This window comes from Rhinopithecus roxellana, chromosome 5 (assembly GCF_007565055.1).
Source record: "Rhinopithecus roxellana isolate Shanxi Qingling chromosome 5, ASM756505v1, whole genome shotgun sequence".
NCBI classification, from domain to species: domain Eukaryota; kingdom Metazoa; phylum Chordata; class Mammalia; order Primates; family Cercopithecidae; genus Rhinopithecus; species Rhinopithecus roxellana.
The window spans coordinates 131,953,639-132,527,864 of record NC_044553.1 but is presented as its reverse complement, the minus strand read 5'-3'; the positions used below and the strand labels follow the sequence as shown (position 1 = coordinate 132,527,864).

At 45.2% G+C, this 574,226-nt stretch overlaps 12 protein-coding genes and 3 pseudogenes across 45 annotated transcripts in view; 5 read left to right on the top strand and 10 right to left on the bottom strand.

The window, feature by feature from the left end:
- The window catches only part of SYNDIG1L (synapse differentiation inducing 1 like), a 21,112-nt gene extending 18,415 nt beyond the window's left edge, over positions 1-2,697 (top strand). The window contains exons 3-4 of the mRNA XM_010382635.2: positions 616-756; positions 913-2,697. Coding sequence (XP_010380937.1) covers positions 616-756; positions 913-1,071 — 300 coding nt within the window. The 3' untranslated portion in view covers positions 1,072-2,697. The remainder of the gene's footprint in view (positions 1-615; positions 757-912) is intronic.
- A 45,075-nt stretch (positions 2,698-47,772) lies between these two features.
- VRTN (vertebrae development associated) lies at positions 47,773-59,412 on the bottom strand. Its single transcript, XM_010382633.2, has 2 exons — positions 59,231-59,412; positions 47,773-50,976 (listed from the first exon to the last, which is right to left on the bottom strand). Exon 2 carries the CDS (start codon positions 50,973-50,975, stop codon positions 48,867-48,869), a length of 2,109 nt encoding a protein of 702 aa, XP_010380935.1. The 5' UTR covers position 50,976; positions 59,231-59,412; the 3' UTR covers positions 47,773-48,866.
- Positions 58,835-106,837, bottom strand: LOC115897598 (annotated as a pseudogene).
- Positions 106,838-109,228: 2,391 nt separating this feature from the next.
- ABCD4 (ATP binding cassette subfamily D member 4) lies at positions 109,229-128,981 on the top strand. Of its 18 annotated transcripts, none has more exons than XM_010382630.2 (19): positions 109,234-109,416; positions 114,784-114,902; positions 115,358-115,485; positions 116,995-117,134; positions 118,581-118,697; positions 119,039-119,164; positions 119,824-119,874; positions 121,733-121,827; positions 122,106-122,227; positions 122,334-122,425; positions 122,600-122,689; positions 124,482-124,690; positions 124,863-124,954; positions 125,460-125,496; positions 126,207-126,256; positions 126,718-126,770; positions 127,091-127,167; positions 128,137-128,252; positions 128,424-128,981. In XM_010382630.2, the coding sequence occupies exons 1-19, from the start codon at positions 109,379-109,381 to the stop codon at positions 128,490-128,492; spliced, it is 1,821 nt and encodes a 606-aa protein (XP_010380932.1). In that variant the 5' UTR covers positions 109,234-109,378; the 3' UTR covers positions 128,493-128,981. The 18 variants fall into 18 exon arrangements, 16 of the variants coding, with proteins under 16 accessions (XP_030786613.1, XP_010380932.1, XP_010380933.1 ...); XM_030930755.1 differs by lacking the exon at positions 115,358-115,485 and adding an exon at positions 118,461-118,489 and having other exon boundaries at positions 109,323-109,416; XM_030930753.1 differs by lacking the exon at positions 116,995-117,134 and having other exon boundaries at positions 109,229-109,416.
- Positions 128,982-155,535: 26,554 nt separating this feature from the next.
- On the bottom strand, positions 155,536-179,797 carry VSX2 (visual system homeobox 2). The gene is made up of 5 exons (XM_010382629.2): positions 179,315-179,797; positions 177,963-178,047; positions 173,932-174,055; positions 158,476-158,656; positions 155,536-157,663 (listed from the first exon to the last, which is right to left on the bottom strand). The coding sequence occupies exons 1-5, from the start codon at positions 179,682-179,684 to the stop codon at positions 157,338-157,340; spliced, it is 1,086 nt and encodes a 361-aa protein (XP_010380931.1). The 5' UTR covers positions 179,685-179,797; the 3' UTR covers positions 155,536-157,337.
- Positions 179,798-207,638: 27,841 nt separating this feature from the next.
- LOC104677564 lies at positions 207,639-208,079 on the bottom strand (annotated as a pseudogene).
- A 14,412-nt stretch (positions 208,080-222,491) lies between these two features.
- LIN52 (lin-52 DREAM MuvB core complex component) lies at positions 222,492-337,573 on the bottom strand. The gene is made up of 6 exons (XM_010382627.2): positions 337,376-337,573; positions 329,952-330,026; positions 325,295-325,332; positions 322,460-322,526; positions 318,778-318,861; positions 222,492-223,392 (listed from the first exon to the last, which is right to left on the bottom strand). The coding sequence occupies exons 1-6, from the start codon at positions 337,500-337,502 to the stop codon at positions 223,337-223,339; spliced, it is 447 nt and encodes a 148-aa protein (XP_010380929.1). The 5' UTR covers positions 337,503-337,573; the 3' UTR covers positions 222,492-223,336.
- Positions 337,574-337,807: 234 nt separating this feature from the next.
- On the top strand, positions 337,808-360,263 carry ALDH6A1 (aldehyde dehydrogenase 6 family member A1). Of its 2 annotated transcripts, XM_030930876.1 has the most exons (12): positions 337,876-338,043; positions 346,485-346,547; positions 349,088-349,162; positions 349,336-349,497; positions 349,726-349,804; positions 350,203-350,505; positions 352,719-352,840; positions 354,149-354,338; positions 354,845-355,026; positions 356,366-356,545; positions 356,799-356,897; positions 359,687-360,263. In XM_030930876.1, exons 1-12 carry the CDS (start codon positions 337,975-337,977, stop codon positions 359,789-359,791), a joined length of 1,629 nt encoding a protein of 542 aa, XP_030786736.1. In that variant the 5' UTR covers positions 337,876-337,974; the 3' UTR covers positions 359,792-360,263. The 2 variants fall into 2 exon arrangements, with proteins under 2 accessions (XP_030786737.1, XP_030786736.1); XM_030930877.1 differs by lacking the exon at positions 354,149-354,338 and having other exon boundaries at positions 337,808-338,043; positions 354,889-355,026.
- On the bottom strand, positions 355,636-406,277 carry BBOF1 (basal body orientation factor 1). 4 transcript variants are annotated; one of them, XM_030930883.1, is made up of 12 exons: positions 402,582-402,663; positions 392,495-392,560; positions 386,368-386,511; positions 379,585-379,665; positions 374,421-374,491; positions 372,519-372,663; positions 370,301-370,794; positions 364,962-365,063; positions 363,668-363,742; positions 363,389-363,503; positions 363,019-363,064; positions 355,636-357,031 (listed from the first exon to the last, which is right to left on the bottom strand). In XM_030930883.1, the coding sequence occupies exons 1-11, from the start codon at positions 402,645-402,647 to the stop codon at positions 363,020-363,022; spliced, it is 1,404 nt and encodes a 467-aa protein (XP_030786743.1). In that variant the 5' UTR covers positions 402,648-402,663; the 3' UTR covers positions 355,636-357,031; position 363,019. The 4 variants fall into 4 exon arrangements, with proteins under 4 accessions (XP_030786743.1, XP_030786745.1, XP_030786747.1 ...); XM_030930885.1 differs by lacking the exon at positions 363,019-363,064 and having other exon boundaries at positions 402,582-402,804; XM_030930887.1 differs by lacking the exons at positions 355,636-357,031; positions 363,019-363,064 and adding an exon at positions 406,101-406,276 and having other exon boundaries at positions 363,192-363,503; positions 402,582-402,810.
- On the bottom strand, positions 398,380-399,134 carry LOC104677561 (annotated as a pseudogene). Its single transcript, XR_750067.2, has one exon. The product of XR_750067.2 is annotated as a glutathione S-transferase P pseudogene (transcript).
- A 33-nt stretch (positions 406,278-406,310) lies between the features above and the next one.
- ENTPD5 (ectonucleoside triphosphate diphosphohydrolase 5 (inactive)) lies at positions 406,311-465,583 on the top strand. Of its 5 annotated transcripts, XM_030930882.1 has the most exons (17): positions 406,335-406,385; positions 409,666-409,772; positions 414,744-414,806; positions 421,175-421,299; positions 438,213-438,499; positions 439,790-439,869; positions 442,746-442,889; positions 448,481-448,556; positions 448,812-448,847; positions 449,473-449,561; positions 449,868-449,947; positions 450,894-450,955; positions 451,893-451,994; positions 452,840-452,980; positions 454,248-454,304; positions 456,347-456,462; positions 459,382-460,337. In XM_030930882.1, exons 5-17 carry the CDS (start codon positions 438,283-438,285, stop codon positions 459,466-459,468), a joined length of 1,287 nt encoding a protein of 428 aa, XP_030786742.1. In that variant the 5' UTR covers positions 406,335-406,385; positions 409,666-409,772; positions 414,744-414,806; positions 421,175-421,299; positions 438,213-438,282; the 3' UTR covers positions 459,469-460,337. The 5 variants fall into 5 exon arrangements, with proteins under 5 accessions (XP_010380922.1, XP_030786742.1, XP_030786739.1 ...); XM_010382620.2 differs by lacking the exon at positions 421,175-421,299 and having other exon boundaries at positions 406,311-406,385; XM_030930879.1 differs by lacking the exons at positions 421,175-421,299; positions 459,382-460,337 and adding an exon at positions 465,471-465,583 and having other exon boundaries at positions 409,666-409,748.
- On the bottom strand, positions 463,931-477,086 carry COQ6 (coenzyme Q6, monooxygenase). Its single transcript, XM_010382624.1, has 12 exons — positions 476,819-477,086; positions 473,765-473,899; positions 471,955-472,013; positions 471,536-471,659; positions 468,827-468,957; positions 468,017-468,124; positions 467,871-467,933; positions 467,574-467,681; positions 465,681-465,883; positions 465,486-465,601; positions 465,150-465,316; positions 463,931-464,065 (listed from the first exon to the last, which is right to left on the bottom strand). The coding sequence occupies exons 1-12, from the start codon at positions 476,979-476,981 to the stop codon at positions 464,036-464,038; spliced, it is 1,407 nt and encodes a 468-aa protein (XP_010380926.1). The 5' UTR covers positions 476,982-477,086; the 3' UTR covers positions 463,931-464,035.
- A 9-nt stretch (positions 477,087-477,095) lies between these two features.
- FAM161B (FAM161 centrosomal protein B) lies at positions 477,096-493,916 on the top strand. Its single transcript, XM_010382619.2, has 9 exons — positions 477,096-477,329; positions 481,020-481,339; positions 482,728-483,278; positions 484,894-485,240; positions 486,918-487,045; positions 489,860-490,024; positions 490,596-490,695; positions 492,181-492,320; positions 493,522-493,916. Exons 1-9 carry the CDS (start codon positions 477,276-477,278, stop codon positions 493,658-493,660), a joined length of 1,944 nt encoding a protein of 647 aa, XP_010380921.2. The 5' UTR covers positions 477,096-477,275; the 3' UTR covers positions 493,661-493,916.
- Positions 493,917-495,993: 2,077 nt separating this feature from the next.
- Positions 495,994-538,655, bottom strand: ZNF410 (zinc finger protein 410). 3 transcript variants are annotated; one of them, XM_010382616.2, is made up of 12 exons: positions 537,721-538,654; positions 534,791-534,972; positions 533,133-533,268; positions 530,229-530,447; positions 528,495-528,686; positions 521,714-521,864; positions 520,786-520,967; positions 516,482-516,571; positions 504,461-504,586; positions 503,368-503,508; positions 502,057-502,184; positions 495,994-496,766 (listed from the first exon to the last, which is right to left on the bottom strand). In XM_010382616.2, the coding sequence occupies exons 2-12, from the start codon at positions 534,821-534,823 to the stop codon at positions 496,728-496,730; spliced, it is 1,437 nt and encodes a 478-aa protein (XP_010380918.1). In that variant the 5' UTR covers positions 534,824-534,972; positions 537,721-538,654; the 3' UTR covers positions 495,994-496,727. The 3 variants fall into 3 exon arrangements, with proteins under 3 accessions (XP_010380918.1, XP_010380920.1, XP_010380919.1); XM_010382618.2 differs by having other exon boundaries at positions 534,892-534,972; positions 537,721-538,653; XM_010382617.2 differs by lacking the exon at positions 503,368-503,508 and having other exon boundaries at positions 537,721-538,655.
- A 480-nt stretch (positions 538,656-539,135) lies between these two features.
- PTGR2 (prostaglandin reductase 2) lies at positions 539,136-573,451 on the bottom strand. Of its 6 annotated transcripts, none has more exons than XM_010382611.2 (10): positions 573,319-573,451; positions 566,256-566,339; positions 564,147-564,265; positions 551,457-551,648; positions 548,481-548,651; positions 545,952-546,161; positions 545,068-545,189; positions 543,586-543,673; positions 542,404-542,443; positions 539,136-540,460 (listed from the first exon to the last, which is right to left on the bottom strand). In XM_010382611.2, exons 2-10 carry the CDS (start codon positions 566,290-566,292, stop codon positions 540,384-540,386), a joined length of 1,056 nt encoding a protein of 351 aa, XP_010380913.1. In that variant the 5' UTR covers positions 566,293-566,339; positions 573,319-573,451; the 3' UTR covers positions 539,136-540,383. The 6 variants fall into 6 exon arrangements, with proteins under 6 accessions (XP_010380913.1, XP_010380916.1, XP_010380914.1 ...); XM_010382614.2 differs by having other exon boundaries at positions 573,258-573,414; XM_010382612.2 differs by having other exon boundaries at positions 573,144-573,338.
- Between the last annotated feature and the right edge of the window lie 775 nt (positions 573,452-574,226).

Genomic DNA, 574,226 nt, shown 5'->3' with positions numbered 1-574,226 from the left:
ACTGGTCATTGAGATTGTTTCTTTTTTTTTTTTTTTTTTTTTTTGAAACAGAGCCTCGCTCTGTTACCCAGGCTGGAGTGCAGTGGCACGATCTCGGCTCACTGCAACCTCCGCCTCCCGGGTTCAGGCGATTCTCCTGCCTCAGCCTCCCAAGTAGCTGGGATTATAGGCACCTGCCACCACACCCAGCTATTTTTGTATTTTTAGTAGAGAGGGAGTTTCATCATGTTGGCCAGGCTGGCCTCAAACTCCTGACCTCAGGTGATCCACCCACCTCAGCCTCCCAAAGTGCTATGATTAGAGGTGTGAGCCACTGTGACCAGCCCATTGAGAATGTTTCTCTTCTTTTACAATTGCTATCCTAAGATGAACAACCCTCATGTAGGTATTTGCCTTCTTTCCTCGTGATAAATTCCTAAAAGTGGAATCATTGTGCCATTGTTAAGGCTTTGGTAGAAAGTGCCAAGGCTAGCCTACACCCCCACCTGTGGCAGAAGAGACTGCCTGTTGCTCCATGTCACTGGCCACTGGGCATTGCCTTTTTAAAAACCTCTTGCCAGCCTGCTGGGGCTGGGCTTATCCTGGGCCTGGTCACTAAACCCCACTGTTTTGCAGAGCGATGCCACTTCAACGGAGAGTGAAAGTGAAGACAACTTCCTCACGCTGCCTCCCAGGGACCACCTGGGCCTTACTCTCTTCTCCATGCTCTGCTGCTTCTGGCCACTGGGCATTGCTGCCTTCTACTTCTCCCAGGGGGTAAGAGCACCTGGGGCCCAGGGGCTCTTCCCTGGCCCATCCCTCTACTTGAGGGCTTGGCATTGCGTCTACAGGATGGGGTCAGGGGCCTGGCAGGCTGGGCTGTTTTGCTGGGTGTGGGGACACTCCTGTTCATCAGCATGTCTCTCTCCCTAGACCAGCAAGGCCATCTCCAAAGGGGACTTCCGCCTGGCCAGCACCACCTCCCGCCGGGCCCTCTTCCTAGCCACACTTGCCATCGCTGTGGGGGCCGGTCTCTACGTGGCCGTGGTGGTGGCTCTGGCAGCTTACATGTCCCAGAACGGCCATGGCTAGTAGCCACTAGGGCCTGCATCCTGACTCCCCTGCCCACCTGAGGAAGCAGTGGGGCTTGGGGTTGCAGACGCTATGGAAAGGCCCAGCCCCTGAAGATGATCCCGGGAGAGTGGCTTGCTGAGGGGGAGACCCCCATTCCGCAGCCTGCAGAGCTCAGCCTTCACTTCTGCTTGCCCGCTGCTCCCAGCCCCAGAGCAGGGCCCGGGGCCCCACTCTCTAACCCAGGCTACAGACGGGAAGCAGAAGGCTGGGCTGCCTACCAGGCCATCCCAGCGGGGCCTAGCTCAGTCCATTCTGCCCATTCCCTAGAAGATCTCCTGCCCTACAGCCAGCCCACCACCTACCCTGCCAACCTCCCCACAGAGAAAGAGCAGGAGGTTACGGGGAGGAAAAGGGGTGCCCAGGGCACAAGGGGACCTGTCCCAATCCTTTCAGCCCACAGGGATCTTCACCTAGGGCTCCACTTCACAGAGAGCTCCACTCTCTGGCCCCATCATGCCCAGACCTCAGCAGGCCAAGAAGGAAATATGTGGAGACAAGGAGGCCTCTTGCTGTCTCTGATTCTACGGGGTGCTTATCTCCCCATGGGCTTGTGAGGCACTGTAGATCCCAGATAGGGAAGAGGAACCTCGGTATGTAAACTCTGAACCAAGAGCAGGTTCTTGGAGCTTCTTTATGTGGGTGCAAAAGGCAGTTGCAATGACAAAGAGTCCTGAAATATTGCTGAACTACATGAGTCTTCCTACTCTCCCCCCACTCCCCGCCCCCATCATTGTTTTCTGGGCTTTGCCTGGGGGTCCATGAACTAGTGCCATCACAAGTAGACTAGACCCAGAGAGTGCCCTCAGCTCACCAGCCACTGAGTGCAGGGCCCTAGGTCCAGCCCTGCAGAAAATGCAACAAGGAGAGACCCTAGGGAGTAGTATAGATGAGGGAAGGGACTCAGGGAAGGAATGGCCTGCTGAGTAGTCAGCAGTGCTTAGGAAGGCTTCCTGGAGGAGGTGTCCCTTGAGCAAGGCCTGGGATGAATAGAATTCATCTAAGGGATTTGGTCACATAACTCTTCGTATTTGTAGGCTGGGGTGTGGCAGGAGCCTTCCACTGGAAGCTTCCAGGCGGTTTGGATTCTGCCTGGAACATCCGGGCTGGAGCCAAACTACAGCCATTCCTAAGGGTTCCACCAACTCAAGGAGGAACGTCAGGCCTGTCTCTCAAAGACCAATGGTGTTTTCCCATCTCTGAATGCTAGGGGGTCAGTGGCGGGTACCTGGTTACCCTTGGGGCATCTTCACTGATACCTCTGCTCAGGGCCGCTTTCAACACCCTCAGCCACTAGGGCACATCCAGAATTTTAGAGACATCCAGGTAGGCAAGGGGGGAGCACCAATGTGAGCGGGCCTGTCTGGACTCAAGCTACAGGCCCCTGCTGTGCATGATGTGGGAACCTGGTCATTCCCATGCCCCATATAGAACCCAGGGCTGTGGCTCCCCCACTGAGCATCCCTTGTCCCACTGTCCTCCCCTGCCTTGGGCACTGCCTAGCCCTCCACTCCTGCATCACAGCAGTTTTAAGATCCCATTATTGTACTGATTTATCCTTGTAATAAACGTTTCTGTAACACCTGGTGCCCTCCAGGTCTCTTGCTGTGCTACTTGCCCCGCCTTTGCCTGAATCCCATTCTTCTCCGAGACTGACCTATTGCTATGTCTGCTGCTCTGACCCCTGGCAGCCTCCAGAGAGGACAAGCCCATGTATGGGCCTTAGGAGGAGCTGTGGCCAGAATGTCTGCACCATCTCAGGACTTCTCTGCTTGGAGTAGTCTGGCTGTAGGGTGATGGCCTGCATTTGGCTTGCTCTAGGCAAGCCAAAGCAAGATCCATGCCTGAAATAAAAGCCCTTCTAGGCTCAAGAGCCTTGGAGGACAGGGAGGAAGGGATGTGAGCCAGGGTGACTGAGGCTCCATGGAGCTGCCTAGGGCTACCAAGGTTGGATACAGGGTATGAGGGGGCCAAGGAGTCCATGCCCCTGCCTCCTGCTCTTGGGTTCACCATCTCTTCCATCCCAGGAGCTGCTCCTGGGCAATGTGGAGAGGAAGGCATCTCTGCCTGCTTCAGGCCCCAGCTCAGCACGAAATCTCCAATATCCTCTCAGACCTGAGCCCCCAGGAGCCTGCCTGGGCCAGCACAGGGACTGGCCTGGCCTCTAGGTCACTTGGATGGAGGGCCCTGGGGAGGAAAGTTATGCACATCCCATATCCATGTGTGCACCTACTTGTAAGACACAGCTATGCATGTATGCACACACACATGCTGCATGGATTGCAAACCCCAGAAACAGAGATTAGCCTGTGGGATGGATATGAGGGGCTGCTGTTGGGATAACATTTGTAGAAGCGTGGAGAAGGAGGCAGATCTGGGCAGAGGGAGAGGTCAGGCTGCAATGCAGTCCTGAATGACAGGCTGGGCCAACCCACAGGGGAGCCAGAGTTGACCCAAATTGGGGTGAAGAGCCAGGTCTTTCTACTCCCTCTTGACTAGTCATTAGATGTGGGCAACCCAGAAAGAGGGTGTGACCTCAGGCAAGGCAATGGTCTTCAGCTGTGACAACCCGAAAAGATTTGCCCTGAAGACTGTTGGCTGCCAGGACCTGCAGCAGCTGGAAAGCTGTCAATCCTTCCTGAAGGGGCCCTAAGCGGCACATCACCACGTTCACCACACCCACCCACCCAGCAGCAGACGCGCTGGTGCCCACCTGGATCCCCTCTGCATTCACCTCTTCACGCTGAAGGCTGCTTCGGTCGTGTTCTACACAGGTTCCCTGGGCTCCCCAGTGGGACCGAGCTCAGTTACCTGCAGCAGCATTCTGCTTGATACATGCCCTTCACTGGCTGACTGCCTCTCCCTGCCTCCTTCCCTACTCCCCAGCTGTGCTTCCTGGGATCATCTCATCTCCCAATAAACCGCCTACAGTTGAACCCTTGTCTCAGGGTTGGCTTCTGGGAGAAGCCAAACCCCGGCACACAGCATGCACGTTCACACACACGTACATGTTCCACATATTTGCACACACTTGCATATACATGTACCCACACACATGCATACACATACACATAGGCACAGCCACGCACCACGCAAACCTTTGTGCACACACATGCACATGTACACAGGCACAGCCCACACATGCACAAAAGCTGTATGCACACACATGCACCCATACATGCACCACGTGCACATACAAGAGGTGAAGAAGGAGGCTCACACCTGTAATCCCAGCACTTTGGGAGGCTGAGACAGGAGGATTGCTTGAGCCCAGGAGTTCAAGACCTGCCTGGGCAACATAGTGAGACCCCATCTCCACAAAAAAATTTGAAAACTAGCTGGTCATGATGGATGATGGTGCATGCCTGTGGTCCCACTACTACATGGGAGGCTGAGGCAAGAGGATCGTTTGAACCTGGGAGGTTGAGGCTGCAGTGAGCCATGACCACACTACTGCACTCCTGCCTAGGCGACAGAGTGAGACCCTGTCAAAAAAAAAAAAAAGAGAGAGAGAGATTATTTTTTAAAAAGGAGGAAGAGAAGGAGGCATGGTGGCTGAGGAGGCTCACCTGGCCCTGCCTGCGCTGTGGTGCCACCCATCACCAGCCTGGCTGGGGCCCGGGAAAGGGCACACGGCAGCATGTACCCTGGTCCAGGCCCTGCTTGGACTGGGCGGGCAGCCTCACAGTCCACAATTCCCACCTCCTTCCCAGCCCTCTGAAATGCTATTCCAGGCTTTGAGAAGCGGAAAGAGAAGCCAAACAATTATCTACCTTCTTTTTTTTTTTTTTTAAGATGGAGTTTCACTCTTGTCACCCAGGCTGGAGTGCAATGGTGCAATCTCAGCTCACTGCAACCTCTGCCTCCCAGGTTCATGTGATTCTCCTGCCTCAGCCTCCCGAGTAGCTGGGATTATAGACATGCGGCACCACGCCCCGCTAATTTCGTGTTTTTAGTAGAGATGGGATTTCAGTTGGTCAGGCTGGCCTGGAACTCCTGACCTCAGATGATCCACCCACCTTGGCCTCCCAAAGTGCTGGGATTACAGGTGTGCGCCACAGCGCCTGGCCACAATTTTCTATTTTCAACCTTGGACCTGCCCCTCTCCTTTTCACCCCATCCCTACCCTCAGCTGCAAATTCAGGCTCTGTAGAAGAAAATGGAATCAGAAACGAAGCCCTGGGGGCCTCCCTCATGTAGCGCCTAGAAAGGACTCATCTGTGGATCCCAGCATTGTCCTGATCAGACGCCCACCCACCCTCTTCCCCTGGCATGCCTGGGGCACTTGAGGCTCCTGCTTCCCAGCTCCGCCTGCGTCTGGCTGCCTGAGGCCCCTGGGAGGCATAGGGGCTTCAGCTACTCCCGTTCAGGCTGGCTCCTCAGGCTGGCAGAGACAGGCTGGGGGCAGGGAGGGTCCCCTGGGTAAAGGTGCCCGTGACGAGCTGCAATGCCAGCACATCTGTGCAAATATTACCAATTATTTTCCTCACTATAAACACCCAGCAGGAAGGCAGAGAAGCAACCAACCCAAACTGTTCAAAATAGAAACTGAAATTGCTGCATAGGGAAGTCGGGGCAGCTGGCAGAGTGGGGGCCCTGCACCAAGAACCCAGCCCCCGTCCCCGCATGTTGGACCTGATATTGGACTTGCTCTGGCTGCCCCCACCCTTTAACCCCATCTCAACTTTCTCCCCTACAGGCCAGGCTGGAATGGGACGGAAAAGGGCCTCACCTAGGGGACGTGGGATATAAGGGAGGGTGGCCAAATGGGCCCTGTGCGGGGGTGGTCAGATGGCACAGGGAGCAGCCACACAGGAGCCAGGAACTGAGGCTATCTGGCCTGTGGTCCAGGGCAGCTGCTGGGCAAGTGGAGCCACGGGGACTGTGGGCAAAGGAGTGGGAAGAGAGCCTCCCTTCACTGTTCCCCAGTCCCAGGGAAAAAGGGGTGTCCTAAGGGTGGCAGGCCAGGAACCCTGGGGGATAGACCAAGGGACAACAGTGACCTGGCCCCACTCTGAGTGACAGGAATTTTTCTGATGGTGGGAAGGACTAGAAACCCACTCCCAGAACCCCGGCAACCTTCTCCATCGCTCCCTCTCCATGAACAGGGCTGACAGACAGCAGGTCCGTGGACACAGCTGCAGGGATTGTCAGAACAGTGAAATACTTCCACAGTAGTTGATAAACAGGCCAAGCCCTAAATCCTCCCAGTGTTTCCCTCTCCTGCCTCCCTGGCCCCTCCCCAGAACTCCAGACCTCTCTGCTCCAGGAACTTAAGTGTTAACAGCTGACACAGTGGGCCCCTCCCCCAAATGCACCTGTCCATGCCTGACTACCCTGGTGATTAAACGGCCCTGATGTTGCCCCTGGGCACATGCACCACTCATCAGTGTCCCCCTGCGCCCTGCTGCTTCCCAGAGACATGCTCAGCACAGTCCCTGAGCCCTAGGCCTGAGCCCCACTCAGAAGGTGGGGCAGGGGTCAGTGGCCAAAGGTGTGAGTCCCGGAACGCTGCAGGAGGAAGGAACCCGGAAGGTGATCTGGTCACCATCCCTCGTGCTACAGATGAGACAATAGAGACCCAGAGAGGGTTTCCGGTTGCCCAATGTCACCCAGCAAGTCACGAGCCAAGCCCAGGCCTTGCCTCACAGGCCCTGGAGTTGCTGAGCTAGGCTGGTGATGTCTGCTTGCCTTGGAAACAGAAAACCCAGGGACAACTGCTGCTGCCGCCCATTGAATATTAACAAACTTGCTTCTCTCAGCCTTCCTTCCCTGGCTGTTTCCAGCTTCAAAGGCTTCCCCAACTGGCCCCTCCCTGGGACTGACATCTTGGCTCTTCTATTTTTGGTGGCTTGGTAGGGGTGGGACAGGAGAGCGACAGCCTTGCTTTTGCCTGCCCTGAGCTCATGGCAGCCCCCAGGTGCTCTCTCATCCTCTCTGCCTTGCGGGGAGGCGCTACTCTGGGCGGGGGAGTCCCCACGGGGAGACTCAGATGTTCTGAACAAAAATAAAAGGTGCTCGTGCGGCCCATCTGCATTTCCAAATACTTCCAACCCACATCCCTTGAACTGCTTTTACCTCTCTCCCACTAAAGAGCCAGGCAGGTTTCAAAGCAGGTTCTAGCTCCTCCAGGAAATGACAGAGAAAGAAATTCCCAGGGGGCAGCATCCCTCAGAGGTAGCCAGAAGGGGACAAAGGGGACAATGAGTGTGCTTGCACCAGTGGGCAGGGCTGGGGTGAGGCAGCCGGGCCAGGCTACAGTGACAGAGCACCCTGGGTGCACAAAAGACCTTCACACCACTCTCTTTACCACTGAGGCAGGTATTCTTGTCCCCATTTCACAGACAGGAAAACAAGGCCTTTCCCAGTTCCACAGATCGGTGAATGGTGCCTCGGCCTCTGGGAGCCTGCTGTGGCTCCACCCTCACCCACTGCCTCCCTCCCTGAAGCCAACTCCTGGCCATTTTCTCTCCTTAACCTCCTCCAGCCCTGTCCCTAACACTTGCACTCAGAACTGGCTGGCCCAGAGCACAGCCCAGTGGTTAAGAGCAGAGAAGATCAGCCAGGCACGGTGGCTCATGCCTGTAATCCCAGCACTTTGGTAGGCCGAGGCAGGCGGATCACGAGGTCAGGAGATCGAGACCATCCTGGCTAACACGGTGAAACCCCGTCTCTACTAAAAATACAAAAAATTAGCTGGGCATGGTGGCGGGCACCTGTAGTCCCAGCTACTCATGAGGCTGAGGCAGGAGAATGGCGTGAACCCAGGAGGTGGAGGTTGCAGTGAGCCGAGACCACACCACTGCACTCCAGCCTGGGTGACAGAGTGAGACTCCGTCTCAAAAAAAAAAAAAAAAAAAGAGCAGAGAAGAGGGGAGCCCACCACCCAGTTCAAATCCCATCCCCAGCCTGTGTGCAACTTCGGGTAAAATGTTGCTTGGTGTTTTAGCATCTGGAAAACGGGGATCCAACCAAACCAAGTCCTGTGACTCTACCACCCCCCAACCTCCCTGTTATTTCCTGCCATCTCCATCTCCAAGCCCTAGTCCAAGCCCCCATCAGCTCTTACTCAGACTCCTGCAGAACCTCCTAAATGACCTGTCACATGATGCAACATGGATGAACTTTGAGGACATCATGCTAAGTAAAATAAGCCAGTCCCCAAAGAACAAATACTGGATGATACTATTTATGTGAGGTAGCTTGAGTAGTCACATTCCTAGAAAGAAAAAGAAGAATGGTGATTGCCAGGAGCTGGGGAAGGGAAAAACTGGGATTTGTTTAATGGGCATAGAGTTTGTTTTACAAATTGAGAAAGTTCTGGAGATCTGTTGCAAAACAACATACATGTACTTAATTGTACTGAACCGTACACTTAAAATGGGTAAGATGGTAAATTTTATGCTATGTGTTTGTTTTGTTTTGTTTTGAGACATAATCTTGCTCTGTCTCTCAGGCTGGAGTGCAGTGGCACAATCTCCGCTCACTGCAACCTCTGCCTCCTAGGTTCAAGTGATTCTCATGCCTCAGCCTCCCAAGCAGCTAGGACTAAAGGTACATGCCACCACACTCAACTAATTTTTGTATTTTCAGTAGAGACAGGGTTTCGCCATGTTGGTTAGGCTGGTCTCGAATTCCTAACCTCAAGTGATCCGCCCACCTTGGCCTCCCAAAGTCCCGACGTGCTGGAATTACAGGCAAGAGCCACCGCACCTGGCAAGAAATTTTAAAAACAGTTTATCTGTTTCCTTGTAAGTACCTTAGAGCAAGCTTGTCCAACCCGTAGCCTGCGCAGCCCAGGACGGTTGAATGCTGCTCGACACAAATTCATAAACTTTCTTGAAACATTATGAAGTGTGTGTGTGTGTGTGTGTGTGTGTGTGCGCGTGCGCGCGTGTGTTTAGCTCATCAGCTATCGTTATTATTAGTGTATTTCATGTGTGGCCCAGGGCAATTCTTCTTCTAGCATGGCCCAGGGAAGTCAAAACATTGGACACCCCTGCCTTAGAGTAGGGGAGCACCGTAATTGACACATCTCTTATTTGAGAAGTAGTGTCCGTTGCCCTCATCGGGTTTAATTACAAAATTTAATCATGATCATATTGTAGCCTCCCAAAGTGCTCTAGAAATTGTCCGTGGTATACATGAAGCAGCCGTGGTGTCTGGAGCACTCCGAAATGCTATCAAAGTTGTATGTATTTTCAAATGAAGAGGCACTCTTGTGTTCTCATTCTGTGCACTTTGCTGTTGGAGTGACAAGGCATTTAAAGATATTTCAGGTTTTTTTTTTTTTTTGTAAGATGGTGTTAACTATCTGGTTATTGACCAGAAATCCTGAGTTATCGATTGCATATGTGTGTGGTTTGGAAAAAGAATAAAACAACCGAGGCAGACTCTTGACAGCTCCTTGCTTGGCATTGAGGCTGTGGGGGAAGATGCCTTTTGGAGGGGCTGTAGCTCAGGGCATGCACTGTGAGGCTGGACCTGTTGACTCTGCAGGGCATCCATTTAGCTTCAGATTGTCTTGTTTCTGCATACAGTGACAGAGCATTCTGCTGCCATTCTTAGTTGTGGACAAAGAGAGGTCAGCCAGGATGAGAAGTGTTTGTGGGGGAGGGGGGGTTATTTGTTTTAGTTAAGTGTGGTCATTTTTAAACTTTTTTTTTTTTTTGAGACAGGGTCTCACTCTGTCGCCCAGACTGGAGTGCAGTGGCATGACCTCGGCTCACTGCAGCCTCAACCCCCTGGGCTCAGGTGATCCTCCCACCTCAGCCTCCTGAGTAGCTGGGACTACAGGCACCTGCCACCATGCCAGGCTAATTTTTGTATTTTTTTTTTTTTATAGAGACAGCATTTCGTCACGTTGTCCAGGCTGGTCTCAAACTCCTGGACTCAAGCGATCCGCCCACTACGCCCCCTTCAGCCTCTCAAAGTGCTAGGATTACAGGCATGAGCCACCACGCCCAGCAGAAAACTGTTTTTAAACAAACTGTAGAACTCTTCATTATCAGCAAAGCAAGAGACATCACATCGATGAAAATTCAAGAACTGTCTGTATTTAAACACGATTTGTAATGTTCTGTTTTTTTTGTATGTTGAGAATGCTGAAATGTGTTTGAAGTTAAAAAATGTATTACATTTTTAAAATATTCTAATACTATTATAAATCTGTCCAGTCTCTTTCCAAAGATAATTTTAATGCAGGGAGAAAAAAAAAAAAAAGCAAGCCTCTGAAATGTCCTCCCTGCCTCCTCCTTGGCCTCTTTTTAGCTAAATTGAACTTTCCTGAAGGCAAATTTGGTCGAGTCATCCTCCTTTGATTAAAGGTTTCAAAGGACATCTATTTCTCTTAGATAAAAAACCAAACTCTTTAACCTGCTTATGAGCCCATGTCACTTCACACCACACCCCAATCTCTCTGCACCCCACCATGTCTGCCTTCCTCAGCCCTTCACACTTGCAGGGTCTTTCTATACGCAACTTCTTCTGCCTGAAATACTTTTCCTTTCCTTCTTGTACTAATTAGCTCCTATTCATCCTTTCTGCCTTGGTTCTAAAGCCACTTCCTCTGGGAAGCCCTCTTCTCCCCAGCCTGGCCACGTCTATTCCGACAGTTGAGCATCTCTGAGTCCCATGTTCTCCTTCTTCAAAGCCTAGGTTCCAGCTGCAATTGTGTGTTTATTTCTCTAAGTATCAGATTAATGACAGATGCTAGGCAGTTTTGCTGGACTTCTTTGGGTTGCAGGGAGCATCTGGGAAGCCAGCCCGTGGACGGTGACAACCAGGAATAGGCTTTGGTCTTCTACTGAGTGACCACTGATTGCCAAAGAGGACAGACCCATAGGAACCCACAGCCCATAGGGACCCAGAACAGACACCTAGAGAGGGAGCAGGAATCCTGGGAAATAGGACCACCAGGACCTGGGGAGGGGGTTGGTCATTGCATTGGGGATGACAGCCAGTATGCAGCCAGAGATGTGGGAAGCCTGTGTCAGTGGCATGAGTGCAGGTCCTGGCTGCCGTACCCTTCCCACTGCACAGGCCCATGCCCAAGAAACAGGCCATCTGCCACCCTGCCCATGCAGGGGACCTGTGTGTTGCTCAGGGTAGCTGGGAGGGATGTGCTAGGGCCAGAGTTTCTCCATGGATAGCTGCCTGCTTACGTCAGATAAACCACAAGCAGGCAATGAAAGGAGACTTTGGAGTTTTAGACTTGGATTCTAAAGTGCCACCATATGCCAGCTACTATGCTTATCCTTTTTTGAATTAGTCCACATTTTATAGACCATAAAACTGAGGCTCGGAGAGGTAAGTTAAATTGCCCAACTAGCAAGGAAGTGGGGAGCCTTAGAATTCATTGTGAGGCCTTCAATCTCCAGATTAACCCTCTGCTCCTCAAACCCCATCTTCCAGGAAGGAAGAGTCTGAAAGTGGGGGAAAAAACTCAGGTTCAGGGATCAGCTTTCACTCCTAGTGAAATAATTCTTCACTTTCTTCTTTACCTCAACCTGGGCAGGTGCTGTGTCTGGTTATGTGAGCAGGGAAACATCTCATTACTCACCAGCCCTCTGCCCAACACAGCTGGCCCCTTTAACTCAAAGCCCCCTCCAGTCCTCCTACCAGCTCCAAATCCCCTCTTTTCACACTCCCGCAGCCTGCAGGTAGAGGGGTGATGAGCAGCCTTCTCCAGCTGCACCATCTCCCAGGGGCGGGATGTGGAGGATTCCACACTCCAAGAAGCCAATTAAGGATCCTCATCCTGGCAGAGCTGCTGAACCTGGTGCTGCTTGAACACTCCCTGCCCGCCCCGCCCCTGCTCCCAGGAGTCTACCTGGGATGCCTCAGAGCTCCCCAGCCCAGGCCGAGTAGGATGAGGAGCTGCCCTCTCCCCTTCCACCAGCCAGCTCTAGCCCCTACCCAGGCTCTACCCAGATTCCCAACTTCATTCCATGTTTAAACATCAATTAAATATTGACTGAGCATCTGGTAAGCATAAAACAGTCTACTATGTTCTCCACAGCAGAAAGCGTCTCTTTTCTGCAGAAGTGAGGCCAGTGGGGACGGCCTCCGTGCTGGTCCTTGTGCACACCAAGCATGCCCCTGCCTGGGCTTATTGCGCTGGCTGATCCTGGTCCTTCCTCCAGAAACAGCCTTCTCTCAGTGTCTGCCATATCTGCATTGCTCACTCCAACATCACCTCTTCCAGGCCATTCCAGACAGGCCTGTCTTAAGTAACTGCCCTGCTCCTATCCCCTGACCTGCTTCATTTTTCTCCATAGCTCCCTACCTTCTTGACATTTGCTTACCGGTCTGTTGGTCAGCCTTCCCGTTTGGAATGCAAACTCCACGAGAAAGAGACTCCTAGGTCTTATTCATGACTGACTCGTTGGGGCTTAGAACAGGGATGGGCCCATGGGTTCCCAGTAAAGATCTCTTCAATGAATGAGACCCAGCTGGAACCAGCTCTGTGACCCCCTGCAGAGCCCCTCCATCCACCTCCCAGGGCTTTGGCCTCCCACTCATAATGTGAAAGGATTGGTGTTTTCTAACTGGGGTCTTAATCAGGATCCCTAAGGGTGATCAAAAGGAGAATGGGGGCAGGGGGGTCCATGAACTATGTTTTTTTATTGAAGTAAAATTCTCATAACATAAAATGAATAATTCTGTGACGTTTAGTTCATGTACAGTACAGTGCAACCACCACCTCCATCTAGTTTCAAAACACTGTCGTTACCCCAAAAGGAAACCTGCACTCAGCAAGCAGGTGCTCCCCATTCCCACGCATGCCCAAGCCCTTGGAAACCATCAATCTGAGTCCTGTCTCTATGGATTTACCTATTATGAATATTTCATATAATGAAAAAATACAATACATGGCCTTTTATGTCTGGCTTCTTTCCCTTTGCATAATGTTTCTGAGGTTTGTCCAAATTATAGCATGCATCAGCACTTCATTCCTTTTTTTTTTTTTTTTTTTTTTTTTTTGAGACGGAGTCTCGCTCTGTCGCCCAGGCTGGAGTGCAGTGGCCGGATCTCAGCTCACTGCAAGCTCCGCCTCCCAGGTTTACGCCATTCTCCTGCCTCAGCCTCCCGAGTAGCTGGGACTACAGGCGCCCACCACCTCGCCCGGCTAGCTTTTTTTTTCTTTTAGTAGAGACGGGGTTTCACCGTGTTAGCCAGGATGGTCTCGATCTCCTGACCTCGTGATCCGCCCGTCTCAGCCTCCCAAAGTGCTGGGATTACAGGCTTGAGCCACCGCGCCCGGCCACTTCATTCCTTTTTATGGCTGAACAATATTCCATTGGCTGGATAGACCACTATTTGTTTATCCATAAATGCTGTGAGCTATTTTTACAAGCGTTTCCCAAATCTGTGATAAGACCATAAAATTTATTTTGGCTAAACAAATTTGAAAAATTTGCTTTGACTATGACCTATGTTTTCATCTAAAATCTGACTACATTTTGTTTGGCTAAGATGTGTTTGGTGCCAGGCACGGTGGCTCACGCCTGTAATCCCAGCACTTTGGGAGGCTGAGGCGGGCAGATCACGAGGTCAGGGGTTCGAGACCAGCCTGACCAACATGGTGAACCCCTGTCTCTACTAAAAATACAAAAATTAGCCAGGCATGGTGGGCACGCCTGTAATTCCAGCTATTCAGGAGGCTGAGGCAGGAGAATCGCTTGAACCCGGGAGGCAGAGTTTCCAGTGAGCCGAGATTGCACCACTGCATTCCAGCCTGGGTGACACAGCAAGACTCCATCTCGAAAAAAAAAAAAATGTGTTTGGTAGAGAAGAGCTTATAAAATAGGGATCATAGAAACAGAGAAGTGCTTGTAGGTCTCAGGACTTGATACTATGGCTCTGTGTGAAGTAACGTGGCCACAGCCCCACCAGCCCAGCCTCCTCTGTGGGCGGCTGAGAGTGGGCCACCATTCTCAGCCTTGTGTACACTTTATTTTTACTCCTCACCCTCAGGCTCTCTGAAACAGGGACTGTCATGACCATTCTGTAGATGTGGCAGCTGCTTGAGGTCACACAGTGAATAGTGGTGGATTTGGCCACTGAGCCCAGACCGGGATTCAGAGGACAAACCCATAACCACCGGGTGCTCAACTGGTGTCTTGGTCACACTTTGTCAAGCAGCCTGATGAGCAGGGGCCAGGTGAGCGGAGCAGACAAAAGCCCTGAGGAGAGGCAGTAGAGCTCAGTGGTTGGTGAAGGCGGAGTATGCAGATTCAGGTGATAACAGCCTGCTTCACGGGGTTGTTGGGGCACTTAAATGAGACCAGGTGAAAATGCAAATCTCAGTGCCTATGACATCACCATAACTACTGTATACTGACTGCAAGAGAAAGGGAGCTCAGGCTTACAAAGGATGTAAAACAGATAGGATAGAACCTAACTTTCAGAAAGTCTAGCTGGGCGTAGTCGCTCACACCTGTAATCCCAGCACTTTGGGAAGCTCAGGCAGGAAGATTGCTTGAGCCTAGGAGTTCAGGACCACCCTGGGCAATGTGGTGAGATCTTGTCTCTACAAAAAATTTTAAAACAGCCAGTTGTGGTGGCATGTGCCTGGAGTTCCAGCTACTTGGGAGGCTGAGGTGGGAGGATACCTTGAGATGAGGAGGTTGAGGCTGCAGTATGTTGTGACTGTGCCACTGCACTCCAGCCTGGTGAAAGAGCAAGACTGTCTCAAAAAAAAAAAAAAAAAAAAGAAGCCTAAAAGTTGATATTCTAAAGGGGGAGAGAGCCACACCAGTGATCACACAGTAGTCACTTTGGCATATGGGCTTTGGTTTCATTGTCTATAAAATGTCCCTACTATGCTTCACATATACCCTCATTAAAGTACCTACTGATTTCAATCATTTGTTTGCATGCCTGTCTCCTTATTCCACTGTGAGCTCCTCGAAGGCAGAATCCCATCTGTTCACCTGTGAACCCCTACACCTAGCATATGCCCCGCCTAAGCCCATGGGAGTTTAGACAATATTTGAGAAATAAACAGCTGTGAACTCTGAGGACCTTTCGAGCTCAGAACTTCTCCAAGTCTGAGTTCTTAGTTCAACAAATAATGCGTGGTGCACTGGCCTGGGCACTGCAGGACACAAAGAGATAAGCCAATAAGCCTTCAACAGTATTCCAAGAACAGGTATTGGTGATGAATCAATTTTTAGGAAGTCATACTACAGATACCCTTGTCCACCTGCCCAAAGATGTAGGCTCAAGGATTCTCACTGAAGCCTTGTGTTACAGTAGCATTAAAAGATTGGAAATAGGCCTGGCGAGATGGTGCATGTCTGTAATCCCAGCATTTTAGGAGGCCAAGGGGGAAGGATCACTTGAACTCAGGAGTTCAAGACCAGCCTGGGCAACACAGTGAGACCCCATCTCTACAACAAATACAAAAATCAGCCGGGCATGGCGGCATGTGCCTGTAGTCCCAGCTACTCAGGAGGATGAAATGGGAGGATCACGTGAGCCCGGGAGGTCAAGGTTGCAGTGAACCAAGATCACACCACTGCACTCCAACCTGGGTGACAGAGCCAGACCCCATTTAAAAAAAAAAAAAAGATTGGAAACAACCTAAATGCCCATCAGTAGAGGGCTGGCTACATAAATGCTGGTATAGTCATCTAATGGAATGCTATGTAGACATTAAAAAGAATGAAGCAGGCTTAAATATGCAAAACATGATGCAATCTCTGAGACAGATGATTGAGTGCAAAAAGAAATTTACAGGAGTCTGTGTACTATCCTATTTGTGTGGTTTTTGCCCAAGGAATACATACATACATACATAAACAAATGCAAAGACTAGCTCTAGAACAGTGCTGTCCAATAAAACCATAATGTAAGCCACAAATGCAAGCCACGTATGTAATTATGTAATTTTAAAATTTCCAGTATTCTCATTAAAGGATAAAACAAAATGGGAGAAATTAATATTAATATATTTTACTTAACTCAATATAGCCAAAATATTATTGTTTGAACATTTAATCAACATTTTTAAATTACTAATATTGTATCTATATTTTTGTACCAAGTATTTGAAATCTGTATATATTTTACACTTATGACGCATCTCAATTCAAACTGCCACATTTCAAGTGCTCCATAGTCACATGCCACCATATTGAACAGGACAGTTCTGGAAGGACTTCAGAGGATGGTAACAACAGTGGCCCACCCCTGGGCAGAGATTTCAGGTAGTTGAAAATCAGGAAAGGGGCTGGGGCAATGGCTCATGCCTGTAATCCCAGCGCTCTGGGAGGCTGAGCAGGGTAGATCACCTGAGGTCAGGAGTTTGAGACCAGCCTGGCCAACATGGCAAAACCCCATCTCTACTAAAAATAGAAAAATTAGCTGGGTGTGGTGGCACACGCCTATAATTCCAGCCACAAGGGAGGCTGAGGCAGGAGAATCGCTTGAACCTGGGAGGCGGAGGTTGCAGTGGGCCGAGATCACAGCACTGCATTCCAGCCTGGATGACAGAGCAAGACTCCATCTCAAAAAAAAAAAAAAAAAAAAAAAAAGGAAAGCAAGAAAAGAAGAAAATCAGGAAAGGAAGAAGAAGTAGCTTTCAGTAGATGCTCTTTTGTTCTGTTTGACCTTTTTTTTCCCCATGTGCATGCATTACCTATTTTTTAAAACTCACCATTTTAAAGAAAAGGAAAAGCACAGAAAAGCCAGAAAGAGAAACAGAAAAGCAGGAATGTTGGTAGGAGATTCCAGATATGCAGGCGCAATGTCACGGGGGTCAAGAGAGGAGAGCTTTTCAGAAAATGAGGAGGAGGTGGAGGAGGTACCCTGAAGTGACTTCAGATTTGGCACCTGGGACATTGTTCATCATTCATCGGTGACATCTGATCACTGCTTCGGGAGAGGGGAGAGGTGGAACAAGACTGCAGCCAGTTAGGCGAGGGAGGCCATCCTTGTGGTCCTCCATGGAGAGGAGAACCACAGACTCTCACAAGGGAGCTAAACAACCCATGACCGACGCGGAGGTGGCCCAGGTGGTAAGGGCTGCGGGGCGGCTCCTGGAAGCCCTGGGCAGGGAGCATGGGATAAAGGCAGGTGGAGAACAGGTGGCTCAGGGAGCAAACGTGACCTGGAACCAGCACGATGCTGAGGAGCAGAGTTGAGTCCCCCTGGAACTGAGTGATGAAGAGGAGGGGAACCCAGGGCGCCAGGACAGAGCAGCAATGACCAGCTCTGCTAACCACTGACATCTTACCCTCTTGGGGCCCCAGACCCCTTTGATAATTTGACAGCAGCTGAAGACCCTCCCTGAGGAAAATGCACCCCTGCACACACAATTTTATACACAACTTCGGGGCTGGTCAGAACCCCTGAGGGCCACCCCAGGTTACACCTACCACACTGCTCACTGTGGCCTACAGGATGTGGCCGAAATTCCTCGCCTGCCTTCACAGTCAGGCCCCACCACCCGCTCTGGCCTCATCCTCTGCCCACTCACCCCTGTTTCCCAAGAGCCAATTCTCTCCTTCCCTTTTTTCTGGGTGTTTTTGACTCTAAGCTGGCCTTTCCCTCTCAGGAATTCTTCCTCCTTCGTCTTCATCATTCAGAAGCTGTCTCCCTCCTCCAGGCACTGTTAATTATGCCTTCCACTTAGTACAGACATCCAAGTTAAACGTTGCGTATTATTATAGTTTGTTTGTGTTTCAGTTGTTCCCATCTCCTCTCCCACCAAGATTTTACTTAACCTGAGAGCCAGGACCTTATCTGTTGCATAGGAGGTATCCAATAAATAAATGAGGAGCCCAGGCTCAGTGGTTCATGCCTGTAACCCTAGCATTTTGAGAGGCTGAGATGGGAGAATTGCTTGAGCCCAGGAGTCGGAGACCAGCCTGGGCAACATAGCGAGAACCCCACTCTATAAAAATTAAAAAATTAGCCAGACATGGTGGCACGTGCCTGTAGTCTCAGCTACTCAGGAGGCTGAGGTAGGAGAACGGCTCCTAAAAAGCCCAGGAGGTCGAGGCCACAGTGAGCCATGCTTGTGCCACTGCACTCCAGCCTGGGTGACAGAGCAAGACCCTGTCTCAAAATAAATAAATAAATAAATAAATAAATACATAAATAAATAAATAAATAAATAAATAAAATATCGAATTAGGGAAGAGACTCTGGGTGGTCCTGTTTCCAGCAGTCCCTGAGGACCCAGAGAAGGGCTGGTAGGCACTGTAGTTGAATGTTTGGCCATGCTCCCACCTAACAGGAATGTTATCTTTTGCTTAGGAAGTGAGCATGGACTCGGCCGGGCGCGGTGGCTCAAGCCTGTAATCCCAGCACTTTGGGAGGCCGAGACGGGTGGATCGCGAGGTCAGGAGATCGAGACCAACCTAGCTAACACGGCGAAACCCCGTCTCTACTAAAAAATACAAAAAACTAGCCGGGCGAGTTGGCGGGCGCCTGTAGTCCCAGCTACTTGGGAGGCTGAGGCAGGAGAATGGCGTAAACCCGGGAGGCGGAGCTTGCAGTGAGCTGAGATCCGGCCACTGCACTCCAGCCTGGGTCACAGAGCGAGACTCCGTCTCAAAAAAAAAAAAAAAAAAAAAAAAAAGGAAGTGAGCATGGACTCTTAGTCCGTAGTTCCAAGGTAGAAGTCCCAGATTGTGGACTGGGGAGAATGAAGCCTAGGGCTGGGGAGGAGCCCTGTGGGTGTGGCTGCCAGATGGTTTGTTTGTTTGTTTGTTTTGAGACAAAGTCTCGCTCTGTCACCCAGGCTGGAGGGCAGTGGCACAATCTCAGCTCAGTGCAGCCACAGCCTCCAGGGTTCAAGTGATTTTCCTCCCTCAGCACACCCAGCTAATTTTTGTATTTTTAGTAGAGACGTGATTTCGCCATGTTGGCCAGGCTGGTCTTGAACTCCTGACCTAGTGATCTGCCCACCTTGGCCTCCCAAAGTGCTGGGATTACAGGCATGAGCCACTGAGCCCAGCCTAGCCAGATGTATTTTTTAATTGAAGTGGAATTCACATAACGTACAATTGACCATTTTAATTCAGTGGTATTTTGTGCATTCACAGTGTTGTGCAATCACTGCCTCTTAGTTTCAAAACTTTTTCATGGCCGGGTGCGGTGGCTCAAGCCTGTAATCCCAGCACTTTGGGAGGCCGAGATGGGCGGATCACGAGGTCAGGAGATCGAGACCATCCTGGCTAACACAGTGAAACTCCGTCTCTACTAAAAATACAAAAACTAGCCGGGCGAGGTGGCGGGCGCCTGTAGTCCCAGCTACTCGGGAGGCTGAGGCGGGAGAATGGCGCAAACCCGGGAGGCGGAGTTTGCAGTGAGCTGAGATCCGGCCACTGCACTCCAGTCCGGGCGACAGAGCGAGACTCCGCCTCAAAAAAAAAAAAAAAAAACTTTTTCATCACCCTAAAACACCCCAGTCATTAAGCAATCGCTCCCCATTTCCCCCTCTTCTCCTTCCTCAGCAATGATCAAAGTTGCTGAGTTGCAAGAGTCCTTAGTCTGAATATTAAACTCCTCTACTTTGCAAATCTTTTCTCCCTTTTGTAGATATCGTCCTTAGATGTACAGAACTTTTTAATTTTTATGAAGTCCAGTGAACCTATTTCTGTTATTGTTGCTCATGCTTCTGGTGTCAAATCTAAGACTTCTTTGCCAAATCTAAAGTCATAAAGATGTACCACTATGTTTTCTGCTTATAGTTTTAGCATTTATATTTAGATTGTTGATCCATTTTTAGTTACTTTGCACATGTGGAGTGAGGTAGGGGTCCACTCCATTCTTTGGCATGTGGTTATCCAGTTGTACCAACATCATTTGTCAAAGAGTTTATTCTTTCCCCTTTGAATGGTCTTGCAACCCTTGTCAAAAATCAACTAGCCATAGACATTCTAGGTCTATTTCTGGAATCTCAATTCTATTTCATCGGTCTATATGTCATATTTATCCCAGTACCACATCATTTTGATCACTGTAGTTTTGAAGTAAATTTTGAAATTGAGGAGTGTGAGTTATCTAGTGTTGTTTTTCCTTTTCAATATTGTGACTATTCAGGGTCCCTTGCACTTCCATATGAATTTGAGGATAAGCTTTTCCATTTCTGCCAAAAAGAAAAAAAAAAAGCTACTTGGATTTTTATGGGGATTGCATTGAATTTGTAGCTCACTTTAGGGAGTATTGTCATCTTAACTACACTAAGTCTTCCAATCAATAACATGGGATGTCCTTCCATTTATTTAAGTCTTCTTTAATTTATTTCAGCAATGTTTTATAGTTTTCAATGGGCAAGCCTTTCACTCCTTGGTTAAATTTATTTATAGGTATTTTATCTTTTGGATGCCACTGTAAACGGAATTGTTTTCTTAATTTCCTTTTCAGATTGTTCATTGCTGTTATATGCAAACACAACTGATTTTTGTGTATTGATCTTCTACCCTACAACTTTGCTGAATTTGTTTATTAGCTCTAGTGGGGTTTTTAGGGGGAGATTCTTTGGCATTTTCTAGATACAGAATCATGCGATCTACAAATACAGATAGTTTTATCCTCCCTTTCCAATTTGGATGCCTTTTGTTTCTTTTTCTTGCCTAATTACCCTAGTTAGGATGTCCAGTACATTCTCAAATAGCAATAATAAGGTTGCCAAATTTAGCAAACAAAAATACAGGACACACATTTGGACAGGACAGGATTTGGGACACACTTACACTAAAAATGTTATTGTTGTTATTCTGAAATTTAAATTATCTGGATTTAAATTTATCTGTATTTCATCTGGAAGATCCCAGGAAATGGCCCCACAAGTGCCACGCTGCCAATCAATCCTTCCTTACCCTCCCCATGATTCCTCTCAGGCTCTTGCCATTCTGGCCCTGCCCTTCTGGAAACTTGGACACCAGAAACAGCTTTGTCTAAGCCTCAACTCTGTGATCCCCACTGTGCCAGACACTAAGAAGGTGTCTCAAAATAATTGCTTCCTTTCCTCTCCTGCTCTCAACAAGCAGAGGTGAGGGTCAGGTTTGGGGAGAAGCTAAAAAGACAAAGCCTATGCCACCATCACCCTGTAGCCAGATACTGAGGCCCTGCAGAGAAAGGGGTTTAACCAAGGTCCAGAAGTTGAGGTTGGGGTGGGAAGGGTTTTGAGGACAGGGTGAATGCCTAGGACTTCCCACCTCCGTAAAGATGTTTCCACAAGTTTTTCTTTTTGATCTTTTCAGCAATCCCTAAGGAAAGCCTGGCAGCTATGATCGCCCCTAGTGCATGAGTGGTGGAAGTCAGCACCAGAAAGCTGAAATGACCACCCAAAGCCATGCAGCTGACGAATCCTCTACAGAGCAGGGTCTCCACCAGGCTCTCTGAGTTCCACCAAGCTCAGTGCTGTCCAGAATGGAAGGCAGTGGGACTTTGACTCCTCATCCAAGCATAATGACCACAGGACTTCAGGAAGACCAGTCCCTCAACTCACTCTAGAATATTTCAACACTTTTCTCATCACCAGGCTTGTTGGGTCTTCCTGTGGCACCCCATCCACCTCTCCACCCTCAGCCCTAGGGATTCTAGGGAGACAGAACAGAGCCCACTTGCATCTAACCAAAAATGAGACTTACTGCCTCTTATGTCCCCACCTTTAATCCTGTTAATCTGCCTTTCACCCCAGTACCTCTCTTCTTGCCTCCTTCCCCATCCCAAAACTTAGTTGAACACCAGTGATGCCTATTTTATTGTTTTTAATTGTTATATTGTTAGCATCATTATTATTCATGGCCAAAATTTATAAATTTACATTCACCCACTCCTTGGACTGTTCAGCTGTCCATTTAATTCATATTTGCTGTATTTTTTGAGCACCTACTATGTGCCACAGACTATGTTGGGCCCTGCAATTAAGCCAAAATCTTGGCAGCAGTTCTCAACCCTTGAGGAAACACTAAACGTGGAAAGGAACAACTGGTACCAGCTGCTTCAAAAACATCCCAAATTGTGAAGACCATCAATGCTGGGAAGAAACTGCATCAACTAATGAGCAAAATAACCAGCTAACATCATAATGACAGGATCAAATTCACACATAACTATTAACCTTAAATGTAAATGGGCTAAATGCTCCCATTAAAAGACACAGACTGGCAAATTGGATAAAGAGTCAAGACTCATAAGTGTGCTGTATTCAGGAGACCCAACTCACATGCAGAGACACACATAGGCTCAAAATAAAGGGATGGAGGAAGAGCTACCAAGCAAATGGAAAACAAAAAAAAGGAGGGGTTGCAATCCTAGTCTCTGATAAAACAGACTTTAAACCAACAAAGATCAGAAGAGACAAAGAAGGCCATTACATAATGGTAAAGGGATCAATTCAACAAGAAGAGCTAACTATCGTAAATATATATGCACCCAATACAGGAGCACCCAGATTCGTAAAGCAAGTCCTTAGAGACCTACTAAGAGACTTAGACTCCCACGCAATAATAACGGGAGACTTTAACACCCCACTGTCAACATTAGACAGATCCACGAGACAGAAAGTTAACAAGGATATCCAGGAATTGAACTCAGCTCTGCACCAAGCGGACCTAATAGACATCTACAGAACTCTCCACCCCAAATCAGCAGAATATACATTCTTCTCAGCACCACGTTGCACTTATTCCAAAATTGACCACATAGTTGGAAGTAAAGCACTCCTCGGCAAATGTAAAAGAACAGAAATTATAACAAACTGTCTCTCAGACCACAGTGTAATCAAACTAGAACTCCGGATTAAGAAACTCACTCAAAACTGCTCAACTACATGGAAACTGAACAACCTGCTCCTGAATGACTACTGGGTACATAACGAAATGAAGGCAGAAATAAAGATGCTATTTGAAACCAATGAGAACAAAAACATAACAAACCGGAATCTCTGGGATACATTTAAAGCAGTGTGTAGAGGGAAATTTATAGCACTAAATGCCCACAAGAGAAAGCAGGAAAGATCTAAAATTGACACCCTAACATCACCATTAAAAGAACTAGAGAAGCAAGAGCAAACACATTCAAAAGCTAACAGAAGGCAAGAAATAACTAAGATCAGAGCAGAGCTGAAGGAGATAGAGACACAAAAAACCCTTCAAACAATCAATGAATCCAGGAGCTGATTTTTTGAAAAGATCAACAAAATTGATAGACTGCTAGCAAGACTAATAAAGAAGAAAAAAGAGAAGAATAAAATAGACACAATAAAAAATGATAAAGGGGATACCATCACTGATCCCACAGATACAAACTACCATCAGAGAATACTATAAACACCTCTATGCAAATAAACTAGAAAATCTAAAAGAAATGGATAAATTCCTGGACACATACACCCTCCCAAGACTAAACCAGGAAGAAGTTGAATCCCTGAAAACACCACAAACAGGCTCTGAAATTGAGGCAGTAATTAAGAGCCTACCAACCAAAAAAAGTCTAGGACCGGATGGATTCACAGCCAAATTCTACTAGAGGTACAAAGAGGAGCTGGTACCATTCCTTCTAAAGCTATTCCAATCAATAGAAAAAGAGGGAATCCTCTCTAACTCACTTTATGAGGCCAGCATCATCCTGATACCAAAGCCTGGCATAGACACAACAAAAAAAGAGAATTTTAGACCAATATCTCTGAAGAACATTGATGCAAAAATCCTCAATAAAATACTGGCAAACCGAATCCAGCAGCACATCAAAAAGCTTATCCACCATGATCAAGTGGGCTTCATCCCTGAGATGCAAGGCCGGTTCAACACACACAAATCAATAAACATAATTCATCATATAAACAGAACCAAAGACAAAAACTACATGATTATCTCAATAGATGCAGAAAAGGCCTTTGACAAAATTCAACAGCCCTTCCTGCTAAAAACTCTCAATAAATTAGGTATTGATGGGACTTATCTCAAAATGATAAGAACTATTTATGACAAACCCACAGCCAATATCATACTGAATGGGCAAAAACTGGAAGCATTCCCTTTGAAAACTGGCACAAGACAGGGATGCCCTCTCTCACCACTCCTATTCAACATAGTGTTGGAAGTTCTGGCCAGGGTTATCAGGCAGGAGAAAGAAATAAAGGGTATTCAATTAGGAAAACAGGAAGTAAAATTGTCCCTGTTTGCAGATGACATGATTGTATATTTAGAAAACCCCAACGTCTCAGCCCAAAATCTCCTTAAGCTGATAAGCAACTTCAGCAAAGTCTCAGGGTACAAAATCAATGTGCAAAAATCACAAGCATTCCTATACACCAATAACAGACAAACAGAAAGCCAAATCATATGGGAACTCCCATTCACAATTGCTTCAAAGAGAATAAAATACCTAGGAATCCAACTTACAAGGGATGTGAAGGACCTCTTCAAGGAGAATTACAAACCACTGCTCAACAAAATAAAAGAGGACACAAACAAATGGAAGAACATTCCATGCTCATGGATAGGAAGAATCCATATCGTGAAAATGGCCATACTGCCCAAGGTAATTTATAGATTCAATGCCATCCCCATAAGCTACCAATGACTTTCTTCACAGAATTGGAAAAAACTACTTTAAAGTTCATATGGAACCAAAAAAGAGCCTGCATTGCCAGACAATCCTAAGCCAAAAGAACAAAACTGGAGGCACCATGCTACCTGACTTCAAATATACTACAAGGCTACAGTAACCAAAACAGCATGGTACTGGTACCAAAACAGAGATATAGACCAATGGAACAGAACAGAGCCCTCGGAAATAGTACCACACATCTACAACCATCTGATCTTTGACAAACCTGATAAAAACCAGAGCTAGGGAAAGGATTCCCTATTTAATAAATGGTGCTGGGAAAACTGGCTAGCCATATGTAGAAAGCTGAAACTGGATCCCTTCCTTACACCTTATACAAAAATTAATTCAAGATGGACTAAAGACAAATGTCAGACCTAAAACCATAAAAAAAAACCCTAGAAGAAAACCTAGGCAATACCATTCAGGACATAGGCATGGGCAAAGACTTCATGTCTAAAACACCAAAAGCAATGGCAACAAAGGCCAAAATTGAGAAATGGAATCTAATTAAACTAAAGAGCTTCTGCACAGCAAAATAAACTATCATCAGAGTGAACAGGCAACCTACAGAATGGAAGAAAATTTTTGCAATCTACCCATCTGACAAAGGGCTAATATCCAGAATCTACAAAGAACTTAAACAAATGTATAAGAAAAAATTAAACAACCCCATCAAAAGTGGGCAAAGGATATGAACAGACACTTCTCAAAAGAAGACATTTATGCAGCCAACAGACACATGAGAAAATGCTCATCATCACTGGCCATCAGAGAAATGCAAATCAAAACCACAATGAGATACCATCTCACACCAGTTAGAATGGGGATCATTAAAAAGTCAGGAAACAACAGGTGCTGGAGAGGATGTGGAGAAATAGGAACACCTTTACACTGTTGGTGGGACTGTAAACCATTGTGGAAGACAGTGTGGCGATTCCTCAAGGATCTAGAACTAGAAATACCATTTGACCCAGCCATCCCATTACTGGGTATATACCCAAAGGATTATTAATCATGCTGCTATAAAGACACATGCATACGTATGTTTATTGTGGCACTATTCACAATAGCAAAGACTTGGAACCAACCCAAATGTCCATCAATGACAGACTGGATTAAGAAAATGTGGCACATATACACCATGGAATACTATGCAGCCATAAAAAAGGATGAGTTTGTGTCCTTTGTAGGGACATGGATGCAGCTGGAAACCATCATTCTCAGCAAACTATCACAAGAACAGAAAACCAAACACCACATGTTCTCACTCATAGATGGGAATTGAACAATGAGAACACCACACACCAGAGCCTGTCATGCGGTGGGAGGAGGGGGGAGGGATAGCATTAGGAGATATACCTAATGTAAATGACAAGTTAATGGGTGCAGCACACCAACATGGCACATGTACACATATGTAACAAACCTGCATGTTGCGCACGTGTACCCTAGAACTTAAAGTATAATTTAAAAAGAAAAAGACTACCTAGGGAAGTTTAAAAATTCCCAGACACACTCTAGATCAATGATCAAAATTTTGGGGGTAGGACTTAGGCACTGATTTTTTTTAATTGGCCGATCTATTTTATGTCACTTATTTTCTATTTATTAAGTATAGAGTATGACATCTTTAGCTGGCAGGGTTAGATAGGACAGACTGACAATCTCCTTTGATATTTAAACATCATCTTTGACATTAAATGTTTAAAAGTGGCATATGTTAAGCAGGACTTAATACTGCTTGGGAGAGACTTCATTAAACCACTCATTTTTCTCTACATTTTATAATAAAAATAACTTTAAGCATGCAGCAAAGGTGAAATAATTTTGTAATGAACACCTACCTAGGTTTTCTCAGTGACATTATTGCTCTATCCATCTATCATCTTTCCTCCATCTATCATTCCATCCTCATTTTTAAAATGTATTTCAAAGTAAATGACAGACATCTATCCACTCTCCCTAAATATTTCATCATGCATATTATCAACTAGAGTTCAATATTTGGTTATAGTTTTGTTTTCTTTTTTTTTTTTCCTTTGAGATGCAGTCTCTCTGTTGCCCAGGATGGAGTGCAGTGGCGCAATCACAGCTTACTGCAACCTCCACCTCCCAGGTTCAAGTGATTCTCCAGCCTCAGCCTCCCAAATAGCTGGGAGCTGGGATTACAGGCGCCTGCCAAGACGCCCCGCTAATTTTTTTGTATTTTTAGTAGAGACAGAGTTGCATCATGTTGGCCAGGCTGGTCCCAAACTCCTGACCTCATGTGATCTGCCCACCTTGGTCTCCCAAAGTGCTGGGATTACAGGCCTGAGCCACCGCGCCCAGCCTGTTTTCCTTTCAATATAAAATTTACATTATAATGAATTGTAAAATGTACATTTGCTTAAGTGTACATTTGCTGAGTTTTGACAATTGCATACACCTGTGGAAATCAAATCCCTATCAAAATATGAAACATCACCGTAACTCCAGAAGGTTCTCTTTTGCTCATTTCCTGTCAATCTCTTCCTTCAAGAGGTACTTTTTCTGGTTTTTATTTTCTACCATAGATTAGATTTGCCTATTCCAGATCTTTATAGAAATGGAATTATGTAGTACAAACTGCTTCATGTTAGGCTTCTTTTGCTCAGCGTAGTGTTTTATTCATGTTACATGTATCAGTAGTTTACTTCTTTTTATTAATGAATAGTGTCCTTCATATAGATAAAAATAGTTAGTGTTTTAGCATTTTCTTACTGATAAACATTTGAGTTGTTTCCAGTTTGGAGTTATTAGGAATAAAGCTTCCATGGGCCGGGTGCAGTGGCTCACACCTGTAATCCCAGCACTTTGGGATGCCAAGGTGGATGGATCACTTGAGTTCAGGAGTTTGAAACCAGCCCAGCCAACGTGGTGAAACCCCCTCTACTAAAAATACAAAAATTAGCCAGGCGTGGTGGTGCATGCCTGTAATCCCAGCTACTCCAGAGGGTGAGGCAGGAGAATCATTTGAACCCCGGAGGGGAAGGTTGCAGTGAGCCGAGATCGTTCCAGCCTGGGCGACAAGAATAAAAAACTCTGACTTAGCTGTTTATACATTTTATATTTTAAACTTTTTTTGTTAAAAACAGACACATACCTTCTTCTCTGAGAAAACACCAAATGGCAGATGACGCCGGTGCAGCGGGGGAGCCCGGAGGCCCTGGGGGCCCTGGGATGGGGAACTGCGGTGGCTTCCATGGAGGCTTCCGCAGTGGCATCAGGGGCCGGGGCACAGCCGTGGACGGGGCTGGGGCCGAGGCCGTGGAGCTCACAGAGGCAAGGCGGAGGATAAGGAGTGGATGTCCCTCACCAAGCTGGACCGCTTGGTCAAGGACATGAAATCCCTGGAGGAGATCTATATATTCTCCCTGCCCATTAAGGAATCTGAGATCATTGACTTTTTCCTGGGGGCCTCTCTCAAGGATGAGGTTTTGAAAATTATGCCCATCCAGAAGCAGACCCATGCCAGCCAGCGCACCAGGTTCAAGGCATTTGTTGCCATAGGGGACTACAATGGACACGGCGGTCTGGGTGTTAAGTGCTCCAAGGAGGTGGCCACTGCCATCTGCGGGGCCATCATCCTGGCCAAGCTCTCCATCGTCCCCATGCGCAGAGGCTGCTGGGGGAACAAGATTGGCAAGTCCCACACCGTCCCTTGCAAGGTGACAGGCCGCTGCTGCCCTGTGCTGGTGCACCTCATCTCTGCACCCAGGGGCACTGGCATCGTCTCAGCACTTGTGCTCAAGAAGCTGCTCATGATGGCTAGTATCGATGACTGCTACACCTCAGCCCGGGGCTGCACTGCCACCCTGGGCAACTTTGCCAAGGCCACCTTTAATGCCATCTCTAAGACCTACAGCTACCTGACTCCCGACCTCTGGAAGGAGACTGTATTCACTAAGTCTCCCTATCAGGAATTCACTGACCACCTCGTCAAGACCCACACCAGAGTCTCGCTGCAGCCGACGCAGACTCCAGCTGTGGCTACAACATAGGATTTTTATACAAGAAAAATAAAGTGAATTGAGCCTGAAAAAAGAAAAAGACACAAATATACACATTAGCCTAGGCCTACACGGGGTCAAGATCATCAATATCACTGTCTCCCACCTTCCACCATCACATCTCATCCCACTGAAAGGTCTCTAGGGGCAGTAACACATCTGGGGCTGCCATCTCCTATAATAACAATGCCTTATTCTGGAATGCTTCCTAAAGGACCTGCCTGAGGCCCTTCTTGAGGAGGTATCACTCTGATGAAATACATAGTGGTTTGCTCGGTTTGTTTCTTTTTCCTTTTCTTTTTTTCTTTTCCTTTTTCTTTTTTTTTTGGTGGGGGGGGACACAGATTCTCAGTCTGTCACCCAGGCTGGAGTGCAGTGGCACAATCACAGCTCACTGCAGCCTCAACCTTCTGGGCTCAAGTGATCCTCCCATCTCAACCTCCCAAGTAGCTGAAGCTACAGGCATGTGCTACCTTGTTGTAGAGATAGGGTCTCACTATGTTGTCCAGGTTCTTGAACTCCTGGGCTCAAGCAATCCTCTTGCCTCGGCCTCCCAAAGTGCTAGGATCACAGGTGTGAGCCACTGCACCTGGACCTGTTTCTTTTTTCATCATAGATTTTCTTGTCAGAAAATACTGCACCATAAACATTCCTCTCTATTAAGGAAAACCTTTCATTGTTGGGGGATCCATGTTTCCAAGCTTTTTAAGGAGCTGGTTGAGGTCTGTAAAAGCTTCTACTAAGCTCTTCACTGTGAATTTTCTTGGAAATTCTTTTTCTTCTGCAGTTCCCTTTTCTCTTGCCTGTTCTTCAGCTATGTGTTCCTGTTATGGTTCCAAGAATCCCTCATTTATCTGTTCCTTAGAAACCACCTCTAGGACCTCCTCAATGGCATCCTCATCCATACCAAGGTTAAAGTTGTTTGCCAATTCCAACCACAGCTATGTTGATTTTTGCAACCTTCTTATCCTTGGCAAATCCTTTGAAGTCATGAACAAACCTGTTCAGTTTCTTCTTCCAGATGCCATGCAGACATGCCTTGATAACATTGCCCCAGTGTCAAGCAATGTCCTTGATGCAGTCATAAATATTGTAATCCTTCTAGAATTACATCAGTGTCTTCTTAGTGTCTCTCTCAGTTGCAGTAATAGCCTGGGTAAAGGTCTTCCTTGGGTAGTGGATATGGTTTGGCTGTGTCTCCACCCAAATCTCATCTTGAATTGTAGCTCCCATAATTCCCATGTGTTGTGGAAGGAACCCGGTGGGAGATAATTGAATCATGGGGACAGTTTCCCCCATACTGTTCTCATGATAGTGAATAAATCTCACAAAATCTGATGGGGCCGGGCACGGTGGCTCATGCCTGTAATACCAGTTTTGCTTGAGAGCAATGTGGCGGGTTATAAACTGAAACCCTTTGTGATCTGGAACAGGGTAAACTCCAGAGCCTTCCAGCTTATCAATAAATACATGTTGAAGCCTGGCATGGTGGTCCACACCTGTAATCCCAGTACTTTGGGAGGCCGAGGCAGGAGGATCTCTTCAGCCCAGGCATTCAAGGCTGTTGTGAGCAATGATCATACCACTGTATTCCAGCCTGGATGACAGAGTGAGATCCTGTCTTTAAAAAAAAAAAAAAAAAAAAAAAACAAGCACACGCTGCCAGTGTACTTCAGGAGCAATGAAATGTCATGGATGACCCAGCTCCGCTTCCAAGGTGCACTCCTGAATTGCTATGCCAGTACAGTGGAGAAGTATTGTTTGGGGAAGAACATACCTTCCAAGATTTTGCTTATTGTTGATAATGCTCCCACACGTCTGCCTTTTCCTGGTGATCTTCATCCCGATATCAGAGTGGTATTTCTGCCTTCAAATGCCACCTCTTTGATCCAACCAATGGATCAAGGAGCTGTAGCAGCTTTTAAGCTACTACTACTTTCTACTACTGTATTAGTCCGTTTTCACGCTGCTAATAATGACATACCCCAGGCTGGGTAATTTATAAAGAAAGAGAGGTTTAATGGACTGACAGTTCCACGTGGTTGGGGAGGCCTCACAATCATGGTGGAAGATGAAAGTCATATTTTACATGGCAGGAGACAAGAGAGAATGAGAACCAGGCGAAAGGCTTTCCCCCCTATAAAACCATCAGATCTTTTTTTTGTTTTTGAGACCAAGTCTCGCTCTGTCGTCCACACTGGAGTGCAGTGGTGTGATCTCGGCTCACTGCAACCCCCACCTCCTGGGTCCAAGCAATTCTCCTGCCTCAGCCTCCCCAGTAGCTGAGATGACAGGTGTCCACCACCACACGTGGTTAAGTTTTGTATTTTTAGTAGAGATTGGGTTTCACCATGTTGGTCAGGCTGGTCTCAAATTCCTGACCTCAAGTGATCGGCCTCCCACAGTGCTGGGATTACAGGTGTGGGCCACCATGCCAGGCCTCAACATGCATTTATTGATAAGCTGGAAGACCCTGGAGCTCTCCCTGTTCCAGATCACAAAGCGTTTCAGTTTGTAACCTGCCACATTGCTCTCAAGCAAGACTGTCTTTAAAAGCCGTGAAACCTGACATTAACTTGGCCTCTTTATAAATGAAAGTATTTTCAGGCATCCATTTTCAGAAGAGGAGATTTCATCCATATTAAAGATTTGCTCCTGCAAGTAATTTTCCTCACAATCAGCTTATCTAGAGTTTCCAAAAATTCTTCAGCTGCCTTCACATCAGCACTTACAGACTCACCACTCACTTTCACATTATGTAATGAATAACGATTCTTGAATAGTTTAAGCCACCCAGAGCTAGCAGTAAATTCCACACGGTAGTTGGATCCAGTCTTGCCTTTCAACATCACAAACAAACTTTGCTTTGTCAGTGATTGTCATGTGGCTGAGAGGGATATGCTTCTGTGTCTGGTCTTCAATCCAGGTCATTAGAAATGTATCCAGATCAGATTTAGGCCCTTCTCTCATTTTTGTTCATTTCATTGCCTTCAATGAAGCAGATCCTTTAACAGCTTCCATCATTTTGTTTTTGTTCTTCAAAATCATAGCTATGGTGCAACGGACCTGCCTGTCTGGTAAGCAATAACCATTGCGGATTTGCCACCTTTGTAGTCCTTAATCACTTTTAATTTTGCTTCCAGGTCAACCACTCGATGTGGCCTCTCCCTGGCGACATTAGCCGTGAATTTTTTATGTGTAGGGGCCATAAAACAAAATGACCCAAGATGAAATCAAACACAGAAAAAGTGGTGCAGTCAAGAGATGCAGTAAATGCAAGATATATGTAGGAGTGTACTCTAAAATAACAGGAAGGCTGAGGCAGGAGGACCACTTGAGCACAGTTCAAGGCTGCAACGAGCTATGATTGCACCACTGTGCTCCAGCCTGGGAGACAAAGCAAGACCTTGTCTCTAAAAATAAAAATCAGGCCGGGCGCAGTGGCTCACGCCTGTAACCCCAACACTTTGGGAGACCGAGATGGGCGGATTGCTTTCACTCAGGAGTTTGAGACCAGCCTGGGCAAAATGGTGAAACCCCATCTCTACCAAAAATACAAGAATTAGGTAGGTGTGGTGCCTGTAATCCCACCTACTTGGGGGCGGGAGGCTGAGGCAGGAGAACCGCTCCAACCTGGGAGGTGGAGGCTGCAGTGAGATGAGATTGCACCACTGCACTCCACCTTGGGCAACAGAGTGAGACTGTCTCAAAAAAAAATAGATAAAAAATAAAAATGAATTAATTAAAAACATGCATTTTTCTAAAACAAATAAATAAATAAAATAACAATTTAAAAGCACAGCACAGGCCGTTTGCAGTGGCTCATACCTATAATCCCAGCACTTCCGGAGGCCAAGGTAGAAGGATTGCTTGAAGCCTGGAGTACAAAACCAGCCTGGCAACAAAGTGAGACCCTTGTCTCTACAAAATAAAATAAAAATTCAAAGTACAGTAAATACATAACCCAGTAATATAGTTGCTAATTATCAAGTATTACGTACTACACATAATTGTGTGTGCTATATACTTTTATATGACTGGCAGCACAGATTTGTTTACACCAGCATTACCAAAAACACATGAGTAATGCATTGCACTACAATGACTTTATTTTTCATTTATTTATTTTTTATTTTTATTTTTTATTTATTTATTTATTTTTTGAGGCAAAGTCTCTCTCTGTTGCCCAGGCTGGAGTACAATGGCATGATCTCGGCTCACTGCAAGCTCCACCTCCTGGGTTCACGCCATTCTCCTGCCTCAGCCTCCCGAGTAGCTGGGACTACAGGCACCCACCACCACACTCGGCTAATTTTTTTATATTTTTAGTAGAGACAGGGTTTCACCATGTTAGCCAGGCTGGTCTGGATCTCCTGACCTCGTGATCCACCTGCCTCGGCCTCCCAAAGTGCTGGGATTACAGGCATGAGCCACCGCACCAGCTTCTTTTTTTTTTGAGACGGAGTTTCACTCTTGTTGCCTAGGCTGGAGTGCAATGGCACAATTTTGGCTCACTGTAACCTCTGCCTCCTGGGTTCAAGTGATTCTCCTGCCTCAGCCTCCCAAATACTTGGGATTACAGGCACCCACCACCATGCCCGGCTATTTTTTTTTTAAATAGAGACAGGGTTTCGCCATGTTGGTCAGGCTGGTCTCGAACTCCTGACCTCCAGTGACCCACCCACCTCGGCCTCCCAAAGTGCTGGGATTACAGGTGTGAGCCAATTGACATTAAAGTCAATGACTTTAAGACTTCTACCACGTCACCAGAAGATAGGAATTTTCAGCTCAATTATGTTATGGGACCGCTGTTTGTAAGTGAACTGTCATTGACAGAAACAACATTATGTGGCACGTAACTGTATTTAGGAGTAGAATTCCTAAGTCATAGAGAATGTATATATTCATCTACTAAACTATCTTTAATAGATATTGCCAGACAATTTTCCAACGTGGGAGTACCAATTCACCCTCCCATCTGAGGCACTAGAGGTTTTTAACATCCTGCAGGTGATTCTAATATTCAGCCAAGGCTAAGAACCTCTGCCTTACAGTGTTGATGATAACTTCAGGGAGGGCTCTGATGGAGAGCTATGAGAACCTGTAATGACAAGGCTTGATCCAGGAAGGAAAGAAGGAAGAGGTCCCAGAAGGGATGCTTGGTCGATCTCTGAGGGTTCACTCTAAGAGGCCAGACGGGAAGGAAGGCTAGCACAGCTGCAGCACAGGGGGAGTGGTTGCAGACTGTGGGGCAGAGAGGCAGGCAGGGGCTAGAAAAGACCAGGCCTACAAGGCCATGTCAAAGATTATCTTTTTATCCTTTTATTTGGAAATAAGGCTGGGTGTGGTGGCTTACGCCTGTAATCCCAGCACTTTGGGAGGCTGAGGCGGGTGGATCACTTGAGGTCAGGAGTTAGAGACCACCCTGATCAATATGGTGAAACCCTATCTCTATTAAAAATACAAAAAAAAAAAAAAAAAGGCCAGGCACAGTGGCTCACACCTGTAATCCCAGCACGCTGGGAGTCCGAGGCAGGTGGATCACCTGAGGTCAGGAGTTCGAGACCAGCCTGGTCAACATGGTGAAACCCTGTCACTACTAAAAATACAAAAAAATTAGTTGGGCATGGTGGCGCACACCTGTAATCCCAGCTGCTCAGGAGGCTGAGGCAGGAGAATCACTGGAACCTGGCAGGCTGAGGTTATAGCTAACTGAGATCACATCACTGCATTCCAGCCTGGGCAACAGAGCAAGACTCCATCTCAAAAAATAAATAAATAAAATAAAATCATTTTAAGCCGATAGAAAAGTTGTAAAAATAATAGAGAAGTCCCATGTATCCTTTACACAACTTCCCCTTATGTTAAAACTCACATAAGTATCATAAAATGATCAGAACCAGAAAAATAGCAGTACAATATTACAAACCAAACTATAGTGCTTAATCACATTTTACCAGTTTTTCCCCAATGTCTTTTTCCTGTTTCAGGATCCAATCCAGGGTCCACGTTGCATTTAGTTGCTGTCTCCCTTGTCTCCTCCAACATAGGCCATTTCCTCAGGTTTGTCTCATAACCTTGACTTATTTTAAGAGTACTGGTCAGTTAGGATGTAGAGTGTCTTGCAATTTTGGCTTGTCTGACATTTTCTCAGGATTAGATCAAGGTTATAAATTTCTGGCAAGAATTCCACAGAAGTTATCTTAGTACTGGCACTGTTAACCTCAATCACTTCGTTTCCTTGGCATCTTCCAGGTTTTCCCATTGCAAAGTGACTGTTTTGACATTTTTACTAAGAAAAAAGGGATGGCATTGAAGGATTTGAAGCAAGGGAAGTAACTTTAGATTTATGTTTTTAAAATCCCGTGCTGGTTGCAACATGAAGAACAGATTAGAAGGGGCTAGAATGTATGTGGGGAAGATTGGTTCGGGATATACTGCAGTCTAATATGTGATGGTGGAAGTGGAGAGAAGTAGATTCTAGAGATGTTTAGAAGTATGCTGGCCATGTGTGGTGGCTTATGCCTGTAATCCCAGCACTTTGGGAGGCTGGGAAGCAGGAGGATTACTTAGGTCCAAGAGTTCAAGACCATGCTGGGCAACATATTGAGACTCTACAAAAAAATTTTTTTTAATTAGCTGGGCATGGCTGGGCACAGTGGCTCACCCTTCTTATTCCAGCACTTTGGGAGGTCAAAGCGGGTAGATCACCTGAGGTCAGGAGTTCAAGATCAGCCTGGCCAACATGGTGAAACCCCGTCTCTACTAAAAATACAAAAAATCAGCTGGGCGTGGTGGCGGGCACTTGTAATCCCAGCTACTCAGGAGGCTGAGGCAGGAGAATCACTTGAACCCAGGAGGCAGGGGTTGCAGTGAGCCGAGATCACAACATTGCACTCCAGCCTATGTAACAACAGCAAAACTATCTCTCAAAAAAAAAAAAAAAAAAAAAATTAGCTGGTGCACACCTGTGGTCCCAGCTACTCAGGAGGCTGAGATGGGAAGATTGCTTCAGCCCACGTGGTCGAGGCTGCTCCAGCCAGGGAGACAGAGTGAGACTCTGTCTCATAAAAAGGAGTATCTGGAGATATTTAAAACCAGAGGGCAGGGTAATGATACCATGCAGAGATCCTGATTTAATTGGTCTGCAGTCAGGCCTGGGCAGAGCCCATCTTAAAAGCACCCATGTACTTGCAATGTTGAGCCACAGGTGAGGTCTGTGTCCAGCCCATGGCTTGCTCTGCACAGGCCTCAGATGAAAGCTACTCAGAAGAACAACATTCAAGCTGCTCAGGTCTGTTTGGACACATGGGGATGAAGATGGAGCTGGGGGGCATCCCCTGCATCCTCTCACAACCCAGAGGAAGCTGACTGATGGGGAGGGAAGAGGAAGCTAATGAGAGCAGAGGACCCACGGAGCACTTGCTAGCACACCACTGACTCCCCAAGTAGGGTTGCCGGAGAAAATACAATCAAATCAGAATTTCTGGTAAATAATGAATAATTTTTAGTATGTCTCAAATATTGCATGGAGCATAAACATACTAAAAAATTATTATTTGTTGGCCGGGCGCAATGGCTCACGCCTATAATCCCAGCACTTTGGGAGGCCGAGGTGGGTGGATCAATTGAGGTCAGGAGTTCAAGACCAGCCTGACAAAAATGGTGAAACCCCGTCTCTAAAAAAAAAAAATACAAAATTAGCCAGGCGTGATGGCACACAGCTGTAATCCCAGCTACTCGGGAGGCTGAGGCAGGAGAATCACTTGAATCTGGGAGGCGGAGGTTGCAGTGAGCCGAGATCACACCATTGCACTCCAGCCTGGGCAACAAGAGCAAAACTCCATCTCAAAAAAATATATCTATTATTTGTTTATCTGAAATTCAAATTTAATTGGGTAGCCCCTATTTTTATTTGCCAAATGTGGCAATTCTATTCCCAAGACAAGGATTCAATGGATTTTCCTCATTCCCATCCAGTTCAGCAGCTTCCAGACCAAAGGGACTATTCTCTTTCTCTGCATCCTCCTCTTGCTCCTATCTCATCCCTAGTCTGGCCTGACCAAGAGCAGGTCAGTACAGGCACCGGCTCCCTCTCACCCCCGCTGACCAGCCTTTACATGAGAACACACACAGGGGTTTCTGTCACAGGACCTAGGGGAAACACTCAGCCTTCCACTCCAAACAAACTCACTTCTTCATTCAGTGAATATTTTTTGAGCACCTACTATGTGCCAGGCACTGTTCTAGCCAGAGGGATAAGCAATGGACAAGTCAGATGAGCTCCTGCTCTCTGGGGGCCTCTGTTCCTGCATTTCGGGTTGAGGAAATGGACAATAACCCAGAAAATGACTGTTGAAATGGTGTTGACAACAGTGAAAGGACATGGCAACAGTGATGGGGACCAACTTGAGATGGGGTCTGGGAGGGCCTCACTGAGCGGGTGACATTACTTTGAGTTGAAGGACTGGCAAGAGCCAGCTATATAAACACGTAGGGAGGAGTCTTCCAATAGGTAGGGCTCCAGCACGTCTGGCCGGTTGGTGGGATTTGCCAATTCCTGTGGTGTGAATACTCCATTCTGGTGGGATTTGGCAATTCCTGTGGTGTGAATACTCCATTCTGGTGGGATTTGGCAATTCCTGTGGTGTGAATACTCCATCCTAGCCAATTCCAAGCTACCCACCTAACCTGGCAATGCTAAGAAAGCTAATATTTATTTATGTATTTACTTTGTTGAGATAAGATCTCACTCTCACTTTGTCACCCAGGCTGGAGTGCAGTGGCACAATCACGGCTCACTACAGCCTCGACCTCCCAGGCTCAAGTATTCCTTCCACCTCAGCCTCCTGAGTAGCTGGTACTACAGGTGCACACCACCACAGCCGGCTAATTTTTTTGGAAAGATGGGGTTTTACCATGTTGCTCAGGCTGGTCTCAAACTCCTCAAACCCCTGGACTCAAGCCATACTCCCACCTCGGCCTCTCAAAGTGCTGGAACTACAGATGTGAGCCACTGCACTTGGCCAGAAGCTAATATTTTAAATGGTTTTGGACCTCAGAGTGTGGGGGCCAAATGGCTGTATCAAGATCCTACTTGCATGGGGTTTTTCCAGGCTCTAGGCCCCAGTTTCTTCTCCCCATCCATCTTCTCTGCTCATTCACTGCAACTTTTTTTTTTTTTTTTTAGACAGTGTCTCACTCTGTCGTCCAGACTGTAGAGCAGTGGTGCGATCTCCAGGGTTCAAGTGATCTTCCCACCTCAGCCCCCTACCTCCCAGGCACCTGGCCTTTTTTTTCTCTTATTTTTAGACACAAGATCTCACTGTGGCTGGGACTACAGGAGTGCACCACCACACCCAGGTATACACTGAGACTTTTAAGAGGCCCTTTCAGAAATCCAGGAGAGGCGGTCTTGCTCTTTTTTGCCCCACAACACCATTGCCTCCCTCTGTTTCCTCTCATAACATATTCCTGGCTGGAGAAAAACTGACTTTAAAAACCAAAGTCGGCCAGGCACGGTGGCTCAAGCCTGTAATCCCAGCACTTTGGGAGGCCGAGACGGGCGGATCACGAGGTCAGGAGATCGAGACCATCCTGGCTAACACGGTGAAACCCCGTCTCTACTAAAAAAAAAAAATACAAAAAACTAGCCGGGCGAGGTGGCGGGAGCCTGTAATCCCAGCTACTTCGGAGGCTGAGGCAGGAGAATGGCGTGAACCCGGGAGGCAGAGATTGCAGTGATCCGAGATCGCGCCACTGCACTCCAGCCTGGGTGACAGAGCGAGACTCGGTCTCAAAAACAAAAACAAAAACAAAAACAAAACAAAACAAAAAAACCAAAGTCAGGCTGGGTGAGGTGGCTCATGCCTGTAATCCTAGCACTTTGGGAGGCCAAGGCGGGCGGATCACGAGGTCAGGAGATCGAGACCATCCTGGCTGACACAAAGAAACCCTGTCTCTACTAAAAATACAAAAAAATTAGCCAAGCGTGGTGGCAGGCACCTGTAGTTCCAGCTACTCAGGAGGCTGAGGCAGGAGAATGGCATGAACCTGGGAGGCGGAGCTTGCAGTGATCACGCCACTGCACTCCAACCTGGGTGACAGAGCAAGACTTCGTCTCAAAAATAAATAAATAAATAAATAAACAAATAAATAAATATAAAATAAAAATAAAAATAAAAACCAAAGTCTTGCCAGGCATGGTGACTCATGCCTGTAATCCCAGCACTTTGGGAGGCCAAGGTGGGCAGATCACCTGAGGTCGGGAAATCGAGACCATCCTAACATGGTGAAACCCGTCTCTGCTAAAAACACAAATAATTAGCCAGGCGTGGTGGCACACACCTGTAATCCCAACTTCTCAGGAGGCTGAGGCAGGAGAATCACTTGAACCCGGGAGGTGGAGGTTGCAGTGAGCCAAGATCACACCATTGCACTCCAGCCTGGGCAACAACAGCGAAACTCTGTCTCAAAAAAAAGTAAAAAAAAAACAAAGTCTTATTGCACATGTGTCTTTCAATGGCAAAGTGTCATTGTAAAAGGGTTCTGTCTTTATCTCTAATAAAGTGAATTATGATTGTCACCTAAAATTCTGAATGAGGACATAAAATTACAAACTACACTTACTGGACCCTGAGAATCCTTGAATTTAGGATTAAAAACCAGTTATGTAGTCAAATGTTTGTAAACAATTCCAGGGGGCCTAGGTCTTACCAAGCTTTGTAACCATCCTCTCCCTCACCCTCAGACCTCAACAAATGTGGATGAAATGAATGAAATACCAAACATGTCAAAGAGTCCGGGCATGGTGGCTCATGCCTGTAATCCCAGCACTTTGGGAGGCTGAGGCGGAAGGATTGCTTGGGCCCAGGGGTTTGAGATGAGCATGGACAACATAGTGAGGCTGCCCTCCTATCTCTGCCCTCCCCTGCCAGCTCTCTCTGCGTGACTCTATTTAAAAAAACAAACAGGCTGGGCATGGTGGCTCACACCTGTAATCCCAGCACTTTGGGAGGCCAAGGCAGACAGATCACAAGGTCGGGAGATCGAGACTATCCTGGCTAACACGGTGAAACCCTGTCTCTAGTAAAAATACCAAAAATTAGCCAGGCGTGGTGGTGTGCGCCTGTAGTCCCAGCTACTTGGGAGGCTGAGGCAGGAGAATTGCTTGAACCCAGGAGGCGGAGCTTGCAGTGAGCTGAGATTGTGCCATTGCACTCCAGCCTGGGCGACAGTGTCTTAGAGACTCTGTCTCAAAAAGAAGCAAAACAAAGAAAACACAAGTCAAAGATACTTGGTTCCCTCCTATTTCCATGAAGATGAGCTCTGAGGATCAGTGGACCTTGCAGCCATCAGTCCCTGTCCTGGATACTGCCATGCAACCCAGTTATGCCCTCCTTGTTGTGCACCAATTCTATTTTTTTTCTTTTTTTGGTGTGTGTGTGTGTGTGTTTTGTTTTGTTTGGTATTAGATTCGAGATTTTTTTTTTTTTTTTTTAGACAGAGTCTCACTCTGTCGCCAGGCTGGAGTGCAGTGGCACAATCTCGGCTCACTGCAACCTCCACCCTCCCAGGTTCAAGCAATTCTTCTGCCTCAGCCTCCCGAGTAGCTGGGACTACAGGCATGTACCACCATGCCCGGCTAATTTTTGTATTTTTAGTAGAGATGGGGTTTTACCATATTGGCCAGTCTGGTCTCAAACTCCTGACCTCGTGGTCTGCCTGCCTCGGCCTCCCAAAGTGCTGGGATTACAGGCATGAGCCACTGCGCCTGGCTTTTTTTTTTTTTTTTTAGACAGGGTCTCACTCTCCCAGGCTGGAGAGCAGTGGTACAATCTCGGCTCATAGCAACCTCTGCCTCCTGGGTTCAAGCAATTCTCCTGCCTCAGCCTCCCAAGTAGCTGGGATTACAGGCATGCACCACCACGCCTGGCTCATTTTTTTGTATTTTTAGTAGAGACTGGGTTTCACCATGTTGGCCAGGCTGGTCTCAAACTCCTGACCTCAAATGATCCACCACTTCAGCCTCCCAAAGTGCTGGGATTACAGGTGTGAGCCACCACGCCTGGCCTTTTTTTTCTCTTATTTTTAGACACAAGATCTCGCTCTGTAACCCCGGTTAGAGTGCAGTGGCTCAATCATAGCTCACTGCAGCCTTGAACTCCTGGCCTCAAGTGATCTTCCGGCCTCAGCCTCCCAAAGCACTAAGATTACAAGCATGCGCCACTGTGCCCCGATTTTGTATTTGGTTTTTGTTGTTGTTTTGAGATGGAGTCTCACTCTGTCACCCAGGCTGGAGTACAGTGGTGCAATCTCAGCTCACAGCAACCTCCACCTCCCAGGTTCAAGCGATTCTCCTGACTCAGCCTCCCGAGTAGCTAGGATTTCAGGCACCTGCCACCACACACAGCTAATTTTTGTATTTTTAGTAGAGACGGGCTGGTCTCAAACTCCTGACCTCAGGTGATCTGCCTGCCTCGGATTCCTAGCGTGCTGGGATTATAGGTGTGAGCCACCAGTGCCCGGCCCACCCTCCCAATTCTAACTTAAGTGACAACAGATAACTCTGCCCAGTTAAGGAACCTAGAAACTGATCTCGACTATCAATACCTGCAGGCTGCCACACTGCAGAGGCCCCTGTCTGAGCCAGGATGGGCTGCGGGGGGACAGGGAGGCAGGTGAAGGAAAGGGAACCAAAAGCCACTCAGCCTGGATGCTCCTCAAATACCTCCCTGACCCCACAGCCTGCACTTCTCCTCCTCCTGGCCCTAGGGGCTGCAGTACGGAGTGGGGTGAGGCATTGACAAAGACACCCTGTGCTCTTCCTGCCTTCTGCCAACCCAGTGGTCTCTGCAGGCAGAGGGTGATACGTGAGCAGCTGCTTGCCCAGTCTCCTGCTGGCTGCCCTCCTATCTCTGTTCCCCCAGCTCTCTCTGCCTGGCACAGAAGACCTCCTAGAGTTAAGTGGATTTCATGCTATTTTCAAAGTCATTTTTCATGGAATTTTTTTTTTTTTTTTTGACAGAGTCTCGCTCTGTCACCCAGGCTGGAGTGCAGTGGTGCGATCTCGGCTCACTGCAACCTCCGCCTCCTGGGTTCAAGCGATTCTCCTGCCTCAGTCTCCCGAGTAGCTGGGATTACAGGTGCCTACTACCATACCTGGCTAATTTTTGTATTTTCAGTAGAGACGGGGTTTCGCCATATTGGCCAGGCTGGTCTCAAACTCCTGACCTTGCGATCCACCTGCCTCAGCTTCCCAAAGTGCTGGGATTACAAGCGAGAGCCACCGCATCTGGCCACATGGAAAAATTTTTATACCATTAAAACTACACTCTGCTGCTTCTCATCTAAAACCTTCCCTCCTCCTCTTCCATGAGATAAACTAGCAATGGGAACACTTAGGAACCCACCCTACAGGTAACCTGGGTGCCACTGGCTGGGGCTGGGGAGAAGCAATAACACTAGGAGAAGGTTCTGGTGAGATATCAGGCCAATGAAAGCGGATAGCCACTGGGCGAGAGCAGGCTCCCCTGCACACACTCTCCGGGCTTTGCTTCTCAGCCTTCCAGCCTCATCCTGACAACTGCCTGTGGCAAGAGCCCTGCCCCCTAGATTCCCATCCTCCTGTGACAGCCACCAAACTGGAATGAGTCTTTTACAACCAGTGACTAGGGTCACCTGAGGGGCAATTGAGGCATTTCCCAGAGACTCCCAGGCAGCCAACACTCAAAGAGCTGGCTCATTCTTGGAAAATAGGCCACAAGGTACCAGACACAGATCAGCCAGCATAGCCTTCCTGTGAGCCTGCTGCACTTTTTGCCCATTCCATATGGAAGCCTCTATCACACTGTGCCACACCACAGCTGCTGCAAACTGAGGCCTTTGTGAGGACAAGAGCTGAATACAAACGGCTCTGTCTCCTCAGTTCATGGCACAGAGCTCAGCCTCTCAGAGGCTGCTAGATAGGAACCTATTACATCTGCCAGATCCCTCGTGAGCAGGGCCGACACAGCCCTTGGCCAAGACTTGGGATGTCTAGTAGCCTCAGGTGTGACCTGGCATGAAAGCTGTGCTCAGGGGAAAGGATGGGACAGGGATGGACTAGACCAATGGAATTCTCTTCCCTGTGATTACCCAGCAGTGTGCAACCTTGTGAAACCTGACTTTGAAAATAGCGTGAAATCCACTTAACTCTCCTTAGGGTCCTGCTGGAATGGAGGTATGGGAACGAGAACATTCTAGGACAACTCTCAGCTTTCTGGCCAGTTCAACTAAGAACCTGATGCTGCAGAAACCGGGATGAAAAATACTCAGAGAAGTGTGTCTGAGGGGGAATGGGGGGATGAGCCCAGATTGGCAGGCAGTGAGATTGAGGCAATGGTGGGACATCCAGGAGCGGCAGTTGGGATATGAGGTGGCTGCTCAGGACCCAGAAGCCACCAGCAATGCCCTGGGGCCTGAATGCTGGACTCCACAGAAACATTTGGGGAGCAGTTTATGTTGACCTCTTCCTCCAGGGGATAAATGTGGAGATCTTTTTTTTAATTTTTTTTTTTTTTTTTTTTTGAGGCGGAGTCTTGCTCTGTCGCCCAGGCTGGAGTGCAGTGGCGTGATCTCCGCTCACTGCAAGCTCCGCCTCCTGGGTTCACGCCATTCTCCTGCCTCAGCCTCCCAAGTAGCTGGGACTACAGGCGCCCGCCACCTCGCCCGGCTAATTTTTTTTTGTATTTTTAGTAGAGACGGGGTTTCACTGTGTTCGCCAGGATGGTCTCGATCTCCTGACCTTGTGATCCGCCCGTCTCGGCCTCCCAAAGTGCTGGGATTACAGGCTTGAGCCACCACGCCCGGCCCTGATTTTGTATTTTTAGTACAGACAGGTTTTCACCATGTTGGTCAGGCTGGTCTTGAACCCCTGAACTCAGATGATGTTAAGATTTAACAATCTTAAATATAAAGCTTCACCCCCCTAAAACATCCAGTGAAACACTGAATAATTAAAAAAAAAATTAAAGCCGGGCGCGGTGGCTCAAGCCTGTAATCCCAGCACTTTGGGAGGCCGAGACGGGCGGATCACGAGGTCAGGAGTTTGAGACCATCCTGGCTAACATGGTGAAACCCTGTCTCTACTAAAAAATACAAAAAGTTAGCCGGGTGAGGTGGCTGGCACCTGTAGTCCCAGCTACTCGGGAGGCTGAGGCAGGAGAATGGCGTAAACCCGGGAGGTGGAGCTTGCAGTGAGCTGAGATCCAGCCACTGCACTCCAGCCTGGGCGACAGAGCAAGACTCCGTCTCAAAAAAAAAAAAAAACAAACAAAATCAGCTAGGCATGGTGGCACACATCTGTAATTCCAGCTACTCAGGAGGCTGAAGCAGGAGAATTGCTTGAACCCAGGTTGCAGTGAGCCAAGATCGCGCCACTGCACTGCAGCCCGGGCAACAAGAGTAAAACTCTGTCTCAAAAAAAAAAAAAAAATTGTTAGAAGCACTTGTTACATTACAACTGCACAGAATGTTAGAAGAAGATGCAAAGTTAACCTCACATTTTTTTTCCTCCTTTATTCACACACTGTTCATTTCACTGGACTTTCTTTCTACACTGCATCAGACAGAAAATGGTGAAGAAAAATACAAATAAGTTCGACAGATGTTGATTTCAAAAATCAGCATGAAGTATTCTTAGCAAATACAGTCAGCACTTGGTATCCCTGCCTTTCTAAGCATATTAGAAAGAAAACAGCTTTTCTACACAATAATAACGTATCCATACTTATGAAATCTTTTCCAAATCAATCAATACTGATACACCATTTTTTATCTTAATTTCTATCAATGGAAGCTAAAATATCTGCCTTTGAGTTCAGGGCTCAGTGCTAGTCTCTGGAAAAAAACACCTTTCAGTCCTGGGACAGGAGTGTCTTTAACCTGGAGGGTAACCTTGAGCAAGAGTATCCATGGGTATTGACTTCCTCCTAGAAAACAGGAGTCAGACTCTCAGGGGTTCTCAAACTGGGCTCACCTAGCACTGTGTGCAGGGTATTATCCTATAGGCATTACTGTAATCCCATCTTACAGATGGGAAAAGTGAGGCACAGCAAGGTTATGTAAGTCATCCGTGTGCATATACTGCCTCTCCAATGTCTAAGGTTGGAGTCAGCAGGTGTAAATGGGGCCCTGGAATCCACACTCCTAATAAGCTCCCGCGGAGACTGCGATCCAGGTAGTTTTTAGACCCTATTGTGAGATACTGCTCCAGGCATCAGAGGATTTGCTCTGGTTTGAGAGTGCAGGCAAAAGAGGAAACAGGAGAATCCAGAACCCCAATAAGGGTAGTTCTCAGGAAGTTGCTACCACCCTCTGATGGCCAAAGCAGTAAGGCAGGTACACAGCTGGTTGGGAAATCAGAGCCGCGTGCCTATTGGGAACCTAGACAGAGATTTTGTCTGTTGCTGCACCCGATTGCCATCTGCTGGCTATACATGGCTATTGCAGGCCAGATGGGCACATCCCCAGTCCAACCCGTCCATCAAATGTTAAATGGTTACATGGTGGTGGGGACTCAGTGAAGACTCCAGGGCTCAGTCCAGAGTCTCAACAACGCCATTTGTGGGAGGGAGAAAAGCATGCAGGGGGAAAAGTCAGTCTGAATGAGGGGTTGGTGGGGAGAAATAAGCCGGAGAGGAAAGTAGGGGCCAGAATCAGGTGGGCCTCAATAGTTAGGATTTTGTGCTGAGGGCTATGGGAAATCCAGCAGTGAGTCAGACTTTCAGTAGGATCGTCCTGGCCTGTCAGGAAGAACTAGGATAGTTTGAGTGGAGGCAGAGTCAGTTTGAAAACTGTTCCAGTATCAAAGATGAGAAACAGATGCTGGTATAGATTAGGGGGTAGCTGTGGGGATGCAGAAAAATGGTCCACGAGAAATATGGAGGAAGTGAGGTTGATTAGGTCTGATAAAACCAGATCCCAAAGGAAAACAGCAGGAAAGGGATAGAAACCCCATTTCACTCATTCCTTCTTTCAACACATTTTAGCACCTATGATGCCAGGAACAAATCTACCTGCTGGGAACACAGTGGTGTGGGCAAGTCAGGGAAAAGCCCAGATTTTCATGGAGCTTACGTTCTGCTGGGGAGGTGGGCAATAATCAAATAAGCAAATAAACAAGAGAAACAGCACATGGGAGTAAACACCCTGAGAATGAAAAGGGTGGTGAGATAGTGACCCTCAGAGATCTGAACGGTGAGAAGTCTGCCATGTAAATATGACAGGGAAAAGCATTCTAGACTATAGGAGCAAACGCAAGGGCCTTTAGAGCAGAAACAACTGTTCAAGCCGTAGCGTGGTGGGTTACGGCCAGCATGGAGCAAGGAGCAGAGTCAAGGGCAGATTATCTGGGCTTTGTAAAGCAGCACAAGGAATTCTAGGAATTTTAGGCAGGAAAGTGAAAAATCCGATTTCGTAAACTCTCTGGCTGCTCTATAGAGAATGGGTTGTCTAGGGGCCAGGCATGGTGGCTCATGTCTATAATCCCAGCACTTTGAGAGGCCGAGGCAGCCAGATCTCTTGAGGTCAGGAGTTCGAGAACAGCCTGGCCAACATAGTGAAACCCTATCTCTACTACAAAGACTAAAATTTACCAGGCATGGTGGTGGCCAGGCGTGGTGGCTCACGCCTGTAATCCCAGCACTTTGGGAGGCCAAGGCGGGCGGATCACAAAGTCAGGAGATCGAGACCACGGTGAAACCCCATCTCTACTAAAAATACAAAAAATTAGCCGGGCGCGGTGGCGGGCGCCTATAGTCCCAGCTACTCAGGAAGCTGAGGCAGGAGAATGGCGTGAACCTGGGAGGCGGAGCTTGAAGTGAGCCGAGGTCGCGCCACTGCACTCCAGCCTGGGGAACAGAGCGAGACTCCATCTCAAAAATAAAAATAAAAATAAAAATAATGGGTTGCAGCACTTTGGGAGGCCGAGGTGGGTGAATCACAAGATCAGGAGTCCAAGACCAGCCTGGCCAAAGTGGTGAAACCCCATCTCTACCAAAAATACAAAAATTAGCCGGGTATAATGGTGGGTGCCTATAATCCCAGCTACTCGGGAGGCTGAGGGAGAGAACTGCTTGAACCTGGGAGGTGGAGGTTGCAGTGAGCCAAGATCGCGCCACTGCACTCCAGCCTGGGCAACAGAGTGAGACTCTGTCTCAAAAAATAATAAAAATAATGGGTTGTATAGGGGTATAGGGGCAAGAGTGGAGGCAGGGAAGCAGGGAGATGGGGTAGGAAGCTCTGATGTGCGCCAACAGAGACAATGGCAGCAGAGTGGAGAAAGGGTTCTGGGTATCATTTGGAGTCAGCATCAATAGGACTGGCTGATGGATTGGATGTGGGGTGAATAAAAAGCAGAGGCAAGAATGACTCCCCAGGAGTATAAGGATGCCAACCACTGCAGGAAACCTAGACAGGAGGAGAAGGGCCTAAGGGAACTTCTTCCCTAATGATTCCTCCCTCACCAAACGGGCAAAGGCCTGGGCTTAATGCTCCCATTACATCCCTGCTGCTGCTCGTTACAGGAGGCTGCCTTCACCCTTGTCCCACCAGGCAGAGGGAGCATGCAAATTAGCCACTGTAAGGCTGTGTCCTTATCTGTGACTGGGCCTACCTGCCTGAGAATATTGCAAGGACTAAATAGAATGCCTGGCATAGATTTGACTCCAGGTGCTGACCTGGCCTCCATGGCCCAGGGCCAGCCTCACAGTGGGCCCCTTTCGAGCCAACCTGTGGTGGCAGCAGGCCCTTCCCCACCTGGGAATGCCAGGTTTCTCCCATGGGAGGGAGGGCATTTCCAGGTAGCCAGAGCCCCACCCTTCAGCTAGAAAAGCACCCAAGGTCACTTCAAGATCCAACTCAGAGTCCCTAGAATCACTCTTTTCATCCCCCAAGCCCTAGACCTGAGTGTGTCCCATCAAGAGACAGAGGTCACTCTTGTCCCCTTAAACCAAAGGGGAGCATGGGAATGGGCAATCACATCCTGGCAAAACAAATACCAGAGACCAAGCACTGTGGGCACCACATCACTTTATTTCTTTGGTTTTCAAACTTTACTCTCGGACAAGGCAAATTCAGTCTCCCACCTGCCTGGCGGCTTTGTGATCCCTCACTGAAGATGGGCCTCCAGCTCCGAGGAGATGCTCAGCAGAAAGATGGAATCCCCAATAGCCAGCCAGGCTGGCAGAGGACTGCAGGGTCTCAGCAGGGGGATCAAGCACCCACAAGCAGAGACTCTGGGCTATAACCCCCAGAGCCTGCATCTCCTCCCAGCCTTTGCCCCACCTGGTACCACTCCTTGCAGGGGACGGGCCAGCCCCTCAGTGATCTCTGGTGCCTCAATGCCATTCCTTAGAAGCCAGCTGTGGTTCTTCCTATACATCCCTGCTGCTACTCATGCTGAACCTGGCACCTTCTCCCTTGGGGATGCCAGGCACAAGTTGCTGATCAGCTCCACATTTGATTTTCTTTCTTTTTTTTTCAAAAGATGGGGTCTCACTACACTGCCCAGGCTGGTCTCTAACTCCTGGCCTCAAGTGATCCTCCTGCCTTGGCCTCCCAAAGTGCTAGGATTACAGGCATAAGCCACCACACCTGGCCCCCATATTTGAGCCTAATGTTTGGGAAACAACTGAGTAAAGAGGATGCCAACTCCCAAAAGAAACTGAAGATCTATGTTCTGCCCAGTGGGACCGATGACCATGCTATGATGCTCCTTTTGTCCCCAGGAAAAGCTGAAAGCAGCTCTAGCTAAGCAACCCCCCTCTAAACCCCCTGACATACATACGGTTTCCAACTCCAGCAAGGGGGCCAGCCAACCCACTCAAATCAAAACCAAAAACTAAATCATAACAGTAAAAATATGACCAGCAAACAACCAAAGAGAACATCTCTGGTCCCACAGCTTCCTACAGGAGACCAGATGGCTGATTTCTGGCACTCTCTCTGTCCTGGAGCCAGAAAATAACACAAATATACCCTTGGACTTAGGGTAGACACTGTGGGACCCAGAGCAAAGGACATCCTGGCCAAGCCTGGGGTCAGCTCAGGTCCCTGACCTTCTCCAAACTGGTCCCCCTTCCTCCCAGCCCCTTTTGTACCTCCCTGTCAGCCATCTACCAGGGTGAGGCCATCATAGAGGGCTCGCTTCCACATGTAGTATGTGGAGCGGGCAGTGAGGGGGAAGAGGGCGCTGAACTCCTTGTAGGAGGGGAAGCTCTTGGACTGGAAGCGCTTCTGCAAGAACAGCTTGGCCTGGGCCTTAAACTTCGTGGTAGCGATCATGTCCATTACCAGCATCCGGCCATCCCTGCCACCCGCTGCTGCCACCACAGGTTGGCTCAGCAGGGGCCCACTGTGGGGCTGGCCCAGGGCTGTGGCCCCCTCTTGCAGGGCCCCCTCTCTGGAAGGCCCTCCCTCTGCATCTTCTAAAGAAGCCCCCACAAGTGGGGCCATCACAGCTGTCACATCCCTGCCAGCCTCCTCCTCCTGCTTCTCCTCAGCCTCCTGCCCTCCTTTGCCCAAGGTGGGGGCTGGCACCTGGAGTTTGGACAGGCCTCTGGGCCAACCCCGAGCAAGACTCTTCCAGACCCAAAAGGCAGAAGGTGACAGGCTGGGGTAGCGGAGGCGAAAGCGGCAAAAAGGGAGATGCCCACTCAGGACCTGCCTGCGGGCAGCCCTGCGCAGACGCCTCTGCCAACGGGACAGGGGCATCCTTAGTGGCAGGAGCTCCTGGGGGGTGGGAGGCTCCTCACCCGTGGCTTTCCCTGCCCCCTCTTCTGCTTCACTCTTCCAAGCAATTACAGCCCCTTCCCCAACAGATGCTGGCTGGGGAGTCCCAGGAGCAGAGAGGGCTGGTGCTGGCTTGAAGCTGGGGTTCCTCCGGAGGGCCTTTCGCCGCCAATTGTAATAGGTGGACCGTGAGATGCCAGGAAACCTGCGTTTGAAGCAGCGATAGGGCACCAGTGTGTTCAGGGAAATGCAATGCTCCAGGTACAACTTGGCCCGCTGCATTAAGACCATTCCAGGGCTTGACACCGCCAGTGCTGAGCACTCCAGCTCCTCCTCAGCCACCTGCTCCTCTGGCAGCTTCTCTAGCTCCTCCATGCCCAGCACCTCCTTGGGGGGCAGGGCCGGGCAGGTGCCAGAGCCCAGCAGCTCATGCTTCCAGGCGTAGTAGGTTGAGCGGGAGATCTCGGGGAACCGCTGGAGGAACTGCTGAAGCGGCACGACGCCCCCCCGGTGGAAGCTATCCTGCAGGAAGTGCTTGGCGGAGAAGCGGGCAGCCACCTTCTGCCGGTGCTCCTGGGACTGCCGCCGCCAGCGGTAGAAGGTGCTCTTGGTGACGCTGTAGCGCTCACAGAGGTGAGAGTAGCTGAGGCCAGGTTCACGATTGAGCAGCTCCAGGGTCTTGGCCGGCGATGACAGTGGGGCCAGGGTTGGAAGAGCTGGGGCCATGCCAGGAGCACCTTCAGCCTCCACCTCTTCCAGCCCCACCACAGGGGCAAAGTACTGGTGGCGGAAGAAGTGGCTGGTGAGGGGCTGACCAGCCCACATGATGTGCAGCGTGGAGGGCATGTGGTCGCAGCGGCGCGGCCGGATGACACGATTGAAGTAGGGCCGGATCTTGAGGTTGCGCATGGGGTAGATGGAGTAGATATTCCGCTGGAGAACAGAGGCGAGAGCGTACAAGTGCCACACGTTGGAGAAGCTGCTGGGGAAGCAGGAGGCCTTGACGTCAGCATCAAAGATGGCCTCCAGCGTGGCGGGGGGCAAGCTGGTCATCTCAGGGGACTCCTCAGAGCACAGGGAGTAGCGCACAGCCTGCAGCATCACTTTGGAGTCGATCATGCCCTGGAGGTAGTAGTGTCTGTGCAGCAGCATCTCCACCACTGTGCGGGCCCGCAGCTCCAGGCTGAGGCCCGCGTCACCCCACAGCAGCATGCTGGCCGCCTCGAACAGCAGGCTGCCCTCGCCCTTGCACACCAGCGGCAGCATGTTCCTTGGAGCATCATCGGGATACAGGCTCAGGGCCACCGAGTCCACTTCTAGCACCTGGAGGCCAGGGCCTCCCTCCCGGCAGGTGGGAAGAGTGAAGGAAGACAGGACCTGCTTGGCCTCGAGGGCAGCACCTACGAGACCCTCCAGGCCTTCGCACTCCACTGCCTCCTGCAGCTCCTGCAGCACCCGCTGCACCAGCTGGTTCCGAGAAGTCATCCTGCCAGGGCAAAAGATAGAGGGGCAGTGGTCAGGTCGAAGTGCCCTGTCCACTCCTGCACTTTCTCGTAAAAGGTAATGTCTATCTGCTCCTATCCTCCCAGAACAGACGGGATTGGTTCATCACTGAATGGTATTGAGGAAAAGTGTGGTCTCTGGAACCTGGCTTTGAATCCTGGCTCTGACATAAGCTTGGTCACCTTGGGTCACCTAACTTGTCTATGCTTCTGTTCATTTTCTATCAAATGGGAATGGGGTTTTAAAATCTGCATTATAGGCCAGGCACGGTGGCTCACACCTGTAATCCCAGCACTTGGTGGGAGGCCGAGGCAGGATGAATCACTTGAGGTCAGAAGTTCGAGACCAGCCTGGCCAACATGGTGAAACTCTGTCTCTACTGAAAATACAGAAATTTGCCAGGCATGGTGACAGGAGCCTGTAATCCCAGCTACTCTGGAGGCTAGGGCAAGAGAATCACTTAAATCCAGGACGCAGAGGTTGCAGTGAGCTGAGATCAAGCCACTACACTCCAGCCTGGGTGACAGAGTGAGACTGTCTCCAAAAGGGAAAAAAAAATTAATAGAATATGCTTGATTGAGTTGTTCTGGGCATAAATGAGACAATAAAGGGATGTTGGCTGGGCGTGGTGGCTCATGCCTGTAATCTCAGCACTTTGGGAGGCTGAGGTGGGTGGACTGCTTGAGTCCAGGAGTTCGAAACCAGCCTGAGCAACATGGCAAAACGCCATCTCTACAAAAAATACAAAAATTAGCTAGGCATGGTGGCATGTGCCTATAGTCCCAGCTACTTGAGAGGCTGAGGCAGGAGGATCATCTGAGCCTGGGAATCCGAGGCTGCAGTGAGCAATGCTCGCACCACTGCACTCCAGCCTGGGTGACATGAGTGAGACCTTGTCTCAAAAAAAAAGAGAGGCCAGGTGTGGTGGCTCATGCACTTTGGGAGGCTGAGGCAGGCGGATCACTTAAGGTCAAGAGTTCGAGACCAGCCTGGCCAACACGGTGAAACCCCGTTGCTACTAAAAATACAAAAAAAAAAAAAAAAAGCCAGGCATGGTGGCATGCGCCTGTAATCTCAGCTACTCAGGAGACTGAGGCACGAGAATCACTTGAACTTGGGAGGTGGAGGCCACAGTGAGTAGAGATCGTGCCACTGTGCTCAAGCCTGGGTGACAGACCGAGACTCTGTCTCAAATAAATAAATATAAATGATGCTATTTTTTAAAAAAAGTAAAGAAACAAAACCATGATCCTTAAGTACATGTCTTTTTCAATACTGGGTATAATCAAATGGGTCATACTCATAACACGCTTGCTGCAACCCGAGGTATGATGAATGTCTCCACTGGATGATTGTTCTGCTTTTCTGATAAATTAGCTCCCTTTAGCATGATGTACGATTTTTACTTGAAAGAAAGTCTAATAGACACTGGTCATTCAGATTTGGATATATTTGGCAGATATTTTTTCAAAAATGAATGAAGTGAACCTGTCATTTCAAGGGAAACAACTATTTGCTACCAATAAAAAATTATGAGCTTCCATTTGAAAATTCCAATTTTGGGAAACCTATATCCTTTACAGTGATCTTAATAGCTTCCTAATATCTAAAGATTTTTCTAATGAGATCAGTGGTGACATAAACAAATGTTTTGTTTTGTTTTGTTTTTGAGACTGAGTCTCGTTCTGTCGCCCAGGCTGGAGTGTGGTGGTACAATCTCAACTGGCTCCAACCTCTACCTCCCGGGTTCAAGCGATTTGCCTGCCTCAGCTGCCCGAGTAGCGGGGATTACAGGTGCATGCCACCATGCCCAGCTAATTTTTGTATTTTTAGTAGAAGCAGGGTTTCACCACGTTGGCCAGGCTGGTCTCAAACTCCTGACCTCAAGTGATCTGCCCAGCCTCAGCTTCCCAAAGTGCTGGGATTACAAGTGTGAGCCATCACGCCAGCCCTAACAAATATAATTTTTTATGCTGTATAATGAATTGTCAATTGTTTCCACTAAAGATCTACATCACTCAGTGAACGTTTCCCAAATAGCCAATAGGTGCTGTTACAAAGTCATGCACTTGTAGAAGAATCATTCAAAGTACAAAAGAAACCCATGGGGCTGGACGCAGTGGCTCACGCCTGTAATCCCAGCACTTTTGGCAGTCAAGGTGGGTGGATCACGAGGTCAGGAGATCGAGACCATCCTGGCCAAAGTGGTGAAACCCCATCTCTACTAAAAATACAAAAATTAGCCAGGCGTGGTGGCGGGTGCCTGTACTCCCAGCTACTCAGGAGGCTGAGGCAGAAGAATTGCTTGAACCCGAGAGGCAGAGGCTGCAACGAGCCAAGATCACACCACTGCACTCCAGCCTGGTGACAGAGTGAGACTTCATCTCAGAAAAAAGAAAAAAAAAAAAAGACCCATGGATTTTAATATAACAGGGTACAAAAAGTTCATGGATATGGTTTCAAATTCCACGTTATAATTAAGCTTTAAGAAGCTACTACATGTAAAGTTTTGTTATAATATCAAAAAAATCCACTGAAAAAGTGATCAAAATACTCCTCCTTTTGCCATCTACATATGTAGATGAAGTTAGATTTTCTTTTTTTTTTTTTTTTTTTTTTTTTTTTTTTTGAGACGGAGTCTGGCTCTGTCGCCCAGGCTGAAGTGCAGTGGCCGGATCTCAGCTCACTGCAAGCTCCGCCTCCCGGGTTTAGGCCATTCTCCCGCCTCAGCCTTCCAAGTAGCTGGGACTACAGGTGTCCGCCACCTCGCCCGGCTAGATTTTTGTATTTTTTTAGTAGAGACAGGGTTTCACCGTGTTAGCCAGGATGGTCTTGATCTCCTGACCTCGTGATCCGCCGGTCTCGGCCTCCCAAAGTGCTGGGATTACAGGCTTGAGCCACCGCACCCGGCAGATTTTCTTTAGATTCTTCCACCAAAACAGTATATCGAAACAGATTGAACATAGAAACAAATATGAGAAACTACCCATCTTCTTTTAAACCAAATACTATGGAGATGTAGAAAAATGTAAAATGTAAAAATGTAGAATAATGTGCTCTAGGACATTACTTAACATTTTCCCAAGTCTCCATAGTATGTGGTTTAAAAGAAGATAGGCCCAGGCAGGCAGGCTGGGAGTTCAAGACCAGCCTGGCTAACATGGTGAAACTCCGTCTCTACTAAAAATACAAAAATTAGCCGGGCCTTGTGACATGCACCCGTAATCCCAGTTACCTGGGAGGCTGAGGCAGGAGAATCACTTGAACCTGGGAGGCAGAGGTTGCAGTGAGCCAAGATCGCGCCACTGCACTCCAGCCTGGGTGACAGAGTGAGACTCCATCTCAAAAAAAAAAAAAAAAAAAGGTAGTTTTTTTTGCTCTGGAAATGCCACTTTTCATAAAAATGATTATTTGTTACTGTATAACAGGTTTTTTTATTTATTTCTCAGTTTTGATTTTATATACAATATACATTGGTAGATATAAGCTACATAAACGAAAGGTTTTCAGGGTCTTCAGACTGTACAGGAGTCCTGAAACCAAAAAGTTTGAGAAGTGCTGTCCTAGAACAAAAACAGCCTTTTCAAACGAACAGCAACAATCTATTCACTGCACAAGGATCTAATAACTATGATTCACTGAGCATTTACTATTTGCCATGCACTGTCCTAATCCTGACACTGATACTTTAAGTACTACCATCATCCTCAATTTACAGGTGAGGAAACTGAAGTTAACTTGATTTGCCCAAGGTCACAATACAAGCTAGTTAAAACCAAACATTTTTTATTTTTTCTTTTTTTTTTAAATTATACTTTAAGTTCTAGGATACATGTGCACAACCTGTTTTGTTTTTGTTTTTTTTTTTTGAGACAGAATCTCACTCTGTCACCCAGGTTGGGGTACAGTAGTGCATTCTTCGCTCACTACAACCTCCACCCCCAGGGTTCAAGTCATTCTCCTGCCTCAGCCTCCTGAGTAATTAGGAATGCAGGCACATGCCACCATGCCTAGCTTATTTGTGTATTTTTAGTAGAGATGGGGTTTCACCATGTCGGCCAGGGTGGTGTTACAGTCTCAAACTCCTGACCTCATGTGATCCACCCACCTTGGCCTCCCAAAGTGCTGGTATTACAGATGTTGGCCACCATGCCTGGCCCCAAATGCTCTTTAGGGTCTGTTATTCATCTCCTGTTTAAACCATTAACCACCTTTTAACACAAAACTAATCATATCGATTACTGGTATGTTTTTATTGTTCAGTTGCAAAGCAGAGTGGTATTCCTTCACAGACACTGTTTTTAAATTAGAAGAGGGACCATTATCCTTTCTGGTTTCTCAGACCGTGTTCTCAGATTAAACTTGTTCTCAGAGTTCAATAAATTGCTCTAGGTGAATGAGCCTTAGGTTTAAAAACGGTGTTTGTGTGTATACATTTTTCAGCTCCTCAAACTGTATACTTAAGGCCAGGTGTGGTGACACACGCCTATAATCCCAGCACTTTGGGAGGCTGAGGCAGGAAGATCACTCGAGCATAGTTTGAGATTGCAGTGAGCTATGATCATGCCACTGCCCTTGAGCCTGAGCAATAGAGTAGACTGTCCCCAAAAAAGCAAAAAACAAAAATCTACATTTGAAAGGAATGTATGAATGCAAATTATAATTTAGTATAAAATTTTTTTAAAAAATTAAAAGTACTGAGGCCAGGCGTGGTGGTGGCTCAACCCAGCACTTTGGGAGGCCAAGGCAGGCGGATCACGAGGTCAAGAGATCAAGACCATCCTGGAAAATATGGTGAAACCCCGTGTCTACTAAAAATACAAAAAAAAAAAAATTTAGCTGGGCATGGTGGCCTGCGCCTGTAGTCCCAGCTACTTGGGAGGCTGAGGCAGGAGAATCACTTGAACCCAAGAGACGGAGGTTGCAGTGAGCCGAGATCGCACCACTGTACTCTAGCCTGGCGACAGAGCGAGACTCTGTCTCAAAACTAAAAATTAAAAAGTACTGAGGGAACACCCACCAGAATTTTACTTGATAATCAAAGAAGAAAAGTTGTTTAAAAATTGTTAATCAGCCCATGTGCAGTGGCTCACGCCGGTAATCCCAGAACTTTGGGAGGCTGAAGTGGGCGAATAGCTTGAGCCCTAGAAGTTCGAGACCAGCCTGGACAACATAACATAACCCCATTTCTATGAAAAAAAAAAAATAGCCTGGCACAGTAGCACGTGCCTGTAGTCTCAGCTACTCAGGAGGCTGAGGTGGATAACCTGAGCCTCAGGGGACTAAGATTACACCACTGCACTCCAGCCCGGTGTCAGAGTGAGACTCTGTCTCAAAAAAAAAAAAAAAAAAAAAAAAAAAAACCAACAACAAACACAAAATGAAAATGAAAAAAACAAACATTGGTAATCAGAATCACCTTTGGATAAAATTTCTAGGCTGTAGATTTCTTTAAAATGTGTGTAACAAATCTGGTATAACCTCTCACCATATTTCTATTTGTACCATATGATTTAACTCTAGAAGTTGGTTTTTATTAATCTGTCAACTTGTATGCCTTTTATATTTACTTTAAAAAGAAAACTGTTACTTTTCTTTGGATTCAGGAAATAAACCGTATCAGTCCTGAGTAAAGACAGCACTTACATTATACAATTTTTAAAAAATGAACCCTGAAGAACAAACCGTGTACACCTAGACAAGCTTTTTCATTTTGGCAGACAATCATGTCAACAAGCAAGATGTTGGGTTTTTGTTTTTCTTGCATGATGTCACTTGTTGAATGCTATTTTACAGCTGCATACAAATGAGTGTTCGGCTAGATACTTTGTAAACAAAATTAGGAAAATAGCCACTATTTACTGACTGCTTCCTATGTGCATTTAACTAGGTAATTCAACCAAAATCTCAGGAAAAACAAGACGGAACAATATATTGAAGCTGTGTGGATGATTTTTTATACCCTTACACGCAATTAGCCGATTTCCTGAGCAGAGCATGATGTTCCCCCAAGTGTTAACAACTATCTGCCAGCTTTTCACCCTTAAGCATTTGGAGTTCAGGGTTTTCAGAGGTAATTTTGTTTATATGTGGTTCTCACCTTCCTTCCATGTGAACTACAATCCATCACACCTACACTATCTACAGGATCCCTAGTCTGAGTTCACACCTGGAGTCTCCGGGTTTACATTAAGTAGCTTTCCCAAGACCACACAGCTTTTAAAAGCTACAAAGTCTAAGCAGCCTAACTCTCAAGCTCCCCTTCTAACCACTATAATTCCATCACCCAAAATTCTCCTCATGCAATGGATCCACAAACATACGGATTATTAGGACTTTGAGACAAACTTGGCCATTTTACAGATAAGGAAATTGAGGTCCAGAAAGGTAAAGTCGACTTGCCTGAATTCACGCAGCAGTGTCCAGATACCTTCCAACACAACGTCCAGATATGCCACACTTCCTCTTGCACAGTCCCCACCCTTCCCCACCCTCTTCGTCCCACCCTATCTACTCTTTCCGGGCCCAGTTCCACCCGGCTCCACCCAATCTCATTCCTTCCTCTTCCCCAAAGGGGTAGGAGGTACAAGTATGTGATACCCCACTTCTGGCTTCCTCAAAAACTTAAGGAAAACCAGCTCCACACTCACCCCCAACCCACAGATGGATTGGCCCACCAGAGAATAGGGCCTTGTGGAAAGGGTAAGGGCTGCACGGGGAAGCCTATCACTCTTAAGTAGACAATTGATGATGGGGTTCAGGTGCAACAGTCTTTTTGGCAATGGCTCTCTTCCTAGAAGTGCAATGCAAAGCAGACAAGCCGGTTGCCAGGTGCATTCAGGGAAGGAGGTGCAAAAAGTGATAGCTAATCTATGGACTTTGCCCAGCTGGCCTGCCCTGGCCCCCACAACTCTTAGAAGTGATCTAAAAAGGTATGAAACCAAGGAGGCAAGGCGCCCTCGGACTGCACAGGCTCTCCCCTCCTCTTGCTTGAGATTAGAGGGGAGGGGGTAAAGGCAGGACATCCAGAGGCATCCAGCCAGGATTTTAGCACCAGTAAAGCCAAGGAATGAATGAATGGCCACAGGCTACTCTGCAGGGCACTCACAGCCTCGCCTTCACCAAGGTCAGCTTCCCCGCTCTCCCATTCTTTATTTCAAGCAGATGGGGTCTCAGAACCCAGGTCTGGCCTCTTGTCCCCTGCATCTTAGGAATGAGCCAGGGATCTGGGTGGGCCAAGGGATGGAGGGGCAAGAGATCTGCTGTTATGGGGCTGGCCTGGTCTTTAGAACAAACTCCTTCCCTACCAGCCTCATCCTGGGCTCTAGCTTACCATGGATCCCGTGTTCTCAGCCCTCCCTTTTCTTCCTCTCCCTCCCAAAGCAGGCGCTGTGTTCTCTATAGTCAACCCGCACATGGCCCACACAGGTCTCAGGAAGGCTGTGGTTTGATTCTCCCCTGGATGGCTGGCTCCTCACCCAGCCTTGCTCCGTGCCTCTCTGCCCTGCCCTCCCTGGCCTGGCCACACTAGCCCGACTACACAGGCTGCACCCTGCCAGGGCCTAAGGGAGCGCCAGCCATCTTGGCTCCCTCCCCGGTGGCCCTGGAGGCCCAGCCAGGCAAGAGCAGCTGCCAGGGTTGGCTAGTGGCAGCCAAGCCTTTGGGCTGCGACTTCCCAAGGAAATTCCCACCACCAAGGGTAGTGGCTGCACCTTGGGTCACAAGGGTGGGCCTGAGGCCACCAAGTCAATCCAGCCCAGTTCAGTTGCTCTACTGGACCACGTGTTTGGAAGGGAGAGTGCAGCCCACAAGGGGAAGCAGCACAGGATCCTGGTTGCCCCTTAAGGTGCCAGGAGGCAATGAGTGGCAAAAGAGGGAGCTAGCAGGTCTGGGGCTGCAGGGACAAGGGATCCAGCCTGAGAAGCTCCAGGAACCTGGGGAGGGACCGAGGCCAGACCATTGTGTAGGGTGGGGAATGGAGATAGGCAGACGGGTGGGGGTGGGGACAGGGCTGGAGGTGGAGGTGGGGGTGGGGAGAAAGAGAACTTGAAACAATGCGTCCTCTCCCTCTACATACACACCCAGACACACACACACCACACAGCATCTTCACGTGGTCAGTCCTTGACCTGGGCCCAGTAGGGTCCCGAGATCATCCCTGACCCCGCTGGAGCCTCCAAACTGTACAGGGCACCCCCACCCTTCCTAGTTTTGAGGAAACTCGCTGGTTTACTGACCTGGAGGGTGACCCAGAGCCCCGGGGGCATCCACTTCTCGCTCCACCTTCCAGCCTGGGACATTTAAGTCACCCTGTGGGGAAAGGCCTTCTCAGGCAGCGTCCCCAGTCGAGCTCGTCTCACTCCAGAACCAGTTTCATATCTGTAGAGGACCATTGAGCATGGACCGTCTACAGCCAACTGGCCGGTGGGGAAGCGGCTTAAGCCACTCCCCCCAGGAAATCGCCCACCCTCAAGTGCTCTGTACCAAGATGAAAGAAGTGCAAATTCGGGGGTCACTTCCAATGGTAAAGTGATAGCAGCTATTGTCATCCACTCTCCCCAGCTGGGGGTGTTAAAGCGCCCTGACCCAGCTCTGAAACAAACCCCAAACTGCCCAGAGAAAACTTGAAAGAAAGTTGAAAGATTTCCAAAGAGTTTGGGGGGAGGGGAGTGAAGGGGAGGAGAAGGTTCAGATCGAAAGACCTAGGGGAAGAAAGTCTGTGGCCAGGCTTGCAGGGGAGGTGGAAGAGAGCAAAGCTGGGGCCCAGAAACTAGCTATGGATGATTGCTTAAGAGAAATACCTTGAGGCTCTCTGAACCCTCAAAATGCATCTCTTTGTGAGGCAGCTCTCACCGACCCTGGTCCTGTAAGACAGGGAGAACCAGGCAGACTGAAGAGCTACTCACCGCCCCATCATGGTGCAGGCTCCCTTCCCATCCAGGAAGGCCCCACTTTCTCTAAAGGCTGCATCTCCACCATTCTCCATTCTCTGAGCATCCCCCAGGCTTGGGGCTCAACACCTCTCATTCCCAAAGCAAGCCTGGGCCAGAACTGCATCTGTCAGGAGCCAGGGGGCCTATCCCAGGGCACCTAACTTACTGAGCCCAACTGGAAGGTGGGGGCATGCAGTACCTGCAGCTTCGGTCCCTCCCCCATGGCTCACCTAGGGCCCAGGGGCCTCAAATAATCCCAGGAGGAACCAGTCCAGCCCCTGCTGATGGGGGAGGTGAAGGCCTCAGGATTGCAGCCTTAGTGGCAGCTTCCCCCCCACCCCCCAGGGGCTTTCCAGCCTGGCTTTAACCCTTTGGAGTACTGTAGCTAGCTGCTTCTTTCCAATTCCACCCATCACTCCTCCGTGCTGTGTTTCCCCTGGCAACCACTGTAAAATGCCCTCAAGTATCCATTATGCTCCAGCTCCACTATTATCATTTTCTCCTCTCTCAATCACAGCTCCACACTTATCACCAAAAACAAAAAGTCCTTCACTAAACACCCTTTCCCAGGGGCACTGGAAGAAGGGCCATTAGACTTGAACTCAAGTCCAGTTCCTGCAACATAATCACACCCGCCCCACCCACCGTGATGGCAGTGGCCTGAGGCTGTGGCTTAGCGGATGTCTTGGACTTGGGTTTGAATGCCAATCCTACCCCTTACTAGAGTGTGGCTTTAGGCAAATTGTTAAACCCCTCCCAGCCTGACTTTGTGGTTAATGGGGTATAACATCTACCCCAGAGAGTCATTGGGTAAATTCCCGAGATGATAAATTTAAAACATTTAGAACTCTGCTTGGTACAAAGAAAGTGTATTCCAGTTCTCAGCCTTTCCAGTTAATTTGAAATTATTTTTAAACTCTTAATATAAATATGCTGTATTTTTAAAGTTTTAGAGAATAGTGGTTATCTCATAGAAGGAGATGGAATTACGAAATACCTTTTCTTTCCACACTATGTTCTTTCTGTGCTGTTTGACATTTTATAAAAACGTCTGCATTACTTGCTATCATTTTAAAAAGCAATGAAGATAATTTAAAAATTTTTTTAAGGCTAATGGAATCTTTCGAAGTGTTTTTAAAAAAGAAAGTAGCGAAAAAACAAAAAGGTTTGTTGGCTTTTCCATTACAAAAGCAAGAGTGCTATTTATAGAATAATTGGGACATTTTTTGAAAGTAAAGTAAAAGAAAAATTACCTATAATCCTATAATCTAAAGACAGCTATTGTTAACATCTCAGTATATTTTTTTCTAATCCAGTCCTTTTTTCTTAGAATTACACAAGTTAAGCATTCTCTTTACGAAAGATTCAAATAATACAGAATAAAATGGCCAGGTGTGGTAGTGCATGCCTATAGTCCCAGCTACTCAGAAGGCTGGGGCCAGAGGATTGCTTGAGTCCAGAAGGTAGAAGCTGCAGTGAGCTATGATGGCACCGCTGCACCACTACACTCCAGCCTGGGTGACAGAGTGAGATCCTGTCTCAAAAACAAAGAAAAAAAAAAAAAAAAAAGTAGGTAAGCAAGCCCTTTTTCCATACCCAACACATTCCCCCCACTATACCCATCTGCCAGTCCTTTTGCTATGCATTTTCATCTTTTTTTTTTCTTTTCTTTTCTTTCTTTTTTTTTTTTTTTTTTTTTTTTTTTTTTGAGATGGAGTCTGGCTCTGTCGCCCAGGCTGGAGTACAGTGGCCAGATCTCAGCTCACTGCAAGCTCCGCCTCCCCGGTTTACGCCATTCTCCTGCCTCAGCCTCCGAGTAGCTGGGAATACAGGCGCCCGACACCTCGCCCGGCTAGTTTTTTGTACTTTTTTAGTAGAGACGGGGTTTCACCGTGTTAGCAAGGATGGTCTCGATCTCCTGACCTAGTGATCCGCCCATCTTGGCCTCCCAAAGTGCTGGGATTACAGGCTTGAGCCACCGCGCCCGGCCTCTTTTCTTTTTTTGACACAGGGTTTCACTCTGTTGCCGCTGGGGTGAAACGGTGAGATCATAGCTCATTTGCAGCCTCAAACTCCGAGCTCAAGTGATCCTGCCACCTCAGCCTCCCAAGGAGCTGGGACAACAGGCACACGCCACCACGCCCAGATAATATATATTTTTTAAAAATAGAAACAGGGTCTACCTATGTTGCCCAGACTGGTCTCGAACTCCTGGGATCAAATCCTCCTGCCTTGGCCTCCCAAATTGCTGGGATTACAGGTGCGAGCCACCATGCCCAACCCATTTTCATCTTTTTATGTGCATATATATGTGTTTATTTTTCTAGCTTCTCTTTTGTTTTTTCTTTGTTTTTTTCTTTTCTTTTTTTTTTTTGGAGATGGAGTTTTGCTCTTGTTGTCCAGGTTGGAATGCAGTGGTGCAGTGGCACAATCTCGGCTCACTACAACTTCCAACTCCCAGGTTCAAGCGATTCTCCTGCCTCAGCCTCCACAGTAGTTGGGATTACAGGCCCCTGCCACCACGCCCAGCTAACTTCTGTATTTTTAGTACAGACAGGGTTTCGCCATGTTGGCCAGGGTGGTCTCGAACTCCTGACCTCATGTGATCCACCCACTTCGGCCTCCCAAAGTGCTGGGATTACAGGTGTGAGCGACCGTGCCTGGCCAAGGATATTTTCATTTTATATTAAACAATTTTAAAAACATTTTTGACTAAATAATAGGCAGGGTGCAGATTGGGTGTTTCACCAACATGGTGAAACCCTGTCTCTACTAAAAATATAAAAATTAGCCAGGCATGGTGGCAGGTGTCCATAATCCCAGCTACTCTGGAGGCTGAGGTAGGCAGGTGTCCATAATCCCAGCTACCCTGGAGGCTGAGGCAGGAGAATTGCTTGTACCTGGAAGCGGAGGTTGCAGTGAGCTGAGATTGTGCCACTGCACTTCAACCTGGGAGACAGAGTGAAACTCCATCTCAAAAAAAAAAAAAGGCAGGTGCAGTGGCTCATGTCTGTAATCCCAGCGCTTTGGGAAGCCAAGGCAGAAGGATCGGTTGAGCCCAGGAATTTGATACAAGCCTGGGCAAACACAAGAAGCTCCCATCTCTACAAAAATTTTAAAATTAGCCAGGCATGGTGGTATGCACCTGTGATCCTAGTTACTCAGAGGCTGAGGCAGGAGGATGGATTAAGCCCAGGAGGTGAAGACTGCACTGAGCCAAGACTGTGCCACTGCACTTCAGCTTGGGCAACAGAGCAACAGCCTGTCTCAAAAAATAAATGAAAAATAGACAAAAATAAAAATTTTACAAAAGGATCAGGATTCAAATTTCAGCTGTGTTCTCTACCTACAGTTTCTGTCTCCAGAAGCAGCCAATATTGTTTCTAGTGTATCACTCCAGAGATAGGTTCTGTATAAACAAGCAAGTCTCAGAGAGATAGCTTTTTTCCTTTCTTTAAAGCACAAATGGTAGTCTACTAAACACTCTTATGCACAGTTTTTCACTTTATTTTTTTATCCAGAACCATGACTGTCCAATGAAATTTAAAGAGGGTTATGCACATATTTTTACATTTTTCTTTTTTTTTTTTTTTTTTTTTTTTTTTTTTGAGACGGAGTCTTGCTCTGTCGCCCAGGCTGGAGTGCAGTGGCCGGATCTCAGCTCACTGCAAGCTCCGCCTCCCGGGTTCACGCCATTCTCCTGCCTCAGCCTCCCGAGTAGCTGGGACTACAGGCGCCCGCCAGGTCGCCCGGCTAGTTTTTTGTATTTTTAGTAGAGACGGGGTTTCACCATGTTAGCCAGGATGGTCTTGATCTCCTGACCTCGTGATCCACCCGTCTCGGCCTCCCAAAGTGCTGGGATTACAGGCTTGAGCCACCGCGCCCGGCTACATTTTTCTTTTTGTTCTTTTTTTTAGACAGTGTCTCCCTCTCTTGCCCAGGCTAGAGTGCAGTGCCACGATCTCAGCTCACTGCAACCTCTGCCTCCCAGGTTTAAGCAATTCTCCTGCCTCAGCCTCCTGAGTAGCTGAGGTTACAGGTGCCCACCACCATGCCCCTGGTAATTTTTTGTATTTTTAGTAGAGACGGGTTTTACCATGTTGGCCAGGCTGATTTTGAACTCCTGACTTCAAGTGATCTACCCACCTCAGCCTCCCAAAGTGCTAGGATTACAGGTGTGAGCCACCGTGCCCAGCCACTTTTACATTTTCTAGTGAACACTTTTTTTTTTTTTTTTTGATATAGTCTTGCTCTGTCAAGGCTGCAGTGCAGTGGCATGATCATGGCTCACTGCAGCCTTGACCTTGATCAAGCAATCCTCCCATCTCAACTCCAACTGGCTGGGACCACAGGTGGGCACCACCACACCTGGCTAATTTTTATTTTTATTTTTTTTGTAGAAACCAGAGTCTTGCTATGCTGTCCAGGCTGGTTTTGAACTCCTGGGTTCAAGTGATCCTCCCCCTTTGGCCTCCCCAAATGCTAGGATTGTAGGCATGAGCTACCACACCAGCCAGTAAACACATTTTTTAAAGTGAAAAGGAGGCCGGGCATGGTGGCTCACGCCTGCAATCCTAGCACTTTGGGAGGCTGAGGTGGGTGGATTACTTGAGGTCAGGAGTTCAAGACCAGCGTGGCCAACATGTGAAACCCTGCATCTACAAAAATACAAAAAAATAAGCCAGGTGTGGTGGCACATACCTGTAATCCCAGCTACTGGGGAGGCTGAGACAGGAGAATCACTTGAACCCAGGAGGCAGAGGTTGCAGTGAGCCGAGATCGTGCCATTGCACCCCAGCCTGGGCGACAGAAGAAGACTTCATCTCAAAAAAAAAAAAAAAAAAAGGTTAAAAGGAAAAGGTGAAGTTATTATGTCTTTGTTGTTAAGAGTGTCTTACTCTGTCATCCAGGCTGGAGTGCAGTGGCTTCAACACAGTTCACTGCAGCCTCGACTTCTGGGGCTTAAGTTATCCTCCCTCCTCAGCTTCCTAGGTAGCTGGGACCACAAGGTGCACACCACCTTGCCTGGCCAATTTTTTTATTTTTTCTAGAGACGAGATCTTCCTATATTGCTGAGGCTAGTCTCAAACTCCTGGATTTACATGATCCTCCCGCCTCAGCCTCCCAAAGTACTGGAATTACAAGCATAAACCAAGGTATTGGCAATGAATTAACAATACATTTTCTTTTAAAACAATATACCATTTTGACAGGAACTCAATATCGAAATATCATTTTGCCAGGCGCAGTGGCTCACACCTGTAATCCCCACACTTTGGGAGGCTGAGGTGGTGGATCACTTGAGGTCAGGAGTTCAAGATCAGTCTGGCCAACATGGTGAAACCCCAACTCTACTAAAATTATGAAAATTAGCCAGGCATGGTGGCGCATGCCTGTAATCCCAGCTACTCGGGAGGCTGAGGCAGGAGAATCACTTGAACCTAGGAGGCGGAGGTTGCAGTGAGCCAAGGTCATGCCATCACACTCCAGCTTGGGCAACAAGAGTGAAACTCCATCTCAAAAAAAAAAAAAAGAAAAGAAATTGGCTGGATGCAGCGCCTCACGCCTGTAATCCCCACACTTTGGGAGACTGAGGTGGGTGGATCACCTGAGGTTAGGAATTTGAGACCAGCCTGGCCAACATAGTGAAACCCTGTCTCTACTAAAAATACAAAATTAGCCGGGCGTGGTGGCATGCACCAGTAATCCCAGCTACTCAGGAGGCTGAGGCAGGAGAATCACTTGAACCTGGGAGGCGGAGGTTGCAGTGAGTCAAGATCGTGCCACTGTACTCCAACCTGGTGACAGAGTGAGACTCCGTCTTTTTTTTTTTTTTTTTTTTTTTTTGAGACGCAGTCTTGCTCTGTCGCCCAGGCTAGAGTGCAGTGGTGCGATCTCTGCTCACTGCAAGCTCCGCCTCCCGGGTTCACGCCATTCTCCTGCCTCAGCCTCCGAGTAGCTGGGACTATAGGCGGCCGCCACCTCGCCCGGCTAGTTTTTTGTATTTTTTAGTAGAGACAGGGTTTCACCGTGTTAGCCAGGATGGTCTCGATCTCCTGACCTCGTGATCCGCCCGCCTCGGCCTCCCAAAGTGCTGGGATTACAGGCTTGAGCCACCGCGCCCGGCCGAGACTCCGTCTTAAAAAAAAAAAATTATTAATGAGATATTTTACATTCCTTTTTTGTACCAAGTCTTCAAAATCTGGTGTGTATTCTACACTTAAAGCACATCTCAATTGGGATTAGCCACATTTCAAAGACTCCACAGCCACATGTGGCTGGTGGCTTCTATTTTAGCAGAGATAGCATGAACTCCATGTAATGCATGGGCGTGATTTATGGATCCAGTCTTCTGATGAACATGAAGGTCATTTTCATCTTGTGCTGATTAAACCCTGCAATGATGGGTAAGCTTGTACATGCATAATTTTCCACATGTACAAGTATAGCTGTGCCTTCAAATTGTATGTGTAATAGTAATTTGTATAGATCTTGCAAATTTCCCCACTTAGAAGTTATACCAGGCCAGCCAGGCACGGTGGTTCACACCTCTAATCCCAGTACTTTGGGAGACTGAGGTGGATGGATCACCTGAGGTCAGGAGTTTGAGATCAGCCTGACCAACATGGTGAAACTCTGTCTCTACAAAAATTACAAAAATTAGCTGGGTATGGTGGCGTGTGCCTGTAATCCCAGCCACTTGGGCGATTGAGGCAGGGCAATCGCTTGAACCTGGAAGGTAGAGTTTGCAGTTAGCCAAGATCGCACCACTGCACTCCAGCATGACCACAGAGCAAGATTCTGTCTCAAAAAAAAAAAAAGTTATACCAAATTTCTTTCCCAAAAACAGTATGAGAGAACAATTTCCCCACCCTGTCAGTATAATGTGTTATCAAAGTGTTTTATAATCTTTGCCAATCTAATAAGTGAAAAATTATTCCCTCAGTATAGTTTTTTGTTGTTGTTTTTCTCAGTATAGTTTTAATTTACATTTTTAAATTATGATAAAAGAGCATTTTTCATATATGTAAGAGCCTTTTAGACTGGTGTGGTGGCTCACACCTGTAATCCCAGAACTTTGGGAGGTCAAGGCAGGAGGACTGGAGCCCAGGAGTTCAACACCAGCCTGAGCAATACAGTGAGACCCTGTCTCCACAAAAGTAAAAAAGAAACAATTAGCCAGGTGTGGTGGCATGCACCTGTGGTCCCAAATACTTAGGAGGCTGAGGAGTTCAAGGTTGTAGTGAGCTGTGATTACACCACTGCAATCCAGTCTGGGTGACAGAGTGAGACCCTGTCTCAAGGAAAAAAGAAAAGCCATTTATGTTTTTTCTTTTGAATATCCTATGCCCATTTTGCTATGGATTATAGCCCTTTTTCTTATTGATTTGTCAGAGCTTTGTACAGTGTATATATGTGTGTATATATATGTACACATATATGCACACACATACACATATACATTCACATGTGTATGCGCATATACATATACACACATATACATGTATACACATTTGTGTATGTACGTGTGTGTGCATATGTATGTACATATACATGTACATACACATACATACATAGTTTTATTTTGCACAAGCCCTCAGAAATAAATGTAAGATATATTAAGACAGTCCTTGGTTGATGACGGGAATTAGAAATATTTTTTCTGAATTTGTGGTTCCTAGTTGGATTTTGAACCACAGTCCAAACAGATATGGTACAAATCTGTCTTGTCTTTTTTTTTTTTTTTTTGAGCTGGAATCTGGCTCTGTCACCCAGGCTGGAGTACAGTGGCCAGCTCTCAGCTCACTGCAAGCTCCGCCTCCCGGGCTTACGCCATTCTCCTGCCTCAGCCTCCCGAGTAGCTGGGACTACAGGCGCCCGCCATCTCGCCTGGCTAGTTTTTTGTATTTTTTTTAGTAGAGACGGGGTTTCACCGTGTTAGCCAGGATGGTCTCGATCTCCTGACCTCGTGATCCGCCCATCTCGGCCTCCCAAAGTGCTGGGATTACAGGCTTGAGCCACCACGCCCGGCCTTTTTTTTTTTTTCCCTGAAGCAAGGTCTTGTTCTGTCACCTAGGCTGGAGTGCACTAGTGTAATCACAGCTCATTGCAGCCTCGAACTCCTGAGTTCAAGGGATTCTTCTGCCTCTGCCTCTGCCTCCTGAGGAGCAGGAGCATACCACATCTAGGCTGATCTCAAACTCCTAGACTGACATATCTGTCTTTTATTTAATGGATTTTGGATTTGGTAAATTTTAATTTCCTTTTATTTAAACTGTCAAGATGAGATGTCACAAAATTAAGGGCCTGGTTATTAAGGTGTTCAAACACCAAAATCCCAGTTTCCCAGCAATAACTAAACCAGCTTCCACAAGTAGACATCTTTAGTTAATATGTACCTTGCTTTGAGCCAAATTCAGATTTCAGAAGCAGAGGAGTTGGGGGTAATCCTTCACTTATAAAGAGACATGCGGCCAGGTGTGGTGGCTCACGCCTGTAATCCCAGCACTTTGGGAGGCCAAGGCATGTGGATCACCTGAGGTCAGGAGTTCGAGACCAGCCTGGCCAACATGGTGAAAGCCCATCTCTACTAAAAATACAAAAACTAGCTGGGCATGGTGCTGGGCTCCTGTAATCCCAGCTAGCCTGGAGGCTGAGGCAGGAGAATCACTTGAACCTGGGAAGCAGAGGTTGCAGTGAACCAAGAAGGTGCCATTGCACTCCAGCCTGGGCGACAAGAGCAAAACTCTGTCTCAAAATAAATAAATAAATAAAGAGATACGCAATAGAAAAGCTTCCTTTAAATAATGAGAGAAGTAATTAACCATGTTTATGTTTAAATGTACAGCTTTCCAGGGGTTGTGTAAGTGGTGGTTCACCTGAACTTGCATCAGCTATTAAAAGCAAGTCCTATGTTGAGTAGGACATTGATTGGGTGGTGAAGAGTCTAAATTTTGGAGTATGACAGGGTCAGTATTCCAGCTCTGCCCTGTGGGACACAGGGCAAATTACCTGGCCTCCCCAGATCTAATTTCTTACTTAGAAAATGATGGTAACAACCCCAGAGAGGTTGCTGTGAGGATTAAATGGAAACACTGTGAAATTCTTAGCACAGGTCTAATCATGAAATGCTCAGTAAACAGTGCTGCTATTCAGTTACTCTCTTCCCTACTCACCTTCTTTCTATAGAGATTTAAAGAATTCATCCATCTGTAGGCCGGGCATGGTGGCTCACACCTGTAATCCCAGCACTTTGGGAGGCAGAGGTAGGCAGATCACCTGTCAGGAGTTCAAGACCAGCCTGACCAATATGGTGAAACCCTGTGTCTACTAAAAATACAAAAATTAGCTGGGTGTGGTGGCACACACCTGTATTCCCAGCTATTGGGAAGGCTGAGGCAAGAGAATTGCTTGAACCCAGGAGGCAGAGGTTGCAGTGAGCCGAGATTGTGCCACTGCACTCCAGCCTGGGCAACAGAGTGAGACTCCATCTCAAAAAAGAGAAAAGGCTTCTCATTCGTTCTGCAACCTATTGTATTCACTATACACAAAGGCCTTAAATCCAATTGCTGCTAGTCTTACTTTCATGACATCATATTCTCCTAGCTTCTTTTATTTTCTTTTTTTTTGAGACAGGGTCTTGCTCTGTTGCCCAGGCTGGAATGCAGTAGTGCAATCATAGCTCACTGCAGCCTCAAAATCCTGGGCTCAATTGATCCTCCCACCTCAGGCTCCCAAGTAGCTGGGACTACAGGCATGTGCCACCATGCCCAGTGAATTTTTTTCTTAAGTTTTTTAGAGATGGTGTCTCACTGTTTTTCCCAGGCTGGTCTAGAACTCCTGGGCTCAAGTGATCCTCCTACCACCTTGGCCCCCAAAGTGTTGGGATTACAGACATGAGCCACCATGCCCACCCTGGTTTCTTTTTCTTTTTCTTTTTTTTTTTTTTTTTTTGAGACGGAGTCTCGCTCTGTTGCTCAGTCTGGGGTACAGTGGCCAGATCTCAGCTCACTGCAAGCTCCGCCTCCCGGGTTTATGCCATTCTCCTGCCTCAGCCTCCCAAGTAGCTGGGACTACAGGCGCCCGCCACCTCGCCTGGCTAGTTTTTTGTCTTTTTTAGTAGAGACGGGGTTTCACCGTGTTAGCCAGGTTGGTCTCGATCTCCTGACCTCGTGATCCGCCCGTCTCGGCCTCCCAAAGTGCTGGGATTACAGGCTTGAGCCACCGCGCCCGGCCCTGGTTTCTTTTTCTTTTGTTCTTTCTTTCTCCTTCCTTTTTTTCTCCCCCTCCTCCACCCTTCTCCTTTACCCTCTCTTTGCCTCTAACCAGGACTGAGACCTTTACTCCCCCACCAGAGTCCCTTGGTGATTACCAAGAGGTGGGTAACCACTCAGACTCTGGAGTCAGAGCAACCAGAATTGAATCTCAGCTCCCCTACTTCCTAGTTATGGAACTTTAAACAAGCCTGACCCTCAGTTTCCTCATCTGTGAAATGGGGCAAGTGATACCTACTTTACAGGGTCAGTGAAATGATCTGATAAAACAGCCATATCACTACTTGTCCCTGGGGAAATAAAACCAGGGAAATATGATTGTCAATTCAAATTACAATTAGTGGTTCACACCTGTAATCCTAGCTACTGAAGCTAGAAGGATCTGAAGCAAGAGGATCACTTGAGGCCCGGAGTTCAAAGTCAACCTGGGCACCCTAGTAAGACCCTGTCTCAAAAAACAAGAAAAGAAACAAATGGCTGGGCATGGTGGCTCACTCTTGTAATCCCAGCACTTTGGGAGTCCAAGTCAGGCAGATCACCTGAGGTCAGGAGTTCGAGAGCAACCTGGCCAACATGGTGAAACCTCATCTCTGCTAAAAATCTAAAAATTAGCCGGGCATGGTGGCTCACACCTGTAGTCCCAGCTACTCAGGAGGCTGAAGCACAAGAATTGCTTGAACCCAGGAGGCGGAGGTTGCAGTGAGCTGACATCATGCCACTGCACTCCAGCCTGGGCAACAGAGTGAGATTTGATCTCAAAAATAAAAAAAATAATAAAAATAATTAGCTGAATGTGATGGCATGCAACTCTAGTCCGAGCTACTCAGGAGGCTGAAGCAGGAGGATCACTAGAGCCTATGAGTTTGAGGCATCAGTGAGCTGTGACTCCACTCCAGCCTGGGCAAAAGAGCACGATTCTATCTCTAAAACAAAAAACAAATTACAATTTGTTAAACATCTACTCTGTGGAGGCATTATACTCAGCTCTGTGGAAGATACACAAAGAGTGAATGCAGTCTTCCAGTCAGCACAGAAAGGTGCATAGCAAGTTCTCAATGGTAAGAGCTCATAATGAGAGCTACCATGACTTGCTATTACTGTGGAAAGGAAGAAGTATTTCTTGAGCCCCTCACTCTTGGGTACTGGCGGTTCTCAGAGATCTGTGCTAAGAGGGCTGTCAGGCTGATGCTGGCTTCTCTGGTCATTTGCAACTCCAATCTAACATTATTCATGGCTGTAAGTCATTTCACTTAAGGGTAAGTGTGAGTATAGATTGAATATTAGAGTATAAGAAGCAATTAATGTGAAATTTGTTAGGAGTGGGTATAGATTAGATATTAGAGTATAAGAAGCAGTTAATGTTAAATTTGTTAGGAGTGAGAACAGTATGATGGTTACACATGAAAATGTTCTAACCTTTTAGATATACATTTGAGAATTTAGGAATAAAATGTCAGGGATTTGATTTTTTTTAATCAGGAAAAGAATATATATGGCACAATGTGATACTTTTTAGATCAAGAGTTCATTATACTGTTCATTCTGAGTGGTTCATTATACCATTTTTCATTTTGGGTGTGTTTAATAACTTTTACAATAAAAAGATGAAATATTTTCTTTGAGGAGTGAAGTATCACTTTAAAGGAGCAAGGGGGAAGGACACTTACCTGCAAGCCAGGCTCCCACTTCGGGGAAAAGCAGGCAGCCCAGGTACCCAGGATGGGCAATGTCATCGGTCATCTGGATTAACATCTGCTTCTTTGCAGGGTGTTTGATAGGTGCCCTTGGGGCAATGGGCTTCACAGAGCAGCTGTCCTCAGGAAACTTACCAGGAGAGGGAAGAAGGTTTGTCAATAACTCAGCCCTTCTCCCATCCCAAGGAAACAGGCACCCACTAGGGGAACAGCTGGCCCTGAAGCAGTTTCAAGGGCTTGTGGTCCTCCCCCTCCGAGTTTGTTGCATTTCTTCGGCCCTCTCTATTTCATCCATGAAGAGGAAACAAGACCACAAGGCCAAACTCAGGATCTCCCAATCACGCTGCTCTTCCTCTCAGGCCTGGTATCTTTGGGCTTAGTTTATTCCCAGCTCCTTTCATCCCCCATTACCACACACCGGCAACCACCTTTATTAGCTTCCTTCCAGAGTTTCTTTTTTTTTTTTTTTTCTTTTTCTGAGACAGGGTCTCACTCTGTCACTCAGCTAGAGTAAAGTGGCACGATCTCAGCTCATTACAACCTCCGCCTCCCTCCCAGGTTCAAGCAATTCTCCTGCCTCAGCCTCCCAAGTAGCTGGGACTACAGTCATGTGCCACCATGCCCAGCTAATTTTTGTATTTTTAGTAGAGACGGGGTTTCACCATGTTCACTGACTAGTCTCAAACTCCTGACCTCAAGTGATCCACCCACCTCAGTCTCTTAAACTGCTGGGATGAGAGGCATCGCACCTGGCCCAGAGTTTCTTTTCATCAGTACAAGCAAATACAAAAATACATTCTTCAAGGACAGTATGTTCTGAATAGGCATAAACCCAATTCAAAGTAAATTCAAAATACAGAAAATTACAAAATGTTCCAGGTAAGAGTGAAATAAGTGTGGGAGTTGTTAACATCTAGATAAGATCTAAAGCCAAAGGGGTAAGAAGAGAGGAGAAAAAGAGGAGAGAAAGAAAAAGGACAATCCTCTAGAGTCACCTAGAGGAAAACAGTGAAAAGAATTACCAAGAGGAAACTTTTTTTTTGAGATGGAGTTTCGCTCTCGTTGCCCAGGCTGGAGTGCAATGGCACGACCTCGGCTCACCGCAACCTCCATCTCCCGGGTTCAAGTGATTCACCAGAAGGGAACATTTTGGGTCAATTATGTTACCCACTACTGATGTGTGAATAGATCTATGGGAACTAACCCAGAAATATAGCCAAATTAAAGTGAGATTTCAGAGTTAAATAAATCTTATGAATCCACTTTTGCAAAAATCTATCTACTATATACATATGTGTGTGTGTGTGTGTGTGTGTGTGTGTGTTTAGTGAGTATGTGTGTGTGTGTTTAGTGAGTAGAAAGAAGTCTGGAAGACTATAAATGGAGCAAACTAATGGAAAACCCTGGAGAGGAGGTTTGTGGAAAGAGGCTGTTTTTTTTTTTTTTTTTTGGAGACAGAGTTTCACTCTTGTTGCCCAGGCTGGAGTGCAATGGTGGAATCTCGGCTAACCGCAACCTCTGCCTCCCAGGTTCAAGCAATTCTCCTGCCTCAGCCTCACGAGCAGCTGGGATTATAGGCATGCGCCACTATGCCCAGGTAATTTTGTATTTTAATAGAGACGGGGTTTCACCATGTTCACCAGACTGGTCTTAAACTCCCAACCTCAGGTGATCCGCCTGCCTCTGCCTCCCAAAGTGCTGGGATTACAGGTGTGAACCACCGCACCTGGCTGGCTTTTTTACCTTGCACACTTCAGTTTTGTTTGCATTTTTGCAATAAGAATGCATTCTTTTTGTAAATAAAGATCTGAGGCTGGGCACAGTGGCTCACACCTGTAATACCAGCACTTTGGGAAGCTGAGGCAGGCAGATCGCTTGAGGTCAGAAGTTTGAGACCAGCCTGGCCAACATGGTGAAACCCCATCTCTACTAAAGATACAAAAATTAGCTGGGCGTGGTGGTTCATGTCTGTAATCCTAGCTACTTGGGGAGCCTATGGCAGGAGAATTGCTTGAACCTAAGAGGTGGAGGTTGCAGTAAGCCAAGACCACACCACTGCACTCCAGCCTGGGCAACAGAGCAAGACCCTGTCTCACAAAAAAAAAATAGAACATCTGTAAAAGGGGAGAAACTGCTTAAGGCCACCTATATTGAAAATTTCTGAGCCTGTATAGAATGGCAATGAAAATCACTGGCTTTAGAGTTGAATAAACATGGGTTTAAATCCCAGCTGTACTGCATGAACCAGTTAACCTCTCTGAGCCTTAATTTTCTCATCTGTAAAATGTTGATAGAATAATATAAGTTCTTTACAGGACTGTGATAAGGATTAAATGAAGAAATATAAGTCAGGCATTTAGTACAGTGACTATCATACCCAAAACGCTCAATTAATATTAGTCATATTTTAAAATAGTGATTAGATCAAACTAGCCAATCAGAGGTATGCACTTGGACCACATTTATGTTGACACCTCTAGACCTACTGTCACTGAATTGCTTTTTCTGTGTCATGCTTTGGATCTCCACTGAGGGTTATTGGACGCGTTTGCTACATGGTTTCCCATATTCTATTATCCGGTTATGGTTGTTCTTTCTTGCTCTGTCACCCAGACCGGAGTATAGTGGCATGATGTCAGCTCACTGCACCCTCTGCCTCCCGGGTTCGAGTAATTCTCCTGTCTCAGCCTCCCTAGTAGCTGGGATTACAGGCATGCACCACCATACCCGGCTAATTTTGTATTTTTAGTAGAGACGAGGTTTCACCATGTTGACCAGGCTGGTCTCAAACTCCTGACCTCAAGTGATCCACCTGCCTCGGCCTCCCAAAATGCTGGGATTACAGGTGTGAGCCACTGTGCCTGGCCTTTGTGTTATGGTTATTTGGATGCAGGTCTCCACTACTAGATTTCTTTGAAGGCAGGAATCATATTCTTTGTCTTCTTCAAGTTATTCAATGGTGATGTGAAGACTGCTACTATTGTCTACTGCCAGAATCCAATCCACAGACCCACCCTCTGTACCAAGGAGCTCAGAGGTGGGCTGTATGTACCTGGGAGTATGCAAGATGATTCTCAGAAGAACTTCCGTGTAGATTATATATTTTCTTTCATTCTTTTCCATTTCTACATTTGTGTTTTACAAGGCACATAATATATTAGTGCATACATATCAATTATAAAGAAATACCCCTGGGGGAGGAGGGAGGGATTGCATTGGGGAGTTATACATGATATAAATGATGAATTGATGGGTGCTGACGAGTTGATGGGTGCAGCACACCAACATGGCATAAGTATACATATGTAACAAACCTGCACGTTATGCACATGTACCCTAGAACTTAAAGTATAATAAAATAAAAATAAATAAATAAATAAATAAATAAAGAAAATAAAAAAAAAAAAAAAAGAAATACCCCTATAAGGCTGGGAGCAGTGGCTCACACCTGTAATCCCAGCACTTTGGGAGACCAAGGCAGGCGGATCATGAGGTCAGGAGATCGAGACCATGGTGAAATCCCATCTCTACTAAAAATACAAAAAATTAGCCGGGTGCAGTGGCGGGTGCCTGTAGTCCCAGCTACTCAGGATGCTGAGGCAGGAGAATGGTGTGAACCTGGGAGGTGGAGCTTGCAGTGAGCAGAGATCGTGCCACTGCACTCCAGCCTGGATGACAGAGCGAGACTCCGTCTCAAAAAAAAAAAAAAGAAAGAAATACACCTAAATTGGGAAGTTTGACCATTTTGCTCATGGAATGTTAACCTATAAAATTTGGAAAACAGTATCTTCTTTATGAGTTATCTCGGACTCAAGGTCACAAAAAGCTATGTTTCTCCCCAGCAATTGGTTTATTGTTTGTTTGAGATGGAGTCTTGCTCTGTCACCCAGGCTGGAGTGCAGTGGTGCAATCTCACCTCACTGCAACCTCTGCCTCCTGGGCTCAATTGATTCTCCCACCTCAGCCTCCCTAGTAGCTGGGACTACAGGCACCCACCACCATGCCTGGGTAATTTTTTGTATTTTTGTTAGAGATGGGGTTTCACCATGTTGCCCAGGCTAGTCTTGAACTCATGAGCTCAAGCAATCCACCCGTCTCAGCCTCCCAAAGTACTGGTATTACAGGCGTGAGCCACTGTGCCCAGCCTAGGTTTATTGTTTTTAATGAACTTCTATCATTAATACCTTTCCTTCTTGGCTTTGGCTTCCAGGAACCTCAGAGCCAAACCACAAACCAGATGTGCGCATAGAATACCTAACATTCACCTTCTGAGGGCTTTGGTAATGAGCATAGCTTCTGGAACCACATTGCCTGGGTGAGCCACTTACTGCTTATGTGAACTTGGGCAAGTTGCTTAACCTATCTGTGCCTCAGTTCCCTCATCTGTGAAATGGTGATTATAACTGTAGTAACCTCATAGAATCATTATGAAGATTAAATAAAATGGTGCATGTAAAGCAACTAAAACAATGCAGTGAACATGTAGTGAACACTCAAATGTTGTTTATATTTATTTATTTATTTATTAATTTATTTTTGAGACAGTCTTGCTCTGTCGCCCAGTGGAGTACAATGGTGTGATCTTGGCTCACTGCAACCTCCACCTCTTGGGTTCAAGCGATTCTCCTACCTCAGCCTCCTGAATAGCTAGAATTACAGGCATGTGCCACCATGCCTGGCTAATTTTTGTATTTTTAGTAGAGACGGGATTTTACCATGTTGGTCAGGCTGGTCTTGAACTCCTGACCTCAGGCCTGCCTCGGCCTCCCAAAGTGCTGGGATTACAGGTATAAGCCACCAGGCCCGTCCTGTTGTTTTATTGTTATTCACTCTTACTCAATGATTTCCTTACCCTTGCTTTTCTTTTTTCCTTTTTTGAGACAGGGTCTCACTTTGTCCCAGGCTGGAGTACAATGGCATGATCTTGGCTCACTGCAGCCTTGATCTCCTGGGTTCAAGTGATCCTCCTACCTCTTTTTTTTGAGACAGAGTCTCGCTCTGTCGCCCAGGCTGGAATGCAATGGCGTGATCTCGGCTCACTGCAACCTCTGCCTCCTGGGTTCAAGCAGTTCTCTTGCCTCAGCCTCCTAAGTAACTGGGATTACAGGCACATGCCACCACACCTGGTTAATTTTTGTATTTTTAGTAGAGAGAGTTTCACCATGTTGGCCAGGTTGGTCTAAAACCCCTGAGCTCAAGTAATCCACCCGCCTTGGCCTCCCGAAGTGCTGGGATTACAGGTGTGAGCCACCACACCCGGCTTCTCTTTTTTTGTAGAGACAGGGTCTCACTATGTTTCCCAGGCCAGTCTCCAACTCCTGGGTCCAAGTGATCTTCCTGCCTCAGTCCCCCTAAGCACTGGAGCTACAAGTGTGCCTGGCCTCCTTACCCTTGTTTTTCTTCAGCCCTGTTTCTGCTATTCTTTACGTATTTTTAGTAAGGTACTTCAAATTCTTTTCTGGAAAGTATCAACAGTTATAGACATTTTTATTTATTTGTTTATTTATTTATTTGTTGAAGCAGAGTCTCGCTCTGTCGCCCAGGATGGAGTGCAGTGGCGCTATCTCAGCTCACTGCAACCTCTGTCTCCTTGGTTCAAGCAATTCTTGTGCCTCGGCCTCCAGAGTGGCTGGGATTACAGGTGCCCACCATCGTGCCCAGCTAATTTTTCTATTTTTTTTTTTTTTAGTACAAATGAGGTTTCACCATGTTGGCCAGGCTGGTCTCTTACTCTTGGCCTCAAGTGATATGCCAGCCTCAGCCTCCCAAAGTGCTGGGATTACAGGCATGAGCCACCGCACCCAGTCAGCTATAAATATATATGTGTGTGTGTGTGTGTGTGTGTATGTGTGTGTGTGTGTGTGTGTGTGTATATATATATATATATATATTTTTTTTTTTTTTTTTTTTTTTTTGAGATGTTGTTTCGCTCTTGTTGCCCAGGCTGGAGTGCAATGGCATGATCTCAGCTCACTGCAACCTCTGCCTCCTGGGTTCAAGCGATTCTCCTGCCTTAGTCTCCTGAGTAGCTGGGATTACAGGCATGTGCCACCATGCCCGGCTAATTTTATATTTTTAGTAGAGACGGGGTTTCTCCATGTTGGTCAGGCTGGTCTGGAACTCCCGACCTTAGGTAATCCACCCGCCTTGGCCTCCCAAAGCGCTGGGATTACAAGCATGAGCCGCAATGCCCGGCCTATAAACAGTTTTTTGATGTGCCAGGCACTGTGTTAGGCATTTGAAGAATACAAAGACAAAGAATGTGATTTCTCCCTTCAAAGAAATCTAGCTGGGGAGACATGCATCCAAATAACCATAACCCAAGAATAGGATATGGGAAGCCGTGTAACAGACATGTCTGAATGCCATGAGGACACTGAGGATCTGAGACCCAGGAAAGTTTCCTGAAGAAGGTGGCATGGGAGATCAAATATTTCAAGAGGAGGAAGCAATGGAAGATGCATGACAGTCTCTGTAGGACTGATGTGCCACTCACACTGCTGGGTCCGAGTGAGTGCTCAAGAAATCCCTGTTTGTGAATGTTCGATTCAAGCAATGTGAAAAGGGGTAAAAAGAGTTGACAGGACAATGCCCAAGGGCACTGGTTGTTAAAGGAAATGAAGAAGAAGAAGAAAAAAACCAGATTAGGAGGCCAGGCATGGTATCAGGCCGGTAATCCCAGCACTTTGGGAGGCTGAAGCGGGCAGATCACCTGAGGTCGGGAGTTCCAGACCAGCCTGACCAACACGGAGAAACCCGTCTCTACCAAAAATACCAAAATATTAGCTGAGTATGGTGGCGCATACCTGTAATCCCAGCTGCTCAGGAGGCTGAGGCAGGAGAATCGCTTGAACCTGGGAGGTGGAGGTTGCAGTGAGCCGAGATCGCGCCATTGCACTCCAGCGTGGGCAACAAGAGAGAAACTCCATCTCAAAAAAAAAAAAAAAAAAACAGAGTAGGAGTCGATCCTCCAGAGGGGGAAAGGTAAACTTGCCGTGCCAGGCCAGGAAAATACAGGTGTGAAAGCCAGGTAAGCAGCAGTTGCTTTGAGGGAGGAGGAAAGTGGAAGCTTTGGGGTTGGGAGTGGGTAGGTTTGGGAGGGGTCCTCTGTGCAAATCTATCTACAATACAGAACAAAGATCCAAAACCCCTAACATTTCCCCCTGGGGCTCAGAGAGGGAACCTTCCTTTTTTTTCCCCCGGGGTGTGGCTTCAACTTCAGGCCCTTACAGAATTACATATGGGCATATAGTCTTTTAAGGTGTCCTATCATCTTTAAGCAAAGTAATCCCAGATAACTTCAGCCACTTGCTCCCTTCTTTTGGAGGCATATGTAGGGTAAGCCTGAAAATGAGGGACCTAATCACAGTTAATTTCTCACCCCAAGTGTCCCTAAGAAGTGACAGAGTGTGGTGAACAAAGTACAGAATTTGGAATTGAACAAAACTGGGTTTTTACTTCTAGCTTCTGACTGATACTAACCTAGTTAAATTAATCTGTAAAATAAAGATGTCAATGTCTGCATGAAAGGCATGTTGTGAAGATTTCACATGTCTTACACAATGTAATGTGTGCACATCTAGTATTCTGCAGGCACTAAGATTACCTCTAAGCTCCCTCCATTCCTGAAATGAATAAACTAGAACTTATTGAGGACTTCTACTGTATCAGGCACTGTGCAGACTGTGCAGACTTGTGTGTTTTCTTTTTTGTTTATACATATGTTTCATTTTGTTTTAGATGGAGTTTTGCTCTTGTTGCCCAGGCTGGAGTGCAATGGCGCAATCTTGGCTCACTGCAACCTCTGCCTCCTGGGTTCAAGCAATTCTCCTACCTCAGCCTCCCGAGTAGCTGGGATTATAGGCACCTGCTACCATACCTGGCTAATTTTTTCTGTTTTTAGTAGAGATGGAGTTTCACCATGTTGTCTGGGCTGGTCTGGAACTCCTGACCTCAGGTGGGCCACCCTCCTCCGCCTCCCAAAGTGCTGGGATTACAGGCATGAGCCACCGCACCCGGCCCAGACTTGTGGTTGGTTGGTTGGTTGGTTTGTTTTTGAGACGGAGTCTCACCATGTCCTCCAGTCTGGCTAATTTTTCTTGTATTTTTTTAGTAGAGACGGGGGTTTCACCGTATCAGCCAGGATGGTCTCGATCTCCTAACCTCGTGATCCGTCCACCTCAGCCTCCCAAAGTGTTGGGATTACAAGTGCAAGCCACTGCATCCAGCACAGACTTGTGTTTTATTCATGCTCCTGTTTTACCAATGAGGAGGTGGGTCTTGCCCTTCAGAATGAGGCAACAACATGGGCTCTTTCCCTTCTTTTTGCTCTTGCAGACTTGATCTGCTAAAGTCAAGTGGTCAACTTCTAGAATGCCTCAGGTGTAGTCAGAAAGTCCAGGCCGGGCGCGGTGGCTCAAGCCTGTAATCCCAGCACTTTGGGAGGCCGAGACGGGCGAATCACGAGGTCAGGAGATCGAGACCATCCTGGCTAACACGATGAAACCCCGTCTCTACTAAGAAATACAAAAAACTAGCCAGGCGACCTGGCGGGCGCCTGTAGTCCCAGCTACTTGGGAGGCTGAGGCAGGAGAATGGCGAAAACCCGGGAGGCGGAGTTTGCAGTGAGCTGAGATCCGGCCACTGCACTCCAGCCCGGGCGACAAAGCCAGACTCCGTCTCAAAAAAAAAAAAAAAAAAGGAAAGTCTAATACTGCTGCCGGGTGCGGCGGCTCACGCCTGTAATCCCAGCACTTTGGGAGGCCGAGGCGGGCAGATCACCTGAGGTTGGGAGTTGGAGACCAGCCTGACCAACATGGAGAAACCCCATTTCTACCAAAAATACGAAATTAGCCAGGTGTGGTGGCACATGCCTGTAATCCCAGCTACTAGGGAGGCTGAGGCAGGAGTATCACTTGAACCTGGGAGGTGGAGGTTGCAGTAAGCCGAGATCGCACCATTGCACGGCAGCCTGGGCAACAAGAGCAAAACTCTGTCTCAAAAAAAAAAGTCTGATACTGCTAAAGGCTATACTTCAACTAACTCAGTGCTTACGTAAGTCTAGTAGTACTTCAAGGCCACCCTGGGCCCTTTACTTTTTTTCCCCAGAAAGAGCAGGGCAAGTAGTATCTGTTTAGTTTTCACATAGAACAAGCAGAGTGTCACCTCACTTTCCTTTCCAAATCAACCTTTCCTTCCTTCTGTTTCTTAGAAGTGTTTCTCAATCTGGCTGCCCATGGGAAACACCTGGGGAGATTTAAAAAATGCCTTCCAGGCCCGGCACAGTAGCTCACACCTGTAATCCTAGCACTTGGGAGGCCGAGGCAGGCAGATCACTTGAGGTCAAGAGTTCAAGACTAGTCTGGCCAACATAGTGAAACCCCGTCTCTACTAAAAAAATACAAAAAAATTAGCTGGACATGGTAACACGTGCCTGTAATCCCAGCTACTCAGGAGACTGAGATAGGAGAATCTTTGAACCTGGGAGGCAGAGATTGCAATGAGCCGAGATCATGCCACGGCTCCATCTCAAAACAAAACAAAACAAAACAACAAAACAAAAACCCAGGCGTGATGGCTCACGCCTGTAATCCCAGCACTTTGGGAGGCCGAGGTGGGTGGATCACTTGAAGTCAGGAGTTCGAAACCAGCTTGGCCAACATGGTAAAACTCCATCTCTATTAAAAATACAAAAATTGCTGGGCGCGGTGGCTCAAGCCTGTAATCCCAGCACTTTGGGAGGCCGAGATGGGCGGATCACGAGGTCAGGAGATGGAGACCATCCTGGCTAACACGGTGAAACCCCGTCTCTACTAAAAACTACAAAAAAACTAGCCGGGCGAGGTGGTGGCGCTGTAGTCCCAGCTACCCAGGAGGCTGAGGCAGGAGAATGGCGTGAACCCGGGAGGCGGAGCTTGCAGTGAGCTAAGATCCAGCCACAGCACTCCAGCCTGGGTGACAGAGCGAGACTCTGTCTCAAAAAAAAAAAAAAAAAAAATACAAAAATTAGCCAGGCGTGGTAGTGCGCACCTGTAGTCCCAGCTACTCGGGAGTCTGAGGCAGGAGAATTGCTTGAACCCGGGAGGCAGAGGTTGTAGTGAGCCAAGATCGCGCCACTGCACTCCAGCCTGGGTGACAGAGCAAGACTCCATCTCAAAAAAAAAAAAAAAAAAAAAAATGCCTCCACAGACCAGGCACTATGGCTCACACCTAGAATCCCAGCACTTTGGGGGCCCAAAGTTGGACAATTCTTTATTTTTTAAATTTTTATTTATTTATTTTTTGAAATGGAGTCTCGCTCTGTTGCCCAGGCTGGAGTGCAGTGACACAGTCTCAGCTCATTGCAAGCTCAGCCTCCCGGGTTCACGCCATTCTCCTGCCTCAGCCTCCCCAGCAACTGGGACTACTTTAGGAGGCTGACTGGGACCACTGGGGCCCACCACCAAGCCTGGTTAATTTTTGTATTTTTAGTAGAGACAGGGTTTCACCTTGTTAGCCAGGATGGTCTCGATCTCCTGACCTCATGATCCGCCCACCTCAGCCTCCTAAAGTGCTGGGATTACAGGCGTGAGCCACCACTGCCCGGCCAAGGTGGACCAATTCTTGAGCCCAGGAGTTCAAGACCAGCCAGGGCAACATGGCAAAACCTCATGTCTACAAAAAAAAAAAATTAGCTATTCGTGGTGGCACGCACCTGTAGTCCCAGCTACTTGGGAAGCTGAGCTAGGAGGATCACCGGAGCCCTGGAAGGTGTCACTGCAGGCCAGCCTGGGTGACAGAGACCCTGTTTCTTATTTAAAAAAAAAATTTTTTTTTTTTGAGACGGAGTTTCGCTCTGTCGCCCAGGCTGGAGTGCAGTGGTATGATCTTGGCTCAATGCAACCTTCGCCTCCCGGGTTCAAGAGATTCTCCTGCCTCAGCCTCCTGAGTAGCTGGGATTACAGGCATGTGCCACCACACCCAGCTAATTTGGTTTTTTGTTTGTTTGTTTGTTTGTTTAGTAGAGACAGGGTTTCTCCATGTTGGTCAGGCTGGTCTGGAACTCCTGACCTCAGGTGATCTACCCTCCTCGGTCTCCCAAAGTACTGGGATTACAGACATGAGCCACCGCGCCCACCCCCCAATTTTTGTATCTTTAGTAGAGACAGGGTTTCTCCATGTTGGCCAGGCTGGTCTCAAACCCCTGACCTCAGGTAATCTGCCCACCTCAGCCTCCCAAAGTGCTGGGATTAGAGGCATGAGCCACCGTGCCCAGTCCCAAGTTTTGTATTTTTAGTAGAGACAGCGTTTCACCATGTTGGCCAGGCTGGTCTCAAACCCCTGACTTCAGGTGATCCTCCCATCTCAGCCTCCCAAAGTGCTGGGATTACAGACATGAGCCACAGCACCTGGCTAATAACTTACTCTTTTTAACCATGCAGTATGTCATGGATCTCTTTCCTTGTCAGTATAAAATTACCTCGTTTTTTTTTAACAGCTGTAGAATATTTTATTGTAGGGAGGTATTATAATTTATTTAAGCAATCCTTTGCAACTGAATATTGACTTTTTCCAGTTTTTCACTATTAGAAACAGTGTTGCATTAAACAAATGTGTGTATGTTGTGCAAATGTTCCTTCCTGTAAGACTCACCAAGTAGAATTGCTTGGTCAAAAAAACAATCTGTAGACACATCTATATTTATATATTTTTATTTTTGGGTAATTGAAGGCAGCACTTTGTGATATCATTCATTGGGTACGTATATGGGATTATTGTTGTGGCTGAACTTGCTTCTGAGCCCTTCAAGGGACTACAGAAATCCACTGGGCTCTCAAGACAGAGCTCTGGCTGGGCTGATGGAAACCATGGCCACCTCTAACAGCTCTACCTTGGCTTCTCTGAGGCAGGAGGTGGCCAGGGCACAGGGTCTTCCATCCTCACCCTGCAGGGTACCTTTTGATATATTGGCCCATAACCCAGGAAGTTGGAGGTACTTCGGGAGGCTCTCAGAAGAGGTGGAATATACCAATTAGAATCAACCAGTGCTAGCCGGATAAGGTGGCTCACGCCTTCCCTTCTCCCCAATCTCTTCCAGGACAAGATCACCGCAAGGGCCAGGTGCAGTGGCTCATGCCTGTAATCCCAGCACTTTGGGACGCTGAGGCGGGTGGATCATCTGACATCAGGGGTTCGAGACCAACCCGGCCAACATCGTGAAACCCTGTCTCTACTAAAAAGACAAAAATTGGCCGGGCGCGGTGGCTCAAGCCTGTAATCCCAGCACTTTGGGAGGCCGAGACAGGCGGATCACGAGGTCAGGAGATCGAGACCATCCTGGCTAATATGGTGAAACCCCGTCTCTACTAAAAATACAAAAAACTAGCCGGGCGAGGTGGCGGGCACCTGTAGTCCCAGCTACTCGGGAGGCTGAGGCAGGAGAAAGGCGTAAACCCGGGAGGTGGAGCTTGCAGTGAGCTGAGATCCGGCCACTGCACTCCAGCCTGGGCGACAGAGCGAGACTCCGTCTCAATAAAAAAATAAATAAAAAATAAAAAGACAAAAATTAACCAGGCGTGGTAGTGGGAACCTGTAGTCCCATCTCCTCGGGAGGCTGAGGCAAGAGAATTGCTTGAACCCAGGAGGCGTAGGTTGCAGTGAGCTAAGATCGCACCATTCACTGCACTCCTGCCTGGGCAACAGAGTGAGACTCTATCTCAAATAATAATAATAATAATAATAATAATAATAATAATAAAATCAACCAGTGCTCATGTTGTCTGAAACTAGGCCCAGTCCAGAAGGGCAAGGCTTGCAAGAGAGGAAGGAAGAATCGCGGAGCAGCAAACCAAAGCCAGGCCTGTGTCTTGAGAGGGCTTCTCACCAAGGGAAGGTATAACTGCCCCTTTTCCTGGCCTGTCCTGCTCTACAGGCATTTGAAACAAAATGTGGACTTTAGGAGGCTGCCTGGGAGGAAGGGGAGCCTGGGTTGGGCCATCCCTGTGGATCGGGAAAGGGCAGGATCATAGGATGGCTCCTGTGATTTGCGAGAGTCCTAAACAGCACAGACTGTGCAAGGGAGTTTGAGGGAAGAGTTACCCAGTTGGTCCTCAGATTCCTACTCAAGGTGGCAGGTGGGAAAGATCTGGATTCACATCCTGTCACTACTGTGGACCAGCTGACCCGAGGAGCCTTGGGGCGAGCCTCTGGGTCCATATATATTTCACCTTGGGCTGTGGTAAGGATTAAATGAGGAAACAGACGCGATGCACCTACCATTGTTCCGAGCACACAATAGGTGCTCAATAAATAGTGAGCACCTATCAGTGGATAAAACCACTAGGTGGATACCTAATCCAAAGTGATAGGGAACCACCTAGGAAAGAGGATCCCAAATCCTACAGGACAGCCACCTGTGGCGCCTGAAATCAGGAGCACAAAGTGACAGGCAAGGAGCTTCCCGTTGCTGCTGCTTGGTGGGTGGGATGGATTGTCCTAAACAAAGGATCTACACCTTCAGCCCTGGATTCTAGGATGTGAACCACACGCCCATATCCCGCTGCCCCGCCTATCTGTGTCACGGCAACTCCCCTTAACCTCCAGGGAACCAGGAGGAGTGTCCTGGGGTCTAGTGGGCCTGTGGCCGTGGCCATGAGTGGGAAGAGAGGAGCATGGGGTGGGAAGGCTGTAAAAGATGTAAATGGTGTGGTGTGGAGCACGGCTCCAGCTGTCTAGCACTCCCTGGAGCTGGCAGGAGTCCAGGGAACGGGCCCCAGACTCAGGGCGCCTTTTGTTCCAGGGCTTGGCTATGTAAAAGGTGGGGGAAGGGGCAAGAATTCACGGAACTTGTCCATTCATTGGAGCCCCCGCTGCCAGCAGGTGCGAGAAGGAGGGAGGGAATGAGGGACTTGGGGCTGGAAGGTTTAGATATGAGAATGGCAGCTCAGCATGCAGTGGATGACAAACAGATTCCTCAGCTTCCATCCTCCAGGGCTGTGAACATTCAAGCCAGCCAGACCCCAGCCTGCTTAGAATGTGCCACGAACTGTTTCCTCTAGCCCCCGCAATTGGCGTTCCAAACCCCTATCTCTCTTGTCCCCAAATTCCCATTTTCTATGCTCTGCCAAAACACCCTGCTTCCCCAGGACCACTTCCATTGCTGTCTGATTTTCTGAGGTTTTGTTTCTTTCTTTCTTTCTTTCTTTCTTTCTTTCTTTTCTGTTCCTCTTTGGCTGCTTGGGGCTCACAGCTTCCAGGGCCTTCTCCAAAGCACTATAGTCCAGCACTAGATGCTGCTTGGACATATCAATTGAGATCCCAGATAAATCAGTATGGGGAGAAGGACTTGGAATCACACAAACGTGGGTCCGAACCCTGCTTGCCCTTCCCAGCTGGATAAACTCCAGGCAAGTTACTAACCTTTCAGAGCCGCATGCTTTAGGTAAAATGAGGATAATGTTTGTTCCCACTTCTCAGAGTTTTTGTACACATTAAATGCTGAGTTGATGTCTAGAAAGCTCTTTGCACAATGCCTGGCACAGAACAGGCGCTCAATAGACAATAAGCATAGGAAAATAAGGCAGAAAGCCCCTGCAGTGTTTTCATTTGTATTTCCTTGTTGCTAAAGAGATTAATCTTTTTAATCTATGTTTATTAAGTATTTATATTTCTTTACTCTTTTTTCTTTTTTTCTTTTGAAACAGGGTCTCACTCTGTTGCCCAGGCTGGAGTACAGTAGTGCAATCATGGGTCACTGCAGCTTCCAACTCCTGGGATCAAGCAGTCCTCCTGCCTCAGCCTCCTGAGTAGCTGGGACTCCTGAGTAGACAGGGGTCCCACTATGTTGCCCAGGTGTTCTCAAACTTTTGGGCTCAAGAGATCCTCCTGCCTTGGCCTCCCAAAGTGCTGGGGTAACAGTCGTGAGCCACTGTGCCCAGCCTATTTATAGTTCTTATTTCTTACATAAATTACCTGTGTTCATCTCTTGATGGGACAGCTTTATACATTTTGTAATTCTTTGTCATATATGATTTGCAATTTTTCTCTCTTGGTTTGTCACTTGCTTTTGACTTTTTGGTGTCTTTCAACATACAAAGTCTCTTTTTCCTTCTATATACCATATTCCCAAATCTGCATTAGTTTCTCATTTTCCACAACATCCTCTCACAGATGGACCACAGGCGCTATTCCTGTATAGGCTGATTTTCTCAGCATTTTGGGGTCCACACTGACCCTCGCCTTGACCAGTGCACTACCCAGGACTTTATTAGGCCCTCCATTGTTCCCCAGATGTGGAAAACCTGCAGCCAGGGCTGTTTGAATCCTGTAGTATTTTAGTTTTATCCCAAAATGCACACACTTCCCCCTACTGGTTTCTGGAAGGATCACACTCTTTTTTTTTTTTTTTTTTCCCCAACTGGTTTATTTGCGGAAACTCTAAAATCTGATTAAGAAATCAGTGTCTGGGCCGGGCGCGGTGGCTCAAGCCTGTAATCCCAGCACTTTGGGAGGCCGAGACGGGCGGATCACGAGGTCAGGAGATCGAGACCATCCTGGCTAACACGGTGAAACCCCGTCTCTACTAAAAAAATACAAAAAAACTAGCCGGGCGAGGTGGCGGGCGCCTGTAGTCCCAGCTACTCGGGAGGCTGAGGCAGGAGAATGGCGTAAGCCCGGGAGGCGGAGCTCGCAGTGAGCTGAGATCCGGCCACTGCACTCCAGCCCGGGCGACAGAGCGAGACTCCGTCTCAAAAAAAAAAAAAAGAAATCAGTGTCTGAATGAGAATGTATTTATTTATTTATTTATTTATTTATTTATTTATTGCATTTATTATTAGTTTTTTGAGATGGGGTCTCACTCTGTCTCCCAGGCTGGAGTGCAGTGGCAAGATCTCAACTCACTGCAACCTCCACCTCCCAGGCTCAAGCCATCCTCCTGCCTCAGCCTCCTGAGTAGCTGGGACCATAGGCATGTGCCACCACGCCCAGCTAATTTTTGTGTTTTTGGTAGAGACAGGGTCTCGCCATGTTGCGTATGCTGGCCTCAAACAACGGGGCTCAAGTGAGTATCCTGTCTTGGCCTCCCAAAGTGCTGGGATTACAGGCGTGAGCCACCACACCCGGCCTGAATGAGAATTTAAATGTCCCCCATTAACCCTCACTTTGAGGCCCAGGACTGCCTCAGGCTGTCCATATCTCAACATCTCAGCCAGCTGCCAGACAGACTGGTCATAAGATGCATTTCTGAGAAGTATATGTAAATCTTACTTGATGAATTCCATTTTAATGCTGTAAGAGAGATTAAAATTAAAATAAATGTCTGTAATTCTTTTTTTTTTTTTTGAGGCGGAGTCTCACTCTGTCACCCAGGCTGGAGTGCAGTGGTGCCATCTCAGCTCACTGCAACCCCTGGCTCCTGGGTTCAAGCGATTCTCCTGCCTCAGCCTCCCGAGTAGCTGGGACTACAGGTGCCCACCACCACGCCTGGCTAATTTTTTGTATTGTTAGTAGAGATGAGGTTTCACCATATTGATCAGGCTGGTCTCGAACTCCTGACCTCGTGATCCACCCGCCTTGGCCTCCCAAAGTGCTGGGATTACAGGTGTGAGCCATCACGCCCGGCCTCTTATAGCTCATTTACTGGGTATTTACCATGTGCCATTCACTGCAGTTAAGCACTTTACATGAAGCTCTCAATCCTCAGGACCATAGGAAAGATCAAATTTCTCCATTTTATAGATAAGTAGACTGAAGCTCTAGGAAGTTATGCAGCTTCGCTGAGGTCACCCAGCTGGAAGGTTGCCAGATTCAGCAAACAGACATATAGGAAGACCAGTTAAATTTGCATTTCATATAAACAATGAATACTTTTTTAGTATTGCATGTCCCAAATATCGCATGCCTTATTTTATCTGGCAATCCTTCCCAGATGATAAGTAGTAGAATGTGGTCTAGAATCCAGGTCTCCTGATTCCCTGACCTTCCAGTGGGAGGACTGGGGAGTACTGCATGGAATTCTTTGGAAAGGAAAGAAACCCCTTGTACTAACTCTTGGACTCCACCTCAGACATATGGAACAGAATCTCTGGGGGTCAAGCCTAGGAATCTGCACTGGTTTTTTGTTTTGTTTTGTTTTTTTGTTTTTAAGATGGAATTTCGCTCTGTCTCCCAGCCTGGAGTGCAGTGGGGCGACCTTGGCTCACTGCAGCCTCCACCTCTCGGGTTCAAGCAATTCTCCTGCCTCAGCCTCCTGAGTAGCTAGGATTACAGGTGCCCACCACCACACCCAGCTAATTTTTGTGCTTTTAGTAGAGATGGGGTTTCACCACGTTGGCCAGGCTGGTCTCGAACTCGAACCTCAGGTGATTCGCCCGCCTTGGCCTCCCAAAGTGCTGGGATTACAGGCGTGAGGCACCGCGCCCAGCAGGAAGCTGCACTTTTTAACAAGTATCCTCACCTTCAAACCCGTACTCCCCAAGGATTTTTCTTGAACTTTGAATTTTGAGAGTACTTTTGTCTCTATGCAGCTTGTAGGTGGAGAAGCCCATATTCAGCGGTCCTGTGGCTTCCAATATTCCTAGTATGCTTTTATTTTTTCGAGACGTAGTCTCACTCTGTCTCGCAGGCTGGAGTGCAGTGGCATGATCTCAGATCACTGCAACCTCCGTCTCCCAGGTTCAAGTGATTGGACTGCCTCAGCCTCCTGAGTAGCTAGGATTACAGGTGCATGTCACCACACCTGGCTAATTTTTGTATTTTTGTAAAGACGGGGTTTCACCATGCTGGCCACGCTGGTTTCAAACTCCTGACCTCAGGTGATCTGCCCGCCTTGGCCTCCCAAGGTGCTGGGATTATAGGTGTGAGCCACCGTGCCCAGCCCCTAGTATCCTTTTTACATTCATTCAGTCATCCATCCATAAAACTCCTTGACAGATATTTATTGTTTGAAGGCCTGTCCTGCCAGCCAGGGATAGAAAGGAGAATTGGAGGCAACCGGAGCCCTTGAGGAGCTTCTGTTCCACTGCAAGACACTGACAAGAAAACATACACAATAGGAACACAGGGGGTGTTGGGTTGGACAGCCCCACAGGGGCTATGACAGGATTTGCTTCAGAAGCAGAGGGGGCAGAGCGGGAGCGGTCAGTTGCAAATTTCTGGGGATTCACTTCCGTGGAGTCTTGAAAGGCCAATAATTGTGTTTTCCTACCAAGGGGAGAACAAACGATAATAGATATAAATTTTAGACAGTGGTTACAATTTGCAATAAGAAATGAACTTAAATGGGCCAGGTGCAGTGGCTCATGCCTGTAATCCCAACACTTTGGGAGGCTGAGGAGGGAAGATCACTTGAGCCCAGGAGTTCAAGATCTGTCTGAGCAACACAGTGAGACCCCATCTCTACAAAAAATATAAAAATTAGCTGGACGTGATGGTGCACTCCTGTGGTCCCAGCTACTCAAGAGGCTGAGGTGGGAGGATTGCTTGAGCTCTGGGAGGCAAGAGGTTACAGTGAGCCATGATTGTGCCACTGCACTCCAGCCTGGGCAACAGAGTGAGACCCTGTCTCAAAAAATAAAAAATAAAAATACGAGGGGCTGGGCGCGGTGACTCATACCTGTAATCCTGGCACTTTGGGAGGCCGAGGCAGGTGGATCATGAGGTCAAGAGATCGAGACCATCCTGGCCAACATGGTGAAACCCCATCTCTACTAAAAAAAAATACAAAAAATTAGCTGGGCGTAGTGTCACATGCCTGTAGTCTCAGCTACGCAGTAGGCTGAGGCAGAAAAATTGCTTGAACCTGGGAGGTGAAGGTTGCAGTGAGCCGAGATTGCACCACTGCACTCCAGCCTGGGGGACAAGAGCAAGACTCCGTCTCAAAAAAATAAATAAATACATAAATAAATGATGAAATAAACATACATTTTAAAAATGCAAATGAAAAGCTGGGCATGGTCACTCATGCCTGTAATCCCAACACTTTGGGAGGCTGAGGCAGGTGAATCACCTGAAGACAGGAGTTTCAGACCAGCCTGGCTAACATGGGGAAACCCCACCTCTATTAAAAATACAAAATTTAGTGGGGCGTGCTGGCACATGCCTGTAATCCCAGCTACTCTGGAGGTTAAGGCAGGAGAATCGCTTGAACCCAGGAGGCAGCAGTTGCAGTGAGCCGAGACCACGCCACTGCACTCTAGCCTGGGCAACAGAGCAAGACTCTGTCTCAAAAAAAAAAAAAAAAAAGTAAATGAAAGAGAGTGAGAACGTAGGCTCTGGAGCCAGACATCCTGGTTACATCCAAGTTCCCCCACTTACTAGCCCTATGACCATGTCCATGTACCCCACCCCATCCTTTCCATGCCTCAGTTTTGTCTTCTGTGAAATCGGGATGATCATATTCTCTTCCTCATTGGTTGGGTGTACAGGTTAAAGGAAATAATCTATATAAAATGCCTCATGCAGCTCCTACTTAGTAAGTATTCAATAGAGGTTAACATTAATAAGCTTCCTCCCTTTACTACACCTTCCCTGCAGCCTACAAATGTGTTGTAACAACTTTCCATCCTTGATCCTGGATCCTCCTCTTATTACTGACACATTACCTGTCCCCATTTGGGGCACAACTCTTTGAAAGAATTGTCTGTAATTCCCATTTCTATTTTCTCACCTCCCTGTTTCTCCTGAACCCACTCCATGGAACCTGCTCTTTTCAAGGCCACTGATAAACTTCATATTCATTTCCAGTGGGCAATTCTCAATCCTTACCCACAGCCTTTCAGGAGCATTTGACACAGCTGATCCACCCTTGCTTCGTCGTCTTCTTCTTCTTCTTTTTTTTTCTTAATTTAAGAGACAGGATCTGGCCAGGCGCAATGGTTCACACCTGTAATCCCAGCACTTTGGGAGGCCAAGGCGGGTGCATCACGAGGTCAGGAGTTCGAGACCAGCCTGGCCAGCATGGTGAAACCCCCATCTCTACTAAAAATACAAAAATTAGCCGGGCGTGGTGGCGCATGTCTGTAATCCCAGCTATTCAGGAGGCTGAGACAGGAGAATCCCTTGAACCTGGGAGGCAGGCAGTGAGCTGAGATCGCACCATTGCACTCCAGCCTGGGTGACAGGAGTAAAACTCCATCTAAAAAGAATACATCTCTAATACTTTTCACTTCCTCTATTGCAAGTACTAAGGTCTCTCAACCTTAGGACTATTGTCTTTTTTTTAATTTTATTTTTGAGACAGGTTCTTACCCCGTTGCCCAGGATGGAGTGCCGTGGCACAATCATAGCTCACTGCAGCCTTGAACTCCCGGGCTCAAGCGATCCTCTTGCCTCAGCCTCCCTAATAGCCTGGACTACAGTTGCTTGCTACCAGGCTCAACTAATTTAAAAAAAGAGATGAGGTCTTGCTTTGTAGCCCAGGCTGGTATAATGCTCCTGGCTTCAAGCAATCCTCCATGTTGGCCTCCAAAAGTGCTGGGATTACAGGCATGAATCACTGTGCCCAGCCACCATTGACATTTTGGTTTTTGTTTTTGGTTTTTTTTTGAGACAGAGTCTCGCTGTATCCTCCAGGCTGGAGTATAGTGGCATGAACTCTGTTCACGGCCACCTCCGCCTCCCAGATTCAGGTGATTCTCATGCCTCAGCCTCCCAAATAGCTGGGATTACAGGCACCTGTCACCAAGCCCAGCTAATTTTTGTATATTTAGTAGAGACAGGGTTTCACCATGTTGGCCAGGCTAGTCTTGAACTCCTGAGCTCAGGTGACCTGCTCTCCTTGGCCTCCCAAAGTGCTGGTATTACAGGCGTGAGCCACCACGCCTGGCCCACTATTGACATTTTGAACCAAGTAATTCTTTGTCACGGGGAGTTGTCCTGTGCATTATTGTAGGATACTTTGCAGCACTCACTAGAAGCCAATAGCATCCCCGATTTATGACAACCGAAAATGTTCAGATATTGAACAAATGTCCTTGACTGGTAGGGAGAGTTGGGGAGAGGTATGTGGAGAACCTAGAGCAAAGTCACCCTGGTTGAGAGACACTTCTCTACAGCTCTGTACCATTCTATAGTCCCCACCAACCTGTCCCTTTCTATAGTCCCAACCATGACTCTCTCTTACCTGAAATACCAGAATAGCTTCCTATCTGGTTTCCCTACCTCCATTCTAGCTCTCCATACAGCAACATCCAGGGTGATCCTTTTAAATCATCAACCAAATTTTGTCACTCTTCTGTTTTTAACCCTCAATGGCTTCCTGTAACAATAAAGATTCAAATTTTTATGATAGTGTGCAAGACTCTACATGACCTGGCGCTTGTGCATTTCCTATCACTCTCCCCTTGTTCATTGCACTCCGGTCATGCTGGCTTCTTTGCTCTTCCTTGAACATCTCAAAAATAATCCCTCCTTTGGACATTTGCATTTGCTGTTCCCTTTGTTTAGAATGCTCTTCCCTCAGAATCTGCATGGCTCCTTCCTTCACTTCACTCAGGTTGTTTGTTCGTGTGTTTGTTTGTTTGAGATGGAGTCTCACTTTGTTGCCCAAGCTGGAATGCAGTGGTGCAATCTCGGCTCACCGCAGCCTCTGCCTCCCGGGTTCAAGCCATTCTCCTGCCTCAGGCTCCCAAGTAGCTGGGACTAGAGGTGCTCACCACACCTGGCTAACTTGTATATTTTTAGTAGAGAAAGGGTTTCACCATGTTGGCCAGGCTGGTCTTGAACTCCTGACCTCATTATCCGCCCACCTCGGCCTCCCAAAGTGCTGGGATTACAGGTGTAAACCACCGACCCGGCCTCATTTAGGTTATTTAAAATCTCCTCGGAGAGTCCTTCCCTGACTACCCTATCCCAAGGAGCACCTCCACCATCATCCTCTCTCCCCATATGTTGGATGATGGACATGTTGACCCACAGCCCAGATTCCCTTTCAAGGCAGGACTTGTTGCCCCAGCAGCTGGGAGTGCCGTAAGCAGACAGCCTTCAGCTATCAGCTCCTTTGAGAATTGCCTCAGCTACAAGAGAGAATGTGCCCAAGGGTACACCCTTTGCAAGATATCCCACACCCAGTGACTGATTGGGGTGGAGTAGAAAGGAGGGCCACTGTGGCCCAAGAGGAAGCAACTGAGATGGGCCATGTCCACTCTGGTGCTCCCCATGGGGTCGGCTGAGGCTGTAGGAGGGCCTGCCTCTCAGCTTGATTCCTCCCTCTGCCCAATCATGCTTCCTTCATCTCCCTACCAAGATGCAACCTCTGTAGTCATTGAACATGATAAGCATTGTCTCAGGGTGTGGGTCCAGTGGACCCTACCTGTGACACCCACTGTACTTTTCTTAGCACTATCTGATTTATATTTAATATCGTTTTGTATCTGCCTAAGGTCTGTGAAGGCAGATACTTTGTCTTGAAACTGCAGCACCTATGCCTGGCACATACAGAGTAGTTGCTCAGTAAATACTTTTTGTTTGCTTTTTTGTTGTTTTGTTTTGTAGAGACAGGGTCTTGCTATGTTGCCCAGGCTGATCTCAAACTCTTGGCCTCAAGCAGTCCTCCCGCCTCGGCCTTCCAAAGCACTGGGATTGTAGGCGTGGCCACCACACCCAGCCAGGTCAATAATTACTGAATGTTGAAAGAATCATCACTGTCACCGGTCGCAGTGGCTCATACCTGTAATCCCAGCACTTTGGGAGGCTGAGGCAGTCGGGTCACATGAGGTCAGGAGTTCTAGACCAGCCTGGTGAACACGGCGGAACCCCATCTCCACTAAAAATACAAAAAAATTAGCCAGGCATGGTGGCACATGCCTGTTATCTCAACTACTTGGGAGGCTGAGGCACAAGAATCGCATGAACCTGGGAGGTGGAGGTTGCAGTGAGCCAAGATTGCACAGCTACACTCCAGCCTGGGCGACAGAGCAAGACTCTGTCTCAATTAAAAAAATAAAAAGAAAAAAAGAATTATTACTGTCATTTCCTTACTACTGTTGGGGCTCAGAAAATAATACCCCAAAGTAAGGCACTTTGGCATGCTGATACTTTGAACTGAAAGATATTGGAAGGACCTCAAAAGCAAAGTCTCTTTCTTCTCTTCTCCTGTACTTCTTTCTTCTGCTTCCCTTCCTCTCCCAAGGCAGGCCATAGAAACTAGAACCCTTCTTCTCCAAAGCCAGCCATAAAACCTAGAAATAGGACTTTAACATTCCTCCATCCTTCTGTGTAGGAGCTGGCCATAAAATTATCTGACCTACCTTGTCTGAAAATAGATCATAAGACCTTCATTTCAGAAGGGGCCCTGCCCTAAACCCAGGAGAAAGGAATAGGCCAAGAAGAATCTGAACACAGGCCTTGCTGGGTTTCCCCACTCAGTCTGTTACTATTAGATCATTCCCTTTCTGTCTAATCACGTTTCAACACAGCTGTCATGCTTCACTGAATCTAAGCATAAAAACGAACAGTTTTTGGCTGGACGCGGTGGCTCATGCCTGTAATCCCAGCACTTTGGGAGGCCGAGGCATGCGGATCATGAGGTCAGGAGATCAAGACCATCCTGGCTAACACGATGAAACCCCGTCTCTACTAAAAATACAAAAAAAAAAAAAAATTTAGCCAGGTGTGGTGGTGTGCACCTGTAGTCCCAGGAGGCTACTCAGGAGGCTGAGGTGAAGGTTGCAGTGAGCCAGATCGTGCCACTGCACTCTAGCCTGGGCCACAGTGCGACACTTCATCTCAAAAAAAAAAAAAAAAAAGGAACAGTTTTTTTCTTGAGTCTTTGGGTCTTCATTTCTGAAGTCTCCCATGTCACATACAATTTTGATTGGATAAGATAAATCTGATATGCTTTTAGATGGACATGGTGGTGTGTGCCTGCAATCCCAGCTACTGGGAAGGCTAAAGTGGGAAGATGGCTTGAGCCCAGAAGTTCAAGGCTGCAATGAGCCATGATCACGCCACTGTACTCCAGCCTAGACAACAGAGCAAGACCTTGTCTCTAAAACAAAAAATTAAAAGAGAAAGTTATAAATTTCTTATGCTTTTCTCTTGTTAACCAGTCTTTTGTTATAGGAGTGGTGGCCATGACCCTTCTGATAGGGAGGAAAGTTATTACACCTTTCCACCTTTCAATACTCCAAGATTACTCTATGGCTGGGGAGTCCTTGGGTTATATCTAATATAAAGGCTCCAACTGTCTTTTGATTTTTGTTTTTGATACAGGGTCTCGCTCTGTTGCCCAGGTTGGAGTGCAGTGGCATGATCTCAGCTTCCCAAGCAGCTGAGACTACATGCTTGCACCACCACATCCAGCTAATTGTTGTTTTTGTTTTGTAGCAATGAGGTCTTGCCATGTTGCCTAGGCTGGTCTCCAACTCCTGAGTTCAAGCAATCCTCCTGTCTCAACCTACCAAAGTGCTGAAATTACAGGCATGAGCCACCACGCCCAGCCAAGGCTCCAACTTTTTTTTTTTTTTTTTTTGAGGCAGAGTCTCACTCTGTCGCCGGGGCTGGAGTGCAGTGGCCGGATCTCAGCTCACTGCAAGCTCCGCCTCCCGGGTTTACGCCATTCTCCTGCCTCAGCCTCCCGAGTAGCTGGGACTACAGGCGCCCGCCACTTCGCCCGGCTAGCTTTTTTTTGTATTTTTAGTAGAGACGGGGTTTCACCGTGTTAGCCAGGATGGTCTCGATCTCCCGACCTCGTGATCCGCCCGTCTCGGCCTCCCAAAGTGCTGGGATTACAGGCTTGAGCCACCGCGCCCGGCCTGGCTCCAACTTTTTAACAGACTTGCAGGGGCCATAATCTTTCCAAAATGATTCCAGGGTGGAAACAGGCCAAGATGGTTTCAGATCTAGAGGACTTGGCAGCAGGGCTCTGCTCAGCTGACAACTCTGTCCCTCTTGCTCACAAATTTAATAGGCTGTTCTCACTTGGGGAAGATGCCACCGTCCTTTGAACTAGCTACACCGCAGGCATTTTGACCTGGTCAGCCCACAGGATAAATTTTAGATTAAACAGCTATTCTTGAGCAGTTTTACACACTTTCATGTTTTTTAAGAACATTCACATTGCTCAGGAATTTCTTCTTTTTTTTTTGCTCAGGAATTTATTAGGATGGCCATTAGATGTGGGTCACTTTATCATTCTAATTTTATATACAGGGAAACCTAGGTCAGAGGAGTAGCTTCATTCATCCCAGAAGTGTTTAGTGAACACCTTCTATGTGCCAGGCACTGGGCTGGGTATTGGAGGTTGACTAGGCAAGTTCCTTGGCTAGCAAGGGGAACAGACAGGTCCCACTCTGTCTATAACTGAGGTGTGAACCAAGAGCTTGGAGAACCAGAAGATAAAATGATTGCTTCTCTTTTAGGGTATAACCTCTGAAAAAATTTTATTGTATAGGTAACATTTTAAAAAACAAAACACAGGCCAGGCACGGTGGCGCATGCCTGTAACACCAGCATTTTGGGAGGCCGAGGCAGGCAGATCATGAGGACAGGAGTTCGAGACCAGCCTGACCAACATGGTGAAACCCCGTCTCTACTGAAAATACAAAACTTAGCCGGGTGTGGTGGACTGAGCCTGTAATCCCAGCTACTCAGGAGGCTGAGACAGGAAAATCGCTTGAACCCGGGAGGTGGAGGTTGCAGTGAGTCAAGATCCCGCCATTGCACTCCAGCCTGGGCACCAGATCGAGACTCTGCCTCAAAAAAAAAAAACCAAAAAAAAAAAAAAAACCACACAGGCCAGGTGCAGTGGTGCATGCTGGTAATCCCAGCACTTAGGGAGAGTGAAGAAGGCAGATCACTTCAGCCCAGGAGTTTGAGACCAGGCTGGGCAACAAGGTGAAACCCCGTCTCTACAAAAAATACAAAAATCAGCTGGGTGCGGTGGCATGTGCCTGTAGTCTCAGCTACTCTGGAGGCTGAGGTGGAAGGATCGCTTGAGCCTGGCAGGTCGAGGCTGCAGTGAACAAAAACTACATCACTGCACTCCAGCCTGGACTACAGAGTGAGATCTCATCTCAAAAAAAAGAGAGATTAAAAAACAAAACACTTAAACATCCAGGCTCTTTGGTCAAACTGCCTTTTGCTCTCTCCATTCCTTGCATTCTGAATTCCTACAGATTGCAATCATCTTCAGTGGGTGCACACTTATGCACACACAAACATGCTTTTAAAAAACAAAATATGGAGCCTATCTTCTTTTAAACTTAGCCATATTTGGGATATATCCAAAGATGTTAATTGCAGCATTATATGTAATAGCAAGAGACTATAACCCACTAAAATGTCTGTCAATAGGAAACTAGATATATAGTTCCTCTGCAGAGATAGTCCCTGACTTATGATGGTCCAGTTTGACAATGGGTTTGTCACGAACTTAACAGTGGAAAAAAGTAATTACTTAAATCTGTGTATGCTGGCTGGGCGTGGTGGCTCATGCCCGTAATCCCAGCACTTCAGGAGGCCAAGGTGGGTGGATCACCTGAGGTCAGGAGTTCAAGACCAGCTTGGCCAACATGGTGAAACCCCATCTCTACTAAAAATACAAAAAATTATCCAGGCATGGTGGCAGATGCCTGTAATCCTAGCTACTCAGGAGGTTGAGGCAGGAGAATTGCTTGAACCAGGAAGGAAAAGGTGACAGTGAGCCAAGATCGCGGCACTGCGCTCCAGCCTGGGTGACAAGAGCGAAACTCTATCTCAAAAAATAAAAAAGTCTGTATATGATGATATGGAACAACTTCCAAGATATACTACAAAGTGTAAAAAGCAAGCTGTGGCCTGGAGCGGTGGCTCACCCCTGTAATCCCAGCACTTTGGGAGGCCGAGGCAGGCAGATCACCTGAGGTCAGGAGTTCCAAGACCAGCCTAGCCAACATGGCAAAACCCCGTCTCTACTAAAAATACAAAAATTAGCCAGACATGGTGGAGCATGCCTATAATCCCAGCTACTTGGGAGGGAGTAGCTTGACCCCAGGAGGCAGAGGTTGCAGTGAGCCAAGATCACGCCACTGCACTTCAGCCTGGACAACAGAATGAGAGTCCGTCTGAAAAAACAAACAAACAAACAAACAAAAAACACGCAAGCTGCAAGACAGAGTGTTTAAAAGTAAAAGGAGGATTTGTGCTTGAGTGTGGGTATGTGTGAAATACATTAACACATATAAGTTTACATATATATAAAACATTTCTGGAAAGATTCCTAAGAAGCTGTGAATAGCTTGGCTCTGGGGTGGAAGACAAACTCATTTTTTATTATATGCCCTATCATCTGTTGTGAAATTTTTTTTAACCACATGCTTTTCAATTTTTCAATTAAAAAACTAGTTAATTAAATGAAACAATAGGGCATAGACATTTTTCAATGTTTAATATTAATGTCACATTTAGCTCTTCTTATTGCCAGGTAATGTTTAAGTCTTAATATCTATTAACTTGTTTATTCCCCATAACAACCCTCTGATGTGGAAACTATTATTACCCTCATTTACAGTTTTAAAAAACTGAGGCTGGGTGCAGTGGCTCATGCCTGTAATCCCAGCACTTTTGGAGGTCAAGGCAGGAGGAACACTTGAGGCCAGGAGTTCAACAGCCTAGGCAACATAGTGAGGCCTTGTCTCTACCCCCTCAATTTTTTTTTTTTTTTTTTTTTTGAGACGGAGTCTCGCTCTGTCGCCCAGGCTGGAGTGCAGTGGCCGGATCTCAGCTCACTGCAAGCTCCGCCTCCCGGGTTTACGCCATTCTCCTGCCTCAGCCTCCCGAGTAGCTGGGACTACAGGCGCTGCCACCTCGCCCGGCTAGTTTTTTGTATTTTTTAGTAGAGACGGGGTTTCACCATGTTAGCCAGGATGGTCTCGATCTCCTGACCTCGTGATCCGCCCGTCTCGGCCTCCCAAAGTGCTGGGATTACAGGCTTGAGCCACCGCGCCCGGCCAAATTTTTTTTAAAGAACATTTTAAAAACCTCACTGGGTGCAGTGGCTCACACCTGTAATCCCACCACTTTGGGAGGCCAAGGTGGGCAGATCACTTCAGGTCAGGAGTTTGAGACTAGCCTGGCCAGGATGGTGAAACCCCATCTCTGCTAAAAATACAAAATTTAGGCCGGGCGCGGTGGCTCAAGCCTGTAATCCCAGCACTTTGGGAGGCCGAGACGGGCGGATCACGAGGTCAGGAGATCGAGACCACCCTGGCTAATACGGTGAAACCCCGTCTCTACTAAAAATACAAAAAACTAGCCGGGCGACGAGGCGGGCGCCTGTAGTCCCAGCTACTTGGGAGGCGGAGGCAGGAGAATGGCGTAAACCCGGGAGGCGGAGCTTGCAGTGAGCTGAGATCCGGCCACCGCACTCCAGCCTGGGCGACAGAGCCAGACTCCGTCTCAAAAAAAAAAAAAAAAAAAAAAAAAAAATACAAAATTTAGCCGGGTGTGGTGGCACATGTCTGTGGTCCCAGCTACTTGGGAGGCTGAGGCAGGAGAATCACTTGAACCCGGGAGGCGGAGGCTGCAGTGAGCCAGGATCATGCCACTGCACCACAGCCTGGGCGACTCAGCAAGACTCTGTCTTAAAAAAAAAAACAAACAAAAAAAAAACAGAGGCAGCATGCCCCCAAGGTCACACAAATACCAAGTGATAGAGTGGGGATTTGAACCCATGTAATCTGGCTCTGAAGTCCATGTTCTGAATCACTATGGCAACGTTACTTCTTCTTTTTTTTTTTTTTTTGAGATGAAGTTTTGCTTTGGTTGCCCAGGCTGGAGTGTAATGGCACGATCTCGGCTCACCACAAACTCCGCCTCCCGGGTTCAAGCGATTCTCCTGCCTCAGTCTCCCGAGTAGCTGGGATTACAGACATGTGCCACCACGCCCAGCTAATTTTGTATTTTTAGTAGAGATGGGGTTTCTCCATGTTGGTCAGGCTAGTCTCGAACTCCCGACCTCAGGTTATCCGCCTGCCTCAGCCTCCCAAAGTGCTGGGATTACAGGCGTGAGCCATGGCACCTGGCCATCTCCTTCTTATTAATAGCTACAAAATATATTCTACAAAGTAAGGGTGTCATATTTTGTTTAACTGCTCCTCCTTTGATAAGCATTTTGGTTGCTTCTAGGATTTTGTTATTACCTTCTATGCTGTAGAAACATCCTTGTGGTTGACCCTTTGTCCTTTGTGCTTTTGGGTAAAGATATTTATGAGAATTCCTGGAAATGAAACTACTGTATCATCTAAAATTTGATAGTTATTACCAAATTATTTTCCTTTTTTAAAAAAGACATCAATTGGCCGGGCACGGTGGCTCAAGCCTGTAATCCCAGCACTTTGGGAGGCCGAGACAGGCGGATCACAAGGTCGGGAGATCGAGACCATCCTGGCTAATACGGTGAAACCCTGTCTCTACTTAAAAATACAAAAAACTAGCCGGGCGACGAGGCGGGCGCCTGTAGTCCCAGCTACTTGGGAGGCTGAGGCAGGAGAATGGCGTAAACCCGGGAGGCGGAGCTTGCAGTGAGCTGAGATCCGGCCACTGCACTCCAGCCTGGGTGGCAGAGCAAGACTCCGTCTCAAAAAAAAAAAAAAAAAAAAAAAAAAAGACATCAATTTGTCTTCTCTTTATCTATGTATAAGAGTGAGGAAGTAGCACAGGACTCTAGTAACTGAAATAAGGGAAGTTCGGTCCCATTAGAAACAGTATAAGCAGAGACAGTGACCTGCGGGTTTTTAAATTTTATCTACTTACTTTTAGAAACAAGGTCTCGCTGTGTTGCCCAGGCTGGAGTGCAGTGGTATGATCATAGTTCAATGCAGCCTGGAACTCCTGGGCTCAAGCAATCCTCCTGCCTTAGCCTCCGTTGTTGAGGCTGCAGTGAGCCTTAGCCTCGCTGTGTGTTTTTTGAGGTTAGGGATTGTCTTGTTTATCTTTGTTCAACAAATAGCACAAGAATCATTTAAGGGCTTTAAGAGGACTGTTGATCTAGTTTACATTTGCACACATTTCTCTGGCTGCTTTGTAAAAACTGGATTAGAGCAGGGGGAAATTCAAGTGTAGAAACCCAGTTAGAAGGTTTTGCAAATATTTGTTAAACAAATAGCTATTATGCTGTTATGAGTGCTTCAGGAAAATGGGGACAGAGTCGTGTGAACACAACAGACATGATCCATGCCCTCCTGGGGTGGAGCGAGAGAGGCATGAATGAAGTAAACTCACAAAATGAAAATATAACCAGCTCCAATAAATGCTAGAAGCAGCGAAAAGTGAGGTGCTGTGGGAGGAAACAATAAAGGGTGGTTAGGAAAAGACTCTCTGGGGAAGGAACATTCACAGTAGGGATGGAAGGAAGAATAAAAATCAACAGGCCGGGCGCGGTGGCTCAAGCCTGTAATCCCAGCACTTTGGGAGGCCGAGACGGGCGGATCACGAGGTCAGGAGATCGAGACCATCCTGGCTAATACGGTGAAACCCCGTCTCTATTAAAAAAATACAAAAAACTAGCTGGGCACGGTGGCGGGCGCCAGTAGTCCCAGCTACTCCGGAGGCTGAGGCAGGAGAATGGCGGGAACCCGGGAGGCAGAGCTTGCAGTGAGCTGAGATCCGGCCACTGCACTCCAGCCTGGGCGACAGAGCGAGACTCTGTCTCAAAAAAAAAAAAATAAATGAATAAATAAACAGAAGAGTAGAGGAAAACAAGGTTTGTTTTCTAGCCCCTAAAGAGGTTCAAACAGAAATCAGCTGGGCGTGGTGGCATAAGCCTGTAATCCCACCTACTTGGGAGGATGAGGCACAAGAATCACTTTAACCCGGGAGGCGAGGTTGCAGTGAGCTGAGATCATACCACAGCATTCCAGCCTGGGCAACAGAGCGAGACTCTGTCTCAAAAAAAAACACAGAAGTTGGAGCAATAAGCAAGGCCAGGGCATAAGAAGCCTTGAAGAGCAGGGCGCAGTGGCTCGCGCCTGTAATCTCAGCACTTTGGGAGGCCGAGGCAGGCAGATCACTTGAAGTTAGGTGTTTGAGACCAGCTTGACCAAAATGGCAAAACCCCATCTCTACTAAAAATACAAAAATTAGCTGGGCATGGTGGCAGGCACCAGTAATCCCAGCTACTCAGGAGGCTGAGGTAGGAGAATCTCTTGAACCCAGGAGGCAGAGGTTGCAATGGGCCGAGATCACATCACCGCACTCCAGCCTGAGCAACAAGAGCGAAACTCTGTCTCAAAAAAAAGAAGCCTTGAAGGGCTTTAAATGGACTGTTGATCTGGTTTCCATTTGTTCACATTTCTCTGGCTGCTTTGTAGAAACTGGATTAGAGCAGGAGGAAATTCAAGTATAGAAACCCAATTAGAAGGTTTTGCAGCCGGGCGCGGTGGCTCAAGCCTGTAATCCCAGCACTTTGGGAGGCCGAGACGGGCGGATCACGAGGTCAGGAGATCGAGACCATCCTGGCTAACATGGTGAAACCCCGTCTCTACTAAAAATACAAAAAACTAGCCGGGCGACCTGGCGGGCGCCTGTAGTCCCAGCTACTCGGGAGGCTGAGGCAGGAGAATGGCGTGAACCCGGGAGGCGGAGCTTGCAGTGAGCTGAGATCCGGCCACTGCACTCCAGCCTGGGCGACAGAGCGAGACTCCGTCTCAAAAAAAAAAAAAAAAAAAAAAAAAAAAAAAAAAAAAAAAAAAAAAAGAAGGTTTTGCAGAAGGACATGAAAATTAGATAATAGTAGCTGGCCTAAAGGGGTAGAAGAAGAACCTATAAGCTAAAAGAATGTTAAATGACATATGATCAATTGCAATGTGTAGACCTCATTTGGATCCCGAATTTTTTTTTTTTTTTTTTTTTGTAGAGATGGGGGTCTAGCTATGTTGCCCAGGCTGGTCTTGAACTCCTGGGCTCAAGCAAACCTCTGGCCTTGACCTCCCAAAGTTCTGAGACCACAGGTGTGAGCCACTGTGCCCAAGTAGATTTTGAATTTTTTAAAAACCTAGATGGCCGGGCGCGGTAGCTCAAGCCTGTAATCCCAGCACTTTGGGAGGCCGAGACGGGCGGATCACGAGGTCAGGAGATGGAGACCATCCTGGCTAACACGGTGAAACCCCGTCTCTACTAAAAATACAAAAAAAAAACTAGACGGGCGAGGTGGCGGCGCCTGTAGTCCCAGCTACTCGGGAGCCTGAGGCAGGAGAATGGCGGGAACCCGGGAGGCGGAGCTTGCAGTGAGCTGAGATCCGGCCACTGCACTCCAGCCTGGGTGACAGAGCGAGACTCCGTCTCAAAAAAAAAAAAAACTAGAAAAGAAAAAAATAAAATAAAAAGAAAATATCGATCACAGTTATGAACTAATTAGAAATTCGAACTAATTTTAAGTTGGCCCTAAACCTGGTGGCTCACGCCTGTAATCCCAGCACTTTGGGAGGCTGAGGCGGGTAGATCACAAGGTCAGGAGTTTGAGACCAGCCTGGCCAATATGGTGAAACCCCGTCTCTACTAAAAATACAAAAATTAGCCAGGCATGGTGGTGGACGCCTGTAGTCCTGGCTGCTTGGGAGGCTGAGGCAAGAGAATTGCTTGAACCCGGGAGGCAGAGGTTGCAGTGAGCCAAGATTGCGCCACTGCACTCTGCCTGGGCAATAGAGCAAGACTCCGTTTCAAAAAAAAGAAAAAAAAATTGGATCTTATCCAAAAGATAACTGAAATATAAACTCAAATATTAACATCCATTATGATATATGGCCTTTTGCTATGCTTCATTATGATTTTTTCTATACAGATATTTACATCTATATTTATTTTCATAGTTGAGATCACATTTTACATCAAGTTTAGTATTAGTGTAATACTTTTTTTGTTCAATGCAATACAATCTGTTTTATTGTGAAAGCTGAATTGAAATTAAAAGTTCTATAAAAAACTGTCATTTTTGGCTTTCAAAAGCACCACTCTCATGATCAAAAAAGGCCACAACAGGGCCAGGCGCAGTGGCTCATGCCTGTAATCTCAACACTTGGGGAGGTGGAGGCGGGTGGATCAACTGAGGTCAGGAGTTCAAGACCAGCCTGGCCAACATGGTGATACCCCATCTCTACCAAAAATATAAAAAAATTAGCCAGGAGTGGTGGCAGGTGCCTGTAATCCAACTACCCAGGAGGCTGAGGCAGGAGAATCACTTGAACTTGGGAGGCAGGGGTTGCAGAGCTGAGATCTAGCCTGGGCAATAAGAGTGAAACTCTGTCTCAAAAAAAAAAAAAAAAAAAAAAAAGGGCCACAACAGTTAAGATTGTATTACTTGATTTTATTGTATACTAAGTGGTGGGCACAGAGCAATTCTCCTTATAAAGTAGACAATTAGCTTCACTCAGAACATTTTAAATAACGCACATTAAAGCAGGTATTCATTTTACAAGTTGTTCTGCAATCTAAACATACAATAGCTTGGAGAACAACACTTAGAAAACAAAAGCCAATGTAAAAAGATTAAAACAACTAGAGGCCAGAAGCGGTGGCTTTCCCCGGAAATCCTAACACTTTGGGAGGCTGAAGCAGAAGCATCGCTTGAGCTCAGGAGTTCTAGACCAGCCTGGGCAACATAGTGAGACCTCATCTCTATTAAAAAAAAAAAACTTAAAAATTAGCTGGGCATGTTGGCGCACACCTGTAGCCCCAGCTACTCAGGAGATTGAGGTGGGAGGAGTTGGAGACTGCAGTGAGCCATGATTATTATCCCACTGCACTCTACCTGGACCACAGAGCAAGAACCTGTCAAAACACACACACACACACACACACACACACACACACACACACACCAACTACAATTAGAACAGTATAGGTTTTATACGGCTTCGATTTCACAGTTTTCTTAACTGCATCATCAGTGTCAGAAATCTGTTCCTGGCCAGGTGCAGTGGCTCACACCTATAATCCCAGCACTTAGGGAGGCAAAGGTGGATTACTTGAGCCTAGGATTCAAGACTAGCCTGAACAACACAGTGAGACACCTCCCCCGACACCTGCCTTCTCTAAAAAAAAATTTTTTTAAATTAGCTGTGTATGATGCCAGCACCTATAGTCCCAGCTACTAGGGAGGCTGAGGTGGATCACTTGAGCCCAGGAGATGGAGGCTGCAGTGAGCTGTGATCCCACCACTGCACTCCAGCCTGGGTAACAGAGCAAGACTCTGTCTCAAAAAAAAAAAAAAAAACTGTGTATATATATATGTGTGTGTGTGTGTGTGTGTATAGATATAATCTTTAAATTTAAATTTAAAAAATTTTTAAATTTAAATTTTAATTTTAAAAAATCTGTTCCTTCAGCTGGCTCCCTTGCTCCAGATTCAAGGAAATACCTTCTCTTCCTGGTTTCATTTCACCTTCTGGATCCATCCAATTATCTAATATCAATTCCCCTTTAAAATCCCAAACACTGGCCCAGCATGGTGGCTCACACCTGTAATCCTAGCACTTTGGGAGGTCAAGGCAGGCAGATCACTTGAGGTCAGGAGTTCGAGACCAGCCTGGCCAACATGGTGAAACCCCGTCTCGACATAAAAGACAGAAATTAGCCGGGCATGGTGGTGAGTGCCTGCAGTCCCAGCTACTCGGGAGGCTGAGGCAGGAGAATCACTTGAACCCAGGAGGCAGAGGTTGCAGTGAGCCAAGATCGTGCCATTGCACTCCAGCCTTGGGGGACAAGGCTAAAAAAAAAAAAAAAAAAAAAAAAAAAAAAAAAAAAAAATCCCAAACACGAATGTACCACATTTTCCTAACCTGAAACATCAAGTTATCATCTGTGCTGCTGCTGCTGTTCTCTTTGGAAGATGACAGAGCTCTTCAAGTTTCACCAGTCTTTTGCTTCTTTACAGGTCTTTCTGGAGCAACCTGCTTTTTCCTCTTTAACTTTTTGTCAACATCACTGTCAGAACCACTGCTAGAAGAGCTTAAAGAAGCAAGTTCCTTTGATTTGCGCATTGCTGTGCTCCACTGCACTCCAGTAGCCAAACACCCTCCCGCTTGCTCACTGGGAACGCTGGTGTATTACTTCTTCTTCTTTTTTTCTTTTTTTTTTTTTTGAAATAGAGTCTCGCGGGCCGGGTGTGGTGGCTCAAGCCTGTAATCCCAGCACTTTGGGAGGCCGAGATGGGCGGATCACGAGGTCAGGAGATCGAGACCATCCTGCCTAACACGGTGAAACCCCGTCTCTACTAAAAACTACAAAAAACTAGCCGGGCGAGGTGGCGGGCGCCTGTAGTCCCAGCTACCCGGGAGGCTGAGACAGGGGAATGGCGTGAACCCGGGAGGCGGAGCTTGCAGTGAGCTGAGATCTGGCCACAGCACTCCAGCCTGGGTGACAGAGCGAGACTCCGTCTCAAAAAAAAAAAAAAAAAAAAAAAAAAAATGAAATAGAGTCTCGCTTTGTCACCCAGGCTGGAGTGCAATGGCACAATCTCAGCTCAGTGCAACCTCCGCCTCTCGGGTTCAAGCAATTCTCCTGCCTCAGCCTCCCAAGTGGATGGGATTACATGTGCCCGCCACCACACCTGGCTAATTTTTGTATTTATAGTAAAGATGGGATTTCACCATGTTGGCCAGGCTGGTCTTGAACTCCTTACCTCAGGTTATTTGCCCGCCTCAGCCTCCCAAAGTGCTGGGATTACAGGCGTGAGCCGCCGTGCCTGGCCTGCTACTTCTTAAAAGTTTATAGTAATAGATAATGCTGAGGCACCCTGGGACAGTAATGCCACTGAACACCAAACTAGGACATTGTTTAGAGTGAAAGGGGACAACATCTGTAAACCTGGGTTACCCTAGAGAGCTGAGGTTGCTTTAATACTTTGGTTGCCTTATTAATTTTTCAAAAATTGCATCCTAGTTTTTTGGTTTTCAAAATAAGAAAGACATACTTGAATAAAGTTATTTCCTCTTCAAAGTCTTCCTAGATTCCACTTTTCCCCATGCTGAGTTAAATGCCTCTCTCTTTGGTTCTGGTGCAGTGGTTCTCAATGCTAGGGGGTGAAGTAAAGCTCCATTCCAGTAAAGCTGGAATTTTGGTCCTTTCTCCCCAAGGGACATTTGGCAATGTTTAGAGACATTTTGGGATGCCTGGGTCACAGGGAATGCTACTGGCATCTAGTGGGTAGAGGCCTGGGATACAGCCAAACATTCTACATTGCATAGGAAAGCCTACTCAACAAAGAATGATCAGGCCCCAAAACTTAATGGCACCAAGGCTGAGAACCCCTGCTGTAAGATATGTTTGTCACAGCACTTCATAAAGACAGCTGTAGGCCAGGCGCGGTGATTCACACCTGTAATCCCAGAACTTTGAGAGGCCGAGGTGGGCGGATCAACTGAGGTCAGGAGTTCGAGACCAGCCTGACCAACATGGAGAAACCCCGTCTCTACTAAAAATACAAAATTAGCAGGGCATGGTTGTACATGCCTGTAATCCTAGCTACTCAGGAGGCTGAGGTAGGAGAATCACTTGAACCCAGGAGGCTGAGGTTGCAGTGAGCCGATGTCACGCCATTGCACTCTAGCCGGGTCAACAAGATCAAGACTCCGTCTCAAAAAAAAAAAAAAGACAGCTGTAATTGTCAACTGATTGACCTACCCAGCTAGACTGCAACTTCCATAAAGACAAGTGATACATGTATGTTGTGGAGTGTTTGGCATGCTGTTGAAACTTAATAAGGATCGGAGGAAAGTCAGAAGATACATCCAGATTCAAATTTAGGGACCTGTGAGATCATGCTGTTTTGTTTTGTTTTGTTTTGTTTTGTTTTGTTTGAGCCATTTCCCACCTCCCTTTGGGTACTAATCAGTCAACTGATAAGCATTTCATTCATTCAACTATCTTATCCATCGATCATCATCATCTATTTATTTTTGAGACAGGGTCTCTGTCACCCAGGCTGGAGTGTAGTGGCACAATCACGGCTCACTGCAGCCTTGACCTTCCGGACCCAAGTGATTCTCCTGCCTCAGCCTCCAGAGTAGCTCGGACCACAGGCGCTCGCCACCATCCCCGGCTAATGTTTTTATCTTTTGTAAAGGTGGGGTCTTGCCATGTTGCCCAGGCTGGTCTCGAACTCCTGGGCTGAAGCGATCCTCCCGCCTTGGCCTCCCGAAGTGCTGGGATTGCAGGAGTGAGCCACCGCGCCCGGCTGGAATCCTAATTTATACTTTTTTAAAGATCATGCTGGCTCCTCTGGGAGAATATATAAAACATCTATTATACTCAGAATCTAAAACACTTGCCATAAGGTAGTTACACTCTCGGCGACCTATTGTCAAAAGGGAAGCCTCCCAGAAAAGATGGGGGCGCTGTAGCTGCCGGGTCAGCCGAGTCCACTCTCTGGTACTTTTAGAGTCGTCGGTCGCTTCCGGGAGAGGCCGCGTCTCCCGCGCCTTCCTCTCTATCCGCCGCCGTCTCTGTGGTCCCCGGGGCCCCGCCCTTCCCTGGACTCTGCCCAGTGCTGGACTCGGGGCCGCCGGGTGCCAGAGTCCCTCGGGTCTCAGGTCATGGCGGTCCCGGGGCCGGCGCCCGGAGCTGGTTCCCGGTAAGCAGGGCGGTCGGGGAGGAGGTTTGGGAGCAGGAGTTCGGGGCTGTGGGGAATGGGGTCTTCTGCCTACCGTGCCTTGTCCGCCGCCCTGGCGCCCCTGTCTCGCACCCACGACTTCTGAGAGAAAGAGGAGCTCTCGAAGGGGCGTCCGCCCTCCCGCCCCTCGAGGCCGTTCCGCACCGGCCGCGGCCCCCTCCGTTCTTGGCCGGACTTGTGCCATCACCTGCACCCGGTGTGGGACCCTCTCTCTCGCAACTGGCTTTCTTTTTTTTGAAAAAAAGAACCTCAGGTGCACAAAATTTAGTTAATCCTTCTCAGTTCTTGACACCCTGTGGGCCAATGCAAGGCTCCTTGTTTATTTTATCACTTCCTCTCTTCGTTCCTATTCCCAGACCCCTTTCACTCCCCTTTTCATTTTTTTTTTTTTTTTTTTTTTTTTTTTTTTTTTTTTTGAGGCGGAGTCTCGCTCTGTCGCCCAGACTGGAGTGCAGTGGCTCAATCTCCGCTCACTGCAAGCTCCGCCTCCCGGGTTCACGCCATTCTCCTGCCTCAGCCTCCTGAGTAGCTGGGACTACAGGCGCCCGCCACCTCGCCCGGCTAGTTTTTTTGTATTTTTAGTAGAGACGGGGTTTCACCATGTTAGCCAGGATGGTCTCGATCTCCTGACCTCGTGATCCGCCCGTCTCGGCCTCCCAAAGTGCTGGGATTACAGGCTTGAGCCACCGCGCCCGGCCCACTCCCCTTTTCAGACAGCCACTCTGGTGTGTTATATAAGTGGCTTTACGGTCCAACTTGTGTAAATTTGTGCACATGTTACTTTGAAATCTATATAGTGGTTTCGAATTCCTAGATAATATGCTGTGATTTTTCTTTAAACCTTTTTTCCCAACGTTGTGTTTTTGAGTCCATCCATGCTAGTCATCTTGTTTTCACTTCTGAGTGCTGCTATGTGCATAGACTTATTCCCCTAGTGGTGGATACCTAGATTTTTTTCTAATATTAACACCCCAGAGGCCACAGTGTCATGAATATTTTGACAGTTGTCTCCTTGTGGATATTGGTGCATTTCTCTGGGTATCCACCCCAGAGTTGGGTCCTGGTCATATCTAATTTTGCTGGATTGTTCTTTGGAATGGTCACACCAGTTTATACTTCACGACAGATAGTACCTAAAGCTTCCTGTTTCCCAGTATCCCTCCATTGTCCGGTGGTGGTTGGTTTTGTAATGTTTATCAGTCTGGTGGGTGTAAGGTGGTATCCCATCGTGTACATTTTCTTTCTTTCTTTCCTCTCCCTTTCCCTTTCCCTTCCCTTTCCCTTCCCTTTCCCTTCCCTTTCCCTTTCCTTTCCCTTTCCTTTCCCTTTCCTTTCCCTTTCCTTTCCTTCTTTCGAGACGGAGTTTTTTTTGCTCTTGTTGCCTGGGCTGGAGTACAGTGGCACGATCTCGGCTCACTGCAACCTCCGCCTCTCGGGTTCAAGCGATTCTTCTGCTTCAGTCTCCTGAGTAGCTGGGATTACAGGCGTGCGCCACCATACCTAGCTAATTTTTTGTATTTTAGTGAAGACGGGGGGTTGACCAGTCTGGTCTCGAATTCCTGACCTCAGGTGATCCACCCGTCTCGGCCTCCCAAAGTGCAGGGATTACAAACGTGAGCCACTGCGCCCGACCTGCATTTTCATGTGTTTATTAAACATGTGGGTTTTCCCTTTTTTGAATCGCCTGTTTATATCCTTTCCCACTTCTCTATGGATTTCCTATGTTCCTGGCTTGCAGGAATTCTTGTAGGCTCTAGATATTACATCCTGGCCATGCCTGGTGGCTCACACCTGTCATCCTAGCACTTCGGGAGGCTGAGGTGGTTGCACCACTGGAGTCCAGGAGTTCGAGACCAGCCTGGGCAACATGGTGAAACCCCATCTCTACCAAAAATACAAAAATTAGCTGAGCGTGTTGACGCATGCCCGTACTCCCAGCCACTAAAGAGGGTGAGGTGGGAGAATCGCTTGAACCCGGGAGGCAGAGGTTGCCCTGAGCTGAGATTGCACCACTGCAGCCTGGGCAACGGAGCAAGACCTTGTCTCAAAAAAAAAAAAAAAAAAAAGATTTTAGGCCTGGCGCTGTGGCTCACGCCTGTAATCCCAGCACTTTGGGAGGCCGAGGCAGGCGGATCACCTGAGGTCAGGAGTTCAAGACCAGCCTGACCAATATGATGAAACCCCATCTCTACTAAAAATACAAAAATTAGCCGGGTGTAGAGACATGCGCCTGTAATCGTAGCTTATCAGGAGGCTGAGACAGGAGAATCTCTTGAACCGGGGAGGCGGAGGTTGCAGTGAGCCGAGATCGCGCCATTGCACTCCAGTCTGGGCAATGAGCAAAACTCCGTCTCAAAAAAAAAAAAAAAAGAGATTTAAAGTCCTTGTTGGTTTTGCACTCTGCAGATACCACCTCCAAGTCTTTTAATCTATGGCACTGTGTTGAATAAAAACATTTAACTCTAATGAAGTTAAATTCATCAGTTTCCCTTATATAGGTTTTTAAGGTACCTTCATTAAGATATTTTTCTACATTTCTTTCTACTAACATAATAGTGTTACTTTTCACATTTAGATTTTTCATCCATTTGTAGTTTTTTAAGGTGTTTTTTTTTTTTTTCTTTTGGGGACGGAGTTTCGCTCTTGTTGCCCAGGTTCTTGTTGTAATGGCACAATCTCGGCTCACTGCAACTTCTGCCTCCCGAGTTCAAGCAATTCTCCTGCCTCAGCCTCCCAAGTATCTGGGATTATAGGCATGTGCCACCAGGCCCGGCTAATTTTGTATTTTTAGTAGAGATGGGGTTTCCCCATGTTGGTCAGACTGGTCTCAAACTCCTGACCTCAGGTGATCCGCCCACCTCGGCCTCCCAAAGTGCTGGGATTACAGGCATGAGCCATTGCTCCAGGCCTTAAGTTTATTTTTGTAAATGGTTTGAGATAATGACCTAAGATTTTTTCCACTGTTTTCGATTACCACTACACCTGACCCAATTAATAACTAATTAATTAGTTAAAAATTAGAGAAGCTGTATAGCATAGTTAAGAGTGCAGATTCTTGGAGCAGGTTGACTATTCAAGCTCAAGGCTGCCACTCACCAGGTGGGTGACACAAGACAAGTTACTTCACCCATTTTTGCCTCCGTTCCTCATCCATAATATAGGATATAGTCCCTATTTCCTAGGGTCGTGGCCATTAAATGAATTACACATGTAAAACATTTAGAATAGGGCACATAGTGCATGCTTCATAAGTGCTGGCAGTTATTAGTATTAATGTGCCCTTTCTTGTGTTGTAACCTCTATTGTGTGCCTATGTGAACATAGGTGTTTGTTCTGTGGGTTTTTTGTGCGTGGTTTTTGTAGGGTTTTTTTTTTTTTTTTTTTTTTGTCTGTCTGTTCCATTGGTCTTTTCGTTCTTGTGTTAATACTATAGTATTATTCTAGCGCTGTAATTTGATATGTCTTAACCTGATGGTTTGGGTCTCTTCCTCCTCCTCTCCTGTTTTTCATAATTGCCCTAAGCTAGGGACCTTTTATATTTCCATACAAAGTTCCTCAGAGAAGTCCTGCTTTTGATTGGTATTACAATGAATTTATAGATCGCTTTTGTTTTTTGCTTTTTTTGAGGCAGGGTCTTGCTCTATCACCCAGGCTGGAGTGCAGTGGCAAGATTTCTGTTCACTGCAGCCTTGACTTCCTGGGCTCAAGCAATCCTCCTGCCTCAGCCCTCTGAGTAGCTGGGACTACAGGTGTGCGCCACCATGCCCGGCTAATTCTTGTATTTTTTGTAGAGACAGGGTTTTGCCATGATGCCCAGGCGGGTCTCAAACTCCTGGGCTCAAGTGATCTGCCTGCCTGGGCCTCCCAAAGTACTGGGATTACAGATGTAAGTCACCACGCCCGACCTATAGACTGCTTTTGTTAGAACTGAGGTCTTTAGGCTGGACGTGGTGGCTCATGCCTGTAATCCCAGTGCTTTGGGAGGCTGAGGCAGGCAGATCATGAGTTTGAGACCAGCCTGGCCAACATGGTGAAAGCCTGTCTCTACTAAAAATATAAAAAATTAGCCAGGGGTGGTGGCAGGCACCTGCAATCCCAGCTACTTGGGAGGCTTAGGCAGGAGAATCGTTTGAACCTGGGAGGAGGAGGGTGCAGTGACCTGAGACCACACCACTGCACTCCAGCCTAGGCAACAGAGCGAGACTCCATCTCAAAAAAAAAAAGGAAAGAAAGAACTGAGGTCTTCATAATGTTGGGTCAAGCCAGGCCTGTCTTTCTAGGTCTTCTTTCATGTCCTACAATAGAGCTTTTCATTTTCCCTTTAAAATGTCTAATATGTTATTTTATTTATTTATTTTTTTAAGAGACGGAGTCTCGCTTTGTCACCCAGGCTGGAGTGCAGTGGTGCCGTCTCAGCTCACTGAAACCTCTGCCTCAAGAGTTCTAGCAATTCTCCTGTCTCAGCCTCCAGAGTAGCTGGGACTACAGGCGCATGCCGCCACGCCCGGCTAATTTTTTGTATTTTAGTAGAGATGGGAGTTCACTGTGTTGCCCAGGGAGGTCTCGGACTCCTGAGCTCAGGTAGTCCACCCACCTCAGCCTCCCAAAGTGCTGGGATTACAGGCGTGAGACACTGCACCCGGCCAATATGTAAAAGTTAACTCCTGGATATTTGATAGTTTTTCTGTAGGTTTTTTGCTTATTTTCTTTATATTTTGTAATTGATTATTGCTGGTATAGAAGAACACTATTGATATTTGTATATCTAATGACATTGGTAAACTCTTTATTTTCAACAGTTTGTCTGTCAGTTTGCTTGTTTCCTGTGTAAATGATCACATCATCTGCCAGTAACAGTTTTGTTTGTTTTTTGAGATGGAGTCTCACTCTGTTGCCCAGGCTAAAGTGCAGTGGCATGATCTCAGCTCACTTCAACTTCTGCCTCTTGGGTTCATGCGGTTCTCCTGCCTCAGCCTCCCAAATAGCTGGGATTACAGGTGTGTGCCACCATGCCCAACTGATTTTGTGTTTTTAGTAGAGATGGGGTTTCACCATGTTGGCCAGGCTGGTCTCGAACTCCTGTCCTCAAGCAATCCTCTTGCCTCGGCCTCCCAAAGTGCTAGGATTACAGGCATGAGCCACCATGCTTGGCCAAAGAATTTCCTTTGTATCCGTGGTCTGTTCCCAGCCTACCATCTTCAGCATTCGGAAACCGTTCTTTCTGCATGGCCTGGACCCTTTACAGAACAATGTGGATGTGCTTAATAACTACTCCCTAAGGCTTAATTACATCTTGGGCTTTTCTCTGCCTCCCCACCTTCTCTTCAGGCCGAGGTTGGATCTGCAATTTCTCCAGCGGTTCCTGCAGATACTGAAGGTTTTGTTTCCTTCTTGGTCATCACAGAATGCCTTGATGTTCCTGACCCTTTTGTGCCTGACCCTACTGGGTGAGTGAGTGAGCCCAGACTAGAGGAGAGAGGGGAGCTCTGGTTTGGGGTCCCTTTCCACCTTTTTTTCCTGAGACGGAATTTCTCTCTTGTTGCCCCAGGCTGGAGTGCAGTGGCACGGTCAGCTCACTGCAACCTCTGCCTTCCTGGTTCAAGCGATTCTCCTGCCTCAGCCTCCCGAGTAGCTGGGATTACAAGCACCAATCACCACGCCCGGCTAATCTTTGTATTTTTTAGTAGAGACCGGGTTTCACCATCTTGGCCAGGCTGATCTCGATCTCCTGACCTCAGATGATCCACCCTCAGCCTCCCAAAGTGGTGGGATTACAGGCGTGAGCCACTGTGCCCAGCCACTTTTCATCTCTTTGGGGTGCTGATGAGGCAGGGACTCAGGAAGAAGCCTCACTTTTTTTTACCCCTCATCACTGATTTCTTACTCCTCTCCCTCCTTTCAGAGCAATTGGTGATCTACCAAGTTGGCTTGATCCCCAGTCAGTACTATGGTGTCCTGGGAAACAAAGACTTGGAAGGGTTTAAGACTCTGACATTCCTGGCTGTCATGCTCATTGTTCTGAACTCCACGGTAAGATCTTTCCCTCTCTCTGTGTCTCTCTTCCTCTCCAGTCCAGTGTGATTGTAATGCCTAGTGGGCCTTAGCCTCCAGGAAGCAGGAAGCAAGCTGTAGGGGTGTGTTTCCTCCCTTTTCTGGGAACTAAAGGGATAGTTGCCCTTATTAAGCACATTGATCTTGCTATTGGCCCACATGGAATTGATTCCTCAGATGTTTCAACTCCTGGGCCCAGGCCACAGGTTCTGGTTTAATTCAGCATTTAGCAGAACTGATCATTGCCCCTTTCCTTCCTAGAACTCTTGTTTCCGGCAGCTCATTAAAACTGGGCTCGGCAGCCAGAGTTGCTGCTCCTCCTCTGTGGGACCGAGGCTGTGACTTATCCTGGCACCATGTCACACCTCCCAGCCTTTGAACTGGTGCTTTCTTGCACAATGGCCCCCTCCCCTCCCCCTCATTCAGTAGTGGGCTACCGCTTGCTCACTTTTCATCATCCCTCCGTTGTCACCTCTTTCAGGTCTTCCTCAGCTTTCTCCTTTGTGTCCCCTCCACCAAACTCTACCCTTTTTCTGTACTTAACTAATTCCTTGAGTTTACCTCTGCTGTAACACTCCTCACACCCTTGTAATTGTTTTCTGGCTAAACTGTGAGCTCATAATGTCCCTAGTGCTTAGCACATAGTTGCTCTGGAAGTGGTAAATGAGTCTGGCAGACTCAGGGCTCTGCCAGAACTCAAGCCTAATGCTCTCTGCCAGGCTGTGCCACCTGTTTTTTTGGGGGGGAAGCCACTTCTCGTCATACCATGGCCACTTTTGTTGGGTCTTCGTTCAGTAAGCACCTATGCATACAAATCTCTGTCCCAAGCTTGGGGGACAAAGGAGTAAGAACATAAATGGAATCAACAATATGGTTTCCAGTTTTCAGAAGCTCATCTACTCTCAAAATAAGACAGTATAGAAAGAGGCTTGAGGGTCTTGCCTCTGGTAAGCCCTTTAGTGTTTGGTGAAGGAGGCCGGGCGTGGTGGCTCACACCTGTAATCCCAGCACTTAGGGAGGCCGAGGCGGGCAGATCACCTGAGGTCAGGAATTCCAGACCAGCCTGACCAACATGGAGAAACCCCGTCTCTACGAAAAATACAAAATTAGCTGGGCATGGTGGCACCTGCCTGTAATCCCAGCTACTCGGGAGGGTGAGGCAGGAGAATCACTTGAAACTGGGAGGCGGAGGTTGTGGTGAGCCAAGATCACACCATTGCACTCCAGCCTGGGCAACAAGAGTAGAACTCCGGCTCAAAAAAAAAAAAAAAAAAAAATTTGGTGCAGGAATGAACACGTGAGTCAGTGAGTGAGGAAGGGAAAGTCTCATGACTTGATGATTTAAACAAGAAAAGAGCTGAGTGGACAGAGTAATCATAGTCAGAGTAGGCTGGGATGGGTCAGTGGAGGCTTTTGCCAGCCGTGAGCTTTGAGCTGAGATTTTCAGGAAGCCATCTCTCCCTTCCGCTTGCTTCCCCCACTGCACAGCTGAAGAGCTTTGATCAGTTCACCTGCAACCTGCTGTATGTGAGCTGGAGGAAGGACCTCACTGAGCACCTCCACTGCCTCTACTTCCGGGGCCGTGTGTACTACACCCTCAATGTGCTGCGGGATGACATCGATAATCCGTAGGTGCCCCAACTCAGTCCTTTCTACACTCTGTTTGGTCCTTTCCATCTGGCCTAGCCCTGGAGACTCCTGGCGGCAGACCCCATGGAGATCGTCTACAGTTGTTTTCAAATGCTACTGCCCAGAGTCATGGGGGAGGGTGCCCTGCAGAGGACCCCTGGAGAAGCTGCAGGGCTGCTAAAAAGAAGCCTGCCAGGTGCAGTGGCATGCACCTGTAGTCCCAAAAACTTAGGAGGCTGAGGCAGGAGGATCACTTGAGTCCAGGAGTAGCGCACTGTGAGCACGCTTGGGAATAGCCACTGTGTCTAGCCTAGGCAGCATAGCAGAAACCCCCATCTCTTAAAAAAAAAATGTCAGGAGCAGCTTCCTTTTGTCCTTTTCATTTTTTATATCTTAGTCTTCCAGTAAGGCACCCTCTAAAGAAAATGTCCTTGCTAGAAAAACTAGCTCTTAGATTTTCATCAGTAAAAAAATACCACTGTCCAGGACTCAGTCTAGGATTCAAATCCCCATTCTATCACCACTCAGCTTATAGCTCTTAAAGTCACCAAGCCCCAGGTTCCCCTTCTGTAAAATGAGGATGATAATAGTTCCTATCTCAAAGGATGTAGTGAGGATGAAATGATATCATTCATGTAATGCACATGTACGGTGCCTGACACATAGCAGGTGTTCCATTGTAAGTTAGCTATTGTTAATTTACAGATGAGGAAGCTGAAGCGCAGAGATTGCAGGTGACTTGCCCAAGGTCACGTCGCTCATTGGGAATAGGAGTCAGTATGGCCCTAGTGGTGAGATGAGACATACGGGGACTCCTTCACACCCATCCCCTCACTCACCGCCTTCCTAGCAAGCACTTTGTTGCCTGGGGTGCCTCTCAGCTCAAGCTGAGCTTTGGTGCAAAGATGCCTGGGAGGCTGCTGCTGCTACGTAACTTCTAGGCCCCTTTCTGATGGCTATGGCTTCCATCCTGCCTTTGCCCCCTGAGTAGCTGGTACTACAGGTGTGCCTCACAACCTGGAGCTTTCACAGCCAGATAACTAAAGGGGCCAGGGTAGGGTTTATATAAGAGAAATTTGGGAGGATTGAGATAAAGGGGATAGTTTTCTTCATCATCCAAAAAAAGCAGCTCATCTGCCTTCAAGTTTTTCTTTGACTCTGCTCAGAGCTGGCTCAGGCCCCTGGGTGCTGGACCTTTCGGTTCCCACTTTTTCAGGGGATTAACTGAGGCACCATAAGATGCAACTCTCTAGAACCCTGTTTAAAGGCCCCAGGATTTAGTTGCCCCCAGGCAACCAGCCTTGTCTGGTTCCCTCTTCCCACAGGGTCAGTGCTCACAGCACTGCGAGGCAAGGTCAGGAGCAGAGGTGATGTGAAAGTGTCTTGCTCTCTCCACCTTTGGGCCCATCTGCCTGGGTCCAGCTACTCTGTGTCGTTGGCTCCAGGGACCAGCGCATCAGCCAGGACGTGGAGCGATTCTGCCGGCAGCTCAGCAGCATGGCCAGCAAGCTGATCGTCTCCCCATTCACCCTCGTCTACTATACTTACCAGTGCTTCCAAAGGTGAAGCCTCCCTCCTCCCCAGCCTGGTGTTTCCCCAGAGGGTCCTCAGCTCTCCCAGGTCAAGGTCCAAGAGAAGCTTATTTCCCTTCTCTCCCACCTAAACCTTAGGGAGTCTTCCCATCCCATGTGCTCAGGCCCCTGCCCTTCCTTTGGCCCTGTGTTGCAGTGTCACGGGTATCCTGGCTCTGACAGCTCATGCCAGATGCCCCTACATAGGAGCAGACGGCCCACTGGGCTACTCAGATTGGACAGGGGCTACCCGAGAGGGGACAGGAGTAAGGGCTGAGACCTGTGGGGATAGGTGGCACCCCACACCCTCTCTCCCTCTCTCTGTATTTCAGCACAGGCTGGCTCGGGCCTGTGAGCATCTTTGGGTATTTCATCCTGGGGACCGTGGTGAACAAAACTTTGATGGGCCCCATTGTGACGAAGCTGGTGCATCAGGAGAAGCTGGAGGGAGATTTTAGGTGTGTCTCCCTCACTTGAGGTTTCTGGGCTGGGGCATAATGGTTAAAGAAGGGGATGTGGAGTAAGACTGCCTAAGTTTAAATCCTAGCTGTGCCAGTTACTAGCTGTGTGATCTTGGAGAGGTCTTTAACCTCTCCAGCTTCAATGTTCTTGTCTCTAAAGTGGAAATGGTACCGTTGCCTACCAAGAGGATTGGGAGGATTAATGAGATCATACCTGAGAAGGACTGAGAACTGTGTCTGGCTTGCCATCACCATCATCATTGTCATCTCTTAGCCTTCTCACTGCCCTGGCGTAACCACCCTGTCTTGGATCAGTTAGGTGTAGCAGCCGATGGATCCAGCGCCTACCCTGTGCTTCTTGTCCCCCTCCTTCAGGCCAGGCCCTGGGAGAAGGAGATGCTGTGAGCAGGAATACCCCCGTCCTCTCTGCGGAAAGCTGAGGGGCAGCCCTGTCTCTGCAGAGCTCCTGCCACACCACCTAGCCCCGGGATTTTCTACCCAGTAACAGTCCAGGAAAGGGTCAGACTGAGGCAGCCACAGTTTTCAGGCAGAGCCGGGCTCCACTTTGCAGGGGGGGTCTTCTTGATCCAGGACTCCAACAGGAGTGGGGCCAGTACTCCCTGTGGTCAGCACACATTTCCCTTTGGTCCACCCAGGTTCAAGCACATGCAGATTCGGGTGAATGCAGAGCCTGCCGCTTTCTACAGGTGAGTCTGGAGAGATGGTTCCCCTTCTGCCTTGCCAGAGCTGAGAGTGGAGAAGGAAAGATGAATCCTACAACTCTCCCACCACCACCGAGCTCAGGGGCTGAGTGTTGTCACACTTGGCTGTGACCCTCTCCCTCTACCTCCCCTGCCCTTGTCTGCCTTGTCCTTAGGTACAGGGGTTTGCTTCTGAAGCTGGTGGTTCCTTATTGTGGCCAGCTTTAGTCTTAGTGGCCTAGAGTAGGGCCTGAAATTGTCAAATGAATGAATGCCTCGTCCTCTTGCTGGTGACTAAGACATACCTCTGCCTCTGCTCTTCTGTCTGTTAAGAAGCTTTCTTGCCAGTGCCTGAGGTCCAGGCCTGATCCTTTGTCTCTGTAGTGTGGGATGGAACGGGAGCTTCTCAGAAAACCAGGAGACCTCCTCACAATGCTGTCTCATGGAGCCAAGCGTCTGGTCTCCTGACGGCAGTAGCAGGAGCAGCAGCAGCATGAAATCCCATCTCTTCCCTCTGGGGCCAGCGCCAGTCCCTGTGCTCTGCCTTATGTGAGCCCTCTGAAATCAGCATTAGGATTGATAGTGTAGGCGGAGGTTTGCGTTTAAGTGGAAGCTACTGCTTGGCTCACCTGTAGTTGGGGTGGATCTGATAGCCCTGGGACCTTTGCTCCTAAGTCTCTGCTGCAGTTTGCAACCTCTACCACTTGAGGGCACCAAGAATACTGGGAATCTGCACTGGGGTGGGATTGTGGGGTGGGCAGGGCTGGGTGTGTAAAAAAATTGCTTTTGGAGGCTGGGCATGGTGGCTCACGCCTATAATCCCAGCGCTTTGGGAGGCTGAGGCAGGTGGATTGCCTGAGGTGAAGAGTTCGAGACCAGCCTGGCCAACATACTGAAACCCTGTCTCTACTAAAAATACAAAAAATTAGCTGGGCGTGGTGGTGGGCACCTGTAATCCCAGCTACTTGGGAGGCTGAGGCAGGAGATCACTTGAACCCGGGAGGTGGAGGTTGCAGTAAGCGGAGGTCCTGCCATTGCACTCCAGCCTGGGTGACAGAGCAAGACTCCATCCCAAAAAAAAAAAAAAAGGAAAAGTTCTTTTGGATTCTGTAACCTCTGCTCATGAAGCTCTGGGGAAGGCAGGTTAGTTCTTAAAGTTCCAGATGAGTTCTTCTGTGGCCTCTGTGCAAAATCTGAAATGCCCCCTCTCTCCTCCCTCTGCTTTTTCTGCCTTAGCGGATTTCTTCCCATCCTTGAAACCCCGGATCACCTCCTCTGGAGAGCCTTCCCAGACTCCCTTAATGGCTAAGCCTATCTGCTGCCATGGCCCTGAGGGCACACTTAGTACTCCTGATTCCAAATGATTTCTCATCTCTTTATTGCACTAGCTAACTAGTGCAGTGCCTGGTACACCTAGTGACTGCTTTGTGTATGTTTATTTAACAATAGTTTTTATTTATTGAGGGCTCCTTATATTTATTGAGGGCTTGGCACTTTATATTTAGAAACTTTTAATTTTCACTCTAACTTATTACATAGGTATTAGTGGCTCCATTTTATAGATGAAAAAACTGAGGCTTGGAGGCTTAAGTAGCCTGCCTGTGTCACCTAGCTAGTAACTGGGTGAGGATTAGAGCCAGGATTTGAACCAGGTCTGCCCAACTCTAGAGTTTCTGTTCTTCACACAGACAATACTATAAGGCATGACTGAAGCTGTGAATGGGTGCTAGTGGTAGACAGAGCTTGAAATCAAGATCATTTGGATGGCCTTGGTTTCTAAAGAAGGGTGTGATATGGGACAGGGGGCCCCCCAACCTGGCAGAACCTCTCCAGCCCTGTGGACATCCCAGCCTTTCCTTGTCAGAGCTGGGCATGTGGAGCACATGAGGACAGACCGCAGGCTGCAGAGACTCCTTCAGACCCAGAGGGAGCTGATGTCCAAGGAGCTCTGGCTGTACAGTAGGCGAGGGGGCCCAGGGAAGTGGGAACCGTGGGGTTGGACTGGTCTGCTTCCCTTCCCACACCTCTCTGCCTCCTGTCTGCAAGGATAAATATGCTGTGATGAAGGAATTCACCGGGGGCCAGGGGCTGTTGCCTTTCTGTGAGTATCCTCAGGAGAATGAGGATCCAGGGAAGGCATGTGGCCCTATTTGGCGTGCTGCTCCCCGTTTTAGGGTTGTGTCCCCTGCAGGGCATGTGGATGGTTCCTGGGTGTCTCACGCATCTGTCTTCTACAGTCGGCATCAACACCTTTGACTATCTGGGCAGCATCCTGAGTTACGTTGTCATCGCAATCCCCATTTTCAGTGGGGTCTATGGAGACCTGAGTCCTGCAGAGCTTAGCACCCTGGTCAGCAAGGTGAGACTCCCTTTTGGTGACCCCTCATGCTCTCCCCCTCTGTCCTTTGGCCCAGTGCCTGTGGGCTGGAGTCGAGACCTGCTTGACCACTCCCCATCCTGTCCAGAATGCCTTTGTGTGCATCTACCTCATCAGCTGCTTCACCCAGCTCATCGACCTGTCCACGACGCTCTCGGATGTGGCTGGCTACACACACAGGTGAGGCCAGGTCCCACCCCTCTGGCTCCTGAGCAAAGTGTGTGCTGCTGGAAGAAGTGGCTGAGTGAAAAAAGGAACAGAGACATACCATGTACTCGTGGGTGTGAGATAGGAAAAGGAATTCGCCTTCACCTGGCCCCCAGACCCTGCCTCAGATTTTCTTTTCTTGCTCAGGATTGGGCAGCTTCGGGAGACGCTGCTGGACATGTCCCTGAAGTCACAGGACTGTGAGATCCTAGGCGAGAGCGAGTGGGGCTTGGACAAGTGAGTAGTGGGCTGGCAGAGCAGTAGTTGAGGCTGCAGGCTCTGGCATCACCTGGCTTGGGTTACCCTGGAGCCCTGCCCTTTCCCAGTGGGCAGCAGAGTTGTGAGGAGTAGATGGAAATGGAATGCCAGGCACATGTAAGTTCACAGTCGATGTTGCTATTCCGGCATCTGTTCTGCTAATTTACACCATTCCCCCCGGCCAGTGGAAGCAAAGTACACACACTTTCTGCCTGAGATAACAGGAATCTGCAGTGTCCTCCTCTTCCTGTGCTTCCTCCTCCCACTGAGTCCTTTCCCTGCCCCTTTCCTTGGGGCATATCTGTCTTTGTTCTCCCACCTCACTTAGCCCCAGAGATGTCTGTATTCGTGTATCTGTGTGGATCTGTAATGTTTCTGTGCATTCAGGATTTGTTTGCTCTCCACACTTTCCTTGGGCAGATTGCCTAACGGTTCTGTTTCTTCATGTCTGAAAAGGAGGTCATAATGGAACCTTCCTTCACTTGTTGTAAGGATTGGATATCATCATCCGTGGAAAGTGCTTGGACAGTGGCCACATCATAAGCTTTCAAAAATCAATCTGAATTCCAGGGCCTACACTCCACTTGCTTTTCTTAGGCGTTAATGCCTTAACTCTTGCTTCTGTTCCAAATGAAAGCTTCATGCAACCATGAGTTCAGAGGCTAGGCATAAAGGAGGGTCTGTAGGAAACTGGAATTGCTGTTCTGTGGGTTGCCAGGCATCCATGCAGAGCCTGAAACTCCAGAACCGTTTAGCTTTAACCACTCCCATTCTTGTTATTAGTACTCTGGTCATACTGTGACACCATGAAGACCCACCAGCATTAGAGTTAGATGAATACCGCTCTGTGACCTGGGCAGTTACTTAGCCACCTGACTCTTAATGTCCTCATCTGTGATGATATTTGAGATTCATGGGCGTTAGACTGATTAAGATCAGTCCCATAAGGGGCTTTGTCCAGCCAGGCACAGAGTAGAAGTTCCACCCCTACCCCTGTATTAATGTGCTCAGGCTGCTGTGACAGAATACCACAAGCCGGGTAGCTTAAACACTAGAAATTAGTTTTTTCACAATTCCGGATGCTTAATGGTCCACGATCAAGTTGTCAGCAGGGTTGGTTTCTTCTGAGGCCACTCCTTAGCTTGTAGATGGCCACCTTGTTGCTGTGTCCTCATGTGGCCTTTCCTCTGTATATGCATGCCCCTGCCACCTCTGTCTTCAAAGGACACCAGTCATAGTGGATTAGGGTCCCGCCCCAACAGCTTCATGTTAACATCATCTCTTTAAAGACCCTGCCTCCAGCTGGGCACAGAAGCTTCCACCTATAATCCCACCACTTTGGGAGGCTGAGGTGGGCGGATCACCTGAGGTCACAAGTTCAAGACCAGACTGGCCAACATAGCGAAACCCTGTGTCTACTAAAAATATGGACGCAGTGGTGGGCACCTGCAATCCAGCTACTCAGGAAGCTGGGACAGGAAAATCGCTTGAACCGAGGAGGCGAAGGTTGCAGTGAGCCAAGATTGCACCACTGCACTCAAGCCTGGGTGACAAGAGCAAGAGCTTCTTTCAAAAAAAAAAAAAAAAGACCCTGCCTCCAAATGTGGTTACATTCTGAGGCACTGGGGGCTGGGACTTCAGCATGTGATTTTGGGAGGATGCAAGTCAGCCCATAACAATCCACAGGTGGTGGCTCCCAGGAGAAGTGCCTCCCCCACAGCAATGCTGACCCTGTCCATCTTCCTCACGCCCCCTCTCTTCTCTGACACAGAGCCTCAGGGTGGCCAGCGGCAGAGCCAGCAGACACAGCGTTTCTCCTTGAGCGGGTCTCCATCTCTGCCCCCTCCTCTGACAAACCCCTAATCAAGGATCTGAGCCTAAAGATCTCTGAGGGACACAGCCTGCTCATCACAGGCAACACGGGCACTGGCAAGACCTCCTTGCTCCGGGTTCTGGGCGGCCTCTGGACAAGTACACGGGGTGAGAGCCAGGCCCTCCCTGCCTCTGACCCAGCCTGGGCCCTAGGGGTGGAGTGAGGGCGGGGACAGTGTAGTAGAATCCATTCTTTTCTGTTGGGGAACGAGGAAGAGAGGAGACAGGCATTTGCCTCTTCTGGGAGATCTCACAATGAAGGTTTCTGTGGGCTCTGCAGGCTCAGTGCAGATGCTGACGGACTTTGGGCCCCACGGGGTGCTATTCCTGCCACAAAAGCCATTCTTCACTGACGGGACCCTTCGGGAGCAGGTCAGCCTAGTTCAGGGGGCCCACTCCTCCCTCCTCAGCCCCACTCGCCCACAGCTGGGACCTTTGGCACTGTGACAGGTCTCAGGCCCTAGAATCAGGGCAAAAGGTGAGGTAGTAAAGTGGCCCAGGCCTGGGACCTGCTGGCTCTAAGAACCTTGTATTCACATCCATGGATTGGGCCCACTACTCAGAGCAGCTCCTGAGGCAGGTAAATGGGACAAGGACTCACGCCAGATATCCCACGCATAAACACCCGAGGTGGGTTTGTGGGGCCCCTGCCTTCAGGAGGCTGTTCGACTCTTCCCACTAAACACACTTCTGAAGGTTGTAGGGACCTTGCCCTGCTGTCTGCGGGCCAGAGCCTCTCCCATCTGACCCAGGCCAGGCATTCCCACCTCTCCTCCTTGGGAGGTTCCAGTGGGTTCTGGAGGGAGGGTGGGCTGTGTGCAGCTCCATCTCTTGCTCGCCCTCCTCCTAGGCTGGTGTGGTTTTTTTCTTTTCTCAGGTGATATATCCCCTGAAGGAGGTCTACCCTGACTCAGGTGAGCTGGTCCTCCTTAGGTCATGTCCTCTTCTTCTGTCGCGGTTGTCCTTGCTCTACCTGACTGTGGCCTCACCTGTGCCCTTTGGGAGAGGCCCCAGCGAAGCCACTGATTCAAGGAAGAGGGACTCCTCTCCTCTTCCTTTGACTGTTCTGGGGTCTGCACCCAGATCTCACCTCATTCTGTCTTTCCATCCTTAAGGAGAGACGCCCATTGGGACAAGGGAAGTGATGCCTTCCTTCACCCACCCCTTCCCTTACCCAGGGCTGCAACCTGTGACTTCAGAGGCTTCACCCAGCATTCTGGGGCCCCCACCCCTGCCATGATCCATGATGTGCCCTGTCTATTCTTTTTTTTATTTTTTGAGATGCAGTTTCACTCTGTCACCCAGACTGGAGTGCAGTGGTGTGATCTCAGCTCACTGCAACCTCCACCTCCCGGGTTCAAGCAATTCTCCTGCCTCAGCCTCTTAAGTAGCTGGGACTACAGTTGCATGCCACCACGCCTGCCTAATTTTTGTATATTTAATAGAGACAGGGTTTCACCATGTTGGCCAGGGTGGTCTCCATCTCCTGACCTTGTGATCCACCCGCCTCGGCCTTCCAAAGTGCTGGGATTACAGGCCTGAGCCACTGTGCCCAGCCTTGCCCTGTCTGTTTTGACCAGCCAGGAGGCTCTGGCTTTTTGCAGATGGCTTCTCTGTTGTGCAGGTTCTGCTGATGATGAGAGGATCTTGAGGTTCTTGGAATTGGCAGGCCTGGTAAGTGGGGGCAGGGACCCTCAGGACCCAAGCCCACCTGGGAGCACCAGCTACAGGTAGGCAGGTGCTGGCCCTGCTGTGCCTGGGCCCAGGACTGGAAGTCTGAACCTGGGGTGGAGAATGGGAGTATCAATTGACTGTGTGTGCTATTGGCCAGGTTTAGGCAGGAAGCGGGTAGTGCTCTCACCGGAGAATTTTAAAACAAGAATAGGACTGACAAAGGCAGTTTGCTTTTTTGTTATCACCATACTCCAGCAAGTCTAAACAGTGTCATTGGTAGAATGTTCGTCTCTGGCTAGGGCAGACTGTCTCACAGCCCCCCACGTTGGTATGCCACTGGGGCATATATTTGTCTTAGAGATGTGTGTGTGTGCACGCTGGGGAGTGAGGGAGGTTCCCCATGATGGCAGGTAGCAGGGCTGGCCATTTCATGGACGTCGTGCCCTCTGGGTCTGTTACAGTCGAACTTGGTGGCAAGGACAGAGGGTCTGGACCAGCAGGTAGACTGGAACTGGTAAGAACAGAGCTTGGGAGCTTCAGAGATAGCTCCACCATAAAGACCATTGGTTTCAGGGTCCCTGTCAAGGAATGGAACGGCTCCTGACCCCAAAGTCCAGATGTTTGGCTGGTCAATCGGGTGCAAGTTTATGTCCTTGGGAATAGAGTTCTGCCTCACTCTGTGAGGGCTGTAGGCCTATGGTTGAAAGGGGAGGGGCTTCTATCTCCTGGGGCTCACCTCTGTACAGAGAAACCTCTTCCCACCCAGACCATTCTAGGTAAAAGCTAAGCTATATCCTTCCTCCTCCAGCAGTCCTCTCCCCTCCCTTTCCTCAGGTATGATGTTCTGTCCCCAGGGGAGATGCAACGGCTCTCCTTTGCCCGACTCTTCTACCTGCAACCGAAGTACGCAGGTGAGGTCTGCCTTGTGGCTGCACATGCCATGTGTTGTCTGCACTCACGGGTGTAGCAGCATGTGTTCACAGGTACCCAGGCACACCTGTGCATGACTGGGCTTTTCCGAGTTCCCTGCTGGAGAGGACAGCAGGCCCTGCCCGTGTAAACAGTGCTTGGCATCTTCAGAGTAACACTGAATATGCTGTACTGCCTGCTCATAAGCTTTCTTTTCTTTTTTTTTTTTTTTTTTTTGAGACAGAGTCTCACTCTGTCACCCAGGCTGGAGTACAGTGGCACAGTCATGGCTCAGTGCAGCCTGGAAATCCCAGGCTTGAGTGATCCTCCCACCTCAGCCTCCTGAGCAGCCGGGACTACAGGCATGTGCCACCACACCCTGCTAATTTTTTTATTTTTATTTTTGTAGAGACAGGGTCATGCTATGTTTTCCAGGCTGGTCTGGAGCTCCTAGACTCAGGCCATCCTCCCACATTGGCCTCCCAAAGTGCTGGGATTACAGGCATGAACCACCATGCCCAGCTCATAAGCTTTTTGCCTGGCAGTAGCTGGAGCCAAGAGCCAACCTTGAAGGGTTGTAATTTTATGCTCCTCTGGCTCCATCATCAAATGAATGGGCACCCATCCTCCTCTCCTGCCAAGCTGTGCCTGGCAGGGGGATGGGTGTGGACTTTTCCAAAGACTGACATTCTTGCAGGGGCTGGGATTCCCTGGATTGAGTGGTCCCAGGAAGTAGCTGGTGCTTTTCGGTAGAAGCTGAGAGATTTCATGCAGCTGCTCACAGGCGATTCCCTCACAGAGTCTGGCCCTCTTCTCCTCTGACCCATCCTTCTCCCTGAGGCAGGGCTTCTGGAAGCCAGAGCAGCTTTCAGCCTCCCCTGGGTCCCAGCTGGGGTTCAGTGTGGGTGGGAGGAGAAGCAGCGGCAGCAGAGGGCAGGGCTTTGATCTCTTCCTCCATGCTCTGCCCTCAGTGCTTGATGAAGCCACCAGTGCCCTGACAGAGGAGGTGGAGAATGAGCTCTATCGCATCGGCCAGCAGCTGGGGATGACGTTCATCAGTGTGGGACATCGGCAGAGCCTTGAGAAGGTACCTGTGCTCACAAGGATGGCCTAAGGAGGAGAGAGAACCCAAAGGCTGAGCCTGGCCAGAGCCAGAGGCCCCTCAAAACAGGGAGTAGCAGTAGCAGAGAGAACTGAGTGGCCTCCTGTGCCGGTGGCCAGGGCAACCTGATCTCCGTGTGGTGGTGGTCTCTTGTAGTTTCATTCCTTCGTTCTGAAACTCTGTGGAGGAGGAAGATGGGAGCTGATGAGAATCAAAGTGGAATGAAGCTCCAGCTTTTAGAAGGAGAGCCACACACTGGAGGGTCGGCAGCCCTCAGGAGCGACCAGGAGGACTGGCGGGGAAGATCGAGCTCAGGTTCGCCACATAGGTCCTGTGCAGGAGCCCAGGCGGTGTTGGTCTGAGCCCAGGTCTGGGTTTCTGTGGGGGACACTGAGTCTCCCAGTGTTCAGTCTCCCAGGACTCTGCCGCCTCAGCCAGAGCCTCCATATGCTTGAAGTGTTGATTACCTACAAATGATTTCAGATCGTGTTTGCTAAAGAGAAATCTGGAAGTGTGAGATCTGTAAGAAATGAAAGGTCAGGGTGGAAAGCAATCTCTTGGAGTCAAGAGATCTGGAAATCTTTTAATCAGTTATATTGTGCAGCAATAGATTTTTAACTTTAATTAACTGACCATTTAAGTTTTTTTTTATAAGTTTTTTACAAAGAAAAGTTAAACATTAAAAAGAGTTACAGCTTTCTGTCTTCTCTATCATGGAATGATCTTTTTTATTGAATCTCCAGACTTGTATTTGAGAGCTTGGTGGGAAGGGAAGCATGCTCTGCTGTTGCCCAGGGTTTTTCACTTCTCCCTACATCTCCCTTTCCATTCATCAGTGTTGTGTGGTTAGAACCTGAACCACTAACTTCTAGGGACCTTTGGTCTGTCCTATCTTAACCCAAATGAAAGTAAATCCCTTTCCCCTTAGCCAAAATAAGGTTGGGTTTTTTTAAAAAAAAATAGTCTATATTGGGGAAAAACAACAACAAATTAAACAGACAAAACCCAGAAAGCAGGAAGCATGAGGTGGAGTTACTGTGCCCAAAGTCCTCACTCAGACCCGTGCCCCTCCAGTTCAGTTGTCTACGTATTACCTCCCTCACTTTCATGATGTTTGCCAGGCTTCTGTACTTCTTGTACTTGAGTTACTTAATTTTTGTTTGTTGGTTTGTTTTGAGACGGAGTCTTGCTCTGTCACCCAGGCTGGAGTGCAGTGGCGTGATCTCGGCTCACTACAAGCTCCGCCTCCCGGGTTCATGCCATTCTCCTAGCTCAGCCTCCTGAGTAGCTGGGACTACAAGGCGCCCGCCACCATGCAATTTTTTGTATTTTTAGTAGAGACGGGGTTTCACCGTGTTAGCCAGGATGGTTTTGATCTCCTGACCTCGTGATCCGCCCACCTCAGCCTCCCAAAGTGCTGGGATTACAGGCGTGAGCCACCGTGTCCGGCAAGTTAACTTAATATTTTTAAGAACAAAAACTTACCTTTTAAGTTTACATGGATTTTTAAGTGAAATTTTACACTTCACATAAATGGAAAGTAACTAAAAATAAATACAAGAAAAAACACCAGTGTTATTAAATTACAGCTAGATGCTGTTACCTGCATAGACTCTGGGCCTGAGGCTTGTTCTTTTTGTAAAAAAGGGAGGTGAGGAGTTAGACAGACTGGCACTCAACTGAGATTTTTCTCCTTAATAAAATTAGAAAGACGGAGCAAGAGTTGTATTTTCTCACTGTAAAATTTAAGATTGTTTAACGCTGCCTTGGTACCACTTAAAAATGGCTTTATTACTGACTTCTTCAACTCCTAAGCCTTTTTCACAGGTTCTCCTGATGCTGCCAGGCTATTTTGTTTATTTTTATTATGTATTTATTTATTTATTTATTTTTGAGACAGTGTCTCACATCTCACTATATAGCCCAGGCTGCAGTCTAGTGGCACAATCACAGCTCATTGCAGCCTTGACTTCCTAGGCTCCCGTGATCCTCCCACCACAGCCTCCCAAGTAGCTGGGACCACAGGCAGGAGCTCCCATGCCCAGTGTCCAGATTATTTTGGAGACTAATTCATTCCTAACTCAAGGTCTTTGCATTTGCTGCTTCCTCTGCCTCTAACTGGTTCCCAGTGCTGTTCTGTTCTTTACACTCAGCCTTCTCCCTCACAGAAACTGCCCAAGAAAGCTACTCCTAGGGGCACACTCTGCACCTGCTTCCCTCCCTTATGTCAGAGATGGAGACTACTCAGCGTTGTAGATGAGTCGATACAAACGTGCATGGAGGAAAATCGGGTCTTGTGTCCTTCATAGTACATTATGAACAAAATGTTTGTTTTAAATGCATCGTACATCAACCAGGCGAATAGTTTCCCAAACTTAAGGCCCATTTTGGCCACCTAGGAATCTACAGTGACCCATGTGGATGAGACATAAAGATAGCCGTAGGTTTCCCATCACTCTTCTGGAGGCTCCTGGCTGCGGGACAGGCAGAAAAGCCATCTTTTGTCATCTTTATCCACTGTCAGCTTGCCATGTTAATATGTGTCTAGTAAAGGCACCTCAAACCCAGCATGTCCCAAAATGAACTTAAGAGCTTCCCCTGGCCAGGTGTGGTGGCTCATGCCTGTAATCCTAGCACTTTGGGAGGCCGAGGCGGGTGAATCACAAGGTCAGGAGATTGAAACCATCCTGGCCAACATGGTGAAACCCCATCTCTACTAAAAATACAAAAACTAGCTGGGTGTGGTGGCACATGCCTATAATCCCAGGTACTTGGGAGGCTGACGCTAGAAAATCGCTTGAACCCAGGAGGTGTGGGTTGCAGTGAGCTGAGATCACGCCACTGCACTCCAGCCTGGTGCCAGAGCAAGATTCTGTCTCAAAAAAAAGAGCTTTCCTCACTCACGCCTGTAATCCCAGCACTTTGGGAGGCCAAGGCAGGCAGATCACAAGGTCAGGAGTTCAAGACCAGCCTGGCCAATATAGTAGAACCCCATCTTTACTAAAAATAAAAAAGTTAGCCAGGCGTGGTAGCAGACATCTGTAGTCCCAGCTACTGGGGAGGCTGAAGCAGGAGAATCACTTGAACCCTGGAGGCGGAGGTTGCAGTGAGCAGAGATTGTTCACGGCACTCTAGCCTGAGCAATAGAGTGAGACTCCGTCTCAAAAAAAGAAAAGACTTTCCTCAGAGCCTTTTCTAGCATCTCCTCTGATGGCAAGTGGTGCTACTCACTGTTCATCTGGATACATGAGTCAAAACTTTAGACCTAGCCTTGGTGCACTAGGTCTAAAGTGCACCCTTATCTAGTGCATCACCAGGTACTGTCGATCTGACCACGTAAGTCAATCTTCCAGCCATTCACTTCTTTTACCTGCTTGAATCCTAGCTAGAAGCAGCTCAGAGGGAGCCAGAAAAATGAGAAAAACCACAAGGAGAATTGAGAAACAGGAGCCTGGACAGCAGCTGGACTCTGAAAAAAAGAAGTGTCAGGAGGCAGCCTGAGCCTGCCATGTGGGTAATGTTAGTAACTGGTGGCACAGCCATTCTCTGGGCTATGGGGCAGCTCTTGAAAGTGAGGGCACTTTGATTTGCTGCACACCAACCATGTCAGGCACCATTCTCAGTTCCAGGGTTACAGTGGGGAGCAAGATAGACCTGGCACCTCTGCTGGAGCTCGTGTGTTCCATGTGGTACATGGTGGGTCTGAAGACAGAAAACTGCAGGAAAACGCTTTGGGCTCAACTACAAGTGGAAAACATTTACAAAATCCTATGTCTGTTGTGATGCTGTAGGAGGTCTTCTTGAGCTGCCTCTAGAACTCAAGCATTCTAGCATTCCCCAAAATATCAAGTCAAATACAAAACCATGAAACACTATTACAGAATGTTACCAGATGGTTCATGAGTGTGTAGGGAGTCCTAGTTCCTGCTGCAAAGCAGACCATCTCTTTTTTTTTTCTTTGAGACAGAGTTTCACTCTTGTTGCCCAGATTGGAGTGCAATGGCGCAATCTCAGCTTACTGCAGTCTCTGCCTCCTGGGTTCAAGCAATTCTCCCACCTCAGCCTCCCTAGTAGCTGGGATTAAAGGCATGTGCCCCCATGCCCAGGTAATCTTTTGGTTTTTTTTTTTTTTTTGAGACGGAGTTGCTCTGTCCTCTAGGCTGGAGTGCAGTGGCGCAACCTCGGCTCACTGCAAGCTCTGCCTCCCGAGTTCACGCCATTCTCCTGCCTCAGCCTCCCGAGTAGCTGGGACTACAGGCGTCCACCACCATGCCCAGCTAATTTTTTGTATTTTTAGCAGAGATGGGGTTTCACTGTGTTAGCTAGGATGGTCTCAATCTCCTGACGTCGTGATTCGCCCGCCTCGGCCTCCTAAAGTGCTGGGATTACAGGCATGAGTCACCACACCTGGCCCTTTTTTTTTTTAAGTAGAGACAGGGTTTCACCATGTTGGCCAGGCTGGTGTCGAACTCCTGAACTCAGGCAATCCAATTGCCTCGGCCTCCCAAAGTGCTGGAATTACCAGCGTGAGCCACCATGCCCGGCCTGCAAACCATCTTTTACATCCCCACTATCTTTCCCTCGGTTTCACTTCTTACACAGCGGCCTGTGTCTTCTCTCCCTCTCCTGTATGTCCCTTGCAATCCCTTTAACCCCTCCAAAAGAATTGGGTGCTGGAGGCCGGGCGCGGTGGCTCAAGCCTGTAATCCCAGCACTTTGGGAGGCCGAGACGGGCGGATCACGAGGTCAGGAGATCGAGACCATCCTGGCTAACACAGTGAAACCCCGTCTCTACTAAAAATACAAAAACCTAGCCGGGCGAGGTGGCGGGCGCCTGTAGTCCCAGCTACTCGGGAGGCTGAGGCAGGAGAATGGCGTAAACCCGGGAGGCGGAGCTTGCAGTGAGCTGAGATCCAGTCACTGCACTCCAGTCTGGGCGAGAGAGCGAGACTCCGCCTCAAAAAAAAAAAAAAAAAAAAAAAAAAAGAGGATTGGGTGCTGGAGAGGACAACTTGGATTCTGGGACAGATTATCTCAGGAAAGACCAGAGAGGATAGAAGTGATCTTAGCTTTTGAACAAAAATTCATGAATGCAGCATCTGTGGGGCAGGCACTGCGAACAGAAGTCCTCATACACAGCTGCCGCACGTCCCCCACGTCCAGCATTTTCCAGACATTTTTTTCATTTACGTGTATGTGTATGTATGAGCGATGGGGTCTTTGTCATCCAAGCTGGAGTGTAGTAGCACAATCATAGCTCACTGCAGCCTCAACTTCCTGGGCTGAAGCAATTCTGCCTCAGCCTCCTAAGTAGCTGGAACTATAGGTGTGCACTACCATGCCCAGCTAAATTTTTTGTTTTTGGAGATGGGGTTTCACCACGTTGCCCACGCTGGTCTTGAACTCCTGGGCCCAAGCAGTCCTCTTGCCTCGGCCTCCCAAAGTGCTGGAATTACAGGCGTGAACCACTGTGCCCTGCCCATTTTTTCATTTAGTTGTCACCACAGACCTAGCAGCGAGGAAGGCTGCAGGGCCTGGGCTATCACTGATGGCCAGTTGAGAAGGAAGCAGAGTGGGAAAGGCTCTGGGCAGAGGAAGGAGGGAGGGAGATGCTTCTCATGGGCGGAGGATAAGGAGCCCCCACGAGACTCGGGCTGGTCACTCTGGTCATTTCGAGGGTGGCAGGGACTGGCAGGTCACAAATAAGCCTCTGTTCCTGCCATAGGCCAGAGAGAGCTGTGCTCTGTGTTCTGCATCTGCAAGAGCTGAGCTTGTCAGTTCCAGGAAGCCGGAGAAACACAATACCAGCTAGTCTCTGTAAATGCTGCCTTTCTGGAAGCACTGTCCTGTTGGTGCCAGGAGCTCCTGGCTGATGCCATGCTTGGATTTTGGGACAATGCATGTTCCTGAGCTAATCCCTGGAACAGAGAGGACCCTGTGGAGGCACGTGTAATTGTTGGGACAGCCTGCCCTTGGAGAACAGGTCAGCTGAGAGGGGGCCAGTACCCTTGTGGGAGGCTGCAGCAATGCCCTCCTAGGGGGTGGGGTAAAGCTTATCTAGGCCCTGGCCCTGGGCATCAAACAGGAGGACATGGGCTTGGGAACATTGACCTTGAGCCTCCAAGCAGGGTGAGGCTGGCCAGGGTGGGCCAGTGAATTTGTTCATCTGTGGTAGGAAAGAGTCTTGAAGGTCGGAAGCCTAAGGAAAGGCTCAAGTCAGGGCAGGACAGAGGGGTTCGTTTGTTTTTAGCTCCTGGCATTCAAGGAAATCTCTCAAGGCACTAGCTGAACAGAGACCACACATGACAAGGATTACTGACTTTGCCAAAATAGTTCGGTAAAGTCACCAAACAAAGAGGCAACTACAGCCTTCAGCAATTAAAAGCAGCAAACTGGGGAAGGAGGAGAAACTGATTTCTAGGGTTGCCATATTACAATATTCAAATGTCTAGTTTTCTTTTTTTTTTTTTTTTCTTGAGACAGAGTCTTGCTGTCTCCTAGGCTGGAGCGCAGTGGCGTGATCTCGGCTCACTGCCTCCCAGATTCAAGCAATTCTCCTGCCTCAGCCTCCCGAGTAGCAGGGATTACAGGCGCATGCCACCATGCCCAGCGCGATTTCACCACGTTGCGCAGGCTAGTCTTGAACTCCTGACCTCAGGTGATCCGCCCACCTCAGCCTCCCAAAGTGCTGGGATTACAGGCGTGAGCCACCATGCCCAGCCTTCAAATGTCTAGTTTTCAATAACAAGTAGAACCTCACAGATTATACAAAGAAATAAGAAATGATGGTCCATTCAAGAGGAAAAAAGTTAATTGACAGAACCTGTCTCTAAGGGAGCCTAGACATTTAAATATGCTCAAAGAACTCAAGGAAAGCACAGGCAAAGAACTAAAGGAAACCAGAAAAATGATGTACAAACAAAATGAATATCAAGAAAGAGAAATTATAAAAAGGAATTCAGGCCGAGTGCGGTGGCTTATGCTTGAAATCGTAGCATTTTGGGAGGCCGAGGTGGGTGGATCACCTGAGGTCAGGAGTTCAAGATCAGCTTGGCCAACATGGCGAAACCCCATCCCTACTAAAAATACAAGAAATTAGCCAGATGTGGTGGAGGGCCCCTGTAATCCCAGCTACTTGGGAGGCTGAGGCAGGGGAATCGCTTGAACCTGGGTGGGCAGAGGTTGCAGTCAGCCGAGATCGTGCCACTTCACTACAGCCTGGACAGAAGAGCGAAACTCCATCTCAAAAAAAAAAAAAGAATAAAGGAATTCAGTAGAGCTGGACTTGAAAAGTATAGCAACTGAAATAAAAAATTCACTAGAGGGGTTCTACAGCCAATGAGAACAAGTGGAAGAAAAGAACCAGCGAACCTGAAGACAGGATGATTGAAAGTCTCCAGTCTAAGGAGCAGAATGAAAGAAAGTAAACAGAATCTAAGTGATTGTGAGACACCATCAAGTGGAACAACATCCTGAGACTGTGGGACTCTCAGGAGAAGAGAAGAGGAAGGGGAAGGAAGAATATTTCAGGAGGTAACAGCCAGAACTTCTCGAGAGTGAAAGGTAGAAAATATTTGCAAATCAGAAATCTGATAAGAGTCTAGTATCCTGATAAGATATAAATAACTCTATATAAAGAACTCTTACAACTCAACAACAAAAAGACAATCCAATTTAAAAATGGACATTTCAGGGCCAGGCGCAGTGGCTCACGCCTGTAGTCCCAGCACTTTGGGAGGCCGAGGCGGGCGGGTCACGAGGTCAGGAGATTGAGACCATGGTGAAACCCCGTCTCTACTAAAAATACAAAAAATTGGCCGGGCGCAGTGGCGGGCGCCTGTAGTCCCAGCTACTCAGGAGGCTGAGGCAGGAGAATGGCGTGAACCCGGGAGGCGGAACTTGTAGTAAGCCGAGATCGTGCTACTGCACTCCAGCCTGGGCGACAGAGCGAGACTCCGTCTCAAAAAAAAAAAAGAAAAAAAAAGGACATTTCTCCAAAGAAGATATATAAATGGCCAGCAAGCATACAAAAAAAGATGATCAACATCATTAGTCATGAGGGAAATGCAAATAAAAACCACAGTGAGATATTTCATACCCACTAGAGTGGCTATAATTTAAAAAACAGAAAATAACAAGTGCTGATGAGGAAATAGAAAATTAGGTCTGGGTGTGGTGGCTCACGTCTGTAATCCCAGCACTTTGGGAGGCCAACACAGGTGGGTCACCTGAGGTCAGGAGTTCAAGACCAGTCTGGCCAACATGGTGAAACCCCGTCTCTACTAAAAATACAAAAATTAGCACAGAGTGGTGGCACACATCTGTAGTCCCAGCTACCCGGGAGACTGAGGCACGAGAATCGCTTGCACCTGGGAGGCAGAGGTTGCAGTGAAGCCGATATCACACCACTGCACTCCAGCCTGAGCAACACAGCAAGACTCCATCTCAAAAAAAAAAAAAAGGTAAAGAAACATTGGAACCTTTGTACATTACTGGCAGAAATGTAAAATGGTGCAGCCACTATGGAAAACATTCTGGTAGTTCCTCAAAAAGTAAAATAACTACCATATGACCTGACAGTTCCATTCAGGCATATCTCAAAAGAACCAAGGATGGGCACCCCAACCAATACTTGTATAGGAATGTTCATAACAGCACTATTCACAACAACCATAAAGTGGAAACAGCTCAAAAATGTCCATCAACAGATGAACTGGCACTGTCTCTATCACTGGATTTGGTGCTGAAGCTGCTTCTAGCTCTGCAGCTGGCATTCATTCTGGCTTTAGCTTGGGGATGAGTGCTGTGGTGGGTGCTGGAGCTAGCTCCTTTGTAGCTGGTGTATTGCTAGTGCTAGACTAGGTGTACTGGCTGTATTGCTAGTGCTAGACTAGGTGCCAGAACTGTCTAGCTCTGGAGCTGGATCTAGGGCTGGTGCTAGAGCTGGAGCAGGCTGTAGCTTCAAAACTGCCATTGGAGCTGACTCTAGCTCTAGAGCTGACACCAAAGCTAAATACAGCTCTGTGGCTGGCGCCACAACTGGCTCAAGCTCTGGAACAGGTGATGGAGCTAGATCTAGAGCTAGCACTGGCTTTAGCTCTGGAGGTAGTGCCAAAGATGGCACTTCAGCTGGCCTAGGCTCTGAAGCTGGTGCTAGAGCTGGCTCTAACTTCTCATCTGGTGCTGGAGCTAGTGATGGAGCTGGCTCTAGCTGTGCTCCTGGTGCTGGAGCTGGCATTAGCTCTGGACCTAGAACTTGCTTTAGTGCCAGCGTTAGTGCTGAACCTGCTTCTGGCTCTGGAGCTGGCACTAGATCTAGCTATGGCTCACAAGTGGATGCCAGAGTTGGTGCTGGAGTAGGTGCAGAGCTCTCTGTAGCTCTGGAGCTGGAGCTAGTGCTGGTACTAGTGCTGACATTGGCATAGGAGCTGGAGCAGGCTCTAGTTTTGGAGCTGACTCCAACTTCAGAGCTGACTCTAACTCTGGAGATAGCACTGGGTCTGGAGCTGGCTCCCGAAGTTGAATGTAGCTCTGGAGTTGGCACAACTGGTTCTAGCTCAAGCTGGTGCTACAGCTGGCTCACTCTATAGTTTGTGCTGAAGCTGATGCTAGAGCTGACACTGGATCTGGCCCTAGCTCTGGACCTGGTATCAGAGCTGGCACTGGTGCTGGAAGAGGAGAAAGATTTGCCAGCATGATTGGATTCCATGTGCCTTTTCAAAGACAGAAAGCATTCCACTGCAGGCCAGACATGGTGGCTCATGCCTGTAATCCCAGCACTTTGGGAGGCCAAGACAGGTGGATCACTTGAGGTCAGCAGTTTGAAAACAGCCTGACCAACATGATGAAACCCCATCTCTACTAAAAATACAAAATTAGACATGGTGATGCACACCTGTAATCACAGCTACTTGAGAGGCTGAGGCAGGAGAATCACTTGAACCTGGGAGGTGGATGTTGCAGTGAGCTGAGATTGCACCACTGCACTCCAGCCTGGGCAACCAGAGCGGAACTGCGTCTCAAAAAAAAAAAAAAAAAAAAAGCATCCTACTGCTTTAAGAGCAGTCCCAGCTGGGCACGGTGGCTCACGCCTGTAATCTCAGCACTCTGGGAGGTCGAGGCGGGTGGATCACGACGTCAGGAGTACGAGACCATCCTGGCCAACATGGTGAAACCCCATCTCTACTAAAAATACAAAAATTAGCCGGGCATGGTGGTGGGTGCCTGTAGTCCCAGCTACTCAGGAGGCTGAGGCAGGAGAATCGCTTGAACCCAGGAGGCAGAGGTTGCAGTGAGCTGGGATCGCACCACTACACCCCAGCCTAGGCGACAGACTAAGATTCCGTCTCAAAAACAAAAAAAAAGGGAGCAGTTCCAGCACAAGAACCATGCCCCCAGCAAGTCTTCTCAGTCTGCAGCCCACCAAATGAGTGCTCTGAGCTTACTCTCTGCTCCTGTCCAACACCGCTCGTCCCTGGGTGGCCCAACCCCAGGCCCCTCCCCACACATTCCCGCACACCCACCCTAGTCCTCTTCATCCTCTGGCTAGTCTACCCCAGTGGCCCCTAGGTGCTTGAGCTGGGCAAGAAGAAGTCAGGCCTAGCACTCCAGGTACCAAACCGGCATGATGAGCTGAATGTAGCCACCAACAGCCTCAGGCAGGGAAAGTCTTGAGTCTGACAGAATTCTCCAGGCACTAGTCCAGACTGGAGCCCAGAATGAGGAGATGACGCTGGGAAAGGTGAGTGAGCAGTGGAGTCAGAGGCCTCGCCTTTCTTCCCGCGCTACCCTCCTGTGGCACCCCTGCAGGGGTCTAGGCTCCCATGTCTTCCCTTGCCCACTTCTACCCCAGACCCCAGCCCCAGTCTAGCTGTCTGGCAGCAGCAGACCTGGTCACCAAACATAGGGCTAGCAAGAAGCCTCAGGCCTAGGGAGCTCTCAGTAAATGTCTGACCAGCCAGATGCAGTGGCTCATGCCTATAATTCCAGCATTTTGGGAGGCCGAGGTGGGCGGTTCACCCGAGGTCAGGAGTTCCAGACCAGCCTGACCAACATGGAGAAACCCTGTCTCTACTAAAAATACAAAATTAGCCAGGCATGGTAGTGCATGCCTATAATCCCAGCTGTTCGGGAGGCTGAGGCAGAAGAATTGCTTGAACCTGGGAGGCGGAGGTTGTGGTGAGCCAAGATCGCGCCATTGCACTCCAGCCTGGACAACAAGAACGAAACTCCATCTCAAAAAAAAAAAAAAAGGTCTGACCAGCTCCCCAAGGCAGGCCTAGACAGTCTGGGGAAGACCCTCCCCATCTAGGGACACATGGGTCACCCTTGCCCTTCTGCTCAGGAGGTACCAGAGGGCCTCTTCCTGACTCCAGTCCTCCCAGCCCAGGCTGTCTGCTCACACACTGCTCACTCTGTCCACATTCTTCTTCTATTTTTTTTTTTTTTTTAGACGGAGTCTCGCTGTGTTATTCATGCTGGAGTGCAGTGGCATCATCTCAGCTCACTGCAACCTCCGCCTCCCGGGTTCATGCGATTTTCTCACTTCAGCCTCCAGAGTAGCTCGGATTACAGGCAGGCGCCACCACACCCAGCTTATTTTTGTATTTTTAGTAGAGACAGGGTTTCGCCATGTTGGCCAGGCTGGTCTCGAACTCCTCACCTCAAGTGATCCGCTCACCTCGGCCTCCCAAAGTGCTTGGATTACAGGTGTGAGCCAGTGCACCCAGCCAGTCTGCCCACATTCTTGACATCTGTCTCTACTCACTAGCCACACTGCAGCTTCCAGAGAAGAGTAAGCCTGGCCCCCAGCTTTGCCAGGGGTGGTCAGATGGGTGGGCACCTTCCAGTCGTAGCATGGTCACAGAGTATACTCCTACCATCTGTCTCCCACTTCCAGTGGAAAAGATGACGCTGCCCCAGGGGACCTGGCACCAGGCCACCAAGCTCAACCACAGCCCTCTCTGCACCCCACCAGGCAGACAGAACCATCAGAGGAGTCTGGCTTCCCTTTAGTTCCAGACTGGGGAGGCCATCATCACACCCCTCTAATCCTGATGTACCACAGCCAGGGAGCCACATGCAGCCAGTGGCCTCACAGGGCTATGGTTAACTCTGGACACACATCCACTATGCAGTCACGGACTAATATAGGCAGAAGCCCAGAAGGCTCTCTGGCTGATAGCTCTGCCTTCTGTTACTCAGTTGGAAGTATGCTAAGTCATCAGCATACATTTAGCCTCAGTTTTCTGGAATAACTATACCCTGCCCCCACCACTGTAAGTTGATTGTGTTTGAAATCTAGACTGCTATACCCCCAACACCTAGAAGAATAGACACTCTAGTGTCCATGCTGATAAATCCTTGGTTAGGGTTCTAGCATATGCTGCCTTTATTAAAAACTGCCCCAAGCCCATTTACTAAAGCAGTAGCTAGTGCAAGTTTGCGTGGCTTATAATGGGGGCAGGCTGGACTTGAAACTAGAGAAAGCCTAATTCTTGCTTATTTCAAAGGTTCATTCCAGGGGTATGAGTGAGGTATTAGCTACATGTGCTTGGGGACATCAAAGTACCCTGGACCCCTCCAGTCAGAGAAAAGGGGTCTGGGAAGTCTTTCTTTTTTTTTTTTTTTTGAGACGGAGTCTCGCTCTCGCCCAGGCTGGAGTGCAGTGGCCGGATCTCAGCTCACTGCAAGCTCTGCCTCCCGGGTTTACGCCATTCTCCTGCCTCAGCCTCCCGAGTAGCTGGGACTACAGGCGCCTGCCATCTCGCCCGGCTAGTTTTTTGTGTTTTTCAGTAGAGACAGGGTTTCACCGTGTTAGCCAGGATGGTCTCAATCTCCTGACCTCGTGATCCGCCCGTCTCGGCCTCCCAAAGTGCTGGGATTACAGGCTTGAGCCACCGCACCCGGCCTAGTCCTTTCGTGCCAGGATATTCAAAATGTATCTGTGGCCAGGCACAGTGGCTCATGCCTGTAATCCCAGCACTTTGGGAGGCTAAGACAGGAGAATTGCTTGAGGCCAAGAGTTCAAGACCAGTCTGGACAACATATTAAGCTACAAAAAATTTGGCCAGGCGCGGTGGCTCAAGCCTGTAATCCCAGCACTTTGGGAGGCCGAGGCGGGTGGATCACGAGGTCAGGAGATCGAGACCCTCCTGGCTAACACGGTGAAACCCCGTCTCTACTAAAAATACAAAAAACTAGCTGGGCGTGGTGGCGGGCGCCTGTAGTCCCAGCTACTCGGAGGCTGAGGCAGGAGAATGGCGGGAACCAGGGAGGCGGAGCTTGCAGTGAGCCGAGATCGCGCCACTGCACTCCAGCCTGGGCTACACAGCGAGACTCCGTCTCAAAAAAAAAAAAAAAAAAAAAAAAAAAAAAATTTAAGTGTTTTTTTTTTCCTGCAAAAAATTTTAAAATTAGCTGGATGTGGTGGCACACACCTGTAGTCCCAGCTACTTGGTAGGGCTGAGGTGAGAGGATCACTTGAGCCTGGGAGATTGAGGCTGCAGTAAGCCTCATCACACCACTGCACTACAGCCTGAGCAACAGTACAAGATCCTCTCTCAAAAAAATAGTAAAATTCAATGTAAAAGTTAAAAAATAAAGTGCAACCGTAAGCACTATACAATGTGTTTTCCCAACTCTGTCCCCTGAGAAGGCCTAGAAGCAATTGTACCACAATAACAGTAAGCATACCTGGTGCCCAGATTTCGGTACCTAAGTACCATTCTCCACTAAAAAGCCAGACAAGAGGCACCAACAGATGTTAAAACTAGTGGATTAAAGTTTGATGAGGAATAAGACATTTATATAGTCTCAAAGCATCATACCACAAAATACTTGTTAATAAGTACATGATACTCATTAACTTCACAAAGGAAAAACCTGGCAGGTACTATCTTTTTTTGTTTTTGTTTTGAGACAGGGTTTCACTCCCATTACCCAGGCTAGAGTGCAATGGCACAATCTTGGCTTACTGCAACCTCCACCTCCTGGGCTCAAGCGATTCTCCTGCCTCAGCCTCCCAAGTAGCTGGGACTACAGGCACACATCACTGCACCCAACTAATTTTTGTATTTTTTGTAGAGACAAGAGTTTTGCCATGTTGCCCAGGGTGGTCGTAAACTCTTGAGCTCAGGCCGTCTGCCCCACCTTGGCCTCCCAAAGTCCTGGTATTACAGGCATGAGCTACTGCACCTGGCTAGCAGTTACCATCTTAATTGAATGATAAACATTAACATCACCAGTAATGGAACAACATGGTGTGCTTCCTGATATATGATGCACTGAGAACGGAGAACCAGTTCCATCAAATTTTCTCCAAAAATTCAGATTCAGGTATGCAACCTGAGTCTTATGAGGAAATATCAAAACCCAAATTGAGGACATTCTATCAAGTAACTGACCTGAAATCATCAAGAACGTCAAGGTCATAGAAGGCAGTTCCAAATTGGAGACTACAGAGACTGGGTCAGTCAATTCAGCATGCAGTCCTGGATCAGATCACAGTTGATAAAGGACATTTTTGAATGATCAAGGTTCTGTGGATTAGTTGATAGTATTTAATACACTTGTGGACAAATCAAAGTCAATTTCTTGATTTTATTGGTTGTATTTGGTTATGTGGGAGAGTATCCTCATTTTAAGGAAATATACACTGAAGTATTAAGTGGTAATGGGGTATCAGGTCCCCTGAAGTATTAAGTGGTAATGGGGTATTAGGTCCCCAACTTACTATCAAATGGTTTAGAAAAAAATGCAAAAATAGGCCAGGCAAGGTGGGTCATGCCTGTAATCCCAGCACTTTGGGAGGCCAAGGTGGGAGGATCACTTGAGCCCAGGAGTTTGAGACCAGCCTGGGCAACATAGTGAGACCCTGTCTCTACAAAAAAATTTAAAAATATTATCTGAGCATGGTGGTGCACGTCTGTAGTCCCAGGTACTTGGGAGGCTAAGGTGAGAGGATCATTTGAACCCAGGAGGCTGAGGCCACAGTGAGCCATGATCACACCACTGCACTCCAGCCTGAGGTGACAGAGGAAGACCCTGTCTCAAAAAAAAAAAAAGTATAGATATACAGAGTGAATAACAAAAAAATGTAGTGAATTAGACTTTAGGTTTTGTTTTTGTTTTGAGATGGAGTTTCACTCCTGTTGCCCAGGCTGCAGTGCAATGGCGCAATCTCAGCTCACCACAACCTTCGCCTCCTGGGTTCGAGCAATTCTCCTGCCTCACCCTCCCGAGTAGTTGGGATTACAGGCATGCGCCATCACGTCTGGCTAATTTTGTATTTTTAGTAGAGACAGGGTTTCTCCATGTTGGTCAGGCTGGTCTGGAACTCCCGACTTCAGGTGATCTGCCCTCCTTGGCCTCCCAAAGTGCTGGGATTACAGGCGTGAGCCACCACGCCCCGCTAAGAGTTTTTTTGTTGTTGTTGAGACAAGAGTCTCACTCTGTCTCCGAGGCTGGAGTGCAGTGGCACCATCTTGGCTCACTGCAGCCTCCACCTCCTAGGTTCCAGGGATTCTCCTACTTCAGCCTCCCGAGTAGCTGGGACTACAGGCATGCGCCACTACGCCCAAATAATTTTTTTATTTTTAGTAGAGACAGGGTTTCACCATGTTGGCCAGGCTGGTCTCCAACTCCTGACCTCAAGTGATCCACCCGCCTCAGCCTCCCAAAGTGCTGGGTTTACAGGTGTGAGTCACTTCACCTGGCGAGTATTTTTTAAAGTACTGCTAAAGAGTAAATCCTTCCCTTTATTTCTACCTGACTTCCTGACTATACTACCAACTGTATGGTCTATGTGACTGTGGGAGAACTTCCATTCTTCCAGCTGTCATTGCACCTAGCCTGGCACAAAAGACTGGAAGAAAATACATTTAATATTTTCAGCTGGGCGCTTGAATCTGGGAGGCAGAGGCTGCAGTGAGCCGAGATCGCACCACTACACTCCAGCCTGGGCGACAGAGCGAGACTCCATCTCAAAAAAAAAAAAAAAAAATTTCATTGCCTGTCTGCCTAACCACTCACTCACTCCTCCAGAGCTTACTTGACACTTCTGAAGGTAGAGGGCAGAGATGAAGAGGAAGGTGCCAGTTACAGGAGAGACGCAGAACCATGGCCCAGGAAGGCTAAACGTTCAGTTCAGAGACCGCAGAGCGTTTTTGGAAGCCTCTTCTCAAGAAGGGATTAATAAGAACCAGGCAAAACAAATCCAAACAGATAACTGATGTCAAGACCAGGGGAAATGTCCCAGCAGGGAACTGAGTGGAGCAGTGACCACCAGCCATAGAGAAGGATACCAAAAAGCCAAAGGCTTAAGAGGTAACATGTTATTCCCATTTCGCAGCCCTTTATAGTTTACAAAGGAGCTTCTAGGACAATGGTGGAGTGGGCTGGTAAACAATTCTGATTAAGAACACCTAGAGGTGAATAAAATATAACAAAAACAAGTTTTATGCATGAATGGAATAGGAAACAAGAAAGGGAATCCCAGGTATGACAGTCAGAGTCGGATGGTGACTATTGACTAGGACTTGCATTTTATTTATTTATGAGATGGAATCTTGCTATGTTGCCCAGGCTGGGGTACAGTGGTGCAATCATGGCTTACTGCAGCTTCAACCTCCTAGGTTCAAGTGATTTTGTTATTTTGGGTTTTTTTTTTTTTTTTTGTAGATTGGGAGCTTTGCTATGTTGCTCAGGCTTCTGTCAAACTCCAAGGCTCAAGTGATCCACCCGCTTTGGCCTCCCAAAGTGCTAGGATAACAGGTGTGAGCCACCCTGCCCAACCCTTAGGACTTGCATTTTATTTTTTCATTTTATTTTAATTAATTTTTTTTTTTTTTGAGATGGAGTCTCACTCTGCCACCCAGGCTGGAGTGCAGTGGTATGATCTCGGCTCACTGCGACCTCCGCCTCCCAGGTTCAAGCAATTCTCCTGCCTCAGCCTCCCCAGTAGCTGGGATTACAGGCACCCACCACCACGCCTGGTTAATTTTTTGTATTTTTAGTAGAGATGGGGTTTCACCATGTTGATCCAGTTGGTCTTGAACTCCTGACCTCAGGTGATCCACCTGCCTCAGCCTCCCAAAGTGCTGGGATTACAGGGTGAGCCACCATGCCTGGCCGGGACTTGCATTTTAAATGTGCATGTGGAGACAGAAGAGCCGACCTCATGACGAGGACTGGAAAGGACACTGACGCGATGCAAGTATTTGAACAGAAAAAGAGAAGGAGAAAAGCTCGTTGTGGTCAATAACAAAACACACAAGCAGACAGTATATCATGAAGAGTAAAAAATGCAACAAACAAAAAGCAGAATTACAAGGCAAAATTGGCAAATCCACAAAGCAGAAGATTTTAAACTCTAATTTCCCAAAATTAGAAAAAACATGTTTAATCACAAATGGAATATTTATGAAAATTAACCACATGCTAGCCCTAACCAAGTCTCGATATATCCGAAGAGCAAGATGATGAACCGTGATCTCTGATCATAGTGTAATAAGATTAGACTGAGCACAGTGGCTCACGCCTGTAATCCCAGCACTTTGGAAGGCCGAGGTGGGTGAATCACCCGAGGTCAGGAGTTCAAGACTAGCCTGACGAACGTGACAAACCCCTTCTCTACTAAAAATACAAAAATCAGCCAAGCGAGGTGGCACGCACCTGTACTCTCAGCTATTTGGGAGGCTGAGGCAGGAGGATGCTTTGAACCCAGGAGACAGAGGTTGCAGTGAGCTGGGATGGTGCCACTACACTCTAGCCTGGGGAACAGAGTGAGACTCTGTCTCAAAAAAAAAAAAAAAAAACAAAAATTAGCTGGGCGAGGTGGCTCACACTTGTAATCTCAGCACTTTGGGAGGCTGAGGTGGGCGGATCACCTGAGGTCGGGAGTTCAAGACTAACCTGGCCAACATGGTGAAACCCCATCTCTACTAAAAATACAAAAATTAGCTGGGCGTGGTGGCAGGCGCCTGTAATCCCAGCTACTGGGGAGGCTGAGGTATGAGAATCACTTGAACCTGGGAGGCGGAGGTTGCAGTGAGCTGAGATCATGCCACTGCACTCCAACCTGGGTGACAGAGTGAGACTCTGTCTCAAAAAAAAAAAGAAAAAAGAAAAAAATTAGAAGGCAATAATAGAAAGAATCACTTCCCTCACAAAAATCCTAGAGCTTGGAAATTTCAAAACATTCAGAAGCTTAAAAATGGAATTTAATAAATATGTGAAACTGAATATAAGTGAAAACTCTGTGCAGTCTTTTGGGATGCAACTCTAATAAAAACGACATGTATGCTTTTTAAGATCAGGCGCTGTGGTTCACAGCTGTAATCCCAGCACTTTGGGAGGCCAAGGAAGGAAGATCACTTGAGCTCAGGAGTTTGAGACCAGCCTGGGCAACATGGTGAAACCCTGTCTCTACCAAAAAAAATACAAAAATTAGCCAGGCATGGTTGTGCACACCTGTGATCCCAGCTACTGATCAGGCCGAAGTGGGAGAATCACTTGAGCCTGGGAGATGGAGGTTGCAGTGAGCCATGTTCACGCCACTGCACTGCAGCCTAGGTGACAAAGCAAGACCGTCTCAAAAAAAAACAAACAAACAAACAAAAAAAACCACGTGTGATTTTTAATGTCTGAGATAAGTGTTTAAGAAGTTAGCAAGGCCGGGCGCAGTGGCTCAAGCCTGTAATCCCAGCACTTTGGGAGGCCGAGACGGGCGGATCACGAGGTCAGGAGATCGAGACCATCCTGGCTAACACGGTGAAACCCCGTCTCTACTAAAAATACAAAAAAACTAGCCGGGCGAAGTGGCGGGCGCCTGTAGTCCCAGCTACTCGGGAGGCTGAGGCAGGAGAATGGCGTAAACCCGGGAGGCGGAGCTTGCAGTGAGCTGAGATCCAGCCACTGCACTCCAGCCCCGGCGACAGAGTGAGACTCTGCCTCAAAAAAAAAAAAAAAAAGAAGTTAGCAAAAGCCCACTTTCCCCAAAGTGGGCTTTTGGGGAAAAAGTGGGCTTTTGGGTGGATACAAGGTAGGAAAAAGTTTTTAAACAACAGCAAAATAAAACTGATGCAAGAGGAAATAAAGTTTAGTGCAAACTATCTCATCTCATTGGGCTTTACAACAGCGCTGTGCAGGACTGTTAGGACTGTAGTTTTATGCCTGAGCGTACCAATACTTGAGGAAGTTAAGAGAGTAGTAAAGGCCAGACACGGTGGCTCATGCCTGTAATCCTAGCACTTTGGGAGGCTAAGGCAGACAGATTGCCTGGACTCAAGAGTTCAAGACCAGCCTGGGCAACACGGTGAAACCTCATCTCTACTAAAATATGTGGTGGCATGCACCTGTAGTCCCAGCTACTCAGGAGGCTGAGGCAGGACAATTGCTTGAACCCGGGAGGCAGAGGTTGCAGTGAGCTGAGATCGTGCCACTGCACTCCAGCCTGGGTGACAGCGACACTTCGTCTCCAAAACAAAAAAAGAGTAGTAGAGACTGCACTTAAACTCAGGTCTTCTAGATCCATTCTGATGTTCTTTCTATTTTTAGCTCACACTCTAATCATCACGGGTTGCCCTCCCTGGGCCATGGAACCTTGCACCTATCTGTATAGGAATGGCCCCAGATGAGGGAGGGCTATTGGGAAGTCTTCACCTTTCATGGTACTCTGCCCCTCCCTTCCTAAAAGCTTGTGCTTTCTGCATGGAAACCATGCACGGACTGACTCCTGAATCACAGAACATTGTGGGAGACAGAAATGTGGGGTGGAGGAGAAAGAGGCGCTCCTGTTAGAGAATGCTGTTGTCCTTTGGTCCTTTGAACATCCTCCTATATCTGTTGCTGTTAAGCTCAGCACTTGTCTTAATCATTCCTTTCCCTTTTTTTTTTTTTTTTTGTTTTTTTTTTTTGTTTTTGAGAGAGTCTCCCTGTGTTGCCCAGGCTGGTCTCAAACTCCTGAGCTCCAGGGATCCTCCCACCTCAGCCTCCCAGAGGACTGGAATTACAGTTGTGAGTCACCATGCCCAGCCTTAATTTTTTTCTTTCTTTCTTTCTTTCTTTCTTTCTTTCTTTCTTTCTTTCTTTCTTCCTTCCTTCCTTCCTTCTTTCCTTCCTTCCTTCCTTTCTTTCTTTCCTTCCTTCCTTTTTCTTTTCTTCCTTTCTTTTCTTTTCTTCCTTTCCTTCTTTTCCTTCTTTCCTTCCTTTCCTTCCTTTCCTTCCTTCCCTTCCTTCCCTCCCTCCCTTCCTTCTTTCCTTCCTTCCCTTCCTCCCTCCCTCCCTCCTTCCTTCCTTCCTTCCTTCCTTCTTTTCTTCTTTCTTTTTTCACAGTCTTGTTCTGTCACCCAGGCTGGAATGCAGTGGCACAATCTCAGCTCGCTGCAACCTCCACCTCCCGGGTTCAAGTGATTCTCCAGCCTCAGCCTCGCAGGTAACTGGGACTACAGGCGCACACCACCACACCTGGCTATTTTTTGTATTTTCTAGAAGAGACAGGGTTTCACCATGTTGGCCAGGCTGGTCTCGAACTCCTGGGCTAAAATGATCCACCTGCCTCAGCCTCCTGAAGTGCTGGGATTACAGGTGTGAGCCACTGGTCCCAGCCCAGCTTTAATATTTTCTTGTTCGTAAATATATCCATCAATCTAATTCCTGTGTAATCATCTCTCTGATGGCTGCGAAGCTCTTTGTTGGCTGAGCATGGATTTGCCTTTTAATAATTTGTTTCTGCATCTGAGCAGGTAAAACTTGCTCTGGTCTACCCTCACTGAGGCTGTGTGGAGGAAATAGTGAATGTTTCCTCCTCTTCCCTCTCACCTCTGAGCCCACTATTGTCCCCCTGGTCAACCACCTTTTCTCCCGCCTCAGCACCAAGCAAAGGGGTGAGTGAATATCAGCCTGGTGAGCAGCTTAAGCAATTCTGCAGCTGAACGGAAGGCCACCTCCTCATTCTTTTTTTTTTTTTTTTTTTTTTTTGAGATGGAGTCTCACTCTGTCGCCCAGCCTGGAGTGCAGTGGCATGATCTGGGCTCACTGCAAGCTCCACCTCCCGGGTTCACACCATTCTCCTGCCTCAGCCTCCTGAGTAGCTGGGACTACAGGCGCCCACCACCTCGCCCAGCTAGTTTTTTGTATTTTTTTTAGTAGAGACGAGGTTTCACCATGTTAGCCAGGATGGTCTCGATCTCCTGACCTCGTGATCTGCCCGTCTCGGCCTCCCAAAGTGCTGGGATTACAGGCTTCAGCCACCGCGCCCAGCCAGCTACCTCCTCATTCTTTTACCCCTTCCTGTGACAGAGACTCCCTGAGGTCCACAGCCTGGCTCTGCCTCATGAGGAACAGAGCCATGCAGATAAATGGGAGGGGGTCCTTGGCTCAGAGGTGAGGAGCAGGGGAGGGGAGGAGGCCAACAATCAATGAAAATAGTCAGCATTGGGAGGGATTGATCTGGAGTGAGGAATTAATAGAGCAAATCACTGCTGGACCTGCTCAGCTGTGACTAAGCAGAGGCTTGCCTGACTTCATTGCTGCCTGAGTTGAGCAGCAGCCAGGCAGGAGGTGGGGACAACAGGGAGACCTGAAGAAGAAATGGGAGGCAGGAAGCTCCAGGAGACAGGGCCAGCCAGGGCCAGGAGCTCTTGACCCCAGCTTGGTTCCCCAGAGGGTGGGTCTTGGGGGCCTGGGGGACCAACTGGGGTACTTGGTAAATGGCGCCCTGGGAGGTCAGAGACAGGGAGAGGGGAACCCTGGCACTTGTTCCAACCCAAAGAAGCCCTCTGTTGTTTTCCCTCTAGAAAACAAACTAGTTTGTTTTAAAAAATAAACCTTTTTTTGTTTTTTGAGACAGAGTCTTACTCCATCGTTCAGGCTAGAGTGCAGTGGCACGATCTTGGCTCACTGCAACCTCTGCCTCCCAGGTTCAAGGGATTCTCCCACCTCAGCCTCCCAAGTAGTTGGGATTACAGGCGTCTGCCACCATGCCCAGCTAATTCTTGTATTTTTAGTAGAGATGGGGTTTTGCCATGTTGCCCAGGCTGGTCTTGAACTCCTGACCTCAAATGATCCACCTGTTTCAGCCTTCCAAAGTGCTGGGATTACAGGCGTGAACCGCCACACCTGGCCTAAAAGTAAGCTTTATTTTTACAATTTTAGATTTACAAAAAAAAATTGTGAAGATAGTACAGAGTTCCCAGGTCCATAGTACAGAGACCTCGTAACCCCCTGCTGTGGTTTGAATGTGTTCCTCCGAGGTCATGTATTGGAAACGCAATCCCCAATGCGAATGTGTTGGGAGGTGGGGCCTAATAGCTGATTAGGTCATAAGGGAGAATGGATTAACATTTCCATGGTAGTGGGCCTGTTATAAAAGCAAAGTCGGCCTCCTCTTGTTCTCTAACACATGCTCTTGCGCCCTTTTACCTCCCACCATGTTATGACGCAGCAAGAAGACCCTCACCAGATGTAGTCCCTCAACCTTGGACTTTCCAGCCTCCAGAACTGCAGAACTGCAGAACTGTAAGAAAGAAATTTCTTTTCTTCTCTCTCTCTCTTTTTTTTTTTTTTTTTTTTTTTGAGATGGGGTCTGGCTCTATTGCCGAGGCTAGAGTGCAGCGGTGCAATTTTGGCTGATTGCAACCTCCACCTCCCAAGCTCAAGTCTTGTGCCTCAGCCTCCTGAGTAGCTGGGACTATAGGCATACGCCACCACGCCAAGCTAATTTTTGTATTTTTCCTAGAAATGGGGTTTCACCATGTTGGTCAGGCTGGTCTCAAACTCCTGACCACAAGTGATGCACCCACCTCAGCCTCCCAAAGTGCTGGGATTACAGGCGTGAGCCACCACACCAGTCTCTCTTTTCTTTTTTTTTTTTTTTTTTGAGACGGAGGCTTACTCTGTCGCCCAGGCTGGAGTGCAGTGGCCGAATCTCAGCTCACTGCAAGCTCCGCCTCCCAGGTTCACGCCATTCTCCTGCCTCAGCCTCCCAAGTAGCTGGGACTACAGGCGCCCGCCACCACGCCCGGCTAATTTTTTGTATTTTTTTAGTAGAGACGGGGTTTCACCACGTTAGCCAGAATGATCTCGATCTCCTGACCTCGTGATCCGCCCGTCTCGGCCTCCCAAAGTGCTGAGATTACAGGCTTGAGCCACCGCTCCTGGCCTCTCTTTTCTTTATAAATTACTCAGTCCATAGTATTCTGTTATAGCCACACAACAGACTAAGACACCCCTCACCCAATGTTACCTCTTATTGACATCAACATTAGTATGGTACCTCTGTTGAAATTTATGGGCCAGGCTGCCGCAGCTCCACACTGTGAAGAGAGGTGGGGAAGGCACTGCAGTAGGTGAAAGATTTCAAGGCCCCAGTGAGCTGTTGGGTGCAGGAGACACAGGAGGCTGGAGGGCCAGCAGGAGGCTGGGACCAGGTCCCAGCCATCCCTGAGATTGAGTCCCTCTTTCTTGCAGCAGCTGCTCTCACCAGGCCATAGGACTGGCCTCAGAAGCTCCCCTGCTGTCACCAGCCCGGCTTGCCACTCTCCTACCCCCAGCCAGACTCTTCCTCGTCTTTCCCTGCCAGGCCTGCTCACCAGCTCCCGCAGTCCTCATAAACCAGCCCCTCCTGCCCCTGTAGCTCTGCTGCTGTTCTTGGTGCGTGCAGCCATCTCTTGGCAGCCTGTTAGCCCTGCTCCTGGAATAAAATCTCCCTTCCAGGAGCCAGGTGTCAGGGTCAGAGGAAATAAGACACTCTTGTGGTATAGTCAGCACCTAACAGGACTTCTCTCTTTGTTCTGCCTCAGTTGGGCCTGGCCATCCAGGCCTTCCTTTCCTGTCCAGCCTCTCCCCTCTTCGATTACTTGTAACCCTATTTGCATTTCCTTGTGCAGAGAACTGCTTGCTTCTCCTCCGGGCAAATCCCCTGAAGTGATCGTCCAAGAGGATTTCTGCTATCTCCCAAGGCTCTGAGTGTCCCAGTTGTCCCCTAGGCCTACCTGAGGGTGAGGCAGCTGCCAAGGATGCCCCCTGGGTTTGAGAGGCTTGCGTTGGCCCCGCCACCTTTCCTTTGTGCTGTACAGTGCCTTTCTCCACGTCCTCACTTTTTCCTTGAAACTTAACGCCATAACAGGCAGAGCAGATGTTACTATTCCATTTCAGAACACAGAGAGAGAGGCTCAGAGGGTAAACACCCTGGCCCAAGGCCCACAGATGGTCAGGTCACCCTATTAGATGCTTTCACAGTTTCTTTCTTTTTTTTTTTTTGAAGTGGAGTCTTGTTCTATCTCCCAGGCTGGAGTGCAGTGCCACAATCTTGGCTCACTGCAAACTCCACCCCCTGGGTTCACGCCATTCCCCTGCCTCAGCCTCCCGAGTAGCTGGGACTATAGGTGCCTGCCACCACGCCTGGCTGATTTTTTTTTTTTTGTATTTTTAGTAGAGACGGGGTTTCATCATGTTAGCCAGGATGGTCTCGATCTCCTGACCTTGTGATCCGTCCGCCTCGGCCTCCCAAAGTGCTAGGATTACAGCCATGAGCCACCACGCCCGGCCTAGCTTTCACAGTTTCTTATAGCATGCCTCCAAGTTAATAGGACATTTGCAATTTTATATTTTATTTGTATGGTTACTTGAATGCTGTCATTCCCTCCAGACTGTAAGTTCCATGAGAACAGGGAACTTGGGGCCAGGAGCGGTGGCTTACGCCTATAATCCCAGCACTTTGGGAGGCTGATGCAGGCAGATCACTTGAGGTCAGGAGTTCGAGACTCCATCTCTATGAAAAATACAGAAATTTAGCCAGATGTAGTGGCACATGCCTGTAATCCCAGCTACTCAGGAGGCTGAGGTAGAATTGCTTGAACCCAGGAGGCGGAGGTTGCAGTGAGCCGAGATTGTGCCACTGCACTCCAGCCTGGATGACAGAGCAAGACTGTCTCAAAAAGAAAAAAAAAAAAAAAAAAAAAAACAGAGAATTTGGGACTGCTTTGCTTACTGCTGTATACCCAGTGCCTTGCCCCACTGCCTGATACATAATAGATGCTCAGTCATTATTTTTAAATTATTGAATAAATGATGAGTTATAGGCAGAACGTTCATCCATGCATTCAATAATGGATTGAGGGTCAGGCCCTTTGATGGGTCCTGGAATAAAAGAAGAATAAGATATAGCCCCACTCTTGAAGAAATCAGTCTTATGGGAAAGATAGACTTGTAAATAAAAAAACTACATAATCCCAGCACTTTGGGAGACTGAGGCAGGAGGATCACGAGGTCAGGAGTTCGAGATCAGCCTGACCAACATGATGAAACCCCGTCTCTACTAAAAATACAAAAATTAGCCCAGCATGGTGGCATGAGCCTATAATCCCAGCTACTCAGGAGGCTAAGGCAGGAGAATTCCTTGAACCTGGAAGGCGGAGATTGCAGTGAGCCGAAATTGTGCCACTGCACTCCAGCCTGGGCGACAAAGTGAGACTCCGTCTCAAAAAAAAAAAAAAAAAAATTACAACACAATGTGGAAAATGCCATAATCAGGAATGTCCCAAGTGATGTCAGAGAACAGAGGTTATAAAGTATTGCTGGCCAGGCACAGTGGCTCATTCCTGTAATCCCAGCACTTTGGGAGGCTGAAATGAGAGAACTGCTTAAGCCCAGGAGTTCAGGACCAGCCTGGACAACATAGTGAGACCTCATCTCTACTAAAAATTAGCCAACGTGATGCACACCTCTAGTCCCAGCTACTCAGGAGGCTGAGATGGGAGGGCACCTTGATCTGAGAGCTCAAGGCTGCAGTGAGCCGTGATCACACCACTGCACTCCAGCCTGAGCAACAGCAAGACCCTGTCTCAAAAAGAAAGAAATCAGTAAATAAATACACTCTTCTTGGAAGGTCAGGAGGGCTTTGGAGGGGAGAGGACTGGAAGGATGACAGGTGGTTTACTTCCTGGACAGTTGATGGAGGACAGGGTGAGAGAAAGGCATTCCTAGACCGAGGATGAATCCTGCAGGGGCTGACATGCCAGGGAAGGCCTGGGAGCAGCCTGGCACGGCAGGACTTGAAGCCAGGCTCATGGCTGTTTCCTGTCCCCACACAGGAGCTGGAGATTTCCTACGTGTGCCCCTTAGGGTCCTGGTCTGCGAGGACCACATCTGGGTCCAATCCAGGGTATTAAGACTGCTGACCTCCTGTCATTCTCCTTTGCTGATGGGCTGCCAGAAACCTCATCCACGAGGGAGTTCACATCTAAGCCAATATGAAACAATCTTACGAGATTCCTTGAGCCCAAAGCTCAAATACAGCCTGTCTCATCTGCTCACCCCACTCTCTCATCTCGTAATTCCATCCAGCACATCATCAAGTTAGTGGGTCACGGCCATCTGCAAACAGTTTCATGTGGTCTTCCTTGAGCTGTTTCTCTTGTTGACTCTCCTTCCCTTTGACAAGGATTTAGCATAATCTGTCTGGCTTTCAATTCCAGATACTGTTACCTTTTTTGTTTGTTGTTGTTTAGGTTGAGGGTAAGATGTGGAAGGGCACAGGTGTGCACAAAAGGAAGGGAGTTCTCTTGGGGGCCAAGGTGGGCTGTGGGCTTCCACAGAGGGTGGTAGGAAACAGAGTTATCAGTAAATCAGTACCAAAGGAAAGAGGCAAATGCCAACTACTGTGTGGGGAGTAGGAGGGAGTCAGAGGTAAGAACTATGGATCTTTGGGACATTTAGGTTGTGTCGAACATGGAGGCCGATCCCATGTCACAGTGATGAATGTCATTGAAGGGTGGTATAGTATCAGCTCCGTGGAGAGACGTAGGCCGCTTGTACTCCTACAATTAGCGTAATTTTTTAAAAAAGGAACCCAGTAATTTAGACCTAAAAATCAACTTGTAGATATACCTTTTTTTCTTTTTGAGACAGAGTCTTGCTCTGTTGCCCAGGTTGGAGTGCAATGGCATGATCTCAGCTCACTGCAACCTCCACCTCCTGGGTTCAAGCGATCCTCCTGCCTCAGCCTCCTGAGTAGCTGGGATTACAGGTGTGTGCCACCACCCCTGGCTAATTTTTATATTTTTACTAGACACAGGGCATCGCCATGTTAGCCAGGCTGGTTACGAACTCCTGACCTCAAGTGATCTGCCCACCTCGGCCTCCCAAAGTGCGGAGATTATAGGCATGAGCCATCATGCCCAGCTGTAGATTTACTTTTTATGCCACCCATACACACGGAACACAAACCATTCCCCACCCACAGTGGACTCCTGGATTCCTCCCCTGCTATTTTTAAGTCAATTTTATTCTTACTTGTATCTTTACAGAAAATGGCACAGAAATCACAGGTTTCGAATACCTAGAAGTTATTACAGTTTTATATTTCAAACACCTCAATATCAAGTTTCTTTCTTCTCACTCTATGTACATTATTTACACACCAGGGGCTATAGTCTAACACTTCAAACCAACAGGGACAAAGACAAGAAGAACCAGGGTTGGGGGAGGGAAGCTCCATAATGGAATGAAGAATAAATCAACTTTTAATATGGAATTAAAGTTGCAGCGCACACTCAGGCCTTTCTCTAACGAGGTATTCCCTGCAAAGGTGGGTGGGGTGGTGGATGGGTGGATGGGGTTGGGAGCCTGGCCTGGGAATCTAGATTGGGCAGGTCAACAGAGCTATATGCTCCCATTGCTCATGCGAATGTAAAAGGCCAGGCCAGAGAGGTCGCCGTACTAACAGGTCCACCCATCAGCCGGCAGAAAGAAGCCCCGTCTGTTTATTCCATCATGTTACCATGTTTTAGTCTAGTGGACATGCTTCCTGGCATACAATGGCATGAAGGCGTGTGTGCCTGCAGCTTAGCTTGGGCTTACTCCTGGCTTTCTGCCTTGCTTCCAGCCTTTTTCCTATCTTTCTGAACAGGTCAAAGGCTTTCTCTGAGAGGTGCTCGGCCCTAGGCCCTTAGCCCCCTGTCTGTCTGGAGTGAAGGTTTCTCCAGCAGGCCCTTAATGCGTATGCATAGCCCCAGGCCGACTCCAGGCTTTGCTGCTTAGTTGAGGCCAGGCCTGTAGCTTCCTAGATGTCATTTACCAGCCAGATTGGGTTGTTCAAGGCAGGGCACATGCAAACTCATAGTTCACAAGGAGCTGTGGGGGAAGGGTGCCTTCACAGCAAGTCAAGGTCACAGGCAGCATATCACAAGAGTCGAGATGCTTCAGGACTCAGGCTCAGGGGCCCGAGGACCCAGGGTAGAAGGTTTGGACTCTTGCACAGTGCAGTGAGCCACAGCATTTGTGAGGCATAGGACATGGACTCACGGCACACAGTGTACATTGCCACATGCCACGTAGGTGCCTGTGCTGGGATAAGCCAGTGGGCAGGTTGGGTGTGGAGAGGGTGGGTTCCTAAGGGTGACTATGGCAGGGCATGAGACCAAGGGTGGCTGAGGGGCCCAGGCTGAGACTTCCCAAATGTAGCCTGCCATCTGGACTCCACTGATGGGTGGGGCAGAGGCTGGGCCTGCACAGTGTCTTCACACTGCAGACGCCCAGGCCCAGCCAGCTCTGCAGGAAGGAACAGGCTGAGTTGGGAGAAGACTTTTGCTGAGGACTGGGGTGCTCAGGATGCTGGAGCTGCAGTTCCAGTCCTCCGTCTGTGTAACAGCCATGGCAGGCAATGCACGATGCATTTGCAGCAATGGGCTTTAGGCATGGGCAGAGCGGAATGTAGAGTTGGGAAGGAGGGCTCTTTAAAGCAAGAGAACAGAGAGCAAAGGGTGGCCAAAATCAGTGAGCGCTGCAAAGGGATTGAGAGAAAAGGGGCTTGAGGGGACGTTGTGGGCAGCAAGAAGGCTTCTGAGGCTGGGATGCTGGAGAGGTCAAAACTAGATGAGGGATGTCTCAGCATGGTCCGGAGTCAGAACCCAGCGGTGCCTGCAGCCACCAGGGGTGATGGAGGACCTGTGGGGGACAGGGAGGATGGCAGAGGCCAGGCCTGGGCCTTGCCTTAGAGAGCACCTCCCAGCACCACAGGCTCCGAGGAGAGTAGAGTCTTGGGGCTGTGGCATCTGAGCGTGCCTTGACCTAAGCCATGTCCTCCAGCTGCGGTGGACTGAGCCTCTCCGCCAGCCTGTCTTCATCCATGGCCTCTTCCTCCTCTGGCTTCTCGGTACTCCGGGCCAGGCTGTCCGGCCCAGACACAGTCCCCAGCACTTTGGTGCTGTGCTCCTGAGCTTTGGCCCGGAGCGCCGCAATGCTGTTCTCCCTCAGTTCCTCCTGGGAGATGGCCGCCTGAGCGTCGGGGCCCCGCTCCTCCTGCTCCATCTTGTCAAGCTTGGGCAGGGCCTGGCGTTCCCCCTCGGGCTTCCTCCCCGACTCGGCTGCTGCCTCCAGCGACTTTTTGTGCATCCCTAAAAAGAATTGTTGGTATTCGGGTTTAGAAAAGCGCCTGGGAAAGCCATCTTGAACTGAAAACGGCAAAGATAGAGAGAGGCCAGAATTAAGGACGAGCAGAAAGCCTTACTTCCCACACCGCAGTCACACAAGTCCCAGGGCTGGGCCAGGGTCAGGGAACAGGGAGATGGGTCGCCAGTCCTGTGGAGGACCTCCCCCTGCCAAAGCCCTGGGCACCTGGGCCTCAGGTGGCCTGTTCTGTCCCTTCCAGGCCATAGCACATACTCCCCTGTCCCTCCCCCATGGGATTCCAGATCTTAGAACCCCAAGAGAAGCTGGTGGTGTTCTTAGATACAGGCCCAGAGGGCAGGTGGGGAAGTTGGCAGGTGGGGAAGATAGCAAGTAGAGAGATTTGGGGGACAGAAGTCCTTTGGGCAAAGCAGAATGGCATCCAGAGGGATCTACGGGTCCTCTCAACCCCCAAGGAAGGCTGTTTTGTTCACCATAAGCCCAACTCTGGCCAAGGGGAGAGGAGGGTACAGACCCCAGGGTAACAGCCACACCTTTCTCACAGGACAAAATAATCCACAGTTAGGGACTCCCTCATGATGAGAGTTCTTGGCACCCAGAGCAAGTGACAGACACCAGGCCCCAGGCCCACCCTGCTCTGAGTCCCCCAAAGTAGAACAAGAGGTTTGCTTTGAAGAGCTTCTCTCCTGCTAGGCTGCTGTGGCCCAAGTCCCCCTGCTTCAAGACTCTGTCCCCCTCTCCAAGGAGCCCGCTCTCCTCACCGCAGGGGCAGGGCCCCAAGGAGGGTGCGGGCTCTTACCCAGTAGCCACGGGGCACAGGAGTCCATGATGCCATCCTTGGCAGACTTGAGGATGGACTCGGGCAGGGGGATGGAGTGCCGCACCATGGCCCCGTAGAGCCCGTACTCCGCCATGACACTGCTCCGGCCCCAGCACTTCTCCCGCTTCCTCCACTTGGCTCTGCGGTTCTGGAACCAGACCTGCAGGTGCACAGAACAGGTCAGAGGCTTGCTCTGAGAAGTGCTGGGCCCAAGGCCCTTACCCCTTGTAGGCCTGGAGTGAAGTTTCCTCCAGCAGGGTGTCCTTAACCTAAGCTTGCCCACTCCCTGGTGCCACCTGGGTTTCTCCAGGCTCAGAGAGTATTCAGAAGGAGGACATCAGTCTTAGGAGAATACCATGGGTAGTTCTAGGGAGATGGGGTATGGATGCCTCCCGGACAGAGTCTTACAGGTGCACAGGACCCAGTGTCGTCGGCTGTTTGCAGATGAGAAGACTGCCACGCCAGTGATGGTTCTCTTGCATGTGTTCACACCTCCAGCACATAAATCTTTTTTTCTGATTTGCAGAGGGGCAAATTCCTTTCCCAGCACTGGACTAGCAATGTCTCTGGCTCAGGGTTTCCTCTCTGCCAGAAGCCCAGAGCCAGAACCATCCAGGAGGGCTGCAGGTGAGTGGGGGATCAGGGACAAAGGGCAGCGGACAGTCTTAGGGGCACTTCACCCAGGTATCAGGGAGGCTGGGAACTCAGGGAGGGAGACTCCCCTGGGAGGCCTGGGTCAGCCTCCCTCCTCTGCCCTGTCCCAGCTGAGCTCTGCCAAGCCACATGTGCCCTCCAGGTACCTGCTCCCCACAGCTCTGGGCCTAACTCTGAATGGTATCTGGGGGAGATGGGCCAGGGATGAAGACAACATTATCCAGGGTTGAGGAGCAAATGGGAGGAGGGACCTGGGAGGGAGTGGGGGCGGAGGAAGCACTAGCGAATGTGTCTCTGGCCCCAAAGCTGATTGGTGCAGGGTCTGAATGACAGTGGGGTACCCTGGGGTGTCTGCAGCACTCTAGCCCATTTGGGAAGAGATCCCAGAATCCCTGCCAGGTTTGGGGAGGGAAGATTTCTTGGTCCCCCAAAGAAGCTTTCCGGAGATTTCCCGCAGCTGACAGAGCCAAGAGCCCCTTGCATTGTCCGCCAAGGAGGTCCAGGCTCGCAAGGAACTGGTGGGCCCCAAGCTTGGCCGGTCCCTTCTCTCCCCTCACAGCCCTTGAAGGCTCTGACCCCGGGGACAGCGAGTCGCCCCAAGGAAGTGGAGGGAGTGGGGCGGCGAGGGGGAGGACCGAGGTGGGTTCGGGAAATCTGTTCATTTCCTCCCGATTTCCTTGCCTGCGTCTGGGCCGGCCCCGCCCTTCCCTCCGGGCCCCCTCCCCCGCGGCCGAGGTATCAGCTTTTAATGAAAAATTGCTCCAGCTCTATTCAGGAGGCGGCAAAAGAAGAGTCACCCCCAGGGGCAGCCCTGGGCTGATTGAAAAATAAGTTAATTTCAGTTTGAATCGATGGGCCTCAGGCACTGAAATATCACGGGAAATTAAAGCGGCTGCTCTCCCGGGAGCCGCGGCATTGACCCGCACTAATTAATGCTGGGGAGGCAGCGCTCGCCTCGCCGCGAGCGCCCCCGCTTCCCCGGGGACCCCCAACTCTTCTCATTTAACTAATTAGACGGGGAAAATTGGGTGTTAATTTGTTTAGGATTTTCCCCCTTCCCCCCGGCAGCCCCTCGCGGTCCCCGCCCCGCGCGGCGCGGAAATGCATGCAGGCTCGGCGGCAGATGGCTGCCCGGGTCACGGTGCAATCTCCTCCGACTTGATTGCTTGATTAGGTCGTTAGCACATTAAAAAAAAAAATTGCTTGCCGTCTGGCGCTGGCGTGATGAGTGGGACGCGCGGCAGCGCCTGGGTAATTTATCTTTTTATACGGCAAAGAATTTGATTTCAATCTGCAGATATATGGGGCGCCTTTGACACCTGTTTAACATCGCGCCGCTGACAGCTTAACCCTTCGCTGCCTGGGGAGCCCGAGCTGGGGCCGTCGGGGCTCGGGGGATCAGCACGCTCCTGCGGTTCCCGCCATCGCCGCCAGGTGGCGGAGTGAGCGCCCGGCGGCCCGGAGTCTGTGTCGGAGCGAGGCCGGCCACCCCCGGCAGGGGGCGCTGCGGCCCGCCCGCCTCGCATCCCCCACGGAGGTCACAGAACACTGCCCTGGGCACGCGCACCTTTAGGTTGACCCAAACGCGTGCCCTCTTGCTGCTTTGTTATTTGTAAATAACTGGGAGCCTCTAAACATGGGAGCGACACGGCCTTAGATGCCCCCGGCCTCTCCCGCCCCGAGTGGCGCCGTCCCTGTTCGGGCAGCACTTTTGCTGCCACCGGGTTTGGCAACTGCAGTTTCCGCGCAGAACTGGGGGACTGGGAAGCGCAGGTGCAAGGCCTGTGCCTGGTCCGGACCTGACCGCCCTGGCAGACCACTGCCAAGGAAAAGGTTTGTGTAATTCAAAGGCCGCTAGATGGCTGTCCTCCGTGCCCTGAAGGGAGAGGGGAGCAATGCCAGCCGGGCTAATTCGGGCCTGCGTCCCGGCCTGGCTCCATGCCGAATGTAGATCTCCCCAGTGCTGTGGGCCTGTGCTGCAGGATGTGTGCCCGACCAGCTGTCCTATCCGGGGCCTGCGGTTTGTCTGAGGCCTCAATCCTGCCCCATCACCCTCCCCTTAGCATACCTGCTTGCTGAAAGCTGCTTTCTCCCACAGAGGAAAAATCTGAAAGGACTAATCCACATACAAGTATGATTCCCGGCCTGGCACAGTGGCTCACGCCTGTAATCCCAGCACTTTGGGAGGCCGAGGCGGGTGGATCACCTGAGGTCAGGAGTTCGAGACCAGCCTGGCCAACATAGCTAAACCCCATCTCTACTAAAGATACAAAAATTAGCCAGGCATGGTGGCGCACACCTGTAATCCCAGCTACTCAGGAGGCTAAAGCAGGAGAATCGCTTAAACCCGGGAGGTGGAGGTTGCAGTGAGCCGAGATCATACCACTGCACTCCAGCCTGAGCAACAGAGCGAGACTCTGTCTCAAAAAAAAAAAAAAAAAGTATGACTCCCGGTTTTATCCACCTCTCAGAGAAGACAGCAAAGAATGAATCCCCTGGTGATGGAATTCCAGACACCAAGTGTGACCACAGAGGACTGGAGAGGTTTGGTTCATGAATATAAGAAGCCACCTACTTCCTGGTCAGGAGACAGTCTGTCCTGCTTGAATACATTGCATTATATTAGGTTGGTGCAAAAAGTCATTGCGGTTTTTGCCACTGAAAGTAATTACTTTTTTTTTTTTTTTTTTTTTTGAGACAGAGTCTTGCTCCGTCACCCAGGCTGGAGTGCAGTGGCGTGATCTCAGCTCACTGCAATCTCCACCTCCTGGATTCAAACAATTCTCCTGTCTCAGCCTCCCGAGTAGCTGGGACTACAGATGCCTGCCACCACTCCCGGCTAATTTTTGTATTTTTAGTAGGGACAGGGTTTCACCTTTTTGGTCAGGCTGGTCTCGAACTCCTGACCTCAGGTGATCCACCTGCCTCGGCCTCCCAAAGTGCTGGGCTTACAGGTGTGAGCCACTGTGCTTGGCCGAAAGTAATTACTTTCAATGGTAAAAACCGCAATGACTTTTGCCCCAACCTAATAAAACAAGGCCACAACCCCTCAACTGGTATCTGTACGACCAGACTGGAGAATCTTTTGGATTTAAGAAAAAAGATGTGATGCATAAACCACAGTAACATAATGTCCTGCAGCAGCAGCACCTCATGATCAAACCCATCAGCTTCCATTTCTCAGCAAAGCATTTATGTACATGTTCACACTAAGAACGATAAATACATTCCATAAGGTCTGGTCCGGTTTTTGCCATCACTGAGTTTTGATGCCAAATTTATAAAAGAGTGTTCTGTTTTCAATGCAGTTTGGACTTAGGGATTCTGGAGAAGGCATTGTGGAATATAGAAAAACAGAGATGCCCCCACCCACCCAGTGTGGATACCTGGCAAGGTGCACTGCCCTGGCTTCCCCAGGAGTTCCACGAATACCCATGGTTGAGATGGCGCAGGTTCTCAGATGGAAACAGCATTTTTAGGGTACTAGAAGGGGGTGCAGACTCGGGATTCAGATCATCTCTGGGGCCTATAAACAGAACCATTTTCCTGGGTCTCCTGATTTGGGCAAATGAATATCTGGCTGATCCGTAGATCAGACTTTGCTCACAGACACTCTCCCAGGGGAGCCGGTGCCAGCTGGTCGCTCAAACCAGAAGTCATCCAGACCCTCACTTATCGGCTCCTGGAATGCTTGGCTCTCTGTGAAGACCAGATGCTGCTCCAATTTATGGAGGAAACCTGGACGGCCAAAACAATTTCTTTCTAAGACAGTTGGCAAGGATGCTGTGGCAATGGTGCCTTGGAGGGAAGTGGACAAGGAATTAGAATTAACCCTAACCGCTCTGTATATGTCCCTTTCTATTACCTGCCTGGAAGCCACCAGCCTGTATATAGAACTGAAATATTTACAAGAAGCAGTGAGGCCAGCCAGTCCTGACCTGGAATTCCCAGCTCTGAAAAATTGCTGTGTGACTTTGGGCAAGTTACTTGACTTCTCTCAGTCTCAGTCTCCAAATGAAAGATAAGAATATCCACTTTTCAGGGTTGTTTGGAGGATTACATGAAATAAGTGAGTGCCTAAAATCAGTGCTTGTCACACAGAAGGTGTTCAATAAGTGTTAGTTTTTGGTAGAGGCACTGAAAATAAATGGAAGCCTGCCCGGAAGGCAAGTTAATCAATGGCATTACCTGGCCCTCTGGCCTCCTTCACATGCCCTTCAAGGCTGGACTGACAAATAATAACAACAACAATCCAGGAGGAGGGGAAGACACATCCAACCTTCGGCTGTATATTCAATACAGATAGCCTCTAGCTCCCCCTTAGGCATTTGGAGAGCTAAACACCGGTGTCCCTGAAACTCTTCCCATATTTCTTTTTTTTTCTTTCTTTTTGTTTTTTTTTTTTGAGACAGAGTCTCGCTCTGTCGCCCAGGCTGGAGTGCCGTGGCGCAATCTCCACTCACTGCAAGCTCCGCCTCCCGGGTTCTCGCCGTTCTCCTGCCTCAGCCTCCTGTGTACCTGGGACTACAGGCGCCCGTCACCGCGCCCGGCTAATTTTTTTTGTATTTTTAGAAGAGACGGGGTTTCACCGTGTTCGTCAGGATGGTCTCGATCTCCTGACCTTGTGATCCGCTCGTCTTGGCCTCCCAAAGTGCTAGGATTACAGGCGTGAGCCACCGCGCCCGGCCTCTTTCTTTCTTTTTTTAAAATTTGAGACAGAGTCTCGTTCTGTCGCCCAGGCTGGAGTATACTGGCATCATCTCGGCTCACTGCAACCTCTGCCTCCTGGGTTCAAGTGATTCTCCTGCCTCAGCCTCCCAAGTAGCTGGGATTACAGGCACCCACCACCATGCCCAGCTAATTTTTTGTATTTTTAGTAGAGTCAGGGTTTCACCATGTTGGCCAGGCTGGTCTAGAACTCCCAACCTCGTGTGATCTGCCCGCCTTGGCCTCCCAAAGTGCTGGAATTACCGGCGTGAGCCCCTGTGCCGGCCTCTCCCCAAGCCCTTAAGGCTCCAGTACAGGGGAACACCCACACAGTGCCCATACTCACTGGGAGTGAACTGTGGCACAGCAACTAGAAGCCCTAGGCTGGGGATTTCTGCTCTGCCTCTAGGTGCCTTTGTGGCTATGAGTGCATTTTTTCTTTTCCTTCCTTCCTTCCTTCCTCCCTCCCTTTCTTTCTTTCTTTTTTTTTTTTTGATGGAGTTTTGCCCTTGTTGCCCAGGCTGGAGTGCAATGGCGCGATCTCAGCTCACCACAACCTCCACCTCCCAAGTTCAAGCGATTCTCCTGCCTCAGCCTCCCGAGTAGCTGGGACTACAGGTGTCTGCCACCATGACTAGCTAATTTTGTATTTTCAGTAGAGATGGGGTTTCATCATGTTGGCCAGGCTGGTTTTGAGCTCCCGACCTCAGGCGATCAGTCAGCCTCGGCCTCTCAAAGTGCTGGGATTACAGGCGTGAGCCACCGCACCTGGTCGAGTGCATTTCTTAACCTTTCTGAGCTTCCCATTCCTTACCTGCCCTGTGATACCACCTCTCTGCAGGTTTCTGGTGAAAATTAAACTGTGTGTGGGAAATGCCTGCCACATAGTAAGAGCTGAAACACACTGGCCTAATGCTTGATGAATTCTGTGGACAGATGTGCAACAAGCTTTGCTTTCTAGCAAATGTTCTAGGATACCATTCACATGAAACCATGTCATTTTATCTCCCACCTTTGATATTTCCTCTCAGCATTTAGGCTCCTTTTTCTTTTTTTTTTGTTTTTGAGACGGAGTCTCGCTCTGTCACCCAGGCTGGAGTGCAGTGACTGGATCTCAGCTCACTGCAAGCTCCACCTCCTGGGTTTACGCCATTCTCCTGCCTCAACCTCCCGAGTAGCTGGGACTACAGGCGCCCGCCACCTCGCCCGGCTAGTTTTTTGTATTTTTTAGTAGAGACGGGGTTTCACCGTGTTAGCCAGGATGGTCTCGATCTCCTGACCTCGTGATCCACCCGTCTCGGCCTCCCAAAGTGCTGGGATTACAGGCTTGAGCCACCGCGCCCGGCCTAGGCTCCTTTTTCTACATGGACTGTTGGTTCTGACAAACCCACAATATTCGTTTGATCCCTCTCTTACTCACTTTCCTGACCGCTCACTTTCTAGAAGGGACTGCTCCTCTCACATGGGAGTCTGGTCCTAAGCTCTTCAGGAGACCATGTGTCAAGGTGCCAGCGAGGACCAGAGCCCTGCCTTATACTTCAGTCAGGGTGCCAGGGGCCTGAAAAGGGGCCCAAAGTGACACCCAGAGCCACCAGATTTGGAGTCCCAGGACAAAGTGAGTTGGGAGGACCTTCCAGTTTGGGAATGACCCTGTGTTTCTTTTTACCTTTTTTTTTGAGATGGAGTCTTGCTCTGCCACCCAGGCTGGGATACGGTGGTGCGATCCCGGCTCACTGCAACCTCTGCCTCCCAGGTTCAAGCAATTCTCCTGCCTCAGCCTGCTGAGTAGCTGGGATTACAGGCACCCGCCACCATGCCCAGCTTATTTTTGCATTTTTAGTAGAGACAGGGTTTTCACCATGTTGACCAGGCTGGTCTCGAACTCCTGACCTCAAGGTGATCCGTCCTCCTGGGCCTCCCAAAGTGCTGGGATTACAGGTGTGAGTCACCACGCCTGGCCAAGCCTAGGTTTCTTGATACATTTCTCCTCAGAATTATCAGCAGCGATACTCCAGCAGCAATCAGAAAGCTCAGGTTGGCCAGGCGCAGTGGCTCACGCCTGTAATCCTAGTACTTTTGGAGGCCGAGGCGGGTGGATCACAAGGTCAAGCGATCGAGACCACTCTGGCCAACATGGTGGAACCCTGTCCCTACTAAAAGTACAAAAATTAGCTGAGCATAGTGGCGTATGCCTATAGTTCCAGCTACTCGGGAGGCTGAGGCAGGAGAATCACTTGAACCCGGGAGGCAGAGGTTGCAGTGAGCCAAGATCATGCCACTGCACTCCAGCTTGGGCAACAGAGGGAGACTCCATCTCAAAAAAAAAAAAAAAAAAAGAAAAAAGAAAAAAAAAAAGAAAGCCCAGTTTGTGTGGAAATCCTGTGGCTGTCCACAGCTGTCTGGTGGGTGCCTCCACAGCAGGCACAGAATGTGCCTGTGCCTCCAAGGGTAGACTGGGCCCAGGGAAGGACTTCTTGCCAAGTGGATGCAAAGGCACAGCTAGCAGGCTAGGCAACCCTATCAACTCTTTCTCTACGTGGGCAATCAGCAGGAACAGCCGAGGCCATGCCTCACGCCTCCTCTTGTCTCTGCATCATCACATAGCTGCTGTCCTGCAAGCTCCCGCCCTGGCATCGCCACCAGATAACAGGGTTCTGTCCCTCAATCCTCTCCCAGGATACCCTCTGCAGTCCTTCCAGGATCACCCTCCTAAATACCTCCTAAAGGAGATATTGTGCATGACAGATGCCCTTTGCACATTCTGGTCTCCTCGCTACCCCAGGCCCTGCCCTGCAATCTTGTCACATGCCATCAGGCCTGGCTTTGTCGGCCATGCCATGGGTGAGCGTCCATCACATTCACCCAGTCTCTTTCTTCCCCTCTGGCTGGAAGCTGATGAATTTGGGATCATTGCTGGCATAGCTTAAGGGCTTCACACTCTGCACCCACTCAGCACTTCAGCCACGATTTATTTCAGCGCGCTCTGTGCAGCCCAGCCTAAGTCTCAGAAAAGCGGAGTCTTGCTGCAGCCTCTGTTGCCCACTAGGGGGCAGCTCCGACCACATTTCCAGACAGCCTCCTGCCTGAGCACTAACAGGCCATTTCCTTCCTCACCCCAACCCCCTGCCACCCATAACGCCACTTTCTTCCACTCATATTAACCCACTCAGAACAGTAACACCCCTCTCCTGAGCCTCCAACTCAGTGTGTTTACATTCACTGCACACAGAATCACCTAGAGAGATTTAAAAGCATACAAATGGCAACATGAAGATGTTTGATTTTTTTTTTTTTTTTTTGAGGTGGAGTTTCGTTACCCAGGCTGGAGTGCAATGGCGTGATCTCAGCTCACTGCAACCTCCGCCTCCCGAGTTCAAGCTATTCTCCCGCCGCAGCCTCCTGAGTAGCTGGGATTACAGGCATCTGCCATCATGCCCGGCTAATTTTTGTATTTTTAGTAGAGATGGGGTTTCAGCATATTGGCCAGGCTGGACTTGAACTCCTGACCTGAGGTGATCTGCCCACCTCGGCCTCCCAAAGTGCTGAGATTACAGGCGTGAGCCACCGTACCCAGCCTAATTTTGTGTTTTTAATAGAGATGGGGGTTTCACCATGTTGGTCGGGCTGGTCTTGAACTCCTGGCCTCAAGTGATCCACATGCCTTGGCCTCCCAAAGTGGTGGGATTACAGGCGTGAGCCACCCCACCCTGCCAAAGATGTTTGATTTTAAACCAATTAAATCGGAATTGCTGGGTGTTTGCAGGGGGAGCCCATGGGCGTTTTAAAAATCTGTCCTGGGGGCCGGGCGCGGTGGCTCAAGCCTGTAATCCCAGCACTTTGGGAGGCCGAGATGGGCGGATCACGAGGTCAGGAGATCGAGACCATCCTGGCTAACAGGGTGAAACCCCGTCTCTACTAAAAATACAAGAAATTAGCCAGGCGTGGTGGCAGGCGCCTGTAGTCCCAGCTACTCGGGAGGTTGAGGCAGGAGAATGGCGTACACCCGGGAGGCGGAGCTTGCAGTGAGCTGAGATCCGGCCACTGAACTCCAGCCTGGGCGACAGAGCGAGACTCCGTCTCAAAAAAAAAAAAAAAAAATCTGTCCTGGGGTCCGGCTTGGTGGCTCATGCCTGTAATCTCAGCACTTTGGGAGGCTGAGGAGGGCAGATCACCTGAGGTCAAGAGATTGAGATCATCCTGGCCAACACGGTGAAACCCTGTCTCTACTAAAAATACAAAAATTAGCCAGGCGTGGTGGTGTGCACCTGTAGTCCCCGCTACTCAGGAGACTGGGGCAGGAGAATTGCTGGAACCCAGAAGGCGGACGTTGCAATGAGCCGAGAAAAAAAAAAAAAGTCTGCCCTGGTGACTCTAATAACCATCCTGAGATGAGATCCATGCAAACCCTTCCCTACTCAGGCACTCATCTTCTTCTGGAATATGACCCCCTGATACCTTAGGCAGGGGCCACTTTAAAAGAGGCAAAGTCAGGCCGGGTGCGGTGGCTCAAGCCTGTAATCCCAGGACTTTGGGAGGCCGAGATGGGTGGATCACGAGGTCAGGAGATCGAGACCATCCTGGCTAACACAGTGAAACCCCGTCTCTACTAAAAAATACAAAAAAAAAAAAAACTAGCTGGGTGAGATGGTGGGCGCCTATAGTCCCAGCTACTCGGGAGGCTGAGGCAGGAGAATGGCGTAAACCTGGGAGGCAGAGCTTGCAGTGAGCCGAGATCACCCCACTGCACTCCAGCCTGGGCGACAGAGCGAGACTCTGTCTCAAAAAAAAAAACAAAAAGAAAAGAAAAAAGAGGCAAAGTCACACAGTGCTGGGCAAAGAATCTAAACCTCAGCCTTCAACATAAACGAGACTTCTAAGAGAGGTGACATGTAGTCTCTGCTCACTTCGAACATTCATAGCTCCGTAATGTTTGCATTTTATAACAAGCACATCTTAGAAAATAAAAATAGAGTAAACATGTGAATATATATGTAGCCTGCCCTTACAATTCTAGTAACAAGTGACCCCACAGAGGAAATTAAGTCAGTCTGGAAACCCACCTGCGCTTTCCCAGGGCTGATAGCTGGCAGGGACTTTCAGAATGCCATATCCTAGCATTAAAAAACAATATTTTTTTGGAAACAGGATTTTGCTCTGTCACCCAGGCTGAGGTGCAGTAGCACGATCACAGCTCACTGTAGCCTTGACCTCCTGGACTCAAGCCATCCTCCTACCTCAGCCTCCCAAGTAGCTGGGACCAGCATGTGTCACCACACCTCCTAATTTTTGTATTTTTTGTGGAGACGAGGTTTCACCATGTTGCCCAGGCTGGTCTGAAACTCCTGGCTTCAAGTGATCCTCCCACCTTAGCTTCCCAAAGTGCTGGGATCACAGGCACCAGCTTTTTATTTATTTATTTAAGACATATAGAAGACCATGTGCCTGAGTCTGACGTGGAGACGTAGAAGCTTTTCTTTCCCCAACACTGCACCATGTTCCTCCACCTCCAGCCCAGAGAGATGTGGAGTGAGGACCTGTTTACCCCCCAAACACACAGGCAGAGGAAATCGCCATGCCTTTCTGCTGGGACTGGTTTGTCATCACCATTCTTTGCATTAGTACAGTTTGTATAGACAGGCATGCATGTCTATTTCACAGGATCTCATGTCATAGTAGCTGAGTACTGGGTTTGAATCCCAGTCTTAGTTTACCTCTTGGCCCCTCAGTTTCTTCATCTAGAAAAGGGTATAGGAATGACATCTAACTAATTTGTCTGTTAAGGATTAAATGAAATGAGGCAGGCTGGGCACGGTGGTTTACACCTGTAATCCCAGCACTTTGGGAGGCCGAGGTGGGTGGATCTTTTGAGGTCAGGAGTTCGAGACCAGCCTGGCCAACATGGCAAAAATCTGTCTCTCTAAAAATACAAAAATTAGCCAGGCATTGTGGCGGGCCCCTGTAATCCCAGCTATTCAAGAGACTGAGGCAGGAGAATTGCTTGAGCCTGGGAAGCGGAGGTTTCGGTGAGCCAAGATCACACCACTGCACTCCAGACTGGGTGACACAGTGAGACCCTGTATAAAAAAAAAAGAGAGACAGAGAAAAAGAGAAGAAATGAGGCATGGAAAGCACTTAATATCTAGGACGATGGTGAGTACTTAATAAATGCCAGCAATAACACGATTTTTACTAAGTTAGCATTATGGAAAAATATTATTATCTTAAAAATGAGTAATTTCAGACTCAGAGTTTGGCTTGCTGTCAGTGAAACAAAGACTGGAAGTAGGTATGTCTGCCTTTCCATGTCCACACCACAGGTTCTCATCAGATCTCAGACATGCAGGGGTTTCCTGGGTTAGTCTGGCAGGGGTGTATGCCCCAGCGGTCCATCTGGGCCTGTTAAACTTCACCTGCCCTGCACTTCCATTCCACCAATGGCAGCCCAGGGGCTTGTGGTGGGGGAATCCTCAGGAGACACCTCCCTGGAAGGGATCTCACCTCTTTCTTCTACAGATGGGGAAACTGAGGCTCACAGATGGGAAGTGGCCTAGCCTCTGCCACACTAGATGTCAGAGCTGGAGCTAAAATCCGGGTTCCTGATCTCCAGTTCAATAACCTTTCCATTCCACCTTGATAATTTCTTTCTGCTTTTGTTTGTTTGTTTGTTTGTTTTTGAGACAGAGTCTCACTCTGTCACACAGGCCAGAGTGCAGTGGTGCGATCACGGCTCACTGTAGCCTCTACCTCTTGGGCTCAAGTGGTCCTCCCATCTCAGCCTCTTGAGTAGCTGGGACCACAGGCGTACATCACCACGCTTGGCTACTTTTTAAAATTTTTTTTTGTAGAGATGGGGATTTCACTATGTTGTCCAGGCTGGGCTCAAACTCCTGGATTCAAGGAATTCTTCCACCTCAGCCTCCCAAAAGGCTGGGATTACAGGCATGAGCCCCTGCACCCAGCCAAGAATTTCTTTTTCTTTTCTTCCAAGACAGGGTCTCATTTTTTTTTTTTTCTTTTTTCTTTTTTTTTTTTTTTTTTGGCTTAGCCTGGTCTCAAACTGCTGGGCTCAAGCAATCCTCCCAACTTGGCTTCCCAAAGTGCTAGCCTGAGCCACTGCGTGGCGGAGAATTTCTAACTCCAGACTTGGAGCCAGTAATAACTTCCCCTTTCCGGCTCATCTCATCTACAGAGTCTTCTGACCCAAAGCTGGGCTGGGAGAGGGCTGGCTCAGGAGTGGCGGCCAACACGTGGAGGGGAAATGATGGGGAGGGAAGGCAAGGTAGAGAAGCAAGCGTTTTGGAGTCTAAAGGGACTCAACTCTGGCCTCTGTCTGTGCCTCAGGTTCCCCATCTGTCAAATGGGAATAATAGCCCCTAGCTCATGGGTGTTCTGAGGACTCTGCTGAATATACATGAACTAGCTCTGTGAGGAAATGAAAGACATGGGTGGGCTGCTAGTAGAGGGAGGGGGAGGACTTGCTTTTCACCCTCTTGAACTCATGTACAGAATTTGCCCATTCAAAAATAATTTTGTTATATAAGTGAGCTTTGGGCCTTTTTTTTTTTTTTTTTAAGAACAGTGCCTGGTACTCAATAAACATTGATTATCTTTACTGTGATACAGGTCCCCCGCCTGACTTCAAATCACCTCTGCTCCCCGAGCTTCAAGTCAAACCGAAGACTTCAAACAGAAGAGTCGGGCAGTGCCACTGTGGGCTTTCGATTCAGAGCTAGGTTTGAGTCTTGTGTTTCCCACTTACTAGCTGTGGGGCCTGGGCAAGTGGCTGTGACTTAGTTGCCTCAGTTCTCAGAGGAAATTCATGGTCTTCAGCCCCTGATTGTCACCAGGATTTAATAAAATCAGATCTGACACCGAGTGAGCTGGGGGCACGTGCCAGGCACTGCCCTGAACACTGCACACATATGGCTTATTGCCTCCACACAAGAGGCAGGTGCCACTGTCACCCCTGTTGTACAGATGAAGACTGAGGGGCTCTGGGAGGTGAAGCCCGGCCAGGAGCCCAGGCAGTCTGGCCCCAGAGTCAGTGACCCTAACCACTGTACCGCCCTGCCTGTCCTGTACATGTCGTGAATTCAGGAGAACACCTGGCACATGGAAGCTCCTCTGGAAACGATCACTGTGACTGCTGTTGATGCACACCAAGATCTTTCCCAGGTCACTTTACTGAACTGGGGCAAGACGACTTGACAACTCACAGTCAGCTTCTGGGGGTAGCATTCAGGCCTGTGGTGCTCAAAGGCTCTGAGACTCTTCCCTCATTTCTCCGATATCCACATATTGCAGAGCAGGTCCTCACAGTCCCAGGGCGATGAGCTCTCCTCATCCCACACCCCAAGCTCCTTCGTGCTGGTTCTGCTGCCCTCAGATACCACCGTATAGGCAACCCCCAAGCAACTTAACAAAGCCCTGTGAAGTTAAATGTGCCTGTTGGGGCATTTGTAGCAATGCAGTTACAGCTGAGGGAGAGCCTGCCCCCAAATCCTGAGCTCAGCAGGTTTCAAACACCTCATCCGCCCTCCCCTGCCTAATCTACCAAGCAGATTTTAGGACAACTCACTGCAAGAGACAAGCTATTCCTTCATTCTGGTCAATACTGCAAATGTGGGGCTTGCCAACAGTGGGGATTTGTCATTGCTTCTCCCTGCCGCAGCCACCTGAAATGGCCAACTTTATGCTAATGAAGGCCAGGCAGGGGTCACTGCCATGAAGTGTAAGGCTTGACTTACACACGCACGCACGTGCACACACAACTCAGTGTCAATGCCCGGCTTACCTGACTAGAACCCAATTGGGTGGAGGGTAATGGGTCCAGGCCACCACGGATAATGCACCAAACATAATCTGCTTATGAATAATTGAGCTTATTGTTAGTGTCAATGTCTAAAACCATCGGCTGAAATTCCAAATAGATGTCCAGGGGAGAGGAAGGCCTCACAGCCTCATTTCACATTCTCTGGTCCTCCAGTGAGAGAGTACAGAGCAACTCACACACCTTACTCAGCTCCCCCCGCCTCCCAGGCACACATCACACCTGAAGACACAAGGGACCTAGGTGGGAGGAGATGCAGAGCAGAGCAGTTCCGGGAAGTCAGGACCAGCCCCCGGCCCACATGCCCCAGCCTTCGCAGCGAACTAGCTCTGGACCGCTCAGGCGATGGGAGCAGCTTTCACTGAAGGTTGAGCACCAGCTAAGACAACCCCCAAATCTTCTGGAAATGTTCCTCCTGCCCCACTCCTTCATAGAGGCCCTGCCCAGACTCCATCCTCTCCCAGAGAAATGATTCCACAGCCCTACTCCTGCCCAGGTAGGGGACTCTGGACTTGCCAAGGTCCTGCTACTGCTAAGTGGATGCCCCATGCCTACCACATGCCCAGATCAGTGGCTGGTTATGCCACAAAACTGCCCAGGAGAGGAGGAGGGCTTAGTGAGCCACCTGCAGGGCCCTGCCCCAGCTCACATCCTGGGCCAGTCTGGGGAGAAGAAAAGGAGCAGCAGGTCAGGGCAGCAGTTGCTGGGCTGTGAGTGGGAGGAAGGAGCCTTAGGTGGAAGCAGTGGTGGGAAGCAGGAAGAGAAAGGGTAACACTTTCATCATGGGGAGGGGAGCAGAGAGGAGGGAAACAGACTGGGGTCAGGACTAGAAGCCACTTTCCTCTTCACAGCCACCCAGAGGTCTGGAGCCCCCTCTGGCCTTGGAACAGACATTTAGCTGTACCAAGGGGACCTCCGCCTCAACAGAGACCCTGTCCAGGACCGGGGGCCCCTCCAGTACTCCATCTCTCATCCCCACACCTCTGCAGGGTCTGTCTGACATACTCCCTGGGAAGCCTATAGTCTGGAACAACAGCCAGGCCACAACTGGGTGCCTCTCATCCCCCAACAGCACCCATCTCACATGGCAGGTGGTCAGCTTAAATAGGCTGAGAACATGATCGCAGGCAAGCACATGTCCACAGTGGGACTGGGAGGCGGGGTCATGGGCATCTGGAACCCTGTAGTGGTAGATGTCACCGAGAGAGGGGAGAGTGGAGGGGAGAGGGACTCAGGGCTGTTACCTGTATCCTGTCTTCCGGTAGCTCCGTTTTCATGGCCAGCATCTCCCGGGCATAGACGTCTGGGTAGTGGGCCTCGTTGAATGCCTTCTCCAGCTCCTCTAGCTGGTAGGAGGTAAAGATTGTCCTGAGGGGAGCAAGACCGAACTCTCAGGACACCAGAAACTAAAAGAACCTGTCTCAGAGAGGACAGAACCACCTTCCTCTGTGCTTCCTGGGCAGACTCCAAACCCCCCAGTCTGGCTCAGCACAATAGGACACAAATTCTCTCTCTCTCTGTCTCTCTCTGTCTCTCTGTCTCTCTCTGTCTGTCTCATAGTTTAACCCTCTGGACTCTTCTTATTCAAGGCTGAGGCTCACACTACCCTTCCTGTGTTTGGAGGGTGGACATTATTCCAGCCCTCAATGACATTTCACACTGGGAATCTTTCTGGAGGTGCTCTGGGGGAAAGGCTGTTAAGAAGGACATTCTAGAAAAGCAGAAAGCCCCTCTTCCTCCCAAGCACAGAGAAGAGGGCTTACCAGATTACTAAATAGCCCAGCTCCACCCAGACCAGCTTCCCGGGCCCCTCTCACAGTCACTAGAGATGAATTTTTAAATGCCTTTCAAAGTTAGAAGATTCACCAGAAGGTCAAATGCAGCCACAACCTCAGTGTTTATACAGCTGAGAACTGAATCTCCTACTCCCTCAACTCACCCCAGCGCCCCTTCCTCCTCCCCTGCCCTTCCTCGACACTACCCAGACCTGCTAGCTTCCCAGCACTGTCCAGAGCCTTTTCCCGTCCTGTTCTGTGCTGGGAAGGGAAAGACCACCTTCCAATCATCCCATACTTCCAAACTCAGCCACTCACCTGGAGGGGGTTCCATTCGGGCCACCGTGAGAGCCCACAGGCACAGTTGCCCACCCCACAGAGCAGTTCATATTGATCTCTTTTGTGTTATAAACTGCTTTAAGAATCTGGTAAAAGCTACATTCTCTCATCCTAGGAAAATGGGCAAATAAATATGCCCCAACCCGTAAAATTTTGCCTCCAACATTAGGGGATTCATAGGTCCCCTTTCTTGAATAAACCACTAAAAACTACTTCCAGACACAAGCTCTTTTCTTTTCAGACCTTAATTTCACCAGGTTTTGGGTGATCTTTATCCTGAAACCTCATTAACAAGCCAACAGGCAATATAGTCCAGCGTTCACAAACAACTGGTAGAAATGGTCCAGCCCTTGCCTGGTCCCCTGGAGTCAGACCCTGGCGCCAGCACAGGGATGTAGAATCCCTCACTGCTGTGCCCTCGCCCTCATCTAACACAACCCAAAAGTGCAAATTTGAACTTCACACACTCCTTCATCTAACACAACCCAAAAGTGCAAATTTGAACTTCACACACTCCTTGTGCTGGTGTCCACTTTAATAAATCGGGGGATAATTCAGGGAAGAAAGATTGTGCTCCTTACAGAAAATGACTGGTTTGATTCTAAATCGTTTCTCCTATTCTCTGGGGGTGGGGGGCGGTGATGTGAAATGCTTATGCACACACAAAGTTAATTCTTGAAAATTTTCAAGATCTGCTGCTTTTTCGCTTCTGCCATCTGCTGAAGGTCTCATGGACAGAGCACCAAAATAAACAATCAAAAAATGCAAGTCCTTTCCAAAACCAGGGAAACTGAGGCACAAAGGCAGTCAAAGAGGAGAGCTGATTATAGGTCATGTAGAACCATTCAAGTCCCAGTCTCTACTTGGGAGAGTCTCTCTTCAAAAACAAAACAAAAACTCAAATCTCCCAAACTTTCCCGAATTCATGCCTCAGAGCTGACACACTTCCCCCATAATGTGACCCAGCCTGTGTTCCTGGTTTATGCAGAACCCCAGACCCTTCAGGCTCCTGTTGTGTCCAGTCTGAAGAGGAGCTGAACTTTCCCAGTAGAGTGAAAGAGCAAAATCTGAGAGACTCTCACTGTGGCTACTTTGTCCCCACCCCACCCCCCCAAAACGCTTTTAAGTCTGGTTTGTTTCTGGGAGACAAAAACAAGCCTATCTCTCATCACCAGATTCCAGGGTCTCTTACCCCAAATCCCCAAGTCACAGAAGCTCGAGTAAAATGTATTTTTTCCTAATTAAAAAAAGCACTTGAAATCAGTAGCCATTCTCTTCTCTCCAATAACCTTCTCCCTTCATGCACCAGAAATAGAAACCCCAGGCAGTTAATACCCTGGTGTTGCCGAGTTGCTGTTCTGCCCCTAAGAAAACCCACCAAAGCGCCCAAAGGTGTTCCTGGCCAAGAGAGTGACAGGTGAAAACAGACGGTCAGAACCTTAAGCACGGACTTTGCGCGACGGGTCACCCAGCTCCAAGTGCCACACCGTGAGATGTCCTGATGTGGAAATCCCGTTCCTGTACCCAGGGTTTGGGGCTGCCTTTTCCAGGGCTCTCCATGCTATGGGAACCCCTCCTACACCTCCTGGCACCAGCACAAGAGCAGTTTTGCAGGTCTCTGATCTGCCCTCCCTGCAAGATCCCTGTCCCCTGCTTGGGGAAGATGACGGGATTACCCACCCTGGCACCAGTGTAAGATAGGTGCATCAAAAGTGTTTTAATGAATATTCGCTGAATGAATTGAATGTAAACAAACAAACAAACAAAAAAAGACCAAAGATCAAGACCAAAAAATGTTTTCTTTTTCCTTTTAAAATAAAGCAATAATAAACAAAAGCAAACAGCTGCCGGAAATAAAGAATAAACCGAGGTCCGGAGAAACCAAGTCGAAGTTCACCTGCATTCAAGCCAAAACCTACTGGGGCCTGAGGGGTCAGGATAGGCCGTTTTAAAAGGTGGCGAGTTGGGAGTTGGGGGGTCAACCGTGAGTTTCCCACGGCCAAGGAAGAACGAAGCATAGAAAAGCGCAGAGAGAGAGGGTGCGAAGAGGCTGAGAACAAATTGGGGTGAGAAAAAAGGATGTGGGTCGGGGTGGGGCGGTGGGGGGGGGCCGAGAACGCCCTAGTGGAGAAATGTCTCGAAAAGAGCGCAGAGCCGGCGGCAGCCCCACCTGATGGGGACGGAGTGGGGTGCGAGGAAACAGCTCCGAGGTGAGCGCCGGGGTAGCACCTGCGAGCGGCACCCGCAGAAAGGCAGGCAGATTTTTGGTTCTCCCTCCTTCATTTCCTTGAAAACCACCTTACAAATAATACCCAAGGAACTGGTAGCAGTGTGGCTGGTGCGGAAAGGAATGAGGGCGGGGGTGGGGAGAAGGGTAGGTTACTTTTCAAGATATACCTGTCGGCATCTATTGAGTTTTAACTTTGTGCAAGTAATTTTCATTTAAAGACAAAATAAAAACAAAAACGCAAACAAAAAAACCCTTTCTAGTCTGTACTCCGATGCAGCCTACCCTACTCCAGCTACGGCTGGTGGGACCGTCCAGTCTACATCGCCTCCCACTCCATTTTACAGACGAGGAAACTGAGGCTCACGAAAGGGAAGCGACTCGGTGGGAATCACGAACGAGCAGAAGTCAAAAGAAAATGCTCTGTCAGTGCAGAGATCGCTCCAGCTTTGGAGAACGGTGGGAGCTGAAAGCTTAGGGAGTTGGCAGAGAGGACAGGGACGCCGGGATAGAAATGGGGGCGGCGGGTGAGGCCGAGGGCAAAGAACCGGCTCTGGCGGGAGGTGGGAACTAATCTGCCCGCCGCGGGGTCTGTGTGGCTCTCAGAATATACTGGTGTGGGGATCCGGGAACGGCCACCCCCTCTGTGGCTCAGTTTGGCCTGTGTTGGAGCCTTTCGTTTCTCCTGCACAAGGAGGAGAAAGCCGGAACCCAGCCGCTTTCCCGGCGGCTACTCATCGTGCTCACACAGCTCGGACGCCAAGGCCCCGGACAGATTCCGGCAAACAACGCGTGGTCTGCGCCCTGGCACGGCCTCAGACCTCAGATCCGGGGTCAGCGAAAATAGGGTCCGAGAGACCCGAGCCCGGAACGGTCGACTGCAGCGGGGTGCGCGGGCAGCAGAGGTAACAGAAAGCGCCGCAGGGGGCCTCACCTGTGTCGCCGCTTCTTCCTTTTCTTGGTCTGGTTTAAAGCAGATTTGGACATTTTTCGATCGCTGGAGGAAACATCTTCAGAATCTGAAAAGCGGGCGGAGTGACATGCGGCAGAGTGGGGGACGCGCTCGGCGGTGCCCGAAACTCGCGAGGGCCCCACTCCGGGCCGCCTCCGCGAGCGGCGGGGACCTGCTCTATCTCCCCAGGAAGCCTTCGGGCGCCCCGGTGGCCGCCCCACGCCTGAGCTCAGGTTGGCCTCTCCCGCGCCGGGGCCCGAATCCAGAGGTTTTGAACAGATTTCGTTGTAAGAGAGGAAAAGGCCCCAGCACGCTTGGGACCGGGACAACAGAGAGCGAGGTAGCCTTAGGAGGCCGCAGAGACCCCCGGCAGCGCTCGCGACCCTGCTGCGCCCTGCCCTGCGCGGCCAGCCCCAGTGCCCCGGGCCGGAAAGTTGGCCCCGAGGAGCGAGGAGCGGAGCCGAGGCGTGGGGAGCTGGGCTCCGGGAAGACTGGGGGCTGCCGGGCACCGTCCTTTTCGCAGGGCGGCACAATGACTCCCCACTCCAGGCCCAAGAGCCTGCGAAGCGCCGGTTTTCGTTGCCCTTTCAAGTAAAACAAAATAAAACGCAACGAAAAATCGGGGGAATTGCCAAGCTCAAACAAGAATCGGAGGGTCGAGCAGGCCGCGACGCACCGCCCGGAGAGCAGAGCGGGGAGAAGGCGGAGAGGTCACCCAGGGTCCCCGAACCCGCAAGTCTCCGGGCTCCGGTATATAGAGGCGCTTACGTGGGAGCGGATGGCGGCCGCTTTGGCTACCGTGATGGCCGGGTTGTCTCAGCTCGTGGGGGTGAAAAATAAACCCCAATTGACCAACGCGGGGTTTGGGAATGGGGAACGAGAAGGAAACAGACAACTTTGGACACCAGGGATGGGGCCGAAGCCGGAACAGCATTGGGCTCGGGGAGTGCGGATCCTCCACGAGGCCGGGCCCGCAGTGGAGCCGCGGACCTGGGACCTTCCGACCCGGCCGGGGACCCTGCCCCACGGGCTCCGACACCCTAAACCCCGTTTTCAGTGGAGCCCCAACAGAATCTCGTGGCCGAGCCCGGCCCGACGCGGGGACTGGAGAACTGCGCGGCCGCCTGAAACGCTTGGGGCCGAAACCCTGCGGACACCGAAGCATCCTCCCGGGACCCGGCACCAGGTGCATCGGCCCAAGGCCCCGGGTGGCGACCCCGGCCTGGCAGGAACTTTTCCTCCGGGAGGCCTCGTCCAGCAAACGAGAGCCGACGGCGCGGGGTTCCCGGCTGTCGCCCCCCAGTCAAGCAGCAGCGCAACCTCTCCTCACCTACCCGAGCTGGCCGTCTGGCTGGTGTCCAGCGGCCCCGATGCTCTGCCCAGTGGCTGCAAGTGGACGCTCTGCGGGTCGGACAGCACTTCCAGGAAGGTGGGCTGCGCGTAGAAGCCGGGGAGCCCCCCGGGCCCCAGAAGCCCCATGCCGCCCACCCCCGCGGGGCTGAGCACTGAGCGCGCAGCCAGCAAGTGCCCGGGGGCCAGGCCGTCAAGCGCAGCCCGCGGGTGGGAGCTCGGGGGCTCCTTGTTTAAGCCCAGGATCTCCTGGATGCCGAACCCAGTGCACCTGGCCGGGGCGCCCCCCGAGGTACTCTTGGCCACTGTCTCGGACTTCGGCTTACTCAGCGCTTCCCCTGCTTTCCCCGTCATCTCCCGGTTCTTTGGAGGGGCTGAGGCCGCAGGTCTTTAGCTCCCCCCACCCCCCCGCCGAGCTCCCCGCTTCGCGAAGTTGGTCCCAGGTGCCCCTTCCGGTGTCTAATGCTCTGGAGCCCAAGGAGATTCCCCTTTTATCCAACCAGGCGGCAGCCCAAGTGGGGTCAGAGCTGAGCAGCCAATCACCGGGGCCAAGAGCGATTAGGAATTCCAAAAAGCTGGCAGCTCCCGCCGCAGGGAGTGTTGAGGGGCCAGGGTGTTGGGGGTCGAGCACGGGGTGGGTTCTGCAGGATGCCCATGGGCAGGGACCCCAGGGACCGAGGTGAGACAACCAGGTTAAGGTTCAGGTTCATGTTCAGGTTCAGGGCTATTCCGGGAGACAGAGTGGCTTGGGGCTCTGGGCAGATTCTGGCAGGGACAGGTCCCTGAGGTCAGGTGGGAGGATGGGCTAAGGGCAGAGGTGAGAGACTGGGAGACCTCCTTCCCTCAACTCCTATGCAGGTTGGCAGCATCAGAGCGGCCTGGATATGGCACCTCTGTGTAAACGGTGGAACAAGGGAGAGGTAAGTGCCCCAGGCAGTGTGTGTGGTGGTAAGCCAGGAAAAGATCAGGCCAAGGTGTGCAGAGGTCGATGTGGGGGTGGAGAAAGCTCAGCGCTTCCTTCCCCAGCACAAGGTACAGTGCCTAGTTTGGAAGAGCTACTCAACACATATTGGCCCAATGAATGGATGATAAATGGGTGGGAAACAGGGGTCCCTGGTGGGAAAGAGGAGTGGTGATGATTGCTTTTGGAGAACAACCATGGACATCCAAACCTCTTCCTAGAGTAAGCATGAAGCCTGCCCAACTTTCACCGGAGGACTTGATTCTTCCACCCAATTCATTCAACTAATATGTATTGAGCTACTAGCTCTGAGCTAGTAGCCAGGGGTTCCACAGTAAATCAGACAAGGCAAGGGCCTTGCTATACTTCAGAGTTCATTGAGCAAACAGAATGAAGAGGAAGGGATTGTTGATGTGGAGGGAGAGGAAGGAGGAAGGGGGTGAGAGGCAATTAAAAGGTGAGTTGCTTTCCCCTGCACTCCACTACATCAGCTAACTCTTCTGTGACCTTCTTGGGGCTGCGAACTATCTTATCGACCTTGAGGCTCCCCGCTCCTCCTAGCATATGGTCAGTTTTAATGTTCCTTGAATTGAAGGCACCCTATGGAGAGATAAGGACAAGGTCCATTGCTTTGAGCAGAGATTGGAAAACCAGGCTCGGAAGATTCCATCCAGGATTTCTTTGCTAGTCAGGTGCAAACCCCCAAATGGAAAGAAACCCCCTAGCCATACCCAGCCTACTGCCAGGGTGTCTGGTACCCTCGTGGCTGCCATGGGGGCAGCCTGAGAGGTAAGAGGGGGAGGCACCACAGGATGTGGAATCTAGACCTTGCTAGCAGGCCTATTGTGAGTAGGGTCTCCACCCCCATTGGTTTGGTCCACATGGCAGCTGGAATTAGGTAGGGGCATCTCATGGTGCAGGAGATATCTGGGAGAGGGGTGCCTCTGCATCCCATAATAAGGCCATACCTACTGTGCACCTACATCGTCCCAGGCCCCTTACATGGTGTCATCTCTATTCCTTACAACTCTGTTAGCACCTTGGTTCCACATCCGAAAGCTGGCATAACAATTCTTGCTTGCTAAGTACAGACTCAGTGATACACAATCTCAAGGTATTCTTCACCAACTATGGAGTTGGGTCCCAAGTAACACCACTCACGTAGACAACAGTGTGAATGGTGCCCTCTGGAGTTGTGCAAAGCAGTAGACTTGCTGGGCAGAAAAGAATTTCTGTCCCCGTTTTATGGATACACAAACTTAGGTTGCCTAAGAGGTTACCTAGCTAGTAAGCATCAGAGGTCAGATGAGTCAAACTCATGAGTCTGATGTCAGAAGCTGTTCTCTTTTGACTCCATCCCTCTCTCAGCCCACTCCCCATGCCAGCCCACCCTGGGAGGATGGATGAGGATGTTATGTTAATGGCATCTGTCATGTCCCTGACTTATCATGACACATCCACGATGAGCCAGATGCCAGCTGATGGGCAAACGTGAGTGATGGAAAACAAGCATGTGAGTGATGAAGTCGGCTCTTGCCAGGAGATGAGGATGAAAAATCTCTTGACCAAACCCCATGTCTGAAGCTGCCAGTTCCCAATACCGGATAGACAGTCACCATCCTGCTGTAGGAGGCTGGGGACCAGGACAACCTGAGGTCCCCTGAGAAGCACCCTTGCCAGAGGCTGAAGGTGAAGGGAGGACTCAGCTTCTACCTGTGGCCAGCTCCACCCTGGGAGCTGGACTGCTTGATGGACTCCTGGCTATGGGACTGTCTCTGAGCTTTTGAGGTATCATTGTTACTGCTCCACAGCTGCCCAGCTTGGGCTGGACCCAACCTTAAGACATTTGTGGCCAGGCACGGTAGCTCACGCCTGTAATCCCAGTACTTTGGGAGGCTGAGGGAGGCAGATCATTTGAGGTCAGGAGTTCAAGATCAGCCTGGTGAACATGGTGAAACCCTGTCTCTACTAAAAATACGAAAATTAGCTGGGCGTGGTGCCATGTGCTACTTGGGAGGCTCAAGTGAGAGAACTGCTTGAACCCAGGAGGCGGAGGTTGCAGTGAGCTGAGATCATGCCATTGCACTCCAGCCTGAATGACAGAGGGAGACTCTGTCTCAAAAAAAAAAAAAAAAAGACATTTGTGGACTACAGGGGCGGACCCTACAAGGAAATGCAGGCCCTCAAAGCTTGGGCCAGGGGTGTGGGGAGTGAAGTGAACTCTTTCAGAGGCATTTAGCTTGGTCACACTGAGTCCAAACCTGGGTCTTCTCTGAGCTCATCATTTCTCTTCTCTCTTAACATCGATTGCTTCACCTAGAAAACAGCCCGATAATGGGGTTGTGAACATCCCTTGGGCCCCTGAGTTATCATAGAGGACAAGGGCATGGTCTCTAGAGTCAGACAGCCTGGGTTTAGACTCCCACTCTATCACTTGCTTGGAGACTTTGGGAATATTATCTAACCTCTTTGTGCCCTTTGTGCCTCAGTTTCTTCATCCATAAAATGGGGATAATAGTAGGACCCACCCCTCAGAATTATCATAAAAGACCAGACATGGTGGCTCATATCACTTTGGGAGGCCAAGGCGGGTGGATCATTTGAGGTCAGGAGTTAGAGACCAGCCTGGTCAACATGGCAAAACCTGGTCTCTCCTAAAAATACAAAAATTAGCTGGGAATGGTGGTGTGCACCTGTAACCCCAGCTACTCGGGAGGCTGAGGCAGGAGAATTGCTTGAACCTGGGAGGCAGAGGTTGCAGTGAGCTGAGATGCCACTACTGTACTCCAGCCTAGGCAACAGAGTGAGACCCTGTCTCAAAAAAAAGAAGTGTCATGAAGATTAGAACTATCCAGCGCTGCATATGGTGAATCACTGTACACTGTGAGTGTACAAAAAGGCTACAAATGAAGGCTCCTGTGAAGTTTACTATTATTGTCACCATGCAGCAGGATACTGTACTTGGGACTGTCAGTGTGGTGAGGGAACAAAGACCTGGTCCTTGCCTTCCCGGAACGTGGGCCAGTGGTGGGAGGGGGTGACATATTTAAAGCACTTAGCATGGTGTCTGACCCTGGGGACTCAATACATGGTGGCTGTTACTGCTATTGTGAATGGGTGCCAGGCCCCTTGTCACCTCTAATCCACTCAACTTCTGTGAGAGGCCAGAAGTTCTGTCCGCCTTGTCACAAATAAGACACTAAAACTCCAAGAGGGCAATTAGGGAAGAGGGAGGATGTTGTCTCTACCCTTTGCTTTGGTGACTGGTCATTTGTGGCACCAGTTACAGCCAAATCATTCTCCCTTGCTAGTTGCCCCCCTGAGTCACTACCCAGCCATCAGCAACAATTTTTTGGGAGGGGTTGGAAAATGCAGGGAAGAGAAAGGATCTATGTTTGAATCAATAATCCCATTATGAATCTGTCACCCATGAATGTGTTTTACTTTTGTGATACGCTTGTGTATTTTGGGCTTACCCTGAGGGGTAAACCTTGTTTTTCCTTGTGCTGGACAGTTCTCTTGAGAGAGTCTTGGGATGTGCCTTCCCCAAAGGTCCTGCTCTCACCTCCTCCCGTCATCAGACATGGGACCAGATATTCGGTTCCCTTCGTTCAGTAAAGAGGTGCATGCTGGGAGGAAAACAGGAGGGATTTTGACTCACATTTAACCTACACACACTGAACATTTATTAATTCCTGGACGTTTCGCATTGTCTCAGTGAATCCTTCCAACTACCCTGAAAGGTGTGTATTATTTTTTCAAATGAGGAAGCAACTTCGGAGAGGCTGGGTGACCTCCCCAGCAACACACAGCTGCCCAGGGCCGAGCTAGAGTCCAAGTCCACTGCATTCTGATTTTCTTAAAGATGGAACCACAGCCTCAAGCAGAGAAAGTGATCCTGGATAGAGGGAGGTGAACCCTGTCCCCAAAATGCTTGAGCTACCCATGGCCCGTGGAGAATGGGAGGGAAGAAAGGAAGGGGTCCTCAGAGGGCTTGGGAAGGGCTACCCAGGTCCAGGCTGTGGGGCATCCCCAGAACCCAGGACTGCTAAGAACATCTCACCTCAAACACCTGGGCCTGGTTTTTTTTTCTTCTAGTTTTCCAAGTGCCCAAGGAGTCACCTGTACTCTTACAGTTTTCTTGGAGGGCCTGGGGGAGTGGGAGGGAAGGAACAGGCTCTTGGTAATGCCTCCAGCAGCCCTGTAGAAGGCCTTCTGTCAGTCATGTTCAAGGTGCCCCTTGTAGCTCAGCTGAGGGTCTCATCCCAGCAGAATATTACCTATCAGGTTTTAGCTGCCCACAGTCCCTACATCACGACTCCCTCAGCATTAACCCTTCTTTAGCCTCTCAAGGGAAAAGCAAGACATCAGCACACTGTCTTTGCTCTCCTGCCAAGTTCAGCTTCGGGCAGTGTGGAACAATGGAAAGACGCAGCCATACAGGACTGTCCATCACCACCTGGCTGGCCACCTCGGGCTGTGTCTCAGGTTCCCCTTCAGGCTCAGATGGCGGGGCTGCCACCATCCTGATGCCCTGAGAGGGTATGTGTTCTGTTTTACAGCCCCCCACGAGACTGTTGTAAGACAATCTGTTCGAGTATTTATGCCTTCAACAAATATTTATTGAGCACCTACTATGTGTCAGCTACTATTCTTGGGAGTACAGTGGGGTGAAAGAAAGCAAAGCCCTTGTTGTCATGGAATTTATGTTCTGCTTGTGGGGTACAGTTCACAAACAGGCAAGGACATAAGCAAGACCATTTAAGAAGGTAAAAAGTGCTAAGGAGGAAATCAAGCCGTATGAGTGACTGCAGGAGGGGCCTCTTTTGTTTGTTTGTTTTTGAGACGGAGTCTCACTCTGTTGCCCAGGCTGGAGTGCAGTAGAGCAATCTCAGCTCACTGCAACCTCCGCCTCCTGGGTTCAAGCGATTCACCTGCCTCAGCCTCCCAAGTAGCTGGGATTACAGGTGTGTGCCACCACGCCCGGCTAATTGAGGGGCCTCTTTTGGATGCAGTGCAGGAGGGGTCTTTCTGAGGAGTTAGCATTTGGGCAGAGACCTGGGTGGGGAGAAGAAGCCAATCTTGGGGGGTACAGGGGCAGGGAGTGGGGTTAGAGGGTCTGCATGTGTGCATGTCCTGGGGGTCAACCAGGTAGGTGTCTCTGAGGACCAGTAAGGAGGTGACGGAGGCTAGAGGGGAAGGTGGAAGAGCTCATTGGGGTTCATAAACCGGGCCTCCTGGGCCAGGGCAAGGACTTTGAATGTTATCCCCAGTGGGACAGAGAGAAAGCTGTTGGTAGTTGTGAAACAGGGAGGCCAGCAAGGAGACTCACAATGTGGTCCAGGCAAGAGCCAGCAGGGGATGGCTTCAGGGTGGAGGGTGGCAGTGGAGATGGAGAGAAGAGATGGCCTTGGGATTTACACAGAAGAAATTTGAAAGTACCCAGTGCTCTTCCAAGGCAGAGTATGATTCCGATAGTCTGTAGCTCAGAGGCCTTGGAACCTGAAGTCTTTTTTGAAAACCACTTCTGTGTTCTCCCAACAGAGTCCCAGCAGCCCCCATGTCAGCTTCTCCTGGGTCGAGGGCTCTGTAGCCTCTCTTCTGACTCCTGGAAGTTTGGCTTCCAACTCTTTGTCAAATTCAGGGTCAAAGCTAGGATCACACGATGAACAGTCGGTGCCCACAGCAGCCATTACTATTAAGCTATTAAGCTGTTGTAAATGTGTGGAAAGGCAGGTGGGTGTGAGGAAGGCAGAGAGCACATGACCTTGAAGGTAGCTTCCCCCAAAGACCCAGAAAGCAGGTGGGGGCCAGAGGCCATGGCCATGGGGCATCTTGTCAAGGAAAGGAAAGGGATGTGGGCTGCAGAGGCACCACCAGGATCTGATCCCAAGAAGACATTTCCAGATTCCGTACTTATTGGCTCTCTGAGGTACGCAGCTTGGCCCTTCTATTTAAATGACCTTGGGAAAGTTACTTCATTCTTTGAACTTCCATTTTCTCAAGCAAAAAATGGGAACGTAAGGCCTACTTTAGAGCGTTGTTGTGAGGATTGCATGAAACAATGTAAAGTCTTATAATGGACAGTGATTATTTTATGGACTGTTCTACATTTCAATTTGATTCCTATTTAGGGAAGTTCCCCGACTTACGAGTCCTAGTGGAAGACAGAGTTTTATGTGTGTTTTGTTGTTGTTGCTGTTTTTTTTGAGACGGAGTCTCATTCGGTCACCCAGACTGGAGTGCAATGGCGCAGTCTAGGTTCACTGCAACCTCCGCCCCCTGGGTTCAAGCGATTCTCCTACCTCAGCCTCCTGATTAGCTGGGACTACAAGAATGTGCCACCATGCCCAGCTAATTTTTGTATTTTCAGTAGAGATGGGGTTTCACCATGTTAGTCAGGCTGGTCTCAAACCCCTGACCTCATGATCCACCTGCCTCAGCCTCCCAAAGTGTTGGGATTACAGCTGTGAGCCACCGTGCCCAGCCCAGAGTTCTTATTCTGCAATGAAACTGGAAATGTCAAACATTTGCTTTTCCAGCTTCCCTTGCAGCTAGAATGTGGCCATGTGACCTGGGCTCCATCGGTCAGAAGTAATCATCTTGGACTTTTAGCCAGAGTCAGTGACATGAAGAGCAAGAACCATGGAAAATCTTCTCTGGTAGCAGTAGTGGTTGCAGCCAAGATCAAGTTGCAGGGCAATAAGTTTGCAACAGAATTCCGTGCCCGGGGTTGATGGTGGTAGCAGTGGGAGCCTCAGCACTTGCCTAGGGTCCAGTGAAGGTGACAGTAATCATAGTAGCTTCATCAGACTAGTACTGTGGCAAGATTTTGGGCATTGATTCTGGTCTCTAAACCTACTGGTGAATCTCTGAGCTACTCAGTGTCTTTCTTTCTCTTCCTTCCTTCCTTCCTTCCTTCCTTCTTTCCTTTCTCTCTCTCTTCCTTTCTTTCTTTCTTTCTTTCTTTCTTTCTTTCTTTCTTTCTTTCTTTTCTTTCTTTCCTTTCTTTCTTTTCTTTCTTTCTTTCTTTCTTTCTTTCTTTCTTTCTTTCTTTCTTTCTTTCTTTCTTTCTTTCTTTCTTTCTTTCTCTCTCTCTCTCTCTCTCTCTCTCTCTCTCTCTCTCTCTCTCTCTTTCTTTCTTTCTTTTTTTGAGACAGAATCTAGCTCTGTCACCCAGGGTGGGGTGCAATGGTGCCATCTTGGCTCACTGCAACCTCCGCCTCCCGGGTTCAAGCAATTCTCCTGCCTCAACCTCTCAACTAGCTGGGATTACAGGCAAGCACCACCATGCCCGGCTAATTTTTGTATTTTTAGTAGAGACAGGGTTTCACCCTGTTGGCTAGGCTGGTCTCAAACTCCTGACCTCGGGTGATCTGCCCAACTCGGCCTCCCAAAATGCTGGGATTACAGGCTTGAGCCACCGTGCCTGGCCACTGCTCAGTATCTTTCTAGTAAATCCCCTTTTTGGTGAGATCAGAGTTGCTCATAACCCAGAACTCAAATTATTACAAGATGTGAATGTGGTACCTAACCCTACTCTCCACCACAATCTAAGCTGGGGACGTTAATTTCTCTAAATAATCTAATTTGGGCCAAATTTGAGCTGTGATTGGCATGGGATTATAAAGAGAAAGGCTTTGGAGAGAGATCTCTTTGTAAATTCTGGCTCTATGGGTATGGCTGTCATCCCAATTTCCATCCTCTCCTTCCTTCTTAGTATGACAACCCTATTTTTTTCAGTGGTACTATCCCTAGATAAAAGACTACACTTCCCAGCTTCCTTCATCCTAGAAGACTCTAAGACATTTGGCACACACCCTTTTTGCTCTTTTCACCTTTCTTCTGGCTTCCTTTCTGAAACACAGACATGATGGCTAGTATTCCAGCAGCCGTTTTGGATGTGAGGTGACCTTGAAAATGGAAGCCAACATTACAGCAGAAAGAAGGAAGGAGTCTGGGTGCCTAAAAACCCATGAGCCACCATATCAGCCCAGGACTGCCCCAGTGAGCTCAGCGTTTAAGCCGCTGGTCTCTGATCTCTGTTACTAGAGGCCACAAGTGATTCCTCAGTGATACCATGGAGAAACATTTGAAATCAAACATTTTGACCTGCCGGAAAATGGAAGGGTTGCTGTCATAGCAGAGATCTGGTTTGTCCCCAAGTCCTAACAGCTAGAAATCTTTCTTGGATCTGTCTCTCCTCTCCAGCCTCATAAAACTCGATACTCACTTCATCCTCTTCTCTTCCCTGCTATCTAGATGGCCTTCTCCCACGTCTTGAGTGGTGGCCCCTAAAATAGCTTTGGCAGTGGTCTAGGTACCACCACCTTTGGCTTTGCTACTGGGAAGCTCCTTACTGTTTCGTTTTGTTTTTTCTTTCCATAATGCCCAGCATTCTCTGCACAGAAAAAGCTGAAGACAGAGGCTGGATTCGACTCCGGACCAGACTGAAGACTGGCTGAAACAGAGAAGACATTAAAGCACCTTCCCATAAGACACACCCACCAGTGCACCATGACAGTTAACTGTAGCCATGGCAACACCCAGAAGTCACCACTCTTTTTCTAGAAATTTCTGAATAACTTACCCCTTAATTTGCATGCAATTTGAAGTGGGTATAAATGTGACTGTGGACCTGCCCTGGAGCTGCTACTCTCAACACATTGCCTGTGAGTTAGTCCTGCTCTGCAGAGGCAGTCACAGAGCTGCAACACTGCCATCTCAATAAAGCTGTTTTCACCAGGGTGCGGTGGCTCATACTTGTAATCCCAGCACTTTGGGAGGCCAAGGCAGGTGGATCGCCTGAGGTCAGGATTTCGAGACCAAGCTGGCCAACATGGTGAAACCCTGTCTCTACTAAAAATACAAAAGTTAGCCGGGCGTGGTAGTGGGCGCCTATAATCCCAGCTACTCAGGAGACTGAGGCAGAGAATTGTTTGAACCTGTGAGGCGGAGGCTACAGTGAGCCGAGATCATGCCACCGCACTCCAGCCTAGGCAACAGACTGAGACTCTGTCTCAAAAAAAAAAAAAAAAAACCTTCCCAGACAGAGCCTCAATTTGGGGGCTCCCTTGCCCTGCAGCAGGGTTACAGCCACAGTTCTAATCCTGCCTCTAGTACTTGTGGTGTCCTGTGGGGCGAGTCTTTTAGCTTCTCTGTTCATCAGTTCTTTCATCTGTAAAGTGGGGATAGTGAGGCCTGTCCTGGCTTTCTTAGAGGCCTCTCAGAAAAGTGTTCCAAAGATGGTGAAGGATTGTGCAGATGTCTGGTCGTCTGTTTCTTGTTTATAAATGATAACTCAGAGTATATCAACCATCTCATTTATAAGCTTTATTTTTTCTGTGTTATACTCGTCCACAATTGCGACTCATCTTCCCACATTTCTTACTCTTCAGTCTTTTGAAGATCCACCTGAAGATTTTTTCCTGTTGACTTGGTATTCTACTCTCTGTCATTTACATATGACTAGCATTGATCTATTGAGATTTAAAACTACCTCTAGCAATCTCAGCTAACGTTTATTGAGTGCTTACTATGTGCCAGGCATTTTGCTCAACACTGTACACAGATTATCATATTTAAAACTCACAAAAAACCATCAGGTGGGTGCTTCTATTTTCTCCTTTTTATAGATGAGGAAACTGAGTTACAGCATGGTTACAGTCAGGCAGCTAGTGAAGTTGTGTAGTCAGTATTTGGATTCAGGGAATGAGGTTTTGTGGCAAACAGTTTGGGGACTCTAAGGAAGCAGCAGCTGGGACACAAGCTGGGGAGTACAAGTGGCTTATCAGGGAGGGGTGACACCTGTGAAAGGTGAAGAGGAGGAAGCAGGACTGGGTAGAAGAAGCCTCAAACTGCAGTGTACATCTGGCCGTCTCAGCCAACCTAACAGAGCTCAGAGCAAAGGCTGTCCATTAGAGGAGCTTGAGCTGGGCAGAAATGGCCAGATCCTGTGTCACTCTGGAGTTCGCTGCAGTGGAGTTCAGAGGGGCTACAGCTAGAGGCCATCTACTAACTGCACTCTTGCACTGAATAGCAAGCTCTTTCTTAAGGGACATCCAAGCAGTGCAAAGCCATAGTGTTACAGAAAGGGATCCTGATCCAGACCCCAAGAGAGTGTGAGTCCATACGGTAAAGTGAAACAAGTTTATTAAGAAAGTAAAGGAATAGGCTGGGCATGGTGGCTCATGACTGTAATCCCAGCACTTTGGGAGGCCGAGGCAGGTGGATCATTTGACCCTGTTCTTTGTGTTCTAAATGACTTCATCTCTCAGGCCATAGTTGGTTGGTTCAGGGATGGGTACCTGACCTAGGTCCCCCCACAATTTCTTGGGATTTCTGGATTTGAGACAGATTTGGGTTTAGTCTGTTGCTGGTGGTGGAGAAGATGTAACACAACAATCCTGAGAGTTGTCAGCAACCATTTTTTCTGCTTCTGAAGAATGTCCATGGCCAGAGCATCAGGATGATATGAAGGAGTTGGCCAACATGGGAGTCCCCTCTCCAGTCACTCCTTTGGCTCAAGTTCACCTTCCTGCCCTGGCCAAGGTTGCGCTGTAATGTTCCAGCCTTCCCATCAGTTCATCGTGGGTTTCTGTCACGCTATCAACTAAAGATCTTAACTAAGACACACTGCCTGTTATGTTACAAATCCTATTTTAGAGAATAAGGGTGGGACAGGGTATGTAGCTTGGCTAATGCCACAGAGAAGTGAGTGGCAGAGATGAGGTTTGAGTCCAGGCCCAGGACACTCCAAAAGCCATGCTCCTTGTGGCCTTCCCCAAAAGAACTCAAATGTCATTGGCCAACCTGTTACCTTACCAGATGCACAGTTCCCAGACTGGTGATGAGGATGCTGAAGAGAAGCAGTCTTGGTGCTGACCCTACTCCATGGCCATGTAGAAGCCTCATCTGAACTCGCCTCTTTTGGTCAAACCCATCCTGCCTCTGCAGTGAAGCCTCACCTCAGTGGTCCCCCCAAACCTCTTCTTTCCAGAGCCCCTTTGTTTTCAGTCCTGGCTGGGCCCTGGGCTTCTAGCTGCCCATCCCAAGGGTCACTGCCGTCTCTATTCCAAGGCCTCAACCTGGGATGCAGCACCCTCCTGCCCCTTTCCCATGGGCTCACTGGCTTTCAACTTCTGCCTCTTCCCACAGGGCATTTCTTGTGCATGGTTTGTCTCCTAGACCTCCTTCTGTCCCCTCCTTCTGTCATCCTTGCCCCACTGCTAGGCCTTTCTCCTTCCCCTTCTTCCTTAGCCCCAAGGGTGCTTCCAATAATTCCAGGGGCCACCAATGGCTCAGAGCCTTCCAGGCCCCTCTACTCCACCCCACTTCTTGACCTAGGTTTACCTCTTCCCATTCCCCAGCCTGCCGGGCTCAGACAAGGGCCAGCCTCAATGACTCCCAGATGCCCCTGCTACACCCAAGTTCCCTGCCAGTGGTTGGTTAAGGGCAAACACGAATTAGAAAGACTGGACTCGGTGGCTCATGCCTATAACTCCACCACTTTGGGAGGCCGACACAGGCCAATCACTTGAGGTCAGGAGTTCGAGACCAGCCTGGCCAACATGGTGAAACCTCGTCTCTACTAAAAATACAAAAATTAGCCAGACATGGTGGAAGTCACCTGTAATCCCAGCTACTTGGGAGGCTGAGGCTCATTTGAATCCGGAGCGCAGAGGTTGCAGTGAGCTGAGATCACACCACTGCTCTCCAGCCTGGGCAGGAAAAAAAAAAAAACAACTTAGATGAATCACCAAGATTCTGAAAAGTGCCTTGTCAGGAAAACCTCATTCCAACATACCTTTATTATTATTATTATACAAGTAATACATGTTCATGGTGAAAAATAAGAAAATACTGATAAATAAAAAGAAAAACATTAAAATCATTCAAAGATAACTGCCATTAATATTTTGGTTTACCTGTTGTTTGGCAGCTTTGTAAACATGTAAGTACTTGTATTCCCAAAAATGGGGAGCCAGGCGCAGTGGCTCACACCTGTAATCCCAGCTACACAGGAGGCTGAGGCAAGAGGATCACTTGAGCCCAGGAGTTTGAGACAAGCGTGGGCAGCATAGTGAGACCTTGTTTCTATTTTTTAAAAAGTGATCCTTCTGTACACTGTTTTGTAAACTTTCTTCCTCCCTGAATACATTGTAATATATCCCAAATGTCTTCTACCCCTCTTTGATACACCTTTACTAAATGTCTGTGGGCATTCCCTGACTCAAGCTCAAGTCCTTTCCACTGAAGGCCAACAGAACCCACCTGTAGAACCACCCATTGCTCTCAATGCCTCGCCAAACCCTAGCACTGGGATGGGTCCATGGGGGGATCATGCCGGGGCCTCTGCCTCATTGCACTCAGTGACTGGCCAGGGACAGAGCACAGAAGCCTGTGGGTGGCAAAGGGCAGGACTGGGAGGTGAGATGCAAATGACCATGTTCTAGGGGAACTTGGAGTGGGAGAGAAGATGGCAAGGCTTGTAGGGTGGAGGTGGAGGGCCAGGGCCAAGGTCTCAGGAAAGGGGCATCTGGGAAGACTGCCCAGAACACTGTTATGAGCATGAAGACAGGTCGGCATTACTTGGCAAGGTGTTAGGGGGAGGAAGAGAGGGCTCCCGAGGAAGGCCTGTAACGTGAACAAAGGTGGAGAAAGGGCTCCCTTAACCTCTTCGATTCTGTTTTTCCTTCTGTAAAATGGGAATCTCTTTTGAGAACCTGCTCTGCAGTGAGACTGAGAGGACCTAGGGACATGATGGAAATGAAGCATGCAGACAAGCCCTGGCGCGCTGCACGTGCTGGGTCTTTCCACCTTTCCTTCTTCCAGACCTCCTCCAGGCCAGGATCACCCACAAGGGCCAGGCGCGGTGGCTCACACTTGTAATCCCAGCACTTTGGGAGGCCGAGGCGGGTGTATCACCTGAGGTCAGGAATTTGAGACCAGCCTGGCCAATATGGTGAAACCCCGTTTTTACTAAAAATACAAAAAATTAGCTGGATGTGGTGGCGCATGCCTGTAGTCCCAGCTACTTGGGAGGCTGATTCTCCTCCTCAGGAGGAGAATTGCTTGAACCTGGGAATCGGAGGTTGCAGTGAGCCGAGATCAAGCCATTGCACTCTAGCCTGGGTGACAGAGCAAAACTGTCTCCAAAAAAATAAAAAAGAAAAGATCACCTACAAGGCAGCGTGGTGTAGTGGTTGATGACACTGGCTCTTAAATTACATGATCCTGGGCTCAATTTCCCCGTTTACCACCTGCTAGCTGTGTGACCTGGCAACTTAGCTTTCACCATGCCTCAGTTTCTCCTTTTTAATATGGGCCACGCAGGGAAAACTTCCTAGAGGAGGCAACAGGGGGCCTGGACTACGAAACTAGAATGATCACTGGCCTGCAGCAGTGAGGCCCCAGCTCCTTTGCCTGTGACCATCACCCCCCAACGCTTTTCCACCAAATCTTAGGCTTAGGACACCCCTCTGGAAAAATCCTACCCTGCTCACCATCTCCTCATGTTTTCTTTTTTCTTTCTCTCTCTCTTTCTTTGTCTTTTCTTTCTTTCTTTCTTTCTTTCTTTCTTTCTTTCTTTCTTTCTTTCTTTCTTTCTTTCTTTCTTTCTTTCTTTCTCTCTTTGTCTTTCTTTCTTTCTCTTTCTTTCTCTCTTACTCTTTCTTTTCTTTCTCTCTCTTTTCTTTCTTTCTCTGTCTCTTTCTTTCTCTCTTTCCTTCCTTCCTTCTTTCTTTTCTTTCTTTCTTCCTTTCTTTCTTTTTTTTTTTTTTTTTTTTTTTTGATGGAGTTTTGCTCTTGTCACCCTGGTTAGAGTCCAGTGGCGCACTCTCGACTCACTGCAACCTCCGCCTCCTAGGTTCAAGTGATTCTCCTACCTCAGCCTCCAAGTAGCTGGGATTACAGGCACGCGCCACCAGGCCCAGTTAATTTTTGTATTTTTAGTAGAGACAAGGCTTCACCATGTTGGCCAGGCTGGTCTTGAATTTCTGACCTCAGGTGATCTGCCCACCTCGGCCTCCCAAAGTGCTGGGATTACAGGTGTGGGCCACTGCGCCCAGTCATCCTCATGTTTTCTTTTAGCCATCCTGGGAAGAAGCTGGGAAGAAGGTCACCCACTCTCACACGGTCACAGCCCAATTTTCTCTTGAAAATCACTACTAGAATCACCATTTGTCATAGTCTAAGGGTCAGGGAGAGAGTCTGGGGGAAGAATTTGACCAAGGTGGGCAGGAAACCCCCCTCCCTCCCTCCCGTCTGAGCCCTGCTGGAGAGAAGGACTGTGGTAGGCACAGAGGGGAGGACGCCAAACGAATGCAGAAACCCAGCCAGGGAAAGGTTTAGCCCCACAATCCAATTCCACTTAATATCCCATAATAGAATGCTGTCAACATGAGTTTCCTGTTCAAGTGGATTTGTCAGGAAGGCTGGGGAGGTCAGAGGTGTATTCCGGCCCTCCTGGTGTGGGGGCTCCAGTAGGGTATGTGTGGTGGGGGTTACTCAGGCACAAGGGCCCCCTCCTCACCCTCTCCCCTCGGCAGGCCAAACGGGCTCTCAGGAAGGGGTTTGTCACACTTGTCTGTACCGAGGCCTCATGAATCTGTGATGGCTCACAGAGGGCCCTGGAGCCTCCTGAGGGAGCATGTGTCTCCTTTGAGAAGTGTCCAGCCACCAAGGCAGAGAGCAGGCTATTAATGTGAGGGGATCCAGACCTTGAGCAGAAGGTGGGGAGGGGTTCCCAGTTCGGGGGAGGGGTTCCCAGTTCGGGGGAGGGTATGCAGGAGGAGCCACAGGGCCAAACTTGAGGCAACCTTGTGGGGCATGGGGCTGCTTAGGGAGAACCCTGAAGATCTGGAGTGGCCTCAGCCCCCATGAGTGACAACTCAGGGCGTGACCCCACATAGTTACTCAAACTGGCTGCTGCCTGCTCCCTCTGTCCCCCTGGTGGGCCCATTGCTATGTGTCCTTCCTCCCAGAAACAGAGGCCTGACTTCCCTAGGGTCCTTCAGTGCTGAGCTGACTAAGAATCCTTTCAGGGGAAACTCCAGTGAGAGCTTGTGATCGAGCAGTCCCCATGGATCAGACACAGTGCTGGGCCTTCCATATGCTGCTGCCTCATCAAATTCCATGGAGCCAGGCCAGGGAGCAGCAGTGGGGGTCAAGGCTGGGGAGAAGGGCTGTGTGAGGACAGGAGCCGTTATTATCCTCATTTTCCCCAAGTAATAGGGGCTCAGGGGGTTTAAGAAATAAAACTAGGACCAGGCGTGGTGGCTAACGCCTCTAGCCTCTAATCCCAGCACTCTGGGAGGCCGAGGCCAGTGTATCACTTGAGTCCAGGAGTTTGAGACTAGCCTGGGCAACATAGCAAGATCCCATCTCTACCAAAAAAAAAAAGAATAAGAATAGACAGGCATGGTGGTGCACACCTGTAGTCCCAGCTACTCGGGAGGCTGAGGCAGGAATATCACTTGAGCCCAGGAGTTTGAGGCTGCAGTGAGCTATGACTGAGTCACTGCACACCAGCCTGGGCAACAGAGTGAGGCTCTGTCTCTAAAAAATACACTTTAAGTAAATAAATAGAAACAAATCAAGACCTCACATAGTAGGAGAGGGCACTGGGACAAGCATGAAGTTCTGTATGACCCCAAAGCCGGTGCAGGGGAGATGGGGAGATGAATGAAGACTCGGTGAGAGCCTTCAGAAACTGAGCCTGCGCCTGGGCTTCGAGAGTGGATGTTGTGTGCATCTTCCTGTAAGTATCCAGAAGGGTGTGGGGCAAAAGTTGCAAGGATGAGGTCAGGCCTTGGCTCCTCTGGGGCCTGCGGGTGGGTGAGACCAGGAAGGGGGGGAATGGGCCTGGGGCCGAGAAGGGCAGGGCTGGGCCTCCAGCTCTTTTGTGAGCCGTTTTAATTCGTGTAAATGAGGGTTTTTAATTTGTTATTCTGGGTTTTATTTCTATTACCATCTCATTTGCCTCTAAACCCTATTCTGCCCCTGCCTGGACTGAATTCCATTTGATGCATTAGGACTAATTCTCCTCCCAAAGGGTTAGATGTTTTCTCCCCACACAAAAGTCGCTTATTTTGGATAAAGAGACGATTAGATTTATCTTTAATATTTTAATGGCAGCTGGGATTAGTGGGCAAACAGCCCCGACTGGGGTTGTTCGCGGCGGATTAGGTTCTGATCAACTCTCAGATGGGGAGCCCCCACCCCCACCCCACTCCACTTTCTGTTTTCCACAAAGTGCTTTTTATTATTCTTTGTCGAAAAAAAATTCCCTTGTCTTTTGGAGCATCATAAATTCCATTTGCTGTTTTCTATTAAATCAAGTTGATTAAATTCGTTGTGACTCTTTGCACATAGATCTTTTTAATTTTAACGTCTCCAGCATAAAATCTTTAATGGTGCAGTTCGAAATTGCTGCAATATACAGTACAGGCCCTGATAAAACAGATGGAAATGAGGTTCTGCCAGGGATGGGGGAGGTCCTGTCAGGAGTGGGTAGAGTTGGGAGAAGGCACGGAACTCCAGGAGAAGGCAGGAGACTGACTCCTCCTGAGGTCTAGAGAGCCCCACGTTCTCCATCCGGCTATTTTCTAGCTTCAGGGCTTTGGCTAGGAACATTGACCCATGCTGTGGAGGGCTTGCTATGTGCCTGGCACTGTGCATGCATCATCAGTCATCCTTATAAGGAGGCTCAGAGAGGTCACTTGCTCAAGGTCACACAGCAAGTCGGTGGCAGTGGTTGAGTCCAGATTGTCTTTGCCAATAGAGCCTCATCTCCCCTTTCATCAGTGAAATGGGGGTGATCAGTTCCGCCCTGGGACACAGGTGCTTGGAAAGATTGGATGAGGTCCACAAACTGCTTTGGGAACAGAGCTGTGCTCTCCTGGGGGGATGGAGGAGTGGAACTGACCTATTTGGGCCTCAGAGGCTGCGCCTCACTGGGTAGAGCTGCCTTTTGAGACCCTGGGAACCTTCGCTAACTCCAGGGTCTCGGCTCCCCCCGCCCCTCAGCTCTCCAGCTCTCCGGCCCAGGCCTCAGGCTTTTTCTCCCCGTCTCTAATCCTGACCTCATCAAGTCCTGGGAAGAGGGTTGATCCACAGGAGCAAATCCCTCATTCAGAGGGGCAAAATCAGCTTAATTTGCAGCAATTTGAAGCAGGTCTTTGCCAGGATTTGAATATCAAATTATCCCACAGCCTGGGCTGGTCTGGGACGCCTCCCCCGGCTGCAATATGGACGGATGTGCTCAGGCTTCACAAGGGAGATTGTCCTGGGAGTGACTGAGGCTGAGACTGGGGAGATGAGAGTGAGTGTCAGAGGGTAGTGGGCAAGGTGGGGGTCACCAGTCAGCCCCCACTCCCAGAGGGCACTGCAGCAGTGACTGAGGGACAGATGGGATTTGGGGTCAAAACCTCCTGTTCATGAGACTTACCGGGGGCTCTTATCAAATGTGCAGATTCCCAGGCCCTTCCACAAACATAAGAAATCAAGATTTTCTTGACTAAGAAAGTTTAGAAAAATCTGGTGCAGCTCAGTTAGCCAGTCAACAAACACTTGCTGCGCACAATCTGTACTGCCTCTCATTTTGAGAGAATCAGCCTCCTCCATGAGCTGTGAGTCTCCTCGGGAAGGCCTGAGGTCAGTGAAACATTCTGGTCCCGCCACAGTGTTGTGTCCCTGTGGGCCCTGCAGTGTGAGAGCAGCAGCTAGGGCTGTTGGGATGGCTTTGTGCAGGCCCACTGTCCAGCCAGCACCATCAACAGAGATGAGAGCCCATGCCTGGGGAGGAAACAGACCAGTCAGTGGTCAAGTACTAAACAGTGTGACAAGCATTATAAGAACCACAAGTGCTTCCACTTAATTCTCACAAATCCTATGGAGTAGGTACTATATACACCCATTGTATAGATGAGGAAACTGAGGCACAGAGAGATGAGTAACATGACCCACCCAGGTCATACAGCAATAAGAGGTGGACCTGGGATGCGTACCCAGGCAGTCTGACTCCAAACTGCTCCTCTTAACCACTTTGCTCTATCTCCATCTATCTATCTTTACCTACAATTTTGTCTTTCTCTATATTCTCCACAGCAATGACTTGCCTTATTTTTAAAGGCGTAATCACAGTGTGTTTGGGAGCAAAGAAAGGAGCGCGTAACCTACACTAGGGCAATCACAGAGGCTTTTTGGAGGTGATGTCTTTATTTGTTCAATGATGTGGTAGAACAACCACTGTGTGCCCAACACTGGTGATACAGAGATGAAACAGCCATGGAGCTCACAAACAGGGGGGCATGAACACCCCATGGGCAGTGCTCAGTGCACTGATGGAGAAAACATAGGGCATTATAGAAACACGTGGGACACCCCAAAGCCCAGGAGATCAGGGCAGGCTTCCTGGAGGAGGGGCACTAGTCCCCTTCACTAGATCTAGTCATCAACCTGAGGTTCAGATGGCCCAGAGGTCCCACTGGGCACACTCACCCTTCTTTGTCTCAGCCAGTCCATCCTCCATGGACCTTCTGGGTCAACCAAGCTTAAGACCCTCTCTGACCACCTATCCTAGACAGACAGGCCCCCTCCGGGGAGGTCTGTGTTCCCAACTGCTGTGTGTTCTAAGAGGCGGGGCCTGAACAGGCACGAGATGCCTGAACCCCAGATCCTATGCCTAGCAGGGTCTGGTGTAAGTCAGTGGCTGCCTTGGGAAAGCCCAGTGGTTTGATCTGAGGGTGCCTAGAATTTAGAGAAAAAGGGACCCCAGAAGCCACCCAAACCTGTTTTGAAGGAAACCACAGGAGATGCCCACGCCCCACAGCTCAGAGGTGCTGCAAATTCCAAGCTCCCAGTGCTCTATCTTCTCTCTGGGGTGGTCTGGCCCCACCTGGCTCTCCCCCAATCTTTGTCCCCGTGTCTGCCTGCCTTGCCTGATGGTGGCCGGGGTGGCCTTTCCGGAATAACGATGGTATTGGCTCAGATTAAGGGCAACTAGCTGGCTCTTGGCTTTTCATTTTTATATAACAACTAATCTCCTTCTAATCAGCCATTATTAAATTATATTCCATTTTTAATTCATTCACAGATCACCGTTGGGACAGCTGGATGGATAATTGGAGAGAGATAATTTATGTAAATGAGGAGCAGCAGAAGGTGGGGGAGAGGGAGGCCCAGGGCGCCAAAGGGAGCCCCCCCAGTGTCCAGGCTGGGGAGGGGGCAGTGGCCTGGCTCCTCCTGGAAACGGGCGCCTGGGAATGCTGGGAGGATTGGGGGCTGCCACGGGACCTCAGGGTTCCTGACTGGTGGTTCCTGGTGTGGCCCCTCAGCATCACCTTGAACACTTCTGGCAAATGGGGAGCTCACTACTTTGGGGGTGGGGGTATCTCTCAGACATCAGCTCCCCCTTTTAGAGGCAGATCCTGAGAGGCAGAATGCCCCAGAAAATTCTGGAGTCAGAGCTGTTTTTGATTCCAACTCCACCACTGTGTGGTGTTTCCTAACCTTAGTTCCCACATCTGCAAAATGCAGGTAATGACAGCACCTACCTCATAGGGTGCTGTGAAGCTTAAGTGCCTGGCGCCTTATGAAGAGACCAAGACAAGTACATGGCAGCTCTTATCACCATTACAGGACGGTGTGTATCTTTTAAAATCTTCCTCTCTAACATCTGCCCTCTGGCCATGGAGCTTCCCTCTGGCAACACACTAAAGAAATCCACATCCTTTGCATATGTGAACACAGCTCTGTACCACCGATAATAACACTCCGGAGGTTTGTGTCTCATTGTCTCCTCAGTGTCTCATAGCATCTCCTTGTATCCTCAGAACGATTATAGAACGTGGGGACGATTGTGTCCATTTTACAGATGAGTATACTGTGGACCCAAGCTCTCTCCTGCCAATTCCTTCAACAAAAATGATAACAAGCCCCAGAAACCTGCTTAGAAAGGAACACGGGGCTCAGAAAACCTGGATCCCAGCCGGAGGCTATCTTAGGAAGGTGCCTTGGGAACTGGCAGGCAGGTCAGGAATGGCAGGGAAGGTGAGTGAGAGAGGTGGGACCTCCACCCTTCTTGGCTGTCCCTTTGGGGCCCCAAGAATCAGGCATGGATGGGCATTCATGGGCACAGGTGGTCTGACAGAGCTTGAGAGGCAAGGTCTGCCTGTGCCTGGGGCTGGCATGGGCTGGCAGGGAGGCCCTTGGACCATTCCCAGAGGGAGACAGGGGATTAAGGAGGGTTAGGGAGGTGGTCCCAGAGGGTCCATGCAAAGTAATGGGATTAGCTCTTGGGCAGCGAGTGAAAGTTATTATCGTGTGGGGCCTCTGGCCTCCCACCCAAGGCTGCAGCTGTCACCCATCCTGGGAGGCACCAACAGCCCCCTGCACCCCCACCTTGGGGCAGGCTGGCACCTCTTCTCCCCACAGGCTTTTCTGCTGTGGTCATCAGCTTAGGGGCTGGCCGCCTAGCTTTAGCCTCCAGTTGGTCCTTGACAGGCTGGGCCACCCACACAGTACACTCTAGACTTGCTCTGTGCCTCAGTTTCCCCTTGAACAGAAGGCTACAGGAAGGTGCTTGAGATCCTCTGAGGCATGGGGGTCCGGAGCCAGGCCCCCTGGGTTTCTGGCTCTGCCACGCATTAGCTGTGTGACCCAAGGCACATCTGTCAGCCTCTCTGTGTCCTAATTAGTAAAATGGGGGCAGTAGCCGATCTGCGTTAGGGTTTTCACAGCGGAGGGCTGGGTAGGAGACATAGTGTCAGCCTGTTGGTGCTGGGCACCTCCTACAGGTCGGGGCCGCGGAGGGCTGCGGGCCTAGGGCCTAATGACAAGAGGGGACCAGTCTTGTCGGAGCCTCGCAGCCCCTGCGAGGCAGGTGAAAGGCAGCGCCTGAGAGAAGCCGCAAGTGGGAGCCTTCGGGGCCGCTCCCGGCTCCCTCTAGCGGTGGCCGCACGGGCGGCGCAGCGCGGGCGCGACCCCCCTTGGGGTGGGAGGAGACCAGAGAGGCAGGTGGCGATGCCCGTCCGGGAATCTGGGCCAGTCCGCCTTCCTCCGAGGCTTCAGAGGGGAGGGATTTCAAGGGTCCTCAAAGGCTCCCCTTCTTAAGCAATACATAGCACCCATCCTAGGAGCGTCTGTCCGTTAGCTTGTACATCTGTCCGAATGGAAGTGCCTCCCTGGGCCAGGTGCGGTGACTCACGCCTGTAATCCCAGCACTTTGGGAAGCCAAGGCGGGCAGATCACTTGAGGTCAGGAGTACGAGACCAGCCTGGCCAATGTGGTGAAACCCCGTCTCTACTAAAATACAAAAGTTAGCCAGGCATGGTGGCACATGCCTGTAATTCCAGCTACCCGAGAGGCTGAGACAGGAGAATTGCTTGAACCCGGGAGGCGGAGGTTGCAATGAGCTGAGGTAGCACCACTGCACTCCAGCCTGGGTGACAGAGTGAGACTCAGCTGTACTTAAATAAATAAATGAATAAATAAAGGGCCTCCTTGAAGGCACAACACATCAGGGACATGTCACCCACTGCATACTCATCCCAAGCCCAGCAGAGCACGGAGGGCGGCGGAGCATTTGCCCAGTGTGCACGGCTAATGCCAGCCCGTCCACGTGCTCAAATGGAACCTGGAAGAATTTGACAAGGCAGCTCCAGACTATGGACAAGTCAATCCCTTTTCTAGCCTGTTTCCTCATGATGAACTGACAGGGTGGGACTAAGTCAGTAGTTCCCCCTTTTCACTCGGAAGAGCCCCATCACCCCGTTTTTTAGAGATGGAGTCTTGCTTTGTCACCCAGGCTGGAGTATGGCGATGCCTCCAAGGCTCACTGCAGCCTCGACCTTCTGGGCTCAAATGATCCTCCTGCTTTGGCCTTCCAAAGTGAGACACCGCACCCAGCCCAGGGAGGCACTTCCATCTGGACAGACATACAAGCTAACGGATAGACGCTCCTAGGTGTGAGCCACTGAACCTGACCAACTTTTATGTAATTTTAAAAAGAAGAAAAAAGGCCGGGCACGGTGGCTCAAGCCTGTAATCCCAGCACTTTGGGAGGCCGAGACGGGCGGATCACGAGGTCAGGAGATCGAGACCATCCTGGCTAACACGGTGAAACCCCGTCTCTACTAAAAAAAAATACAAAAAACTAGCCGGGCGAGGTGGCGGGCGCCTGTAGTCCCAGCTACCCGGGAGGCTGAGGCAGGAGAATGACGTAAACCCGGGAGGTGGAGCTTGCAGTGAGCTGAGATCTGGCCACTGCACTCCAGCCTGGGCGACAGAGCGAGACTCTGTCTCAAAAAAAAAAAAAAAAAAAAAGAAGAAGAAGAAGAAAAAATTTCACGTTCATGCAGTGGAATACTGTACTGCTATTCCACATTCAATCTCCAAGACAATATTTATTTATTTATTTTTTAGACGGAGTTTCGCTTTTGTTGCCCAGGCTGGAGTGCAAATGGCACAATCTCGTCTCACTGCAACCTCCGCCTCCTGGGTTCAAGCTATTCTCCTGCCTTAGCTTCCCGAGTAGCTGGGATTACAGGCATGTGAGACCATGCCAGGCCAATCTTGTATTTTTAGTAGAGATGGGGTTTCTCCATGTTGGTCAGGCTGGTCTCGAACTCCTGACCTCAGGTGATCTGCCTGCCTTGGCCTCCCAAATTTCTGGGATTACAGACATGAGCCACCACACCCAGCTGACAGTATTATTTTTAAAAAAGGAAGATGGACAGTATGTTTTTTTTCTACTTGTGAAAATGAAATATGTATATACATATAAATATTTTTTAATTTCTGGAAAAGTATATGAAAAACTGGTTACTGGTTGGTTGTGAGAAAGGGAATCAGATGGCTGGAGGGCAGGGGAGTGAGGGAAGCCTATGGTTTCCTCTACACCCTTTAGTTTAAAAAATTGTGTGTACATGTATTACCTATTTTGATAAATAAATACTTCATTAAACGTAACAGTATATACAGGTGTAATACATTCACTGAATCTCTTACCACTCCTGTCAGCACACAGTAGGCACTTAATAAGTGCTAGCCCCCTTTTGTTATTTGTCTCTCCAGAGCATGCATTAATGATTTGTGTTCACCCGACCATTACCCCTTTACACTGAGCTTAATTAGTAAGGTACAATGTTTGCTAAATGACTGAGACCAGGGAGGGGGAAGATGTTTCCAAGCTTTCACGGCGGAGAGGCTGAGGGTCTCTCTTGCCACAGGAGACAGGGAAAGGTCTTCCTGTGCCAGGGCTGAAGTAGCGGGTACAGATTACAAGGGGTGGTTAGGGTGGGGTAAGCGGACAGACCTGGCATGGGAGTGTTGGCATTTGACAGTCAGTGGGAGCGCAGAGCTGCCCAGGTGGCCACCGGCCTCACCCTGCCCTGTGCTGAGGAGAGTGGGAACTCTGTTCAGCCTCCCAGGACCATGGCTGGGGGCATGAACTCAGTGCCCAGGGGCTGCCTGGAGAACCCCCCCGCTTGATTTAGGCCCTGCAGCCCCAAGACCCAAGGGGCCCTCTTCTTCCTGGTTTCTAGAGAACTGTGGTCTTCTCATCTGGTGAGCTCCATATGGCACCAAGGGCCCTTTGTGAGTGGAGCTCTGATCCCTGGAAGGCACTGGGTGATGGGGAGGGAGTGGAGAGGAAGCGGTAGCCAGATAGCCCAGCATTCAGCAACCATGCGTGCTAGCAGCCCATTCACATTTTTCTTTTTTCTTTCCTTTTTTTTTTTTTTTTGAGACAGTCTCACTCTGTTGCCCAGGCTGGAGTGCAGTGGCGCGATCTCAGCTCACTGCAACCTCTGCCTCCCAGGTTCAAGCAATTCTCCTGCCTCAGCCTCCTGCGTAGCTGGGATTACAGGCGCCCGCCACCATACCAGGCTAATTTTTGTATTTTTGGTAGAAACGGGGTTTCTCCATGTTGGCCAGGCTGGTCTTGAGCTCCTGATCTCAGGTGATCCTCTCTCCTCGGCCTCCCAAAGTGCTGGGATTACAGCCATGAGCCATCATGCCTGGCCAGTCCATTCACATTTTTCAGGGGTGCACTACATGCTTGAGGTCTGGGGGCTCAGAATTTGGGGATACAATACAGCTTCGGCAGTTGTTATGTGAGGTGGCCCTGGGTCTTAAACCACCCATGTCCACTGTCATCACTACTAAAGACCCTGAATATTTACCATGTGGCGGGCGCTCCACAAGCATGATCCCACTGAACCCTCACAAAGACCCAGGACAGTGTTTAGAACAAAACAAATTTTCTTCCCAGGGATGGAAACTGTGACTCAAAAACATTAAGTCTCTTCCTGGGGTCATAGAACTCACAAGTGGCCAGGCCAGCATCGGAAGCCAGCTCTGCCTGCCCGCCCAGGCCTGGACGCCCAGCCACGACCTGGCATCCCCTCTGCCCAGCTCCCATCTTGGCTCTCAGTAAGTGCTAGGAGCTGGTCACCATGCCTTGAAGCCCCGCCCTTCTCCATGGCCACCAGTTCCTACCACCCCACTGCCCCAAAGCTGTCTCACCTGCCTCTAGGCTCTGCACCTCCCTCCCAGTCCACTCAGTTTCCCAGGAGGTCCCCAAGTACCCCAGTGTCTGGGGACAGTAGTGGGCAAAGGGCCCCAGGGCCTCTCAGCTGGGCCCATGGCTGAGCACGGTGGGGAGGCGGGCGCAGTGCACAGCGCTGATCCTAACCAAGTTTGCCAGCCCAGCTTTTCTCATGGCTCTCACACAATGGTCTGCTTTGTGCCCACCTGCCGATAATGCTTAATTAGGCGAGGAGGTGATTAATTTGAGGTAATTGACAGCTAATTAGAGGCCCACAGGCTCATTAACTTGACATCTTGTCTTCGTGAATTGGCTGAGTAGGGTCAGGTGATGGAAGCCGTTGCTTCTCCCTCCCCAGCTCTCAGCCCCTGTAGGCTGAGGCGATCACCTGGGGGAGGGCTGGGCCGACCCAGGAGTTCAGGTGGGGCAGTCCCAAGGCCAAGAGTAGAGGAAGCCAAGGCAGTGAGGGAGGAAGGGTCCGCATGGAGGTGTATGCTCTGACCTTAAGAGGGAGAGAGTGGGCAGGGAGTGAGGGCTTGTGGGCACTTCAGCAAAGACACGTAAGAGAGGTGGGGTATTTAACAGGGCCCGAGGGCAGGAGGGAGAGCTGGTGTCCATGAAAGGAGGAGGGGTGACAGGAAGCGGGTGAGTGGGGCAGCCTATTGGGGAACTAAGCATAGGCTGTGGGGTGACAGACCTGGGACTGGATCCTAACTCTGCTACTAACCAGCTGGGTGACTGTGAACCAGTGAGTTAATTGCTAAACCTCAGGCTTCTCCTCCGTAGAATGGGAATAATAATGGTACCTGCCACAGGAGGTTGTTGTGAAGAGTCCATGAAACACTGAGGTAAAGGACAAATTTGTGAATTGAATGAGCAGGGTCAGGGCTGAGTAGGATTTGTACCCAAGGGTCTGATGAGTGCCCAGTCAAATGTTAACTAGTCCATTAAAATTGTTTTAAATAAAAAGTTAACTATTCTTGGTGGCAGGAAGGAGTGACAGGAAGAGAGAGTGAGTGGGTTGAATGGGCGCCAGGGCTGTGGGGAAGCAATAGCAACCCCATCCCAAGATAAGCCACCGTTACCCTGCAGGACACCTGCCAGCCTGATCACAGTAGCCTGGTGGAAGGTGTGGGGAAAAGACCTTCTTGTTGTTACCATCTCTTTTGGGCACGGGGCATGCAATTCAGCAATAGATATTAAAGTTTAAAATGCACACAGTCTTTGATCCAGCAATTCCCCTAATAGTGATATATCCACAGATACCTAAACTCAAGGATATTTGCTCATCACAACATAGTTTGTAGTAGCAGAAGACAGGAAATGACCTGAATGTCCATCACAGGACCTGCCTAGGTAACCGAACGCACATTCACACAGTGGAACAGTATGCAGCTGTTACATCTCTAGGTACCAATATGAACAAGATCCAAGATAAATAGAAAAAAAAAAAAAAAAGCAAGCTGCAGAACAGGTGTAGTTTCCACAAGCTGCTAACTAGTGGTCTGAAGGTTATGGGATGGCAAGGAGATGTCTTTTTTCATAATCTGTTCGTTTTAAATATAGTTTGTATTTACTACCTTTTCAAAAAGTATTTAAAAAGTCATACAAGTTTTTTGTTTTTTTTTTTTTTTCCAAATGAAATCTAACTTGAAATCTGAATTTATAGGCAAAGTGCCTCTGGTTGAACTGGGGGTGGAGGCCCAGTCCTACCCACCTATTTCCTTCCTCCCTTCCCCTACAGGCTCCAAGAGGATCATCTGGAATCCATCATTGTCCACTGGAACTTTCTATGATGATGGAAATGTATGCAGTTCTACACTGTCGAATACAGTGGTAGTCAGTAGCCGTAAGTGGCTACTGAGCACTTAAAATGTGCCTAGCGCGACTAAGAAACTGATTTTATTTTATTTTTTTCACTCTGTCCCCAGGCTGGAGTGCAGTGGCACCATCTCGGCTCACTGCAACTTCTGCCTCCTGGGTTAGGTGATTCTCATGCCTCAGCCTCCCGAGTAGCTGGGATTACAGGTGTGCACCATGACGCCCGTCTATTTTTATTTTTTAAAATTTTCAGTAGAGACAGGGTTTCACTATGTTGGCCAGGCTGGTCTCAAATTGACCTCAAATGATCCACCTGTCTCAGCTTCCCAGAGTGCTGGGATTATAGGAGTGAGCCATTGCACCTGGCCAGAAACAGAATTTTTAATTTTATTTACTTTTAATTTAGATTTAATAGCTACATGTGGCTAGTGGCTACCAATTGGGATAGCACAGAAATTTCTTCAAGGGAACTAACAATTCAGCTGACCCTAGCCTCCATCTAAGGGAATACCAAACCCAGTGACTGTCACCAGCACCACTGATAACTCCAGAGTTTCCTGCAGTGTAAATACAGGCTCTTTGCTATAGAAAGAACTGAAGATTCCTTCCTTCCTTCCTTCCTTCCTTCCTTCCTTCCTTCCTTCTTCCTTCCTTCCTTCCTTCCTTCCTTCCTTCCTTCCCTCCCTCCTTTCTTCCTTCCTTTCTTTCTCTTTCTTTCCTTCCTTCCTTCCTTCCTTCCTTCCTTTCTTTCTTTCTTTCTTTCTTTCTTTCTTTCTTTCTTTCTTTCTTTCTTTCTTTCTTTCTTTCTTTCTTTCTTTCTTTCTTTCTCTTTCTTTCTTTCTTTCTTTTCTTTCTTTCTTTCTTTTAAATGTATACTTTAATAAGTATAGAGTATATAAACAATTAGGTAAGCTTGTGGAGAAGCTGACCAAGATACATAAATTAGGAAATACGTGTCCATCTCAATTTTCTATATTTCATTTTTTTCATACTATCTATTAAAGGTGTTTAATATACAATTTCTCATCTGTCATTTTGGAAGTCCTTTATTGTAAAGACAATTCTATTGTCTGATGACAAACAGCAGCCACCATGGTTATTCAGGACCTCCACGTTGGATAAATTCAATTTCTTCTTGAGACACAAGTTTTCTTCTGTATTTCTGAGGTAATGTTTTTATTATTTCTGCAGTAGCTGGTGGACCCTGATACATCAGCAAATTTGGTGATTTACTTCCCTCAGAATGTTGTGAAATTACAGAAGAGGGAGGTGGTAGCCCTGCTGATCTCAAAGCTTCTGATACATTGGGTTTAGGATTGTCTCTTCTGTCAGGAAACCTTATTAATGGAGTGTGTGGTTTGACTACCTGAACGACCCTAGTGGCAGACGCCATCTTGCTGCCCATCATGACCCCCGAAAAGGGGCAGTTTCCGGGGCACGAGCGAGCTGCAGCAATCACCCGAGTCCCGGGCGGCTGGGGGTGGCACTTCCCGGGATGTCACCTCTTTTCTTTCTTTTTCTTTTCTTTCTTTCCTTTCTTTTCTTTCTTTCTTTCTTTCTTTCTTTTTTTTTTTTTTTTTAAGGTGGAGTCTCGCTCTGTTGCCCGGGCTGGAGTGCAGTGGCCGGATCTCAGCTCACTGCAAGCTCCGCCTTCCGGGTTCACGCCATTCTCCTGCCTCAGCCTCCCGAGTAGCTGGCACTACAGGCACCCGCCACGTCGCCCGGCTAGTTTTTTGTATTTTTTAGTAGAGACGGGATTTCACCGTGTTAGCCAGGATGGTCTCGATTTGCTGACCTCGTGATCCGCCCGTCTCGGCCTCCCAAAGTGCTGGGATTACAGGCTTGAGCCACCGCGCGCCCGGCCATCTTTCTTTCTTTTCCTTCTTTCTTTTCTTTCTTTCTTTTCTTCTTTTCTCTCTGTCCGTCTCTTCTCCTTCTTTCTTTTCTTTCTTCTTCTCTTTCTTTCTTTTCTTTTCTTTCTTTCTTTCGTTCTTTCTTTCTTTCTTGTCTTTCTTTCTTCGTTCGTTCTTTCTTGCGTTCTTTCTTTTTCTTTCTTTCTCTTTTCCTCTTCCTCTTCCTCTTCCTCTTCCTCTTCCTCTTCCTCTTCTTCTTCTTCTTCTTCTTCTTCTTCTTCTTCTTCCTCTTCCTCCTCCTCCTCCTCTTCTTCTTCTTCTTTCTTCCTCCTCTTCTTCTTCTTTTCTCTCTCTCTCTCTCTCTCTTTTTTTTCAGACAGAGTTTTGCTCTTGTTGCCCAGGCCAGAGTGCAATGGTGCGATCTCAGCTCAGTGCAACCTCCGCCTCCCGGATTCAAGCGATTCTCCTGCCTCAGCCTCCCGAGTAGCTGGGATTACGGGCGCACACCACCATGTCTGGCTAATTTTGAATTTTTAGTAGAGATAGGGTTTCTTCATGTTGATCAGGCTGGTCTCGAACTCCCGACTGCAGGTAATCCGCCCACCTCAGTCTCCCAAAGTGCTGGGATTACAGGCGTGAGCCACCACGCCCAGCCTGAAGATCATTTATAACAGAATCAGAATTGCACTGATAGGAAGTATGTCAGAGATGCTGGTAGCTCTCTTGGAATTCCAGTTATTTTAGGAAGGAGCACGTGAATGATCCATGAGTGAAAAAACATATCTTTGGCTTTGAGATCAGTGGCCAGTTCCACCTGGGAAGAATTTAAGTGACGAGTTAGGTCACTGGAGGCATCCATTTGGCAACTGTGCAATGAGCCTCTGCGATAGGTCAGGCTCTGGAGAAACAGAAACACACATCTGGTCCTCGCTCTTGAGGAGTCCACAGTCTGGGGACTGATTTCTCTGTAAAGGGTGGATAGACAACGGTGCTCCCTCAAAGGAGAGCCCAAGGGTGCAGCAAGGGGCTTGGAGTTTGGCTGACAGCCCTCCCCCACATTGAGGTCACAGAGAGTGAGGGCACAGGACAGGGCCCTCTAGTCCTTATGCTCAGTCGCTGGTGGAGCATGAGTGGCAGCTGCCAAAGGGATATATTGACCATCTTCTGTCCTTCTTTCTGACTTCATAGCTTTGAACCCAGGGTGAGTCTGGGATCCTCTAGATTCCCCTATGCTATTGCCCCAAATACCTTTCATGGCGTGGTTTGAAACATAAAAACCAACAGCTTTCATCAGCGCTTCCCTTTAGAGGCTCAGAGAACCTTAACTTCTTTTGAGGCACAGCTTACATAAAGTGCGCAGCTATTAACTGCACGGCTCGATGAATGTTTATACACATACCCTCCTGTGTTAACCACCACTCACATCAGGAGAGAGAGTATTTCCAAAACCCCAGAAGGCTCCCTGGGCCCCTTTCCAGTTAATACCTCCAAGGTAACTACTATTTAGACTTCTATCACCTAGATTGGTTCTGCCTGTCCTAGAATTTCATACAGATGGAGTTGTATGGTATGTGCCCTTCATTCCATATTACTGTGTGAAGCAGCATGGTAGTTTGTTCATTCTTTATTGCCAATTGGCATTCCACACAGAATATACAATCTATCCATTCTCCTGCTGATGGCCTTTGTTCCCCCAGTTTTTTACTTGCATGAATGAAGTTGCTATTGTTTTCGCATGTGTCTTTTGGTGTCAACTCATTTTTGTTGGGTAAAAGTGGAATAGGCATAAGCATATTCTTTGAATTCTTTTTTATTTTTTATTTTTTTGAGACAGTCTCACTTTGTTACCCAGGCTGGAGTGCAGTGGCACAATCATGACTTTCTGCAGCCTCAAACTCCTGGACTCAAGTGGTTCTCCTGCCTCTGCCTCCCAAGTAGCTGGGACTACAGGTGTGCACCACCATGCCTGGCTAATTTAATTTTGGAGAGATGAGGTCTCACTATGTTGCCCAGGCTGGTCTTGAACTCCTGGCCCCAAGTGATCCTCCCGCCTCAACTTCCCAAGGTAATGGGATTACAGGTGTGAGCCACCATGCTTACCACCCCCTGTCCTTTTTTTTTTTTTTTTTTTTTTGACAGGGTCTCACTCTGTGGCCCAGGCTGGAGTGCAATGCTGTGATCATAGCTCACTGCAGCCTTGAACTCCTGGGCTCAAGTCATCCTTCCGGTGCTGCCTCCTGAGCAGCTGGGACTACAGGGATGTGCCACTGCGCTGGCTAATTTTATTTAATTAAGAAACTTTTTTTTTTTTTTTGGTAGAGATGGGGTCTCACTATGTTGCCCAGGCTAGTCTCTGGCTCCTGGACTCAAGTAATCCTCCTGCCTCAGCCTCCCAGTGTGCTGGGATTACTGGTGTGAACCACCGCAGTGGGGACACTTGGTCCTTTCGACAACCTGGTGAAGTAGTTATTTTCCCCCTTTAATGGAAGAGGAAACTAAGTTCAATAAGGCTAAGAATCCTATCCAAGGCCACACCCCAAAGCTATTAAGTAGCAGAACCCATATTCAAGCTAGAATGATCAACTGTCACATGGTCAAGACTGTTCCTCCTCCCAGGAAACCCCTGAGTTCCAAGCAAATCAGACAGTTAGTCACCCTAATTCAAACCTGACTGGATTCAAAAGTGGAGCTTTTTTTTTTTCTTTGAAACGGAGTCTCGCTCTGTCACCCAGGCTGGAGTGCAGTGGTAGGATCTCAGCTCACTGCAAGCTCCGCCTCCCGGGTTCACGCCATTCTCCTGCCTCAGCCTCCCGAGTAGCTGGGACTACAGGCGCCTGCCACCATGCCTGGCTAATTTCTTGTATTTTTAGTAGAGACGGGGTTTCACCATGTTAGCCAGGATGGTCTCGATCTCCTGACCTCGTGATCCACCTGCCTCGGCCTCCCGAAGTGCTGGGATTACAGGCGTGAGCCACCGCGCCTGGCCCCAAAAGTGAGCTCTTAATCATCAGGCTGGGATTTCCTCTGGCCTAACATTTCACCAGACAGCACGTGGTGTTAGCACAGACTCAAGGCAGAATATTTTGTCTTCAAAACACTCACGTGATATCAGGATTTTACTTGTTTTTCTTTTATTTTGAAGAAAGCGATTTCATTTAAAGTAGATCTGAGTTGGGTAAGAATAAAATTATTTATATGAAAAGAATTTTCTAACGCATTAATCCATCAAACAAGGATTTATTCAGCACCCATGAGCTGAAAAGAAGTTTAAAGCAGTCCTTGACTTCAAGAAATTAATCATTTACTTAGGGAGCTAAGAGGAAAGCTTAAGGAATAAAATTAGAGGATAATAAACAGTAATAATAATCACCCCATATGTGAGTACTTACTGTGCCCAAGGGGCTTTACAGAGTCTAATTTAATCTTTACAACACAGCTGTGAGATATGTTCTGCTGTTATGCTCATTTCAGATGAGGAAACCAAGACTTGGTGAAGTGATTTGGTCAAGGAAAAAAATCATTGCACTGTTCACTTCAGATTTGTAGATTTAATATAAATGAGTTACGCCTCCGATAAATCTTTATTGAATGGGAAACCCTTGAAAACACAGACATTTTTTCCTTTCTCTGCTCTTGAATATCCTATCCCCAGTAATTTAGTGCAAAATTTTAAATATGTATTTTGGCTTGTTTCATTTTAGGAAAATAGTAGTTCAGGTCAAAATGGCGCTTTTAGTCTTAATGGCTTGGGTGCAAATAGGCACAGCTTGTGAGGGTGAAATCAGAGGTCCTGGCTTGCAGCGGGGTTCCGGGGCTGACACAGGCCAATGGGCCAGTGCGACCTGCTTGGTACCCCGGCTGCACAAACTGTTGGCCCCATGGTCAGTCCTGACCAGAAATGCACAAGGGTACTTGTCCCCTGGGTCCTCAAGGACAGCTCCTCCGTCTCCCTCCAACACACCTCAAACCTTATCACATCCCTCAGCCTCCTGACCCTGCCACCCATCTCTGCTTTTCAGGTTTGCAGGCCCCCACCCAGAGGCACCTGCATCATTCCTCCCTGACACGTCAACTTTCATTTTCCTAGGACGAGTCTCATTTGACAGTCTCCTGCCCATATTTCTAAGCTCTCTGGGTCTCGGTGTGCTATTTCTCTGTCCTCTCTGGGGGTTGTAACACCAATCATCTGCAGGTTTCATTAGCATGCTGTTTACCCCTGTCTTTCAGATCATTAATGAAGATGTGAAGTGAGACACCAATCCTCACGGCCCCCACCACGTGCCCCCTCCCATGCCCGGCGCTGCTGGAGTCATTATCCTTCCTGGTGTGACAGGGTCAGAACCAAACCAATTTGCATCAATCTTTGGTGATGCTGTGAAGTGTTGCCTGCCCTGCAATGCTGCTGCCGTTAACAACTGCTTCAGCCGTCTGGTCTGGAGTGCTCTTCTCTCCTTTGGAAGGCTCATCAGATCTGGCCACCCCAGTTCTGGCTGAAAGCCCCAGAGCAACTGCAACGGTCAGGCAGGATTCAGGGCTACACATGGCTGACATTGTTCCTTCTTCGTTTTGCTCTCTTGAGCTGGGCAGAAAGCAGTCCCTCTTTGGCAAACAGGATGGGTAAGTGCATAGTGGAGGAGGCAGCAGATGTGGCAGGCACGGAATTTTACTCACTGCTGCATCTATTTCTATCAAGGAAAATGGGGAGTGCTCCCCATTCCCCCCCCCCCCCCCCCCATTTTCTAGCCCAGGCCTAGTCAGATGTGTGGGCTTGTATATTCTGGGTACTTGGGGCTGATGTGGTCAAGTCACTTCTTGGGGAGAAAGTCAATTCTTCTCCACTATTTTCTCATGTCATTTGGTCCTGAGGCTTTTATATCTTCTTTAGCAATTCCATGACTATGATTCTCATCCTGCAGGGAGACTGACTTTATATACACACTTGTCTCCCAATAAAAATGAGAACCACCTCCTACATATCCCTTGTGTCTTCCAGACCCCAACTCGGATGAAACGCACTTCCTTCTCTTTCCTGAGAGTGCAGCGCCTCCAACTGGTTGTCTGTGATGAAAACATGAGTATAATTCCAGATTCTTCTCTGACCCATTCCTACTCCTGACCCCCAGCTCATTTTTTCTTCCTTCTCCTCCAATTGGGAAGGGGAAGGTAAGCAGGGAGAAAGCAGTGAAGGAAACTCTCGCAAACAACATCTGAAGTAAGGTGCTGCATGCCCAAGAGCTGGGGGAGACTTAACGCTAAGACTCTACAGCAAGGTTAGGTGAGACATACTTTCTCAGGGTCGGGAAAGACTGAGGAAAAAGATAGCTATTTGGCAACACTGAACACCTACTGACTGATTTTTTCTGTTCCTGGGCAAAGGCTCTGAGGAGTGTGGGGAGAGATGGAACTGTCATGAATAGGGAACAAGTTTTTTTTTCCACATTACATGCAATGGAGTAGAGCTCCTAGGGCATAGCTGGATGCTTATTAGGTGCTCAGTAAACACTTATTGGTGTACAGATTGATACACATTTGCATACTAAAGAACAAATTTCATTACCATATACAAAGGTCATCGATGAACTATATATGTGTGCATGTGTGTGCAGGATAACAGACTGAGTTGAGAAGCAGGGCTTTTAAAATCTGTATATCTGGCCCCAGAGGCTTTTTTCTCCTTGTATTGTAAAATCAATACCTGTTTCCAAAACGTAGAAGAAAACAACAATACCCCATATTCCTCCAACCAGGCAGCAAGCACTATTACCACCTTCGCCTATTGCCTTCCATTCACCGCCCCACGTTGCTGTAATTGTGTTACATTCGGCTATTTCACTTATCCTTATGACAAAACCATTTCTTCCATGATATCATAACCTCTTTGCAAACACACCAAATGGCTGCATGGTAGTTCACTATGGGAATGTACCATGATTTACTCGACAGCTGCACATCTGAACAGCCTTTGGGCCACTTGAAGGCAGAGGCAGCAGCAGCAGAGGTGGATGGCAGGAAGCAGGAGGCCAAGGTGAAGCAGCTCTCAGGACCTTGCTTTCCCATGAGCCCCCTCATTCCTCAGAGACCGTTTCTGGTTCCAATCCTCACATATCCCTCATGGGTCCTGCTGCAGCCAGCACTCCTCATTTCCACTCAGCCTCAAGTCACTGACTTTCCCAACTTGACTCTTCTCAGCTGCTCCTTTGTGCAAAGTCACTGGCTCAGGCCAACTTGGCTTCTGGAGCTTGGCTACATCCAAGAAGGCCCTGGGATGTGACTTTCAGGCTCGCTTGACCCTGAGGCCTCAGGCTGCAGAGTCAGGCCAGGGTCTCTCCATGGGTTCCCAGAGAAGGCAAAGCCCAGAGGAGGCTGCCAGGGGAGCAGAAGCCTGAGTGGACCCTGCTTAGTCCTGGAAAGGGAGCGAGAACCTGACAAATCTCACACCATAGGAAACTATCTGGCCCAGGTACAGTGGCTCATGCTTGTAATCCCAATACTTTGGGAGGCTGAGATAGGTGGATTACTTGAGCCCAGGAGTTTGAGACCAGCCTGGGCAACATGGCAAAACCGTATCTCTGCAAAAAATACAAAAATTAGCCAGGTGTGGTGGCATGTGCTTGTGGTTCCAACTACTTTGGAGGCTGAGGCAGGAGGATTGCTTGAGTCCAGAAGGCAGAGGCTGCAGCAAGCTGAGATCATGGCACTGCACTCTAGCCTTGGTGACAGAGGGAGACCTTGTCCTCACGATAAAAAAGGAAGGAGGGAAGGAAGGAAGGAAGGAAGGAAGGAAGGAAGGAAGGAAGGAAGGAAGGAAGGAAGGAAGGAAGGAAGGAAGGAAGGGGAAGGGAGGGGAGGAGAGAAGGGAAGGGGAGGGGAGGGGAGGGGAGGGAAGGGAAGGGAAAAACTATCTGGAGGAATGTGGAGGACTGGAGGGTGAGGGGTAGCGGGTTATGACCAAATCCAACAGGGAAGTGTGTTCCTGTGCAGTGACTAGAAAAGCACGGATGCTCAGAAAATACTAGGACCACAAAGATTAGCAAAGCACAGTGATTTGAAGCTTATGTATGCCAAGTTCAGTATCAGCTCAGAAACCTGCCAATGTCACAAAGAACACCTTTCCTTCCCTTGCTTAATGCCCCTGTCTGTAGAGTCAACAATGGTTTCTACTGAATGTCCATGGTGGCACAGGGCCTCAGTGGGTGGAAGGATGGGGGTAGGAGAAATAGTAAACTGTCAGCTCTTCTGAAGGGTTACGGAAATAGTATTCTGCTTAACTGACTAGTCAAGGTAACCAGAAGTTACTATATTTTCCCTGTAGGGATTGCCATTTTTTTTGTTGTTGTTTTTTGAGATAGAGTCTCACTCTGTCACCGAGGGTGGAGTGCACTGATGCAATCTCAGTTCACTGCAACCTCTGCCTCTCCGGTTCAAGCAATTCCCTTCCCTCAGCCTCCCACGTAGGTGGGACTACAGGCACCCACCACCACATACAGCTAAATTTTTTTTTTTTTTTTTAAAGTAGGGACAGGGTTTTACCATGTTGGCCAGGCTGGTCTTAAACTCCTGACCTCAAGTGATCCACCCGCCTCAGCCTCCCAAAGTGCTGGGATTATAGGTGTTAGCCACCGTGCCCGGCCTAGGGATTGTCAATTTTTAATAAATATGAGTATAATAAAAAAGTAAATACTACATGGAATCTGTTTTATATATCTATCAAGCAACTATATACATAATGGGTAAGATATGCCATGCACCACTCTCAACACTTTGCAATACTCATTTAATCTCTACAGCTACCCTAGTAGTTAGGTGCTATTTGCACCCAGGCAGCCTGACTTCAGAGCCTGTGCCCTTATCCATGATGCTGATACGACTCTTTAAAGTGGAAGAAGTCCTAAGGAAACCAAGGCTGAGAGAGAAGTAACTTACACAAGATCACCCCTGCCTTTCTCTCAAAATCCAAGCACTTATTATATCTTTGACCAGCAATGAGGCTATGAACACCGAACGTCAAGGCACAGTTCATTCTTTCAACACATTCTTATTTTAGCACCTATTATGTGCCAGGTAGTTCTGTTTATAACCAAAGAAACTGCAGGAAATTGAACAAATTTGGATCAATTCTTTGGCATGTCCCAAAAGTTATTTTTGTCAGATCTTATCATTATCCTCTCTATGTCTCAGAAAAATGAAGGTAGAAAAACAATGCCACTTTGATTACTTGAGTATTTTGGCTTCTCAGATTCTACATAACTGAATCTCCTTTTGTATTGGAGGTCACTTTCAAAAACACCAGGTATAGAGATCAAGACAGAAAGCAGAGGGCAAGAGAGAGATGAAAATATGTGAGCCCAATGCTGCTCCGAACTTGAGTTTAATTGAGATTCCAACTGCCACTCTCCCCTGCATTCTTTTGTCCCTGGCTATGACCAAGTTTACGGCTGTATCACCCCAAGTAATCCCCGTAATGGGCTGCAATCCTGGGGGAGCTGTTTTTGTTCATTAAGTGGCCAACCTCTGAGCCACATGGATTGCGGCCAGTTATGGCTTCTTGCCCTGGCAGATGGGCCACTTTTCTGTTTTAAACAAACAGAGATCTTTCAGGAGAGAGGAGATAGTAGGCAGGCGTTGGGGACACAACCAGAGACATAAAGGTGATGGGTGCTAGAAATGAGGGCCAGAGTGAGGGGGGCAGTGGGTGCCCCTTCCAGGTCATGCAGTTTTCTAGGGCAGAATTCACTCATGTGCTATGTGTTAGCTTTCTCTGCAATGGTAACTGTAGTTGTATAGGGCTTACAGTTTGTGAAGGGCTCAGTGTAGTTCCCGGAATGATGCCAGCGGTCTGCAGGGGTGGGAGGAGTGACAGGGCCATAGACAGGAGGCGGCAAATGAACAGAGTGGGGCAAATGGCTGAGAGGGGGCTTCCCCTGAGGGTCAGAATTTCTCAGTGCTTCAGACTCCAGCTCAAGTGACAGGGGCCAGGCTGTGCCCAGAGCAGTTCTCTCAAGTCAACTGACTCTTACCTCTTTGCCCACAGCGCCAGTGTCTGCTTCTCGAAGTTGGGGAAACATTGCAGCAGCTGCTTGTTGGGAGACCCTGTCCCCTCAACTGCACTGCACCACCCCCTCCTCGCCACCTGCCCCACCACCCCATGTCTGTCCTCTGGTTAGAGTTGTGTGAAGCGGAAGACAATTTGGGGCTTATTAGTGTCCCAGGGAGACATGTAACTTGTGTTGCTGGGACCCAAACAGCAAGAGTCTTAGCGGCAAACTCCAGCCGAGAAAAGACTGAGGAATTGTCTCACCTAATTACAGGGAATGGCCCTCTTTGTGTTTGTGATTCGGTACGGTTGTCCGATCGCTTTTGATCGCTTTTCTCTATTTGCTGGCTCAGGCCATGCTGGAATTGTGCTAATTAGAAGAGAAATGGACAGAGTGATCCTGTCAGCCCTGGTTACTGGTGGGGACAAAGCAGAATATTATTCTGAGGCAGTGTTTTGTGAGGGCCCTTCTTCCAGCTCTCATTAGGAGGAAGGGGCCCACAGGAGGGGAAGGTTCCAAATGCCTGGCCCAGCTAATGGAGCACTGGGGTGTTCCTGTGCTAATTAACAGGCTCTGCCAGCACTCACGCCAACCAGGAGCCTCACAGTTACACCTGGTATCGTCTGAAGCCTCCAGCTGCTCGAGAGGAAAAAGTACCAGGCAAAGGGTGGGAAGGCCAGTGGCCTCTTTAGGCATAGACAGGGACACACACCCCAAATGCCAAAAAGCCTACATAGATAGGAAAAGTCAGTTCCAGTCCATCAGAACTTACAACCGTGGAGACACCACCCTTTGCCACTCTCTGGGGTTGGGGGTTGCAAGACTCTGGTGAAACAAAGGCCACACAGGGATCAGGTATCCTTGTAGCTCTCACAAGATGAAGAAAACAGAAAATGGAGAACATAACCAAATGCTTGGAGATGGAGTTAGTGCAGAAGCTGAGAACTGGTAAGAGACTGTGTTATTTGGCTTCTGGGATCATCCACCTTGGCCCAACTGTCCGTTTCCTCACTTCCTGCTCTGCCTGTTCACCTTCCTGTGATGGCTTAATCCTGGAGGAAACAGGAGGAGTCAGGGCATCCCACTGGAAATGAAATTTCTCGGCTTCATTTCAAAGCTCCTGTGGAAGTCGAAACACCCTTCTGAAGCCACAGGGACAAGGGGATGACTTCCATCAGTTCTATTTTCACTGCCTTGATCTGGGAGAGTCCAGAAGAGCAGCTAGAGAACTAAAACCATGGAGCAGTTAGCAAGTGTCCATTTAAAAAATATGACAAAAATGGAAAGATAAAAATGATGGCATTTCAGTATCAACACAGTTAATACCCTGTGAACTTTAAGTGCTCTAACCTATGGAAGGCAGGCCAAGCAAATCAGCAGAGGCCTAGACTCTGCGAAACTGAAGACAGCAAGAAGTAATGAGTGCTGGTAAGAAAAAAAATGTTAATAAGAATTTGCAAACGTGTCTCCAAGCTCCAATACTATGCTTTTCAGAATGCTGCTGCTCACAGTTAACAGATGCTTTCCAGGATGGTATTTGGAATGGCAAAGGAAAAGGGAGAAAATATCTGTAGGCAAATAATAAACAACTATTTACTGTAAAAATAGTCTCTGAAGACTTAGAACATTCATAACACTGTCCCTGCTTAGTCAATCAGCCATGCTTTTTTCTAGATCACAGAAATCTACTGTTCATCCAGATGTCTTTTTTGGAAAATGATGGGCCTATGATGAGAAGCAATTTGCTGTCCTTAAAATGAAATGCTTTCTTTCAAAGGGCATATTCTGGTCTACAGCAGGTAAACTATCAATGGGTGATAGCAGTAGCAGTAATGAGTACTTCCTCTTTTCCAGTTCTTGAACATGGTTGAAAAGGAACCTACACTAAGGGATTTAGTAGATGACAGATAAATACTTGTTTTCAATCTATCATGTGTAACCAGAAGTCTGCAAGCAAATAGGTTTTGAACTCCCAGTTCAAAGAAGACATTGAAGAACTGGATGTGTAGGAGACAGCTATACCTTGAGGAGTTTTGAATTTAGTAGGAGAAATAAGCTATGTACTCAGAGCCAGGCGCAGTGGCTCACGCCTATAATCCCAGCACTTTGGGAAGCCAAGGCCAGAGGATCTCTTGAGGCCAGAAGTTTGAGACCAGCCTGGCCAACACGGCAAAACCCGTCTCTACTAAAAATACAAAAATCAGCCGGGTGTGGTGGCATGTGCCTGTAATCCCAGCTACTAGGGAGGCTAAGGCAGAGAATCGCTTGAACCCGGGAGGCAGAGGTTGCAGTGAGCCAAAATTGCACCACTGCACTCCAGCCTGGGCAACAGAGCGAGACTCTGTCTCAAAAAGAAAAAGTACTCAGACCACTTAAATATAAGGCAGTGTGGTAAGAGTCACAGGGATGATATGGGTAAATGCTATAGGAATGTAGGGGAAGGACCATTTCCAGCTGGATCATCAGGGGATTATAGGAAGCATAGGTTTGATAGATGCAAAAGGGATACAAGATCTTCTAGGAACTCAAAGGCAGGAGTAAAGGCACTCAAGTGAGAAACTGGGAACCGTTCAGAGTAACTGCAACATGGACTTCATATATAGGAGAGTAAGAAAACTAAACGGAAGGGTTGATTAGGATTACATGTAGAGAGTCTTAAAATGCCAGGTCAAGAGATTGAGAATTTATTAGTAGACATGGGAAGATATTAAAGGTTTCTAAATACTACTGTAGGGTGTTGGGCAGTGGTAGGATAGACTGGAAGGCAGGAGACCAAGTAGTTGACGGTAAAGCCCCAAACTATCCACTAAGTATATTAAGGAGGAAGACAGTGGATTATTTATCATTATAGTTGTACTTTCTGATGAGGTCTGTGCTTTAAATATCCAACTCGGCCCTCTGAGGAAAAACTCACCCTCCTGTAAAAGGGACATATTTATTATGAAGACACAGAAACCATCACATACAAAGTACAATCCTTTAACATCCTGAAATACATATACACACACACTGTACATCAATTTATATTATCAATATAAAAATACATCATTAACATTTCTAAGGATGACAAATACAAAACCAATAAATATAGCAATTCTAAAACATCTACTTACATTAAGTGCTGGTGAATAGGATGATGTAAAAGAAAGAGGCCAAAGCGACCAGAAAACCAACTACCTGGCTTCCAGTTACAGACTTGAGTTGGTTTGGGGGAGGTATCCCAATCAATTTCCCCAAACACTTAAAAGTGCTTGATGTCATCAACTCTCAAAAACAGAGCAAAGGAAGAATCTGACATTATGGCACTATTTTTTGACCACACACACATACACACACAAACTCTTCAACCGCGTTTAGTGAGATACAGAAATATCAATCGATAATAAGTTTAAATTAAAATCAAAGCCCCTACAACCTAACCTTCTATGTAGCATCTCAGTAGAATGTTTTACTTCTCATACTCATCTTTCATATCTTATGTTCAGTCTTTTTTCCTCTCAATAAGTAAAACTACATGGATGGCCAAACGAGAGAAAAATTCAGCGTTAATTCTAGCATGAGAACAAGGCACAAATGTTAGAAAATGGTTAATGGATCAGCTTTTAAACTGAAGAGTGCCATGCCCTAGCAAACACTCACGACTCAAAACTTGACCATAACTTTTCTTGTGTCCAAACACCATGAGACTATTGCCACAGGGATCTTCTTTTTTTTTTTGAGACAGAGTCTCACTCTGTTGCCCAGGCTGGAGTGCAGTGGCATGATTTTGGCTCACAGCAACCTCCACCTCCCAGATTCAAGCGATTCTCGTGCCTCAGGCCCCCAAGTAGCTGAGACTATAGGCATGCGCCATCACGCCCAGCTAATTTTTGTATTTTTAGTAGAGACAGGGTTTCACCATGTTGGCCAGGCTGGTCTGGAACACCTGACTTCAAGTGATCTGCCCACCCCAGCCTCCGAAAGTGCTGGGATTACAGGTATGAGTTGCCTGGCCAGGATATTCTTATTTATTTATTTTGAGATGGAGTTTCACTCTGTCACCCAGGCTGGAGTGCAGTGGCGTGATCTTGGCTCACTGCAACCTCCGCCTCCTCGGTTCAAGCAATTCTCCTGCCTCAGCCTCCCGAATAGCTGGGACTACAGGCCCGTGCCACCATGCCCAGCTAATTTTTGTATTTTTAGTAGAGATGGGGTTTCACCATGTTGGCCAGGATGGTCTCGATCTCTTGACCTCATGATCTGCTTGCCTCGGCCTCCCAAAGTGCTGGGATTACAGGCATGAGCCACCGCGCCCGGCCCTGGGATATTCTTTTGTACAAAGTTTAGGAAACTCCATGCACTTCTCAAAACATCAGATGCTGGGGGCTGGCTTATACGAGAAATATGGAGAACACATATAATAGATTTTACCCATGGGCTAGATTTTCAGATTTTTAACAGAGACAGATAAGTGGTGAAGAACTCCATGAAAGTTGTATTTAAGTCAGAAGATTCTCTTTCGTGTGTGTGTGTTTCTATTATATAGATGAACTATCTCATACGTGCTGTCAGAGGGGACGATCCCACCATACCATAGCACATTCTTTCAAGGTCAGTTAGGGCTTCTAGCTTTCAACCAAATGGGAACTCCTATAAACCATCCCGTTTCTCTTGTCTTTCAGGCTACACTGACTTTCTTGCTTGAATCTGTAACAGATTAATTAGAACTCTAAAGTCCTTTCTGTCACCTTCACATTGGTCTTTTTTTTTTTTTTTTTTTTTTTTGAGACGGAGTCTCGCTCTGTCACCCAGGCTGGAGTGCAGTGGCCGGATCTCAGCTCACTGCAAGCTCCACCTCCCAGGTTTATGCCATTCTCCTGCCTCAGCCTCCCGAGTAGCTGGGACTACAGGCGCCCGCCACCTCACCCGGCTAGTTTTTTGTATTTTTTAGTAGAGACGGGGTTTCACCATATTAGCCAGGATGGTCTCGATCTCCTGACCTCGTGATCCGCCCGTCTCGGCCTCCCAAAGTGCTAGGATTACAGGCTTGAGCCACCGCGCCCGGCCCACATTGGTCTTTAGATCTAGAACCCAAGGCAACCTTGGATGAGCCTTTCATTATACAAGCTAATTCCAGGAGGGACTCAGGGATCCCTCTGCCTGAAGTCAGAACTGGAAGGTGGGGCTGGGAAGTAAGGAATGAAAAGCAAATGGGACTATCATAAGAGGTACAGAAGTTTTAAAAAACAGATGTACATTTCAAGAAGATTCTGGTTTCTCCAGCTGGGGATTCTGGGAACTTAGTATATACTGGAGAGTTCACAGGTCAGGCTGCATGGTCTGGTCCAGAATCTAGTTGGTCTCTGGTCTCCTTGAATCAAAAACACTTCCTAAGAGATCAAGAACAATTCAAAAGAACCCATCCAATCAACATGTCACAACTGACTGCCATGACTGAGTCAAATCAACCGTAAGATCCTGGGGCTCCTGAATCACTTCCAGAAATGAGAAAGCAGGACTTTGACCTTTAAGAATGATATGCCCTCAGCTGTTACCAATATCCGAGGCTAAGAAGGTTCAAGTCTGAAAGCTGATTGAGTAACTGCAATGATCCTTGGGTACAGCAGATTCTTCTCTTGCTGCTGAATGTCCTCAGACGCGCAGAGTGCCAGGAACAGGGGAGAGAGTAGTCCTGGAGGTACACCCTCTGGTCTCTCCCAAGCAAGCAGTGAGGTGTGCATTGTTAGAGGTGCACCGGGAAGGCAGCTTGGTTTCGAAACCCAGGACATCCTGTCCACAAGCAGCTGCTACTTCTTGGGCTTCTCTAGAATATTGAGGAATTTCCCCCGTGTCATCTCTCTGGCTGGAATCACAAAGCAAACAAATGATCAATGAAAACCTAAAATCTGAAAAAAGAATCATAGAAAGATTTAACTTAAAAATGCAGATTGATTTAAATTATATATCAAGTTGCTATCACAACAGATTTAATCATCACCAACTAACCTCCTAAAAGGGGGTAAAAACAAACCGCTATAGACAACTACAACTCTACAACTGCTATTCTGAAGTTGGCAACTGAGATACACACCAAATGACTGGGAAAGATTTTATCATTCATATTTAAACAAATCACCAGGGGATTCCCCCAAAACCTATCTCTGTCTCAAGAATCTAACCTAATACTCATGCTCACTATCTCAGGGGGTTTGCTCTGGGAGCCTAAAATCCAACCAAGATTAGTCTTCTCTGGGTTGCTGGTCTCTGGACATTTATAATCTCAAATCAAAATTAGAGATCATTTACCCTATCTCTCGGCAGTGGTAGTCCCTGGGTACTGTAATATAACAGGGTTTATATTCCCTCAGTGCAGCTCATCTGTGGATGGCGTCATAAAGTAGGGTTCATAGAGCTTTGGTCTTCTTTCCCTTGGCATTGTCAGTCCTTAGATATTTAATATAGCCAGCCAAGGTTTATGTGTCTTTCTCCGGCTTTCAGCACCATCAATCTTTGAATGCTGTAGTTACAAGTGGGTTTATACAGCTACTTTCCTACATAGAAGGTTCCAAAATGAAAGTAAAACATTTCTCAGTTACAAGGGCCACTCCAGAGGTCCCCTATTTTAGATCTCAGAAAGCATACGTAGTGTAACAGCCCCCTCCTCATCCTCATCCTGCAAGGCCATGTTTTCAGATTTCTTAAATGGATTTAACAGTGCAGAAAGTTTCTGATGGCTGATGGCTGGCTCTGGAAGCCAGGCCTTCTGGAACCATGCAGTAGGCACAGGGCAGGCTGTGTGGTCTCCCAAGAACACATCTCCATCATGACCAAAGAAGTAAGGTGGCTAGGGAGGCACCCTCAGGAATGAGAAGGACTTCACCTGGGCCTCCTTGTTTCCTTTCCCAAGTCCAGAGCAAACGGAGCTAGATGAATGGCCTCCCGCTCCCCTCTGCCCCAACTTAAATTTAACAGTTTTCTTGTTTTATCGTACAATGAAGAAATAAAACAACACAACCTCTGGGACCACAGGGAGGCTTTTGGTAACTTCAATCTACACATTCCCCATCTTTCACTTGTTCCTGTGCTCCAACAAAGGGAAAGGAAATTCCATTAACTAGGCATAGAAGCCCAGTGTTGGGTCTTGCCTCACGTGCCCACAATCCCAACCCAGACCAAATCAAACAGACCATTCCTTCCTTTGTGGATTTATAGCAAATCCTGTATAAGCAAAGTTCCTATAAGACTTGCATGCAATTACTTGCTTATATAGTTGTCTTCCTCTACTAAAATGTACTGAAGGCAGAGACTGTTTAGTGCTTTGGACTTCTCTCCCTCGGCAAAAGATCCAAACAATCAGATGCAAACTCCAGAGCACGTGCTCTCCTGTTCACTTGTCATCAGAGATGTTAACATTTCTGATTAATTCATATAGCCCTTATTTTATTCCTCATTTCTTTATCCTTGCTCTGCTGCAGTGCAAGATTCTTACCGACCTGCTACAGACTCAGCAGATTGGATAAATTATAATACACCAAAGAACTAGAACCAGAAATGCAAAAAATGTTAGTTTCCTTCCTTTCCATCAACAAGTATGACTAGTTAGTGGCCCTCAGTGCTCCATTCTCTACATGATGGGAGTCTTTTTAAATGTGCCTTGCTTATTTGACAAGAAAATCATTTCCCTTAATACAAACAATGCCAAGTTAATGGAGAGATTGGGGTCAAGGACTAACTACTCTAGAGAAAATCCAATCAAGTACTGTCTTGCCCATAGGAGGTAGCATGGGCTTCTTGCAGAGAACATAGGATTTGAACTCAGTTTAAGTTCCAGCTCTAGCACTTAGCAGCAGGGTGACACCCTGGGCTGGGCAGATCTCTGAGCCTCAGTCTCTTCATTTGTAACGGAGGGTATGTTAACACCCTACTTTTCTCTTGGATAATAGCAATGAACACGCTGGGTATAGTGCTAATCATTAACACAACATTTTCCAGAGGTGGGTAAGCTCTCTTGCATTCAGTATTTTCTGAGTGAGTGAATGAATGAATTAATGAATGAATGAACAAACTGCACAAAGGGAGGCTAGCAAACAAAAAACTCCATTCCTTGGAATCTTTTCCCTCAGTTTGAAGGAAAAGAAATTCCTTATACTTTTGGGCAGATTGGGTCTCACTTATTTCTACTAGATGGGTTATCTGCCTACTCTCAAATTTAAACATGCAACAAATGATCCTGCAACATGGCTAGAAGCAGGATCTCTGGAAACCAAACATGGGCAATACAAAACTCTTCTGGAGAGAACACAGCCTGGTTCCAAAAATCCTGGGCCTGGAGCACTGCACTGCTCTAACTAATGATTTCTGCCTGCTGACCGTCAGACCCACCAACTCCTTACTGTTTTTCCCCAAATGGGAAAATGACCAATATTTTTAAGACTTAGAATTTTAACAGATCCACACAATTTAAGAGGTCAAAAGGGTTTAAAAGGAAAAATAAATAGATATTCTATTTTCAAGAAGTCTCTCAGTGGCAAGCTCTCCTTGAATTTAACCAATCCTTTTTAACAACCCTTTTTCCACTCAATCATTCCTCCCCCTTCAACCTAATCCAAGTACACAGAGCTGCAGGAAACCACTGTAAAAGTAGAAGTAATTCAAAAGACATCATCTCCTACATGGGAGGAGAGAAAGTTTTCCTACTCGCCAGTCCCATATAGGAGATATACGAATGTATGACACAGCCGCTCCCTAAAAGAGGGCTGTGCCCTATAAATCAGATGCTAAGCACCAACCCCTTTTTGTGCACAGAGAAATTGCTGTGGGTCAGGGGCTGCTCCAGAGCACGTGCCCTCCTGTTCACTTGTCATCAGAGATGTTAACATTTCTGATTAATTCATATAGCCCTTATTTTATTCCTCATTTCTTTATCCTTGCTCTGCTGCAGTGCGAAGATTCTTACCGACCTGCTACAGTAATCACCGCCCGCTAACCGCACCCCCCCAAACCTAGTGAAATTGTTTAGTGATGCCAACTGCGCTTTTAATTTGCAAGACATCAGACACAGAGGTAATTTATACGAACATCTGTTCATTTTTGACTTCTGAAACAAACTCGCACATGCTGCTACAAAATCCCATTAGGAGTAGGGAGACAGCCTTCTGCTACTATTCTGTATTCTCGTCTACACACACACACACACACACACACACACACACACACACACACACACAATCTCTTCTAGTAGGGTCTTATAAATAAACGTATTTTACTCTTAGCTTTTTAAGCTCCCATCAGGAATTTCAAATCTCTTTGGGGAAAAATCTTCAGAGATGACTACTGCCTGCTTACAGAGAAGAGAAAGCCATTTCTATTCCCCACTGCCTAGTTCTCTCCCTTCTTCTTCACAATGGTTATAGCTTGGTATAATTCTAGAATGAATAGCCAGCATAAGACTACATATTCTTCAGCTTGGCACTTCCAGTTCCTCCATTTTCTCCTGTTTCTTTGTTCCCCATAATGTATTATATTATATAGAAAACAATTCTAGACACAATAAGATTGGGAGAGAGTGTTATCCAGAGTCAGTGAAATCTGTCAACTATTTTCTTTTTTTTGAAACAGAGTCTCACTCTTGTTGTCCAGGTTGGAGTGTAATGGCGCAATCTCAGCTCACTGCAACCTCTGCCTCCCCAGTTCAAGTGATTCTCCTGCCACAGCCTCTCAAGTAGCTGGGATTACAAGCATGCACCACCACGCTCAGCTAACTTTTTGTATTTTTGGTAGAGACAAGGTTTCACCATGTTGGCCAGGCTGGTCTCGGACTCCTGACCTCAGGTGATCCGCCCGCCTTGGAAGTGCTGGGATTATAGGCACAAGCCACCTCGCCCAGCCTGTCAACTATTTTTTGATTCTGGATTTATTCTCTAAGATTACAAGGTTTCACAGGAAAGCAACACCGCTTCCATTCTAATAACTATGCCAAGAGAGGCCCACTGGTCATCAGCCACTGTTGCATGCCGTGCAGGAGAGAAGCATGACCCCTATGTCAAGTCATGGTTTACAGGCCCTATTATGTTGGACATAGATCACAAATTGAGAAAGCCACAATTGAGACTGTCACCATAGGGTTATAACATGTGAAATGCTGCAGAGAGTGTGGAGAGGGGACTGGCTACTACACAGCGAGAGACAGCAAATGGATAGACTACAATGAACTTCCAGGTTTCCACTGTTTCTGTTACCCCCCACCCATTTCGTAGTTTCTCCAGGGCTATCCGGTTCATGGCAGCTGTAAATACCTGGGTATATTTGGAGAGGTCAGGACTGAAAGGAGGACTCCACTGTGCCTGCTCTGAAAGTGGTGTGTGGTTTAATATAATCTTCTTTAGACTCTCCAATTCCTCCACCCTACATTTAAGCCTTGCTTCTGGCTCACTTTCCACAATGACTATCCCCAAACTGCCTTCTCTGCAGTAAATTTTTCTGGTGGCTGGTTGAAAAAGATTCAGTGGTACAGATTGATTTCCCACTGGTGAGGGGATGAGGGATTACCAGAGGCACCCTGGTTAACGAGATTGGGTGCAGAATCTCTCTCGAGACCAGCCCTCTCTGCCAGGGCTCTGCACCTTTCGCCAATGACATATGGGTTTTATTACAGAAAGATTGTCCAGATTATAACCTTGAGGCAATTGCCCGATAAAATTCTGCTCAGCTTTTATGTAGGGAACAATGTAAAGTTTAAGTAACTTTTTAATGAAGTGGAAGAAACTCATAGCTCAGTTTTTCAATTCCAATGCAAACTACTTTAAATATTTCTATGCCTCAATATAATTAAAAATGTTTGTGAAGGGGGCACGAATTGCTTTCCAATGGTTTTCTCCCATTCAGAAGAGCAGTTAACAGGTTGCTTTTAGCAGATTCTAATATGAGTGGCCAGGAAACAAAGGAGACAACATAATATTGTGAAAAGAACAGGACTTCAGCTCTTACACTGACCCTGGGCCACACAGGCAAATTACCAAGTTATTTTTCTGAGCTCCTTTCCTCATCCATTCAAGGTAGGATTAATACAAAGTCACATAGGCATTCAATAAATGCTTGCTACTGTACAACTATTTCTTTCATTTCAAACACGAAGTTTATTTAAGCAATAGGATGCCTGATGGGAAAACTATCTAAGATTCATTTCTTTAAGAGTATCCCTACTTAAAGACATATTGCCCTACATGTAACAGCTATGTACAAGAGAGTTTAAAAACGGGTTGGTTTTAGAATGACAAGTGAAAAACACCAAAATTCTCCAATTTAACAAGGTATGGAAGGATTTTTTTTTTTTTTTTTTTTTTAATAAGAGACAAGATCTTGCTCTGTCACTCAGGCTGGAGTGCAATGGTGCAGCCATAGCTCACTGCAGCCTCAACCTCCTGGACTCAAGTGATCCTCCTGCCTCAGCCTCCTAAGTAGTTGTGACTATATGCGTGCACCACCTGGTTAAATTTTTTTTTATTTTTTGTAGAGACAGGATCTTGAACTACTAGCTTTAAGTATGGAAGGATTCTGTGTTATTGATTTTTATTAAATGATGAGAGCAAAGTAACTTAATGAAGTATAAAGATAAGAGCTGAATGAGCATGCCACTAATGGAGAAGGGGGGCATTGCCACAGAATCAGTATTTATCCCCATCTTATCTCCATCTGCTGTTGATCAAAATATATCATTGGCCATTTAGTTTAAAAAATAAAAAGGCAATATGCTTGTGCACAAATGCCAGTCACTTTATGCACAATAAAGGAATGAGAAAGGGGTACACAAAAGGATAGAAAAAATCCACACTGTTGTAGTCAGGATGGAGTTCAATGGAGTTGTAGTTTTCTGAGAATGTATTCCTGGTCTGTGGGAATAGATTTCTGGAGTAAAGAGCAGGTTCCCTTTGTAGTAGACACCTCTTGTCTGCTGCTGGAACATATCAATTGTATCCTTATTTCCAACTGTGCAGGTGTGTCTATCTCATTAATCGGCTGCCCATCAAATTGGAATCTGATCTGCCTCATTGATATACTGTTGTTCACAATGAGCTTTCATTAGTCTACAAAGTGGTATATGCCTCTTACTCTTAGACTGCACCACTGAACGATCCTACCCCTCCACCTTCAAATTAATATGACCACGGTTGGCAGGGCATGGTGGCTCATGCCTGTAATCCCAGCACTTTGGGAGGCTGAGGCAGGTGGATTACCTGAGGGGTGAGTTCGAGACCAGCCTGGCCAACATGGTGAAACCTCATCTCTACTAAAAATACAAAAATTAGTTGGGCATGGTGGTGTGCACCTCTAGTCCCAGTTACTCAGGAGGCTGAGGCAGGAGAATCGCTTGAACCCAGGAGGTGGAGGTTGCAGTGAGCCGAGATCATGTGACTGCACTCCAGCCTGGGCGGCAGAGTCAGACTCTGTCTCAAAAACCAAAAACCAAAACCAAAACAACCACTGTTCTCAGTCTTGCTTCCTTCCTTGGCCTTCTTGTCAGTCACGGTGAGCCCTGGAGTCTCCTTAGCTGCTGCTTTACAGGAGGTACCAGATCTATATCAAGTAAGCACATACATAGCACCAGGAGTGGCAAAAGGAGACCTATTTATTTCTAAAAAGATCTTCCAATGCAAGACAAATGGTAACACGAAAGACTTGCATCTGTGTAACGCATACTGTGGCGTATTAAGCCTGGCTGCAGTAATGCCAGGTACTAAGTGGAGGCAGCTACCTTCCTTAACTATACCAGTAGATACTTCTAGCCAAAAGGAACACATAAAATTCCAATTTAGTGGCCGGGCGCGGTGGCTCACGCTTGTAATCCCAGCACTTTGGGAGGCTGAGGCGGGCGGATCACAAGGTCAGGAGATCGTGACCATCCTGGCTAACACGGTGAAACCCGTCTCTACTAAAAATGCAAAAAAATTCGCCAGGTATGGTGGCGGGCGCCTGTAGGCTCAGCTACTTGGGAGGCTGAGGCAGGAGAATGGTGTGAACCCGGGAGGCAGAGCTTGCAGTGAGCCGAAATTGAGCCACTACACTCCAGCCTGGGTGACAGAGCAGGACTCCATCTGGAAAAAAAAAAAAAAAAAAAAAAAAAATTCCCAGTTTACTTTAAATCAATGTGCTAAAGGCTGTTAATTTAATTGGCCTCATAAAAGATGTTTTTATAGAAATGATGCCATTTGTTATAGTTTTGACTCTTCTTTAAAAATTACTTTTTTGGTCCCTGAAATCTTGAATGTATTCTATCTTGAATGTATTCTAACAGCTATGACAAAAGGGACCTACTGATCAGTTATCATTGTGTGCCGTGAAGAAAAGAAGCATAGAGGGGGTGATGAAGAACGAAGGCAGTCTCATGGAGCACACACTATGTATTAGATATTAGGAAGATTCAAATAAAGTCAAAGACATGCTTTCCCACAGAAAGAGACTATTCTCAAAGGCCATGCTGCCTTTAAGATGGGGCTAGCCATTGTTAACAAGCATTCTGGTGGATTGGCAGAGAACAAAAAGAGAGCAATGTGATTTATAATGCTGATTTCTGTTTCGCAGGAATGTGCAACGTTTCCCTGTGACTCTGGCACAGAGCTGGTGTACAGCAGAGCAGCAGTTCCAGGGCAGTCTGCCAGACTGAGACTCTTCACCACACTCCGGCTGTGTCAGATCTCCACAGGAAAAGTATCACTAAGTGATCAGTAAGTCAAGCACTAAGCACTTTTAATGCCTCTGATATGAGAGCAGCTGGTGCTGGAGTCACTGTCAAGAGCAGAAGGAGCTGTGAAAAGCACACAGTGCCACTGGATGAGGAGGGGTCTTTTGGAGTTTCATTCCATTAGGACACCTGGTGGCCCTCAGCAGGTGGTGGAACTGTAATAAGGTCCACCGCCTGTTCTCAGTCAACTCTTGTGGAGAAGTACACACAAGCAACAGTCTTTGGTGGAAATCTTACTTGTCTCTAAAATATATAAAAGTAGCATTTGAAGGTCAGCAGCCTTGAGGCTTTTGCCTTAAGTTCTTTAGGTGACCGGGCATGATGGCTCACGCCTATAAACCCAGCACCTTGGGAGGTCGAGGCTGCCGGATCAGTTGAGGTCAGGAGTTTCAGACTAGCCTGGGCAACACGGTGGAACCCCATCTCTAGTAAAAATACAAAAATTAGCCAGGCACGGTGGCACACGCTTGTAATCCCAGCTACTTGGGAGGCTGAAGGGGGAGGATTGCTTGAACCTGGGAGGCGGAGGTTGCAGTGAGCCGAGATCGCGCCACTGTACTCCAGCCTGGGTGACAGAGTAAGACTGTATCAAAAAAAAAAAAAAAAAAAAATTATTTAGGCATAATAAAACATTTCAAAAAGGAGGCTAAAATACTATATATCTGAGAAAAGAACGGTCTGGATCAAACTATCACAGACTATCAAAATTTTTGTCCTCAGTATTCTCAAAAAAATCTTTTTGGGAGCACACTTTCTAGATTATCTTTTTATTGGGTATCTTGGCTCTCTATCAGGACTCTTCCAAAAGGGTGCAGTGGCCAAGAACAATGTTTCCTCCAGTGACTTCTGAGAAAGAAAATTTTATTATTTATTTTACTTTTTAACTTTAATTTTTTGTAGATATGGGGTCTTGCTATGTTGAACTGGTCTTGAACTCTTGGCCTCAAGCAATCCTCTTGCCTCAGTCTCCCAAAGTGCTGGGAATATAGGCATGAGCCACCATGCCCGGCCTGAGAAAGATAATTTTATATCAAACTTTTTTCTTCAATTCATAGTAACACCCATTTGCAGAGTGCTTTATCCAAGAAGTAATATGAAAAAGAAAAGCCAGGACTCAACGTGCAGGTAAACAAATTTGGACAGTTCCAATATGGAAAATAATTTTAATGGCTTTTCATAACAGAAAAAAAGGACAGAAATATCCAGCCAACAGATTTATTTTCAGAATATAAAACATCAAGCAGGAACATAAAATATGGGAACTGTCAGCCATGATGCCTGATGATTGAAGGCAGAAGTAGAAGAATCTTAATTGTCAGGCATTTGAAAAATGTTGCATCCAAGTGAAAGACTGTTTCTCCATCAATTCTCCTTGCCCTGCCCTCTTTTAAGAGCAAAACAAGACTAGATTTCAAAAATGTATTCTTACCATCTTTCTTCCTACTAAAAACAAACCAAAACAACAGCAAAAAACCCCCAAAGATCTGTGTTCGAGAAATGAGAGCTAACAACTTCTTAGTTGTATTTTGTTTCCTTTTCAGAGGACCTGACAGATCTATTTCATAGTTCTACTTGGTTTCCTATTCAAGGGGAAAACTCAATTGAATGAAAGGCAGTGAGATCAAAGCAATTAATTAATACTCTGGGGGCTAGAACTTGTATTAAATACTCATAAATTTGTGCAGAACATTCATGCTTCAGGGCCTTTACACAGTAATACATCCTGGTGAAACACTTATTATGACCAAAGGCTAGTAGCTTCACAGTCTTAATACCCTCATCCATAAAGTAAGAACAGCAATAATAATCTATTATGTAAGGTTAAGACAGAAGAACAACAACTAGTCAAAGTGACTTGATCAGAACACAAAATATTTTGCCCCAAGTTAGACAGAGTAACTTATTCATAGGCTAGGTTCCACTCTCAGGAAAATCAGAACAGGATCACAGTATAGATAATTTCAAATGACTTGCATATTCAGACAACTTTCCTGCCCTGTCTATCTGACTTTAAGGGGCTGGCAGCTGGCAACAGCTAAAGTCTAGGGATGATGAAGGCCTAGTCTTCTTGACCCCCAGGGCAGGGAAAGGGTTACATCTTCACACTGAGAAGCCAATAAAAACCTCTCTTGATTATAATTTAGATAAGAACCACTGGATTGAATAATAATGTCTGAAACTCCCCTGGCTGTTTCACCTTGAGACGTCCATCACTGGGTTAAACATGATGCTAATTGCATTTGGATTGATTAATTTCTCTCACTCCTGTCTATTCCAATAACGCTTAACAAAATAATCATAGCACCCAGAGCCAAATCTTTTCCGTCAAAGGAATGAAGCCATCAGAACAGGCAGAGATCAAAGAAATGAAGATGACCCGTAATTACTGCTACGGTGATATCATTACCATATTATACAAAATGAGTGTGGGGGGAAAGGAGAGTGGAGGGAGGAGGGGCTGAGATTATTTATTTTTTTTAATGGAACCCTACAACCTAAGAATACAGATTTGACATCAAGTGGAACACACAGAAATATAGAACTTTTAAAAAAAATACAAATCTTCCTCATGAAATTATAAAATCCAACAAACACTGAGGCCCAAGATACATCAAGTGTCTTGGGTTGTGAGCAGGTATTATTCATGCCACTATTTTTTCATCACAATAACACTTTGTGTATGACTTGCATTGAGATTTAAGATGCTGTCTTCATATCACAAGCATTCCCATGGATATTGGAGAATTTTTCTTTAAGCCAAGGAATTTTATTTTAATATTGTTAGAGGTGGCCTTGTTTGTAAAATTAGAATCTGGGTTTTAACTGCAGCTAGTTCTAGTTTAAGGCATACACAAAAAATGGCTATGAATTTTTGTGTATGGTTCATTGGACAACATTAAGGATTTAATTTAAAATACTAGACAGGACAAATATTATATTTCCCTATAAACTATTTTGTTGTTTAATAGAAACTTTTAATACTTATGACAAAAAACCTATGATCATGAGGGATTTACATCTACCTTAGGTGTAAATCCATCATGTATGAGATGGTGATCTCAGATGAATTACATAGGCTCTCTGTGCCTCAGTTCCTTCCTCTGTTAAGTGGGGATCGGTATCTGCCTTACTGAGTTATTGTGAGACTTAGAGATAATACAGTTAAGTGCTCAATAAGTGCTGGCACAATAAAAAAATTTCCCCCTAAGATTAACTTTATGGCTATTTACAGAACCCTGTATAATGTTTTTGCTATTACATTTACGAAAGTTAATTCAACAGACACTTATAAAGTAACTTGCACACAGATGTTAACAAATATTTGTGAAATAAATAAATAGGACACTTAGAAGGCACATAATTTGAAAAGGCTAGAAATACCTGTAAGATATTTTTGCTGTGGTATTTTAAAAGTAGAACCATCTTTAAATAAAAAACAATAAAAATGGATACTGAAGTTGTTTTATTTAGCTTGGACAAAAAGGCATATTCCTCTATTTTCTTATATAACAAACATCCCCAAAATAAAACAAGCATATATATTTTGAATGTGTAGTAATCCAGTGATAAACAAGAGCAGTACTTTAAAAGAAAAAAAATATGTATTTCTGTCAGGTTAAAATGAGAATCAAAACCATTTACTCTGACAACTCATTATTTTTTGCTTTCTTTTTGGTTAATAGAGGCAATGCAATACACTGAAAAAGGATTTATCTTATCTGGCTTTGGAATTAAACATATTCAAACCCCAGCCCCCCTTTCCAAACTTTAAGACCACAAACAAGTAATTTATTTTTCTGAACACGGGTTTTCTCTGTAAAATGGGAATTATAAAATAAACTTTGCAGACTCTTATGAGATTAAATGAGATAATGTATGAAATTCTTTCTTCTTCTTTACTTTTTTTTCTTTTTTGAGATGGAGTCTCACCCCGTCACCTGGGCTGGAGTGCAGTGGTGCAATCTTGGCTCATTGCAACCTCTACCTCCCATTCAAGTGATTCTTGTGTCTCAGCCTTCTGAGTAGCTCAGACTAAAGGCATGCGTCATTATGCCCAGCTAATATATGTATTTTCAGTAGAGATGGGGTTTCATCATGTTGGCAAGTAATCCAACAGCCTTGGCCTCCCAAAGTACTGGGATTACAGGCATGAACAACCATGTCCTGCCAAAAATCTCCTGACCTTGTGATCTGCCTACCTCGGCCTCCCAAAGTGCTAGGATTATAGGCGTGAGCCACCGTACCTGGCCTTCAGGTGCTTTCTTGAATATCAACCCATTTACTTCCTTTATAGCACTTAACAAAATCTGAAATTAACTTTTTTTTTCCCCCGAGACAGGGTCTTGTTCTGTTGCCCAGCCTGGAGAGTAGTAGCACAATCTTGGCTCACTGCAGCCTTGAACTCCTGGGCTCAAGTGATCCTCCTGCTTCAGCCTCCCAAAGTGCTGGGATTACAGGTGTGAGCCACCATGCCTGGCCTTGAAATTAACTTTATTTACTTTCACTGCTCCATGAAGTTCTGCAGAACCTCTTGCTGTATCCCCAGCAATTAGAACAATACTAGGCATATGGTAGGTGATCAACAATGTATCTGTTGAAATAATATATTCATATATGAGGAAAGAGGAACTCTACTTCCTTTTCAGTTTTTTTTTTTTTTTGAGATGGAGTCTCGCCCTGTCACCCAGGCTGGAGTGCAGTGGCACCATCTTGGCTCACTGCAACCTCCACCTCCTGGGTTCAAGCCATTCTCCCGCCTCAGCCTTCCCAAGTAGCTGGGGATTACAGGTGTGAGCCACCATGCCTGGCTAATTTTTTGTGTTTTTTCGTAGAGATGGGGTTTTATCATGTTGGCCAGGATGGTCTCGAACTCCTGACCTCAAGTGATCCAGTCACCTCAGCTTCCCAGAGTGCTGTGATTACAGACGTGAGCCACTGTGCCCGGCCTCAGTTCTTAGTTAAACACCAAGCATCAAATATTTTTGTTTAAGTAAAATTACCCAGAAATTTCTTTAACGCAGAAATTCCACTTTAGAGGTATTCACATGCCTATTCAATTCAATACTATTTGTAATAACCGAAGATGAGAAACAACTCAAATGTCCATCAATAGGGAGGGGAATGATCGTGTCACTACACTCCAGCCTAAGCAATAGAGTGAGACCTTGTCTCAAAAATAAATAAATAAATAGAAAGAAACCTTAAGCTGCATCCAGGGGTCTTGTTGTTATATATAGTTAGTTATTTTGAAGTGACTTCTATTGTACGTTAAATAAATAATTATGTTAGTTATTAGGAACCAAGATTTTCAGCATTAAAAACAGAAATCATTATAAAATCAAATATATTACATAAAAACCCCCAAATATTTTAAATTTGAACTGGCTGCACTATTGGTAAGAATACAATTCCTGGCCGGGCACGGTGGCTCAAGCCTGTAATCCCAGCACTTTGGGAGGCCGAGACGGGCGGATCACAAGGTCAGGAGATCGAGACCATCCTGGCTAACACGGTGAAACCCCGTCTCTACTAAAAATACAAATAACTAGCCGGGTGAGGTGGTGGCGCCTGTAGTCCCAACTACTCGGGAGGCTGAGGCAGGAGAATGGCGTGAACCCGGGAGGCGGAGCTTGCAGTGAGCTGAGATCCGGCCACTGCACTCCAGCCTGGGTGACAGAGCGAGACTCCGTCTCAAAAAAAAAATAAAGAATACAATTCCTTTTTCTCTTCTCACAAAAACCATATTTACCTACCCTGTTCACAGAACAGGCCTAGAGACAATGACAGCCTCTTAACAATGAATACTATTAGTGCCTAGATTTCTACTAAAATTAGTGCCTAGATTTCTACTAAAAGCAATACTATTAGTGCCTAGATTCCTTGGAGAAATGGATAAGAGTCCAAGTCTGGATAAGTAAGTGAACCAGGGATATCCTGACCTTCCTGAAAGCAAGAAGGTTATCGAAGATTACTAGGGTCTTCCATGTTTCAGTCTAACAAAAAATAAGAAAAAAATTTGAAAAAAGAAGAAAAAAGAAATAAAAAAGAAAAAAATTTACTAGGGTCATGTCAAAAGACAGGAGCCAACTTGAAGGGGTGCCCACTAAAGATGGGACCATTTTGAAGAAAAAAAGAATAATGATTTTAGTAGATCTAAACACAACAAATACAAACATCTACGATATTTTTAAAAAAGTCCTGTCACTTCAACTCATTCTGAAAATTGATAAATTAAAAAAGGAAAAATTTAACATTTTTCCTGCCATTTCTCTTTGAACTGCATTTCAGGGAAGCCAAACAGTTGCCGATTTCATAGAATAATAATAACTGTTATTATCATTACTGTTATTTTGAAAATAATATGACTGATACCACCCAAAGCCACTGATCTTCACTCAAACTGGAACAGACAGATGTCATGTCAGTCTTGATATGAAGGAACAGGAAGCACACAGTACCATTATGAAGTATTCTTGCCAAAAAGGCTGAATCCAAACCCAATCCATTATCTAGCTCTATCAGCTTGCAGGAAATTTGGCAGGAAAGAAGAACATGTTAAATGATATCACTAGGATAAAATTATCCAAACTTAAAATGTGGGGACCAGGTGTGGTAGCTCATGCCTGTAATCCCACCACCTTGGGAAGCCGAGGTGGGTGGATCGCTTGAGCCCAGCCCAGGCAACATGGAGAAACCCCATCTCCACAAAAAATACAAAAATTAGCCAGGCATGGTGGCATGTGCCTGTAGTCCCAGCTACTTGGGAGGCTGAGGTGGGAGGATCACTTGAGCCCAGGATGTCAAGGCTACAGTGAGCCAAGATCACACCTGTGCACTCCAGCCTGGATGACAGAGTGAGAAAATGTGGGGAATCCTACCAGACAAACAACCCATCTTCTTCATTAATTAATGGGGGAAAAAACCCAGAGGAACTAGGGGATGCAGTTATGGAGAAATTAAAAGAGACTTAAGATTCATGTCAACTAAATGCAATGTACAGACCTTATTTGGATCCTGATTCAAACAAACCAATTGTAAAAAACAATTTTGAGCCGAATTGGACATGGACTATTAGATGTTATTAAATAATTATTATTGTATTCTGTTTGATGTGTTAATAATGGTAGTGTTTCAAAAAACGGGGATCTTCTAGTCAGAGACACGTACTAAAGTATTTATGAACAAAATAGTATGACATCTAGGATTTGCCTTAAAATATTCCAGCAAACAACATAAACAACAAAAAGTGTGATAAAGGGGGTACAGATAAAACAAGAATGGCAGAAAGTTCATCATTTTTGAAGCTGGGGATGGGTACATAGGGTTCATTGTAATATTCTCTCTAGTTAGCTTAAAAATTTTCCATAATAAAAAGAAAACCTTGCCAAATGCTTCCCTGGAAATACAGCTTTTGCTCATTATCACTACATATCATATCATCATTCATAAGCTAGAAGCAACATGAATGAGTACTCAGGGAAGAGTAGGCCAGGGAACAGAGATGGAGATGATTAATTCTGCTTAGGGCCTGGAAATGGACAGAAAAAGCTTTAGAAGGGGGTAACTTTTCGGCTGGGTGCGGTGGTTCATGCCTGTAATCCCAGCACTTTGGGAGGCCAAAGCAGGCGGATCATGAGGTCTGGAGATCGAGACCATCCTGGCTAACATGGTGAATCCCCATCTCTACTAAAAATACAAAAAAAATTAGCCGGACGTGGTGGCAGGCGCCTGTAGTCCCAGCTACTTGGGAGGCTGAGGCAGGAGAATAGCGTGAACCCGGGAGGTGAAGCTTGAAGTGAGCCGAGATTGCGCCACTGCACTCCAGCCTAGGTGACAAAGTGAGACTCGTTTTAAAAGAAAAAAAAGGGGGGGTAACTTTTCATGTCACGAATGTTTATTTCCATCGTTAAATTCTTTGGATGAGGAACAAATTACATACAACCAAGAATCAAACACAGATTACATATTTTTTAAAATCTACCAAATCAAACTCAGGTTAAGCCTAATAATAAGGAGCTACTACCTTCCAACCTTTCTCTCTCTTAAATATTTAAGAAATCATACTGATGAATCTAAGAACACAATTTTCACTTTGCCCATAAAATAGCTATGAGGGAAACTCCCCGGCTCAACATGTTGCTTCTACAAAATTTGCTGGCAAGTGGAGAGAAAGAGTTCTTGGTTACTTACTTACTGAATCTTCTCAAAAGAAGCTTTTGAGATAGGTAGCAAGACTAACTTTAAGGTCCAGGTCAGTTTGATAGCTAACAAGTCACAAAAAGGAATAGCTTAAGTTAAATTTCCACTAGTCTAAATTTCTACTATTAATGCTTTCCCCTCACACTATCAATAACTGTGTATCTAAATGATGACCTCGCTAATCCAATTTTACTGTGAACATTCTTTTACTTCTTTGGACAAATCAGCATCTACATTGCTTAGCTGATAATTTAACTGATAATTTGATTTTTTTTTTTTTTTCGAGACGGAGTCTCACTCTGTCACCCAGGCTGTAGTAGTGCAGTGGCCAGATCTCGGCTCACTGCAAGCTCCACCTCCCGGGTTTACGTCATTCTCCTGCCTCAGCCTCCCGGGTAGCTGGGACTACAGGCGCCCGCCACCTCGCCCGGCTAGTTTTTTGTATTTTTTTTTAGTAGAGACGGGGTTTCACCGTGTTAGCCAGGATGGTCTCGATCTCCTGACCTCGTGATCCGCCCATCTCGGCCTCCCAAAGTGCTGGGATTACAGGCTTGAGCCACCGCGCCCGGCCGATAATTTGATTTTTAATTGTTTGCATTGTGGTTTCAATAAATATGGTTCATTTTCTCAATCTGACTGAACAATAAATTCATCAATGTGAAAATACTTTTAAAGATAATTTCTCTAACGGACTTGGAAAAAATGCCTAATAGGTCAGGCGCAGTAGCTCACACCTGTAATCCCAGCACTTTGGGAGGCCTAAGCGGGCAGATCGCTTGAGCTCAGGAGTTTCAGACCAGCCTGGGCAACACAGCAAAACTCCCTCTCCATAAATAATACAAAAAATTAGCTGGGCATGGTGGCATGCACCTGTAGTCCCAGCAACTCAGAAGGCTGGGGTGGGAGGACTGCTTGAGCCTGGGAGACAGAAGTTGCAGTGAGCCCAGATGGCGCCACGGCACTCCAACCTGGGTGAGAGAGTGAGACCCCGTCTCAAAAAAAGAAATAAACAAATAAATAAAAAGCACAATATACAGTAGCCATCTAGTCAGTCTTAATTTTAAAAAACTTTTTCCTCTAAAATCATGTAGCAGTACAAAGGTACAACAACTTCTGTCTTCATTTGCTTATGAATTTGTTTTAAAACCACATCACAATCAGGTAAGAACTTAATGTGTCTACTTAGGAAGTCATATGGTAGTGGTTATTTTCCCTGTGATTAGAAATAACCACTAGTAAACTTTCTGTTTTTTCAGAATATTTGATATTGATGTTTCTGAATAATCTTATTTAAAAAATTCATGAACTACTAGTTTAAAATAATTAGAACACAAAAGTATCCTCACCAGAAAATTATATTGAGTATAATAGTCTGTATCACTGAAACTCTACAGCTTAACCTGCATATGGTTAACATATAGTAAATGTGTATTAAATGAAAGAATACTGTTTCAATAATACAGACCATAATTTAGGATCTTAAAATAAATTATACATAATGTGGCAAAACACAATAGAGGGGGGAAAATCTGGTTAATTAGATTCTATACAAGCATAAGCATTTACTAGAATTCTTTTTTTTTTTGACAGGGTCTCACTGTTGCCCAGGCTGGAGGGCACTGGTATGATCATGGCTCACTGCAGCCTCAACATCCTAGGCTCAAACAGTCCTCCCACCTTAGCCCCCTGAATAGCTGGCCACCATGCCTGGACTGGCTTTTTTCTTTCTAAAAATTTTTTTTGTAGATGAGGTCTTGCTATGTTGCCAGAGCTGGTCTTGAACTCTTGGCCTTAAGTGATCCTCTCACTTTGTCCTCCCAAAGTGCTGGGATTACAGGTGTGAGCCACTGCAACTGGCCCTCTACTCTTTTTTTTTTTTTTGAGACAGAGTCTTGATCCATCACCCAGGCTAGAGTGCAGTGGCATAATCATGGCTCACTGTAGCTTCCACCTCCTGGCTCAAGTGATCCTCCCACCTCTCAGTCTCCCGAGTAGCTGGGATTACAAGTGCGTACCATCATGCTCAGGTAATTTTTCTATTTTTTGTAGAGACAGGGTCTCACTATGTTGCTCAGGCTGGTCTTGAACTCCTTGGCTCAAGTGATTCTCCCACCTCAGCCTCCCAAAGTACTGATATTATAGGTATGAGCCACTGTGCCCAGTCAGGCCTATAATTCCTTTTTTTTTTTTTTGAGACGGACCTTCTCGCTTTGTCATCCAGACTGGAGTGCAGTGGCGGGATCTCGGCTCACTGCAAGCTCCACCTCCCGGGTTCCCGCCATTCTCCTGCCTCAGCCTCCCGAGTAGCTGGGACTACAGGCGCCTGCCACCACGCCCGGCTAGTTTTTTCATATTTTTAGTAGAGACCCGGTTTCACTGTGTTAGCCAGGATGGTCTTGATCTCTTGACCTCGTGATCTGCCCGCCTCGGTCTCCCAAAGTGCTGGCATTACAGGCGTGAGTCACTGCACCTGGCCTATAATTCTTTTTTTTTTTTTTTTTTGAGACGGAGTCTCGCTCTGTTGCCCAGGCTGGAGTGCAGTGGCGCGATCTCGGCTCACTGCAAGCTCCACCTCCCGGGTTCCCGCCATTCTCCTGCCTCAGCCTCCCGAGTAGCTGGGACTACAGGCGCCCGCCACCACGCCCGGCTAGTTTTTTGTATTTTTAGTAGAGACGGGGTTTCACCGTGTTAGCCAGGATGGTCTCGATCTCCTGACCTCGTGATCCGCCCGTCTCGGCCTCCCAAAGTGCTGGGATTACAGGCTTGAGCCACCGTGCCTGGCCTGGCCTATAATTCTTAATAATTAAATTTAAAATGTATTTTTTTCACTTCAATAATTTTAATTGCATTCAAACCAATGCCAAAGTGAAAGTGAAAAGAAGCATTTTATATGCTAGACCACTGGCCTCAAAATCAGAAGGTTAGAGTTCTAAACTAGTTTAATCAGTTAGTCGACATTTTACTGTGTGCCCATTATGTGCTCTTACAATTGCAAATAATGAGACACCAAAAGAGATCTCCCATTCTTTCTTAAAAAATTCCTCCTCCCTCCTTTGAGCACTTAAGTTTGCTCACCAAGAGTTCATCCTCTGTGTAGACACTATGCAGGTAGAGAGCTTTGCAAATATGGAGTACTTTCCCCCACAAGACCTTGAAGAGAGGGCCAGGTGCGGATATCAGGAACAGAACCTACTTCAGTAAACTGAATGTCTTTCAGGTAGGTTAGTTAGAATTTATAATGTTAGTGGTTCTCAGAGCATGGTACTTGGACCAACTACATAAGCATCACTTCAGAACTTGTTAGGCTCCATACCAAATCTACTGAATCAGAAACTCAAGAGCTTGAGCACAGGATCCATGGTTTAACCAGCCCTACAGGTGATTCTAACTCATGTTAAAAGTCAGAGAACCATTAGCCTATATTATCCAGGTTCTTTCATTTTGTTTCCAGTTCCCTGCAGCTCTAATTCATTACTAACAGGAGGCAGGCTTTTATTTTATCAAAATTATAATCATAAAGCATATTTCTCACAATTAAACCACAAGGGGGGTGTCTTTTAGAAAATATGACCAACAGAAGGAAAAATGAGAACATTTAGCCAAATAATTAGTTTTTTTTTTCTTTTTTTTTTGAGATGGAGTCTCACTTTGTCGCCCAGGCTAGAGTGCAGTGGCCTGATCTCGGCTCACTGCAACCTCCACCTCCCGGGTTCAAGCGATTCTCCTGCTGCAGCCTCCCGAGTAGCTGGGACTACAGGCACGTGCCACCACGCCTGGCTAATTTTGTATTTTTAGTAGAGATGGGGATTCACCATGTTGGTGAGGCTGGTCTCGAACTCCTGACCTCAAATGATCCACCTGCCTAGGCCTTCCAAAATGTTGGGATTACAGGCATGAGTCACCATGCCTGGCCCAAATAATTAGAATTTTTACCAAAACTATAGCCCTCTCTTTATTACTATCTATTGTACTCAGTGTTAAGGCTACAATACAGTCCTAAACCTTGAGAATCTTGGCAGAGGACAGCCTGGGCAATAAATTATTATCAAACAATGTTATGAATCCTATATGAGTATAGAACACATTTATAAGGATAGAATGGAGATAATTAATTCTGCAGAAGACTTGGTTTGGATAGACAGGAAAAGCTTTAGAAAGGCAGTGATGTGCTTGAATAAGCCTTTCTAAATCTATTACTGTATTTTTTTGTTTTTGAGACAGGGTCTCACTCTGCTGTCCAGGCTGGAGTGTAGTGGCGTGATCATAGCTCCTCAAAATCCTGGGCTCAAGTGGTCCTCTCACCTCAGCCTCCTGAGTATCTGGGCCTACAGGTGCATGCCATCATGCTCAGCTAATTTTTATTTATTTATTTTTTGTAGAGATGGGGTCTCGCTATGTTGGCCAGGCTCGTCCTGAACTGGCCTCAAGTGATCCTTCCACCATGGCCTCCCAAAGTGTTAGGATTACAGGCACAAGGCACTATGTCTAGCCTCTGTATTTTTTTTTGAAGGTAGAAGAACTACAAAAGTTAGGCTGGGTGTGGTGGCTCACACCTGTAATCCCAGCACATTGGGAGGCTGAGGCGGGTGGATCATTTGAGGCCAGGAATTTGCGACCAGCCTGGCCAACGTGGCGAAACTCCGTCTCTACTAAAAAATACAAAAATTAGAGAGGTGTGGTGGTACACGCTTGTAATCCCAGCTACTCGGGAGGCTAAGGCACAAGAATCACTTGAACCTGGGAGGCAGAGTTTGCAGTGAGCCAAAATCGCACCACTGCACTCCAGCCTGGGCAGCAAAGCAAGAGTCTACCTCCAAAAAAAAAAAAATATTTTAATAAAGACTACTTATTAATTAAGTCCCTACTAATCTAGCTTTGGTTTGATTAAGGGATCCTATTTCTAATAAATCCGGAAATCCAGAATTGAGTCAACAGCCAAAAGACAATATGAATAACACACTTAAAGATTCCTACCATTAATCACATTCTTTGAACCATTATTGCTCAAGTTCAGCTTGAGCTGCTGAGTACATTCACTTCATCTGTACAATCAATGATGTGTCTTTGAGGTTAATGTCAATATAAAAATTAATTTCTATATGCCAGAATCTGTTCAGCATTTTAAGTGTATAGATTCTTTCTCGCAAAGTTACACTCTAAGCAAAAATGAAACAAAAATCTATGACTGAGATTTAAAAACAACAACAGGCGGGATGCAGTGGCTCACACCTGTAATCCCAGTGCTTTGGGAGGCCGAGGCAGGTGAATCACTTGAGGTCAGGAGTTTGAGACCAGCCTGGCCAACATGATGGAACCCCGTCTCTACCAAAAATACAAAAAATTAGCCAGGCCTGATGGCGGGTGCCTGTAATTCCAGCTACTCAGGAGGCTGAGGCAGGAGAATTGCTTGAGCCCAGGTGGCGGAGGTTGGAATGAGCAGAGATCATGCCATTGCACTCGAGCCTGGGCGACAGAGCAAGACTCCGTCTCAATAAATAAATAAATAAACAAACAAAATAAAAACAACATAACAGAGGTATGACCAATTGTTGTCATTCAGCTTTTCATGCCTCAAGATAGCCAACCAACTGTAAATGAATTCACAATAAGTCATTCTTTTCCATCCTAGCTCAAGACATAAAATATCAAACTTTAGAGTCCCTTGAAATGAAATCCAATATTCAGACTGATGAAAACAAAAGGGGCTGTGTTTTTGCTTACTAAGTCACAGTTTCTAAATAACTCAAAAAGACAAAGGAGAGACTAATGAATGGTTGAGTGATCTATCAGTTTAGTAAAATGTATTTGGACTACTGGATGATATATGTTATACCCAAATTAAGTTAAAACTTTATCCAGGGTGTTCTGATGTATATCTTATGGCATAATATACAAACACCCCCTTACCATCAAAAGAAAGCAGAAAACGATGACACAAAACTTGTACATGAATGTTCACAGCAGCATTATTTATAACAGTCAAAAAGCGGAAATAGGTCGGGGGCAGTAGCTCACGCCTGTAATCCCAACACCTTGGAAGGCTGAGGTGGGTAGATCACCTGAGGTCAGCAGTTCGAGACCAGCCTGACCAACGTGGAGAAGGCCCATCTCTACTAAAGATACAAAATTAGCCGGGCATGGTGGCACATGCCTGTAATTCCAGTTACTTGAGAGGCTGATGAAGGAGAATTGCTTGAGCCCAGGAGGTGGAGGTTGCAGTGAGCCGAGATCGCACCATTGCACTCCAGCCTGGGCAACAAGAGGGAAAGTCAGTCTCAAAAAAATAATAAGAAAAAAAAAGTGGAAACAACCCAAATGTCCCACTGATGAATGAATAAACAAAATATATTTTATCCATGTAATGGAATATTATTTGGAATAAAATGAAATAAAACCCAGAGACAGAAAGTAGGTTAGTGGGGGAGAGGGGGGAGGGATTGCATTGGGGAGTTATACATGATATAAATGATGAATTGATGGGTGCTGACGAGTTGATGGGTGCAGCACACCAACTCGGCACAAATATACATATGTAACAAACCTGCACGTTATGCACATGTACCCTAGAACTTAAAGTAAAATAAAAAAAAAAAAAAAAAAAAAAAAGAAAGTAGGTTAGTGGTTACTCTGGTCTAGCAGGGCAGGTGGGGGGAGTGAGGAGGAATAAGGAATGACTCAAATGGATATGGAGTTTCTTTTGGGGGTGATAGAAATATTAAAACATTAGACTGTGCTGATAGCTGAAGTATTCTGTAAATACAGTCATGTGCTGCATAACATTTCAGCCAATAATGAACCACACACATGATGGTGGTCCCATATGATTATAATGGAACTTAAAAATTCCTATCTCCTAGGGATGTTGTAGCTGTTGTAATATCGTCATAGCGCAACGCATTACTCATGTATTTGTGGTAATGCTGGTGTAAACAAACCTATTGCGCTGATAGTCACATAAAAGTTTAGCACACACAATTATGTCTAGTACATAATACTTGATAATGATAGATGACATTACTGGTTTATGTATTTATTTATTTATTTATTTTTTTGAGATGGAGTCTCACTCTGTCGCCCAGGCTGGAGTGCAGTGGCCGGATCTCAGCTCACTGCAAGCTCCGCCTCCCGGGTTCACGCCATTCTCCTGCCTCAGCCTCCCAAGTAGCTGGGACTACAGGCGCCCACCACCTTGCCCGGCTAGTTTTTTGTATTTTTTAGTAGAGACGGGGTTTCACAGTGTTAGCCAGGATGGTCTCGATCTCCTGACCTCGTGATCCGCCCGTCTCGGCCTCCCAAAGTGCTGGGATTACAGGCTTGAGCCACAGCGCCCGGCCTATGTATTTATTATACTTTTTGTCATTATTTTAGAAAGTACTTCTACTTATTAAAAAAAAAAGTTAACTATGGCTGGGTGCGATGGCTCATGTCTGTAATCCTAACACTTTGGGAGGCCAAGGCAGGCGGATCATTTGAGGTCAGGAGTTTGAGACCAGCCTGGCCAATATGGTGAAACCCCGTCTCTACTAAAAATAGAAAACCTAGCCGGAAATTGCTTGAACCCAGGAGGTGGAGGTTTCAGTGAGCTGAGGTCACGCCACTGCACTCTAGTCTGGGCAACAGAGCGTGGCTCAATCTCAATAATTAAAAAAAAAGTTAACTATAAACCAGCCTCAGGCAGCTCCTATAGGAGGTATTCTAGAAGGCACTGTTATCATAGAAGATGACAGCTCCATGTGTGTTATTGCCTCTGAAGACCTTCCAGTGCGACAAGATGTGGAGACAGAAGACAGTAATACTGACGATCCTAACCCTGTGTAGTCCTAGGTTAATGCGTGTGTTTTGTGTCTTAGAGACTGGGCCTCACTATGTCACCCAGGCAGGAGTGCCGTGGCCTGATCATGGCTCACTCTAATCCTGAACTCCTCAACTCAAGTGATCCTACTGTCTCAGTCTCTCAAAGTGCTGGGATTACAGGCGTGAGCCACTGCACCTGGCCTAAACAATTTTAAAAACAGAAAAAGCTTATAGAAAAAAGATATAAATAAGGAGATTTTAGTGTAGCTGTATAATGGGTGTGTGTGTGTGTGTGTGTGTGTGTTAAGAGATGGGGTCTTGCTCTGCCACCCAGGCTGGAGTGCAGTGGTGTGATTATAGCTTACTGTGGCCTCACATTTCTGGGCTCAAGTGATCCTCCTACCTCAGCCTCCTGAATAGCTGGGACCTTAGGCACACAGTACCATGCTCAGCTAATTTCTATTTTTTTTGTAGAGACAGGGTCTTGCTATATTACCCAGGCTGGTCTTGAACTCCTGGCTTCAAGTGATCCTGGGGTCTTGCTACCTAGCCCAGACAGGAGTGTGGTGGCCTGATCATGGCTCACTGCAACCCTGAACTCCTCAGCTCAACTGATCCTCCCACCTTGGCCTCCCAACGTGCTGAGATTATAAACATGAGCCACCATGCCCCAGCCTGGTGTTTTAAGTTAAGTGCTATTACAAAAGAGTTGAAAAGTTAAAAAAAAAAAAAAAAATTAGAAGTTTATAAAGTAAAAAAGTTACAGTAAGCTAAGGTTAATTTATTATCAAAGAAACATATTTTAATACATTTAGTGTAGCCTAAGTGTACAGTGTTTATAAAGTTTACAGTAGTGTAATGTCCTAGACTTTCACATTCACTCACCACTCACTCACTGACTCACCCAGAGCAACTTCCAGTCCTATAAGTTCCACTTACGGTAAGTACCCTATACAGGTGTACATTATTATTATTTTCTTTGAGGCAAGGTTTTACTCTGTCACCCAGGTTAGAGTGCAGTGGTGTGATCATGGCTCACTGCAGCCTTGACCTCCCTTAACTGAGGGCTTAAGTGATCCTCCTGCCTCAGCCTCCTGAGTAGCTAGGTTATTGGCATGCACCACCACACCTGGCTAATTTTTAAATTTGTTTGCAGAGATGGGACCTCGACATGTTGCCCAGGCTAGGTGTACCATTTTTTTTTTTTTAAACGTATTATACTGTTTTAGTTTTTGTTTTTTTAAAAGAAGGGTCTCACTTTGTTGCCCAAGCTGGAGTGCAGCAGCCATTCACAGGCATGATCCCGCTAGTGATAAGAACACGAGTTCTGACTTTCAGTTTCCAACCTGGGCTGGTTCACCCTTCCTTAGGTGAACTGGTAGCCCCTTCTCCCATAAGGTCACCATATTGATGCTGAACTTAGTGCAGATACCTGATCGGCATAGTGCATTACAGGCCAGAACTCCTGGGCTCAACCAATCCTCCCACTCCATAGCCTCCTGAGTAGCTGGGACTACAGGTGCCCATCACCAAGCCCAGCTATACTGTATCTTTATTCTACCTTTTCTATGTTTAGATGCACTAATACTTACCATTGTGTTCCAACTGCCTCTAGTATTCAGTACAGTAACATACTGTACAGGTTTGTGGCCTACGAGTAATAGGTTATACCATATAGCCTACTTGTGTAGTAGGCTATACCATCTAGGTTTGTGTAAGAATACACTATGATGTTCACACAATGAAATCACCTAGTGTTGCATTTCTGAGAACATATCCCCAGAGTTAACATATGACTATATGACTGTATTAAAAACCCACTGACTTGTATACTTCAAGTGGGTGAATTTTATTGTATGTGGAAAGTATCTCAATAAAGCTCTTTTTGAAAGTGGGTGATGTCTAGAGCTGAGCAAAAATTAAATGCAGAGGTGTAAAAAGACCTCAGGTTCAAGTCAAACCTGATAGAAAGACTTCATTCACAAAGAGGAGATCTATGGCAACAGAACCTGGGTTTCTTCACTAAAGACAAAGGCACCTCTTACCTCTATCCTGAAGCCCAAAGGAAGCTTGCCCTGTCCTTCTGGCTTTGTTCTTGCAAGATAACTGGCAGAAAATCTAATTAATCAATGTTCTGGATAAAAAACTTGAGCATTGGGACATTACTGCCATATAATTAAAGAAAAAATACTTTTTTTTTTTTTTTGGAGACGGTCTCGCTCTGTCACCCAGGCTGGGGTGCAGTGGCTGGATCTCAGCTCACTGCAAGCTCCGCCTCCTAGGTTTACCCCATTCTCCTGCCTCAGCCTCCCGGGTAGCTGGGACTACAGGTGCCTGCCACCTCGCCCGGCTAGTTTTTTGTATTTTTTAGTAGAGACGGGGTTTCACCATGTTAGCCAGGATGGTCGGTCTCGATCTCCTGACCTCGTGATCCGCCCGTCTCGGCCTCCCAAAGTGCTGGGATTACAGGCTTGAGCCACCACGCCCGGCCAAAATACTTTATAAATTCAATTCTCTTTAAATTCAAATAACATCAGAATTTGCATTTATGCTGCACTGTTTTTAATAACAAAGATACTATATTTTGACTTAAAAGTATCATACTTAAGGTTATTTAGATACTATGAATAATTATTTGAAAAATATTCCTTTTGTTTAACCACTCATGCCAGGAAGTCAGGATACAGTTAGATTTAAAGTAAGCAGATTAGATGAATGCAAATGCATTAAATACAAAAACATTTAACAAAGCTGTATATTTAAACATATCAAAATCCATAAAATGAAAGATTAATATTGCTATAAAAACTAAGTAATCCAGGCCGGGCACGATGGCTCATGCCTGTAATCCCAGCACTTTGGGAGGCCAAGGTGGGCGGATCACCTGAAGTTGGGAGTTCAAGACAAGCCCGACCAACATGGAGAAACACTGTCTCTACTAAAAATACAAAATTAGCCGGGCGTGGTGGTACATGCCTGTAATTCCAGCTATTCAGGGGGCTGGGGCAGGAGAATTACTTGAACCTGGGAAGCAGAGGTTGCGGTGAGCTGAGATCGTGCCATTGCACTCCAACCTGGGCAACAAGAGCAAAACTGTCTCAAACAAAACAAAACAAAACAAAACAAAACAAAACAAAACAAAACACACTAAGTAATCCTTAGTACATGTAAATAATTGGCTAAATGTAATAACCAAATCAGCAATCCAAATTCAGATCATGAACAACTGAATGCTTTTTATACAAAAAGCATTTAATTATAGGTTCTATGTCAGTATTGTGTTACACTTGAAAGATACTGAGAAATAATATTGATAGTTTCTAATTGGTTCATTCAATATGTATTTATTTTATACAGGATTAGGAGTTCTAAACATTTTTGCATTCACAATTTGAAGAGATTAAAATATTCAGAAACTCACTAAACAAGTTAGCACACTTATTCTGATGGCGTAATTTCTCAAAGGGCCCATAAGAAACTCCATAATCATCACACTAGTTATGTGGCTGCCATTCAGTCCTGTGTGGCTATTTGAGTACAACATTTTCTGATCTAACTACATTCTTATTATATTAATGAGGCAAAGTGCTCACTGGTTCCAGTAAAGGCCATCTTTCTTCGGTGCTGGCTCAATGTTATGCTTACTTCTTACTGAAAACAAGTTGTACTTCTCCACACATCACATCACATCACTTGCTCAGTCCTAAGTTGCCCCTGACACCACTGTAATGCTAATCTGTTTATTATACGTTGATCAAAACTTAGAGCACACGCAGTGAAGAGTTTGTGCTATGGAACAGCTAAGAACCATAATCATTAACATTTCTTTGTGATCATATTCACTTAACATGTATTATTACTTAAAATTCTCACAACCCCCCATAAGTAGATATAATTTATTATTCTCATTTTATAAATGAAGGAACTGAGAGAGAGAAGTTATATAACTTGTTCAAGATCACACCGCCAGTAAACGGCAGAGGCAACATTGGATCCCGGTGGCCTTGTCTCTAGGTCCTGTGTTCTTAATGGCTTTGCTACAGTTATCTCCCCATGGTCCCTGATGTAAGAGTTCACACACTAGAGATACATATACCATTATAATGTAATATGACAGTGCTATTACAGAAGAATGTAGGAGCACAGAAAAGCTAGAGAAATGGACAAAGCCTTTCAATAGTGAAGAAACAGCATTCAATGTTTCAAACATTACAGACACAAATTCCCCAAGAAATATGACTTAAGTTTGCTTTAAGAATTAAAATGGGCCGAGCATGGTGGCTCATGCCTGTAATCCCAGCACTTTGGGAGGCTGAGGTAGGCGGATCATCTGAGGTCAGTTAGAGATCACCCTGGCCAATATGGCAAAATCCCGTATCTACTAAAAATACAAAAAATTAGCCAGGTGTGGTGGTGCATGCCTATAACCCCAGCTACTTGGGAGGCTGAGGCAGCAGAAGTGCTTGAACCTGGGAGGCAGAGGTTGCAGTGAGCAGAGACGGCGCCATTGCACTCCAGCCTGGGTGACAGAGCAAGACTCTGTCTCAAAACAAAAACAAAAACAAAAACAAAACAAAACAAAAAATTAAAATATTAAAATGAAGAGAGACATACAATAATAAATTCATTTTCTAATTTCTAGGTCTGTGTAAGTTCTGACTTTGCTCATATAACTGTTCATTACTTTTTAGACAACATTCTTTTACTAAGTTTCTAGTATAATGGCTTTTGTTTTCCTTCTAGTTCATAACATTTATTTAGGTTTTCTTTAATGTCTGTCAACAAAATTTACAATTTTTTTCCATAAAAATTTTATAAAATTTTTGGCAGATTAAAACTTAATGTACTTTATATTCTTACTACAATTGGGAAAATCATCTTTCTGAAACATTATTTTCTAATTGTTTCTGGTGTAAAAAATACAATAGACTTTTGTCTGGGATTTTTTTTTTTTTTTTTAAGACAGGCTCTCACTCTGTCACGTAGGTTGGAGTGTAGTGTCACAATTGTAGCTCACTGCAGCCTTGACCTTCAAAGCAATCCTCCCACCTCAGTCTCCCAAGTAGCTGGGTCTACAGGTGCATGCCACCATACTTGGTTAATTTGTTTACAGATGGGGTCTTGCTATGTTGACCAGGCTGGTCTCCTGGGCTCAAGTGATCCACCCACCTCAGCCTCTCAAAGTGTTAGGATTATAGGCGTGAGCCACTATGCCTGGCTAATACCTTTCATTTAATGGCAGAATTTTTCAGAAACATGTTAAAGATATAGAGTACACCAAGCTAATTTTTTTTTTTTTTGGTACAGATGGGTTCTCACTATGTTGCCCAGGCTTGTCTCAAACTCCTGAGCTCAAGCAATATACCAGCCACAGTCTCTCTAAGTGTGGGATTACAGGTGTGAACCACCATGCCCAGAATCATTTATGTCTTTAAATATTTTTTTCTCTGGCCTGTATCTAACTCCTTTCCTTCTGGAACTCTAGTTACATGTACATTAAACTGCCTGATATTGTCCCACTGAGGTTCTATTAATTTTGCTTTTAATATTTTTCTCTCAGTACTTAATTTTGGACAGTTTATATCTATCTCTATAGTTTCTATTGCTTATAGAAACTATAATATATCACACTATAGTCTAATATGAAACATCAAACTTAAAACCTCTAACTTTTCTATCTCTTCCTTTTTTAATGGAGAAAATGGAACATTTAAACTCCAAGGCAACTTCTACAAAGTTAAACAGGGTATTATAGAGTTCACCTCAATAAAAATTATTTCCTTTTTTTTTTGAGGTTGATAATTTGGCAAAATGTGGCACTATGAGTTCTGGCAGGTAATCGAATAATAGTTCATATTTACCTAAAAAACATACAAAAAGGGAAAAATGCCCATTAATAATTATGCTTAAGAACCTGTAGAAGATATACAAGTCCTAAAAGAGCAAAAAACATCAGTCTTTGTGGAATTTAGATAAAAACCACTTCTAGATCTGGCCTTTACCTACCTCTTTATTTATTTATTCACTGGATATTTATTAAGCATCTGTTACGCACTAGGCAATGTGGATACAATAATGAATGGGCCAGGTGAGGTCCTGACTCTCATGGAGCTCATATTTAATGAACAACTTTGTCTCTTGCTTTTCTTCCATATGCTCCTGCTACACAGGAATAACTAGCAGGTCTTCAAATGCACCATGTGACTTCACACTTCTGTTCCTGTGCATGTTATTCTAATTACATCACTCCTTCCCTCTTTAGTATTCCAGTACTGCTGATGTCCATCTGGCAGATTTTTATGTGCTCTTCAGGACCTAGCTTCAAGTGTCTCTTCTGTGAAGCTTTTCCTGAAACCCCCACTCAGGCAGAGCTGCTTATTCCTTCCATCGTGTCAGCCATGAACCTTGTACAAACTTCTTTTACACTGAAATATAGTTATCTGATTACATGCCTGTCCTTCACTGGATAAGTATCTCACAGAAGTTTTGTCTTTGAGATCCTAGAATCAAACAGTGTCTGAGGCATAATATAAGCTCTAATTTTGAAAAAACAGAAACACATGATTGGCAACATGAACACGTTTTAAAAGAGGGTACTATGATAGATCTCTTCAAATACATTGAACTATTTATGTGTAAGAGAAATTTGCTTTCTTTCTGTGTTGCAACTAACATCATAAATAACAACTGTGGCTACAAATTAAGAGAAGTAGAGAGATGGGAGAATTCTATTGGGATGATTCTAATTGTCTGGCAATGGAAATGAGATCTCTTCCACTGGAAATGTTGGAGAGAAAATGATGTTGGAAGAGGAACAGACTTATGATGCTGGAGAGAGAGGAAAAAACATGGAAATAAGGCTGAAGGTCCCTTACAAGTCAGCAGAAAACAGCAACCGGAACACAAGGAAAAGGAAGGTAACTCTTTTTTCTTTTGAGACAGAGTCTCGCTCTGTCGCCCGGGCTGGAGTGCAGTGGCTGGATCTCAGCTCACTGCAAGCTCTGCCTCCCGGGTTTACGCCATTCTCCTGCCTCAGCCTCCGAGTAGCTGGGACTACAGGCGCCCGCCACCTCGCCCAGCTAGTTTTTTGTATTTTTTAGTAGAGACGGGGTTTCATCGTGTTAGCCAGGATGGTCTCGATCTCCTGACCTCGTGATCCGCCCGTCTAGGCCTCCCAAAGTGCTGGGATTACAGGCTTGAGCCACCACGCCCGGCCAAAGGAAGGTAACTCTTAAGAGAAAGGATACTTCTTGGAATTGGGGAAAAGGGAGGAGAAAAGAGACACAAAGGATTTCGATATTAGAGGAGGTTTACTCAAGATAGTCTAGGTATTAGTGGTAAAAGGGAACTTCTCTTGAAACAATAGAAAAAGAAATGTGGACTGGGGATGTGTGAAAAGAAGACATTTTAGAAACAGTCACTAAGGTAAGGCTCAAGTCAATGAGACATCTCAGATATGAAAATTTGTTTCATTTTCAAGGCCCATAAAACAGACAGTTTCCAAATTTTAACATTCCTTTCTGTCCAGAAAGTCTTTTGTTATTTTGAGACAAGATTCACACTCTGTTGCCCAGGCTGGAGTGCAGTGGCGCGATTTCGGCACACTGCAACCTCCGCCTCCCAGGTACAGGTGATTCTCCTGACTCAGCCTCCCAAGTAGCTGGGCACGCACCACCATGCCCAGCTAATTTTTAGTAGAGATAGGTTTTTGCCATGATGGCCAGGTGTCTCAAACTCCTGACCTCAAGTGATCCGCCTGCCTCAGCCTCCTAAAGTGTTGGGATTACAGGTGTGAGCCACCACGCCTGGCCTATGCCCAGAAATTCTTAACATGTAACCCAATTCACTCAGGTTTTAGTTTAGAGTAAAAGTATGTTTCCTTTTACACTAAACGCTGTTTGAAAAGCTGGTTAATTTTTCTTTTTTTCTTTTTTTTGAGACAGAATGTTGCTCTGTCACCCAGGCTAGAGTGCAGTGGCACAACCTCTGCTCACTGCAAGCTCCGCCTCCTGGGTTCATGCCATTCTCCTGCCTCAGCCTCCCGAGTAGCTGGGACTACAAGCGCCCACCACCACGCCCGGCTAATTTTTTGTTGTTTTTTGTTTTTTTTTTTTTTTGAGACGGAGTCTCGCTCTGTCGCCCAGGCTGGAGTGCAGTGGCCGGATCTCAGCTCACTGCAAGCTCCGCCTCCTGGGTTTACGCCATTCTCTCGCCTCAGCCTCCCGAGTAGCTGGGACTACAGGCGCCCGCCATCTCGCCCGGCTAATTTTTTGTATTTTTTTAGTAGAGACGGGGTTTCACCGTGTTAGCCAGGATGGTCTCGATCTCCTGACCTCGTGATCCGCCCGTCTCGGCCTCCCAAAGTGCTGGGATTACAGGCTTGAGCCACCGCGCCCGGCCAATTTTTTGTATTTTTAATAGAGACGGGATTTCACTGTGTTAGCCAGGATAGTCTCGATCTCCTGAACTCGTGATCTACCTGCTTCGGCCTACCAAAGTGCTGGGATTACAGGCGTGAGCCACCACGCCTGGCAAAGCTGGTTAATTTTTCTATCAGAATACTTACTAATTCAAGGCAAGTACTAACAGCATTGCTATCTCCATTAATAAGTAATAACTGTTATAACAGACAGGTCTGTAAGATTAAAAATAAACAGAAATATTATAAACAATGGTGCAATTCAAAATGGACACTAGCTATTTATTTTGTGTATCTTCTGTGGAAAGCAAAAATAATAGAATCCTTAATTCTTATAGTTGAAAAGAATATCTGATCTAAACTCCCACCTAATAACTAGCAGTATCTCATAACATTCTAGAGTTAGTTGCAGAGCTCTGCCTGAGCATTCCCACTGATAGGAAATTCAGTACTTTTTGAGGGTCCATTTAATTTTTGGACATTTGGAAAGTTCTTCCAAGAGTGTGGCAAAACAAATAAACCCCAAAACAAAAATCCAACCTCTCTCTAACTTCTCCTCATTGTTCCTAATTCTGCCCTCTGAAATGTGACAAGGATCACTGCCCAACTGCCCATGGTGTAGTTAAGGTAGATAAAATGGAATATAATAACTGTAAGTAAAAGAAAGGAAGCCAGGCTCACTGGCTTACACCTGTGGTCCTAGCTACTCAGGAGGCTGAGGCAGCAGGACTGCTTGAGTTCAAGAGTTCAATTCCAGCCTGGGCATCATAGTGGGACCCCCCCATCTCTATAAAAAATATAAAAACTGAAAAAAGAAAAAATAGGTGAAGTATTAGGGACAATGCTTCACTTGTCAAACAGCATTTAGAGTAAAAGGAAACATACTTAATCTAAAACCTGAGTGAATTGGGTTACATGTTAAGAATTTCTGGGCACAGGCCAGGTGTGGTGGCTCATACCTGTAATCCCAAGACTTTGGGAGGCTGAAGCGGGTGGATCACTTGAGGTCAGGAGTTCAAGACCAGCCTGGCCAACATTAGCCAAGTATTGACTAAATCAATAGATACCCATCCCCTGAATGTTTTAAGAGCAATGAAATTAACCTCTTATATCTTCCTTGATGCTAGGATTCTGTTCAAACCCAGAGGGGTTATAAAAATTGTACAATTCTATTCAGTATTTCTTCAGATGAAATACACAATTAGATGAAGTAACATGTGATTCTATAGCCAAACAACAATCCATTAAAAAGACAAGTGACAGCTCAACCCCCTCTCCAGGAACATTTGTCACCTATGCCTTTATCCTTCATGGATTTGAGTTGAATGACATTTGCTGTAGGTTGATAATTAGTTTTTCTTTCTTTTTCTAAAAAAAAAAAAAAAAAAAAAAAAGCAGCAGAGGAGGCCAGTGTTGGCCTCTTCCCCAGGAGAGATACCAGCCTGAGTGGTTTGGGGATATATGTCTTGATGAGATTTGCACTATGACTCTTGAATGCATGCACCATCCCAGCAACACCTGCTCTCCTGACAGGCCACCTGGGACTGACAGGAAAAGAACCATCAATTCCACTGTCCCCAGAGAGATCACCCAGACCCACTGCTAAATGTACAATTCAATGTCATGTCAAAAAAGTAAAATTCCATCCACCAAACCTACCAATTACCAGAGGTCAATATTTAGAGGACCTTAATAATGAAAATTGGCATAGAATTTTATTTTTTCCCAAGTGAATTGCAATCCAGCTAGACATTCAGGAAAATACCACTTACATCAAGGGAGAAAGAGGGGAAAAAGTGAAATTCCTTAATCAGACTGTGTCATCAACATACTGCTAAAGCCTTGAATTTTGGGTTCTATTTCCCATCATGAGGAGGAAATATAGTTGCTTCCCACCCAGAAAATGAATTATACATTTTGGATTGTTTGGGTACACAGATTTCATAACACAAAACTGAAAATATGTGAGCAACAACGTTTTAATTTAAAGATCTTGGCCGGGTGTGGTGGCTCATGCCTGTAATCCCAGCACTTTGGGAGGCCGAGGAGGGCGGATCACCTGAGGTCAGGAGTTCGAGACCAGCCTGATCAACATGGAGAAACCCCGTCTCTAGTAAAAATACAAAATTCGCCAGGAATGGTGGTGCATGTCTGTAATCCCAGCTACTCAGGAAGCTGAGGCAGGAGAATTGCTTGAACCCAGGAGGTGGAGGTGGTGGTGAGCTGAGATCATGTCATTGCACTCTAGCCTGGGCAAGAAGAGCGAAACTCCATCTCAAAAAAAAAAAAAAAAAAGTGAAATAGGTAATTGGAGGGACAGAGACTAGATATAACATTTATGGAAACAAGGCTAAAGAATGTTTAATAAGAAAATAGGCCCAGCACAGTGGTTCACACCTGTAATCCCAACACTTTGGGAGGCCGAGGTGTGTGGATCACCTGAGGTCAGGAGTTCGACGTCACCCTGGCCAACATGGTGAAACCCCATCTCTATCAAAAAGACAAAAATTACTCAGCCATGGTGGTGTGTGCCTGTAATCCCAGCTACTTGGGAGGCTGAGGCAGGAGAATTGCTTGAAGCGCGGAGGTAGAGGTTGCAGGAAGCCAAGATTGTGCCGCTGTACTTCAGTCTGGATGACCGAGACTCTGTCTCAAAAAAAAAAAAAGAAAAGAAAAGAAAAGAAAAGAAAAGAAAACCTGTAATCCTCCATTAACTCCTTCCTGTGGCAATCACTTTCACTCTGTTTAGCTGATTATTTTATATTACCTTCATGTCTTAAATGACTAAACGATATGCCTGTATTCCTAGGAATGAAAAGGAAAGAAAAAAGTGCCTGCATTGGTACCTCTTGATTTTTCAATTTGAGGCATTTTCTATTGACTTCCCCCAATACAGGAAGTGACAACTTGACTCTTTTTTTCCCCCTTCCCACCTTAATTCCTCATAATACACATGGCAAGTGTCCTATCTCCTCAGGGTTATAAATGGTAACTTAAATTAACATTCAGTTTGTACAGTGTTATGATTATACAAATACTATTTACAGCTAAGGCATGTTATTAACTATGATTACTTTTCCTTACTTGCACATGTTTTTTTGTTTTCCCTGAGTTTTTCAGTTTGTTTGGTTTTCTCTGTACTTATCTCTAAATCAGCCACAGAATCTACTATGTCTGCCTGCTATCTAAACTTAACATATTGAAATGTATCATGTGGTTTTTCAATTTTACCTTCTTGAAGGCATATTCTGTTTTCTCCAAGTTGCCTTCCATTCATTGCCTTCGGTCTTTATTTTTCATTTTAGGGGCTTTTCTCAAACATTGGTAATTTCTTTTCCTATGTAAGAACAGGAGACTAAAAAGCTGCTTGAAAACTCAAGTAGGAGCTAGGCTTGTTGACTGTAAGCTTTGCTACAGTGTGATCAGGCTGTTTAGTTGTAGAACTTCCAGTGTCAGTGCCTTTATTCTTCTTGGGCTGATCAGATTCCCCAGAGAAGCCTCTTCTAATTTCCTGATTGGAGAGTGAAGGCCTGGGTGTGGCAGGAAGAGATGGCCTCAGCATATGATGTGTGCATAATTTGCTACATTTTCAGTGCAGGCCGGGCATCGTGGCTCACACCTGTAATCCCAGCACTTTGGGAGCCCAAGGCGAGTGGATCACTTGAAGTCAGGAGTTCAAGACCAGCCTGGACAACATCGTGAAACCCTGTCTCTACCAAAAAATATAAAAATTAGCTGGGCATGGTGCTGCCTGCCTGTACTCCCAGGTACTCAGGAGGCTGAGATGTGAGAATCCCTTGAACCCAGGAGACAGGCTGAAGTGAGCCGAGATCGTGTCACGCCACTCCGGTCTAGGTGACGGAGTGAGACCCTGTCTCAAAAGGAAAAAAACAAACAAACAAACAAAAAAACCATTTTCAGTACAGACCCCATCTTCCACTGGTCTAGTATCCACCAGTTGAGTAACCATTGTGTTTTAACCTTTAGAGAATAAAGCTCCAGTCTTTTGTGGGAGAGAATAAAGCAGGTGACACAGGTATGTGACTCCTACATACACTTTAATCCTCCTTATTTAAGCCATCTCCCCCTTCACCTGTACCACCAATCTTCAGCCTTTGGAGTTTTGTGAACTGCCTTGGTTCTTGGCTTTCCTCACTTGAGTACTGTTTTTCATAGGCTTGCTAAGTTCACATACTTTCCACCTTCCAAAATCTTGCTGCTGTTGTCATCTCTCCTGTTCTCTCCTTGAGGGCGCTTATCTTTTATAAAAAAATTGTTTTAGTAGGGTTTTGAAAGAAAAGCCAGAGTGTACATTAAAACCATCAGTAACCTGAAAGTACCCTCTCTCCACATGTATTTTTCACTTCAGATGTTTTTAGTTTTCCCATGATTATAACTGTTTTGTCATCCCCTCTACTCCTACCTTGGTTTTGTTTTTACATTTCTAATGTTAGCTATATTCTTTCTAGAGAGCAAAAGACAGCTGGTAGACTATTAACAGCTTCTGAAAAAGTAGCAACGGAGGCTGGGTGCAGTGGTTCACGCCTGTAACCCAAACACTTTGGGAGGCAGAGGTGGATGGATTGCTTGAGGTAAGAAGTTTGAGACCAGCCTGGGCAATATGGTGAAATCCCATCTCTACAAAAATACAAAAATTAGCCAGGCATGGTGGTGTGCACCTGTAGTTCCAGCTACCTGGGAGGCTGAGGTGAAAGGATGGCTTGAGCCCAGGAGGCTGAGGCTGCAGTGAGCTCAGATTGTACCACTGTTCTCCAGCCTGGAGACAGAGCCAGACCCCGTCTCAAAACCAACAAAAAAGAAGGTAGCAAGGGAGAAAAGAAAGGGTAAGTGCCTATCTGTTCTTTGACTGCTTTGATGACTACGTTTCCATTTTCTTATTCTGTGAATATAAAACGATTCCATCTATTCAACATGCACTTGTACAGTCCTATTCTGTAATATACAGAAGTAACATAAAACACAGTCCCTGAGTTCATTACAAGGGCCTTACAATTTAGTTGAGAAGACAAGCATGAATAACAACTGAAGAACAAATAAGGTTGTTAGGAAAGGTGCTAATGGAAGACAGGAAGAGGAGAGCTCAATGTAGTTAAAGAAAGAAAAGTTGGGGGAGAATAGTAACAATTCAAGAAAAATGAAACGATTAGATGAGAAAATTAGTCGTACACGAAATTAAGAAAATTTGGCTGGGCGCAGTGGCTCACACCTGTAATCTCAACACTTTTGGAGACTGAAGTGGGTGGATGCCTTGAGCCCAGGAGTTTGAGACCAGCCTGGCCAATGTGGCAAAATCCCATCTCTACTAAAAATACAAAAATTATCTGGGCATGGTGGTGCATGCCTGTAGTCCCAGCTACTTGGGAGGTTGAGGCAGGAGAATCGCTTGAACCCAGGAGGCAGAGGTTGCAGTGAGCTGAGATCATGCACTGCACTCCAGCCTGTTTGTTTGTCTCAAACAAACAAACAAATAAATAAATAAATAAAATTTTCCCTATTCAAATTACTCCTGACTGTTCTTGGCTGATATGATTACCCAAAAAGACCAAATACATGAAACATAATGTGATACTATATAAGGTCTATCCCCAAATCCTAATGTTAAGACAATCATGAATATAAGGTTACCCAAACCATAAGTTCTATGTACTGAAAAACATAATGAGTAAAGAACAAACTACGTCAAAGCAAGTTCTGTATTTTGTTGAGATAAAATTACAAGAGTAGTGGCTGACGAGAACGCAATAGATGAAATTACCTGATAATAAGAAAGCATTTAATATTGCTTCTCCTGGCAACTTCCTTGCAAAATTAATTAAAACTAGCTAGGATATATGAGTCTCATGAATTGAAAACTGGCCTCGAGACCACAAGGGGTGATTATAAACTGCCTTAAATCACACTGAGCAAAGTGTCTGGTAGAAATGCCCAGAGAGTATTAGATTGGTTATAATCCAGTATTTCCATTAGTGCTTGAGAAAGTAAAGAGTAAGTTAATTAGTGTTTGGTAGACTTTAACTAGAAGGGATTAACTGTAGAAGATTTAGAAAAATGGAAAAGATATACCTTTTTAAAAAGGCAAACCCTTTCCCTTTACTATGAATAATTAAAGAGTAATTTTCACCTAATGATCTTGAAATCTCCATATGCATATGGAACTACATAAAGTTGATAGTGAAAAATTAAAGGTTTTTTAATGTAGACTAACTAAGAACGGCAGCAACCTTGGGGACCTAATTCCTTTTCGTCTATAGAGATTATAAACTCCTGTAGAGAGAAGGGTATTTGGGTCCATAAATAATCCTTCACACAATGACATCATTCAGCAGCTTGAGCTAATGCTAGAATTGTCCATTCCTTCTGAGGGCTGTGAGGGAAGGCTCTGTTGCAGGCTTCTCTCCTTGGCTTGTAGATGGCATCTTCTCCCTGTGTCTCTTTACACTGTTTTCCCTCTATGCATGTCTGTCTCTATGTCCAAACTTTTCCTTTATATAAAGACTTCAGCCATATTGGGATTAGGGCCCACACAATGACCTCATTTTAACTTAATTAGCTCTGTAAAGAGGCTATCTCCAAATAAGGATGAGGACTCCAACATATTTTTTGGGGGGGGGACAAAATTTAACCCATAACAGAGATCTCTTAAAAAATCTGATAAAAGTCATAGAGACTCTCTGCTGAAAATTATACATGTACACACACAAACACAATTTCATAATTTTAAAACACATAAGGCCAGGTGCGGTGACTCACGCATGTAATCCCAGCACTTTGGGAGGCTGAGGCAGGCGGATCACTTGAGGTCAGGAGTTCGAGACCAGCCTTGCAAACATGGTGAAACCCCATCTCTACTAAAAATACAAAAATTAACTGGGCGTGGTGGCATATGCCTATAATACCAGCTACTCAGGGGGCTGAGATGGGAGAATTACTTGAACCCAGGAGGCGGAGGCTGCAGTGAGCTGAGATCATGCCACTGCATTCTAGCCTGGGCGACAGAGTGAGACACCATCTCACATACACACACAAAACCCACACATGAGGACTCTAGGTTAAGAACCATGGCTATAGAATCTGCCTGGACAAGACAATTTGAGCATTTATCCACATATGTACAGAAACTTAAATCAGTAATTGTGTAAGCAGTAACATTATACTGCAGATAATTCTAATGGTACTCTGTTACATATATACAAAGACAGGCAAGAGATATTTTGTTGAATGAAGGTTATGCTAAGATCACCAGAAAGCTTTAGGAAAGTGAATTACCAAGAGATCTTCTCTTAAAAGGATAAAGTAAATGACACTATTGTATTTAAAAATCGTAGGGGTAACTTGGGTAAGATAATTTTTTAACCTCAGAATTTCTGGCATTAAATCTTATAATTAAATAAAAAGATACACTCTATACTGAATATAATTAATACAAACAAGAAAACATATTTCACTTGCATTAATCTGCTAATGTTAAATTAGATTTAAAACACGTAGTTTATAATAGTTAAGACCCAACCACTAGGAAAACAGAGCTTTTAAATGTTTGCCTCCCATGGCCCCAGCAACCCTGTGTTAGAAAGAGCTCTGAGGCCCAGGAACACAGTTGGAAGCAAAGATTTGAGAGACCTGGGAGGAAAACTATAACCATCTGGATATAACATCAGTTTAACTTGCAACATAAGAAGTTGCAAGAAAATTCTGAAATTTTGTGTTATTGGGCTTTGAGTAACAGCATTCAAAATTATTAAGGGCCATTTGTGAACTATGGTGATAGAGTTAAATAAATTCGATTTCTGATCTCTAGAAATAAATAACTTAAGGCTGGGCGCAGTGGCTCACGCCTGTAATCCCAGCACTTTGGGAGGCCGAGGTGGGTGGATCACCTGACGTCAGGAGTTTGAGACCAGCCTGACCAACATGTAGAAACCCTGTCTCTACTAAAAATGCAAAATTAGCCGGGCGTGATGGTGCATGCCTGTAATCCCAGCTACTCAAGAGGCTGAGGCAGAAGGATCACTTGAACCCGGGAGGCGGAGGTTGCAGCGAGCCGAGAAAGCGCCATTGCACTGCAGCCTGGGCAACAAGAGCAAAACTGTGTCTCAAATAAATAAATGAATAAAATAAAAATTAAAAAAAAAGGATGAAATAACTTACGACAGCAGTGGCGGGGGGAGGGGGTTGGCCACGCACGATGGCTCACACCTGTAATCCCAGCACTTTTTTTTTTTTTTTTTTTGAGACGGAGTCTTGCTCTGTTGCCCGGGCTGGAGTGCAGTGGCCGGATCTCAGCTCACTGCAAGCTCCACTTCCCGGGTTTACGCCATTCTCCGGCCTCAGCCTCCCGAGTAGCTGGGACTACAGGCACCCGCCACCTCGCCCGGCTAGTTTTTTGTATTTTTTTAGTAGAGACGGGGTTTCACCGTGTTAGCCAGGATGGTCTCGATCTCCTGACCTCGTGATCCGCCTGCCTTGGCCTCCCAAAGTGCTGGGATTACAGGCTTGAGCCACCGCGTCCGGCCAATCCCAGCACTTTGGGAGGCTGAGGCGAGAGGATTACTTGAGGTCAGGAGTTTGAGACCAGCCTGGCCAACATAGTGAAACTCCATCTCTACTAAAAATACAAAAATTAGCCAGGCATGTGGCGCATGCCTGTAATCCTGGCTCTCAGGAGGCTTAGGTACAAGAATCAGTTAAACCTGGGAGGCGGAGGTTGCAGTGAGCTGAGATTGCGCTACTGTGCTCTAGCATGGGCAACAGAGGGAGACTGTCTCAAAAAAAAAAAAAGAGAGAGCAGTGATGATAGAAAGCACAGACACCTTAATTGTCTTAACAAGAAAGTTTCTCCTGCCATTGCCTGGCATGTGAATATTGAACAATATACCTGAGTTAATGGGGCGGCGCGGTGGCTCAGCCTAATCCAGCACTTTGGAGGCCAGACGGGCTCACGGGTCAGAGTTGACATCTGGCTAAACGTGAACCCGTCTTACTAAAAATTACCGTGCGAGGTGGGCGCTGTAGTCCACTACTCGGGAGGCAGGCAGAGAATGCGTACCGGGAGGCGGATCTGCAGTGAGTTGCCACTGAAGTGGGCGAAAGAATTGTGAACATTTGAAACACCATCTGGCAAAGGATGCACAAAGTCCTTAATCTGAGACCAAGAAGTTCCAGATTTGTTCTTCCAAAGGAAATCCCCAGAGCCTCAGGCGTAGATCCCATAGAATGATGACACTACAGAAAGCCTGGATCAATGTCAGGAAGGCACTTTTTGAAAGCCTGAGAATTTGAATTTTATCTTGTAGGACCCAAGCAGACACAGCACTCTGACAAGAAGGAGTATGCTGAGCACAGTGGCTCATCCCTATAATTCCGGCCTGGGCAGCACAGAGCAATTCCATCTCCACACACAAAAAAATAACAAAAAATGAGTCAGGTGTGGTGGTGAGTAGTCCCAGCTACTTGGGAGGCTAAGGTGGGAGGATCCCTTCAGCCCAGGAGGTCGAGGCTGAGGTGGGCCAAGTTTACACCACTGCACTCCAGCCTGAGTGACAGAGTGAGACCCTGTCTCTAAAATAAATAAATAAATTAAAAAAATATATATATATATATAGCAGGAATATGCCATGATACACTTTGTTTTCAAAGAAGTGTCTGTGGTTAGCCAAGATATAGAATCAACCTAAGCGTCTACCAACAGATGAATGGATAAAGAAAATGTGGAGGCCAGGCACGGTGGCTCACGCCTGCAATCCCAGCACTTTGGGAGGCCGAGGTGGGGGAATCACCTGAGGTCAGGAGTTCGAGACCAGCCTGGCTAACATGAAGAAACCCCATCTTTACTAAAAATACACAAATTAGCCGGGTGTGGTGGCACATGCCTGTAGTCCCAGCTACTTGGGAGGTTGAGGGAGGAGAATCGCTTGAACCTGGGAGGTGGAGGTTGCAGTCAGCCAAGATCGCAACACTGCACTCCAGCCTAGGTGACAAGAGCGAAATTTCATCTCAAAAAAAAAAAAAAAGAAAAAAGAAAATGTGGTATACATACATAATGAAATACTACTTAGTCATATAAAAAAATGAAATTTGGTCATTCCCGGCAACATGGATGGAACTAGAGGACATTATATTAAATGAAATAAGCCAGGCACAGAAAGATAAATACTACATTTTCTCACTCATATGTAAACGCTAAAAAAGTTGATCTCCTAAGTACAGAGTAGAATAGTGGTTACTGGAGGCTAGGAAGGGGAGGGGAGAGGTAAGGATGGGAGAGGTAAGGATAGGGAGAGATTGGTCAATGGATACAAAATTACAGCTAGATAGGGGGACTAAGGTCTAGTGTTCTATAGAACTGTAAGGTGACTATAATTAACAACAATTTATTGTATATTTTCAAATAGCCAGAGGAGCAGATTTTGAATGTTCCCAACACAAAGAAATAATAAATGTTTGAGGTGATGGATATACTAGTTACCTTGATTTGATCATTATACACTATATACATGTATCAAAATATCACCCTATAACTCACAAATATGTGCAATTATTATGTGTCAATTAAAAATAATGAAAGCAAACAAAAAACAAAACCATAAACAACAAAAACAAAGAAAAGAAGTATCTGTGGTAGCAGAGGATAGACTTTTCTCACCATTGACCATGCTACACACTTAACAGATGCTCAATTTATACTTGTTGATAGACTGACTATAGGAAAGGGTTATTAGAATTGTAGATTGACATGTAAACAAGGGTTACTCTAAAAAAAAAAATACTGGGCATTCACATCAACATAACAAAAGCATTTAAGGCTTGATGTTTGTTTTTTGTTATTGCTAAAAAAGGAGTATTATGATCTGTAACCAAATAATGCCAATTCTTTTTTCCTATATTAATATGACTTTACCTGGCTTAAAATAGGAGGACAAAGCAAATCAATAACCTTATCTACAGGAAATAAAGCCAAGTAAAACTGCATCTAAAACATCAATGTTTATTTCAATCTGTAAGCCCTTTTCTTGCTTGGCTGTACAGTCTCCAATCATCCCTGAAATACAAGTGATTGGGCTCTTCTGGACCCACCAGTTAAGGGGAGGGAACATTTATCTACCGTCAATTCATGGGACACTAATCTCCTTCCCACTCCTCTGATTACAAGCAAGCAGGATGCTAGAGGAAAGGCCTCAACAGAAGCTTTAAAAATAAATAAATAAACCCAGTCCCTTCTGCTCCAGGAATACATAAAAGATTGGCATTAATACAAGAGAAAGTGATCTGCCCAAACAAAAGCCAATCTGAAGGAGGAGCAAACCCCACAAGCTAGCCCAGCATTATTGCTAGGAAGACAGCACACTTGTTAAAAATGTATATTTTAATTTTCTGTATTGCAAAAGGCTCCAATTTGCCTGGGGATCTAGCTAAGCTGCCATTTTCTACTATGACCAAGTCTAATCTTTATTTAATGGATTTAGCATCTATCTTTACTTGAGTGGTCTCCAAGGAAAATGGGAGGGGAGAATGAAGGGGCAGAGAAGAGACGATCAGATCCCCCACCCCCTTTCATCCATCCAGCGCTCATGTTTGTGTTCAAAATTCAATTACCTCCTTATTGATACTTCACAGAGATATTTAAGCTGCAAACATGAAGCCCTGATTTCCCAAGGGGCCATGCCCCTCTCTATTTCACTGCTCTGCTTCCCCCAGGGTGAATTCCTGAGGCGTCCATATTAATAGGTAATCAGTCACAATTCATTTATTAAACAGCTAGCAAGGTTTATCAGCCTGCCCTGATTAGCCCGAAGAAACCACTGAATTCCTAATTTATTTATGGAAATGTAAGTGTCTTTTTGAATTTCATTCAGGAGCTGCAGGAGTGTTTTGATTTTAGCACACTGAAATCTAACAGGCAGCAGCACAAGCAAAAAGCAAGCTTTCCAGGAAGAAGAAGAGGGGCTGCTTGGCACTAGAAGGCAAAGAGCCAGGGACACACACTGCAGAGATTCTTTTGGCCACAGGATTTGGGTCCACATAATCCTTGGATTAGTACTTATTTGATTGCTTTCTGTTTACATAAAAGAGTTTGAAATGTTGTCACTAGGCAGCCATCACTATTCACTGTAACAAAAATCAATCTCAGGGATGCTGCTTTTTGATTGGCAGAAAAGTGGCCCTTAATGGAGTAGAATTGAGGACCTCAGTGAGTTAAAAGACAATAATTCTTAGCACAGTTAAAACCAACACCAGGCTGGAATACAAACCAAAGCCAATAAAATAATACTTTTCAAGCATTCATCTTACACTAGTAACTAAACCAGATCCTGTTTTAATCTTATATCTTCTAGGCTGCAGAGACAAAACAGCTTTGTGGATAATTTCCACAACTCTAATCAATTAGCAATTCACCCAAAGTTGCCCACTACTAATTAAAAGGCCAATACAGATTAAATAAAGCTCTTAGGAGTAACATTAAAACCCATCCCAACTGCCCCAATAGGTGCAATTAGAAAAGAAACTGTTTCAGGGATATGAGCAGATCATATAATCTAAACTCTTACTTCTAGCCAGAATTAGGACTGGCTGCTTCAGAAAAATGATAAAATATAAAAAATGTGGCCAGTGTTTCAGATCCAACAAAGAATGATGTCAGTGCTTATCTTTGGTTAACCACAGTCAATATTTTCAAATCCTAATCTGCCTTCCTTATAGAGCTCATTATGATTAAGAGCAACCTCCACATATAGCCTAGTTTACATAGTGAAAAGCAAACCATAATTATGAGAAATACATCAGACAAATCCCAGCTGAGGGATATTCTACAATATGCTTGACTGTACTCTTTAAAACTGTCACAGCTATCAATAAACAAGGAAAGTCTGAGAAACTGTCACGCCAACATGAGCCTAAGGAGACATGACAACTAAATGTAATATAGTATCCTAGATGGGACCTGGAACAGAAAAAAAAACATTAAGGAAAAGCTAAGGAAATCTGAATAAAGTATGGACTTTATTGGTTCATTAACTATAGTAAATGTACCACACTAATGACAACAGGGGAAATTCCATGTGGGTTATATGGGAACTCTCCTTCTTAATTTTCCTGTAAATTTAAAAATATTCTAAAATTTATAATTTACTGAAAAACAACTAGTGACAATTTATAAACTAAATCAGAAGCTGGCCAAAACATAAATAATTTTTATGTTTTTACAAGATAAGATATAGCTTTAAAAAATCATTTTCTGCCAGGCATGGTGGCTCATGCCTGTAATCCCAGCACTTTGGGAGGTAGAGGCAGGTGGATCACCTGAAGTCAGGAGTTCGAAACCAGCCTGGTCAACATGGTGAAACCCCATCTCTACTAAAAATACAAAAATTAGCCGGGCATGGTGGTGGACATCTATAATCCCAGCTACTCGGGAGGTTGAAGCAGGAGAATCGCTTGAACCTGGAGGGTGGAGGTTGCAGTGAGCCAAGATTGCACCACTGTACTCCAGCCTGGGCGACGCAGCAAAACTCTATCTCAAAAAAAAAAAAAAAAAAAAATCATTTTCCATTAAAAACAATATTTTTGGAATATTAAAAGATAACATGTTTATAAATGAAAATGTTCATATATACTTATTTATTTTTAACCTAATATGAATAGCAAAAATATATTTAGTTATTAGCATATTTAGTTACCAGTTTTAAATGTATTCTCAAGAAGATAACCCCATACAAAATATCAATGACTATTACAATGAATGGGAAACCCCCATAAAGCATACACACACAAGAAAAAAACAAACAAACTAGTTCTAACATTAGAATATGGTTGGGAGGGGTATCTGCAAATAAAATTATAATATATTCTCAAACCAGACATTAACATTCTTTAGGTTCTTTACTGTGTTCCTCTCCTTGTCTGAATCTTCAAGAAGCGATTTGCATGTGCTCTGGTAAAGATAAAAGGTAGGCTCAGGTCAGGAGCACAACTCCTCCCCCTCCCAAATTAGTTATTGCATGCACTAGGATTCTGTTAACTACAAAGGGAAATACAATAATAAATTTTTCCACTAAGGCTCAGTGTCTTTCATTTAAGTATCTAATACATAAAAATACTATCTATGGTCCTGGCTTTTTTTTGAGACACAGTCTTGCTCTGTTGCCCCAGCTGGAGGGCAGTGGTGCGATCTCAGCTCACTGCAACCTCTGCTTCCCGGGTTCAAGCGATTCTCCTGCCACAGCCTCCTGAGTAGCTGGGATTACAGGCATGTGCCACCACGCCCAGCTAATTTTTGTATTTTTAGTAGAGATGGGGTTTCATCATGTTGACCAGGCTGGTCTCAAACTCCTGACCTTGTGATCTGCCCGCTTCGGCCTTGCAAAGTGCTGGGATTACAGGCGTGAGCCACCGCGCCCAGGTGGCCCTGGCTACTAAAATACTAGATATAGAAAAGTCAAAACTCAAGTGCATAATGGCAGGCATAGCATAATAAACTAAAAGCAACGGCTATGGAGTCAGCTGGCTTGGATTGATTCACAGCTCTTGAGCTTAGTCCGGACCTTTGCTAACTGTAAAATGGAGACAATGTTCCAACTTACAGGGCTGTTGTGAGGCTTTAGAGACTATGTACCTAAAGCACTTAGTGAAGTACCTATTAGTAGGAACTCATAATGATGGTTGTTGAAGTAATGATTATCAATGTTTCTTAGCAGGCACCTGATGACTATAGGCAGAACAGGAGGAAACAAAAGTTAATTGAACAGTATAAAAACAATGTAGAGCCCAACTGCAGAGTCCATCACCATTAACACAGCACTCTTTGCTCACTGCAGCCTCCGCTTCCCGGGTTCAAGTGGTTCTCGTGCCTCAGCCTCCCAAGTAGCTGGGATTACAGACACGTGCCACCATGCCAGGCTTATTTTTGTATTTTTAATAGAGATGGGGTTTCACCATGTTGGACAGGCTGGTCTTGAAGTTCTGACCTCAGCCTCAAGTGATCCGCCCACCTCAGCCTCCCAAAGTGATAGGATTACAGGCGTGAGCCACTGCACTCTGCCTGACACAGCACTCTTAAATAAGACAATGCACCCATTTGATGAACTTAACAACCTGTGGGGAAGGCACAGCAGTTATTTATCAACTATATTTTTCACAGATGAGAAAAAAAAACAAAACAAAAAATGGCAGGTTAAGTGATTTGCCCAAGGTCACTAGCTAATAAGGAGCAAAGTCAGGACTTGAATGTAGTTCTTGACTCCAACTGATTAGTTTGTTACTTGATCTCTTGTTCTGCATGATAGCCATGTTTCATCCTTTTAACTGGCTGATAACTCTTGACTTCTATGGCATGTTACTATAATCCATGTCAAATTCCTTACAAAACCCCTATATGGCAAAGAGTCTTAAAGCCCACCAAGCGCTACTATTACAAGAAAATCTCAACATTAAAAAAGAGAATCTATTCAAATAGCATTTGATTCATACTAAAATAACCGGCAAAACCAGACTGGTCAATCACTTTTTTCTTTTAATTTCTGCTCAACTGCATCCTAATCACCTCATTAATAAATTTCACTGACATCTTTGTACAAAGCAGTTAGTCATTATCTCAATCTTCCTAAATATAAGACAGGAAAAAAAGACACTGGCCAAATATTTTCCAAGTGTTCTATCCAATAATTCCCACTTAAAGCAATACTACATTAAACAAACTTCCTCTTACTCTGTATGCTGTTGTTATTATCGCTTCATTCACAATAGTAATAACACAAATGGACAAAAATAATAAAATGTTCTTTCTGGTCTAATTATCCCAGTATGTGACTTTTCTTCATTCCCACCGAAAAAAGCTGCTACCCCAGTATACCCACATTTTAACTAAAAACTTCAAAGGGAATACTGCCATCTACTGAATCACATTCATCACCACCCTTTCTCTATTCCGGTGACCTCAATTAATGACTCTCTGGGTATAAAAATTGTATTTTAAGGAGGCTTATGTTAAAAAACAAACCTTTAAGGCAGAAAAGGTTGTGTACATTCATAGCTGCCCATGACAAAAATACCTTAGAAAACAATTCCAGTTACTCGTATCCCATTACATAAGGCCTGCTCAAGAAATATTTTGAAATCTGAAGCTTGGAGCAGGGGGGCGGGAGGGTTGGTTTCCTTCATCTTCAACATCTTCTTTTCCTAACTGGCTGGAAAACTACTGATGCTCAATATCCTTTTTTCATGAGCTTCCCATATCAAACCAGAAAGGCTTTAAGTGCTATCATTTCAATTTAAGGTCAGACTGGCTATTTAGCCCTTAGAGTGTATTCATTTTCATTTTTATCTCAGTCACTATTTGTCTTTAAATATTTTTTTAGTTAATTTTAAAAAGTATAACATATGAACAGAAAAATGTACAAATCCTAAGTATACTGTGTAACAACCATGTATAGGTACATAGAGAATCATTACCAGCACTGCAGAAGCCTCCTCCTCAGGCCCCCTCCCAGCCATCATCATAACCCCAATGCAACCATTATTTGGATTTGTATCACCATGGATTAGCTCTGCTTGTTTCTGAACTTTATAGAAACGAAACTGTACAATATAAACTCTTTTGTATCTAGCTTCATGATTCAATGTTATATATATTCCTGAGATTCATTCATATTGTTGCATGTAGCAACAGCTGGTTCATTTTCATGGCTATACAGTATTCTATTATGTTCTTGTATAATAAATTTTTGCATTATTTATTCATTCTACTGCCAATTGATTTGAGATTGTTTCCAGTTTGGGTCAATTAAAAAATAGTGCTGCTCCAAACATTTTTGTATATATCTTTATCTTTCAGCACACAAATGTATGCATATGTATTTCTAGTGTACATAGCATAAAAATTACTGAGGCATAGGGTAGAGGTGTGATCAGTTTTAGTAGATACTGCCTAACAGTTTTCCAAAATGGTTGTACTGATAATCATCTGCCATTTAAAGCCTCCTATTTCTCAGCAGGGGGACAATCTTTTAACTATAAATTGTTCTTAGTTAAAAGAATTTGAGACACTTAGAAGCAGTACGAAGCACTTAGGGAAACAGAGATTAGAGAGCTGCTAAGATAGTAACACAAGACCTTTCCAGACTCTTGGTCCCCCTTGAGGACTATGACCTGGAGTCTACGGGTTGGTAGAAGCCTATTTTGCAAACAGAAGAGTCTGTATCCCACATCACTGTACCCTACAGCCAATTTACCAGTAGATTTCTTTCATCTAGGTTCTCCTAAAAACTCTCTAACCCTAATCAATAACTCAGACTCCCAGATAAAGATATTATATATTTTAACTATAAGCTGAATTATTTTAGTTAGAATTCAAAGGCATTTTTATATCATTCTTTCTTATCTGATTGCATGGAATGTGTTTTGAAGGAAAAGGGTTTATGAAAAACAAGAATATTGCTAGAATTGAATCGGAATTACTATAATGGCAACCCCTCCCCCAATAATTCTCCTATTTATAGTGACAAAGACCCTTGTCAATAATGTGAGAATACCACGCATAACCTCATTCATGTACCTATCAGGCCTGGTACAGTCTTATCTCATCATGATGTCTCAACTTAAAGGCAAAAAGGAGACAGCTGCCAGAATAGTTTAATACCTATGAATTTAGAGAATTGCTTTACGTCAGTCTAATCGTTTTGTAGAGTTATAAAAATATCTGCTACAAAAGTGATGCTACAAGTATGTGTCCTTATGTAGCTGAGGGTTATAAAACACTGCACAGCCCTGGGTCAAAGTCGGCCAAGCCAAAACTGATATACATCAGTGTTGCTGTGAATTTTTAAAACTGTGCTGCCTAATCATTCCAAAGAACTCTTATTCATTTAAATAAGAATTAGCTGCAATAGTAACCAACTTCAGTGCTTCAACAATAAGTTGTGCCCACTGAAAATTCAGAAATCATCACCGCACGTCACAGGAGTTAACATTTAACATGTAGAAGAAAAACCCCAAAATATTTAAAAAATTACGGGTTTTTGTGACTCTGATAGGTAGTAAATCCATTCACCATGGGAAATAGAAATAATCAAAATCATTGTCAAGGTGCAGGTCAAACTCATCCTAAGCCACAGACACTTGATAGTGGCTTTCTTATCTCTTTGTTGCTACTTATAGGCTTAGCAGGGTAAAGCTAGACAGGCTGTTGCATGGCCCAGTGGCCAAATTATGGTGTAAAGTTACTTCGCCTCCTTAACATACTGATCTATATGTGGAGGAATAGACAATCAAGCAATTTTTTTTCTGTACTAACAAACTGGGATACTAACAAGGGAAACGAATATGAGAAAAAAATAATTTTTGCAGGTTGATCAAATAGCAACTGCTATATAAAATACTACATTTTACATGGAATCTTACAGCAAGAAGGAAACCAATTTGCCACTGTTGATAAGTAGGATTTGTTGTTGTTGTTCCAGTTTATATTCCACTTTTTTTATAAGACTTTTTCCAAACACCTTTGGCCTATTGTGGGCTCTCATTTCTGTCAACTTCTATGCCCCTCGAGTAGCTCAGTACATGTGCTCTTGTACTGTGATCAAACTTTTTATACATTTGCCTTGTCTCTCTAGTCAGATTATAAGTGCCATGAGAGGAGCTTATGTATTTTTGACACCCAGTGTCTAGCACATTGGTTTACATAATAGATATTTACTTACTATGATAATATCAAAATCCTAAGAAATAGATGTGAACCTTTGGTGGGGTCTCAGATGTTAACATAAGTACTGGGGAGGATCAGGAGGTTATTTCCAATCTATTTTGCAAAAGAATAAAGGGAAGAGGAGAGTTAGAAGGGACTTATTCATGAATTGAGGCAAGTGGAATATAAAATCACTACATGTTAAAAAAAAAAAAAGGCCTTTGATTAGGGGCAGGCCTATAATAGACTTTGTCAAATCTTTCTGGGCTTCCTAGATAGGTTTTATTTTCTTTTTTCTTCTTTTCCCATATAACTTTTAAAAACTTGAGATATAATTCACATAGCATAAAAGTCACCTTCCCCCACTTTAAAACTGTGAAATATACATAACATGTTCCATCTCAACCATTTTTAAGTGTACAGTTCAGTGTGGCATTAAGTGTGTTTGCATCACTGTGCAACCAATCTCCAGAACTTTTTCAACTTGCAAAACTGAAACTCTCTAATTGTTAAACAATAACTCCCCCATTCCTCCCAGCCCCCATTCTACTTTCTGTCTCTGTGAATTTGAATACTCTAATTACCTCAGATAAGTGGAATTACGTAGTGTTTGTCTTTTTGTGACTGGCTTATTTCACTTAGCATAATGTCCACAAGGTTGTGTGTCAGATTTTTCCTTCCTTTTTAAAGGCTGAATAATATTCCATTGTATGTATGGACTACATTTTGTTTGTCCATTCACCTGTCAATGAACATTTGGATTGCTTCCATCTTTAGGCTATTGTGAATAATGCTATTATGAACACAGGTGCTGTGAGTTCAGGCATAAGTCACCACACCCGTCCTACCCAAGTACTTTCTTGATGGTATCTTTGAAGCAGAGAAGTGTTTAATTTTAATGGAGCTTGTTCTTTTGGTATCATATCTAAGAAACTACTGCCAAATTCAAGGTCATGATTTATGCCTATGTTCTATAGTTTCAGCTCTTACATTTAGGTCCATGATCCATTTTGAGTTAATTTTTTATATGATATGAGGTAGAGGGTCCAATTTTATTTTATTTTATTTTTATGTGGATATTTTGTTTGTTTGAGATGGAGTTTCACTCTTATTGCCCAGGTTGGAGCACAATGGTGCGATCTCGGCTCACTGCAACCTTCACCTCAGGGATCCAAGCGATTCTCCTGCCTCAGCCTGCCGAGTAGCTGGGATTACAGGTGTGCGTGCACCATGCCCAGCTAATTTTGTAGTTTTAGTAGAGATGAGGTTTCATCATGTTGGTTAGGCTGGTCTCAAACTCCTGACCTCAAGTGATCTACCCACCTCGGTGTCCCAAAGTGTTAGGTTTACAGGCATGAGCCACCATGCCCGGCCTCATGTGGATATTGTTTTCCAGCACCAGTTGTTGAAAGAGACTACATTTCCCCCATGGAATGATCTTGGTGTCCTTGTCAAAAACCAATTAACTGTAAATATGGGGGTTTATTTCTGGATTCTCAATTATATTCCATTGATTTATATGGCCATCCTTATGCCACTACGACACTGTCTTAATTACTGTAATTTTGTAGTAGGTTTTGAGACTGGGAAGTGTAAGTCCTTCAATTTTGTTCTTTTTCAAGATTGTTTAGCTATTCTGGGTCCCTTGCAATTATTTCCATGTGATTTTTAGGATTAACTTGTCAGTGTTGATTTTTCTGTACTTTATCCTTAAGAAGGAAACCAAGTTATTCTGAACAATCAATCTATAATTGTTACTAGTATCTGAATTCAAGTCTTTAATATCTGTGGGCTTCCTACTGTGAAGGCATGAAAGTCAATGTAACACAGGAGTTTATATGCAATTTTGCTTAGGAACAAATCTGAACAGCACACACTGAAGGATCAATTCACTTAGCTGGCCAGTGAGCCTAGTGGTCCACCCAGTACCTGCATCCCACCATGGCTATGATATTCCCGAGCAGCACTCTCACATGTGATAAAAATAACATTTTACGGAAACTGAAGAGAACTAAAAGGAATTTGGAAGGCATACTTTTCTTAGGACTGGCACAGATATATGACATGAATAGTTCCATAATGTATCCAGCCATGTGTGGGAACGTTTTAACAAGTACGCCAGCTTTTATCAAAAACGTTCATCAATACAGAGAAAAATACATACTTCTCTGAAAAGGCAGTGATGATGATTCAGGAAACATGGGATTTATGACCAAGATGTGATTTGGGAAAAAATAATGAAAGGGGAAAAGTAAGCACCTATGTATTATGTACCAAGTATGGTAAATGTTGGGAATTCAGTGGTGAAATCTGCAAATACCCAGATATCCTCATAGAGCTCTATGAGGGAGTTTAAAATCAGATTTGACTATTTCACGTTATAGAATCTGCAGTCTTTATGAAAAAATCAAGTTTTCCCTACTAATCTGAAAACCCCAAGACATAAAAAGAATGTCTTTCCAACTATTGGTAGTCCAGTTTAAAAAAAAAAAAAAAAAAAAAAAAAACACCCTCAGACACAGGGCAAGGTGTTTCAGACTGGTTTCAAAAACATTTCATGTTTTGTCTCTTAGAAGGGCCCAGAAACAAACAAACAAAAACACAAAAACACTTAGTGCCAGAAATGTCTAAGCTTGAATTTCAAGTTCTCCCCACTGTGGAAAATGTGGAAGGCTATCCTTAACAGCTATCGTTCACAATTCTAAATCCTTAAGTGATGTTCCTTCCTCTGAATACTTCTGACTTTTCGACCGGACTGTAAGACACAAGCTCAAGGCATTTGACTTTGCCACACTTTCATTGTATCAAAAAATGCCATGGACAAAGATAGCAAACTTATTAACAGGCAGCTTTAGAAGAGGTACATCCTTGATTATATAAGGATTCCACAGAGAATCTTTTACTGGAAATCAGGTGATCCACAAGAGTGGATGCTTACTGGCATACTGTAAGGAAGGAGGCAGTGTATAACTTTAAGACTATTTTCACAGGCAATGAAGAAGAATACACTGTTAATACTGGAGAGGCAAGAGGTTGGCAAAGGTTTGGAGGGCACACATAAAAGTGATGTGGGAGAACTGAAAACGCAAGAAGACTCACAGATGAGTTGGCAAAGAATGGCAAAGATGACACTGAAGAATTAGAAGAACTTTTTTGGGTTTTTGTAAATTTAGTCAACATTCTAACGGAGAAACAGCTAATTGACACCATAACTGCTTATGATCAATGGATAGAGCTTTAACTGCTAAAATTTGCACTGACTTCATACCATGGAATAAAAGCCAACCACAGTTACCACTCAGAGTTCTTTACAAAGAAGCGATCACTTCACAAAGATTCCCTCTCAGAATACTGTTTCACAGTGATCTCCCTTATCTCTTCTACCACGTGCCTTGTTCTCAAGGTTATTGTTGAAGTGTCACTTTTTCTGTGGCTCAGTACACACTTCATGATCTCAACCACAAAACTCATGATCATCTGACATGTTGAGTTTGAAGATTCAGATAAGTTCCAGTTAACATTTCTATTTGTAATTAAACATATTGCAGCGTAACACTTATTTTAGTGGGAGAATAGTTACTTCTAATTATAGAATAATTCATACCAAAGGCCCAAAGAGTAACAATTTTTTTCAACTGTACTTTTCCACATTTTAGAAGGAAAATGATACACTATGAGTTATCACAAACTTGGAAATTTGCAAAGTTACCTCATGAATGTCAAGGTCCTATCTTTTTTTTTTTTTTTTTTTTTTTGAGACGGAGTCTCGCTCTGTCGCCCGGACTGGGGTGCAGTGGCCGGATCTCAGCTCACTGCAAACTCCACCTCCCGGGTTTGCGCCATTCTCCCGCCTCAGCCTCCCGAGTAGCTGGGACTACAGGCGCCCGCCACCTCACCCGGCTAGTTTTTTTTGTATTTTTAGTAGAGACGGGGTTTCACTGTGTTAGCCAGGATGGTCTCGATCTCCTGAAGGTCCTATCTTGAAAGCAACAAGTTGACTCTCTAATTTACCACAGAAGTGCCAGGTGTTCATTTTATAGGTAGATTTCATAGATCTTATATTTAATCAGAATTTGTTAGAGTTACATTTCTTAACATCTTACAATCTCTCAAATGTTGAGAATACCAGAAAAAGAATCTTTTTTGCTGCATTCTTCCTAGGAGAGACTGAAATAATGTGATGGTTTAAAAATAATTTGAGGCTGGGCACAGTGGCTCACACCTGTAATCCCTGCTTTTCGGAAGGCCAAAGTGGCAGGATTGATTGAGCCCAGGAGTTCGAGACTAGCCTGGGCAACAAAGTAAGACCCCCTCCCCAGTGGCTACAATTAAAAAAAAAAAATTAGCTGGGTGTGGCTACCACACCAGCTACTTGAGAGGCTGAGGCAGGAGGATCCCTTGAGCCCAGGGTCAAAGCTGTAGCGAGCCATGTTTGTACCACTGCACACCAGCCTGGGTGACAGAGCGAGACCCCTGTCTTTAAAAAAAAAAAAAATTTTTTTTTAAGAATAAAACCTTGTCATGTGTGACAACATGGATGAACCCGGAGGGCATCATGTTAAGTGAAATAAGCCAGACACAGAAAGACAAATACTGCCATGAGCTCACTCATATGTGGAATCGTATAAGAAAAAAAAAAATTGAGATAATAGAAGCAGAGTGGTTACCAGAGATTGAGAAGAGGGGAGAAGAGGGCAGGGGAGGAGGATGACAAGAGGTTGGTCAATTGGCAAAAAATTATAATTATACAGGAGTTCTGGTGTTCTGTTGCACAGCAGGGTGACTAGAATTAACAGTAAGGTATCATATATTACGAAATAGCTGGAAGAGAGGCTTTTGAATGTTCTCACCACAAAGAAATAATAAATGCATGAGGTAATGATATGCTAACTACCCCGATTTGATCTTTATATAACATATATGCATTGAAATGTCAAACTGTACCCCATAAACATGTAAAATTATAATGCATCAATTAAAAATTTGAAAAAATTATCATTTGTATAGTTAAAAAAATCTTCACAGTAAATTCTTTGTTAAAAAGTGCATCTGCTTTTTTGGAGGGCTGTGTGGAGACAGAGGCTTCTCATTCTGTTGCCCAGTCTGGAGTGCAGTGGAGCAATCACAACTCACTGCAGGCTCTACTTCTTGGGCTCAAATGGATCCTCCCATTTCAGCTTCCCAAGTAGCTGGGACCACAGGGGCACACTGCCACACCTGGCTAATTTTATTGGTGCTTTTTAGCAGAGACAGGGTCTTTCTATGTTGTCCAGGCTGGTCTCGAACCCTGGGGTCAAGTGATCCTCCCACCTTGGCCTCTCAAAGTGCTGAGATGACAGGGCGTAAGCCACTATGCCCAGCCTCATTCTGTTTCTGTCAGAGTAAGAGAGTATAGAACATAGAAGATACAAAATAGTGTGCAAAATAAGAAAGACGTTCTGTTAAACTATAGGTATTATGCACAAAGCCTGTAGGAAATTGATAATTTATACTATGAAGTATTTTCCTATTTCAAATGCACACCCCACTTGTCCTATCTTCAGGGAACTGATTTGTGTATGCTCTGGACTCATTCCAGTCTATCTATAGTAAGAAACTGTATCTGAAATTTGTCTATTTGCTTATTAGGTTTAGTCTTCTGATGGCTTATGGAAAGTCCTAACTTAATTTGATCAGAAAGCCAAAATGTCACCAAGAGGAAGCACAGATCCAGGGCTGAGCAAAGGTTTTCTGTAAAGAACCAAACAGATTGAATGTGGCCCATTCAATCAAAGGTTAGGTTTGTAGGCCACATTCAGTCTGTTTCAGATTCTTCTGCTTTTGTTTTTGTTTTACTTTTACAGCCCCCAAAAATGTAAAAAACATTCTTAGAGAATACAAAGAAAGGTTGTAAGCCATAGTTTGCTGACCTTTGGTCTAGATCAGTGCTGTCCAGTGTGGTAGCCATTAGTGACATGTGGCTACTGAGCATTTGCTAGTGTCACTGAGGAATTAGATTTTAAATTTTATTTATTTTTAATTAATTTAACTTTAAACAAACACATGCAGTTAGTGGCTACTGCTTTGAACAGTTTAGGTCTACAAGATCGCCAATAGCCCAGAACAGTCCCAGAAATCTATGTATACCTGCATCCCAGGAATCTAATAAAGGCTTGGACAAGAAGTTAAGGATTGGCCATCAATTCAAATGACTAACATCAAGGACAGGAAAAACACTGTATAAAAAGTCTGAAACAAAACTAGTTTGCATTTTGCAATTTAGTAGTACATCTCTTCAATAATATTTGGTCAAACTTCAACTTTGAAGTGTTGAGAATGGGACTAAAGAGCTTTGAGTTAAAAAAAGGCTTGCAATGCTCCCATCTTTGGTGGATGTGGAATTTCTACCATTCAATTTGCATACAGATTCTCTTATCAAGACAGACGCAACTAAAATTAAGTTTCTGTTTGACTGAGAAGACAACTGATTTCTCCCATCGCTGACCTGAAATGCTCCTGGAAAACTGCTTTGCTTCATTCACCTCACTGCCACTCCCAGCAAGGCCCTTAAAGTTCATGAGGCACAAACTTGCTTTGTTAGCCAAGCTGTTACACAAGAAACCTAAGTCCTCATTTCCACGTGCTGACAAATCATTTCCCAAGTCCATTAATGCATTCAAAACTTGATTCCTGGAACTTCTGAAGTAGAAAATTAGGGGAGAAAACACTCATTCAACTTTAGAGGAAGCCGCCAGTCAGTGCCTTGGACAACACTCATCAAAGGCCATTTGTTTTCCCCACCTATCTGGGACAGAATACTTCTCATTTAACTAAGCAACAAATTAAAAGCACACAGTGGGGTGCATATCACTACACATATGTCCAGCTAATGATGCATGACAATACTCACACTACCTCGCCCCTAAAAGTTTTACCTCTAGCATATCTTATTTTAAAACAATACTGGACTAAAATGTAACATTCCTGAAGAAAGGAAAATCACTTCATGTAAAAGCAGAGTTTGAACTATGGAACGCAAGTCAGTGGACGCAACCTGTTTGTATGGTAAGGCTTCATTCATAAGGTCCAAGTCAAATTATCTACAAAGAGTCTTGAATTGGTACATTCATATGGTTAAATCCTATGAAGCATTTGGAAAACAATGAAGCAGATCTATGTGTACTGCTATGGAAAGATATCCAAGATATGTTGTGGGGTAAAAGATAAGCCACAAAACAGTATGTATATTATGACTGCATCTGTGTATGGTAATGTATATAGACTTTACTATGTACAGAAAATGTCTGGAAGCATCCATGGAGAAACTGTTGGTGGCAGTTACCGCTCATAAATTCAGCACATAATGATTTTACTTTTCACTTTATAGCCTTTCATGTTATTTTAAAATATTCTTAAAATCAAGAGCTTGTATTATTTGTATAAGTTTAACATATTCCTTTAAAAGCACAAAGAGATCTTTGCAGTGGTTTCCTCCAGAAACCACTTCTTTACTATTACAGTGTTGATAATTCAAATGAATAAGTTAAAACTATTCCTTTTGTAGTTAACATCATTGTAATGTTCCTAAGATAGCTTTTATTAATGAATTTCCATGGGGGACAGAAGAGAAAAACGCACACGACAGTATTACAAAACAGAAAAAAATAAGGCACTTGCTAGGACAAGGCAATTGGGCCTTGATAGGACAAGACAATCCACAAGTGCCAACCAGCCCCTGAGCCATAGAGATCTCAGGAGAGCCATCACATTTCAATTACCATCACTAACATTACTTATTATTTGGCCTGCTCCAGTCCCTAAGGAAGGCAGCTTGTGATGATAATACCCAGCCTCTTCTTGTAAAACAATTCATTAGGCAAAGCAGAACAGCTGGGGCAGCCACGTGCGGGTTCTTAAAGCACCGCCCCAATGGGACCTCTGGCCCAGATTTCCCTTTTCGTGAGGGACAGCCACCACCCCTCTGACAGCTGTAGAGTCCTCCGGGGACACTTCAGGTTTAATCAGTACTTCCTGCACTGGAGAGGGTCATTTGATTTCTAACATAAACTAATGGCAATCCTGCTTTCAGCAGGTTACACCAGACATCAGATAAGAGGCTTTAGGGCATTTTTATCTTGTTCTAATGCTCGAGAGTTAATGAGGCAGCAAAAGATATTGTCATAGAGCCCCGGTGTAGCTATATTATCCAATAAACGAGCTCTTTCCAAGACAGGTTTAATATGGATCGAGGAGGTAAAGAAGGCTAGCTTAATATTGATCCTATTGAGAGGATGAGAATCCAGTCACCATAAGTAGGGCAAAGTCATGCACATTCTGCAGTAGACAAAGTGCTACAAGAAGGTAAGGAGTTGCCTTTAAATACTAACAGTAAAATGCTGCTTTTTACATTTAAAGCAGCAAAACCCTACTAAATTTACTTGGTGTTTTCGGCTAAGCTATTTTTAAAAAGCTTTTAAGTGAATCTATTTTTGTGTTTTTGCTGAAAAGCGTTCTTAGGAGTAAATTTTAAATTAGTAATAAAGCTACAGTGGCTTTATATTAATTACACAATCTGTATATATCATAAAAGAGAGGATAGCTTTTTTACTAGCTATGAAGCACATTTTATTACATTAAACCGTAAAGACTGCCTTTAACTTCTAAATATCACCACAGTTTACCTCATATGGGTTTCAGAAATAATTCAATCATTCATTCAACAACACCAATAGCCTATTATAATCAATAGGCTGTGAAACACAGTGAAAATAAAAATAAACTCTTGGACTCACTAGTCTATGCTAGTTGCATAAAAGAAAATATTACTCTAGCTATATTTTTCTTGTATCTTAGAATCTGTTTTGGTAAACATACAGAAATCAGAAATCCAAGTGTTTCTCTTCTCCATACTAGAAGTATCTATAGCAGGTTCTACTCAGCAATTTTAAAAACTGACCATTTCTTGAGTGGCTTGTTCCCTAAGATGAAAAAGAGCTGAGATTTTCTAATATTTATTTACTTGGAGAAATAGACAAAGGGAGGGGAAAAAAAAGGTATGCAAGATCGCTTAACAGGACACGCTGGGCACGCAGTGACTCTCATTTATGGAGCACCAAACAAGCTTAATGTGGTAAAGAAAACAAGATCACTAAGTCCATACATGCACCTGTAAAATCATTAATTCTGAGCTTCTTTCTCAACATAACCGTCACCTCACATCCTTCTACTGACCCCACTGCTCTTGCATAGGTCTCTCGTCCCCTGCTATGGCAGAGAATATTGGCTGCCTGTTGAAGATCCATGTTCCCCTTCCTCTGTATTCACCAACTTTTTCGCTACCAAAATTGTAGCTCAGAATAAACGATTACATTATTTTTCAGCCAGGCCAGGTTATTTAGTTCTGCGGGACTTCCAGGAAGGCTGCTTAAAAAGAAAAGTGTCAGCTGTGTGGGATCCCTTTTTTTAAATTAAATTAAATTAAATTCCTATCCCACCTACTTCTGGCCCACAATTCAGGCACGATGGCTAGAGCTCTAGCGTGCATAAACTATATTTAGGATGGAAGGATGGAAGCTTTAGCCCTTGATGACACCTTTGGAACTGCCCTACATGCTAGGTGCATCTACCTCCAGCCTTCCTTTTTGTCGAAAAAAAATGCTACCTTGTGTAGGCCACAATTATTTTAGATTTCCTGTTATATATGCTTGTACTTTATCATAATTAACAGACTATATATTCACAACCTTTTCGCCTATATAACCCTGATAGTAGTTTAAGTTATCAAGTTATTAATTTCAAAGACGCTTTTTTTTTTTTTTTGAGGCAGGGTCTCACTCTGTCTCCCAGGCTGGAGTGCAGAGGATAGAGGGTGGGGTAAGGGTGGGATTACAGCTCACTGCAGCCTCACTCTTGGACTCAGTGATTTTCCCACCTCAGCCTCCCAGGTAGCTGAGACTACAGGCTTGAGCCGCCTCGCCAGCTAATTTTTAAATTTTTCTGTAGAGATGGGGACTCAGTATGCTGTCCAGGCTAGTCTTGAACCCCCGGCCTCAAGTGATCATGCCACCTTGGCCTTCAAAGATGTTTTAACACCACCTTAGCAAACAAAACTGAAGTTTTATAATGCATATCTCAGTTCCCCACTAAATTGTATTCTCCTAGTCACAAGGGCTTAAAATCTTGAAATCACTTTGACTCTTCATCTCTCTAGTCTGTTACAATTTATCAATTTTCCCCCCAAAATATCTCTTATCCATTCTCAAAAATTCCTTCCCATTCTGAAGTGTATTCTTTCCTCTTATATACAAATATTAGACATCAAATTCTACTTCAAGTTTCATCTCTTCCAAGAGGTATTTCCTGGATTATTTAGCTCACTTTTCCCTCTGTTTTCTGAATGTGCAGAACACATGCTCAGAAAGGGAGCATGGTGTGAAAAAGGTCAGATCAGGCAGAGCTGTAAGGCCAAGTTCAAGGTTTTTGACTTGATCTTGAGAACAATGAGAAGCCGTTGATAGATTTTAAGAAGAAGGGAATGAGGTCACATGTCAGTTTGTGTTTCAAAAATATGACTCTGTGGAATAGAGTAGTTACTAGAGAAAAGATCAATTCTACAGGTAATTCAATTGGAAGAAGGAGAGAATACCAGAAATAAAGAAGCTTGATAAAGCAGGCTTATTGTAGAGAGAGAACTCAAAACTCAATATTCTAGAAGAAAATGATAGTCATTTGAGTAAACATATGTTCACCATAGGAAAAAGCTGGTAAATATTTATTAAAAGAGCTGAGGCAGGGCGCGGTGGCTCATGCCTGTAATCTCAGCACTTTGGGAGGCCAAGGTGGGTGGATAACGAGGTCAAGAGTTCAAGACCAGCCTGACCAACATAGTGAAGCCCCCTCTCTACTAAAAACACAAAAATTAGTTGGGCATGGTGGTGTGTGCCTGTAGTCCCAGCTACCGGGAAGGCTGAGGCAGGAGAATCACTTGAACCCAGGAGGCGGAGGTTGTGGTAAGCTGAGATGATGCCACTGCACTCCAAGCCTGGGCAAGAGAGCGAGACTCCGTCTCAAAAAAAAAAAAAGAAGAGTGCTGCTGTGCAGAATTTAGTGTTCAATGTTCTCCTATCAAGAATGTAATGGCATTTACAATGCCAGAACTTGGACTGGATCTTGGTTTTAATAAAAACGCTACACAAGATTTTTAGGGACAATTGGGGAGGTCTGAATGTGAAAACATTAGATTGTTTTTATTATTAATTTTTGTTGGATGTGATAATATTATATAGAAAACTATCCTTATTCTTAGGAGATGTGTTCTTAAACATTTAGGGGTAAAGTGCCATGATGTCTGAAATTTACTTCTAAATGGCTGAGGAAGAAGAGAATATCACATGTAATATAGATTTAAAAATATATATTCATGTATAAAATATACACATACAGAGTGGGGTTTGCTGGGTGATTAAAATTTTTTCATAATGAACTGTTGGAAGAAAAGAAGACTTAATGACTTTTCTTCTTAATTTAGTGAAGAGGGGCTTCTTTCCTGACCTATTTGTGGCATTGATATTCATTTACTTGATAATTTGAAATAAGTGTTTTAAAATCTATAGTTTCAAGGAAGTCTGGGATTTTAAAAAGTAAAACACCACATAAGGATTTTAACCCAAGAATTATCCCTTCTACAAGTAAACAGATCAATACTCCAACCCTCCCTTTAGTTTCACGCCTGGCTACTACTGTATTCCATTCTCAGTCTGATTAAGGGGGCAGCTGCCGGTCCTCTTTCAACCTGGAGACATGTGATTGAATCATTCTCTAGCATCTATATTTATTAAACCTTTAATACAAAGTTATCAATCCCTCTTGCAGAGTCATTTCAAAAAATAGTAGGTACACAATTTATTATCCAAATAATATTTTATTGTATTTTTTTAAATGACATTTTCCTCCAACACTGTGAGACTGTTGGCTAATTAAACCCTTGTTTTTACTGAACTTGACAGCTGACAGCAGCAGAAATGGACGCAAACAACCATAAACTATTTTCCCTCCTACCAGAAGAAAAATGCTTCCCCTGTAAAGCTAGAATACTATACTTTCCCCACCTTTCAAACTATTTTCTGGGAGGAGAAATTGTTAGTAATAACAAACTTTTCAACCTGAGCAATTAGAAAGCTTATTTCCATAATCAGACCCAGCTAGACTTCTCACTCTTCTTTCAACAAATTGACTGGGTTAACAGGTGAAACTCCTTAACTTGGTCCAAACTTGTGCTTACAATCAGATTGTATAAAATTAATAAAAGAAAAAATAAAGGTCTGCATCAAAATGAATGCCAAGCACTTCCAACATGGGCATTCACTGAAGAAAAAAATTTAAGTTCCTAAAACAAGGAGTTACAGCATTAACACAATAACTCTAGGTGGTTTTATTAGGTTGTTTTTAGGTTATTGTATTTGTTTGCTACATTGGACATAGCAAGTGATACACTAGAAGTTTCCTCAAACCAGAATTAGGTAACAATGTAATTTCACAAGCTTACTCCATGAGGAATACTACTAGCATGGACTGAAAAAGAAAAGGAGAAAACTATCTCAATAGTTTAGATATCCAAATAGTTTTTTATTGTTGAGTGTGCTAAAAACCAATTAACAGTAAACTTTAAACACATAAACCTTATGGTATGTGAATGATATCTCAGTAAAGTGTTATTTAAAAAAATTGTTTTAAGGAGTTTAAAAAAAAAACTCCCTGTTCTAAAGGAGGACAAGAAATGACTGACAAAGAGGCCTGAATAGATTATCCCTCTTGCTCAAAGAAAGTAGTTTATCCCTTGTTAAGAAAGAATAAACTCTACTATGGCAAGAGGTGTGATAAGGAATTAAAACCATAGATAATTTCAAATTGTATTCTTGCCACAATTTTTACCACACTTTTCACCACAGCTTCTGGCAGGATGCCAAACAATTTTGTATCACATCACTTCCTTTAATCTTCCCACTCCCAGGATAGAAAAATGGCCATGGTCAGTTGCAGTCAAAACGGAATGTAAGCAGACAAGTTATGGAGAAGTCAACTTAACTGCTCATCATATTATTTGGACTTGTGGGCTGACTATAGGTTGATGCTTATCATACATCTTATCCCCTCACTGTTAAACTCTTCTATCACCTACTCTGCTTTTAAACTACCTCAAGGAGGCTGGGTGTGGTGGCTCCTGCCTGTAATCCCAGCACTTTGGAAGGCCGAGGCGGGCGGATCATGAGGTCAGGAGATCGAGAATATCCTGGCCAACACGGTGAAACCCCGTCTCTACTAAAATACAAAAAATTATCCAGGCATGGTGGTGCACGCCTGTAGTCCCAGCTACTCAGGAGGCTGAGCCAGGGGAATTGCTTGAACCCGGGAGGCGGAGATTGTAGTGAGCAGAGATCATGCCACTGCACTCCAGCCTGACGACAGAGCAAGACTCTGTCTCAAACAACAACAACAAAACCCTATCTCAAAGAAGGTTCAGGGTATGCAAGGATAGTTTTGGTTCTTGAGGGATTTGTTGAGTATGAAATGTACTAGAAGAAAACGATGTGTTTGCTTTTCCATCTACTTAAAAAGGACTTCTCTTAATTTCAGTTTCTTTCAAAATTACTACAAGGAAAGAAAACACTGAAGAGAGAGATCCTAAAGGGTCCTTTAAAGACAGGAATATTAAGAACTGCTCTTTGAGACTGCCTTTCTCATGGTAAATGGCTGTGGGCACACCACCTTAAGCAGATGGGAAAGAGCCAATAATAGTTGAGAATTAAGATGAGGCAGATGTAGTCTTCACCTTAACTCTAGCTGGCCCACTCTTAAGCAGAAATGTGTGCTCTAAAAGAGAAACCCTGTGTTTTAATTCTAAGAAAAGGAAAATGGGGGAGGGGGGCCGGAGGGAACCTAAGTTTAATTATGAACAGTGATAGGGAAGTCACCTTAAAGGTACATTATAAAATGAAGTTAGAAAGGATTTTTCACATCTACCATATCAATTCAAGTTGCATTTTCATTTAGGAAATGAACATTGTCTGTCCATGTTCTATCTTCAACACATAGTTATCCTAGGAGGTCATTTGACCTCAAACAAACAAGAGAGGCCAAGGTCCAGTACCAATTCCTGTGCCATCATTCCTACCTAATCTCCTAGCAAGTTAATGCAAATCAAAGCAAGCACTTCAGTGCTGCTGGTAGTGAAGCCTGTTCCTTTCCCAAGAGAGGCCTGTAAAACAGGACAGTCACTGACAGCAGTACAATTACTGACACAGATACAGACTTTATGGACATGTTTATCTCTGTTGTAAATCCACACTCTCTCTCCACTCCGATTCACGAGTCATAAAGAAATTGCAGATAATGAAAAAGTTGGGGAAATTTACAGCATGTCGGAAACCTCAGACAGCCAGAAGAAATTAAAGAGCTGACTAGGGATAAATCACACAGGTACAATTAAAACTTCCCGTATACCTCCTTCATTTCCAAACTGAGGCACAATCCAATGGAGCTGATGAAAAAGTTGAGGTCATGACTCTGCAGGCTGTAATCATTTCTTAACTACATGTTAAAAATTAGCCAATTCATGGGTCATGTGTAAATGCTGATTTCTTGTTGCTATCTTGATTTCCTCCACTCTCCACTAGAAGAACCCACAGAGCAATTCTGTCTGTAAACAGGCCAAATTGCAACAAGCAATAAATGGAAAGGTGATGTCCCCTCTCCCACTGCCATCTCTGTAGGTGCAGGACATCTTTTACCATTGCCACTGTGGATTGAGCATTAAAATGAGAAAGTGGAGCTACAATAGGTGAATGAAATTGGAGGTTTCTTGTTCCCTAATAAATAACCATTCTGAAGGTTTCATTTGATCTCTTTTCAACATTCCAAAGGAAATCTTAAAAGACTGTTATGTTTGATACTAGATTAAGAATTACTTCTGGAGATACTTAATTTTCAATAGTGGACTGAGTTAATGGCTCAGACTGTTATGTAACCATCTCTGCATGCACTGATTAATGTGTTAATTAATGTGCAGCTCTTGCTACAATAAAGCAAATCAGAAAAATACCAGAGATAAGAATTAATGTCTATTTCTTAAATAATAAGGTTTAACAGATCCCCACTACTGAAAACTCGAAAGAAGAAAGTGAGTTAATTTTTGGTACCTATATTCTAGGAGACTTAACAAAATAGTATGTGAAGGGAAAAAAGGAACATTTTATCACATGCTGCTCTCTTCCATCTTCCCCAGCTTATTTAGATGCGACTAGCAGGTTTTAAAAACACCAACCCAATCACTTAGAAGATTTCTCTGCAAAGCAGAAAGGCAGAACACAGATTTTACCAACTTCTACATAACTGGACCAAATCAAGAGTGTCATCAAAGCTATACACAAGTCAATACTAATCTTTGTGCATCTCCATAGGATGAAGCCTCAACCAAGTTAGCTCTGATAGATTTTGAAATTTTGAGCCCTGTCAAGAAATGGGGCTTTTTTACAGATATGGAGGATGCAATCGACATGGTTTCGATTTTGTTCCTATCTGACCCCTTGTTGATTTGAGGTCCATTTTACACTTCACAGAACCCAAATGTCATTTTCATTTTATATATTAAGATTTTATTCTCCTTGGAATAAAAATAGTTCTAAGGTAATGCTAAGAGTTTCAACCAAGACTATAGATTCTAAGGTAATGCTAAGAGTTTCAACCCAGACTATCACTACCATAAAAAAGTTAGGCCATGGCTAGGCACGGTGGCTCACGCCTATAATCCCAGCACTTTTGCCGAGGCCGAGGTGGGTGGATCACGAGGTCAAGAGATCAAGACTATCCTGTTTAACATGGTGAAAACCCGTCTCTACTAAAAATATAAAAATTAGCTGGACATGGTGGCGCGTGCCTATAGTCCCAGCTACCTGGGAGGCTGAGGCAGGAGAATTGCTTAAGCCCAGGAGGCAGAGGTTGCAGTGAGCTGAGATTGTGCCACTACACTCCAGTCTGGCAACAGAGCAAGACTCTGTCTCAAAAACAAAACAAAACCAAAAAAACACTTAGGTCACATATAGTGCATGGATCTCAATTCTATTCACCCAATAAGCATAAGATAGTATTTGATCTGCTTTTGTTTATAACAAAAACTTTTTTAAGCTTCCAAGTGTCTTAAGTGTCAGACTGGTGTCCAGTATCAACAGGAACTGTGAAATAAAAGTTTATTTACAAGCTCCAAGAAGCAAATCGTATTTTATCAAAAGAGCATTTGAGTGAAGCGAAGAAACATCCACTGTTACTATTATGAGGCAATGAAGCTCCTAGATTAAGAATCAGAAGACCTGGACTCCAGTCCCAGTTTTACAAATAACTGTGACTCTGGGCAAATAATTGAAGCTCTGAACCTCAAGTTACCTCATCTGTTTAAATGGGAATAATAAAGTATAGTGAGAATTAAATGAGAAAACACATGTAAGAAACATAACAGTCTCATAAATGTTAACATGCCTTTCCCTTTTCATGATCTCAAGATTCAGATGCCAGGTTCTGTCACTAATGAGCTTTGTGGCTGTCTTCAGGTAAGTCACCTAAGATATATTTAGGCCTCTGTTTCCACATCTGTAATATTACAGGGTGGTGACTCAATCTCTAAGATTCCTTCCAGCTTTAACGTGCTATGATGATTGATTCTATCACTAAATTACTAGTTGGTCCTGGGAAAGTCACATTTTTTAGATCTTAGTTTCCTCATCTTTAAATCCTGGAAACTGAACCAACAGAAAGACAAGGACTATAACAATATAACAGGAAATTCATAAAAGGAGGAAAAACAAGTGGCCAGTAAACATTACTTTATTAGCAACCAAAGAAATGTATATTAAAAATACTGAAACATAATTTTTCAGCTATAAAATGGCCATGTATTAAAAAGTTTAAGCCTAGGGCCAGGCGTGGTGGCTCACGCCTGTAATCCCAGCACTTTGGGAGGCCAAAGTGGATCACCTGAGGTCAGGAGTTCGAGACCAGCCTGGCCAACATGGTGAAATCCTCCCTACTAAAAATACAAAAAATTAGTCGTGGTGGCAGGCGCCTGCAATCCCAGCTACTCAGGAGGCTGAGGCAGGAGAATCGCTTGAACCAGGGAGGTGGAGGTTGCAGTGAGCTGAGATCATGCCACTGCACTCCAGGCTGGGCAACAAGAGTGGAACTCCATCTCAAAAAAAAAAAAAAAAAAAAAAAAAAAGTCACTTAAATAACAAAGTTTATTCTTGGATATCCTTCAATCTCACTTACAAACACCACAGCACTTAGGAATTCTAAGCTGACACCAGGGTTTACTCAAGATTGCTAACAGCCATGAAAAGCACAACTATAGAATTTGACAAAGTATACTGGACAATGGATGATGGGATTTGGGTTGGTTATTTGTTGCACGATAGCCTAGAAGGCAGATTGACAATAAGAATACTTAAGAATAAAAAATTTAATTTCTGGCCTGGATGATGTGGCTCACACCTATAATCCTAGTACTTTGGGAGGCCGAGGCAGGAGAAAAGCTTGAGCCCAGGAGTCTGAGACCAGCCAGGCAACAGAGATCCTGTCTCAATAAAATAATAAAAAATAATAATAAATACTAAAAAAATTTAATTCCTAAATTATATTTAAATTTTTGGTTGTCAGTTCTACAATTAAAAGCCTATTTAGGGCCGGGCATGGTGGCTCATGCCTGTAATCCTAGCACTTTGGGAGGCCGAGGTGGGTGGATCACTTGAGGTCAGGACTGTGAGATCAGCCTGACCAACATGGTAAAACCCCATCTCTGCTAAAATGAAACAAAACAAAAAAATGAGGCTGGGCGTGGTGGCTCACGTCTGTAATCCCAGCACTTTGGGAGGCTAAGGCGGGACGAGGTCAGGAGATCGAGACCATCCTGGCTAACACAGTGAAACCCTGTCTCTACTAAAAAATACAAAAAATTAGCCGGGCGTGGTGGTAGGCACCTGTAGTCCCAGCTACGCCACAGGCTGAGGCAGAATGGCATGAACCCGGGAGACAGAGCTTGCAGTGAGCCAAGATCGCACCACCGCACTCCAGCCTGGGTGACAGAGTGAGACTCTGTCTCAAAAAAAAAAAAAAAAAAATTAGCCAGGCATGGTGACACGTGCCTGTAATTCCGGCTATTTGGCAGGCTGAGGCACGAGAATCACTTGAACCTTGGTGGTGGAGGTCGCAGTGAGCTAAGACCACCGCACTCCAGCTTGGGTGACAGAGGGAGACTCCATCTCAAAAAAAAAAAAAAAAAAAAGGCCTATTTAGGATAGGAGTGGTGGCTCATGCCTGTAATCTCAGCACTTTGGGAGGCCGAGTTGGGTAGATCACCTGAGGTCAGGAGTTTGAGACCAGCTTGGCCAACATGATGAAACCCTGTCTCTACTAAAAATGTAAAAATTAGCCGGGAGTGGTGGTACACTCCCGCCTGTAATCCGAGCTACTTGGGAGGCTGAGGCAGGAGAATTGCTTGAACCCAGGAGGCAGAAGTTGCAGTAAGCCGAGCCACTGCACTCCAGCCTGGTGAAGGAGTGAGACTATGTCTCAAAAACAAAAACAAACAAAAAAACCCAAAAACCGCCTATTTAATAAATTCTTCATTCCCTAATATGTATTCCTGTAATTTATTTAGTCTTTTGAGACAGGGTGATATGGTTTGGCTCTTTGTCCCCACCCAAATCTCATCCTGTAGCTCCCATAATTCTCATGTGTTGTAGGAGGGACCTGGTGTGAGATTAACTGAATCATGGGGGCAGTTTCTCCCATACTGTTCTCCTGATAGCAAGTGGGTCTCACAAGATCTGAGGGTTTTAAAATGAGTTTCCCTGCACAAGCTCTCTTTTTGCCTGTTGCCATTCATGTAAGACGTGATGTTTTCCTCCTTGTCTTCTGCCATGATTGTGAGGTCTCCCCAGCCATGTGGAACTGTAAGTCCACTAAACCTCTTTTTCCTCCCAGTCTAGGGTAAGTCTTTATCAGCAGCATGAAAACAGACTATACATACGGTCTCGCTCTGTCCCCCAGGCTGGAGTAAAGTGGCATGGTCACAGCTCACTGCAGCCTTGAACTCCTAGGCTCAAGGAATCCTCTTGTCTCAGCCTCCCAGGTAGCTGGGACTACAGGTGTATGCCACCACACCTGGCTAATTATTTTTTGTACAGACGAGTTCTCACTACGTTGTTTGGGGTAATATCAAACTCCTGTACTCAAGTGATCCTCCCGTCTCAGCCTCCCAGAGTGTTGGGATTACAGGTGTGAGCCACTGTGCCTGGCTTCCTATAATTTAGAGATACAGAAAAGTAAAGGCTCGGATCCAACATATAAGCACCACTTCATCTTTCCACCAACTCACAAACCCGATCTTCATCTATCCTCTCTCATTTCCCTATTATACAAGAGTAGACAAAGTAGCTCTCTTCCAATCTAAAGCCAACATATCTGTATTCTAAGTGCTATGCCTTCAAACCCTCTCGGAAACCTTACTTATATTTGATTCACCTGCATCTTCTATCACGGCATTGATATTTAAATATATATTGTCTGTCATCCTAAAGCAACTAAACTCTGACTCCACTTCTCTCACTAGCTTTCACCCTTTGTCCCTCTTAAGAGTCACTCTGAAAGAATTATCTCCCTTTCCTATTTCCATTTCCTACCTTCCACTCATTTCCTCACTCCATTTCAAACTGCCTCTACCATCCCACTGAAACTACCTCACTCATTCATACATTTAATTGCCTAAACAATGTCTCCAGTTAACAACCAAAGCCAAACCCCATATCAAAAACCAAATGCATAATCTTTCCTTACAATCTGTTCCTCCTCCAGTGTTGTTGTTTTTGTTTTGTTTTGTTTTGTTTTGTTTTAGACAGTCTTGCTCTGTTGCCCAGGCTGGAGAGCAGTGGTACGATCTTGGCTCACTGAAACCTCAGTGTCCCAGGCTCAAGATTCTCATGCCTCAGCCTGAGTAGCTAGGATTACAGGCGTGCACCACCACAGCAGACTAATGTTCTGCACTTTTTAGTAGAGACGAGGTTTTACCATGTTGACCAGGATCTTGAACTCCTGGTCTCAAGTGATCTGCCTGTCTTGACCTCCCAAAGTGCTGGGATTACAGGCATGAGCCATTGCACCCGGCCACAGCATTGTTTTGTAAAAAGCTTTACTGAGATATAATTCACACATGATAATGCACATATTTGAAGTGTACAGTTTGATATGTTTTGACAAATGTATTCCACACTACAGAGGCAAGATCCTTTTGAGTCCTCCCTGGTGTCCTGTGAATGATGAAGTTTCTCCAGTCCAGTGGGAGTAGGCACTATTACTGGCCCAGTGGTGCCAGGCACTGTTCCTTCCAATCCTTTTGGATGGTTCTTTCTTCATCCTCAAGTAGCTCCCTCACATGAATGTGCTGATCAGTTCTCAGCTAAATACTCCAGGACGACCCTCTGTGGATCTCTCTTCTTTCTCTGTGCTGCCCTCTCCTCTCCGGTACTCTGCTGGCCTGTGAACTCTAGCTGCCTTGGCCCCTCCATACTCTCAGCTCCATTTCTTCAACTCAGGAAGCCCGCCAACCTCTCCCTGTACCACAGCCTGGAAACTCTTTCAAAGCAGTAAGCTTGGGGCAGTCACAAAGTTCACCTCTTTTATATCCTTTCTCTTTGGTGATTACTGTCCTTTGTTGCCTGATGTCCAGCATCCTGAAAATCATTATTTCATATCTTTTGTCATTTAAAAAAACTGTTTCAAGTAAGAAGGTGAATCTAGTCCCTGACATACCAAGTTAACCAAAAGCAGAGGTCCCTCTAATGTTCTTTGCATGCCACTGACTTACATGCTCAAGAGAAATCTAGGAGTCATCCCTGACACCTTTTTCCCCTTTCCCACAGCCAGTCCATCAAGACTTATTCTCTGTCCTGGCCAGGCATGGTTCATGCTTGCAATCCCAGCACTTTGGGAGGCCGAGATGGAAAGAGTGATTGAAGCCAGGAGTTCAAGATCTGCCTGGGCAACATAGCAAGACCCCATCTCTTAAAAAAAAATTAAGTTTAAAAAAAAGACTTATTCTGTGTCCTAAATCATTCTCAAATTAACTACTTCTCTCCATGTCCACTACCAGTACCCTGGTTCTAGGAAGCACAGTCTTAGCTATTGCAATGACTTCCTACTTTATTTCCCTAGTTCCTCGCTTGCCTTCCTGCAAACCATTTTCTACATGATCAGAAACTGAATATTGTTTGCTTAAAGCCTTTCAGTGGCTTCCCAGTGCTCTCAGTATAATATCCAAAATCCTTAGTAAACCTGAGAAATCTCACATGATCCAACCTTTGTCTATCTCACCAGTCACTGTCTGAATTCGTCATATTAGTCTTCTTTCAGTTCTTCAAAGGCACTGTGCACTTTCCCACTATCAGACTTTGCTGTTCCCTTCTGAAAGCTCGTCTCCCTTCTCTCTACCCAGTTAACTCCTACTCATTCTTCATACCGAAATACCTTCTTCTCAAGAGACCCATCCCTGCCCTCTTAAGCCTTGTCCCACATTGTACTTAGAACAATGTTTCAGCAAATAATCATCTGTATAAGGCCTTATCTACTAGAATGTTAGCTTCATGACAGCAGGAACCATGTCTGTCTTATTTACTGCTAAGTCCTTGCTGCCTAGCATAGTACCCTAAAGTTACACAATAAATATTAACTATATGAATTAGAAATACTAGGCCTTAAAATAGTAGAATTTTAATGCTGTAAGGACCTTAGAGGTCTTCTATTCCAACAACTTCATTTTTTCAGCTCAGGAAACTGATGACCAAAGTCACGATGCAAATTTCTGATAAAGGTTACACTATGCAATAATATTTTAAATTTATTGGTAGCTTGTAGCTTGCTAGGTGTCAAACACCATACTAGGTAGTTTCTGATTGAGGTGAAATTCACATTTTTAAAGTATACAATTCAGTGGCATTTAGTGCATTCACAATGTTAAAACCACAACTTATATCAAGTTCCAAAACATTTTCACCTCCCCCCAAAAAATCCCAAATCCATCAAGTAGTCACTCCCCATTCAACACTTTCTCTAGGCCCTGGGAACCACCAATCTGCTTTTGCATGTCTTCTGGATCTACCTACTCTACATGTTTCATGTAAATGAAATCACACATTATGTGGACTTTTGTGTCTAACTGCCTTCATATAGTATATTTTGAAGATTCATTTATATGTTGTAGCATCAGCACTTCATTCATTTGAATGGCCGAATAACATTCCATTGTGTGGCTATACTACATTTTGTTTATTCATTCATCTGTTGATGGACACTTGGGTTGTTTCCACCTTTTGGCTCGTGTGAATAGTACCGATGTGAACGTTTGTGTACAAGCATTTGTTTGAGTGCCTGTTTTCAGTTCTTCTGGGTATATACCTAGCAGTGGAATTGCTGGGTCATATGGTAATTCTACCTTTCAACCTTTTGAAGAAATACCAAGCAGTTTCCCACAGGGGGTACACCATTTTATATCGCCACCAGCAATGTATGAAGGTTCTAATTTCACCATATTCTTGCCGATACTTCTTATTTTCTGTTTTTCTTTTTTTTAATTATAGCCATCCTAGAGGGTATAAAGTGGTATCACATGGTTTTGATTTGGATTTCCCTAATGACTAAATCTTCGCATGTGCTTGTTAGCCATTCGTATTTTTTCTTTGGAGCAATGTCTATTCAAGTCCTTTGCTCATTTCTTAACTGGGCTGTTTTTTTGTTGTTGGGTTCTAAGAGTTATTTATTCTGGATACCAGACCCTTATCAGAAAAACTTAATATATTATTTGATATTTAATATATTATTAAAACTTAAAATATAATTTGAAAAACTTTTCTCCCATTCTGTTGGTTGTCTTTTTGCTTTATTGATAATGCCCTTGGACACACAAAAGTTTTTAATTTTAATGAAGTTCAACACATCTATGTCTCCTTTTGTTGTTTGTGCTTTTGGTGTCATAACTAAACCCATGGTCACTTCTTTATCAACAGTCTCTCACAGCTTTTTTTTTTTTTTTTTTTTTTTTTTTTTTTTGAGACAGGGTCTTGCTCTGTCACCCAGGCTGGAGTGCAGTGGTGCAATCTTGGCTCACTGCAACCTCCATCTCCCAGGCTCAAGTGATTCTCCCACCTCAGCCCCACCAAGTAGCTGGGATTATAGGTGCACATCAGCACGCCTGGCTAATTTTTGTATTTTTTGCAGAGATGGGATTTCATCATGTTGCCCAGGTTGGTCTCAAACTCCTGAACTCAAGCGATCCTCCCACCTCGGCCTTCCAAAGGGCTAGGGTTATGGGCATGAGCCACTTCACCTACCCAGGAGCCTCTTAGCTTTCACTGGTTCTTTGCTTTTCTATAAAATTTTAAAATGAGCTTTCAAGTTTCGAGACATTTTGGGGGACTGTAATTTGAATTATATTAAATCCATGAATGTTTTTGGGAGAAACTGAATCTTTAAGATACTGAGCTTTCTAATCTACTTATAGTATTTATTCATATTCACTCATTTGGTCTTTTACAAAGGCTCTCCATGAAGTATTATTATATAACTATAGACATCTTACATACATCATTCTGTAGATGTACTTCATCTTTATTACTGTCTGATATCTTAGATGGTATTTTTAATTTCTTTTTATCTGTTTGTCTTGTATATAGAATTTAGTTGGTTTATTTATTTTGTTTCCAGGAACTTAGCTCAATTCTTTTTGAGTCCAGTAACATATCTGAACATTACAGTTTGGAAATGAATAAAGTTCATGATCATCTTGTAAAAAAAATAAACAAATAAAAATTAATGGCAAAATCCAAGATCATGAAGATTCATACTAAGCATTTTATAATCAACATCCAATTTAATTCTCTCAACAACTATTAAGAGGGGCGTTATTATTACCTTGATTTCACAGAAAAGGAAAATGAAGCTCAGAGAGTGGTTATTTATCAAGTCAGTAAGTAGAATAGATCTACTTCCAATAACCAGGATCTCTGAAATCCCAAGCTAGTTTTCTTTATACTCACAACATGGCAATTTGCATCTCTGGGGAAGAAGGGGAGAACAGAAGCCATGGTCTTTTGGTAACTTAATATCAGAAGCGGCATTCCATCACTTTTACTATCATTAGGTCCAGCCCACCCTCAAGAGAAGATTAAACAAGGGCACACTGATAGCAGGGATCATTGGGGACCATCTTAGTGGGTGCCTACTATATTTAGTTCTATATTTAATGTTACACATCCTCCTGGCTTCTCTCATCTATGGCTTTAACTAAAACCTGTGGATCAAGGATCCAAATTCCCTGTGCTCTAGTATCTATTCAATTGTCTCCTAGGTATTTATTTCCACTTAGATGGCCTACAGATACACTTATAACTGAACTCCCTAATCTTTCTTCTCAAAGGTTTTCTTCTTCCTATATAAACCTAAGCTAGAAACCTAAGAATTGTTCTTAGTTCCTCATTCTTACTGCCCAGGACTTCCCAACCCCAATACATCCAATCAGTCACTAAAACTTTCCATTCTCCTACCAGGATTTATAGAACCCATTCTTTATTCTCCAATTCTATTTCTACTGTCTTACTTCAAGGGTTTACTATATTAGTCTAGCTTACTAAAGGAATCTAACTCATCTCCCTGTTGCTATTTTCATTCCTCACCAATCTACCTTCTACCATGTTGGCAAAGTGACCTAAGAACGTAAATATGATCAGATGTCTACTCTGCTTAAAATTTCTCAAATGCTGCTCAAAAGAATAACAACAGTTAATAGTTTTTAAGCACTTATTAAGATCCAGACAGTGAGCTAAGAGTTTTATAAATAAAGCTGTATCAAATCATCAAAATAATACTCTAAGGCAACAAATCTCAAAGTGTGGTCAGGGAACACCTGCAGATCCTGGGCTCTCCATACTTCTTTTGGGGGTCCACTAGGTCAAAACTGTTTTTTGTTTGTTTGTTTGTTTGTTTGTTTGTTTGTTTTTTAGAGACAGAGTCTCACTCTGTCACCCAGGCTGGAGTGCAGTAGCACATGATCTTGGCTCACTGCAACCTCTGTGTCCCAGGTTCAAGCAATTCTTCTGCCTCAGCCTCCCAAGTAGTTGGGATTCCAGGTGCCTGCCACCATACCCGGCTAATTTTTATATTTTTAGTAGAGACAGGGTTTCACCATGTTGGTCAGGCTGATCTCGAACTCCTGACCTCAAGTGAGCTGCCCATCTTGGCCTCCCAAAGTGCTGGGAATACAGGTGTGAGCCACTGCACCTGGACAGATCAAAACTATTTGTATAATACTAAGATGCTCTTTTCACTCACTCTCTCACAAGTGTAGAGTGAAGTTTTCTAGAACCTAAAATATTCTAACATATTTTAAATAAAATAGAAAAAAAGAATACTGCAATGAATAATCATATACTCTTCACCTGTTCACCAACTCCGCTTTATTTATTTATATTTTTAAATTTTGTTGTTTTATTCCTGAGCTATCTGAGAGCTAGCTGCAGACACCAGGATACTTCATCCCTAAATACTTCAGCATTATCTCCTAAGAACAAGGATATTCTCCTACATAGCTACAATATAATTAACAAACTCAAAAAATTTAACACAATACAATTATCTGACTTTTAATGCATAATAAGATGTCTCCAATTTGAACAGAAGTTTTAAATTTTACTGCAGTTTGGTTTATCTATATTCTCCTTTTTGGTTAATGACACTCCTGTTCTTTTAATTTGGGTTATAATAATGTCAAAGCTGTAGCATCTCAGAAATAAAATACTAAATTACTAGTGTGAATTCTTCCTCAACCTCTTTTCCTCATGGGAATATGAGAATATTATTATTGGCTACATGATAAACAAAAATTCCAGTGGAGAAAGTGAAGGTGTGTTTGAGACCAGCCTGTTCAATATGGTGAAACCCCATCTCTACTAAAAATGCAAAAATTAGCCACACATGGTGTGTGCGCCTGTAATCCCAGCTACTCAGGAGGCTGAGGCAGAAGAATCGCTTGAACCCGGGAGGCAGAGGTTGCAGTGAGTTGAGATCGCACCACTGCACTCCAGCCAGGGCGACAGAGTGAGACTCTGTCTCAAAAAAAAAAAAGAAAGAAAGAAAGTGAAGGTGTGTTTTCCTCTTTCCTTAACTCACTGGTTTCTTGATTTGATGTGTAAGTTTTCTGACAACCTTGTTGAGTGATACATTTTTAAATGTATTACCATCATTATTTGAAAATTTTTGGAAAACGACTTTCCTGGAAAAACCAAAGCATCTTTAACTATTTGCTGACTAACTTGGGCACTATGTGATAAAAGCATTTGCAATAATGACTTCACTATTCAGTTGATGCATTAAAATATCTTAGAATTGGAAAGGAACGAATAAGGAAAATTTTAGTGTCACATTAGTCATTAAAACTTGCATCACTTACTTATCAAATCAACAGATGAAATCTGTTTGTACATGCATTAAAATCATTATGGCTAGTGGTATAAAAAATATAGAATAAATCAATAATATAGAATGGAAAGAGCAGATCTAAGCAATGGACAATTGCTGAATAGAGAAAAGTTGTTTGGGTGGGGACAGGGAAACCTCTGGGAATTATATGGGAGCCACTGATTTCATTGGGTTATAATGATTTAGGTCAATGCTGTGTTGAAAGAATTTACAATTTGACTCTAAGGGGAAAATCTACCCTGTATAGTTTATTTTTAGAAACAGTTGTGCCTACTATACAGGTTTTTTTTTTTTTTTTTTTTTTTTTGGAAGAGTTTTAAGCTTTTTTTTTTTTTTTTTGAAACAGGGTCTCCCTATGTTACCTAAGCTGGACTCAAACTTCTGGGCTCAAGTGATCCTCCCACCTCAGCATCCAGAGTAGCTGAAACTACAGGTGCATACCACTACGCTTTGCTTGAAACTTTTTTTTTTCCCTTGAGATGGAGTCTCGCTTTGTTGCCCAGGTTGGAGTGCAGTCGCTCACTGCAGCCTCCACCTCCCGGGTTCAAGTGATTCTCCTGTCTCAGCCTCCCGAGTAGCTGGGACTACAGGCGCACACCACCACGCTCAGCTAATTTTTGGGGTTTTGTTTTTTTTTTTTTTTGAGAGGGAGTCTCACTCCGTTGCCCAGGCTAGAGTGCAATGGCACAATCTCAGCTCACTGAAACCTCTGCCTCCCAGGTTCAAGCGATTCTCCTGCCTCAGCCTCCTGAGCAGCTGGGATTACAGGCAACCACCACCATGCCCGGCTAATTTTTATATTTTTAGTAGAGACGGGGTTTCACAATGCTGGCCAGGCTGGTCTCGAACTCCTGATCTCAGGTGATCTGCCCACCTCGGCCTCCCAAAGTGCTGGGATTACGGGCATGAGCCACCATGCCTGGCCTAATTTTTCTATTTTTAGTAGAGATGGGGGTTTCACCATATTTGGCAGGCTAGTCTCGAACTCTTGACCTTAGGTGATCCACTGGCCTTGGCCTCCCAAAGTGCTGGGATTACAAGTGTGAGCCACCGCACCTGGCCAAAACTTTTTTAAGATTTCAAATTTCAACAAATAAAAAGTTGGTGGAAAAAACTCTCTGGTTCATTAAAACATACTATTAAGAAAATTAAAAGGGAAGCTACAAAGTGTAATAGTGGCAATTTATGGGACTGACAAAGGGTGGATATCCAGCGTATATAAACAAAACTTACAAATCATTTTTTTTAAAGACTGATAATCCTGGCCAGGCTCAAGGGCTCATGCCTGTAATCCCACCACTTTGGGAGGCCGAGGCAGGAGGATCACCTGAGGTCATGAGTTCGAAACCAGCCTGGCCAACATGGTGAAACCCTGTCCCTACTAAAAATACAAAAATTAAGCACACGTGGCAGCATGCATCTGTAATCCCAGCTACTCGGGAGGCTGAGGCAGGAGGATCGCTTGAACCCAGGAGGCAGAGGTTGCAGTGAGCTGAGATCGTGCCATTGCACTCCAGCCTGGGCCACAAGAGTGAAACTCCATCTAAAAAAAAAAAAAAAGATTGATAATCCAGTTTTTAAAGATGCACGGTGGGCAAGAGACACGAATAAGGACTTCACAAAAGATGTTATCCAAATGGCCAATAAACATATGAAAAGGTGCTCAACCTCATTAGTCATTAAGCAAACGCAAATTAAAACCACATTAAGATACCATTTACTAGAATGGCTAGAAGTTAAGACTGAGAATATACCTGTTGGTAGGGACTTGGAGCAACTGAAATTGCTGTTAGGCTTGTAAATTGATATAACCGCTTTGGAAAACTATTAATATTTGGAAGTACCTACTAAAGCTAAATATACATATACCCCTATGATCTAGCAATTCCACTTCCTACTTGTATATCCAATGAAAATGTATGTACTGGCCGGGCACGGTGGCTCATGCCTGTAATCCCAGCACTTTGGGAGGCCGAGGTGGGTGCATCACAAGGTCAGGAGATCAAGACCATCCTGACTAACACAGTGAAACCCCATCTCTACTAAAAATCCAAAAAAAAAATTAGCTGGGCGTGGTAGCGGGTGCCTGTAGTCCCAGCTACTCGGGAGGCTGAGGCAGGAGAATGGCGTAAGCCCGGGAGGCAAAGCTTGCAGTGAGCCGAGATGGCACCACTGCACTCCAGCCTGGGCAACAGAGCAAGACTGTGTCTCAAAAAAAACAAAATGCATGTACCAAAAAAAGACATATATCAAAAATACTAACAGTATTTATTTGTAATAACCAAAAGCTGGAAACAGTCCAAATGTCCATCATTAGTAGAATGAGGAAATAAATCATGGTAACTTCTTACAATGAAATACTACGTAGCAATGGTAGAAAACCCAAATGATATGGCTGATGTCATAATTTAAACGCTAATCAAAAGAAGGCAGACACAAAAGAGTATGTGATTTGTTATTCCATTTACATAAAGTTCAAAGATAAACAAAATTACTCTATGATAGTATAAGTCACAGTAATGCTTGTCTTTGAGAGGAAAGGGTAAGTAGGGACTAGAAGGGGTACAAAGGAAATTTTGTATTTATATACTAGAAAGGTGTTTTTTTTTTTTTTTTTTTTTTTTGAGATAGGGTCTCACTCCTGTCACTCAGGCTGGAGTACAATGATGCGATCTTGGTTCACTCCAGCCTTGACTTCCCAGGTTCAGGGGATCCTCCTACCTCAGCCTCCTAAGTAGCTAGGACTACAGGTGTGCACCAGCAGGCCCGGCTAATTTTTGTATTTTTTGTAGAGACCGGATTTTGTCATGTTGCCCAGGCTGGTCTAGAACTCCTGAGCTCAAGTTATCTGCCAGCCTCAGCCTCCCAAAGTGTTGGGATCACAGGCATGAGCCACAGCACCAGGCGCAATGTTCTGTAGCTCAGTCTGTTTTGACCAGTGTTAAAACAGGGGAGTGTTAATTTTATTAACAGGGGAGTGTTAATTTTATGAAAATTCATTGAGCTGCACATTATAATTTGTGTCCTTTTCTTTATATACATTATACGTCAATGTTAAAGCTTATTAAAGAACAAAAAATAATGGGACAGTAGAATATTTTTATATTCTGAATCAGAATTCTCATTTTAGCGCTTTCCTCTTTTTATTTATTTATTTTTTGAGACAGGGTCTCACTCTGTCATCCAGACTGGAATGCAGTGGCATGATCATAGCTCACTGCAGTCTCAAACTCCAGGGCTCAGGTGATCCTCCCACCTCAGCTTTCCCAGTAGTTGGAACTACAGGAATTCTCAGCTTGCCCAGCTCTCTCTTTTCTTTTCATTCCATATCCAAAACTTCAACCTATCAGATTCAACTCCCATTATCCAACCATTCAGTCTTAAATGTGTCCTCTTACAATAGAGTCAGTCAAATACAGCTACACCTGAGAAAACAAATCATTGCTTCTATTTTATTTTTCAATTTTTTTTTTTGGTTATACCAAACCAAAAAGTAAAAGCAAAGTACCAAGTTTTTAGTTTAGACTTAACAGTTAGATATATTTCTCTTATACATATGCCAAAGTCATTATTTCTCTAGATTTCCTGTGACAAAGTACTTTGTGATCATTTACAAATTCCCATGCACTATCACTACCCTTCCAGATCATATTATCAACACACACCAGTGGAAAGAACCAGAAAGAAATAAAGAAATGGGCACTACATTTGAAACACAAAAACACTCCTTATTTTGTTGAAATTTCTAGAACATCAATAACTTAAAAAACAAACAAACAAAATCAGAAAAATGCCAGTTGATTTCCCCATGGGCAGAAACAGTCATTCTCAAACCCAAAGGCTGGAAAGAAACTGCACTCCTATGAACATTTTTGTAATCACATAGTTCTCATCACCTCTTTATTATACCAAAACTACTTTCAAAGTCCCCCTGCCTCAAAAAAAAAAAAAAAAAAATCCAGGTCCATATCACCTCTCAGCCAAACAGCTGCAGTTCTATTTAAGACTGACAGACATTGCAAATGGTTCTTTGCTCCTACTGAGTAGTTAATACTAAGAGTTCACAGTTCTCCAACTATAGCAAAGACAGCCTGAAAACATAAAGTAACATCTTGGCCAACATTTGCTTAAGAAAATATGCCCTTTGGCCAACTAAATCATCTCTTGCCCATAACCCAACAGCCTACCATTTCTTTTGCTCCTAATTTCGATTTATGCAAAGGCATCCTAAGTATGGGAAATGAGGTATGAGAAACGATCACCTTGCTATTTATCACTTGTATAAACTGATCAATTGTTGTTAATGGATCTATTCATTTTTATTTAGAAACAGTCCACAGAAGAGCTCAAAAATTTAACTGCCTAGAAAATTCAGAGATGTAAGTACAATTTTGTTTCTAAAATGGCATACAACTTTTCCCTATTTTTTTAAGTAGTATTTTTCCTATTCAACAGCCTAGAATGTGTTTATTGTTAATTTGGAAAATTTAGAAATTTTTAAAAACCACTCAAGATAGCCATTAAAACATACTGATGTATTTCCTTCTAGCCATTTGTCTACATCCACGCTCTCAAAAGAAAAAAACAAAAAACTGCTGTAAAATTTTATATTCTGCATTTTGTCACTTGCTATTATCCTTATATATAATGAATACCTTTCTGGCATGAAATGCCCTTTAGTGCTTTTTTTTTTTTTTTAGAGACATAGTCCTACTCTGTCACCCAGGCTGGAGTGCAATGGCACAATCTTGGCAGCTCACTGTAGGCTCCACCTCCCGGGTTCAAGTGATTCTCCTGCTTCAGTCTCCAGAGTAGCTGGGGTTACAGGTGTCCACCACTACGAGTGACTGATTTTTGTATTTTTAGTAGAGACGGGGTTTCACCAGCTTGGCCAGGCTGGTCTCGAACTCCTGACCTCAAGTGATCTGCCTACCTTGGCCTCCCAAAGTGCTGGGATTACAGGCATAAGCCACCATGGCCAGTCCCTTTAATGTTTTTTAATGACTACATTGTATTCTCCTGTATGGGTAACACTATAATTGACCTGCTATTTCCCAAATGCTGAACTTTGTTTTACTATGTACTTTTTTTATTTTTTATTTTTTGAGACAGAGTCTCACTCTGTTGCCCAGGCTGGAGCACAGTGGCTTGATCTTGGCTCACTATGACCTCCATCTCCTGGGTTCAAGCGATTCTCATGCTTCAGCCTCCCCAGTAGCTGGGACCACAGGCATGTGCCACCACACCTGGTTAAGTTTTGTATTTTTAGTAGAGGCAGGGTTTCACCATGTTGGCCAGGCTGGTCTCGAACTCCTGGCCTCAGGTGATCACCCAACTCGGCCTTCCAAAGTGCTAGGATTACAGGCGTGAGCCACCGCACCTGGCCAGGTTTATTTTCAATGTTCCAGAAATTGCACATATTACCACACTAATTTCCCTTGTCTATAACAGACATCACTAATTGCCTTCTCCTCTGAATCTAGGCTCCCTCTCAAAATCCTTCTCAATTCAATGGTTCTAGGCAGGTCTTACTAAATAAAATGAAACTTATTTTATTTTTACAGGCAGCACTCCTGTAGCAATCTGATGCAATTGCCCTCTTCTCCCCTATCCGTATAGTTCTTTGTACTGTCACAGAGCTTTTCTCCTCTATATATATATATATATATTTTTTTTTTTTTTTTTTTTTGATAAGGAGTCTCACTCTGTCACCCAGGCTGGAGTGCAGTGGCCAGATCTCAGCTCACTGCAAACTCCGCCTCCCGGGTTTACGCCATTCTCCTGCCTCAGCCTCCCGAGTAGCTGGGACTACAGGCGCCCGCCACCTTGCCCGGCTAGTTTTTTGTATTTTTTTTAGTAGAGACGGGGTTTCACCGTGTTAGCCAGGATGGTCTCGATCTCCTGACCTCGTGATCCGCCCGCCTCGGCCTCCCAAAGTGCTGGGATTACAGGCTTGAGCCACCGCGCCTGGCCTCTCCTCTATATTTTTTTAAGACTCATTTACCTTAGCTGTCTTATCTTCCTTTCGTACTATATTTTAATCTACACGAGGGCAGTAATTATCTTCCTATCCCCTACATAGCCTTGCATGAAGTAGTCACCCAAACAGTTGCTAAACAGGACACTTCATTCTTTTGCTATTCAAAATGGTTAAATATTTGAAAGCTTTATTTTAAAACAATTAAATTCTTCTTGAAGGACTAATTATTCCAAGGTAGTTTCATCAACTTTAGCTAACATTCCTGTTTAATGTAATAGAGCATTCATTGCCTGATATCACATGAAAACCAACAGAGTCCAAGGATACAAGATAAGCCACTGGTAGGGGAAATTATTGAGATAAGATAACTTAACCCATTTTTAGGGTCTTATATGCAGATATAAAAGGTATTGAATCAATCACATTTTTAGAATTTTTTTGTACTAAGTGGGAGAATCGCTTGAACCAGAGGCAGAGGTTGCAGGGAGCTGAGATTGCACCGCTACACTCCAGCCTGGGTGAGAGTGAAACCTGTCTCAAAAAAAAAATTGAAAAAAAAAAAGGAAACATGTAAAAAAAAAGATGAAGAGATAAAAAGAAAAACAAAAAGCTAAAAATCAAAATCAACAAAGTATCAACAAAGTTAGGCAAGTAGTCTGGTAAAAATCACAAGAAGAGGCCAGGCGCCGTGGCTCATGCCTGTAATCCCAGCACTTTGGGAGGCCAAGGTGGGCAGATCACCTGAGGTCAGGAGTTCAAGACCAGCCTGACCAACATGGAGAAACCCCATCTCTACCACAAATACAAAATTAGCCTGGCATGATGGTGCATGCCTGTAATCCCAGCTACTCAGGAGGCTGAGGCAGGAGAATAGCTTGAACCCGGGAGGCGAAGGTTGCAGTGAGCCGAGATCAAGCCATTGCACTCCAGCCTGGGCAACAAGAGCGAAACTCTGTCTCAAAAAAAAAAGAAAAAAAGAAAAAGAAATCACAATAAGTTTTTATATAGATCAAAAATCCAGTTCGAGTCTGTTAGTGGTACAGAAAGACTCATGCTGCCATCTAGAGGTTAAAGGCTAGATGATTTTTTTCTCCTCAGTTAAGGGCTATTAATTTAATTATATGAGAGGTAGAACTTAATAGGCCTAATAAGGGAAGCCAGACAAATAATTTTGATGTTAGCCCACAAAAATATATAAATAAATAAATAATAAAAAGAAAAAAAATACCCAGGGGCAGGGCATGATGGTTCACACCTATAATCCCAGCGTTTTGGGAGGCTGAGGCAGGATGACTGCTTGAGCCCAGGAGGATGAAGCCAGCCTGGACAACACAGGGAGACCCCATCTCTACAAAATAAAAATTAAAAAAAAAATCAGTCAGGCATAGTGGCACTCTCCTGTGGTTCCAGCTACTCGAGAGGCTGGGCTGGGAGGACTGCTTGAACCTGGGAGGTCAAGGCTGCAGTGAGTTATGACTGCACCACTGCACTCTAGCCTGGGCAACCGAGACCCTGTCTCCAAAAAAACAAAAAGGTATAAGAATCACAGTTATACTCTCCCTTCCCTCCTTTATATATTAAAATTAAAAATCAAAAGAGCTGTTTAGAATTTTATCTAGATGGGAAACAACTTCTAAATGTAAATGATCACTTATTTGAAAATCACATGCCCAGAGAGTAGAGAAGTCTAGTATACCACAGGTTAGTGCTGTGGAAACTTCTGCTTCCTGATAGCAGAAGTTTTTCTTAGTTACTACCATCAAATAAAGTACCAAATAGTAAAGTTGTATAGACAACTTCATCAATGTAGATTAATGGGATAAAGTATTAAGTTTTAAATGGGGACATCTCCATCTTTTTTTTTTTTTTTTTTTTTTGAGATGGTGTCTCACTCTGACACCCAGGCTGGAGTACAGTGGTACAATCTCGGCTCACTACAAGCTCCACCTCCCAGGTTCATACCATTCTCCTGCCTCAGCCTCCTGAGTAGCTGGGACTACATACAGGCGCCTGCCACCACACCCAGCTAATATTTGATATTTTTTAGTAGAGACGGGGTTTCACTGTGTTAGCCAGGATGGTCTCGATCTCCTGACCTCGTGATCCGCCTGCCTTGGCCTCCCAAAGTGCTGGAATTACAGGCATGAGGCACCATGCCTGGCCTTTTTTTTTTTTTTTTTTTTTTGAGATGGAGTCTCACTCTGTCACCCAGGCTGGAGTGCAGTGGCATGATCTCAGCTCACTGCAACCTCCGCCTCCCAGGTTCAAGCGATTCTTCTGCCTCAGCCTCCCGAGTAACTGGGACCACAGGTGTGCGCCACCATGCCCAGCTAATTTTTGTATTTTTGCAGAGACAAGGTTTCACCATGTTGGCCAGGCTGGTCTCAAACTCCTGACCTCGGGTGATCTGCCCGCCTCAGCCTCCCAAAGTGCTAGGATTACAAGCGTGAGCCACCACGCCGGCCTCAATCTTTTTCTTTTAGAAATGGAGTCTTGGTTTTGTTGCCCAGGCTGGTTACAAACTCTTGACTTCAAGAAGTCATCCCTGGCCGGGCGCGGTGGCTCAAGCCTGTAATCCCAGCACTTTGGGAGGCCGAGACGGGCGGATCACGAGGTCAGGAGATCGAGACCATCCTGGCTAACACGGTGAAACCCCGTCTCTACTAAAAAAATACAAAAATCTAGCCGGGCGAGGTGGCGGGCGCCTGTAGTCCCAGCTACTCCGGAGGCTGAGGCAGGAGAATGGCGTAAACCCGGGAGGCGGAGCTTGCAGTGAGCTGAGATCCGGCCACTGCACTCCAGCCTGGGCGACAGAGCGAGACTCCGTCTCAAAAAATAAAAAATTAATAAAAAAAAAGAAGTCATCCCTCCTTGGCATCCCTCTCAATCTTTTTACAATGAAATGTTGCTTTTAAAAAACAACAGTGATTAAATTTAACCAAATAACAGTCCCATTAAACTGCTACATGAACATACAGAATTATGAGATTAATAATTATATGATTAATCAGTAGAAACAACTACTTATATCAAAGTAAGCTAAATTCCTCAAAGCTTTTTTAGAAGGTAATATTTACATTAAAGCACACCTACAAAAAACCCACAGCTAACACTATACCTAATCCTTTCTCCTAAAAATCAGGAAAAGTCAAGGATGTCCACTCCTGCCACGTTTATTCAACACTGTACTGGAATTTCTAGCCAGGGCAATTAGGCAAAAGAATTAATTTAAAGGCAATCAGAATGGAAATGAAGAAGCAAAATTGTCTTTATTTGCAAATGACAATTCTCTATATAGAAAATTACAAATAATCTACTAAAACATTATTAGAACTAAAGAAATAAGTTCAACGAAGTTGCAGGGTACAAGATCAATATACAAAAATTAAATCTATTTCTCAATAGTAGCAATGAGCAAACTGAAAATGAAATTAAGAAAACAATTCCATTTATAATAGCATCAAAAAGAATAAAGTACTTAGGAAAAAATTTAACAAATGAAGTATAATATTTATGCTTTGAAAACTGCAAAACATTGTTGATGTTGGAAAGTTCACACACCCCAATTTCGAAACTTACTACAAAGCTACAATAAGCAAGAAAGTGAATTACTGGCATAAGGAGAGATTAAATCAATGGAATAGAATTGAGAGTCTAGAAATAAACCTTCACATTTATGGCCAACTAATTGTTTTTATTTTGAGGCAGGGTCTCTCCCTGTAACCGAGGCTGGAGTGCAGAGGTGTGATCATGGTTCACTGAAGCCTCGACCTCCCAGGCTCTGCCTCCTGAGTAGGTGAGAATATGGGTGCACAGCACCACATATGGCTAATTTTTAATTTTTTTGTAGAGATGGAGTCTCACTTTGTTGCCCAGGCTTGTCTCAAACTTCTGGGCTCAAGCAATTCTCCCACCTTGGCCTCCCAAAGTGCTGGGATTACAGGTGTGAGCCACCATGCCCAGCTGCCAACAGATTTTTGACAAGGATGTCAAGACAATTCAACAGAAAAAGGATAGTCTTTTCAATGATGCTTCTAAATTATGCTAAGAAAACTGGATCTCCACATGCGAAAGAATGAATTTAGATCCCTATCTCACACCAAATATAAAAAGTAACTTAAAATGAATCGAAGACCTAAATCTAAAAGATAAAACTATAAAACTTTTAAAAGAAAACACAGGCATAAATTTTTGAGACCCTGCATTAGGCAATGGTTTCTCAGGTAGGACACTAAAACACAAGCAACAACAAAATAGATACATTGGATTTCATCAAAATTTAAAGCTTTGTGATTCAAAGGATACCATTAAGAAAGTAAAAAGACAACTTATAGAATGAGAGAAGACTTTTGCAAATCATCTATCTGATAAGTGACTTCTTTCTAGAATATATAATGAAGTCTTACAATTCAATAATAAAAACACAAACAATACAATTTACAAATAAGCAAAGGATCTGAATTGATAGTTCTCCAAAGAAGATATATAAGCACATGAAAACATGCTCAACACCATTATTACTAGACAAATGCAAATCCAAACCACAATGAGACACTACTTCACACCCTCTGAGGGACATGAAAATAATTAAAAGAAAAAAATACAAATAACAAGTGTTGGCAAGAATGTGAGAAAACTGGACCACTTATACGCTGCTTGTGGGAATGCAAAGTGGTTCAGCTAGTTTGGAAAACAGTCTGACAATTCCTCAATAGATCAGATATAGAGTTACCACATGACCCAGAAATGCCACCTCTAGCTATAAACCTAAGAAAATGAAAACATGTTTACCAAAAAAATTGTGTGTTTTGGTTGAACCTGAATGTTCACAGCAGCATTATTTATAGTAGCCAAGTACTGAAAACAACTCAAATGCCCATCACCAGGTAGATAAATACGATGTGGAGTATCTATACAATGGAATATTATTCAGTCATGAAAAGAAATAAAGCACTGATACATGCTATAACATAATTGAACACTGAAAACATCTTAACAGAAAGAATCCAGTCACAAGAAACCACATATTATATAATTTCATTTACATGAAATGTCCAGATGAGGCAAATCCAGAGAGACATGAAACCAATAGGTAACAGCCTAGGTCTGGGGAGTTTGGGAAGTAATAGGTACAAGGTTTTTCAGGTGATGAAAATGTTGTAAAATTGGTTGTGGTGGTGACTGCAAAATTCTGAATATACAAAAATTCGCTGAATTGCACACTATAAATGGGTGAATTATAGACTATGTGAATTACATCTCAATAAAGCCATTACAAAAAAAAAAAAAGAGAAAAAAACCAAATGCATCAGGGTCCCTAGTTTCAAATGATACGATCCTCTGCTTTCCCAGTTTTCACATTTTATTTAAACATATTTCAAAGATAGCTAGTAAGTAGGTCATGTGCATGACTACTAACTGGTTTGTGGTCTTCAGAGATGGGGAAAAAATCTATGGGCTGAAAAAGTAAAAATATGATTCTTATCTTAAAAAGTTATAATCAATCCAAGGACTGAGACATGTACCAAAAATCTCCAAGAATGGTAAAAGCACCTTACAAATCAAACAAACAAACTGCTCTAGGGGCAATGTGAGAGGCCACAGAGAATGTTCACTTTCTAAATCAAGGATGAAAAGGGAAGGCTGATAGAAGAAGGACAGCTTACTGAGAAAAAGGAATAGCATGAGTAGAACTAAGAAGATGGGGAATTATTCCAGAAAGAGTGAGGTTAAAACTGCTGAGAACTAGTATTCAATAGGATTCATGATAATGAATCTTAGGAACAAAGGAAGCAATGTAGTGTTGAAATTTAACAGGTCTAAATCAGGATCATACGCATGTAATAATAGTGATGGAGTAGGGTTCAAGTAGAAGATAAACCAAGCCATCATCAACAAGTTTCACACTGTATTTATTCTGTGCTGTTTACCATCCACTGTCATAAGAGAAGACATTTCAGACATTATAAGACCTTCAAATATTACATCTCATCACTAAAACAGCAACTACCCAGAAAAAGAGCAATTTCCAGAAGCTTCAGAGACAGTGAACGTGTTTTGGTAGGGGAGATGTAAGAAGGCTAGAGTAATCTGGTGAGAGCCAGAGTGCAAAGGATTTTGAATGCCACACAAGGGGCCAAAATTTTATCCTGTGGGTAACGATTTATGAGCAAAAGACAAAGAGAAGAAAATGTACTTCAAAAAATCAGGCTGGGGCCGGGCGTGGTGGCTCACACCTGTAATCCCAGCACTCTGGGAGGTCAGGCGGGCAAATCACTTGAGGACAGGAGTTCAAGACCAGCCTGGCCAACATAGCAAAATCCCATCTCTACTAAAAATATTTTTAAAAAGCTGGGCATGGTGGTACACACCTGTAATCTCAGCTACCTGGACGGCTGAAGCATAAGAATCACTTGAGCCTGGGAGGTGGAGGCTGCAGTGAGCCAAGACTGCACTACTGCATTCCAGCCTGGGAGACAAAGCAAGCCACTGCCTCAAAATAAATAAATAAATAAATAAATAAATAAATAAATAAATAAAAATAAACAAATCAGGCCAGGGTAGGCATGGTGGTTCATGTCTATAATTTCAGCACTTTGAGAGGCCAAGGAGGGAGGACTGGTTGAGTCCAGGAGTTCAAGACCAGTCTGGGCAACATAGTGAGACCTCGTCTCTACAAAATATCAAAAAAATTAGCCGGATATGGTGGCACTGCACCTGCAGTCCCAGCTACTTGGGAGGCTGAGGTGGGAGGATCCTTTGAGCCCAGGAGTTCGAGGCTACAGTGAGCCAGGATAATGCCATGGCACTCCAGCCCGGATGAGAGTGAGACCTTGTCTCAAAAAAATAAACATAAAAACAATGTGGCAGCAGTAACAAGATAGACTGGAATGGGGTAGTTGAGAGGCAGGGGGACCAGCTAGAAGGTGACTATAACATAGTTCCAGTAAAAGAGGGAGGACTCTGAGCTCAGATGGAAATAATAGAAATGGAATTCTTTATATGCTAAGGCAGAGTTTTACTTTTTAAAATATTTCTGTATATTTCAAGGGAATTTCATATAAATTAACTGCCCAAATCAAGCCAAGAGGCCTCAATCATCTGAGAGACTATAAATGCCTATAAGAAAAGTTACTGCATTCCAAAATTTGCACACCAAAAGGGTTATCTGAGGCATAATCATGTACCAATTCAAAGGGTAGCATTCATCTTCCAAAAGACACGATCTAGTTACTATCAGCCCTAGAAGGTTCATATAATTTCTATACTAACATTTAACAATGCTCTTGGGAAGTGACAAACAATCATGTTTTGAGGACAAATATTTTTTGCATTTTTTTTCTTTCCATCATCTTTATCAGTGCAGATATTTGCATAAAAACAGGATCACTGGTCCTTGGGGATTCATCAGTTCCTACTGCTTATTTTTCATCCATGTCATCCTCTCAATTAATGTAGGAAAGAGGATTTAGACATCAAAACACCAGATTAGGGTGTCAAGTAAAAGCCAACCCCTAGAGTAGATGAATAATCTGTAAGCACAAAAAAAATCTTGTTTTTATGCAAATACACTACACACAATAAAACAAAGAGAGACTGTATGTAAGAAGTTCAATACACATCAATGTAATTGTTTCTAATTCTAAATTTTAAAACTATTTCGTGTCAGCTAAATTCACGATGGTCAAGGAAAATGGCAATCAGTTGCAAAGCACTGCTACAGAAATTGAAACAACACCAAATTTTGAACTAGAAGATAATTCTGAAAAATCTCAGCTGTGCTCATGGGACTCATTTGGCAGAAACAAGCATTTCTCTTGTACAGTTTTGGTTTAGTGCTGAAGGTGGCTGAATTAAATGGCTTCAAACCCCCACCCCCAAAGCCTTAAGTTTTTAGAAATATAAACAGTTAGCAGTAATAATGGCTTTAACTGTGTGGATTTTAAAAAGTAACAAATGCCACACCAAGTTTTTGATTCCGTTGAAAGCCATTAAAATAAACTTTACTGATGCTTAGGGAACAAATTCATTATTCTGAAAACTAATAAAGAAAGAAAAAGAATCATTTATCCCATCACGCCAGTAGGAGCAGCTTTCAAAGTAACCAAATAGTCGATAAGATAAAGTCTTTTCAGAAAAATTCTAGTCAATAAGAGAAATGACAGAATATTACTAACTTGCAACCTATAATAAAATAGTAAATCTAGACTGTGATCAAAGCCTGCTACTCTAGGTATAAGACTGATAAAGAATATTACAATGAATACATCTGATTGTCATAGTTCCACCTGCATGTTATTTCCCCATCATTTGTTAAACCTAGTCATTTGTTCTGTAGATTTTTCAAATTCTGGGTTTTGTTGATTACATTCCTGTGGTAGAGCTTAACACGTTCACCTATCCCTTTTTATTTCCTGATAGTTAGATCTAGAAACAATCAACTATTAATCTTAATATCACAAAAGAAAGACCAGCACACATAATGTATCCAACACCAACTGTGAAATATTCTTGACAAAATAAAAAAAAAAAATCAAGCCTGTATCTGTGCAAGCTTATAGATCTAACAATCAGCAGATAAAAAAGGGATAGGTGGCCGGGCGCGGTGGCTCAAGCCTGTAATCCCAGCACTTTGGGAGGCCGAGACGGGCGGATCACGAGGTCAGGAGATCGAGACCATCCTGGCTAACACGGCGAAACCTCGTCTCTACTAAAAAATACAAAAAACTAGCCGGGCGAGGTGGCGGGCGCCTGTAGTCCCAGCTACTCGGGAGGCTGAAGCAGGAGAATGGCGTAAACCCGGGAGGCGGAGCTGGCAGTGAGCTGAGATCCGCCCACTGCACTCCAGCCCGGGCGACAGAGGGAGACTCCGTCTCAGAAAAAAAAAAAAAAAGGGGGATAGGTGAACATGTTAAGCTCCACCACAGGAATGCAATCAACAAAACCCAGATTTTGCAAATCTATAGAACAAATGACTAGGTTTAACAAACGACAAGGGGAAATAAAATGCAGGTGTAGGTATGATAGGCTAAAAAAGATTTCAGAGACATATGAAATACAGTATATGAACCTTATTTAGACCCAGACGCCAACAAATGAACTGTATAAAGACATTTATGAGTCAACTGGAGAAATCTAAACCCTGATTGGCTATTCGATGATATTTAACAAGTTTGTAAAAAAAATTTTAGGCATAATAATGAAACTACTGTTATATTTTTAAAAAGTAACAGTAGCCAGCCAGGCGCAGTGGCTCACTCCTGTAGTCCTGGCACTTTGGGAGACCATGGCAGGTGGATCACCAGGTCAGGAGATTGAGACCATCCTGGCCAACATGGTGAAACCCCGTCTCTACTAAAAAAAATTAGCCAGGCATGGTGGTGTGCGCCTGTAATCTCAGCTACTTGGGAGGCTGAGGCAGGAGAATCGCTTGAACCCAGGAGGCGGAGGTTGCAGTGAGCCAAGATCGCGCCACTGCACTCCAATCTCCAACCTGGCGACAGAGCGAGACTACGTCTCAAAAAAAAAAAAAAAAAAAAAAAAAAAAGCCAGGCACAGTGGTATGTGCCTGTAGTCTCAGCTACTCAGAAGGCTGAGGTGGGATGATTGCTGGAGCCCAGGAACTCAAGTCTAGCCTAGGCAACATAGAAAAACCCAGTCTCTTAAAAAACAAACAAAACAAAAAAAAAACAAAAAACAAAACAGCCAGGCACGGTGGCTCACGCCTATAATCCCAGCACTTTGGGAGGCGGAGTTGGGCCAATGACCTGAGGTCAGGAGTTCAAGACCAGCCTGACCAAAATGGAGAAACCCCATCTCTACTAAAAATACAAAATTAGCTGGGAGTGGTGGCACATGCCTGTAATCCTAGCTACTCGGGAGGCTGAGGCAGGAGAATTGCTTGAACCTGGGAGGCGGAGGTTGTGGTGAACCAAGATTGTGCCATTGCACTCCAGCCTGGGCAACAAGAGCAAAACTCCATCTCAAAAAAAAAAAAAAAAAAAAAAAAATTTTACATTTTGTGTCAGTGTTCCTGAAGAGAATGGAAAAAAAAAAAAAAAAACAAAAACAGACCAGGTGTGGTGGCTCACGCCTGTAATCCCAGCACTTTGGGAGGCCAAGGTGGGCATATTATTTGAGGTAAGGAGTTTGAGACCAGCCTGGCCACCATGGTGAAACCCCATCTCTACTAAAAATACAAAAATTGGCCAGGCATGGTGGTGCATCCCTGTAGTCCCAGCTCCTCAGGAGGCTAAGGGAGGAAAATCACTTGAACCCAGGAGATGGAGGTTGCCATGAGCCGAGATCGTGCCACTGAACTCCAGCCTGGGCCACAGAGCAAGACTGCCTCAAAACAAAACAAAACAAAACAAGACAGAAAAAGAAAGTGAGTCCTTGTCTTCTGGAAACACATACAAAGTTACTCAGCAATGGGGTAATATGATGCCTGGAATTTGCTTTAAAGTAGCTATAGGAAATTGTTATAAGTAAAACAAGATTGGCTATATGTTGATTATTGAAGTTGGGCCATGGGTCATTATTCCGTTCACTCCACTTTGGTATAAATAATAAAAAGCAGGAAAAAATACTTCATCACCTTTCTCAGTAGGAAAGCAGAAAAAGAGAAACTAATTAGAAGGACCATAATTTCAGCTATAACTATAGATAATACTACTGACAAATCTATTTGGTAATACAGCATCTTCTTGATATAACAAGCATAACATTTACTTCATTGAAAAACACTGACACAAAGAGATAAAGCCTTGATCATAACGATCATTACAGCATTTATTATCCAAAGCTAGAAACAAAATCAAGGGAACAAAATCAACTATGAAAGTCTCACATTCACGAACTTACTAATCACAGATTTGCCTTTTCATTATAGATCAAGGAGGTCCATGACATACATGGTAACTAGTAATTTTGCCAAAGTATAAACTTTAATCATAAGAAATAAATTACCAGTATATAGAGAAGAGTTAGGTATTAATGTGTGAACTTAGCAGACCAGCTAACAACTGTATCTTGAAGCAGTTTGTTGTTCTCTATTTCTTGATTCCATAACCAATTCAAAAATGTTTTCTTGGTAAAAGAGAGCCAACTGCTGATGACAGTAATAGAAATAAAGGAAGGATAAAGAGGCCTGAGGAAGTGACGACTATCAGTTGAAAATCAGAAATTTTAAATTAAATTTCTTCTTTTTGAGACAGTCTCACTCTGTCGCCCAGGCTGGAGTGCAGTGGCATGATCTTGGCTCACTGCAACCTCTGCCTCCCAGTTTCAAGTGATTCTCCATCCTCAGCCTCCTAAGTAGCTGGGATTACAGGCATGAGCCACTACGGCCAGCCTTAAATTTATTTGTAAAGTAAAATGCTGTTTGGGCATGGTGGTTCATGCCTATAATCCCAGCACTTTGGAAGGCTGAGGCAAGAGGATCACTTAAACCCAAGAGTTCAAGACCAGCCTGGGCAATATAGTGAGACTCTGTCTCTACAAAAAAATTTTTAAATTACCCAGGCACAATGGTACATGCTTGTAGTCCCAGCTACTTCAGAGGCTAAGGTAGGAGGATCACTTGAGCCCAGGAGTTGAAGACCAGCCTGTGCAACATAGTAAGACTCTTGTCTATTTAAAAATGAGATAATAACCTGAAGGGATTTCAATATAGTTTTACTGTATAAAGAAAAATATTTGTTACCTAGTAAATCCAGTAATTATTCCACCACACTCCACCATAAAAAGTCAATGAATTAGATTGACTTCTTACCTTCAGAACGCTTCTCTTTTCCCTAATATACTTTCTGAATTATAACTGGAGCTCATGGTGATAATACACAGCATGTAACCCTGAAAAAATGCGATTGGAGTACTCACACTCATCCAGCCCCAGCTGATAGGCTAGGTTCTGTAGGCCTCGTACCTTCTCCATCAAATTAGCCGTGGTGAGACTCCCCAGTTCTGAAACAGAATCATTTATTTCAACATCATTTCTTTCCACTCTTCTCTAGTAGCAACTTATTTGGGTTGGGAACTCTTGTTATACAAGTTTTCAAGCTTAATTACCACTGAATAAGTAGAAAATGGATCCGTAACTCCTTCCCCAATCTTACACACACACACACACACACAAATCAGGGAATTTTCCCACTATGGCAAAATTCCTCAGATAAGCTTACCCACTTAATAATAAACGAATTTGCATTAAAACAGAATTAGCCGGGCACAGTAGCACATGCCTGCAGTCCCAGCGACTTGGGAGGCTAAGGCAAGAGGATCGCTTGAGCCCAGGAGTTCAAGACCAGCCTGGGAAACATGATACCTCACCTGTATAAAAATAATACAAAAATTCAGCCAGGCACGGTGGCTCACACCTGTAATCCTAGCACTTTGGAAGGCCAAGGTGGGCAGATCACCTGAGGTCAGGGGTTTGAGACCAGCCTGGCCAAGCTGGTGAAACCCTGTCTCTACTAAAAATGTAAGGATTAACTGGGTGTGGTGGCAGGCATCTGTAGTCCCAGCTACTCAGAAGGCTGAAACAGGAGAATCACTTTAACCCAGGAGGCAAAGGCTGCAGACAGCTGAGACTGTACCACTGCACTCCAGCCTAGGCAACAAAGTGAGATTCCATCTCAAAATAAAATAAAATAAAATAAAATTAGCTGGGTATGGTGGTGTATGCCTGTAGTCCCAGCTACTGAGGAGGCTGGGGTGGGAGGATCACCAGGAGGTCAAGGCTGCAGTGAGCCATGATGGCACCACCGCACTACAGTCTGGGTGACAAAGGGAGACCCTTTCTCAAGTAAAACAAGAAAAAATAATAAAATAACAAGTTAAGTGTTTCATCTTCAGGAAACATTATTTATAACATTCGTTTGGAATACGTCATTAAAATGTAAAACCTTGTCTTTTGATATAGCATTAAGAAAGACTTGAAGACACATCTGATCTGACAAAATGGATATTGTCTCCACTGTTAATTGTAAGTCCACATTATTTCGACTTATAATAAAGTGGCAACAAAACTTACTACTCCCCATTTCCCTAAGTTTAGAAAACAAAGACTAAATAAAAATCTAAACTTTCCCTTCAAACCAAATTCCTATAAAAATCTTTAAGTTTACTAAGTAAAAAGACAGCATACTGTTGGAGGTTAGGAGCAAATGGGAGTTGCTTAGGTCAGATCTCTTTCACCATCACAGTTACACTTCTGTAGTGGTGGTTTCACTATTGGGTGTTTCTGTGCTTGAGATATTTTGCAGGCCTTGCATTTGATGGATCAGTTGGTACCACCCAGATCAATAAACTGGTTCATCTGATCTTGTGGCCCCCACCCAGGAACTGACTCAGCACAAGAAGACAGTTCTGACTCCCTGTGATTTCATCTCCGGCCCAATCAATCAGCACTAGCAACTCACTGTCCCCCCAGCCCACCAAATTATCCTTAAAAACTCTGATCCCCAAATTCTCGGGGAGACTGAGTAATAAAAAAACCTCCAGTCTCCTGCACACACACACACACACAAAGACAATATTTAAACATTTTCTTTCCTGAATTTTTATTTAAACAGCACCCAATTCCTTTTAGGTTTAAGACACAGGTCAGTTTGCATAGAATATAATGCTATGATCCCTCACTAAAAATTTAGAGTTCCCTTAAGAAACACATGCTGATGAGATATTATAAAAATGTCTGTTTGAAACATTAGAAGAATGAACCTGAGATGCCCTTGAGACTTAATTTTCCATGGCGGGAGGAGGGAATCTGCATTTAAGCATTTCATGAAGAACAATGAATTACTTCTAAAATCAAATAAAGGTGTTTTTTTAATCTCATTTATCATGCCACAGTCATTATCTACACCTAGCATAAGTAGACCTTCTTGATATGTTCAGCTGTTTAAAAACCTCAAGAATCCCAGGTTTTTACCTTAATTTCAGTCTATTACTTCACAATCATCATGAATCTTATCACCAGAAGGATGATAAAATAAATAAAGTAGGGCAAAAATCATGGAAAATTAATGTTTTTTAATTTAAATTTCCACTTTGTGATTGAGTTTCAAATCATTTATCAAACAACAATATTCACTACCTATAATATTCTTTATAGAAGAAAGTGATGGGATAAAAAAATAAAAAATAGGTCTTAACCCACTAAGAGGTTGTCATTTAATAGTACTGATAATATATGGCAGTAAATTCTAAATAAGGCACTTGTGTTATACTGGAAAGAGGCTAGACTTAAAAGAGCACAGTTTACGCTGGGCATGGTGGCTCACACCTGTAATCCCAGCACTCTGGGAGGCCGAGGTGGGTGGATCACTGGAGGTCAGGAGTTCGAGACCAGCCTGGCCAATATGTTGAAACCCCATCTCTACCAAAAATACAAAAATTAGCTGGGTGTGGTAGGGGGTGCCTGTAGTTCCAGCTACTCAGGAGGCTGAGGCAGGAGAATCGCTTGAACCCAGGAGGCGGAGGCTGCAGTGAGCCAAGATCGCACCACTGCACTCCAGCCTGGGCAACAAGAACGAGTCTCCGTCTGAAAAAAAAAAAAAAAATCAGAGTTAAAATTTTTTAACTTTTTTTTTTTTTTTGAGATAGAGTCTTGCTCTGTCAGCCAGGCTGGAGTGCAGTGGAACAATTGCTCACCACAACCTCTATCTTCTAGGTTCAAGTGATTCTCCTGCCTCAGCCTCCAGAGTAGCTGGGATTACAGGAGCTTGCCACCATGTCTGGTTGATTTTTGTATTTTTAGTAGAGACATGGTTTCGTTATGTTGGTCAGTCTGGTCTCAAACTTCTGACCTCAGGTGATCCGCCCACCTCGGCCTCCCAAAGTGTTGGGATTACAGGCGTGAGCCATGCCCAGCCAAATTTTAACTCATTCTATCTTCGTTAACTTATGAACTTTGAATATAATCATACCCAACTCACAGGACCTTTATAGGAATGAAATCAAAAAATTTATGTTAGAGCTATTCGTTAACTGTATTATACAAAATTAAGTTCACATTAGAAGAATTTAGCAGCAGCAGCAGAATTCACTAAGACTGAGTCTTGGGCCGGGCGTGGTGGCTCAAGCCTGTAATCCCAGCACTTTGGGAGGCCGAGACGGGCGGATCACGAAGTCAGGAGATCAAGACCATCCTGGCTAACACGGTGAAACCCCGTCTCTACTAAAAAATACAAAAAAAGTAGCTGGGCGAGGTGGCGGGCGCCTGTAGTCCCAGCTACTCGGGAGGCTGAGGCAGGAGAATGGCATAAACCCAGGAGGCGGAGCTTGCAGTGAGCTGAGATCCAGCCACTGCACTCCAGCCTGGGCGGCAGAGAGAGACTCGTCTCAAAAAAAAAAAAAAAAGACTGAGTCTTGAATTGGCAGGATTTCTACACATGGAAAAGGTAGAGAAGGGCATTACAGACATTAAAAACTACAAATAAGGAAGTTTAAATGAGAAGTCTGAAGCCAAAAATATTTGTAAGGAAATGGAAAAAAAATGGAGAGGTGGTTTATGGAAAAACATAAATATCCAGTTAAAAGTGTAACCAGCATCACTTACCTTTCAACATGTCGATGTCATCACGTTCTATCTCAGCCATCCATTTGGGCGGAGAACTAGTAATAGGCTGTCAAAAAATAACATATCCATTCAGACACATAAAAAGTGTGAAGAGACCCTATTATTCTTATAAGAAATGTAGCCTGGGCCGGGCGCGGTGGCTCAAGCCTGTAATCCCAGCACTTTGGGAGGCCGAGGTGGGTGGATCACGAGGTCAGGAGATCGAGACCCTCCTGGCTAACACGGTGAAACCCCGTCTCTACTAAAAATACAAAAAACTAGCCGGGCGCGGTGGCGGGCGCCTGTAGTCCCAGCTACTCGGAGGCTGAGGCGGGAGAATGGCGGGAACCCGGGAGGCGGAGCTTGCAGTGAGCCGAGATCGCGCCACTGCACTCCAACCTGGGTGACAGAGCGAGACTCCGTCTCAAAAAAAAAAAAAAAAAAAAAAAAAAAAGAAATGTAGCCTGGGCCGGATGCGGTGGCTGCCAAGGTGGGCCGATTACTTGAGGTCAGGAGTCAGGAGTTTGAGACCCACCTGGCCAACAGGCAGAAACCCCATCTCTACTAAAAATACAAAAAAAATTAGCCAGGTGTGGTGGCACACACCTGTAAACTCAGCTACTTGGGAGGCTGAGGCACGAGAACTGCTTGAACCTCTTGAATGTGGGAGGCAGAGGTTGCAGTGAACCAAGATCATGCCACTGTACTCCAGCCTGGGTAAGAGTATTACTCTGTCTCAAAAAAGAAAAAGAAAAAATGCAGCTTGTCACATAGCCTTCAGGTTGTTTGAAAATACTGGCAGATTATAAGTTAAAAAACCTGGATTTCTCCAGGTTTGGCTATGGCCTACAAATAGTCACTGTAAAAAACATGGCTCATCTTTAAAGTCAGTCTCAGAGAAATTATTGTGGAAGAATAGTTATGACCACTATTACTGGTTTATGCATAACAAGTTAGTATAGCAATGAAAGAAATTACTTGAAATTCAGTTCTGGCAAAAGACTCCAATTCAACTGTTTGAAACACTAATCAGTAAGTAACATTCTCTGGCATAGGGGAAGATTCAAAGAAGAATCAAGAATGAAAAAATCCTCATTCTAAGTGAGAGAAATCTAGAATGGTCATGACTTGGAATTTCACAATTTTATTGTAGGTTTTAGAAAACTTCAGAATTTTACAATTTTTCATTTATGAAAGTGAACTTAAACCTATGAAAGAAGGGACCAGCGCAGTGGCTCACGCCTGTAATCCTAGCACTTTGGGAGGCCGAGGCGTGCGGATCAAGAGGTCAGGAGATCGAGACCATCCTGGCTAGCACCGTGAAAGCCCGTCTCTACTGAAAATACAAAAAAAAAATTAGCCCAGTGTGGTGGTGGGCGCCTGTAGTCCCAGCTACTCCGGAGGCTGAGGCAGGAAAATGGCATGAACCTGGGAGGCGGAGCTTGCAGTGAGTCGAGATCGTGCTACTGCATTCCAGCCTGGGCAACAGAGCGAGACTCCGTCTTAAAAATAAATAAATAAATAAGGCCGGGCGCAGTGGCTCAAGCCTGTAATCCCAGCACTTTGGGAGGCCGAGATGGGTGGATCACGAGGTCAGGAGATCGAGACCATGCTGGCTAACACGGTGAAACCCCGTCTCTACTAAAAAATAAAAAACTAGCTGGGCGAGGTGGCGGGCGCCTGTAATCCCAGCTACTCGGGAGGCTGAGGCAGGAGAATGGCGTGAACCTGGGAGGCGGAGTTTGCAGTGAGCTGAGATCCGGCCACTGCACTCCAGCCCGGATGACAGAGCCAGACTCCGTCTCAAAAAAAAAAAAAAAAAAAAAAACATGAAAGAAAGTCCATTCTTAGAATAGCTCTGGGTCAGCAGTTTAACGCTAGTTGCACACGAGAATCACCTATATAATTTTTAAAAATATAAATGCCTTGGCCACACTCCAGACATAATGATTTAGAATATGAGGGGTAGGGAAGGGTCCAGCGGAAAAAGTAGAGCAAGGGACTCCTCATATGTGTTTTTCTTTTTTTTAATTATTATTTTTTTCTTGGTGCTCATTTGTTACAGTGCATTTTTCAAGAGCTCCATAGCTGTATGTTGATGATTCTGTCATGCACAAAAGGTAGAGTTGAGAAACATTATTTCAGCTTTGCACAAAAGGTAGAGTTGAGAAACATTATTTCAGCTTTGCATCCTTCTCTTTTTTTCCATTAAAATGTACTCAGTACCTATTATGTGACAAGCAAAACACTTCATACACATCAAGCCATTTACCTCCAAATCAGCTCTATAAAGTAGGTGTTATTTTTCCCATTTTTCACATTAAAAAAAATAATAACAGGTACAATAGCTCACACCTGTAATCCTAATGCTATGGGAGGCTGAAGCAGGAGGATCGCTTGAACCCAGGAGTTCAAGACCAGTCTGGGAAACACAGTGAGATCTCATCTCCACAAAAAATTTTAAAAGGCCAGGCGCGGTGGCTCACACCTGTAATCCCAGCACTTTGGGAGGCTGAGGTGGGTGGATCACTTGAGGTCAGGAGTTTGAGACCAGCCTGGCCAACATGGTGAACCCCATCTCTACTAAAAATACAAAAATTAGCCAGGCATGGTGGTGGGCACCTGTAATCCCAGCTACTTAGGAGGCTGAGGCAGGAGAATTGCTTGAACCTGGTAAGTGGAAGTTGCAGTGAGCCGAGATTGCACCACTGCACTCCAGCCTGGGCGAAAAGTGAGACTTTGTCATAAATAAAATAAAATAAAAAAGAGAGATCTGAGCTTCTACCCAGGAGCGAAACTTTGGATCAACCTCAGTAGGTAAGGGATATTACTTACACTTTTGAAGGAAGCTGCAAATTCAGCAACACCTGGTACTAAAAGAAAAACAAAACAATATTTATTCAATAAGTATGATTGCTCAGGCATAGAAGATCCAAATAATAAGAAAACAGCTTTGTCTGTTTTCTTATAGTTTAGAACAAGAGAAAGAATAAACCAATAACTATAATACTGTTTCAGTCCTCAAAGAAAGATGCCAGGGCTATGGGAAGACAAAAAATGGAAAGCTAAGTCAGACCCAGGGGGCATAAAAAGCTTCTCAAGGAAAATAATGACTCAACTGAACTTGGAAGGACCAGGAGTTAGCTGGTTGGGAGGGTGGTAAGATACAATCTCTTACCAGAAACTTTAAACTGCCTTTTTAGAGATGGTATTCTGTCAATCCGATTTTCTTTATTTTAAGTTTCTCACAGAAAGAATCACATTAAAAGGCAGAAAAATAAAAATCAGGGCTGGGCATTTTGGTAAGCCAAGGCAGGAGGCTCACTTGAAGACCAGCCTGGGCAACAAGGCAAGACTCCAGACTCTACAAAAAATTAAAAAACTGGGCCAGGTGCGGTGGCTCATGCCTGTAATCCCAGCACTTAGGGAGGCTGAAGCAGCTCAGGAGTTGGAGTCCAGCCTGGGCAATATAGTGAAACCCCATCTCTACAAAAAATACAAAACTTAGCCAGGCATAGTGACATGAACCCCAGTCCTAGCTACTTCGAAGGCTTGAGCCCAGGAAGTTGAGGCTGCAGTGAGCCATGATCACACCACTGCACTCCAACCTGGGCAACAGAGCAAGACCCTGTCTCAAAAAAAAAAACCCAAAAAACAAAACACAAAAAAACAGTTAGTTGGGCATGGTAATGCACACCTATAGTCCTAGCTATTCAGGAGGCTGAGGCAGGAGGATGACTTGAACTCAGAAGTTGGAGGCTGCAGTAAGCTATCATTGTGACATTGCACTTTAACCTGGGTGATAGAATGAGACTCTGTCTCTAAAAAAATAAACAATTAAAATAAGATCTTTGCCTGAGCTCAGGAGTTCGAGACCAGTCTGGACAACACAGTGAAACCCCGTCTCTACTAAAATACAAAAGATTAGCAAGGTGTGGCAGCATGCACCTATAGTCCCAGCTACTTGTGAGGCTGAGGCAGGAGAATTGCTTGAACCTGGGAGGTGGAAGTTGCTGTGAGCTGAGATCATGCCACTTCACTCCAACCTGGGCAACAGAGCGAGACTCTGTCTCAAAAAAAAGTTCAATCTCACCAAAAAGGAAATGCAAAATGAAAGTAATAGATTAGTAACGTCTAATACTGGCTAGTATGTGAGGAAAGGGGCCCTCATACAGTTATTCTCTTCCATGTATACAAAGATATGTATACATGAGTATTCACTGATAAACTATGTGTAAAATCAAAAACTAGATATAGGCTGGCCACAGTGCCTCACACCTGTAATCCTAGCACTCTGGGAAGCCAAGGTGGAAAGACAGCCTGAGCCCAGGAGTCCAAGACCAGTCTGGGCAACACAGTGAGACCCTGTTCCCTCAAAAAAGTTTTTTTAAATAGCTGGTTGCGGTGGTGCATGCCTCTGGTCCCAGCTACTCAGGAGGCTGAAGTGAGAGGATCACTTGAGCCCAGGAGGTTGAGGCTGTAGTCAGCTGTGATCATGCCACTGCACAAAGCCTGGGTGACAGAGTGAGACCCTGGCTCAAATAAAAAAAAAAACAAAAAAAACTACATATAACTTAAGTTTCCAAATAATGTATGAATATATAAACTATAATATATCCATACAATGAAATGTATTTAAAAGAATGAAGTAGACATACACATACCAAGATGGAACTGTTCATATGTGGAGTAAGTTAAGTGGCAGGCCACATGCATGACTCCATCATTACGAACAAAAAAAATCTCTCTTATATATACTTTAAAAATTATTATTTCCTTATCTGTATAAGTATAAAACAGGTCAAAAGGATGTCTACCTTTTTTTTTTTTTTTTGAGACAGAGCTTCACTCTTTGTTGCTCAACCTAGAGTACAATGGAGTGATCTCCACTCACTGCAACCTCTGCTCACTGCAACCTCCACCTTCCAGGTTCAAGCAATTCTCCTGCCTTAGTCTCCCAAATAGCTGGGATTACAGGCATGTGCCACCACGCCCAGCTAACTTTTTGTATTTTTAGTAGAAACTGGGTTTCACCATGTTAGCCAGGCTGATCTCAAACTCCTGATGTCAGGTAATCCGCCCGCCTCGGCCTCTCAATGTGCTTGGATTACAGGCATGAGCCACCACACCTGGCTGGAGTTGTACCTTTTACAAGGATTTGTGTGACTAAAAGTGATTAACTTTGTAAGAGTGGGCCAGGTGCAGTGGTTCAGGCCTCTAATACCAGCACTCTGGGAGGTCAAGGCAGGCAGATCATCTGAGGTCAGGAGTTCAAGACCAGCCTGGCCAACATGGTGAAACCCCTTCTCTACCAAAAATACAAAAATTAGCCAGGTGTGGTGGCATGCACCTGTAATCCCAGCTACTTGGGGGGGCCGAGGCAGGAGAATCGTTTGAACCCGCAAGCAGAGGTTGCAGTGAGCCAAGACTGCACCATTATACTCCATAGCCTGGGGAACGAGAGTGAAACTCCATCTCAAAAAAAACAGAGTGATTTGAAAGAGGTGAGAAAATGCTTTATGTATCTCAGTATTATGTGAATTTCTTATAAATGTAGTTTTGGGGGCCGGGTGTGGTGGCTCACTCCTGTAATCTCAGCACTCTGGGAGGCCGAGGTGGGCGGATCACCTGAGGTCAGGAGTTCAAGACCAACCTATTTGGTGAAAAGATGTCTGTATTACAAATACAAAAATTAGCCAAGCGTGGTGGCGAGTGCCTGTAATCCCAGCTACTCAGGAGGCTGAGGCATGAGCATTGCTTGAACCAGGGAGGTGGATGCTGCAGTGAGCTCGATGTGGCAGTGAGCCAAGATTGCACCTTTGCACTCCAGCATGAGCGACATGAGCGAGACTCCATCTCAAATAAACAAACAAACAAACAAATATAGCTTGGGGGATTTTTTTGAGAAAGAGTCTTTCTCTGTTGCCCAGACTCAGTGCAGTAGTGTAATCTTGGCTCACTGCAACCTCCGCCTCCCGGGTTCAGGCAATTCTCATGCCTCAGCCTCCTGAATATATGGTATGGCAGGTGTGCACCACCACGGCCAGCTAATTTTTGTATTTTTGGGTTTCGCCATGTTGGCCAGGCTGGTCTCAAATTCCCAGCCTCAAGTGATCCACCCACATCGGTCTCCCAAAGTGCTGGGACTACAGGCATGAACCACTGCGCCCAGCCTATAAATGTAGTTTTAAAAAGTAATTAATGGTCGGCCACGGTGGCTCACACCTATAATCCCAGCACTCTGGGAGGCCGAGGTGGGAGGATCACCTGAGGTCAGGAGTTTGAGATCAGCCTGGCCAACATGGCGAAACCCTGGCTCACTAAAAATACAAAAAATTAGCCGGGCGTGGTGGCGCATGCCTGTAATCCCAGCTACTCAGGGGGCTGATGCAGGAGAATCGCTTGAACCCAGGAGGCAGAGGTTGCAGTGAGCCCACACCGCACCACTGCACTCCAGTCTGGGCAACAAGAGCAAAACTCCGTCTAAAGAAAAAATATATATATATATGTAAAATAATAATTATTATTGTTGGCTAGGGATGATGGCTCACACCTGTAATCCCAGCACTTTGGGAGGCCGAGGTGGGTGGATCACCTGAGGTCAAGAGTTCGAGACCAACCTGGCCAACGTGGTGAAACCCCGTTTCTACTAAAAACACAAAAAATTAGCAGGGCGTGGTGGCACAGACCTGTAGTCTCAGCTACCTGGGAGGCTGAGGCAGGAGAATCGCTTGAATCCTGAGGCAGAGGATGCAGTGACCCGAGTGTACCACTGCACTCTACCCTGGGAGACAGAGAAAGACTCTGGTTCAAACAAAACAATTATTATTGTTTAAAGGCTCCTTATTTTCTGAGTTACACTGTGTTCTGAAAAAATTAAACCACCAAACAGCTACTTTTAACACTGGACTTCAGTCTCTTCTCTTTGAAATAAAATAAAACTTTAATCATTAAAGTTAAATGATAACTCTTCAGGCTGGTCTGATGGTAGTGGGTTATCAAAACTTTTTTTTTTTTTGAGACAAAGTCTCACTCTGTCACCCAGGCTGAAGTGCAGTGGCACGATCTCTGCTCACTGCAGCCTCCGCCTCTTGGGTTCAAAAGATTCTCATGCCTCAGCCTCCTGAGTAGTTGGGATTACAGGCGTGTTCCACCACATCCAGGTAATATTTCTTTTTTTTTTTCAGTAGAGACAGGGTTTCGCCATGTTGGCCACGCTGGTCTCAAACTCCTGACCTCAGGTAATCCTCCCAACTCGGCCTCCCAAAGTGCTGGGATTACGGGCATGAGCCAACAGGCTCAGCCAGTTATCATAACTTACTAATGTTAGTGTCACTAAAGTTTGTATACAATCCCCCACTGTTAAATTTGACTAGCTTCAAAATAAATAAAAATTTACCAAATAAATAAATGATAACTCTTTAAAAATCTCTTTAAAAAGGAATATTGTTTCTCCTACATTGACTCTAATATAAAGAAAGCAAAAACTTACATTGTTCTGGCCAAAGATCTGGTGAGGCACGGTCAAGTTTTTCAAAACTTAGTAAAGATGCTTCCAGATCTGTCCCTAGAACAAAACATCCAGATGAACCAAGAAGACAGGAAACACATTAATGTATATGACACTTCAGTCTCAAAGGACATAAACTGGAACACTCACCTGGAAGTCTAGAGATATGAGTTCTGTAACTACTGATGCCACTGGTCCGTGATAGAATACAAATACATCATTCTCCCTTACCAAACCTCACTCTTTCAATCTATGAATGAGAGTGATATTTTATTGGGAATGTTAAGAAAAATGAGTATCAATAAACCCACCTGCATCTTCATTCACACTCCTGTGCTTTCCTCCAGTTAGAATGAATTAAGTGTTTCTACTTCCATGAAACAGACTCTTCTGATAGCACTCTAGATGCCATCTTCTCTTGCTTTGTCAAGGACATCACTTGAATATCATCTTTCTCATGTACCATCAGTTTCTACCTTCTCTAGCCTCATGCTCAGTAGCAATCAAGCCGGTTGCAGAATCTGTGCTAAAAAAAAAACAACCCAGCCAGACATGGTGGCTCACGCCTGTAATCCCAGCACTTCGGGAGGCCAACACAGGTGAATCACAAGGTCAAGAGTTCAAGACCAGCCTGGCCAACATGGTGAAACCCCGTCTCTACTAAAATACAAAAAATTAGCTGGGTGTAGTGGCAGGCGCCTGTAATCCCAGCTACTCGGGAGGCTGAGGGACGAGAATCGCTTAAACCTGGGAGGCAGAGGTTGCAGTGAGCCAAGATCGTACCACTGCACTCCAGCCCAGGCAACAGAATGAGACTCCATCTCAAAAAAAAAAAAAACAAAAAAAAACCAAAACAAAACAAAAAACCACCAGGGCAGAGGGTGCCTCATGCCTATAATCCCAGCACTTTGAGAGGCCGAGCTCAGGAGTTCAAGACCAGCCTGGGCAACACAGTGAAACCCTGCTGGACGTGGTGGTGTACCCTTGTAGTCAGTCCCAGCTACTCAGGAGGCTGAGGTGGGAGAATGACTTCAGCCTGGCAGGTCGAAGCTGCAGTGAGTGAGCTCTGTTTGTCCCACTGCACTCCAGCCTGGATGACGAAGTGGGACACTGCTTTAAAAAAAAAAAAGAAAAGAAAAGAAAACCAAAACCCCTCTCCCTTGACCCCATGACCTCTTCCATACCCCCTTCACTGCAAAAGTTCTTATGTTGTCTTTTCTGCTGTCTCTACTTCCTTACATCACCCTCTCTCCTTAGTGTACAACAATCAGGCTTCTGTCCCTACATACATAGAAACTGCTGTTGTCAAGGCATCTATGACCTATGTTGCCAAATCCAGAGGTCATTTCTCTATTCCATCTTTTTTTTTTTTTTTTGAGATGAAGTTTCACTCTTGTCTCCTAGGCTAGAGTGTAATAACGTGATCTAGGCTCACTGCAACCTTAGCCTCCCAGGTTCAAGTGATTCTCCTGCCTCAGCCTCCTAAGTAGCTGGGATGACAGGCACACACCACCATGCCCCACTAATTTTTTATTTTTAGTATTTTTAGTAGAGATGGGGTTTCGCCATGTTGGCCAGGCTGGTCTCGAACTCCTGACCTCAGGTGATCCACCTGCCTCGGCCTCCCAAAGTGCTGGGATTACAGGTGTGAGCCACCATACTCAGCCTGTTCTGTCTCATGTGATGTTTTTGCAGCACCCACACACTGACCATTTTCCTTGAAATACTACTCCTCGCTTCTATAAAACTACTATGCTGGTTTCTCTCCTACCTCATTGACTCTCCTTTTTCCTTCTCCTTTTTCACTCAGGCCCCATCCTACACTGGCTCCTCTCTCTACCTCACTTTAGTGGCATAAATTGAAACACACAGAAAACAGGAAAATACTGGGTAGAAGAAGAGGGTGGTTCCCAACCGAGCAAAGGCCCCACCCTCAAGCCTGGAAACCTGCGGCCAGAAATGGGAACAGGCATTCCTGTTTTCATGCCCAAAAGTTGCCTTTTGGCCCACCATGCCCCACTATTCTATACCCATGTAAACCCCAAACTCCAGGCTCCACAAGGAGATGAACAGAAGGGCAGAAGAACTGCAGAGAGAAGAGAAGGAGCATCTGAATGCCAAGAGGAGTTTGGCTGGGGACAGTCAGAGATGAGATCAGCCACTAGATAGCCAAACTCCAGGGACAGATCACCTTCCCACTCCCTCCCCTTTCCAGCTCCCCATCCATCCCGCTGAGAGCCACCTGCACCACCCAATAAAACCCATACATTCACCATCCTTCAAGTCCATGCGCAATCTGATTTTTCCTGGACACCAGACAAGGACCCTGGTACCAAGAGGGCACTGAGCCACTTAACACTTAAGCATCTGCAGACAGCAAAGCTAAAAGAGTGCACTGACAGGGCATGGTGGCTCATGCCTGTAATCCCAGCACTTTGGGAGGCCGAGGCGGGTGGATCACTTGAGGTCAGGAGTTCAAGACCAGCCTGGCCAACATGGTAAAACCCTGTCTCTACTAAAAATACAAAAATTGGCCAGGCGTGGGGGCACACACCTGTAATCCTAGCTACTGGGGAGGCTGAGGCAGGAGAATTGTTTGAACCTGGGAGGTGGAGGTTGTAGTGAGCCAAGATCACGCCACTGCACTCCGGCCTGGGCAACAGAGTGAGACCCCATCTCAAAAAAACAAACAAAAAAAAGAGTGCACTGTTATACATGCCCACTTGGGCTTTGGGAGTCACCCACCCCTAGATGCTACCATGGGGCTGGAGCCCAAAAGTGCTTGCCCTGACTCCTACATCCGCCCATCTGCATGCTTCCCCTCCTGTAAAAGGTTTGACTGCACAAAGACAAGCCACACCCCTGTCGCATATCCTGGGGTTAGGGAACTCTCCTATTTCAACATGAGGACTTTATCTTCATCTGTATGCCAATGATTCCATATTTATATTTCCATTCCCACCTTTCTAAAGAACTACAAAGGTTTATGTCCAAGTAGTTATTTGAATCGCTCTCTATTTACATATGAAAAAACCGCTTAAGGTCAGATGCAGTGGTGCATGCCTGTAATCCCAACACTTTGGGAGGCCGAGGTGGGTGGATTGCTTGAGTTTGAGACCAGCCTGGCCAACATGGCGAAACCTCATCTCTACAAAAAGCAAAATATTAGCCAGGTGTGGTGGTGTCAGCCTGTAGTCCCAGCTACTTGGGAGGCTGAGGTGGCAGGATGGCTTCAGCCCAGAGGTAGTGGCTGCAGTGAGCTAAGATCACACCACTGCACTCCAGCCTGGGTGATAGAGCAACACCTTGTCTCAAAAAAAAAAAAAATCCCACTTAAACCTAATTATCTTCAAAACCATATTCCCCCAATCTTCTCCCATCTCAAGAAACAGCACTACCATAAACTCTACTTCTCAAATCGAAAACCCAGATGTCATCCTTCATGCATTCTTTTCCTTCACCCTTCCATAACCAATCCATGAGTAAATCTAGTCATTTCTACCTTCAAAATACACCCTGAAATCAAATAACCCGAGGAACCACCACTTTCCTCTTGGACTACTTCAACAGCCTCTTAACAGATCTCTCTGCTCCCATTCTTACCCTTTCCCCTCCACGCCCCCATATCTATACTCCATAAAGAGGCCAGAAATGATTTTTTTAAATGTCAATCAGTTCGTGTCACTCTCCAGCTTAAAGTTCCTCCCAGTTAAATCTGTGAATGTGTATCTACCATACTCTATAAAATCTTACTCAGCCTCTGCCTAATTCTTTGACATCATTTCTCTTCCACTCTTCCCTTGCACAGAGTAGTACTCAATATTAACATTCGTTGAGTTTTTATTGTATGCTCAGTATGCTAACCAGTTGCATAACTAGTTCATTTAATGCTATAAACGGCAGTTCTTAACATTTTCTGGGTAAGCCACATCTTTGAAAATCTGGGGAAAAAAATGAACTCACTCCCCAGAAAATATACATACGTACAAAATTTTTCAACATGTACTTTTCTCTAAACTGAATTTGTTTTGCCAAATATCCCAAAGGAATTTCCAATGGCATTTTAATTGTAAAGAACTCAACTAATACACTGCCTTAACTAAAGCATCAAAAATTAGCTTCTCTTTGTTACCAATTTCTGAGGAATGTTCAACCATAACAAAAATAAAGTTATTGGGCCAGGTGTGGTGGCTCGTGTCTGGAATCCCAGTGCTTTGGGAAGCCGAGGCAGGAAGATTGTCTGAGCCCAGGAGTTTGAGACCAGCCTGGGCAACATAGTGAGACTCATCTCTACAAAAAATAATAAGGCGGGGCACAGTGGCTCACGTCTGTAATCCTATAGCACTTTGGGAGGCTGAGGTGAGTGGTGAGTGGATCACCTGAGGTCAAGAGTTTGAGACTAGCCTGGGCAACATGGTGAAACCCTGTCTCTACTAAAAATACAAAAATTAGCCAGGCGTGGTGGTGTGTGCCTGTTATCCCAGCTACTGGAGAGGCTGAGGCATGAGAATTATTTGAACCCAGGAGGCAGAGATTGCAGTGACCCGAGATCGTGCCACGGCACTCCAGCCTGGGTGACAGAGTGAGACTCCGTCTCAAAACAAAATAAATAATAATAATAATAATAAATTAGCTGGGCATGGTGGTGTGAGCCTATAGTACCAGCTACTTGGGAGGTTGAGACGGGAGGATAGCTTGAGCCTTTTGAGGGTGCAGTGAGCTATAATCATACCACTGCATTTCAGCATGGGCAATAGAGTGAGAGAGACCCTATCTCTAAAAGAAAGTTTAAAAAAAAAATTATTGGGGGTACAATCTAATAACCTACACGGGTGACCTTATGATACCACAGTCTGGGATAGAACTCAGACTCTGCTGTGAGTCTTACTCTCATAAATTAAGTAATTAGATGGCTGTATTTGAATTTCAGTTTTCTCCTTTTCAAAGAAGCTCCAGCAAATTTATCACAAAAAAGACAAAAGAGTAAATGACAAACATTTTCAAGTCAATATTATCTGAATTAAATTTTAAAGACAGTGACAGGTGGAACACTAAAAATAGAAGTGAGAGAGCTAGGCCATGGAATATTTTGGAATGAGACACTTACTGAGAAGTTGAATTTAAGTTCAAAGTGCTTGACTTGATTTTTTCAGATTAAAAGAAAACATTAGGTGGAGAGGAGTGAAACTTTTTAAGAGATGAGAATGAAAACTTTCAAAAATCAAGAGTGCAAATAAAGTGACCATAGGGATGGCTAGAAGACCAAAGGAAAAAAATTTAATATTTTTAATACTCTTCCTGGCCAAAGAAAGGAAACTAAATTGAGAGAGGACAAGGAAAAAAAAAAATCAAACTCAAGGAACACATCTCTAAAATCCCCAAAATTTGTAAAAACAATTTAAAAATAAACTAAAAAATTTAACAACAATTACCTCTATTTCTATTACTTGGCTTTTTAAAAAAACTGTGGTGAAATATACATAAATTTTACCACTTTAATAACTTTTAAGTATACAGTTCAGTGGTATTAAGTACATTAATTGTGCAATCATCACATTCATTTCCAGAACACTTTCACCTTCCCAAACTGAAATTTGGTACCCATTAACAATAACTCCCTATTCCCTTGCCTTTTTAAATGCCTTTCTTTCTGGCAAGAGAAGGACATTTTTGCAAGAGAGCCCCCAGGAAGGAGAATCTCTTTTGACTCCAAACATCCAAAATTTCTTGTTTTTCTTTTGTTTTTGAGACGGGGTCTCGCTTTGTCACCCAGACTGGAGTGCAGTGGCATGAACATGGTTCACTGCAGCCTCCACCCCCAGGCTCAAGCGATTCTCTTGCCTTAGCCCCCCAAGTAGCTGGGACTACAGGTGCGTGGCACCACACCCAGATAATTTTTGTATTTTTTTGTAGAGATGGGGTTTCACCATGTTGTCTAGGCTCATCTTCAACTCCTGAGCTCAGGCAATCTGCCTGCCTCAGCCTCCCAAAGTGCTGAGATTAGAAGTGTGAACCACCACGCCCGGCCATAATTTCTAATACAGTATGTACCTGTGCTCACAAAATTTAAGACTCGGTTAAACGTAAAACTTAAGATCAAGTAATATATTATTTCTGCACATATCTAATCAATCTTTCAATAAATGTTAATTAAAGACCTGCTGTTCATCAGGCACTGTGCTAAACCTGGGATCCAGCTATGAACAAGACAAACTTGTAATTTATAATCTAGCGTAAAAGGGTCAAAGTTAACATAGTAACTATGCTGACAAGGAAGATACTGAGACAGTGAATAATGGTGGGGAAGGGCAACTCCAGATACTGTGTTCTAAGAAAAACTCTTTGGGAGGTGACATATAAAAAGAGAACTGAAACTGAAAAAAAAAAAAAAAAAGTGTATATGTTTGAGTCATCTTTTGGTCTCCCAAAGCACCTAGCATTATGCCTTTCATGTAGTAGGTACTCAATACAGCTCACCTTGGCTTCAATTTCTTCATTCCTGCAATGAACTTCCAAGATTGCTTCCAAATACAAAATCTGTTTGTCTAAGGGAGGGAAACCTATATATCAATAAAATCGATATATAGTTGGGATGGGGATGGTAGAACTAAAAATGAGTTTAAAAATGACTGCAAGACCCTCTCTAAAGCAGAACTAAGAGCAAAAGCATGGGAGTATACCAAAACAACCTAGCTGTTACTTGAGATGACTTGCATTTTACACAACATATAAACAGAAATCATTCATTCACTCAGCCTTAAGAAACAACACGTAAAGCAGATGGAAGAGCGGTTGCGACCTGTGCAAGACAACACTTAAAAGCTCAATACTCATTCTCCTGGCGACTCTCACGGCGAGGGGCCGAGAACGTCCCCCGCTTCTTTGCTGCCACGGCAATGGTCCCAAACTGAGGAGACAGGAGAGAGATCACGTTTCTCTTGCGGTTCATTATCGAGATGGGGGTCAGCCAGCAGCCCCTGCGAGGGTTTGAGAATCGTTCCATCCGTGCGTTCAATCAGAAGAGAACTGATCCTTTCAATGGGATACCCCAAGGAGAAAACTACAGTAAGGCACGTCCTCCAGCAACATCTCCTCCTCGACCCTCAGCCTCGCCCAAATAGAGATAAGGAAGGGCCAGGGCGACCCCCTGTCCTTTTACCCAGAATGAGTCCCTCCCTAGTGCCCTCCTCCACACGCCTGGTACAGAGCGGGGAAACTGGGCACCTCTGAAGCTGCTGCGAAGGACCGGTGAGCTGAAGACGGCGATGGATCGCAAGAAAAAAAACAAAAGGGAAAGGAGAGGAGCCCAAGAAAGAAATGTACGTTCGAGGGGCAGAGACAGAGTGGATGTTCCCCATAGAGCAAAGAAGGAGGCTGCAGGCAAAGATCGCTAAGCCGGCTCTTACCGTCTGTGGGAGACGCCATCTTCCAACCCATGTCACGTGACGTGGCCAACCGTCGGCGGGAAAACGAGGATCCATAAGCCACGCCCCCAAAGAGAAACCCTATCCCCAACTCGCAGCCACGTCTCATTCCCTCGCCTCATAGGGCAATCTTCGCCCAGCCCCTCCCCTAATTATAGCCACGCCCCTTACGCAGTTGTTGAGGTGGAGCGACAGCAAAATTCTTGGAGGGTCTTATTTACTTTCCTCAGTGAAGGGGTGGGGCCTCGGTTGCGTCCTTGGCCAATCGGAGTTCCAGGTTAGGGGGGCGTCTTCCCCGTGTGCTCAGTATGGAGTGTCCAAGTCTGGGGCGTCTTCTCTACCTCCGCCAACGGCATTGGCTGAGGTGGGAGAGGGTGAGAGCATTTTCGCTCCTGACCAATCACTTATCCCCAGGACTGGGGTGTGAGAGGAGGAATCAGGTGTTAGGACGAGTGATTGGCTGAAGAAAATAGTCCTCCCCACCAATGAGGAAGCCCGGCAGGATGGAGGGCGAGGCCTGGCAGCTGTAGTGCTTCTGGGCTGTACAGGAGCGGGGTGCGGAGCTAGGGCTGCCGAGAGCCATGGCGGCAGTAGTGGCGGCGGCGGCGGCGGCGGCGGCGGCGGCGGCAGTGCGAGCCAGGATCCTGCAGGCGAGTGAGGGTGGCGCCAAGGCACCATGAAGCTAGGAATTGGATCCTTTCCGTCTGCTCCCTGAGCCATCCTCGGGCGGGACCACCTTCTTGGCCCAACCCCTTTTTGGCCGGATCTCCTACCTAACCTGTGCGGCCCTGTCCCATGCCCAGCCCTCACTTCATACCCTCCCTCGTCCCGGATCCAGCCCTGGGCTGTTACCCTTGGCCCTCTACCCTTTTACTCCTAAGCCTCCTCTTTTCTGGCTGTCGCCCACTCTCCTTCTCCAGCTCTGCCTGCTCCCTGCTGTCAGTCTCTTGCCCTCATCTCTCCATCCGCCAACCTTCTTTCCCTTTCACCTCTGCACCAGCGTTCTCTCTCTCCCCCAGAAACGACTCTTTTTGGTTACTCTGTCCCCTGCCTTGAGCGTCCACGTTGCCATTGCTCCCTTCCCCCACCCTACTTCACTGTCCGTGGTGATCCGAGGTAAGGGGAACGCGAGGGGCGAGGGTCAGTGTATGAACTTTGAATTTTCTTCTAGAAGTGGACTCTAGATTTTCACCAAAGGCAGCCATTTACTAAGTTATTTTCCCTAAGTGTGGCTCTTTGTATTTTGCATAGACTGGCTGTCCCCTTTCTTGCCAAAACTTTCAGTGAAACTTTCTCTCAGCCAAGTTCAACAGTTTACATAGATAGGGCACATCTACATAAGGTAGATAAGGGCACACAGTTAACGCTACCAGTATGTTCCATGTACGTTCAAGGTACTAAACATTTTCAAAACAGGTGATAGAAAGTGGGAGCCAGGTAAGACAAGAAGTGTAAGTTCCCACCCCAAATCAGCTCTTCTAGTGCCACACACCCTCATCTCTGCACTTGGGGGATTGAGTCCTTTCTGAAGCCAACCTAAGGAGAAATGGTAAAGCTACAGGAGATGCATGCCTGAGGCCTGTAATCTCCAACTCTATAGTCTTTCCCCTGTTCATGGCCTACCGAGGATTTAGAGTATGAAGCAAGATTTACTGCGGGCAAGAAACAATCCGCAACAAACAACAGTGCCTTCTTATTCATCACATCCAGTCTGAGAATTTCCTCTATATTGCTGCGCTTTTAGCTAATATTAGTATTCACCAGGTTTCCGTGAGTTCTAGTACAGAAACTTGGGCATTTTCAAGATTCTTGGCAGAGTCAGCAAAGATTCACGTTTAAATATGCTATTTAATGGGGACGGTAGAAAGGATGAGTTTGAAGGGTTTGCCAGATGGTCTGGCTTCGCTCATCTTTCTTGCTGTGATCCTTGTTCTGTTCTAGTATCTTTTTTTAGTAGCAGGAAAACAAAGTTTCCACCCTATATTTTTCTTACCAACTTCTTGAAATCTTTTACTGAAATTGGCTTTTTTCCTTTGCCTCCTCTTCCCCTCCCATCACAATGAGTCATTGAGAACCTTAAGAAAGTATTTTGTCCTTTTCCATCAAGGAGAAGAATCTCTCTTTCCATGTACTTTATTTCAGAAACAGACACTATGTATTTTCTGATTCATTTGGAGAAACTTCTGAAGTGACCTGGAAAAGAACAGATAGAGTAATCCTCAGCCAACTAGGAGTTGTAACATGAAACTTTGATTAAAAGTTTGATAAAAAGTAGCCTAGAGGCCAGGCGCTGTAGCTCCTGCCTGTAATCCCAGCACTTTGGGAGGCCAAGGTGGGTGGATTACCTGAGGTCAGGAGTTGGAGACCAGCCAGACCAACATGGTAAAACCCCTTCTCTACTAAAAATACAAAAATTAGCCGGGTGTCAGGCGACTGTAATCCCAGCTACTCAGGAAGTTGAGGCAGGAGAATCACTTGAACCCGGGAGGCGGAGGTTGCAGTGAGCTGAGATTGTGCCATTGCACTATATCCTGGGTGACAAAGCAAGACTCCGTCTAAAAAAAACAAAAAAACAAAAAAAAAACCCTCGATTTTGGCAGCCATGAATATTAGAGAACTATCAAAAGGATTTATAGAGAGTTCACGTTTTCAATTATTTTAAGTATTCAGCTTATTTTTCTCTGCTATGAAGAGTAGTCAAACTTAACCTAAAACCTCTTTCTGCTCCTTGTGATATTATCACTCCCATTCAGAGATAAAGGAATGTTTGAGACAGGGTCTCACTCTGTCACCCAGGCTGGAGTGCAGTGGTGCAATCACAACTCACAGCAGCCTCGACCTCCCACACTGAAGTGATTCTTCCACCTCAGCCCTCCAAGTAGCTGCGACAACAGGTCGTGCCCCCATGCCAGCTAATTTTTGTATCTTTTGTAGAGACAGGGTTTCACCATGTTGCCCAGGCTGGTCTTGAACTCTTAAACTCAAGCGATCCTCCCACCTCAGCCTCCCAAAGTGTTGGGACTACAGACATGAACCGCTGCACCTGGGCAAGAAAATTACTCTTAAAAAGATGTAGTGACTTGCACTTTCAGTGATATGGTTACCGAACTAGTAACTGATGGAGCTGAAAATTCAGAACTTAAATCTTGCCATCTCTTTCTATGTTAGGCACTGACATAGGCTTACAGTGAAATGCTCACTGAAAGTTCCTTTATCGTACTGCAATAAGTGATAAACAATAGGTGTGTTTATCCTTTACCAAGTTGCCGAAGGAGAAACCCAAATACTTAATATTTTGTCCTTTTCCATCAAGGAGAAGAATCTTTCCATGTACTTTATTTCAGAAACAGACACTATGTATTTTCTGATTCATTTGGAGAAACTTCTGAAGTGACCTCCACAGGGATACTGTGGAGATCTAGGGAAAGAGCCAAATGTTGTAGGACTAGCAGGCCATGAACCAGGAGGGGAGGGAGGCAGGTGGAGCATGAGGTCAGGAGATCGAGACCATCCTGGCTAACATGGTGAAACCACGTCTCTACTAAAAACACAAAAAAATTAGCTGGGCGTGGTGGCGGGCGCCTGTAGTCCCAGCTACTCGGGAGGCTGAGGCAAGAGAATGGCGTGAACCCAGGAGGTGGGGCTTGCAGTGAACCGAGATCGCGCCACTACACTCCAGCCTGGGCGACAGAGACTCTATCTCAAAAAAAAAAAAAAAAAAAACAGAAAATTAGCCAAGCGTGATGGCACATGCCTGTAATCCCAGCTACTCAGGAGGCTGAGGCAGGAGAATCGCCTAAACCCGGGAGGTGGAGGTTGCAGTGAGCCGAGATTGCGCCATTGCACTCCACTGAGTGCAGGCAGGTCTCAAATTCCTGAACTCAAGTGATCTTCCCACCTCAGCCTCCCAAAGTGCCTCAGCCTCCGAAAGTGCTGGAATTACAGTGAGCTACTGTGCCCAGCCACCTTTTTTTAACATGTGCCTATGTAACATCCAAATAGAGATGTGGTAAAGATAATTACGTGGATATCACCTGAAGAAGAAAATTCTGGCCAAGGACTAAAGAGTTGGGTATCATCAGGATCTAGATAGTTAAGCCATGGGAGTTGATAAAAATCACCCAAGGAGCATATACAGAATGAGAAGAAAAGAAGGCCTAGAACCAAGCCTTGGGAAACTTAAAAGAGTTAATGGCGGCCTGGCGTGGTGGCTCACCCCTGTAATTCCAGCACTTTGGGAGGCCAAGATGGTCAGATCACCTGAAGTCAGGAGTTCAAGACCAACCTGGCCAACATGGTGAAACACTGTCTCTGCTAAAAATTCAAAAATGTGGCCAGGTGTGTTGGCTCACACCTGTAATCCCAGCACTTTGGGAGGCCAAGGCAGGCAGATCACTTGAGGTCAAGAGTTCGAGACCAGCCAACATGTTGAAACCCCATCTCTGCTAAAAATACAAAAAAGTAGCTGGGTGTGGTGGCGCATGCCTGTAATCCCAGCTACTCAGAAGGCTGAGGCAGGAGAATCACTTGAACCTGGGAGGCGGAGGTTGCAGTGAGCCAAGATTACACCACTGCACTCCAGCCTGGGTGACAGAGCAAGACTCTGTCTCAAAAAAATAAAATAATAATAAAAGCAATTTAGCTGGGGTTGGTAGTGCATGCTTGTGGTCTCAGCTACTTGGGAGGCTGAGGCAGGAAGATGGCTTGAACCCAGGAGTTGCAGGCTGCAGTGAGCTATGATCATGCCACTGCATTCCAGCCTAGGAGACAGGACAAGAGCCTGTCTCAAAAAAAAAAAAGCATATACCTCTTCATCCAGTCCACATATATTGATCATGCACCACTGTCTCAGTCACTTTTCCTGCATGGAGCTTGCTGGCTACCTTCTCCTTAGGTTGAGTTCAGTTTTGTAGGTTTGCTAGTAGGGAGTTGAGACGTTCTCATCTGATGGTTTCTATGTGCTCTGAAGTAAGAAAAACAAAGTCAGCTCCTGAAAGTGGAAGAGGAAGTAGTAGAGTTGGGAGTTTTAAGATAAAGTTGTGGAATAGCAAAGAGTGAAAACAAATAATAAGTGTTTACTTATTATTTATAGAAATGGGGTCTTGTTATGTTCCCCAAGCTGGTTTTGAACTGGGCTCAAGAGATCCTCCTGCCTCAGCTTCCTGAGTAGTTGGGACTACAGGCACAAATCACCATGCCGTTATTTACAATGACATAACAAGATTTAATGAGTACCAACTTTGTGCTAGCTACTTTTCTATAACTGGACAGTCCTGATCAGTTACAATTTTTTTTTTTTTTTTTTTTTTGAGGCGGAGTCTTGCTATGTCGCCCAGGCTGGAGTGCAGTGGCCGGATCTCAGCTCACTGCAAGCTCCGCCTTCCGGGTTCCCGCCATTCTCCTGCCTCAGCCTCCCAAGTAGCTGGGACTACAGGCGCCCGCCACCTCGCCCGGCTAGTTTTTTGTATTTTTAGTAGAGACGGGGTTTCACTGTGTTCGCCAGGATGGTCTCAATCTCCTGACCTTGTGATCCGCCCGTCTCGGCCTCCCAAAGTGCTGGGATTACAGGCTTGAGCCACCGCGCCCGGCCTACAATTTTTAACTCTGTGAAGTAGGTGAACAAGACAGATGCAGTGTCAACCCTCCTGAAACTGAGAGTCTTTATGGGTAACAGATAAGTACCCAGGTGTTATGGCTTGGATATGGTTGGTTTGTCTCCACCAAAACTCATGTTGAAATTTAATCTCCAATGTGGTAGTGTTGGGACCTAGTGGGAGGTGTTTTGGTCATGGGGGTGGATCCTTCATGAATGGCTTTGTGCTGTAGTGAGTGGATTCTTGCTTTTTTGAGACTGGATTAGTTCCCATGGGAATGGATTAGTTCCTGTGTGAGTGGGCTATAAAGCCAGGATACCTCCCCACCAGTTTTGCCTCTTCACACAGGTCTGCTTCCCCTTTGATCTTCTCTGTTACGTTATGACACAGGACAGAAGCCCTCGCCAGAATCTAGGGCCATCCCTTGAAATTCCCAGCCTGGGCCGGGCGCAGTGGCTGAAGCCTGTAATCCCAGCACTTTGGGAGGCCGAGACGGGTGGATCACGAGGTCAGGAGATCGAGACCATCCTGGCTAACACGGTGAAACCCCGTCTCTACTAAAAAATACAAAAAAAAAAATAGCCGGGCGAGGTGGCGGGCGCCTGTAGTCCCAGCTAGTCGGGAGGCTGAGGCAGGAGAATGGCGTGAACCCGGGAGTCGGAGCTTGCAGTGAGCTGAGATCCGGCCACTGCACTCCAGCCCGGGCGACAGAGCGAGACTCCGTCTCAAAAAAAAAAAAAAAAAAAAAAAAAAAAAAAAAAAGAAATTCCCAGCCTGCAGAATCATGAGCTAAATAAACTACTTTTCCTTATAAATTGCCCAGTCTCAGGTATTTTGTTATAGCAACACAAAACAGAGTAAGACCCCAAACAATTACAACACAGAGAGATACGCCTGAAAGGGGAAGTATTGGCTGCTTTCAGAGGACAAAAAAGGGCCTCTTAACCTAGTTTGGGGTAAGAAGCAGACAGCAGTGGGCTTCTATTTTATTCAGCAGATATTTACTGAACACCTACTACCTACCCGGTGCTATGTTGGTATTGGGAACATAGCTATAAATAAGACATGGTGGGCTCCAGGAGAGTGTCAGTGGTTTGAAATGGCTTTGGTAGGGAATAGGAGAGCAAGCAGATGAGGAATTTGGAAGGACTATCTGCTGGACCAAAGGACCACCATCTTTTCCTGGGCAGTGCTGTAGGCACCCTTCATGCAGCCCTATACTCTGTGGTTAACAGAGTCCCTTTTCAGGCAAGATAAAAGATTATTAGATTGCAGCTTTCCTTTATATCCCAGTCCTGAGTATTTTAGTTTGCTCATTTTGATTGGCTTAAATATTTCTTAAATCAACTTTGATAACATATATATAGACTGGGTGCAGTGGCTTATGCCTGTAATCCCAGCACTCTGGGAGGCCAAGGTGGGTGGATCACCTGAGGTCAGGAGTTTGAGACCAGCCAGGCCAACATGGTGAAACCCCGTCTCTACTAAAAATACAAAAAAAAAAAAAAAAAAAAAATTAGCCAGGCATGGTAGCAGGTGTCTGTAATCTCAACTACTCAGGAGGCTGAGGCAGGAGAATCACTTGAACCCAGGAGGTGGAGGTTGCAGTGAGCCAAGGTCATGCCATTGTACTCCAGCCTGGTCAACAAGAGCAAAATTCTGTCTCAAAAAATAAATAAAAAGAAAATTAGGCCAGGCGCGGTGGCTCACGCCTATAATCCCAGCATGTTGGAAGGCCAAGGCAGGCGGATCACAAGGTCAGGAGATCAAGACCATCCTGGCTAACACGGTGAAACCCCATCTCTACTAAAAATACAAAAAATTAGCCGGGCGTGTTGGCAGGCGCCTGCAGTCCCAGCTACTTGGGAGGCTGAGGCAGGAGAATGGCATGAACCCGGGAGGCAGAGCTTGCAGTGAGCCAAGATTGTACCACTGCACTCCAGCCTGGGCAACAGAGCCAGACTCCATCTCAAAAAAAAAAAGAAAGAAAATTAGCTGGGCATGGTGGCAGACACCTATAATCCGAGCTACTTGGCAGGCTGAGGCAGGAGAATCACTTGAACACGGGAGGCAGAGGTTGCAGTGAGCCAAGATTATGCCACTGCACTCCAGCCTGGGTGACAGAGTGAGACTCCGTCTCAAAAAATCAACTTTGATAACATATATACGGAATTTTTTTAGTGAGTTACAGTTTGAGAGTTATCTTGTTGAAACTGATCCTCCCTCCCTATTTACTGATTTTACCCCATCAAATATCTATCCAACACATTTTTTCCTATAACGTACCTATGGCATTTCAATACAGCTTTATTAAAATAAAATTGACATAAAACAATCTGTACTTATTTAAAGTATGCAGTTTGATAAGTTTTAACATTTGTATACACCTGTGAAAATAGCATCACAATCAACATAATGAACATATGTCCATCACCCCAAAAAGTTTCCCTCTTCATCCCCAGGTAACCACTGTTCTGATATTACAGATTTGTTTGCATTCTCTAGTATTACATAAGTAGAATCATACAGTATGTACTCTTATTATCTAACTTGTCTTTTGTCATAATTATTATGACTATTTATATTGCATGTATCAGTAGGTCGTTCCTTTTTTTGCTGAGTAGTATTCCAGTGTATGGAATATACCACATTAGTTTCCTTATTTACCCATCCAATGATAGACATTGGGGTGTTTCCAAGTTTTGGGATACTACAAATAAAGTTCTTATGAACATTCATTTTTCAAGTATGTATAAGGACATAATTTTAATTGCATTGGTAATAAACTATTTGGTTTATATTTTCATTGATTTTATTTATTTTTATTTTTTATTTTTTTGAGACAGTGTCTCCCTCTGTCTCCCTGGCTGGAGTGCAGTGGCACAATCATGACTCACTGCAGCCTCACCCTCCTGGGCTGAAGCAATCCTCCCACCTCAGCCTCCCTAGTAGCTGGGACCACAGGCACGCGCCACCCATGCCTGGCTAATTTTTGTATTTTTGGTAGACAAGGTTTTGCCATGTTGCCCAGGCTGGTCTCAAACTCCTAGACTCAAGTGATACACCCGTCTCAGCTTCCCAAAGTGCTGAGATTACAGGCGTGAGTCACCATGCCTAGCATATTGATTTTATATGATCTTAAATTCAGTACCTATTGTGTTAGATACCATGCTAAGTATTTTCATATTGTTAGATTTATGGTACATTTTGCCAGGCCCAAATTAGGAAAACATAATGACAAAAAGATTTTTTTTAATCAGTACTAGCCTGGACATATAGGACATGATTATTATGGTTTATTGTTCGTTCATAGTTTGCTGTGTCATAGATTCATATCTTTTCTCTTTAACGGCTGTATGCCCTTTGAGAGAAACATCAAGTCCTTTTCCATACCTCCACAGTAGCTAGTATAGTATTAAGCATATAGTAGCTATTTGCTAAATTTTAAATAACTTTCTGCTCTCATTTATCAAAATAATCATTTTTTTGCCTCACAGGTTTCTTCCAAGGTGAAATCCAGTTCCGCCTGGTATTCAACATCTTCCTTCTCTTCTTCAGTGGTGAGTTTATATGGCATAGAGGTTGACTTCTGAGAAGGAATTCAGTATAGTTTTTGGGTATCTCTATCTTCTTTACATAATTGTCATCACAGTGTATGTGAAACTTTCTATCTTGGTTTTCTTATCTAATACTAGATCTACTATATTGTAAGCATTATCAATATTGCAAGATGGTGTTTATAGTTATAATTTTAATGGCTGCAATAATATTCCATCAAATAGATATAGCCTGAATTAACAGTTTCCCTACATAACATTTAGGTTGCTTCAGTTTTTCAATATTATAAAACAAACATTTGTTTATACAGATTTTTTCTCCTTTTGGATTATTTTCTTCCTGAAATGGATTACTGTGTCAAAAGATACAAACATTTTCATGGCTTCTAGAGGTTCTGCTAACTCTGCCAGATAGTTGTCTTCTTCTTAACAACCTTTAGAGTGGTTTTTACAGATCAACTGTCTGTCAACCACTTCCAGCACCTAAAATCTAATAAATAAGCACTATTGCTCAAATGCTTTCCACACAGAAGTATGCACACACTGTACCACAGTAGATCACCATTTTTTGGTTCACAGACCGCTTTAAAAACTTAAGTGTCCCAGCACTTTGGGAGGCTGAGGTGGGTGGATCACGAGGTCAAGAGATCGAGACCATCCTGGCCAACATGGGAAACCCCGTCTCTAATAAAAATACAAAACTTGGCATGGTGGCACGCACCTGTAGTCCCAGCTACTTCATGGGCTGAGGCAGGAGAATCACTTGAATAAGGGAGGCAGAGGTTACAGTGAGCCAAGATCTCACCATCGCACTCTAGCCGGATGACAGAGCGAGACTCCATCTCAAATAAAAAAAAAAAATTAGTGAAAGAGGCCAGGCGCGGCGGCTCACACCTGTAATCCCAACACTTTGGGAAGCTGAGGCAGGTGGACTGCCAGAGCTCAGAAGTTCGAGACCAGCCTGGGAGACATGGTGAAACCCCATCTCTACAAAAAATTAGCCAGGCACGGTAGTGCATACCTATGGTCCCAGCTCCTTGGGAGGGTGAGGTGGAGGGACTGCTTGAGCCTGGGAGGCAGAGGTTACAGTAAGCCAAGATTGTGCCACTGCAGTCCAACCTGGGTGATAAAGTGAGATTCCATGTTAAAAAAAAAAAAAAATTAGTGACAGTGAGCTATATCTCAGAAAAAAATATACAGAAACATTTTTTAAATCTTTTGTTTTTTTTTTTTTTGAGATGGAGTCTCACTCTGTCGCCCAGGCTGGAATGCAGTGGCACGATCTCAGGTCACTGCAACCTCTGCCTCCCAGGTTCAAGCGATTCTCCTGCCTCAACCTCCCAAGTAGCTAGGATTACAGGTGCATGCCACCAAACCCAGTTAATTTTTATATTTTTAGTAAAGACGAAGTTTCGCCTTGTTTGCCAGGCTAGTCTTTGAACTCCTGACCTCAGGTGATCCACCTGCCTCGGCCTCCCAAAGTGCTGGGATTATAGGCATGAGCCACTGTGCCCAGCCAAAAATCTTTTGATCATAAAGGTAGTGCATGCTCACAGTAATTAACAGTCAGCTGGGCCAAAAACTCATAGTAGCTAATCTTTGTTAACAGAGTTGCTGCTTTTTTAGTATAAACTTCACAATATCGTGTTTCCACTCATGAAGTTCCACTGTGTGAATAGCAGGGAATTTCCCATTCTCAGAGAGATCACAGTATTGAGAGGCTCTGCCACATCTTAATATAAACTATAGACTGGGCACAGTGACTCACGCCTGTAATCCCAGCACTTTGAGAGCCTGACGCGGGTGGCTCATTTGAGCCTAGGAGTTCGAGACCAGCCAGGCAACATGGCCAAGCCCCGTCTCTATCAAAAGTACAAAAAAATTAGCTGGGCATGGTAGCATGTGCCTGTAGTCCCAGCTGCTCAGGAGGCTGAGGTGGGAGAATCACCTAAGCCCTGGGGGTTGAGGCTGCAGTGAGTCGTGATCACGCCGCTATACTCCAGCCTGGGTGACAGAGTGAGACCATGTCTCAAGAAAAAAAAATAATAATAATAAGGGCCAGATGCAGAGACTTACACCTGTAATCCTAGCACTTTGGGAGGCCGAGGTGGGTGGATCACCTGAGGTCAGAAGTTCAAGATCAGTCTGGCCAACATGGTGAAACCCCGTCTCTACTAAAAATACAAAAGTAGCTGGGTGTTGTGGCGGGCACCTGTAATCTCGTTACTCGAGAGGCTAAGGCAAGAGAATTGCTTGAACCCGGGAATCAGAGGTTGCAGTGAGCCGAGATCACACCACTGCACCCCAGACTGGGGGACAAGAGGGAAACTTTGTCTCAAAAAAAAAATAAACACACACACACACAAAATAGCTAAGGATGTTATGTGTCTCTTTCCTAGTGGTAACATTTCTAAAGACTAGAAGATTCCATTATCAACTTGTTTTCTTTCCTTGGTACAAGGGAAAGAGAAAAGCAAAGCAATTAACTAATACAAAGTTTCATGGCTTTTTGTTTGTTTGTTTGTTTGTTTGTTTGTTTTCAGCCAGCTGTAAAGCTCTTCATTGATGGGAAATTTGTTGAATCCAAAAGTGACAAATGGATCGAGATCCACAACCCAGTAAGCGAAGCTGCTTTGGGACTTCAACTTAGGAGCCTAGAATTCTAGGGACATAATGGGCAAGTAGGGACCTGGGTGTCTATTGTAAAGCACATAGTGCTGCTTCTGTGACTAGATGTACAGTGGAGAAGGTGAGTCGGGGCAAAGGATCATGTGCTTATTTTTCTCATCAGGCCACCAATGAGGTCATTGGTCGGGTCCCTCAGGCCACCAAGGCAGAAATGGATGCAGCCATTGCTTCCTGCAAACGTGCTTTTCCTGCATGGGCAGACACTTCAGTATTAAGCCGCCAGCAGGTCTTGCTCCGCTATCAACAACTTATTAAAGAAAACTTGGTATGAAATCTGAATGGTATGCTTTTCCAAACTGTCACCTAGGGCATGTTTGTCACTCTCACAGAGACCTTTTCAGCCACCCTCCCTTACTCTGCAGTATGCAGAGACATTGATCATGGCTCTCTCCCTTGTACTGCATCTCCTCCAGTCTTATTCTTCCTTGGCTACCTGAGAATTTAAAAGAGGAACATTCTTGCATTAATTTCTATCTGTGTGTTTTCTCTCTAGAAAGAAATTGCCAAGTTAATCACATTGGAACAAGGGAAGACCCTAGCTGATGCTGAAGGAGATGTATTTCGAGGCCTTCGTAAGCTGGGAGCCCCTTATGGGACTTTTGGGAAGGAGCAAAGGAAGATGGGAGGCACAGATCGCAGAATGGGAGGTTGCTTCTTCCTTTATATAGATTTTGCCATCCCATGATATCTTTTTTAACGCTTGTGAAAAATGGCAGTATTCAGTATCCCTAAGACTGATTTACTTTACTCTTTACTCAAATGATCTTCCAGTGGGTATATACATATCGCTGTATTTTTCCCATTCAGAGAATCTCATTTTGCACAAACCCTTAACTTGGAAGGGCAAGTCAGTGTACCCTGCGCCCCTTCATTGGCCTGAGCCACTTCCTGTCCTCAGGGCTGAAGAGAACAGGACAAAGCTAACTAGTACACAGTGTGGAGAGCTGATGGCCTGACTTCTGTGTTCCAGAGGTGGTTGAGCATGCCTGTAGTGTGACATCCCTCATGATGGGAGAGACCATGCCATCCATCACCAAAGACATGGACCTTTATTCCTACCGTCTGCCTCTGGGAGTGTGTGCAGGCATTGCTCCATTCAATTTTCCCGCCATGATCCCCCTTTGGATGTTTCCCATGGCTATGGTGTGTGGAAATACCTTTCTAATGAAGCCATCCGAGCGAGTCCCTGGAGCAACTATGCTTCTTGCTAAGTTGCTCCAGGATTCTGGTGCCCCTGATGGAACATTAAACATCATTCATGGACAACATGAAGGTAACTGCCCTTCTGCATATGGCTACTTAATCTGGCTACCAAAAAATCAAGGTGTTTAGTGATGATTGGATGTTTTAGGATAAGGAACCTACTTGTAAGGAGGAAAGTATTTACTCATTTTAACCTCCATGTTTGTTGATGATTTTGCCATCTTTGTGCACCAAGGTAACCAACTGGGGAATAGCAGTGCTTCTTGCTTCTTGCCCTACAGTACGAAATCTGGATTAGGGCTAGACACAGATAAGATTAAAAAAGAAACTTTTTTCTTCAATATGAAGAGAATACATGAGGATTTAACTCAGAGAATTTGCAGATCTCAGAGATACTGAAGGCCTTCCAATTCTTGTAATAATAGCTAATACTTAAACAGTGCGTCTGTGTTTCAGGCACTGTTCCTAGTGCTTTTTATCTATTAATCTTTATAATCACCCTTTGAGATAGGTATTATTTTTTCCATTTTGCAGAAGAGAAAAATGAGACATAGTGAAATTAATTAGCCCAAAGTCACAGTGCTAGAAACCGTCAAAGCCAGGATGTGTATACCCATTCAGGAAGGCTGACTCTGATTTTTGCTTTTAAAAACTACGCTATATGACCTCTCACATGAGAACACAGTAGTGTCTGAGTGTCCCAGTACATAGTCACCATTGAGGAAATATTGTTATTCTTTTTTTTTTGACATGGAGTCTCCCTCTGTTGCCCAGGCTGAAGTGCAGTGGTGCGATCTCAGCTCACTCTACCCTCTGCCTCCCAGGTTCAAGCAATTCTCCTGCCTTAGCCTCCTGAATAGCTGGGATTACAGGCATGTGTCACCGTGCCCCACTAATTTTGGTAAAACTATTTAGTACAGACGGGGTTTCACCATGTTGGCCAGGCTGGTCTCAAACTCCTGACCTCAGGTGATCCACCCGCCTCAGCCTCCCAAAGTGCTGGGATTACAGGCGTGAGCCACCGTGCACTGCCTATTGTTATTCTTAAAGGACAAAAAAGAAGAGTTCAGTATTCAAAGGCTGTTGTTTTCGAGGAAAATAGGAGTTGCAGCCTTCAAAGTTACATTAAGGCCGAGTACAGTGGCACACACCTGTGATCCCAGCACTTTGGGAGGCGAAGGTAGGCGGATCACTTGAGCCCAGGAGTTCGAGACCAGCCTGGGCTATGTGGCAAAACCCTTGTCTGTACAAAAAAAATACAAAACTTAGCCAGGAATGGTGGCATGTGCAGGTAGTCCCATGAGGTGGGAAGACGGCTTAAGCCTGGCAGACAGAGGTTGCAGTGAGCCAAGATTGCACCACTGCACTCCAGCCTAGGTGAAACAGTGAGACCCTGTCTCAAAAAATATATATAAAAATTAAAAAATAAAAGTTAGAAGTGGAAATTCTGGGGTAGCACATGAGAAAAATCATGAAAGGAAAGAGGCTAAATGGAATTCATTTTTTTATTTTTTATTTTTTTGAGATGGACTTTTGCTCTTGTTGCCCAGGCTGGAGTGCAATGGCATGATCTTGGCTCACTGCAACCTCTGCCTCCTAGGTTCAAGCAATTCTCCTGCCTCAGACTCCCAAGTAGCTGGGATTACAAGCGCCCACCACCACTCCTGGCTAATTTTTTTGTATTTTTAGTAGAGACAGGGTTTCACCATATTGGATGAACTCGAACTCTTGACCTCAGGTGATCCACCTGCCTCAGCCTCCCAAAGTGCTGGAATTACAGGCATGCACCACCGTGTCCAGCCAGCTAAATAGAATTTAAAAGGTACAAGGAGAGAACTTTACAATGAGAATCCAGTATAGAAAAACAAACACAGGCCTGGCGCAGTGGCTCACACCTGTAATCCCAGCATTTTGGGAGGCCAAGGCGAGTGGATCACAAGGTCAGGAGTTCAAGACCAGCCTGGTCAAGATGGTAAACCCCCGTGTCTACTAAAAATACAAAAATTAGCCAGGCGTGGTGGCAGGTGCCTATAATCCCAGCTGCTTGGGAGGCTGAGACAGAGAATTGCTTGAACCTGGGAGGCGTCAGTTGCAGTGAGCCAAGATCGCACCACTGCACTCCAACCTGGACAACAGAGCAAGACTCCGTCTCAAAAAAAAAAAAGAAGAAGAAAAGAAAAACACAGGAAAACTTCAAATTCATAACAGTGGGGAAAGGGGAAATTTTCCATGTTGAGAATCCATTTGCTCCTTTGTGAGTGATCATTTATTTTCTTCTTAAAGCTGTAAATTTTATTTGCGATCATCCAGACATCAAAGCAATCAGCTTTGTGGGATCCAACCAGGCAGGAGAGTATATCTTCGAGAGAGGATCAAGACATGGCAAGAGGGTTCAAGCCAATATGGTGACTTCTTATTCTTTTTTTCTCCAATCTTTATTCTATATATGAAAATTACCTAGGAACAGACCTTCAGCAGAGAGGCCACTAATCCCACCCCAATGTCAGTGTTTCTTTTTTTTTTTTTTGAGACAGAGTCTCTCTGTCGCCAGGCTAGAGTGCAGTGGCACTATCTTGGCTCACTGCAACCTCTGCCTCCTGGGTTCAAGTGATTCTCCTGCCTCAGCCTCCTGAGTAGCTAGGACTACAGGCATGCACCACCGCACCTGGCTAATTTTTCTATTTTTTTTCAGTAGAGATGGGGTTTCATCATGTTGGCCAGGATGGTTTCGATCTCCTGACCTCGTGATCTGCCCGCCTTGGCCTCCCAAAGTGCTGGGATTACAGACGTGAGCCTTACCATGTCCTCCTGAATGTCTTCTCTTTAATCATGAACCTTTAGAGGAGCTTCATTCTAAGTCACGTTAATCACTTTTTTTTGAGACAGAGTCTTACTCTGTCACCCAGGCTAGAGTGCGGTGGTGCCATCACAGCTGACTGCAACCTCCACCTCCCAGGTTCAAACAATTCTCGTGCCTCACCCTCCCAAGTAGCTGGGATTACAGGTGCCTACCACCACACCTGGCTAATTTTTGTATTTTTAGTAGAGATGGGGTTTCACCATGTTGGCCAAGCTGGTCTCGAACTCCTGATCTCAAGTGATCCGCCCACCTCGGCCTCCCAAAGTGCTGGGATTACAGGCATGAGCCACCATGCCTGGCTCTTTCTTGAAATTCTATGTCAAGAGGTCTACTTTCTGTTTTGCCTTTCAGCTGGTTACTGGCATTATTGCTGTAAGGCTGTAAGTTCTCTTTTTTTTTTTTTTTTAACATTGCTCTTCTTATAACTGAAAAACCCAGCAGTCAACAAATTCTTTCCTTTTGTTGTTTTTGTGTTTTTTTTGTTTTGTTTTGTTTTGTTTTGTTTTTGAGACGGGTCTCACTCTGTCACCCACTCTGGAGTACAATGGTGTGATCTTGGCTCACTGCAACCTCTGCTTCCCAGGATCAAGGTGTCCCCCTACCTCAGCTTCCCAAGTAACTGGGACCACAGGCTTGTGCCATCATTCCTGGCTAATTTTTTGTAGAGATCGTGTTTCACCATGTTGCCTAAGCTGGTCTTGAACACCTGACCTCAGGTGATCCTTCCCACCTCAGCCTCCCAAAGTGCTGGGATTACAGGCGTTAGCCACCACACCTGGTCCACTGCTTAATTTCTTAGCTTAATTGTATTTGCCCAAGGAAGATTCCTGTGCTTTCTGTATTTTTTTTTTAGGGAGCCAAGAACCATGGGGTAGTCATGCCAGATGCCAATAAGGAAAATACCCTGAACCAGTTGGTTGGGGCAGCATTTGGAGCTGCTGGTCAGCGCTGCATGGCTCTTTCAACAGCAGTCCTTGTGGGAGAAGCCAAGAAGTGGCTGCCAGAGCTGGTGGAGCGTGCCAAAAACCTGAGAGTCAATGCAGGTAATCAATCACCTGCCTTGCTCCCTTAGATTTTGCATCTGTGGCACTAAGCTCTTGGGTTCTGTCACTGGCCTTGGCCAGTGGGAACAATCATGTCTATTCTTGCCATTTCCTCTCTTTATATTGTACTTGTCATTTGGATTCATCTCATTAGCAGTTTTTTTGTTTTGTTTTGTTTTTAAAGGCAGAGGCTCTCTGTCACCCAAGCTGGAGTGCAGTGGTGCCATCCTAGCTCATGGCAGCCTCAAACTCTTGGGCTCAAGTGATCCTCCTGCCTCAGCCTCCTGAGCAGCTTGGACCACAGGTGTGCACCACCACCTGGCTAATTTTTTTATTTTTTGTAGAGATGAAGTCTCACTTTGTTGCCCAGGCTGGTCTGGAACTCCTGGGCTCAAGCAGTCCTCCTGCCTTGGCCTCCTAAAGTTTTGGGATTACAGGCATGAGCTCTGACAGCAGTCATAATTTATGTTAATGAGGACCTTAAATTCTTCTGTGTTGTTTTACAGGAGATCAGCCTGGAGCTGATCTTGGCCCTCTGATCACTCCCCAGGCCAAAGAGCGAGTCTGTAATCTGATTGATAGTGGAACAAAGGAGGGAGCTTCCATCCTTCTTGATGGACGAAAAATTAAAGTGAAAGGCTATGAAAATGGTAACTTTGTTGGACCAACCATCATCTCAAATGTCAAGGTGAACAACTTTTATTTCACAAATATGAGAGCTGAAGGCACCTTAAAGGCTATAGAATCTCATCCCTCTAATTTATTAATGAAAATACTTAATGACTAACACTTCATCTCTTGCCAGAATTGATCAGTTATTTTATCTGGAGTCTGAATTGGCCTCCCCTTCTAACTCCCAACCAAACTCTTTCCACTATACCAGCAGTCTGCAAACTTTCCATAAAGGGATATTTTCAGCTTTGCAGGAATATAGTGTCTGTTGCAACTAAACTCTGATGTTGTAGTGTGAGATCAGCCATAAACATTGGGTGGCTGTGTTCCAATAAAACTTTATTTATGGACACTGATATTTGAATTTCATATCATTTTATATATGATTAAATATTTTTTCAACCATTTAAAAATGCAGAAACCATTTTTAACTTGGGGACTGTACAAAAACAGGCAGGAAGCCACATTTGGCCCACAGGCTATAGTTTGCCAAACGCTATCTTATCTTATACTGGTTTGTTAATGTTTTCTCTCCTGTCTCCCTCTTGCTGCCTAGCTTATGGCTACTGCAGTGTCTCAATCAATATATCAACCACCTGATATTTATTGAAAGTGACAAAAATAATTGACTTGTCAATTTTTATTTATCAAAACTTTGAAAGTCTCTCAGCTAACATGACTTAAAAATTGAGGTAATGAGGCGTTTTTTGAAATTCATATAGCCCTAGTATAATAGTGAATCATCAAGTGTTGAATGTAAGTGCAGTAGAAATTATGAAATCTCTTGCCACAGAACCATACAGAAAAATCCGTTTACCAGCAACAAACATTAATTGCATGGTGAAGGATGTTTTGAGTGTCTATGACCTGATATCAAAATATAAACATACAGACTTATTTGGGAGGCAAAGGAGTGAATAAGAATGGATTGTTTATGTTATAGAAAACAGCATTGGGTTTCTATAAAGAGAAAAATTATCCTGGTATATTTAATATAGATTGGATTTATAAAAAATAAATTTTCATGTAACTTTTTGATAACGATTGGATGAAACAAGTTGTTCAGGTATTAAAAAGGAAGCTAATGATGGGTCATGAACTAAAAATACAGTCCCTTAGAGGAAGTGTGGTTATTGTTGATAGGAATTCCAGGTTTTTTATATGATTGGTAACTTGGAAGATGGAACACAGTTAAGAGAGGACTTTTTTTAAATAGGTGATTTGAAATGAAAAGAGATTACTAATATGAAAGTTGTCCATGTAAATGATGTGTAGTAAATGAAAGTACCAAATAAGCGTAAAATACTCAGAATCCAAAAAGCTGACTTCTTTTCTGGATGCATCACTCCTGGCAGCCAAATATGACCTGTTACAAAGAGGAGATTTTTGGTCCAGTTCTTGTGGTTCTGGAGACAGAAACATTGGATGAAGCCATCCAGATTGTAAATAACAACCCATATGGAAATGGAACTGCTATCTTCACCACCAATGGAGCCACTGCTCGGAAATATGCCCACTTGGTGGATGTCGGACAGGTTTGTGAACAGAATTTTTAAGAGATTCTTATATCTATTTCCTAAGAGGAAACAGTAAATAATGGTGAGTCATTGGTTTAAGATTGTCCCCATGACCTCCCACATTGCCCCATTTCTTCCTCAGGAATGAAAGTTCATGGGGTAGAGGACAGGGTGGAAGGTGGGTATTCAAAACTGGTCTCTGATGCCGTTGTGCTTCTAAATGGAGAGTTTCTTTGTCCTTAGGGTATGACATGGATTTGTTCTGTTTTAGGTGGGAGTGAATGTCCCCATTCCAGTGCCTTTGCCAATGTTCTCATTCACCGGCTCTCGATCCTCCTTCAGGGGAGACACCAATTTCTATGGCAAACAGGTAACTTTTGAGTTAAAATTTCTGTCTTTTCCCTTAAGAAATTTTCTTAAAGATATTCAGGAGCAAGGATTCTGCAAGGAAGGGCCTGCCAGCAGCATCTGTGGGGTCATAATCAGTGCTTCTCAGAAGGTTCCCTAAAAAAGATTTAAAAGTTAACAAAATTTTGCCAAAGCTGCTTCTTCCTGAATAACTCAAAGCAACAAAGTTTTGAGGAAAGAGTATGGGGAAGTCCAAGCCCTTGTATATGCCACTTCCTGAGCGTGTGACCCTCTTCGCCATCTCTCCCCTTTCATCTGACTAACTCCTAATCATCTGTCATGTCTCAATTTAAAGAATGAGCTCCTCCAGAAAACCTCCTCCAACTGCCACCACCCCTCCCTCAGTGCTGGGTGGTGTGATCCCCAGTGTGTTCCCATTGCACATAGTTTTTCTGTAATAGTTATTCATTTACAAAAAATGTTATTGAGCACCTTCTTTGTAGCAGACATTATTACTTTTTTTTTTTTTTTTTTTTGTGAGACACAGTCTCGCTCTGTTGCCCAGGCTGGAGTGCTGTGGCATGGTCTCAGCTCACTGCAACCTCAGCCTCCAGGGTTCAAGCAGTTCTCCTGTCTATGCCTCCTGAGTAGCTGAGATTACAGGCACGCACCACCACGCCCCCCCAATTTTTGTATTTGTAGTAGAGATGGGGTTTTGCCATGTTGGCCAGGCTCGTCTCAACCTCCTTACCTCAGGTGATCTGCCTGCCTTGGCCTCCCAAAGTGCTGGGATTACAGGAGTGAGTCACTGAACCCGGCTTAGTCACAGCTTTTGTTAAAATGACTAATTTGATACTAGTTACATTTCTTTTAAGCAAAACAGAGTACAACTATTGTTTAAAAATTGTTGCCTGCCCACCCTCTCATTTATTTATTTATTTATTTTTGAGATGGGAGTCTTGCTCTGTTGCCCAGGTTGGAGTGCAGTGGTGCAATCTCAGCTCACTTGCAACCTCCACCTCCCAGGTTCAAGCAATTCTGCCTCAAGCTCCCAAGTAGCTGGGATTACAGGCACCGGCCACCATACCCAGCTATTTTTTTTTTTTTTTTTAAATAGAGACGGAGTTTCGCCACGTTGGGCCAGGCTGGTCTCGAGCTCATGGCCTCAAGTGATCCGCCTGCCTCAGCCTCCCAAAGTGCTGATATTACAAGTGTGAGCCACCACTCCTGGCTGCACCCCCCAATTTAATTATTATAAATTACTCTGGTAATCTGGTAAAATGTCATTCTAGCTTGCTAGTAATTATATAAGTGTTAAATCTGCACAATGTATTATTCTCTTTTGCTCAAGCCTACTCTTATAAAATAAACTATATCTAGCTGGGTGTGGTGGCTCACGCCTGTAATCCCAGCACTTTGGGAGGCCGAGGCGGGTGGATCATAAGGTCAGAAGATCGAGACCATCCTGGCTAACATGGTGAAACCCCATCTCTACTAAAAATACAACAAATTAGCCGGGCGTGGTGGCGGGCACCTGTAGTCCCAGCCACTTGGGAGGCTGAGGCAGAAGAATGGCATGAACTCAGGAGGCAGAGCTTGCAGTGAGCTGAAATCACACCACTGCACTCCAGCCTGGGCGACAGAGTGGGACTCCATCTCAAAAAAAATATATAAAATAAAATAAAGTATATCTATCTATATATAGAGAGAGTTAAATATGCTGAATTTTTGGGCTCACATGTTATAGGTAATTTAGAAGTGAATTTGTATAATGTCAGATATTTTACTTTAGATTTGTAAGATGCTTTGGGTTTGCCACTTCAATATAGAGCTCATGATCTCTGATAATTATCAGAAATAGCCGACTAGGCACAGTGGCTCATGCCTGTAATCCCAGCACTTTGGGAGGACAAGACTGGAGGATCACCTGAAGTCAGGTGACCAGCCTGGCCAACATGGTGAAACCCCGTCTCTACTGAAAATACAAAACTAGCTGGGTGTGGTGGCACACACCTGTAATCCCAGCTACTCAGAAGGCTGAGGCAGGAGAATCACATGAACCTGGGAGGCAGAGGTTGCAGTGAGCCGAGAGAGACTCCTTCTCTAAATAAATAAATAAATAGATAGATAGATAGATAGATAGATAGATAGATAGATAGATAGATAGATAGGAGGCAGAGGTTGCAGTGAGCCGAGAGAGACTCCTTCTCTAAATAAATAAATAAATAAATAGATAGATAGATAGATAAATAAATAAATAAATGGCCTACTATATAATGGCTGGGAGCACGGTGGCTCACACTTGTAATTCCAGCACTTTGAGAGGCCGAGGAAGGCGGATCACTTGAGGCCAGGAATTCGAGACCAGCCTGGTGAACATGGTGAAACCCCATATCCACTAAAAATACAAAAATTAGCCAGGCATGGTAGCAGGTTCCTGTAATCCCAGCTACTTGAGAGGCTGAGGCAGGAGAGTTGCTTGAACCTGGGAGGCAGAGGTTGCAGTGAGCTGAGATCATGCCACTGCACTTCAGCCTAAGTGAGAGAGCAAGACTCCATCTCAAACAAAAAAGAAAGAAATACTAGTTTCAGCATAATAATGATGGCTAAGGTTTGATTGTTTACTATCTGCCAGGTATTATGTTAAATGTTTTAGATCAATTATCTTATGAACAATATATATTGGATTCTGATTACATTTCTCAATTAGGAAAGTGAGTAGCACTTTATAATACCTCCTTCAAAAGCTAATTAAAAGAAGAATCATGAAACCCCAGAAATATATGCTAACTTTTTTTCTGTTTTCCTTAGGGCATCCAATTCTACACTCAGTTAAAGACCATTACTTCTCAGTGGAAAGAAGAGGATGCTACTCTTTCCTCACCTGCTGTTGTCATGCCTACCATGGGCCGTTAGACATAAGTTTGTTTAAGACTCAGTCCATCCTGAGTAATCTCCCTTTATTTTTGAGCAGCTTCATTTGTCAGCTTTGCTCAGATCAGATCTATGGGACTGGACTACACTGTAACTAAAATCTTCCTCAGGACTATTAACCCCAGCAAAGTTTCTATAGGGAGATGCCTAGTGTAACAATGAAATCAGATTTTTCACTTGCTCTTCATACATTTTTGAGGTAACTGTTGTAACTATGAAATGCTTATCTGAAATTAGTGCTTAAACCTGATTCCCCTTTTCTGATGATTTGAAGGGGAGAAACGCCAGTGTATGTAAAGAAAATGTTCCGGCTAGGCGCAGTGGCTCATGCCTGTAATTCCATCATTTTGGGAGGCCATGGTGGGCAGACTGCTTGGGCCCAGGAGTTGAAGACCAGCCTGGGCAACATGGCGAAACCCTGTCTCTATTTTAAAAAATTGAAAAAGTAAAAAAAGAAAAGGGAATTTTTTTTTTTTTTTAAAGAAAATGTTCCAATAATTGCAAGAAGAACTCTTAGATGGGGAAACAGGACAGAAATAACTCACTGTTTTTGGTTGATCCTCAAACATAGCACTACCTAAATGCCACTGGGAGAGACCTCCTGCAAAGCTTTCTTTAGCCCCTCTTTTATCCCACAATACACAAGATATAATCCATTTTTATATATCCCAAAGTTATGGCAACAGCTTCTTTCTTTTCTGCTCAATGCCACTTTGTTTCCTAGTAATTCATGACCACTATTAGTTCTATCATTGTCACTGTTCCTGCTTCTTAAGATCACTTCTCAAGGATACCTCAGTAAGCAGTGGATAAATCAAATCAACTTTTTGTTATATGTGCCAAGTACTAACTTTCAGGGTCCTCTTCAGCAATCATTAATTAATGCTTCAGCCATTAATTCAGATGCAAATAATTTTCTTTTTTCTTTTTTTTGAGATGGAGTTTCGCTCTTGTTGCCCAGGCTGGAGTGCAATGGTGTGATCTTGGGTCACCGCAGCCTCCACCTCCCAGGATCAAGCAATTCTCCTGCCTCAGCCCCCACTAGTAGCTGGGATTACAGGCATGTGCCACCACACCCAGCTAATTTTGTATTTTTAGTAGAGACGAGGTTTCTCCATGTTGGTCAGGCTGGTCTCGAACTCCTGACCTCAGGTGATCCACCTGCCTCGGCCTCCCAAAGTGCTGGGATTACAGGCATGAGCCACCGCGCCTGGCCAGATGCAAATAATTTTCTTTAGAAAATTATTTCAAAAGTTATTTTAGGTCCAGAAATCAAGGAGTATTCCAACCATGAAAATGGGTAAGACACCTGCCTTAAGCAAATCTAACCTGCTATTACTTGCCAAATTTTATATATTCTTTTCTCTTGTCTGTATTTCTTTTTTTTTTTTTTTTTTTTTTTTTGAGACGGAGTCTCGCTCTGTCGCCCGGGCTGGAGTGCAGTGGCCGGATCTCAGCTCACTGCAAGCTCCGCCTCCCGGGTTTACGCCATTCTCCTGCCTCAGCCTCCCGAGTAGCTGGGACTACAGGCGCCCGCCACCTCACCCGGCTAGTTTTTTGTATTTTTTTTTAGTAGAGACGGGGTTTCACCATGTTAGCCAGGATGGTCTCGATCTTCTGACCTCGTGATCCGCCCGTCTCGGCCTCCCAAAGCGCTGGGATTACAGGCTTGAGCCACCGCGCCCGGCCTCTTGTCTGTATTTCTAATTAGTGATTTTTTTAATAAAGAATTCTTCATGTAGAGCAATTGACTGGGCCTAAGAAATTTCAAAGCTTTTCATGACATAAAGTGGTTAAAAAAAAAAATGCTTTGACAGTCTTCTGCCATTAGTTCAACTGCCTTTATGCTTTTTTTTTGGAGATGGCATTTCGCTCTTATTGCCCAGGCTGGAGTACAGTGGTGTGATCTCGGCTCACTGCAACCTCCGCCTCCCGGGTTCAAGCAATTCTCCTGCCTCAGCCTCCCAAGTAGCTGGGATTTCAGGCATACGCCACCACACCTGGCTAATGTTTTTGTATTTTTAGTAGAGACGGGGTTTCTCCATATTGGTCAGGCTGGTCTTGAACTCCCGACCTCAGGTGATCTGCCTGCCTTGGCCTCCCAAAGTGCTGTGATTACAGGTGTGTCCCACCACCCCCAGCCGCCTTTATGCTTTTTGTTTCTTTGATATATCTAAACTTAAGATCAGAACAGAAATTCATGTGCTGAACAGAATGGATTCTTTTTGCAGTACCATCCCAATTGAATCCTCTCTTTATTTTCCTGCGTCCTTACTAGTCACTTTGATAGTGCTAACTAACCTACACTATGGGGGTTATTCATGAATTAAGGATGATTAAAAAAAAAAAAAAGACCTTGAAAATGTTGTGTACCCTGTGGATCTGAGGCTTATTACTAACCACCTGGCTGGATAGAATGTCAAAACCTTCAATCACTTAAGGTGACTGGAACTTTTGTAAAATACACTTATGACCCTGCTGGGCCTTTTTTTTTTTTTTTTTTTTTTTTTTTTTTTTTTTTTTTTTTTTTTGGTGCTTTCCTAAAGATGAGGCAATAGAAATTTATAATTTGAGACTACAGTGCCCCTTGTTTTAGCTCTTATCACAGCTGGCAACTGGTAGTGATTTTGTTGTTGTTGTTGTTGTTTTGTTTTGTTTTGTTTTGAGATGGAGTCTCGCTCTGTTGCCCAGGGTGGAGTGGAGTGGGATGATTTCAGCTCACTGCAACCTCCGCCTCCTGGGTTCTCAATCTCCTGGCCTCATGATCCGCCCGCCTCGGCCTCCCAAAGTGCTTAGATTATAGGTGTGAGCCACTACGCCTGGCCCTGGTAGTGATATTTAATCCAATCCAACAACTATAGGCTGGGTTAAATAAAAGGTCATTATTGTCTATATTCCAAGTGGAATTAAATGTAGTCACAGAGACTCCTAACATTTTCCTTATATTTAAGGGAAGTCACTTCTAAAACACACACTAATCAGAATTGTGCTGCTCAGAGTTTCTTATTTCTTAGATGAAAAATACTCATCAGTTATATTCATGTGATCGCAGCTAAAAAGTCAGTATTTTCTCTTTTTTTTTACTCTAATGTGGCTTCGTTTGAAATTTCTCAGATTCTACATTGTACTAATTGATTATGAATAACAAATTATAAATAAAAAACTCTTAAAGAGAAAAACTTGGCTTAAAAAAAATCATTTCATATTACCTTATAAGCCTTTGTCCTCTAGGTTGTAATGACTCTGACTTCCCACCTGTGATGGAAAGCCAAGAGTCACAAGGTCACTATGTTTACTCTTACATAAAAGATAGTACACATTGTGGCTAGGCTGCTTACTTCAAAAGGCAACCTATAGGTTTCCACGCAAAAAGAGGCACACATTTGCATTTGCGTTAGTATAATATGCATTTTTATGGATATTGCTTTAAAATTTTATGTAATCTACTAATGCTATTTATTATTCATTCCACTGATTCCTGAAGTCTCTTAACTAGTAGAGAAAATAACTGATTTAGCAAGAAGCAACATGGGGAAGGGTGACAACAATATGTATTGTTTGATAAGAGAGACTCCTTACTGTGTCAGACTCTTGAGGTCCTTTTGGAATAGTGGGTAGCACCACTTTACCAGAAGAGTCTGATATTGGAATTTGCTGGGTGATGAAGATTCTGGCTTGAAGCTTACTTTCATCCCTGCAATAATGACAAAATAACAGAGCCATCAACAACTGTACACACAGAAAACCTGGTTTAGAATAACAGACTTGTCATATTAACTTTCAATTAGCACATTCAAGATGCCCACAAGAACCATCGTGTTGGGCTCATGTTTATTACTTTAGCAAGAGAGCTCTTACCCAAATTCCTTTGTTTCCCCACTGTCAGAAACAACATAGTCTGGAACTGGAGGCCTAGAACTCTGGTTGTATTTCCTGTGGTAGGTGAAAGTCAACAAAGATAATGAATGAGGCAGTGTCTCCTCATGCCGTCATATTTTCTTTTCATATTTTAATTTTTTTTTATTTTCTATTTTGGTGGGTGATAGTAGGTATATGTATTTGTGGGGTACGTGAGATGTTTTGATACAGGCATTCAATGTGAAATCACATCATAGAGAATGAAGTATCCATCCCTTCAAGTATTTATCCTTTGTGTTACAATCCAATTATACTCTTTTAGTTATTTTAAAATGTACAACTGGCCAGGTGCAGTGGCTCATGCCTGTAATCCCAGCACTTTGGGAAGCCGATGTGAGTGGATCACCTGAGGTCAGAAGTTTGAGACCAGCCTGGCCAACATGGTGAAACCCTGTCTTTACTAAAAATAAAAAATTAGGGCCGGGCACAGTGGCTGAGTGCCTGTAATCTCAGCATTTTAGGAGGCTGAGGCGGGTGGGTCACCTCAGGTCAGGAGTTCAAGACCGGCATGGCTAACATGGTGAAACTCCCGTCTCTACAAAAAATACAAAAATTAGCCGGGCATGGTGGTGGCGCCTGTTAATCCCAGCTACTCGGGAGGCTGAGGCACGAGAATCACTTGAACCCAGGAGACAGAGGTTGCAGTGAGCCGAGACTGCACCACTGCACTCCAGCCTGGGCGACAGAATGAGACTGCTTCTCAAAAAAAAAAAAAAAAAAAATTAGCCAGACCACATGTGGCACATGCCTGTAGTCTCAGCTACTCAGTAGACTCAGGTGGGAGGATCATTTGTGCCTGGGAAGTGGAGGTTACAGTGAGCTGTGATTGTGCCACTGCACTCTGGCCTGGGTGACAGAATGAGACCTCATCTCAAAAAAAAAAAAAAAAAATTACTTATCTTTGCAAACCAATAAAATCTTAATATTGTTATGTCTATCTTCAGTTGCCACTCATTCAGCTGAGCAATATTGTAACTTCTTAGTAAGCACTATAAACATCTAAGATGAATCTTTCCCCTCCCCCTGTAATTCCAATTCATCTTTCATTTTCATGCTCATTCATCTCCCACTCTTTATCTCTGGGAGCTGCAGTGGTTAAGCAGTAGGGCCTTTTTATATTTTCTGGTCCTTTCTCATCCCTTTAGTTCTAAGTAAGAAAAATAAGTTCATTATTCCTATGTGGTTTCTGGATTTGATAACAACTTGGTATTTCAATGCAGAAATTGGGAGTTACCTAGAAGGACAGCCATTCATTTTTGCAAAGAGCAATCGCAAGACTTTTTCCTTCTGCTCCCAGGTCAAATCTCCAATATCCACATTTCCTTCAATATGTGTCCTGAAGAATTTCAGAGGAAAAAAATGCAAAAAGGAAAAATATCATCAAATAGGCTTCTCCTCTTTTTAAAAAATATATAATGTGTAAATGTAAGATAAATTCCATACCATAATTGAATATTATGAAACAACTAGAGGCCAGGTGCGGTGTTTCACACCTGTAATCCCAGCACTTTGGGAGGCCGAGGCGGGTGGATCATCTGAGGTCAGGAGTTCGAGACCAGCCTGGACAATGAGGTGAAAACCCATCTCTACTAAAAATACAAAAATTAGCCAGGCGTGGTAGCACATGCCTGTAGTCCCAGCTATTCAGGAGGCTGAGGCAGGAGAATCACTTGAACCTGGGAGGCGGAGGTTGCAGGGAGTTGAGATCATGCCACTCTACTCCAGCCTTGGCAACAGAGTGAGACTCTGACTCAAAAAAAATAAAAAAAATAAAAAACTAATATAACATTATTTATCTAGAGACACACACAGACAAAGGGAACAAGAAAAAAAAGAAGTTTTTTAGGCCGGGCGCGGTGGCTCACACCTGTAATCCCAGCACTTTGGGAGGCCGAGGTGGGCGGATCATGAGGTCAGCAGATCAAGACCATCCTGGCTAACACAGTGAAACTCCATCTCTACTAAAAAATACAAAAAAATTAGCTGGGTGTGGTGGCACATGCCTGTAGTCCCAGATACTTGGAAGGCTGAGGCAGGAGAATGGCGTAAACCCGGGAAGCGGAGCTTGCAGTGAGCTGAGATCCGGCCACTGCGCTCCAGCCTGGGCGACAGAGCGAGACTCCGTCTCAAAAAAAGAAAAAAAGTTGTTTGGTGAAATTACTGACGTGTTTTTCCATTAACATTTCTTTTTGTATTAAATATTTTACTGTGAAAACAGTGTAACAAAATTTAAAAAATAACGCAAAACTTACGTAGTCTATTTTCTTACCTTCAAACAAAGCTGCAGGTAAGCTTTCCAGACAGGTCTCTATCTACACTACAACTTTCCCAGAGGACTCATAGTCTACTTTCTGTTTATAAAAGCTAACAAGAGGCCTGGCACAGTGGCTCACGCCTGTAATTCCAGCACTTTGGGAGGCTAAGGCGGGCAGATCATGAGATCAAGAGATCGGACCATCCCGGCCAACATGGTGAAATGAAATACACACAAAGGGAACAAGATAAAAAAAAAAAGTTGTTTAGTCTCTACTAAAAATACAAAAATTAGCTGGGTGTGGTGACGGGCGCCTGTAGTCCCAGCTACTTGGGAGGCTGAGGCAGAAGAATTGCTTGAACCCCAGAGGCAGAGGTTGCAGTGAGCCGAGATCACGTCACTGCACTGCAGCCTGGCGACACAGTGAGATTCCGTCTCAAAATAATAATAATAATAATAATATAATAATAATAATAATAATAATAATAAAAGCTAACATGTAGAGTACTGGTATTGTAAAAAATATTTTTGTGGCTGGGCGTGGTGGCTCACGCCGGTAACCCCACCACTTTGGGAGGCCAAGGCAGGCGGATCACGAGGTCAGGAGATCGAGACCATCCTGGCTGACACGGTGAAACCCCGTCTCTACTAAAAATACAAAAATTAGCCAGGTATGGTGGCACACACCTGTAATCCCAGCTACTCAGGAGGCTGAGGCAGGAGAATTGCTTGAACCTTTGAGTCAGAGGTTACAGTGAGCCAAGATCACCACTGCACTCCAGCCTGGCAACAGAGCGAGACTCCGTCTCAAAAAAATAAATTAATTAATTAAATTTAAAAGTCTAGGTTTCATCTTATGATTACCATATACTTCATTTTTTTAAAAATTTATGGCTGGGTGCAGTGGCTCAAACCTGTAATCCCAGCACTTTGGGAGGTCGAGACGGGCGGATCACGAGGTCAGGAGGTCGAGACCATCCTGGCTAACACGGTGAAACCCCATCTCTACTAAAAAATACAAAAAAAAAGGCGAGGTGGCAGGCACCTGTAGTCCCAGCTACTCAGGAGGCTGAGGCAGGAGAATGGCGGAAACCCGGGAGGCAGAGCTTGCAGTGAGCCAAGATCCGGCCACTGTACTCCAACCTGGGCGACAGAGCAAGACTCCGTCTCAAAAAAAAAAAAAATTATTTATTATTATTATTATTATTTTTTTTTTTTTTGAGACAAGGTCTCACTCTGTTGCCAGGCTGGAGTGCAGTGGCATCATTATGGCTCACTGCAGCCATGGCTCACTGCAGCCTTGAACTCCTGGGCTCAAGCAATCCTCCCACCTCAGCCTCCCGAGTAGATGGGACTACAGATGCACACCATCATGCCAGGCTACTTTTTGTTTTGTTTTTTTGTAGAGGTGGGGTCTCACTGTCTTGCCCAGGCTGGTCTTTAACTACTGGACTCAAATGATCCTCTTGCCTCAGCCTCCCAAAGTGCTGGAATTACAGGCATGAGCCACTACACCCAGCCGATTACCATATACTTCAACTGTCCTTTTCCAATCTACCATTTAAATAGATGATGTAATTTTTTTTTTTTTTGAGACAGAGTCTTGCTTTGCCGCCCAGGCTGGAGTACAATGGCACAATCTTGGCTCACTGCAACCTCTGCCTCCCGGGTTCAAGCGATTCTCCTGCCTCAGTCTTCTGAGTAGCTGGGATTACAGGTGTGTGCCACCACGCCCGGCTAATTTTTGTATTTTTAGTAGAGACGGGGTTTCAGCATCTTGGTCAGGCTGGTCTTGAATTCCTGACCTCGTGATGCACCTGCCTTGGTCTCCCAAAGTGCTGGGATTACAGACATGAGCCACTGCGCCCGATGATGTAATATTTTAACCACCATTTCTGCCCTGCTGATAGAGGCAATAGGACATTAAGACTAAAGTGTTAAGGTGGTCAGTAGCAAAAATGTCACATAGAACACAGAATAGGAAGAGTCCAGTTACTGCAGTAACAATGTAGACAATCATTTAACTTCCTCTGAAAATGTATAACACTTAGCATTCCATAAACAAAAGGGTATAAAGAAAACTGCCTTATATATGGTAGGGACTCAACTTACTTGATGTATGAAATAAAAAAGAGAAAAAAAAAAAGAAATTACAGCAAATCTCTTGGTAACAGTAGTAGTATTACAGATTTCTGAATATGACAAGAAGTAAATTATAGTTTGGGCATTTTGAAGAAGAATCTTATCTATCAGAGACTAATGAGCATGTCCAACCTTCTCAACAGCCATGTAATTCAAAACAACCTATAAAATTAGTCCTTTAAAAATAATTTAAAGCAAAAAACATGCGGAAACTGTTAGGCTGGGCGTGGTGGCTCGTGTCTGTAATCCCAGCACTTTGTGAGGCCGAGGCAGGAGGATCACTTGAGCCCAGGAGTTCCAGGCTGCAGTCCTTTTAAGTTTCTTGAGTTAGGGCCTTTGAAGAATCTAATTGCATTGGAATATAAAATAATTTTATTTCAGAACAACCTCAAAATGGACTATAATTTAATCCATGGTTTATAGGGGGGAGACTGCTCTAAGAAACAAAAATGCTGACAGGAAACAAAGTTAATCATTATGTAATATATAGTCTGCAGCTGTCTCAAACATTCTGTTACCTTTATCATAGTGGCAGATCTCTAAAATTTTACAAAATTTTGGGGGACTTTTGGTTAATACAATGATGCGGACACTACTGATCATCCTCCAATCCATGGGACAGTTCTCTATAACAAAGAATTGTTACAAATAATTGTTTTGGTTTTTTGTTCGTTTTTTGAAACAGGGTCTCACTCTGTCGCCCAGGCTGGAGTGCAGTAATGCGATCTTGGCTCACTGCAACCTCTGCCTCCTGGGTTCAAGCGATTCTTGTGCCTACTGAGTAGCTGGGACTATAGGCCCCCGCCACCACGCCCAGCTAATTTTTGGTTTTTGTTTTGTTTTGTTTTGTTTTGTTCTTTTAAGACAGTGTTGGCCGGGCGCGGTGGCTCAAGCCTGTAATCCCAGCACTTTGGGAGGCCGAGATGGGCGGATCACGAGGTCAGGAGATCGAGACCATCCTGGCTAACATGGTGAAACCCCGTCTCTACTAAAAATACAAAAAACTAGCCGGGCGAGATGGCGGGTGCCTGTAGTCCCAGCTGCTCCGGAGGCTGAGGCGGAGCTTGCAGTGAGCTGAGATCTGGCCACTGCACTCCAGCCCCGTCTCAAAAAAAAAAAAAAAAAAAAAAGACAGTGTTTTGCTCTTGTCACCCAGGCTGGAGTGCAATGGCATGACCTTGGCTCATTGCAACTTCCACCTCCTGGATTGAAGCGATTCTCCTGCCTCAGCCTCCCAAGGAGCTAGGATTACAGGCATGTGCTACCACACCCAGCTAATTTTTGTATTTTTAGTAGAGACAGGGTTTCACCATGTTGGCCAAGGCTGGTCTCAAACTCCTGACTTCAGGTGATCCACCCTCCTCGGCCTCCCAAAGTGCTGGGATTACAGGTGTGAGCCACCACGCCCAGCCTAATTTTTGTATTTTTAATGGGACAGGGTTTCACCATGTTGGCCAGGCTGGTCTTGAACTCCTGGCCTCAAGTGATCCATCCGACTTGGCCTCCCAAAGTGCTGGGATTACAGGTGTGAGCCACCATGCCTGGCCTACAAATAATTGTTATATTAATTTTTTTAATTATATGGTTGGATATTATTACCTATGAATTTCATCTCAGGATAGTAAAGAAAATAGTACAAAATATTTCTGAAAGTATGCTTATCAAAAATGTTTAACCTGGCTGGATGCAGTGGCTCACGCCTATAATTCCATCACTTTGAGAGGCTGAGGCAGGAGGATCACTTGAGGCCAGGAGTTCAAGACCAGTCTGGGCAACATAGTGAGCCCCTGTCTTTTAAAAAAAAAAAATTTTTTTCACCTGAATCTAATCAGGCTTTTATAACAAATTTCCAATTTACAGGAAACAAAGGAACAAGTGAAAAGATACATAATGACCTTATATATCTTAAATAAAAAACAACCTATGGTACAAATAGTCTCCTTAACAAGACTTCTATCATGAGACAGAGGGGAATGTACTATGAATACATCCAAAGCCCCACATGCTATGCTAAGCCTAGAGATTACAAAGATGAGTAAGTCAGTTCCTGTCCTCAAGTAACCTACTGAGAAATCTATTCAATACTTGAATATTATAAAACTAAACTTTTCAGACTTCCATTTCTGTAAAGGACACAAAAATAGCAGCAAGAAAAGATAATAAAGTATTGCTAGTACCATTTTTCGGCCTCCAGAAGATCCTGATTCACACTATTGGTGCTGTGCTCTCTGCCATCAAATGTTCTGATTTTGGGATATTCTGTTCTTCTTGCACATGCTGCTCTCATTTTTAAATTGAAAGCAGCTTGTGCTATCTGCTTATAATGCTTCCTGCTAATTAGGATCTGTTGCTTCACTTGGTGTAGAGCATCTAAAAAGAATCTTTCCACTTCTGTTCTCTCATCCAGTATGTTCTTGGCCAGCTTCTTCACGCGATTCATTTCCCTGTCTTTCATCTGAAGAAGGTGCTGCAGCTTGTCAATTTCTACCTGACCTGCTTGGTTCTCTATCATTGCGTGTTGCTGCAGTTTTAAAACTTCACTCTCAAACTCTTTGGTCATGTAACCCAGAGCAGTCTCCAAGTTTACTACCTTCTTCTGAAGGGTTTGGATTTGTGATCTCTGCTGGACAAGTTGCATAATCTTTTCCTTAATCAACAGATCATTGATCTCCTAAAAATAGAAAGAGAGGTGTTTTTTTTTTTTTTTTTTTTTTTTTTTTTTTTTTTTTTTTGGAGATGGAGTCTCGCTCTGTCGCCCAGGCTGGAGTGCAGTGGCACGATCTCAGCTCACTGCAACCTCCATCTCCTGGGTTCAAGCAATTCTTCTACCTCAGGCTCCTGAGTAGCTGGGATTACAGGTGCCCACCACCACACCCAGCTAATTTTTGCATTTTTAGTAGAGACAGGGTTTCACCATGTTTGCCAGGCTGGTCTCGAATTCCTGACCTCAGGCTATCCGCCTGCCTTGGCCGGGGTAACAGGCATGAGCCACTGTGCCTGGCGGATTTTTTTTTTTTTTAATCATTCCAGAACTTAGGAAGTTCCTCACTAATTTCCATTACTTCATGAGATTTGAGTTTTATGCCAGGCTGAGGTGATATTTTGGTATTGTATGTAGAGAGTAACAAACATTTCCTAGTTGGGACTTGGGAAGGCAATCTACTAATTGTGAATTTTGCTAATTAAGAAACTTTCTTGCAGCCATAAAAAAAGAATGAAGGGCTGAGCATGGTGGCTCATGCCTGTAATCCTGGAGCTTTGGAAGGCCAAGGTGGCTAGATCACCTGAGGTCAGGAGTTCGAGATCAGCCTGGCCAACATAGCAAAACCCTGTCTCTACTAAAAAATACAAAAATTAGCTCGCCATGGTGGTGCATGCCTGTAGTACCAGCTACTCAGGAGGCTGAGTTAGGAGAATCACTTGAACCCAGGAGGTAGAGGTTGCAGTGAGCCAAGATCATGCCACTGCATTCTAGCCTGGGTGAGAATGAGACTCCGTCTCTCTCTCTCTCTCTCTCTCTCTCTCTCTCTCTCTCTCTCTCTCTGTGTGTGTGTGTCTCTCTCTATATATATATATACACACACACACATATATAAACTATACAGCAAAACATTAATAACTATATTGGAAACTGTGGCATATCCTTGTTGCTTATACCAATATCTATTTTCCCTTTCTCTTTCCTCCTTAGTAGTAAAACCCCAACTTCATTCAGAAAGGCAGTTAAGTCCATCTGAAAATTCCCAGTCTCCCTTGAAGTTCAGCATAGCCATTTTCTAGTCAATGATATGTAAATAGAAATGTGTGTAGGACTTCCAGAAAGACCTCTTAAAGGCACACTTTTTTCTTTTTTTCTTCCTTCCTGCTATTTAAAGGAATGGTTAGAGCTCCAGCAGCCCCCACTGGGCTGTGAGGTAAGTTTGAGGATGTAAGCCAAGTGTTGCAGAGCAGAGTTAAGGAAGCTGAGTGTCTATTAACTTTGTGGCACTACCATTCCTGCTGTGGATTGCTTACCTCCAGGACTCCTTTAGGTGAAAGAATAAACCCTTGTGTGGTGATGCCACTGATGTCAGGACTGTTACTCACAGCTAAATGTATTCCTAAGTGACTCAGGGACCAACTCTAGGCAAAGAAAAATGAATATTCTAAGGTAGTAGAGGATAAGGGTCTTATTTATGTTTCTGATATATTCTTTATAAAGTTGAGTCTAATGCTTCTTATAAGCATTATAAGATTGAGTATTTAACCTTTACAGATAAAAAAAGTACATCATCCAGACAGATGAAAAATGGTCTCATTGTCCTTATATATCATGATTACACTTGATTTTTGGTATTTATCAACCCAATCCTTAAATAAAGAAAAAAAGGACACCAAGTCTAAATGAGAGGGAACCTTTTGATGTAAAAGTAAAGTATGACTCTCTTGCAGCTTCTGGGAGTTTTTTTGTAGAGCGTCAGCTTCCTTCAGGTGATATGCCAGGGCTTTCTGGAGATAAACATTCTCTTTAAAAACATTTCTTCCAGCGTCGTTCAATTGCCTGAAATAGATATAAGATCTCAAAACACAGGTCTTTTAGATATCGCCAAAATAGCAAAATGATTGCTTTACCACCTGCACCCCCCAATATTAGCAATAGTGACCACCACTTATTTAGCATATGATGGGTACTCAATAGTTAGGTGGGAATCTTGTAATTTAAGTTCTCGCCCAATAAAAAAATGAAAACGGCTGAATGCAGTGGCTCACATCTATAATCCCAGCACTTTGGGAGGTTGAGACAGGAGGATCACTTGAGTCTAGGAATTTCAGACCAGCCTAGGCAACACAGTGAGACCCAATCTCTAAGAAAATCTAAAAAATTAGCCAGACATGGTGGTTTGCACCTGTAGTCTGTCGCAGCTACTCAGGTAGCTGAGGAAGGAGAACCACTTGAGCCCAAGAAGTCAAGGCTACAGCAGTGAGCCATGACTGCACCAGTGACAGAACAAAACCCTGTCTCAAAAATAAATCAATAAAGTGAAAAAGGACAGGTTACTTCTAGTCCAAGGCAGTTAAGAGCAGGTATGAGTCTCCCATGCTGTTTCCTGTCCACATGACTGGACATGAAAAACTCAAACATGGCAGAGGTGCAAGAAGGAAGCAGCGAGGTTCCTGAATCATCTCTGGAGGAGAGCTGCCAGACCCACATAGGATTGTTCCATGAACAAGAAATAAACCATTAAGACTTGAGAGTTAGATATACTTCCACTAATATACCTCATGACAACCCTGCAAGATTGCTATTATTAGCCCTGCTTTTATTATCTATTTATTTTTATAAACTCAGATGACTGGGAGAAGTAAATTAGCCCTACTTTTAGATGAAGAAATTTAACTTCAAGAAAGTTAAGAAATGTGGCTTGGCACAGTGGCTCACATCTGTAATCCCAACACTTGGGGAGGCCAAGGGGGGTGGATTGCTCGAGCCCAGGAGTTCAAGACCAGCCCGGGCAACATGGTAAAACCCAGTCTCTACAAAAAATACAAAAATTAGCTGGGCGTGGTGGCACATGCCTGTAGTCCCAGCTACTCTGGAGGCTGACGTGGGAGGATCACTTGAGCCCAGGAGGTGGAGGATGCAGTGAACCACAATCACGCCAATGTACTCCAGCCTGGGTGACAGAGCCAGACCCTGTCTCAAAAACAAAGAAACAAACAAAAAGGTAAGAAATCTTCCTATGGTTAGTTAGTATACATGTTGAGAACCAAAGTCAAGTTCAGGCTGGGCACAGTGGCTCATGCCTGTAATCCCAACATTTTGGAAGGCCGAGGTGGGTGAATCACTTGAGGTCAGGAGTTCAAGACCAGCCTGGCCAAGATGGTGAAACCCTGTCTCTACTAAAAATACAACAATTAGCTGGGTGTGGTGGCGGGTGCCTGTAATCCCAGCTACTCAGGAGGCTGAGACATGAGAATCGCCTGAACTTGGGAGGCAGAGGTTGCAGTGAGCTGAGATCATGCCGCTGCACTCCAGTCTGGGTGACAGAGCGAGACTCCATCTCAAAAAAATAAAATAAATAAATAAATAAATAAGTTCAAAGCCCAGGTTCTTCCCACCACACCTTGCTGCCACAGAAAGAGTGGAGGAGAAAGGGGTAGGAGTACACAAAGAAAAACAGTGAGGGACAGTAGACCAGAAAATTTGAAGCAAGTAAGCCAGAACAGAAGGGGGAAGACAAGAAGGTAAGAAGAAAACAGACCAGCAAAGAGACAAGCGAGGCTATCAGAGTCAGAAAGGAGGCAGCAGTCTCTTACACAACAGCCTCATGGTGGGCTCTCTCTGCCAGCATTATTATCTTCTTTTCAGCCTCTTGTTCTAGTCGGTGCTAAAAAAGAAAATGGGCTGCTTAAATAGTTATGCCTCTAACAACAAATTTTACTCATCAAAAAGTATTTTAGAATGTCAAATAAAAAACTCCTATCCCCATGACCTGAAAGAAGAACTCCCAAGCACTGGTGGAGGAGCCAAAAAAGAGGACAGTATAAACACAGGAACCTTAGGGTACCGCCCCATTTCCCCACTTAAGCAAGCAATATGACATATAAATAGGGGAGAAAAATCACTTCCATATTGGAAAGCAGAGCCAGGAGGAATTTCTGCTAAATGCACTGAAATGAGAGTTATTCATGTATTCATTCAGGAATGGAAGCCCTCAGGACTAGGCTGTTCTCAGTAGCCTCTCCCTCTACTCCACCCTAATCTTGATTTCTTTTTTACTTGGTATAGAAAATAAAAATTAGAAGTGCTTGGTCAGTCTACAAAATACTATCAGCATTGGCCGGGCACGGTGGCTCACGTCTGTAATCCCAACACTTTGGGAGGCCGAGGCGGGTGGATCACCTGAGGTCAGGAGTTCAAGACCAGCCTGACCAACATGGAGAAACCTCATCTCCACTAAAAATACAAAATTACCCGGGTGTGGTGGCACATGCCTGTAATCCCAGCTACTCGGTAGGCTGAGGCAGGAGAATCACTTGACCCCGGAAGGCAGAGGTTGCAGTGAGCCGAGATCGCGCCACTGCACTCCAGCCTGGGCAACAAGAGTGAAACTCCGTCTCAATAAAATAAATAAATAAATAAAAAATAAAAGAATACTATGCGCACTAATAATTACCAGATTGTTTTAGATACTGAAATTCTGTGGTGAACAAAACAGACAAGGTCCCTGATCTCATGAAGCTTATATTCTAGGGTGAAATCTAAACAATAAGCAATAATTATCATGTTTTGAGCATTTACTATGTGCCAGGAACAGTTTTAAGAACATTACATGTATCATTTATCTGTCACAGCAACCCTGTAATATAGACACTACTATTATGCCCAAAAGCAGGGACTGAGGAAACAGAAAAAGAAAGGTTGGCCGGGCGTGCTGGCTCATGTTTGTAATCCTAGCACTTTGGGAGGCCAAGGTGGGATGACTGGAGCTCAGGAGTTAGAACCCAGCTCTAGGACTCCCCATCTCTGGGAGTCTCCCTCTGTTGCCCAGGCTGAAATACAATGGCGTGGTCTCGGCTCACTGCAACCTCTGCCTCCCGGGTTCGATCGATTCTTCCACCTCACCCTCCCGAGTACCTGGGATTACAGGCACCTACCACCATGCCCAGCTAATGTTTGTATTTTTGTAGAGACAGGGTTTCAGCATGTTGGCCAGGCTGGTCTTAAACTCCTGACCTCAGGTGATCCACCTGCCTCAGCGTCCCAAAGTGCTGGGATTACAGGCGTGAGCCACCATGCCCAGCCAAAAAAAAATTTTTTTAATTAGGCATGGTAGTGTGTACCTGTGGTCCCGCTACTCGGAAGACTGAGACAGGAGGATTGTATGAGACTGGGAGGTGGAGGCTGCAGTGAGCCATGATTGTGCCACTGCACTCCAGCCTGGGTGACTCTGTCCTAAAAAAAAAAAAAAAGAGAGAGAAGAGGTTGGTGACTTGCCCAAAGTCACAAAGCTAGTAAGTGGCAGAGCAGGGATTTATATGCAGGCAATCTGATGCTATACAGTCCCCTAACAAGTAAACAAATAATTTATAGACTGTGATAAATGCTATCAATAAAATAAACGGGATAATAAGGTAGATAGTAACTAGAGGAGGTCATTTTATTATTTATTTATTCTTATTTTTGAGACAGAATCTCACTCTGTCACCCAGGCTGGAGTGCAGTGGCATGATCTTGGCTCACTGCAACATCTGTCTCCCGAGTTCAGGTGATTCTCATGTCTCAGCCTCCCGAGTACCTGGGACTACAGGCGTGCACCACCATGCCCAGCTAATTTTTGTGTTTTTAGTAGAGACAGGGTTTCACTATGTTGACCAGGCTGGTCACAAACTTCTGTCCTCAAGTGATCCACCAGCCTTGGCCTCTCAAAGTGCTAGGATTATAGGCGTGAGCCACTGTGCCCAGCCTCATTTTAGATTAGAGTTTAGGAAATCTCTCTCTAAAGAAATGATAATATGAGCTCTAAATAAGAATAATCCAGAGCTGGAGGAACAGCATTCCAGAAAGAGGGACTAGCAATATAAAAATATGGATGTAGAGGCCAGGAGTGGTGGCTCATGCCTGTAATCCTACACTTTGGGAGGCCGAAGCGGGCAGGTCACCTGAGGTCAGGAGTTCGAGACCAGCCTGGCCAACATGGTGAAACCCCATCTCTACTAAAAATACAAAAATTAGCTACTCAGGAGGCTGAGGCAGGAGAATCAATTGAACCCAGGAGGCAGAGGTTGCAGTGAGTCGAGATCATGCCACTGCACTCCAGCCTGGGTGACAGAGTGAGACCCTGTCTTAAAATGTGTGTGTGTGTGTGTGTGTGTGTGTGTGTGTGTGTGTGTGTGTGTGTAGGACAGGGCTTTGTGATTCAAAGAACAGAAAGAAATAAATGGGAAAATCAAACAAACACCAATGAGCTGGGAAATCCTTTATATGGCCGGTTGGTGCATGCTGAGGTATGAAGTAAATGAACAGGCCTATTGGAAAGCCCAATGCCATGAAGCAGCAGCATCGGGGCTCAAACCAGCACAGGAGAAATATCCACAAAGTTTACACCTAACATGGGAAGGCAGACCCTACTGTGATGTGAACATTCATTCCCATCCTTCTTTTTCCTTCCCAGCTTCCACTAGTGGCGAGGAAAACAAAATATTCACTTTCCCAGTAGTGTGTGTGTGTGTATGTATGAGAGAGAGAGAAACAGAAAGAGAGAGAGAGAGAGAGAGAGAGAGAGAGAGAGAGAGAGAGAGAGAGAGAGAACAGGGCCTTGCTCTGTCATCCAGGCTGGAATACAGTGACACAATCATGGATAATTGCAGCCCCGAATTCCTGGGCTCAAGCAATCCTCGAGCCTCAGTCTCCACAGTAGGTGGGACGACAGTGTATGCCACCCAGCATTCTTTATAACATGGTCTGGTCAGTGATATGTAAGATGAAATGTGCTAGCTGCTTCTGGGCAAGTTGTTATGGCTTCCAGATAAAAGGGAGAGACACAGCTGGAGTCTCCCTTCTTGTCTTGAACACAAAGCTTCAAACTGCAGTAACTGTCTTGTAACCATGAGGAAAGGTCAGCAGCCATCTGCTCTCATATATAAAAATCATGTTTACATAAGCACTGTTACTCGGGTATTCTGTAAACTGATCAACTCTTTCTAACCTTTATTTTCTACACCAAATAGAAAAGAGATCAAGATTAGGGTGGAATAGGCTCCTGAGAACAGCCTATTCCCGAGGGTTTCCGTTCCTGACAGTGCCAGGGAGGGTCTCAGAGGGAAAGCCCCAGGGTGCTGCTCTTGCCCCATTTCTTTCTGGTTATTCCATACACAAACTGGAAACCTAGAGCCACTTTCTATAGCAATTCCTTTTATCTAAACCCCATAGGAGCAGGGCATGGTGGCTCATGCCTGTAATCCCAACACTTTGGGAGGTCAAGGTGGAAGGACTGCTGGAGCCCAGGAGTTCAAGACCAGCAACACAGTGAGACCCCATTTCAGTTTGTTGTTGTTGTTGTTGTTGTTGTTGTTGTTGTTGTTGTTATTTGAGACAGTCTCGCTTTATCACCCAGGATGGAGTGCAGTGGAGTAGTCTTGGTTCACTGCAACCACTGCCTCTGGGGTTCAAGCAATTCTCCTGCCTCAGCCTCCTGAGTAGCTGGGATTACAGGTGCACACCACCATGCCTGGCTAATTTTTGTATTTTTAGTAGAGATGAGGTTTCACCATGTTGGCCAGGCTGGTCTCAAACTCCTGGCCTCAAATGATCCACCCACCCTGGCCTCCCAAAGTGCTGGGATTACAGGCATGAGCCACCACGCCAGGCCCAGCAAGACCTCATTTCTACAAAAAATAAAAATTAGCTAGGTGTGATGATACATGCCTGTAGCCCCAACTACTTAGGAGGCTGAGGTAGGAGGATTGCTTGAATCCAGGAGGTGGAGGTCAAGGCTGCAGTGAGCTGTGACTGCGCCACTGCACTCCAGTCTGGGTGACAGAGTAAGACCCTGTCTCAAACAAACAAACAAACAAACAAACAAGTAACCAAACAAAACCTCATTTGCCCCACCCTCAGGTGCCTACATTCCTACCAATTTCTGAAAGAATCTATTTAATTCTTTCCTAAGAATAAAAAAATTAAAGAAAAGATTAAAGAACAACCATGAATCCTCTGAAAGGATTCTGTAGAAGTGTTCCAATGTACTTCCCACAATTTGGAGAGTTAACTTCAGAAACGCAGAAAAAGTTGGAAGCTGTCTTGTGCTAAGAAACTTTTTTTTTTGAGAAGGAGTCTTGCTCTACCACCCAGGATGGAGTGCAGTGGTGCAATCTCGCCTCACTGCAACCTCTGCCTCCTAAGTTCAAGCGATTCTCCTGCCTCAGCCTCCTGAGTAGCTGGGACTACAGGCACGTGCCACCACGCCTGGCTAATTTTTGTATTTTTGTAGAGATAGGGTCAGACTGGTCTCAAACTCCTGACCTCAGATGATCCACCCACCTCGGCCTCCCAAAATGCTGGGATTACAGGTGTGAACCACCGTGCCCCGCCTTTTATTAGCATCTTTAGCTCAGCTTGACTAAGGAAACATCTTTGCACACATATGAGAGTGACTTCTCCACTCCCATCTTCCCTATATAATGGAGTACATTCCCTATATAATGGAGTCTTACCAGGGGAGTATCAAGCTGAGGGAGACATGTCCCAAAGCCTTCAGAAGAGGACAAGAATTTCTGAATGGGAATGAAAACAAGGACTACATATTGAGATTTCTAGAAGGTTTTATTTTCCCTGATTTTATTGTGCTATAATTTAGTAACAATCTTCTAATCTTCTATTAAGATACCAAATGGAAGGTTGATGTTTCAGAATGCATGTAAATACACTTACGTTGCTCTAGTAAACAAAACATTTTAAATTAACCCTAATAATCTGTACCTTTTCTTCAAAAAATCTGCTTTCCAGTCTTCTAAGAGTCTCCTGATGTATCCGCTCTGTGTTTCTTAAATTCTCCTTCAGCTAAAATTAAAATAACAAACAAAAATGGTCAATAGAAAATGGGGTTCATTGGGCATATACTCAGAAATTATCAATAAGGAAACGTTTTCTGTTATACATTACCTCTTAATCCTGAACACACAGAAAAAAATCTGTGTTCCTGCCTCTGAGTACCAAATTTCCCTCAATCTTCTACAGATTGATAACATTAGTACAGTAGTCCCCCTTATGTGCAGTTTCACTTTTTGCAGTTTCAGATAACTGCAGTCAATGATGGTTCAAAAATATTAGGAGGCTGAGCACAGTGCCTCACACCTGTAATCCCAGCACTTTGGGAGGCTAAGGTGGGCAGATTGCTTGAAGAAGTTTGAGACCAGCCTGGGCAACATGGCTAAACCCTGTCTACAAAAAATACAAAAATTAGCTGAATGTGGTGGTGCACACCTATAGTTCCAGCTACTCCAGAACTGAGGCTGAGGTGGGAGAATCATTTGGGCCCAGGAGGCAGAGACTGCAGTGAGCCCAGATTGCTCCAACCTGGGCAACAGAGCGAGATTAATCTCAAAAAAAAAAAGATGTTTTGGAAGAGAGAGAGAGAGACAACATTAACAAGACTTTCAAAATTAGTATCAACATACAAGTTTATAAAAATATCTACTATCTCATGGTATGTGGAGATGGATTTTTCATCTACCATTAGACTCCCTCAAAAATCTATAAATTAATAAAGCTTTCAAAGGATAAGTAGGCAGCACAGATCACAAACCTTTAAGAGTTCATGTTCATTAAACCATAAATTCTACTAAGAAGTTATCCTAAAAACTAAAGATATAGGCCAGGTACAGTGGCTCACACCTGCAATCTCGGCACTTTGGGAGGCCGAGGCAGAGGATCACCCGAGGTCAGGAGTTCAAGACCAGTCTGACCAACATGGTGAAACCCCCGTCTCTACTAAATACAAAAAAACAATTAGCCAGGTGTGGTGCCACATGCCTGTAATCCCAGCTACTTGGGAGGCTGAGGCAGAAGAATTGCTTGAACCCGGGAGGCAGAAGTTGCAGTGAGCCAATTGTGCCATTGCACTCCAACCTGGGCAATAAAAGTGAAACTCTGTCTCAAAAAAACAAAAACAAAACTAAAGATATAGAAAAAGATTTCATTCCTTAGATGATCCCCACAGTTTACAATAGTGAAAATGAGGAAAAAGTCCAAATGTCCAACAGCAAGCAACCGATCAATAAATTAAGATATATCTACCCAATGGAATTCCATGCATCTACTGAAAAAATTTTGCAGAAAATGTTTAATGGCATTGAAAAACTTGTTCACAATATATAAAGTGAAAAATCAGGTTAACAATTTATATCATGACTTCACTTTTATAAAAATAACACATAGTTATTTTTAGATGTTTCTACAGCAGAGGAAAAAAGAAACTATACAATGGTTACATAGTGTAATTATAAGGGATGGAGTATTTTTATTTTCTAATTTTATCAGCCAAACTAAATTTGCTGTAATGAGTATTATCATTTTGTCAAAAGAAGATTAAAACTATTTTTAAAATAATAACTGCAATCTAACAACATATGCAATATATGCTTCTTCTGTTAATCAGGTATATGGAAATCATTTTTTAATTTTTCATCTCTTTCTTTTTTTTTCTTTTTTTGGAGACAGGATCTGGCTCTGTTGCCCAGGCTGGAGTGCAGTGATTTTTTTGTAGAGATGGTGTTTTGCCACATGGCCTAGGCTGGTCTTGAACTCCTGGGCTCAAGTGTGCTTCCCACCTTAGCCTCTGAAAGTGCTGTTATTACAGGCATGAGCCACTGTGCCCAGCCAGAAATAATTTTTTTCATTAAAACATATCTTGAATACCTTATGAGAATCTCAATTTAATAGTTCTCTTTGTAATTTGTATAATGAATTATATATACACAGTATAATTAATTTTCTTCCCTAATGTATACCTCCTAATTTAAAATTCATGGGCCCTCACACCTGCCACAATTCTGCTACATTTGGGATTCCACAGAACCACCTTATTTTTTCCCATAATCCAATATCTTTTGAATTTTAAGCCTTCCTCAACGGCCCACTTTGAAAGGTCTGAAATCTATTTCTCCACTAGGTGGCAACACTGTTCTTAAAAAAAATTACATCATGGCATACTTGAATATGCACAACTAGTTCTTAATTCATTTTGATTCAGAATGTATACCTGTACATAGGCTATTTTAAGAGTTTGTGAAAAGTTAATTATGTTGATTCAATCTACAGTATTTTCATATAAAACATAACTTGTATTCCTTCCAGAAAACTTGACATTCCTTCATTTATGTTTTTAACAAAAGACCCACTCAGCATTTAACGAAGATTGATTCAACATTACTGTGTATCTTGTATTTCAATGAATACAAAGGACAACACTATTCATGCCTTAAATGAGTGCAATCTATTAGGGGAGATAAGATAAATGATAAATAAATGTAATATCAAGACAATATCTTTAGGTACATAAAAAGACAAGATAAAAAAGTCGAAATGGGGCTAAGTGGTATAAAACAGATAGAAAATGCTATGGATACACACAGAAATGAAAATTATTACTTTTTTTTTTTTTGAAATGGAGTTTTGCTCTTGTTGCCCAGGCTGGAGTGCAATGGTGCGATCTCAGCTCACTGCAACCTCTGCCTCCCAGGTTCAAGCGATTCTCCTGCCTCATCCTCCTGAGTAGCTGGGATTACAGGCATGTGCCACACCAGGCCCAGCTAATTTTGTATTTTTAGTAGAGACAGGGTTTCTCCATGTTGGTCAGGCTAGTCTCGAACTCCAGACCTCAGGTGATCCACCTGCCTCAGCATCCCAAAGTGCTGGGATTACAGGCATCAGCCACCACGCCTGGCCGAAAATCATTACTTTGAAACAGGACTCTAGGGGAAGGCTTCATGGAGAACATGAATTTGAGCTGAGACTTTGAAAGACAGGTGGCTGGGCATGGTGGCTCATGCCTATAAGCCTAGCACTTTGGGAGGCCCAGGCAGGCAGACTGTTTGAGCCCAGGAGTTTGAGACCAGCCTCGGCAAGAGTGAAACCCCATCTCCAAAAAAAAAGAAAAAAATCAGCCAGGTGTGGTGGTACCTGCCTGTAGTACTAGCTGCTGAGGAGCCTGAAATAAGAGGATCACTTGAGCCCAGGGAAGTAGAGGCTGAGGTGAGCCATGACTGCACCACTGCACTCCAACCTGGGTGACCGAGCAAGACTCTGTCTCAAGAAAAAAAAAAAAAAAAGAGGCCAGGTGTGGTGGCTCATGCCTGTAATCCCAGCACTTTGGGAGGCTGAGGCAGGCAGATAATGAGGTCAGGAGATAGAGACCATCCTGGCCAACCTGTACTAAAAAATACAAAAAGTTAGCCAGATGTAGTGGCACGTGCCTGTAGTCCCAGCTACTCGGAAGGCTGAGGCAGGAGAATCACTTGAACTTGGGAAGCAGAGGTTGCAGTGAGCTGAGATCGCACCACTGCACTCCAGCCTAGGCAACAGAGTGAAACTCCGTCTCAAAAAAAAAAAAAAGAAAAAGAAAGATAATATTTTAATGGGCAAAGACCTACTAGGAATATATTCCAGATAAAAACAGTGTGAACAATGTAGCAAAGAGACAATATTTCAGGGATTAATGAATATCTATTTTGGGTGAATTACAGGAATTATGGAGGTGGGTGGGTGATGTAGTAAAAGGAGATAATAATGTTCCCAGACAGGTACAGGGTCTTGACTTTAACATTAAGGTGTGTGGACAATATTCTGTTTACAGTGGAGAAACACTAAAGACAGCTCTTTTTTATTTTACTTTTTTATTTTTATTTGAGACAGAGTCTCACTCTGTTACCCAGGCTGGAGTGCAGTGGCGTGATCTTGGCTCACTGTAACCTCCGCCTCCCAGGTTCAAGCAATTCTCCTGCCTCAGCCTCTGGAGAGCTGGGACTACAGGCACATGCCACCATGCCTAACTAATTTTTCTATTTTTTAGTAGAGACAGGGTTTCACCATGTTGGACAGGCTGGTCTCAAATCTCAGATGATCCACCTGCCTCGGCCTCCCAAAGTGCTAGGATTACAGGTGTGAGCCACTGTGCCCCACCTAAAGACAACTCTTGAAGGATATGATCAGAACTGTGATATTTTAGGCCAGGTGCAGTGGCTCATGCCCGTAACCCCAGCACTTTGGGAGGCCGAGGCAGGCGGATCACCTGAGGCCAGGAATTCTTGACCAGCCTGGCCAACATGGAGAAACCTTGTCTCTACTAAAAATACAAAAAATTAGCTTAGCACGGTGACATGCGCCTATAGTCCCTGTTACTTGGGAGGCTGAGCACCAAAATCGCTTGAACCCAGGAGGTGGAGGTTGCAGTGAGCTGAGATCGCGCCACTGCACTCCAGCGTGGGCGACACAGCAAGACTCCATCTCAAAAAAAAAAAGAAAAAGAACTGTGATAATTTTAAAAGTATTTCTGTAGCTGCGTATACACTGGACTGTAGTGGTATGGTAGTTTTAAAATATGTCTACAAGTTCTTTGACACTTTTCCCTTCAAATGATGGAACCTAATTCCCCACTGCTAGGAATGTGGGCCAGACTTAAGGATTCACTTTTAACTATTAATAATAAAATATGGTAGAAGTAATGCTATGTGACTTTGAAGTCTAGGTCATGAAAAAGATAGCTTCTGTCTAGATCTTGCTCAGATTATTTACTCTGGGTGAAGTCATCCACCCAGTCATGAGAACACTCAACCAGTTTATAAAAGGGCCCATATGCACTGAGCGTAGTGGCTTACGCCTGTAATCCAAGCACTTTGGGAGGCCGAGGTGGCCAGACCACTTGAGGTCAGGAGTTCCAGACCAGCCTTACCAACACGGTGAAACCCTGACTCTACTGAAAAAAAAAAAAAAAAAATACAAAAATTAGCTGGGGGTGTTGGCATACACCTGTAATCCCAGTTACTAGGGAGGCTGAGGCAGCGAGAATCGCTTGAACCCAGGAGGTGCAGGTTGCAGGGAGCTGAAATCGTGCCACTGCACTCCAGCCTGGGTGATGGAGTAAGACCCCGCGTCAAAAAAAAAAAAAAAAAAAAAAAAGGCTCATAGGAGGAGAGGTCTCCCACTAATCACCAGCACCAACTTAACAGTCACTTGAGTGTGCCTCCTTGGAAGCAGATCCTCAAGCTCCAATCAAGCCTTAAGACAGATGACTGTAACCTGTGCTATACTAAAGTATTTCCTCCAGAGAAATCAGCAAATGCTACAAATCAAGACCTTTTTTATTTTTATTTTTTTTTATTTTTTTATTTTTATTTTTATTTATTTATTTTTTTTTGAGACAGAGTCTCGCTCTGTCACCCAGACTGGAGTGCAGTGGCCAGATCTCGGCTCACTGCAAGCTCCGCCTCCTGGGTTCACGCCATTCTCCTGCCTCAGCCTCCCGAGTAGCTGGGACTACAGGCGCTGCCACCTCGCCCGGCTAGTTTTTTGTATTTTTACTAGAGACGGGGTTTCACCGTGTTAGCCAGGATGGTCTCGATCTCCTGACCTCGTGATCCGCCCGTCTCGGCCTCCCAAAGTGCTGGGATTACAGGCTTGAGCCACCGCGCCCGGCCTGACCTTTTTTATTTTAACAGAGAGCTGCACACCACTGTTTATATAATTTTTACCATGTGACATGTTATTTTATGCACTTTACGTATATTAACTCATTTAATCCTATAACAATTCTATAAAATAGTAACTCTTATTTTACTTTATTTTTGAGACATGGTTTCATTCTGTCACCCAGGCTGGAGTGTAGTAGTGTAATCACAGCACACTGCAGCCTCAATCTCCTGGGTTCAAGTGATCCTCCCACCTCAGCCTCCCAAGTTGCTGGAACTACAGGCATGAGCTACCATGCCTGGCTAATTTAAAAAAATTTTTTGTAGAGGTGGGATTTCACTATGTTGCCTAAGCTAGTCTTGAACTCTTGGCCTCAAGAGATTCCCCTACCTTGGCCTCCAAAGTGCTGGGATTACAGGCATAAGCCACCATGCCTGGCTGAGATACTAGCTCTTACTATCCCATTTTACAGATAAGAAAACCAAGGTATAGAAAAGTTAAGTAACTTGCCTATAGTTACAAAGCTGATTGCAGCTACTTGTTCCTGGCACTCACCTGTGCCACTTATTGAATTATCAATAATGTAATAAAACTATATTCCAAGCCAAGGAAAGTAAGAGAAAGAGCACAGCAAGGTAACATAAATTTTCTGAAAGTACTCAGTGTTTCTCACCCCACTGATCCCTACCATAGAGCCTTCTAAATTTCTCTAAAACTATCATTCATCAGCCTAAACATTTTTATTTAGAAGTCTGCTACTTTTCCCCTGAGGTTTTGTAAGAACTTCTGGTTTGTTTCTTACTGAAGTCAATCCAAAGGTTTACCTGCTGATAAACATAGGAGGATGTGTTGGCTGAGATTTGGTGAGTTCCCAAAGAAATCAGTGCTTAGAAAAAGAGAAGTCTAAAGTCAAGACCTTTGGCATCCAGTCTGTCTTCTCCTTTTTCTCTCAAATAATTTCTAAAATGTCAAAGAGAATTCTTTGCTGTCTCACAGGAGTAAATGTTTGTGAAGGCTTCTGTAGGCATTAAATAGTTAATTCTAATTTCCTTTTTGTAAAAAAGGAATGAAACTTACATCATCTAACTCTCTCTCCACTTGGATTTTTCTCCTCTGGAATTGTCTTACTGCTTTCAGCTCTGTGTGAATCATGCCAATTTCTTTGGCTTTTTGATGGAACTGTCCCTCTAGTTCATTGATTTGCCTGGTATACTTTTGTTCCTGTATTCAAAAAAGAGGTAAACGAGTTAGGAAAAAGAACAGAAGTCCCACAGAGTCATGTTTCATTTGAAGCCTTAAGCCATTTGCATATCTTCTTTGAAGAAATACCCCCTTTTATTTTTTTTCTATTTGTATTTTATTATTATTATTTTTTTAGACGGAGTCTGACTCTCTCACCCAGCCTGGAGTGTAGTGGCGTGATCTCAGCTCACTGCAACCTCTGCCCTCCTAGATTCAAGCAATTCTCCCTGCCTCAGCCTCCCGAGTAGCTGGGATTACAGGTGCCTGCCACCATGCCCAGCTAATTTTTGTATTTTTTAGTAGAGACGGGGGTTTCACAATGTTGGTCAGGCTGGTCTTGAACTCCTGACCTCAGGTGATCCACCCGCCTTGGCCTCCCAAAGTACTGAAATTACAGGCGTGAGCCACCATGCCCAGCCCCCCTTTTATTTTTGCATTAAGTTTTCATTTCTGTAAAAAGATACCATTTGTATGAATAAGAAAAAATTTTGGAAAAGGCTGATTGTACAGAAAGGAAAAAATGCAGATGTTTATTAAAAAGGGATATGAGAAGACTAAACACACCTTTTATCTCTAATATAAATAACATCCCAAACTAGTTAAAATTAATTAGCTAGGAGTCAAAGGGAGAGTGGTAAATATCCCTAATAAATAAAGAGGAAGGGAGGGCCGGGCGCGGTGGCTCAAGCCTGTAATCCCAGCACTTTGGGAGGCCGAGACGGGCGGATCACAAGGTCAGGAGATCGAGACCATCCTGGCTAACACGGTGAAACCCCGTCTCTACTAAAAAATATAAAAAATTAGCCAGGCAAGGTGGCGGCGCCTGTAGTCCCAGCTACTTGGGAGGCTGAGGTAGGAGAATGGCGTGAACCTGGGAGGCGGAGCTTGCAGTGAGCTGAGATCCGGCCACTGCACTCCAGCCTGGGTGACAGAGCGAGACTCCGTCTCAAAAAAATAAAAATAAAAATAAAGAGGAAGGGAAGAGGAAGAAGGAGGATGAGGAAGAAGGAGGAGGGAGAAAAGGGGAAAGAGACATAAGAGAGGAAGAAAAGGAGAAACAGGAGGAGGAAAGGGAAGAGAAAGTAAGAGAACAGAGAAAAGTAAGTGGGGAAGAAGGAAAGGCCAATAACAACAAATGAACAAAAGGTACTAAAAGAAATGCAAGGCCGGGCGCGGGGGCTCAAGCCTGTAATCCCAGCACTTTGGGAGGCCGAGACGGGCGGGTCACGAGGTCAGGAGATCGAGACCATCCTGGCTAACACGGTGAAACCCCGTCTCTACTAAAAAATACAAAAAACTAGCCAGGCGAGGTGGCAGGTGCCTGTAGTCCCAGCTACTCGGGAGGCTGAGGCAGGAGAATGGTATAAACCCAGGAGGCAGAGCTTGCAGTGAGCTGAGATCTGGCCAGTGCACTCCAGCCTGGGTGACAGAGCGAGACTCAAAAAAAAAGAAAAAAAAAAAGAAATGCAAATTGCCTTCCAATCTACCTCTGAATAAGAGAAACGCAAATTGGGCTGGGTGCAGTGGTTCACGCCTATAATCCCAGCATTTTGGGAGGCTGAGGCAGGTGGATCACGAGGTCAGGAGTTCGAGACCAACCTGGCCAACATTGTGAAACCCCACCTCTATTAAAAATACAAAAATTAGCCAGGTGTGGTGGCAAGTGCCTATAATCCCAGCTACTCAGGAGCTGAGGCAGGAGAATCCATTGAACCTGGAAGATGGAGGTTGCAGCTGGGAGGTGGAGGTTGCAGTGAGCTGAGATTGTGCCATTGCACTCCAGCCTGGGTGACAGAGCAAGACTCCGTCTCAAAAAAAGAAAAAAAAAAAAAAAGAGAGAAACATAAATTGAAATGACACTGAAACACCATTTCTCACCTATCACATTGCAAAAATTAAGTTTGAAGCCAGGCACAGTAGCTCACACATGTAATTCCAGCACTTTGTGAGGTCAAGGCAGGTAGATCACTTCAGGTCAGGAGTTCAAGACCAGCCTGGCCAACATGGTGAAACCCTGTCTCTACTAAAAATACAAAAATTAGCCAGGTGTGATGGCGGGTGCCTGTAATCCCAGCCAGTGGGGAGGCTGAGGCAGGAGAATCGCTTAAACCCGGGAGGCGGAGGTTGCAGTGAGCTGAGATCGCGCCATTGCCCTCCAGCCTGGGAGACAAGAGTGAGACTCTGTCTCAAAAAAAAAAAATCAACTTTGACAAAAGACTCTGTTGGTAAAGCTGTGAGGAAACAGGCAATCTCACGCATGGCTAATGGTATTACAGAACAGCACAGTATCTATAAAGGGAAATTTGGCAATATCTAGAACAATTATATACTTTTCTTTGGTCTAGCAATACCACTTACAGGAATCTATCCCAACGATATAATGGCCAAAATGTGAAAAGATATATGCATGAAGCTCTTTACTGGCACATTCATTGTAATCGAAAAAGATTGGAAACAATCCAACTATCCATCAAAAAGGGACTGCTATGAGCTGTATGTGTATACCCAAAAAATCCTATGTTGAAGCCCTAATCCCCAATATGATGGTATTTGGAGGTGTGACCTTTGGGAGGTAGTTAGGTTTAGATGAGATCATGAGGGTGGAGCCTCCATGATGGGACTGGTGAAGAAAGAGATGAAGAAACCAGAGCTTTCTCTCTGCCAAAAGTAAGGATCCAGCAGGAAGTGGCCACCTGTGAACCAGAAGAAGGGACTCCACCAAGAACTCAACCATGCTAGCACCCTGACCTTCTAGCCTCCAGAATGATGAGAAATAAATGTTTGTTGTTTGAGCACCTCAGTCTATGGTATTCTGTCATAACAGCCTGAACTAAGACAGAGATCATTTGAATAAACTATGATACATTGACCGGGCGCAGTGGCGCAAGCCTGTAATCCCAGCACTTTGGGAGGCCGAGACGGGCGGATCACAAGGTCAGGAGATCGAGACCATCCTGGTGAACACGGTGAAACCCCGTCTCTACTAAAAAAAATACAAAAAACTAGCCGGGCGTGGTGGCGGGCTCCTGTAGTCCCAGCTACTCGGGAGGCTGAGGCAGGAGAATGGCGTAAACCCGGGAGGCGGAGCTTGCAGTGAGCTGAGATCCGGCCACTGCACTCCAGCCTGGGCGACAGAGCGAGACTCTGTCTCAAAAAAAAAAAAAAAAAAAAACAAAAAAAAACTATGATACATCCACACAATAATCATCACACAGCTATAAAAGGGAATGATGCCAGGCGTGGTGGCCTACACCTGTAATTCCACACTTTGGGAGGCCAAGCTGGGATGATCGCTTGAGGCCAGGAGTTCAAGATCAGCCTGGGTAACATAGTGAGATCCCATCTCTACAAAAAATACAAAATTTAGCTAGGTGTAGTGGTACTAGCCTATAGTTCCAGCTACTCTGGAGGCTGGGGTGGGAGGACCCCTTGAGCCCAGTAGTTTGAGGTTACAGTGAGCTATGATTGTGCCACTGCACTCCAGCTTGGGCAACAGAGGGAGATCCTGTCTCAAAAAAAAAAAGAAAAAAAGCCAAAAAAAAAGGGAATGTCTCTACATACTGCTACGGAGTGATCACCAAGGCATACTGTTAAATAAAAAAAGCAGGTGCAGGTCTATGTATATTGCATGCTACCTTTTATCTAAGAAAGATTTTATATATAATCTATATATGTAATTCCTTATATATAATCTCTCTATCGGCCGGGCGCGGTGGCTCAAGCCTGTAATCCCAGCACTTTGGGAGGCCGAGACGGGCGGATCATGAGGTCAGGAGATCGAGACCATCCTGGCTAATACGGTGAAACCCCGTCTCTACTAAAAAATACAAAAAACTAGCCGGGCGACGAGGTGGGCGCCTGTAGTCCCAGCTACTCGGGAGGCTGAGACAGGAGAATGGCGTGAACCCGGGAGGCGGAGCTTGCAGTGAGCTGAGATCCGGCCACTGCACTCCAGCCTGGGCGGCAGAGCAAGACTCCGTCTCAAAAAAAAAAAAAAAAAAAAAATCTCTCTATCTATCTATCTATCTATCTATCTATATATGTTTATGACTTTTTTTTAGCTTTTCCGATAAGGAAACAATTTCTTTAGCAACTTTTTTTTAAAGAGAGGATAAAACACAAAAGAAATAAAATGGTTTTCTACAGGGAGAAGGAGAAGATAGTGTGGAAAAGACATGGATAGGAGTTGGATTTCTCAGCACTTTGGGAGGCTGAGGCGGGCGGATCAAGAGGTCAGGAGATCGAGACCATCCTGGCTAACACAGTGAAACCCCATCTCTACTAAAAATACAAAAAATTAGCCAGGCATGGTGGCGGGCGCCTATAGTCCCCAGCTACTCGGGAGGCTGAGGCAGGAAAATGGAGTGAACCCGATAGGCGGCGCTTGCAGTGAGCAGAGATCGTGCCACTGCACTCCAGCCTGGGTGACATGAGACTCCATCTAAAAAAAAAGGAAAAAAAAAAAGAAGTTGGATTTCTCAGCATATAACTTGTTTTACAGACTTTAGAACCATGTAAATATTTTACATAATTTTATAGGCAAAACTAATTTTTTAAAAAGCAACCTCTAAGTCAGGTGTGGTGGTTATGCCTGTAGTCTCAGCTACTCAGGAGGTTGAGGCAAGGAGAACTGCTTGAGGTCAGAAGTTGAAGACCAGCCTGGTCAATATAGAAAAACTCCCATCTCTAAAAACATTAAATAAATACAGTAAAATGAAAAAAAAAAAGCAACCTCTAAAAATCAAAAGCAAAATGTGTTGCTGAGTTGGTGGAATAACCTCATAGAAAAGAATTTCAAATGGCTCTTAAACCTTGCAATTTTATCATAGATCCTTATTGGTATACATCCTAAGGGAGAAAAATGCCCCCCAAAATCTTAAACTGTTTTCAGTAATTTATTTTTGGTGGTAATATTAGTATTCTGAGATTGATATATTGGGGTTTAAGCAACTAGGTAATTACATTGGTATCATTAAGAAGAAGGACTTAGGCCGGGCGCGGTGGCTCAAGCCTGTAATCCCAGCACTTTGGGAGGCCGAGACGGGCGGATCACGAGGTCAGGAGATCGAGACCATCCTGGCTAACACAATGAAACCCCGTCTCTACTAAAATACAAAAAAAACTAGCCGGGCGAGGTGGCAGGCGCCTGTAGTCCCAGCTACTCGGGAGGCTGAGGCAGGAGAATGGCGTGAACCTGGGAGGCGGAGCTTGCAGTGAGCTGAGATCTGGCCACTACACTCCAGCCTGGGCAACAGAGCGAGACTCTGTCTCAAAAAAAAAAAAAAAAAAAAAAAAAAAGAAGAAGGACTTTTGTCAAGGGATAACGGAGACACAGATAAAGTTAAGTAAAAATTCTATATTCCTGCATCTAAACTGAAAGTACTAGTATGGAGTTATGACCTCTTTTAATATTTAAAAAAAGTGCATTTCCTAGCTCCATCCACTGAAAAGCACTAGAAACAATAACAAATTCAGTATCAGGAAGCAATCTTAATATTATATGTTTTTTTACAATAGCTTTTTTTTTTTTGAGATGAAGTTTCACTCTTCCCACCCAGGCTGGAGTGCAATGGTGCAATCTCAGCTCACTGCAACCTCTGCCTCTGGGGTTCAAGCGATTCTCCTGTCTCAGCCTCCCAAGTAGCTGGGATTATAAGCGTGCACCACCATGCCTGGCTAATTTTTAAATTTTTAGTAGAGATAGGGTTTCATCATGTTGGCCAGGCTGATCTCGAACTCCTGACCTCAGGTGATCTGCCGCCTTGGCGTCCCAAAGTGTTGGGATTACAGGTATGAGTCATCATGCCCAGCCGTGTTTTTGAATTTCTATACAATCAAGCTTTAAGGTCATTAGGCTGCCCAGAGAACTTACTCACTCACTGTCATTGGGTCTTAAATACCTAAGCTTGCCAGAAACCTGACCATCCAGTAAGTGGAGTATTAGTACACATAGATAACTCACCAATTTATCCTTCTCCTCTTGGGCTTTTTCCTTTGTTTCATTTAATTGCTGTTTCAGTTTTTCAATCTGTGGAAAATCAAAATACAAGGTTGGGAAGATAGAGAAACTGCTCTATGTCTATCTTTATTAAGTGGACTAGTTTCAAACAATACTAAAACCAATATGGCAAAAAAGGTGAGTGAGACGGAAAGAGAAGAAGAGGGGACAGGAAATTTCCCATACCTTCAACCTGCTATTGCCAGTTTCTAAAACCTGGCTATCATCAGAAGTACCTGGGCAACTTTTTTTTGTTTTTGTGGTTAAAAATAAAAGCAACATTAAATTTACCATCTTAACCATTTTAAACATATAGCTCAGTAGTGTTAAGTATATTCATGTTGTTGTGCAATAAATCTCTAGAACTTTTCATCTTACAAAACTAAAACTATACCAAATAAATCCTAATTTCCCCTTACCTCTCCCCAGCACTTGGCAACCATCCTCTACTTTCTGTTTCTATAATTTTGACTACTTTGGATACTTCATGAGTAGAATCATACATTATTTGCCCTTTGGTGACTGGCTTATTTCATTAAGCATAATGTCCTTGAGGTTCATTCATGTCATAGGATGTGACAGGATTTCCTTTAAGGCGCATAATATTGCACCACATGCATACACCTTTTCCTTATCCATTCACCCATCGATGGATAATTTGGGTTGCTTCCACCTCTTGGCTATTGTGAATAGTGCTGCAATGAATATGGGCATGCGAATATCTCTTCAAGATCCTGCTCTGGGATGGGCGTGGTGGTTCATGCCTGTAATCCCAGCAATTTGGGAGGCTGAGGTGGGTGGATTGCTTGAGCTCAGAGTTTGAGACCAGCATGGGCAACATGGCAAAATCCCATCTCTACAAAGAAATATAAACATTAGCCAGGTGTGGTGGTGAGCACCTGTAATCCCAGCTAGAGCCTGGGGGGAGAAGGTTGCAGTGGGCCAAGATCATGCCACTGCACTCCACTCTGCATGACAGAGTGAGATCCTGTCTCAACAACAAAATTCCTGCTTTGAATTGTTTTGGATATATTAAATATACCCAGAAGTGAGATTGGTATTTCTATTTTTAATCTTTTGAGGAACTTCCATACTGTTTTCCACAATGGCTACAACATTGTACAGTCCCACCACCAGTGCACAAGCGTTCTAACACCTCCACGTCCTTGCCAACACTTATTTTGTTTTTTGGCAGTAGCCATTCTAATTGGTATGAGGTGCTATCTTGTTGTCGTTTTTATTTACATTTCTCTTATCTGGGTAACTTTTTTTTTTGGAATCTCTCTGTCGTCCAGGCTAGAGTGGAGTGGCACAATCTCAGCTCAATGCAACCTCTGTCTCCTAGGTTCAAGTGATTCTTTTGCCTCAGCCTCCCGAGTAGCTGGGACTACAGGCGCATGCCACCATACCTAGCTAATTTTTGTAGTTTTAATAGAGACAGGGTTTCATCATATGGCCAGGCTGGTCTTGAACTCCTGACCTCGTGATCTGCCTGCCTTGGCCTCCCAAAGTGCTAGGATTACAGGCATGAGCCACTGTGCCCAGCCTTATCTGGGTAACTTTTTTAGAAAAAAGTTTCTTTTGGCCGGGCGCGGTGGCTCAAGCCTGTAATCCCAGCACTTTGGGAGGCCGAGACGGGCGGATCACAAGGTCAGGAGATCGAGACCACCCTGGCTAACACAGTGAAACCCCGTCTCTACAAAAAAAAATACAAAAAACTAGCCGGGCGTGGTGGCGGGCTCCTGTAGTCCCAGCTACTCGGGAGGCTGAGGCAGAAGAATGGCGTAAACCTGGGAAGCGGAGCTTGCAGTGAGCTGAGATCCGGCCACTGCACTCCAGCCTGGGCGACAGAGCGAGACTCCGTCCCAAAAAAAAAAAAAAAAAAGAAAAAGAAAAAAGTTTCTTTTTACTTTCTTTTCTTTTCTTTTTTTTTTTTTTTTTGAGACAGGAGTTCTACTCTTGTTGCCCAGGCTGGAGTGCAATGGCATGATCTCAGCTCACTGCAATCTCCACCTCTGGGGTTCAAGCAATTCTCCTCCTCAGCCTCCCCAGTAGCTGGGATTACAAGCATGTGCCACCCCAGGCCTGGCTAATTTTGTATTTTTAGTAGGGAGGAGGTTTCTCCATGTTGGTCAGGCTGGTCTCGAACTCCAGACCTCAGGTGATCCACCCGCCTCGGCCTCCCAAAGTGCTGGGATTATGGGCATGAGCCACTGTGTCTGACCCAAAAAGTTTTTTTTTTTGAGACGGAGTCTCACTCTGTCGCCCAGGCTGGAGTGCAGTGGCCGGATCTCAGTTCACTGCAAGCTCCGCCTCCCGGGTTCCCGCCATTCTCCTGCCTCAGCTTCCCGAGTAGCTGGGACTACAGGCGCCCACCACCTCGTCTGGCTAGATTTTTGTAATTTTTAGTAGAGACGGGGTTTCACCGTGTTAGCCAGGATGGTCTCGATCTCCTGACCTCGTGATCCGCCCGTCTCGGCCTCCCAAAGTGCTGGGATTACAGGCTTGAGCCACCGCGCCCGGCCAAAAAGTTTTTTTTTTTTTATAATTTTTTTTTTTCTTGCTCTGTCGCCCAGGCTGGAGTGCAGTGGTGCAATTTCGGCTCACTGCAACCTCTGCCTCCTGGGTTCACGCCATTTTCCTGCCTCAGCCTCCTGAGTAGCTGGGACTATAGGTGCTCGCCACTATGCCCGGCTAATTTTTTGTATTCTTTAGTAGAGACGGGGTTTCACTGTGTTAGCCAGGATGGTCTCGATCTCCTGACCCCGTAATCCGCCCGCCTTGGCCTCCTAAAGTGCTGGGATTACAGGCGTGAGCCACCGCGCCCGGCCTAAAAATAATTTTAAAAAATAGAGATGGAGTCAGCCGGGCGTGGCGGCTCAAGCTTGTAATCCCAGCACTTTGGGAGGCCGAGATAGGTGGATCACCTGAGGTCAGGCGTTCAAGACCAGCCTGGCCAACATGGTGAAACCCTGTTTCTACAAAAAATACAAAACTTAGTTGGGTGTGGTGGCGCACGCCTGTAATCCCAGCTACTCGGGAGGCAGAGGCAGGAGAATCGCTTGAACACGGGAGGCGGAGGTTGCAGTGAGACAAGATCACGTCATTGCACTCCTGCCTGGGTGACAGAGCAAGTCTCCGTCTCAAAAAAGAAAAAAAAAGGCCGGGCGCGGTGGCTCAAGCCTGTAATCCCAGCACTTTGGGAGGCCGAGACGGGCGGATCACAAGGTCAGGAGATCGAGACCACCCTGGCTAATACGGTGAAACCCCGTCTCTACTAAAGAATACAAAAAACTAGCCGGGCGACGAGGCGGGCGCCTGTAGTCCCAGCTACTTGGGAGGCTGAGGCAGGAGAATGGCATAAACCCGGGAGGCAGAGCTTGCAGTGAGCTGAGATCCGGCCACTGCACTCCAGCCTGGGCGACAGAGCCAGACTCCGTCTCAAAAAAAAAAAAAAAAAGATGGAGTCTTGCCCTGTTGCTCAGGCTGGTCTCAAAGTCATGGGCTTAAGTGATCCTCCTGCCTTGGTCTCCCAAAGTGCTGGGATTATAGGCATGAGCCATAGTGCCTAGCCAAGACAAGTTTCAAGAAGAGTACAAAATATTACCATACTATTCACTCATATACATTAATGTTGCCACCTTTGTTTTCCCTCTCTCTGTCTCTGTGTATGTGTGTGTGTGTGTGTATTTTTAGTGGTAAAGGGTAATGTCAATTTCAAGATGACCTTTTACCCCTAAAGACTTCATTATCTATTTCCTTATTTCTTTTTCTTTCTTTTTTTTTTGAAACAGAGTCTTGCTCTGTCACCCCGGCTGGAGTGCAGCAGCGCAATCTTGGCTTACTGCAACCTCTGCCTCCCGGGCTCACGTAATTTTCCTGCCTCAGCCTCCCAAGTAGCTGGGACTACAGGCATGCGCCACCACGCTTGGCTAATTTTTTGTATTTTTTGTAGAGATGGGGTTTCACCATGTTGGCCCGGCTGGTCTCGAACTTCTGACCTCAGGTGATCCACCAGCCTCAGCCTCCCAAAGTGCTGAGATTACAGGCGTGAGCCACCATGCCTGGCCATTCAGTATCTATTTTTGAAGAAAAAGGGCATTCCCTTTTAAAAGCACTATAAAATTATAGGCCGGGCGCGGTGGCTCAAGCCTGTAATCCCAGCACTTTGGGAGGCCGAGACGGGCGGATCACGAGGTCAGGAGATCGAGACCATCCTGGCTAATACGGTGAAACCCCGTCTCTACTAAAAAATACAAAAAACTAGCCGGGCAACGAGGCGGGCGCCTGTAGTCCCAGCTACTCGGGAGGCTGAGACAGGAGAATGGCGTGAACCCGGGAGGCGGAGCTTGCAGTGAGCTGAGATCCGGCCACTGCACTCCAGCCTGGGCGGCAGAGCAAGACTCCGTCTCAAAAAAAAAAAAAAAAAAAAAAAAAAAAAAGCACTATAAAATTATAAAGATGAGGAAGTTTAACATTAATATAGTATTATGTAATATATACTCTATATTTAAATTCTGCTATAATTATCCCAATAATGTCCTTTATTACAATTTTGTATTTTTCTTATCTAGGATACAACCCTTGATCATGCATCGCATTTAGCTGTCATGTGTCTTAGTCCCCTTTAATCTGGAACAGTTTCTCAGTCTTTGTTTTTAAATTGACTTTTTAAAAAGGACATTGGCCAGGGTTGGGCTTGGCTGATACTTCTTCATGAGTAGATTCAGGTTGTCCATTTTTGGTAGGCTATATATAGTACCAAGTGATGATGTATCCTTTTCAGTACATCACATCATTAGTGTGTACTGATTGATGCTAATTTTAACCAGTTGGTTAAGGTTGTGTCTGCCCACTTTCTCCACCTAAAAGTTATTATTTTTTCTTTTGCGATTATTAAGTAATTTGTGAGAAGATCTTTTGAGACTATGCAATTATCCTCCTCATTAAACTTTCATCCACTAGGTTTTAGCATCCATTGATGATTCTTGACTGATTCAGTTATTACTATGATGCCAAAGGGTGATTTTTCTAACTCCATCTCTCCTTGGAAATTTATTAATTGGCATTCTATGGCAAAAAAAAAAAAAAAAAAAAAAAAAGTCGGGTAAGGTGGCTCATGGCTGTAATCCCAACACTTTGGGAGGCCGAGACAGGTGAATCACCTGAAGTCAGGAGTTCAAGACCAACCTGGCCAGCATGGTGAAACTCTGTCTCTACTACAAATACAAAAATTAGCCAGGCATGGTGGTGGTGCACCTGTAATCCCAGCTACTCAGAAGGCTGAGGCAGGAGAATCCTTTGAACCCAGTGGAGGTTGCAGTGAGCCAAGATCGCACCACTGCACTCCAGCCTGGGTGACAGAGCGAGATTCCATCAGGAAAAAAAAAAAAAAAAAAGGCTTCCTTTCTCCCTTATTAATGTATGTATTTATTAGTAGTATACACGTGTGGATTTTTATTTCATTCAATAAGTTATAATCTATTACTGTCATTATTTATTAGGTTACTGCAAAAGCATTGCAGTTTTTGCCATTCTTTTCTTTTTTTTCTTTTTGAGACAGAGTCTCACTCTGTCCCCAAGGGTGGAGTGCAGTGGCGCGATCTCAGCTCACTGCAACCTCCACCTCCTGGGTTCAATCGATTCTCCTGTCTCAGTTTCCTGAGTAGCTGGATTATAGGCACGCACCACCCGACTAATTTTTGTATTTTTAGTACAGACAGGGTTTCGCCATGTTGGCCAGGCTGGTCTTGAACTCCTGACCTCAGGTGATCTGCCCGTCTCGGCCTCCCAAAGTGCTGGGATTACAGGCATGAGCCACTGCACCCAGCCATTTTTGCTATTCTTTTTTTTTTTTTTTAAGCTTTCTTAGAAATTGTATTGGTCCTGGAGAAAGGGAGGCAAGCAGCCCCTGCCTCCCGCTCAGAGTGCCCCCAGCCCTGTTTCCGGTTGCCATTGATGGGGAGGTTCACGTGCTCAGGGGAGGCCAGGAAAGCCTTGAGCTTGGGCCGGGCACTGAGTCGCGCCACATAGGCCGAGAGCAAGGGGAACGCATCCAGGCAGCCGGGGGCCAGGACCTCATGGATCAGCAGCAAGTCCAGCAGGTTGTAGTCAGCGAAGGAGATCTGGTCTCCCACAATGAAGGTCTTGCCTCCCTGGTTCTGGGACAGCAGGGTCTCAAAAGGCTTCAGTTGCCCGGGCAATGCCTTCACATAGTCATCCTTGCCCGCCTCGTAGTTGGTGTAGATGAGGGAGAGGTATTTGCAGCGGAGGTCCTCCACGCCATCATTCACCATGTCCACCAGGGCTGCCTCCCGCTGGTCCTTCCCATAGAGCCCAAGAGTGCGGCCCAGGTGACGCAGGAAGGTATTGGATTGGTACAGGGTGAGGTCTCCGTCCTGGAACTTGGGGAGCTGCCCATACAGGCAGGAGGCTTTGAGAGAGCCCTCTTGCCAGGTCTCCATTGTTACCACCTCCTCCTTCCAGCTCTGGCCCTGGTCTGCCAGCAGCATGCGCAGGGCCGCGCAGCGGCCTCGAACTGGGAAGTAGACCACGGTGTAGGGCGGCATGGTGGCACACGCGGCGGCGGCGGCGGCGGCGACGAAACTCCAGCCATTTTTGCTATTCTTTATCAGGTTGGTGCAAAAGTAATTGTGGTTTTTGACCATTCTTTTAATTCTTTTAATGCACCAACCTAATATTTTGATTGTCCCAGATTTGGCCAATGGCAGCCCCTTCAAACAAGGCCATGTCCTTTAAAATGTTTTATTTTATTTTCTGGCACAATTACATATTCCACACTCTTTTTTTTTTTTTTTTAGATGGAGTTTCACTCTTGTTGCCCAGGCTGGAGTGCAATGGTGTGATCTTGGCTCACTGCAACCTCTGCCTCCCGTGTTCAAATGATTCTCCTGCCTCAGCCTCCTGAATAGCTGGAGTTACAGGTGCCTGCCACCACACCTGGCTAACTTATATTTTTAGTAGAGATGGGGTTTCATCATGTTGGCCAGGCTGGTCTCAAACTGCTGACCTCAGTAATCCACCCGCCTTGGCCTCCCAAAGTGCTGGGATTACGGGCCAGCCTCTTTTTTTTTTTTTTTTTGAGACAGAATCTCACTCTGTTACCCAGGCTTGACTGCAGTGGCACAGTCTTGGCTCACTGCAACCTCTGCCTCCTGGGTTCAAGCGATTCTTGTGCCTCAACCTCCCAAGCAGCTGGGACTACAGGCACGCGCCACCATGCCTAGCTAATTTTTTGTAGAGAGAGCTAATTTTCTAGTAGAGATGGAGTTTCACCATGTTGGCCAGGCTGGTATCGACCTCCTGGCCTCATGTGATGCACCCCGGTCAGCCTCCCAAAGTGCTGGGATTACAGGCGTGGGCCACCATGAACAGCCCAGCCTCATCTTTTATATTCCCTGCTCCAGTCCTGAAATCAACCATTTCTCCAAGGAATGCTGGTTTTAGAAGGGAATATGAGTAGCTTTTTAAACTAAAGACTTGTTGACATGGTTGTTGACACAAGTGAGATACTGTGTACAATGTTTTAGACCACCTTAAGAAAAAATCTAGATATTCTAAAAAACAAACTGGGACAATCCTAAATCACATAAAACAGGTGTGACACTTAATGAGATTATTTTGTGATTAATTCAGTACAGCATTAAATTCTCTTAAGGGGAATCTCCTAATTTTGTTCACAGTAAAATAGTTTTCAAAACACATCTCATTTCTAATAGTTCTATAATTAACATAAGACTATAAACAGTTTAAACAAAGTTTAACATAATAACATCTTTCTAGTATATAGCAAAATGAGTATCAAAACTATGGGAAAGCTAGTTAATGAGGATATATTTAGTCTACTTTGTTTCTTTCTCCCAAGGTTGTTTCTTTTGGTTTAATGGCAATCCATGATTACAAAAATTACCCATTTGTTACTGCCAGATGCTGCCCTTTGATATAATGAGGCAGATGAGAATCAGAAAATGCAAGTGATACTGATATAGACCAATACAAACGAGCTATTACAAGCCACAAAACAAAGTATCTAAGTAATGCATTTGGAAATTATTTCTATGGCTGACTAAACAACTTACTTTAGAATAATACTTTATAGAGGGCAATTTAATAATACCTACTATTAAAAGAGTAATTTTAAAAATAAAAATTGGCCAGGTTTTGTGGCTCATACGTGTAATCCCAACACTTTGGGAGGGTGAGGGGCGCGGATCACTCGAGGCCAGGAGTTACAGATCAGCCTGGCCCACAACATGCCAAAACCCCGTCCTTACTAAAAATACAAAAAATAAATAAAATAAAGATAGAAATTGCTGGACCAGGTGCTATCGCTCACACCTGTAATCTCAGCACTTTGGGAGGCTGAGTTGGGAGGATTGCTTAAGCCCAGGAGTTCGAGGCTAGCCTGAGTGACATGGCGAAATCCTGTCTCTGTAAAAACTACAAAAAATCAGCCAGGCATGGTGGCTCATGCTTGCAATCCCAGCACTTTGGGAGGCCAATGTGGGTGGATCACTTGAGCTCCGGAGTTCAAGACCAGCCTGGGCAACATGGCAAAACCCTGTCTCTACCAAAAATACAAAAAATTAGCCAGGCATGGAGGTGCGTGCCTGCAGTCTCGGCTGCTTGGGAGATGGAGGCAGGAGGATCATCTGAGCCCACAGGTCGATCCTGTGGTGAGCCATGATCACACCACTGCACTCCAGACCAGGCAATAGAGTGAGCCCCTGTCTCAAAAATAATAATAAAATAATAATGAGACAGAGTTTTGCTCTGTTGCCCAGGCTGGACTGCTGTGACATGACCATGGCTCACTGCAGCTTCAACCTCCTGGGCTTAAGTGATGCTCCCACCTTAGCCTCCTGAGTAGCTGGGACTACAGATGCACACTGCCATGCCTGGCTATTTTTTTATTTTGTGTAGAGACTGGGTCTTGCGTTGTTCCCCAGGCTGGTCCTGAACTCCTAGGCTAAGTTATCCTCCAGTTCGGCCTCCCAAAGTGTTGGCATTATAGGCACGAACTACCACACCCAGCCTGAATTTCTACTTTTAACATCCACTAGGGGTGTGACTTTGGGCAAGTTACCTGTCCTTTCTGAGAGTCAATTTCTTCATCTGTAACATGGAAATAACAATATTATAGCTACACGGGGTTATTAAAATAATAGGAGGTTAGTAAAATAATCAGAGAGGTAAAGCACCCAGTATAGTACATTGTAGTGGCTCCAAAATGTTAGTTCCCTTCCTTTTTTCTTTTTCTTTTTTCTTTTCTTTTCTTTTTTTTTTTTTTTGAGATGGAGTCTCACTGTGTCGCCCAGGCTGGAGTACAGTGGTATGATCTCAGCTCACTGCAATCTCTGCCTCCCGGGTTCAAGCAATTCTCCTGCCTCAGCCTCCCGAGTGGCTGGGACTACAGGCACATGCAGCCATGCCCGGTTAATTTTTGTATTTTAGTAGGGACGGGGTTTCACCGTGCTGCCCAGGCTGGTTGCGAACTCCTGGGCTCAGGCAATTTGCCCACCTCAGCCTCCCAAAGTGCTGGGATTATAGGCGTGAGCCACTGCGCCCGGCCTCCCTTTTTCTTCCAAATATAAAATGATAGCTTTACTCTCAACACTTTAATAAGGTACAATAAGATACAAGATTCAACTTGCTGGGTTCAGAACATTATCACAGATTACCAGTGAACGGCTTTACAAATTTTTAAAACTAAAAATTAGCATCAAAAAATATATAGATCACATACCATGCTCTTGTCCTTAAAATAAAGTGGATCATAATGTTCCCCTACGATCATCAATCTCTGTTTGCTTCAGAGAAGAAAACATGGAACAAGGATTGAAAATAAGAGAGCCAATAACAGTAAAACCATTCTGAAAAAGTGTCTTGCTTCAAGGAGGGTAAAGGTCAATTGAAATGTCTTAACTATATGTTAAGATTTCAAGGAATTAAAAATCTTTGAAATATATAACCACATCAGTATCACCACAGAGGTAGTTAATGAGGCCGAGGAGGTTTTCTACCTACCTACCATATTATCTTTCTCCTGATCCTGCTTCTTTAGGTAACTTAATACTGACATTATGTCTTTCTCCATTTTACATTGCTTTTTCTTTAAGTCCTCATTACTTTTTGCCAGTGTCCGTGAAGTATCACGATACTCAATCCTAGAGAGTTCTGTGACTTCCAACCTAGCCTCCCAAAGGGAGGCATTGGCCTTGGCTCTGTCCACCACAGATTCATCTGTTTTTATTAACTTCCTGCATGGGAAGAGGACATTGACAGTATATGACTATTTATACAACTCTAATATGCAGACAGTATATAACTCTACTATATTACTATTAAATTTTTCTCTTTTTAAATTTGTTTTGCTTGGCATTGCCTGGCACACATGAGAAAACATTGTTGGATGAATAAGTTAACAAGAAATACATATTCACATTTGAAAAACGAAAAAAAAATACATATTCACTCGTATTCACGTAAGAGAATTAAGTAAGTGCCTCTTCCTGGAAGAGGCGAGCCCCGGAGCATAACTCGAAAAGAGTGGAAAAACAAAGGGAAAAGACAGGATAAACCAAACTCATTTCATAAAGCTTTCATATCTTTTTTTTTTTTTTTTTTTGAGACAGGGCCTGGCTCCATCACCATGCTGGAGTGCAGAAGCACGATCTCGGCTCCCCACAACCCCTGCCTCCTGGGCTCAAGCCATCCACCCACCTCAGCCTCCCAAGTGGCTGGAACCACAGGCTTACGCAACTATGCCCAGCTAATTTTTGTATTTTTCATAGAAATAGGTTTTCGCCATGTTGCCCAGGCTGGTCTTGAACTTCTGGGCTCGAGTGATCCTCCTACCTCAGCCTCCCAAAGTGCTGAGATTACAGGTGTGAGCCACTGTGCCTGGACAGTTTTTATATCTTTTCATTTACTTATTTGATTCTCCCATTTTTTTTTTTTTTTTTTAATAAAGATGGGGTCTCACTATGTTGCCTAGGCTGGTCTCCAACTCCTGGGCTCAAGTATCCTCCCACCTCAGCCTCTTATTGTGCTGAGATTACAGGTGTGAACCAGTGCCCTGGCCTGATTCTCCTGTAGTTAAGCTATCTTTTCTATTCCTACTCACTCAGTGCTGGACTTTGGTTCTCTCCACTGCAAACCCATTATCTCCGTTCGTTTTCTGCATGAGTATACCCATTGGTAGTGTAACTATAATCTCCCACCCACTTCGCCCTCCACTTTTGAGTTTTTTTGTTTTTGTTTTGTTTTGTTTTTGGCTAGGTCTTGGACAAAAAGTCAAGTCACTAGGACAAATATGTTAAATACTTTATCAGCTGGTGCCACGGTTCACCGGACTTTTTTTTTTTTTTTTTTTTGAGACAAGCTCTTGCTCTGTCATCCAGGATGTAGTGTAGTAGCAACACACAGCTCACTGCAGCCTCGACCTCCCAGGCCCAGACAATCCTCCACTTCAACCTCCTGAGTAACTGTGACTACAGGCATGAGTTAGCATGCCCAACTAATTTTTAACAAAACTTTTTGTAGAGACAGGGTCTTCCTATGTTGTTCAGGCTGGTCTTGAACTCCTGGGCTCAAGTGATCTTCCCCTACTCAGCCTCCCAAAGTGCTGGGCATGAGCCATCATGCCCCGCCCACCAGGTTTTAAGGATGCCTGAGAAACCATAATCATTTATATAGAGGTGGAGAGGAAAAAGGAGGGATTCGAAGATTAAAGTGGTAAAGGAAGAGGTTTTTCTAAATATTTATCGTATGAGCATTAACAAAACACTACTCCTTATATATAGTAGGTACCATGATATACAAATACGTACATAATATTTAAGAATATTTCGGCCGGGCGCGGTGGCTCAAGCCTGTAATCCCAGCACTTTGGGAGGCCGAGACGGGCGGATCACGAGGTCAGGAGATCGAGACCATCCTGGCTAACATGGTGAAACCCTGTCTCTACTAAAAAAAAAAAAAAAAAAAAAAAGAATATTTCACCTGTATTTGAATTCTAAATATTTTCACACATGTGTATATGTGGACCTTTCTATGCTGCCACCCTCCACATCCACTTTCCTACCTCTGGTTCTCAGTCCTCTTCCACAGAGGTAATGGGTTTGCAGTAGAGAGAACCAAAGTCCCACTTTCACCTTTTGTTCTCTTCAAATTAAGGCCAGCTCTATTCCCAACCCCTCAGCCTGTTATAACTCTTGATGTCCCTTTCTGGCATGATTTAGGCACTGGTGATACACAGTCTCACTACGACCATCCAGGTATCAGGTCTAAGTGGCTCAAAGCACTTGATGAGACAGGGCATGGTAGCTCATGGCTGTCATCCCAGCACTTTGAGAGGCCGAGGTGGGTGGATCACCTGAAGTCAGGAGTTCAAGACCAGCCTGGCCAACATGGTGAAACCCCGTCTCCACTAAAAATAAAATTAGCTGGGCATGGTGACGGGTGCCTGTAATCCCAGCTACTCAGGAGGCTGAGGCAGAATAATTGGTTGAACCCAGGAGGCAGAGGTTGCAGTGAGCCAAGATCATGCCATTGCACTCCAGCCTGGGCAACAAGAGCAAAACTTGGTCTCAGGGAAAAAAAAAAAGTACTTGATGCAAGAAATTAAGACACTCTAAATAGGACCACTTATACTCACTGTAGAAACAAAGCCAGGTTTCTCAAACAATGGGTCATGGAAAATCCAAGGAATAAGGTCTCTTACCCTCAGTGTTCCTCATTGTTCAAATGTGTACTGTAGAAGCATGGTCAAAATCTGAAAACATATGTGAGTGAGTTCTAGGAATGTGATAAGCCCTTGGCACTTTAAGTGCTAGACTCACTGTGCAGCTATGTAAAAACAACAACAACAAAAAACCCATAAGATAATACTTACATTAATACACGGGAAGAAAAAAGTCACATTAAGTATGTACATTGGGCTATCATTTTATTAAAAAATAAAATACTCCAAAATATAGTAGTGTTTATTTTTGGATAATGAGACTACAGGTTATTTTTGTTTTCTCTTTTGGTACCTCCCATGTTTCCCAAACTTCCTGTATTGAGCATGAATTACTCTCTTAAGTTACTTTACAAACATCTCAAGTTTGGTGCCAACTCTGTGTTCCCATATATGATATTGAAACCACCGGGGTCCCCCAACAGGGCTAGTGGCAATCTAGCAGCAACTCCAGGCCTGTAAGGGGTTAGTGCTAGAACATTACCCACCTCAGTGGCTCGGATCAGTTTGGGAAAACCTCAACAATTACCCAACTTGGTAAAATACTTCAGGTGTCCCCTTTGAACCAAAAGAGATCTCTGAAAAGGCCCAAGGAAATGCTTTATACATCCGCTACACGTTTAAGATCATCTGAACCACATAGTAGAGATGTGTCAGACTATGGACATGGGAACTGTAATCCTCTCAAGCAGGGAGAGCCAAGAGGGTCCGAGGGGGCCGGCGCGGGGGACGCCAGGTAGCCAGCCCCAGACCCGAAATCTCAGGCAGGCCCAGGGAAAGGGGGACTCTCGCGTGGCTTCTCCTTACTTGGTGTCTTTGCCTTTGCTCTTGCCTTTCTTTTTGTCCTTTCCTTTCGACGGCATCTTGGCTTCCCCAGCGGCTCCGCTGTCGTCGTTGCCCAGCCGCCGCCACGCTGGCCGGCTCCGTCTCCAAGGGAACCTGGACGCCGAACGGGCAACGCCCCGCCCCCGCCGCTGACGGCGCGCGGACGGCGCAAGCGCCCGTGACGTGCCCCAGACGCCGCCGCGCGCGGGGCGGGGCGGAGGTCGCGCCGAGGGTGGCGGGCTGCCGCGCCAGGGTGGCGCGCGCGCGGTGAGTGTGCGAGAGTTGGCAGCTCCTGATCTTCTATGTGGGGCTCGGGCTCCGCGGGCGGGAGGCGCGAGCTGGCAGCCCCGGGCGGTAGCGCTCCGTCCTGCGGCCCGGGTGTGTCAGAAGTCGCTGCGGTCGGGGCACCCTTGCTTCAGGAGGCTTAGATCCCCGCTGGTCCGCCCGCCCCGCCGCGGTGGTCTGAGCCGCAGCGCTTTTCCGTGCCTCCACGCCGCAGCCAACGTGGCTGCGGCTGTCTAGCCCTAGCCCCCGCTCCATCTCCGCCGCTCCCGGCACTGCCCGACTTCTTTGAGTTCCATCCCTTTCCTGGCTTTTCATCCTTGCTGATTCTGTAAGGGATAGCGCAGCCAGCGGACGTCCCAGGCCAAACGTTTTTTGATAGGCTGTTGAGGACTTTCCCGAGGGCGGTGGTTGGGGGCGAGGCTGCCTGCCTCCCAAGAGCAGCAGCACGCCAGAGAGCCGGCAGGGAGGGGAGTGCTGCCACCGAGGTCGGGAGCAGGGTCCTGGGCCTCATTGGGTCCTGTGTGGCCGATACTTCCCGCCCACGACCGGCCCCCGGATTTCGATTTGCTAATACCTCACCCGTCCGCAGCCTTCTTTCCTGAAAGTTAATATAAAGTTGAAAGCTCTTCAACTTGCTTCCCCGACTCCTGAAATCCCGAATACACCTCTGAAAAGGAGTGTACTCACAAATATTCTCATTTTTCAATGAGACTCAGTCATTAAGGAAGATACGGTATTCTGAGTGTCAAGCCAGTAGGAGACTTGTGGTTGAAGCTCTGCTCTGTGTTATACTCCATTTCAATTTAAAAAGTTTATTTTAAATGTCGTTGTAGATCCTTCCTCACTATTTCTCTATGGAGGACTTAATTCATACACCCCTTCCTGAGGTCTTTGACCTCTAATTACTCCCCCCCACCTTATTTGCCACTTGCATGATTTCTGTTTCTGAATTTCTGTTTCTGCACTGAGGGAACATGCCGATTTGGTAATGATAAGCCATGTAAACTTTTTTTTTTTCTGAGACAGAGTCTCCTGTCGCCCAGGCTGGAGTGCAGTGGGGCATCTCAGCTCCCTGCGACCTCCACCTCCTGGGTTCAAGAATTCTCCTGCCTCAGCCTCCCCAGTAACTAGGACTACAGGTGCGTGCCATCACACCCAGCTAATTTTTGTATTTTTGGTAGAGATGGAGTTTCACCATACTGGCCAGGCTGGTCTCGAACTCCTGGCCTCTGGTGATCCACCCACCTCGGCCTCCCAAAGTGTTGAAATTACAGGCATGAGCCACCGCCCCCGGCTGTAAACCTTTTTTTTTTTTTTTTTTTTTTTTCCTGAGACGGAGTCTCGCTCTTGTTGCCCAGGCTAGAGTGCAGTGGCGCGATCTCGGCCCACCGCAACCTCCGTCTCCCGGGTTCAGGCGATTCTCCTGCCTCAGCCTCTCTAGTAGCTGGGATTACAGGCGCACACCACCATCCCTGGCTAATTTTGTATTTTTAGTAGAGACGGGGTTTCACCATGTTGGTCAGGCTGGCGTAAACCTTTTTATACATACCATCTGTCAGCATGATCATGGCTTTTTCTTTTTTCTTTTTTTTTTTTTTTTGTTGAGAGGGAGTTTCTCTCTTGTTGCCCGCCCAGGCTGGAGTGCAATAGCATGATCTCGGCTCACCACCACCTCCACCTCCCGGATTCAAGCAATTCTCCTGCCTCAGCCTCCCGAGTAGCTGGGATTACAGCATGTGCCACCACGCCCGGCTACTTTTATATTTTTAGTTGAGATGGGGTTTCTCCATGTTGGTCAGACCAGTCTCGAACTTCTGACCACAGGATATCCACCCGCCTCGGCCTCCCAAAATGCTGGAATTACAGGCGTGAGCCACCGCACTTGGCTGATCATGGCTTTTTCTGACTGTATTTCTGGTACATTTTCACACTCCCGTGAATCCATAGGTGGAATCGCCATATATTGAAGGGGTTATCTCTGATATAAAATCTATAAAGTTACTATTAATTTTGTATGTGTAAGGTTCTGAAAAAGCACACTGTTGATAAGCTGCAGAAAAGAGAGTAAGGCATCTTCTGTCACAGGCTGTATATTCGGAATTTATTCTAGAAATTGGTAACTTTATTTAATTTTTTTGAGACAGAGTCTTGCTCTGTCACCTAGGTTGGAGTGCAGTGGCGCTATCTTGGCTCACTGCAAGCTCTGCCTCCTGGGTTCATGCCATTCTTCTGCCTTAGCCTCCCCAGCAGCTGGGACTACAGGCGCTCGCCGCCACGCCGGGCTAATTTTTTGTATTTTTAGTAGAGACCAGGTTTCACCGTATTAACCAGGATGGTCTCGATCTCCTGACCTTGTGATCCTCCCACCTCGGCCTCCCAAAGTGCTGAGATTAAAGGTGTGAGCCACCTAGCCCGGCCAGAAATTGGTAACTTTATAACATGAAAGTCAGTTCAAGACTCCTTATTTGAACATAGGCTTATAAATTAATTTATAAACAAAAATTTGACTATAACAAGATTATTAATATATGCATAGTACCTTAGTTATAGTACTTTATAGTTTCTTTTATTGGTTTTTGGGTTTTTTGGTGGTTTTCTTGAGATAGGGTCTTATTCTTGCCCATGCTGGAGTACAGTGGCAGGGTCATGGCTCCTTACAGCTTCGACCTCCTGGACTCAAGTCTCTGGCATGCACCACCACGCCTGGCTAATTTTGTATTTTTTGTAGAGACAGGGTTTTGCCATGTTGCTCAGGCAGGTCTTGAACTCCTGAGCTCAAGTGATCCTCCTGCCTTTGCCTCCCAAAGTGCCGGGATTACAGGCATGAGCAGCCACACCTGACCTAGTTTATTTTATTGTATATATTTTTTATTGACTAAGTTTGATTTTGTAAATAAAGCTGTTGTGACATGAATATGACTCAGAGAAATGCCAAGATTTCATACTTCAGTAGAGGTGGGTCTAGAGTCTACAGTCTTCTGAATCCCCTCATTTTCTACCAAAGAACTGAATGTTGTTACTGTCATCTGCTGGTGAGCAACAACTGATAGTGTGGATAGTAGAGTAGGAAGTTGCTCTTTAGTAGTTCATGTGGTAGCATTTCCTTCCACAGTTACTGGTAGGTGCCTTTACTGTGAAGTTTCAGGAATTATTACTAAATAAATTTGCTTTGTTTCATTGTTTAGAACACTAATGCTTTTAAACTTGGAATAAACCACTTCTTGTTTTGTTGACTTGGTTTTGTAATTCTTTTTCTGTCCAGTTTTCCTTGTTCCTGGTCAACAAAGAAATGTGGAGTGTCTTGGCTGAATCCTCATACAGACAAGATCATTATGGTGCTGTTAGGTAGGACTTGTATCCAGATGTAAGGTAATATCTCCACCAGCTTAAAGTTGTAAATGTATTTCAAATGCTCCTGAATGGTGGTTTTCTTTTTTTCCTGAATTTAATTCTCTATTATTTTGCCAGGTGATGTTAATTTTGTTCAATAAACCATATATAAAATTTAGAACTATTATGTATCAAAATAGATAGAACTTCTGGCAGGGCATGGTGGTTCATGCCTGTAATCCTAACACTTTTGGGAGACCAAGTCAGGTGGATTGCTTAAGCCCAATTCAAGACCAGTCTGAACAACATGGTAAAACCCTGTCTTTACACAAAGTACAAAAATTAACCAGGTGTGGTGACATGTACCTGTAGTTCCAGCTTACTCAGGAGTCTGAGTTCAGAGGACCACCTGAGCCCAGGGAGGTCAAGGCTTCAGTGAGCCATGATTGTGCCACTGTATTCCAGCCTGAGCAATAGTGTGACTCTTTCTCAAAAAAAAAAAGGGCAGGGGTGCGGGGAGACAGGGGTAGTACTTCTGCTTGTTTCTTCTAGTAGCTCCAGAACTGGGTTTACTTTATAAACTCATCTGTAACTTTATTTGGGTTTACCTTAGAAGCCATGTTTCTGTTCATAAATCATTCTTGAAATCACCGTATAGCAGATGGTACTTTATAGGTAGAACAGACTAAGTGAACAGCTTTAGATTTTGTTTTTACATAGCCTTTAGAATCCTAAATAAATATATTATTATCCAAACCGTATTTGAAGGGAATAATCAGTGTTTCTCTTGGGAGTTACTTTTTTTTTTTTTGAGAGGTAGTCTTGCTCTTTCGCCCAGGCTGGAGTGCAGTGGCACGATCGTGTCTCACTTCAACTTCCACCTCGTAGGTTCAAGTGATTCTCCTGCCTCGGCCTCCAGAGTAGCTGAGATTACAGGCGCCTACCACCATGCCTGGCTAATTTTTGTATTTTTAGTAGAGATGGGGTTTCACCATGTTGGCCAGGCTGGTCTTGAACTCCTCACCTCAGGTGATCTGCCTGCCTTGGCTTCCCAAAGTGCTGGGATTACAGGCTTGAGCCACCCACACCTGGCCAGGAGTTACTTTCATCCTGCTTTTTTATTGCATGTGCTGCAAATATAGAATTCTACTAAATTGACATTTTCTTGTGATACTAAGACTAGTTCACATCTCTCCAGGGGCATTTTAAGAAATCCTGGTGGTCAAGGGTTTCATCTTATCACTTTTAGATAAATTTTTAAAATTTAAAGCATTCACTGTTTTACTTATATACAAGATACATTACCACAGATATTTATTTATTTATTTTATTTATTTGTTTATGAATGAATGACAGGGTCTCACTATGTCACCCAGGCTGGAGTGCAGTGGTGCAGTCATGACTCACTGCAGCCTCAATCTTCTGGGCTCAAGCAGTTCTCCCACATCAGTCTCCTGAGTAGCTGGGACCACAGGTTTGTGCCACCATGCCCAGCTAACTGTTTCTTTTTTTTTTTTTTTTTGGTTAAGACTGGGTCTCACTGTGTTGCTCCTGGGCTCAAATGGTTCTCCTACCTCAGCCTCTGAAAGTGCTGGGATTATAGTTGTGGGCCACCATGCTTGGCCATATATTTTTGAGATGGGGTTTTGTTATGTTGCCCAGGCTGAACTTAAGCTCCTGAGCTCAAGAGATCCTCCTACCTCAGCTTCCCAAGTAGCTGGGACTACAGGCATGCACCACGATGCCTACAAATAATTATTAATTACTGTTACTTTATTTGCAAAATATCCCATTTTTATTAGTTGTCCATCCCAACAGAGCCACAGACTAAAAGTTCTCTAAGAAAACTTACCTGGACTGGGCACAGTGACTCACATCTGTAATCCTAGCACTTTGGGAGGCCGAGGTAGGAGGATTGCTAGAGCCCAGGATTTTGAGACTGGCCTGAACAACATAACAAGATCCTGTCTCTAATTTTTTAAAAAAGCAAAGAAAAATTACCCAAATTTTAGGCCCACTTGTCTGCATTTTCATGTCATGGATCTGTCAAATGTTCATTCATTTAAGAAACATTTAATGAGGCCGGGCGCGGTGGCTCACGCCTGTAATCCCAGCACTTTGGGAGGCCGAGGCGGACGGATCATGAGGTCAGGAGATCGAGACCATCCTGGCCAACATGGTGAAACCCCGTCTCTACTAAAATTAGCCGGGCGTGGTGGCAAGCACCTGTAGTCCCAGCTCCTCAGGGGACTGAGGCAGGAGAATGGCGTGAACCCCGGGGGTGGAGCTTGCAGTGAGCCGTGATCATGCCACTGCACTCCAGCCTGGGCGACAGAGCGAGACTCCGTCTCAAAAAAAAGAAAAGAAACATTTAGTGAATACCAACTGTGTAACAACCTGTCTGATAACTTGATGGGTACAGTAAGGAACGAGAGAAGGCCCTTTCCCTCAAGTTGTTTACAGTCAGATGTGTAAAGCTCTGACCTGGATGTTGATCTCTGAGAATATACAACCTCATTGTCACCCATCCACAAACACTTAACAGTAAACAGTACCAAGCAGGGATTGATAAAGGAGAGACGGTATAGACCAGGGGTGTCCAATCTTTTGGCTTCCTTGGGCTACATTGGAAGAAGAAAAATTCTCTTGAGTCACAAGTAAAATATACTAACACTAATGATAGCTGATGAAGTTAAAAAAAAATCACAAAAATGATCTCATAATATTTTAAGAAAGTTTACGAATTTGTGTTGGGCTGCATTCAAAGCCTTCCTGGGTTGCATGTGGCCCATGGGCTGTGGGTTGACTAAGCTTGGCCCAAACCCTAGGTGCTATTGAATTTGGAGGCATTTAAGACTGTCGTAGTCAGGGAAAGTTTACAGAAGGAGATGGACTGAAAGCAGAGGGAAGTTCATCTGTGAAGTTAGAACAATGTGAGCACAATTCAGAGTATGCTTAAACTTGAACATTGTTTCCTAAAGTGTGGTCCACAGACCGGTAGCATCAGCATCACCTGGTAACTTATTAGAATTGCAGTTTCACATTCCCCACCTGAGACCTACTGAATCAGAAATACTGGCAATGAGGTCCAGCAATCTATGCCCTCCAGGTGGTTCTGATGCATGCTAAAGTTTCAGAACCACTAGACTAGAGCAGAGGGTTGTTGTATGGAATGAGTAGGCCAAAAACTCTAAAAAGATAGGCTGGGAACTCGTTGTGAACGACTTAGAATGTCAGGCAGGGAGTTTGTCTTTTATCCTGCAGACTAGAGCCACCAGCTTGTGACTTGGCTGGATTTGGCTCATAGAATGTGTTTTCTTTGGCCTGAAAGGTGTGTTTTTGGAGGATTTTAAGTGGAATTAGTTGTCATCATTTAAAAATCAGCAGATTTTACAAAGAAATCTGTGCTTTCAGCTTACCTTGAAAAATCAGAAGACCTGGCAGTATGGGGCCTACATTCCATTATGGTAGCAATTGGTGGGAATAGCAAGAAGCTACCCCTTCAGATGGGACACATGCTCTCCAGTTTGCCACAATCCCTACCAGTTCCTTTTGTCTTACACACACCTTTACTTATTTACATTTCCTGCCTGGTGCCTGTAGGTATTTGAGTTTGTAACTTCTGTTGTGGACAGTGGGACATTAATGAAAATTTTGAGAAGCAGAATGACGAGATTTATGTATTTGTTAATTTATTTAACAAACATTAAACAAACATATATGCCAGATTGTACTCTGTTACATAATCAGTGTTCAAAGATGAATGAGTCCCAGCTAGCACCAGTGGCTCATGCCTATAATCGCAGCACTTTGGGAGGCCAAGGCTGGTGGATCACTTGAGGTCAGGAGTTCAAGACCAGCCTGGCCAACATAATGAAATCCCCTCTCTACTAAAAATAAAAAATTAGCCGGGGATGGTGGTGGGCATCTGTAATCCCAGCTACTCGGGAGGCTGAGGCGGGAGAATTGCTTGAACCCAGGTGGCGGAGGTTGCAGTGAGCCAAGATCATGCCATTGCACTCCAGCCTGGACAACAGAGCAAGACACCATCTCAAAGAAAAAAAAAATATTTACTTTGGAGACCCTATAGTTAGAATTTATAACATTGGTTGCATGAGTCATATCCATAATTCAAATCCTGTCTTCAGTGTGTCATCTTCAGATTTATGTTGTGTAGGTAAGTTTAACTTTTTTGTTCCTGAGGGAATAGAAAATAATATATAAACTCAAATTCTTCAAGTGATTCTTTCACCTTAGTCTCCCAAAGTGCTGGGAGTATAGGTGTGAGCCACCAAGCCCCCATCTGCTTGGTCTCTTTTAACCACATACTCGTGCATGTAATAGTAGCCACTCATTGATTATATTGTGGAACATATGGCTGGCATTTTAGCAGCAAAAAAAGACCTCACATCTCGGCTCACTGCAGCCTCGACCTCCCACATTCAAGCAATCCTCCTGTCTCAGCCTCCCAAGTAGCTGGGACTATAGGCACATGCCACCACACCTGGCTAATTTTTTGTGTATTTTGTAGAGTTGTGGTTTTGCCATGTTGCCCAGGTTGGTCTCAAACTCCTGAGCTCAAGCTAACTGCCTGCCTTGACTTCCCAAAGTGCCAGGATTATAGGCATGAGTTACCACGTCCAGTCTGTGTACTTTACTTACAAATTAGTTCCTTAGTCATTTCCTTCTCCACCTTTACACACACATATACACCAGCTTCTAGAGGGAGTGTGACTTGCGTCTCTTGCTGTTGGTGACTTTTTAAATGAGCTGGATATGTGGTAAAGTGGCTGAGGTTGTAATTTGAGTGAGGAGAAAGTGTAGGGGAGGAGAAAGAGCTGGAGGGCATTAGATTACAAGTCAGGAGATGAGCTTGATGATCTGGATTCCAAAGCCTGGAGAGATTAGAAATGAAAATGTAGAAGAGATAACTGAGTCAAAAATAGGCATACTGACAGCAGAGGAAAAAAGGAAACTGTTCTCATAATTATTCATTTCCATCTTACACAGGTTGAAAAGTGATATAATAGTTAAAGGAACAAAGGAGAAAATTCAGAAGGAAGGAAAAAATTGGTAAGTAACATATATAATACCTCACTTTTTCATAGGTCAGATTTCTGCAATTTCTGCTTTGTTGTTCCTAGCTGAGAGATCACAGTAGATGGAAAAGGGTCTATAAGGCACTGAAAGAGCTGTCACAAAGTCCAGTAGCCTTATTCTGTTGGAGAGGCCCTCATTTGCTTATGTTGACTTGAAATTCTAATAATTATGGCTTCCTGATTTACATCCTACAACAGATTTAAAAAGAAAATTAGGAGGTAATGGTGGTTTATTGAAGGAGTTGGGCACATGACAATACTGATCAGTGATAATAGATAGCATGATGTCAGAAAAAACTAGCTCAGAAAGGATAGCAAGCTGGGACCATTTGGTGACAGAAGGGCAAACAGTCCTATAGACCTACTGTAGACCTTAGAAGCATCTCAGTTTTACAGGAAAACATAACTGATAATCATAATCATGACTCTGAACTATAAATAAAAGGTGGTATTCCCTGTGGGAAATTATATAATTCACAATGGAAACACTTTTTTTTTTTTTTTGAGATGGAGTTTTGCTCTTGTTGCCCAGGCTGGAGTGCAATGGCTCGATCACAGCTCACTGCAACCTCCGCCTCCCGGGTTCAAGCGATTCTCCTGCCTCAGCTTCCCGAGTAGTTGAGATTACAGGCATGGGCCACCATGCCCAGTTAGTTTTATATTTTTAGTAGAGTCGGAGTTTCTCCACGTTGGTCAGGCTGGTCTCAAACTCCCGACCTCAGGTGATCCACCCGCCTCGGCCTCCCAAAGTGCTAGGATTACAGGTGTGAGCTGCCACACCTGGCCGAAAACACATTTACCAAACACTGTTAAAGTGTTATAGTGGAACCAGGTGTAGTGACTCACACTTGTAATCCCTTGAGAGGTTTGGGACATGGGAGGCTGAAGCTGGAGGATCACTTGAGTCCAGGAGTTTGAGACCAGCCTGGGCAACATAGCGAGACTCCTTTCTCTATAAAAAAATTGAAAACACGGCCAGGTACAGTGGCTCACGCCTGTAATGCCAGCACTTTGGGAGGCTGAGGCGGGCAGATCACAAGGTCAGAAGATCGAGACCATCCTGGCTAACATGGTGAAACCCCGTCTCCACTAAAAATACAAAAAATTAGCCGAGTATGGTGGCAAACGCCTGTAGTGCCAGCTACTCGGGAGGCTGAGGCAGGAGAATGGCGTGAACCCAGGAGGCAGAGCTTGCAGTGAGCCGAGATCTTGCCTCTGCACGCCATCCGGCCTGGGCAACTCAGCAAGACTGCATCTCAAAAAACAACAACAACAAAAATTGAAAACACATAAAAATTATCTGGGCACAGTGGTTCATGCCTGAAGTCCCAGCCCTCTGGGAGGTTGAAGCAGGAGGATTGCAGGAGTTCAAGGCTACAGTGAGCTGTGATTGTTCCACTGCACTCCAGCCTGGGTGACAGAGCAAGACCTTGTCAATAAAAATAAGTTTTTTTTTAAAACCTGAAGTTTCTTTGGTATTCAGAAGGAAAGCATCCTGAAGGCACATTTGGTGGGGGAAAGACAAATATGGGAAAATGTAATTATGGGGAACCGCTATTCCTTCCTTCCTTTATTTATTTATTTATTTATTTATTTTTGAGACAGAGTCTCACTCTGTCGCCCAGGCTGGAGTGCAGTGGCGCGATCTCGGCTCACTGCAAGCTCCGCCTCCTGGGTTTACGCCATTCTCCTGCCTCAGCCTCCCGAGTAGCTGGGACTACAGGCGCCCGCCACCTCGCCCGGCTAGTTTTTTGTATTTTTTAGTAGAGACGGGGTTTCACTGTATTAGCCAGGATGGTCTCGATCTCCTGACCTCGTGATCCGCCCCTCTCGGCCTCCCAAAGTGCTGGGATTACAGGCTTGAGCCACCGCGCCCAGCCTATTCCTTCCTGTATACATGGAACTATCATTGTAATATTTTTATCTTTCTTATGTTTTTCATTTTGATTTAACTGTTTGAAGCAGTAGCTATTTCTCAGTTGATGACAAGAAAGGGAAAGTGTTTTATTCTCTTCCCAAAGTTAAAATCCAATGTAAACGGTGCCCAGTGGCACTGATCCTAGTGGCAGTTACTCTTCTGTACATAGTGCCTCCCACAGTGGATATGGGTTTCGAGGCAGAGCTAATCACCTCAGATTTTCATTCTGTTTTTTCATTGGGGCAATATGAACCCCCTCCTGATTGATATCTTCTTATCTAAAGGACTTTGATTCTTTTTTGAGACGGAGTCTCGCTCTGTCGCCCAGGCTGGAGTGCAGTGGCCGGATCTCAGCTCACTGCAAGCTCCGCCTCCCGGGTTCCCGCCATTCTCCTGCCTCAGCCTCCCGAGTAGCTGGGACTACAGGCGCCTGCCACCTCGCCCGGCTAGATTTTTGTATTTTTTAGTAGAGACGGGGGTTTCACCCTGTTCGCCAGGATGGTCTCGATCTCCTGACCTTGTGATCCGCCCATCTTAGCCTCCCAAAGTGCTGGGATTACAGGCTTGAGCCACCGCGCCCGGCAGGACTTTGATTCTTTTTTTTTTTTTTTTTTTGAGACGGAGTCTCGCTCTGTCACCCAGGCTGGAGTGCTGTGGCCGGATCTCAGCTCACTGCAAGCTCCGCCTCCCGGGTTCACGCCATTCTCCTGTCTCAGCCTTCCGGGTAGCGTAGCGAGGACTACAGGCGCCGCCACGTCGCCCGGCTAGTTTTTTGTAGTTTTTAGTAGAGACGGGGTTTCACCGTGTTAGCCAGGATGGTCTCGATCTCCTGACCTCGTGATCCGCCCGTCTCTGCCTCCCAAAGTGCTGGGATTACAGGCTTGAGCCACTGCGCCCGGCCAGGACTTTGATTCTTAATGAATGGGCAGGAAAAGACCTCCTGATATGTGAAGAAAGAGAGGCAACAATAGCAACAGCTTTCCTGAGGAGTGATTATTGTAGCGAAGTCAAGCCTGAAACAATGGAGAATGAGGTCATGCCTGACTCATTTTGTTATTATACCCAAATGAGTTCATTGTACAGAATGGGCCTTCTTGACACTTGTCTAATGACGTTTTGATAAAATGAAATAATGTGCATACAAAAATGACCTGTTTACAGGAAAGAATTATGTATTTGTTGGTAACTACCAGTGACATCAATTCTCACTTCTTAATTAGCAGATACAGTATTTGATTTTAGAGTTAGACCTTAAAGGATATATCCAGCCAGGCATGGTGGTATGAGCCTATAATTCAAGCTACTCGGAAGGCTGAGTTGGGAAGATCACTAGCGCTCAGGAGTTTGAGACCAGTCTGGGCATGGCAAGACCCTGTCTCAAGAAAGAAAAAGTAAAAGGCTAGGCCGGACGCGGTGGCTCAGGCCTGTAATCCCAGCACTTTGGGAGGCTGAGGCAGTTGGATCACGAGGTCAGATCGAGACCCTCCTGGCTAACACAGTAAAACCCCATCTCTACTAAAAATACAAAAAAAATTAGCCGGGCGTGGTGGCAGGCGCCCGTAGTCCCAGCTACTCGGGAGGCTGAGGCGGGAGAATGGCGTGAACCCACGGGAGGTGAAGGTTGCAGTGAGCCAAGATCGTACCACTGCACTCCAGCCTGGACGACAGAGCGAGACTCTGTCTCAGAAAAAAAAAAAGAAAAGAAAAAAATAAAAAATAAACGGCTATATCATTCAACTAGCCCTCTGATCTGGGAATCTATTCTGGAAACATGATCAGATTTGGAGCAAGGACCCTTCCCTCCCTACCAGTTTGAGGCAGCTCATATTGTTGGCTCATATTGTTGGAAGTTCATTCTGTTCAGTCTCTACCCCAGGAGGTTGCATGTTCACTGGTCTTATTGTATGTAAGTCCTTGACAATGATCTAAGAAAACCTGAGTTTAAAAAAAATTTTTTTTCGGTTGGGTGCGGTGGCTCAAGCCTGTAATCCCAGCACTTTGGGAGGCCGAGGCGGGCGGATCACGAGGTCAGGAGATCGAGACCCTCCTGGCCAACACGGTGAAACCCTGTCTCTAATAAAAAATACAAAAAACTAGCCGGGCGCGGTGGCGGGCGCCTGTAGTCCCAGCTACTCGGGAGGCTGAGGCGGGAGCATGGCGGGAACCCCGGAGGCGGAGCTTGCAGTGAGCCGAGATGGCGCCACTGCACTCCAGCCTGGGCGACACAGCGAGACTCCGTCTCAAAAAAAAAAAAAAAAAAAAATTTTTTTTTCTTTGTCCAGGGTGGTGGCTTATGCTTGTAATCCTAGCACTTTGGGAGGCTAAGGTGGGCGCATCACTTGAGGTCAGTAGTTCAAAACCAGCCTGGCCAACATAGTGAAACGCCATCTTTACTGAAAATACAAAAAAATTAACTGAGCATGGTGGCGGGTGCCTGTAATCCCATCTTCTCTAGAGGGTGAGGCAGGAGAATCACTTGAACCTGGGAGGTGCAGGTTGCACTGAGCCGAGATCACACCATTGCACTCCAGCCTTGGCGACAGAATGAGACTCAATCTCAAAAAAAAAAATTTTTTTTTTCAACGCAAGGTCTCACTTTGTTACCAAGGCTGGAGTACAGTGGTGCAATCATAGCTCACTGCAGCCTCAAACTCCTGGGCTCAAGAGATCTTCCTGCCTTACCCTCTGGAGTAGCTGAGACTACAGGTGTGTGTCCACCATGCTCAGCTCAAAAGCTGACTTTTAAATAAACCTTTTTATTAGTTTTATTGACTTGAAAAATATTGCTATAAAATTTTTCTGTGGTTTTCAAATCTGTTCCAGTTGTCAGTCGTGTCCCTTTTCACCAAATACCTCTTCAGTACCAGTTTTTTTTTTTTTCCCCCAAGATGGGGTCTTGCTCTGTCACCTAGACTGGAGTGCAGTGGCGTGATCTCAGCTCACTGCAACCTCTGCCTCCCGGGTTCAAGCAATTCTCCTGCCACAGCCTCCTGAGTAGCTGGGACTACAGGCATGCACCACCACACCCAGCTAATTTTTTATATATATATATATATTTTTTATTATGCTTTAAGTTCTAGGGTACATGTGCACAATGTGCAGGTTTGTTACGTATGTGCCATGTTGGTGTGCTGCACCCATTAACTTGTCATTTACATTAGGTATATCCTAATGCTATCCCTTCCCCCAATTTTTTATATTTTTAGTAGAGACGGGGTTTCATCATGTTAGCCAGGATGGTCTTGGTCTCCTGACCTCATGATCTGCCCTCCTCGGCCTCCCAAAGTGCTGGGATTACAGGCGTGGGCCACTGCGCCCAACCGTACCTAATTTTTTTTTTTTTTTTTTTTTGAGACAGAGTCTTGCTCTGTCTCCCAGGCTGGAGTGCAGTGTCATGATCTTGGCTGACTGCAACCTCCGCCCCCTGGGTTCAAACAATTCTCCTACTTCAGTCTCCTAAGTAGCTGGGATTACAGGTGTGCACCACCACACCCAGCTAATTTTTGTATTTTTAGTAGGGATGGGAATTCGCCATGTTGGCCAGACTGGTCTTGAACTCCTGACCTCAGGTGATCCGCCCCCCTCGCCCTTCCAAAATGTTGAGATTATAGGCGTGAGTCACCACGCCTGGCCAGTTGTTCATTTTTAAGAGTTAATATCAGCTGATGTGGTGGCTCACACCTGTAATCCTAGCATGTTGAGAGGCTGAGGTGGAGGATTGCTTGAGGCCAGGAGTTTGAGAGCAATCTGACCAACATAGTGAAATCCTGCCTATATTTCTTTTCTTTTTTTTTTTTTGAGACCGAGTCTCACTCTCTTGCCCAGGCAGGCATGAGCCACCGCACCTGGCTTATTTCTTTTTTTTTCTTTTCTTTTTTTTTTTTTTTTGAGACTGTGTTTCACTCTATCACCCAGGCTGGAGTGCAATGGTGCGATCTCGGCTCACTTGAACCTCTGCCTCCCGGGTTCAAGCGATTCTCCTGCCTCAGCCTCCCAAGTAGCTGGGATTACAGGCATGTGCCACCACGCCCAGCTAACCTGGCTTATTTCTATATATTATTTTTTTCTAAGAATAAACAAATGAACAAAAACAATTACTATCATTGGAATAACATGCAGTTCCTAAAATAAGAAGTATGTAAGATGTGTTTATTGAAATATATATACGGTATACTGGGAAAAAAAACCCACAAAATATTACACAAATACTGGTTACATCTTGCAGTGGCCAGCCTCCAAGATGCTCCCCAATGATGCTCACCTCCTAATATTCATGCCTTTGTGTAGTCCCCTTGTACATTTCATCAGGGTTGGTCTGCATGAGCATTAGAATATAGAAATATGACAGTGTATGACTTCCCAGACTAAGTCATAAAAGACATTACTGTTTCTGCCCTGCTCTTCTTGGATTGACTGCTCTGGAGGAAGCCAGCTACTGTGTTATAAAGATATTCAAGCAGCCCTATGGAGAATCTACACGGGGAGCTACTGAGGCTTCCTGCCCACAGCTGGCATCAACTTGCCAACCACTGAGTGAGCCGTCTTGGAGGTGGGTCTTCCAGGCCTAGTCAAACCTTCAGATTGACTGCAGCCCCAGCCTACGTCTTGACTACAATCTCATGAGAGCCTCAGAGCCAAAACTATCCAATTAAACCACTCTCACATTCCCAAACCACAGAAATGGTGAGATAGGCCGGGCACGGTGGCACACACCTGTAATCCCAGCACTTTGGGAGGCCAAGGCAGGCAGATCTCCTGAGGTCAGGAGTTTGAGCCTGGCCAGCATGACAAAACCCCATCCCTATTAGAAATACAAAAATTAGCTGGTGTGGTGGGGGGCGCCTGTAATCCCAGCTACTTTGGAGGCTATGACAGGAGAATCATTTGAACCCAGAAGGTGGAAGTTGCAGTGAGCCAAGATCACACCACTGCACTCCAACCTGGGCAACAGAGGGAGACTCTGTCTCAAAAAAATAAAAAAGGGATGAGATAATAAATATTTTTATTGCTTAATAAATGTACTTATTTACTTTATTAATTTATTTTTTGAGACAGGGTCTTGCTCTGTCTCCCAGGGTGGAGTGCAGTGGCATGATTCTAGCTCACTGCAGCCTCGAACTCCTGGGCTTAAGTGATCCTTCTGCCTCAACCTCCCAAGTAGCTGGGACTACAAATGTGCACCACCATGCCTGGCTGATGTTTTCATTAAAAAAAATTTTTTTTTTAAATAGAGAAGGTTTTGCTGTGTTGCCCAGGCTGGTCTCAAGCTCCTGGCCTCAAGTGATCCTCCTGCCTTAGCCTCCCAAGTGTTGGGATTTACAGGCATGAGGCACCATGCCCAGTCCATTTCTTTTTTCTTTCTTTTTTTTTTTTTTTTTTTTGATTCTTCAGCTAAGACAGCAGAAGAGGTGATTTATTGTACGGTGGTTACACTCTTCCACAAGTAAACACAGAAATAGTCCAGAATGTCACAGGTCCAGGGCAAAAGACCAACATGGGCAGTTTTGGTTATGAGCAAGGTGGATCTCAGAGGTGATCAGTGATCGGAGGGCGATAAAGTTCTAGATCCATTGAGACAAGCTCTAGACAGTAGCATGCAGTCCCACAACTCGTACCAGCATCCCCAGCATCTGGCGTTCCATGTTTCTGCTCCTGTGGCCTCCACGATGCAACAAGCTAGCGGTTTACTTTTGGACCTCTGCCTCATCTTTCTTCTTTTGCACTTCAGCCTGTCCATTCGCTTCTTCCTCCACTTGGCTCTCATGGTGTGGAGGTGTCCAAGAAAATGGTGCTAAGGCTGAGAGAAACCCCAGCCCATTTCTATTGTCAGTTTTTAGTGAACTCCACCTTGGGCGCTCTTCTAGGTTCTTGGGTTACATCAGTAAACAAAAAGATTTCTGCCCTTGAGGAGCTTGTATTCTATCAGAGGAACACAGACGCTAAATATAATAAGTAGCCTTTCCAGTGTGTTAGAATGTGATAAGTGGTGTGGAAAAAAGAAAAAGTAGATCAGAGTAAGGGGAGTTGAGAAAGCAGGTAGAGGTGGGAGCACGTGAAAGAGAGGTTATAGTATTAAATAGGTCTCAATAAGAAAGTGACATTTAAACAAGTGTTTGAAAGAGTTGCAGGAATTTATCAAGTGGATATATAGGAAAATAATTTCTAGGCAGTGGGGACAGCTTAGAGTGAAGGCCCTGAGGCAGGAGCCTGAGTTACATAAGCACAGAGATCAGTGTTGGGGAAGAGGGTAAGGTGAAAACTATTAATAGATGGGGTCAGAGATGTAGTGGGGTTGGAAGCAGAAGGCTATTGTCAGGGCCTTGTTTCTCTGAAATGGGGAGCCAGTGCTGGATTTTGCATAATACAGAGACATACTCTAATTTATATAAAAGGATGACTTTGGTTGCTTTTAAAGGAAGACTGACTCCAGTGGGGTGAGGATAAAAGCAGAAAGATCTGTTAGGGCAATATTAGCAGATCACATGAAAGATGATAGTGGCTTGGGCGAAGGTGGTAGCAATGGAAGTGGTCAGAAATGGTTGGATTCTGGAAATATATTCAACAGCAGGAAATTAAGATCTTCAAAAGCTTTTGATTAGCTGGGCACAATGGCTCGACCCTGTTATCCCAGCTACTCAGGAGGCTGAGGCTGGAGGATTGCATGAGGCCAGGAGTTCAAGACCAGCCTGGGTAGCATAGTGAGACTCTGTCTCTACATAAATAAATAAATAAGCTCTTGGTTGTATATAGGAAGGTCAGACTGCTGTAAGACTTTCACATCCTGATAGAAGTCTCACTTTCCAGCCTCATCCCAGACCATTCTGTGCTCTACACTCGCCTCCCCACTCCCATATCCATCTTTTCCAAGAGCCCTGTTAGATAATCTTTCTTGGGTGGCCTAGTAGTTAAGACTGTGGCTCTGGAATTAAACCATCTGGGTTTGGTTTCTGGCTCTTTTCACTTAACTACTATGTGATCTTAAGATACTTAGTTTCTCTAAGCTCAGTTTTCTCATTTATAAAATTGGAATCTTAATAATAGTACCCAACTCACAGAGCAGTAATGTGAGATTAGATGAGTTAATCTATGTAAAATACTTAACATCATGCTTGGCATCTACTAAGATCTCCATAAATATTGGTTACTATTTTTTTTAAATCTCAGATTATGTTCCTTTGACCACAATCTTTATCCTCTGTATTAAATGCTAACCCTCTTCTTCTATATCGTCTTACACTAGTCTTCTACTTTTTGTTTCTCAAATTCATGTAAAAAATTCTTGAGGATGGCTTTTAATTATTATTATTATTATTTGAGACATGGTCTCACTCTGTCGCCTAGGCTGGAGTACAGTGGTGCAGTGCAATCACAGTTCACCTCAGTCTCCTCTTCTCAGGCTCAAATGATCCTCATACCTCAGCCTCCCAAATAGCTGCGACTACAGGTGTGTACCACCACACCTGGCTTTTTTTTTTTTTTTTTTTTTTTTTTTTTGAGATGAAGTCTTGCTCTCTCACCAGGCTGGAGTGTAGTGGTGCGATCTGGGCTCACTGCAACCTCTGCCTCCCAGCTTCAAGCGATTTTCCTGCCTCAGCTTCCCGAGTAGCTAGGACTACAGGTGCGTGCCACCATGCCCAGCTAATTTTTGTTTTATTTGTTTATTTATTTATTTTGAGACAGAGTCTCGCTCTGAGGCACAGACTGCAGTGTAGTGGCACCATCTCGGCTCACTGCAAACCGCGCTTCCCACGTTCACGCCATTCTCCTGCCTCAGCCTCCCGAGTAGCTGGGACTACAGGCACCTGCCACCACACCTGGCTAATGTTTTGTATTTTTATTAGAGATGGGGTTTCACCGTGTTAGCCAGGATGGTCTTGAGCTCTTGACCTCGTGATCTGCTCGCCTCAGCCTCCCAAAGTGCTGGGATTACAGACATGAGACACTGTGCCCAGCCACACCCTGCTAATTTTTTAATATTTTGTAGAGATAGCATTTCACCATATTGCCCAGGCTGGTCTCAAACTCCTGGGGTCAAGCAATCCTCCCACTTTGGCCTCCCAAAGTGCTAGGATTACAAGCATGAGTCATCATACCTGGCCTCATCATTATTTTTAATTTTCATATGGATAGGGTCTCACTATGTTGTGTAAGCTGGACTTGCATTCCTTGGCTCAAGTGACCCTCCTTCCTCAGCCTCCTGAGTATCTGGGACTGTGGCCACGTGCCACTGCATGTGACTCTTGAGGAAATTTTTAAATGAAATCAAACTATACTTTTCCTATCATCTGTTCATAATCCCTCTGGTCTTCATACATATCTGGTCTCTATTCTTTCTGTAGTTATTTCTGTTCATTTTTCATGATCGCTTCAAATGTCATTTCATTTTTTTTTTTTTGAGACGGGGTCTCGCTCTGTTGCCTAGGCTGAGGTGCAGTGGCATGATGTTGGCTCACTGCAGCCTCGCCTCCCAGGTTCGAGCAATTCGCCCACCTCAGCCTCCCGAGTAGCTGGAATTATAGGCATACCACACACCCGGCCAATTTTTGTATTTTTTGTAGAGATGGGGTTTCACCATATTGACCAGGCTGGTCCCGAATTCCTGACCTCAGGTAATTCCCCCTCTTTGGCCTTCCAAAGTGTTAGGATTACAGGTGTGAGCCACTGTGCCCAGCCATTTCTTTTATATATGTTTATATATATATATTTTTTTTAATTAAGACAGGGTTCAGTCTGTCACCCAGGTTGGAGTGCAGTGGTGCAATCTCGGCTCACAGCAACCTCCACCTCCCAGGGGCCTCAAGCAATCCTCCCACCTCAGCCTCCCAAATAGCTGGGACTACAGGAGCATTCCACCATGCCTGACTAGTTTTTGTATTTTTGGTGGAGATGAGGTTTCATCATGTTGCCCAGGCTGGTCTTGAACTCCTGAGCTCAAACGATCTGCCTGCCTTGGCCTCCCAAAGTGCTGGGATTACAGGCGTGAGCCACTGTGCCTGGCATCAAATGCCATTTCTTGATATGTTTCCAAATCCTCTAGGGAGTTAGTCCTGTGTTTTCAGTTTATTTACCTTGTTTTTTTTTTTGTTTGTTTGTTTTTTTTTCTTTGAGACAGAGTCTCACTCTGTCGCCCAGGCTGGAGTGCAGTGCCTGGGATTACAGGGGCATGCCAGCACGCCTAGCTAATTTTGTATTTTCAGTAGAGACAGGGTTTCATCATGTTGGTCAGGCTGGTCTGGAACTCCTGACCTCATGATCCGCCCACCTGGGCCTCCCAAAGTGCTGGGATTACAGGTGTGAGCTACCGCTCCTGGCCCTTTACCTTTTTTTTTTTTGAGACGGAGTCTCGCTCTATCGCCCAGGCTAGAGTGCAGTGGCGCGATCTTGTCTCACTGCAACCTCCACCTCCCAGGTTCAAGCAATTCTCCTGCCTTATGCTCCTGAGTAGCTGGGATTATAGGCACGCGCCACCGTACCTGGCTAATTTTTGTATATTTAGTAGAGACAGGGTTTTACCATGTTGGTCAGTCTGGTCTCGAACTCCTGATCTTATGATCCTCCCGCCTCGGCTTCCCAAAGTGCTGGGATTACAGGAGTGACCCACCATGCCCGGCCTACCTTTTTTTTTTTTTTTTTTTTCTGAGACGGAGTTTTGTTCTGTCACCCACACTGGAGTGCAGTTGCGCGATCTTGGCTCACTGCAGACTCCACTTCCCAGGTTCACGCCATTCTCCTGCCTCAGCCTCCCGAGTGGCTGGGACTACAGGCGCCCGCCACCATGCCCGGCTAATTTTTTGTATTTTTAGTAGAGACGGGGTTTTACCATGTTAGCCAGGATGGTCCCGATCTCCTGACCTCGTGATCCGCCCACCTTGGCCTCCCAAAGTGCTGGGATTACAGGCATGAGCCACTGCGCCCGGCCTTTTTTTTTTTTTTTTTTTTTTTTTTTGAGACAGAGTCTTACTCTGTCACCGAGGCTGGAGTGCAATGGTGCGATCTTGGCTCACTGCAACCTCCGCCTCCTGAGTTCAAGCAATTCTCATTCCTCAGTCTCCTGAGTAGCTGAGATTACAGGCCTGTGCCACCAAACCTGGGTAATTTTTGTATTTTTAGTAGATACGGGGTTTCGCCACATTGGCCAGGCTGGTCACAAACTCCTAACTTGAGGTGATCCGCCCACCTCGGCCTCCCAAAGTGCTGGCATTACAGGCGTGAGGTACCACAGTTAGCTTCTTTACCATTTTTATGCTTAGTTTTAAAAGTTACGGTTATTTTTATATATGTCTGCCACCTCTGCCAGACTCATCATCTTGAATAAAAAGGTCTGTTTTCCTCACCTTGACTTTTCTGGCATCTAGCACTTAGTAGGCATCAGTAAACATTTGTACAATTAAGCAGTTGAGTGGTCCTGACAAGGCTCCTGATTGCAGTCCTTACATGTAACTACCAGATTTGTATTTGGATACTCCCTTGTTCAATATCTTCAGTGGCTTCCTATCACCTGCAGAGTAAAGTCCAAACTCCTTAGCTGAGTATTTGGTGTCCTCTACTATGTGAACTCAACCTGCCTTTTCAACTTTATTTCCTACTATAGTTGGTCAAACTGATCATTCACTGTTCCCCAGGGACCCCCATCCCTTTTCCACATCCATGTCTTGATTCATGGTTTTATTCCTTAAAAGCACTCCTTGCCTGTCCTAATTCATTTCCCTCCTCAGGCCCCTCCTCAGATACCACCTTTTTCACAGAGCCTTCCCTATCATCCCAGCTTTGAAGTTTCAGAGCATAGTAACTGTGCTGCTTGACACATTTTCACTTTATGGAGGTAATTTATGGACATGTATTTTTTCTCCAACTTAGTATAGTTTCTTAGGGTTTCTTTTTTTTTTTTTTTTTTTGTGACGGAGTCTCGCTCTGTCGCCCAGGCTGGAGTGCAGTGGCCGGATCTCAGCTCACTGCAATCTCTGCCTCGCGGTTTCACGCCATTCTCCTGGCTCAGCCTCCCGAGCAGCTGGGACTACAGTTGCCCGCCACCTCGCCCGGCTAGTTTTTTGTATTTTTAGTAGAGACGGGGTTTCACCGTGTTAGCCAAGATGGTCTCGATCTCCTGACCTTGTGATCCACCCGTCTCGGCCTCCCAAAGTGCTGGGATTACAGGCTTGAGCCACCGCGCCCGGCCTTCTTAGGGTTTCTTAAAGTTTCTTAGATGATTTATCTTTGCATGCTGTACTTGCAAGCAGCAGTAAGAAATTGCTAATTTCTGGAATGGCTGTCACTGTCAGTTACTACGGGGTGAACAAAGGGAACGAACGCAGAAATAAAGACAAAGACAAAAGGATCTGTTTTGAAAGAAGGGGTCAGGGGGCTCCTTGCTTCTACTGAGCAAAGGCAGCCCTGAGCTGCTTCTACAGCCTTTGGTATTTATTAGGTAGAAAGAGCAGGGAGGGAGAGTTAACGGTTGGTCAGCTGCTTGATTTATCACAGGTATACATAATTGCTTTCTTTGTACAACAGGCTTCAGATGTTCCTATAGATAATCACAAAGAACATTGTGCTGGGGATATGACTGCCCTCAGCACCCCTTCTGGCGGCAGACGCAGTTTTTCAGTTTTCCAACATTCTGCTTTCATGAGAACAGTTTTCTGTTTGCTCATATAGCCTCCAGTGGTATACTGAGTTGGTCACAGCCCTCATTCTTTCTGCCTGTAACAAATGGCCAAATGAATGAATTAATATGTGAATAAATAGGCTTCACATGCCCTATCCATGGGCTGGTTTGGAGGGGAACTGGGAGTTGGACATGTGATACATAGGCCGTCATGGTACACTGGGAAAGGGAGTACTCCTTGCCCTATTGCTTCTGCCTGCATATTCCATTAGCCTAATTGTACCAAGTCCATTTGGGATTCAATTACTGGTGTCCAGCATGTTCCAGGCCTAATATTAATACTTGACTTTGGGAATACAAAAGATATCATGCACCCCCCACCTTAGACATCCTTCAGATAGCAAGGTGTGTCAGGGCTGTGGCCCTTTGTATTAGGTATGTAGGTCTTAAGTTATATCCTCAAATGAGGCATATCTCACTCTGCTGCAGCCTGTCTTGAACTTAGCTTATTAGACCTACCTTGGTTTGGCTTGGCTTGGCTTGGCTTACTTACACACTGGGTGGTTTGACTATATTGGTTCCATAGTTCAGCTTACTGATTACATTCTAGTTACATTTTAAACTTGTCTTATGTTTAATTTTTAACTTGTTAAGGCTAGCTTTTCTATGGAGCTCAGATGAATTGTCAGTGGGAGCTTTTACATTTCACTCTTTTTGGACCTTTTGGTGGACCTTTCTAGTCAGCTATCCCATTGTCCACTGTTGTGAGATACTGTGTCATTTTATCCAAGTCAATCAAAATGATATTTGCTTAGGGAGGGAACAGAAAGACATAACTAACAATCACATGTCACTATGGGAAAGGAAAACAAGTCCACTTCTTTTGAAATCTGGTTCTCTGCTTCCAGAGCCCTTTTTTTATTGGCCGTCTTTATTCTGGTACACCTCGATATTCCAGCTATACCAAGCTCTTAATACTTGAAGTTCTCAGAATTCTCCTTGTGTCGTTTTCCCAGGATAATTCCTACCTCTCTTCCCTCAAGAAGCCTCCCAGTCCCATCCCACCTTCACCTTTCCCCTTCCAAGCCGAGTTTCTAATCCCTTATATCGGTTCCTGTAGCACTTTATGTGCATTTCTGTCAGAGAACTTATCACAGTACATTACAGCCATTGGTTTACTTGTCTGGGTTTTGTTTCTTTGTTTGTTTGTTTTTTGAGACAGGTTCTTGCTCTGTAGCCCAGGCTGGGGTGCAGTGATACAATCATGGTTCACACAGCCTTCACCTCCTAGGCTCAAGCGATCCTCCCACCTTAGCCTTCTGAGTAGCTGGGACTACAGGTGCATGCCACCATGCCAAGCTAATTTTTTTATTTTTGTAGAGACAGAGCTTCATTGTGTTGCCTAGGGTGGTCTTGAAATCCTGGCCTCAAGTAATCCTCCTGCCTCGACCTTCCAAAGTGCTGAGATTACAGGCATGAGCCACTGTGCCCAGCCCTATTTTCTCCAGTAAGCTGAAATTTCTTCTATATCTGAGCCTATATCTGATTCCACTGTGTATATCAAGAACCTAGCAGAGTGGCTGGTATATATTAGATACTCAGTACATGCTTATTAATTAGACAGTTCAATGCCCAGGTATCTAAAGTTGTTTTTTTTTTAAGAGACCAAGTTATGTTCCAACCATGTTTCTAAATTCTGTGTCACGGATGGAAGGCATTGAGAAGTGCTATTAACTTTTCTATTTGGCTAACAAAAACACAGAAATTAGTTCCTGAGCAACTTGCACCCTATAAGCACTAGTCCTACTAGTTGGCAGTTAACTATCATAAAAGTAGATGAACCAATTGTGTACCCAGAGAAAAAGAGAGTAAGGGAGGAGAGAAGGATAGAGAAGGGAGTGAGTTAGCAAAATGCCACACTGTTAGTTGCAAACTGGCACAAAGGTGAATGTGGTTCATGAGGCTTGCTTGATTAAGAAGAGCTGAAACAGGAGCAAAGAGCAAAAGACAACCTGCAGCGAAGGCAAGGACTCGGAACAGGCAGACACAGCTGGTAAGCACATGAATGGGGCCCAGGTCCTCTGTGATTGTGGTCTCTCAGGCTTCTGGGGACATGAAAGAAGGGAAGCCAGAGTGTGACGCTCTGGGAAAGCTGAGTGGGGAGGATTCATGTTTACTCCAGGTATAAAGAGACACAAAAGACCATAGAAGGAGATGGAGATAGTGACAAACACTGGCTGGCACCGGAGTCTCAACAAAAAGAATTGGAAACAGGGCTTTGTTGGGGGTGAATAAGAGATAGTGAGCAGGAGAAAATGAGAAGACCAATTCTGAAAGGAGTAGATTTAAATGTACTGATGTATACATACCTCCCTAGTCTATAAAAAGTACGCCTATCTGTACTATTTTGAGTAGCATATAAAACTTGACACATTTGGATAAATGTCACCTTTATATAACAAATGTGGGGAAAACCTTCACTGGAAGCTTGGAATTGTGATTTTTTCAAGGGCTGGGTAATCTCCTTTTGGAAAACAGTCAGTTATTATTATTATTTGAGATAGAGTCTGTCTCTGTCACTCAGGCTGGAGTGCAGTGGCACATTTACAGGTGTGAGCCACTGTACCCAACCAGCTGTTATATTTTTATTAAATGGATGAGATCTAGTGCCTGAGTTACTGTATTATTGTTTATCCCTTTGGAGTATTCATTCAATATCTACTGTGTGCTCACACCACCATTCCAGCACCAGGAACACATAAAAAACAAAACAGATAAAAATTCCTGCCTATGGGCCAGCCAAGGTGGCTCATGCCTGTAATCCCAGCACTTTGGGAGGCTGAGGTGGGCAGATCGCTTGAGACCAGAAGTTTGAGACCAGCCTGGCCAACATGGCAAAACCTGTCTCTGTTAAAAATACAAAATTAGCCAGGCGTGGTGGCACATGCTTGTAATCCCAGCTACTTGGGAGGCTGAGGCATGAGAATCGCTTGAACCCAGGAAGCGGAGGTTGCAGTGAGGTGCACTGCACTCCAGCCTGGGTGATAGAGCAAGACTGTATCAAAAAAAAAAAAAAAAAATTCTGCCTACCTATGTATAGTTCACATAGTGGGTAAAAGGTAGCAGGAAACAGGAATTATGAAAATAAAAGTGAATTATATAATGTGTTAGATGATAAAAAGTCCTGTGGAGAAAAATAAACAGAAAAGGAAGGTAGGAAAACATGCATGTGGTCAGATGGGTTATAATTTTAAATAAGGTGGACAAGGAAGGTCTCACTGAGAAGCTGACATATTTGAGCAAAGATTTTAATATAGTGAATGAGCAAGCTGTACAGACTGGGGTTCTGTAAAATAGAATGTCATTCTATAAATGTAAGCCTTTTTTTTTTTTTTTTGAGATGGAGTCTTGCTCTGTCGCCCAGGCTGGAGTGCTGGCACAATCTTAGCTCATTGCAACCTCTGCCTCCCAGGTTCAAGCGATTCTCCTGACTCAGCCTCCCAAGTAGTTGGGATTACAGGTGCCTGCCACTGCACCTGCCTAATTTTTGTATTTTTAGTAGAGATGGGTTGTCACCATGTTGGCCAGTCTGGTTTCGAACTCCTGACCTCAAGTGATACACCCACCTCGGCCTCCCAAAGTGCTGGGATTACAGGCGTGAGCCACTGCGCCTGGCACATTATTTTAAAATGGCTTACATTGCCGGGTGCGGTGGCTCGTGCCTGTTTTCCCAGCACTTTGGGAGGCCGAGGCGAGTGGATCGCCTGAGGTCAGGAGATTGAGACTAGCCTGGCCAACGTGGTGAAACCCCGTCTCTACTAAAAATACAAAAAATTAGCCGGGTGTGTTGATGTGCGCCTGTAATCCCAGCTACTAGGGAAGCTGAGGCAAGAGAATTTCTTGATTCCGGGAGGCAGAGGTTGCAGTGAGCCAACAGTGCACCATTGCACTGCAGCCTGGGCAACAGAGTGAGACTCACCTCTAAATAAATAAATAAATAAATAAATAAATAAATAAATAAATAAAATTTGAAAAAATAAAATAATACCTAATGCCATTTAAAAATAACTAATCTTAAAAGTGTGATTGCAAGTGGTGTTAGAATGTAGTTACTGAGAGCAGAAAGGGGCATTCTATTTGTTCATCCTTTGCTTTCTCTCAAATCTATCGTTTGATTTTACACTGAACAACTGGTATGACTCTGCAGGGTTTTTTGTTTGTTTGTTCTTTGTTTTCTTGTGAAAACAGATACTTAGGATGCTTTTTTTCGCCTTTGAAATCTCTGGAAGAAAAACAAATATTTACTTAATAGAAATAGAACCTGGAGAGGTTTTTCAAAAACTACAGTGATATATTAATACAAAATATGGGTGACCCCTGAAGAAACTGCAGGCACAGAGAGGAAGGAAAGCTGCTGCCTAGAATACCATTAATTCACTTTCTGAGGGAGAAGAGGGACCAAGAGTTGGACAAAGCAAGGATCTGTTAACACTCAGAGACTCTGAAGAGTTGTTTCTGTTTTGAGTTATTTAGTTTGATCTATATGTCTAGCTCATTTGCTGTAAAAGAATCAGCCAGAGTGTGAACCTGGCCAGACAGCTGTCCTGTATCAGTGGTTTATTTCCTGGGATGACGTTTCCTTTGTTTGGGATTGTAAAAGGTCAAACAATTTTGTTTGTTCCTCTCCTAACCAACAGCTCTTATTCTTAACTACAGGATAGAAGTTCAACCTTGAATAGCGTTCAAACGGATGGTTCCAACTCTGCTTTTGTAGTACCTAAGATCAACTCTAGTTATTTTGAATATTTTATTTATTTATTTATTGGGACAGAGTCTCACTCTGTACCTAGGCTGGAGTGCAGTAGCGCAATCACAGCTCACTAAACCTTACCTTCCCGGGAGCCAGAGATCCTCTCACCTCCAGCTTCCCAAGTAGCTAGGACCACAGGTGCATGTCACCATGCCCAGCTAATTTTTGTACTTTTGGTAGAGATGGGGTTTCGTCATGTTGCCCAAGCTGGTCTTGAACTCCTGAGCTCAAACAATCCACCCACCTTGGCCTGTCGAAGTGCTGGGATTATAGGCATGAGCCACTTTGCCCAGCCTAAATATTTTAAAATTCCAAATATACTTAACTTTATTTTATTTATTTATTTTGAGATAGAATCTCACTCTGTCTCTCAGACTAGAGTGCAGTGGCGCAGTCTCAGCTCACTGCAACCTCCACCTCCCAGGTTCAAGCGATTCTCGTGCTTCAGCCTCCCAAATAGCTGGTACTACAGGCCTGTACCACCATGCCCGGCTAATTTTTGTATTTTTAGCAGAGAGGGCGTTTCGCCGTGTTACCCAGGCTGGTCTTGTACTACTGACCTCAAGTGATCCGCCTGCTTTGGCCTCTCAAAGTGCTGAGATTATAGGCGTGAGCCACCACACCCAGCTGCATTTAACTTTAATTTGTTTTTTTTTTTTTTTTGAGACGGGGTCTTTCTCTGTCGCCCAGGCTGGAGTGCAGTGGCCGGATCTCAGCTCACTGCAAGCTCCGCCTCCCGGGTTAACGCCTTTCTCCTGCCTCAGCCTCCCGAGTAGCTGGGAATATAGGCGCCGCCACCTCGCCCGGCTAGTTTTGTGTATTTATTTATTTATTTATTTTTATTTTGAGACGGAGTCTCGCTCTGTCGCCCAGGCTGGAATGCAGTGGCCGGATCTCAGCTCACTGCAAGCTCCGCCTCCCAGGTTCACGCCATTCTCCTGCCTCAGCCTCCCGAGTAGCTGGGGCTACAGGCGCCCGCCACCTCGCTCGGCTAGTTTTTTGTATTTTTTTAGTAGAGACGGGGTTTCACCATGTTAGCCAGGATGGTCTCGATCTCCTGACCTTGTGATCCGCCCATCTCGGCCTCCCAAAATGCTGGGATTACAGGCTTGAGCCACCGCGCCCAGCTTTTTTTTTTTTTTTTTTTTTTTTTTTTTTTGAGACAGTCTTGCTCCGTCGCCTAGGCTGGAGTGCAGTGGCACAATCTCCACTCACTGCAGCCTTTGCCTGCCAGGTTCAAGCAATTCTCCTGTCTCAGCCTCCCAAGTAACTGGGGCTACAGGCATGCGCCACCATGCCTAATTCTTTTTGTATTTTAATAGAGACGGGATTTCACCATGTTAGCCAGGCTGGTCTCAAACTCCAGACCTCAAGTGATCTATTCACCTTGGCCTCCCAAAGTGCTGGGCTTACAGGCGTGAGCTACCACGCGTGGCCTAATTTGCTTTATTTTATGTAATATGTCACCTTGGGGAGGGAGACATTTTGATAAACCCTAGATACTCAATAAAGTTTAGATGATTGGGAATCCTTAATCTGTACTCCAAATATACAAAGTATTTTTTTAGAGCTGAAGGCCCTGGGCAATGGGAACTTTGGAATGAGATCTTGTCACTTAACTAGTAAACTATGACTTGCATAAGAGATCCAGAGATGAAAGCTGGATCAGAAGACCCAAAACTGTTTGGTGCAAAGTACATAAAGTGCAAGTCAGGAGGCCTTGCCTTAGAGGAGAGATATAGCATTATTCATTAATACCAGAAGAAAATGGCAGAGAAAAAATATTTTTATATACATACATATATATGAAAATATTAAAAATATGTGTATATATACTTTTTTTTTTTTTTGAGATGGAGTTTTGCTCTTGTTACCCAGGCTGGAGTACAATGGTGCTATCTCAGCTCACCGCAACTTCCGCCTCCCGGGTTCAAGCAATTATCCTGCCTCAGGCTCCCAAGTGGCTGGGATTACAGGCTATTTAAAAAATATTTTAAAAATAAACATAAAATTAAAATACCTAGAATATATTTTATATGTAAATGTATAGAGCAAGAAAAGTAGCCAGCAGACAGCTGGCAATGTCTGGAGACGTTTTTGTTTATCACAACTGGTTGTGGGTGGAGGGGTGGGATGTGCTACTGACCTCTAGTGGGTAGAGGCTGGGGATACTGCTAAACACCCTACCTTACACAGGACGGTGCCCACATCAAAAACCTATCCAGCCCTAATTGTCTTGCTTTTTTTTGGTTGTTGTTTTTTGTTTTTTGTTTTTGAGACAGTCTTGCTCTGTCCCCCAGGCTGGAGCACAGTGGTGCAATCTTGACTCACTGCAGTCTCCGCCTCCTGGGTTCAAGTGATATTACTGTCTCAGCCTCCTGAGTAGCTGGGATTACAGGCACACACCACCACAACTAACTAATTTTTGTATTTTTATTAGAAATGGGATTTCACCACATTGGCCAGATTGGTCTTGAACTCCTAACCTTAAGTGATCCGCCGGCGTTGGCCTCCTAAAGTGCCGGGATTACAAGTGTGAGCCACTACTCCTGGCCCCTAAATGTAAACAGTGCTAAGATTAAGAAACCCTGACCTTGAGGAAATCCAGTTCTCCTTTGTGGATGAGATCACAGGACACAGTCTGAGCTTTACAGGAGGCCAGATACAAATCACCAAAACAAAAAGCACTTAATTTTTTTGTTTCTCATTTAATGTCCATCCAGAAAAAAAGAGGGGAAAAAAGTTGCTAGTAAAGCAACTATGAAGGATGGATGCCATTATTCCATTGAACACTACCAAGTGTTTTTTTGTTTTTGTTTTTTTTTTTTTTTTTGAGACAGAGTCTCACTCTGTTGTCCAGGCTGGAGTGCAGTAGCACGATCTTGGCTCACTGCATCCTCTGCCTCCCAGTTTCAAGCAATTCTCCTGTCTCAGCCTCCCGAGTAGCTGGGACTACCAGTGCACGCCACCATGCCTGGCTCATTTTTGTATTTTTAGTAGAGATGGGGTTTCACCATATTGGTCATGCTGGTCTTGAACTCCTGACCTCACATGATCCACCTGCCTTGGCCTCCCAAAGTGCTGAGATTACAAGTGTGAGCCTCTGCACCCAGCCACAAGTGTTTTTTATCACAGGTTTTAAGACCATTCAAACTCACTATAATGGCTTTGTTGCAGAATGATGAAAAACAAACAAACAAACAAACAAAACCTCCTATACATTTAAAAAATTATTTCCCAGTAATAACAAATATGGCCAGGTGAAGTGGCTCATGCCTGGAATCCCAGCGCTTTGGGAGGCTGAGGCAGGTGGATCTCTTGAGCCCAGGAGTTCAAGACCAGCCTGGGCAACATGGCAGAACCCATCTCTACCAAAAAAAAAAAAAAAAGCCAGATATGGAGGCACAGTTCACTGCAATCGTCACCTCCCGGGCTCAAGTGATTCTTCCACCTCAACCTCCCGAGTAGTTGGGATTAACAGGCTCCTGCCACCATGCCCAGCTAAATTTTTTTTTTTTTTTTTTTTTTTTTTGAGATGGAGTCTTGCTCTGTCACCCAAGCTGGAGTGCATTGGCACGATTTCTGCTCACTACAACCTCTGCCTCCCAGGTTCAAGCAATTTTCCTGCCTCAGCCTCCCCAGTAGCTGTGATTATAGGCATCTGCCATCATGCCCAGCTAATTTTTGTATATTCTTAGAGATGGGGTTTCACCATGTTGGCCAGGCTGTTCTTGAACGCCTGACTTCAAGTGATCTGCCCACCTCGGCCTCCCAAAGTGCTGGGATTACAGGCATGAGCCACTGGGCCCGGCCTAATTTTTGTATTTTTAGTAGAAACGGGGTTTCACCATATTGGCCAGGCTGGTGTCGAGCTCCTGACTTCATGTGATCCTCCTACCTTGGCCTCCCAAAGTGCTGGGATTAGAGGCATGAGCCATGGTGCCCAGCCAATTTTTTTTTTTTTTTTTTTTAAATAGAGACAGGGCTCTCGCTCTGTTGCCAAGGCTGGTAGTGAACTCCTAGACCCAAGCAATCTTCCCATCTGGGCCTCCCAAAGTGCTGGAATTATAGGCGGGAGCCACTGTTTCCGGCCCCCACCCTATAATTAAAAGCAAAATGGCTGGGCACAGTGGCTCACACCTGTAATCCCAGCACTTTGGGAGGCTGAGGCTGGTGGATCACGAGGTCAGAAGTTCAAGACCAACCTGACCAACGTGGTGGAACCCCATCTCTAGTAAAAATACAAAAATTAGCTGGGCATGGTGGTGTGCCCCTGTAAGTCCAGCTACTCAGGAGGCTGACGCAGGAGAATCGCGTGAACCCGGGAGGCGGAGGTTTCAGTGAGCTGAGATTGTGCCACTGCACTCCAGCCTGGGCGACAGAGTGAGACTCTGTCTCCAAAAAAAAAAGCAAAGCATGGGTCATTATGTTAAGTGAAACATGCCAGGCTCAGAAAGATACATACTGCATGTTCTCACATATGGGAGCTCATGGAAGTAGAGTAGAATGACAGTTACCAGACGGGCTGGGAAGGGTGGTGGGGTGTGGAGAGATGAAGACAAGTTGGTTAATGGGTACAAACTTACAATTAGATAAAAGGAATAAGTTCTAGTGTTTCATAGTTCAGTGGGGTGACTATAGTTAACAATATTTTATTGTGTATTTCCAAATAGCTAGAGGATTTGAAATGTTTCCAACACAAAAAATGATAAATGTTGTAACAGATATCTTAGATTCTCTGATTTGATCTTTACACATTGTCTGCATATATCAAAATATCACATGTATACCATAAATATGTACAATTACTTTGTATTAATTTTTAAAAAGCAAAACATGGGAAAATATATCTTCAATTCCAATTTCCTTTTGGAACCAGATACCCTTCAGAAAAGGTGCTAAGAGCCCACGTTACCCTGGTTTAGCTTGTTATACAGGTTATTAGAACAGAGAAGGAACACCCTGGGCCCAGGAGTGAGTGTTTCTTCTTTTATAGGTGTAACTAAAAAAGGTGATTGGTCTGACTTGTGTGTCTTTGTCCTATAAGCCTCTGCAGGTGTGTGAACAGGATTGCTTCTGCAACAAAAGCCTCCACCCAGCCACATCTTGGGAAAAGAATGGCCACTTCTCAGGGCGCAGTCTTTTTCATGCTGGTGGTATCCTGTGTTTGCAGCCCTGTCTCCCACAGGGACCAGCAGACTTGGTTTGAGGGTATCTTCCTGTCTTCCATGTGCCCCATCAATGTCAGTGCCAGCACCTTGTATGGAATTATGTTTGATGCAGGGAGCACTGGAACTCGAATTCATGTTTACACCTTTGTGCAGAAAATGCCAGGTAAGTGCAACTGGGACCCTTACTAGAGTCTGTAAATCCACACTTTAGAATCTCCTCCCAGAAACAAATACGCTTAGAGTTTATTATGTGAATTACAGAATTGAACACCTAGCGGATGTCTTTCTTCAGAGAACTTTGAACTACAATTGAACATATGGTTTATTTGGAGTTTTTTTGTTTGTTTTGTTTTTTTCATTTTTATTTTTTAAATTTTTTTTTGAGACAAAGTCTTGCTTTGTTGCCTGATCTGTAGTGCAGTGGCATGATGACACATCACTGCACCCTTGACCTCCTGGGCTCAAGCAATCCTTCCACCTCAGCCCCCTGAGTTGCTGGGGCTACAGGTGTGTGCCACCATGCCCAGCTCATTTTAAAGTTTTTTGTAGCCGGGTGCTGTGGCTCACGCCTGTAATCTCAGCACTTTGGGATTACCTGAGGTCAGGAGTTCAAGACCAGCCTGGCCAACACAGTGAAACCCCATCTCTACTAAAAATACAAAAATTAGCTGGGTGTGGTGGCATGTGCCTGTAATCCCAGCTACTCAGGAGGCTGAGGCAGGAGAATTGCTTGAACCCGGTGGGTGGAGGTTGTAGTGAGCCAAGATCGCACCACTGCACTCCAGCCTAGGTGACAGAGCAAGACTCCATCTCCAAAAAAAAAAAAAAACATAAAATTTTTTGTAGAGACCTGCTCAGGCTGGCCTCAAACTCCTGGGCTCAAGTGATCCTCCCACCTCAGCCTCCCAAAGTGTTGAGATTTTAGATGTGAGTCACCATGCTTGCCCAGAGCACATGGTTTTAATTCAGTGTGAAATTAGAGAGCTGGGCTGCCTGTAGTCTGAAACCCATGTGTTCAAAAAGAATAGCTATAATTTGTTCTTCCTCTTCTCTAAACATGGGATACTCCAGGGATCCGTAATATTCAGAATATGGGGAGTGGTTTTGGGAGAAGGATCACATGAGAATTTCACTGCCATCCTTGGACACGAGGCTAGGAGACCCTGAAAGATTAACTTTTTCTGCATTGTCAGTTTTTTTTCCTCAGGTAACTTATGGAGCCTGGGGAAAGGCGGAGGAGCTAGGTGTCCACCAGAGAAATGGTAGCAGAAATGGACCCTCAGAGGTTGCTCTAGTCCCTCTTTCTAGTACTCCTGCAAGATATTCCTCACAAGTGGGATCATTTGGGATAACTTCAGGGAAGTCATAGGAAAGCTTGCAGAGCCCAGCATCTGAAGCAGCCTAACTTTTGGTAACCAGCTCTCTCTTCTGTTTTGTTCCGTGGACAAAATAGGACAGCTTCCAATTCTAGAAGGAGAAGTTTTTGATTCTGTGAAGCCAGGACTTTCTGCTTTTGTAGATCAACCTAAGCAGGTGAGTTTCTTATGATATGATGTTTAGATTCTCAATGCCTTGATAACTTGATGACACCACTGCTGTTAAATATTTCCTGCTACTCACTAATGAGATTGAGGTCATGTGTGAGATCAGCTTTCTCTCCTCAGCTAATCTCCTGGATAACATTAATTATATTTCCCACGCTCATGAAGGCTGGGCGGAAGAAGGCTGGTAAATTGGTTGTGGTAATTTAAGGATGACACTAGCTTTGAAGAGATTGTTCCCTGTGTACTTACTGTTTAAAATTTTGAGTTGAAGCCATCAGTTGCATTTGTTCATGTAAATGCAGAAGATAGACATGAAGCTCTATAGGGTATGATGTATAAACACGGCAGTTGAAGGGAGGGTGAGCAGTGAACTCCATTTCAGAGTGCCTTGATGCAGGATGGAACCATACCTATACTTGAGAAATTAGGCAACAACCTGTGATGACAAAAATCTTTGGTGGTAGAAGATGAATAGAGAGTTTGTGGTAACTGTATTTCATATTTGAGCACCCACAACATATTGCATCCTATGTATCTGAGGCCACGTTGAAATAAAATAGAATACGGCAGAATGTTAAACTTGGGGAGCAAATGTAAAGGTGTTTATTATTCAGTGTCACAAGAATAATCATTACCCAAATGCCTGATGTTAAAAATGATTTGAGTTTGGAGAACTGAGAGGATATATGGATATATATATATATATATATATTTTTTTTTTTTTTTTTTTTAGACGGAGTCTCGCTTTGTTACCCAGGCTGGAGTGCAGTGGCCTGATGTTGGCTCACCGCAACCTCCGCCTCCTGAGTTCAAGCGATTCTCCTGCCTCAGCCTCCCTAGTAGCTGGGACTACAGGCATGTGTCACCATGCCCAGCTAATTTTTGTATTTTTAGTAGAGATGAGGTTTTACTATGTTGGCCAGGCTGATTTTGAACTCCTGACCTTGTGGTCCGCCCACCTTGGCATCTCAAAGTGCTGGGATTACAGGCGTGAGCCACCATGCCTGGCTCTGAGAGGATGTATTTTCTTAGTTCAGTAGTACATGGATAGCAAATCTACTAGAAAAATTAGGAGCTGTTGAAAGCAACTACATTATTAGAAACTGACTTGACATTTAGAAAAGATGATTGTGTTATAGTTGCTAACAACGATCAAAGGGCAGTCAGATATCAGAATAAAAGTTCACTCAGGGAAATAATGGATTTAAAATAATGGTTTTCATTTATTACAAATTGAGCATCTACTGTATGCCATATGATGATACAAAAATGAGTCTGACATGTTCTTTAGGAGATCATCAAAAGTATCACATCATTGCTGCCACAGCTTGTGTGGCAACCACACGCACTCTGCCTCATGTACACAACAGTTTAGTGGTGGTAGGAGGTGTATCTCCCATCCCACACTTGAGGAAACCAAGTCCCAACAAGGCCAAATGACCTAAGTTAGGCCACAGGGCTAGCAAGCAAGTCTTCCAACTCTAACTCCTGTGTTTTCTTCACTATACCAACCTAAAGCTGATTTATATGAAACATGAAATAATCAGCCAGGTGTGGTGGTACACGCCTGTAATCCCAGCTACTCAGGAGGCTGAGGCAGGAGAATCGCTTGAACCTGGGAGGCAGAGGTTGCAGTAAGCTGAGATCGCGCCATTGTACTCTGGTCTGGGCGACAAGAGCAAAACTCCACCTAAAAAAAAAAAAAAAGAAAAAGAAATAATCAACTAAAATGATCACGATATAAAAGAATAATTTGGCCAGGCATGGTAATCCCAGCACTTTGGGAGGGTGAGGCAGGTGGATCACTTGAGGTCAGGTTTTTGAGACCAGCCTGGTCAACATGGTGACACCCTATCTCTACTAAAAACACAAAAATTATCTGCGTGTGGTGGCACATGCCTGTAATCCCAGCTGCTTGGGTGACTGAGGCACGAGCATCGCTTGAACCTGGGAGGCGGAGGTTGCAGTGAGCCAAGATCACGCCACTGCACTCTAGTCTGGGCGACAGAGCAAGACTGTCTCAAATAAAAAGAAGAAGGATTTTTGGCTGGGCGCGGTGGCTCAAGCCTGTAATCCCAGCACTTTGGGAGGCCGAGATGGGCGGATCACGAGGTCAGGAGATCGAGACCATCCCGGCTAACACGGTGAAACCCCGTCTCTACTAAAAACTACAAAAAAAAACTAGCCGGGCGACGTGGCGGCGCCTGTAGTCCCAGCTACCCAGGAGGCTGAGACAGGAGAATGGCGTGAACCCGGGAGGCAGAGCTTGCAGTGAGCTGAGATCCGGCCACAGCACTCCAGCCTGGGTGACAGAGCGAGACTCCGTCTCAAAAAAAAAAAAAAAAAAAAGAAGGATTTTTATTAGGACTGTCAAAATAAAATGGATTCTCCTTTTTTTTGGAGACAGAGTCTCCCTCTGTTGCCCAGGCTGTAGTGCAGTGGCATGAGCTTGACTCACTGCGACCTCTGCCTCCCGGGTTCAAGCAATGCTCCTGTCTCAGCCTCCTGAGTAGCTGAGACTACAGGCGTGTGCCACCATGCCTGGCTTATTTTTGTATTTTTTAGTAGAGATAGGGTTTCACCATGTTGATCAGGCTGGTCTCGAACTCCTGAACTCAAGTGATCCGCCCACCTTGGCCTCCCAAAGGGCTGAGATTACAGATGTGAGCCACCACCACACCCGGCCTGGATTCTCCTTCTTCAAAGTGGCCCACTTCTCTAGGTTTCTCCTGCTACAGAGCAGAGAGAGGTTGGAGCCCTATGCCACCTCCCTCCTCTTGCTCCCACAAAGTATGTTGACAGAATAAACCAGCGCCAGCCACTAAATGGACTGTTCATCAGATGAATGGGTTGTCTCTTTTGCAGGGTGCTGAGACCGTTCAAGGGCTCTTAGAGGTGGCCAAAGACTCAATCCCCCGAAGTCACTGGAAAAAGACCCCAGTGGTTCTAAAGGCAACGGCAGGACTACGCTTACTGCCAGAACACAAAGCCAAGGCTCTGCTCTTTGAGGTAAGTTTAAAACTGCATCTTGGATCATTCTGCCCTTTTCCCTATGTGAATACTTAATGAGGTTTTAGTCTTTTGGAATGTGACCACCACCTTCAATATTCCACCACTGCCAAAGCAGTATGATGACTCTGACCGCTTGTTATAGCTAGTTGTTTACATTTTTAACTATCACTCTTAAATGTATAGAGCTTTTCCTAAAAAGTTTAAAGTACTTTCTATCTAGGATATTCTTCATTTTATTTTTTTTTTTGAGGTGGAGTCTTGCTCTGTCACCCAGGCTGGAATGCAGTGGTACCATCTCAGCTCACTGCAAGTTCCGCCTCCCAGGTTCACGCCCTTCTCCTGCCTCAGCCTCCCGAGTAGCTGGGACTACACGCATCCGCCACCATGCCCGGCTAATTTTTTGTATTTTTAGTAGAGACGGGGTTTCACTGTGTTAGTCAGGATGGTCTCGATCTCCTGACCTCGTGATCCTCCCGCCTCGGCCTCCCACAGTGCTGGGATTACAGGCATGAACCACTGCACCTGGCCGGTATTCTTCATTCTTTTAGAATTTTAAAGCAGATTTCAGAAATTGTTTCTGATCAACTTTATTAAGATAAACTTACATACAATAAAATGTATCTATTTTAGGCTGGGCACGGTGGCTGACACCTGTAATCCCAGCACTTTGGGAGGCTGAGGCAGGCAGATTGCCTGAGGTCAGGAGTTTGAGACCAGCCTGGCTAACATGGTGAAACCTCATCTCTACTAAAAATACAAAAATTAGCCAGGCATTGTGGCACACACCTGTAGTCCCAGCTACTCAGGAGGCTGAGGCAGGAGAATCGCTTTAACCCAGGAAGCTGAGGTTCCGGTGAGCTGAGATCACACCATGCACTCCAGCCGGCACAACAGAGCAAGACTGCATCACAAAAAAAAAAAAATTAGGTGTACAGTTAAATGAGTTTTGATAAGAAATAGAAATTTCCTCATGCTCTTTTATAATAAGTGAGTTTCCCTCACCCCTGAAACCAACCAATGACTAATTTGCTTTCTGTGACTATAAATAAGTTTTGCTTATTCTTTTCATATAAATGGAATTATAGGGTTTTTTGTTTTGTTTTGTTTTGTTTTGTATATCTGGCTTTTTCCCTCTCAGCATGAAGTTTTTGAGAAGAGTTTGAATTTTGTTTTGGAAACCGAATCTCACTCTGTATCCCAAGCTTGAGTGCAGTGGCATGATCTTGGCTCACTGCAACCACCACCTCCCAGGTTCAAGCAATTCTCCTGCCTCAGCCTCCCAATTAACTGAGATTACAGGCGTGTGCCACCACACCCGGCTAATTTTTATAATTTTTTTTGTAGACATGGGGTTTCACCATGTTGCCCTGGCTTGGTTTCAAACTCCTGAGCTCAGGCAGTCCACCTGCCTTGGCCTGCCAAAGTGCTAGGATTATAGGAACAGGCATGAGCCACCATGCCTGGTGAAGTCATATATATATTTTTTTTTGTTTGTTTGTTTCTTTGTTTCTGTTGCACAGGCTAGAGTGCAGTGGCACAATCTTGGCTCACTGCAACCTCCACCTCCCAGGTTCAAGCAATTCTTCTGTGTCAGCCTCCCAAGTAGCTGGGATTATAGGCATGCATCACCATGCCTGGCTAATTTTTGCACTTTTAGTGGAGACGGAGTTTCACCATGTTGGCCAGGCCGGTCTCAAACTACACCTGCCCCAGCCTCCCAGAGTGGTGGAATTATAGGCGTGAGCCACTGCACCCGGCCCCAAGTCATATATTTCAACTCACTTCTTACTCAGATCAAAAATTTAAGTATAGAGAGTTTTGTTAAGCTCAATATTTTTATTCTTACTTATTTATTTATTTGTTGAGAGACAGAGACTTGCTGTGTCACCCAGGCTGGATTGCAGTAGTGCAACCTCAGGTCACTACAACCTCTGCCTCCCAGGTTCAAGTGATTCTCCTGCCTCAGCTTCCCAAGTACTTGGGACTATAGGCGTGTGCCACCACTCCCAGCTAATTTTTGTATCTTTTAGCAGAGACGGGGTTTCGCTATATGTTGGTGAGGCTGGTCTCAAACTCCTGACCTAAGGTGATCTGCCCGCCTCAGCCTCCCAAAGTACTGGGATTACAGTCATGAGCCATCACACCTGGCCAAACTCAATATTTTTAAATGTTATTGTACATATTCGTTATGCAATAAACATGTAAGTTAATAAGATTTAAATTTCATGTTGTGAAGAATATAAGCAGAATCTCATTATAACAAAAAATCAGGCTGGGTGCAGTGGCTTATGCCTGTAATTTCAACATTTTGGGAGGCCAGAGCAAGAGGATTGATTGAGGCCAGGAGTTTGAGACCAGTCCAGGCAACAAAGCAAGACCCTTATTTCTATAAAAAAAAATTAAGGCCGGGTACGGTAGCTCACACCCAAAATCCCAGCTCTATGGGAGGCCAGAGCAGTCAGATCACCTGAGGTCAGGAGTTTGAGACCAGCCTGGCCAACATGGTGAAATCCTCTCTCTACTGAAAATACAAAAATTAGCTGGGCATGGTGGCACACACCTGTAGTCCCAGCTACTCAGGAGGCTAAGGCAGGAGAATTGCTTGAACTTGGGAGGCAGAGCTTGCAGTGAGCTGAGATCGCGCCACTGCACTCCTACCTGGGCAACAGGGTGAGACTCTGTCTCAAAAAAAAAAAAGATTGAAGCTAAAAATCACAGTAGGCCAGGCATGGTGGCTCATGCCTGTAATCCCAACACTTTGGGAGGCCAAGGTAGGTGGATCACCTGAGGTCAGGAGTTCAAGACCAGCCTGGCCAACATGGTGAAACCCTGTCTCTAATAAAAATACAAAAATTAGCTGGACGTGGTGGCAGGCACCTATAATCCCAGCTACTGGGGAGGGTGAGGCAGGAGAATTACTTGAACCTGGGAGGCAGAGGTTGCAGTGAACCAAGATTGGGCCATTGCACTCCAGCCTGGGCAACAAGAGTGAAACTCCATCTCAAAAAAAAAAAATCACGGCAAAAAAGGACTCCGTATTACAGGTGTACTAATTCAATCCCCTAAATCCATTTTCCTTTGACTGTCAGTACAGAGGACTTAAGTCCCTTATCCAAGGACAAGCAGCCTAGTATGTCTCTGTGAGAACCTGAATCCTGATTCCTGATTTATTCCTCATTTATTCAACATAAGAGTGCTTACTGGGCCAGGTGCAGTGGCTTTCGCCTGTAATCCCAGAACTTTGGGAGGCCTAGGTGGGCGAATCACAAGGTCAGGAGATGGAGATCATCCTGGCTAACGTGGTGAAACCCGGTCTCTACTAAAAATACAAAAACTTAGGTGTACGTGGTGGCAGGAGCCTGTAGTCCCAGCTACTCGGGAGGCTGAGGCAGGAGAATGGCATGAACCCGGGAGGCAGAGCTTGCAGTGAGCCAAGACTGGGCCACTGTACTCCAGCCTGGGTGACAGAGCGAGACTCTGTCTCAAAAAAAAAAAAGTGCTTACTATGTACTGGGCGCTGGTGAAGTTACTGGAATACATTCAGCAGGGAACCAAAAATATAAAAATGGTCTTTGCACTCCTGGAGCTTACATTCTACTTTCAGGAAGACAAAAAATAAACATCTGAACAAGTCAAAAGAAAGTTATATTAGGTGCTGTAGGTGCTATGGAGGGGAAAAAAAAAAGCAGGGAAAGGCAGGTAGGGAATCTGGTGATACGAGTGGGGGAAATGCTAATTTAAATAGGGCAGTCAGGGAATATGTCTTTGATAAAATTCAGTTGATCAGAGATCTGAGGGGAATGAAGAAGCAAGTTATACAAGACATTTGTGGGAAGAATATTCCAGGCTAAAGAAACAGCAGGTGCAAAGGCCAGAGGCAGGTATGAGCTTGGTATGTTAGGAACAGCATCCAGGAGGTCAGCATAGCTGGAGAGGAAAGAGTAATATGAGAGGTAAGTAGGAGGTAACGTCAGAGAGGCGGGGCTAAGGGGTGCTTATCATGTAGGATCTCAAAGGCCAGTGTAATCACTTTGGCTTTTTTTTTTTTTTTTTTTTTGAGAATGAGTTTCGCTCTTGTTGCCCAGGCTGGAGTGCAGTGGCGCTATCTCCACTCACTGCAACCTCCGCCTCCTGGGTTCAAGCGATTCTCCTACCTCAGCCTCCCAAGTAGCTAGGATTACAGTTGCCCACCACCGTGCTAATTTTTTTGTATTTTCAGTAGAGACCGGGTTTCACCATGTTGGCCAGGCTGGTCTTGAACTTCTGACCTCAGGTGATCCACCTGCCTTGGCCTCCAAAAATGCTGGGTTGAGAGGTGTGAGCCACCACGCCTGGCTGCCACTGGAAGGTTTTGAGCCAAGGAAAAACATGATTTGACATCTTTTTTTTTTTTTTTTTTTTTTTTTTGAGACAGAGTCTCGCTCTGTCGCCCAGGCTGGAGTGCAGTGGCCGGATCTCAGCTCACTACAAGCTCCGCCTCCCGGGTTCACGCCATTCTCCTGCCTCAGCCTCCCGAGTAGCTGGGACTACAGGCGCCCGCCACCTCACCCGGCTAGTTTTTGGTATTTTTTAGTAGAGACGAGGTTTCACCGTGTTAGCCAGGATGGTCTCGATCTCCTGACCTCATGATCCGCCCATCTCGGCCTCCCAAAGTGCTGGGATTACAGGCTTGAGCCACTGCACCCGGTGACATCCATTTTTAAAGCACCATTCTGGCTGCTGTTTTGAGAACAAACTGTAGGATGGGGGTGAAAAGCAGAGAAGGCAAAAGCAGAAGCTCTCTTGCTGTGCTTCATCCTGTTCGCTTATCTGTCTTTTCTTTAAAAGTTTGTTTATATATCACTTAACTGGTTTTTCCTGGTTGAAACAGGGTCCAGAGGTCATCATGTGGTATGTTTCATCCTATCAGAAATGAGAACAGCAAACAGACTAGAGTTCTTCCTATCCTGGAGAATTCTTTTTCCTTTCCCTTGATAATTATTATAAACATAAGACATAACACCCATATCCATGGTCTATATTATGGAGAGGCAAGATGTTTTTGCAAGATGTTCATTCCCATCTCCTGAAACAGGGTTCCTTAAGTCTAGATCTGGAATCTCCCTACACTCTAGAGGCCCTAGCCATGTGCCAGAATCTGACCGGTGCTGGCAGCAGAGTACCTCAGCCCTTAGGTGTGAACTCCACCACGGCGGGTTCATGTCAGCTTATCTAAGGAATGGAGTGGGAAGGCTCCTCCTAGTTTCCAGTATATGTCCAGTAGAGTTTATCAGGTTTAAAAAGTTATAGGATCCTGATTTGAACTGGCAGGATTAAATATATGCCTTTCCGTAGGTCCAGTTCACCTATATATTTAGATGGTTTGATTTAGCTTTACTTAAAGTCAAAGGAATCCCTGTGTTTGTGTTTTTGCAAGAAACTGGTAATGGCTTGCCTAGTTTCTTCTCTAGTTTCTTAGGGCAAAGGAATGAGTTTTGCCAAAATTTTATCTAGGAAAAATGGAGTAGTTTTCTAAGTCTTACAGGACACTGTCAAAGTATGGAAATACTGCCTTAGGGAATTCTTTTTTTTTCTTCTTTTTTCTCTAGGTAAAGGAGATCTTCAGGAAGTCACCTTTCCTGGTACCAAAGGACAGTGTTAGCATCATGGATGGATCCGACGAAGGTGGGAGAGGTGTTGATATGTGTTCTGGGGGAGAGGGGCAGGATCAGTGAAAGATCTAACTAAAGGAACTGGGGCCAGGGACGGGGTCCTGAAGAGAAAGGAATAAACAGAAGGAATGGGATAGCAGGAAATAGAAGACAGGGAGAAGGAACATGTGCTCTAGACATGAAATTTAGAGAGAGAAAAAAAAAGGATGGGACCAGGAAAGAGAAAAATATGCTCTGGGATCTAATCCTTGTCTTTCTTTCTTTTTAGGCATATTAGCTTGGGTTACTGTGAATTTTCTGACAGGTAATACATCCTCAAGTTTATCTTTAGAGCTTAACTAGCTTTTACATGCATAGTCAGAAGAGTAAAAAAGCCCTTTCTTTCATTCTGTATTGTTTCTTCTTCTTTAAAAAAGGAAAGGAGGCTGGGTGTGGTGGTTCATACCTGTAATTCCAGCGCTTTAGGAGGCTGAGTTGGGCAGATCACTTGAGGCCAGTAGTTCAAGACCAGCCTGGCCAACATGGCGAAACCCTGTCTCTACCAAAAATACAAAAATTAGCTGGGCGTGGTGGTGTGTGCCTGTGGTCCCAGCTACTCGGGAGGCTGGAGAATTGCTTGAACCCAGGAGGCAGAGGTTGCAGTGAGCTGAGAGCAGAGACTGTGCCGCTGCACTCCAGGCTGGATGATAGAGCAAGACTCTGTCTCCAAAAAGGCCTTCAAAAAACAAAAAACAAACAAAAAAAAACACCTGCCTTGAAGGCCTCTGCTGCAACGAGAGTCCTTCTGAGTTGACATTCACCTGCAGCATCAGGGCTGGGGAGCAGTGGAGTATGTATGGAATACCTTCAGTGCATGATAAGAACAAGAGAGACAAGTGTTGGGCTGCCCAGGATGTGGAGGATATTTAGAGCTGGCTCTCATTTGACAGGTCAGCTGCATGACCACAGACAGGAGACTGTGGGGACCTTGGACCTAGGGGGAGCCTCCACCCAAATCACGTTCCTACCCCAGTTTGAGGTGAGTCATTTCATGAAGATCTGGTTAGAAGTGCACTTGGCAGGCATATCATGGTGCCAAGAAAGAGGAGTCCCATTTTCAGCCAGCAGCTCTACCACGCTTAGGCAGAGTCAAGTCAGTTAATAACTGGGTGAATGTTCCCTTCCCATCTCACTGTTCAGAATCCCTTCGATTCCTCAAGCCTAATGAGATTAGCCGCTTAATCTGTCTTCATCTGATTTTTTGCTGGGAGGGACGGGTGGTGGTGTGAACATCTTCAGGTAATTACAGATTCTGAATAGTCTTTTTGCTTTTTCTGATTTGCAGAAAACTCTGGAACAAACTCCTAGGGGCTACCTCACTTCCTTTGAGATGTTTAACAGCACTTATAAGCTCTATACGCATAGGTGAGAATGGGGACAGGGAAGAATAATATTTCATGTTGTATGTTCTCCTAACTTTTCTAAGTGTTCTCAAATCTGTTATTGTATCTGATCAGCAAAACAAAGCCTGTGCCAATTCCCTAAGGCCTATCACTGAAACCCAGGCCACTTACAAAGCCCAAGGAACCTACGAGCCTTCTCCATTCTTGGCCTCAAAAGCATTAATATATGACTTAAGAGTCAAAAATTTTCTGCTGGGTGCAGTTGGCTTCATGCCTGTAATCCCAGCACTTTGGGAGGCTGAGGTGGGTGGGTCACCTGAGGTCAGGAGTTTGAGACCAGCCTGGCAAACATGGTGACACCCCATCTCTACTAAAATACAAAAATTAGCTGGATATGACAGCGCACACCTGTAATCCCAGCTGCTCAGGAGGCTGAGGCAGGAGAATCATTTGAACCCTGGAGGTGGAGGTTGCAGTGAACCGAGATCATGCCACTGCACTTCAGCCAGAGCGACAGAGCAAGACCCGGTCTCAAAAAAAAAAAAAAAAAGTCAAAAGTTTTCTCTAGGGAGAGGACACTTCAAGAAGGCTCAGGCAAAGCTCCTTGCCAACTCCTTTGAGCTGGCCTTCAGAGGTTCAGAATCCAGCCTGGAATTTGATCCTAGTTGGGGCTAGGAGCTAAGCTAAAGAGAGCTTTTCTGGGAATGGTTCCTAGTGTGGGACCCTAGGAATTGTCACTGTCTCTGGCCTTTGAATGATAACTGTGGGGAATTCTTACTGCATAGCCTTGATCCAAACTGTGCAGAAATTACCCCTTGTTGACCACAGGAGATGAATATGTCACAGAGACAGAACAAGGTTTTCGTACTTCCAGAGGGAAACAGAAACCATGTTACTTTTGAAAGAGGTAGCTTTAGGCTAGAGAACTTCAGGACCAGCATGAAATTGGTCAATCCTGTATTTTACAGTTACTTGGGATTTGGATTGAAAGCTGCAAGATTAGCAACCCTGGGAGCCCTGGAGACAGAAGGTTTGTCTGGGTACCTGTGCTGGGTGGGGAATGTGAGGGTGACACAGATACTCTGCTTGCTTCTTTCCTTCTTTGATAGACATTCTATGCAGGAAAAGATTATGTTGAATTGGGAGGCAAATGTTGTATAATGGACCTAATAATAGCAAATCCTTTTCTATTTTATAAGTTCAGAAGTTTTGATGTATATTATTAGCCATTTTTAGAATGAGGTCTGCCTGTACAGGGGGAACAGCCTATGTCTAGGCAGGTGAAGTGTCTGCAGAAATCCCAGGCTTTAAGAATGCATTTAGCAGGAGCTTGCTCAAGCCCTGAGCTTTACATTGGAGGCACAGGAAGCAGGATCTGTTCTATATGCAGGTGGAACAACAGAGTAACTCCATTCATCTCTTCACAGTTGAGGTCAGGCAGAACTGGGTTCAGTCCCAGCATTGTGATTTGAGGCAAGTAACCTATCTGTGCCCCTTTCCTCATAGTAAATGAGAATTTGCATTTAAGGCACTTTGAAAAGTAATCTGTTATTGGGATGGCATCTATTTTTCATTTCAGAGTATACAGAACATCTTCAAGTGTATTTCATTTAAGCCTCTCAGCAACCAGTGAGGAAAGTAGCATAGCATTTCTTTCTTGTTTTTAGAAAGGTGAAAACTTACTGTATTGTAGGTTTTGGATCTTTGAGATATATGGACCCCTCTGACAGAAGCACATGTGCATGAACATTTGCTTCTGGTTTCAGGGGGTTCACCAACCCCACGAAGCCTGTCTGTGAACCCTGAGTTAAGGATTCCTGTCACAGGATGTTGTCATGGAATTAATGTCATCGGATTTTAAGGCCCAGCCCCCATGGTGATTCTTTTCCGCCTCACTGGCTTCTTGTTTGCCTTCCTCCCTCTCTCTCACTTACTTACTTCTTACCTTGTGCCCTGGATTCTTTCAGGGACTGATGGACACACTTTCCGGAGTGCCTGTCTACCGAGATGGTTGGAAGCAGAGTGGATCTTTGGGGGTGTGAAATACCAGTATGGTGGCAACCAAGAAGGCAAGTGATGTTTTTTCACTGGTTAAATTTACGTTTACAATGGAAGCTCTGGAAAAGTCCCATGGGAAGCTTTTTCCAGAACTCAGGCTTATCTTGTTGCAGGGACTTGCTCCAGAGATCTTGGCATGCCTCCAAAGACTAACATGAAGTGACAGTGAACAAAGCAGCTGTCATTCTGCATCGACCAAGTGTCATGGACCCATTAGATACCTGCGCTTAGCCAAGTGCTGTGGTGCACATCTAGAGTCCCAGTTACTCAAAAGGTTGAGGCAAGAGGATCACTTGAGCCCACGAGTTCAAGGCTGTAGTGCACAATGCCACCGCACTCCAGCCTGGGCAACGGAGACCCCACCTCTTACAAATTAATTAAGAAACCTAATCTAAGCCTAGGTCAAATGCAGCAGTGTGAAACCCTGTTTAGTTAATAGTTAGCTATTTAAATTATAGTAAAACTTAAAACCACGACAAGAATGATTCATCTTCTTATAAAAGGTATATACCTGAATATCAAGGAATGAACTTGAATTCCCAGTGAAGGAAGCAGGCGAGCCCTTTAGCTACTTGCTTGCAAATGCTGTGGAATGTAATGCTAGGCAGCAGCACAGGTTGGCCATGATTTGGTGAATACAGATTAGGCAGGGGAGCGGGCATGGAGAAACAAGAGTGGTGAGGCTACAGACGTTTGCTCATCTTTGTTTTGAAGCCTCTTGTCCGAAGCATCAGCCTTCTCTTGCTTTCCTTGACCTTCCTGCTGGTCCCTCATTGTCTCTAGCAGCTTGCCTCAGAGAGTGTCCCCTTCCCCCAGCGTTGTTCTCACCTTACCCCTGTGCACCTTTGCCTGGCAGGGGAGGTGGGCTTTGATCCCTGCTATGCCGAAGTGCTGAGGGTGGTACAAGGAAAACTTCACCAGCCAGAGGAGGTCCAGAGAGGCTCCTTCTATGCTTTCTCTTACTATTACGACCGAGCTGTTGACACAGACATGATTGGTGAGTTCACCCCAGGTGTCAGTCCAGAGAGGAAGGTGGGTAGGGCTGTGGTGGGGAAGGTCAAGGAGAAAGAGTACTTGAGGTGCTTTGTTGAGCTAGCTGATTACCCACCTCTTTTCTAGTCACTCGAACAAAAGGGTGGAAATGACTTAGAATCTTTGGAGCTGAGAGATGACCAAAACAACTATATGATGTCTTTTTTTTTTAACATGTTTATTGAGGTATAATTGGCATACAATAAGTACATATTTAAAGTATACAATTTGTTAAGTTTTGTCATGTATACACCCATGAATCCATCACCACATTGAAGATAATAAACATATTCACCCCAAAAAGTTTCCTCCTGTCTCTTTATGATAACTTTTCTTCTTATCACAAAAGTAATATTTTTGCCTAACTGTGATAGTATATGTACCTGATCTGTCATGGCCTGAGAGATACGAATTAATTTCCTATTGTTGTGGGGATTTTGTTGTTGTTATTTTGTTTTTTTGTTTGTTTTTTGAGACAGAGTTGCACTCTTGTTACCCAGGCTGGAGTGCAGTGGTGTGATCTCGGCTCACTGCAACCTCTGCCACCTGGGTTCAACCGATTCTCCTGCCTCAGCCTCCTGAGTAGCTGGGATTACAGGCGCCTGCCACCATACCCGGCTAATTTTTTTTTTAGTAGAGACGAGATTTCACCATGTTGGTCAGGCTGGTCTTGAACTCCTGACCTCGTTATCCGCCCGCCTCAGCCTCCCAAAGTGCTGGGATTACAGGCGTGAGCCACCGCATCCGGCCTATTGTGTTTTATGGGTCTGTTTTTTTCATTGTGGTTAAATATATATAACATGGAATAGATTGTAAATAAATAAAATAAGCTGCATAGGCCGGGTACAGTGGCTCAAGCCTGTAATCCTAGCACTTTGGGAGGCCGAGGCGGGCGGATCATGAGGTCAGGAGATCGAGACCATCCTGGCTAACAAGGTGAAACCCCGTCTCTACTAAAAATACAAAAAATTAGCCGGGCGTGGTGGTGGGCGCCTGTGGTCCCAGCTACTCGGGAGGCTGAGGCAGGAGAATGGCATGAACCTGGGAGGCAGAGGTTGCAGTGAGCTGAGATCGTGCCACTGCACTCCAGCCTGGGTGACAGAGCAAGACTCCGTCTCAAAAAAAAAAAAAAAAAAAGGCTGCATAGATTATGTACATGTGTATATAATGGATGAATTTCCTTATGCTTCCTTGAAGGTGTTTTGATATCAGATAATCTTGTTTTATTTCAGATTATGAAAAGGGCGGTATTTTAAAAGTTGAAGATTTTGAAAGAAAAGCCAGGGAAGGTGAGTTTGAGTGTCAGGGGAAGCCCTTGAAGGTAAGCCTGTGAGACTGCCTGCCAACTCTCGTGACCTAAAGTGACCTAAAGCACCTCAGCGCAGAAGGCCTGTCAGAAGGCTAGTTTCCTTTCTTAGTCTTCCAGTCTTTGCTAAAAGTTAGAAGCATTGGGTGGTAGCTAGGTATGGTGGCACACATCTGTAGTCCCAGCTACACAGGGTGGGAGGATTGCTTGAGGCCGGAAATTCAAGGCTATAGTGCACTATAATCACACCTGTGAATAGTCACTGCATTGCTGCTTAGGCAACATAGCGAGACCTCTGTCTCTAAAAAAAACATTTTTTTTTTCCAGCTTTATGCAGCATAGAATTATGGGCAAGAATATGGGAATATAAGAGGTTTTAGGAGGCCGGGCACGGTGGCTCACACCTGTAATCCCAGCACTTTGGGAGGCCAAGGTAGGCAGATCACCTGAGGTCAGGAGTTCAAGACCAGCGTGGCCAACATGGTGAAACCCTGTCTCTACTAAAAACACAAAAATTAGCCGGGCGAGACAGTGGGCGCCTGTAATCCCAGCTACTCGGGAAGCCAAGGTAGGAGAATCACTTGAACTTGGGAGGCAGAGGTTGTAGTGAGCCGAGGTCGTGCCACTGCACTCCAGCCTGGGCAACAGAGTGATACTCCAGCCTGGGCAACAGAGTGAGTCTCCACCTAAAAAAAAAAAAAAAAAAAAAAAGAGTCTTTAGGGCTTTAGGGAAATGGTGAAGACCTTTTTTTCTTCTACGCTGTCTTTTTTTAATTGAAATAGTGTTATCAGTGTTAATGAAACACTGGCATCAAAAGACATGGGAAATAGCCACAGAGGCTTCCTTGAGAGGATCAAAACTGCCAATGAGAGCTAGGCACAGTGGTTTGAGCCTGTAGTCTCAGCTATGTGGGAGGCTGAGGCAGGAGGATCGTGTGAACTCAGGGGCTTGAGGCTGCAGGGAGCTCCAATCATGCCACTGCACTCCACCCTGGGTGACAGCCTGAGACCTCGTCTCTAAAAAAAAAAAATTAATAAAAAGTTTTTAAAAATTAAAAAATAAAATACAAATGATCTTATCCAGTAACCCCACAGTAGGGTTAAATGATATCTCCTTGTCTTCTGGGCCGCAGCATTAATAATAGATAAGAGACTTAGGGCCGGGCGTGGTGGCTTACGCCTGTAATCCCAGTACGTTGGGAGGCTGAGGCGGGTGGATCATGAGGTCAGGAGATCAAGACCATCCTGGCTAACACGGTGAAACCCCATCTCTACTAAAAAAAAAAATACAAAGAATTAGCCGGGCGTGGTGGCGGGCGCCTGTAGTCCCAGCTACTTGGGAGGCTGAGGCAGGAGAATGGTGTGAATCCGAACCACTGCACTCCAGCCTGGGCAACAGAGTGAGAGTCTGTCTCAAAAAAAAAAAAAAATAGATAAGGGACTTAGGACTAAGCCCCCACAATAGGTCATAGAAACTTAGCAAATAAACTAGAGCCCATGTAAATGTGAATAGATAATCATACCAGACAACTGCAAGTTCTTCAGAAGCTGCAGTCTTACAGAGGCAGTCAGCGCATTGTCTAGCCTCTGAGATGCCTCGGCATTAACCAGAGGGAGACTTCTGCTTTGCTTATTCTTCTTCTCCCCACCGTCTTTTTTTTCTGAGACAGAGTCTTGCTCTGTCACCCAGGCTGGAGTGCAGTGGTTCGACCTCGGCTTGCAACCTTTGCCTTCCGGGTTCAAGTGATTCTCCTGCCTCACCCTCCCGAGTAGCTGGGATTATAGCGGCACACCACCACGCCCTGCTAATTTTTATGTTTTTAGTAGAGTTGGGGTTTCACCATGTTGGCCAGGCTGGTCTTGAACTCCGACCTCAGGTGATCCACCTGCCTCGGCCTCCCAAAGTGCTGGGATTACAAATGTGAGCCACCACGCCTGGCCCCCTATTCTACTTTCTAAGAGAAAATCCTACACCTCTCAGTTAGTTGCAAACTTGAACTCCACTGTTGACTCTGTCTCTTTCAGTGTGTGATAACTTGGAAAACTTCACCTCAGGCAGTCCTTTCCTGTGCATGGATCTCAGCTACATCACTGCCCTGTTAAAGGATGGCTTTGGCTTTGCAGACAGCACAGTCTTACAGGTAAGAGACAGGACACCAGAGTCCCATAACAGCCCTCTTTTGTGGGGGTTGAGAAGGAGTAAGAGCTTGTTCAGTAATCAAAGTAGCTAGAAGTGAAATTATGAGGTAGTTTTGTTTGGGCTATGGACAAGGTACTTGTGCTGGGCATCATGAATGTGGGAGATTACCTCGATGCAATGGTAGCCTCCAAGTGTATTACCAGGCAAGCTATTGCAGAGGCCACAGAACAGAAAGACTAGCAGCCCAAATTAAGATGCCAAGTCACATAGTTTATATATTTATTTATTATTATTTTTTTGAGACGGAGTCTCACTCTTGTTCCTAGGCTGGAGTGCAGTGGCAAGATCTCAGCTCACTGCAACCTTCACCTCCTGGGTTCAAGTGATTCTCCTGCCTTGGTCTCCTGAGTAGCTGGGATTACAGGTGTGCGCCACCACTCCCGGCTAATTTTTTTGTATTTTTAGTAGAGATGGGGTTTCACTATGTTGGCTAGGCTGGTCTCGAACTCCTGACCTCAGGTGATCCGCCCACCTCGGCCTCCCAAGGGCTGGGATTATAGGAGTGAGCCACCGCACCTGGCCCACATGGTTTATTAAATCAATTTAGAACTCAGGGTGAGAAGGGGAAAGAAATGAAGAGATGAACACAGAAGACACGATGCAAGCAGGATGCAAGTACCACTCTCTCTAAATCTTGGGTTCCATTTGTCCTGGGTTTATATGTCCTGCCTCTCTCTGCTGCTAATAGAGTGGTTACGCATACTGGAGCTGAAGTTTGGTCATGGGAGCACAAAGACAAAAGTGCCTGAGGCCACCACACAAACTTGCCCTATTTGGAGAGGCCCCAGTGGCAGACACACCTGGCCAGTAGCATTAGCTCAGCCATCAACATGTACGATGTGTTTTCTTTGGCAGAGGACATGAGGGACCAAAAGGGTGTCACCAGTGAGTGGCTTATTTAAGATCTCATGAACACTGAATGCCTCATGCATATATAATGTGTCACATATATTTCATGTGTGCCTCGTATATTTAGTGCCTCTTGAATCTTAGGTCTCTCTTTGTCCTCCTGTCTGTCTCCATCTGTTTCAATACATGCAGGCTCTACTTTATCTGTAGTAAGTTATTTATCCCCAGTTTTGGGCATGTGTCTAGGCTCGATTACATCAGGTCAACAGAGAACAATCAACTGGCTTACAGACTTTTTTTGGTGGTGGTAGCATCTTTATCCAACGAAAACTTACGTAGAATAGCAGTAATACAGCCGGGTGTGGTGGCTCACACCTGTTATCCTAGCACTTGGGGGGCCGAGGCGAGTGGATCACCTGAGGTCAGGAGTTCAAGACCAGCCTGGCCAACATGGTGAAACCCCATCTCAACTAAAAATACAAAAATTAGCCGGGCATGGTGGCAGGTGCCTGTAATCCCAGCTACTTGGGAGGCTGAAGCAGGAGAATCACTTGAACCTGGGAGGCAGAGGTTCCAGTGAGGCGAGGTCACGCCATTGCACTCCAGCCTGGGCAACAAAGAGGGAAACTCCGTCTCAAAAAAAAAAATATCAGTAATACAAAACTATTCTGGTTGAAGCAGAGATTGGGGGCCTGAAACTCCTCTATCATTTGGCCTCCCTTTTTCCTTTGAAGCATTTCTAAGAAACCCCTAAAATTCTGAAGAAAACAAATTGATAAAACTGATACACACTAATCTAATCCTCTTCTTATATAGTTGAGGAATTTGGGTCTAAAGTTTTGCCCAAGGTCACTAAGCTAATTGAGATAGATACTGGCTTATAATGTGTTAAGTTCCCTATTTGGTTATTTTTTTCTTTTTTCTTTTGAGACCGAGTTTCGCTCTTGTTGCCCAGGCCGGAGTGCAGTGGTGCAATCTCAGCTCACTGCAACCTCCACCTCCCGGTTTCAAGCGATTCTCCTGCCTCAGCCTCCCAAGTAGCTGGGACTACAGGTATGCGGCACCACGCCTGGCTAATTTTGTATTTTTAGTAGACATGGGGTTTCACCATGTTGATCAGGCTGGTCTCAAACTTCTGATCTCAGGTGATCCACCCACCTCAGCCTCCCAAAGTGCTGGGATTATAGGCATGAGCCACCACTTCTGGCCTTGTTTTTGAGACAGGGTCTTGCTGTGTCACCCAGGCTGGAGTGCAGTGGCATGATCTCAGTTCACTGCGCCCTGTGCCCCTCCCGGGTTCAAGCAACCCTCCCACCTCAGCCCACTGAGTAGCTGGGACTACAAGTGTGTGCCACCAGTCCTGGCTAATTTTTTTGTAGAGACGGAGTTTTGCCATGTTGCCCAGGCTGGTCTTGAACTCCTGACCTCAAGCAATCCGCCTGCCTTGGCCTCCCAAAGTGTGGGAGTACAGGTGTGAGCCACTGTGCCTGGCCCCATGTTTGGTTATCATTAGTGCTTAGGAAGAGGCACTCGCTTATGCAGTAGGAGTTGAGAAGCTTGGTTTGTTCTTTTCTACCCCTAAATCTATTCTCATCTCCTGACCATGCCCTTTCTACTGCATCTATTACCATTACATTGTAAGTTGCCTTATCTGAAATTAGTGAATCAGAAAATAAAGCAGGTGATACTTTGTGTAGTTTCAAGGTTAGGGAAAGAGTTCAGAATACTGTCTGTCTAAACTATCTCTCTAGAAGGCCTGATGGGTCACGACCTGGGCCAGAAGCATTCAGTTCAGAGATGAGAATGGCAGGTGTAGGGGCAATAGCCAATGGGCCATGGCCAGAAGGAAATTGTTACAGAGTAGTGGGAAGCCTGCAAAGACTGGCTGCTGTCAGTTTCGCCATGGTTTGCCCATGTGGATATTCTTTGCCAATATCGTCTGCCCAAGAGCTGTGCTTGCTAGAGTTGGAAATTGGATGAAAAGGTGAAGACTTTTTTTTCTTCTTAACAGCTCACAAAGAAAGTGAACAACATAGAGACGGGCTGGGCCTTGGGGGCCACCTTTCACCTGTTGCAGTCTCTGGGCATCTCCCATTGAGGCCACGCACTTCCTTGGAGGCCTGCATTTGCCAACACCTTTTTAAGGGGAGGAGAGAGCACTCAGTTTCTGAGCTAGTCTGGGGACATCCTGGACTTGAGCCTAGAGATTTAGGTTTAATTAATTTTACATATCTAATGTGAACTGCTGCCTAACCACTCAAGAGTACACAGCTGGTACCTGAGCATCACAGAGAGCCCTGTGAGCCAAGAAGCTTTGGAACTTAACCTTGGAGTGACAGCCCAGGGACAGGTCCCTGGGAACCAAAGAAAAATCTCATTTCAACCCTTTGAGTGCCTCATTCCACTGAATATTTAAATTTTCCTCTTAAATGGTAAACTAAGTTGACTTATTGCAATCCCATGATCCATCAATATCAGTATGTTTTTTTCCTCCCTGTACAGTGCCCTGCCCACCCTTATCTGCACCCACCTCCCCTGAAAAAGAGAAAAAAAGATACCTGATTTTGCTTTCCACGTATAATTCAACAACACAAAATGGGACCATATCAGAATCTGTATGATCCTATTCTGTGTTAGCTCCAATCAGCCAGCTGAGAGCCATCCTAAATATTAATAGGATGGAGAGTAACTCCTAACTGTGCATAGATTACAGCCTTAAGAAAGGAGGCCATCCAGTCTCTGGGGACATGTTTTGGGAGGGTGTGGCAGCCTCATCTAGCCTACCTTTTATCAGCATTTTATCAGTCAACTCTGGGATTAATGAACATATCCGACTTTATGGGTATGTGTATATTCAGTGCCAGTACCACCTCCCAACCTCCCAGGCTAATGTGTTAACAGTGTTTTCTATGATTCTAAACTTGTTTTCTTTGTATTTCTAAGAAATACAACTAGGCCCTAACTTTTGGTCTGTGGTCAGAGGTCAGTGTCTGTGCTATTCCAGGATCTGTTATTTCAGTTTACTCTTTTATTCTCTCCGTTTGTAACAGTACCTTCCTGTCCTGGCCCCTTATCACTTTCGCTAATATCCTCTGAATTATTTATCTAGTTCAGTTTCCAATACCGTTCCTGACAAAACCCCACTTGGATTTGGTTGGCTCTCTCAGCCCACGTCAGTACAGTGGACCAACATTTCCAGGGAGAACCATATTTAATATCCCTCATGTTCTCTTTTTCAATCCAAGTGCTCAGAGCTCTTGACTGTGAATTACTTACCCCAAATTCATTATCTTGCACTTTTTTTTGAGACGGAGTCTTGCTCTGTTGCCCAGGCTAGAGTGGAGTGGCGCAATCTCAGCTCACTGCAACCTCCGCCCCCAGGTTCAAGCGATTCTCATGACTCAGCCTCCTGAGTAGCTGGGAATACAGGCGCCTACCACCATTCCTGGCTAATTTTTGTATTTTTAGTAGAGATGGGGTTTCACCATGTTGGCCAGGCTGGTTTGCAACTCTTGAACTCAATTGATACACCTGCCTCCAAAAGTGCTGGGATTACAGGAATGAGACACCGTGCCTGGCCTTATCTTGCACTTTTTTTTTTTTTTTGAGACGGAGTCTCGCTCTGTGGCCCGGGCTGGAGTGCAGTGGCCGGATCTCAGCTCCCTGCAAGCTCTGCCTCCCGGGTTTACGCCATTCTCCTGGCTCAGCCTCCGGAGTAGCTGGGACTACAGGCGCCCGCCACCTCGCCCGGCTAGTTTTTTGTATTTTTTAGTAGAGACGGGGTTTCACCATGTTAGCCAGGATGGTCTCGATCTTCTGACCTCGTGATCCGCCCATCTCGGCCTCCCAAAGTGCTGGGATTACAGGCTTGAGCCACCGCGCCCGGCCTTTATCTTGCACTTTCTACATAATCATCCCTGCTTCTCATCTGCCCTGTAGTGCTCTTGGACCTGGAAGACCTCCCTGTGGTCTGGCCCCTTTGCCTTGGTTCTTAACCTCCAGCTTCTTTCCAGGAGTGTTTGTACTTCCCCAAACTGGTGGCTTTCACAGTAGACTGTTTCCATGCTCTCTCACAAAGGATGTTAAATATGCCTAGCCCTCACACAGTCCATGGGAAACCTTATTTTATTTTTCGTTTTTGTTTTTGAGATGGAGTCTTGCTCTGTCACCCAGGCTGGAGTGCAGTGGCACGATGTCGGCTCACTGCAAGCTCTGCCTCCTGGATTCACGCCATTCTCCTGCCTCAGCCTCCCGAGTAGCTGGGCCTAACAGGCACCCACCAGCACACCTGGCTAACTTTTTTGTAGTTTTAGGAGAGACGGGGTTTCACCGTGTTAGCCAGGATGGTCTCGATCTCCTGACCTCGTGATCCACCCGCCTCGGCCTCCCCAAGTGCTGGGATTACAGGCATGAGCCACCATGCCCGGCCGAAACCTTATTTTTAACATTACTCCATTGAGTCAATAAATATTTACCATCTGCTATGTGCAAGTTACTAGGCAAATTTCTGTTTCCTTGTCCCTAAAATTCTTCTCTTTAAATTCACTGTGGAATTTGTTTAGACTTCACAGACTTTTATTACTAAGGTCACCTTTATACCAACTGCCTTCCTCAAAATGCTTTTAATGAAATAACAGAATCTTGAATTGGAAACAGTCCAAAGAAATAAGCCAAGGTTGTACTCAGTACAGAATTCCCTAGAATTCGTAACAGGCTGCCATTCAGCTTCTGCTAAGGCATGTTCAAACAGCTTATTCCATTTGGAACCGCACCGATGTTAAAAAAAAATTCCTTATATTGAGCTGAAATATATCTGTCTTCTAAGTGGTCTTAGTTCTCTAATCTCTCCTTCCAAAATCTTTGGATCTTTTGAGGAAAGCTTCTCCCAAGTTCTTTATTAAGTGACATGACTTTCAGACCCCTTCCGATCTTTGTCAATAAAAGTAGGGTGCCAGACCAGTCACAGAACACTAATGTTGTCCGTGTTTCCTCCAGTAGAAACCAGTATTTTACAAGACGTAAGCTGCCTTCACTAAAGACTGTTCCAGCTTGACAAATGCAGAGATGTCAAGAGTCTCTTGTCTTTAATCACGGCGGGGGCCATTTTGTAAAGCACAAATACCGTCCAACAGACTCCTTTGGTCATCCCAAATACCTCCGAACTCTAAGGTAGAAGCATTCTAACTCCAGAAACTTACCTATATCTATTTTGTTAACCTTGATTAGACCTTCTGGAGAAGTAACCAATTTGTCCATCTTAGGAGCAATCTGGAATGAGAATTTTTATTTTTTTTCTGTAAGGCCCATCCTGCCTGCAGTAGAGCCTTTGGGCTTCTTAAGAGGTCCTACAGATTCTAATGGTTTCCTCTTTGTAGATGTGTTAATATATTTAAAATACTTAGGACATGGCCTGGTACATGACAGATGGTGTTTAACATCATTGTCATATGAAGAACACTCAGTGGGCCAATGGAGGTGTGCCTTAAAATTCTTCGTCTTGCCTGATTTTGTTTGCATAACTTCTGGAGAGTCTGTGTCCTCCTCATCTAGGCCACCTTTCCATTTGTTGTGAAAGATGACCTTGTCCCTGCAGTCTCCGCCAGTAGTCACACAGCTTTTCACAGCAGCTGCCATCTTTAATTCTTTTTCCTGAGATTCCAGGAAGGTTGTGACATTGTCACTTTTTTGTTCTAGAATCTTTTAAATTTTCTGCATTTGCCTGAAAAGCGCCCCTACAAGAATAGATTTCCCATGGCTCTAAAAATTATTCCCAATAATACCTTACTTGGTTCAAAAGCAGACTGTTTCTCCTCATTTCATCTCAAATCAGACTTTTGGGCAAGATGTTCTTCAGAGTAAGCAAATCCACAACCTAAAAATCTCTTCAAGAGGCATCTCTGGTCTTGTGAAGAGACCTCTTTAAAAACCCACAGTAAAACTCCCTTCCCTCCAGTTGGCCACCAGTCTGCCACCAAACACGAACAAATTCTGCTGCTAATCGGTTTTCCTTGTGATCTGGTTCCTGAGGTCTTCAGATCTGTGCAATGAATTATTTATTGTTTTATTAAACAGACAGTGGTGTCCCAGAGAGGAACCATAAATAAAATGGAAATCTGGTGCTGTGATAAAGTGATAAAGACTAGCATTAATGAGACCTGGTTTTCCTTTCAGAAAGTCCAGTGCACCTGTAACAAAGGTTAAAGCAATTTATATTTAATTTGCATTCTGATGTTAACTTTTAATCAGCAATTCTAACAAAAATGCATCAACTATTTCTAATTCTTACCTCTATCAAAAAACAACGGAATAAATTTAAGACCAACACTAAAACAAAAACAAAAAAAACTGTAAATTTTCTCTTTAGAAATGATTGTTAACAATTGGAAATGAGTGTGACAGCACCTTGTGGGTTTTTTAGTAATAAAAAGCTCTTTTCAACCACATTGTAAGTCTTTCTTCAAAGTTTTTTCCTTTGGTCTGGCTAATATACGCTCCTCACAGCAAATTATCATTCATTATTTGGGTGCCACAGGCCCATTAAGCAAAGAAGAAAAAGAGAATTCGAATGTAAAGTAAGTTTATTAAATAAGATCTTGAAAATATGTATGATGGGTCTTAGGGGAGGATGTTCTTTTTCATCAACATAATCTTTAGGAGAGGAGTACTCATTTGCTTGCAAAGGCCATAATCTGTTCCTGGAGAAAAAATATAAGTGAGTGAAACTCTTAACACTGTAAGGTGAAGAAAATAATTACTGTAGATAATTCTCTACAGAATTATTATTATAGATAATAATCATGTAGATATTCTTCCCAAGAGTCCCTGTTTTATTTCGGCTAAAAAAACAAATATATACATATCTATAAACACATGTTTTGGAGACAGGGTCTCACTCTGTTGACTGGGCTGGAGTGCAGTAGTATGATCATAGCTCACTGTAGTCTCAAACTCCTGGACTCAAACGCTCCTCCCTCCCCAGCCTCCTAAAGTGGTGGGATTACAGGCATGAGCCACTGCACCCAACAGAAAAAACATATCTTTAAATACAAGTTTTCAGGATGAAACCAGCCAAGCAGCAAAAGGAGCTTAAACATCTTCATCATTAGAAATCCCTATTCATTATTATTATTTTTTTTTTCAAGAGACTGGTCTTACTCTGTCACCCAGTCTGAGTACAGTGATGTGATCATAGCTCACTGTAGCCTCAAACTCCTGCGTTTAAATGATCCTCTTGGCCTCAGTGTCCTGAATAGCTAGGACTACAGGCATGTGCCACAACACTCCCTATTCACTATTCTTAAGCCCTTCTTATACATAAAGTTACTACTTAGATGTGGGCTGTAACACCTAAAAGCCTAGCAAGTACTCTTCTGCTCGTAACCCTTGAGAAGGCAGACACATAAAGATAATAATTTTACAGCCAAGAAAATTAATTCAAAGAATTACAGCCGCAGTGGCTCATTCCTGTAATCCCAGCACTTTGGGAAGCCGAGGCACGCGGATCACCGGTCAGGAGTTCAAGACCAGCTTGACCAACATGGTGAAACCCCCATCTCTACTAAAAATTAAAAAATTAGTTGGGTGTGGTGGCAGGTGCCTGTAATCCCAGCCACTTGGGAGGCTGAAGCAGGATAATCACTTGAACCTGGGAGGCAGAGGCTGTAGAAATTGTGCCACTGAACTCCAGCCTCGGCGATAAGAGCAAGACTCTGTCTCAAAAAAAAAAAAAAAAGAAATTGAGAACTGTTTGCAAAGTCATTCCTCTGAGCAACCTCTTACTTTGAGTGGAGACACTGCATTTGTGGCCTGCAAGCCCCATGTCCTGAGCAACACAAGCGGGGCGGCACTGGTAGAATAGAGCCTTTTTAGTAAGTCTGTAGCAGCCAGAAGAGCAGTGTTGTGACGTTGTCTTTCCGTTTCATAACCTGTGAGGTGGCTCATGGAACCTGAAAGGCAGAGGAAAGATTAAATCCCTCATCCAATAATAAGGTTTTCTTCCCTCTCCTAGCAAGCCACCATATATATTTTATGTCCACTCCCTCTTGCTACTGTGGGCCCTGATTTTGCCTAACTATATGACCTCTGGATACTTCTCCACAGTACCTGAATCCTTACCTAAGTCCTTCCCATTGAAGGCTGCCGTACTGAGGTGATGGGCCAAGCTGGAGATATCCCCAAAGCCCATGTTGACACCCTGTCCTGCAAGCGGATGGACTCTGTGGGCTGCGTCCCTAAGAATAAAGCAGAGTTCAGGTGTGACCTCTGGCAGCAAGGTGAGAAGGGAGTGGCCCTGCTCTGTTATCATCTTACCCAATGAGCGCCACCCGAGGCCTGACGTACTCAGCAGCATGTCCCAACCCAAGAGGAAACAGAACTCGGCTTTTGGCATCCACCCTGGCTACGCTTGGGGGCAGCTGGCGAGCCGAGACCTTCGTGGGCTTCAGAAGGCCGACAGCATATTGCAGCATGGCACCAGCTGTGTCGATGAAGTCCGTGTGGTCAGCATCACTCCACTGAGCAGCACCAGCCACAAGACACACAAGGTGAAATTTGAGTAGCAGGGAATTAAAAATTCAACAAAGAAACCTTGTTTGTAACCAAAGCTTAGGCTAATGCTACCCAACTTGCCTACACTGATCTTGACAAGTGATAAGCCCTTCAAGTAAAAAGCTCAACTTCTCATTGCTCCCCACAGGTTTTAAGATCAGGCCAAACTGCACATGAGCTGGCCCCTGCCTACTGCTGAGCTTCACCTTTCACTAGTCCCCACCCTCAATAACCATACACCGGCCACAGTATAGCTCATCACACAGTATCCTTCTACCTCCACGACTCTCCTCTGCTTAGAATGCCCGTCTCTATTTCATTAGGATAACACCTCAGAGCATCCAGAAGATGTCGCCTCTTTTTAACTCCTCCAGTCTTTCTCTGTGTTTCCTCCTGTATGCTTCCCCAGCATCCTATGCATACTTCTATCACTGTACGGAGATTGTCATTTAGTCTTCCTTGCCTGACTATGAACTTCCTGAAAGCAGAGACTGTTCTCAGTATCTCCAGAGCCTGCTACATAGAAAGGACAATTAATGGTGAATGACTGCACTGCAGAGGTCCTAGACCTGTGCCAGGAATATATACTAAATGGCCCAGAGTGGGGTAGTGTTCACCATTTATCTCAGAATCCACTTCAGTATGTTCAGTTCCTTTTATTCTTGTTGCTACTACAGAGCAGTGGAGTCTCAGTTCTTTGGTGTGAAGGTGGCAGGCTTTGAGTGTCATTTAGGCTCCAAAAGTAATACTGGTACCCCTATTATCCAAAGGCTGTGTCTACTCCAGAATAGTTATTTGTATTTGTTGAGCACCTACAATGTACTAAAGATGTTCCATGCATTTTACAAAAGTTCTCTCATTTTGAAAGTCTTCATTCAATCCTGAGAAGTTAGTGATACTATTTACATTTTTCAGGAAATGAACAGGTAGAACCAGTATTGAACCCACCTACTAAGCTTACTCTTAAGCCCCATGCTGACATTCGCTCAGCCTTTCCCTAGGAATACTTCCAATGAATTAGGCTTGAAAGGTTCAGGTAGCTGGAACCTAGCAGAACTGTTCAAAGTGATGCAAGTGTTACAGCTTCAAAAAAAGGCCAATGATAACCACCACCCAGGCAGCTGTTTCAGTCAGCCTAACAGCAGCCCACAACCCTCAAAAGGTTATTAATTATTTCTATTGTTTTGCATTTCCCTGTATGCCCTCCTCCACATAATCCAGACCAAGCATTATAGTTACAAAGTACAAAGGGACAGCTGACTGGTTACTCCTTTTTCCTGACTCAAAACCACCTTTCTGGCTGGGCATGGTGGCTCACGCCTGTAATCCCAGCACTTTGGGAGGCCAAGGCAGGCAGATCACTTGAGGTCAGGAGTTTGAGACCAGCCTGGCCAACATGGTGAAACCCCATCTCTACTAAAAATACAAAAATTAGCCAGGCGTGGTGGCACATGACTGTAGTCCCAGCTACTTGGGAGGCTGAGGCAGGAGAATCACTTGAACCCGGGAGGCAGAGATTGCACAGTGAGCCAAGATCGCGCCACTGCACTCCAGCCTGGCAAGACTCTGTTTTAAAAAAAAAAAAAAAAAAAAAAAACCACACCTTTCTGTACGTCCTCCTGCAACACATCATTAGCTGGGTATATTGATACTCACAAAGGCAGAGTTAACGGCATCCACAAATTTTTCCTCATCCATGCTAACTAGCTGTGCTGCATGTTCATGGGATGTAGACCAAACCAAGGAACTCAAGGTGTCTGAGAGCTGTGTCAAAAGAACACCAATACCAAGGGCTAAGATTCTTCTGCACTTGGGAACTCTCAAGCATAAAAAGACAAGAAGGGAACTTACAACCAGCCTGGGCAGATTCCCTTGAAACCAGAAAAAGGCTGAGAGAAAGGGAAGAGGAAAGGCTGCATGCATGTGGGCAGACTGGCCAGAAGGACCTCTTACCGGGAGCAGAGCAATAGGCCCAGAGGGAAGAAATCTCTGCCAGGCTACGTTGTTTTCTGTGGCCTGCAACAGAGAGGAGAAAAGTTTCTCTGCGAAGTACCTAGTGCCTATGAATAGAGTCCCCAGATGGCAGCTCAGGATCTTACCTCTGATAAATACAGAGTAGCCACAACAGCAGACTGGTCATAGTTCCAGCTCACATTCTGGATTCCAGCAGCCTGCCGTACTCCGGAGTTGTGACCATCTGCACCTATCTGCATGGACACACGAGCCTGCTAAGTCTTACAGCCTCTCCTTAAACTGCTTCAGAAGTTTTTCTTTGCCCCCTAAAGTTTCCTCCAGCTCTGATTGTTGGTGAGCCCATTCTGTGGCAGAATAATTCCATCAGGCCTGCTTCATTCAGAGCCCCTAGACGCGGAGCCCCTGCACTGTGTCACCTCAGCCTCAGCCAACAGAGCCAAAGCTGGACATGACTCAAAAGGTGCCAGCCATGAGTTAAACTCAGCCAGGCCCTCCTGATACTTGAACTAGAGAGCAATAAGGAAAGTTTCAGTATGGGGCACACACTGGAGCTGAATAGTTCTGATGTAGGGTTAGGAATGGCTGCCATGCAAAAAGGGAAGCTTGCAAAAGGAGAAAAATGAGAGGCAAGAGATCAATGACCACAGACTCCTCAGAGGGAAAGAACAGCCTCCATTCCCTACACTCTGGTGCCTGCCCTGTGAGGCCCAGCTATCTGTTATTTCATGACCTAAGACAGCCCATGAGATTGCTTCCTGTATAGGATTTAGGATGAGACCATCTCAACTTGAGCTGGCCTGAATGGGTACTGGTCCTTATAACCAAAAGCTTTGCCTAAAATTAAACTAGAGCTTAGATCTAAAACCAGAATCCCTAGAATCTAGGATAAGATGTAGATATACAAGACCCCTAGCAAAATAAGAATCTTCAACTACCAACAATTTGGTCTGGAAGGTGCTGCCATCACCTAGGGTAATATGAACCCAAGGGCTGGAGTCTGCCATGGGAAATGGACAAGGCCAGGTATAGCGAATGGCTTTGCTCCGGTAGAGAACCGTCACTCGGTCTGGGGAGTTCAAAAGAGAGAAAAGAAAATTAGAAAAGTGGGCCACATAGGCTGAGGAAAAAGCCGTAACTAAACCTAAAGCAAGGCCCCAGGACAGCAGTGTCTTGTCATTTAAGATTAAAAAAAAAAAAATCAGTAATTAATGCTATGGTCTGAGCTAATAAATGACAGAAGCCACAGAGATAATTCAATGTCAAAAAAAGACACTGAAGTTCTCAGTGAACTCTGTCAGAGGCACTCTTACTGTCCACATGCTTCTGTGCCTCCATTTTCACTCTGCGCCTAAATGAGCCCGTGTGTGCTTTTACAGTAGACAAGCTGGGAATACCATAGGCTGAAACAAATCCTAGACTACAAAAGTTTTTCTTCCAGCTGGAAATCATTTCATTTTTCTGGTCATAAAAACAATACACTCTATAGCCAGGCACGGGTGGCTCATGCTTATAATCCCAGCATTTAGGGAGGCTGAGGCAGGAGGATCACTTGAGCCCAGGAGTTCACGACCAGCCTGGGCAACATGGTAAAACCCCATCTTTACAAAAAATTAACCAGGCATGATGGTGCGCACCTGTAGTCCCAGTTAGTCAGGAGGCTGAGGTGAGAGGATTGCTTGAGCCACTGCACCCGAGCCAGGGAGAACAAAGCAAGACCTTGTCTCAAAACAAAACAAAACACTATTTCCAAAAACATCAGACTGTATGCATCATTTACAGCTTTTTGTATGTCAGTCAGTCAGTCAGTCAGTCATACCCTCAACAAAGCGATTTAAATAGTAATAGTAAGCTCGCTGTAAAAGTTTGGACAACAAAGAAAGGTTAAAGTGGGGAAAAATCACCCTTAATGAAACTACTCAGAGACAACTGCAGTTACAGCTTTGGTGTATGGCTTTCCAATTTCCTATGCATGGACATGCACACACAAGTGTAATCATATGACCCAATATATTATGGAACAAATTTCTGAGTTATTAAATTTTAGATCCAAATTATCTTTAAAAGGTACATCGTGGTTCATTACATGAACTACTATTCAATATCAAAAAGCATTTAAGTTGCTTCCAATTTTTCTCTCTCTAGAACAGTAAGATATTTGCAAATCGCGTAACTGATAAATTTATGTTCAGAATATATAAAGAACTCCTATAACTCAAAAAGAGAAATAATCCAATTTAAAAACAGGCAAGGCCGGGCACAGTGGCTCACGCCTGTAATCCCAGCACTTTGGGAGGCCAAGGCAGGCGGATCACGAGGTCAGGAGATTGAGACCATCCTGGTGAACACTGTGAAACCCCGTCTCTACTAAAACTTCAAAAAAATTAGCCGGGCGTGGTGGCGGGTGCCTGTAGTCCCAGCTACTTGGGAGGCTGAGGCAGGAGAATGGCATGAGAATGAACCAGGGGGGTGGAGCTTGCAGTGAGCAGAGATTGCACCACTGCACTCCGGCCTAGGCAACAGAACGAGACTCCATCTCAAAAAAAAAAAAAAAAAAAAAAAAAAAAACAGGCAAAAGATTTTGAACAGACATTTTTCCAAAGTGGATACACAAATGGCCAGTAAGGACAGGAAAAGATACTCAGCATCATTAAGGAAACGCAACCACAACTACCATGAGATACCACTTCACTCTCAACAGGATGGCTACAGTTTTTTTTTTAAAAGAAGGAAAATAAGTGTTGGTGAGGATGTAGAGAAATTGGAACCCTTATATACTGGTGGGAAAGTGAAATTGCATAGCCTCTTTTTTTTTTTTTTTTTTTTTTTTTTTTTTTTGACACGGAGTCTGGCTTTGTCGCCCAGGCTGGAGTGCAGTGGCCGGATCTCAGCTCACTGCAAGCTCCGCCTCCCGGGTTTAGGCCATTCTCCTGCCTCAGCCTCCCAAGTAGCTGGGACTACAGGCGCCCGCCACCTCACCCGGCTAGTTTTTTGTATTTTTTAGTAGAGATGGGGTTTCACCGTGTTAGCCAGGATGGTCTCGATCTCCTGACCTCGTGATCCACCCGTCTCGGCCTCCCAAAGTGCTGGGATTACAGGCTTGAGCCACCGCGCCCGGCCTGCATAGCCTCTTTAGAAAAGTTTGGCAGCTTCTGAAAATATTAAACATAGAATTATTATGTGACCCAGCAATTCCTTAAGTATCCAGCACTGTGAAATAATCATCAGAGGATTCCTTTTTTTGAGATGGAGTCTTGCTCTGTCACCCAGGCTGGAGTGCAGTGGCATAATCTCGGCTCACTGCAAGCTCCACCTCCTGGGTTCACGCCATTCTCCTGCCTCAGCCTCCCGAGTAGCTGGGTCTACAGGCACCTGCCACCACGCCTGGCTAATTTTTTTTTTTTTTTGTATTTTTAGTAGAGATGGGGTTTCACCATGTTAGCCAGGATGATCTCGATCTCCTGACTTCATGATCCGCCCGCTTTAGCCTCCTAATGTGCTGGGATTACAGGCGTGAGCCACCGCACCTGGCCATCAGAGGATTTCTTTATGGTGGACACTGAATATTGTAAAAGAGATCCTTTCTTCCAGTAAGTCCTAAGCAGTTCACTTCCCAATGAATGCAAGATGGAAGATGGGGGCCTCACCAGACACAGCCTCCAGCTGCTTAGTGAGAGCATGCATGATGACATCATTCTCCACGATATAGCCCATATCATCTAAATTATCCTTATCAAACATTATCAGGGCCTCTGAGCAGGCGTCCCACACCTGGAAACACAAAAGGAAAGTTTGCATTAAAACCAAGAAGAAACATCACTCCAATCAGAAACCATATTGCTTTCCCAAGTGACAGAGCAGAAAATCACAATTGTCACCCTCTCTGGCAGGAAAATATAAAATTAGAAGAAGATTCTGGGAATGCTTCTTCTCCCCACTTCCTCGGACTGTGAACCTTGTCTGATTCCTCTTACATTCACAGAACACTTGGAGAAAGTGGACTCTGATAGCTTAACACAAGACAGACCAAAACATCTTGACAAAATTGAAAAACATAAAGGGGCACCTGCATTCGCCGAAAGGCTCTGTATCTCATGTTGCAGATATGGTCCCAGGCACCAAAACCTACAAAAGAAAGGATCTATAGACCAGAGTGACCTCACAGGGACCTGGGCTCCCCCTTGTCCCTCCATCCTGTTATGTAAAGGGTTGTTTTCAGTGTTCTTCAATAACACTCTCCACTTCTATCTTGTTTGATGTTAGTACCTAAGCTACTCTGTTCCCCAGTTCCAGGTTGCATAGCATGAAAAACCACCCAGCTTCTGCCGGGCGCGGTGGCTCACGCCTGTAATCCCAGCACTTTGGGAGGCCGAGGTGGGCGGATCACGAGGTCAGGAGATCGAGACCATCCTGGCTAATACGGTGAAACCCCGTCTCTACTAAAAAATACAAAAAATTAGCCGGGCGTTGTGGCGGGCGCCTGTAGTCCCAGCTAATTGGGAGGCTGAGGCACAAGAATGGCGTGAACCCGGGAGGCAGAGCTTGCAGTGAGCCGAGATAGCACCACTGCAGTCCAGCCTGGGCGACAGAGCAAGACTCCATCTCAAATAAATAAATAAATAAATAAAGACCCAGCTTCCATGATCAAAAGGTCAAATCACATAAAGTAGGGGAAATAAAAAAAGAAAACCAAATCCGCATTGTTCTTTTTCTTCATCATCCTATTGAAGTTATAAAACTCCTAAAGACAAATTTTAAAAAATTATTTTACAAAGGATTTCTAGAAACCATCTGTCTTTTTTTTTTTTTGAGACCGAGTCTCGCTCTGTCACCCAGGCTAGAGTGCAGTGGCCAGGCACTCGCCGGGCTAGTTTTTTGTATTTTTTAATAGAGACGGGGTTTCACCGTGTTAGCCAGGATGGTCTCAATCTCCTGACCTCGTGATCCGCCCGTCTCGGCCTCCCAAAGTGCTGGGATTACAGGCTTGAGCCACCGCGCCTGGCCCACTGGTCTTTTCTTTTTCAAGATACAAGGTCTCGGTATATTGCCCAGGCGAGACAAACTCCCGGGCTCAAGCGATCCTCCCATCTCAGCCTCCCAAGTGGCCAGGACTACAGGTACACATGACTGTGCCTGGCCTATTTTTTATTTTTTAGCTCTTCATAGCACTGAACAGATTCATTCACTGAGGAAACATTTACTGATCACCAACTATGTGCCAAATACAGTAAAGTGGGAAACCAAACGGACAAAGTCCCTGGCCTTCTGCAGTTAACATTCTAATTGGAGAGATGGACAATAAAAAACAAACACATAATATAATGCCAGGTAGTAGTAAGCATTATGAAGAAAAATAGAGCAGGGAAAGGGGCTAGAAAGTGATGGAAGAGTTTAATTTGAGATAGGGTGATTTCAGACAGGATGGTCTGAGGGAAATATCCAGCAGACCTAATGACAGTTGGCTAACTGGTTCCACGTGTACACATTATTCATCTGCAACCCAAGAGCATTTCACATGCAAGCTCCCTAGCTTGCTAGAGGGCTTGACTCAGGATGAAGAGAGCACTGCTATTCAAAGTGAATGTTCATGATTAGTTCATATGATTTCAGTTCCACCAATTCATAATGACACAACATCACGAGTGAAGTCAACATGATGGACCCACATGCCTCAAGGATGCATTCCTGACGGGGAGTTGATGCAGTGGCAATTGCAGGGGTCCACATCTGCATTAGACTACCAATCCCACCCCCTCTCCACCCACCTCAGTGAATTCCCTCCTTGTCAGATGCTCTGATGACTCTGCCCCATGGGATACACTAGAAAGCTGAGTGGGAAAGGAGACTAGATCTTTGAAGGAGGATCTTCTACTCACTACTGAGAAGCGTCGCAGAGCCAGGAGAAATGGAGCTGACCCTGTTGCTGTAAGTTTCTGACAATTTCTCCAATACTTTCTTTGGACCCGCTTCTAGCAACAGGATTTTCTTGTCATGAAAGTGAATATCATACCCTAAAAAAATAAAAAAAAATTAAAAATTTATATCATTTCAGGAAAATCAAGTATTTCCCATTACCAAGAGAAACAACAGAGTAACTACTTAACCCTTAGAGTATGAATTTCTTACAGAGAACATAAAGTAAACACTATACCCATGCAGAGTCCTAAGCAATAACATATACCACCATTTTAGCCATGAGAACCACCCTGCCCACCACTGTAAGCCTTCTCCAAAGACCACTACATGCCACGTGCCAAGAAGCAAGTAATGGCAAACACCTAACTAGCAAACAGAAAGCCCTAGAAAGGAAAAATGAATGGAAAAAGTTATAGTATTTAAACACCAGTTCTTTCCAATCTCAAGTATTAAAGTCACTAAAAATTACAACTCCTGTTCAAAAGAAAAAGTGGAATAAATAAGCAAAATTCAATGCAGTCTCAAGATTAAACCAAGAATAAAGACTTACGAGTTTATAAAGGCTGGTGAGGTGGCTCACACCTGTAATCCCAGCACTTTGCAGGCCAAGGTGGGCAGATCACCTGAAGTCAGGAGTTCGAGACCAGCCTGGCCAACATGGTGAAACCCTGTCTCTACTAAAAATACAAAAAAATTAGCCAGGAGCGATGGCAGGCACCTGTAATCCCAGCTACTCAGGAGGCTGAGGCAGAAGAATCGCTTGATCCTGGGAGACAGAGGTTGCAGTGAGCCAAGATTGCACCATTGCACTCCAGCCTGGGCAACAAGAGCAAAACTCCATCTCAAAAAAAAAGAATTAGAGTTTATAAAAGAAAAGGGGGACCAGGCATGGTGGCTCACACCTGTAATCTTAGCATTTTGGGCGGCCGAGGTGGGAGGATCGCTCGAGCCCAGGAGTTCAAGACCAGCCTGGGCAACATAGCAAGACCCTGTCTCTACAAAAATGTATTTTTTTAAAAACTAGCTAGGCATGGTGGCACACCTGAGCCATGTTTGTGCAACTGCACTCCTACCTGGGGGACAGTAAAACCCTGTCTCAAAAACTTAAAAAAAAAAAAAAAAAAGTCAGGCACAGTGGGTCACGCCTGTAATCCCAGCACTTTGGGAGATCGAGGCGGACAGACCACTTGAGCTCAGGAGTCTGAGACCAGTGTGGGCAACATGGTGAAACCTCGTCTCTACTAAAAACACAAAAATTAGCCAGGTGTGATGGCGGGCACCTGTGGTCCCAGCTTCTTAGAAGGCTGAGGCAGGAGAATCACTGGAACCCAGGAGGCAGAGGTTGCAGTGAGCTGGGATCCTGCCACTGCACTCCAGCCTGGGTGACAGAGCAGAGACTCTGTCTCAAAAAAAAAAAAGAAAGTTAGCTCCACCCATACAGTGAGCGGCCCCTCTTGCTGCAGTACCACAGCAGCTTTTGCTGTGGAGGATGGGGCACAGGGACACACTCTGTAGAGGGCACTAGCTTCTTCTCTTTTTTTGAGATGGAGTTTCGCTCTTGTTGCCCAGGCTGGAGTGCAGTGGCACAATCTCGGCTCACTGCAACCTCCCCCTTCCAGTTTCAAGCAGTTCTCCTGCCTCAGCCTCCCAAGTAGCCATGAGAACCACCCTGTTACAGAAGTCTATGATCTGCTTTAAGTTAAATTTTGTGTATCTTGTGAGATGAGGATCATAGGGTAGAATAGCTGCCCTCAGATCAGGATGTCCAATCTTTTGGCTTCCCCAGGCCACAATGGAAGAAGAATTGTCTTGGGTCACATATAAAAAACACTAATACTAATGATAGCTGAGGAGCTTAAAAAAAAAAATCGCAAAAAATGTCTCATAATGGGCCAGGCATGGTGATTCATGCCTGTAATCCCAGCACTTTGGGAGGCAGGGGCAGGTGGATCACGAGGTCAGGAGTTCGAGACCAGCCTGGCCAATATGGTGAAACCCTGTCTCTACTAAAAATACAAAAATTAGCCGGGTGTGGTGGCACGTGCCTGTAATCCCAGAGGTTGCAGTGAGCCAAGATCGTGACATTGTACTCCATCCTGGGCAACAAGAGCAAAACTCCGTCTGGGGGGAGGGCGTGGGGGGAAGTGAAAAGACTACAAAATGGAAGAAAATATTTGCAAGTCATTTATCAGATAAGGGACTTGTATACAGAATAAACACAATAATGGCCAGGCAGGGTTGCTTATGCCTGTAATCCCAGCACTTTGGGAGGCTGAGGTGGGTGGATTGCTTTGAGCCCAGGAGTTCCAGACCAGCCTGGGCAACATAGTGAGACCTCATCTCTACAAAAAAATACAAAAATCAGCCGAGTGGTGGCGCATGCCTGCAGTCCCAGCTATTTGGGAGGCAGAGACAGGAGGATCAATTGAGCCAGGGAGGTTGAGGCTGCAGTGAGCTGTGATCATGCCACTGCACTGCAGCCTGGGCACAGAGGAAGACCCTGTCTCGAAAAATAAATAAAAATGACTCTTACCACTCAGTATTCAAAAGACAAACTGCTCAATTAAAAACCGGGCAAAGGGTCTGAACAGGCATTTTTCCAAAGAAGACACACAAATGACCAAAACACGTGTGAAAAGATATTCAACATCATTAATCATTAGGGAAATACAAATCAAAACCTGAAGATCCCACTTTACTTACACCCACTACAATGTCTATAAACAAAAAGACAATGACAAGTACTGTCCAGGATCTGGAGAAACTGGAACTCTCATATATAAATAACCCTGGGAGGACCTGCTTTCCCATGAGTAGAATAGACTCAGAACGCCCCTCCCACTTTTGACCCTACTGGACCCTGAAGGACCACACGCATTCCAGCCTGCCCTGGGGTTCCTCTAGGAGGGCAGGGGAGAAACTGTCTTTGGACAAGTCGTACTAGGGCGCTCACGGCTCTCATCGGGTCTCCGCGGCCCAGTTTCCCGCCACTAGTAGCCTGGAGAGGAGCTTACCCAAGGCACAGGCCATAGCAGCGCCCACCAGGCCTCCACCCGACACCACCACGTCATACACTGTGTCTGCTGAGGCGCCGGACCACCTGCGGCAGGACACCAGCGGGCTGCTGTGGGCAGCTGCGCCCACAGCCCCGCATCGGCTAACGAGCCGGGCCGCCATGGTGCAGACCTGCGCCGTCTCACTCAGGCCTCCGGCAGGCCCAACTAGGTAGTGCTTCCGGAGCAGAGCACTCCAATCCCGTCCCGCTTCAGCGGCGTCCTCAGAACCGGAAATAAAATGCGCGAAGAGAATAGGCCAATCGGAAAACGAACTTTGCCTCCTCGGGCGGGCTGCCCTGGAAGCCAATCAGACGTCAAAGCTACAAAGGGGTGGACCCTGGCTCCGCATAGCTAGAGCTGCAGCTGCGGCTGCCCCTATCGCTGTTACAGCCGCTGCTGCCTCTGTCCAGCTGAAATGACCGTGGAGAGGCCTGAGGGAACCCCCGGAGGCGCGGAGGGGAGCCGTCAGGTGAGGAGAGAAAGAGAAGGGAGGAAGCGGGACTGCCCCCGGGAAAGGAATCCTAGAGAGGAAACTGTTTGGCGTTGCCTTGGAAACAGACAGCCGGGGCGTGTCACGGAGGGGCGTGGGGTTAAAAATGAGCGTTTCGGGACCAGGAGGCGAATTCTGATTTGGAGACCGGAACCTCTCGGACTTCATACGAGGCTCCTTATAGGCAATGTCACATAAGTTTTCGCTTATCCTGTTAGTACTCTATGACCAATTGTCGTCCCTTTTTTGTAGAAGAGAAAACTGAGGCACACAAAGATTAACAAAATTGCCCCCCACATTTGACCGGGGTGGTGGCTCACTCCTGTAATCCCAACACTTTGGGAGGCCGAGGCGGGTGGATCACCTGAGGTCAGGAGTTCGAGACCAGCCTGGCCAACGTGGTGAAACCCCGTCTCTACTAAAAATTTAAAAAAAAAAAAAAAAAAAAAAAGGCAGGCGCGGTGGCTCACGCCTGTAATCCTAGCACTTTGGGAGGCCGAGGCAAGCGGATCACAAGGTCAAGAAATCGAGACCAGGCTGGTTTCCATGGCAAAACCCCCGTCTCTACTGAAAATACAAAAATTAGCTGGGCATGGTGGCGCACGCCTGTAGTCCCAGCTACTGGGAAGGTTGAGGCAGGAGAATCACTTGAACCCGGGAGGCGGAGCTTGCAGGGAGCTGAGATCGCACCACTGCACTCCAGCCTGGCGACAGAGCGAGACTCTGTCTCAAAAAAAAAAAAAAAAACCAGGTGTGGTGGCGCCTGCCTCCAGTGATCCACCAAGGCCTTCCAAAGTGCTAGGATTACCGTGAGCCAGTGCGCCTCGAGGACCCCAAATTCTTAAAGACAGAAAGTAGACTTGCGATTGCTTAGGGCTGGTGGGGCGGGGTGTGGATGGTTAGGGGAAATAGGGAGTGACTACTGAAGAGTATGGCGTTTATTTTAGGGGCGATGAAGGTGTTCTAAAATTGTGATGGTAGTTGCACAACTCTGTGTATATATCAAAACTACTGAATTGTACACTTTAAATAAGCGAATATATTGTATAGAAATTATATCTTAATAAAGTTGTCTTTAAAAAAAAAAAAAATGTGCCCAAGATCGCACACTCTTTGTAGCAGGGCCAGGGCTAGGGTGCATACATACCTCTGACTCTTACCCTGGATTTTAGTAAGGCTGGCTCCTCATCAATCGTCAATTCAAAGTTCCTCCACAATGAAAAATAAAAATCAGCCCAGGACTGAGAAAGTATAACTCAGACTGTCATAGGCATAGATAATGCCAATGGCAAGAGCATCAGGAAACAGTGTTTCAGGTCCATACTATAGGTGCAAAATTACTAACACTCCTTCCAAAGGATACTGCTTACTGATCAATTAGTTATCCACCCTACTTTATTCTTCTCACCTTTTGAATAAGAATTGCCTTTGGGCAGGGCCCAGTGGCTCACGCCTGTAATCCCAGCACTTTGGGAGGCCAAGGCAGGCGAATCATTTGGGCTCAGGAGTTGGAGACCAGCCTGGGCAACATGGTGAAACCCCGTCTCTACAAAAAATTTAAAAATTAGCCAGATGTGGTGGTGCGTGCTGTAGTCTCAGCTACTCGGGAGGCTGAGGTGGGAGGATCATCACGTGAGTTCAGGAGGTTCAGGCTGCAGTGAGGCATGATTGCACCACTGCACTCCAGAACCTGGGTGACAGAGCAAAATCCTGCCTAAAAAAAAAAAAAAAGCTCAATCATTCACTTACTAAATTGTCCCCACTTCATGACAACACCATTCCAGAATCAATCAGGGAAGCTGGCCAGCCCTATAAAAATCACACCTCCGACCCTAAGTTCCCTATGGTTTTCCATAGTGTCCTGCAGCAAGTTAATAAACCTAACTGATGTACCGATTACAAGTACATTCTTTTTTTTTTTTTTTTTTTTTTTTTTTTTTTTTTTTTTTTTTTTGAGGCGAAGTCTCGCTCTGTCGCCCGGACTGGAGTGCAGTGGCCGGATCTCAGCTCACTGCAAGCTCCGCCTCCCGGGTTTGCGCCATTCTCCCGCCTCAGCCTCCCGAGTAGCTGGGATTACAGGCGCCCGCCACCTCGCCCGGCTAGTTTTTTTTTTTTTTTTTGTATTTTTAGTAGAGACGGGGTTTCACTGTGTTAGTCAGGATGGTCTCGATCTCCTGACCTCGTGATCCGCCCGTCTCGGCCTCCCAAAGTGCTGGGATTACAGGCTTGAGCCACCGCGCCCGGCCAAGTACATTCTTAATAATCTTAATCTGATAGACTTTTATCAACCAAAAAGCTTTCCATAGGCAATCTTTTTTTTTTTTTGAGAGGGAGTCTCTGTCACCCAGGCTGGAGTGCAGTGGTACAATCTCGGCTCACTGCAAGCTCCGCCTCCCCGGTTCACGCCATTCTCCTGCCTCAGCCTCCAGAGTAGCAGGGACTACAGGCATCCGCCACCATACCCGGGTAATTTTTTGTATTTTTAGTAGAGATGGGGTGTCACTGTGTTAGCCAGGATGGTCTCGATCTCCTGACCTCTTGATCCGCCTGCCTTGGCCTCCCAAAGTGCTGGGATTACAGGCATGAGCCACAGTGCCCGGCCAGCACTCCATCTTTTTATAACCTCACAGTTGTTTATGGTTTTCATGGAATTTATTATCATCTTATATTGTCTGTCTTCTCTTACTACAGTGTAGGCTTCAAGGGAGTAAGGATCTTGTTTGTCTTGTTCTCAGCCAAATGCCCAGTGCACATCAGGGACCCAGTAAATATGGTATGAATGAATGGAGTACTGAAAAAGTTAATTGTGTGTCCTGCTTCTTAGGACATTGCTCTTCCAGCCAGACCATACTGTCTCTCTTGTTAATCATCCATTCCTTTTTTTTTTTTTGAGATGGAGCTTCGCTCTTGTTACCCATGCTGCAGTGCAGTGGTGCAATCTCATCTTACTGCCACCTCTGCCTCCCAGGTTCAAGCGATTCTCCTGGCTCAGCCTCCCCAGTAGCTGAGGTTACAGGCACCCACCACCACACCCAGCTAATTTTTATATTTTTGTAGAAATGGGGTTTCACCATGTTGGTCAAGCTGGTCTTGAACTCCTGACCTCAGGTGATCCACCTCCCTCGGCCTCCCAAAATACTGGGATTACAGGCATGAGCCACTGCTCCCAGCCATCATCCATTCCTTGACAGAGTGCAAATTAGCTAGAACATGAGGAAAGCAGAGGAGTAGAGACAAGGGAAGGGGGAGAAGGAAGATGAGCAAGAAGTAGGTAGAACCCAAGTAAGGCAGAGTGCGGCCATCATCATGGGCAGGATTCCTGGAGCGCAAGGGTCAGAATGCATGGTACAGGTGAGGGACTCTGTAAAAGCTTACTGCACTGTATGGCGTAGGGAACCAACTTCAGCTCTTCACTTCCTTCTCCATCCCTTCAATGAAGCGCACTTCATAGACCAAGTTGTGAAATGTCTTTAGAGCAAGAAACACATCTTATTTTAAAAAATTCCTCCCCAAGTATTGGGATTACAGGGATGAGCCAGCACACCTGGCAGACCCCAAATTCTCCCCAGTCCCTAATATACGGAGGCTTATTCAAAGTGAAATTAAGTTATGATTTGAATACCTTTGAAATTATTGTTTCACTCACAGCCTACTTCTATTCTATTTTAGATATTTTCCCCCAGATCCTCCCCAGACACAGAGGCAGGAGAGGAGCTGTCTGGGGATGGGCTGGTTTTGCCCAGGGCCAGCAAACTTGACGAGTTCCTCAGCCCAGAGGAGGAGATAGATTCTACTTCTGACTCAACTGGGAGCTTTTACCAGACCTTACACATACTGAAGCAGAAAGGCAGACCGTGTCTGTTGGAGTCTCTCTTTCAGTCTGACCCAGAGAGTGATGAAAACCTCTCTGAAGATGAGGAGGACCTGGAGAGTTTCTTCCGAGACAAGGGCAGGGGGAAGGTACAGGTCCAGTGCCCCCAGGCTCTCAGGTAAGGCACTGCAGCTCCACGGCCGCCTCACTCCACACCTCCACACAGGTCACATCGTGTCTCTGGGCTTCATCTTCCTCTGTAAAGCAAAGAGCACTTCTGCAAGTTGCCATTTACTGAGGCTGTAGCTCAGAATCAGCTTTTGGTTCCAAACAGGTGTTCCGATTCCTCCCCAGGAATCCTACATCACTTTGGGCAACACTTAATCCAGTGATGCACTGGAATTAATTAAAGGGAAGCCTTACCTCAGGTGCAGTGGCTCACACCTGCACTCCCAGCGCTTTGGGAGGCTAAGGCAGGCAGATCACTTGAGGTCAGGAATTGGAGGCCAGCCTGGCCAACATGGTGAAACCCCATCTCTACTAAAATTACAAAAATTAGCCACTTGTCGTGGTGTGTGCCTGTAATCCCAGCTACTCAGGAGGCTGACGCACGAGGATCCCTTGAGCCCAGGAGATGGAGGTTGCAGTGAGCTGAGATCATGCCACTGTACTCCAGCCTGGGTGACAGAGCAAGATTCTGACTCAACAAATAAAAATAAAATAAAAAATGGGCCTGGCATCATGGTTTACGCCTGTAATTCCAGCACTTTGGGAAGCTGAGGTGGGTGGATCATGAGGTCAGGAATTCAAGACCAGTCTGGCCAAAATGGTGAAACCCTGTCTCTACTAAAAATATTAAAAAATTAGCCAGGCATGGTGGCGGGTGCATGTAATCGCAGCTACTCGGGAGGCAGAGGCAGAGAATTGCTTGAACCTGGGAAGTGGAGGTTGCAGTGAGCCAAGATCACGCCCAGCTTGGGCAACAGTGCAAGACTCCATCTCAAAAAAAATAAAAAATAAAAAAATAAAAAAAAATACCGGGAAGCCTTTCCTAAATACACTTTCCCTGAGAATGACATCAAAGTACCTTTATCTTGGTCAAGTCTTAGAAAGTAAATATTTAATGAGATAAAGTGTACATTATCTCATTACCTTATCTCATTTAATATTTACTTTCTCCTCCAATAACCTGGTTAGTAGACATTAATTTTTGTCATTCTATGTAGAAGGAAATTGAGGTTTTAACAGAACCTTGCTCAAAGTTTGAAGCAAGATTTAAACCCAGGTCTGTCTGACTCTCAAGCTCTACTCTGCTCATTGTTTTCTCTCATATGAAATATTAGAGTGCACAGTGGCAGTTCTGGGATCAATTCTGAGAAGAGACTTTCCTTTAGGGCTGCCAGGATTGTCTGTGGGAAGGTCGTGGACATAGAGGCCTGTGGGGCTGTGGTGTTAGGCCAAGCAGCCAGCTGTGACAGTGGGAAGGGAGGACTGGGGAGGAGGTCTGGAGGGAGCAGGGCCTCCTGACTGCCCTGTCCTCCACACGTGGATCTGCTTTCTTCCCAGGTGTGGCTCCACAAGGCGCTGCAGCTCCCTGAGCAACCTTCCCTCCAACATTCCCAGGGCTCCCACCCAGCCACCCTCAGGCTCCCGGCCTCCCTCCCAGCACAGAAGTGTCGGCTCCTGGGCATCATCCATTACTGTTCCTCGGCCATTCCGCATGACACTGCGCGAGGCCCGGAAGAAGGCCGAGTGGCTGGGCTCACCTGCCTCCTTTGAGCAAGAGAGGCAGCGGGCCCAGAGGCAGGGCGAGGAAGAGGCTGAGTGCCACAGGCAGTTCCGGGCACAGCCTGTGCCTGCACATGTCTACCTGCCCCTCTACCAAGAGATCATGGAGCGCAGCGAGGCCCGAAGGCGGGCAGGGATTCAGAAGAGGAAGGAACTGCTCCTCTCTTCCTTGAAGCCCTTCAGCTTCCTGGAGAAGGAGGAGCAACTAAAGGAAGCTGCTCGACAGAGAGACTTGGCTGCCACAGCTGAAGCCAAGATCTCCAAGCAGAAGGCCACCAGAAGGATCCCCAAGTCCATTCTGGAGCCAGCCCTTGGGGAGAAACTCCAGGGTAAAGACATCCTTGCCACCTTGCTACCTCCTGCCTTGGGGTACCAATTCCACCGTAGGGATTTAGTCAGGGCCCAGGGGTTGGCGTGGCTTGGAGATTTGCTGCTTGGGTGGACCCACTAGAGGCTGCACGTTTCGTGCAGGCCATCGGGGAGGGTTAGGTCTGTCTACACAATAGGGGCCTGTATGGAGGAAGGACTGAAAGGTCCCACAGTGTCCCCAAGGCTCATCCTGTTGACAGCTGAGTGAATGCACATGAGGGCCTCTGCACCAGCAAGAGGTGCAGGAATAGAGAACCAGTGAGACACCTGAGGACCAGCTTGGGCTCATGCCACCACCAGCATACTGCCCTGAGATGCTCCTCCATGGCCCCTTCATCCTGGTGAGGTGGCATCAGTCACTGAAATTACCTGGGGGATGATTATTTATACATTTCAAAAAGTATAGCTCCAAATAAGGGGCTCAGACTTTATTCACTTTTCAGTAGCATGTGCCATGCTCCAGGCACTGTGCCATGGTGAACACACAGACATGGAGTTTGTAGACATGTGAGGACAACAGATAAAGACAAATACATACAAATGTGGTGAGTTAGTTACAAGGATTAAAGGGGGAAGCGTGGAAGCATATGTCAGAGGGACCTAACCTGGGAATTGGTGAAGGAAGGGAGCAGTTAGGGAAGGTCCCCTAAGAAAGTGGGTCCTGGGGCTGAACTAAAGGAGGGGCGAAGAGGGAGGAGAAGTGGAGCAGGCAGAATGTGGCATGGAGGGGAGAGAAAGTGGAGCATCTGCAAGGGCTGGAAAGGTAGAAGGCTGAGAGAAGAGGGAGTGGGAAGGAAGAGGCAGGCATGGGCTAGACATGAGGAGCTTTGCAAGCCACGCTAGCGAGTCTGGACTTCATCCCAAGGGCACAGGAGAGCCACTGAGGGATTGAGGCAGGGTGACCCATGATCAGAAATCTAGTTCAGAAGGATCCTTCTGATTGCTGTGTAGATAATCCAAGAGGGCAGCAAGACTGGAGGGCTGCTGAGCCAAGAGGAAGCTATTTCACAGTTCAATTGAGAAATTATGCAGCTGGTTGCAGGGATGAAGAAAAGAGGATGGACTGGAGAGAGGTTAAAGAGGAGGAAGTGACAACTTGTGACTGATGAGAGACACGGAGCAGTCAGTGATGTGGGCAAAGGGCCTGGGCAGCTGGGTGGATGGTGGGGCCTTTCTCTGAGATGGGGAAACATGGGAGAGGAGCAGGTGACTGGCGCACTTCCTCTGCTTCATCTCTAAAGAAGCAGTCATAGAAAGTGCTCAGTGAGTGTAGATGGTCGCTGCTTCTGCAGCCTGACTGGCACAGGCAGTGGTGTTCTGGATGACATTTATTAACAAGCTCTCCGGAAAAAAGCAAGCAAGCTGGTTTGTAATGTTTGTTATTTTCTGTGGCATAAATACTCGTATTAAGGCCACCTGCAAGCATCGCACAGGATGTTAACGTGTCAGAATTCCTGAAAAGTTCATAGTTGCCTCCAGTACACTTACAGCTAGCGTGTAAAGGAGGGAAGGTTCTCCAACCCTGTAGGTTTCATGCCTGGTCCTTTCTTACCCATCACCATCCTTTCTCCACAGAAGCTGAGCTCTTCAGGAAAATTCGCATCCAGATGAGAGCCCTGGACATGCTCCAGGTGGCCTCTTCCCCTATCACCTCCTCTAGTAACCGGGCTAACCCACAGCCCCGCACAGCCACCCGAACCCAGCAGGAAAAGCTTGGGTTTCTGCACACTAACTTTGGATTCCAGCCTCGGGTGAATCCTATGGTCCCTGACTATGAGGGCCTTTACAAGGCCTTCCAGAGAAAAGCAGCCAAAAGAAGAGAAACCCAAGAGGCCACTCGCAACAAGCCCTTCTTGCTGAGGACCTCCAACCTGCACCACCCTCAGCGGCCCTGCGATGCTGCCACCACTGGAGGGAGGCCGGTGAGAGCCCAGGAAGCTGTGGGAGGGTCAGGGCTAAGGCCTGAAATACAGGGTGGGGCCAGGTCTTTCTGGAAAGCACTTCTCAACAAGGTTTTCCTATCTTTTTTTTAAACACCAGCTCAGTTGTAAACAGATTCACTTTCCTATAAACTCCAGACCACAGCCCAGCCTGGGCAACATAGAGACCCCATCTTTTTTTTTTTTTTTTTTTTTTTTTTTTGAGACAGAGTCTCGCTCTGTGGCCCGGGCTGGAGTGCAGTGGCCGGATATCAGCTCACTGCAAGCTCCGCCTCCCGGGTTTACGCCATTCTCCTGCCTCAGCCTCCCGAGTAGCTGGGACTACAGGCGCCCGCCACCTCGCCCGGCTAGTTTTTTGTATTTTTTAGTAGAGACGGGGTTTCACCATGTTAGCCAGGATGGTTTTGATCTCCTGACCTCGTGATCCGCCCGTCTCGGCCTCCCAAAGTGCTGGGATTATAGGCTTGAGCCACCACGCCCGGCCGAGACCTCATCTCTTAAAAACAAAACAAAACAAAACAAAACAAACATTTGTCACACGCGGTGGCATGTACCTGTAGTTCAAGCTATTCAGGAGGCTGAGGTGGGAGGACCACTTGAGCCCAGGAATTTCTGGCTGCAGTGAGCCAAGATTACGCCACTGTACTCCAGCCTAGGCAACAGAGTGAGACCCCATCTCAAAACAACAACAAAAAAACAGGCCAGTCATGGTGGCTCACGCCTCTAATCCCGGCACTTTGAGAGGCTGAGGAGGGCAGATCATCTGCAGTCAGGAGTTTGAGACCAGCCTGGCCAACATGGCAAAACCCCGTCTCTAATTTTGATAAAAATACAAAAATTAGCTGGGTGTGGTGGCGGGCGCCTGTAATCCAAGCTACTCCAGAGGCTGAGGCAGGAGAATTGCTTGAACCTGGGAGGCGGAGGTTGCATTGAGCTGAGATTGTACCACCGCACTCCAGCCTGGGCAACAAGAGTGAAAGTTCATCTCAAAAACAGAACAAAACAAAAACAAACCATAGGGACACTTCTTGTCCTCCCTTGCTCTAGAAGGATTTCACAGAAATAAGTCCAAGCAGGCCTGAGAGGCAAGGAGTTGGGATCAGTTGTTGATGTCCCTATACCAATTCCAAGGAACTCTTGGTCATTTGACTAAAAACTTTAGGATTGATATCCAAGTCTTGGGTTGGTTACGAAACTTGAGATCTCATTATCCTTGCCTTATTCCCAGGAAAAAAAAAAAAGATTCTCATTTTCAGTCCTTCAGTTAAATTGAATCCTAGTAAAGATAGAAAACGGCTGGGCGTGGTGGTTCACACCTGTAATCCCAGCACTTTGGGAGGCCGAGGCGGGTGGATCACCTGAGGTCAGGAATTCAAGACCAGCCTGACCAACATGGTGAAACCCTGTCTCTACTAAAACTGCAAAAATTTAGCTGGGCATGGTGGCTCACAAACTGTATAGTCCCAGCTACGTGGGAGGCTGAAGCAAGAGAACTGCTTGAACCAGGCAGGTGGAGGTTGCAGTGAGCCTCAATTGCGCCACTGCACTCTAGCCTGGGCAAAAGAGCGAGACGAGACTCTGTCTCAAAAAAAAAAAAAAAAAAAGATAGAAACTAATCACACATGCTGTCCCACCAATACCAGCCTTTGTTTCTTCTAGGATTCCCCACAGCCACCAGCTCCACCCCTGCCAAGGAGTCGTTCTCTGAGTGGCCTTGCTTGCCTCTCTGCCAACACTCTCCCTGTGCACATCACAGATGCCTCCAGGAAGAGGGAATCTGCAGTCAGGTGAGTGGTCAGGCTGCACAAGACCCATGCTCTGATTCTGGCCCCAAATGCTGGAAACCTCTCTACTGAGGGACCTCCTTTCCTGTTATCAGAGACACCTCAAGGGGTCAAAGGGAATTTTCTGATCAGGACAGGAACAATTGCGGTTCTCCACACCTGGGGCTTGGAGAACAGCTAGCCATCATTCAGCACATATTCACAGTGGGCTTATTCTGTGCCAGGCACAGTGTTAAGGCTAGAGATCTTAGAGAACCTACAGTTTATTGTCTAGTCTGAAATAGAGAAAAGCAAAGAAGCAATGGCCGTATTTTTTGAGTAGTGCAATGATGGGGGGTAGAGGGGACTGTGAGGGCACTGGGCAGCCTGGAGCAGGAGGGTCTTGTCTTGTGGAATAGATGTCTAAAGTGAAACCTGAAACCTGAAGAACAAGGAAGAGTTGGCCAGACAAAGCCTGGAGAGAAGGAAGGTTCCAGACAGAACATGGATAAAAGCCCATGGATGAGAAGAAGGGAGTAACAAGGAACAAGAATTCAGAGAAGCATGCTAGCAGGTGGCTGAAGTTGCCACAAAGATGAGACATCCATTGCATAGATTTGAGATTCTCTGAGATTCATCTTGGGAAGATGTCAGAGTCCTTTGGGCAGCAAGAGCCTGCTTATTTTTAACTCTTCAACTCACCTGACTCTGTTACGATGTTGTTCTCATTGAGCCAGCCCCCAGCAAGGGTTCTTCCACCAGACTTCGGAGCTGAAGTAGGCAGGAGAGGTCATGGTGTAATGAGCAGCTTAGGCCAGGGAGAAGACTAATGTCTTACTGCCTTCCCATGGGGCATGTAGGGGAGTACTCAGAATCTACTTGGATCCTTAAGCCCCACAGCATGGATTGTAGAAAAGTACTTACAGTCCAAGGGATACTCCTTTCTTCTTCAGACTTCAGTTAGACCTACTAAATCAGGGCTAATTGCTCAGTATCCTGAGGGCCCAAGAACCCAGGCCTCATGAACAAAGAGGCTGGCCCACCTATGGAGGACATCCACAACTGCTTTCCAGCCACAGGGAATCTGACATATGAGCAGATTAAATTTGCATGTCCTTCCCAGTCTGTCCATTTGAATGTAAACATCCAAATAGAAGAGTCTTGATTGATTTTCCTTTTGGAAGAATTCAGCATATTACCTTTTAGATAACTGAACAAACTAAGTGCTACAAGTTGAAACCAAATAGTTTGCACTGAAGGAGGCTCATTTCCAGTTCTCTCTGAATATGCAGATTTGTATTCCCAAAGGACCATGAACCCAGATACCTTCCAGCCCACTGTTTACAGCAGAGTGGTCAAGGCCAGAGGCTTGGGAGCCAAAGATCCTGGTCCAATAGAGGCTTTTCCACTGGCATGCTGGGTAGCTTTGAGCAAGTGGCTTACCTCCTTTGAGCCTCAATCACCTCCCCTATAAAAAGGGGATTTAGTATTTATCTCATACAGCAGTTAGGAGGACTACGTGAAATGTAATGGTACTTGATTCCTAATAGGGAACTCAGTAAATGGCAGCTATTAGTATTATTTTGGATCAATAGGTGAAGACCTATTGAGTGTTGGGCTATTTAAGTAAGGATATATATATATTTTTTCGAGATGGAGTCTTGCTCTGTTGCCCAGGCTGGAGTGCAGTGGCGCAATCTCAGCTCACTGCAACCTCTGCCTCCTGGGTTCAGTGATTCTCCTGCCTCAGCCTCCCATGTAGCTGGGATTACAGGCATGTGCCACTACGCCCAGCTAATTTTTTCTGTAGTTTTGGTAGAGATGGGGTTTCACCTTGTTGGCCAGGCTGGTCTCGAACTCCTGACCTCGTGATCAGCCCACTTCAGCCTCCCAAAGTGCTGAGATTACAGGCGTGAGCCACCACGCCTGGCCTAAGTAAGGGTATTTTAACTGACATTTCTCCAGTTCAGTAAATGCACTTCTCGGGTAGGAAGTCACTATGTCCCTAGTGCTGGAAAGGCTTCATCTGCCAGTGCATTTAATCCTAGAATTTTATTATTTTTTAAAATGCCAGTTGAGGTAAATTACATGCCACATTCACTGAAAACACCAACTTACTTTCCAGAAAAGGTTACTAAGATTGCTTTTATTTTATTTTATTTTATTTATTTATTATTTATTTTTTGAGACGGAGTCTCTCACTGTCGCCCAGGCTGGAGTGCGGTGGCGTGATCTCAGCTCACTGCAACCTCCACCTCCTAGGTTCACGCCATTCTCCAGCCTCAGCCTCCCAAGTAGCTGGGACTACAGGCACACGCCACCACACCCAGCTAATATTTTGTATTTTTAGTAGAGACGGGGTTTCACAGTATTAGCCAGATGGTCTCAATCTCCTGACCTCGTGATCTGCCCGCCTCGGCCTCCCAAAGTGCTGGGATTACAGGCGTGAGCCACCACACCCGGCTATTTTAATTTTTTTTTTTTTTTTTTTTGAGATGGAATCTTGCTCTGTTGCCCAGGCTGGAGTGCAGTGGTACGATCTTGGCTCATTGCAACCTCTGCCTCCTGAGTTCAAGCAATTCTCCTGCCTCAGCCTCCTAAGTAGTTGGGATTACAGGTGCACACCACCACACCCAGCTAATTTTTGTATTTTTAGTGGAGTTGAGGTTTCACCATGTTGGCCAGGCTGGTCTTGGACTCCTGACCTCAGGTGATCCAGCTGCCTTGGCCTCCCAAAGTGCTGGAACTACAAGCATGAGCCACCACGCATGGCCTGAGATTGCTTTTCAGTATGCCCAGGTTGGTAATCTATACTCTCTTTCTGCCTCCTCCCTTTAGAAGTGCACTTGAAAAAAAGAACAAAGCAGATGAGAGTATTCAGTGGCTGGAGATACACAAAAAGAAGTCTCAAGCAATGTCCAAATCTGTGACCTTGCGTGCAAAAGCCATGGATCCCCATAAAAGCCTGGAGGAAGTGTTCAAAGCAAAACTGAAAGAAAACCGGTCAGTATCCCCTATGTGTCAAAAGGGGTGCTTGCCTTGGGATCCAACAGACCACTGGCCTGTTGCCAGAAAATGCAAAATGGAGTTACTGGGGTAGGTAGGCTCCTGTAATCACAGCGGCGGGGTCATGATTTTCCAAGTCAGATAGGAATTTACAATGTACATGAGAGTTACACTGCTTAACTGGAAATGAAGGGTATTCGGGATTAGAAACGATGTAATTTTTTTTTTTTTTTTTTTTTTTTGAGACAGATCTGGCTCTGTCGCCCAGGCTGGAGTGCGGTGGCGCGATCTCCACTCACTGCAAGCTCCGCCCCCCCAGTTCACCCCATTCTCCTACCTCAGCCTCCCGTGTAGCTGGGACTACAGGCGCCCGCCACCGCGCCCGGCTAATTTTTCTTTTTTTTGTATTTTTAGTAGAGATGGGGTTTCACCATGTTAGCCAGGATGGTCTCGATCTCCTGACCTCGTGATCTGCCCGTCTTGGCCTCCCAAAGTGCTGGGATTACAGGCGTGAGCCACCGCGCCTGGCCTAGAAACGATGTAATTCTAAAAATCTTGCTAATTCCAGGAACAATGACCGTAAAAGAGCGAAAGAATATAAGAAAGAACTGGAAGAAATGAAGAAGCGAATACAAACAAGGCCGTATCTCTTTGAACAAGTTGCCAAGGTAAAACTAAGCCATCATTTGTTTTCTTTCTGCCTTAGATAAAAAGGCTCTGAGAAATTAGGAAACAATTTTAATATGTGGGTATTAAAAATTTCCTTGAGGCCCAGAAATTCTGATTTCATTACTACCTTCTTTTCCCAAAATAAATAGTATAGTAGAGAATGCTGCTTGTGTTGATTTCATCCAAGAGTGGACTCCAAAGGCATTGGTAAAGGGATATTTCACTTCCTAGAACTTTCACTGTAGTCTAGCATTCAGAGTTCATCAAACCCCAGAGACACAGGGACCATTTGGCTCTTTCTGCGCTCTGGAGCCACTGTTCACAGTGCTGGAAAGGTCTCTCTCTTCTGCCTGTGCTGCTGGCCCTGGGCCTCCCCAGTCTCTAGAGCTATGGCACATTTATAAGTCTCCAAGGATTAGGATGCCCACAAACACCCCACTGGCTTTTTCTAGACTAAGTGGCTTTCAGGCTGGAAGCCTGAAATTTTTTTTTCTTCTTTTATTTTGTATGCGTGTGTGTGTGTGTATGTGTGTTCCTTGTGGAGCAGGGCTAACCCATAGGCGGTGTACCTAAAGTATCCTGGAAGACTATCATTTTAAGATATTCTCTATAGACTTTTAGGGACATTGGACTCAGCTGAGATCTCCATAAGGATGTAAGGATGCCCTGGTTCTGCTGCATTAGGCTCTGTGGATCCCTTTCCTCTCCAGTTTCAGACAAGTTGGGGCTCCCTAGTGACGTAGTTCCAATGGTGGGGCATTAGCTCCATCTTATAGTTAGTCTAGGCATTTGCTGGCTCCACTTCCTCCTCCCGCCGTAAATCTTTCTCCTCTCACACACACAAGCACACATGGTCTTGGATTTACTTAGCAACCTGCATTGTTCAAAATCTCTCATGCTTCTTTATGTTAATGTTAAGCAGGCTCACTTCAGATCTCAACAGGTCTTTCATCTGTCTAGGAAAAATACAAAGTACTCTATGATGTTTTTCTTGGAATACTTAAACAAAAAATAATAATCTTCTGGTCCACATGCAGACCATCTGTCCTTCCATTAAGAGTCTTGGTGTAGCTTATTTTTTATTTTAGTGCTCCTGATAATGCTTTGTTGCTTTAAAATCTTAGGTTTTTAGTCCATCCTTTTAAATCTGGGTCTCATTTGTCTCCCAAAAGTCTAAGTCATTGCTTTTCAAAATTTTGGCTCCTAAATCAACAGTTTGGCATCTCTGGGGAGTGTCAGAAATACACAATTACGGTCCTCATCTGACACCTACCAAATGTGAAATCTGCATTTTAACAAGACCTCAGGTGATTTATACCCACATTAAAGCTCGAAAACAAGGGGTAAATAATTTTCATGCAAATCCGTGCCCCATAATAAGGGTGGTGGTGGTAGTGGCAGTATTGTAAGAATACTGATTAAGTACTTTAGAATTGTCTGGTAATTCATAAGATAGCTACAACAGATTAATTTCCATCCCACAGGATCTAGCCAAGAAAGAAGCAGAACAATGCTATCTAGACACCCTGAAGCAGGCTGGGCTGGAGGAAGACTTTGTGAGAAACAAGGGTCAAGGCACTGGGGCTGTTCAAGAGAAGGAGACCAAAGTCAAGGATTTTCCCAGGTAACCTGAGATGTTGCTGTCATTCTGCAGCTTTCTAAATTGTCATACCCAGTAATACCACTGGGAGGAAACTTTAGAATAGCCACTGGTATTTTGAGATCATAATCCTATATTTATATAATATTAATAAGTAATCCAGAGATCTCCCTCCAAGTAACACGTTTGAATTTAGACAGTGGTGTAGTTGTGAATAAAATCTGACAAATTATGTTTCGTTTTCTTCCATTTTGAAACAGATCATTTTCCAATTCCAGTTCCAATTCCATGAGCCGAAACTATTTCTACTTTATTTTTGAAGAAAAATCATGTATATTTTGACTTCTTATGAAACTATAAAACTGTTTTTCTAGCATTCCTTAAAGGTAGCTCATTAGTATCACCTTCTCCATAACCCATTTTGATATTGAGTCAAAGGACGAAAATAGTATCTATCTCCACTACTCTCAATTGTTTTGTATCTTAGAGCCTAGCAGCCCCTACCCTAATTCCTATCTGTTTTATACCCCTAGAAATTTTCCTTTACATCCCATATAAAATAGTAATAATGTTGATACTTTTTTTTTTTGAGACGGAGCCTTGCTCTGTCGCCAGGTTGGAGGGAAGGGGTGCAATCTCGATTCATTGCAACCTCCGCCTCCCAGGTTCAAGCAATTCTCCTGCTTCAGCCTCCCGAGTAGGTGGGACTACAGGTGCCCACCACCACACCCAATTATTTTTTGTATTTTTAGTAGAGATGGGGTTTCACCTTGTTGGGCAGGATGGTCTTGATCTCTTGACCTCGTGATTCGCCTGCCTCAGCCTCCCAAAGTGCTGGGAGAGACCATTCTTAAACCTTACACAGTGCTTTAAGATTTTCTTTTTTCAGACCGGGGACGGTGGCTCACACCTGTAATCCCAGCACTTTGGGAGGCTGAAGTGGATGGATTGCTTGAGCCCAGGAGTTTGGGACCAGCCTGGACAACATGGCAACCCCCATCTCTACAAAAAGTAAAAAGAAAAAAAAAATTAGCTGGGTGCAGTGGTACGTGCCTATAACCCCAACTTCTTGGGAAGTGGAGGTGGGAGGGTTGCTTGAGCTGGGCTGTCCACGCTGCAGTGGGCCGAGATCATGCCACTGCACTCCAGTCTGGGTGAGAGTGAGACCCTGTCTGAAAAAAATTTTTTTTTGTTTTTGTTTTTTGTGTTTTAATTTCTTCTGCAGGTTCCAAGAAACTACAAAATTCAGCATCAGAGATCCAGAGCAGGGTTTAGAAGGATCTCTAGAACAGCCTGCAAGTCCCAGGAAAGTACTAGAGGAGCTATCTCATCAATCACCAGAAAATCTCCTATCACTTGCTTAATCACTACACTTAAAATCTGCTTTTGAAAAATATTAAGCAGCTAACTTGGGTTTGAGTCAAGGCAGGAAAAACTTGGGTTTAGAGCCATGGCTACTGCTAGAAGATGGGGCAATGAGAGTAGCAGGTTAATAGGCCGGGCGCAGTGGCTCACGCCTGTCATCCCAGCACGCTGGGAGGCTGAGGCTGGCAGATCATCTGAGGTCAGGAGTTTGAGACCAGCCCAGCCAACATGGCAAAACTCTGTCTCTACTAAAAATACAGCTGGGCGTGATGACACGTGCCTGTATTCCTAGCTACTTGGGAGGTTGAGGCAAGAGAATCACTTGAACCCAAGAGGCAGAGGTTGTAATGAGCTGAGATCATGCCACTGCACTCCAGCCTGGGCAGCAGAGCAAGACTGTCTCAAAAAAAAAAAAAAAAAAAAAAAAAAAAAAAAAAAAAAAAAAAAGTAGCAGATAACAGGTAATGTTTGAAGGAAATCAAAATGGGGAGGCCTAGGTAGAGGGATCATAGCCTAGAGTTAAGGGTTCCTGCTTTGTGCCTCACATTTAGAGAATAGGTACAGAAAAGACAGCACAGGCCCAAATGCCTATAGGGGCTAGTGCAGAAACATAAATGCATCAGTGGAGTGGGTGTAGACAGTAGGAGACGGTAGAGACTGTAAAGTATCAAATCCTATCAAATCCTGCTGGAATATAGGCTCAGAGTTACTACATCAGCCACGTTTTCATCAAGCCAGAAATTTGTATGCTACCAACCAATTTAAAAATTACTTAGAAATATTGTATGGGCAAAATAAAATATATCTGTGTGTCAGATTTAGCCCATGGGGGATGAAAAACTTACAACTTCTAGTACAGGGTTTCTTATCCTCAGTGTTATTAATATTTTGGGCCACCTAATTCTTTGTTGAGGGTTGGGGAAGGGAACTGTCCTGTACATTGTAGAACCTTTAGCAGCATCCCTGGCCACTACCTGCTAGATGCCAGTAGTACCCCTCTCCCCAGCTGTGACAACCAAAAATGTCTCCAGATATTGCCAGATGTCTGCAGGGGGCAAAAATGTCCCTGGCTGAGAACCACTGCTCTAATATAAAAGGCTGCATGAAGCAAAAACTGGCATTCTAAGAATACAAGTAATTGCCACGAACACAGTCTACATACTATGTGATTACACATGTTATTAACAAATTAAGAATAATTTAAAACAGTTCTCTCCTGTTATCTGTTTAGAATGTGCCTGTGTGTTTATGTAAGCATGAGGTTCATTTTAAATAAACTTAAAATTTCCCAGACAACCAAGATTTTTCTACTAGTAGGTGAACTTTGGAATACTTTTCTTCTCACCAATAATTGGATATTGTGGCTCGGTGCAGTGGTTCATGCTTGTAATCCCAGCACTTGAGGGGGCCGAGGCAGGAGGATCACTTGAAGCCAGGGGTTCAAGACCAGCCTGGGCAACATAGTGAGACCTTATTTCTACCAAAAAAACCACAGAAAGCTAGCTGGACTGGTGGCGCATGCCTGTGTAGTCCTAGCTATACAGGAGGCTGAAGTGGGACGATGCCTTGAGCCCAGGAGTTCCAAGTTACAGTGAGCTACGATTACACTACTGCACTCCAGCCTGGGTGACAGAGCAAGACCCTATCTCAAATCATAATGATGATTATTGGATATTTTCTCAGTAGCTGTGGAAACAGGATGATAGCAAGAGTGCCTGCTCTGGCCGGGCGCGGTGGCTCAAGCCTGTAATCCCAGCACTTTGGGAGGCCGAGACGGGCGGATCACGAGGTCAGGAGATCGAGACCATCCTGGCTAACACGGTGAAACCCCGTCTCTACTAAAAATACAAAAAAACTAGCCGGGCGAGGTGGCGGGCGCCTGTAGTCCCAGCTACTCCAGAGGCTGAGGCGGGAGAATGGCGTAAACCCAGGAGGCGGAGCTTGCAGTGAGCTGCGATCCGGCCACTGCACTCCAGCCCGGGCGACAGAGCAAGACTCCGTCTCAAAAAAAAAAAAAAAAAGAGTGCCTGCTCTAACTAAAGCACCTTTCTCATCCTTTTTTAAAAAAACTGTCTTTCTGGAAAAATTCAAAAGTATCTGTTTTTATTGCCATTTTCTCAGATGTATCTTTTTTGGTGGTGACAGAGTGATAATCCAGTAACTGCCACCTGGGCTTAAGAAATGACGATGTTCTTGTTGTTTCCTAAGACTCCTCAGTTCAGTTTCACCTGCATGGAATTCTAAGGGTAAATTAGTACACTATCTTAAAGAGAAAGACTAAATTCTTAATCTCTAATAAAACAAATTTTGTGTAAAACAAGAGCCAAAGAACTGACTGGGCTGTTTTGTTTATTTAAAGGAAAACCTGAATCTCTGCATCATGTAATTTTTAACTTTAAAAAAACAAAAACATGAAATCCCTCAACATGCTACTGTATGTTCCATTAACGAAGAAAGCAAAGTGACCAAGTAGAAGTGTATAGGACAAGATAGTACCTCAGCCTGGGCCAAGGGGAGATTCAAGTAATTTATTTTTTTGCAGCCCAGTGGCAGAGTCTCTTACTCAGGTTGCTAAAGGGAGAATGTAACAAGAGAATTGACATCACTCCCTTCTTCAAAGCAACAAGGCATCTTGAAAACTCAACTTCCTGGTGAAGGTCTGTTGTTGGTAGCAGGAATTATTTCATCCATGTGAAAAGACAGCTGAGTCTGGGATGAAAACTCTTCAAAGGAAAACCTCCCCTCAACAGTCAGAATGAAGAACTTCAGCCAACACATAATCAAATTCACTTTTGGTCTATCCCAGAATTTTGCATTGGGAAGAGAGGTAGGTACAGTTTCCCAGCCCACAGTCACTGCTTCATTCCTTGTCTGGATCAAATGGTAGTTAGAAAAGAAGCTCTGCTACATCCATCTTCTATACCAGGAAAGAGGAAGAGTGGCAAAAGCAGAGTCGTGTCCTTCAGAGATTCATTCTGGTTCTGTTGTGGGCTATGGCATCCTGTTCCCAGTATTATGCATTTTGAGATCAGATAGAGCTGCTCTTCCAGGAGTCAGCACCCACGCTCATGTCCGTCTTTCAGTTAAATCTCCTTGGTTTAGTAACTGTAAAAGATGGAAAGCAAATCTAGGTTACAGTTGAATTACAGAAAAAATAATTCATACTAAGTAAGAAGGAGGATGGAAAATGCACTGCAGGAAAAGGATTAAGAGTGGAGGATGGAGAGTGCACTGAAGGGGTAAATGAAGGGCATCTATTCCAAAGCAAACACATGCACAGACTGACAGATGTCACTGTGGCCTTGAGACAGCACTTTAGCCATGTCATGAGGCTGCATTTTAACTCTGGCAATAGAATATTCTGAGTCTATAAGCCAAACTATTGTTTGTATAGTTATCTACTCACCAGTCAGTGACAGAGGAATCTCTTAACTTACAGGGAAAACAGAAATGGTGGAACCAAAATCTTATACATGTCAGCCAAAGGACAGGCTGAAGACTCAAGTAGGAGAAGGAAATAGGAAGAGGAGCTATTCCTTTGTAAGTACTATATGAGAGCTGAAACCCGCTCATAAAAGATATAGGGGTTCCTTGGGCTTACAAGAATACCTTTGCTGTGATAAAGGAAGATAAGCCTAAGGGACTCCTGCACAATGGCAGCTACCACTAACATTCTAATCTATACACAAGGCTCTATTCAAAGGAGCTTTTGAAATAATAAATGAAATTGGTTTCCATTTTAATATAAAAACAAAATGAGGCTGGATGCAGTGGCTCACGTCTGTAATCCCAGCACTTCTGGAGGCTGAGGCAGGAGAACTGCTTGAGACCAGAAATTTGAGACCCGCTTGGGCAACACAGTGAGGCCCTGTCTCTACAAGAAAATTTTAAAAATTCAGCATGGTGGTACATGCTTGCAGTCCTAGCTACTTGGGAGGCTGAGGTGAGAGGATCACTTGGGCCCGGGAGGTTGAGGCTGCAGTGAGCCATGATCATGCCACTGCACTCCAGCCTGGGTGACAGAGTGAGACTGTTTTCAGACAAACAAAAATGAGATGGGAATAATTCAGTAAAATTCAGGACAAAAACTGAACTTAGTAAAATCTAGTAAGTGTGGCAGGAAAGTTAAGAATAGTGTGTTTTTAATGGAGGCCAAGATCCAGACCTTTGCAGTCAAACTTAGCAAAGGTACTTTATGAGAAATATTATAGAATTTGTAATTTCTATTTTTGCCTTGTTTTATTTGGAAAGCAATCTAAGATGCAGTCAACACTAGCTGGGAATCTCTTATACTGGTTCTTGAGTTCAAGAATGTGAACTCAATGTCAATATGGAGCCCCATTTAGAATGACCTTTAGTAAGTATTAAGAGCCCAAAGCCCTGGGGGTCCCAGTTGGGCCTGTGCAAGGAGTCCTCCATCTAATTCTCAGATGTGGTACAATGATGAGGAAAAACAGATTTTCCATCTGAACCAAAGAGAGGTGACTTGTAGTTTCTGATATTTTTCCCATGGTAATTTCTTTTCTTTCTTTTTTTTTAAACAGAGTTTGGCCCTGTCACCCAGACTGGAGTGCAGTGGCATGATCATGGCTCACTGCAGCCTCAACCTCCTGGGCCCAAGTGATCCTCTCACCTCAGCCTCCCAAGCAGCTAGGACCAGCTAATTTTATTTTATTTTTTGTAGAGATGGGGTTTCCCTGTGTTGCCCAGGGTGGTCTCAAACTCCTAAGCTCAACTGATCCTCCCACCTCAGCCTCCCAAAGTGCGAGGATCAGAAGCATGAGCCACCGCACCCAGCCCCTCATGACAATTTCTGATAACAGATTTGGTTGTTCTCTGATATTCTTGATAAGCTATTTTTATTTTTAGAGCATATTTACAGGAATTACAAGTTCATCAGTAGATTTTGATCTATAGTGCTTGGTGATCTCCAAAAAGGTGAAATGGACATGTGTTGCAAATAGCCTTCACCTTCTCTGGCACCTGAAAGTTCTTAAGCAATCAACATTCCTCACTCACTGGAGAAATGGCAAGTTATTACCTAGACCTTGGATGAGGAAGAGGACTAAGCCTGGAACCCTGAGGACCTCACAGCTTGAAAAAAAAAAAAAGACGGAAGGTATTGGAGGACCCAAGCTAGTGAAGAAAGAAAAGGAGGGGATAAGCAATGGAAATGCCTGTGATGAGAGGAGGAGAATGGTAAAAGTGAAGAAAACACAAAATAACTGAGGCTCAGACAGAGGGTATGTTTGTAAATATACAAAAACCCATGAGGAAAAAGTGACAGTGCAGGATTTTCAGCTACATCAAGGACAGCATTTTCCCCTTTGTGTTATTAATATTTTTCTAAGTGTTTTGGGCTTCCATTATGAAACTGGGTACTTAGGGCCTGCAGGCCCTTTGTGCCCTCCTGGAGTGAAGACCATACTTCCTTTTTTTTTGTTTGATTTTTGGGATGGGATCTCTCCCAGGCTGAAGTGCAGTGGCACAATCATAGTTCACTGCAGCCTCGAACTCCTGGGCTCAAGTTGATCCTCCTGCCTCAGCCTCTGGAGTAGCTGGGACTACAGGTATGTACCACTATGCCTGGATAATTTTTTAAAAACCTTTTGTAAACACAGGATCTTGCTCTGTTGCCCAGGCTTGTCTCGAACTTCTGGCCTCAAGTGATCCTCCCACCTTAGCCTCCAAAAGTGCTGGGATTATAGGCATGATCCACCACACCGAGGTCTGTCTTCTGTTTTTTAGGCAGCCTGTGTTATGCTGTCTCCCTGAGGCTGTAAATGGGCAGCACCTATTACACATGGATGCTCTGAAGCCAATTCCAAGACTGACGCCTGTAATCCCAGCACTTGGGGAGGCGGAGGCAAGTGGACTGCTTGAGTCCAGGAGTTCAAGACCAGCCTGGGCATCATAAGACCCCCATCTCTACAAAAAATACAAAAAAAATTAACCAGGTGTGGTAGCATGTGCCTGTGGTCCCAACTACTCCAGAGGCTGAAGGAGAAGGATCATCTAAGCCTGGGAGGTTGAAGGTGCAGCAAGCAGTGATTGTGCCACTGTACTCCAGCCTGGGTGACAGTGTGAGACCCTGTCTCAAAAAACAGACACAACATTATACTGTTCTTGTTTTTTCTCTTTCCTCCTTTTGTTGTTGTTGCTGTTTGTGATGGAGTATTTCAAAGCAAATTGTAGGCATGTCATTTCTTCTGTATGTATTTCAGTATATGCCTCTAACAGATACAGTATTATAATAAACTGTCAAAGTTAGGGCCGAGCACGGCGGCTCACACCTGTAATCCCAGCTCTTTGGGAGGCTGACACGGGTGGATCACTTGAGATCAGGAGTTCAAGACCAGCCTGGCCAACAGGGTAAAACCTTGTCTCTAATAAAAATACAAAAATTAGCCGGGCTTGGTAGTGGGCACCTGTAATCCCAGCTACTCAGGAGGCTGAGGCAGGAAAATTGCTTGAACCTGGAGGCGGAGGTTGCAGTGAGCTGAGATCGCACCACTGCACTCCAGCCTGGGCGACAGAGTGAGACTCTATCTCAAAAAAAAAAAAAAAAAAAAAAAAGTTGTCAAAGTTAGGAGATAGGTGTGAGCTGCTGCTCTCAGCCCTAACTTTGACGTGTGTTTATCATACTAGTCTCTCTCTCACTATATTCTGAAGATTTCCATAATAAAAGCTTTAAAACAGAAAAATGAAGACAAGAAAAATGGAGGAGAAAGAGGAAGACTCTGTGAGACATGTATGATTCATTCCAAAGCACTTACCAGAAGAAGTGACTTAGGAAAGAACCAATGATATCAAGAGCAAAAACTTTAAATACAAGCAAAGAAAATGGGTCATGACAATGAATAAAAAGAAAGGTCCTGGCAAAAGCATTAACATATATGCCCAGAACCCTATAATCCTGGGTACCCCCAAAGATACTAGAGAATAATGGAGAATATTCAATATAGGATGCAGAATCATTCAAATGATGTAATAGCTTACTGTGGTATAAAGGTTATAATTAAAAGAAAGAAGGCTGGGCACAGTGGCTCACGCCTGTAATTCCAGGACTTTGGGAGGCTGAGGTGGGCAGATCACGAGGTCAAGAGATCGAGACCATCCTGGCCAACATAGTGAAACCCTGTCTCTACTAAAAATAAAAATTAGCCGGGCGTGGTGGCAGGCACCTGTAGTCCCAGCTACTCAGGAGGCTGAGGCAGGAGAATGGCATGAACCCAGGAGGCGGAGGCTGCAGTGAGCCAAGACCGCATCACTGCACTCCAGCCTAGGCAACGGAGCAAGACTCTGGCTCAAAAAAAAAAAAAAAAAAGGACAAAAGATGGAAGAACACCATAAAAACTAATGTAATACTGAAAGGATCCAAGCTACATAGGTTTTGACAAAAGTTTATGCATATGAAATGTGCTCGTGATGAAGTAATCCACTCCCATGACACAAGACCAGTGAAATATCCTAAGATTCTAAAAGACTGACCAGTTTGCATTGTTTTCTGAGTCAAAGCCAGTGCTGGTCCGTGCCCTGTTAGGAACTGGGCTGCACAGCAGGAGGTGAGCAGCAGCAGGTGAGCAAGCATTACCACCTGAGCTCCACCTCGCCTGTCAAATCAGCAGCAGCAATAGATTCTCATAGAAGCACAAACCCTATTGTGAACTGTGTATTTGAGGGATCTAGGTTGCGCACTCCTTATCAGAATCTAATGCCTGATGATCTGAGGTAAACGAAACCGGTCCCTGGTGCCAAAAAGGTTGGAGACCACTGATTTAGATAATGGTTCTCACTTAGCAAGCAAGTGAACAAATTTGTATATGCCCATTTGGTTAAGCCTGGTATCTTCCAGACATATGACCATAGCAGAATGAGCAATAATTACGTTTAATGATTTTGTTACTATCTTTTTTGCTGAGGGACTTTTTCCAGGATGTTATTTCCGGAGAAAAGAAAGGCCTCTCTAGGAAATACTCGCTCCCCTCTGGTACAGAAATTTCACCCAATTTACACAGGCCAGGCCCTCTTCTCTGAATAATTTAACAGGTGAGGTCAACATGCATTTCTTCAGTGCCTGCTGTGTGCCTTTATAAAATAAAAGCTGTATCTTCATGTTCTAGTGTGGCAGAGAATAGTAGGAACAGACATCAACGACGAATACGTATAAAAGAACTCTAAAGCTGCGAGTCCCAGCTATGACAGACCAATCTCCAATTCGTTAAGACCCTAACCGTCAGGCTCCTTTCAAGCTGAACTCATGCTTAATTTAAAGGAAAATATTCGTGTCAAAGTTTCCAGGAAATGGAAACTGGAGACTTTTTCAGGTCCCCTAAATTCTCAATCATTCCCCACACAAACTGCCACAGAAACAAAGGGCAAGAGACCACTTTACCTCTTGTGGATTTACTGCAGTTAAGACAGAAACTTCATATGATTGCCTCCCTGACTGCATGGTCACCAGGTGATGTGTCACATCAGGCACTGAAGACAGGGAACGTGGGGATCCTTCAGCAAGCACCTCTGTGAAGCAACAGAAAAATGTTTCAATGAAAAGTGAATCCAGAGATATACCTATCTGGATCATTAAGCCTCTCATTAACAACTCTAAAACTCTATTCCTCTATTTCCCACATTCCTCTATTTCTTCCAAGTTAATCCTGTCTCATGAGCATTATCAGTAAATTTGGAAAGTATTATAAAAAGAGAATAGAAAGGCAAGAAATCTTAATACAGAATTTAGAATAATACGGCGTTAGCACTGTTAACTGAATTAGAACTATGTATGAAATGGGCAAAAGCTCATAGGCAAGCAGGTAAGGGAACCAAAGCCACCCTTAAAGCAGTCGCCAATGATACTAATAGCACTTACTAATTGAATATGATGAGAGTAACAAAAACACAGGGCCTCACAGTTATTAAATGTTCATCAGTGGGATCATCATGAAAATCTTCTGGAAATAGTTTATGGTTATACCACTTAGCCCTCAAAAAATTAAAAGTTTTCTTCTAGGGGTTTTCTAGCTTATATGACTATTTTATGCTGTACCATAATTTAATGTTGGCTTATATACTGTCTTTTATCTCTCAATGTTCTTTCCCATATATATGTAAGCTTTCAGTTCTCAACTGGATTTTAAGGTTCCTATCTTCTACTTTTGTCTTTCCCATGGTGCCAGGCACACAGTAGGCACTGAATAAATGCATGCTGACCTCACCTGTTAAGTTTTTCAGAGAAGAGGGCCTGGCCTGTGTAACTTGGGTGAAATTTCTATACCAGAGAGGAGCAAGTGTTTCCTAGAGAGCCCTTTCTTTTCTCCAGAAGATATGGCTTTTGAAGGTATGGAGAAATTGCTTTATATCTCCTCTGTAAAACCTGGTTATGTTCTGTTTAAATGTTTTAAAAGTTAAGTTCTTCCATAACTGCAATAGGAAAGATAGAAATAGTTGGGCTAAGGATGCCAGGATTATGAATAATTTTTTCTTAAGATTTTCTTTTTATTCTTTTATTATATTATCTTCAATGAAAAAAAAATTTTTTTAAACAGATTCACTAATCCACCCCAGAGAATAAGAACACAAATGCTACTCATACCATAGCTACTCATAAGAAATGAGATTTAAACATACATTGTGGAGACACCCCGTTCCTTAGCCCCTAGTTGCAGTCCATTTTTCCCAAATAAAGGAGAGTTGGAAGTCTTACCATCATCAACTCCCAGGATAGAATTGGTATTTGGTAGGTTCAAGGACTCTCCACCAAGGCTGGGCTGGGAATTCATAGACACCAGGTTTTTACTGGGTACTGAAGCCTCTTCAAGCAAACTACTGCCCATTAGTGGCTCAGCTGCACAGAGAATAGGTTGTGAGAGACATACAGCAATCAAGGCTGTGCCTAGTCCTCATTTTCTTTCAACAGGAAGCTGGCCTTCTCTTTCATTACTAGAAGTTAACCTATAGATGGGATGCCACCTCCTATTTCACCTACTTTCGAGAAATAAGAATAAACCTAGAAGGGAAAGAGTAAGCCTTAGAAGATAATGATCCTTGCTTGTGTTCAGCATCTGAAGAATTAGCGTATGAAACAGGATAGGTGGATCTTTAGAAAGGAATATTTGGAATAATTAAGGAAAGATATGGCAAAGGAATAACAATAAGAGTTATCAAATTTCAGACAGGGCAAAAAGGTAGTCATGACTGGTAAGTAAAATACGCTTCCAGCCTGGCCAACATGGTGAAACCCCGTCTCTACAAAAATGCAAAAATCAGCCAGGTGTGGTGGCACCTGCCTATAATCCCAGCTACTCAGGAGGCTGAGGCAGAAGTGCTTGAACCCAGGAGGCAGAAGTTGCAGTGAGTCGAGATGGCGCCACTGCACTCCAGCGTGGGCGACAGAGCGAGACTCCATCTAAAAAAATAAAAAAGCTTAAACTCTTGCCATGCAGAAATCTTTTATCACTGTGTTACTCAAATGCTGGTTCATGGATCAGCACTAGTTACCATCAAAATCACTAGGGGAACTTTTAAAACTACAGATTCTGGGATCTTGCAAATTATCTCATTTATCAGATTGCTTTGTTTTATTGGTGGGGGGACAAGCAACAAAAAGTATATAAATTTTAAAAGGTTGCAGATGATTCTACTGTACAGCTATGTTTGGAAACCATCAGCCCATCAAATGAGACCAGGGCTATCTACCTAAAACAGAATCAGAAAATTTCCAGATAACCAGGCAGGACAGTGACTTGGCTCTTTGAACCCTAGAAGGTATAGCCCTCCACTCTGCCCACCCTCCTCACCAGTTTGCTCCTGCTCTTGACTCCCAGCTGCTCCCAGCTGCAAGTGATGCTTTCTCATATGCACATTCCTGCTTCCACTCTGAGAGAAGGTCTTCCCACAGACTTGGCACTGATGAGGCTTCTCTCCTGAAACAGGGACCAGGTTAAACAGGGAAGCCAAAAGGACAGGAAGAGAATGAACTCAAGACCTAGATGGAGAAACCCAGAGAATGTTAAACTAAACATAAGCAGCAGCTCCTTTTCCCATTCCCCACCTTCCCAGCCTCTCAAACTTCAGGGGAAGGCAGGAAGAGTACACCAGGAGGGCTTTAGCACACTCCCTGCTCCCAGCCCCTGGTCCTTTCCAGACTCACTGTAATGCTGCCTTCACAAAACCTCTTTGGTATAGGACCACGGCAACCACAAAAAATAGGCCTTCTTTTTCAGATGGTCTTCCATGGACCTCTAGGACATGTGCTTTCCTCAAGGATTCCAATCCTGGGTTCCTAATATCCCCTTGTCATATTCCCTGCCACCCTCTTTAGGGTCAACATTCACACTGGTGGCTCTTCTAACATAATAATCTAAATTGTCCTCTATGTCTTCAAGTCCCAGACTCTCTGTCTCCATTCTACCCACCCAGACAACCATACTTAAAGCAGAGGTCAAAAACTCATGTCTATAGGGGACTGATAGGTAGCAAAAGTTAAGTAAAATGGCCAAGTGGAGGCCGTAGTAACCTGGAGAGTACCTAGAAAAGGGGCAGCTATTATTCAGCTCTAGCCAGCTGTTGCCATGGGTAGATTAAGGCCTAGCACAGCCAGGTTCTGATTTTTTTTTTTTTAATAAGGATTTTTACGTAGAATCTCCCAATTTCTAAATGCTAGGAACAAATTCACAATTGATAAACACATGGTACAGCAATCTTCATTGCTGATTGTATTTTGCTGGGAATGCAAAATACAAAAAACCTCTTTGGAGGAATCTGACCACATCTAGAAAAACTGTAGATGCACTTGCCCTTTGACCTTGGAATCCCACTTCTAGGAATATGTCCCAAAATTATAGTGGCAAAATGTGAAATACTCTATGCACAAGGTTATTCATCACTGCAACATTATTTTAAATGGCTAAATACTGGAAACAACGTAAATATTCATCACAGAGACTGACTAAAAAGCTATAGATACTGCAATAGTCCTGCATAGCAAAAAAAAAAAAAAAAAAAAAGCTATACAATAGAAATAGGGTAGAATATTACAAACCTTAAAACTAAAAACGGAGTCATCATTTGAACTGGCAATCCCATTACTGACTATCTACCCAAAGGAAAATAAACTGCTCTACTAAAAAGACACCTGCCCTCACATGTTCACCGCAGCACTATTCACAACAGCAAAGATATGGAATCAACCCAGGTGCCCATCAGTGGTAGATTAGATAAGGAAAATGTGGCACATACACACCATGGAATACTATGCAGCCATAAAAAAGAATAAAATCATGTCCTTTGCAGCAACATGGATGCAGCTGGAGGCCATTATCCTAAGCAAATTAACACAGAAACAGAAAAACACCACATGTTCTCAGTTGTAAGTGGGAGCTAAACACTGGGTACTTATGGACAAAGATGGGAACAATAAACACTGGGGATTCCAAAAGCAGCTATGAGGCAAGGGCTGAAAAACTACCTATTGGGTATTATGTTCACTGCTTGGTCAACAGGATCATTAGTAGCCCAAATCTTAGCATCATGCAATATACCCTTGCAACAAACCTGCACATGTACCCCCTGAATCTAAAATAAATTTATTTTGGCCAGGTGCAGTGGTTCACACATGTAATCCCAGCACTTTGGGAGGCCGGGCAGGCAGATTACTTGAGGTCAGGAGATCAAGACCAGCCCGGCCTACATGGTGAAACCACATCTCTACAAAAATTAGTTAGGCGTGGTGGTGACGCATGTAATCCCAGTTGCTTTGGAGGTTGAGGCAGGAGAACTGCTGGAACCCAGGAGGTGGAAGTTGCAGTGAGCCAAGATCATGCCACTGCACTCCAGCCTGAGCCACAGAGTGAGACTCCGTCAACAAAAAAAAAAAAAAAAAAAAAGCCGGGCGCGGTGGCTCACTCCTGTAATCCCAGCACTTTGGGAGGCCGAGGTCGGGGGATCACGAAGTCAGGAGATCGAGACCATCCTGGCTAACACGGTGAAACCCCATCTCTACTAAAAATACAAAAAATTAGCCGGGCATGGTGGCAGGCGCCTGTAGTCCCCAGCTACTCGGGAGGCTGACACAGGAGAATGGCGTGAACCCAGGAGGTGGAGCTTGCAGTGTGCCAAGATCACACCACTGTACTCCAGCCTGGGAGACAGCAAGACTCCGTCTCAAAAAAAAAAAAAAAAAAGAAAGAAAGAAAGAAAGAAAAAGTCATGAAATGTCCAGAACAGGCAAATCAATCCAGAGACAGAAAGCAGATTAATGGTTGCCAGGGGCTGGAGGAAGAGAGAAATGGGCAATGATACTAATAATGGGAATTCTTTTTCTTTTTTTAATCATCTCCTGGATATGGGGATCCTTTTTGGGATGATGAAATGTTGTGGAGTTGGACAGTAGAGAAAACTGTAAAACTATGAATATATAGTTGGCCATACACATCCATTGATTCAACCAAGCGGATAAAAAAATTCAGAAAAAATAAAAATAAAAAATAACAGGCCAGGTGTGGTGTTACATGCCTGTAATCCTAGTACTTTGGGAGGCCAAGGCAGGTAGATCACTTGAGGTCAGGAGTTCAAGACCTGGCCAACATGGTGAAACCCTGTCTCTACTAAAAATACAAAAATTAGCCAGGCACGTGCCTGTAATCCCAGCTACTTGGGAGGCTGAGGCAGGAGAATCACTTGAACCCAGGAGGTGGAAGTTTCATTGAACCGAGATCATGGGCCACTGCACTCCGGCCTGGGCAACAGAGCGAGACTCCATCTAAAAAAATAAATAAATAAAAAATAACAATATAGTAATAAAAAATACAAATAAAAAACCAATATAGTATAACTATTCACATAGCATTTACATTGTATTAGGTACTATCAGTAATCTAGAGATGATTTAAAGCATATGGGAGGATATGTGTAGGTTATATGCAAATATGCCATTTTATGTTGAGAGACTTGGGTTATTTGTGGATTTTGGTATCTGCTGGGGTCCTGGAACCTATACACCACAGATAACAAATCACTTAGTTGCATACTTGTCTTCCTTTTATATTTTAGACAGAGTCTCACTCTGTCGACCAGGCTGGAGTGCAGTGGCATGATCTTGGTTCACTGCAACCTCCGCCTCCAGGGTTCAAGTTGATTCTTGTGCCTCCGCCTTGTGAGTAGTTGGGATTACAGGCACACACCACCACACCCAGCTAATTTCTGTATTTTTAGTAGAGACAGGATTTCACCATGTTGGCCAGGCTGGTTTTGAACTCCTGACCTCAGGTGATTCACCCGCCTCAGCCTCCCAAAGTGCTGGCATTACAGGCATGAGTCACCATGCCCGGCCGGACTGCACACTTTTCTGAGATGAATCTTATGATGTATGAACTATATCTCAACTTAATGTATGGATGAAAAGGGAGGGAAATACGAAAAATAACCTGCATTTGCTTGTATATGCAAAAAGAACCACTGGAAAAGTAAACCAAATAGGAAATAAAAAGTGGTTATATCTATAAGAGGAGGAGGGAGGGAACATGGTAAAACAACACACCTATAATCAAGGCTTTTTGAATACATCTAGCTTTGACTCTACATATTAAAAAGACTTGAAAAAGAAACTGAAGCAAATCTATATATCAGGCTGGCGATATATTAAAACAATGATTTAAAAGGTATTTAAACACAGTATTATTCTAAGAAAAATACAGCTGCAAGAGTCTTAAACTTCATTCTGTAGACAAATTGATAATATTGGTATTATCATTTTGAAACAATATTGCATTAATGTTAGGAACCAAGATTTTCAGTGTAAGAGAAAAAAATAAAAAGTACAAAAAAAATCCCCTGAAAATTGTTTAATGTGAAAATTTAAATTGGAATTATCAATATGAACCAATTATTTTATTTTCGAAAATATGTCTTCTCTAGTTCTTTCCACTAAAAAGTTCTAGAAACAGTAACAACCTTTTTTTTTTCTTTGAGATGCAGTCTCGCTTTGTTTCCCAGGCTGGAGTGCAGTGGTGCATCTTGGCTCACTGCAGCCTCTACCTCCTGGGTTCAAGCGATCCTCATGCCTCAGCCCCCCAAGTAGCTGGGATTACAGGTGCGTACCACCACACCCAGCTAATTTTTGTATCTTTTTTGTAGAAACAGGGCTTCACCGTGTTGCCCAGGCTGGTCTTGAACTCATGGGCTAAAGTGATCTGCTCACCTCAGCCTCCCAAAGTACCAAGATTACAGGCATAAACCACTGCGCCCTGCCAACAATGACAACCTAACAGCAACAGGCACATGGCACCCAGACTGTGGTTCAACTATAAGGAACCAGGACTCCATGGAGGAAAAGCTGATTCCAAGTCTAAGGTAAGCCTGGGTACTGTTGTTGTGTTATAAAGCAAAGAGGCTATAACAACACAAATGGGTCATGTCAAAAGCATAAATACGGCATGAGAAGCTCCGAAAATAACAACCAGGCCAGGCACGGTGGCTCACGCCTATAATCCCAGCACTTTGGGAGGCCAAGGCAGGTGGATCACTGGAGGCCAAGAGTTCAAGACCAGCCTATCAAGGCAAAACTCCATCTCTACTAAACAATGTGCAAAAATTAACAAGACGTGGTGGATGCCTGTAGTGCCAGCTACTCGCAAAACTGTGGCATGAGAATCGCTTGAACTAGGGAGGCCACTATAATTACCCTGATAGAAAAGCTAAAAATATCACAAGAAAACATTACAGACCAATATCCCTCATGAACATACAGACTCCTTTTCCTCCTTCCCTTCCACTCTCCTGCCCTCCTCCTCTCTCTCTCTCCCTTCCTCTCATCCTTCCTTCTCTCCCTCCCTCCCTCTCTCTTACTGATTGATTTTTTTGTAGAGGACAGGTCTCCCTACGCTGCCCAGGCTGGTCTAGAACTCCTAGGCCCAAGCAATCCTCCTGCCTTGGCCTCCCAAAGTGCTGAGATTACAGGCATGAGCCACCACATCCAGCCAGTTGTAAAAATTCTTAACAAATTATGACAAAACCAAGTCTAGCACCATATAAATAGGACTATACACCCTGACCAAATGGGATTTACCCTAGAAATACAAAGTTAGTTTTACATCCAAAAATCAACTGTTAGCAGTAACATTAGTAGCATACAGTACAAAAACAACAAGATCATCTCAATAGACACACAAAGGTGCTTGACAAGATCCAATACCCATTCATAATAAAAATTCTCAACAAACTAGGAAGAGAAGGCAAATTCCTTCATCTGATAAAGGGTATCTATGAAAAAAACTACAGTTAACATCAAATTTAATCATGAAAGGCCAGGCACGGTGGCTCACACCTGTAATCCCAGCCCTTTGGGAGGCTGAGGCAGGTGGATCATTTCACGTCAGAAGTTCGAGACCAGCCTGACCAACATGATGAAACCCCACCTCTACTAAAAAAAACAAAAATTAGTCAGCTGTGGTGGTGGGCGCCTATAATCCCCACTACTCAGGAGGCTGAGGCAGGACAATCGCTTGAACCCAGGAGGCAGAGGTTACAGTGAGCCAAGATCACACCACTGCACTCCAGCCTGGGCAACAGAGTAAGACTTTGTCTTAAAAAAAAAAAAAAAATTATTCATGAAAGAATAAATGCTTTTCCCCTAAGACTAGGAAAAAGACAAGGATGCATACTCTCACCCTTTTTTTTTTTTTTTTTTTTTTTTTGAAACAGAGTCTCACTGTATCGCCCAGGTCAGAGTGCAGTGGTATGATCTTGGCTCACTGCAACCTCTGCCTCCTGGGTTTAAGCAATTCTCATGCCTCAGCCACCTGAGTAGCTGGGATTACAGGCATGAGCTACCACATCTGGATAATTTTGTATTTTTAGTAGAGACGGGGTTTCACCATGTTGGCCAGGCTGGTCTCGAATTCCTGACCTCAGATGATCTGCCTGCCTCAGCCTCCCAAAGCATTGGGATTACAAGTGTGAGTCACTGCGCCCGGCCTCACCACTTCTATTCAACATTTTACTGAAGGTTCTAGCCAGAAAAAGAAATTAGGCCAGGTGCGATGGCTCACGCCTGTAATCTCAGCACTTTGGGAGGCCAAGATGGGTGGATTACCTGAGGTCAGGAGTTCAAGACCAGCCTGGCCAACATGCTGAAACCCCGTCTCTACTAAAAATACAAAATTATCCAGGTGTGGTGGCTCACGTGTGTAATTCCAGCTTCTCGGGAGGCTGAGGCAAGAGGATCTCTTGAACCCAGGAGGCAGAGGCTGCAGTAAACTGAGATTACACCATTGCACTCCAGCCTGGGCGACAGTGCGAGACTCAGTCTCCAAAAAAAAAAAAAAGGAAGTTAAGGCCAGGTGCAGTGGCTCATGCCTGTCATCCCAACATTGGAAGGCTGAGACAGGAAGTGTCAAACCAGCCTGGGCAACATGGCAAGACCCTGTCTCTGTAAAAATTTTTTAAAAACCTAGCTGGGAGCCAGGCGCAGTGGCTCAAGCCTGTAATCCCAGCACTTTGGGAGGCCGAGGTAGGCGGATCACGAGGTCAGGAGATCAGGACCATCCTGGCGAACACGGTGAAACCTCGTCTCTACTAAAAAATACAAAAAACTAGCCGGGCGAGGTGGCGGGCGCCTGTAGTCCCAGCTACTCGGGAGGCTAAGGCAGGAGAATGGTGTAAACCCGGGAGGGCAGAGCTTGCAGTGAGCTGAGATCCGGCTACTGCACTCCAGCCTGGGTGATGGAGCGAGACTCCGTCTCAAAAAAAAAAAAAAAAAAAAACTAGCTGGGGGCCAGGCATGGTGGCTCATGCCTGTAATCCCACCACTTTGGTAGGCCGAGGTGGGCAGATGACTTGAGGTCAGGAGTTCCAGACTAGCCTGGTCAACATGTTGAAAACCTGTCTCTACCAAAAATACAAAAATTACCTGGGCGTGGTGGTGCATGCCTGTAATCCCAGTACTCGGGAGGCTGAGGCAGAAGAATCACTTGAACCTGGGAGGTGGAGACTGCAGTGAGCTGAGACTGTGCCACTGCACTCCAGCCTGGGCAACACAGTGAGACTCAAAAAAAAAAAAAAAAAAAAAAAAGCTAGGCATGCGCCTATAGTCTCAGCCTTGGGAGGCTGATGTGGAAGAACTGCCCGAGCCCAGGAGGTCGAGGCTGTAGTGAGCCATGATCATGCTACTGCACTCCAAACTGAGCAACAGAGGGAGACCATGTCCCAAAAAAAAAAAAAAAAGAAAAGAAAAGAAAGGAAATTAAAGGCACCTAGATTGGAAAGGGAGAAGCAAAACTATCTTTAATCTCAGATGACATGATCTTTTATGTAGAAAACACTAAAAAATCTGTTTTTTAAAAACTACTAACTACTAAAACTCAGCCAGGTGTGGTGGCTCATGCCTGTAATCCCAACACTTTGGGAGGCCAAGGTGGGAATATCACTTGAGGCCAGGAGTTCAGGACCAGCCCAGGCAACACAAAAAGACTCCATTTCTACAAAAAAAATAGAAATTAGCTAGATGTGGTGGTGTGAGCCTGTAGTCCTGTTGTGGGAAATTAAGGACTGGAGAGGCTGATATGGAGAACGGGAGGATTGTTTATTTTATGGACGCACCAGCTCAGTGGATTCACATCCAAAAAGCTGAGCATTAAACAAAGATGGAGTGGGGTTTTTATAAACAGACTTACAAAAGTAAAACAAAAGCAGTTAATCGTGACAGGTCACATAATCTATAGCATAGCATAACTTGTGGCCTTGCAAAGCTGGTGGCCTTGTAACTGCATTGAAAGAAAAATAAGAACTGGCTAAATACAGACATTTGAAAAACATAGTTATGCTTAAGAAGCCAGGGAAATGAGTAACAGTAAAGGAATTTGTCTTTCTCTCTTTTTTTTTTCCTTCAACCTTGCTCTGGAAGAGGGGGTGTCTGGAGTCAAGCTTTTGGCCTTGGCTTCTCAAACAGCGTTACCTTTTAACTGTCCTTGAAGTGAGCTTGCTACGCAGAGGAAAACTTATTCTTTTCTTTTTAACCTTTGCCTTGCCTGTTACTTTTCTTGGAGTGAATGAATGCATATTTATTTTTAAATTTCTGCCTCAGTCCCAGCTATTGGGGAGGCTGAGGTGGGAAGATCACTTGTTCCCAGGAGTTCAAAGGCTTCGGTGGGTTATGATGGTGCCACTGCACTCTAGCCTGAGCAATAGAGTGAGACTTTGTCTCTAAAAAAATAAACAGAAAAGAAAAAAATGGGGTGTAGGAGGAGGGGGAGAGCATCAGGAAGAATAACTAATAGACGCTGGGCTTAGTATCTAGGTGATGGGATGATCTGTGCAGCAAACCACCATGGTAAAAGACACGTTTACCTATGTAACAAACCTGCACATCCTGCACATGTACCCCTGAACTAAAAAGCTGGAAGGAAAAAAAAAAAAGAACTACTAAAACTCAAGCACTTACCAAGGTTGCAAGATCAATGTACAAAATTCAATTATATTTCTACATACTAGCAATGAACAACTCAAAAATAAAATCAAGGAAACATTTCATTTGAAATAGCATCAAACATGAAATACTAGAAGTAACTAGAGCATCAATTCCTGATTCTCAAAATTCACAATTAAAAGAATTACACATTGATCCTGCCTTGGCTATGCAAATGATCAAATAGCCCTACTTGATATTAGTGGAAAAGAGTCCAACTACAGAGTCCCACAGTACAGAAGAATTCCACCTAATGTGGAAAGAGTAAATGAATAAGAAAAACCACCATTTTACAATCCTTAATGAATAAGGGATTCGGGCATCATTTAGGAATGAAATCAAAAGGTGAAAGGTTGGCTCGGTGCAGTGGCACATGCCTGTTAATCCCAGCACTCTGGGAGGCCAAGGAAGGCAGAACACTTGAGGTCAGGAGTTCAAGACCAGCCTGGCCACATGGTGAAACCCTATCTCTAGTAAAAATATAAAAACCAGTGGGGCGTAGTGGCATGCGCCTGTAATACCAGCTACTCAGGTGGCTGAGACAGGAGAATTGCTTGAACTCAGGAGGTGGAGGCTGCAGTGAGCCAAGATCATGCCACTGCACTCTCGCCTGGACAACAGAGTAGTAACTGTCCCCCCCGCAAAAAAAAAGAGAAAGTGAAAGGTTCATAGGGAACTTTACAATACAGGGATTAGGCCAGCTGAACCCATGGATCAATTTTGACAACCAAGCACTGTGAGCTTCCTGATGTGACACAAAATGAAGCACACAGAACCATCTCTCACATATTCTTGCCCAAAACTTCCAAACTTTGAAGCTTTTAGAGCTTACTTACATTTATAGGAAATGTAGGGAAACAAGTTAAATGACATAAATGGAAGCAAACCAACACATCCAGAATGTGGGGTATTCTACAGGACTCAACTGACTCTGTTTTGCAACAACACTATGAAAAAAAAAAGAAAACAAACAACAACAAAAACTCCATGTAGAAAGATCTAGAGTTTTAAAGACTTAATAACCTAGTATAATACTGGATCTTGTTGGATCCTGATTTAAACAAACCAACTTTAAAAGAAATTTTCGAAACAAGTAGAAAAAACTGAACATTGGTTATAAGATAAAACCAAGGAATTATTAATTTTGATAGGTATAACACCACTGTTGCTATGTAAAAAAAAAAAAGTCTCTACTTTGGTGAATCTTTCACATAATCTGACACAGTAAAGTAAAATAAAAATGCTCTACAATCCAAGCAAAACACATCCGAAGTCCACATCTAGCCTACAGGATACCAGTTTGCCACCGCTGCTTAGAACCTGTCATCATATTAAAACACTGCTCCACTCCTAATATCTCAACTCTGAAATGTACATTCCTGATTGTAATCTCCAACTTCCTTGCTCCTGCTGCAGTAGCTTGCTTTCCTCATAAGTAACTTCCAGTTCCTCCTTTCTACTTGTCATGTTCTGGCTTCCCCTTGTTTCCCATGGCCCGTCATTCAACAATGACCTGATTCCATTCTAGAATCCCTCTCCTCCTTGAGTTCATCTCTTACTCAGCAAGCCTCTGTTCTGATTAACCTCCATCACCTATTTTCTCCAGTGTCCAGGTTTTAAATTGTTGAGCAGCAGCAGAAAAAAGTAATAAAATCTGAACATCTACTAAAAAAAGTTATGCTACTTACTCTCAGCTATCTCCTCACTCACTGTTACTTAGCAATCCTTTTATTCATTCCAATTCGTTCACTCAATCAACAAATTCTAAACAGCTGTTGTACGCCAGGAATTTTTTTTTTCTCACCCCCAACGAACTTACAAGGCTAGTCTACAGACCCCCTCTAGCACTCATCATCCAACACTTTTCTAACCCCTCATAAATATGTGAGTCACCCTGACAACTGGAAAGCCCCCTTTTCCTCCTTATCTTCACTACCACTTTTTTTTTTTTTTTTTTTTTTGAGACAAGGTCTCCCCTGGTCATCCAGGCTGGAGTGCGGTGGCACAATCACAACTCACTGCAGCCTCAACCTCCTGAAACTACCATGCTTCTTTTTTCTTTTGAGACGGAGTTTCACTCTTGTTGCCCAGGCTGGAGTGTAATGGCACAATCTCGGCTCACTGCAACCTCTGCCTCCCAGGCTCAAGCAATTCTCCTGCCTCAGCCTCCCAAGTAACTGGGATTACAGGCATGTGCTGCAACGCCCAGAAAATTTTGCATTTTTTTAGTAGGCTGATCTCAGCAGGATTTCACCATGTTGGCCAGGCTGGTCTCAAACTCCTAACCTCAAGTGATCCACCCGCCTCGGCCTCCCAAAGTGCTGGAATTACAGGCATAAGCCACCATACCCGGCCACTACCATGCTTCTTGAATCAATAATCCTCACCTGCTGCCTCCCATTTCTGTATCACTTTATAGCCAATCATTTGTGGAGTTGAACAGATTCTTTCACTGGGTCTCTTTCCATGCTCCCTGCCACTACACTGGAGCAGACTTCTTGACCAGACTGAAAAAAAGTCTTCTCATCTCTTCCTGTTTTAGTTTAGCTTCTGCATCACTGCCAGATTAACCTTCAGTAAGCCAAGTTTTCATCCGGTTGTACTTCCAGTAGGCTCCACAAACTCTCCTTTCTGACATTCTAGGCCCTTCTTAAACTACCTTCCCCATCTTGTTTTCCAAGTAAATCACCATGTCCTACAGGAAAAAAAGTCCTTCTAACAAGATACAGGTTTTTCCCTGGGCTGTACCTGACTTCTGGTTGAGAAGATGAGATATACCTGCAGAGTGAGCAAACTGACAGAATTGCAGGGAATTAATTTAAGGCTCCAAACAGAAAATGGGTCGCTAAATCTTACTCCTCTCTTCTCTTCTTCACATCTGCAATGATAAGGTTTGTGGTTCTATTTGCCAAAGGCACAGTTTCTGCCAAAATGGTGACTCAAGCAGGATCACTAACACCTGCTCAGAAGGCAGTAATATTACTGGTGCTGCTACAACTTATATCAATTTTTTTTACTTTCTTCTGATATGAAATCCTCCCCAAGGATAAAAACATCAGTTCCTAAAGAGGAGCGTCCACGTTTCATGTAACTTATAAAGCACCCAGCAGAGTGCCAAACAAATTTGCTGTTCAAAAAAAGGCTGTATTAGAAACACAGCTGAAAATAATAGAAGTTTCTCCCCCTTAATTATAAGAATTAAGGGCCTAGATTTCTGATTCCATCACGATGATGAGAAGCTTTCTATCTTTATAGTGAACAGTTTGTTTCTTTTTAGATGTCTTTATATCACCCCCACAACCCTTTTATTCTTTTGTCTACTTTTCCTAAAATCTATGAATGGCAAAGGTTCTGATACCTGAGTGAACCACCAGATGTTTTCGGAGGCTAGAATACTCAGCAAAGGAACGACCACATCCTTGGGCTTCACAAAGGAAAGGTTTCTCTCCTAGAGACAGAAAATGAGATAAAGATTCAGTCTTCTGATGAACTGATTACCTGTTACTCTCTTTTCCCACCAACTTTATTCAGAGTCGAATGACTTACCTACTCTGATTTATTTAATTCATGTTATAATTTTAACTGGGCTACCTAGCAAGTGTTGCCTCTCAATGATCTTTTAGTATACATCCCACTGACAGCCTTGCCCTTTTCCTTGGAATGGCTGCCTCTAAGCCTATACTTCCTTCTCCCTCCTGGCCCAAGAGCTAGAGAGTTGCATTAACCTACCTTCTTCAGTGATTCCCACCCTCTGAGGATATCAAGATTAATACTGTATATGCGGTCAGGATTTTTACCTTATATCAATTTTCTTTATGATTCAGTTTCTAGATCCATCTAAAAGTATAATTTTTTTGGAGATGAAGTCTCACTATGTTTCCCAGGCTGATCTCAAATTCCTGGGCTCAAGCCTGTGCTATAGATAGACAGTGAGACCCTGTCTCAAAAAAGAAAAAAAAAATCAAAACAAAAAAGATGCAGTCTCTATCCTCTAAAGTTCACAGACCAGTGTGAGACAGACAAATGAATTCATAAAAGAAAAAAAAGTGCTCCCTTGCAGTAATTTTTTAAGCAGCTGAATTTGAGTTCATCTAAAAGATGACAAGGATGGAAGGAAATTTCAGGCACAAGGAATAGTGTGAGCAGAGCCTTGAAACTGAGAGGGCCCAGGGAAAGTTCAGAAAATGGCAAGTAAGGCTGGCACAGTGACATTACGGGAGCTGAGCTTTCTAGAAGGGAACAGCACTGCTAGATTATATTATTCTTTTAGGCTGTACCACACAGTTTAATGTTTGCGATTCTCCAGCGGTAGCTTTTTTCAATGCTTTATTTGTATACTCATCCCTACCCCAGAATGCTAGGTACTCAAAAGTTATTGAAAGAATGAACAATATATTAATATATGTAACAGAACAAATGTCAAGAAAACAGAACATTTTAGTAATTACAAGGTCAAATGTTTCAAAAGAAGGCAGTAACTAAAGAACTAAAAATATGAAAAGGATTTAGAAAAAGATTCTACATAAGAATGTAATGGCATGAAATAATCTGCATCAAGCTGGTTAGGGGATATACCTATTTGGAAACTTGAAAGGATGGTTATTTCACTGGGATAAGGGACACAGGAGAAGGAACAGGTTTAAAAGACAATGCAGCAAAATGGTGAAAAACATGGCCTTTGGGGTCTGTTAATCCAATTCTGACTTCAAATCCTGGCACCACCACTTATTTGTATGGGGAAGGTGTTTAATCTCTTTAAAAATCAGCTTTTCATCTATAATATGGAGATAATACAATTTCAAAAGTGTTTTGAGGATTAAATGAGATAATACCAGGTAAATATTCAGCATGGTGCCTGGCACATAGTAAGCCCTCATAGTAAGTCACTGAATTAGCAGCTCTATTTACTTTTTTTTTTTTTTTGAGACAGAGTTTTGCTCTTGTTGCCCAGTCTGGAGTACAATGGCATGATCTCCACTCACTGCATCCTCTGCCTCCTGGGTTCAAGCGATTCTCCTGCCTCAGCCTCCCTAGTAGCTGGGATTACAGGCATGTGCCACCATGCCCCAGCTAATTTTTGTATTTTTAGTAGAGATGGGATTTCACCATGTTGCTCAGGCTGGTCTGGAACTCCTGACCTCAGATGATCCACTCACCTTGGCCTCCCAAAGTGCTGGGATTACAGGCATGAGCCACTGTACCCAGTCAAAATTGTTCTTTTGAGATGGAGTCTTGCTCTGTCTCCTAGGCTGGAGTGTAGTAGCACGATCTTGGCTCACTGCAACCTCTAACTCCCGGGTTCAAGCAATTCTCCTGCCTCAGCCTCCTGAGTAACTGGGTTTACAGGCACCCATCACCATGCCTGGCTAATTGTATTTTTAGTAGAGATGGGGGATTTCACTGTGTTGACCAGGCTGGTCTCGAACTCCTGCCCTCAAGTGATCTGCTCGCCTCAGTCTCCCAAAGCGCTGGGATTACAGGTGTGAGCCACTGCGCCCGACCTGAACTGCAGCTTTAATTACTATCAATACTACTAATAAAGATTTGAGGTCAGTTTTGACATTTGAGATAAACTGAGTTGTCAGCATTTAAATATAAAATCCTTGAAAGAGCTTTGGGATCATATCAGAATTCAAATTCCAGCTCTGCCATTTCCTACCTGCATGATATTGGGCAAGTTACTTCTCTCTCTAACCTTCTGTTCCTTTATCAATAAGTACAGTATCTAAGGCATAAAGTTACCTTAAAGATCAAATGAGATAATATATATGTGGTTGGTACATATTAAAGTGCCTCAACAAATGCTAACTTTTATTATTATTAATTATTCTTGAGATTCAGATCTGTGAGGCATCTAGGGAGAAATAATTAAATTGAGGTCTGAGATTATGACAAGAGAGTGCACTGAGTAAAAGAGAAGGAACGAGAAATTCTGAAACTGGTGAAAAATTCAGAGATTAACAGAGATAAAAGTCAGAAAGAATTAGAAAGAGAAAAACAAAAAACAAAAAAAACAGGAAAATCAGGCCATATTTTGAAGTAAAAGCATTTTAAGGCTGGGTGTGGTGGTTCACATATGTAATCTCAGCACTTTGGAAGGGCAAGGTCAGCAGATCACTTGAGGTTAGGAGTTCGAGAACAGCCTGGCCAACATGGCAAAACCCGGTCTCTACTAGAAATACAATTGTCTGGGCATGGTAGTGCACACCTGTAATCCCAGCTACTGGGAGGCTGAGGCACGAGAAAAGCTTGAACGCAAGAGGCAGAGGTTGCAGTGAGCTGAGATCACATCACTGCACTCCAGCCTGGGTGACAGAGTAAGACTCTGTCTCAAAAATAAATAAATAAGAAAAAAAGTAAGCTTTTTAAGAAGATGTTCAGTGTTATCAAATGCTACAACAAAGGGCTGGTCCGAAGGTAGTGAGTTATCTCAACTGATGTTCACAGTTATAGATCAAGTGCCTTGTTTTACTTTTTCCCCTCTTCTCACTACCGCATTTGACTAATTTTAAAAAACAGTATAGGCTGGGCGCAGTGGCTCACGCCTGTAATCCCAGCACTTTGGGAGGCTGAGACGGGCAGATCACAAGGTCAGGAGATCGAGACCATCCTACCTAATATGGTGAAACCCCGTCTCTACTAAACAGACACACACACACACACACACACAAAATTAGCTGGGCGTGGTGGCGGGTGTCTGTAGTCCCAGCTAATGGGGAGGCTGAGGCAGGAGAATGGCGTGAACCTAGAAGGCGGGGCTTGCAGTGAGCCAAGATCTCACCACTGCACTCTAGCCTGGCGACACAGCAAGACTCTGTCTCAAACAAACCAACAAACAAACAAAAAACAAAAAAAAGTATATTATATATATGCCTTTTATTTTTATATTTTACATATACCTTATGTTTTTATTATATATGCCATATATATATTCGCCTTTTAATTTTACCTGCTGTCATTTTACCAATGCAAGAATCAAGAAGAGTCAACGAAAGTGGGGAAGAATAGTTACACATTTTAAGAGTGGTCTGGGTTCAGTGATTACACTTTGGCTAGAGACTAGAACATGCTAGACCAAGTGGCTTGGAAAATCACCCTTAGACTCTTAGACTATGAGTCAAGGAATCTTTATTTTGTTCCTGTGATATTAACATGCTGTGTGACCCAGAATAATTAACTTCTCTATTCTGTTTCTCATGTTGTGAGGCTCTAACGAGAAAGTCGGGGATTATATCTTATCTTTTGTATTTTTTCCCACCCTGCCCCATTTAGTGCCTAGAACAGGTTCTGCATGATTTGTGTGACTCAATAAATGTTACTGCCCAAAATCTTAACTGCGCAGTGTTCAGAAAGATTTGAACACAGACTGATTTTGTCCAGATCTCCCCACATCATTATTGTCTGAAAAGGTCTTACAACTCTCCCTACAGGTTAGGCTCCTGGAGACAGAAATCAACATCGTCCACTCTAAACACACAGGTAAAAATACAATAAATATTATTATAAGTGCCACAAGTCATTTGAAAAAGAAATCCCATCTTCAGAGTTGTAGCAACAACCCCAGACCTTCATTTCTATTCCCACTTGAGTTTTTCCTAAGGATAGGCAAACATGCAGAGCCAAGGAGTAGACTGCCCAAAGGAATGTTGGTGCTACACATACCTGTGTGAATGCGCCGGTGGTTCTTCAGGTTTCCAGCTGTAGTAAACTGCTTACCACAGCCAGACTCATGGCACATAAAGGGCTTCTCTCCATTGTGGGTCCTCATGTGCACCTTCAGCCTCTGCAGCACATAGAAGCTTTTCCCACAACCTTCTGCAGGACAGATGAAGGAGCGGTCATTTCTGCAAAAATAATCACATAAGCAAAAATATCTGAAAATACTCTTTGCTAGAGATGACAAGTCAAAGCCCCTATTGACTCTCAAGGCAAACAGTAAGTCCAAAAACTGGATATATCAGAATCAACTGAAGACTTTGTTAAAACTACAGCTGGGTGGTGGCTCACAGCCTGTAATCCCAGCTACTCTGGAGGCTGAGGCAGGAAGATTACTTGAGCACAGCTTGGGCAACATAGCGAGACCTTGTCTCAAAAAAAAAATTTTTTTAATTAGCCAGGTGTGGTGGTGCAAGTCTGTAATCCCAACTGAGGCTGAGGTAGGAAGATGACTTGAGCACAGGAGTTTGAGACTGCAGTGAGCTATGATGGCGCCACTGTACTCCAGCCTGGGTGAGATCCTGTGTCTTTAAAAAAAAAAAAAAATCAAAAAACTACAGATGCCTAGCACCACCCCTTAAACTGATTTCATAGGTTCAAGGCAGGAGCCCATGCTTACTTGTTACTTTTAAGTTCTCAAAGGAAATATGTTTTATAATAAAATTTGAGAACTCTTGGTTTAAGGTCTTTAGGTCCCAAATGTCTTATTAAATATTTATCAAGAATGAGATAAATGAGACAATGCAAATCTTAACTAGAAGTTAACTGGAGTCCCTATTTTCCTGTAATCTGTCAACCTGAGGGACAAGCTCCTCTGGAAGAATCAACTTTTGCATCAACATATATCCAAATATGAGATCTCAGATTTGCTCACCGATGAGTCTTGAGGTGGTATTTAAAGTGAGCTGGCCATACAAATGTCCGGTCACAGCCTTCAACTGTACACTTGAGCTTCTTTTCCACCTGAGGAAGGGGCCCAGAATCTTTTGGTTGCCCATCACCAGAACCAAGGTGGACATTTTCTCCTGTAACAGAGTCACATATTTATAATCCAGCAAAGGACCCTACTCAGATACTTAGGCTCAAACAATAAAGCTCCTATGTTTTCCTCCTAGAGATCATTAATCAGATATCTATCTTCATCTTCCTCAGTCCTCCGTGTACGCACTTAACAGCAGAAACTGGGCCAGGCGTGGTGCTCACACCTATAATCCCAAGCACTTGGGAAGCCAAGCTGGGGGGACTGCTTGAGCCCAGGAGTTCTGAGACTAGCATGGGCAACGTGGTGAAACCGTATCTTTACAAAACACAAACAAACGCAAAAATTAACCAGGCATGGTGGCACAGGCCTCTAGTTGAGGCTCCAAGGCTGAGGCAGGAAGATCACTTAAGCCTGGGAGATTGATGCTATAGTGAGCTATGACTGCACCACTGTACTCCAGCCTGGGTGACAGAGCAAGAATCTGTCAATAAATAAATAAATATAACAAAACAATAGAAATGCAAGTGTTCTACATATTTATCCCCTTACTCCAGGAAAAACTACCAAAAACTATCATGCTTTGTTTCACAAGACTAGGCCTCTTTGACAAATTTAAGAGATATACAAAATGGTTTGCTATTACAAATCTTAGAAAGCAGAATTAAACCCACTTTGCATTACAGTTTGGTGGAGAAGCAGAGATAGCAACACTATCCCTGAGTAGTATGCTACAAAGATGACAAAGTTCTGAGTAGTTAAAAACACTGTATTTTGCTTGTGTCCGGGAGGCGGAGGCTGCAGTGAGCCGAGATTGCACCACTGCACTCCAGTCTGGGCAACAGAGTAAGACCCTGTTTCAAACACAAACAAACAAAAAATCCCACTGTATTTTAAGGAGAAATAGTCATTCTGGTTCAGTGTGGGCTTTCTTTGACAGATAGCCATTTTTGGATTTCCATCTTCTGAAATGAATTTGGCCATTTCCTGTCATTCTGGAAACTAAGCACCACCTTCCAATTTCCTGTACCACCCTTCTTTAGTTATAAAATACTTAAGGCATACAAAATTCAAATTTCTAACCACATTTTAAAAAGTAAGAGAAAATATCTACTGCAGTTTTGTTCAACAGAATAAAGAGAGGTGAGGAGAGGAGTATAAAGTGCCTCCCTTAAATGTAAACAAAATCAGTTAAAAATTTTTATATAAATTCCAGATTAGTAGGTGGTGGTCCTTTCACTTTCTTCAAGAAATACTTGAACATCAATAGAGAAAAAAATTAATAGTCATTTAATTCTGCTATGAGCATATGCAGGCAGTGTATCTTTCCACTATATACACCTTAGCAATAAGATTTGTATCTCCGCCGGGCGCGGTGGCTCAAGCCTGTAATCCCAGCACTTTGGGAGGCCGAGACGGGCGGATCACGAGGTCAGGAGATCGAGACCATCCTGGCTAACACGGTGAAACCCCGTCTCTACTAAAAAATACAAAAAACTAGCCGGGCGAGGTGGCGGGCGCCTGTAGTCCCAGCTACTTGGAGGCTGAGGCAGGAGAATGGCATAAACCCGGGAGGCGGAGCTTGCAGTGAGCTGAGAACCGGCCACTGCACTCCAGCCCAGGCGACAGAGCGAGACTCCGTCTCAAAAAAAAAAAAAAAAAAAAAAAAAAAAAAAAAAAAAAAAAAAAAAAAAAAAAAAGATTTGTATCTCCAAATTTCCCCCTCAATAGCCAAAAGTAGAATATATATGTTGTACCTATCACAACCCCTAGAACCTGATGGTTAATCAAAGGCAGTTTCTGTCCCATCTACTAATCTTCTCCTTGCTATACTTTACCAAATACTAGTCATAAAGCTGATTGCTCCAAGGTCAGAGCAGAACCTAGGATGCTTCCTGCTAGTTACTATTAACTTTTTCTTTAATATTGCCCCAAGAGTTTTAAAAATGTGCTTACCTAAAAAATATCTACACATATAGCACAAAAATACATATGCCATGAAGGAATCTTCCCACCAACCCCAGAACTCCAGCTAATTGATTTCTAATGAAAGGTCTGTTAAACATCATGCTTTTTTCTTTTAAATTTTTTTGTTTTTGTTTTTGAGACAGGGTCTCATTTTGTTGCCCAGGCTGGAATCCAGTGGCATGATCTCAGTTCACTGCAACCTCGACCTCCCCAGCTCGGGAGATCCTCCCACATCAGCCTCCCAAGTAGCTGGGACTAGAGACAGGTGTGCACCACCACACCTGGTTACTTTTTTTTTTTTTTTTTGTAGAGATGGGGTTTTGCCACGTTGACCAGGCTGGTCTCCTAAGCGCAACAGATCCAGCTGCCTTGGCCACCCAGTGTTGGGATTACAGGCGTGAACCACTGCATCGGCCAGAAACATCATGCTAATACAGTGATTCAAATCAGTGATAGTAGGGGCTTTCTGGATTCAGTTTTATAGATATAATAAGAATGTTAATATAATCATAAAATAGGAAAAATGAATACATAGAATAAGGAAAGGCTAAGAAATTATTGAAACTCCTCTTGCTCAACAATGAAGATTATCAATATATGCTCAAAGAAATATAAGGCAAATTTTTCCCTTAAAAAAAAAAATCCCTCAGAAAAGAGTGCATTTGAGTTTTACTATGTTGGCCACCCTGGTCTTGAACTCCTGACCTCCAGTGATCTGCCCACCTTGGCCTCCCAAAGTGCTGGGATTACAGGTGTGAGCCACTGCGTCCGGCTGCCATATGGTTTCTGTTACAACGACTCAGCTTTGCCATAGTAGCAGCCTTAGACAATTTGTAAGTAATGTGGATGCCTATGTTCTAAAACTTTAATTATAAAAACAGGTGCAGGCCAGGCACAGTGGCTAACGCCTGTAATCCCGGCACTTCGGGTGGCTGAGGCGGGCGGATCACGAGGTCATGAGATTGAGACCATCCTAGCTAACACAGTGAAACCTTGTCTTTACTAAAAATACAAAAAATTAGCTGGGCGTGGTGGTGGGCACCTATAGTCCCAGCTGCTCGGGAGGCTGAGGCAGGAGAATGGCATGAACCTGGGGCGCAGAGCTTGCAGTGAGCCAAGATCACACCACTGCACTCCAGCCTGGGCGACAGAGAGAGACTCCGTCTCAAAAGAAAAAAAACAGGTGGGGATTTGGCCCAAAGGCCTTTGCTGACCTAATACACAACATCTTAAGCAAACTTAAAATGTTTCTGTATTTCAAACAACTTAGATTGTAAGTGAAGATAATGTGCTCTGAAAATCTATGCTAGAGGACTCATAAACTGACTTCAGTGTCAACAATGACAAAGATATTTATGTTAAAAATGCATTAAAATATTGAATAAAATCACTTTGTTACATGTTAGTGCAAGGGTGTCCAATATTTTGGCTTCCCTGAGCCACACTGAAAGAAGAAATGTCTTGGGCCACACATAAAATATACTAATACTGGCCAGGCGTGGTGGCTCATGCCTTAATCCCAGCACTTTGGGAGGCCAAGGTGGGCAGATCACGAGGTCAGGAGATTGAGACCATCCTGGCTAACATGGTGAAACCCCGTCTCTACTAAAAATACAAAAAAAAATTAGCCAGGCGTGGTGGCAGGCGCCTGCAGTCCCAGCTACTTGGGAGGCTGAGGCAGGAGAATGGCATGAACCCGGGAGGCGGAGCTTGCAGTGAGCCGAGACTGCACCACTGCACTCCAGCCTGGGCAACAGAGCAAGACTCCGTCTCAAAAAAAAAGAAAAAAAGAAAAAAAAAAAAAAACCTAACACTAACGACAGCTGGTGAGCTTTAAAAAAAAAAAAACTCATAATGTTTTAAGAAAGTTTACGAATTTGTGTTGGGCTGCATTCAAAGGCATCCTGGGCCACATGTGGCCGGCCCACAAGCCGTGAGTTGGACAAACTTGTGTTAGTGGGTAAAAGCAATATGGATATATTTCATATGATTCAAATGTTTATGTGGGAGCAGGCGCAGTGGCTCACGCCTGTAATCCCAGCACTGTGGAAGGCCAAGGCAGGCAGATCACCTTGGGTCAGGAATTTGAGACCAGCCATGGCCAACATGGTGAAACCCTGTGTCTACTAAAAATACAAAAATTAGGTGGGCATGGTGGCATGCACATGTAGTCCCAGCTACTCGGGAGGCTGAGGCAGAGAATCACTTGAGCCCAGGAAGCTGAGTTTGCAGTGAGCTGAGATTGCACTGCTGCATTCCAGCCTGGGCGACAGAGAGAGACTCGGTCTCAAAAAAATAAATAAATAAATAAAATGAGTATGTATTACCAAGATCATAAAGTTTCCAAATAGCAACCTATAGTGTTAATTTTATCTACATGCCTAAAGGTTTACATAACTAAGTTACGAGAAAAAAAAGGCTTTTAGGGAATCACCTTGTTGGAAAATAAGACTGTCTTATATTTGGGGTGATTTTTTTGGGGGGGAGATCGAGTTTCGCTCTTGTTGTCCAGGCTGGAGTGCAGTGGTGCGATCTCAACTCACCGTAATCTCCGCTTCCCGGGTTCAAGCAATTCTCCTGTCTCAGCCTTCCTAAGTAGCTGGGATTACAGGCATGTGCCACCATGCCCAGCTAATTTTGTATTTTTAGTAGAGACAGGGTTTCTCAACATTGGTCAGGCTGGTCTCAAACTCCTGACCTCAGATGATCCGCCCACCTCAGCCTCCCAAAGTGCTGGGATTACAGGCGTAAGCCACCACGCCCAGCCTATTTGGGGTGATTTTATATTCAGGCATACAAGGTAGTTGTTAAGATAGTAAGGCAACATATTTTGAGAGTAAGAAAAACATCCACACAATGCTTTGCTGATTATAACATTTCCCAGATAGAATGTTACATAATCTCCATAACAAGTCAATCAGGTAAGCTGCCTGATCTCCATGTTCAGATCATAAGAAAATTGAAGCTAAGGGAGGTTAAACTGCCCAAGGCAGGGAACTAATAAATGATGATCCCAGGCCTGGATCCCAGCCCCCAGATTCTAAATTGCAAGCTCCCCTACCTACACCACTTCTCATTGGCAAATATGGCACTATTTCTTCAATGTAAGAGGAAATGCTGAAGGTTTCAGCATCCAGAGATTGGCACATACATCTCAGGAAGAATCTGAACTTTAAGGGTCCTACCAAAATGGTAAAATGAACCATTCTGAGTAGCACTATGGTAGTCATAAACAGAACTAAGTATTTTGAAAACGAACAGAAGTTTAGAGTTTGGCTGAGCATGGTTGCTCACACCTATAATCCCAGCACTTAGGGAGCCAGAGGGAGGAGGAGAACCTGAGTCCAGGAGTTTGAGACCTGCCTGGGCAACAGAGCAAAACCCCATTCTCCACAAAAAGGGAAAAAAAAGAAGACAAAAAAAAATTTAATGTTTCAAAATATTCATAGTTCTCTATTAGAAACTTTTTATTTTCATTTGAATGGTAATCAAAAAATAACAAAAAGCATATACTAAATAATCTGCATAAACTCCAAACAGCTATATACTAAGTGCTTAAGCTTAGTTTGTGATAATGATAGCATTAAACCATGTAGTATTGAGTTGTCACATGTTAATGAGAAAACACAGAGGCAGGCATAAAAAAGAATTCATGACATGCTACATAAGCAAAGATTCTGCAGTGGTCTGAATAGAGCCGTGGTTCTCAAGCTTTAACATGTATCAGAACCAAGTTTTTAACTCAGTAGGTCTGGCATGGGCCTGAGAGTTTGCATTTCTCAGTTCCCATGTGACATCAACGAACCAGTGACAATGCTTTGAAAATTACTAGAACAGCCAGGCGTGGTGGCTCAAGCCTGTAATCCCAGCACTTTGGGAGGCCGAGAGGGGCGGATCACGAGGTCAGGAGATCGAGACCATCCTGGCTAACACGGTGAAACCCCGTCTCTACTAAAAATACAAAAAACTAGCCAGGCGAGGTGGCAGGCACCTGTAGTCCCAGCTACTCGGGAGGCTGAGGCAGGAGAATGGCGTGAACCCGGGAGGCGGAGCTTGCAGTGAGCTGAGATCCAGCCACTGCACTCCAGCCTGGGTGACAGAGCGAGACTCCGTCTCAAAAAAAAAAAAGAAAAGAAAATTACTAGAACAGAAAAGTGGCACAGAGTAATTAGTACAGGCATGCTGAACTGAAAAAGAAAAAGCATTAAAACCATCATAGCTAATTGTTAAACTGCCATGAGCAGCAATTCAGTTTCAGCAAAACATAATCCTCTGCCACAATGACTTAATGTTATTTTTATTTTCATGGGTTTGGTAGTTTTATTCCTATTAACTGATAAAACTGTTTTGATTTCATGAGGTTGTAAGAGCTCTAAGTATATGAAGTTTACACAGAATTTCTGTTTTTGCGTATTTAAGAGACATTACAATAAAAACAATTCAAACCCCAGAATGTATATTATTTTTTCTTTAAAAGGGGCTCTGTACATTTTTAAAGTTGAGAATTCAGAATACTAGTTGGTTTTGGACACAAATCTAGTATGGCCAAGTTATTTTACAGAAAATAAAATTTTAAAAATTTACAGATTTCTACCCTTCTGCTCTCATCAATAAAATAACTTGAATTATATACAACTCAAACCAGCCACTGCATTACCAAAATCTCTTTGCACAGAATAGTGGCAAGGAAAATGCCAACAGGCCTCACCATTGCTGCTGGTTTTTGCATTCTTTGCCAGTTGTGCACGAGTAGCAGCAATCAAACTGTCATGGGCCAACTCTTGAACCCGGAGGAACCATGGAATGCTACTGTCTGTGCTCTCACTGGAGAGGAAATCATTCCCTGAATCTTCTGCCTCATCCTGTACAAACACTAAGTGCTCAGCTGAAGAGCCCAGACCTGGAAGAAACAAAACATATGAAAAGTTAGCAACCAAGCAAGCCTTTTATTTGCCCTGGCTCAGAAACTCTCCATGTACCCCCGCCCCCCGCTTTTTTTTTTTTTTTTTTTGAGACGGAGTCTTGCTCTGTCACCTAGGCTGAAGTGCAGTGGCACGATTTCAGCTTACCACAACCTCTGCTTCCCAGGTTCAAGCGATTCTCCTGCCTTAGCCTCTGAGTAGCTGGGATTACAGGCATGCGCCACCATGCCCAGCTAATTTTTGTATTTTTAGTAGAGACAGGGTTTCACCACGTGGGTCAGGCTGGTCGTGAACTCCTGACCTTGTAATCCGCCCACCTCGGCCTCACAAAGTACTGGGATTACAGGCGTGAGCCACTGTGCCTGGCCCAGAAACTCTCCATGTCCTAAATAAGCTATTCCTGACCTTCGCCTTTTACCTCAAACTTCTCATTGAAAAGTAGGCAATTACCTTTCTACCTTTAGTCTACAGGCTTGTCGTTACCTTGCCTCCTCTGGTTTCAGAGGCAAAGCTGTCTTTCTTGGTCAACCAGACTAAACCCCCATCTACAGTATTTCATTCTCATTCTTCAATTATCCCCTCATATATACTTGTTATCTCCTCTCTCCCATCTGCAACCAGTTTCCTATCGGCCAGCATTTCCTTATAGTCTTTAAATATGTCCTAACTCAAGTCTCTCACCCTTATTTTTTAAAAGAAGTAGAAAACCCCAAGTACTTCTCTAGCTATTACCTTCTTCCCTGTTCCTTTAAAGTCAAGTTTCTTGAACAAGTGTACCTTCTAACTTGCATATCTACTGTCTTACCTCCCATCCACTCCCCATCTATTTAACCTTGGCCTCTACCTTAGCTACCACAGTAACAACTGCTCTTGCTAGGGTCACCAGACACACACTTCTCACTAATAAGCCCATCATGTAGCATTTGGCATGATTTAGTGTATTTTCTGCCTTAAAACTTCTTCCTCCCTTTGCTTCCCCGCTACCAATCTCTCCAGTTCTCTTCATCCCCTTCCAGCTGCTCCTTCCTGTTCTTCTGTTGTCCTCTTAAATGTTTTTTCCTAGGGTCCCAGACTTGCCTTCTTTTCTGTTTATGCTTCAGACTTCTCTTGAATCAAAGAATCCACACTCATTGTTTCATACATTTCCTGAATGCTGATAAGCACCAAAACAGACCTTTCTAGAACTCTGGATTCCTGTTTCTAACTCTCTAAAGGACATGTCCTCCTGAATGTACCTCCAAAATCTCAACATAAATAGGCATAAATTGGAACTAATCATCCTCCCCCAAGCCTTGCTCTTCCTGTTCGATCTCAGTAAATGGCACTACATAATTTCCCAAACAAGATGGGTCATACTAGAGTCCTCCCACTCCCTCTACATATTCAAATGGTCACCAGACAGACCAATTCTCCAAAATAATAAAATAATAAAGCTTCTTTCAAGTATGACTAAGTAAAATATGCCCCACCCCTAATTTTTTTCTTAGGCATTAGCAGAGCTCAAGAAAAGGAAAGAATACCTGCTCTTGTTAGGTTAAGAAGAATAAAAGAAGTGCTATCACTTGGCTGTAGATCTTGCAACAAGCTAGAAGACTCTGAAGTGGACAAAAACTCCGGGGATTTCTGTACAGTCTGAGCTCTCGTCTCCTCTCCGTCTGGACCTACATTCACCCGAAGGCTTCTCAAAACAGCTGAGGAAGGGACCTCCTTGGAGGAGTTAGAATGATTTGTAGTATCATCTAGTAAAGGGAAAATATCACAGCTTTATCTCCAGGGGCTCACCATTTTGATACACAGCACCCAACATCTCTTGGAAGCTAACATCCTTATAGGAGCAGACAGCATTCTCATTATACAAATAATAACTTTGTCTCACAGAAGAACAGAGAGATGGCTTTATGTTCTAAAGCAGTCAGCCAAAATGTGAGGAACAGAATTCTCTGTCACTTGGCAGTAATGGTTGGTGAATAACCAACCATTCACATTTGGACCATGGAATTTAGTCCTTTTTGAAGCCAGAAATCAGTACTTTTTCCTTGAAAAATATAGCTATACAATGAATACTAGCTCAAGAATAGGATTTACATTTTATTTTTCTTGTAGAGAGCTCCCTCTCCTTAACTTTTATATTAGTTTGGTGCAAAAGCTATTGCAGTTTTTGCCATTACCTTTTTACCTCTGGTTGTATCTCAGGCTGTGGTATTTTTTCTGTGCCACCATGCCTGGCTAACTTTTGTATTTTTAGTAGAGACAGGGTTTCACCAGCCAGGCTGGTCTCAAACTCCTGACCTCAAGTGATCCACCTGCCTCGGCCTCCCAAAGTGCTCGGATTATAGGTGTGAACCACCACGCCCAGCCTGTAATATTGTGTTTTATGAGCTGGGAGGCAAGTATTTGGATTTTTTTTTTTTTGAGACAGAGTCTTGCTCTGCCACCCAGGCTGGAGTGCAGTGGCCGGATCTCAGCTCACTGCAAGCTCCGCCTCCCGGGTTTACGCCATTCTCCTGCCTCAGCCTCCCGAGTAGCTGGGACTACAGGTGCCCGCCTCGTCGCCCGGCTAGTTTTTTGTATTTTTAAGTAGAGACAGGGTTTCACCGTATTAGCCAGGATGGTCTCGATCTCCTGACCTCGTGATCCACCCGTCTCGGCCTCCCAAAGTGCTGGGATTACAGGCTTGAGCCACCGCGCCCGGCCCAAGTATTTGGATTTTCATTTACTTTTATCTATACTTGTTCGTATGTCTCAAATACTTTAAATCAAAATTAAAACTAAAGGAAATGTGGAAAAGAAGGTGAAAGCATTTTTTAAAAATCCATTCATTAGTAGATGAACACTAAAGCTGATTCCATATCTTGGTTATTATGAATAATGCTGCAATTAACATGTAAGTACAGACATCTTTGACTTACTGATTTCAATTCCTTTAGATATATACCTACAAGTTAGATTGCTGGGTCATATGGTAGCTCCATTTTTAGTTTTCTGAGGAACTTCCATACAGTTTCCATAATGGCTGTACTAATTTACGTTCCCACCAACAGTGTACAAAGGTTACCTTTTCTCCATATACTTGCCAACACTTGTTATCTTCCATCTTTATAACAGTCATTCTAAGGGGAGATGGACACTCTGTTGTTTTCATTTCCTTAATTATTGTTTATATATATATATATATATATATTTTAATTTATTATTACTATTTCTTTTAAGGTGTTGCTCTATCCACCCAGGACGTAGTGCCGTGTTGCAAAAACAGCTTACTGAAGCCTCAAACTCCTGGGCTCAAGTGATCTTCCCACCTTAGCTGGGACTACAAGTGCACACCACCATGCCCAGCTAATTTTTAATTTTTTGTAGAGACGAGGTCTCGCCATGTTGCCCAGGCTGGTCTCAATCTCCTGGGATCAAGCAATCTTCCTGCCTCAGCCTCCCAAAGTGCTGGGATTACAGGCATGAGCCACCACACCTGGCTTGTCTTCAACTTTTCTAACTGGTTCTTTCCTCTTAGCATAAAGCAACCCTCAAATATCTCAGATCTTAACACAAACAAAAAAATTTCCCTCTATCTCATCACTTTCTCGTTTTCCTTCTAGTACCAGGAGAGCCTTTAGAAAATATGTATTGATAGGCCTGGTGCAGTGGCTCACACTTGTAATCCCAGCACTTTGGGAGGCCAAGGTGGACTGATCACTTGAGGTCACGAGTTCAAGACCAGCCTGGCCAACATGGTGAAACCCTGTTTCTACTTAAAATGCAAAAATTAGCCAGGCATAGTGGCGCGCACCTGTAATCCCAGCTACTTAGGAGGCTGAGGCAGGAGACTAGCTTGAACCCGGGAGGGGAGGCAGAGGTTGCAGTGAGCCAAGATCGCGCCACTGCACTCCAGTCTGGGCGACAGAGTGACACTCCGTCTCAAAAAAAAAAAAAAAAAAAAAAAAAAGCTTGTACACTCAAGTCACTGCAGCCTGACTTTCCATCCTCTTCTCTCCATGGAACAGGTTCTGCCAAAGTCAATGGTGTCCTTTTAGTCCCTATTTCACTGGGCCTGTCAGTATCATTTGATACAATGATTTCCCCTGGGTTTCATGCCTCCACTCTGCTGATGTTCATCCAACTATTTTACTCTTTGCTTCTTTCCTCCTTTACAAGTTCTCCTGCCCTACCCTGTACCTTAAATAAATAGTTCCATAGTTTTGCATTGACCTTTTTTCCCCACTCTCACACTCTTTGGGTGATCATATCCATTCCTATGGCTTAAACTACCAAAGCACTAATGATTTCATGGTTGCTTTTTCTCCATGACTCCTAATTTTTACAGTTTCCACCAGTCAGTTATTAAGTGATATATTCATTCCACCAGTAACATAGAGTAGGCTAAGCTCTTAAGACTTCCTTATCCTATCTCTAGTGATCTTAATTTTTACCTGGTAACATTAGCCGACTGCATTCTGAGGCTTCAGTCACAGGAAGGAGGGACAAACAAGTAATATCTTTAGCTTCTGATTCTACAAGCCCCTGTCCCAATGGGATGGATGTATTCTGAACAAACTGTACCAGGAGCTAGGGGGAAAAAAGACAACACTGAGAAATACAAGTTGTTAGAAATGTATCTAAACCTCCGAATTTACCAAAAGGTAATATTAAGACTGCTCACTAGTCTCATCCATATTCAAAGAAAAATAAACACCATAATATCTAAAGTTATTTTATCAAGTTGTCTGTTCTAGAGAACAGCTGATTTATATAAAGTCATGTGTTGCGTAACAACATTTCAGTTAACAGACCATATACAGGATTATGGTCCCGTAAGATTGTAATGCCCTATTTTTACTGTACTTTTTCCACATTTAGATATGTTTAGATACACAATGTTTACCACTATGCTTCAACTGCCTACAGTATTCAGTACAGTAACATGCTGTATAGGTTTGCAGCTCAGGGGCAATAGGGTATACCATACAGCCTAGGAATGTAGCAGGCTAAACCATCCAGGTCTGTGTAAGTATACTCTACCATGTTCGCATAATAATGAAGTCAACTAATGTCATATTTCTCAGAATGTGTCTCTATCGCTAAGTGACACTTCACTGTAATTAAGTTAACCTCTGCCACCTTCTGTCAAACAGAGAAATGATAAAAATAATTACATTTTAAAATAATGGCTTAAAAAAATCAACTGTATCATATTGATTACATTTTACAAAGCAATTTTCTGTGTACTGGCTCACTTAATTATCACATTAACCCAGTAAGATTTAAGATGTATTTTTTTGTTTTTGGAGACAGAGTCTCGCTCTGTCACCCAGGCTGGAGTGCAGTGGCACGATCTCGGCTAAATGCAAGCTCTGCCTCGCGGGATCACGCCATTCTCCTGCCTCAGCCTCCCAAGTAGCTGGGACTACAGGTGCCCGCCACCAGGCCCCGCTAATTTTTTTTGTATTTTTAGTAGAGACGGGGTTTCACTGTGTTAGCCAGGATGGTCTCGATCTCCTGACCTCGTGATCCGCCTGCCTCGGCCTCCCAAAGTGACGGGATTACAGGCATGAGCCACCGCGCCTGGCCTTAAGGTGTATTTTACAGCTGAGGAATCAAATTGAAACATTAAGTGACTTGTCTAAGGTCACATGACTAGTTAGGAGCAATGCCAATCCTCAAATTTAAGTAATCTGATTCCAAATTCAGTGTCCATTCTGCAACAAGATGTGCTAAATTTAAAGAAAAGTGAACAACAAAAAATGTTTAAATCCCCTAATCACATTTAGAAAGAAAATACTTACATATATAAAATAAACGAAGAATTTGTAGTAGTAAATATTTATATATGTATACACCTACATACATCGCTTGTATCTCATATTTATGTGAGTACATATTTACACATAAACATATTTTTATTTACAAGATTTTATTACATAATTATCTAAATGTATAATGATTTTACATACACTGAAAAACATATATAGCTTATAAAACCTAAAATATTTATTATCTGGCTCATTGAATAAAAAGTTTGCTGACCCCTAAAGATAAACTTTGAAATATAGCCCACCAAAAGAAAAGGAAACAGACTGACTGGGCTCACCTCTGGTTTGGATTCTAACTCATCTGATAACATTGATTCAGCTTCCAAAACCTGTAGCTATTCAGGGGACAAGTTCAAATTTAATTCAGAGCCAATGATACCTTCCTGTTATGTTCATATTCCTCTAGGAAATACTATGTTCTTCCTGTAAGATGTTGTATTAGGTGGTTAATCAATTTAACCTAGAATAGGGTAAAAAAGAGAGAAGGGGCATTAAGAGCAGTGGGAAAACACAGGTACATAAAGACACTTCTTCACATATCCAAAAAAAATCACAAGCAAGCAAATAAAGAATTCAAATCAAAACACTTGTTTTAAAATACAACAAGCTCAACAGGCTTTGATCAAAACCCATAAAAATACTATGCTTTGATGCAGTATTTCAACCTTTAATAATCTAAGAAACTATCTTAAATATGGATAGAGCTATGTCCAAAGATGGCCATCTTTTTTTTTTTTTTTTTTTTTGAGACGGAGGCTTTGCTCTGTCGCCCAGGCTGGAGTGCAGTGGCCGGATCTCAGCTCACTGCAAGCTCCGCCTCCCGGGTTTACGCCATTCTCCTGCCTCAGCCTCCCGAGTAGCTGGGACTACAGGCGCCCGCCACCTCGCCCGGCTAGTTTTTTGTATTTTTTAGTAGAGACGGGGTTTCACCGTATTAGCCAGGATGGTCTACGATCTCCTGACCTCGTGATCTGCCCGTCTCGACCTCCCAAAGTGCTGGGATTACAGGCTTGAGCCACCGCGCCCGGCCAGCACTCAGTATCTTATGAAGTGTACTGTGAGGATCTCATCTTTAACAGAGTAACGTACTAATTAGCTATAGGTGTAACAGCAAATATGCAATTAAACATTCGTATTCCCAATTCCTTACTCAACAGATTTCCAAAACTGCAATGTAAATCTTTTTTAAAAATTAGTTTCGCCGGGAGCGGTGGCTCACGCCTGTAATCCCAGCACTTTGGGAGGCCGAGACGGGCGGATCACAAGGTCAGGAGATCGAGACCACGGTGAAACCCCGTCTCTACTAAAAATTCAAAAAATTAGCCGGGCGCGGTGGCGGGCGCCTGTAGTCCCAGCTACTAGGGAGGCTGAGGCAGGAGAATGGCGTGAACCCAGGAGGCGGAGCTTGCAGTGAGCCGAGATCGCGCCACTGCACTCCAGCCTGGTGGATAGAGTGAGACTCCGTCACCAAAAAAAAAAAAAAAAAATTAGTTTCACTAAGATATTGTTCATATACCATACTATTGACTCATCTAAAGAGTACAATTAAAACGTCTTTAGTTTATTCAGAGTTGTACAAGCACAATCAATTTTACAACATTTCATCACCTCACAAGGAAACCCTGTGCCCATTAACAGTCACTTCCCACTTCTAATGTGTTTATTATGAGCTTAAAGGGCTTCCATACAAGCTTCCCAGTAAGCAACTGGTAGATACTAAATATTTGTATAATGAATGAATGACACTACAAATGATACCCACATTTTTCTCTAGTCATCTCTGAACTCCAAACCTTCATTTCTAACTGCTTGCTAGGTATCTCCACATGTATGTACATCCAACAGCATCTCAAACCTAACAATGTCCAAAATCCAGATTATTATCTTCCTTACCAAACCTGTTCTTCTTGTATTATCTATTTCAATGATCGCCCAATCTTCCTCCCACTCAGCTGCAAATTCTAGGTCTTTAAATCTCTCTCTTTCTCCATTTAAAAATAATTCCCATGATTCTCTGTTCCCAGAATGTTCTCTGTTCCCTACTGTAAAGCCCTGTTTACGTCTCTCAGTAACTTTCTACTATACTATTAAAACAGGCTTCTAACTGGTCATCCCGCCTTTAAAATTCCTCTTTCCAATGCATCCTTTAGGCAGCCTTTCAAGTTACCTTTCCAAAACAAAGAAATGCTTATGTCACTTCTATTCAAAGTTCAGTGCTTCGGAATAATTGTCATAACCCTAAGGGTAAACCCCTTCGTTTATATAGAAAAACTCCCCAGAGCTAGAGATTCAGCAACTTGCCAAAAATTAGACATCTACTTAGATGCAAAACGTAAAAAACTAGAACTTAAAACTTCTGACTGCTACTTTAATTGTCTTTTACTCTGCACCACACTAAGAAAAAAACAAGTGCAATTTCTCACCCCCTAACAAAATGCCCGACTTTACTTCCAAATGTTTATTTACTGCAAAGATGCTGCGTTGACCTTCGTGCCAACCTAAGTACTAATTCTTAAGTCCCAACTTAATAATATTTAACTTCCAAATGGTGCCTAAATGCATTTCTGAGCCTCATGAGCAAGTGGGATAAACTTTAATAAATTGGATTATCTTGAGAAACTTCAGAAGATTCGACACGAAATGTATAAAGGCCGTGAACACAATTCACACACTCTCCCCTACCCTCCTGACAGGCAAAGGTGAAACGGGCGACCCAGCCCAGTCGAGAAGGCAGCTGTCCCTTTTCCAGACGCAGAAAGTAAGTGGTATGAAAGGAGAGGGTAGCTCTGGACTGAAACATTCAGGGAAAGGCCTCCTGGCATCCTCTATCCCACACCACAAAGGCCTTAGTAATAAGGCCCCAAGGTCCGTGGGCAGGCCCCGGCTGCGAGTGCAGTCCAAGAGCCCCCGCCCCGGGGACTCGCTGACTCCGGCTTTCTCAGGACAGTCCGTTCCTATATCCCTGCCCCCAAAACCAAGCAAAGGAGCAGGAACATCGCCCCTAAAGACCCGCGAGGGGAAGGCCAAAGCCGCAGGGCTTCAGACTGGCCGCTCCCAGGCCTGCCAGATCCTGGAGGGATGCCCAAGGAGGGCGGTTTCCTCTCTCGGGGTGAACTCGGCCCCAGGCCCCAAGTAGCCGGTAATGGCCCCCGCCCTCTCGGTTACTACCTAGCCGAGCAGGTGTGGCCAGGCCCACCTCGGAGCTCACCTTCCAGTTCAGGGAAGCCGGCCGGCCGTCTGTCGGTCCCGAATTCCGTCCACACACAACGTCTTCCGGCTCCCGCCGGAAGCAGCTCGAGCGCGGGACAGGAAGTTTGGCCGACCCCCCACGCACACACCCACTCGCTCGCCTCAGGGCTGGGTGGCTGCAGCACCGCTGGGGACGCAGACGTCAAGGCTGCTGGCGGGGACTGCCCAGGCCCGCGACGCAGGGCTCCGCCCGGGACAGGAGGAGCCGCAGCCTCCCCGCTCCCACTCACTCTCGGCCTTCGGGACACCTAGGTCCGCGAAGCCCGAAAAAACAGGTCAGCTAATTCGTTGACGTCACTGCCACCCCGCAGTAGCGGAGGGAGTAGTTTTTACCATCAGCGGAGGCGTTGCAATGGAGGCAAACGAGAAAGGATCACTCTTAAACATTTATCAGAGGTCTCCTTGGAGAGGACCTCGAAGTTTCACCGCCTGAGAAAGGAACTTGCAGAATCAAGTTTTGCATTATATACGGGACGGGGTATGCAGTGAGTCTGGATTCGGTGTTGTAATTAGGATGTAAAGAGCTCTTGGATGTCCCGACTGCGGCCTTGAACACTTGACTTCCAAGCTAGATGCCACCTTGTTAAAGCTTTGTGAGTTTGACTTCTTGAAATTACTTATTTTTAAGTATTTGCGTGCGGAGGAATGAGAGACTCAACTAATGGGAATTAAAGGAGTTACCTTTAAAAAGGGATTTTCAAGGTTAAAGATAAGCCTTGATGACAGGTTTGGGTACACAAATTACTAATGGTCATTTAAAATAAAGGAGAAACGTTTCAGGGGAAGATAATTCCACTTCAGAAAAGCAGAGTAGGCCGAACTCGGTGGCTTACGCCTGTAATTCCAGCACTTTGGGAGGCTAAGGCGGGCGGATCACTAGGTCAGGAGATAGAGACCATCCTAACGCAGTGAAATCCCGTCTCTACTAAAAATACTAGCCAAGCGTGGTGGCGGGGGTCTGTAATCCTAGCTACTCTGGAGGCTGAGGCAGGAGAATCGCTTGAACCCGGGAGGCGGAGGTTGCAGTGAGCCGAGATCGTGCCACTGCACTCCAGCCTGGGCGGCAGAGCGAGACGAAAAAGAAAAAGCATAGTATAAGGTGCCAATCCAGAGTTGAGGATATTTACTTGGAGGTAAAGGTCCAGTGCTCAAGAAAGAGGTGAGAAATACAGATGGAGATTTGGGAGTTAGCAACATACAAAGAAAAGGTGAAACCCCCTCAGGAGATGAAATGGTCCAGGAAAAGTAACAAGAAAGGGCCACTCAAGTAAACTGGAGAAGCTGATTACCAACACAATTTGAATCTACTTATTACAAATGTTGCATACAAAAGTATATTGGCAGTGTGTAGACAGACGATCATAAGCCAAAACATTCAGAAACAATAATCCTCAGTTTTACTGTTCTGTGAGGGTTGAGTACAATTAATAAAACAAACTCTTGAGGTACATCAGCAGTTCCTGAACATTCATGTTTACAAACATTTGTTAATTTGCCCAGTCCAGTGATTTTCTGAAACTGTCTTTATTGTCAATCTGTTTTTGTTTTTTGAGATGGAATTTCACTCTTGTGGCCCAGGCTGGGGCGCAATGGTGCGATTTCAGCTCACTGCAACCTCCCCCTCCCAGGTTCAAATGATTCTCCACCCTCAGCCTCTTGAGTAGCCGTAATTACAGGCACCCACCACCATGCCCTGCTAATTTTTGTATTTTTAGAGAGAGGGGGTTTCACTGTGTTGGCCAGGCTGGTCTATCTGCCCGCCTCTGGCTCCCAAAGTGCTAGGATTACAGGCTTGAGACATCAGGCCCGGCCGGCAATCTTTTTAATTACCTAAAACTCCAACTGATGTTTACATCTGTTTGCCCTCTCAATCTTTACAACTATTTGACAGTATGTGCCTGCTAACCTAAAATAAACATACACTTTTCTCAATATATATTGAGTTTTTAGGCTATACAGTAAATTATTTGGCAAATACAAAGAGATCATCCTCTGGAGTAAATCTTGTCAACCTAAGGTATTTATCTTCCCATACTAATCCCAACCCAAAGCCACTGGTCTCCTATCCCAAAAACTGTTACACAAGCTCTGAAACCCCCCAATCCTGCCCCTAGTCCCTATGTACACATCATACCATTAAGTCTCTTTTCTGTCTACAATGTGAAAAAAAGGCCATCTCAATTCTATTTTTACATCAAGTTTCAGTTTAAGAATCATGTAAAACATTTCCAGTTCAACAAATCTTTACTAAGTGCCTCTCAAGTATTCTATTTTAAGCATTCTATTTTAAATTAATAAAAGTTATTATTTTTAAAAACCTATTGTGTCTGATTCATTAATGGTTGTATCAGATCATGTAAAACTTTTCCAGTTTAACAAATCTTTACAAAGTGCCTCTCAAGCATTCTTTTAAATTAAAAGTAATTACTGAAAGTTACTATTAAAAACCTATTGTGTGTCATCCATTAATGGTTGTATCAAATCCCCTATGCAACTTAAAAATAACACCTATGATCACATTTAAATCAAGAGCTATGTATATTCTAAGCATTTTTAATGTATCTTTGAAAATATGCAAAATGGAAAAGAAATCTATGATTGCCTTGAAGACATTTACAGCGATTACAAAGAGATTTCTTCTGAAATGCAAACTATCTGCTTTCCAATGTTACCTCCTGTCATCATGGACTGGAATGCAGCTGGAAAAAGAGAAAGTAGATTATCTGAAAAGGTAAATGTCACTATCATACTTGTTTCCAAAAGGTGTAATACAAAATTATCTTCAATAACTTTTTCAGTGATTTTCAATATTAAGCATAGAAAATTGTCATGAAAAGAAATCTCGGCCGGGCCCGGTGGCTCAAGCCTGTAATCCCAGCACTTTGGGAGGCCGAGACAGGCGGATCATGAGGTCAGGAGATCGAGACCATCCTGGCTAACACGGTGAAACCCCGTCTCTACTAAAAAATACAAAAAAAAAGTAGCCGGGCGAGGTGGCGGGCGCCTGTAGTCCCAGCTACTTGGGAGGCTAAGGCAGGAGAATGGCGTAAACCGGGAGGCGGAGCTTGCAGTGAGCTGAGATCCGACCACTGCACTCCAGCCTGGGTGACAGAGCGAGACTCCGTCTCAAAAAAAAAAAAAAAAAAGAAATCTCAAGTAAAAAGTTATACACAAACCCCATTAACATCTTTAAAAAAAGTTTTGCCTATACTGAAAATATTTAATTGGTATCTAATTGGTATGTACATCAAGGTTCATTGTTTACAGTATCTGAAGACTAGAGGCAAAAAAAATATGGGAATAAAATGTCAGTGAAGGCCAGGCATGGGGCCTCGCAACTGTAATCCCAGCACTTTGGGAGGCCAAGGTGGGCAGATCACTTGAGGTCAGGAGTTTGAGACCAGCCTGACCAACATGGTGAAACCCCATCTCTACTAAAAATACAAAAATCAGCTGGGAGTGGTGGTGTGTGCCTGTAGTCCCAGCTACTCTGGGGGCTGAGGTGGGAGCATCATCTGAGCCTTGGAGGGAGAGGCTGCAGTGAACCATGATCGCACCACTGCACTCCAGCCCGGGTGACAGAGCATGGCCCTACCTCAAAAATTAAAAAAAGGGCCAGGCATTCCCACCTGTAAATTCCAGCACTTTGGGAGGCTGAGGCAGGAGGATCATTTGAGGCCAGAGTTGCCTGGACAATACAGTGAGACCCTGTTTCTATGGAAAATTAAAAAAAAAAAAAAAAAAAAAAAGGCTGGGCATAGTGGCAGGTAATTGTAGTCCCAGCTACTCTGGTAAGAGGATTGCTTGAGCCCATGGGTTCATAAGTTACAGTTAGCTATGATCATGCCACTGCACTCCAGCCTGGGCAACAGAGCAAGATCATCTCTTAAAAAAAAGGGGAGGTAAGGGGAAGGAAGGGCAGGGAAGGGGAGGCCAGAGAGGTAGCATTAAAAGATAAAAAGATAAAAGACTTTGGCCTGTGGGGTGGGTCACACCTGTAATCCCAGCACTTTGAGAGGCTGAGACAGGCAAATCACTTTAGTTCAGAAGTTCAAGACCAGCCTGGCCAATATGTTGAAACCCTGTCTCTACTAAAAATACAAAAATTAGCCAGGCATTCTAGTGCACGCCTGTGGTTCCAGCTACTTGGTAGACAGAGGCAGGAGAATTGCTTGATCTCGGGAGGTGGAGGTTGCAGTGAGCCAAGATCACACCACTGCACCACTCCAGCCTGGGAGACAGAGCAAGACTCCATCTCAAAAAAAAAAAAAAAAAAAAAAAAGGGCCAGGCATGGTGGTTCACACCTGTAATCCCAGCACTTTGGGAGGCTGAGGCGGGCAGATCACGAGGTCAGAAGATTGGGACCATCCTGGCTATGACAGTGAAACCCCGTCTCTACTAAAAATACAAAAAATTAGCTGGGCGTGGTGGTGGGCACCTGTAGTCCCCGCTACTTGTGAGCTGAGGCAAGAGAATGGCATGAGCCTGGGAGACGGAGCTTGCAGTGAGCTGAGATCGCGCCACTGCACTGTTTCCAGCCTGGGCGACAGGGCAAGACTCCGTCTCAAAAAAAAAACAAAAAGACTTTATCTTTGTGTGCTGAGCACAAGTATATAATAAATAAGTCTACATTCATCTTACCTCCCATGTTTTCCAACCCATTTATCACCGTCTCCTTAATCTGTAAATCAAAATAGGTAGATTTAATAGTCTTTAAACTTCAATGTTTCTATATAATAGTTTCCATACTTACAAAAGGCAGCAATACTATTTAGCACCTTCTGTCTAAAAACAGATAATCTTTATTTCATGTAGGTAGTCCAGAAAAGCTTCCTATCAATTGATTTTTTTAAAGTAATATCCTATTTTCCTGTTGTTTAATCTCTTCAATTAGTAACAGATCACAAGCTATACACTCTAAAACAGAAAAATAAAGTACAGAAGCATACAAAGGTACAACTTTGCCTATCATCTGCAGGTTTCAAGAATAGCCTAGGCCAGTCCGGGTGCAGTGGTTCACACCTGTAATCCCAGCATTTTGGGAGGCTGAGATGGGTAGATCACTTGAGGTCAGGAGTTCGAGACCAGCCTGGTCAACATGGTGAAACCTCATCGCTACTAAAAATGCAAAAATTAGCTGAGCGAGTGGCACGTGCCTGTAATCCTAGCTACTCAGGAGGCTGAGGCAGGAGAATTGCTTGAACCCAGGAGGCAGAGGTTGCAGTGAGCCGAGATTGCGCCACTGCACTACAACCTGGGTAACAAAGCGAGACTCTGTCTCAAAAAAAAAAAAAACAGCCTAGGCCAGTAGGTCTGAGGCCCAGAATAATAACTCCTGACTTTCAAGACTTTCAATCAACAACTAAGACATACATTAGGATGTCCAGGGAGGACAGGGAAGAAGTATGGTGGTAAAGGCATCAGGAGGTGCTTACATGATTTTTGAGAAAGCACAGCTTCTAACACATAGTAGCATCCCATAAATATTTGTTAAATTAATAAACATAACAATTTTACATTTGGGGGAAAACCTATTGATTTTGTAATATAATCTATGAAAGTAAAGCTAAAAAATTTTAGATAAAGGGAATAACAAACAAGGGTTTGTTAAGGGTTTGGTAATCAGGAGGTTATACTCACCTGGGAGGTAGAGTTAATTTATAATATTCAGCATACTTTTCTTTTGTAGGAAAAGAAACTAATATGAAACTATATTTTATAGCTTTTTATAATGAAACTAATGTTTGCTATAGTACATTTAAATAATGCAAAATTATATCAAGTAGCAGGAAGAATTATATTGATAAACAATAGAAGTTCTACCTTTAGCTTTCCTTCTTTAAACCACTGACTCAGCTGTAGAATGCCAGGCTCAAATTTGTCTTTATAATTTAACACCAGAAATCTTTCCCTGCAGTGAGGAAGAAAAGGATAATGATCAGAGAATATGACGGGAGTGGTATTCCAAGATCATACCATTCCAGAATTCTAATATCTGTTAATCCTTAAAATATTAGGACATAATCACATTGAGTCTGGTCAGATACAGTTTTATGCGGAGTTACAGGTATAACTGTAGAAGACTTCTATTAATAATTTCTGTTGCCAGGCACAGTGGCTCATGCCTATAATCCTAACATTTTGGGAGGCCGAGGTGGGCAGATCACCTGAGGTCAGGAGTTCAAGACCAGCCTGGCCAACACGGTGAAACCCGTCTCTACTAAAACATAAAAATTAGCATGATGGCAGGTGCCTGTAGTCCCAGCTACTCGGAAGGCTGAGACAGGAGAATCGCTTTAACCTGGGAGACGGTGGTAGAAGTGAGCTGAGATCGTGCCACTATACTCCAGCCTGGGCGGCTGAGCGAGACTCCATCTCAAAATAATAAGTTTTTGTCTGCCCAGTATCTACAACCCCATTTGTTAATAGCACCGTGATTTTTCCTTTGTGGGTAACATCCTTTCTTGACCCTCATGTGACCTAATCCAGGCCAGTCAAAGCCAGTAAGTATGTTTTTAGGGAGCTAGTTAGCCAAAACCTAAATATTGAACGGGCTTTTAAAATGTGTATTTTTTTTTTTTTTTTTTTTTTTTGAAACGGAGTCTCGCTCTGTCGCCCAGGCTGGAGTGCAGTGGCCAGATCTCAGCTCACTACAAGCTCCGCCTCCCGGGTTTACGCCATTCTCCTGCCTCAGCCTCCCGAGTAGCTGGGACTACAGGCGCCCGCCACCTCGCCCGGCTAGTTTTTTGTATTTTTTAGTAGAGACGGGGTTTCACCATGTTAGCCAGGATGGTCTTGATCTCCTGACCTCGTGATCCGCCCGTCTCGGCCTCCCAAAGTGCTGGGATTACAGGCTTGAGCCACCGCGCCCGGCCAAAAAATGTGTATTTTAAAGCTTTTTTTTTGAGACGGAGTTTCGTTCTTGTTGCCCAGGCTGGATAGAGTGCAGTGGCATGATCTTAGCTCACTGCAACCTCCGTCTCCCGGGTTCAAGTGATTCTCCTGCCTCAGCCTCCCAAGTAGCTGGGATTACAGGCACCCACGACCACGCCCGGCTAATTTTTTGTATTTTTAGTATAAATGGGGTTTCACCATGTTGGCTAGGCTAGTTTTGAACTCCTGGCCTCAAGCAATCCACCTTGCTTGCTTTGGGATGTGCTAGGATTACAGGTGTAAGCCACCACACCCAACCTAAGGTTTTATTTAATAAAGAAAAAGTGTCTATGAAGAACAATAGATTTCATACACATCTATGATATTTAAAACCCCATGAACCGGTAATAAGGGCAAAGAGGAAGAACACACCTTGTGATGTTTCTTTCTTTCTGGATTGCCTCTATAGCAGGGGATAACGGGGGAGGATAAGGCACATCTTTGTTGTACTGAGAAATTTGACCACACAGGATGATGTGGCTGTTCTCATTCATCTGCACAAAGAAAAATGATGATAAAATATCCCTTTCCTATGTTTACTGATTTTATGGCTGCCATAATGAAAGCCTCCTTGACTATTTAATCCTTTTTGTCAACTAGTTCGATTTTTTTTTTTTTTAATTTACCTGTTAGAGGTATTTGAGAATTTGAACTAGCTAGAAATAATTACATTCCAAAGGAACGTAGAGGCAAATAAATGTTTGGTAATCAGCAAAAGAATTGCATTAGTTGTTGTTGCTACTTATTAGTGGTAGAACTGTATTTTTTTGGATTTAAATAATTTAATAATCTCAACTGCAAATAATTTTAGATGCAGCAAAGGACTATGTAGTGTTAATACCTCATGTTGATATTTTATAATATTGTTAGTAAATATACATAAATACATGCAGTCTGTGAAACCCATTCTCTACACAAGGTCTGGGGCCATAGCTGTGAGTTGGTCAGTGGTGAGTTAGGGGTCAGAGCTTCACCATTTCAACAATGCAACTGTAATTTTTCACAAAAATAAACCACAAGTGAAAAAGATAATATTGGTAGCAAATAACTGAAATTGAAGTTCATAGTACAAATCTGCAAGTAAAGGGAAGTAGGTATCAGCAAGCTCTTTTGTATCACTTAAATACAATACTGATCTTCACATTGTCACAATAATCCCTCCAATTTTATAATTTTTTTTTCTCAGTATTAGGTAAAAAGATATCACAACATATAAAATGCAGTATTCAAATTTGTAATAGAAATCAGCAAACAACCTGACTTATCACTGTATCACTGATGTTACCACCAACATTGTCAAAATAAACATCCACTCCAGCTGGGCATGATTCACGGAGTTGTTCTGCCACATTCTCTTTTTTATAATTAATCGCAGCATCAAAGCCCAGTTCTGAGGTCAAGAGGACGCATTTCTCATGTGTTCCACAAATCCCCACCACTCTGGAACAACCTAACAAATGGCCAATCTAGGGGGGAAATTTGAAGATTAAATGGCTTTATATTGTCACATTTAAATGTAAAAATGTACAAGTATACAAGATATTACAGGTATATATGACAGTGTTCATTACAATTTAGGTTAGATTACGCTGCTTTTAATGAAGAGTAATTTGAAAGTAAAAGAACTGAGGGCAGACAATGTCATCCACCCCAAAAAATTATTAAAATTGAACAAAGTTAGACTTACGTTCCTCAACTTATGATGGGGATATGTCCCAATAAAACCATCTTTTTTTTTTTTTTTTTTTTTTTTTGAGACCGAGTCTTCGCTCTGTCCCCCAGGCTGGAGTGCAGTGGCACGATCTTGGCTCACTGCCAGCTCCGCCTCCCAGGTTCACACCATTCTCCTGCTTCAGCCTCCCGAGTAGCTGGGACTACAGGCGCCTGCCACCATGCCCGGCTAATTTTTTTACATTTTTTAGTAGAGGGGTTTCACCATGTTATCCAGGAAAATTATCCATGTTACATGTTATCCATGTAAAAATTTTTACATTTTTTAGTAGATGGGGTTTCACCATGTTATCCAGGATGGTCTCGCTCTCCTGACCCCACCTCGGCCTCCCAAAGTGCTGGGATTATAGGCGTGGGCCACTGCGCCCAGCCAAAACCATTGTTAGTTGAAAATATCCTAAGCAAAAAATGCATTTAATATACCTAACCTACTGAACATCACAGCTTAGCCTAGCCTACCTAAAACATACTCAGAACACTTATGGTTGGGCAAAATCATGTGGCAATACGGTACACCACAGAGTACCAGTTGTTTACATTGTCAAAATAAACATCCACTCCAGCTGGGCATGATTCACGCAGCTGTTCAGCCACATACAGTGGCTGACCGGGAGCTACATACAGCTTGTTGCTGCTGCCCAGCATCTCGAGAGAGTGTCATACTGATATCACTAGTCTGGGAAAAGACCAAAATTCAAAATTCAAAGTATGGCTTCTACTGAATGCATAGGGCTTTTGCATCATTGTAAAGTAGAACCATCATAAGTTAGGGACCATCTGTAGTTTAAATGTTAAAATCTAACAATTTTTGGCTTTCACTCATTGAAAAATATAAAATCAAAGAATAAATTTAAAAAATAAAATTTCACAGCTTAAATCTAATTTCATAAAAGGAATAAATAATCAGACCCAAAGCATCACATGCAATTCATTATTTTTCAGGCTTGTGGCGAACTAAAATCGCAGCTCAGACACAATGTTTGTTTTCAATGGTTTCAACCTATAAAGGCTATTATTTATAAAAGGATGTACTTTTATAAGATTCTTTCTTTCTTTTTTTTTTTTTTTTTCAAAGAAACAGGGTCTCACTCTGTCATCCAGGCTGGAGTACAGTGGTATATTCATAGCTCGCTGTAACTTCAAACTCTTGGGCTCAAGTAATCTTCCTGCCTCAGCCTCTCAAGTAGTTAGGACAACAGGAGTGCCGCCACACTGGGCTAATTTATTTACTGAAGAGTCTTACTATGTTGCCCAGGCTGGTCTTGAGCTCCTGTCCTCAAGTAATCCTGCCACCTTGGCCTCCCAAAGCACTGGGGTTGCAGGCGTGAGCCACTGTGCCAGGCTGACTTTGTAAAATTCTATCAAAATGTTTACACTTCTAGAATTCAACAAGTGGTTTCTTATTTGAGGATATTAATTTAAAATGTGAGTTTGACTTTTAATTCATGAATTCCAAACAGCTTCTTTATCATTCTCTTCCTTATAATAATGAAAGCAAAGCTTTAGCGTTTACTACATCTGTTTTTGGTTAACAGAGAATAAGATACTAAAATCTGCATTTTTTTATACTGTTATTAAGAGAGTCTAAGTAGGTAAAAAAAAAAAAAAACCCATTTCTACAAGAAATGTTGTAAGTCATTATAAATTTATTCAATTTTGGCTGGGCATGGTAGCTCACGCCTATAATCCCAGAACTTTGGAAGCCAAAGCAGGTGGATCTCTTGAGGCCAGGAGTTCAAGACCAGCCTGGCCAACATGGCAAAACCCCATCTCTACTAAAAATACAAAAATTAGCCAGGTGTGGTGGCACACACCTGTAGTCTCAGCTACTCTCGAGGCTGAGGCATGAGAATCTCTTGAACCCAGGAGGCAGAGGTTGCAGTGAGCCAAGATTGTGCCACTGCACTCCAGCCTGGAGACTCTGTCTCAAAAAAGAAAAAAAAAAAATTATCCAATTTTACATTTTTAATGGTATACATATATCCGAAATTTCAATTATGAATTATAACAATCCTCAAATAATCAGAAAATCATATAATTCTCAGAAAGTTTACCTGCCCAGCCACGGATCCACAGGCACCTGCAGCCCCACTGACAACCATTGTCTTATTAGATCCAGCAGTTATATGACCTTTTTCCTGTATCCCAATCAAGGAAGTCAAACCAGGCATACCTATAGCTCCAAGAAAATATGAAAGGTGTCCATTCACAAGTTGTGGGTCTACCTAAAATAAAATATATACTCTTTAAAAATAATACTAGGAATTCCTGTTTTGAGACAACAAAGTAGAGACAATATGTTATGGACTGAATTGTGTCCCCATAACATTTATATAGTAAAGCCCTAAGCCCCAGTGTGACTTTATTTGGAGACAGGGACTTAAAGGAGATATTTAGGATTGAATAAGGACATAAGTGTGGGGTCCTAGTCCAATAAGACTTGTGTCGTGGCCGGGCACGGTGGCTCACATCTGTAATCTCAGCACTGTGGGAGACTGAGGCAGGCGGATCACCTGAGGCCAGGAGTTCGAGACCAGCCTAGCCAATATGGCGAAACTCCGTCTCTACTAAAAATACAAAAAATTAGCAAGGCGTGGGGGTATGTGCCTGTAATCCCAGCTACTTGGGAGGCTGAGGCAGGAGAATCACTTGAACCCAGGAGGCGATGGTTGCAGTGAGCTGAGATCATGCCACTGCACTCCAGCCTGGGCGACAGAGTGAGGCTCCATCTCAAAGGAAAAAAACAAAAACAAAAACAAAACGGACTTGTGTCCTTATAAGAAGAAGAAACAAAACAAGATCTATCTCTCTGCACACCCACAGAGGAAAGACTGCCTGAGGACACAGCAAGAAGGCGGCCATCTGCAATCCAGGAAGAGGGGCCTCCCCAGAAACCAAATTTTCCAGAACTCTGATCTTGAGCTTCTAGCTTCCAGAACTGTGAGAAAATAAATCTCTGTTGTTTAAACCACACAACCTGTAGTATTTTGTTATGGCAGTCCATCAGTATAATAAACAACCCAATATGGTTTATAGAAGAGTAAACCATTCATCAATCTTGCTAAAATTCTATACTTTATTTGTAAAGAGTAAAAAAGCAATATTACTTCTCTTTATATTAAAAAGAAACTTTAAGGCCGGGTGCGGTGGCTAACGCCTGTAATCCCAGCACTTAGGGAGGCTGAGGTGGATGGATCACAAGGTCAGGAGTTCAAGACCAGCCTGGCCAAAATGGTGAAACCCCATCTCTACTAAAATTACAAAAAATTAGCCGGGCGTGGTGGCGGGTGCCCAAATCCCAGCTACTCGGGAGGCTGAGGCAGAGAATTGCTTGAACCTGGGAGGTGGAGGTTGCAGTGAGCCGAGATTGTGCCACTGCACTCCAGCCTGGACGACAAAGCAAGACTCCGTCTCAAAAAAAAAAGAAACTTTTAAAACCAATTCTCACATAAGAGACAAAATATTCTTTCTGTTAATGCCCCAAGTATGAAAAAAAAAAAAAAAAAGGAAATGCTTAACAGAAAAATACTTGGCAACACTGGAAGATTTTTAAGTCTCTGAGCAATTCCAACATGAACATGTACCTATAAAAATCAACTCTGGCTGGGTATGGTGGCTCATGCCAGTAATCCCAGCACTTTGGGAGGCCAAGACGGGTGGATCACGAGGTCAGGAGTTCACCACCACCCTGGCCAAGATGCTGAAATCCCGTCTCTACTAAAAATACAAAAATTAGCTGGGCGTGGTGGTGGGCGCCTGTAATCCCAGCTACCCAGGTGGCTGAGGCAGAAGAATCACTTGAACCCGGGTGGCAGAGGTTGCAGTGAGCCGAGATTATGCCACTGCACTCCAGCCTGGGCAACAGAGCAAGACTGTCTTAAAAAAAAAAAAAAATCAACTCAAATTCCAACAGTTCTCATTACTGATGTTTAAAATGTACCATTAAGGCTGGGCACAGTGGTTCACAACTGTAATCCCAGCACTTTCTGGGGCTGAGGCGGGAGGATCGGTTGAGGCCAAGAGTTCAAGACTAGCCTGGGCAATATGGTGAGACTCCTGTTTCTACAAAAAGTTTAATAAAAATGGCTGGGCATGGTGACTCACGCTTGTAATCCCAGCACTTTGGGAGACCGAGGCGGACAGATCACTTGAGGTCAGGAGCTTGAGACCAGCCTGGCTAACATGGCAAAACCCTGTCTCTACTAAAAATACAAAAAATTAGCTGGGCATAGTGGTGCACACCTATAATCCCAGCTACTCGGGAGACTGAAGTGGGAAGATCACTTGAACCCAGGAGGCAGAGGTTGCAGTGAGCCAAGATCACTCCAGCCTGGGTGACAGAGTGAGATGTTGTCTCTAAATAAATAAATAAAAGACCCAGTCAGGCTATTGCCTATTCTTTTGGTAGCTGCTCTGAAACAACTTTTATTACCTGAGAGACTTTATTTACAATAAGATAACCTTTGTTTACCACGCAATTCCTCCCCTTTCCCTTTTTGTTGCCATTTCCCCCAAAAGCCTCAAGTCCCATTCCTTTAAGCTATAAGAACTTCAAGCTCATACCTGTAATCTCAGCACTTTGGGAGGCTGAGATGGGAGGACTGCTTGAGCCTAGGAGTTTGAGACCAGATGGGGCAACACAGTGATACCCCATCTCTAAAACAAACAAACAAGCAAAGAAACAAACAAAAAAAAAACCTTCAACCATCTGGTCCCTCCTTTGAGTCTCCTATTCTTCTGTGAGGCTCCAGTGCACATACATGAATTAAAATGGTTTTTCTCCTGTTAATCTGTTTACTGTCAGTTTATTTTAGCAGGCTCAATTATCAAACCTTCAGAAGGAAAATTTAAACTTCCCTATACAGCTAACAGTGGAAAAGGAACAAAGACTTTCCGCATTTTGGCAGCTAGCTAAAAGAAAATATATGCTTTTATTTTTCCCTGATTACAAACACAACTGAATATCAAATGCACAAAGTAAGAGTTACACAGGGAAAAAAAAATCAGATACGTTCATATATATATATCACCTTTTCAAGGTTATTTCCATCCAGAATAACTTTGGTTTGCCAGGGCCAATAGAAAGAAGTCACAAAATCGCCTTTAGTCAAATTTGTGTGTTTGCTTTCTTCTATAATTCCAATACCTCCACCATCAACGACTTGAGATAGCTGCCAAGGTGTTATATAATCAGTGCCAGTGTCTTCATTCATTCTACAACGCTGAAAAAAGAAAACATTAAGATAATTTTATCCAATAATGTCAAACCACTCTACTAATTTACTCAATGACTAAAAGTATATAATGAGTAATATATAGCATACAATACACAAAAATCAACTCAAAATACGTTCAAGACTTAAACATAAGACCTGAAACAATATGGTGACTATAGTTAATAACAATGTATTGTATACTTCAAAATTGCCACTGGCTGGGAACGGTGGCTCATGCCTGTAATCCCAGCACTTTGGGAGGCTGAGGAGGGCAGATCACCTGAGGTCAGGAGTTCAAGACCAGCCTGGCCAACATAGTGAAAACCCATCTCTACAAAAATACAAAAATTAGCCAGGCATGATGGCGGTTGCCTGTACAGCTATTCAGGAGGCTGAGGCAGGAGAATCACTTGAACCAGGAGGCGGAGGTTGCAGTGAGCTGAGATCGCACCACTGTACTCCATGCAGCCTAGGCAATGAGAGTGAAACTCCGTCTCAAAAAAGAAAAGAAACTTGCCGCGAGGGTAGATTCTAAGTGTTCTCACCACAAACAATAAGTATGTGATATAATCCATGTTAATTAGCATGTTAGCATGACATAACCACTGCACAATGTAAACATATTCCTTTTTTTTCTTTTTCTTTTTCTTTTTTTTTGACGTGGAGTTTCGCTCTTGTTGGCCAGGCTGGAGTACAATGGTGCGATCTGGGCTCACTGCAACCTCCGCCTCCTGGGTTTAAGCGATTCTTCTGCCTCAACCTCCTGCGTAGCTGGGACTACAGGCATGCGACACCACGCCTGGCTAATTTTTGTATTTTTAGTAGAGATGGAGCTTCACCATATTGGCCAGGCTGGTCTCGAACTTCTGACCTTGTGATCTGCTGGCCTCGGCCTCCCAAAGTATTGGGATTACAGGTGTGGGCCACCGCGCCTGGCAACAATTTTTATTTGTCAATAAATTTGTTTTTAAATAAAACATTAAAAAATTGAGGTGACAGTTGCAAAGAAAGCTCTGTGAGTATTCTAAAAGTCACTGAATTGTACATTTAAATGCATGAAACGCATGCTAGTAAATAAAGCTAAAAATTTTAAAGAATTACTTAAGGAATGCCGGGCGCAGTGGCTCAAGCCTGTAATCCCAGCACTTTGGGAGGCCGAGACGGGCGGATCACGAGGTCAGGAGATCGAGACCATCCTGGCTAACACGGTGAAACCCCGTCTCTACTAAAAATCCAAAAAACTAGCCGGGCGAGGTGGCAGGCGCCTGTAGTCCCAGCTACTCCGGAGGCTGAGGCAGGAGAATGCTGTGAACCTGAGAGGCGGAGCTTGCAGTGAGCTGAGATCTGGCCACTGCACTCCAGCCTGGGAGACAGAGCCAGACTCCGTCTCAAAAAAAAAAAAAAAAAAAAAAAAAAGAATTACTTAAGGAAATTGAAGTAATACTATACACATTATACTAGCAAAAAGTAATACAAAATAGTGTTTTGATGGTTTCAAAGGATTGTGGCCAATTAGGTACACCCACATGTTGCTGATACTATAAAACTATTTTTTATGGAAAACAAACTAGCAACATATACACCATAAAACTTGATTTCTTTTGGGCTAGGAATTCTGTCTCTCCAGTGGAAATAAGCCAAAAAGAAGTGAAGTAATTTTTATACAGTTGCTCCTCCCAACTTCAGACCAAGCACTTTCCCTATTTCATGCCCCCTAACCTCAGATGAGTGCTCTCTTCACCCCTCGAAGACAAGAGTGTCACAGTGGGACCACGCCCTGTCTCAAGAGGAGGGCTAACAACTTCTCTGGGTAGTAGTCAAGGCTCTCTTCCTCTGTGGCTCACTCTTGCCTCTATCATGAAATCCAAAATGTAGAGGACCACAGCATGGACCAGGAAGTGGAAAACATGGAAGGACGCCTGATCCCATGTGGTTGTGTACCCGGTAAAACCGGGTAAAAGACGAAACAGAGAACTGATGCAGAAGCTTCTGTAAGAATACATTTGCTTCTGTTTGTCTGCCACCTCCCACGTATTCCTTAAAAGCAAGTGCAGCCACAGACACTGGCCAGACCAAGGGCCTGACACTAAACACAGCTAGTAGGAAAAACGGAAATAAGTTCTCTGAGATATAGGAAAAAAATCTACTGTTTCCTCCTTTCACTCACCACTCAACACTTTTAAAAACAGATGTGGTGGGGTATTTCCCCATACACCAACCAAGCAATTCTGCAGAGGGCATCAACTGGGTGTCCCCTAATTCCATTCAGTTCAACTGTGACACTGTCTACCTGGATATAGTGTCAGGTCCCACAGATTAAAAGCTCAGTCCCACAAGACTGCACCTAATTCAGATGCCAATCTCAAGCCCTAGGTTATGGTCTGTGCTTCTGACAAACTGGCTACAAATCAGGGTCCCCACTCTACTCTCTCCTTTGGTTTAATTTGCTAGAGCACCTCACAGAAGTCAGAGAAATACTTTACTTACATTTACTGTTTATTATAAAGGGTATTACAAAGGATATAGATGAATAGTCAAATAAAAATAAAAATTAAAAAAAAGACAAAGAACAAAAATTAATTAAAAAAAAAAAGATGAACAGCCAAATACAAGAGATGCATGGGGTAAGGTATATGGGAAAAGGTGCGGAGTTTCCACACACTCTCCAGGTGCACCACCCTACAGGAATCATCATGTGTTCAGCTATTTGGAAACTCCTCAACCAGGTCCTTTTGGGTTTTGATGAAGGCGTCATTATATAGACATGATTGATTAAACCACTGGCCACTGGTGATAAACTCAACCTTCACCTGCTGTCCCCTAGCTGGGGGTAAGGTGGCAGGAATAAAAGTTCCAACTCTCTGAGCATATATGGTTGGTTGCCTTGGTAACCAGCCCCCATCCTGAGGCTATCCAGGAGCCCCCCAAACACTTGTCATCTCATTAGAATACAAAAAGACACCTTGGAGATTCCAAAGGCTTTAGGAATTGTGTGCCAGCAAAGAGCAAGAAGACCAAATATTTCCTATTATAAATCACAATATCACACAAGTAATTCCCTAGAGCTAAACAAATGATGTCAACAGAACAGAATGTTATTAACCACCAAAATAATAATATTTGAACTAGTTTTCCCATTACAGTCACTTAAAAAATATGAAAGCACACCTATAAAACCACCACTTTGGGAGGCTGAGGCAGGAGGATTGCTTGAGGCCAGGGCTTTGAGACCAGCCTGGCCAACATAGTAAGACCCTCTTCTCTATCAAATGAAAATAAAAAATTAAAAAGAATACGAAAGCCAAGTTGTATATGAACCTTAAGGATAATCATGTAAAATACTGTGTACACATAGTGATTAATTTTAGTTGTGAATTGGAATGATATAAAATCTCAATTATTTAACGTTTGTTAGACTCCCTTTTCCCTTTTAAAGCTGCTTAAAAAGCCTGGTGTGGTGGCTCATGTCTGTAATCCCAGCACTCTGAGAGGCCAAGGCGGGCAGATCACCTGAGGTGGGGAGTTTGAGACCAGCCTGGTCAATGTGGCGAAAGCCTGTCTCTACTAAAAATACAAAAATTAGCTGGGCATGGTGGCGCATGCCTGTAATCCCAACTACTCAGGAGGCTGAGGCAGGAGAATCACTTGAACCCGGGAGGCAGCGGTGGCAGTGAGCCAAGATTGTGCCACTGCACAGAGCAAGACTCTATCTCAAAAAAAAAAAAAAAGGTGCTTAGGGTTTTTCTATTTTTTAGAGTTGGGGTCTTGCTTTCTGCCCAAGCTGGATTTGAACTCCTGGCTTCAAGCCATCCTCCCGTCTCAGTCTCCCAAGTAGCTGGAAGTATAGGCCCAAGCCACCACATCTAGCCGATTCTTTTTTTTTTTTTTTCTTCTGAGACAAAGTCTCTCTCTGTCGCCCAGGCTGGAGTGTAACGGAGTGGCACAATCTCAGCTCACTGCAACCTCCACCTCCCCGGCTCAAGCGATTCTCCTGCCTCAGCCTCCCAAGTAGCTAACAGGCACATGCCACCATGCCCGGCTAATTTTTATATTTTTAGTAGAGACGGTGTTTCACCATGTTGGCCAGGCTGGTCTCAAACTCCTGACTTCAAGTGATCCACCTGCCTCGGCCTCCCAAAATGCTGTGATTACCAGAATGAGCCACCTTGCCCAGCCTGATTTTTTTTTTAAAGGAATGATGCATAGAGAATGTCTAGTGGAAGTATCCCAAAGTGATTTTTCTTCCTTTATGCAATTAACATTTAATAAACATTATGCTAGTCACTGGAGATACAGTGATAAATAGAAAACTTTGTTTTCATAAACTTTTTTGTTTTTTTGTTTTGTTTTTTTTTGAGGCAGGGTCTCACTCTGTTGCCCAGGCTGGAGTGCAGTGGCATGATCACGGCTCACCACAGCTTCAACCTCCTGGGCTAAGTAATCCTCCCACCTCAGCCTCCAGAGTGGCTGGTGCACCTTAACACTCACCTAATTTCCTTTTTTTGGTGTTGATGGCATCTTTCTATGTTGCCCAGGATGGTTTCAAACTCTGGGGTCAAGTGATCCTCCTGCCTCAGCCTCCCAATGTGCTAGGATTATAAGCATGAACCATGGCACCCAGACCATAAACTGACTTTTTATTAGGGAAGACAGATAATCTAACAATTACACACATGTAATTATTACTTTCAATTGGCATAAATGCTGAATGTCAAGAGGAAAATATAAAAGAGAGGTCTAGACTAGTCTGAGGGTTCAGGGTGATTTACCAAAGGAAATCTCTTTAAAGCAGGCATCTAGGGAATAACAGGGATTACCAGGTAAAGGGAAAGGAGTGGGAGGAGGCTTTTAGATAGAGGGCCAACATGTATGAAGGCTTGCTTTAATATGTATCTGGGACTCTGTTTTAACTAGGTATGGTAAAGTGATAGATACGAAGACAACTGCCTTGAAAGAAGAATTTCTCAGCTGGGCGCGGTGGCTCAAGCCTGTAATCCCAGCACTTTGGGAGGCCGAGATGGGCGGATCACGAGGTCAGGAGATCAAGACCATCCTGGCTAACACGGTGAAACCCCGTCTCTACTAAAAAATACAAAAAACTAGCCGGGCGACGTGGCGGGCGCCTGTAGTCCCAGCTACTCGGGAGGCTAAGGCAGGAGAATGGCTTAAACCCAGGAGGCGGCGCTTGCAGTGAGCTGAGATCCAGCCACTTCACTCCAGCCTAGGTGGCAGAGCAAGACTCCGTCAAAAAAGGAAGGAAGGAAGGAAGGAAGGAAGGAAGGAAGGAAGGAAGGGAGGGAGGGAGGGAGGGAGGGAGGAAGGAAGGAAGGATTTCTTACAGTTGCCAAGGGGGGGGGCACAATATGCCAAGAAGGGTCGTATAGGGAAGCACGAGAGTTGGTCACGAGGGCAAAGGAGCGAGGAAGAGCATGGCCCAGAGTCTTTCTTTTTTTTTTTTTTTTTAGGAGGAAGTATCTTTGGTTTCCACAGGGAAGAAGGGGCAAGGCAGGGTAGGTAACCTCGAGTATATTACATGACAGCTTTAATAACGTCAGAGGGCTCTGATATACAGGGGTGGTTCTTAAGTTGTGCAGCATCTGGCCCTGGGGTGATTTAAGGCAGGGGAGTGTGAGTTAGATACAGGAGGAGTTTAGGGATATGGGCTTTGGATTGGTTGGTTTGTTTATGAATGGCAAGACTTAAATGCAAGTTGTTATCTCTAAAAATAAGCAAATCCTGCCAGGGACAGTTACTCTAGGATTCACAAGCCCCCTAAGATGTCAAAACATCCTAAAATACACTAAATTAAAAACATGATTAATACAAAGATTAAGCAGAAGGGGGCACTGATGTGTTAGAAAAGAAAGACATCCCCTGAGGCAACAGTGCGAGGGTAATTGGCAGGTTTCTCTGAGCCTGGACAGGTAAAGGAGTCAGGTTATGTAGCTTCTTTTTTTTTTTTTTTTTGTTTGAGACAGAGTCTTGCTCTGTTGCCTAGGCTGGAGTGCAGTGGCATGATCACGAATCACTGCAACCTCCGCCTCCCGGGCTCAAGGGATTCTCCTGATTCAGCCTCCCAAGTAGCTGGGACTACAGGCATGTGCCACCACGCCTGGCTAATATTTTTTGTATTTTTAGTAGAGACGGGGTTTCACCATGTTGGCAGGCTGGTCTCAAACTCCTGACCTCAGGTTATCCGCCCAACTCAGTATCCCAAAGTGCTGGGATTATAAGCATGAGCCACTGTGCCTAGCCTAGGTTATGTAGCTTCTTAGACCATGTCAAGGCTGATTGGTCTCAATTCCAAAACTAATGGGAAGCCATTAAACCACTTTAAGCAAGGTGACACAATTAGTTGATGTTATAAAAAGAATCACTCTGGCACTCTGGCTGCAGTGTGAAAAATGGCTTAAAGGGGCAACGTGTGTATGCAAGGGTACCTACCCTATTAGGAAAGAAACAATGGTAATTCAGACTAGGTAGACTTCTCTGGAACTACTAAGACATTGACTGAATTGAGAGGTATTTAGGAGGTAGGATCCACAGGACTTCCCAGAGGCAAAATTCTCAAGACTGAAATGAGTAAGTAGACAAAATATTTACTTCCCTGGAGGAAAAAGACTTTTTTTGGTTTTTGTTTTTGCTTTGAAGTTGGGAGTGTTCTAAGTGAACATCATTAATTCAATTCATATTATAATCCTATTGTTCCATCATTTTTCCTCCCCTAAAATCTTTTTTTTTTTTTTTTTTTTTTTAAGAGAAGGGTCTCGGCCAGGTGCAGTGGCTCATACCTGTGATCCTAACACTTTGGAAAGCTGGGGCAGGCAGATTGCTTGAGCTCAGGAGTTCTGGGCAACATGGCAAAACGCTGTCTCTACAAAAAATACAAACATTAGCCAGGCATGGTGGCACATGCCTATAGTCCCAGTTACTCCAGAGGCTTAAGTGGGAGGATCACTTGATTCCAGGAGTTTGAGGTAGGGCAATGAGCCACGATCACACCACCATATTCCAGCTAAAGGGACATAGTGAGATCCTGTCTCAAAAAAAAAAATCCATAATCTCATGAGCCAATTCCTCTTACAAGTCCCCTCTCATATACATGTGTGTACATGTCTGTGGGTGCATGCCTATGTGTGTGTTTGTGCTTGTCTCTCTAAAGAATCTTGATTAATACAGACCCCTTCCTCATACTCATACACAAAGTTTAACCCAAAATGTGTTATTGACTTAAATGTTAGATCAAAACTATAAAACTCTTAGCAGAAAATATAGGACTAAATCTTCATGACCTTAAGTGAGGCAAAGCCTTCTTAGATACGAGTCTGAAAGTATTGAAAGTGTAAGTGACATTGGCCGGGTGCGGTGGCTCAAGCCTGTAATCCCAGCACTTTGGGAGGCCGAGATGGGCGGATCACAAGGTCAGGAGATCGAGACCATCCTGGCTAACACGGTGAAACCCCGTCTCTACTAAAAAATCCAAAAAACTAGCCGGGCGAGGTGGCGAGCGCCTGTAGTCCCAGCTACTCTGGAGGCTGAGGCAGGAGAATGGCCTAAACCCGGGAGGCAGAGCTTGCAGTGAGCTGAGATCCGGCCACTGCACCCCAGCCTGGGCAACAGAGCGAGACTCTGTCTCAAACAAAAAAAAAAAAAAAAAAGTATAAGTGACAAACAAAAAAAGAGATTAGACGTTATCAAAATTAAAAACTTTTGTGCTTCAATGGATACCATCAAGAGAATAGACAACCTACAACATAGAAGAAAATATTTACAGATCATATATCCAGCAAGGAGTTTATATCGAGAATATATAAACAACTCTTACAACTCAGTAATAAAAAACACAGATAATCCAACTTTTAAAATGCACAAGAGATCTGAATAGACATGTCTCCAAAAAAGACATGCAATGACCAATAAGCACATAAAAACATGCTCAACATTATTAGCCATCAAGGAAATACAAAAGAAAACCACAATGAGTTATCGCTTTACACCAACTAGAATGGCTGTAACCAAAAAGACAGATAACAAGTGTTAGTGAGGATATGGAAAACTGGAATCTTCATACACTGATGGTGGGATTGGAAAACGTAAAGCCCCTTTGGAAAACAGTTTGGTAGATCCTCAAAAGGTTAAACATATACTTACATACAGTAAGTATATGTACTAGGTCACACAGACCTAGTAATTTTACTCTTACATACATACCCAAGAGAAACAAAAACACAGTTCACACAAAAACATATACACAAATGTTCACAGCAGAAGTATTGCTAATAGCCAAATTGTGTAAACAACCCACATGTCCATCATCTGATGAACAGATAAGATACTGTATCTATACAATGTAACATTATTCAGCAATAAAAAGAAGTACAAACTATAACATGATGAGCCTTGTAAACATATACTAAATGAAAGAAGCCCGACACAAAAGGTCACATATTATGCCAGGCACAGTAGCTCCCACCTGTAATCCCAGCTACTCAGGAGGCTGAGGCAGGAGGATCCCTGGAATTCAAGACCAGCTTGGGCTGTCTCATAGCAAGAGGTAACCTTGGGTGAGGAAAAGCCTTCTTAGATATGAGTCTGCCAGGTGTGATGGCTCACACTTGTAATCCTAGCACTTTGAGAGGCTGATGCGGGTGGATCACCTAAGGTCAGGAGTTTCAGACCAGCCTGGTCAACATGGTGAAACTCCGTCTCTACTAAAAATACAAAAATTAGCTGGGTGTGGTGGCGCATGCCTGTGATTCCAGCTACTCAGGAGGTTGAGGCATGAGAATCTCTTGAACACAGGAGGTGGAGGTTGCAGTGAGCTGAGACTGAGCCACTGCACTCCAGCCTGGGGGATAGAGCAAAACCGTCTGCAAAAAAAAAAAAAAAAAAAAAAAAAGAGCCTGAAAGTATAAGAGTATAAATGACAAAAGAAAAAACAGACCTCATCTCTAAATAAATAAATAAATAAATAAATGTTTATTCTTTGCAATGATTCATAAATAAATAATTTTAAATTTTTTTAAAAAAATTTAATTAGCCGGGCATGGTGGCACACACCTATGGTCTCAGCTACTCAGGAGCTCTCAGCTGAGGTGAGAGGACTGCTTGAGCCCAGAAGGTCAAGGCAGCAGTGAGCTATGATTACCCCACTGCACTCCAGCCTGGGTGACAGTGCAAGACTCTGTCTCTTAACAGTAACAAAAAAGAATAACATATTGTTATGTTTTTATTTATATGAAATGGCCAGAATAGGCAAATCTATAGGAACAAAAAGTAGGTTAGTGGTTGTATACAGCTGAGGGCAGGGTGAGCAGGGGAAACGGGGAATGATTGCTAATTATACCGTAAGTTCAGGGTTTCTTCTTGGGATGATGAAAATGTTGTAAAACTGATTGTAATGACAGTTGCAGAATTCCATGAATATACTAAAAACAATTTAATTGTACTCTTTAAATGAGTAAATTGTATAGTGTGTGAATATAATAAAACTTAAATTTTTTAAGTATATGGAGACAGATGTAGTGGCTCACACCTGAAATCCCAGCACTTTGGAGGCCAGGATAAGAGTATTGCTTGAGTCCAGGAGTTCAAAACCAACCTGGGCAACATGGCAAGACCCCATCTCTACAAAAAAACAAAAAAATTAGCCAGGCGTGGTGGTGCATACCTGTTGTCTCTGCTAGTTGGGAGGCTGAGATGGGAGGACTGCTTGAGCCTAGGAGATCGAGGCTGCAGTGAGCTGTATTCACACCACCGCAGTCACCCTCAGCAATAGAGATCTCATTTCAAAAAAGTTAAAAATTAATAAAATGAAGTACACAGTCCTTCACTCAGCTTCCCCCAGTAGTGACATCTTAAATAGCTGCAGTGTAATATCAAAACCAGGACATTAACATTGGTACATTGCTGTTACCTAGACAGCAGATCAATAAGCAATCCTTTGTATGGGCATTTTTTCACTTCCTACTTTATACACTTCTATTTCACCTACTTAGATGTTAATAAAAATAGGCCGGGCACCGTGGCTCACGCCTGTAATCCCAGCACTTTGGGAGGCCAAGGCGGGCAGATCACAAGGTCAGAGATTGAGACCATCCTGGTTAAGACAGTGAAACCCCATCTCTACTAAAAATACAAAAAATTAGCCGGGCATGGTGGCGGATGCCTGTAGTCCCAGCTACTCGGGAGGCTGAGGCAGGAGAATGGCGTGAACCCAGGAGGCAGAGCTTGCGGTGAGCCGAGATCATGCCACTGCACTCCAGCCCGGGCGACACAGCAAGACTCCGTCTCAAAAACAAAACAAAACAAAACAAAACAAAAAAAGAATGTTAATAAAAATAATAAAGTTGCTCATTTTTTAAAAATGTCTTCAATAATGAAAAAGATAATCAGCCCCTAAATAACAAAAAAAAGAACAGTGTGACACCAGGCTGGCCAATCTGGTGAGACCCCCGTCTCTACTAAAAATACAAAAAATTAGCTGGGCATGGTGGTGCACTCCTGCAATCCCAGCTACTCGGGAGGCTGAGGCAGGAGAATCACTTGAACCCAGGAGGCAGAGGGTGCAGTGAGCCGAGATCGTGCCACTGCACTCCAACCTCAGCAACAGAGTGAGACTCTGTCCCCCCCAAAAAAAAAAAGCCACTAAGTTTATAGTACTATGTTAAAACAGCAACATGAAACTCATACAGTTGTTCAGCAACCTATGAAACAGTTAAACAAAACAGACACATGGGGCCAATTTCCCTACTACAACAATCTGATTCCACGCACTGAGACTTTTTTTTTGAGACAGGGTCTTGCTCCATCACCTGAACAGAAGGGCAGTGGCACAATCATGGCTCAATGCAGCCTTAACCTCCCAGGCTCAAGCAATCCGCCCACATCAGCCTCTCAAGTAGCTAGGACTACAGGCACAGGCCACCGCACCTGTCTAAATTTTTAATTTTTTGTAGAGATGGGGTCTCACTCTCTTGTCCAGGCTGGTCTTCAACTCCTGGGCTCAAGCAATCCTGCCCTGGCCTCCCAAAGTGCTAGGATTACAGGCAAGAGCCACCATGCCCAGCCGAGACTCTTAATAGCAGGGGGTAAACTGACATATAGAGCTGTGCTTCTCATGGCCATAGGAAAAAGTTAGAAGTAAAGAAGAGACTGTATGACCTCTGGGAGAAGTAAAGCAAGATGCCAGCTCATAGAGCCAAAGTCCCTGTGCCTAATGGCTTCTTATCTGCAGTCTTCGGCAATATATACGTTTTCAATAAATCTTCTTTATCTAGAAGTAGCATAAGTGAGTCTGTTCCTTTCAAAAAGAGATCAAGTACAGGGCTGAGCACAGTGGCTCACGCCTGTAATCCCAGCACTTCAAGGAGGCCAAGGATGGAGGATTGCCTGAGCCCAGCAAAACTGAGACCAGCCTGGGCAACATAGCTAGGCCTCATCTCTTTTTTTTTTTTTTTTTTTGAGATGGAGTCTCGCTCTGTCACCCAGGCTGGAGTGCTGTGGCCAGATCTCAGCTCACTGCAAGCTCCGCCTCCCGGGTTCACGCCATTCTCCTGCCTCAGCCTCCCGGGTAGCTGGGACTACAGGCGCCCGCCACCTCGCCCGGCTAGTTTTTTGTATTTTTTAGTAGAGACGGGGTTTCACCGTGTTAGCCAGGATGGTCTCGATCTCCTGACCTCGTGATCCGCCCATCTCGGCCTTCCAAAGTGCTGGGATTACAGGCTTGAGCCACTGCGCCTGGCCTGACCTCATCTCTTAAAAACAAGAAAAAGTAAAGAAAAGGAGGTCAACTAGAAATAAATAAAGATCTCATACATAGCCTCTCTTATAAAGTGGATCTGAAAGAATTTGCAATCTCATTTTACCATCTTCAAGCTTTATTTACCGAATTTGCAATCCTATTTTACTATCTTCAAGCTTTATTTACTCCTAGGAAGTAATCTGAACATTTGAAAGCACCTGAATCACATACATGTGCTACTATTATCTGTCCCCTCTACAACATTCCTTAATTACACTAGTGAATAAAAACAAAGGCGGGCCGGGCGCGGTGGCTCAAGCCTGTAATCCCAGCACTTTGGGAGGCTGAGACGGGCGGATCACGAGGTCAGGAGATCGAGACCATCCTGGCGAACAGGGTGAAACCCCGTCTCTACCAAAAAAATACAAAAACTAGCTGGGCGAGGTGGCGGGCGCCTGTAGTCCCAGCTACTCCGGAGGCTGAGAGGCAGGAGAATGGCGTAAACCCGGGAGGCGGAGCTTGCAGTGAGCTGAGATCCGGCCACTGCACTCCAGCCTGGGCGACAGAGCAAGACTCCGTCTCCAAAAAAAAACAAGCAAACAAACAAAAAAAAAAAACAAAGGCAATCTATAATTAAAAAGTATCAATATATAACTGCTCAAATATTTACCAATCTATAAGGGACTGCACAATAAAATTCAGATACAACAACAGGAAGAATAAAGTTATTTTTCACCAAGTTACAACATCCTGATTCTTACCATGTAAGGATCCACAGAAAGATAAAGAGTTCTGACTTGCACTTGTCCTTCATTAATATTATCTGTTAAATAGATTTCTTCCATTCGGAAATTCTCTGTCACTGGATTACCATTTTTTCCTAAAATATTAGGCAAAAATATAAACTAAAAAAAAGCCACTTTACTATATATTATTATTATTATTATTATTATTATCATTATTTGAGACAGAGTCTTGCTCTATCACCCAGGCTGGAATGCAGTGGCACGATCTCGGCTTACTGCAACCTCTACCTCCTGGATTCAAGTGATTCTCCTGACTCAGCCTCCCGAGTAGCTGGGATTACAGGCGCGCACCACCATGCCTGGCTACTTTTTTGTATTTTTGGTAGAGATGGGGTTTCACCATGCTGACCAGGCTGGTCTCGAATTCCTGACCTCTTGATCTGCCCACCTTGGCCTCCCAAAGTGGTGGGATATACTTATTAAAGGGTCACTTTATGATTCAGAGCACTTCCTTTTAAAACAGGCACAAGGGGTCAGGTGCGGTGGCTCACACCTGTAATCCCAGCACTTTGAGAGGCTGAAACAGGTGGATCACGAGGTCAGGAGTTTGAGACCAGCCTGGTCAACATGGTGAAACCCTGACTCTACCAAAAGTACAAAAATTATCCGGGCATGGTGGTGCACACCTGTAGTACCAGCTACTCCAGAGGCTGAGGCAGAGGAATCGCTTGAACCCGGGAGGTGGAAGTTGCAGTGAGCCAAAATCGTGCCACTGCACTCCAGCCTGGATGACAGAGCGAGACTCTGTCTCCAAAAAAAAAAAAAAAAAAAAAAAAAACAAAAAACCGGCACAAGTAAATCTATATTGTTTTGTAATTCTTCTGTAACTATAGAAATGACTCAGTATGTATTTCTTTTTTTTTTTTTTAGAGACAGGGTCTAACTCTGTCACCCAGGATGGAGTGCGGCTAAACTTTCCTTCCTCATTTTAAGAAGCAAATAGAAACTCAAATGAATACAAAAGTAATAATAATAAAGTCTGAAAAATTAGGAAATTAGAAAATTTAAAAATTAGAGGCATGAGAAAAATTTGTAAGAAAAGATCATCATTATAGAAACTTAAATGAATATAAAATAATAATAAAGTCTGAAAAAATAGGAAGTAGGAAATTAGAAAATTTGAGGTATGAGAAAAATCTGTAAGAAGGAAAGGTTACCAGTAGAAGGTACTCATCTTCAGATATGTTTAATGCATATTTACTCTTCATAGAATTATTACATTTATAAGGTGGGAATAGTACATAAAGATCTTAATCTAACTGCTCAATTTACTAAAATTGAGTTCAGAAAAGTTAAGTGACTTCCCCAAGTGGGCAGCAGTGACCCAAATCTCTTAGGTTCTTTCCATACCTGTTTTTATGATGCAGTTTACATGTCAGCACTGATATAAGTTAGTACATTTCACATAAAAAAGAAAAGCAAATTTTAAGACCAATAATAACATACTCTAAAGAAAGAAAAGCCACATATATTTGTAATGTAATCTTTCAGATGTTATGATTCCAAAATATTTTATTTCATCAACAAATGCCTGGATAAGTTACCACTTAAAAAACTAGTACACTGTGCCGGGCGCGGTGGCTCAAGCCTGTAATCCCAGCACTTTGGGAGGCCGAGACGGGCGGATCACGAGGTCAGGAGATCGAGACCATCCTGGCTAACACAGTGAAACCCCCGTCTCTACTAAAAAATACAAAAAACTAGCCGGGCGACGCGGCAGGTGCCTGTAGTCCCAGCTACTCGGGAGGCTGAGGCAGGAGAATGGAGCGAACCCTGAAGGCAGAGCTTGCAGTGAGCTGAGATCCAGCCACTGCACTCCAGCCTGGGCAGCAGAGCGAGACTCCGTCTCAAAAAAAAAAAAACTAGTACACTGTTTAAAAATGGCCTTGATAAGCTAACACTTGAAAACTATTACATCATTTAAAGAGTTTCTTCTAATATCTCTACTAGTGTTAATATCTTACTACCTTAATTTACCACATGAACATCACATTAGTTTTTATTCCTTCATTTGCATTAGTAATTATCAAAGATCACAGCTGTTCATTCATCACGAATACATACCAGGTCGAGAATTCAGTACCACTCTCTGAACAATCATCGCTCTGGTTGGGCAGTGGTTTCACAAGATTTCTGTATAAAATACTCCTATAAATAGAAAAATTTTTAAATCACAAATAAGATTTTAAGTATTCAACAATTTAAAAATAAAAAAGAAGTCCATTTGTGTTTCCCAAAGAAGAGGGAGAAAAATCACATTTAGGATCCAAAAAGATAAACTCTCCTGTCAGTTTGCCTCCTAAAGCAAATACACGAAGAAAGACTAAATCTAGTTAGAATTTTTAACTAATAGGAACAAGTTCACTGAAGATTAAGTGGGGCAAAATATTTGTTTGTTTATTTATTTATTTATTTTGAAGATAGAATCTCACTCTGTCACCCAGGCTGGAATGCAGTGGTATAATCTCTGCTCACTGCAAGCTCTGCCTCCCAAGTTCACGCCATTCTCCTGCCTCAGCCTCCTGAGTAGCTGGGACTACAGGCACCCACCACCATGCCCAGCTAATTTTTTTGTATTTTTAGCAGAGAGGGGATTTCACCGTGTTAGCCAGGATGGTCTCGATGTCCTGACCTCACCATCTGCCTGCCTGGGATTACAGGCGTGAGCCGCCGCACCCGGCCCAAGTGGGGCAAAATGTTTTTGGTCTCAGGTAATTCAAGCTCATTCATCTTCAAGCACACCATCATGAATAAGCCTCCTATGGCTCGATTAAAAGAAAACAACACAAGGCTAGTCCAAAGGTAGTGAGTTATCTCAACTGATTATTCACAGTCAGTAACAGGTCAGAACCTTTGTTCTACTCTTTCCCCCTTCTCAGTACGGCACCTGACTTGTTTTTAAATAAAGACAAGAAAAAAACATAAAACAAACAACATGATATATTCCTCCAGAGTTAGTAGTTAATCTAGTGGCAAAATAAAAACATTGCAGCCAGGCACGGTGGCTCATGCCTATAATCCCAGCACTTTGGGAGGCCGAGGCGAGTAGATCACGAGGTCAGGAGTTCGAGACCATCCTGCCTAACACGGCGAAACCCTATCTCTACTAAAAATACAAAAAAATTAGCCGGGCATGATGGCAGGCGCCTGTAGTCCCAGCTACTCGGGAGGCTGAGGCAGGAGAATGGCGTGAACCTGGGAGGTGGAGCTTGCAGTGAGCTGAGATCGCGCCACTGCACTCCAGTCTGGGCAACAGAGCGAGACTCCATCTCAAAAAAAAGAAAAACAAAACAAAACAAAACACTAACTGCTTAACTGATATGTAATCAAAATTTTTTTTTTTTTGGAGTCGGGGATGGAGTCTCACTCTGTCACCCAGGCTGGAGTGCCGTGGCGTGATCTCAGGATCTCAGCTCACTGCAACCTCTGCTTCCTCAGTTCAAGCGATTCTCCTGCCTCAGCCTCCCAAGTAGCTGGGATTACAGGCGTGCACCACAATGCCTTACTAATATTTTGTTTGTATTTTTAGTAGAGACGCGGTTTCACCATGTTGGCTAGGCTGGTCTTGAACTCCTGACCTCAAGTGATCTGCCTGCCTCAGCCTCACAAAGTGCTGGGATTATAGGCGTGAGCCACCAAGCCCAGCCACGTAACCAAATTTCCAAAAGCTCTTCTATTTGTTTATCAAAATAGAAATTCCTTTGCCTTCTTATCAGTGGTGAATTTAAAAAAACAAAAAACGGAAATTCCTTTATAGTTTAGCTAACAATAAAAGTAACATATCGAAGGAATTTAAAAATCCTTACCTTATAGGAAATTCCATATCACGATATGGCCAATAAGGACCAGTTTATTCTGTTTTGTTTTGTTTTTTGAGATGAGGTCTCACTATGTTGCTCAGGCTGGTCTCGAATTCCTGGGCTCAAGTGATCCTCCCATCTCAGCCTCCCAAAGTGCTGGGATTACAGGCGTGAGCCACTACATCTGGCCAGTTTATTCTGGATTTACAATTTGAGCTAATGAAGCAAGCAAAAGAAGTTCCAGTACTAGCACTATCTGACTTGTTGAAAATCACTTTGCTTACTTTATCCACCAGTGAAAATTAGAAAATCAAGCCCTTAGTGTTACTATGTGCCAAGCACTGTTGTGAGTGCTTTGTACAGCTTGACTACTGGGATACATGTCGAGAAATGTGACATTAGGTGATTTCATCATTGTGTGAACATCAAAGTGTACTTACACAAACCTACATGGTACAGATGACACTAGACACCGAGGCTACATGGTTTAGCCTATAACTTCAGGGTACAAACCTATATGGCATATTGCTGTACTGAATGCTGCAGACAACTGGAACACAATGGTAAGTATTTGTGTATCTAAACATAGAAAAAGTACAGTAAAAATATGAGGTAAAAGATTTTAAAATGGGCGGGGCACGGTGGCTCACCCTTGTAATCCCAGCACTTTGGGAGGCCAAGGTGGGCAGTTCACCTGAGGTCAGGAGTTCGAGACCAGCCTGGCTAACATGATGAAACCCTGTGTCTACCAAAAATACCAAAAAAATTAGCCGGTGGGTAGGTGGCGCATGCCTGTAGTCCCAGCTACTTGGGAGGCTGAGGCAGGAGAATCGCTTGTACCCTGGAGGCAGAGATTGCAGTGAGCCAAGATCACGCTACTGCACTCCAGCCTGGGTGACAGAGTGGGACTCCGTCCCCAAAAGAAAAACAAAAAAAAATGTTTTAATGGTATACCTATATAGGGCACCTTACCATGAATGGAGCCTACCAGATTAGAAGTTGCTCTGGATGAGTCAGTGAGTGAGTGGTAAGGGAATGTGAAAGCCTAGGACGTTACTGTAGGCTACTTAGACTTTATTAACACTATACACTTAGACTACACTACATTTCTTTTCTTTTTTTTTTGAAACGGAGTCTTGCTCTGTAGCATGGGCTGGAGTGCAGTGACGCAATCTCAGCTCACTGCAACCTCTGCCTCCCAGGTTCAAGCAATTCTCCTGCCTCAGCCTCCCGAGTAGCTGGGATTACAGGGGCATGCCACCACTCCTGGCTAATTTTTGTATTTTTAGTAGAGACAGGGTTTCACCATGTTGGTCAGGCTGGTCTCGAACTCTTGACCTCGTGATCCACCCGCCTCGGCCTCCCAAAGTGCTGGAATTATAGGCATAAGCCATCGCGCCTGGCCCCACTAAATCTCTTAAAAAATAAAGTAATACTCCAGGCGTGGTGGCTCATGCCTGTAATCCCAGCACTTTGGGAGGCTGAGGCAGGTGGATCATTTGAGGTCAGGAGTTCACAACCAGCCTGGCCAACATGGTGAAACCCTGTCTCTACAAAACATACAAAAATCAGTCGGGCATGGTGGTGCACTTCTGTAATCCCAGCTACTCGAGAGGCTGAGGCAGGAGAATCGCTTGAACTCAGGAGGTGGAGGTTGCGGTGAGCTGAGACTGCGCCACTGCACTCCAGTCTGGGTGACAGAGTGAGACCCTGTATGTATAAACAAACAAACAAACAAATAAATAAATAAAGTAATTGCACTAAAATGTTCTGATGACTATGACATCACCAGGCAAGAGGAATTTTTCAGTTCCATTATAATGTTATGGGAGGCTCATCGTCTGTCATTGTCTTAACCATCATTATGTGGCAAATGATTGTATAATCTCACTGGTTGTGACAGAACAGCTAGTTGCCCTCAGTGACTATCCTCTCCTACTGGACACTATGTTGCCCAGCTAAAAGATTACATTTTCCAACTTCCCCTTGAAGCAAAACCCAGCCATCACAGATTTAAACATAAACACTATGCCATTATTACACCTAATAGAAGTAATAGTACAAGTAATTCCTTATCATCATCTAATGCCTAGTGCATATTCAAATCTCCTGATGTTTCAAGGATGTCTTTTTACATTTGGTTCATTAAAATCAGAATTCAAGGTCCACGTACTACGGTTTGAGTCTCCCTTCCCTATTTCATGCCCTTGATTTGTTTCATTACTTTGTCTGTAGAATGTTCCTTGACTGCTTCCTCATGGTGTCATTTACCATCACAAGGTAAATGACTAGCTTTTAAAGAAAGAAGGAAATGTCTCTTCTATCTCCTTCCCTTATCTATGACTGCTAGTTACATCCAGAGGCTTGATTACTTCAGGTTCAATTTTTCAGGCAAGAATCTTTAAGGGTGGTGCCACATCCATTCATCACACCAAGAGGTCCATAATGTCACATAGGGCTACACGTGTCTTAAAAAGAAAACTTTCTACAGAATCTTCATATGTGTCAATTACATAAGGATTAAAAAGCCAAAGTTTTCCAAATTAAGTGGGTCTAAGAGTCCTTAAGTAGTAATAGAACGATAATGGCTGAATTTTCAAAGTAGTCTTTCCAAATGAAATGTCATATTTGCCCTCTTCTCTAATTACTGTCAATGGTATGTTTTCTTTAAAATATTAATATGTATATTATAGATTTGTCCAAACACTGCTTATCAGCATGAAAAATATACTATTAAAGTTCTCTCACTCTCTATTAAATTAGAAACTTTTCAAGTGTCAAATACTACAATTAATACAGGATAATTGTATGATATCCCTCCACAGTACCAAAAAAACACACATTTACAATATAGATAACTTGGCTGGGCATGGTGGCTCACACCTGTAATCCTAGCACTTTGGGAGGCTGAGGCAGGTGGATCACTTGAGGTTAGGAGTTTAAGACCAGCCTGGCTAACATGGTGAAACTCCGCCCTACTAAAAATACAAAAATTAACCGGGCGTGGTGGTGGGCGCCTGTAATCCCAGCTACTCGGGAGTCTGAGGCAGGAGAATAGCTTGAACCTGGGAGGTGGAGGTTGCAGTGAGCCAAAACTGAGTCATTACACTCAAGCCTGGGGGACAAGAGCAAAACTTCGTCTCAAAAAAATAAATAAATAAAAATAAAATATAGATAACTGGATTTAGTCATAAAATTAACAGCTAAAATAAGACACACCAAGTTCCAAGATCTGAAAGAAGGGTATATTGTTAAATTCATCCCAAGTAGGGGAAAAAAACAGCAAATCCTATTTGCCTGGGATGCTATTCCTACTTGGTGCTAATATTCCAAAATAATAACAGATGAATTTGCTCTGACGTGATGATAAAGAGTGTGTTGAGTGTTTACCTTGCAGCCTGGAAAAGAGAAAGGTCATTTAACTAGGAAGAACAGAGTACTTGTCCTGGTTCTAACCAGGTGGGAACTTGGAAAAAGTCCCTTCTGTCAACCTGTTTCCTTAATATTCCTAAACACCAGGAACTGAGCAAAGACTCATTCATTAGCCTGTTTAACCCACCTCCCCCACCCGCATCCCCAAAAAACTGTGAGGTTGGTAATATCATCCTCTCAATTTTATAGATGAGAAAAGGGGCCGGGTATGGTGGTTCAAGCCTGTAATCCCAGCACTTTGGGAGGCTGAGGTGGGCGGACCACCCGAGGTCAGGAGTTAGAGACCAGCTTGGACAACATGGCGAAAACCCACCTCTACTAAAAATACAAAAATTAGCCCAGCGTGGTGGCGGGCACCTGTAATCCCAGCTACTCTGGAGGCTGAGGCTGGAGAATCACTTGAAACCGGGAGGTGGAAGTTGCAGTGAGCCGAGATCATGCCATTGCACTCCAGCCTGAGTGACAAGAGCAAAACTCCGTCTCAAAAAAAAAAAAAGAGAGAGAGAGAAAAAAGAGGCACAGAAAGATTGAATAATTCGCCCAAGGTCGCAAAACTTGTAATAACGCTAGAACCCATACTCCAACGCGGCACCTACTATTTCAATCACATTAGCTTCCTAATACCTTTTAATACCCTTATTTCGTGCAATTATTCTACCACTAGCAACTCTGTTGACCACACCTTGTTATAAAACATGTCTTTCCGGGCCCAACGCCGTGGCTCACACCTGTAATTCCAGCACTTTGGGAGGCTGAGGTGGGAGGATCACTTGAGGCCAGGAATTTGAGACCAGTCTGGCCACCATGGCAAAACCCCACTCTACTAAAATACAAAAATTAGTAAGGCGTGGTGGTGGGCGCCTGTAGTCCCAGCTACACCGTAGGCTGAGGCTGGAGATTGAAGTTGCAGTGAGCCGAGATCCAACCAGGACACTCCAGCCTGGGAAGGAGTGAGACTTTGTCTCAACAAACAAACCACATGTCTCTCTGGATCTCTCTGCCAGTCTTCTCCTCCCCTTCCGGTTTTCTGGTCTCCTCCTTCCCCTCCCGAAGTCTCGCATGTGGAGATTCCTATCTGGCTCTTCCCTTTCTCAGTGACCTCACTGAGCCCTATGGCTCTTGCTACCAACCACTTTATATGGAAGTTGATAATAATTTGCGTCTCTAGCCCAGAATTTCAAACTAATTGCCCAGATCGTCAGCGCTAAGAGGATAAGGACTCGTCTGCTTTGTTCAATGATGTGAGTCCAGGCCCGGCGCAGTGGCTCACGCCTGTAATCCCAGCACTTTGGGAGGCCGAGGCGGGCAGATCACGAGGTCAGGAGATCAAGACCATCCTGGCCAACACGGTGAAACCTCGTCTCTACCAAAACCAACAAGAAATTATCCGGGCGTGGTGGCACGCACCTGTAATCCCAGCTACTCGGGAGGCTGAAGCAGGAGAATCGCTTGAACCCGGGAGACGGAGTCTGCAGTGAGCCGGGATCAAACCACTGCACTCCAACCTGGGCGACAGAGCGAGACTCCGTCACACACACACACACACACACACACACACACACACACACACACACAAATGTGAGTCCAATCCCCTAAGCCCGGCACATAGTAGGTGCTCAACTAATCTGTGTTAAATGAAAGTTCCAGAGGCACCTCAAACACAATTACGTCAAAACCTCAGGTTGCTTTCCCACAAGAATTCAAAAAAACACCCCAAAACCTGCTTCTCCTTCTCGAGCATTCCCTATCTCAGTGTTCTGGGCAATAACGCCAGTATCCCCGGTAGCTCCGGGAGGACGCCTGGAAGTCACCCTGGTTGAGTCTCCTCCCTCACCGCTGAGGCCCGAAGCAGCTTCGGGAGGCACAGTCGCAGCGGCCGCTCGCGCGTCACTGACCTTGGTGGAGCCCGGGTAAACGAAATCTCGCGTGATTTGCCTGAAAGAGTCTGTACTTCACGACTCCAGCTCGCCCCCAGGCCTCGGGCCTCCGACCGCAGTACGCAGGCGCGCGGCTAGGCCCGGCTCCGCGCCCCCTCTCCTCCCAGGGGCGGGGTTTGGAAGCTTAGGGAAGATTCCTGGACGCCCCACGTTTCCGGGAGAAGCAGGGGAAATGCGGCACGTCAGGGGAGAGTTACTAGTCTGGATAAAGTGCGTTAATAACTTAACCGAGATTGGTTCCCTGTGGCCACCCCCACTTCCTTGACCCAAAAAGCAAATCTTGCAACCTTGACCAGCGAGTTCACATTTAGCAGTCCTTGAAGAAGCTGTATTTGTTTTGTGGATTTCTCCCTGAACCTCGATTGGGAAATCATAGGGAGAGAGGGACCGTCAAGCCTACTCCTTGTTTTATAGACGGGGAAACTGAGTCTCGGAGAGCTGATGTGATGGGATCACCTACCTTTCAGCTGGTTAGGGGCAATGCTGAGATAAAACGCCTGTCTCCGGACCCTGATCCAGGGCCCCTTTGTGCCTCTTTTATTTCACAAAGAATATCAAATTCCTCCACGATTACCCAGTGTGGGCTGATTTCTCAATTTCATTCATTGTTAGTTGTCTCCTTTTGTGGTGGACTGTGTTGAGCAAAGTGTATACCTAGGACAGCTTCGGATCCTCAGGGACTTCAGACCCTAAGAAAGATCATGTGAATTAGGCAGGTATAAGAATTGCTTATATTCACGTGAGAGCTAATAGCTCAGCACAAGTCACGCATGGAGTAGCTGAAAGATGACAAGGTTGGTGAGCAAGGGAATAGTGATCAAACAGGTTGGAGCTCCTGGTAGCTTTATGTCTGAATATTTTTGCTT

Coding starts and splice junctions, on each gene's coding strand:
- ZNF410 (XM_010382616.2), bottom strand. CDS start 534,823: ATGTTATCAGATGAGTTAGAATCCAAACCAGAG. Junction 533,269..534,790: donor AGTTAGAATCCAAACCAGAG/GTGAGCCCAGTC, acceptor TTTTCCCCCTAG/CTCCTGGTACAGTTTGTTCA. Junction 521,865..528,494: donor TGCAAAAACCAGCAGCAATG/GTGAGGCCTGTT, acceptor ACTCTGTTACAG/GAGAAAATGTCCACCTTGGT.
- COQ6 (XM_010382624.1), bottom strand. CDS start 476,981: ATGGCGGCCCGGCTCGTTAGCCGATGCGGGGCTGTGGGCGCAGCTGCC. Junction 467,934..468,016: donor CTACTCTGTATTTATCAGAG/GTAAGATCCTGA, acceptor TCTCTGTTGCAG/GCCACAGAAAACAACGTAGC. Junction 465,884..467,573: donor ATGCCGTTAACTCTGCCTTT/GTGAGTATCAAT, acceptor GGTGCTGCTCAG/TGGAGTGATGCTGACCACAC.
- BBOF1 (XM_030930887.1), bottom strand. CDS start 406,156: ATGCCGTCGAAAGGAAAGGACAAAAAGAAAGGCAAGAGCAAAGGCAAA. Junction 379,666..386,367: donor TGGAGAGAGAGTTAGATGAT/GTAAGTTTCATT, acceptor TTTTAATTTTAG/CTGAAGGAGAATTTAAGAAA. Junction 374,492..379,584: donor GCAGATTTTTTGAAGAAAAG/GTACAGATTATT, acceptor TTTCTTTTTTAG/CACCGACTAGAACAAGAGGC.
- FAM161B (XM_010382619.2), top strand. CDS start 477,276: ATGACCGTGGAGAGGCCTGAGGGAACCCCCGGAGGCGCGGAGGGGAGC. Junction 477,330..481,019: donor GCGCGGAGGGGAGCCGTCAG/GTGAGGAGAGAA, acceptor ATTCTATTTTAG/ATATTTTCCCCCAGATCCTC. Junction 483,279..484,893: donor CCTTGGGGAGAAACTCCAGG/GTAAAGACATCC, acceptor CTTTCTCCACAG/AAGCTGAGCTCTTCAGGAAA.
- VRTN (XM_010382633.2), bottom strand. CDS start 50,975: ATGACTTCTCGGAACCAGCTGGTGCAGCGGGTGCTGCAGGAGCTGCAG.
- ABCD4 (XM_010382630.2), top strand. CDS start 109,379: ATGGCGGTCCCGGGGCCGGCGCCCGGAGCTGGTTCCCG. Junction 122,426..122,599: donor GTGGCTGGCTACACACACAG/GTGAGGCCAGGT, acceptor TTTCTTGCTCAG/GATTGGGCAGCTTCGGGAGA. Junction 126,257..126,717: donor TCTTGGAATTGGCAGGCCTG/GTAAGTGGGGGC, acceptor GGTCTGTTACAG/TCGAACTTGGTGGCAAGGAC.
- ALDH6A1 (XM_030930876.1), top strand. CDS start 337,975: ATGGCGGCAGTAGTGGCGGCGGCGGCGGCGGCGGCGGCGGCGGCGGCA. Junction 354,339..354,844: donor AAACCTGAGAGTCAATGCAG/GTAATCAATCAC, acceptor GTTGTTTTACAG/GAGATCAGCCTGGAGCTGAT. Junction 356,898..359,686: donor CCAATTTCTATGGCAAACAG/GTAACTTTTGAG, acceptor TGTTTTCCTTAG/GGCATCCAATTCTACACTCA.
- ENTPD5 (XM_030930878.1), top strand. CDS start 409,693: ATGTGGAGTGTCTTGGCTGAATCCTCATACAGACAAGATCATTATGGT. Junction 409,749..414,743: donor GATCATTATGGTGCTGTTAG/GTAGGACTTGTA, acceptor CATCTTACACAG/GTTGAAAAGTGATATAATAG. Junction 452,981..454,247: donor TGTTGACACAGACATGATTG/GTGAGTTCACCC, acceptor GTTTTATTTCAG/ATTATGAAAAGGGCGGTATT.
- LIN52 (XM_010382627.2), bottom strand. CDS start 337,502: ATGAGACGTGGCTGCGAGTTGGGGATAGGGTTTCTCTTTGGGGGCGTG. Junction 322,527..325,294: donor TTGCAGCTTCCTTCAAAAGT/GTAAGTAATATC, acceptor ATTTTTTGACAG/CCTATTACTAGTTCTCCGCC. Junction 223,393..318,777: donor TCAGCTGGGGCTGGATGAGT/GTGAGTACTCCA, acceptor TTGTGATTCCAG/CCAGAGAGATGACACGGGGG.
- VSX2 (XM_010382629.2), bottom strand. CDS start 179,684: ATGACGGGGAAAGCAGGGGAAGCGCTGAGTAAGCCGAAGTCCGAGACA. Junction 178,048..179,314: donor CAGCCAGACGGCCAGCTCGG/GTAGGTGAGGAG, acceptor CCCGCTTTTCAG/ATTCTGAAGATGTTTCCTCC. Junction 157,664..158,475: donor CTGTGCCCCGTGGCTACTGG/GTAAGAGCCCGC, acceptor AATTCTTTTTAG/GGATGCACAAAAAGTCGCTG.
- PTGR2 (XM_010382611.2), bottom strand. CDS start 566,292: ATGATTGTTCAGAGAGTGGTACTGAATTCTCGACCTG. Junction 548,652..551,456: donor ATGGAAATAACCTTGAAAAG/GTGATATATATA, acceptor ATTTTATTTTAG/GTAGACCCACAACTTGTGAA. Junction 543,674..545,067: donor AAAGAAAGAAACATCACAAG/GTGTGTTCTTCC, acceptor TCCTCACTGCAG/GGAAAGATTTCTGGTGTTAA.